The sequence below is a fragment of the Melospiza georgiana genome, chromosome Z (genome assembly GCF_028018845.1).
Source record: "Melospiza georgiana isolate bMelGeo1 chromosome Z, bMelGeo1.pri, whole genome shotgun sequence".
Taxonomy (NCBI): domain Eukaryota; kingdom Metazoa; phylum Chordata; class Aves; order Passeriformes; family Passerellidae; genus Melospiza; species Melospiza georgiana.
In genome coordinates, this window is record NC_080465.1 from 27,718,859 (window position 1) to 28,295,574 (window position 576,716).

Here is a 576,716-nt window from a genome sequence, read left to right on the forward strand (position 1 = left end):
TTACTGCCTAACAGCATGACAACCTAGACTGTAAATAGCTCTTGGCAGAGAAAATGATATTCTTAAATGCACATAGTACCTTCCTTCAGAAAAGACTCCAAACTATTTACAAGGTGAGGGTTCTGAAAAACAAGGTAAGCAGAAATTATTATATTCCTGGGAAAATAGTCTTTCATAATGGACAGGTCTAAGCAGATGCATATTGCCAGTATGTCTCTCAGAAATTATACACCCTTGGGGCTGTGTCATTGTTCACTGCTGCTGTTTCTGGCTGTAGGCTAGAGAGGCATCAGCATTATCCTCTTCTACTGTTGATTATTGGGCAACGCAGTCTGAGTTTTGAGGACATTTATAAGTCTTCTGGGGAAATACATAGAACGTCTACAAATGTCTGTCACCAGAGAACCAGAATGGCAAGGAAGAAAAAAATTAAGTTGTTTGTGATCAAGTCTTTTTGCATAGGTACAACGTCTAATACATCTAAGGCAATAGAGCCATCTGCAGTGAATGCTTGCTGCAGGTGAGGAAAATGTGATTACTGAAAGGGATGAGCCAAACAAAATAATTTTTGATTGCTGCCATGTCTTCAAAAACATCTGCAATGACATTAGTAAGTATGACATTAGAAGTATGAAGAGTCAGACCCAGTGACTGATAAACCAGAGGAAGCACCTCTCTGGAAGCCAGATTTTCTAGCTTACACTGTAACACTAGCATGGTCAAAATGGCACATTCAGGCCATTTCCCATTCAAGCACAAGCATTAGTGAGGTGCCAAGGAATTTAGTCCTGATGCTGAGAAGCTGTAAGCTCATGTTTAACAGCATGCACATCGGTTGTACTTGCCAAGTACTCTGCCTAGCCTTAAGCACAGGACCTAAGACTTTGTCAGACCATTAGAAAAGGCTGTGCAGAAGGCTTTGCTAGGTATGCAGCTACACTACACAGAAACACAGAGCTTCTAGAGCCTGAAATTTATTCATAAACCACTGTTAAACCTGTCTGTTTCACATTGGTGCAGGAGAGGAGACTAATACTACAGATTTGTAAGAGTGCTAAATATAATATGATAAATACCTTTTGTCATGTTGGTTAAGGAATTTTATAATGTGGATATGAATAAAAACCGGTGATGAGGATAAAACTACTAGAGAAATCAACCTCAAAAACCACAGAAAAAAAAAAAACAGGTCTTCTGATAAAGAATATTTTGCAGCATTGATTTTTTAAATTTTATCATCATTTGTAACTGGCCTTCTATTAATTTTGTAGGTCTAACATTAGGTTACAAGTTCTCTGAACAAGCACTAATACGTTTTAATATAATTTTATATACAGTGCTGCTGAAGCTAGCAAAATGACAGTTAGAGATCTGTTTTTCATTTGTTGCAGACTTTCTGAAAAGACCTCTTGTGCTTTCTCCCTATTGCTTCTTAATTAGGCTCTCTCTATCCCATGACAAACAGGTATCACACTATTATCCAGACACAGATCATACGTATTTTCAGTTCCCATTCATGCACTGGCACAACTCAGAGCAGCACTAAATCATTTCTGATTCCTCTTAGTGGTACAGAGCAACCATAACGGAACAGAGTGCCTGGCAAAGTATGAATCATCAGGATGTCAGCAGCACAAGAGCAGCTCTGACAAAAGATGCACAAGGTCTTGTTGATGGAGCTTTTGCTCCACCCACCTTACACCTTGAGAAAAAATCTAGATAGGGTCAAGCTCCCTATCTTCTCATGCTTCAGGCCATTACCTGGGGTTCTGTCACTGGAGACACCATAGAGAAGTGATCAGTCTGTCCCTTCACTTCCCCTCTTGAGGAAGTTGTAAGTGCAGTAAGGCCTGTTTTCAGTCTCCTCTTCATGCTGAACAGACCAACTGGTCTCAGCCACCCATACCAATTCCCCCAAAGGCCCTTCACCATCCTTATGGCCTTCCTCTGGATGCTCTCTAACAGCTTATTGTCTTTTCTATATTGTGGCATCCAAAACCAGTAAATACACCAAGAAATCACATAGAAGGCTTTTTGCATTCTAGATATTTGCCCAGTGTCACTTAAATTTTCCTTCTCTGTTACTAAAGTTACTGATGTTTTAATTTTTTTTTCTTTACATTATGGCCTTATAGTATTTATTTAGTCCTTGGAAAAGGCAAGGATTAATGTCGTCCTCGAAAACACAAACCCAAATATCAAAGATTCAGAGCAACCAGTCCTATCATTTGAGTGCATTTCTTTGATTTATAATAATTATTATACTTGCTTTTTAATAATATTCCTTAGTCCCCATTTCTACAACATTTTACAATGCCAGTATGACATTGCTCATTTACTAGATGGAGAAAAACAGCCACTTGGAGAAAGGGAATTCACCTACATATCATGTTTGATATCATATTATTTTATGACAAAATCTATTTTGTGAGATCAAATATGACAGAACCTCTAATAGTATTGTAACTGCTGTCAGATATTTTTTTATGTCCTATGAAAGGAAAGAAATATGCAACCGTAAGGAAATACATAGTTAAATCTCAGGTTTGAGCTAAAGCTCTTAAGCAAACTTCAGGGCACATCTCTTTTATGGAGAAACAAACTCTATGCCTTAAAGTTAGGATTAAATGAACAGCCTTATGAGCCTTTGGGCTACTACTTTGTGACTTTTAATACATTAAAATTTATTTTATAGGTGACAATAACTTGGCATTGAGATGTTCAGATTTCAATTAATTCAAATTTAAAATGTATTTATTTTTAGTTTACAGATACATACTCTCAGTCTTTTCATCAACACAATACAATATTTATTTTGCTATTTCATTTTGCATGTTGCATTTGCATATATACCTTTCATTTATAGAGGTATATGAAAAAATGTTTTCCAACCAGGCTTTATGTGGTCTGTACAAAGCTGTAAAAAGCTCTTTTGAACACTATGAATTATATTAATGCAAGTGATTATCAGTTGTGAATAAGATTCGGTGTATTAGATTATAGATCATTTAAAGGTGACCCAATGTATATATTCAGTTAATGATGCAAGAAATTAAGGGAACAAAGGAACACTGTATTAATGAGAGAATGTGATGGAAAACAAATTGGTATTTCATCGGAGATGTCACAAGGAAGGGATTAAATCTGAAGATAAACAAGGTGAAAGAAAGGTTAATACCAATAAAGGAAGAATGATTGCTAAAATAACTGAAAGTAGATTTATGAAAGAGTGCATTCCACCGACTTGCAAATATGAGTACTGCAGGCAAAGGAGTGTGGATGACAAACTGTTTAAAGAAGGAGTGAAGGCAATGGAATACTAGAGTTATACTTCCTTTGGGAGGTCAGAGAAGCATGATATTGCAGTGTCTAACAGGCTAAATGAAGGAATGAGAAATAGAAGGTTTTCAGTAATGTACAGAGACTGTGGGGGGAAAGTTGGCAATCCACAAACTGCTGTTCTTATTTTCTGTCATAGAGCTGTTTTAGCCACTTTTTTATTAACACTGGAATGATTTTACAGACTTCTTTATACTATTTTGGTAGCTACTTTTAGGCAAGCTACTCAATAGTGGGGATCTTTTCCATTTTGATGGGATCCCAACTGAGGGGTTTCTCTTTTTTTCTGTAAGGCTGTGGTCTGCAATACTGTAAATAAGTAATTTGTAAAGGTTTAAAGGTTACAATCATAGACTGGTCTATGTTGCTGTGAACAAATTATCATATACCACATTCAGCAAATATAGAAAAATGCAGACCATAAAGATGAGTTTTCATTCAGCCCTTTTTTCCTCTGTTCTATGGCTTTTTTTTTTAATAGCAAAGTCATCACTAGGAGCACTGTGATGGAAATCCATCTATTGAGTGAATATTGGTAATTTCCTCACTTTCATCTGATGTATAACATCTTTGTGTTCATGTGGGATTTGTTTGGTTTTGATGGAGACATAGGTTTGGCAAAGTTTATAGATGAAGAAGCAATCTCTCATTTCAAGGAAAATTATATTAGTGTGGCAACTGTGCTTCCATTTTTAACAAAAGCATTTAATCCATATGATAAAAGGCAGTATTAGAAAAATTTATTCACTTAAAGGCTTTTCTTTCCTCCTTTTAATCTTACACTTGTCTTATATTCCATGGACAATGACTGTTTGATGGATTTTTAATATATTTCTAGTACATTTAGTAAATTTCTGTATTTAATGGAATTAGAAAATAAAAGCTGTTTTACTTGCAGTGTTTTGCAGTGTTTTACAATGTTGTGGGCTTGGTTGAAATTTCAGTTTCAAGTACTGGCCAGCTCTCTCATGCTTTTAAACTGTGAAGAAAAAGGAATTTATTGAGATTTACTTGCTTAATTTGAAAATATCATCTGTAAAAATCAGGTTTGCAAAGGAAAAAGCTGAAGACTTTCACTGTGTGATATCTTTGAGTTCAGTGGTTTGCTTTATGATAGTAACTTAATTTTAAAGATTTAATGCTTCATAACTTATAATGAGTTTGAATAATAATGGAATTCATGAAAGACAAATTCTTAACAGGCAGTTTCCCATATCTTCAACCCTCTGAAAATTGATTAAAGCACAATCTTTATTACATTTTGCTGACTATTTATTATGGCTCCTGCTTTCTGCCAGCAAAAACAACATTTCCCCTTTTATCATCTCAAATTTTGGTTAAACCTCACAGGTTCTAGAATGTGTAAATACCTCTTTTAGTTAAGAGAGTATTTTATATAAAGCAGGAAGGAATATAGTCACACTTGTGAAACTGAAATGCTCACTGGAGTATTTCATACTGTTAACAGCTGTCAGTAAGAGAACAGGTCAAGGCAAAGTCACTAACTTTGCATCTGTAGCAAGTATTTCATGCTTCTTCTGTATATGTTACAGCAACTTTTTAGAATATCAATAGGGAATACCACAGAAATTACTAAGCTCTCTGCTTCAATGTACTGTACTGCTTGATTCTGTGGAACAAACTTTGGAAATGCTCTCCAGCATTCAAGGGTTCAGCAGGACACAACAGGAGCAGGAAATAAGGAAAGATTTTTTTTTTTTTATTTTTATTGTCTCAGTTCTTGGGAATAATTGATGTAACTCATGATTTCTTTGTATAGCACCTGCTGTGAGTGCAGACAGGTACAGGAAAAGGATTTATTTTCAGGATTATTTTCCACAAAAAAATTTATAAACTATAGATAGAAATGTAATCACCTACCTAAACACTTCAGCTTCTCTAATAACACTTTCATAGTAGAAAGTAGTATAGTAGAAAGATATATAGTAAGTCGAATTATGAAAATCTTGACTCTGCCAAGATTAGCTAAGTGACTGATACATGGTACAATTTCCAAATTTTATCCTTGTGACCATGTTTTATACCAGTCTGAGAAATAAGAGGCCTGCCTTAACAGAAGGTAGGAGAACTCCTAGGAGAACTCCTCACGTCTGGTTTAAAGAACATTTAACAGCACTGGCCAATTCAGGGCCAATTTTTTTGGATCCTTCAGAGGGTCCCCAGCTAAAGATTTAATGGTGTTTGCATTAAGAAGAAACCAAACATATTCATCTATTACTTGGGATACAGAACACAGAAAATGTTCTTGTTCTGCTCAGGAGTAAGTAAACATCCCCAGGATGTCAAATCAACAGGAACTGCATACCAAATCTACAAAAAAAGAAGGAGAGATAAAATTATTTCAATGTGAACATAAAGACTATATGGTATGCACTGCCCACAAAGTTCACCAAAAGGATTTGCAGACTCTGATGCCTCCAAGAAGCAACTCCCTCCTCCTTACTGAAGACAGTTTCTTTAATGGAAAAGCATAAGCAACCATGAAATTATACTGCAAATCGAACGGGAGATATGGGAGAAAATGAACACCTGGAACTCATGGAAGTCAGCATGCCTATTTGGCCAACAGCTGCCCAAAATACAGTATTTTAGTGAGTAAATTTTCAAATACATAATCAGCATCTAGAAATGCCATATCTGCCTATTCAGAAATCCTCTACTGTGGCTAGCAAACAGCAATACACTTAAATCTATTGGTGACTTGTAACACACTGTGGTCTTCTCTGGAAATCTCTTGAATATAATTTATGCTTTGCTTGCCACTGTGTTGGTCATGTAGTTCCCATCCCATCTCTAAAGGACAACAGTATGGCTGCAGCATTTACCTGAGCTCCTTGTTATCTTGGTTATCTCTGTACCAACCATTTTGAGCTAGGCACAGATCTACATGAAGGCACATACTCAGCTAAGGGGTCTGGGGGCATTTTGCTTGGTACTTGTCTGTTGCTTAGGGCAGTTTGTCCTCTGTAGCTAATTGTTATGATGTACATAAAATATATTATGTATGTGGTGGTCATGTGCATTAATAATTATATTTACCATGTACCTTTGTGCACCTCACCTGCAGTTCATTCCATCAGTCTACCTCCCCCAGCATTTAGTCTAACATTCCAAACTTCCTTCAAACAGCTGGGACTTTTCCTTTTTTTTTTTTCCTCTCTTCCTTTTTCCCCCTCAAACTTGTCAAATATGTATTTTTTTCTCTTTCCCTAACACAGGACTTTTTTTTCCTACCAAATTAATACTGGCCAAAAATCAAATGTAGATATTTTACTCTGAACCGAAGTATAGTATCTGCTGTGTCTCATCAAAGTGCAAGGCTTAATGAGGCGCTTTGGCAACATACCCTGGGGAAGAGGAGATTGCTAGGGTTCTCAGAGAGCAGCCAGGAACTCTCTGGTATGTGGAATATCCTTTCTGAAATATTCAGGGTTTGAAGTAATGGAATTTTATATTTGTAGCAGTGCTATTTCTGGTGACTTAATAATTTCAAATATTATTTCTGTCAGAGATTTACTATTAGTAATTCTCTAAGGCAGCCGTATTAGCTCTATATGTAGTAGTATCTGTTATTAAAGATCAAGCCTAAAGAAATAGCAATCCCCATGACATGTTTTAACCTCAAGTGTTTTGCATTTATGAAAAGTGGGAGTGGAAAACTCCATACACAATGTCTGAAGTAATCTAACGTTTGTATAGGCATTCACTTGATTTGTATTACTATTTCATTATTTGCATCATTTCCACTTATTTTTGACTATTTAAAATGAGCGTCCTTTGAAGGTAATATTACCAAGTATTCTTTCCACATACTAGGGCTTATTAATAATAGTAATTTACTTTCACATTTGTTTTTTGCTTCTATTTTTTATATATTTTTCTATTATACCCTTTCCCATTACTTCCTTAAATGCTCTGGTTGTTGTTTTGTTTTTTTTTTTTTTTTTTTAATTCCTGGATTTATTTTTTACAGCTCCTAGTATATTAAAGTGATCTTTCGCCATATGTTCTGGTGTGCATGAGGACTTTTTGTGCGGTTGGCTTGTTGAGCAGCAACAAAATTGTGTTAGTTGAGGGTGTATTCATCAAGCTGATTAACAAAGGCTGGTTTTTGCAACTCTGACTATGGAACAGAAATATGCTTTGGACAACTCTGGAATATGTTCAGTCAGGAACATGGAAAATTATGTTATCAAACTCCTTCCATTCAAGCTTCTTCCAGTGTACCAGAACCATAAAAAGTGTCATGAATGAAACAACTAATAATGCTGACATTTAAGCAAGTGTTAACACAATTCATGGTAGAAAACAAAGACAAATTCTTCTATGTTTTCATGTGACAAAAAAGAGGAGTAGAATGATTAGAAGAGTTGCATGAGTTATGAACTGGACTCACTGTGTAAATATGGGCATTACATACAAAGCTCCAAGTTATGGTCGGCAAATGTGTTGGATGTATGGGAAACATTCCTGACAGTTTGTCTTGATGGGTTGCCTCATGACCAGCTGCTGTTTCCCAAGTAAGAACTTTTAAATTTTCACAAACAAGCTTTTAATTCATCAGGTGTTTCTGATTTGACAGGCTGAAATGTAAAAAGTAATTTAAGTAATGCATAGGGACTTCACAGTATGGGTAGGTTGAACTTGTTTTTGTACTGATAGGGATGTCTCATTTTATAGAAAATTGAAAGCAGAGGTGATCAAAAAAGAGGCAACCTCTAAAAAAAAGCAAGAATGCAAGCATGAATGCAAGAATATGAAAGCTGAATGGGAGTAAGGAGTCTGAACGTCAGGTACTCTTTTAAAATTGAGAAACGAAAACCAGGAATTTTAACTTCAGCAGCTGTGGTTGTCATATGGTCAAGCAGACTAAATCTTGATTCCAAGTCTAATACAAACTAGCCTATAATTGTCACTGCAATTTAACTTAAAATCCATATGAAAAGTAACAATTCAACCTAGGTTAAAGACAGAGAGTGTTTTGCCTTAGTAACTTTGTTCTTTGCTTTTTTCTGTTTTGTTTTCCATAGGTAGGAATGCAATGAGTGCTTTACTATCCAGTTTCTTCAAGGAGGAAATAAAGACAAGGTGGTGTAAGAATACATATTTGGAGGAAGATGCTAGGAAACAAAGAATTCTGTGTGCTGATGGCTTCTCAAAAAGGTGGAAATATAGTAGCAAATTCCCACCAGCTCTATTTTTCAAATAATAAACGTGGAGGTAAAACCAGGCAGGAATGGAAGAACTACCAGGGTAAACAGGAGAAGGAGCTGAGGAGATGAGCTGAAGAGGAAGAATGAGAGAAAGAGAATTAAGTATGACTGTGTATGTAGGCTAGGGAATGATGAGCAAAAATGCACCAAGTAGTTAGCTTGTGTAGCATTTTCAGGACTGCTTTGAGGACCAGCGTCAGAGTACAGGTCTTGGTAGTTTTATTAACTAATGCTTTATAACAAACTGAGGGACAATAGGGTTCACCCTGTCTATATTTCTCACTTTGGCACCAACACAAATTTCAGTAAATTGAATATTTATTTCCAAGCCTAAGTTTATTCAAAACAAAATTTCTTACTTACTCTATGTCTGTACTCATACTGGTAGCACTTTGTTCTCAGGGATACAAGGACCTTCTATGTTCATAAAACGGAAAAGAAGCAAAAGTTTAACACATTTTTCACTTAAAAAGTGGTACAGCTGAAGGGTTTTATTCATTCATGGTCAAAGGACAAAACTGTGGGCAGGCACCTTGGCCTGGCCACGGCCAGCGTTCAGCGCATGGCGGCCGAGAAGAAACGACCCACACTGGGGCCACCATGTCCCTGTCACTTTGGCTTCCCTGTGGAGCCACTCCCGAGCTGCGCGTGCCGGGTCAGACTGGCTCTGCCCATGTCACTGGTTTTCAGTGTGTTTGTCAGTGTGCTCAGTGAGTTTTCAGCGTGCAGGCCACCTCACTGGCGTGAGGTACCCGCTGGGAATGCCCTGGCCCCCAAGACCGGCAAGGCTTCTGCCACAGCTCTGCCTCTTGGTGTCCCATGTTTGAGTCGGGAGGCGAAGCGTGTGGCCGGGGCGGGCTGAATCACAGATTCAGAATCAAAGAACCACAGAGTACCCTGAAATGGAAGAGACCCACAAGGACCATGGAAGTCCAACTCCCGGCCCTGCGCAGGACATCCGTAAGAGTCACAGCATGTGCCTGAGAGCCTTGTCCAGGCTCTTCTTTAACTCAGGCTTAGTACTGGGAGGCCTGTCAGTGCCGGCCACCCTCAGTGCGCAGAGCCGCCTCCCCGAGCCCAGCCTAAGCGCGCTCCCGAGCGCTGTCCCGGGTCACCAGAGGACAGGCGGCCCCGCCCCGCCCCGCCCCCCCGCGCAGGCGCGGCGCGGGGCAGCGGGCAGCGCGCGAAACCCCAATGGCGCGGCGCGGCGCGGCGGGCGCGGTAAGCGGCGGCCAGGCAGGGGCGGGACGGAGCGGGCGCGGGGAGCTCCGGCGGGACCTGCCCAGCCGCTCCAGGGAGCCGCGGCTTCTCGCCCGTCCTGCCCCCGCTGGCCGCGCCGCGGTGGTCGCGGGCCGGGGGCTGTCGTGGCGGGAAGGGTATGCGCTAGTGCGGATGAGCCGCCGGGCTCCGCGCCCTCCCCTTTCGCCCTCCGCGAGAGCTGGCGGCGACGAGTCTGCCGGGGAAGAGGTGACATGGGCACCTCGGGGCAGCGAGGCGGCGGGCCGGCCCCCCCCGAGGCTTTGAGGTGGGCAGAGGAAGGTGGCCGTGGCCTGCGCTCCGTCCTTGGCGCTGCTGCCCGAGCTGCTGGTGCGTGCCTGGCTCCTGAGGGGTCCGTGCCAGCGTGCCCCGGCCGGCCTGGCCCCGAGCACTCCAGCGGTGAGGCAGCCCCAGTTTCTCTGGGCAGCCTGTGCCAGTGCCTCACCACTGTCTGGGTAAAAAGTTTCTTCCTAACATTTAGGCTAAACTTACTCTGTCTAAGGCCATTCCCTTTGTCCTATCACTACATGGCCCGGTAAAAAGTCCGTGTCCATCCTTCTTGTATTCCCCGTATAGGTATTCTCTGGTACTGAAAACATCTGCAAAGAGAGGCATCAACATCTGTGCTGTTCCCCCTCCTTCTAGGGAGGAAACAGAGTGACAAAAGGTCATTTTGTGATGTATGTGCAAGATAGATGCAACAATAATACACGGATACAAGCTTCCTAAATGGTTGATAGAGGGAGGGAGATTTGTTTCTGATTCAGCAGACTTTGCCAGCTTTTGTACTGTGCAATCTGACACAGACATCTGCTGTGGTGGAGGAGCTCCAGCGGAGTAGGCTTTTAAGGAATACTGTCAGAGAATGTAGCTGGCCTTTTATTTAAACTAAAGATTAGGGAAGACAGATGTCCCATAAGTGCTGGGAGAATTTGACATTTTAAGTTTTGGGTTTTGTTCACAAATGTAGGTAATTAAATTTCCACTCCTCTCAAAAATTTTCCAAATGGCCATTTTTCATGTGGGAGGATAACTAAAATAACTAAAATGGCATAATGCTCTCTCTCTGAGAGCGAAGAATCCTTTAGGTAAAACTACTATAATAAAACAATCCAGTGATGGGTTTCTGAAAACTAGGAGAACCTTCAGAATTTGAGAATTTTTTCTGATATGTAATTAAAGGCTCTTAAACTGTCCCCCATCTCTTTTGTGAAATGAAGGCTTTATTGTCTGCGCCCAATAAATTTAATTCAGTTTGTGTTCTGAGTTACATGGATTACTTGCTCCATTATTTGGGTTTATGCTCACCCTCCCTTCTTAGCTCAAGATTGGAAAGCTGTGTCATAAGAGCTGATCACCATACAGTGTTTGAAGCAGGGGTGGGCACGTTGCGGAAGGGGCGCTGCTGTATTACTTTATAATATATCTGTTAATTGCAAATCCATGGAGCCCTGCCCGTCGGGCCTGGCCCTGCCGGGGGCGCCTCGGGCGCGGCGGGGCGGGTGCTCACTGCTGCCGCCTCGTGGGCGGCCGTGGCGCTGCAGGGCTGGGCCCCGCCGCGGGGCCTGGGCTCCAGAGAGCCTGGCGCTGGGAAAGCCTGGTTCGAAAAGGATCCCGGAGGTTATCTTCTTGCTTACAAGCATGGATCCAGTTTTGCTGATAACTTCTGTGCTTTTTATCTTTGTATTCTCAGGAAGTGAGGTGTGTGTGATTCTGCCTCTCCATGTCTTTGGCTACTAAGGATTGAACATGGTAGTTTTAACCAAGTTTCATAGCAGAATAAAGGTTTTATGGTGATTCTATTCCTATATATATTCTAAAATTCGAAGGCAAGGTCAAAGAGAGAGACTGATGTTCTCGGGCAGGAGTCCTCTGGAACTAGATAATCTCCCTTACAAAGACAGGCAAAGAAATTTGGGACTGTTCAGCTCGAATAAGAAAAAGTTGTGTAGAGAATCCACAGCCACCTCCCATTATCTGAAGGGAGGCTACAGGGAAGCTGGAGAGGGACTCCTCATTAGGAACTGTAGTGATGAGACAAGGGACAAAGGGTTCAAACTGAAAGAGGGGAGCTTTGTGTTGTATACTAGGAAGGAGTTCTTTCCAGTGAGGGTGGTGAGACACTGGGACAGGCTGCCCAGGGAGGTTCTGGGTGCCCCCATCTCTGGCAGTGTTCTAGGCCAGGCTGCACAAGTCCTTGAGCAACCTGGTCTAGAGGGCACTGTCCCTGCTTGTGGCAGGGAGGGTTGGGACAAGATGATCTGTAAGGTCCATTCTACCTCCTTAACATTGTATGATTCTGTGATTCCTTCTGGTCAGCACATGCATACGGACCAGCAGGGTGAGTGCACATGAAATCAACTGCAGAGTACCGCGGCTCATGAGGGACACTGGTGGAGTTGGGGTGGTGTTGTGAGGAGTTAAAGCAACAAAGAAGAGACAGTTGTTCCGTCAGTGGAACATCCTTGGGTGCTCAGTGTACTTTTAAATTATAATTTCTTTTTCCCTAAGATGTATGTTTCAGTATACTGCCCTACAGTTGTGAACGTGCTGTTTATGGCAAAGATGTCTTTCAAAACACATTTGGGTGGAGGATCTTAAGAAGGGTGACAGAGGTAGGTGAAACAAGTCTTTCTTGAAACAGGAACTCAGAAAGTTCCCGTTTCCTTAGAATCCCCTGATGTACATGGAGTAATTTTTGGCATTTACAGGAAGATGTGTATATTGCAAGAGATCATTCCAAAATAAAAATCTTTAGTCTTTATGAGATGATTAAAAAAAAAATATTTTAAGTGAATACAGCATATTTTGTGCCAACCTGACCTAAACAATGAGCAAAAGTATGCCAGATTGTAAAGATCTTGCAGCATGCATAAGTGGTAGAACAGCTCTCAAAAATCCAATCTTAAACAATTAAACCTTCACCAAGAAAGGTATTCCCAGAAAACATTTTTCAGTTAATGCTATAATAAATTGCTGTCATTGTTAATGTTATTAAAATGAAGACAATGGTAATACTCATTAAAAATCTGTAACTCCTTTCATGCAGTTTTGGGAATTAGAAAATTCTTTGTGTTTGAGACTTGGTGGCACATACCAAGACACACCAAGTCCCAAGAACACTTTAGGATCATGCAGTTAGTCTACTTTTTAGTCTACTTTCTAAGTTGCAGGAATGTACGGTATGTTAAATATTATGGAGGTGCAAAATACTCTTTATTATTATTATATTAATCATAAACTCAGTAAACATAAATAATAAATTTACAAAGATAAATCTAGATTATTTATATTAGCAATCACTATTTACTCTTCTGAATTTTGGAAGTTTTGATTACAGCGTCTTCAAAATTTGTTCAGAGTAAAATGCTTTTACTCTGTGTAACAATAAAGGGCAGACTCATGTCGGGTGCTGTTTGTGAGAGGTTTATGTTAGTTTTTTAACTGTCAGCCTTGCACATGGTTGCAGGGTTGTGACATAGTACTTCTCCATGCATTTTTAACGTCCAGTAGAAAGTGTATTTCTAAGCAATAATGTGAGCTGTAGTTTCATGATTTTACTAGTGATGTACAGGTATTACTGGACACACTGTAAGGACACATTACTACTTGCTCAAGTGTAATCTGCACAGCATCATTTATGGCAATCTTGCAAAATAAAGCCCACAAGGCTACTGCAGCAAAAGGAACTTTGTAAATCTTTGAGAGTAATAAATATAAAAAAAACTGTAAATAGAGTAAATCTGATGTTACCAGGTATTTAGTTTTAGTTTGGGGTTTTTTTGTGTTTTTTTTTTAAAGTAAACAAATATATAAGTAAATGTACTATTCTTTCAAATTAGAGCAGAACTAATCAAGCTGCTGCAGAGGTGAAGCAGAATGAGCCTTGCTTGGCTAACTTCAATTTCTTTAGTGTCATGTGTCAGACATGAGAATTGGATTCTTAGACTTCTGACTCCTGAAGCCAAATTGTAGTGCCGTCCTTCCTCCCTATTAATAGATTCATTGGACATTTTTTTTTATAAATCTTGATTAACTGTTTGACAGTAATGAAGTATTCCAGATAAGATTTTAATAAGGTATGAACTAAATTGACGTAAATGAGTGTCCAAGTAGAAGAGGCCGAGAGACATACCACTAGCTAGAATTTTTTTTCTATGCTGTACATTAGAAGTTCTTATTTATCATCAACTGACTTCTTTCATAAGAAGCTCTCTTACCATAAGATAAGAGAAAAATACGTCTTTAATTTCACGCTGGGGCAAAACTGGGAGGTTTTTGTGAACGGATGTGACAAGCATTATTGACAAGTCAGGGTATCCTCTGTAGCACATTAAAAAGTAAGTGCTCATAAAATATGCAGTGATATTTGTCTGAAAGTTCCACAAATCATTGTCTCATCGATTTGAATGTCAGTTCCCTGTCTTAAGTCTAAATGCCCACATAGCTAATTGTTGCTGTGGTATGAGTTTGACAGTGAATGAGCAAAAGTCTTTGCTCTAGATGTTTCTGAGGAAACTTATCTCTTCTTGTTTGCAAAGAATGAATGGCCTGATTTAATGCCTGTGAATAGCATGAAACCTTGTCAATGGACTCCAGGGACAAGTATCTGTGGGAGTGTGTTAAGATAATGTACAACAAAAATGTGTAAATGTTGATGTGGATGTCATGAAGTTATTTTTATTCTTTTGAAGAATACATTTTTCTTTTTCTGTCAGATGTACTTAGTGCCATAAATACATCTTTATTCTGAAGATTTTATTTTGTGGCTATTTCTGAGTGTGAGTAGTCTGAGAAAGAGGAGGGGGGAAAAGTATGAGACTCTTTTCTTTTATGCCAGAGAAGTGCATTCTTTCATTTACAGGTTTGCTTTTACTGTCAATACTTTTCACAGATTTTTTTACTTACACTTATTAAGCTGTCATTAGAGTTCATATAAAGGTAAATATGTGTAATATAAACTGAAAAGAAAATACTTTTTTGGGATTCATTTTGGTAGAATATTGACCATCATTGCATAAATTGTCATGTCATGCATGAGGAGCTTAAGGTGAATAATAGATTATCTTTGAGGAAAGCCTTGAAAAACAGTGTTTCCTAATAGAGTAAAGTATATAAGATTTGTGTGTTTCATCTCTTTTTGTCATGTTTCCTCAGTGACTTTGAAGAAATTATTTTCTGTTTGTTCCTCTGTTTCCTTATGCTAATGCAGAAATGCTCTAACTCTATAGAACTGTGGGATTTCAATGAAAGGTATGTTTTTCATTACTAAATAAGTATTAGAGATTCTTATAAAAATTCTTAGTGTAAGAATTAGAACCCAACTGTACGAGTAGCTCTGGATATCAATAACAAGGTCAGTATTTTACCTTATGTTCAAATACTTGAGATAAAGAATTTGGAACATATGTCTTCTTTTTGTACACCTGTGTAAGCCAGGGGGAAAGCTTGAATTTAGCAGTTGCATGACTATCATAGAAGCATTGTTGGACTTATAAAGCCCCTTAGGTTCATTCAATTATTTAATTGAAGGAAGAAAGGTGAGTAGTCATTCTTCTCTGCATGTAAACAGGTTGTGTCCCTGTTGCTTTCCCTCCCAACTCCCACAGCTTAGCTGGAGGAAGATTATGCTCTGGCAGGAACATTTTTAGGTTTTCCCGTTGCCTCCTTGTAATTTTAGTACATATGGGTGGAAGTAAATGCTATTCCTTGATACACTAATACAAAGGAATACATGTTTTTTTCTATATTACAGGTCATAAGTGACTCCTCTGATGAGAGGATTAATGTTCTAGCTTGCTATGTACAGTTTAATGTATGTGCTTCTGTTCATGCTTGGACATGGGGGAATTATTTTATAATATATCTGTTAATTGCAGAACTTAAATTTCTAAAAAAGCAAGTGCCAAGGATTGGTGTATATGCAACATCCTCATCACTGATAGCTCATAGGATGTAACTGGCACAAAATGCTGCTAATTCCATGGTGAAACTTTGAATTAATCTTTACCTGTTTTTTTCCCCAGAGGACATGAATTTTAAGGAAATAGGTTTCTCTGTATTCCACTCAAACAGTATACAAGTTGATAGAAAAGGAGGTTCTGTGATGAGGGAAATTTGGGTGATTGGTTTGGTAAGGTTCATGTTCAGACCAGAATAGAATGGACTGTTTTTTGGGACAAAAATTATGTAGTCAAATTGCCTGACCAATTCACAACAGAACAAATGTTAACTTTGGTATTAAATGCATTGTCCAAATGCCTCTTTTTAAGGCACTTAACAGACATGGAGCAAACGCCACATCTGTAGGAGACCTCTTCCAGTGTTTGACCACTCTCCTGGTAAAGAAAGATTTCCCAGTGTCCAGTCTGAACATCCCATGATAAAGCTTGAACCATTTGCACATATCCTGTTACTGGATTCCAGGAAATCCTGGGAACAGACCAGCACTCCCTCTCCAGGTCCCCTCTGGACCATTCCAGGACCTCCTTCCCACCCTTCTCAGAGCGTGGGGCCCAGCCCTGCACACAGGACTCAGGGTGAGGGCAGCAGGGCTGAATCCAGCAGGATGATCCCAATCCCAGCTGGTGATGCTGTGTCTGCTGCTCCCCGGGATGGGGTTTGCCCTCCTGGCTGCCCGGGCACACACTGCTGGCTCACCCTGAGCTGCTGCCCACCAGCACCCCCAGGTCAGTTTTTTTTCTGAAGCGTTACTCTGTAGGGAAGAAGTTGAAGAAAATCTTTCAGATGTTTGAAATGACGGTATAAATATCTAATATTGGTTTTAAGCTATGGGAGACAGTGGTAGCCACATGTAAAAGTTTTAAGTGAAAAAGTAGAATTTCTGATTGGTAAAAAAATTGCTCATTTGCTAGAATTGGGTAATGAAAACTCTATAGCCAGATAACTGTTAGGTAACCCACAAGATAGGGAGTGATGCATTAGCTGGCAGATTTGGTATAGGAGAATGGGTACAAGCAACAGATTTAATCTAACAAGAATTTACCATTATCGCTAAAAGGCTTAATTTTTCTAATGTATTTACTTGGTAGGCTCTTACGTGGATGGGTTTCTCACTGTCATTAAAGCTTAATGTGAAATTTAGGCTTAATTGAGACCAACAAAATTTTTGCCATTGATGTAAACACAACCAGCATTTCATTCCTTTTCTTGTAAGCTGCAAAATAAGATCTAACTTATGTGGCGTTTAGACTGCTGTTATCAGAGACCCGTACACAATTGGTGTGTGATGTTACTGTAACTGTTAGTGAAGCTAAAGTGGTATTAGCAATAATTGGACTTTCTGCAAAGTGCTGTAAAAATATTTTTATGTTGCCAGATACCTGAGACAGTTCTGCCTTCTGTAGTTTGAAGGCTCGATCAGACCTAGTGTCTCTTCCCAGAGTTGCCTTTATTCTTTGCATAGTTGTTTTAGCTGCAATTTCCCATGTGTCATCTTTATTTCCATTGTTGTCATAGAAGTTAGCTGAAATTTACCTGGACCGAATGAAAAGGCCCTGTCCAACAAGCTAAATCCAAGGATCTTTGGACGTTAATTTTCTTTAGAGATACCCCACCAGAAATTTAATTCCTCAAGCATTAGGAGAGACTGCTACATTCCAGTGACCTGAGTGTTACCAAATAGTCTTGTAAGGTGTACTATTTAGATTGCAAGACAAAATACATAAACCTTACTGAGGAAATACATTGAAAGGAGATGTGCTTCACACCCCCTTCCCTCTCTCCATTTCTAGAAACGTGTGAAGGTGTGTGCTTGTTTGTGCTTCTGTTCACATGCCACACACTTTCAGGATGTAAATTTTTAGCTTCTTTTGTATTTTGAGGTGTGTTGTTGTTACCTCTGTGGTAGATCACCGATAAGAGCAAAGCAATCCACATACAGAAGAGCAAGTAAGGAATTAAGGAGTGAGCTAGCAGCTCCTTGTTTTTTTCAAATTTGGGTTTTGTTCTAGGAGGTGATTTTGATCTGCTTAACATCAGTGTGCACTGATCAAATCTGGGATTTGCCTAATAGCCTTGAAACAAGTTTAGATTTTGCACATCCATCTGATTCCCTCTGTTCTGGTACAGATAGCTTTATGTTGATCTTGCTGGATATTGTTCTGGCTCCTGCTGACATTGAAATTCTTCTGAACTAGGACATTGTATGTTTTGGTACTTTGCCGAATTGCCGAGTCTTCTGCCAGAGATGTAAAGGTACCTTACTTTATTGCCTGTTTTCTCCCCTTAAATTTAACTTTTAAAAAAATTACTAGTGGTGTTGGAGTATTAGTAACTTCTTTGGTGTGTTCCTTGCCAGGAGTGTCTTACAGTGGATTGTGATCAGATTTTTTTTTCGGTTTGTTCCTAAAAATACATTGTGTGGGTTAGTACTTACGTATTTTGTGTTTGAAAGTATAGTTGATTGCCTTCTTGCCCTGTTAAGATTCATTAGGGAAAGGTAGGAAATAACATATGTAGAATTCAGTGATATCACTCCTGCTTTCACTTTTCCTGTGGGCAGAAGATAAGAGTTGGATGGATGTGCTGAGATACTATTTCTGCTTTTCCCATTAAAGAGGGTTTTATTTTTTGTTTTTAAGCCTCTTGAAATGGGGTAAATTAGAGGGAAGATCTGCTCCTACAAGATGATCTATTGGAACCAGAAAGTTTTAAAATTAATTTTTGTGTGAGGCAAATAAATTGTATTTTTGGGGGTCACGAAACCTGATTAAATCACAGAACATGTTGATTTGGAAGGGACCCATAAGGATCATCGAGTCCAACTCCTGGCCCTGCACAGGACACCCCAAGAGTCACAACAGGTGCTGAGAGCATTGTCCAAATGCTCTTGAACTGTGTCAGGCTGGTGCTGTGACCACTTCCCTGGGGATCCTGTTCAGTGCCCAGCCCCTCTCTGGTGGAGGAAAGCTTTGTCATGATCACACAGTCCTTTTGTGGGAAGAGGGACATGTTGTGTTTTCAGAGTATCTGAGAAAGCGAGATCTTGCATGAATCCCAGCAAAGTTTGCTTCCTCAGGGCATCAGGTCTTCTCTAGACCTGCAGAGCAACAGAATGCAACTGGAAATATAATTCTGCAGTTTGCAATGATACTCAGATGATACCTGTGCAAGAGGTTTAATATATATGCTGGCCTCAAAATTAGCCGTGCTAGAGGCCACAATTGCTTAAACATGAAAACTGAGCTCTTTTTCGTGTGAGACCTGATAATGTAATTCAGAAGGCAACTCTGTTAAGTTACTAATTATCAGAGTGAATAGAAGAAACAAAGATAGAGCAGCAAAAGAGAAGAGTTAAATACTTTCTCCAGGAGAATTTTTAGTCTAAACATTGAATAATAATGTTAGCCACCTGGTTGACAGCTGTTAAGTTTGCCAGATTTCATGGATTGCTTAGCCAATATTGATTCCTTTGTTTTGGCAAAACTGTGTCCTTTAATTTTATTTCCTGGGGAAGATATAGTAGCATGCAATTTGTTTTATTTTGGAAAGTGCACATGTAGACAGGCAGTTTTCTATAATAGTTGTTTTTTCTTGCTCTAAAATATCTGTAGATGTAGGCACAAAGACAAATAGGCAAACTTGTTTTTATGTGAAAAGTTACTAAATAAAAAATGAAGACTAATCAACACTGCTTGTAAGCATACCAGTCTAAAATGAAGATGGAAGTTATTCTCTTGATTATTCTTGACTTCTGGACTGCCAGTGTGTGTAGATTAGACTTAATACCAACCTATAAACCAGTCTGTGAAGCTAATTTCTCAACAAGGTGTACTGGAAAATAAGATGACAGGAATAAATAGTTTTTATAGTAATAGGTTTTAATTTTCGTAATTAAAACTAATAATATTTTAAAATTTTCACCAAGTCTTTACTACTCCTGGGCCTTTCTGAAGTTTCTAAAAAATATGATTTTTTTCCTAATAAACTATTTTTAAAATTTATTTTGGGGAGGCTGATAACAGACTGTCTTTACAGTAGGAAATAAGTTATGTTTGCTCTTACCTCCTATCTAAGTATATATTGAATTTTCTTCTGTCAAGGTGAAGATGAAAAATATACTTGAGAACAAGGTAAAGAAATACATATTTTAAAGAAAATACATATTTAAAGAAATACATATTTTATGTAGAGAATTAATAAATGAGAAAGCAGTAATAATGTTTAGGATAATTGCTACTTTTTTTTTCCTCTTGGCATAACCTCAGAATATCCATTAGGTAGTAAATTTGTGACATGATTATAATAATCTTTGACAAACTGAGAAAGTGAATACTCTTTTGTTATATTACTGTATCAACCGTGCTGTATCACAATCAAGTTAAGGGTGATTAAGGAGTCACATGATGGTATCTTTTGATTATATAATATACTGAAGTGCTTCTAATTGGTAATATTAGTCTCCTAATATCTGTTAGAGTAATAAATACACACAAAAGGACTATCATACTGCTTCTGTAAGTATTAAAACCCCTTAAAAATAGTTTGGAATTTGAAGTGTATATTTATATGTTTTGTTGTCTTAATGGTGACTTTTTGTTCTGTGGGCCCTTGGGCCCTGACATCATAAGAGTATTTTTAATTTGGAGCATGGAGCTACTTATCATTGATTCAAGGCAAAGTGAGAGCTTCTATCTTGAGTACTAGTTTTAGTCATGTTTATTTGGAACACTGTGACATAAGGAAATATTGTACCTTAGCAGTACCTCAAAGATCCTTCTACTTAAAAGGCTTAATTTAAATTTACTAGCTGAATTTACAAGATTAAATAGAAATAAATTCATGAAAGTTCAATTGTTATTTTTGTGAACCTAGTAAAGCAAGATCTGGGGGCTTTGCCTCAAGATCTGATAGCGAAAGTTAGTGACTAAAGTGGTATATTTCAGACACTATCCAGAGAGCTCACTTGACAGAATAAAATTCCTTGTTAGAAATGCTGCCATTAACTTCTGAAAGGTATAATGAGTACCCTCATACCAGAGCTCCCCAAGGTTCCGTGTTCTTGAAAGCATGAGGCCAAGAAGGTTTGCCTGGGTGTTCTCAGAGAAGAGGACTAAAGACTTCTTTCTAAAAGTAAAAGATACTATAAGATGATTCACAATAAATCTGGCTTCTGAATTTGCCATGTTGTGGAGCACCCAGTCAAAATGAGAATCAGTTTTTGATTTTTGGCAGCTAAAATGAGTCCTTACTAACTGAAGAGAATGGAAATTAATCTGAAAGAGACTATAGGAATATACTTGTCAGTATTGTAAGTCAAATTATTAATCAAGTATTTATTGTCTGTGATTCCTGTAGCTCTTTCAATATGTTCTATATGATACTGGAACCTGAACATTTAAATTACCTTTGATTACCTAACAGTTTTCTATTTCTCTAATTAACCATATTCTATATCCTGTGATGGTTTTTGAGATGAAGTTCTGTGTCTCTGATATGTTTGCTTTTTAATCAGGTTGTTTATACATTCACAGTATTTATATATACACACTAGCTTTTCTGTGTGTTTTCCGGTAATGTTGGGGTGAAGACAAGAGTAAGCTATATTAATCAAATTGCTCTTTTCAGGACTAGATGCTATAGTTGAAGTAAATAATCAATAAAATAACTAATTGGAAACTTCCAGTGAAAACAAACAAGTACAGCTTAGAAGTCATGCTATTGAAAACAGAGCACTATTGGAAGTAGTGTGGAATATGTGGTGTTGAGATGCTGAAAATCTTAATGTATATTAAATTAATCACATTCTTGATCCAGGATAAATTGAAGCACATAGTAAATGCTAAACAAGGGGCAGTGGCCCATAGGAATAGTGCAGCAATTCCTAGAAATGCCACTTTATTGTGTTCTTCTGTTGATCTCAGCATAATTTTATAAAAGAGGTGAATTGGTAGTATTCCAAAACAGAGACCAGAAATGCCTTTAGCATTTTTGGTGATTATAATTCTTGAAAATCTGCATTCAACCCTGAGATGAATTCAGTGGATTGGAATATGGTACTAACAATTCCGAGGTTGTGGGTTCCATTCTCACATAGACCATTCCCTTAAAAGTTGGATGTGGTGATCCTGATGTGTCCCTTCCAACTCAGAGGATTCTGTGGCTGTATAATAGTTCCTGTAAGGGATTCTGCTACCATCGAATCTACAAGAGTAGTTTGTGTCCAAAGCTTTACGGAAGTGCACAGCCCTTCCTCCTCCCACTTGCCCCAAAAAGTGCAAAGATCTTTACATGTCACTCTAAATGGTTATTCAAAGATAAAGAAGTGCACTGAAGATTACATCTTCTCTTTATCATAGGGATCATTTGTTCCTTATTGCTGATATATTAGGATTTTTAGCAGTTGCAGAAAATTAATTGCACAGAAAACCACATATATTTGTCCTTTAATCCACTTTGGAAATGCATATAGAACTGTCTCCTCTATTTTTTTCCAATAAATATATCCATGAATTGAGCATTAAACTGCAGCTAAAATTTCTGAACTCTGCTTTGGAAACAGTGCGGTGTTTCTCAGTTATTTTCATGAGAAAATAATGCAAAAGGATCAAGGCCAGGATTGATCCTTGTGAGGAGGGGTTCTGAACCCTAGATTGTATAGCTGGAGGTTTTTTGGTCCAGGTCCTTAGTTTGTGCTTCCATGCAACAAGGTGAGGGTTTTGAATAGCGCCGAACATAGAGCTGCTTTGTCTTGTGTGTGATTATTGCAAGTCTGTTGATGGGAGAATACTTTTCTCATCTCAAAATATTCAGATATTTTAAAGGAGTTAGCTATCAGAAACAGTAAAAAATTCACACTTGCAGTTATCAGCATAAAGAGGAGATACACTTCTAAGATTTTCTTTCACTTATGATTTGTACTGTTGTTTTGGGTTTTTTTTTAATAGTTGCAGTACTTAAAAAAAAAAGAATGTGCAATCCAGTTTATTTAGTTGTATTAACCAGGGAGACAAAACACCTTTCTTATTGGAGAGCTAGGATCTCAGACTTCTACAGAGAAGATCAGTAACATCTTGGTACTGCACAGATCCCTTAAGAGCTCTGCTGACAGAGACAGTGGCAGATAAAAATGGGAGCATAGTAAAGAATACAAGAGCAGTGGCTTTGCTTACTTGTCTTTGAACAAGTTTGGGGCAAATACATATCGTACACTAGCAATCCAACAGCTTAACCTCAATTTTATTTTTCACTTTTTCTTTTTTCTTTATTTTTTCTGGACAGGATCCAAACTCAAATGATAGTTGTGATTCACTAGGGCTTATGTATTTCTTTCTTTCTTTCTTTCTTTCTTTCTTTCTTTCTTTCTTTCTTTCTTTCTTTCTTTCTTTCTTTCTTTCTTTCTTTCTTTCTTTCTTTCTTTCTTTCTTTCTTTCTTTCTTTCTCATAGTAATTAAACAAGCTTATTAATTATCTTCAAATTTTTATCTGGCTGAGATTATCATGCTATGCAAATCCTGTGTTTGTAAGGGTTAGCTGTATAAAGCAAGCTTGGTTTGCAGGACTGCTGTGGAGGTTCTGGTTTATTTTTTGGTTTATAGCTTGCAAAGATGCATATTCATTCATTTCTGTAGCATCTATGAGTGTCTGAATTTGTCTCCAAGTGTGCAACAATTCATTTCTGAAAATTGCCAGCACATTCTGTTAATTGACAGTTGTCTTTACAGTTTTGGCAGAAAGAGCAATGATTTAAAGGCTGCAAGAGCTCATTTGGTCTTCCAACCTATGAGACATTTATTTCAGAGAGATTTAAAGGTTGTTATACTACCTGCTGTGCTATTCTCTGTCCTTCTGTCAAAGAAAAATATAATAGTAAATTAAAAAAAAATTGTATGCTGTTTTTTGATATCTTTTACTGATGCAGTTTGGTTAGATTTTAATGTCCTGTCTTCATGATAGTGCTTATCCCACAAGGACCAGTTTTTTAGAGTGAAGTGTGCCATAGGATATAGATAATTTATAGTACAGGTTCCATTCAGAACTGAGTTATATGTACAGCTGCAAACGGGTTATATTTTTCCCCCTTACTTTATAGTATACAAGGAGAAACAGACCTAAAATACTAAATTTATTCATTTCTATTGGAGAGAATACTCTTTTTTTCACATAAAGCTAATGAACAATTACAAATACACAAATTACAATGATCAAAGGCCTTCTAGTACCTTTTGTTTTGATTAAGCCTAATTATAATACTTTCATTTATCTTTGAACAAGTATTTTTAATTTTTCATCATGCTTAGCATTTGAAACAAATGCATGCTCAAATTATTCTAAAATTCTGAGTGAAATATTGATCATGACAAAATTGGATAAGAAAAGCCTGAAACACATCTGCATGTTAAATTTATTCTAAAATAATTTACTGATTACTGTGCCCCTTTTGCTACTTCGTCATGATGGGATTATTAGTTTAACTACTGAATATTGCAGATAAAGTTACCAGCCTTATGAGATGTAAACAGACACTCCCTATACCCCATTCTTGTGTGCACACAAAAAAGGTGGTAGAAGTCTTCTCTTTGTATATTCGCTCTTGTTTGGAAGCCAGTGTTCAGTGCTGCCTGATGTGGAGTTAAAATCTTTTTTTCAGGATTGTGAAATGGCTCAGGACACTACAATGCCCAAACTGAACTTTGAGTATTGGTTGGATAAAGCTGTTGAGTGGGGTCAAGCCACTACTTTGGAATCACAGAAGGATGTGTGCCTTCACTTGCCCCAGCTCCAGGAATTTCTACATCAGCTTTATGAAACAATAAAACATTTGGTAAGTGGCTTTAGAAGGAAGAGTGACCTGTTTTGAAGAGGTCCTCCAAAACAATCTGCACCGTGTTTTGACAAAACCAGAAGGTAACAGTAGCAAAAAGGTTTATCTTGTTGACCTAAGGTAATACTGGATCAGGGGGGCAAACTGGGGAAATAGTCACAGGTAATGCAAACAGGAGTGTGCTTCTTGTTTCCCTGATTTATTGTGAAAGGGGCTTTTTCTGCTTGATCAGTTGATGTCACGTGAAGTTTCCCAGCTAATGCTCTAGCCTCTTAAAAAAACTCTTTAAGTAAAGAAGAATGTGATTTTGGTTGTCAGGTCATAAATTGGATGATTTAAAGGCCTTAACATGCAAAACTGTGACTGATCCTTTAAATCTTACGGGGTCTGCTGACATGTTAACCCCTGTGTTTGTTATGGCACACAGAGTGAATTCTAGCAGTATGGTCAGATCACTGGCATAAGCTGCTGCCTGTTCTGTTTATTGATTTAATTATTGTCTGCACTCTTGAGTAAAAGTAGTTGTTCATGTTTAGTTGCTAGTATGTTTTTCTGAGCATCACTTTTTCAGTGTATATATTCAGTATAATTAGCCCTAGAAGTACTGCATTATGGCATAAGGCTTGCTTCTTCTGGAAGTTATTTTTTTTTAATATTCTTATCTATAGACTGCAGAGTGAGGTTTGTTTCTGAACTGACTTTAAATATTAAATTTTAAGTAAAAGGTTTTGTGGGAGTGGAGTTTCTTACCATATTTGCATTTCTTTTTCCTTAAGGGGGAAAAAGAATGTTGCTACTTCACGTAATCTGAGACATGGCCTGAAATGGACTTTGTGAATATGGCCCTAGAAAGTCTTGGTATAGCCCCAAACATGAGACAATGTAAGGAATTTATTGTAATAGCAGGAGATGCTCATCATCCTTGCTACTTGTATGTTATCTCAGTGCAGCACTATTTTTCAATGCCTTCATTTATTAGATAGTAAAGCTACAAAAATGGAAAAATAAGACTGACTACACAGAAATTGTATATAAACTACTTTGTCTATTACTTTTACAGTGAAACGTCTTTCTATTTGGTTAGAAGTTAAATGTCAGTTTGTTACTGGCTAATTATTAAAGAAGTTAACTTAAAGAAAGCAAACAAAAGTAACGAAGTAAGTTTATGCCACAGTAGATATTAATCTCTTCAGAAACTGTGAGACAGTATATTATAACAATGACGACCAACAAAAATGTGTGTTAATTAGGCTTTTAATACAATGACATTGTATACTTGCTGGTTACTAATACTGATCTGCTGGGTATGAGGCAAATGAACAATTTTCTAACATAGTTAAATATTAGGTAAGAAAATTACCTAAGTTTTAACTTACTTGAATAATGATATTATGGAAAATCTACATACCTGCATGTGTTTTGCTTTCAGAGCATTTCACAGTATAATAATTTGGATTGTAATTTGCAGCAGTGAGTATCATTAACAGTTCTCTTAACCTACTTTTGATGTGCAGTATATTTACTATCTTTTTGTTTGTGTTTTAGCAGGTTCCCACTGTAGCAATCCAGCAGTTCCCTTTAATTGGACAGCTTCTAGGAAGGCTCTGTTGGAATCCTTTTGTTATAGGATATGGTAAGAATGTGTTGAGATATTTCTACAGCAATTCCATAACTTTATTTTGTAGAAATTAGGAAAATATGAGTTCTTATATACTATGATTTTTTTTCCAAAAAAAACACAGCATTCTTTTTCACTGAAGTGAACTTTTGAGATGAAAAGGCTATCCATGGTGCTTTAAATATATGGGCTTCAGAAATGTTAAATTCACTTTTGGATCTAATTAATTTCATGGAATCTTGGCTTGGGACCAGTAAGTTTTAAACCCAGTGAGTGTTTATGTGCATCACGATTTCCATTCTCATTTTTTGTTGTATCGATTACATTTTGTTGGAGTCTCAAAATGTACAAAATCTAGTGCTTCAAATTCTTTCAATGGATGTTTCCTTCTATGTGTATCAGAATATACATGTATGCTAAGACAGAAGAAATAACTTATCTGATATGTGTGTTTTGTAATTAGTCTGTGTTATGATTGTCTTTGTTTTCATTGAATCCTCAGGATGTATTTTCCCTGTCTCTCTGTCCTTAACTAGTGACAATGCACATTTAATTAAAACAGTAAAGTAGTAACATAGGAAAAAGGCATATGGAAAAACAAAATGCTCTTACTGGTGGTGAATATGTGTGTGGTTGAGAATATAGAAGAGAAAATAAATTTGGCATAGGAAAACTGTTTGGAGGGAGGAGGCACTCCTTGTGCTATGTCATCAACAGTTCTGATGCATTTTTCAGGAACTGAGATGTTAAATTTTTGATCAATTACTTGGGATCTCATTTAAGCAGAAAAGTGATTCTGAGCTTCCCTGTGAGCCCCTTAAAATAACTTTTTGTCAGTCTTTTGTTCTTACTACAACTACAGATTAAAAAAAGGGAAAGAAAAGAAAAATTAAATAACATTATGTGTCTTCTGCTTTATGCTTCTTTTTGGGGAAATAGAGAAAAGGGCAAATTTTTTCAGCTAGAAGGGTTTTTTAAGTCAAGCACAGCATACATCTTCTGTTTTGGCTTTGTTTTCTAGACAGCTCCAAGCACAGGCAAAATTAACTTGTCTGTAAAACACATCGTAGATGTGTGTAATGTCAGCTTTGCACCTCTGAAAGCAAAATTTGGGAAGGAAACATAGGTTTAGACATAGACCACTTCTGCAGAGCAACAAATGTGTGCTTTTTGTAAAGCCTTTTCATACTTACAGATTTATTTTTACTATGGAGAGGTTTCACTTCTAATCATAGGTTTTGAATGTGTTGGTAACCATTAATGTTGACATGCTTTGCTTCTAAGTTTTTGTTTGGAATATGCAAGTCTTCAGACAGTAAGCTTTTCTGAGCTGACAGTATATTGTGTTACAGAAAGTAGCTTGACATATATTTCTCATCAGAGTTGAAAGCCATCTCTGTCTGCTTTTGGCTCCTTTTCACAAAAATCCCAGCAGTACATTCTTGGTATCCTCTACTTCTTTCCTCTTTTTTGTGTTCCTTCAGCATTTTCTGAAGCTGCAATTTGCACTTCTTCTGCAATTTCGTCATTACCTCTGAAGTTTGCTTGACAATGAAGTCTTGCTACAGTTTGGCTTTTTTGTCTCCAAGTGGCAAGCAAAACAGAGAGCTTTACTTGCTGAAAATGGAATCCTGCCCTTTAATGCTTAAAAATTTTCTGACATCAATAGACCTGAAGATGTCTGCTTATACATTACCACCACTTCCTCTTCTTAGGGCCACCTGAGCACTCTTTGGATTGGTGGCATTTTAGATTCAGCAGTTTTTCATTTTGTTTGGCACTGGTTCTGAAGATACTCTTTAAGATAGTGCCGGCTATAGCAGATGCTGACTCTCAAGTGGGTTTCATATAATTTCTCATTCGGATAAATAGTTCATTCAGGCATGTGTTGAGATCAGGCCACCCTCACAGAAGAAGGAACTAATTTGGTTCAATTCAGTCTTTCATACTAAAAAATGGAGCAGGAAAAACATTATACTTTTGCATCATGTCCAAACCACAATACCTATCGCCTTAGATGAATGTCTGTTGGTGCTGGAGGCTGACATGGCTGGCCACTCAGTGCAGGAAGCATAGTCTCTGAGGGAAAATAATCTCCTCATAAACACTCCTGAGGAGGAGGTGACCAAGTTAGCCTTATTTAGAATGCTAATGTGAGGGGAGCACGACTGAAGAAAATCTCATGACTGTACTTGCGGTCCTGAACCACAAGGGATACAGGAGGAATTCAGTTTTGGTTAGGAATTCCAGTGGTGGTGTTTTTTCTGTTTGGGGTTTTTTTGTATGTTTTTTTTTTTTTTTTTAAATTTTGTTTGGGTTTTTTTTTTGCCAAGGGGGGGAGGTGTGTTTGTTTTTTTTGTTTGTTTGCTTGGTTTTGGTTGGTTTTTTTGTGGGCTGTGTGATTATCTTCTCAGTAGAACCCTTCTGGATTGAGATTTAAGCTGAAATGCCTCGAATCCCAAACTAATACTATAAAAGCTGGGAGATTTCTTGGTGGCTCTCTATGTCAGTAAATGTGTGTGAGCAGGCAAGCTTGGGAATGGACTAATTTCAACAGACAGTTCAGTTTTAGCGGATCCACATTTTGTGATATGTTTCAATAAAATTTTACAACAAACTCTAAAAATAATATTTCTGGCTGTAAGATTAGGGTTTTCTTTTTTCTGTCTGGCCGCAGGGTATTTATAAACTGAATGTGCTTGGGATGATTGAGACTACCTTGTGTTATGAGAAAAACATACCTTTTGGTTCTTTGTCTGGTTTTTTAATAGTTTTTTTTCATTGTGAGATTGGTGAGAAAGAAATACAAAATTATCATAAAGGTTTGGACTTTTGACTGGTTGTTTGGTTGGAGGTGTTTCAGATCTTTTGTTTGTTTGTTTGTTTATTTCTTTGGGCTTCTTTTCCCTTTTTTGGTTGGTGTTTTGCTTTTCTTTTTTTCTTTTTTTTCCCCAAAGCTGCTTGCAAGCAGTCTAAAATTTCCTACAGAAATTTTTTATTCTCTTTGTTGGAATACAACATTAACCTCCTTAAAGGAGTTCTGTAGATAGGTGGTAGATAACCTTTTTTGAGCTGGAGTATCCAGCTTTGAGTTTTTAATTTTATTTCTGTGGATGTATTAATTGGTTGTTTGGGTATTAGTCAACCTTTCATGCCATAGTAAGATCAAATGCCTTTGTTTGTATCCTGATAATGCTTTTCAGTGTTCATCATGATGATGGGTTTTCCATTGAGATCACAGTTGCTAGAAAACTGGGAGGAAAAAATCCACCACTAGGTTTTCGATGGCTCTGTGTTTGGTCTTTTGATAGGATTATATTTTGCAGCTGCTGTAATTATTTTAAGATCTGGGCTAATCTTCCCATCTTCCATCCCCTGTTCCAGGGCAGCTGCGAAAACAGTGAACCAAGAGTTTCCCTCAGAGTGTGTCATGGGGTATATCAGCAAGACTATGGGCTTTTTTTTTCACAGAATCTATGGGAGGCTACCTCAGTTTTGGTCAAAAAGTAATTTTTTGAACTAGGAAAATCTGAAATTGTACCAGTTCCTTATTTTTTTTGGAAACTTTTGACTTATCTATGAGACCAGCATAGGTTGGTTTCAGTGGGGATGAAGTTTGAATCTATCTGTGTTAATCTGTGTAAATTTATTATGCTAGAAAAGTGTACTAGCTCAGTTTATCTAGGCTTTGTTTTCATCATTTTAGCTTTCATCATACTGATTGGCATTTTGCATATTGGAGCAATACATGCAAAGTATTTTATAGTATGCAGCAAGTCATCACATGTAACAAAAAATCTTATCCAGAAATCTATTCAAGCAGTTACATGTATTTTCTTCACATCTTTTCTTAATTTTTTAAGTTAAAAGAAACCCAAAATTTAAATAAAATTACTTAGTGACATATTGTAGACATATACTATAAACTCTATGAGTCAAAAGAAGAAATACTTGAACTATGTATATGTTGTTTGAGATAAGAGGTTTGGAGTTGATGTCTTCTTCCCTTTTTCTGTGTAATTTATATAATTGAAGGGTATGTCAAAAGCCAGATTTCACAATCAGGCAATATTTAGTATTAGTAATTAATAAGGTTTAAAATCTTTATTTTCCAAGAAGGAATTCGCTGTGATTTAGTCATTTAAGTAAATGAACCACTCATTATTTTTTCCTCACAGATAATGTCATAGTAGAGTTTAGATGAAGGTGCTTTTGAAGAAGATAGTTGTGTGTTGGTGCTGATGTCTGAATGCCAGTTGGGTATAATTGGGATTTAAGAACTTCTGCTGAGCAGTATGCAAGATGCATCCTTTAACTGCAGAATTACAAAACACAGGAAATTATTAGCCTTGTAAAAATCCATATTGAAACAAGTCCCCAAACACACAAAGGCAGAGTACTCCGAACTGTGGTGGGTTAAAAGTGTATGCTTGGGAAACCCTTTCTATTGCAGAGATGTTAGTCAGTGGGAGGTAATGTCAGTAATGGCCTCCAGGTTTGTTGGACATTTATTGAGGAATACTGGTTTAAATCAGTGTTAACGTCTTTGGTCACCTGGTGAAAATACAGGCATTACTTAATGGACCTTTTATTTTTTCCTCAGGCTTTCTCAACAAAACACTTCTAAATAATACTGTTTATTGCATCCTGGATAACAAATACACAAAACAAAAGAATTTACTTGTTCAGCTTGATAATCAAATTGTCTCATAACATAATGTCTAAAACTGATAGTATCACTTATTGGTATTATTTTTAACAAGAAGCTTATTGCTTACTAAGTGAACATTATATCTGAACTACATCTGGTTTTCAGAATTTTCATTTCAATCACACACAATTTTGTTCTGGCATTAAATCCACTGTAGAACATCTTAGTATGTGCCAAAGAACATTAGGGAAAAAGCCACCAAAGCCTATTGAAAACAAAGTTGTGGGAAATAATCATGAGCTGAATGTCTCTTCTGCTGCTTACTTCAGATAATCAGCTCCTCTATAATATCTGTTCATCTGAGCAGTGAGAGTTGTGCTTGTTTTGTAGTAGATTCTTAAAGAAAAGAGCTAATTTCAAACAGTGGCTTAGAATTAAGTAAAACCCAATCTGGTCCTTAACAGAAAATTGGAATAGGATTTTTTTGCATTATCATTTAGCTCTTCTGCTATCGGCAGAAATGTCATATTCCTGAGGCATGGAGACTTTTTCTCTATTTTTACAGAGAACTTGGTAATTTATATTCTAGTTATGAATGATTTCATACTTCACAAACTTTAGTTTTTTGTAACTGAGCATGCTTGAGTTGTGCAAGCTTTAGACACAATGTAATAAACATTTTTACTACTCTAGACTATTGTCTCTTATTAATGATATTATTTACTGTGTTGAAAGTTCCTTGAAGGTAGCTTCAGGTATTATTTACGTCAGTGAATTACTAGGTCCTGCAAATTTCTTAAGATCATCTAACTGTTGTATAGATTCTGAACACTTTGGTACCATTTAAACTGCTGTTGAAGGAAATGATTACACAAGAAGTATATAGTGATTAAAGTTAAGTGTGTGGTATGAATCTGGTAGAATAGAAGCAGCATGAGTTGAGGCTGATATTTAGGGCCTCAATTCTGTGGATGAATAGGGATTGTTGTGTGTAATTCTGTCTGTGTTTTGTTTGGGTTTTTCTTTTCCCTCTAAGTGTATCTTTATTTGCTTTTTTCCCTGCAGATGAAAGCCAGAAGACTCTGATGTGGTGCTTATGCTGTCTGTACAGCAGTGAACCACAGAATGCTGTGGAACTGAAGGCCAACAGCTGGATACGGGTAAGTGAATGGATCCTTCCCTGGGCTGCTTTGAATTAAACTGATGATTTAAAGGTTCTACATCTATAGCATAGATACACTGTCATTCTGTCATTCAAGAAACTGCTCCAAACACAATTTGCATACATATTGTGTTGAAGAATATATGATTCTAATTATAACGGAGTCAGTGTTAGTCTCATTTTAAATCTTAAAAGGATGAGGTATTTTACGTTTGATAGTTTTGATGTTCTTCCTAGATTCACCAGGTCTAGTATCCTTGAATAAGGAGCAGAAAGGGAAGCAAGTGTTGCTATTAAAAATAAAGAAGCTTTCAATTAGGATAAAATACATAACCTGGAAAAATGTCATGGTTTGTTTAGAAAGCAACTTATATTTGTTCCGTAATTTTTATTCTTTTTGGTTTTTGTTTAATCTCCTGCCTATGAAGAATTTAATTGTATCTGAACTTTTTTCAAAGACAGTCAGAGAGGGAGGAGGCAGTGCTTGTGTGTGGATTTGTATTTAGTGACTTAATGAATAATGAATATCTAACTTTAGTCCCAAAATTAGAGTTTTGCATGGCATATCTGTTCAAATTTTTCATATTTCCACACTGAATTAACAAAGCACATCAGCATGTAAATACCTTGCAGCATATTGATGCTTAATATTTTACATGGCTGACTAATTTGAGGGTGCAGTTCTGTTATGTCCTTTGTTTTTCCATGGCTCCATGTAAAAATGTGGTAGAAAATATAAAGGGAATTTTTAAAAATCTTTTAGTCCTCACAACTTGTGAGAATGTAGCAGCCTAGTCAATATTTATGTACAGCTCTGCTAAAGCTGAAGATAGATTACTAGATATCTGTAGGTAGATAATTTCTTACTTACTAGTTTATTTTGTGTGTCATATTATCTAGGTATGCATGTAATACTAGGTTGTACAAATTATTATAAAATAATTGATGGTGATGACAATGCACATTTGTGTTGTTAGTAAGCACCTGTTGTTAATATAAAAGCAGTAGTCTTAGAAATATGTTCTCACAGTCTTTTAGGTGGCCTTGGGTATATACCTGTTTAGTGGGCTGTACCTCTTACCATGAAAATTTGAACAATTTAGTGCTGAGTAAAATCACCCTTATTTTTTTCCTGTCTTTAATGTTTTGCAGGAGGCTTTTACTGAGGTTAGTATACTTTTAATTCAAAGCGTGGCAATGCTTGAGTACCAAAGTAAAATGACACAAAAATCTCCTCTGCGTTTCCAAATGTAGTCTTGCTGATTTGTTGTACTCTTTGTAATGAAATAGGAGGGGGGCACAGTGGTACGCAGTTAGTTGCTAAACAGAGCAAAATTTGTCCATTTTGCTTTTTAGTAGCATAGCATATACATATGCATTAATGATGCATGTTGATAACATGCATTAGTGATCTCAGTGGTGAGGGAGAGTTGTACCCAGTCTACTACAGACAGAACAAAAAACCTTCAATTGTTTTAATCTACAATGTCTGACTCATCTGATTCATGTAACTGAATTGATGCTGATATAGGAAAAAGTATCAGGTAAGCAGGAACAAACAGTTGGAGATGGATGGAGATGGGGCTGCTGGTTTTGTCTTGTATTGAAACTAACATATCAAGTATTTGATTCAAACTGCCCTGTAATATGCAGAAATTTTTCCACCTACTCTGTGTGTTTCAATCACCTGTAATAGCCACTGTGACTTGATGGGTCAAGAGTTAACCTAAAGGTTAGGGAAAGAGGGCATGGAGGAATTCAAAACACAAACATATCTTACTCACTGTTTTTATCATTCAGCACTTACCTGGTTGTATAAGGTGAATGTAGCACCTCCTGAGAATACAGCAGTTGGGATTAAAAGAAAGGGTATTATTAAATTGTTTTCTAGAGTTAGTAGAATTTCTTCTCATTTTTTTACTACCCAGTGGGTGTCATCACAAAACTTTTTGAAGAAAGTGGTTTTATTTCCCTTTCCTGATCATCATTGTCATTCTAGTCACCAGCAATTGTGGTATGATAAGGACTATCATGCTTGTTTTTACAGAAGAACCTGAACTAAATGTTTTGCTACTCTTGAGGGTTTTCTTTTGCCATCTGTGATAATGATTTATATTTTAAAAAACAAACAAAATCCAAAGCTGTATTTTATTAGAAAATGACATTATTTGGTCAAGTTATTGTTGAATCTTTTCTTTCCGTTGCTTTAATAGCTATGTACATTAACTGTGGCATTATACCTTGCTTTTTTTTGTTGGTGGCAGGCGTGAGTTCCTGAGGGATACTGGGGCCATTCAGTGCATCTTTAGCTAAGATCATTGAAAGCAGGGCTGATCTCAAGACTTTTGTTTTTAGCTATTAAATTGCATTTTCAAAGTTGCAAAAAATGTATTTAATGTTGAGTGTATTTAATGCTGGCTTACTTGTTAACTTTCCTGCCATTGTCATATAGAAGCTGTGTTGTTATTAATGGCAAGAAGGGTAGTTACCCACTTGAAATATATTATTACTACATTTCTGAAACTAAGAGTGTTCAGGTCGGTAAGTTCTTAAAAGAATAAAATATGAAAAGGAATTTAGTGATGTTTAAATAAAGTGTGTGATGTAGACCATTTTTAGAATTAGATGCTACTTAAAATGGTAGATATTTTTTGTTTTGTTTATGACTCTGAGCCTTAGTGTTGGAATCCACATTACACAGGTCTTTTGTAAAGCCAGGCACAGCACAGGAAGCCAAGATACATGCTGCCACAGATGTCTCACTAATAAAAACAATCATGACCCGGTGAAACCAGTCTCTAGGAAAGTTACTTAGTTTCTCCAGCTGGCCTTCTCTGAGCAGAGATTTTTGGAGCTGTGAAGTACGTATGGTTTTAGGATAGACTTCTCTGTGATGTGGCTAGAACAGCTTCCTGTCACTGCACATTCCTCTTGAAATCACATTGCTGCAAGCGAAAGCTTTTTTGAAGCAGGTTTCCTTTTTATTAACTTGGCCACACCTTCTTCTGTGCTCTCAGTTTATGAGCTATGGTTATGAGTTGTTTATGTCTCTGGAATTTATTTCCAATGTTGCTTTTCTTTTGCAAATCTGTATCTTATGCATGGCCATATCTATCCCCATCTTTCTTATAAGTCCCCTTTAAATACTGGTAGGCTGCAGTAAAATCTTAAGACTTTAACACAAGATTGTATTTGCTTCTTTGTCTGTTTTATGGGTAGAAGCTTATGTTGTAGCATATATATGTAATACATGGCTTACATGTATTTGCTAAAATATAGTATGCTGAATATGTCAGGCAAAGTTCGAAACTGGACACTGTTGTTTGTAGAACATAGTAATGACAACATTGTTGCCTATGATGATAGCTGTTTGCTAACTTAGAAACAGTGATGTATATTTTTATATACCAGTAGATGGCATTCTTCTATTTACATACAGGTACGCATATACTAATTTTCTATTAATATGTATGCAGTTTTCTGTTTCACAGCATTCTAATAAATACACTTTCAAGGAAAACTGAATATTTATTTTAATAGTAGTCTCAAATTTAGAAGCCAACTCGCCTGCTGCCCTTATTGTGTGGCATTGTTTCGAATCTTCATTTCTAATGTTGGTTGCAGTAATGAGAATCGTGTATTAAGATTCCTGACATTTTTGGCAACAGTTCAGGATCCTCACTAATAAGAAAATTAATTTCATTATCTTTGCTGTCTTCACAGTGCGTTCAGTTGAGCTGAGTTTTTAATTTTTCTGCCCATAATTTTTCCACAGATGTAGAAGAATTCTACCTGTGTTTTCACTTTTTTTGATAGTGACTGCTTATTGAAATTGGGGTTTTAGCACTTAGGGCTTTCTATCCAAGGATGTGTTATATTAAAGAGTATATGTGAACAGTTTATGTGTGAACACTTCAAGCCTTGGTTCTGAAGTACTTACAATGAAAAACTCGCATTGCAAATAGCTTGAGTAAAAAGAAACAGCTATTCCTTTTCTCTCACTTCCTCCTTCTCTCACTGTTGTAAATTTACAAGTAGTATTCTGAACAGCACAGGTTTTTCTGTATTTCCACTCCTTTGTTTTTCCTATTACACGGTTTCCTAGTAGCTCATTTGTATTATTTAAGGACAAACTAACCAATCTATTCTGAATATCTGTAGCATGTCTCTCATCATATTTCTTGGTTTGCTGCTCCCATGTTTTAATTAATTCTGTAACCTCTTTTTGAATTGCTGCTGTTTCACGAGTTTATTTCCCGTGGGTGTGAGACTTTCCCCGTGATGTGGGGAACAACAAACTGCTCATTCTTGTGTGTGTGGCCTCTGGTTAGGAGCCAGCATTCCGTGGTGCAGCAGCACGGGCGCGCTCGGAGCCGGGAGATGGCGATTGCTGCCCTGAGTGCCCGCGCATCCCTGCCCGCACAGGGCTCTGACTTGGGGCGGTGCTGCACCTAATGCAGTGTTACACCTAATGCAACGCTCTTGTGGCTTTCCCTGCAGGGGTTCCTGCATGTGTTTTGATAAAAGGGCAGTATCATACGGTGGGTTGCTGATAATTTGTTAAACTTGCCGTAGAATGGCCTGGGTTGGAAAGGTCCCACTAGACCACGTTGCTCAGATCTCCATCCAGCTTGAAAACTTCCAGTGTTGGGACATTCACCGCTTGTCTGGTAAACCTGTACCTGTGCTTTACTACTCTCACAGTAAAAAATTTCTTCTAAATATCAAATCTAAGCCTACTCTCTTTTAGTTTAGATCCATTTCCTCTTGTTCTGTCACCAAATGCTCTCATAAAAAGTCCCTCCATCTTTCTTGTAGGATCCCTTCAGGTGCTTATGTCACCCCAAAACCTTTTTTTCTCCAGGCTCACCCCAATTCTCTCAGCCTTTCCTCACAGGAGAGGTGCTCCATCCCTCTGATCATCTTGGTGTTCCTCCTCTGGAATCTCTCCAACAGATCCATGTCCTTCCTGTGTTGGGGCCTGCAGGCTGGATGGAGTGTTCCAGGTGGGGTCTCACCAGAGCAGAGGGTGAAAATAAAAACTGGGAGTTAGCTCTTGTGCATATACATTATCTTCAGCTATTCTGTGTATTGAAAGCTTTCCTTTCTTAGTTAAAACTAGGAGCAGTCATTAAATAAGCATGTCTTATCAAAAAGGAAACAAGAATATTTTCTATATTTCCTGCTGCTAATGGTTGCCTGTTCTGGAGGCTCTTCTGAACACACAAGAGATTCCAAATAATTACAGGCTACTAGTGATCCCTTTTGTCATATTGCATTATTTATGTTTGGAGTTTTTTTAGGTTATTCCTATAATTTATGATTGGTTAAAGCTTTGAAGCACTGGAACAATGTATTTTTAGAAATATTATTGTTGTGCTATGCTATTATTAATGTTCTTAACATTCATGAAAATTTTAATCTAATTTTTCATGCCACATAGGCATCCTATGGAGAGAGTGGGAAATGCAGATTTTAATGTCATTTCTAAGTTAATAAGCCATCAGAATTGGGTCCAACAAACGCCAGTCTTAAAAACTTAAAGGCTGACTCACAGCCAATAGGTCATAGTGTAAATTAGAATTTAGAACAAGTGGTGAGCTATGTGTTAGCAGATATAGACCAAAGTTGTAATTGGTTGTATTCATCAAGCACCAATTGGACAATTAGAGCCAAAAGAAAATGAAAAAGGTTATGTCAGTCAAAGCTAAAACATGGAAAAATTGAAAACTAATTTTGTCAGGGCCACTTATCAAAGCAAATCTGACAGAGAGGGAGGAAGAAGGGTGCGCTGAAAGGGCATAAAAAATATTCCAGTTCAGTAGAGTAGCACTCAAAGTGCAGAACAAACCTGAAGAGGCCCAGATATTCTGTGACTCCATCCTGAAGGCCACCTATTCTATAGAATAACTGGTGAATTTTTTTGGCAATATACAAAGCCAATCCAACACCAATGAATGATTATTCATTTAAATATATAAGAAGAGAATATGTGATAATAACACAAAAATGGAAGTTTCTGGCTGGTGCCAGATATTAAGTTTTCTATAGCATCAGGCTTGCTTTTAGAAAAACAGTCCTAGTTCAGCCTCACCATAGGGAAAGCTGCATATAAATAAGTGCATGTAGTCAGAAGCTCCAAGTAATTTCTGAAAGAAGCAGAATTCCTGAACTAAGTGAAACAAGCACAAAGGTTTTGCACAGGCATAACACACCTGTGGAGAAGAGTAGAGCAAGACAGATTGTACTAAGAATATCATGCATATGGATGCACTGTATAAAAAGTCTTCTGAATATCCTTCATCAAGTGGCCTGAAAAATCCTTATATGTACTCTTGTGCAAAACTCTTCGAGAGGCAATATTTGCAGATCTTGAAAGATTTTCAGAACATAATGGAATAAATAATTTATGAAGGTGAATCCTCAGTTTTGGTGACCATCTCTGCAAATAAAAAACCCCAGAGATGGTATGACTGCAGTCATGTCAGTTAAAAAGGGAAAATTCAGGTGTTTGTGTTGTGGACCTAACATAAACAAAAATAAGAAATCCTAGTCGTCCACTGACCTCAGTTCATGCAATAAGATGCTTGTGTGTTGTTTTTTTTTTTTTTTTTTTTTTTTTTTTTTTTGTTTTTTTTTTTTTTTTTTTTGTTTTTTTGTGAAAATAGAGCTTCATCTTAAATAATAATAATCCAGTTGTGGCCAAAAGGTCAGTAAATAAATTCAGAAATGGAACACTTTTACACTTTTCAGCTCTTAATTATTGCATTTATGAAGGTAAATTCAGACCCTCAACAGAATTGCCTTTGAAAAAAATTCAGTGAGGCAAAATGTAGGTGTAGGTCAACTCTTAATCCTTGTAAGATCTGAGGGTATTCAATAGAGAGTCTAATTGAAAAGACTTTTTAGTGGCACCTATTGGGATTGCATATAGAGCAAGTCCAGTGACAGTCCCCAGGGCAGCAGTGAGTGCGAGGTTTGGCTGTGAGCCATGGCCAGGCTCCAGGGCTCCAGGGCTCCAGGGCTCCAGGGCTCCAGGGTGTATGGCCAGCGCAGGCACGGCTGCAGCGGAGCTCCGGCAATGCACACATGCCTTGAAAGTCTCCCTGCCCGTGGTGGATTTAGATCATCTTCAATTCCCCTTCCAACCCAAACCATTCTGTGATGCTATGTAGGATGTACACGTAATTGGAATTACAATATTCTCGTCTTAGGTAAAGAATGTTGATTTGATTTTGGGGCCAATATACTTGCCATCTTTCAAACTCATTACCTACTATTTTTTTTTTTTGTATGCACGCTTTGTCAGATTGTCAGGAGAACATTAGAAATTGTTAGGAAAGGACAAATGTTAAAAGTAATCCAGACATAATGTGAAGAGCTTTTCTCTTCTTTTCCTAAAAGGTATTGTTTAAATAATTAACTCTTTATAGAAGAAAGTCTTCAAGTTCACATTTTTCTAGAAGAAAGGAATTTCAGGTAGCATAAAGAAAATATCTAGTGCTCAAATTAGAGTGAACCTCAATATCTGTTCTTTAGTTTGCTTTTTTATGTTAGAGCCTAAATCACTTGTGAATTGTCATTCCACGGGGGATATGGGCCCCATGATCATCTGATGGAAGATGTATAAAAATAGTGTTGGATTTATAATAAAGGATGTCTCTATGAGATAAGAATACTACTTTAATGACATATGGGGGTAATGTGTCTATTAAAAGGCTTATGAGTTGCTAGAGAACATACTGAGAAACATATATTTTCCTTCTTATCTAGACAACTTTGAAAGAAGGAGATTAAGAGCTGAACAGAGATATCTGAGTTAAAATATGAACATATTTCACCTGCTATTTATTACTGAGAAAGTTAAAGGAGAGAGAATCTGTGTCACAGAGTATAGGTTTTAGCAGGGTTCTATTATAATAGAAAATTTTCAAACTTTTTTTGTTGTCATTTCTCCTCTCTAAAGGGAAAACAATTTGAGTAGTATTTGGACTAAGATTAATTGTTGTTTTGGGATATTTCTTACCTTTTTGATAATATCACTGCAATATTTTACCATGATGAAACACAAAATAATCAGAAGAGAATGTCAGTGTAAGAGGGATGGGAAGGCGTGGAGCAGGGGATCTGGTTTTCCCTGGCAGTTGTGGGGAGAGGGACGTCTGTGTTCCAGGAGGCATGCATCCAAGAGACAAATGGAAAATGTTAAGTCTCCTGGAGGCCAAAGTAGTTCAAAGTTACTTAATCACTTTCTGAGACTCAGTTTTGTGGTTTTACGGATCTTATGGCTTTTTTGGTATGTTTGGAAAAGCGTTGTCATTCCTCCTCTAATCTGTGCAAATAATCATCAGGAGCTTTGATCACTGCAGAGATCATAGTGTGTTCCTTCAGATGAAAGACGTCTGATGGTGATTTAAGTATGTATCTTGTTTATACTTTTTCTATTAATTTTTTTCTGTGTTTTTCACTGGTCCTTCAGGAATCTTTGTAGCAGTTTTCCTCAATCACTCTATATGGAATTTACCCTTGCCTTCCATCAACGGCTTGTATCTAAGAGGGTCTAAAGATATTTCCTCAAAGTGGTCTGGAGTGCTTGGAGACAAATGGGCTTTTACTCAGTCCTTGATTGTTTTCATTCAGCCTTGCTTGTGATATATCCTTTTCCCCTCTTTTGCTGGGTAGTGGCACACTGTTCAGTGCAATACCTCATAGTTACAGCCAGTAGACAGTCTGTGCTTTTCTCAGGAGCATTTGCAGCCAACTCCTGGTAAAATTGTTGAAATGAAACAGATACTGCCTGTACCATTTGTTAGAGAAGAGCGCAATAACAGCTATGTGTTGTGAACAGTAGTGTTGTACTGCTTGATTTTGTGTGATAAAACACACAAAAAAATCAAGAGAATGTATGTAGTATGAGTTTTGAACTCCTTTACCACTTAATGCAGAGATCAGAATTCAAAATAAAATTTCTGCTTAGAGAACTGCTACTTATTTTGGTGTTTAGGGCTTATTTTGTTATTTTCAAAGTTGCTGTTGCTATTAAATATTCACTATTAAATATTCTTATAAAGGAAGGGAGCATTTATAATTACAGGGTCATCAGAAATATTCAGTGGATGTAATAACAAAGTGACAGATATATTCTGATATATTAGTATTTTCTAGATACATATCTTATCTAGAATTCACAGTTTTTGTGCTTCTAAGATCTAATGCAACATCTTAGCTCATTATGAAGATGTGGGGTGAATGGGTGGTGTGACACACTGTATCTTGAAGTAGTTAGGTTAAAGTAAGTATTTCAGTGGTAGATCTGCTTTCTCTGTGTCACTGGCTATCCTGTAAGGCAAAATGTTTTCATAAACTTTAAAGAGAGGTATTTAAAGTATCCAGTTTTCAGACCATTTGTGCGCATTAAAAATAACTTGCTATTCAGGTTCAATGGTTTTCTTGTTGGACAGTGCTTACACTGGGGTCTTGCCACAACAGATGCAATAGATTATAAGAAGACGGCTAGTATAATAATTACAGCATGGAACAGACTGCTGGCAGATACAACAACGTAGCATTCTCTTTAATCATAGTACTTCCCATAGTGTGGGTGGCCACAGGCTGCAGACGTTTCAGTCAATCCCTTCTCCATGCAGCAGTGGTTGTAAAAAAGAGCTGAAGTAAACAGCATTCCACAGACCATTAAGGGGTTTTAATTTTGAAAAAATATAGCTTCCCTTCACCCCTCCTTTTCGCTGCTTGCTTCTGTCAGCTGTTACCTACCAAATCAGTTTTGCTTGAACTAAATAGTATATAATGTACTATCTATGGGCTCTTTAAAAATTTGTTGTGCTCACTTGCGGCTTTTGTTATTAAAATATATATTACTTTAAAACCTGAATGTTTTGTTGGTTTTTGCAGGAAGAAAAAACCTCTGGCCTTACATTAAATCTGTGTTATGTTAAATTTAAAAGCTTTTCATCTTTTTTTATCCTCCTGATTTTTTTTTTTTCCTTCAATGCCCAGTGTGGTTTTGCTGTTTCTGTAAGATGCTTTATTTTCTCCCTAGCCATTAGCACAATACCTTTTCTCCAACCATAATGAAGGGGAACTTTCTTGTGTTTTTTAACCTTGTGGCCAGTTCACTCCTTTGGAGGTTGATTTCCTCTCCTTGATGTTTGACATATAGTCATTTGGAATCTGAGTTGAATGGAATAGATTTAAGCAGCTAAACTTGGTGAAAATTGTTACATAGCATTTACAGGCCTTTTTTGGAATGTGTAAATCAGCTGCAGTTGAGGACAAATAATTTAATTTTATTTTTAAGTGCATGTGCATGAAGGGATATGTTTTGATAGATGACCTTTTACATTGTAATTAGCCATATGTGGAATCAAGTGTGTGAATGAGCTTGAAAGAAATGTCTTAAGTGTCAGTGAGTAACAGATAGTTCAAAGTGAATGTTCATTTGAATCAAAACAGAGGACAGAGGACTTATGTGAAACACAGACTTGTGTTTAAGATCTGACATAAATAATTAAAGCCTAATGACTTAATGAACTCTTAATGTGCTAAGAGACTTTTCAAATTTTAAATTACTAGCTAAAATTGAATCTTAAGAATCAAGTTGGCTTGCTTTGCAATGTGTCCCAAGGGAGTAAAGAGCGATTCAGGCATTTTTCTCTCTCCTTTGTGCGATTAATTTGTGTCCCTGATACCAAGGACTTTATCCTGTTGAAGTGAGTGTACTTCCTAAGGTGTACACACCTTAGGAAACCTGCAACTCATAGCAGTATTTGCTTGAAATTTGACACATCTGCCTCTTAAACTTGCTAATGTACAGTTCTGTTAAAGGTTAAAGACCCCAAGGGTCTTAGGTATGGTTAAGTATGGGTGAGGGGAAATACTGCATTGGAAATGGGAATTGGCTGATGAATCAAAGATGAGTAATTGATACAGTGATAGTATATATTAAGAGATTTCTAATAGAATAGGTTCTAAAACAATTTATTTCATAAAGGATGGGAGAGTGATAAAAGATGTTAAACTTTTTCATGCAAGAAGAGACTGGGGCTGGATCTGTTTGCCATGGAAAACATTTTAGAATGAAGATTTCTTCATATACAGCACATAAACTATTTCTAATACTTATTATCTTGAAGTTTTACTGAGTTTACTGTCAGTATTTTCTTTTTTCTGTTGTTCTTTAACTTCTGTAAAGTTAGCCAGAGGGAGTTCTTGGTAATTTTGAATATTTTGAAGATTATACATCTAGACAGTTAATCTTCTCACTAGCTCTTTTGAGAATCAGTATTTTAAGCTGACTTGGACATTCTCTGGTCATCTATAGACAATTGCATTGGTAGGATGTAAGAGAATTTCCAATGTTTTCAAGTGTGCAAGCATTCCTGTAGTCTTCTGGTTGAAAATAGAATGGTATTATGAATGGGAAAAAACAGACCTCTCTTCTTCAAATATAATTCTTTAACAATGCCAAGCTAACATGATTATAAAGGATTTCTCAGCTTCTGGGTTGAAATAAACAAAGGCTAAGTATGTCAAAGAACAAAACGAGAAACCAAGGATTCTGCTTTCCTGCAAGGCTGCTTGAGCTTTAACAGCAAGTGTCACAAATTGCTAGCCAGCTGACATTTCTCAGAGCACTTTAGGTTTGCCAGGTGGGTCTAGTAAAGAGTAATGATTTGTTACTGCGACACAAAAAGAGGTCTCTATTTGAAGAAATTCTACTGGCATTAAATATTTTTGCTCAATTTAATATAACTTTGACCAGCAGTTTTTGTATCACCATTATAGGTGTATTTTGTGCTTTTTTTGCTAAGAAGTTCAGTGGACAATTTTCTCCCCTTAAACGTTTAACAGCATTAGACTTAGGAAGTCCAAGCCCAAAGGGATTAAAGTAATTTTTCCTGAATATCATTGTAAATTAGATGCACTATGTACCTATTGGAAGTATAAAAATGGGTACGGTACATACATTCATTGAAAAAAGCATAAATTTTAGATTGTAATTTTTCTAGAAATTATGTAACTCACAGATTTAAAGTAAAAGTGAAGCAATCTTAAAATCTATCCACTCTTTCGAAATTTATTCATCCCTCTTTTCCACACCTTTTTTTTGTGTGGATAAAAGGAATTCTTCAGTGGGAAGCTTGTAAGCTTGTATTTTGGCTTTTGAAAATTGTGGCGGGAAGAAGGAAATTAATTCTAAATCACTGGCTGGTTAAACCAGAGAGCTTTAAAAAAAAAAGAAAAAAAGATTTATGGTTTACTCTGGTAGAGCTATTGAATTTCCTTTTGTAACTTAGTGTAAATGTGTGTTTTATTTCAGCATCAAAAGTCTCCTCTTTTTTAATACAAAGAGTAATAGCACTTTCTAGGTGGGTGTTTCTTAAAGAGAAAGGAGAGAGTAAAGGAAAGGAGATTTGAAACTGCTTTTCCTGTCTGAAGCCAAGACTAGACTCAAAACTTGCCAGCCCAGCAGTTCTTCAGCTTCTTTCTTATGATTTCTGAGGGTTTTGTTAGTGACTTGCAGATGGAGCTTAGGCTTTGGACCTCATCCATTAAAAAGTTTCATGGTCTTAGGTGCAGTAGTAGTGCAATGTGTTTTTACTGTACCAGTGTCACAGAAGGTAACTGAGGTTGAATTGGTGAGGGAAAAAAATTGCAGCCTTCCCTTCCCCTCCCCATAATTTTCTTTTCCACATTTCATTTGGAAATTAGGATCATGTAACATTTTTCATCCATTTTAGGAAACAGAAGTAGAATATGAGACTAGTCTTTTTACTAAGCCTCATGTATCAGCAAGAGTAATACAATTCATAGCATACTTTAATTTCTAAAGAAAAAGCATATTTGTCTCTATAGGTTTTTGAAATTTTTTTCATTTAAGTTTTTCTAGTAGGTTTTCATGGTCCTTTAGTGTATTTTTGCCATACTTGTAAAATGTTTTTAAGGAGAAAAATGTAGTTATGACTGTTGAAAGAAAACTGAGGAAATTGGCCTAGTATAAGAGCACCTAAAGCAGTTTTACTGAAGACACTGACTGAAGGTGAGCCTGCTTAATTCTTCAGGGACAGAACAGGGTTAAGGGTAATCATCAGGTAGAGTGTGGAGAACTTCAGAGAATCTATGTTTTCATGTCTGGGTATATGTGAAACGTAATGAAGTCTGAGTATTAACTTTCTGGAAGAATAGTGCTATTCCTGTAGGGGTTTTCTTTTGTTTTATTTTTAGCTCAAAAGTAGTTCAGTCTAGTAATTTATCTGTAGATTTTCTATAATTTGATCACATGCTTGAAGAACAAGAGCCTTGTTTTTCTATGATTGTTTAGCAGAATAATTTGTTTATGATCAACTAGTCTGTCATGGTTGTCAACAGAGATTTAGATGTAGGCAGATATCAGACTTATGTTTCAAGTGAAGAAGGACTAAAATGAGAAGATCCAGTAAATCCTAAACATGGCCATCAGTTTTATTTAGTGCGCTGGCACAGAATTTAGCTAATGAAAACCATCCTGTAGATGCATGTATCCATAAGCTGTACTGAAACAAAAAAACTCTCTGACAGTAAATGTCAGAAAGAAATGCAGGAAGCAAACCTCTCCTATCCTTGTACTTAGGCACTTTGACCCTAATTAACTAAATTACTGAAGAATATTCCAAGCTTCCCCAATGTTAATTGAAACTGAAGTGGTTTCTTTTTTGCAAAACCTCTGAGTGATTACTGGAATAGACTGAATTTGATGAAGTGAGAGGTTGTGTTCAGTAGCTAATAATTGAAATGTATGTGTATATGTGATTTAACATTTTGTCTTTTGAAATGTGTTTTAATTTTAAAGGAGAGACTGAACTTTTTGGTTAGCTTATCAATGGTCTAGTTAAACTTTTTTTTTTTTATGATTTTTACCATTTTTTTAGTGTAATATGCTTGTACATACTAATTGTTTTTCACAAATATATGCCATGTAATTTCCCCTAATTGATGCACTGAGAATTTTATAAAATGTTGAGAAAACAGAATAATTTTGAGTAAGATAGTACTTTAAAAGCTAGATGATGTTTAAATCTGTATTGGTGTTTGATACCTCATGGTGGGAAATGCAAGCACAGAAAGATCCAAGCCTTCTCCAAGGTCTTAGGTCAAACACTGTATGCATTTCTATCTCTGAGCTTGTATGCTGGAGGCCTTGGGAGCTCTCTGCGAAGATAAGAAAGAGCTTGAAAGTTTTTAAACAAACTATAGCGGTGCAAGAGTCGGAAAATGATTGTACTTCGATGCTTTGTTTAAAAGTTTCAAGCTCCTTCTTATCTTTCCCTTTCTCTGTAGTATCAGAAGCAGCTGAAGGTAACACAGCCTGCAGGCACAGTCTGGGCGGCAGGAGCAGGAGGGTTTTTCCTGAGCAGGCAGAGCCACAGCAGGCACAGCTGCAGTGAGCAGCAGAGCTGAGGGAGTTACCAAGGGTGCAGCTGGCCTGAACTGTTTGTTAAATACCTTGATAAGCACACGGCATACTGGGAGCAACCTAGCAATAGCTTAACTCCCATAGTCGTATAGCTTAACTCCAACAGCATCCCAAAAACACATAGTAAAAGCAAATTCAAAATCTGCATTTTCAAAACTTTTCTCTACCCAGCTTGAAAGATCTTTAAGTTCTTGGTTGGGTACAGCACAAGAGTTAGATCTTACCAAAGTACAAATATCTCTCTGTTCTGTGGACATCTCTTGTCCTGTTCCCCAGAGCTCACCTGATGTCTACAGGTGATCCAAGTCAGGCTCAGGCCAGGCTGGGTCCAGCAAGCACAGTAATCTGCTTCCTCTCAGCAGCTGGTGGGAGCTGGTAATCTGCTTCCTCCCAGCAGCCAATTGGAACTCGACTCTGACCCTCTTTTCAACTGGAACTTGCCTCTCACCCTCTTTTCAGGGCTTCTTTTAATCTTCCTCCAGGGCGGTCCCAAAGTGAGATGAAAGTCTTGTTCCTCACACGGTGGCTACCAGTTGTTGGGGATGCAGAAAGACAGGGTCAACTGATGAGGTGTTTGAAAGATGATTTATTGCAAAATCAGTCTCATGGAAGGGTGAGATGAAGCTTGTTACATCCATAGTTAACACATTAGAAGACTTCTATCCGAAGCCATTAATTCTTATTCTAGTTACCGTGTCTCTTATAAATTTCTTATCCAATCAGCTACTTCCACAAATCTTGCTAGCACCTTCATAACCAATGGCTAATTGCTAAGTTTTGCACAAGTTGCCACAATGTGTCTTTTTCTATCCAATCATTGAACTCTATTGAAACTTAGTGCTGTATCTTCCACTTTTTATCAACTCTACAACAGGTTCTATTGTGAAACTCTAAAATCTTCTACTATTTTACTTAATATATTTGTTCACTTATATGAGGCCTATATCTACTTGCTTAAAACATATTTGTGCTTAAACTACACATTTTTATTCTTATTTCATGTCTGTTTCACTATTCTATTCTAAAGCTCCAAGCCTTCTCCAAGGTCTTAGGTCAAACACTGTACCTATCTCTATCTCTGAGCTTGTATGCGCGAGGCCTTGGGAGCTCCTCTCTGTGCTTGCATTTCCCACACCTTATATTCTTTTACATTTTGATTTTGGTTTGCAGAAAACTGTTTCTATGTGTTCTCCTAGAGCAGGGGAGCAAGGGAGCAAGAGGTCTTCGAAGCAAAATTAAAAGTCGCAAACTTTGTTATGAGTGGGTAAGTGTGTGGAAATAATATGAACTGTATTATGTAAGCATCCCAGTCCCAGAATTTTTTTTGTTAACAGTTGGTGAAATGGTCTTTAAATGAATATACTACTTTGTTATTTACAGACTTAACCACTATGATTCTTCAGAACTGGCTACTTATTTCATAATACAAAGGTTTAAAAAGTACCAAATCTGTTTGTGTTTTATTGTCAATTATTCAATCTAGAGAACATGGGACATGATAAAACTCACAGGCCTTTAGGCAGGATTTTTAGGAAAATGCTGCTAAAAATACTTACAGGAATTTGAGCTGCTGAAAGCTAGCAAACAAAAAATTAATTCGTATTTACAAAACAAATCAGAGCAATGTGTATATCTTGCTTACTGAGGACTCTGTTTAAATTGTTTAGGAAGTAATGTGGGCTGTTAGAGTCCTACCTTTAAAGAAAAACCCTATTATGTACTGTTTCTATATTTTTAAATTATGGCTGGAAATCATATTGTCTGATTTATCTGTTATGCAATCAATTATACAGTTTTGGATTACTTTTTAGGCCAGATTGGAAATAGATTTTGACTTCTTGTCTTCTAGAATTGCATTGAAAGCCATGGGCCATCTGGCTAGAGAGGAAATGCCTAAGAGCAACACTGATGTACAAACTCTCGAAGTCATTGACATACAAGGAATTCTCATTCTGAAGTCTTTTTAAATGCAAATAAGAAATAGCACTTGAATCTAAAACTTCCTCTGAATAAGATGTAGTTTTTCGTATTATACTTGCTTTCTTTTAGTAGAACCGAAAAAATCTGGTTCCTCTTGAAGCAGATAGAAAGGTCAGAAATAAACCTGTTACTTGACCACATTTCAGAAATTTCCCCTTGAGTATCCATGTTGTACTTACTCCAGCAGATTTACATAGATCATAATTTTTTGCAAAATGTCATTAAAGATCTCTTCTCAAAAAATGACTGCACTTTGTATTTTCATGCAGAATATACTTAAGAGAAATATTTATTTAGAATACATGATAGATTATTCAGTTTAATCCTGCTCTGCTATTGCTTTGATAGACTCATCCAAGATAGCAAAAAAGAGCTCAGTATCATTGCTGGGAAGTCTTAATTAGTGTTAGGTTTGAATGGTTTATCTCAGTGAAACCATCCATCTCCACTGTTCATAATATATTGTAGCTATTGATTTTCACATCTGCTTCTGAGGACATTCAGAACCATAAATATATTGGAAAGAGTGCGTTGAGAAGTTTCCAGAAATAAACTGCTTTATCTACTGGCCCTGGAATCTCTTTGAAATTGTGTCATAAATTCCAGGACAGTTGCTACACAAATACAGTTACTAGCATAAAACTTGCCATCTTGTAATAAAAATCTAGTTCTGTTTATGTGTTGATGTCTAATTTCAGAAGTAACTGTGCCTTTAATTCAAGCTTCTATATTTTTCTCCATTGATGTGTACAGGGAAGTATTGGCTGTTTCAGAAAGAAAAGGGGTAAAATAGTTCAGAGCTTTTGGATCCCTGCTTGGTAAATATGGCATCAGAACCTAAAGCACTTCCTGCCTTTATGCTGGATTTATGGACACTAGTTGAGTTCCTGTTTGCCTGGGACTGTTACTTAAATCAGTGGAGGGACAAATTCTGTTCCAGAAAAGTAATTTCCAGGCTTTCACAGAGTCATGTGTGTCATGAGATGGTTGTTACAAACAAAGTTACGGAGTAACTCAGCAGATCCCTTATAGCTCATGGAAATCAACCTTCATTACTTAAAGAGGAGTATCAAAAGAGTTAGCTTAGCTTTTGTGAGAAGTATTTTAGTCCACTTTAGAATCATGGAGTTTGGAATAGACCTATAAGATCATGAAGTCCAATGTTAACACTGCACTGCCATATTGCCACCTAACCACATCTCTATTGCCCCATCTATGCACCTTTTGAAGACTTCCAGGAGTGATGATGTCACCACCAATACAGCAGTAGTTGATTTCAATGCCTGACAACCCTGTCAATGAAGACATTTTTCCTAATATCCTGTCTAAACCTCCCTGTCAGGGTCCGTCCTAGTGGACAGATGACGTGATGGTTTGTAGGAATGATCTCAGAGTGCGAAAACCAACACGGTGCAAGGGGGTTTGCAGTGATAATCAAATTAAATGCAGTTTTATTAAAATAATCACAGCAAAAATGCGATAGAGGGATTAAGGGAGAGAAAAAGAGAAAGAGAGAAAGAGGGGGGTAGAGGGGATATAGCTACCAACGCAGAGACAAAGTCCTTTGGTCCAGTCCAGCTGAGGATCCGCCTGCTACGCTGGGGAGATCTGAAAGGCTCTGGCTAACTCAGAGGTTTTTATTACTGAAAATTGTGAGGGGGGGGAAACAGATACAATAGGGAATAGATGTAACAGGTAGTCCATGTTCTCAGCAGTAAATGAGAGCCATTGTTTTCTTGGTTCAGTGGTCACAATCTGCAGGCAAACATCTCGCTTTGATCAGCTTGCCTCCCCCACACACCTCCCCCGGGCTGGGGGTTTCAGTCCCAGTCCTTGGAAGAAGCAGAGGGGCCTTTCAGGAGTTTCATGTCTCAGTCCTTGGTGGAGAAGCTTCTTACATCTCAGTCTGTCTGTCACGGTGGTTGTAAAACAGGTGAGGATCTTCTGTGGGAGACCACCGGAAACTCAGGAGAAGTCAGCCAGGCCGAGAGGTGGGACAGCTTCCAGAGCTGCTATTGTTGCAAACGGGGCATGGTGCCCCTTCTTAGCATACAGCAAACACACTTGTGAAAACAATAGCTTAACACTGAGCTTTCAGGTCTCAGGGCCCGTGCTGTGTGACTTTTCTCCTTCAGAGCCAGATATAGACAGGGGGGTGGTTTTCTCTTCAGTGGTCTCCCAAGGACGATTGTGAGGCAGGGGAGGGAAAATTTGGACAGACTCTCACACTCCCCTGGCAACTTGAGACCATGTCTTCTTGTCCTGTCAGCTGTTACTGAGAGTGTCACAGAAGAGACCACCCCTTGCCTGGCTACATCCTCCTTTCAGGCACTTGTAGAGAATGATAGTTGTAGAGTTTCCCCTCCTTTTCTTCAGGCCAAACATCCCCTGCTCCCAGAGCTGCCCCTCATAGGGTCTGTGCTTCAGACCTTTCACCAGCTCTGTTGCCCTTCTCTGGACTTGCTCCAGCCCCTCAATGGCCTTCTTGCAGTGGGTGGCCCAGAACTGGGCTGGGGATTCAAGGTGTGACCTCACCAGTGCCTAGTGCAGGGGGCAGTCAGTGCCCTGTCCTCTGGCCACACTACTGATGATGGAGGCCAGGATGCCTTCCTGGCCACCTGGGCACAGCTGGCTCATGCTCAGCCATTGCTGACCAGCCCCCGCAGGTCCTTTTTGGCTGGGCAGCTTTCCAGCCTCTCTTGCCCCAGCCTATAGTGCTGTCTGGGGTTGTTGTGACTGGACCCAGTGTTGGGCTGGACCCAGCACTTCACCATACCAAACTTCATACCGCTGGCCTCAGCCCATTGATCCAGCTGGTCCAGATCCCTCAGTAAAGGCTTCCTACACTGCAGCAAATCAAATCTCCCACCCAACTCGGTTTCATTTGCAAATTGAGGGGCCACTGTAGAGGATCAGATCTAAGCATGTTTTGTCTCAACATTCTGAGTATTGCTACAGGAAAGGTGTGATTGCAGGAGAGAGTCCTGTAGAGCTGGGGCAGTGCTGTTCTGAGCCAAGAACCTGCTCTGCCTTGAGACTCATGCTTAGTCCCCCACCCCCACCTCACTTCCAGGAAAAGGGCTGGCTGTGCATGAGTGAACAAAATTGTGTGACAAGTCTAGTTTACATAAAAGGCATGCACCAGATGAACTATAAAAGGGAATAAATCAGGTCCTCTCTTTATTTTTTCTCTCATTCCGGCATTTCTCTGGCTTTCTTTCTCTTTTCTCACTTTATCCTCTCTTTTTCTTTTGTTTTCCTGGTCTTGATATCCCAGCTCTGGACCATCCACAGAACAAGAACTACTGTGAAGTCTAAGAACTGAGAAAATTTGTTTTCTCCCCTTGCTTTGCCTCAGCAAATCATATGCTATTCCATATGCTATTCCATATGCCATATTCCATATGCCACTGAATTTTGCTGTGGGAGTGGGGAGGAAGTGGAGGTATGTTATAGGATCTTGTAGATGTGAAGCAGTGTGCTTACACTGATAAAGAAAGTTTATGAGTTTATGTCTATGTGGAGATGCTCATAGGATTATCTGCCTGTTAAAGGTATTAGAAATCTCTCTGCAGCAGTGGATTTTGAATTATCTGCAGTATTACTCAGTATAAATTGCATCAGTACAATAAAGTCACTTGCAAGGTTGTTCAGAGAAGTTGGTCATTGTGAGGGCTTTATAAAAATTCATTAATTCAGCTTCAGGTTGAATGGGATTTTGAATAGCATGCCTTTAATCCCAGGCCAGGGGATGGATTTCTTCTCTTGCAATTACAGCCAAAGTGGTTTCCTTACTTAGTGGTGAGAGAAGTCAAGAAAAAAGTCTTTTAGGATATTAGAGTGTGCCTGACTGGTGTTTGTTTTCCAAAATCAGCCATCTTGATTCTGGAAATGCAAAAATAAAAGACCCCTTCCTATATATGTGAGAAAATCTGAAATCTTTTATATTTCTCTGTGGTACTTTCTGGAAGAGTTAGTTAATTTCAGATATTCCCAAGCCCTTCTCTGCTCTCAAGGCTGCTCTCAATCCATTCATCCCTGATAACTGATATTGGAGATTGCCCAGTCGAGGTGCTGGAGTTTTCACTTGGCCTTGTTGAAGTTCACACAGGCCCACCCCTCCTTCCTGTGGATGGTGTCCCTTCCCACAGGGAATCAACTGCACCACGTGTCTTGGTGTCATCTGCAAACTTGCTGTGGGTGCACTCGATCCTACTGGCCCGCTCAATCCCATCCCATTGATGAAGGCATTAAATGTTCCTTATCCTAACAACTCATTTGTCAAGTATGAGTGAAGCATCAGTACTAATTTTTCTTCCAGACAGCTCTCTGTTAATATAGAGTAGTAAAAGAGTTATCACTTACAACCAGAATTATATAAGAAATAAATAAGCTATTTTTTCTAGAGAGAAGGAGACCTTTCTGTATGTGTTCTAGAAGATTAAAAAAGCTCTTAAACTGAAAAAGACAAATGCTTTAACTTACTTTAACAAATACCTTTGTTGCATGTAGGGATGTCTTAGGCTTTCCACTGCAACACTGTCAGTAAAATGAAGTACATAAGACACAGAGCTGAATTGTGAATGTTTTCCATCTTTTACACCTATTTGTCTTATATAGATACTTAAAAGCTCCTTTCATTTTGACTACAATATCTCCTTGCCTGTGTTTCCCTTGCCCCCTTCTGGCTGCTCAGAGATTTTGTACATTTCAAGAAAAAAATCTGCAAATTCCTTGCATGGATCTAGTAAATTGAAAATGAAGCAACAAAAAAACCCCAAGCAGGTAAATAAGCAAGCAAAACCCCAAAACAGTACCAAACTGAAAACCATCACAGGAAAGTGTTGCAGGACATATGCAGTCTCTGATGGTGTATAGTCATTTTGCTTCTCTTTTCTTCTACTGCTTGGTTAGCACTGTCTGTTACACAAAGGCAGAGGGGGAAAATAATTTCAAAAGTACTCTTCACAAAGAGAGTATTCAATTTATTTTACCTTTTGGAAAATTCTGGTTACAGAAAGCGTCACTAGATAATAAATTTGGTAGTGGTACAGGTGAGTATGTGGGATTTTAAGCCACTCCCTCATTTAGCTGTCATTTGCTGCCATGTCGGCCTGCCAAATCCTTTTCAGAGATTTTTGTGTTTATTATCACTGGTCAAGCTTTTTGTAAGTCTTTCATTAATAAATCCAACAGATTCTGTATCTTTCAAGCCCCTTCCTTAACACTTGTGAAAGTGGCATCCCAGGATTGCTGTTGTAACACCTCCTTTATTTTGTTTTTGACTTGCAGTTTCATCCCTTATCTCATTCTGCTTGGCAAACTATCCTGTTTTGTAGGTACCCTTGATAGTGTTCTGAAAAGAAAATTTAACTTTAGTAATAGTTGCAAAAGACAATAAAAATATATAAAGGTTATTATTTTTTATTAATGAATTGATTAAGGCTTGTTGGGAGATTGTAGAGTTAATAGATTTTAACTTTTGCTTTTGAGATGTTTAGAGGCTTGTACATTTTTAGTATCTGCTGTTTTCTGTCTTTTTCTTAAGAATGCAAAAATTGATTGTAAGTTACTACTTTGAAACTGTTTTGACACAGCATTTTTCCTTATCTTTTATTTGTGGGAATTCTCTGGATGCCAATAGAACAGTAGCTGCTCCTGTTGAGGGCTATCTAGGAAAAAAGTTATGAAGGAAAAGGATATGTAGACATTTAACATAACTCTTCAAGGTAGTAAAAGAATTCTGAAGTACAATAAATAAGATATCCCAAATTCTTGTTACTTATTTTGAGAACAGTGAATTTTCTTAGACCTCTGGTGTTCTTCTGCTGATTCTTCTCTCTCACATCAATCAAACAGGGAACACATGGATTGAATATACCTAATTTCAGGACTTCTGAAGCAGTTGCTTAGGGATGTTCAACAAAAGCATGTATAAATACTTGAATTTCTGAAAGGAGAAAAGAAGTTAATGAGATTTCCTTTTTTTTTTTTTGTCTCAAAAATCTTTCATCAGGTTCCTCTTTTTATTAATAAAAATGCACAGAATGAAGCAGCCTAAACCCATGGAAGTCACAGAGTTTTTGTCTGAACTTTCCTTTAATCATATTTTTTAAATGAAAGCCTTTTTCAGTGTACACTAATCCTGACTCTCTGTTACAAGGAATTTTATATACTTAGTGACATATAAAGTTTATACTTTAAGTGTCAGTGATGCATAAAGCCCAGAAATGAACTCTGGAAAGGAAACATAACTGTTGTTATGTTGGCATGTAGCAGTCAAGAACAGGAATGAAACTGTAAAAAATGCAGTGTAGATAGTTTGATGATCAACTTAGAACTATCTCAGCTCAGTTGTGACACCAAGATTTAAAAAAAAAAAAGTGCTCAAGATTTTGCATTTTTGGTTTTCATAATGAGTTTGCTAGGAAAGGTGCTGGGGTGTAATATCTGTCCAAATGACAGCAGAGCTGTAGTATAGGGCTGAAGAACTAGGAAAGCATGAGTACTGTGCTCAGAGTCCCCTGTGCACGCCTGCAGAACCAGTGTACCAAATCTGTTAGTCTGACATGGAATCTATCATCAAAGGATTGCTTAGATTATCATATGATGAATTTAAAAGGCTTTAATGAAACATAAAGCATTTTGCAGTGAAATTGGTAGAGAAGTAAATGTCAAGATAAGATCTTTATCATCATCTTCTCAAAATAATGAGGAAATTAGGCAAACTACAGTGTGAGACCAGACTCTGAATCCTGGAGCATCTTGAAGAAGCGATATGGAAAAGTAGATGTTAATTACACTCATGCACAGGTGATTGAAATGGCTCTCAGAGAACTGAACCTAGCTACAGTCTGTGGTTTTGATGTGACTGGTCTCCATTGAGATTGGACAGCTGCTGAAATCTTGTGGTGTGTGTGACTCAACATTTGATTGTAGCAGCTGCAGCATTTTCCTTATGGTTGGTGGGGCTGATTGCTCTTCTGTATCAATGGTGTAAAATGGATGCAGCTGATCAAAAGGCCTTACCCCAGGCAGAGTTCAATAGCTGTCCTATCCCTCTACAAAGCTTGTGTTAGCCTGGAGCTTCATTGCCATTCTGTTGATTTTTCAGAGTTTGCTGTGCCATCTCCTTTCTTCTTCTAAGTGGGAAAGTAATGAAGCGGAAACCAGTACGTTCATATCAGCTCTGGGCTACACGTCAGCAGATTATTATTGTCACTTGGTTAAAAATGTAAGTATTTGGTGTAATTGAGATTTTGACAATAATAAATCACCAGTTTATAAGCACCTACATGGAGCTGTCATTGTGATAAGGAACATGAACTGAACTTTGTTTATCTTTTCTTACCTCAGTTACTTTTACAACCTTTTAAGGGAAAAAATGAAGTAGGAGATCTTTGGACAAATGAGAAATTTTTATTAGATTACACTATAATAAATATTCATAGAAACAAAATTCCAATTCCCGTTGCGCTATAACAAAAGAAAAACCTATCATTGTTTTTTACCCATGAAGTTAAAATTATATTTATAATTTTTTGTATTAGTATATAACTTCTGAATGTTTTCTTACTGTATCTGCTGCGTTTAAAATGGGAGATGAACCCTAAATGTTAGCTAAAGTCACTTTTCTATTTAAGATATGTAAAAATAATGGGAAGAATATTTCATATGTTGACTCGAATTAGACAAAGTATGTAAAAATTATTAGTAATGCCCTTCTGAACGTTATGCCTTTACTCTTGGGGAAGCAGAGCTGAAATGAATATCTTCTTTGTTTTAAAATGTATAAAGTATATAATGTGTAAAATCACATTTTGCAGTACAGTCTGTTCAGTGATTTGGAGAGCTTTAATTTGACATCAATAGTTAAAAAATTAAAAAATCAAAATAGATTTTTTTAACAAAGGAAGTTATTAACCTTTACAGTACATCCTTTACAGTCACACAGAGAACCACACAACTAATGTCTGCTTGTTGTCAGTAAATGTAATGTATTTTATTTACTTTTATTTTGTTTAACAGATGGTTGTTTCATTAGTAACAGAACTCAGAGAAAACCAGGGCAATGGACTTAACATGCAGGAGAGGTAGGTGTTATCTAAACATAGGTTTAATATGTTTTGGTCTGGGTCATTACAGTTCAGTGAGGATCATTTTACAGTCTTGGGCAAATTAGGCTTCAGTTGAAAAGTTTTGGATACATGTGTTAGATAATTTAAGGTGTGGACAAGCTTGGTAAGCTTGGCTTCATGTAAGTGTTTGTACTTAACCTGGCAGTAGTAGAGGAATTGGAAGGGACCTTCAAAGATCATTTGCTAATGGTGCTGCTGTCACTCTTTGTTACATGATCATGTCCTTTTGCTGTCTGATTTATGCCTTTCTTGGCTTAACTTGGCTGTTATCCTCCCCTTCCTCTTTGCATCTAGATATTTGGTAAGGAAGATTAAATGACTTGAATTTGTTTAGAACTGATTTTAGTATTAAAATTATGGATGCAGTTAATGAGGAGTATCATGAAGTTTCTTTTCATGTAGAAACTAAATGCCAACATTTTTAAACAGACTTAGCTGTAAAGGGTGAAACAGACTTAGCTGTAAAGCTGGTTGAGACTGTTGGGAAGAAAAATACCTGATTTCTGCTGGAAAAAAGAGAAAACTTTGAACTTAAGTTGATTTTTGAGTGTAGAAATTATGATAGGGATGTTCATTCAAGTTCCAGAGACAAAAGTAGTTTGCTTTTAGAGATGTACATTTTCTCCTTTTTCCATTTAGTGATATTTTAAAAATTCAGATGATAACATAGTTGCAAATTCATTGTACACAGTAGAGTGGATTGTGCATTATTTTCCAAGAACATATTTTGAAGATTATCTATAACAAAACTGTCTTCACAGGGTTTTTCTTCTGAAGTTAAGTAAGAGTAAATTCATCTGCTGAATTTTGCTAATCCTAGATAAGGAATTAGAAACATAATTTTGTAAAGGGTACAGATTTAGAGTTTCAGGTCTGTGTATCCTAGAAAATACTGCTGCACAATCAGATCATCCCAATAATTACCATTCTTACAAAAATACATGTAACAAAAGTGCATTTTGAAGTATTTCAGTATAAGAAACCTTAAACAAATATTTAATCAGGTAATTACTCGGAAATGTGCATCTTGGAAAATGTTTCATTTTATTTCTCTCTCTGGTTAAATAGTGATGATTAGTACCTCATGTCCATACTGCTGAGCAGCCTTCTTAGTTCCCTGTCCTCACCAATAGGTCCTGAAGTCCTATTGGTGACTCCTCAAAGAAAATACTTTCAGATTTTTTCAGAGAATGCACTTCTTTTAGTGAATCAGGAGAAATTTGCAGGAACTCAGGGAAGCCTTTTACAAGCAATATAGGACAATATTTTGATTTGCTGGAATTCAGTGTTTCGAAGTTCTTGGTCTTTATAAGTATCTTCCTGTCAATGCTACAATTTTAGGTGCTAGAAACAATATATATTCTCTGGGAAAGTTGTGACTTCTTTTTGCAAATCTAGTCTCTGGCGTTTTAATTTTCTTAAAGTTCCAAAGTTTTCATATTTTATCTTCCAGATTCCACTGTCTTTAACCATTTCCAACCATGTAGTTTTAGTGAGAAGATCCAGCAAGTGGTTTATGTATTAAGGTCCAAAGGGGCTACATATTTCTTCAGCTATAGATCTGTAAGACAAAAATTTTCCAGCGGAGCACTTGAAGACAGCAGGATTCATAAATTTTTTCTGTTAAGAGGAAAGAAAGGTTAAAAAAAGCAACAGGAGGCCTGAAAAGCTGTTAGGCTGTCTCTTCTGGGGCTCCAGGAAACTTGCCTGGGAGCTATGAATCTTTAGTCTTCCTTCACTGGGAAAGACAGTGAAGTGTCTACTAGTAAGGATGTGGTGATGGAGTCATCACAACTGGGTTCAATTCAGAGTTGTGTTGATATCCCTCACATGGTTTGCTTTGAGCACCTAAATATCAAAATTTTATCTGACTTCTTAAAATTCTGTGCAAAATAAGAAATGATATGTCAACAGTCATTCTAGTAAATAATTTTTGAGCAGTTAGGTATGCATGTCTTACATTTAGTATTCTGTAATTATTAATGTTCTTTTATTTCCTTAACAGTTTAGAATTTATGACTTTTCTGAAATATGAACTGTGTTTATTTTTTCCCTCAGCATTTCAGCCAGTCGTGTGAATGCTATTTCCATTTTCTGTGTGCCTCTCATTACTTTGCCTGATCTAACTCCATTGCTGGAAACTCTCCTTCTTTACCATGGAGGGTCATCAAAAGAAATTCTTAGTTTGGAGTTTCTAGAGGCTGTGAATGAGGCCTTTTTAAAGTAAGTAGCAGGGTTTGTATTGTTTTGCTTTTTCATAAAGACTATAAATTCAATTCAATGTCCTTTTTCTAGGTTTGTGTGCTGAATGCACTGTATACTTTTCTAGAAAGGTATTTCCCTTGCAGTCAAATAGCAGAGCTAAGGATGTGGGCCAAAGCATAATTTTACTGTGCTGTTATGCACAAAATGTGGCATAACAGCTTTAAATATTGACTGTGACTTTGTCTCACCTATTCCCTAAAAAGGAGGTTAAAACCTCCAATAGATTTTAAGAATTTTGTGGAAGTTGTGATAACTTGTCACAGAAATGTCATTTCTGTGTCATATAAGTGTATTGCCTTTGCTAACTTGACATTTTGTGAGTGATTTTAGTTTTTCTGTAAGACAGATCCTTATGTTTGATGTTTTCATAATTCTTTTGGGGTTTTGTTTTTGGGTTTTTTTTGTTGTTTGTTTTTGGTGGGGTTTTTTTGTTTGTTTTTTTGGGTTTTTTGTTTTTACTCTTTTTTTGTGAAATTGCTTCTCCAGATTTTTAATTCTCCTAGTTTTCAGCAGATTAGTTTTAATGAGTCTGAAAGAGGAGCAGTTTGTGAAATACAGCTCTGCTTGTTTTGCTACCACTAAACCCACTGTTCTGATAAAATTAGTCAATGGATGGAAACCAGCTGAGTGAACCTAAACAGCAAGGTTGGCTATGCCATGAAGGGAAAATGTCAGGGAAAGCACATCCTGCATTTACTTGAGAATTGCTTTATTCAAGTTGTACCTGAAATGCTGTATTATAAAAATTTTTTTTATACTAGAAAATGTCCCTTGTGAACATTTTGTGTCAATTATCCATTTCTCTCCTTTTCTAAGCAGTCTTACTTGCTTCCTCTCTACGCATCATGATTTCTGTGATGTTCTAATGAATATTTTTGTGGTGATCCATTGAGGGCTCCAGACAAAAATAGATAACTAATGGAAAAGTACAATAACTAATCCATGCATGTTTCTACAAGTCGAGGAAAAGGAATTAAAAAGGAGTGTGAATGTGGCAGTTGGTAGTGAAAGATGTGCTCAAAAGCACAGGGCTGTCTTTCACCCTTCCACTTGTCCATCTTTTGTGGCTTCTGACTGTTCATGTTCCATAAGTCTGAAAGACTTTGAGAGCAAGTTCACAGGTTCTGTACAGATGTTTTGTTCTCATATCAGTAAGCTGATGGGCAGTCCATCATGACCATTCTGACGCTTCATGTCGTAAGGCCATTCTTTGGATGGTAGTAAGAAGTTCTTCTGACTGAAAGAAATGTCTCTTTTATTAACTGTTGAGCTACTTGCTTATCACAGTGAACAAATATACCTGATTTCACATGGCTTTTGATTAAGTGACTCTTGCAGGGTCCTCAGCAAAAGTGCAGTTTGCAAAAGTTTCCCTGAGAGAGGTACAGGATCGCACATGCTTTGCACGATATATTCCTGGACTGTCACTGAACTCATGTGGTCTTAATGTGAATGTGCTTGTATTTTATTTTTTTCCCCTCTCTGACAATTGACTTCTATTTTCCCTTACTCTGTTGAGTTCTGAATGTGTCTTTTTTCTGAACATGGGTAGAACCTGCCCCAGAGAGCAGAGCACTTGCAGGGCTCCAAAGAACTCAAAATTGTCCTGGTGGGGACATCTGCAAGTTCAGCTGTGGGAGTATAATCACTACAGTTAACTTCCTGTATGGTTTTTTATATCTTACAGTTGCAGCACCTCAGTGTAAGCTTATTAGCTTTCTTTTCCTGACATAATATTTATAATATCTACCATGCTGTCACAAAAACAACAAGAAAGTTGATAGTGGCAAAATCAGCTAATCTCTTGTCATTCTTTATTTACTCTCATGTGTGTATGTGCTTTAATAGTAATATTTAATAAAACAGTATCCTGAAATTGAATGTTGCTTTACAGTTTTGAATTTCTGGGTACTTCAATATATTTCTTGTCTCCTCATGTATACTTTAAGGTCATTACATAATACTGAGTGGAAAAAATACAGGCTTTTAAGTGAAATTCAGAATTCTGAGAGCTGATAATGAAACAACTGTATGGCAAAATAAATACATTGAAAATAGATCCTAAAACGGCTTAGTAGTCTTTCTGCTGGTATTTTTCTTCTTTTATCAGGGGCTTTAGTTTGCATGTATTCTCCAGCCTAATTTTAGGTTTTTTAATCTTAACTTGATTTAAGACTAAGGCAAATATTTATTGTTATTTATATATTGTTTTGCTTTGCACCTTTTAATATGCAACTATCACAATAGCTACAAAAATATTCTAGGGTGTTTGTGCTGTGATATCTCTTCTTGGGAGGTTAGTTTAGTATATTTTGATTCATGCTGGTCCACACTGTGCCTTTTCTTTTGTGGTGATACAACACCAATAGCTGAAGTCTTTAGGTGAAGAGATAACTTGTCTTCTTAACTATTTGTCTGTTGTATAGCTCTGGTCAGTGCTGGTGGGCTGAAGACTTAGCTACCTCTAAGTAATATTTTTTTCTTTGTTTGTTATCTTTTTTTTTCCTTTTTGTTGTTGTTGGTTTTGGGTTTCTTCCTTATTTCTCTGCAAAGATAGGTAATGCTTTGCTTATACAGCAGAAACCTTCCTGTTCTTCTGTCAGTAGCTCTCTGCAGGAACTAATCTGGGTTTGAGAGAGCACAGGGACAGGACCTCTCTTGAGAGAGGGAGGGAATTCCAGACTTAAACATTCTGTTTCCCTTTGATGGGTTGCAATGTGACCAAATTTCTAGGTTTTAAACACATGTGGTAAAGTTGCATTTGTAGATGATGGTGATTTCCTGTCATTCTTTGCTATTATGATTTGCTATTGAACAGGCTACTGTAAACAAGATCTTCTCTCTCTTGCTTCAGGTTGGTCTTTGTGTCTACTTTTCCCCCAATATATTTAAAAAACAAACAAACAAAAAAAAAAGGAGTAAATTTTTTTTTGTCTTCCTTCTAGTTACTCAGGTAAAACAGTATCTTCCTCTCTAAACCAGGAAGAAGATCTCCCTTCCTGAATCAGCTGTCTTCAGCCTTTGGCTTCGTCACTTACCAAGCCTTGAAAAGGCTACCTTACATCTTTTAGACCAGTTGTTTTCCATTCGGTGGAATTCACTGGAAGAAGTGGCTCGTGTCATGAAAGACTCATTGCTGGTATGTGCAATATAAGGTTCATTTGATACTGCTCTTTCATGCTTCAGGAGTGACAGTTTTCAAATATGTCAGCATAGAGACATGCATCAGCATAAACGGCCATTATGGGACATAAAACTTGTTAATTCAAACCAAATCTTGAGTCTTACAAACATCACTGATTTTTTAGTTTTTACAATGAATTGGTAGAAGAGAAAAAAAGATATCATCCAGTGATGAAAAATGGGTAAAGAAACACAAATCCCAGTGGTGAGGGTGCTGAGTACCTTTCTCTGTCTTAAAAAATTATGAACTCTGGCCAGGAAGGATTTGATTCTGTTTTTACTTCGATCTCTGTGCTCTTTGTCCAGCAGTCTGAACAGCTGGAGTCCCTTGTTATGGACTGCTTAGTTACTTGGTTTTGTTTGCAAGCCTGAATACAATTCTTAATGCAAAACATTTGCTAACCTGTAATTAAAATTTATTTTCAGATGCTGTGTTATGCAGAGCACCAAAAATCTTCCCTATGAGAAAACCTGGCACTGTACTTTTTCCAAAATAATGAGCTAGTTGCAGTGCTAAATGTAAATATAATTGTTAATTGCAGTGTGAAATAGCATGTGTGCTATGCAGTCAAATTATATGTTTCATAAAATGACAGAACTAATGAATGGCATATGGTGTTTTATTTTCAGCCTATGAAACTGCTTACAGAGTACATATTCTAGTGAGGAAAAAAATGCTGCTGTTACATATTCTTCCTTTTTAATTGAACCTGGAAATCTCCTATTTTAGGGATCCATTACAATACTTGCAAATATCATAAATGCCTTGGTGTCAGCAGTTCTTCGTATGCCATCTGGGGATTTAGGTACTACAGCAAACAAGACTGCATAGAGGGCCTATGCATAATTTTTCTATATCAGATATATTGTAAACTTTATATAGTGTCTGGTACTATACCATATACTGGCTGAGGAAAAAAAGATATCTAAATCTAGGTTATAAATATAAAATATGTTTTTAAAATAGTCAAATACTTGTTTCAAATGTTGGCTTTTGTAATTTAATAAAAATCTTCATCTTTCAGTTTCCTTCACATCCTGATCTCTGAAAAGAATGGAACATTACTGTGCTAGCACAATTAGGTTGCCTTTACTTGCCTCTGCTCCAAAGACTTTGTGGTTTCAAAATAAGATATTCACAAGACCAGTGCAGCAGCTTTGAAAGCTGGTTTAGAGAGGACATCCTGTGGACAAAGAATGGAATGAATGGAGCTGTAAAGAAGAGAGCAGTAGGCAGCTGGATTGATAGGCATTGATAAGAGGCAGGGTGCATATATGCGAGATGGCATAACAGGTAAAAACAGCTGGATGAGAAGCTTCAGAGAGGCAGTATAGAAGGAAAATAATGTGATCCTGAAATAGTGGTCTAGATGGGTAATGGTGTTTTGTACAACATGTTCATTTTACTGTAAAGATACTTGTGTGACATTAAATTAGTCAGCACTTTGAAGCCAACAGTATATTAATTTAGCTTGCCTAAAGGATATTTAAATACTTTTTTAGGAATGTGGAGCTGAACTTTTTGGCAGTTGGATTTTGGTGTTTAGGATGTAAGCTCTGTTTACCTTATGGATATGGTAATAGTGGAATCATGAGACAAAACTAGATTTCTACTTTCCTACCTAGAAGAAAACCTTTAGAGGACAAATAGTCAGTGATGTTAGTGATTTGATTATAGTACATTTTAAGAAGGAAACTTCAATCAGCTATTTCATAATTTCATTATCAGAGTAACTTACCTAAATAAAGTGTCTTAATACAATAATCATACTGCACATAAACCTCACCGAGATCTAAGGCACACAGATAGTTGTAAACTACTGTACTTCCCTGATGAAATAAACTTGATATGTACTACTCACATATTTTAATTCCAAGAGTAATTGTTGTGTGATGGTCCACTAACTTGTGTTTGTATGGCATGCTATTATGTTTGTATGTTTGTGGCTAAACTGAAATTAGTATTGGAAATTCTATAGTTACTCAGAAGTAGTAAAAACAATTGAAGTGACCATCACAGATGGTCTCTTAGCTTCTTTGAAATTGAGTGGGTGAGTGGATGTCTTCCTTTCTGAAGTAACTTTAGGATTTGTATGTCTGTATTAACAACTAAACGTACAGTAAATACACATACTAGTATTTTATGTTTTACCAGGAATGGATAGATATATGTATACACAGATTTTTAAAACCCATGTATTTAAAAACAGATGTGATCAAATTGGTGTCATTTAGTTTCTGTTTGATTCTGAGATAGCTTTCCAAAGTAGTTTTATTTGTTTCAAAAGTGTGTTGCAAGAAAAGTGCAATAGGTTGAGAGGGCTTAAAATTTGTTGTCGTCTTCTTCTTTATGAGCCATCTGTTCTTGTTGCATTTTATTTTCTATCTTGTTAGCATAGAAGGGTAGAATTGTTAGGGTTGAAAAAGACCTCCAAGATCATTGAGTCCAATCTTTGAGAGAACCACCATGTCAACTAAATACGACTCTTAAGTGCTACATCCAGTTGTTTTTAGAACATTTCCAGAGATGGTGACTCCCAACACCTCCCTGGGCAGCCTGTTCTAATGTTTAACTGACAAAATTATTAGTGATCTACACAGAAGTTGATATTCTGTCCTCTTGTCCTGTCACTGGTTGCCTAGGAGAAGAGACTGATCCTCACCTGGCTGCACCCTCCTCTCAGGCAGTTGCAGAGAGTGATGAGGTCACCCCTGAGCCTCCTTTTCTCCAGGCTGAACAACCCCAGCTCCCTCAGCTGCTCTTCACAGGATGTTCCAGACCCTTCACCAGCTCCGTTGCTCTTCTCTGCACTTGCTGCAGCCCCTCAGTGCCCTTGCAATGAGGTGCTTTGCTAAAGTCTGGGTAGACAATATCCACAAACTTTCTGTCACCCAATAGGCAGGTCATCTGGTCATAAAAGGCAATTAGGTTGGTCAGGCAGCCTGTCCCAAATCCCTGTTGGCTGGACCTGATCTCTTGATTGTCCTATATGTGCAGTGTGATGGTGCACAAGGTCACCTGATCCATAACCTTTCCTGGCACCAAGGTCAGGCTGACAGGCCACCCTTCCACCATTCTTGTAGGTGGGTGTTACACTGGCCAACCTTCAGACATCTGAGACATCAGCCAGGACTAATGATAAATGATGGAGAGCAGCTTAATGAGCATTTCTGCGAGCTCCTTCAGTACCCTTGGATGGATCCTGTCTGAAGCCACAGACTTGTGATTGTGTGGCAGAGCAGGTCACTCATAACTACCTGCTGGGTTGCAGGGGCTCTGTTCTGCTCCCCATCCCTGTCTACCTGCTCAGGGGGGGCTGAGGATAATGGAGCTTTCTGTTAAAGACTGTGGTAAGGAAAGCATTAAGTACCCAGCCTTTTCCTCATCCCCAGCAGGGGATTCTCTTCCTTCCGTGTCCAGTAAAGGATGGAGATATTTCTTGGCCCTCCTTTTGTAATTAAAGTATTTGTAAAAACACTTTCTATAATTTTTCGCAGCAGTGGCCAGATTGAGTTCTAGTTGAGGTTTTGTCTTTCTAGTTTTCTTTCTGTATGACCTAATAAGAGTTGCCTGCCCCTTCTTCCAAAGGTCATAAGCTCTCCTTTTTTCTCTGAGTTCCCATGCCATCTCATCTGTTGGCACATGGAGATGGCCTGCTCCTGTGCCTTTAAAATTTTCTTCTTACAGGATGTCCAGCCTTCCTGGACCCCTTTGTTTTTAAGAACAGTTACCTGAGGGACTCTCTGAACCAGTGTCCTGAACAGGCCAAAGTCTGCCCTCTGGAAGTCCAAGGTAGAGGTTCTGTTGATCCCTTCCTTACTTCACCAAGAACAGAGAAACTCTGTCATTCCATGGTCAGTGTGCCCAAGGTGGTCTCTGACCACCACAGTCCCACAGCCCTTCCCTGTTTGTGAGCAGCAGGTCTGGCTGGGCATGCCCTGGTAGGCTCCCTTACAGGCTGTGTCTGGAATTTACCTTCCACACACTGCAGGAACCTCCTAGAATGTCTCCTCTCCACTGTGTTGAGCTTCCAGCAGACATTTGTCAAGTTAAAGTCTCCCACAAGAACAAGGGCCAGTGACCACGAAACATCCACTGATGGAATATTTCACTTCATCCTGGCTGGGGGGTCTGTGACAGACTCCCAGCAGGATCTCTGCCTTGTGGGCCTTCCCTCTGACTGTCACCCACAGGCACTCAGCCTTATCCCCACTGTCCCTGAGCTCTACAGTAAAAATACTCTCCAATGTACAGGGCCAATAAAAGAGGCATTAATGGGGAAGAAAAGAAGAAGGGTAGAGAAAATTACTCCTAATGTTGATAGATTCAGGGACTTTTAAAACTCCTGTAAAAATATATTTGTGCTTTAAAAATAAATTCTTCAAAATAAAAACACATTTGGCATTTCCTATAAGAAAAAAGTAACATTTCCTATTTTAAACTGGTAAATATAAAATAAAATTCAGAAATACAAATATACAATTGGAAAATGCAGACAACCTTTGAAATACAGCACTGTAGTAGTTTCCTGAAGTTAGATGTCCTTAACTTCTAGAAGTGTCATGTCCAATTAATTGCACGTGTGTCTGAAAATTGAGAGTTACCACCTCAAATCTGTATGACCTTGGCTATGTTTAGTTCCCCATGTTTATTCTTGTGGTTGTTACAGAGAATTCTGTGATATGAATAAAAAGCAGATTATTCTGTCTCCTTTTTCCCCCCATTTACTTGCTTACTGTAGATACAGATGTATTTTTCTTATTTTTTTATTCACTTCTGGCTTTGTGTTATAAATAAGTTGTTTCAGATTCTGCTTTCTAATAATACAGATACATAAGTGGTATAGTTCTTCAAGACTACGGTCTGGAAAACATTATGTTAAAAGTACATTTTTTCTATCATAATACCACACATGCAGCTCCAATTCTCTGTGTTTGAATCTTTTTGTTTAGTGTGTATTGTGCTGTCTGTATTGTGCATGTTTTAGAAGTGATTGAACAATACATAGGGTTTGGTTTCTGTGAAAAGCATTGAATAGTTGCAGACAAGATTATTGAAATGTAAAATGCCTTTTTATTTTGAAAATGTAAGGAGATAATGTCAACAAGAAGAAAATTTTATTAAAATCCCTCCTGAAAATGATAATCCCTCCCAAATTCCAGAACTGCTCTTAGCAGCAGCAGAATTGTGCTGCATGCTCTTGACCTGTTACACAAAGGGCATCTTTAAATTGTGGGGCAGAATTTTGCATTATCACAGCATGCTTGTTCTTGAATGCTTGCAAATTAATTTCATACAGTCCATTGATCAAAAGCTTGTGAAATTTGGTAACAGTGGAGTTTGGGCCTGGATTTTGTTTTTTTGTTTTTTCCCTTTTGACTACCAGTGATGAGATATCAATCATATTGATTTCAGTAGTTTAGATAAAACCCTAGGGGCTATTAACTATGATTTCTTAGTTAGTGGATAGTGGATACGGTTAGATTGCTGCTGTCTGCCAGGAAGACGTGCAGAGTTTTTCATTGTTGTATACAGCACATTCTGTCAGCTGATCCTCTGGTGGACCCTTTCTGGTTTGTATCCAGCCTGTCATAAGCAACAGTAAGTTCCTCACCAGAGAAGTGTGCGTGCAAAGGTGGGTAGAGTGTCTGAAAGACAGGGGAGGAATTACGGAATCAGCTGGACTGAAGGCACACTCTCACTTTCCACTGCTCTCCAGCACCTCAGGATGGTTGGATCCAGCAGGCAGCTGTGGAGATACAGTCCAATCTTCCCACAGACCAAGAAAGAAGCAAACCAAGCACGAAGGCAGAAGCAGACCCCCAGGCAAGGGGGGCCGTGCCTCCTGCAGGCCGCTGCCGGGGGTTCCGCGGCTGCTCCGGCGGGATTTGGGGCGCTGCCCCTCTCTGGAGCGGGAGGTGGCGCCCGTTCCATAGCGCAGGGACGGGGCAGAGCTGTGCCCTCTCTGCACGGCCGCAGCTGCGGGCAGGAGCAGCTCCGCCAAGCAGCTCTTAGTAAGGGTGGTTTGGTTTCTGGTGTCATCATGTACGGATCGTAGCAAGCAAAGTCCTTGTTCTCCCTGTGTACAATTAAAAAGATAGTATTTTAATAGTTATTAGTATTGTTATAATAATTATGATAGCTTATTTTTATAAACATAATTTATATAGATTATTACAGTGTTATGTTAATTTTCTCCTTGGTACTTTTTAGCTTGAAATGAGTGCATACAAGTTTTCAGTAGTGCATTATGCACTTTAAGCTGTATTGATAAATGAAATTTTATAAATACCATGCTTCCTAAAGTTTATATAATGCATTTTATTAAACATGCTTTACTCTAGGCTGTTCAAGAACTATATTCTTACTAAATCTTCAGGCACTGACATCAGAGACACTAAGTGAGGATTTGCTTTTCAACTTAGACTTTAACTTAGTGCTTTGGGAAATGTGTAAGTGGGGTTTTTTCTAGGTGTTCCATAAAAGCCTGAGAATATGGAATTAGAAAGCAGTTTGTTTACTGGTGCATGTTTAATATAACAACTTTCTCAAAACAGTCTTTTGTATGGTAGCATGGTAAAAGGCTTCACTAGTTAAATTTTTTTTTTTTATGCACTGTGACGATTAGCTTGTACTAGCAACACTGAAGTTCACAGAAGAAGATTATACTGTGAGAAAATATCTGGGATGAAAATGCATGCAAAACTATTAAAGACAAAGGTGATAAAATCAATTTAATTTGTGGAATTTAATTTTGAACATGTAGCAAGAGTCTCAAAGCGCATCCTGAGAGGATTTTCTGCAGAGAGGAAAGGAAGGCTTTTTGAAAATCTACTCCCTGTGTCTAGCCTCTAGCAATCGCATGCAACGACCTGTTCTTTCTGTCTGCCGCCTTCAGTATTTGTAGTGATTATTGTCATAAACAGTTTGGGATCCCAGGTGTTTGCATTTGTCAGCTGTTGAGCCTGCTTGGTCTTGCTATGGAGAATCCTAAGAATTCTAATCCTGAGAAAATCTGAGGGCTTAGTGAGAGTTGATCTTAGAGTTACAGTTTAATAATGGCTGTGTAATAGCATCAATGAGTTAAGCTGTAAATTATGCAATGACAGTTGTGTGAGTTGTTCCTTATTAATACCTAATTTTCTTTCATTTGATTATCAACAGCCACAAGCAGCAAGCCATCCTGCTATTTTCAGAATTGTAAATGAAATTTTCAAGTAAGTTTTGAAATTACTATGGGAGGGGCTTTAAATTTAAACACTGAGGTTTTCTTCAAGAGCAGAAACAGCACTATAATCTGCAACATATTATAATTTCAGGATATCTTTTTCTTCACTTGTATTCTCTAAAGTCCCTTTCTGTGTAGTACACTGAAAATAATGAAAAATGTTAAAAATCTTATCAACTTTAAGTAAAAGTTACATCATAATAATCATTGGTACAGTTGACTACAGTGTATTTTAGCCTTTAAAATTTGTCATTGATGTTGTACTTCAGTAGAGATTTGTGGTTGAAATACAGTTTTGAGGTGAAAATGTTAAATGCTGAAATGGTTTGGCCCATGCCAACATGAAGGTAGCATTTAGCAAAACCTTTTGCACTTACTGGTGTAGCCTCTTTTACATTTTGCTTATATATTTCAGGATTTATGTTAGATATGCTCTAAATGGCCTTCAACTATTAATCCACCTATTAATACTGAGTTCAGTTTTGAATGTATTAAAATTATTTTGAAGCAACCAATATACTGGTTACCATGCAGGGGCTTCAAATCCTTTATACTCAGTTTTCAGTGGCTTTTCTCTTCTTTTCACTTGACTGAATACTTAGTAATTTTAAGTAGGTCTACTGCCAGGGTTATCAGTATTAACAATTCCAATACAGCAATAATGTATTTAGTGACTGACATCCTTTGCTCATCGAGTGTTTCCTTTCTTATGAAGACAGGGCTCCCAGGTGCCCTGTTTGTGTGGGGGCATTAGTGTGTCTGTGTGCGCATTCAGGTTTGTGCAGGCACTAACAGAAGAGGCTTGGCTGTAGACACTGTATGGTGAGAGTGGAGCCACTTGGGAGTCACTGCCCTGGCAGTCCTTTGCTGCTGTGGTCTCTGTGTGTCTGCACACAGGGAGCACTTTCTGAAGAGTTGAGATTCATCACTTTCCCAAAGCAAGATGCATTTAAAAATTGATGTGACTCCAGCAGATGTGTGTTCGTGTCTTAGGCTGGAGACTGTATAGTGTGATAGTACAGGGAGACAAAATTTTTCCAGGCTTCCTGGCTTATTTAAGGTCATGCTATATGGAATATTTTTTTAAAAAACACATGACTTCACTACTCTTTTGCATCCTTCCCCTTTGGTAGACATAGAAATGGATAAAATTATGTTTCTCAGCTAATGCAGGGCTTTGTCCAACACAGCATTTCCTGGTAAAACTTTGCACTTCTATCAGTGTTTCAAATTGTCTTAAAAAACGATGTTTTCCTGTTTCTAAGCCTACGTTTCTGCTCCCTTTCTTTACTTTGAATTGTTTCTGCTTAGTGTGCTTGTCCCTCTACATTGTTGGTATTAAAACGTTGGTGTATTTTAAGAATACTGTCTCACCTTCTCTTGATACTTACATGAAGCTGTATATGTTAGCTGGTTTTTGCAGACCAATTGGTTTACGCAGCCTTCTGTTTATTTTTGTTCTATTTCTCTATGTCCTTACAACTATTATCAAGGGGTGTGCAGATGTTAAGTTACTATTCTAGTTGTAATCACCTATGAGATTTTAGAGAACTGCTGATAAAGAAAATGTACTTCCTTGCTTGGAAACTGTGTTAGGTTTCTATAGCTGGCACAAAATTTCTTTTATATTTGGGGTTAGTGTTCTGTTGGAAGTATGGATCTAAGCATTGTATCTCTTTCTGTAATAACTTCTCCTGCTATTTGCATACATATTGAGATTAATTGTTCTGTATGATTTTATCACAGTGATATTACTTACTGCTTTTATTTCCCAATGTTTCTTGCTATGTTTTCTTGCCTTGTGTGGCTGTACAGAAGACCATACACCTAGACTATCTTGAGTTTCCATGTACTATTTCTTGTTTTTTTACCAGTGATTATATTTGCCTGTAGTTTTGTGACATTTCTATGTTACAGTAATGTGTTAACTCTTCATATATTTTAGGAGGAATGAAACAATTCTCTAATACTTGTATCTCACTGTCAACTTACTTTGAAAATTTTTCTCCTTTCTACTATATGTCTTTCAAATAAGAGAATGAGAATTGCTGCTATGTGTTTTTCTCCACTTGCTCCATTTGCTCAAGGTTATTTTGCTCTATGGAAGGCAAGTTGAAGCACTTACCTTTGTAAACCTCTAGAGTGGCCTATGGGATGCCACAAAACACTATAAAGTATGCTGAACTCAATCATGGGAGTAGTTGCTCTGAATGCAATAAACTGATCAGACACCAAATTTGGTTAATAAAGTTATGCAAGTCTTTTTAATTGTATACTTATTTAGGTAGGGTAAATTATGTGTCTGCATGTATATTGTATATATTTACTAAGTCTAATTTATTTGTAGGAGTTGTGTATGAGGGTTTTTTGTTTGTTTGGTTGGTTTTTTTGAACTAAAAATAAAATCTAAAAAGCCCGCAAAGTTAGTATTTCTGTTAGTAGTTATTTCTGTTAGTGAGTAATGAGCTCAGACTCAGTTTGAATCTACAGCATACAAAGAATATACCTTTTTCTTTCATTCAGTTAACAGTGGTGTGATGGGCAGACTAATTATCTGATCTGTCATATCTAACTTTTCAATGCATAGGAATGCACTGATGGAAACTGATGGAACCCCTGAAGTTATGACAATTATACAGGTGTTTACACAGCTCTTCCTTCAGGCTTATCAGAATAAAAACGAACAGGTTAGTCAAGATCTCTTTGTCTTTCTTATTTTTCTCCAGTGACAAAATGCAAAATTTTTCAAGAAAAAACCCCAATTCTACTCTTAGGAGAGGTGACTGAATATAAATAATAGCATCCCTCTGTAGCTGTATAGATATGCCAAAGTTCAGTTCAAACATCTTCACCTGCGCTATAAAATTATAGCATGCAACCAGCACGTAAGAGCAGTTTACCTAACTTAACCCTCAAGTCCATCAGCCTAAAGTGCTTTTCCCTGGCTCTGTTTCCCTGATGCTGAAGTCTCTGCCTGTAGAGTGAACATGAACATTCGTCTTTGATAAAAAGGAGGAAAATGCTAAATGCATTTTTCTTTTGCAGAAGCAGGGTCTTTGACAATAAATGAAACAGAGATAACAATCCCATTTCTAGTCCCCTAAATAGTTATAAGAAGGATATTGAATAGTCATATTTGTCTGTTCAGAAGGTAAAAGACACAGAGAAATACATACTGGGACCCAGAATACATACTGGTTTCAGTTCCTGACCCTCAACAGTGGTCTCTTTGAAATTTTCCTTAGTCTAAATTTTCAAATTTTACAGCTTAGTCCTTCTTCTGCTGCACAGGTTTTTGTACTGGTCTTACTGAACTGAATTAAATAGAATTCGTTTTGTGCTAATTTAAACAAGAGCCAGATCAGTTTCTTACCTTAAAATTTCAAAATACAGATATGAAAAATCTTACTTTACTTACAGGTTGCAAACTTGACTTCAGATTCCCAAATCACATGGCCACATTCTAACCATCTTGTTAATCTTGTTTGTTTTTTGAAATCAAATTCGTATGATGCAAGTTTGGGAAGAACCTGTCATTTAAAACCTTCCACTTTAAACTTAAGAAAATGAATTTTTGCATCTTTTTGAGGGAAATGGTAATTAAGAGAATACTGGGATTTCTCGAAACTTGTGACATACTGGCTTTTAATTAACAGTGTGATTGAATTTGTCTTCTGGTTTCAGGCAGCTGTCTTGCTTAATACATTAGTGCTGTGCATGATGATCTTGTGCCACCCTGACTGCATGGCAGCAACACACTGTGTAGCCCCAGGTGGGGATCAGTGGGTGAGAAAGAACGCAGAGGTTCCACACCCATCAGACTCCCAAGAGCTAATCCTGCTGTGCAGCTGATACATTTTCTTGAAGGTGAAGGTGCTTTGCCTGCTGGCATTGCTAGCTAGCAGCTAACATGGACTGCAGCCCATTTTTCTAAAGTGGTTTTAAATATTGAGTTTACTTTATTTAGCTTGTATACTGTTTAAGTAATGAAGGTCTAATTAAGTTATCTTCAATGATAGAATTAAAAGTCCCTCGTCTCACAGTTTATGAATCAAATGTAATTTTAGTTAACTTGCAAAAAGGCGGGTACAGATTGCTTCCTAAACTTTAAGTCAGTCAGATCCCTTTTTTCCCCTTTGGTCATACCATCATTACATATATTCATAAGGTATCTGTCTTTGTGTTATCTGACTGCCCTTGACGGGACATAAGGTGCTCCAGTAGCATTAAGCAGAAGAATGGTAGAAACATTAATGACAGAAAATGAAGTGAGTTCACTGAGACCTTCAGAATTTAGAGACAGTTAACTGAAAAAACTCTAGGCAAACGTACATCCATAAAATTTGCCAAAGAAGTGGCTTGTGTCTGGCAGTTCACAGGTTTGTGTGATAGGAGAGTGAATCTCTGTTGCAGTGTGGCAGCTGTCAGAAAGATTAATGGGGTGGAGATTCAAAGATGTAAATGAGAGAATCATAGATTGCTTGAGAATTGGAAGTGACCTCTGGACATCATCTTGTCCAGCTCCCGAGCTCCAGATCATAGCTACGTAGAACGAATTGTCCAGGACTGTGTCCAGGTGGGACTCTACAATATTTTGGGCAAACTGTGGTGGTGCTTGGCCACCTCACAGTGAAAATGAAGTGAAAAGATAAATTACAGAAGTGTTTTCTGATACACAGACAGAACATCCTGTGCTTGAGTTTGTGCCATTACCTCTGATCCTGTCGCTGTGCACCACTGCCAAAACCCTTGTTCTGTTATTTTGCACCCTCCTTTTAGGTGTTTGTATACATTGGTAAGATCCCCCTTGAGCCTTCTCTTCTTCAGGCCTTCTCAGTCTTTCCTCATAGAAGTTCTCTGATCCTTTAATGATTCTTGTGTCCCTTTATTTAACTGAGCATTAACTGGGCATAGTACTTCAGGTTAGGCTGCTGGAATGTCTGCTTACAGTGCTGAGGGGAGGGGAAGGAGCACCTCCCTGGACCTGCTGGCAATCCTTTGCCTAAGGCAGCTCGAGATGCCACTCACTGCTCTGTCGAAGGGCACACTGCTGACTCACACTCACCTTGGTGTCCACTGGGTCCCCAGGTCCTTCTCTGCAAGCTGCTTTCCAGCTGGGTGTCCGCCAGCATATACCTGGAGTCATCCCTGTCCAAGTGCAGGACTTTATACTTTCTCTTTGTTGATATCTATTTGGCTGCTGTCAGCCCATTTCTCCAGCCTGTCAAGGTCCCTCTGGATGGTAGCACAACCCTTTAATGGATCAACCCCTCCTCCCAGTTTTGTGTCATCACCAAACTTGCCAAGGGAACTTGCTGCCCCTTCATCCAGTTCATTAATGAAAATGTTAAATAAGACTGTGCCCAGTGCTGACCCTGCTGTGCCCTGGACTCCAGCTAGATTTTGTGCCAGTGATCACCATGTGGGCCTGGCTGGCTTTCTGTCTGTCTCAGGGGGAGTTGGTGTTGCACTTGGCACTACATGCTCCATGTTAGACCTGCCTGTAGTTCATGTTTGCAGAACAGATTAGAGGTGTGCTAGTACTGCTAGTCTCAGTTACACAAGCCGTGTTCACAGCATACAAGTCACACATTCTCAGATAAACAGGGCAAGTCTGTTATCTGTGACTGCCCTACCTGCTGCTGGATCAGTTCCTAAGAAGTTTAGGTTTCCATTTTTGAAAAGATGGCAATAATCTACACAACACCCTCAGATTCTGTAGATGTTATTACTTCTTCGTTTAATATCATCTGTGAATCTGTTTACACTGGAAAATGAAATAAAACTAGTGTCTCTTTTAAGCTCTGCATATTAAGGATGAAAACTTACGTGATTACAGGGAAAAATGTAAGACTAGTAACATAATTTTCTTCATGCTCTGAATCTTTTTTGATGCATATATGTTTAAAATCTATAAATCATTAGTTTTTATAAGCAAGCATTTCCTAAATATCCCCCTTTTAATGCCAAATCCTAAAATTAACTAAAGAGTTAATTTTCTGTTTTCTTGCCTCTGTGTGTATTGTTAATTACTGCCTTAGATGAGATTATTCATTGTGGGTTTGTTTTGAAAACTGACCAGAAACCTCTTAAAATAACAATTTTGTGTCTTAGTATAAATTTCCACTGAAGGCCTACTTCCCACACCATCACCAGCCTCTTGTTAGAAGTTTAGTCAGACATCCTTTTGGTAAGTTTTTTCATAAAGTATTTGCAGCATTATGAGTCTGCAAGATCTGTATATGTCTTAAAATAACTTTAAAAGGGATAGAGATAACTTTTTAGCATTTCCTTTATAGGCTGTGTTTGATTTAGCAATTTTCATAATATTCCTTTAATGTATTTTTCTGCAGGAACATCTGGTTCTTATGTAACAATACTACTGATGTAACTTTAAAGAAAGCTAAATCAGAAGTGAATAACAAAGAAAGAATAATTATGTAGGAATGATTGCCATGTTAAAAGATTGTAAAAATACTGCAATCTTGTTATGTTATAATATCAGTAATTGTCATTATGGAAAAACTCACATGTATTTCACAGGAAACAGGCTTTCTGTTTCTTTCTGAGTCTTGAATTCTGATATTTTAGGTTGCAAACCCAACTTTTTTTCAGGTTTCCTATTCATACATACATTCAAGAAACCACTGTTCAATTTGGCACAATTTTTTTATGGACAATAATTAAAGATCTGTACAAGAGCCTCTAAAAATACTACTGCACTGATTATATATTAATATTAATATTGTGGTAGCAAAGGAACATAAGCCTCATTTCAATATTCCTAGCTGTACTTCCTTCCATGGCTTTATCAATGAATTGTTGTATGAAATACAGTAACAGATATTGCTTAAAATTGGGAAATTTTGAAATTAAATTTTCAATACTTCATTATAACTTAATCAATTTGGAGAAATCTTGTAACTACCTTAATGCTTCAGTGTTACATTCTAGTAGACAGGCTATGATTTTAAGTGTTTTGTTTTCATCCTTCATCCTCAGAACTCCCAACTACGTATTGGTCTCATCACGTGAAACACATTTCGGATATGCTCAAAGCAATAGTAGAAGATAAAAATGTTAGGTAAGCAGTATAAAATCTTCAAACTTTTTGTCCTTTTCATGTTAATTTGTGAAAGGTCATGTCATTTGAAGTCTTTAGCGGCTGTATTTCATAATTTTCTTATTATTCTTTAAGTCGGGCTTTATTTTTAAGAATAGGACTTGGATTACTTTCTGAACCTGAGCTTTATAGCATCTATCTACCTGGCCAATAAGCCTCCAGGAAACAAAATCTTGTCATTCCTTCCAAAGAGCATCTAGCTGCATAATGGAAATGCTTACTTGTCTCCCATTTCTCCCTCAAAACTTTTAACCCTGTTTTATGAAGGAGCTTGGCTTTCTGTAGACTTGTACAAGTGCCCAAACTGCAAACTTCCTTATTTTCATAAATATGACTGCCAGACTGCAGTGTCATTTTTGTTGTGTTAATCTTTGGGCTGTCACTCCATGTTTCTGACCTGCTGCCCTTGGGGGTTTGTTTGTTTGTCTACATGAATTATGCTTTGGTAGGGGATGTTCTGGGATCATATGAAAATAATGAAAAAGCATACATCTCTATCTGCTGCTGCCTTGTAATTCTTTCTTATAAGGAGTGTGATGAGACCTGACTTGTATAGCGCTTGGATACAAATTTGCTTGCTTAGGTCTGCTCTGAGAGTTAGCTGTCCAAAGAATGTTGAACAGCTTTTAAATTCAGAAAAAACAATTTAATTTTGATTTTAAACTTGAAATATATAAAAATAAGCATAGAACACCAAGGCCAGCCAGACTTGCAAAACAAGATCGTAGAATCACAGAATCATCTAGGCTGGAAAGAAACTTTTGAGATCATCAAGTCCAACCTATGACCTAATAACACATTGTCAACACCAAGTGCCACATCCAGTCTTTTTTAAACATCTCCAGGGACAGTGACTCCATCACCTCCCTGGACAGCCCATTCCAATGTCTGATTACTCTTTCTCTGAAGAACTTCTTCCTAATGTCCAATGTAAACCTTCCCTGGTGCAGCTTGAGACTGTCATCTTGTCCTGTCACTGGTGCTTGTGAGAAGAGACCGACCCCCACCTGACTGTACCCTCCTTTCTGGTCATTGTGGAGAGCAGTAAGGTCTCCCCTGTGCCTCCTCCAGACTAAACAGCCCCAGCTCCCTCAGCTGCTCCTCAGAGGGTTTGATTCACACTTCACCAGCTTGCTTTCCCTTCTCTGGACTTGCTCCAGCATGTTACTGTCCCTCCTAAATTCAGGGAAGAACTGGGCACAGCACCCAGGGTGTGGCCTCACCAGTGCCCAGTACAGGGGGACATTCACTGCCTTGGTCCTGTTGCTGATACAGGCCAGGATCCATGGGCTTTCTTGGCCACCTGGGCTCACTGCTGGCTAGTATTCAGCCTGCCTTTAATCAGTACCCCCAGGTCCCTTTCTGCCTGGCTGCTGTCTAGCCACTCTGTCCCAGATTTCCCCGTGGAAATCTGGAACAAAGATTTCCCCCTGGTACTGGAACAAAGATACTTGCAAGCGTGCTTGGTTTCAGTTAACTCACAGGGGCCTATTTTTTTGTTGCTGAGTGGCAGAAAAAAGCTTTTTGTTGCTCCCTCTGAGGGCAGGCTGTCTGGTGGTAGCTTCTCACTTTCTGTGTGAGCTGCAGTTCAGTGCTTGCCTGTTCCTCCCTGAAGTGTGTCAAACCTTTCTGTCCTTGGACTGCGACCCATAGCTGACCCTGATTTTTTTAAAGAAACACGTAACTTGAGCTTAGAACAAATAAATAAAACAAATACCATCAATCATAATGCATTACAGTAGTATAACCATGTGTGTTCTCCTTTTGTGTCCCAGCCCTTTCTTGCTTTATATATAGTCTTTTCCCCCCTTTATTTTGAACAGTACACTAGTTTGAACAGTATTGTACTTGCCAGAACACACTCCTACTTCCTTTAGAACTCCTACAACAATTATGTTTTCTACCAAACCCCTCCCAGTTAGAAAGAAAATGGTCTAACATGTTATAAATACTAATATCCATGAAGAAACCGTATTCAGTTTTCTTTTATTGCTTTATTCCTGATTCTGTATTTTTTTGACTTAATAAGATTTACAGAGGAGAAAAAAATTCTGTTACACAGTATATCCTGTTGATTCTCAGTGCTCTCTTCTTATATAGGTTGGTTTTCAGGGGGGTTATTTTATATCAAGTGTGAGTCTTATAGGAAAATGCTTTCTGTGTCCTTCTAATCAACAGATTGCTTCTGTGCTGAGATTTATTATTATATGTAGTACTCTCAGTGAGCAGTGAATGTTACATGACATTTTAAATTAGAAATCAGTTGATCAGTTGATGAACTTATGGACATTTTGTGGGGGAAAATCCCAAAAATAGTGAGGGGACACTTTTGTCAATGACAGTGGAGCATAGGTGCCCCTACAGAGCAGGCAGAAACAGCAGTAGGGATGGAAGTGCAGGGTACATGACTCCAAAACAGGCTCCATAATGGTAGAAAGTGTTCAAGATAAGGGTAACATCAATTCCTGGGATTTCTAAGGTCTTCTTGTAGTTTCCTTGCAAAGGTGGCACAGCAGCTTTTGGAGTCCCCAGGAATAAAACATAAGAAAACCATCTAATTATTTCAAGTTTTTCCAAATTTATTAGAAATAATTTTTCCTAGTTCTTAATCTAGCTGTCCTTCTGTGTGTCCTTCCATGCTTAGTTTAACTTTTTGCTTTGAGACACTTGCCATTAGTTTGCTTCTCTTTTCTTTAGTCTTCTCTGACTTAATATGAATGCACATGAGAAAATACGGATATCAATGGTGGTCCTTTCCTACAGCAATAATCCTTTTGTAAACACCTTCAAAATTTTCATTTAAGAAAAGATGAATTTTAAAAGTCGGGAGATATACTTGAAAATATACTTTAAAACTTTCTATTCAGTCCATCTAAATGTAAATCCTCGTTAATGACCAAAAAAGATGCACTTCATGAATTACCAAAAAGCGGAAAATAACCCTGGAAAGCAGCAGAGAGAAAGTGAAAGGCAGCAGTATGTTAAGAGTATAATATGATTTTAAAGTTTTTGAAATCCTGCAGCTGAAGTGTATCTTTTCATACATAATATTTTGTCACAGTTTATTAGAAGCTGCTGTTAAGGGTGGTCTGTTGTACTGTCAAAGTAATCTGTAGTAACACTGGGTGTGTCTCATTTGATTGTGATTTCAGATAATAGACTAAATAAGTAGTACATGGGTGTATGATTAGCAGGTAAGGTATTCTCTGTTGAAGAGTGGTTTAAATATTTTTTAATTAACTGTCAGCATCCTTTCTAGTTAATTTAAGGCAATTAAAAATGTTAAATAATGAGAGGTACCTAATTTTATCTGTGTTGTTTTCCAGTTCTCTTACTGACCTCTTTGAAATCTGGTTTTTGGTTGCTTGTTTTGGAGAATGGCTGGATATTGCAGCAGAACAATTACTGAAGGCTGCTGTAGAACCAGATCCTGTGCTGTGGCTGCTGGCATTTTACTACTGTCCTAAGAATGAAAATCAACAAAGGACTCAAACAATGGTGGGTAATGTAGTGATAGTAAGTGGGAATATGCAGTTAATAGTCTGATTATATCTTATTGCTGTAAAACAAATAGTGCGCATCAGAAAAATGAAAGATACTGACTTTACAAAGTCTCTGGGAACTGTGTCACAGTGGACAACTTGAAAGTTGGGTTTTTTCTTATTTTTCACATTTAGAAAAGCTTTTTCCTCCTTTTTAAGTATGTGGTATAGATTAGCACCCTCTTGGCTTTCTTTTGGATAACCAGGCTGTTTTTAGTCCTAAATAAAAGTACCCTAGTGATGGTATTTTTAAAATCAGTGTGACAGAATTCAGCATGCCTGTGTTATGGCATCTTCTGAGAAGGAAGCAAGAGAAATTACAGCAGTTGAAACCGTGAAGATACTTAATCAAACACAGTCTTGAATCCTAGCCTTCCCCAGCTACTCTGATTTCTCTGCAGTTTTTGGCATGTGATACAGTAACAAATACATGATAATACCATATGCTGGGCTGGTAACAGAAGGAGCAGTGCTCTAACCTTACACACTGTACTGCACGAAGAGTGCTGTGCATCTGTGTATGCAAGCAGATACTTGAAAGCTTTAATTTAAACTTATTATGCAAATCTGAACTAGCCCAAGAAATTGGATCTACAAAGGCCCAATTCAAAAGGCTGCAACTTGTCTAGTTTACCTTAATTTAAAATGGATTCTGGTGGATTTAAAAATGCAGCTCAGTACACCACAGTAGTAAAAATCATGCTTTAAATTTACATCTAATGCTCCACGTACAACAGTGAATTATCCAATATTTTATTTCCTTCCCCTCCTGCTTTTCAGATGGCACTACAAATGGAAGATCACATCCCAATCACCTACAATTGTTTTTTTCACTTACACTTCTCATAGTCTAGGAGCAAGGGATGGGATGGTTTGCCTGGGAAGGCAAGGGAAGGGTTGACTGAGTGGAGTTATGTAAGAGCTAGGGTGAAGTAAAGAAATCAGGGTTGTTTTTAGAACGTAGTTTTGGGAAAGTAGGCAATATATGAGCAATAAACATGAATGATTTAAGCTATTGCACTCTAGCTGCAGATCAATGCATTGTTCTAACTCCACAGAAGGGAATCACTTTGTTCCATATATGAAATCATCTCCCTGTGTGTCCCCCATTCCATTTTGTTATTCAGTCATAACATAAGACAAACTTTAGAAACAAAAAAGCTTTTCTGCTGACTGCCCACGCAGTGACTCATCTTTTCCCAGAGGTCTGACATTTCGGTTCATTATCATTCTTCTCTTAGGTATTTGAACTGAAACTTCTCTTTTTATTTTTTTTCTTTTTCTTTTTTTTTTTTTTTTCTTGGACAGGTCAGGCTTCTTCAGGAGGATTCCCAACTTTATGCAAAACTTCTGCCTTTAGTTAGGTGTTTGGGTTTTTTTTTTAAATTTGTCCTTTGGCAGATTAAGCTCTCAGCTTTTTCAAATGAAGTGGTTTCCACCTCAAACCCAGCACCTTTCACTAGTTAAGGATTAGCATGCCGTGGGAACTTCTGGTAGATGTCAATCTGGTGTACTTTTCATTCAGCATTATTTTTGTGTGGAAAGGTTTGCACTTATGACTTAGAATTTTGTCTTCCTGCTCTGTACTTTAGGTAACACCTTTATATTAGCCAGAGTGTAATACAAAGTGCTTAAATTATTTAAATAAGAAAAAGGCTGGTTTTGCTGTTCACTAAGGTTCACTCATATGTACAGGACTAGAAATTTTGTTTCTCAATATTTGTTCCTTTGTTGCACTCCTTTCATATCTTTAGGGCCTGAAACACTGAGGAAGCAAAACTTGGAGTTTGGCCCTAAGAATGAGATTTCTAGGGTACATGAGCTCTTGGAGCAGGACCAGCTACTCTCCATCTGCAGTCTCTGGCTCATATGATGCACAGAGGAATAAAGAGTCATGAGGAATTCCAGTTACCTTTCTGTAGATCCTGGTATCATTTGTGCCTCACATGTAGTTGTGGACTTAATGCAAGAGCTTTTAGCAGCTTTTTGAGGCTATATTATGTGAAATTGTTGAAAGGGTAGGTCAATGTTGGACAAATGTCTGAAAAAAATTGTCCCAGTGAATATCCTTGAGAAACAGGTGTTCTTTTCCTTTAGGTCTGCAGTGGTGTATTTTTCTATTGTTGCAGCTGATACTCATTTGCATTCTATCTACAAGTTTTTTTTCAGTTAATTTTTAATTCAGTGAACAGAATTATTGTTATTCTTTTTCAGTAGTTGCTCATAGTCCTTTTTCTAGAGGTGCCAAACTCTTCTGTTTCCTACCCCCAGTAAAAGTTAGGTTTTATTGTCTAGCTCACAACATAAAAACATAAATTGTGAACAACACAGGAAGAAGTTAAATTGCACATTCTTACCAGAACATTTTATCAGCTGAGGTCAGACTGCATGGGGATTTAATTGATTTACAGCAGCTATACTGAAATGAGCCCTTGAGGAGCCTTTGTTCTTTTTCCCACAATGTGAAAATCAGACCATGTTCTTCTGAGGGATTTTCTCCATTTCCTTATATTATTAAAAAAGGTAAAATCCTGGCTTGATGCCCTGTCTGCTTCATTTGTAAGACCAAAGAAAAAAAATGTCCATTTCTTCCACCTTTGTGTGTGTGAATCAGTATAAAAGAAATGTGTTGCAGCCCTTCCTTTCCTGCTTTCCTGCTGTTTAAATTCAAACTTTTTTTATGTTTGAATTGTTTCTCCGAAGATTCGGTTTTCTTTTAGTGAATAAATCCAAAGTAAAATACCATAGATTTCACCTTTTCTCTGATCCTGCACCGTTTGAAATTATTTCCTACAGATAGAAGCCCAAGCAGTCTACAACCATCTAATGACACTGTTCAGCTGCAGGGACCTTTCTCTCAAAGACCTGGAGGCTGCTGTGCACAGGGTAACAGGTGTAGAGCAGTGTTGTAACCAGCAACTCTCAACACATCTTCTGACCAACTTCTTGCTGTTTTCCTCTGGTGGACATAAGATTGCCCAGGAATGTATTCACCATGTAAGTGTTTCTTCCCTTTTTTTCAGGTTAACTTCAATACATACTTATTTTACTATTTTTTATTTAAGTTTCTACCTCTTAATAAAGAAAACACAGAGAATTAAAGGAGACTGTGGCTATAACAGCCATATCTAACTTGCTACATATCCATTTCAGCTAAAATTCAGTTAAATATTTTCCATTCACTTCTTGATCTCACTGACAGGGTTACTGATGTCACTGTACAGATGCAGAAACAGCTGAAGTAATGGTTTGCAGTTAAGAGATACCTACAGTTCATTTACAATGGTATAGATAGCATGTGCAAACATTTTGATTTTCCCCAAAAAAATCACTCCCTAAATTATCCAGCTACTGCAGACATGATGGAACTCTCTCTTGCTGTTTTCCATTGGGTGGGACAGCTGGTTACTAGGTCTTGGCATTGATGTGGCAGAAGCCTGGTTGGCAAAGCCAGTGAAGAAAACAGTGTGGTAATTGAGAGGGAAGGAGAAAATTAAGAGCTATGACAGTGTCTTTTAAGGTGTAAAAAGAGATGAAGAGGAGTAAAAGGCTGGAAGCTTGTCACAGTATCTTTCTGTTGGTGATGACAGCCTTCAGATATATTTGTGCAAACTACAAAATGTACTTGTGTTAATTAGATAAGCAGTGCAATCTCAGTGTAGGATTAGAAACCCATTCCTTACTATCAAACCATAATCTTGTAAGAAGTGCATGCCCCCTATGCAAGCAGGTCCAGGGCCAGTGTGTAGTTTTAATACTTCCAAAAGTTTTTCAATTCAGCAGCTGTGTGGTCTTATGGATAGACCTGTATAGGGTATATGGCATGCGTAAGGCCATTCTGATACAGCTGGCTGACTAAAGAGACATAACATTTTTCTCTTTAAGAAGGGCTAAGGTATTCCTCACATCCTAGGCTGCAAGTTCACAAATGATCAATTTTTTTCTCAGCATAAGAATATAATGATAAAGTTTGTGGGGTTGTATATATTTTTACAGACTGCTGTTTCTAGTTTCTCTTCATGAAGAAAGTGCAGCTGTTGAGCTGTGATGCTGTAATGTACTAGCCTGCTACTTTAAATCCCTCCAGGAGGACCAAGGACAGTCTTCTGCTTACTTATACATAGCAATATAACTAACTTTCAAAACTGAATATTTCCCAGTGCAGAGGGGTCATGAACTGTTGTAGGCCAGTTTGTTTATCAGTCTGATTAATTTTGACTGTATCTGTATAATCACTAATGTGTAGCTAGGCTCTCCATGTGATTTGAAAGGGACTAAAGACAATATATGAAAGGAAGAATGGTGTGGAACTGATTTGGGATGCATGGTTGTGGTTCTTTTCAGCACAGCAAACTTCAGGTTTAACACAGATAATGAGGAGTCAAGTCCCTTCTGATCTGCAAAAATTGCAACTTAGAGTCTTTTCCTGTTTTTTGTCATCTTTTGGGGGAAGTATTTATTTTTACTTTTGAGAGCTTTACAGAATTGAATTGCCTCCCCAAGTACATGCAGAACCTTCATGTGCTTTTAGTTCTTTTCCATGGCAATGACTTACAGATGGTGATACTGTCCATTTGTGTTTCCTTTAAAAACTTTCTGGCCCCTTGATTTGTTTCACTTAAATTTGAGACAACAACAGAAATCTCAAAGTTGCTTGGCTCCACTGGGATATATGGAAAGAGATACCTTGGGCAGAAACTGTTTCTCACATATTCAGTGGTGAGGAAAAAATCTGGTTTCTTGCAAGTATTTGGAAGGATTCTTAGTATTTAGCAACATAATTGCCAAATTTAACTTTTTGTGTTTTCTTTCAGATTACTGAGATAACTGATACAAGCAAAGAAGTTTATAACCTTCTTATCCGTACTGCTTACAGATTTAACCATAGTGGAGAAAAAAACCAAAGAACTTTGAAACTGATGAATGAACTTCTTCAAAAATTTACATGGAAAGTTTAGAATTTCAATATGATCTATTTATCAAACCAACAAGTCAGGTCTTTATCCCGGTGTCAAACTTCCATTAGCATCTAGTGCTGCAGATTACCAGTGGCAGAAAGATACCTATATAAGCTATAGCTGCTAATTTATATTCCCTTATCTATACTGAAAAATAATCTGTTGTTTGGAATTACTAATCTTTTGAAACATTGTAGTAAATATTAAAGATGCATGAAAATTTTGTTCTGAATACCTTCTGTAACAAGAGACCTACATCATTTAAAGTAGTTTGCTCATCTCCTTGTTGTTTATCTGGCTGAGGATCAGTTTTTCTCCCAAATTACTCATGTGGGTTTTTTAAAGTAAGTAATATCCTATTGCTTGATTGGTAAGTTGTTACTGAAGTGTTTTGTTCTGTGCTTCTGCTTTGCTGAAACTAACGATGATCTCAAGTGATTCATAGCATTCTCAGGAAATCAGTGAGTGATATTTCCTGAACTCTTTCCTTCTTTTTGAAAATGTTTCCAATATGAAACTCTTCTCAGATTTGCTAAATGTGGGTTTTTTTCAATACTGCAGCTTTCACAGCACAGTATTCTCCTCTAAGTACTAGACCAATAGCTGGTCTTTGTCAAAAGATACTGTAGGCATAAAATTGCTTGCAGTACAGCCCACTTAACAGTGTGCCATCACTGATGCTATTATTTATTCACTTAAGAAATATGGGGCTTTTATTCAGACAAAAGAGGGCAAGCAAAGCAGAGACACAGGGACATCTTCCAGTTCAAAAGGACAGATTTCCTATAAAGGTTGCAACTCATTGCCTTCATTTTTGTGTCCAGCAGTAATTTGCTTACTTCTTTGTTTAGGTTTTTTGAGTCCTGCAAGGAGCATAGGTAGGTAGCAATGGCTTACGTTTTTTATTCTTAGGAAGGTATTTATCCCTAGAAGTTTTGTGAACCTGTCTCTAGCTTAACTAGAAAAATTACCATGGAGAATAGTAGTGACAGAGCATCCTAGCTTTCCTCCATAATTTGTTCCCCTGTATTACTTTTCTGTAATGCCAATGCCTGTGCTATGCTACTCAAAGATGCTACTTTTTCTAGTAGCAGAAGAATTCTAGTCTTGCATATAAAATCCAAGCATGTATCTTGAATTAATAAAGCTTCTTGAATGTAGCATTTGTTTTGAGCAAGGGGAAAGAAAAACAGTGTACTTAATGTCCTTTGGCTGTAAGAAGTGGAAAGATATTTTCTGTTATGCTGTTAACTGATTTCTTACAATTTTGTTCCCAGTGAGTCATATTACGGAAGTTACATGCCCTCTCAGTCAGTTTGCTAGTGGAAAAATAGCAAATTCATAATGTAGGTCTGCAAAGAAAGGACTTTTTTTCTCTTTTTTGATTAAAAAATATTTTTAAATGAAAATTCAGAAAGAAATAAGTAGCAATTTTTCTGTTGTTAAATAGCCACATGTATCTAAAAAAGTAAAATCAAGTAACCCAGTTTTCTGTTCCCTGAATACCGTAACTAAAAAGCATGGGATTAAACCAAATTGCTTTTTGGTCACAAACTTGGAGGTATTCTTCTAGTGAAAACAGATGTGGAATGCTCTATTTAGAATGATAAATAATCTAAAATTTTAACTAAAAGGAAGAAAGATTTTTTTTTTGTTTGTGTGGTTTTTTGGGGGTTTTTTTGTTTTTTTTTTTGGTTTAATGTCTAATCTGGTTGTTGGATGTGAGGCTCTTTAGATGTGTTTTATCCATATTGTGCCTATATGTAATTTTAACTATGTAGAAGAAAGATAAGCAAAGAACTGCAATATCTAATTCTTGCAGATTAATTAGTTGAATGTCATGGGTATAATATTTAGATGCATATGGAAGTTTTTGGACAGGTATTTTTAAGTATCTTTTCTTTGTTTTTATTTATCCATTGACAAAATGCATGAAAATTCTTCTAACTTCAATTAACAAAATCATTATGCCGATAAATAAGGATAAATAGAATTAAGGAGGAAGGAAGTGTACAATGAAGGCAGTAAAAGCCCAGAATTAGTAGTGAATTGATACATTCTTGTTTTCTTGTGTTTGGCTTCCTAAGAAAAACTGAATGATTTAAATGCTAAGGAGGGTTTGCTAGTTTCAGGAGGCTCTAAGTAAGAAACCTAATTGGTACTCTGTGTAACTTAGAAAAGATACATCTGTACTGGCATTCTTTTAGCTCTTTTTAGCGTAGTGGTTGTAAGTTGTTGGTGTTTCTTTTTGCTTACTCTTTCACTATGTTTGAATTATGATCTAACTTTGATATAAGCTGTGATTTTGTGGGATGTTGAAGCTACTTTTGTTAGTTTGCCAGTGGAAGGCTACAGAGCAGTTTGGTAGATCTGAGTAATGGAAGATTTCTCATATGGTGGCTTCTGCATTATCCATCCAATGTGCATCTTTTCCTCTGTAATTGCTGCTTTCTGGAAGTGTTCTTTGGGGCCTTCAAGGCTGTACTTCTTTGCTGAACCAGCCAACAAGTCCTGAAATCAGCCTTCAAGAAGATTGTTCCCTTGCGTTCTGTCTGCAGCACACACCCTGGTTGTGTTCAGTGCATAGAGAACTTTTCAAAACTGTTCTGCTTCAAGGTGTTTTTTGAATAAGAATACAGACAGTAAATTTTACTTCTTTGTTGATTATGCTCCTTTCCAGTCAAAGACTGCTAAGTTAGAGCTTTTTGGATTCTGCAAGCTTTGCAGCATGGTGCTGGTTGGTTTCTGTGGATTTTCTTCAGGCAGAAAAAAAGGTCATTTCTGTGGCTTTTATTTAATCAAGATCTCAGTACAGTGCCTATACAAAGCAGAATGTATTTTATTTTGTCATGTGTTGTCAGATACTGCAATTTAGCTGACCAACAGTAACATTTATTGTGTTACTGCTAGCATCTGTGATTAAGTTTCTGTACTCAGCATTGTAAGTGTCAAGAGATGTTAATAGACACAGTGAGTTAATATTTGTTTCAGTGAGCTGAAAACTGTGATATATGTTTGGCTCAGCAGGGATACAATTAAAAAAAATTCTGAAGCATTAGCATTATAGAAGTATAGGATAAAATATCTAGCACAAATTACTTGCAGTTGCTAAACAAAATACTGTTAAATCAGATTTGCACCGTTTCATTGGTGTGTTATCTAATGTCGGAATAAAGTACCTAATGTTCTGTGTGAATGAGTAATGTCATACTCATTAAAACACAGTTTTCTACTAGACCCCAATTTGAAAAGTCAAAACCTGGAATGTTACGGGAGGAGTCCTCCATGAGCACACAGAGCATGCGTTTGAATTTTTTATGCTTTCCTGATAGTCTGCAATGGGTTTCTTAAGCATCCAGCGTGTTTTGTTGGGCAACACCAGTAGTGAAACCACTGTAGCTGAATGCTCTGGTGCTGGAAGCATCCCTCTGGCACTTCATTCATTGCAGTGCTCAGATGGGGGCTGCTTAAATCCACTTCTCTGGCAAGTTTTCCTTACTTGTGATAGAATTTTTTCTAAAATGCTTGCCTGGATTTAAAAAATATGTTCATGGTAGACATTCCATTTGCTGCCCTAGTAGAGAGAAGCCTATTCTGGGAATTTGCTGTTAGGTGGTCTGTTTGCTAGTGAATGCCATGGAGGCGTTTCCCTTGCTTGCACTGGCCATCTTCCTTTAACCAGCTGTCTGGCTGCTGGGAAGGAATAAACCTCACAAGATCCTTCTGATGGCTTGAGTGTGCTCCCTGTTGTCTGAGCTGCCAGCAGCCAGCTAGGGATAAGCATTGGACTGCTGGCAGCCACTGAAACAAAAATTTGAAATGTCAGCTGGCTCTAGCTGAGTTGTAGTGATCTAGTCCACAGGCAAGGGTGGTGCTTTAGTTTGCATTCTATATTCTTGCATGTGTGTGAAGGGAGGGAGTGACAAAAAAGATAAAGCCCAGCATGTTTGAAACTCAGCTGTAGAAATCTAGCTGTGATTTTTATATTCAATACTGACAGAATTAGGAAGCAACAGTTCCATACATGACATTCCATTAACCTGCATGTCAACAAATAGCAGAAAAAAATCCAGCAGTGGTGTCTTTAATAGGTCTGTATATTTAACTAACTGTTATTAACTTTAACTATATTCACTATATATTTAACTATATAACTCTTACTGCTTTAAAAGCCTCTTTCATAACTCTTCTCTACTATGTCAGATAATGGACTCAGATAATAAAAAAGTAGACTCTCAGAAACAATGACCCTCTCTTCTCTATCCTTTTCAATAAAAATATTTTTTAGTCCCATGAACTTTTGCAGACACATAAATGTCATCCTGAAGAGATTGTGCTTTTACATATTCTTGATTAACATTGTGAATTGCACTGTTGAGATGTCTCGTGTATGTGCCAGTTAGCCTGCATGTACAGTTCACTCCTTAAGATTTTATTTCTTAGCTTGTGAGTTTATTTTGAGGCTTCCAAAACAGGTGCATGCAATGTCATTTGCCTACTACTGTTAAAAGTTTACTCATTATTTCGCATATGAGAAAGCAGCTTCTGTTTGTTTTGACTAATGATGCCATAACTTCTACTATGTATAGGTTTTCTGAAAACAGAATTTCAGCTTTTTTATTTCCAACTAACTTGTAATGGTAGCTGATGATACAAATTTCCTATCTGAACCATTGTTCCCTGTAGAGACTACCAGTAACTGTTTAAGTGCTTTTAATCTCTTTTAAGGACTGTGCTGCCCTTCCATACCAGCTTCAGATGTCTGCAAAAAGAGAGAGAAAAGCCAGTATCAGATTCCATGGAAGAGGAGAGAAGTATTGAAATATGACACAGGATTAATTTATAAGATGGAAATCAGTGATACATTTTTATGAACTCTGGCACTTTTTAAGTTTCTAGTAGGGAGGACCAATAGCAGCATCTTTTCTGGAAACATAAGAAAAGTACCAGTGTTTTTTCCACAGACCTGTAAATTTCCCCAAGTTCACTGCAAACCCCACTGTTATGTTTCAGCTTTCTTTTTCTGTGTGTTTGCTTCTTTGCTGAGGTGCAGATGGCCAGTGCTGAGCAATTTGCTGCACAGCACGCTTTTCAGACCAGACCCAGTTGCTGTAGCTGCTTTCTGTGACTGCCTTGTCCTAGGCCGGTGGATACTGAGCAAATGTCAAGCCCAAACCTTGGAATTGAGCAATAACATCTGTTTAGGAAAGATAATTTCATTGGGATTTAAAGTCTTCAGATGACAGCTGTTGACTGTTTTTCATTGTGGCTCTTCTAATCTTGACTTCATGAGTTCTTCTGCTCGTTGTACTGGCAGAGCAAGCTCCCACACGTGCCTATTCTTTAGGCAGAAGCATTGCCTTTTTTTTCTTCTTTCTGGCCAGGATCCAAGATGAATATACAAATGGTAGATCCAGTCTCTTTATTTTTCTTTTCTTATTTATATTCTTAAAATGTAATACCCTAAACCCAAGTAAACATCATAGAACAAAGTTTAAGAACTTGTATATAAAATCAAGTATGGGCTGAATATCTGCTGAGATCCTTCACTCACAGAGTTGTGTCTAACCACCAGCAATCTGTAGGTCAGTTGTTCCCTGCCCTGATTTCTTCAGATTTGGTAAACTTGTTGTAGAGGAATGAAAGAGCAGAATTTGGTATCCATGCTGTCCCCCCCTGCTTCAGAAATCATGCATTTGAACAGCCCAGTTGGTGCCCCACTTAAATGGTTAACAGGGCCTTGGGACAGTTCCTCAAAATGCATTTTAGAGTCTGGCAATCCACATGCACTTAAAGAAAGGATAAGAAGAACTGCCTTGTGTCATCCTGCTGTGGTGCCATTTTCATAGTTTTCCTATCAATTTGGTTTTCTTTTGTGAATCTGAAAGACAGTTTAGCTCATAATTTTTCACACATTCAGGGAGTAAGCAGGAAGAAGAACCATTCAGAAGGTTCTTCATTGGGTCCTTACCACCTCTAAAGCTTGAACAAAAAGCACAGTCTTTAATAGCTGTATTTCAAAACCAAGTGGGGAACAATTTTTGGTTTTTGCATGTTATAAACCTGTGGTTTTGATGCTGAATGCCCTTGATGCAAAAAAACAGTGCCACACCAGCTTTTAGCATTGACCTTCATTCTGTGAATGTAGAACTTTTCTCAGCATCACATCTGTCCTTCAGCTGATGCTGGCATTACTTCATACTGGTAACAGTGAATCAACTAGCTTAAGAAATAAATAAGACTGGTCTTTCTGTTTACTTAGTCTGGAAGCTTTCTAGTTTCCATTCCTTCCTTCCAGCTATCAAGTGAATTTACATTCCTGTGATTTAATTGAAAAAAGGAGAGGCAAGTGCTGCTGGGGAGAAGATGGGTGCAGAAACTGTAAAATGTCAAGAGGTGTGCTTACCTCTTCTTGTATAAAACTGACAGTCTTTCATTTATCTGACTCTTCATCTGTGTAAAGAAGTGTGCTGGTTTAGGCTTTGGTAGAGTTAATTTCCTTTTCAAAGGCTCAGATGTGGGTCTGAGTTTTAGATTTTTGTTAAACACAGAATTGATAATAAAAGAGCTGTTTTTGCCATTGCTGAGCAGGGCTTTCACAGAACCAAGGCCTTTTCTGATTTTCACAGAGCCATGCTGGGGAGGAAGTTTAAATTAAAATAGGTGAGTTTCAGGCACACCAAGGAACAGATGCAGCCTGAAGTAGGATGGTTGCTGAGATAATGTAATTTTTAGTTCTGTTGTACTTGCAAGAGTTGACTGTAAGGAGGTACAACTGGAGAGCAAATAACTTTTACTACCAAATATAAAAATAAGTGTGGGACAAAGTTACTTTGAAGAAACAACTTGAGGTTAAAAAATTTTTTTAAAACATATGCTTTTTCTGTGTGGTAGATGATGAGCACTGTCATCCTTTCAGGATAGAGATGAAGTGAATCACATTATGGTGCTAAGCACCAGCTTCTCAAACCAGCCTGTTTAGATCCAGTCATGATGACTGGGGATGATGCCAGTGGCAAAGCAGCCAACACTGGCCCATGAATAAAATGCCTCAGATGGAGCTTCAGCAGAGGGCTCCAGTGCTGAGACAGCAGTCCCAATGAGCCCAGAGAAAAGCCTGGATGTGCTCAGAAATAGGCAGTTTGCAGAGATGACCGAAGTGAGCTACGTTAGCTAAAGGGTGCAGCAACGTCCAGCTGCTGCCCAGGGGCATGTGAGCAAAACCAGGGTTTCACAGGTTGTACTGTGGGCACTACCACTGTGCTAATAATTTCCGTCAAAGCAAATTTTTACAGAACTGCAATTTCTGCATGCTTTCAGGTAACAGAACAAATGCCTGTTGTTCTTCTGGAAAACAGGTATATTTTAGTATTATAAAATATTGATTTTGTGCAGAGAATATGCACTTAGCTTAAATCACAGCAAACGGACAAATGCAGTTAGTCTCCCAAGGACTGTGCAAATGTCTCAATTTCTTTAAGCACTGCCATATTTCACTGACGTAAAATGTCAGCTTGGCAGCAGGTAAGATTTTAAAATAAATTTTCCAGTATACTGTGTCCACAGAAACAAAGGAACATAGCCATCAGTGTATATGTTCACTTCATATTTTGTTTATGTGCCTAAACTCATACACTTGTGAAATTCTAGGTGAGTCAGCTCCTCTGTTTGGTTGCTTCCTTGTCCTTTCTTGCAATTTTTTTCCTTCTGACTAGTCTGGGCATCAGCAATTGAGGTCAGAAAGAGAAATGGACTTAGGTGTCTGTTGAAATCTTTGACTGTTACAGAAGACATCAGACATGAGTCATGAATACTGGGAACTGTAGCACAAAGGTAGATATTTTGTAGCTTTAAAAACTCACAAGATACATTATTAAAAAAACCACAAGATGTATTAACATTTTTTTTTAGATATTAAGAATTGGTGTTGTGGAATAGGGTTTTCAGTGAATTAGAGGATGGTTTTGGCTCGGTGTGTGGGTGTATTTCAAATGTTGCTCTTATCTGAGTACATTATTATGTGAATGTTTTTTCAAAGTAAAATACCATTAAGTTACTGGTAAAAATTTGAATGGCCTTAGATATTTCATGTACTGCTAGTCACTCTTAAATCACGTGTAGTGAAAGTGAGACCTGCTGCAGCACTCATGTGTGTGAGCTGGCACTTGCCTGCAGTACGGGGACCTGGAAGGTGTGGATTTTCCAGACATTTACAGTCCAGTTTCTGCATGGAAAGAATCAACCCCAAACTAATAGAGCCTTTGGAACATAATGGCTCGTGGTAACTCAGCTGCTTGCTGATTCTTACAGAAGCACCATGGTTTCCTCCCATGTACCTCTGTATGCAAAGGAGCCTACAAACACCTGACATTTTCTGTAGTACAAATACCAGTTCTCAAGACTTTCAACAGCTGTGGAGATGAACTGACTGGCTGCAGTGCTCTGCATGATACATTTTAATGCTCCATATAACTTTTTTATTTGTTTTGGTAGCATCCTTTTTCATTGTGCTTTTTACATGTCAGAAATCCTTGGGCTCTTTATGCCAACTTGTTTCATCAAGCTGCCCACTTGCTGCATTTCCAGTCAGACCTTTGTTTCCAGACCATTTTCCTTTGCTATTTTGTGTGAGGCATGGGCAATAGGGTACAGCTAATTCCCTTCTAAAGGAGACGTCACAGAGACAGCAGCAGCAGCTGCAAACACCTCCCAGCAAAGCTGCAGACAGAAAACAGCTGTCAGCAAAATGGTTTTGCTCTGTACTTGCAACAGAAAGTGTATGGCAAGGAATGAATGCATTCCCACTCTGAGAAGCTGAGGGACTCGCAGGGCCACCCCCTTGTTATGGTCTGCCTTTACTCTGAAAAAGCAACACAGTAAGCAGCGTGATGGTGATCCTTGCCTAACTATATGGACACAGTTTCAATTTTTCATCTGAGATTCATTTTCAGAGCTGAAAGGTACATCCAGAAAAGAAACACTGAGATCCTAACTAGATGCTGGACTGATGAAGTAAGTGGGAGATAGCCAGCACTGGGCTTTCAATGCTCTTCAGAATAATATTACCACTGTGTTTGGAAAGGACTGAATTGGGGATGGGAGGAGGGAAAAAACTCCTACAAAATGCTGTATTTTATGCAGAGTAGGCAGCCTGTGAAACAAGTAAATGAAACCTAAGGGCAAAGGCATACTTATATAGGTGCCTGTGTTGTCATAGCCACATACAATCATACAATACACTAAAATGGAAGTGACCCACAAGGACCACTGAGTCCATCTCCTAGATTAAAGTATTGTTTGAAAAGACATTGCTTCCTGTAATGATTTAGTTAGAGGAAGCTTAGAAATAAATTTCTTTGTTGTTTGCTTCTATTTGCTACAATTAGATTCTGCAACTTCCTTCTGTTGGGAACTCTATAAGAACACCCACCTGAAAGAAAACCATAACGTTGGTGGTTTGCTGGGGTTTTTTTCCCTTAGAATTTCATCTTAGGCTTTTGATAGTAGGGTCTATCTAATCTATCATTAAAAACTTACATGTGCAGGACCTACTGCTCCAGCTGGATCCCTACAAACCTATGGGGCCTGATAGGATTAATCCAAGTATCCTTCCAGAGCTGGCTGATGTAATCATAAAATGTCTCTTTTGAGTGATCTTAGGAATCCAGAAGTCCTAGATGACTATAAGCTGGCAAACCATTGTCCCGATTTTCAGGAAGGGCAAGGAGGACCCAGGAAACAACGGGCCTGTCAGTCTCACTCCAGTGCCTGGTAAAGTTATGGAGAAGCTTATTCTGGGGCTACTGAAAAACACCTGAAAGACAACGCAGTTATCAGTCACAGCCAGCACAGCTCATGAGAGGGAAGTCCTGCTTATCAACCTGGTTTCCTTTCATGACTGGGTAACCCACCCAGCTGACCAAGGGAAGCCAGTGAAGTTTTTGATGCTGTCTCTCACAGGATCCTTCTGGACCTACTGTGCAGCCTCAGCTGGATAAACACATCAGGGCGTGGGTGAACAGCTGGGTCACGGGTCAGGCACAAGGGTGACAGTGAATGGGGTGACATCAGACTGGGGACCTGTCACTACTGGGGTTCCACAGGGCCCCATCCTCAACCCTCTGCTCTTCAACATCTTCATAAATGACCTGGACACGGAACTGGAAGGGATACTGAGCACGTTTGCAGACGATACAGAAATGGGAGGAGCTGTTGACTCCTCCAGGGCAGGGAGAGGCCCTGCAGAGACATCTCCACAAACTGGGGGTCTGGGCAATCACCAGCCATATCAAGCTCAGCAGAGGAAAGTGCTGGATTCTGCATCTGGGATGGGGCAGCCCTGGATGTATGGACAGACTGGGAATGAGGTGCTGTAAGCAGGGCCATGGAAAGGGAGCTGGGGGTCCTGGCAAGTTGAACATGGGTCAGCAGTGCCCTGGCAGCCAGGAGGGCCAGCCCTGTCCTGGGGTGCATCAGGCACAGCATCACAGCTGGGCAAGGGAGGGGATTGTCCTGCCCTGCTCTGAGCTGGGGCAGCCTCACCTCCAATGCTGGGGGCTGGTTTGCTGTACAAGGAGCAGCTGAGGGCACTTGGTCTGCTCAGCCCAGAGGAGACTGAGGACAGACCTCACTGCAGGTACAAGTTCCTCATGAGGGGAAGGGGAGGGGCAGGCACTGATCTGTCCTCTGTGGTGACCAGTGACAGGACCTGAGGGAACGGCCTGAAGGTGTCTCAGGGGAGGTTTCAGTTGGATATTAGAAAAAGGTTCTTCCCCCAGAGGGTGTTTGGGCACTGGAACAGGATCCTCAGGGAGGAGGTCACAGCCTGACAGAGTTCATGAAGCGTTTGGACAATGCTCTCAGGCACACAGTGTGTCTCTTGGGGCTGGGGCTGTGCAGGGCAAGGAGCTGAATTCAATAATTTTTGTGGGTCCCTTCCAACTCATCGTATTCTGTGATTCTGTAAATAATTATATGGTTCCATTCCAATGCTTATTGCATGATTCAGAAGGATTTTAAACTAAGGGCAATGCTTATATCATGTTAGTGACCCTACTAAACAATACATACGTGAGTCTCCTATGCTCTCTGATGAGTTATGGTGACCATAACTGTTCAATGCCACCTTCAGCTTTCTTCTTAATCTGGAGCCTCACTCTATATCACAATGCTTCGAGTAGCAACAAAGCACTGATGAAGGGCCAGGACTGGCACCTCTTTGTCATCTTTTAGGTATTTTGGTGTTTGCGTTTTATCTTCTGTTGCTTTTCTCAGTTTCTACCACACATGATGGGTCACGAAGTTGTAGTGCGGGGAAATGTTCAAGTTAAAGCTGCTGAAGCCGACTGTAGGAGCTGTAGCAAACAAAACTACTGCTGTGCTCAATATTAAAATAAAAAAGGCAAGTAGATTGTTTTGAAAGAAGAAATATTCGCTGCTATTTTAAAAATGTGTAATATCTTATTTGCCCTGTAGCTTTAACAGTACTGGCTACGAAGAGGCCTACAATGTACTTAATTTCTGCATATTTTGTGCAAGAGTCTTATCCAGCTCTGCATTTTTTCCTTACACAATGAAAAAGGCAAAAAGCAAGCTGGTTTCTTTTGCTGGCCTTCGCAGAAAAACCTGTGAAATGAAGTGTAACTCTGTTATGAATAGGATACTGTAATAACTACGTCTGTGAGAGTCACTACATTAGAAGTCATTGTGGTGTCTCAGTGCCTTCCTGGACAATTTCCTAACTCTTGCTGCATTTGAAAGAACTTGCTGAGTGTCCCTTAATTCAGGTTTTGACACTATGCCTGCCAAGGGGGGGGTCAGAAAATGTGGTGACGTGAAAAGGAACTGTACTCTTTGTACTGAAGACAATGTTGAGGCAGGCTTTCACTTTACATTCTAAGAACTTTTAAAAAGTACCTCATTTATTTTTTCTCATTAACATCCCTTAAGTAATGAATTCCAGGTTCTTTTCTCCTGTTGCAAAAGAAGGAATGAAGTCATTCTTCTTCCCATGTTTTTAAAATAATGTTGAACCACAGTGCAATGGAAGGACTATATATACTTGAAAAAAAATTGATAATTTTATTATTATCAAAGAGGATTTGATATAAAACAATAGAGTACAAGGGAAATAAGTTCACAGATTTTTGTGGTTTAAATTCTTACTCTCTGAAAGGAACAATGAAGATGTCTTCTAAAAATGTAGAGATTCACTGATCAGGAAAGGATACACTTGAGATATCATTGCAAAATAAGTATCACAAAGGCATGAAAGACATTTTCAGAAAATGGGAGGTCTGACACTTCTAGTAAAATTTCACCTAAACATGACAGAGAGAGCATGATGATCTTTGTTTTTTCTTCAGTCCCATCCCATCACTAGGATGATGGCAGGTAACTTTCCACAGTTTATTTCTGCCTCTATCTAATCTTACAAGCCCCACCCCAGCCCCTGCCGATTTCAAACTGAGGCTTTATAAATATGACATAGAAGTTACAAACAAAGTTTTAAGTACACAATACAACTCCATCCATTTTCAGAATGCCCAAATTAATAAAGATGTTCAAATCAAGAATCTTTGGCATCTGCAAACCAGAATGATTGTATTACCAAAGCACAAGGATAAATCCAGAAATTCCTGTATCAAAGAATTACCTAGAGTCAGAGAAGCTCGTGTGTGTGTAGTTTGTCTTGCGTTCTCAGTTACAGTGGACCTCTAGAAATACAGAAAGGTAAATATTTCTGTCAGCTGATTGTTTTAGCAGTCACATAATCCTTCCTTTGATGTCCTGGGTCAATGAAATCCTAGTACCATCGGAGTTTAGCAGAAGATCTATTAAAAGAGTTGTCTGTGATCTTTCCTGCAATGGAAACAGCGTTTAAAGTTATTACTCTGTCATAATGAAGGAATATCTCTGCATTCTTGATTGCCCCAGCTTTCCAAATTGAGTTATATTTTAGGTCACCAGTAGAGTCTAACTGTAGCTAGAGAGTTAACAATGATCTCTTTAGCTTCCTAAAGCTATCACAACAAGAGAAGACAGGGAGGGATCCATGGTGGAAGCACTAATCTTTTGGTTATTACCAGGTTTCTCTGAAAATAATGTTGGAGGCAAGTTACCAGAGCAATACTGTGTGATGTGCTACATATTCACATACCTTCTCATCTTTAGCCAACAGTCCTCTTAAACAGTACTGAGGTAGCTTTTCCACCTTAGGCCATTTAGTGTCTAACATCAGGACATAAGGTGTACTGATTCATTTTTGAGAGAAAACAGCAACAACATTTCTCAAAGGCTCTTAGGAAAGGTACATCTTGTTTTTTGCTCTAGGGCTCGACTCCTGTTCCTGCTGAACTGAGCCAGTGTGTAAAATCAGAACTGATATCAGCTCAGTAGGCACCGGAGGACGGGTCCATCAACAGCCTGGAACAACAGCAGCAGCTGTAAGTTGTTTCCGACTGGAGCTGCCACCATTTCCTGCAAACGACACACAGTGCTAAGCTACAGCTTAGCTCAGAGAGGATCATTACAGTATCCATTAAAGAGAAAACAAAATCTTTATTGACAATTTCAGGTTAAAAGTTACAAATGTTATTTACTCTGACCTTTAGGAAAGCATGGTAACCAAATTACTGTAGGCAATGCCTTACATCTGCAATCAGACTGAGAACTTAAGGAGCACTGTTTATTCTCAACTAAAACTAAAAGTCTTTGGTCCTTCCCAGGTTGCCTCTGCCTCTTATTCTCCATACACTGATCCTCGGACACATGCCTTCATCACAAATCTGCCCGTTCAGCAGCAAGGGATCTCAACCAGCAAATGCTCTCTGCCCTGCAGAGAGTCTCCTCTCCCTTCTCTTCAGGTGCAGAACTTAGCCACTGTGAACAAAGAGGAAAACAATCACTGTTCACCAATCAGCTAAGCTCTGCACCTCACCAGAGAGATCTTGGTCTCAGCAGAGATAGTTTTCGGAGGAGGTTCTTCCATGATGCTCTGCTGCTTTCCTCTGTTTTTGGTGGGTTTGGGGGTTTGCTTCTCTCTCCCTCTCTCTATTTTTTTTTTTTTTTTGTGTGTGTGTATGTGTGTCTTTTGTTTATTTTTTTGATAGATGGAGAGGATTCCACGCTGTGCACCCATCAGACTGTTAATGGTGAGTTTCATGCTAGCAGCTGTGGTCATGGCTGCGTGGTAATCCCTGGCAATGTGATTTTAATCTTAAATCACAAATCATCATGCCAGGAACCCAAACAGCCATAACATTAAAAGAAAGCTGTGTAGTTACACAGAGTATTGTACTCAGTATCTTTAGGTTTTATGTTATAGCTAACCATGCACTTCCACTCTGTAAAGTCAAAGGGGTAATTCTAGACTATTGCTAACACCTGCACACCATGTAATTTTCCTGTGCTAGATACTTACCATCAGAAACTTGTAGAAATTTTGATTTTATTGTTTCTGGCCTTCAGACACTTGAAGACACCTACCAGATTAAGATTAAGAACTGTTGAACGTAACTCAAATTCCTATGAGTCCTTGATAATTGGGAGTACACTAAAGAGTCTCTTTAGCTCTGTTTTAAAAGGTGTCTCTCCTACCCCACCACTGATATCCTGCCACTCTACAGTCTGATCCACCTTTCCCATAAAGTTTTCTTGGCAGGCACAATTCTTGTCTATACAGAAGAACAACATGGCTTTTCATAATCACATTTGCTTTCATAGTATCTGTCATTGGCTGTATTTCATATAAACATAGCAAAAACCCACTACAAAACCAAGCGGAACTCACAGTTCTATTACTGCTAGAACAGAAGAAAATTAAGATTTTTGCTTGGTATCAATTAGGTGACAATGTTTTTTTGCTAAATTAGAAGACTGAATTTTGATACCACAAATCAGCTGTAAAGTTTGTGAACAACCACAGCAATCAGTCTGTAGGATGAGTCATATGATTAACCAAAAATGCTGTACTCTAAGAAACTTTCATACAAATCCTAATGGGTTATACATTAAACATGCATGTGCAGACACTGTAAGGCTACCTCTATCTATCTAAGGCTATCCAACTGCTCAGACAGAGAACTGGAAAGTATCTTTGCAGATTTATAGCCTACGGCAATCATCATTCCATAAATATTTTTGCAATTCTGCTTTTTCTGGTGATTCCTCTCCTTTAATTTCATAAACAAGCTAGCTTCTTCCTGTTAAGGCTGCTTTTCTTACCTCATAATCAATCTTTAAAACCTCCATACCCTTAACACAAAAAACCTGAATTATCAGCTAGTTCTCACATGATATTTGCTTCCAAGTCCACAGTTTCATATTTCCACTGTGGGATCAGGCTTTTTTCAAAGACTATGCTGCCTGTCAAGTCAAAATGCAGCTCTATTAAACAGAAATGGTCCTTGCACAATTGAAATTTTTGTAAGCAGAGTTAGGAATACAGGATGGGAAACAACTGTAGGCAGAGCCTGGCCTTCTTTGGCCATTTGGACTTACAGTTGCCTCTTGTATAGTCCATTACAACAAAGCCATTCTCCACGTTCTCCAGCTATGCCTACATGTGTGTAACTCACTGCTCCCGCTGCTGGGCTTAAGAAAAAGAAAAAAAAACAAGCCAACAAGACATGTAACAAGAGTTATTTCTCAGCCTAAGCAGCCACAAGTTGTATGGGATGCCATAGTTTACCACGTTCACTGAGCTCTGCATATTTTTTCTATATGAAGCAAAATCAGGATGTTAGGATTAAAATGAAAAATCACCTTTTCAGAATAACATCTCTGCCACCACTTTGGCTGAGGATGCATCCATATGTTCTTGTGCTGCAGCAAAGCATTTCCGTGCAAGTTCTTGTTGTTTTGCATCTTCATTCACCATTAATTCACCATAGAGATACACACCCATAGCCTGAAAGAGGAACATAACACACAAGCATCCTACCACCAGTAATAACTAGTTAGCTAGGTTTTTGTTACTGACCCTCAAGTATTCATTTAAACTAAAAATGAAACAAAACAGACAATCCAAAACACAGAAAATACCATTTACTCTCTAATGTCTATTCTCTCCCCCAGAAGAACTAATTTTCTCTGTGTCTCTTTAGTCTAAGGACACTGGTCTATATGCTGTGTTGACTCTGCAAAAACAGATTATTAATTATTAATGTAAGGATTTTGTGTTATGGCATGACAAGAAAATCATTCCTCACTCCACTTCCCTTGCCACTGTTCGAGTTGAATACTGTTTCCTTTTACCAACTATCTGATTTTTTTCCAAATGCCCCTTAAGAAAAAAGCTTCTCCTTCCTTCAACAGGATACACATTTTCTTTCCAATTGTCATGTTTACTCACATATCCATGAGCAAAAACTGAAGTACTCCACTTTAAAATTCCCATTTGGCAATTCTGTAACTGGACATCAACTGAATATGGTCACATCTGTGTTTGACTCCCTTTATATCAGAGATACAGTTTAACATGCATAAATTCTGGTTGGGTATGAAGGCACGGTTTTCCTAACCATTTATTCTGGACATAGCAACTATAAAAAAAGGTAATGGGGCTCTTGTGAGGAGATCTGGGCCCCTTTGACCACTGCCAACAAAGCTCTGGCTAACTTAACAGGAAACTTATAGGAGATTGTCTTTTTTTTTCTGATGATACATTTTTTTCAGCTAATTACAGGAATTCAGTAAATGTTAAACTGCACTTACCAAAATAGGTTTACATATGTTACAAAATATTAGCAGCTTAGCACGCTGACTTTTACAGTTACTGTTTGGACTGGCAGGAGCAGAAAAATTTGGACAGCATTGAGAAAAAATAATTTTTAATGCTATTCCTCGCAATTTCTAGCATTGGCTGGTAAGCCTTAAAAACCTCTTCAGCCAGAAGTGGCATTTAAAATTTAAAAATGAGAGAAGTAAAAGGAGAAAGTCCCAGAGTGGCAGGAACCTGCCAGACTCCTTGCCAATTCCCTAAGCACACTGTGACACCAAGAGAACCAAAACCTCAGGTTTCCAAGGTTTGCAGCTGCACCAAGGTCTGGCAGCCACACAAATGGAGCTGGGCTCTCATTGAGAATTTTTTAAATGGTGACATTTTCTTACTATAGGAAGTACTTTCTCTACTCAGCATTAATAACTCTCCCCTAGGTCTAAATATTTATATGCAGTAAACACACTAGTGTTTTGTAGAACTTCAAAGGATTTAAACAGTCCATTTGCATTTCCCCCCCGACGTTTAAAAATGCCATGTTACATGATCAGTACAGACATGCAACTGTTCTAAGTACTAATCACACCAGAAGCTTGTTGTGCCATTAACTATATGCACTGCTGGAGTAAATGAAATGGAGATTACATTAAAAAGTTGCAAAAAATTATTTCCCTACACTGCAGAAAATGTCTTTACTTGACATAATTCTGTATGGTTTTATCAGCTCAAGGGTTTCCTGAACCCCAGACACCCAGGTTCTGCTGGTGATCATTTCCATCCTTTCATAGAATATAAATAGCACAATCCATGTAACTCCTTATGAAATAATGTTATTTTATGTCTTTTTTGTTTGTTTGTTTTAATACAGAGCTTGCTGAGAGCTCTGGGGCCTGTTCATTGGCTCAGATATAAAGAGGAGGTATACTTCCGAGCTAGAAGAACTCATGACAAACTGCAGTAATTCAGTTGTGCTGTGTTGCCTGAAAATCCTCATTGGCTGTAAACAGCTCTGTTCGTTGTCAGCATAAAAGGTAAAGACATTAATATCTTGCCTAGATTTTGATGTATCTTCACCATCTTCTATTTTGTAACATATATTTAAATATTTAAAATTCACTCTAGACAGTGAATGTCTCGATTTTATAGGGCTCATTGTGAATAAAGATACATAAAAGGGAAAATAGAAAAAGAACAAGGCAGCAGTGCAATCAGAATTCTAAGTTCACAGTGGCCTAAATGTAAGGCCATAGTAAGGGAATTATGTATGTCCAGCCTCTTAATGCCTTCATAATCCTCTCTTACAATGTTCCTACCCATGGAGGGGCTAGCATTCCCTGGATGTGCTATACTACTTCTGGCTGTCATCTTCAAAACTAAGGTTACCACACCACTGACTGCTTTGCACCTATCCCATACTTGCATTGACATTCACAGCCACACTTACCTTCCTCATCCTGCAAAAGGAACCTGCTGAGAAGTATCTTCCTAGCATCACTCATACCTCTGGCTTGCATAAAATGCAAGGAGAGGAGGAATTCTATCCTATTTCCCCACTTGACAGAGGATAAGCAGTCTTTAGGTTTAGGTGGCGTTGAGTACCCCTACCCTAAGTGGCTTCCTTAAACTAAATGTTTAGACGCCCACAGAAGAAAAAGATGAATACACAGCCAAGTTTTTGAGAAACTGCAGCAAGAAAATATACTTTTTGTTTTTTTTTTATTTCAGCATAAGGGTGTTAAAAAGTTGATTGTTTTCAAAATGCTAGTTCAATGTAACTTACCTGATCCTCTCTAAGGAATCTCTCAATGTCTCCATACCCAGGCTCATATTTGTGTTTAATGACAAGTTCACACCACCGATGACGAACCTTTCAGAAGAAAAATAAAACTAGGTAAAAACAAACAAACAAACAAACAAACAAACCCTTGTATTTTGTCTGAGTGCTGATAAGGTATCTGTACCAGTTTGGCTTTTTCAACTTTGTTGGGTTTGTGTCTTTTGGCGGGTTGCAGCCTGACAAGTCAGGCAGCTGGACACAGGAGCCAGAACTCTGTGCCCCTCGGGCTTCAGAAACCCAGGATGCTCAAAGACAAACTCCGGATTCGGTGCTAGAAACTAACCCAGATCCAGGCACACATCTGCAGCATCTTCCCTGCCACTGTTTCCAGTCTTGACTTTCTTCCTTTTAAGTTAGGCTAGAGGTTATTTCTTTCACAGTGTCAAAAGGAGGGTGGCAGGAAACAGATTACCACTGCAAAGGTCTGGAGAAGCCACAAAATATAACTGATAATATCCCCTACTTAAGTGCATCATACACATGATAGAAAGGCTTAAATGTATTTCTGTATCAATATTAAATCCATGCCAAAAGGATAAAAGTTAGATATCAACCCATGAAGCAGAGAGCTTTCACTTAAATGAATCAGTTTTGCTACTAACAGATTTTAAGCACATTCTTAAGCATTTAAAATTCATCTGCATTTAAAAAGCTGTCATGCTGTTCTACCAATACACATTGATAAAAACAGTTATTGACACACTGTAACAAAGTTTTCAAGCAAATTACAACTGAAAAAATGTTTTTACTTAAGTAGTATGAACATGAATTACATGTGTGTTGTCTTTACATTTTAGACTTTGTTCTTAGCCACTCTTGTGGCCTAAGTGTCATCTTACTCTCCAGTAAGGCTTTCCTGATTGCAGGCAGTGGTAAGCCTAACGTTTTATATTCCATTAGCAATTCAGCACTGATGGTAAACAAAAGCAGTTAAGTGGAATAACTCCCAATGCTTCTGTTTCAGCCTTTTCTCTTACCATCTTTAAAAAGACAGGGCACCTAATGAAAATCACCTTTCATAGCAAGAGTGAAATGTCAGCAGTTTCAGTAATTTTTGAAACTGAGTCCAAATTGTGCTCATATCAAGTATCTGAATAGGAACCTTTCTCTGAATGACAGATGTAGTGATGAAATTGAGAACTGAAGACAGAAAGGGAGCATGGGGGAAAAGGTACTGTTGCTTTTGGAAATAAGGTTTTGAAAATAATTTCCTTTTCATCCTAGTCCCTGCCAACTTTTTAACTCTGGAAAAAATTTCAAAGAATTACATTAAATTAGATGTCAATCCTATTAGCACAATAACAAGTCATAAATGCCCACATGTTCTGTGTACTTGATACCTTTTTTCAGCTGATTCCTTATACAAAATAGTTTGAAGACACCTTAGGAAAACAAAAAACTGTGAGGTTTTGGGGCTGGGTGGATTTTGTGCTCACCGCTTTGAAAGATACTAAATCTACAGCTACAGTGCTGTGCATGATAGGGAATAACTGCTGTCTCTTACAGCTTTTTGCTGAATATAGCAAAAAACCCCCAGCAGCTGCTAGGATTCCTGCTAGTGGAACCACAGCTAAATCTACAAAAGAAATGGCTTTCCAAGATTCAATTCACTTTGCTGTAGATGCCCATATTCATAAGGCAGACCTTCAAAACCCTACCCAGCTGCTGCTTCTCTCAGGAGACACTAAATGTTTCTCCAGGAAACCTTCCCAGCTTTGTTACAGGGTGTTTTTCAGCACCAAGCACCTCCTTGCCCAAATGAAACTACCCAGAATCAAAACTTAACTATACACCTCGCCTATCTGTAAAACAATATAAACACATTTAAAAGACTGCAGGTACACTTTACTCCCCAGATTCTTCCATATATAACAAACAATCCAAACAGAATTCCTAATGTATTCTGACAGCAAGGAGGAGAAACATGAGGAGGAGAAAGGTTCTGTTGTCCCCCCCTGTGATCACTGCTCTTCTACATCTCATGATCCAGCAGTTACAGCACTTACCCAGGAGGTAGGCAATCAAGTGCAGCTTCTGTGGCTGCTCATGACCTCAAACTGTGCCTTCAGTGAGGATATTTTAACAGCAGGGATGGGGCTGTCTTCAAACCTCCTGGTGGAGCTGTTATTTCCCCTGCAGTTGTTAAAGTATTTATTGATGTAGAGGTGGAGTCACAAAACTTAAGGACCTACATTTCTGAGTTCTCTTTGTAACAAGCAGGGACCTGGCTGAAAGAGCACAGAAGCCAGTTTGTCCCCAAAACACCTTTCTTGGTGCAACCATTGTAGCTGCATTGAGAGCAGAAGGGAAGCTCTCTCTCTGAAGGCATTCTTACTTCCTGACATATTAACATCACGTATGACTGACACTGCATCAGGGCCTGAGCATCTGAGTTCCGATGGCTTTGGAAAACACAGAACTAAGCTATGCCTTTTCCCTTAACTGTTCCTTCCTCCATATGGTTTCTGTCCTTGGCAACCAACATCTATTCAAATAGTTAAAAGGAAAAATATTTATTTGTTGAGTGAGATCTGAGACAGCACACACTTTTCTTTCTCTCTTTTGCTTTTTTCCCTTTCTTTCCCAGGGTGAGTACAAATCCCAGCACATTCCCAGACCTGAAACGCTGGCACTTTGCCAGCTGGGGCAGGAATAGCATGCCTCTTCTCCTCAGATTACACATTTGCCTCCCGTCTGCCCCAAATATTCCCGTGGCAGAGCAAACTGCAGGAGAGCCAATGTCTGCTGAAGGGCCTGTGAAACCATCAGCTCAGTCAGCCCTGCTCTCTGCCTTGTGCAAGACCCCAGAAAGCAGAGCACAGAAACCAAGGCTGGCTCTGAGTGCAGGAGGGGCGGGAGGCCCTTGCACAATGTGGACTGAAATACATTGGTTACATTCCTGCCCCCTGCGCCATATGGTGTGTAGACAGCCGTGCTGCCCAAACTGCAGCTAAAACAGTTTCTCAGACACATGAACTATAAAGAAGGATTTTTTCTGATACTCCATACCCCTGAGGCTGATTCCACAAACATAAGAATTTTAGTCACATAAGGGTAGGGTGCAAAAAAAACCCCCAGTTCCCAGCGTCTCATCCAATACTTAGAGTGACAAGAGTAAAATGGGCCTCACAGCTTCACAGCCTAATGAATGAGTCATGCGAACAGGCACTTTCAACAAAACAGTTTCAAAAGGAAATTTAGAAAACCAAGTTGCTTGTGGTCGGACTGGGCTAACCATACCACATCCTGTGCATGCTCTTCTTGGCTTTTCTTTTCCTCCCAGGAGCAAACGCTCAGTGGCAAAAATAAGAATTCATTAGCTCTCTTGCAGTTTTCTCTCTATGTTTCCCTGTGCTCTTCTACAGTTCAGAGATTCACAGCATATGTCCTTTTGGCTGGTTACACCATAAACAATATAAACTAAACCTGAAAAGTAATTTACAGCAATCCATCCTGTTATTGCTGGCAGAAAGCACAGAGGACTTTGCTGGATCTGAAGCAACACCTTGAACTGCTCACCCACCCACCCACTCACGCTCTTATTGGTTTGGCAGCTGCAAGGACCCACATGCTGATACTGGCATTGAAATTTATTTTTGCAGCCTGCAATACCAGGGTGAGAGCTGTCCTCCCGAGTCCAGGACTGATGGCTGGCACTCCCAAGGACGGGGAAAAGTAGGTCAGAGGAGTGATGGAGCCTGCTGATACCTCAGGCTCCTTGTGGATGGACCCTCATTGGAAATTGCTTTGTCTTCCCACCCTGCTTTTGGAGATGGGGGAGGCCTCTCCACTGCCATGTTTTTAAGCTAAATGAATTTTGTAACTGCGTGTTTTGAAATGCAATACTCATATTAGTAGTGTATTTCTGAGGCACGGTCCAGTAACATGAAGACAGAAAGACTCAATGTCTCAGGTACAAAATTTAATTTTCATGAGTACCAACAACATTGAGATCTAAAGTATTGGCACATACCTACAGGAAACATAATGAAGGGATGCTACTGCCAGACAGCAGTCCCAAATATGGGAGCAGCAGCTTATACAAAGAATTCCAGGAGCCTCATAATATCTTTTAATTTAATTGTAAGAAAAATACACAGTATTGCACGATATTATTTGTAACTCAAAAATACCTGCATTTAGAAGATATCAATGGAAGATACAAAGAGCAAAATTTTGCTTGCTCTGTTTTCAGACAATGCAGGCTGCTGCATGAGATTATTTGAGGGGGGGAAATTTACATAAAATATTCTAATAATCCAGCTCTAAGGCAGTCCCTTTAACAACCTGGGCCAAGACCTTTTGGGAGACAGTGCTTGAAGCTGACAGACTAAAGCTGCGTAAGGTACCAAATAGATGGCTTGACTTTCAAAAGAAAAGCTCCCAGTGACATACATAACTGAGAAAAAATAGTTTAAAATATATTTTGAACATGTCTTAAATTAAAGAGATACTTATTGGTTTTGACCCAGGTGATAAATTGTTTTGCCTAATCCATGTTATTCTCCCCTGGCCCACACAATCACAGAATCATAGAATGGAATGTGTTTAAAAGGACTTTAAGAATGATGTCATTTCAACCCTCCTGCCATGGCAGGGATACCTTCCACTAGATCAGGTAGCTCAAAGCCCCATGCAGCCTTGGTCTTGGATGGGGCAATTTCCACACAAGGGGAAATTTCTATGGGAAACCTGTTTCAGCATCTGTCCACTTTAGGAGTAAAGAAGTTTTTCAAATATCTAATCTAAGGCTACTCTCAGTTTCAAGCCATTCCCCCTTGTCCTGTCACTATACACTCTTGCAAACAGTCCCTCTTCATCGTTCTCACAGGCTCCCTTCAGGTACAAGGTGGCTGCAATTAGGTCACTCCTTCTCTTCACCAGGCTGAGCAAACTCAAGTCTTTGGCCTTTCCTCACATGAATCACAGAACCTCACAGAATCACAGCTAAGTTGGAAGGAACCCTTAAGGATAACTAAGTCCAATTCTCAGAGTTGCATACAAGCCAAAAAAAAAAAAAAAAAAATTACTTCTGAGGTCTACCCATAAGATTTACAAAACAAGTAATTTAAACCATGCCTTTATTAAAGGGAGAAAAAAAGTTAGACTTTACTAAGCTTTTGGTTTGCAGAATGGGAGTCTAGCTTCAGGGAAAATTAGTACACTTTGCTAATAGCTGGATCCAATTTAAAAGGCGCCATAAGACAACAAATCTAAATGACAAAACAAAACCAATGTACTTAAAAGATCTTAAAGAATGTGATCATTTGAAATAGAGTAAGAACTATTGTCCAGAAAAGTGGAACCTTTATTAAAGGTATGGGGCATCTGTGATCTTTACCAAATACAGGTTGAGACTCTATTGAAAAAATTATTTTAACAACTCGAGTCTTAAATGTTAATTAAAGAGTCTCAGAGGTCAGACTCCACTCTAATTCACAGAGGAAAAATAGAGAATTTTTTTGAAATAACCAAGCTATGCTACAACAGATTAATTTTAATTAACAATAAAGAAGCATTCCAGAGCACCTGGATGCTGCTCTGTTCCATCTGAAAGCATTTATCGCCAGTCTCTTCCTATCTACAAATAAATTGGATTCAAATATTAGATAATTTGCCTACCTAATTAAGGAACAAATGTTGCCAGAAAATATTTGAACTAAAAAACAGATTTTACAGTTGTTTAGCATGGAAGAATTGCAACCTAAGAATTGCCAATTTTACAGGGCATTTAATGACAATTTCTCCCCTCTATCTTAGCTGAAGTAGTTATTCTTTGATATACCAGTGGCTTTTCATTTTATATAGTCTGAATTTCAAGTGGGCACTTCTATCTTTTATGTCACAGTACACACAGACTTTTGAAGTTGAATTTGATTTCATTGAAACTTGTGCAAGTGAGGGATGCTGAGGCAGCTCACCAGGAGGAATGAACCAGCTTTTTGTGTTATAATTGTGTTGAGAGACAATCAGTTTGGCAATCTGAAAGAGTGTACTCAAAGAGCCAAAAACCTACTGGATGCAAGAAGAATGGATTCATCATTTTTACAAGGATTCTGTAATTGTGATTATTGTGTTTGCCAAGAGTTTGTGAGGAGACTGAGTAAAGAAGCCATCTATCAGCTTAAATTAGTTTTGTTTTAGACTGAAAACTGGACTCTTCACAGCCTAAGTTTTCTCTCAGGTCTTGTTGCGCTTGCTCTGACAGTACTGCAGAGCCCAAAGAATCTAAAGGCCAGATACAGCACCACAGCAGCAGCAATCTTTAAGGCAATTTTTCTCCCTGAGATCCTCATGGCTTCAGGGTTCAGTTAATGCTGTTTCTCACAGTGCAACACTCTGTTTCAGTATAAACCCCTTAATTTTCCAGAGCTACGGCCAAAATGATGATAACATTTCTAATTTTAAAAATGGCTATTTTATTTGAGTACTAGAATGAACCACAGTTCAGTAGCTGGACCTCCGGCAGATTGAGCTCATGGAGCTCCACCATGCTCTGCATTTGACATCACTGATTGTATAAGCAGCTCCAGGTTGTACAAGGGATTGTACATGCCATTCCTGCCCCCTTGGACAACCTCCCTTCCTGCTGTGCAGCACTGCATGAGTATCTCAGCCCACTGACACCCCAGCAAAACAGAAAAAAAAAAAGGCATGGTCGTTCAGGAAACCCTAAGGCAGTAATGAGCTGGCAGATCAAAACTTTGTCAGGAGCTAATTGTAATTTTGAGGAGGACTATGTAGAGGTCTAAAATAATTTAAAACCTGTAGTATGAGCTGATCACTAAAAGGTCACTTAAAAGCTAATTTTAGCAGAATATCAGATATTAGATTTTGGTAATATTGGCAGCAATATTCTACTTCTGTAATGAATTATTCTTCTTCTGATTTGTACTTCTGCAGAGATCTAGCAATTGCACATATGAAGGGTGCTGGAAACAATGGAGAAAGACATGTAAGTCCCATCTCCTTCTTTAACAGCACTGATGAAGAGCTGTGGGTAGAGCTCATGCAGCAACTGCCTATATTTAGTATTAGAAGAGAAAAAATGTGGCATAATCAAGGTCTGAAAGGCAAATTTTGTTGCCTGGTCAATGGCAGAGTGTGGGGCAGCTGGCAGCATTTGAACCTGTACCTGTGTTAGTGTGCCCATGGGCCAGGCAGCATGCTTCCACTGCTGTGCAAGCCTCAAGCAGCAGCAGGGGCCCACTTGAGCCTTCTCACATTTATAAATGTGACTTAGGGGCATGCATTTCCTTCCTGACCTTTCTCCTCTGCTCCAACCACAAGCTCCTGTTCTAGCAGTCACACAGTTCTAGCTAACATGATGTTAAGAAGTTTATATAGTACCATAGCCTTGCTCAAGAGCAACCTCATCAGCTTCCACAGGCTGTGAACATGACTCCACTTCCACCTGCAAATAAAACCTGAATCTTTCCCACAGCCAGCACAGAGGCTCTTTTCTACATGACCAAACAGAAGCCAGAAATCACAAAACATGCTGCTTCAGAAAGCCCAGGCAGAGCAGCAGGCAACCTTGCTGTGACCAAAAAGGCACAGCAACCAAAGGATAGCACTTCAGGAGAGGATTCACTCTTGGCAATGCAGCAAATGCTGAGGACTTGTTCGGAGAAGACAAATGCTATTTTTCCCCCCACTTCAGGCTTACAGTAGAGAGCTCCCAATTACAAACCAGACACTCTTCTCCCTATGTGGGCCCCATCTGTGATCAAGGACAGCTGTGTTGGTAGAAAAAAAAAAGCTTCCAAAAGAAGTCAGAAAAGGCAAGAGACTAAGAAACCATGTCTAATCCTTTTTCAAAGGTGGCACTGGCTGTCTCTCTTCTGATGTCAAAGCTGTCACTGTGAATAAGAGGCTTGGTTGGGATGCCTAATTGTGTAATCTCAATGCTCTTCAGCCTGCTCCTCCTTACCCTGTCTAACAGGAGATGGATACAAAAGAGGATGGTCTCTAGCAAACCAACAAAGTGATTATAGGAAAAGGACCCGGAGAACAGTTAGATGAGGAAAAGGCCACCAGCAGCAAAGCAGTGTGACAGCTTCAACAGCACTGTCTGAGAGACCACATTGACATGGTGCCTGAAGGCTTTTCTCACAAGATGCACATTTGTGCTGCCACTGTCCCTACGCTGGGGAGAGCAGCTCCTATATCATAGTGCATGTAAGGTAAGGAATTGTTTAACACAGCATGTTAACTCACTTAATTTCAAAAACAAAGGTTTTAAAAAATAAGACTCAATTTAAAACATAGATACACTATTTATACTGGAACCAAAGGCCTTTGCCTGCATTTTCACTATTGCCTGCTCAGCATGCTGGAGCACCAGTGCCATTCACAGCTTGCAGCATGATGAAGATGGCAGAAAAGATGTCACCATCTGCCTTTTCAACAATTTCACTGGAGATGTGTGCTGAGCTTCACTTTGCTGTGGTGCTGCCAGCTCTCAGGAGCAAGGCTGCCTTCTGGCTGGTGACAGAAACAATGCTTGTGCCACCTTGCCTGCTCTCAGTTCTTGCTCCTTCCCTCCCCGGCAGGGTGCTCTGGTGAGGATGGCTGCATGTGTGAAGACACAGTCTGAGGGTGAGTATGGAGAGGGTGCTGGGGGTCAGGAGATCCTGCACCTCAGAGGGAGGGGAGGGAAAACCAGGTCCCAGCCTAAGGTGCAGCCAACATCAGAGGGGTACTGCAGGGACAAGACTCATGCCTTCAGGAAGGTAAGCTTGGCTGCGTCCAAATGGACACTTTTGCCAAAATGCAGCAACACAACTGTCTGCCATCTCAGATACAGCCCCATCCACATTCCCTCTAACAGCCTACTGAAACACCTATCTACAATAATGGCTAGATTATGACAGAACATAGAATGGGTTGGGCTGGAAGAGACCTTAAAGATACCTCATTCCAACACCCCCACCAGTGGCAGGGAGACCTTTCACTAAACCAGGTTGCTCAGAGCTTTATTCTACCTGACCTTGAACACAGCCAGGGATGGGGCATCCACAGCTTCTCTGGGAAACCTGTTCCAGTGCCTCACCACCCTCACAGTAAAGAATTTTTTCCTAACAGCTAGTCTACACCCACCCTCTTTCAGTCTGAAGCTGTCACTATCCCAACAGTATCTCTGGAATCAGCAGAAATTTTTATCACCATAGCAAGCAATTAAAACACTTTTCATTACCACTGTCTCTTCTGGCTGTCTCCAGATAGAGTCTGCTTATAATTTTTATCTATATAGTGTCTGCATATGTGTTTCAACACAGATTATTTACATATGCACATAAAAGCATGCTGAACTTATAAATCCAAACTTATAATGGGAAAAAAAGCACATAAACATATACATCTGACGTAGAAGTTAAACTCTGAAGAGTTTCAGACAAGCACACCAGCAGTCTGTTATAAATTATTATTAAATTATATCCCCTGTTCAGCAAAAGGAAAGGCTGCTGTAAGGCAACAGTAAGCTATCCCCTTTGCCTAATGCCCCTCTCTCTTATCCCTCTGCTTTTACCTCACCCGTCTTGTAGCTAGAGTCAAGAAACCTTTTATCTTTGGTCTCCCACAGTGACTGTGGTAAAAACATTTGTTATTTCCAGGCAAGATTACTGTCATAGACAGAATCTGGAACTCCATACAAAAATAAGACTCAAATTCCAAGCAATGAACAATGTAGCTGCCTGTTTTTTCCATAACTTAGGTCACAGCCAGTCTACTCAGTCCATGCTCACATCCTTCTAATCTCCCATTGCTTAAAACCTGGATTTCCAGTTTCAGAATAATTACATACAAGATTTTTACTCCAAAGACAAAGACCTTTTGCATCACTCTTATTCTTCCTTTTTCAATGCCCAGCAAAAATTCTCAAGTGAAAAATGCATTGATTTTATAAAATCCGAAGAAATATGCTCATTCATGCAATGAGAGCATTTCGATTTTTCTCTGTGTTTGACATTTTTTAGTCATCTTCTCCACTTCTTTTATTCCCTGCTGCTGGAATACAGTGATGGTTGTTGCTTAGGACAATGCTTACAACACAACAAAATTTCTCTTCTTTCTCAGAACACTGCAACTCCAGCTGGCACAAGGGTTGAAAGTAGGACAGCAGACTTTACCCACGTTATTAAGTCAGTGACTCAGTGGTGGAATCATATCTGCGTGGTTAAGAAATTATATCAGAATCTGCACCTTTGAATTGTCCTGCTTCTTGAAGTATTTAGACCTCACAGGGCACAGAAGATTGTTTCCAAATTGTGGTCCTATTCAGGCATACCCTGCATCTGCAGCCAGCCTTCAAACAGGAATGAGAACTATTAGACAAGCTATTTGGATGAAGTCTCAAATAAAGTTTATTTTAAATAAAAATATTTTCAGATTTTTTTCAGAATTAAAAACCAAAACAAGCCAACCAAAAAACCTGCCAAAGAAAGCAAACCTCAGAGGAACATCCCTACAGCTGACAGCTAGGGGATTTTGTTTGCATTTTAGAAGTACCCCCCTCCTTGTCAAAGGCACTATGCCAGTGCTATCATATATATGTAAATAAAATAACTTTTAAAATTTCATAACAAAGGCTGGTGGTTTGTATTACAGCATCGGGTTTATACTGCCCAACAAAGAAATATTGAGTAAAACTTTATGTAGAGCAATTGCATCCAATTCAGAAAACCTTTAGGTCTGAGTTCAGAAGCCCAGAGGACTCTACTTCATTCTCCTTGCGGGACAATAGGACACAGAATTATCTCCAACCCCTTCCTCCACAGATTCTTTGGAAAAGCAGTAATAAAATGCCAAACTAACCCAGTTGCATATTTGGTTCCCTCCTACCATCAGCTCCTCTGCTTTCCAACTTGTGCTAAGTTTCTGGACTGCAACACAGAGAAAATTAAGTTCAAAACTGGTTAGAAGAATCAGGTGATAAGTGAACAGCACCAGTAATGGCAGCAGTCAGGGCACAAAAACTCCTGCTCATGCCACCAGCAGTCACTGAGATCATTTGGAAAAAACATGTTGCTGTTGGCTCCTGGAGGGGTGTGGGACTAGGAGTGCTGACTGGTAGAGAGCTATTTCCAGTGCTCCACAAATCTCGTGTTATGATCATACCCTTCAGCAAATGCTGATGGAGGGATTTTCTGTTCTTCTCAAGTGGCTGGAAAAGCCCCCCTACTTTGCATGTGGAAACAAAACAAACCCAAATTATAGCTACTTGAGATTATCCTTCAGCCAGTCTTACAAATTCATCTCAACACATCCACTCAGTCACAATAGGCACATGAGCCAGAGTGAGTCTCATGGGAGGACTCCCATGGCTGTCACTGGAAACGTTTTTCCCTCATCTTGTTCCAATTTTCTTAGCTTTGAATTTTGGACCTCATCTTTGGGAAGCAAGTGCCACCTTCCTAAAAGCTACCCTTTTCTAAGCTCCTTTCACTGGGAAAAGATCCAACTCCTGCAAATGCACACTTTTGAAAAACTATCTTAACCAATATCAATATCAATACCAATACTGTCTGTGCCAAAGAGCCTGCAAATTGTATTTAGATGTAACATGAACAAGAACATGAAACATAGTGAAGACTGAAATTTTTTCAAGATCACAGAGGACATGTTGCAAGTGGCTGTGGCTTCAGTCAACACATTTATCAGCAAAGAGGACAGTCTACAATATACCCTGAAATTAGCCCTTTTTCTAGTGAAAATGGGAAGGGCTTTCTATGACAGAGATATATTTGCAAGGATTTGCATAAGGAAGTGGAAGTAGAGCAGGGAAAAAATAGTATTTCTGTGAGGAAGTGTGTGAAAAGCCTCAGACTGATAATAGTAAAGAGATTTCCCTTTGTGAAAACATATATTTCTTCTTTCTTTTCCATTTAATGAAAAGTAATAGCTGAGTCTACAAACCTCAAATATGATTTATGCCAGAAACAAACCTACCCTGCAGACTGACTCATCTACAGAGCCTTTTCTAGGTTCCTTATTATACTTTTCTAGACTACTTATATCAGGTTCCTGATGTGCTAACTGCAATTCAATTGCAAATAAAAAATTATTCAATGTAGCCATACTTATGTCTAGCAGCACAATAATGCTTTAACTAAAATATTCAGAAAGCAAAAGACAGGTGAAATTTATTTTGCACTCCTGGTAAATTTTCACAGTAGATTTTTAAGTCCTGCAAAACATACTGTCTTATCCAAAATAACACATCTCCTCCTGACTTGAGCTGAAACTGTGTAATAACCTGTATATTTAAATACAAAATAAGTACAGAAACTATTTTTACTCTTGCAGAAAAAAAATCACTGGAAAGCAATGCCCTGTAATAGAGTCATCAGCTCAAGATGTCACCTTTTTTATCTTCTGATTTGGTGCTTCATACCAACAATGACATCAGTTAAGGAAAAGAACCCTGGTGGTTCTCTCCCTGTGGTTGCAATGCCACTATCTGAAACGTGCCTACCTGTTGCTACACAGCTGAGTCAGGAAGGACTGGCAAGCCTGTGGAGGTATTTGCAATACATTACTAACTGAACTCAAAAGCTGAACACTGCTTCCGAGTCCCTGCCCCAAGGGAGGACTGGCTCAGTGTTTGTGCTGAAAGTAAAGCTCACCAAGTGCCTTCTTCAAGCATGCACTGACCTTTCCCAAGCAGTTCCCTTTTCCCACCCCGTTTTACGGTGCTGTCCACCGAGCTCTGTTCCATAAGCGTGCCTTCAAACAATGCCCATTCACAATCTGCAGGACAGCTGAATTATGCAACATGAGAATGTGCTCAGCTCAACAGTCACCATCAGATGGGAAATGACAAAAATTCATTTGTACTTCCACATCTGCCAGCTTTTCACAGGCTAGGAAAGATCAATGAACCACAGTTATTTTGCCATAACAGAATTCTCACCACTTGTAGGATGACAAGCACCTTAGATGGTTTGTGTGCATTTCTGTCAGTGAAATAAGATGCCATCACTTCACAGCCTTGGTCACACAGGCAGACCTCATGCACAATGAAGTACTCGTGTGAGAACAGCTTTATGCCACCCACATGACTGACGATATTATGATCTTAACTCATTTTACTCACATTCACAGCAGAAAGACTTCTAGTTTCTCTTTTCTCTCCAAAATATACCACATTATGATCCCAAATACAGGGAAAGCATTATATAAGTGAAGAGCATTTCAATCTGCTTGCTGAGACAAGGAAACACAACAAAGCAACTTTCCATATGCTGTGCAGGCAAGAAAAAAGTGATATCTGCAGTAGGAAAGAAAGGAAAGCTAACTCTACAGTGAAAAATCTGGGGAAGTACACCATAAATATTTCTGCTCCATCCACATTCTGTACTTTTTATCACCACTTAGATAATTCAGCAACAAGTAAAACACACTTGCAGAAATATCACCAAGTCTTAAATAGGACTGAAAGTGTCACACCCACTGTTCTTCTCCTATGGTTGTGATCTTCTTCCTGTCACATTTTTCATTATTTTGCAGGTTACTCAGCCATTCTGTGTCCTTGTGTGCCACAAGTTACAGGCCTTTGGCCAAATGAAGAACAGAAATAAGGGGAGTAATGAGAGGGCTCACCTAGCTAAGAGATTCATTGACTGTTAACCCAGATCTCATGGTGCTGTCTTTTGTAAATTATTTATTCCACTTTATTTATATGGAAGTTCTCAATAGCTTATTCAAATGAGATAAGATTGCAGTGTCATATCAGAAGAGATGTCATCAAGGTCAGACTGATTTTAAAAAATACTAGACACCCAAAACTTTCCATGTAGACCAACTCTCCACATTCTGCCAGATGCTAGATATTGAATAAATGAAACAGCTGTCTAGAACAGCCACTTTGGAAAGAAACAAGACAAAAACAACAGCAGACCCACTTTAAATTTTATTATCCCACTGTGCGGTCTGATGGCAACTGTAGCTGCTGCTTTATAACATATGCCATTTCTCCTCAGCCAGCTGAACTTACAGCTGGACTTTGTCATGTTCAAAATACAGCCAGCTTCTATAACGCTTCTCTTCAATGCAGGATGTGGTATGTCATGGAGATGTAGCCTGTGCATGAGTTATTTTGTTATGTAGTGGGAAGCAGCACAACAAGACAGGGGGAACAGGAAGAGAAAATTGAGGACACAATCCAATTGCTTCCCACTTGTCTGACACTACTTGGCTAAGCCACAATGGGCTGAAGGCACAGAGAGAAGAAAGGAAAATGGCGATAAACTTTAAAACAAAGATCTCTTGGATATGCTTAATTCAAACAGCTCAGATCAATGAATTTAATCTTTTGAAAAGAAACTTGTAGTTTCGTGTCTTCTCAGATGTTCCAAGGTTTGAGGAATAAATGGAAAGCGAAATAATTATTTGTTACAGAAGTGGACTGCAAAAAGTGGAAAGGAGTCACAAATTATGAAATTTGGCAGACGCCCTACAAGCCTCTCTTGGCATCCAAGACTAGGGGCAGACCTATCTGGAATGTGATTAAGCCATTCACAGTTCTGGCTCTTGTGGCTCCAAAGTTAGACATTATGAATCGCAAATATGTTACTTAACCTGTGATTTATTTTTTGTTTGTTAAAAGAAGCATTCAAATGTCTGTTCAAGTAGGAAGATAGACATTGAGCCTATGTATCTGCATTGAAGCCTAATTTGAGAGGAAAGGAACTGCACTGAGTAGGTGCAGAGATCTCTTCAAGAGAGATCAACCTTTACATTCCAGGCAAGGACTTTCCATGCTGTACTTGTGCAGGACAGATGGACCCCCTTCAAAATTATTATGTACAAATTTTAAGACCAAAATTTGTGAAAATACATAAAAAATCCCCAAACTCCTTTGTGTATGTAGCCTCTCACACTATTGGCCATATCATTGCTTATCCCTACTCGAAGATGATTGTGAATTTAAATGCTACTTTTCAAAAATAAGGAAACAAGTTTATTTCTTAACTTTTTGCTGCTAGATGGGACACAGCTGACAACCTCACTTCCAAAAATCTTGGAATAAACCCTCTGACACTGAGAGGTTTTTTTTAATTGACCTGCATGCAAGTTTTTTATGTTTTTATTTTTAATAATCCATTTCTGATGTTTAGCTACTGAGAACACTTGATCTCCAGTAATACAGCAGAATCACTAGAAGTGATTTGTGTATCCACAAATTTAATCTAGACAAGAACAGGCTCAGACTGCAGTTCTTTGCCCTGGGGTCACAACAACAAAAATCCCCCGTGCACATACAAGAAATGAGGCCCAAATAGTCTGTTCCTCAGACTAGATGAGGCCATGGGAGCTGGTTCCCTTTAAAGGACTGTAGGTGCCTGGGGTCTGATGACTGGTAAAATACTAATGCTAATGTTATCTTAGGTGTACTTCTAAGTGAGTTGTCTGCTAAACCCTTAGTTTCACCTTGTAAAATAAAATTGAGATTATGTTAATTTCATAGAGGTCCTAATCTTGATGATTTGTGGAGGTTTCTCACAAAAACATTCTGATAGATTGTTTGCGTACTTTACATTAACACTGCAAGGAAAAAAGAAAGTATGAAAGTGAAGAGGAAGGAAAAAACTGAAAAACTGAAGGTTGTGGCCTGGTGCTTACAATTCATAGGCATGAAACAGCAACAACAACACAGCTATTGCTTTGATCTATGTCCCTGTTAATTCCTCTTCCCATAATAGAACTTCTGACATTTCACTGGTATTCAGATGTGATTAAAATGTATTCTAATACCTATAAAAAGAAATGTTGGTTCAAGTACTAATTAAAAATAAATCTGGCATTTGGAAAACTGTATCAACAAAAAGTAAAAAGGTGCAATAAACAGCAGCAATTGAAATGTTGGGCTTTTTTAATTTATTTTTTTTCTGTGAAGGTAGATATCTGTTTTATCAATCTTTATGTAAAGGTTTGGATTTCCGAGTCTTTCCAAGCATCCACACAGCAACTTCAGCCGTAAGAGTAATAAGACATATTTTGATCTCTCCTTCAATTCTAATAATCGCCACAAAGTTCCAAGAATAACAGGGTAAGTCAAGCAGGCTTTCTGCAACCTACTGCAAGGTTGTTTTTAAATAAACAGGAGCCAAATGTTAAGTTCACCATATTCCTTCATTGCACAGTAGCTTGGTCGTATGCTACATCATAATTAACCCTTATTTTATACATACATACATATACATATATATATATATATATATATATATATATATATATATATATATGTACACACATAAACACACATACATCTCTAGACTCCTTTATGTTCATCTCTAACTTTCTTACCTCCTCCTAAATACTACATACTTGAAGCAAAGGCTGTTTACAAGGGTGCTCAAGAAAACCATAGGACTTAAAAGAGTCCTCTCTGCACATGGTAATAAAGATTTACCGGTTTGCCTCCCAAAGACATAAAGCGCTTTGGAGCAGGGATGCTACCCTTTATGATATCATATAAAGCAGTGTTTTCCTTGGGGGCTGTTAATGTCACCAGTACTTAGCAGAAGCAAGTGCGAAAAACATTAAATTAAGGCCCCAAACCAGAAAACAATGTAGTCTCTCTGGAAAGCTAACTTTCCTAAATCCTGACTGAGACTTTGGAGCATGCAAAGAGGAACAATATGAGCTGACAATGGGGAAAAATAATTTTAGACTAAAACAGACATGATTACATTTGGAGACATATCACAACAAAAACAAACTAGGCTCCACTACACAGAAAAACTTAGTGAAAAAACTTAACACTTGAACAAAAGTGCTGCCTAAGGTACATGTAAAATAGTTTGGACATCTGGGTTGTGCTGTATTTTACTACCACAGTATGCAAAACACACCTGAACCTACCTACACAAAACACAGAGAAACACTGAGTTATTATGGCACATGAAGATGCAACAATACTGGAGTTAGGATCATTCAATTTCAGATTCAGACATGAAAAAAAAAAACCCTGTAGTGAGCCTGGTTCCTAGTGGAACACTGTTTTTCCTAGTCAACAACACAGTGGCATACATTAGAGAGATTTATTTTTACATGACTTACCTCAGCATCTTGCTCCCGGAGCTGGTATGTTCTCTCTAAGCACTGCAGTATTCTAGGACACAATGTCTTCTCCTCCAAGAGGAACTCCAGAAGTAAGACCAGCTGGTCAGGGAGAAGCTAAAAGAAAAATAAATGCCATGTGTGAATGAAGATCTCTACTGGCTGAGCAATGTTAATGGAAACAAACTAAAGAGGACAAGTGTGTGGTAACCTGTGTACTTCCAGCATGTGCTTTAAATACAACTTGGATCTCTAGCTGGTTTCTGAAAAACCTCAGGGTTTATGTGTCCGTGTTCTGGAAGACTGTGTTGGGGCACAATTAGGACTCATTTTTCATGGTTTCCATTGCTATGGTTAGGTCGGATCTAAAACATGTTTGTCTTATTGAAATAGAATCATAGCTTGATAAGTAAGATCTTTATGGAATGCATAAAGTAGGTAATTTTATTTTGTTTGGGTTTGAAGAGAGAATAATTTACATATATGTGTATAATTTGAGAAATCAATGAGGCGTATGGACGTATAATTTTTAGAGTGGTGTTTTTATCTGATATACAAGCATTTGAGTGATTTGTTTGCACTGAACAAAGAAACACCACAAAAATAAGTGACCCACCAAACAACTGTTGTAAAAACACATTCTGAGGCATATTTTAGTGCAATGAGTCACAAACCATCCATCCTTTCATGGGAAATATGCATGAATGTTGTATTTGTGGCACACACAGTACAGCATCTACACACAGATATATATTCAGTAGTTTCAGTTAGTTTCTTGACTCATGGACCTATCATTTTGAACTGGAACCTAATGTAATCTAAAAAAAAAAGCACAAGATTCTGTTGTAGCCAGTGCTTAAGTGCTCTGTTTAATAGGCTTATTGGATGAACAAATAAATAATTCAAACAGAGCTCACAGAGAAATTGCACCAGCTGCCAGGAAACATCTCTTGGAAATTCAGGCTCCAAGGTGATCAGTCAGAAGTTTGTTATATGTCCCAAAACTTTCCCCACTATTCATCATTGCAGGGCACCAGGGGAGGAAGGGGAAAGGCAAAAGAATGTCAGTAAAGCTTTTGCATACAAAAAGAAACCAATCCTGCTCACTTCTAATGTTCTTGAGACAGACTAATAAAAAAGACATCCTGCTACTTTGACAGTACTCCCAGCTTTCACCACATTTGGTGATTTTCTCTTACCACCTTGCTGTCTTGCCCATGTCTGCTTTGCTGAGACAATGCACTAAGCAAGCATGAAAAGAAGTCAGCTATAGGCAACGCCTCTTCCAACAACACATCCCACAGCCAGGGCTGTTTATGTGCACTGAGCAAGACCAGACTTCTGAGCTCAGATCTCTGAGTCCATGAAGATACCCAGGATCTTCTGATAAGTCTTAATCTGTAAAATATCTACATTAATAACTAATTTAGCAACATGTCATTTTCTTCCCTTTTAGACTAGTATCTAAATCAGAGTAAAGAGGAAAGGGCATCTCTATAATGGTAATGCTTTGGTTTCTTTGCATTTTGATTTCTTTCCATTTTTTATTGGTAAAGTTGTATTCCTGAAGATTGAAAATATCCCACATCTTACTAGCACTTAGTGAAATATTTTGTAAGTAATATACCAAAGCCTGCCAATCACATGGTATTTTTTAAAGTGGTCAATATTTAAAATTCAATATTTAAAAATATTGAATATTTCATTTCAGGACAACTAGTAAAATATCAGCTTAAATACTTATTATGAAGTCTAACAGCAGCTGTCAGGGGTTGGTGAGACAAGTTAAAAAATAAAACAGGGAAAGTTTCTGAGAAGTGGCACTACTTGAAAAAGCAATTAATTCTGAACATTAATAAAATACAAAATGTTGCAGAACACCACACAAAGAAAGCTAACTTCTGATCTAGACAGTTTTCCCTGTTAACTAAAAAGACAGAGGAACAATACTTAATTTGCAGAAGCTATGGAACAGTTGCTTGAATACGTAGGTACATAGAACAGCTGAGTATTTTATAATGTATCTGCAGTATAATTGCTACACAGATTCACCCACGAAAAGCTATTGTTTAAGGCAGCATTACAGAAGCAAACAAAAGAGCAACAGCAGAGTAGCAGCCATGCCCTGAATTTACATCTGTCTAGTGCTGCATCATGGCTAAGTTTTTTCAGAATTACTGGCTAAACTCTGAGAGTCAGCAAAACAAACAAACAAACCCCAATAAAACAAACAAACTAAACCAAGAGTGCATGAAGTGTTTGGACAATGCTGTCAGGCATATGGCGTGATTACTGAAGCGTCCTGTACAAGGCCAGGTATTGGACTCGATGATCCTTGTGGGCCCCTTCAAACTGAGCATCTGCTGTGATTCTATGAATAAGACCATGGCTTCTGCTGTTTTCCCACGTTCCAGGTGCCCAAGATGGCACCTTCCATCCCAGTTTCTATCTCACGGATTAGTCAGAGTCCAAGGCAGGAGCCAGTGAACACGGGCAGAGAGGGCGGGCGCTGGCAGGGGAGCGCTGGCGGGCAGGCCTCTCCCTGCAGAGGCACTACTGCGCACCGCTATTACAGTCTGTTCTCCGACTCGTTTCTGACAGAAAAGGAAGAATGTTCCCATCTACACTTTTAACCTTTCCTTTCAATAAAAGAGACTCTGCTTTAAAACCCTAACTTAGGCCAAGAGACAGAAAATTGCAACCAGAGTTTCATGACACCAGCTGCTACAAAATTCATTCAGGGGCGCAGACATTTTCTTTTCCCCACACACAACAATATGAGTATCATTCTCACCAAAGCAGTCTTTTAATGGTTATAAATAAGCTTCAAAAATTGCACTTGAATTTTCTCTCAGAAACTCCCCTCTCACTGTTTTTTGTTTTCCTACCACCATCCTTATTTGTCCTGCCCACCTGTTGCTTTCCATCTTTCTTACCAGGAGAATTGTTTGGGGTGCATGTTGTCAATTTTCAATTTGTTTGCCTCATGCTTAATACAAAGACGTCCTTGCCTTAAGTGCTATCTAAACATAAATACTGCAGAGACCTAAATGCAAATTTCTTTTCAAGAACTGTATAACCATTTTCCTTTACAACAACTCATATTCTGTGAATGCATATTGATTATCTAACACCCACAGAAAAGTACACAACACAGACACAGCAAGTTACAGCAGGACAATCATCACACTCTCAAGTTGTGTCTTCAGGCTGAAAACATTCTGAAAACAGCCATAACACCGTAAATGCAAAATTTCAGTGCTCCTCATAAAATAAAATAAAAATAACCCCCTCGTACTCTGAACTAGAATATACACAATCAAAATGTTCAAACATATGCAATTATGAAAGCAGATTTTTTCAATCACGAAATGTGGCAAGGATCAAGAAATAGTTTTCATTATGTCAAACTGCTGCAACAGCATCTATTTATACTGTAAAGTAGATAGTTCCTGCTCAACCTATGCCTGCTGCATAGAAATCATATTACTTTTCTCAGGGCTGGCCCTCCCCCAGCTGTGACTATGGACACTACAAAGAGGATATAAATGAATATGTTGTAATCAAGCACACTAGAGGTTTTCCTGTCACGTCCCATGTAATTAAACATCATCCCCTCTATAAAGCTGTATCCCAGCACTGTATATATTATCTTGCCCTTAAGAATGTAAGACTTCTCCTCCAACTCTTCAGCCTTCTGAAAGAGTTCACTTTGTCCTGCCACTAAACAACCATTTGTTCTCTGCTTCCCCTAAGTTACCTGATGTGGCAACTCCAGTAAAGAGGCTATTACCCTTAAAACAAAACTGTGAGTGATAGGGAATATTAAAACTGGCTCCGTATTTAAAAATGCAACATGAAAGAAATAAAGAAAACATAAATTAATTGAAAATATAACTGATATTCACTGTATACTAAATCTCTTGGAAGTAAGAAAAGCATACTCTGTATTTTATTCATATCAGTACACAAAACACTTAAGCCATTATACTGTGTTACAAGAGTATCTTATTAGATTAGTAGGCTTGAAAGGTCCTCTACAAATAATCTTTGAACAAAACTATGAATTTTCAAAGTACAACCCCTAATCTGTAAAAAGCACAAAGAAAACAAATCTTTCCCCTTCAGAGATCTGGTATAGCAGCTATAGAGGTCATCGATCTCACATCCCCGAAGACCACCCACACGTAAGAGAGTATTTGTCAATTCCTAAATTAACAAACACAATAAATGCACGATTCACCCTTTATACTAGGAAAAAAATTGCCACTGAAACATTTGACTACTGACCTTTCAGCCATGAAATGTGACACATATATATCTACTTGAGTTGATCCACAGCACCAGCACTTGCACTGCACCCCTCCACCAGGACACAAATCACTGAAGTTGTACAGCTGGTATGTTGAATATCCCATTTGCTCCTGCCTGCACTTGAATGAAGTCATTGAAAGCCTCCTTGGAGGGAAAATCTGCCTCAGACTAATGCAGCAACCGATTGACAGTGGCGTGATTTCTATTATTACTCCATTATCACACTGGGATCTGCGCCTAAATGAGCATACTTCCTCCCTGATGCCATTTCCTTTTATCCTGGCTCTAGTCTAAAAGTGGATCAATGGGAGTAATATATATGATGTCACTTCAATTTACAGCTACTGCCTCCCTCTCTCGCATGCACAAATAGATCAATTCTTCCCAAAAATGGTTAAAAAATGCACAGGGAGAATCTTCTCTGAGAAAAGGGTTCTCTGCTATATTTGTCTGTGTAACCACAGCAAGGAACTGTTTACACTGAGCAAAAAACAGGGGGGAAAAGGAAAAAAAAATCACTACTGTGCACTGAAAAACGCTGGCTGAAATACAAGAGAAACAAGGCCTTATAGAGAATTAAAGCAATTTGGTCTTTGAAAATTACACAGAAATGTTTAAAGTTTTTAAGGCACACATAAGTAAATTTCTCCTGTACTTGGTGGAAGATAATCTTGTGTCTATCCCCAAAAACACAAAAGGTATTTTCATTTATATATTTACAATGTTTTCCCAAGTCAAACCAAATTCCTTCCCACTCCCCTCTTAGGAAAGAAAGGGAAAACCCCCACTCCATAGCTGAGTTGTGAATAGTTCCCTTCAGAAAAAAATTGATCACAGAAACATTTAGGTTGGAAAAGACCTCTAATATACCGAGTACAACCACTAACCCAGCACTGCAATGTTGACCATTAAACTGTGTCCCTAAGCACCAAGTCTAAATGTTTTTTTTAAATACCTCCAGAGAGAGTGACTCAACCTTGTGCAGCCTGTTCCATCTCCTCATAAACTTCAGTCAAGAAAGCAATGCTACTAGTCCAGGAGACAGGATTTATGGGTCCAGATCATCTCTGCAGTTTTACTTCACATGGTCAAACAAATCCCCAAATGAATCTCATTTTATAAACTCTCCCCCACTGCCTTGAATGCTTTTTTCTGCAGGCTGCAACTAAATAAAAGTGTTGTAGAGCAAATCCCCTTATTCCTCAAACTGTTAAGCAAATTGGTAGCTTGAAAATTCAAAAAAACACTGTTTACTCAACCATGTTTTTAGCCAGATGTTTTCATTGTCTATCTCAATATTCTTCAGATGCTGATCAGCACAGTGACTTCTTTTAAATGAACACAAGGTATGTCCCCCCCCCCCCCGCCAAGGGCTAAAATGTATTCATATCAACTAGCATATAAATAAATATCAATTAAAAAATGTCCACATTTACAATTGTTAAGTACAGTAGTGCAATATACTAGTGAAAAGAGTTTAACTCTGAAAGAACTAGTCTGCTGTTTGATTAATATGCAGGGGGGGAACGTATTCTGCAGCTGAAATACGCTTTGAACTGGCTTGCAAAATAAAGCCCATCTTTGCCACAGGCTGACAAAATTTCGCAAGCACGTAGTGAAAAAGACAGCTCTGCTCAACTTCATTTAGGCCAGTTTTTTGACTTCTCCCTTGATGAAAAGTCAGCTCCCCTTTCAATGCTTATGAAAGATAACTAGTCCTCACTATATTTAAAGCAAAATATCTCAATCTGTAACATATTCTCATCTACTTATGAACTGCACTTGTATGATATCTCTTCCCACTGTGTGTGGTTTATCTGTATCTGTTCAGTTGGCTCTTTCTATGCTCAGCAATTCATTTTTGAACACAACTATTTTAAAAACACAAACCAGGAACTGTACCTGGTAATTATAATGAAAAATACATTCCTATGAACTTTGCTTCAAAAGGCCTTATTTCAAAAATTAATAATTCCAACAAGTTGATCAACATTTCACTTGTGTTATACTTCAAAATGCTTTTTCTGGGACATTCATATCTGGCATCACCTACTTCTTACTAGTAGAACATAAAAATGACACAGACCAATTTATTTAATAAACAATTGCACTGGCATTTTGTTCCCAGTTACTTTCCTCTTTATAATATCAAAATTAAGGCTGTTTTCTGAAAGCAGATAAGCTCTGTCAGGAATAATTTTAAGGCCAATACATACTAAAACACAAAGGTTTGGTTTGTTCTGGCCACAAATATGAAAGCACTGCTGAATGAAGGACACAAATTGCTGTTTTACGTTCTGTGTCTGATATTCTGGTTGCACATTACTGGTAATATTATTAAAAGGCCAGCCACTGCTACCAGCCCATGAACTGGAACTTTTTCTTAGGCTTTGTTATGAAGTATTTTCCCATAATTTACTTTGTGGAGAGAAGATCCACTTACAAAGAAATTCAACATCTGCAATCTAAGATAAATGCACTGAAATGTCCAAAATGATTAAACCTTCATGATCTAAAATTCTGCTGAGCCAGCAAAATGAAAAACAGGTGTCTTCCCCTACAGGTTCAGTCAGGTTATGCAGTGCTTTTCTCAACCTTAGCTTTCTCAAAGAAACATTTCACTGTAACTTTGCCCTCAAGCATAATAATTCCCTTTCAAGCATAATAGGCTACACATTCTCTATTCTATGCAGATTACCAGCCCTGCCAGCTACTATGATGCTTCCAGGATGTGCTGCTCCTGCTTTCAGATGAAATGGCCACACCAAGAGAAAACTGACACAGAAAGCCAAATTCCACATCTCAAAACACACTTCAAAGACAGCATTACTGTGACACAAACCAAAGCTTCTGTTGTTGCTGACACTGGCAACAGCAAGATCTTCAGTCATCCCTTCACTCGATCTCAGGATTCCCCAGTAGTGCAGAGGAATGATCAGAATATCAGCCCTGTGGTTAGTGCTCACCACCTGTGAGCAGCTGGCATTTAGACCACCTTTTCTCATCTAACAGCACACCCAGCAGAGGCACTGCTGGTTCAGTGAACTATTCATCTAACTGCATAGAACAAAGCCAAGGAGAATATTTGTTTTATTTTCCAGATTATTTGACTATTACCTATTAGAGGATTCATAGAAAAGACCACCAAATCTTAGCAATTGGTGGAAAGATTTCATACACACATTGTAACAGATGCTGAAGTGCAAGTATCTGCCTCCTAATTTGCCCACCCAAAACAGGGTAGATCTCAATGCTCCAAATCATGTGCTTAAGCTGATCAGTGGCAGTATACACCATCTCACCTTGTATGACCAACACCTAGATCCTCTGAAACCACCTGGCTACCAAGTGGCCTCTGAGACATTAAAGAAAGTGACAGACTACAGCAGATATTGAAAAATGAAGAGCTGAAGAAGATAACGATGGAATATGAGCCACAACTGTCAGCGAGAACACCCTCAGCACCCAAACAGATTTCCTTTATTCTTCTCATTCTAAGTACTAGAAGAAAAAGACAAAAACCTGAGAATCTAAGAAATTAACTAATTTTTCTAGCAAATTACTGGGCAAGTAACCACCCAGCACTGAAAATGAAAAATCCCATCTCTGGAAACTAATCCAGGACATTAAGATACTTCTTCAGAATGAAATATTCTTACAAGAGAACTGAGCAAGGGCCAGCTTGAAGAAGTATAATCCTTTTCCTTGAAAGTTTGGTACACATTTGGCAATTCCTGGCACAGAAATTTGTTCTGTCTATACCTACCAAAGCAAGACTCAGTCAATGCCCAGAGTTCATCTAGGATTATCTTCAAGGAATTCACTACACGTTTTCCAACTCTCTTATGGTGTGGTCAGCTCTTGGGAAAATCTCAGCTTCTTTACCAGAACACATTCCTTTCTGGTAAATCAAGTATAAAGGTACTACATCTAGTACCTACTAGATGCCCCAAACAGCTGGAATTCAGAGAAAGGACCTAAAGAAAGGGAGAGAAAATAACTTATCTTTGTCTTCAAAGCTTTCACTATGGCTGTGCTGAAGGAAGTTTTATCAATTCCACTCAGCTCATGGTGGGGCTGCAGGATACACCACCACTTCAGGGAGGGCTGTCTGAGATTCATCATAAAGCACTAACAATGTCTCAAGCCTTCCTGGAGGAAAGCATTAAAGCACAGATGGGATCCTGCACTTCCATTTCTTAACCCTTTACTACTGGAATCCGCAATAATTGATTTTCTTTTCTACTCTTTCTGATTTCAGAACAACAGATAATGAAGGCTTTCATATTTAATTATGCCCTGTATCTTTTAACATTTGTAGAGAAACTGCATTTCCAGATCCATATTTTCTCTCTTTTCTGAAATCTGGCTCTGGTGGACTGTGTGTCCAACACAGCCTGTGCATACTCACAACAATTTTTCAACACACCACATACATTTGGTCCCTTTTTCTTTTAGAGTCCTTTTGTTGTTTGCTCGTTGGTTGTTGTTTTGGGTGTTGGTCATGGGGTTTTTTTCATTTGTTGAGAATGCAATTGATGAGACTGAATGAACTCCAGTTTCAGAAATACACACATACCACCAAGAAAGTCTTAATCATGGACAACCTTAAAACACATGTACTTCTAACAGTCTAAACCTAAGAACAGGTGCTGCTGGGAACCTAGAAAAGCAGTATATAGAATTTGCAGTCATGAAACTGTCCCCATTGATCAAAGATGCAGAGATGCCAAGTCACTACCATCAGCTTCTAGAATTCTTTTAACTAAGATCTCACAATGGCCATGACTAAAACTATCAGTTGTCTGAAAGAACTCTTTTTGCTGTGGCGGAAAGTCACCTAATTCCACAGCTGGTGTCACTTCTCAGCCCAAGTGCCTCATCATCCCAAAAGAAAGCCTTTGGCACTTTGGAAGATAACTGGCACTGAACACCGCACCATGACTAGCAACACAGATTGTGTATGGTTACCTGGTTTTCAAGTTTTTTTGTGTTTCCCACCAATACCCATATAATCAACCACTGCAGAACTACACTGATGACTCTGAGGCAGCTACTGCAGATCGCTGCCCAAAGATCACAGCCAGGCACTTCCTCCACTTCACAATTCTCCACTCAAAGCACACCAACTTCTTGAAAAGGCACCTGATCTTTTCAATGAGTTGTCCCAAAACTGGCACTGTCGCCTAAAACTGGTCACAAGCATCACCACCTCTCACTCCAGATGTAGGCCAAGTTTCTCAGTTTTGCCTGCTCTACTACAAATACATAGCAAAGTGTACTTAAAGGAAAAAAAAAAGCCACCACTTCTACCTCCCAAAAAACCCTTTCTGAAACAAAATGCTTCACAGCATACAGCCCTCTCCAGGAGCAGAGGATAAGACAATGAAATACATGACAAAAGTTAACTGCTTAATACTTTTGTGAAGGCTACTCAAATCCTATTGTGATGAGTGTGATATGGAACGGAACAGAAGTGTATCCCACTACCTTTTATTCCTGATTTTAAAAATATGGATAAGGTTTTAATTTAAATTGTTGCAAAAGACAACTAACACTGGAAAAAAACCCAAAATCAACCCCTTAAAAGATATGAGAACAAGTGTTGCACAACATGGTTATTATGCCCAGTGCTATGTAAAAAGACATTATAATTACTAGCAAGGATGTCACTGCCTAATTTTCTCTTTCAAAACCTGTATTTTAAAGTCTATATTTCTCCTATACAGGAGCATTAAAACTAAGAATAAAAATAATCCAAGCTCAAACTTGCTGGACATGAACTTTTCCAAACTGCAGTTTGACTTACGGATTTTTTAGCTTGAAGGAATGCAAGTGGCTTGAGGCAGCACTTGCACACCATTAGTGCATGGAGGAACAGAACTTTAAAAAAAAAAAAGCAAACCAAACCCAAGAAATTAGTTGAAATACTAATGTTTTCAGAAGTAATTATCAGATAAAATGAGTTTAAAACGTGGTAAGTGCTACACTCTGCTCATGTTTTTCAGATGAGACCTTCTGTAATGTCTAGGATGATAGGTGAATCATTAAAAGCAATCAGGAGCTATTTCATCTCGTGTACTACTCAATAGTTTCACATATTGACACAACATTATTAATGACTCTTGGATCTTTACAAGAGATTTGGTTTTTGATTCATAAATATAGCTTTGTGGGGGAACTCTATTCAATTTAACAGAATTGTATCAAAACACTAGCCTCTGAACAGTTCTCTTTCAAAAAAATCCCCAAAATTAGTACATTTTGTCATTATAGAAATGTGTGTTGATTTTATGAAAACATGACCGGAACAGAAAAAATATTTTAGACATACTAAGTAACTACTAAGATGATAAAGGAGTAATAATAAAAATATGACATTTAAGGCATAAACCCCCTTATAAACTCAGTCTCACAGTAGAGGTAAAACTAGAGGCTTTAAACATATTAATTGCCTGCAACTTTTTATGCTGATTTATAATACTGGTATATGCATGTAAGTATACAAAGATACACTCACATAATAATTTAACAATTTTTTAAACTGTCTTCAAACAGTGGTGGTGGTGTTTAAAGTTTTTTTTTTTTCCTTGGTTTGGTTGTTTGGTTGGTTTTTATGTATCTGTAAGGAAGATTCAGTGAAGTGTTTAAAATAACTTGATTTCATGCCCTCCATCCATTAGGTTTATGCATCACATTGCAGAGTATTAGGAATCATTCAGCATAAAATAGAGTACTAGGAATCATTTAACATAAAAAACTGCAACTTGATTTCCAGAAGCAGGGACAAAGGCAAGTTTTCATGCTGAAATCAAAGAGGGTCCTATGTTCTGCATTTTCAAATAGAGATTTTCTACCATATTTTCCATCAATAATTTTCCATGAACATTTCCAATGCTTTACAAATGACTGAGAAAGCAATGGTAAAAGCAGTTGTTGCATAAAAATTAAAATAAATCCTTATGCAAAACACCCAGACAAAGTTGGTAATTTTTATTCTATAAATGTGCAGAGAAACTATTCAGTTTACTGCCATTCCTTTCAATATCACCTTTCTCCTTAGAAAAAGGACATAAAACATGTTAAGCAGAGAGCAATCCATATCCTGCCCCGTACATTTTTGGATTCCACTCCAGATATTTTGTGCCCTACTTCAGCCCTTGTATATGGACCTGGAGAAATCAGGATGGGCTACAGCAGGACCTCCTGGCAAACAGGTCTCAAAGGCAGATTCGAGACAGTCACTGCTATTGACAGTGGGGGAGCCTATCCTCCACCAAACAGCATTCACTTCCTTAATTCCAAGGCTGCATGCTATTTCATTTCTACCTCTTCCACCTCAGGAAAGGAGGGGGAAGAAAGAATATTGATTGCCAAGAAGGATACCTATAAAATTTGCTGACCTATGGGCTCATGACATACTTCTTATGGAAGGAGAGCTCCCATTAGCTTCAAGGGATTATTTTTTCCAGGAAGGAGAACAAGACCAGCACTTCATCACTGAATTTACAGAGAAATGTGAAAATAATCAAGCAGATAATGCCAGGGAGCAGTGGGCCAACTGTACAGCAGCAGAGTGTTATTTATAGTACAAATGGCTGGATAACCACTAAGTGCAGTACTTCAACAGTAATTCATAATCTTATCTACAGTTGGCTGAAAGCTGGCTTCAGCAAGAACCTGCACTGCTATGTAAGTTACTCATATAAAAGTTTTAAACAGTGCAATCCCACTCTAATTTAAGAAATGGCTGGATAACAATCATTTAAACATAATTTAACGCAAGTAATGAATGCTTTTGAATACTGAAAGGCAACCTATTCCACTGTACAAGCAAAATATCTGTTTAGTATGGGTCTTGTTCTTAAGAAGCAAAGGCAAGCAGCTACTCTACCAGCTCTTTTCTTCTAACTATGTCAGTTTTTTTCATTTTAGAAACATGTGTGCTGCTGCAGCAAAAACAGACCTTAAGTTTCCATTATAAACTGCAGTTCTCAGGTGTTTATAACTTCACTATAAAAATTTATCTTCGGAGAGAAACTTCGTATTAAAGTTCTCAGTTTATAAAAGATTGTAAAAATACTATTTTTATTTTTTTTCCAAATAAAATTTCCAAGGTGTCTTATTGATTTAAGACAAATCTCTTGTCACTGAACTCCTATTTTTAAAAATGAAAACTTGACAATTGATTACTTTGAGTCTAATGACATTTGCAAGTCCTCAAAATTAGGAAAGCTATGGTAACATAGAGCAAACAGCTATGATTAAGGAATACTTTCCACTGGCAAAAATAACACTTCACAGTTCTGTCTTAAAAAAAACCCCAAACCTAAAGCATTTCTCCCTTTTCTTTCAAATTAAGCAGTAGAGATTTAAGTTGTTGTGCAGTTTTTCCCCCCGTGCTTTAACATAATCCCCTGAAAATGCCTCAAAATCTCAGCTACATAATCACCTACACCAACAATACCCCATGACAACCACAGTTTACATGCATAATGCTGCAAACACTCAGGTGTAATTGCACAAGTAGCTCCACAGAAAGAAGCAGCCTATTCTTGCTCTCTAGTTTATGCATTTGGCCCTCTTAAATGTGCCTTTCACAATGACATTAGAGGGCTTAATAAAAGAATGGCAAAAAAAACTGTAGAATTTTGCAATGATAGTATAGTTATTGCTTTTTCAAACTAGCTCAAAACACGTTATAAGGACTTTAGAAGAATTTCTGTTAAAGCAGCTTATTCTCAGCAGAATCTACAGAAGTCATTAATTTGTATAAAACTTTGGCCAGCCCAGCCTGAAAATCCACTAAAATAAACAACTTATTATTGGAAATTTAATGCATGTTACTAGCCTGGCATTTTCAAACACAGACATCTCAGCTCCAACAATATGCTGCAGTTTCTGTGCACCACCAACCCCAGCCTGGGAAGCCTCTGCAGCACCGACTTTCAGATGGATATATACCTGTAAGTCCCAGAAAGCTGGGAACCAGGCACACTCAGCACCTCTGCAAATTAAACACCTCCCAGCCGGAGTGCGTACATTGTAGAGGCCTAAGAAAAGCAGGCACTGTACACCAAAATATGTTTCTCTTCATAGTTATTTCACCATTGGTTGTTACAAGGGCAAACTGCTGCCCACAATCAGCTTAGCTACGAATCAGCATGTCTGTCTTCATTTTGTCAATTATCTCTGCATAAATTCCAGAAAGGCCCACTCTAAAGAACAAAAAGCATGTTAAACTGTCACAGATTTCACTATTAAAACAAAATTTGCCTTGAAAAAAAATCTGAATAGGCATAGCAAGCTGATGACATGAGTATTAGAAATATTTTTCCCCCTGTAAAGTTTTCCTAAGTCGGTATTTCATATACCCCTAAAGTCACCGAACAGATACCAGCTGTCCTGCAAATGCTCAGTGGCACTGACAGGTAAAACACTCTCATCTGAGTTTTAATATTGCAATTGAACTCTGCAACAGACACTGATGTTCTTTCATAAACACACCTGAAACAAGAGATTAATGATAAATCCAACTTCTTATCAACTTCTAATTGCAAATGGACAATAGAGGCAAGAAGGCGACATGAAAGGAATTTTTCACTGATACTCAAAATGAGTCCTGTAACTCATAACAGCTGAATCACTCCAAGAACTGGTAAGCATGTGACAAAAACAAATGCACTGTTACTCTAAAAAGGCCAAAAGACGAGAGCATACTTACTGCAAATGCAATTTCAGTTCCACTCTGTTAGCAAGAGCACAAAGTCCTTTAACCTGATTACAGCTGTGCTGTGGTGCCTCTAATATTTGTCTTCTCTCAGACTAAATACACAAGCTCTTCTTCTTAATCTAAATCCAATCACAAACCAGTCTTGCATATGCTCCACCCTTGCAATTACGTCTTGCTGTTGGTGATCATATTCCACTTCTTTCCTTCCCTATTCCCTTTGCATAGTGTAGCCGTTTTTATTCAATGCTCTTCTGGGAATATTATGTCTCCTCTAATAATCACATTAATTAGAAATTTTAATTTTGGCATTAAACAACACAAAACTAGTTTTGACAAATCTTACACTTCCAGGGGCAATAACAACGTAAAAGTAAACCACGTTTTCGTCTGCCTCCTAATATATTTGCATTTTTAAAAGTCAAGACCAAAAGAAGAATCATTACCCTCTGCCTTCTATAGCAAGATAAGCGCTTCCATTTGCAGAAGGACTCTTAATTTCAGGTACTAGTACACTGACTTCCAGAAAGCACCGCCAATAAACACATCCTTTTACTTTAATAGCTGAAAAACCAAGTGCACCAAGGTTTGCCAAGGACAGCACATATTTCACAATCTTCAAAAGAACTGCATTTTGTTTTATTGTAAATAAAATTTTAATGCAAATAAAATCAATGAAAGGAATTAGTCTATTGCAACTGTAATTTCTGCTAATTATGAATGTTATATAATTTGCCAGCTTACAGTAATTGACAAGTGCTGGTCTCTGATTTCACAACACCAAGCCCAGCTCATAGGCAGTCTGGCTAGAAAAAACAAATACAGCAATGGTATTTTACCAGGTCTGTATCAGTAATAAAGCCAGTATAAATAAGCAGCCTTTCCAGTACATACCGCCTTTCTGTATTACCCTTTGTAGTCAAAAAATAGTTTGGCCCAATAGAAGTATAGTGTTTACAATATTGATTAGTTTTGAATGTATCTGTATGGAGCAAAATAGGGATCTGAACCTTTCTGAGATGTGTCTCAAGGGGAAGAACAGGAAGGTGACAACAAAGACATGTTGTGATATTAACAGAAAGCAATTTTTTTCACAAAGCTGCCTAAGTTCCATACAGTGCTTAGGACTGTTTTTCTCTGGAAAACTTGTTTTCCCTTTTTGCAGTCCCCTAGGGATCTTTGACCATACAGCTCGAACTGACTTGAAAAGTAAAGCAGGGGAAGAGGAGGGAGGGGCAGGGGAAAGGGGTGGTGGTGCAGCAGGAGACAGACAAAACCCAAACTGTCGTGCCTGGCATTTTCAGCATTTACATGGTTAAACTTGTATTGCCAAGCCAATTAGAGCTTATTGGTCTGAACACTGAAAACTACTGATTTATGCTTAGCAACCTTGCAAACGACAACCCTTGCTGCTCACAGTAAGGAAACCAATTTAAGGGCCTCTCAATGTATACAATACTGCCATTTATATATTTATTTTTTAAGGCTCAGGTTTCCAGTTCCACCAGTAAGTGCTTGCTTTGTAGATACACGATAATGTGGTGATACACACATGTACTGTATATCACAGCACAGCTCTAAATGCAGCAGTAGACAGCAAGACAGATTAGTTTAATCTAGATTTTGGGTATGCAAAATTGCAAAGGATAGAATGGAAGCTGTTGAGCCAGGCTTCTGAGACCTCAAAATAATGGGAAAACAGACTTTTAGGTGGCTTTTAGCCAGTTGTTTGTTGAATGCCTCTCCCCCTTTCCACTTATACTATCTACTGTTTAAATCAAATATTGTACATCTTTTAAAGAATGCATTGTAGGTTATTCATAAGAAAAAAATGTGAGTTCCATTATACTAACATACTTTTCCTTTTATTAATTTTTTTTTTTAGTATTTATTCTTTATACAGACATGGGTTGCTTGGTTGGGATGTTTTCCTTTGGTTTTGGTGATTGGATTTTCCTCTGTTTTTGGAAAGTTTACTTAATGTTTGACATCTCACTGTTTCCTCCAGACAGTCAGTTCCTCCAGTCAGTTTTTGTTTTCTTTTGTTTCTAAATTACTCACCCAGCAATAGGGAAGAGGAAAAAAAAAAGCCCAAACCAGTAATATTTTTTTTTTAAACCCTCTCCAGGAAATTGGGTTGTAAAACCACAAAATCTGGCAGGGTGTCAAAGCAGAGGAGTACCTTACATAGTTTTATATAAAGCTGAGGTTTAAAAAAAAAAAGGAAAATGAACGTACTTCACACAGTTGAAACCCAGGATTTGTAGAGGGAGTGAGAAGTAGGAACAAAGACTTGTGCTACAAAACTGAGAAAGCAAACTGCAGCCGTGGAGAGGCTGTGTGTGTGCACACGAGGCCACCTGCCCAGCAGCACTCACGCGTGCAGAAAACACTTCTCCTTGGTTCTCCAGAAAACACTTCTCCTTGGTTCTCCAAAGCAGCCCTAAACTCTGCCTGCGCCACTCTCCTGAGCTCTGCATAAAGGCTTTCGGGGGTGTTGTTCATTTAAAAGAGACAGACAAACATCCCTGGAAACTGGGAATCAGTACAATTAAATTTTTGTTGTTTGTGGTTGAAACAATTGAATTCAGTTGTGATTCAAAGCTGTAATACAGAAAAATGCACAATTCAAGGCAGAACATGATGCCGTCTAACACCTACAGAATGATTTTCTCAAACTATATTTTGCTGTTATTCATTTTCTATTATATTTTAATTTATAAATAAAAAGAAAATAAAAATAGTAGGTGTCTATAAACAAAAGCAAAATTTTGGTAGTTACTATGAAGCAACCCCATGTTTCTATTTCTTAAACAAAAACATTCAGTAGTTCACAATTAGGTTTTATTTGAACAACGCTCAAAGGTGTGTTTACCATATTGCAAAAGGCAGATAGAAGTACTATTCACTGAAATGCATTTACTACTCAATAAAAAGTAAGAAGAAAAACAATATTAGAGAGAAAATCAAGCATGGATACTACGTGCTCAAATCAAATCTCTGCATTTTTCCTCATTAACTCTGATGCTAATTTTCCAGCTGTATTAGCTTACCCATACAATTTCATAATTAAATTATATAATGTGACACTTCAAAAAACACATTAGGTAAACATCGCGGACACTTTAATTCAGCATAAGAGCTTGGGCATGTATTTAAAATTAGTTGCTATTCCTAATACACTACTACTCCGGAAAAAATGCTACAGTGAATCTAACTATAAATCAAATTTCCCCACTTATACAAATCAACAAATATATAGAAAAACTCCTATACATTTTTAAATACAGATTTTATTACTCCTTGAATGGAGTAACAAGAGAAATTAATGTTCAGAAGTCTAAAAAGTACTTTTCTTTTTGCACATTTGCAGCTTCATCACAACTTGCAAACAAACTGTGTTTTGCAGAGCAAACTAGCTGATGTAAAATGCTAAAAGACTTTTGCACTGCTTTTCTGACAGGTGTGCATACAATGCTATGCTGTAAGTGAGAAAACTGTAAATCCATACAAACACTTCAAGAATAAGCAATATAGAATTATAAACAAAATATATTGACTGATACTTCCAAGAGCTGATGAATTCTGACAGAACAGATCTGACTAAACTGACTTCAGGCTAAAACTCTGGAAAAAGACATCAGAGAACCCCCTTGTAACAACAAAATTAAAGAAAAGAAAAAGAAAATAGGTGACAAGTTATTTCTGGTAATATTAACATCAAAAATGTTTTGTTACACTGTGTGGACTACCTAAACAAGACTTGTCCACAGTTTTTAGAAACTAGGGAATCTGAGTGGCAACTGCCTTGCTTTGCACTAGATTTATATGTTAAGTATTTCAGACATAACAAACTCGATTTTAGCAGCAGAACTTGTTGAGACAAAATTCCCACGGATTTCAGTGAAACTCATCTGCAAGGATTGCAGGGTGGAGCACACAACACCTTCTGAGTAATCATTTTAAAATACACACACTGTGATCATTTAAATTTATTTTGACATTTTATATTCTTTGGTTAACTTTTAACTTTCAGTGCAGTGCTGAAACACGAATACATTAAAGAGCATAACATAAAGCACAGTGCTGCAGGGAACAGACTTGCTCAAATTTGCTAGAAGTTGAAGTCAACACATTACACACTCCCAAACACCTTGTTCACGGATTTTATTATTGATGACATCTGCACACTGTGTCAATTCTTATTTGGCAATACCAAGTAAACTGGTATGGGTCAAACTAATTTTCTATATAGGAATATATATATAAAGGTTTCAAAATAATATATATGTGCAGAGCAGCACAAAATTATGTAACCTACATGCCAATAAAGTGATGAAATTCAGTAGTTATATTTTCCAACTGCAACACAAAAGGTTTTTAGAAATCAGCAGGAAGGTGCTGTGTAATCCAAACCAAGAAAGCAAGTTACCAGTGCATAAGAAGCATGTATTATCAAGCATGCGTTATTTTCTGACATATGTTTTGATCACTGGAGATGTGCCAAAAAAACCCTGTTCTAGTAAATTGACTTTAGATGTCTTTAAATGCTTTAGAGAAATTATTTGTGGCCATGAAGGTAAACAGACAAATGCTAAGCGTTGACTTCAGTAACTGGAAACAGCAAGATTTGCATGAGGAAGCTGTGAAAATAGGAACATTGAAAGGCTTAAAAATTACATCTCAGCTCTACCCAAAATATAACAACATACTGTTACAATAAGTTGTTGCATGAGGAAAATTAGAGGTTTTTATTTATACACACACTTTGAGGCCAGTCCTGACACTTTTACATAGCTGTATCTCCAATATTTTTGCTTGTACAGCAGTGGCAAAATGGTATCTTCTCCACTTCTTGTAGTATTCCTTAGTGGAATTAGGAACAAATGCAGACAGACAGACAAGCAAAATGGTATCTTCTCCACTTCTTGTAGTATTCCTTAGTGGAATTAGGAACAAATGCGGACAGACAGACAAGCCCCCTGTAAGCTATGTCAATCTTGGCTTCTGAGTTAAAGGAAATATGTTCACAGTATCTATTCTATGTACTTCCAGCTTTGGAAAAAGATACATGTACTTTTGGCATATGATCTTGTATGCAAAAAACTATTTACCGAACGGGACAGAGAGACTTAACTATTTATAGCCTCTTTCTGAAGAAACACAACATAAAAACAAAGGCAATCAGCAAAACTATAGCTAGGTGAAATTATCTTATTTGCCTTGGTTCAGCTCCTACTGGAAAAGCCATTCATAAGGCAAAAGCTGTGCTCACAACTATCAACGTTGAAAGACAAGGGAATGAACGAGTGTGGAAATTGAATTCCATCCTCCCTCCCTGTAGGTGGTCCTTATGGATGAGTGTACTGTAGAAGTCGGCACCACTCCTGTCCATGATGCATATGTTCCCTGGACACAATCCTTCAGACTGCAGCTTTCTCAGTACGATGTTATTCAAGGAGATAAATACCATTTTAAAAAAAATCTCTCTTTGAAGCAGCAATTTCAGATAAACATCTATTTGTAACAGACATTTGCAGTAGGAACTCTCATTGCAGGCTCTTACTAATCAGATTTGTGCATGATTTTGCTTCCACTCAGGAAGCTTAAATTAATTTAGCTGTTCCTGAACAGTGTTCCTATGGAAAGATGAAGTATCCAGTAGCTCACAACCACAATTCCTAGCTCCACAGCCACATTTGCTACACAGTTAGGGTATGCTGAAAATTTGTTTGCCTTAGCTTAGGAATTACACAAGGAATTTTTACTATTACACTGTTATCCAATGACATTCAGTTTTTAGACTTGTGTAGACTGCCTAGAGACTGAAAAGTGTAAGAATTCAGATCCTCATGAGTGCCAGATTACCATCTGTGAGAAAATATCTGGTGTACTCCCCACATTGATGAGACTGCCATTAATGCAGCTCAACACTGAGAAGTCTGATGTTTTTTCTCTGCTATTGTCTGCTTTCAAGTTCGGCATTTAATAGCAGTGACAATAAATATACTAATAATAATACATGATTATTGCTATCATGATTCTATGAACTTGCAGTCCAGGACTACTTTTCATTTTAAAAGTGGTAGTTGGTAATTCCTTTTGTGCATAGACTTCATTTTGTGGGTAACAACAGGCAGGACAGAAACTATGATGAAAAATGTCAAAACAGGCAATCTGTGAGGCAAAAACTGTTGTCTCACAATGTTTTTCAGAGGCTTTCAAAACAGTTTTTGAATAAAGGCCCTTCTTCCCTTCAGTTGTTCCATAATTAAATGGAGGACTCCTTTAAGACAACTAGAAAATCAAGAAACATGACTCTGTTAAATTTCCTAATTCTAGGACTTCCACTATTCCTTTCAAAATGGAAAGTAAATACTGACATCCAAATTTAAAAAATGAACTAAGATAGTCAAAATCACTGATCGAGGGACTTCTAAATAGATTAATAACTCAGTTCAGAGGGTCAAGTCTGCTCCTTTTTGCATGCCACTTCTGCTATACACTAGAGCACATGTATCCCGAGATAACCCACAAACAAACAATCTACTAGCAGGATAGAAAGAGATGCTTTGTTCTTATGCAAAAATTAATGGCATGGCTAGTGCATTGTTATCACTCTCTTTTCAAGAAAAAACAACGGAATATTTCCATCACTTTGAGAAAAACAGCCATGGGGAATGCCAAAGTACTCTCATCATAATCAACACTGCGAGTTGAATTGCTCCCTGTTTCTAGACATCAGAGTTCTGGGTGGTGTTTCATTTGAACTCACAAACTGCTATCTATGGATGCTAAGCAATGCCACCACATACACACACACAGACACGCGCCCACTCCTGACCCCCACTCCCTGCTCTCATGTTCTTCACAGCTTTCTCTTTAAAACAAAAATTTAGCACACAGCTCAGGAAATACGGTAAGATGAAGCTGGCTGACCTCCTAGAAATAAAAAATTAAAGTTTCAGTAGAAACTGGCATCTCCCTGTAAATTACAGTTTAACCCCCCAAAATAAACAGGAAAAGATACTATTACCTAATGTCTGAAAATTCAGAGAATATATTCATTCATTGAAAATACTTCTTGCAAGTGGCAAGAACTAAAATTACTTCCTCTGTTTATTACACAATAATCAAGATATCCAGGTATCTTTTTAACCTGCCTTCCTGGCAGTAGTGCATTTTTCCTTTTAGCAAGGAAAGAGAACATTGTCTTGGCATAGGTAACATTACTAACAAAAGCATATTCAACAAGATAGAACTGAACACTGTTTTTACAGAGGCATGCTATAGCAGTTTCCAGTGTGATCCCAAAGATTTCCTGATTTCCAATTAACACAGCTAGGCAAATTTGTGCAACTAGGTAAAAATGTATTCTGTGTGCTTTTAACTGTATTTTCAGAGAAATAACTTTATTTGCAAGCAAGAGATCCAGGATTTATTCACAGCAAATCTCAGTGAGTCATTTAATCCCATGACAATCACATCATCTTTCAGATCATTCATGTGGCCATGACTGTAAATGCAGTGTTTGTGGCCAGACCAAAACACAGACACGATCAAAGGAACTATATAAGAATGGCCCTACCAAGACAACTTTACATGCCATGCCTATAGCCTACCGCTTCCCTGCCTATGGCTTTCTCTCCATGTCAAGTTGTATCAGTCTTCATAACACCTGAAGTTAACAGAAGTATCCTTCTCAGAAAAATAAACCACAATAGTCCCAACATCTGCTCAAAGGAAATTATTGTGTTGCTTTATGTCATAGTAAAACTATTTTATTTCTAAGACAACAAGGAGCCACAGAAACCTTCTGCGCAATGGAAACATACAGTCAGATCCTTTTTTTGCACTGCATCACTCTGATGAAGTGAAGGAAGGGTTTCTGCTCTTGGGAGGGAGCCTGTTTACAGGAGAACTGGCACGGCTGCGCACAACCTGCCCCCAAGGGATCTTCCTTCCAGAAGCATAATCTGGTGAACAGTATTGACAGTTTGGGCAAAGCTTCAGTCCTAATTTAAAGTTTAAAACTAAATCTGGACCCTACTGGAAATTAAAACCTCTCTGCTCTGGCTTGGCTTGACGTTTCTGTGGCTTAACAAATCAGTAATAGGTATTCATTAAGCCCATGAAGACACGTTTGCAGCAAATAGGTAAGTGACAGTGTAGGAAGCACTGACACTTTTTATCTAGCGGAACATGTCCCTTCCACAGCAGAAGGGTGTACTAGAAGACATTTAAAGGTCTCCTCCAACCCAAACCATTTGGTGATTCCATGATTTTTCAAAGTACCATGAATCTTAATTAGCACTGTGTTTTAACTCCAGCTTTGGCACTCTAACCCACTGACTACTGCATTCTAGCTCCCTTTTGTTGCAGCAGCATATTCAGCAGAAATAGAAAGCACAATTATAGTTAGGCCACATTAACTTGCTGAAATTAGGCTCAAAAGCAGCTCTTTTTGGATGACTTCAATTCTTGTATGAGTCAGCAGCCAGATAAGTAGGTATTAATTTAGCAACCAAATCACTCCAGAATATGTGAAACAAAGTCCCTGTTTTCTGTTAGCTCAGGTTCAGCTAGCCTTCCTGTTACTTCTGAGCTGTATATGTGAGCTAGGATTGCACAGAACACAAAATCAGAGCAGGTTCCTTAGATGTGGCCATTCCTCTCTACAGTCCTTTCAAGCCACCATTGAACATGGATATGTTGAATATGGATATGTTCGCATGAATATGACTCTGTATTTTCTCTGTGTAAGGATAACCAAACAAAAGCCACATTTATAAGCTAATTCAAATAATAAATTCATATAAGTTAAAATATTGGAATGGACTTTAAAGAACATCTAGTCCTCAACACCTTGTGCCATGGGCAGAGACACCTCTCACTCGATCAGGGTTGCTCAGAGCTCCAACCTACACTGCTAGGGCTGGGGTACCCACATCCTTCCTGGGCTACCTGTTCCAGTGTCTCATCACCCTCACAGCAAAGAATTTCTTCCTACTATCTAACCTGATTTTCCCCTCTTTCAATTTGTATTCATTACTCCTTGTGATAATTTGTAACCTTATAATTTTACGTCTCTCAAACACAAATCATTCATGCTACATTACACAACTATGCCCTCAGAACACCCCACATTTAGTAAACATGATTATTTAAGGGATTATAAATTCATTGATACATCCAAATATGAGCAACAGTAGTCAAAAGCACAGAAATGTTACTTTCTACATGGGTTTTAGGCTGAGGGAAAAACCACAAACCTGAAACACCTAACAGTTTTAACCTGGAATCTGAGAAGTATAACCATAGTGTTCTCTTATTTTGCAACACAATGAGAATATTCTGTGTGGTATGACCTACTTCTAATGAAATATATATGATATTGAAACCAGTAATACTTGTTTCTGTCTCTGAAATAGAAGTCTGCTCCTCAGCTCAACAGTCTCATAATGATTGAGAAAAACTCTTTCAGGCATGTCCACACCTCAGAGTCTGAAGAGACTGCAACCTTAATATTTTATGTGATGATAATACTGCAAGACTTTAAAAAAAATATGTTTAAAAATACAAGCAAATCAGGAGCTAAAGAAGATATTTTTAAATATTCAGTAATGCTCTTCCATGACTTGATTTATTTTCAGATTGACTTCTGACCTTGTCATGGTGCTCAAAGACTTAGGGAGAAGCTTGAAAGAAAAGACAGAAACAAAGAGATTTCGTGCAAGTCCTTTGAAGGCAAATTTGCCTCTCCTTTTCCTTAAATAAACCCTGGCTGCAAACTAAAAACATAATTTTTAATACCTCTTGAAAGTAGCCAGAAAGAAATTTAGCTTCATGTTTACGTGGTGAGAAGAGAGGAAACGAAATACTGTGAGCTACTAAGACTGCCAATAAAACTTTGAAGCTATGGAAACTTTATAATTCTGACTAAATTCAGTTCGGCCATTCAGTAGCTAATAGCAACTATTATTTATTTGAATCAGCAGTAAAAAAGCAGGGGTCTGGCCCATTGCAACTGTCACTTGCACAAAAAATAATGACGAGGTTACTTATATTTTCATACTGACCAGTCTACAAGAACAATAAAACTCACTAGATGCTGCACATGGAGCATCTCACGATGGGGCAACATGAGGCCAACACAAATGCAGTTACACCTCTCTGTTATGTTGCCATCTCTTAGTACCAACCACACAACCAGTATGGATCATCAAGCTCTTGGCATTCTGGGTGGGCACAAGGACAAACTCCATTATAGCATCTGCTATAAATGCTGTCTCCGTGCCTTCATGAAATAGCCATGGGACATGGTGGAGCTTCTGTCCCCTGTCACAGGTGGGTCCATGTGAAAATGAGATTCTTCTAATAAGAGTGAAATGCAGCAGCATTTTTGTTTTGATTTGTATGTAAAAGATTAGGAGTTTAGTCAATTTGGAATTATTTGAAAGAATTCACATTTTCTCAAAGTAGTAAAGCAGTAAGTCGATAAACACAGCCCTCTCCTCTTCATTTCTAGAATAAAGTGACTGAATCCAAAGTTATCATACTCAACTATCTACGAAAGTTGAAGGCTCCTCCTGACAACTTTAGAGCAAAAGACTGTTTAGACATGATGACTTAAGTAAGACAGCAAGTTCTAAGTTTATACTAATTTCAGATTTTGAAAATAGAAAGAGATTCTATACATAAAGCAAATCATATTCTCCTCTCCTCCCACTCCGAAGGGACACAGCAACAAAACCAATGAGAAACAAGTTTGTTTTAGCCAGTTATGGTGCATAATCCGAGCACTATATTTCATTTAAAAACCATCAAGTTTTGATACATAATGCAGTCAAGCATCCATAAAACTCACAGAACAAAGCACATTCAATAACACAAGGAGATGGTAATTTCTAGTGTCAACCTGGAATCCACTAACAACTGCAGATGCAAAAGGCTCAACTGTCAACTCTCTTGGGCCACCACTCTTTTCATGGGGTAAAATTTCAGGTGCAACACTCTGCACATCATCAAAATCAACCCCCTTTTCTCAAGCAGAAAATAATTTCACAGAAGTTCTATTTATCTGCCACTACCTTACCACTGGGGCAGCCACAGTTAAATATTTCACAGTGTCAATTAAAGACAGCAGAGAACAAGTTAGGCTTCTGTCCTCAGATTCTAGCATGACCATATTCAGAAGAGAAAAAACAAACAAACAATCCCTCCATTATAAAGAAAGAGTCCAAGAGACTGGGAAAACCCTGGTGTTTTCGGTAAGCTGAAGCAACACTGAAAAAAACCCAAACCCACCTTTCTTTTTTTTTCTTTTTCTTTTTTTTTTTCTTTTCTTTTTTTTTTTTTTTTTGTGTTGTTGTTGGTTGGAGTTTTTTGGTTTTCGACAGAGCACAAGAAGGCCAAAACCAAACTGATAGGAATCCTACATTTGTAGCAGGAAGAGCTCTAAAGTATGGAATAAAATGGAAGTTACTTCTCAAAGTCATTGCTGATATCATGGGCATAAAATTGTTTTGTGTCAGTAACATAGAAAGAAATAAAGAAATAATTCAGTAATGGATCTTCATACTTTGACATCAAAACAGCTGGAACTATGAAACACTGCTTAACAGTTAAGCTCTGGACGGGACCCTTTTCCAGTACTGAAATTTAACAGATTGGTATTCAAAAGACATTTTCCACACTCTCTTTAACAGACATTCTTTATGCAAAAAAAAGTTTGAAATAATACACACTAGTTAAATCATAACGAGTTTTCTTTCCCCACAAGGGGAAAGAAAAAGCCATAGAATAAGGTGGGTAATATTGTGCTGTTCGGCCTGTGGGGCAAATAACGCAAGTCAATAAAACACGGTACCTATCTAACATGAACAACTAAACCATAAAAACCTTAGGCATTTTTAAAAATTCTAGGACCACCTTTGTGAAGTGATCAGTAACAAAACTACAAAAATTTTTTCCTTTTACCTTCACAGAACACTATCACATGAAAAAAGATTGTGGATTATTCATCCACAACTAAGATATATTTCCAGATGGCATCACTACTCACTGACTCCCTATGTCATCGAGGATCTGTTATGTTTCGTCATGGGAGAAAGTATACACTTAAAAAGAGTAAATTAAAATACCCAGCTGAACATCCTTTGATCAGACTGAACTCACTGCTTCAGCATGGATCTTATGACCAATGTGCTCTGACATTAATGCAAAAAGTGCATTACTACAGCTAGTTAAACAGTTGCATGGTTTGCAAAAAAAGAAAAAGAGATCTCAAAGCAATAAAATATTGCTATCTTGGTACATTTTCTGTTAAGAGGAAAAAGCCCTTCTCCCAGAATTTAACTTAGATGTAGTGTTTCCTTCTGGTTTCGCCTTAAGGAAACCAGCTAAGAACATAAATAGAGACAATGGTGATGTATTCAATGCTGCTGCCATTAACCCTCACCCAAGCACAGAGGAAAGGGAGTCTACTGAATATTCTGCCTGGGAGATGCTGAGGTTGCCTTGTACACCTCTCAGAAGAACACACCCTGATGGTGCAGGCAGGTGAAGACCTCTGGACACTGCTCCTGTGAACACCACTGCTTCATTTCAGTTGAGGCATTCACTGACACCACAACAAAGCAGTCACCTCATCCTGTCCTAGGCCAACAGAATTGCAGTATAATTTTTTTCTGAGTTTTTCCACTCATTTTAATTTCCCTACCCACTCACCCCAGTAAGCTCTGTCTAAAATCAAAGCCCCAAACCAAAGTATTCAGTAGAAGTTTTGACATTTTCCCCAGAGCTTTCTGCTCTGAGCCTTACTACTCAAAATATATGCTAACTATTCTTGAGCACAGCAGCACCCTACCTTGAGGAGTAATCTAAATGCCTCACACAGTACAAATTACATACAGTTCTATTTGTGTCCAAACTTGCAGGATGGACATGAGCTGACACAGATTTCACATGTGTCATAGCAATGCCATTTTGCTATGCACCAGCTAAATTTTACCACAGAGATCACTGTTTGTTGATTGCAGTTGAAGAGATTCTGAAGTTTTTCTGCTGAAGATCAAAGTCCCTGACATCTTGCAACTGATGATGAAGTTTTAGTAGACAACTGAAACACTGCTTTAGGGCAAAACAAAGTTATTTTTGTCTAAATACATTAGTTACTGTCCAGACCACAGCACAAATAGATTTTTTAGGCATACTCTGGATATTTATACAAAACAAATAAAGGTTAGCTTAGATGCCAAAAAAGCTGCCAGGAAAGCCAAAGAATCATGAAAGGAACTACAGTTAACAATCACTGTTCTTTGCAGGAGGGATAAAGGGATAATGACAAGGCCATGCAACTTCTAAGCAATACACTTCATTTCAAGAGAGTACACGCCTGAGCTTAAGAGATGATGTGAACATTGAGTATATTAAAATACCTATTTGTCTTTTTAGAAGTATTCATGTATTAAAATACTCAGGACTGTACTTTATTTCCACCTATCCACCAAATCCTTTCCAGGGCTAAAAGCAATGTTACTTGGAAAATGGACACAGCAGATACTTTTTAAAACAAGGTTTATAAATAAATCAATGGCTATCTGAATTTTCTGTCTTTTTTTTCTTCTTTCCCAAGGAAATATTTTATAATTGAGTACAGAGTATTGATCTACTCTATAGGCTCAGCTGGACATTGCCTTCAGCTCCCACCAACTGAATGATTAAGAACAGATTCTCAGTATGTGAAAAACTTTGGATTACCTGAACACACAAGGAAACACAGACACCACTGCTTCTGCTGTTAGGCTAAGCAATGTTTCCCAGTGTACACTTGCAATCCTGGCTACAAATTCAGCATCAATCCAAAACCAACATGCTTAGGATGTAGTGAAATAGGTGCAACACACAGGGGTAAGTTGTGAAATATCTTAATGGGGACTGTAAAATTTCTTTATTTCCTGCTGAAACTTTAAGATTAATTAGAAAGTTAACTTTAAGATTAATCTTAAAGTTTAATCTTAAATTTATCTTAACTTTAAGATCAATAAAGAAAGTACTATATTAACATCTCCTATCCTAAAGCTTATATTTTGAAATAGTTTAATTGTGATATTAAAGAGCAGTTCACATGAGACAGTCTTTCATATTAGATGTGTAACTTTGAAGAAAAAAAATTCTTCACATCTGATCAACACAAATTCTAAGATATGCATTGCAAAGCAGAGTGAGCAAAGGCATGTACTTCCCAATAGCAAATACATTGGCACTGTCTCAATTCTAAAAATCACAAACTAATATCCCATCACAGTATATTATAACAAAAAATAAAAAGTTACTTGTTACTTTTCCTAATGGCTGTCTCCACTAGATAGTTCAGGCTTCTCTCACAGCCCCCACAAGAGATCCAACTAATCCTCAGACAATCACTTGAACACATTCAACAGGATTTGAGTAAATATTTTAAAATTTAGGTTCAAGATTTATTTTCTTCTATGTATTTTACTTTTAGAGGCTACTGCAGATCCCTTATTTTGAAAATACTGCCAAACTACACAGTTAAAGCTGAAAATCTTCCAGTGCAGGGCGCATCACATCACCATGTACAATAGCTCTTACAACAGATGCAGCTACTCCATAAAACAGCACCATGCATTACCAAGATTCCTCCTGCACTCCTGAAGAAGCACTCTCCCCTCATTTGTAAGAAGGGAAATAATCCATGGCCTCTATTTTTCCCCACCAATGTTAGAAATCAGAGCCTGACCTTTGAAGGACACACCTTCATCAGCTGATGTTGTACACAGGGTGTAAAATAAAACAACAAAGACAACCATGATTGCACAATTTCTTGGCCTACAAAGCAATAAAGCATTCTGCACTCAGAATCTGCCAGCTGACATCACTACAGGGTGCTTCTGTGATGAATGCAAGGATTGATTAAAAGCAGCCATTCTTCACATCCTATGTGCATATTACAAGGGAGGAAAATATGAGGACAGAGAGGCAAAGAGACAAAAAAAAGTAAGAAAGAGAACAAAAGAAAAGGGCCAGCAGAAACAAATAGAGGGATAGATCATGACTGCAAACCCCCAATCTTTGTTATGTTTCCTTCCTCCTTTGTTATGTTTCCTATGTGACTATCAGATCCCCGGAGAATGAAAGGACTGGAGAAGAGACATAACACCTCCTTTCTGATGCTCCTTTTTCCCTTGTTCTAAAGACTTTATTGGTTCATATCATGGAAAACCACAGTGAGGCTGGGGGAGCTAATCAAACAACTTATTTCTCCAAGTTCTGTAAGGAAACTTGGAAGGACGGTTCATACTCATGAAAGAATGGCCTGTAAACTCTGAAAATTCTGAAAGTTTGCTAAGATGGAAAATACCATGAAAAATTATCCACAGGGCAGGTAACAAAATGAGCTGAGCTTACTTAAACAGCCACTGATCCACTTTTGCTGACAGCTGCAGCATCCATGATAGCCAGAGACGGGCCTCTTGAAGGTGAAAACCTTCGAAGTTATGATGCATGTAGACACATACCACCCCTATGCAGATATGTACCTTGCAGCAAAACACTTAAAGAAAAACAGGGTTTTCTTCCTTATCTATAAGATGCCAGAGCAAGGTGTGAATCAGCACCAGAAAAATCTTGGAATGGAGTTAATGCAATTACCAACCATGAGAATGAAAATTTTTCTGTCCTTTAAGACAATGCCAAGCAAAAGCTGCTTCACAGGCCACTGTACTTTCAGGTGGAACAAGAGAGACCATCACAACTTGCTCTGCCCACAAAGGCAATACAAGACTTCTACATTGCTGCTACAATGGGATGTCAGTTGTGTTACCCAAAGTCCCTAAGAATATTGTCTTGGCTCTGTCCCTTCTTTTTCATCACATGCTAAAGTTCATGGCAGGGAAAGAGAGACTAGTAAAATGTAATAAGATTAACTGACAGAAATTAATTAACACAAATATTCCTGTCTCATCAGGCTTCTCCCAAAGAGGAAATTAAGTAAAATATACAATTTACTTAAAATATTAAGTAAAAAACACAGAGTGTTTTTTTAGCTATAAATCAGCAAACCAGGTGAATCAAGAATAACTTGAAATTAAAATTATTTCTGTTTACTCTTAGGCAAGTTAAAATAAATTGGTTCTTCATTACCAAAGTAGAATTCATCTTATCTAATGATGCAGACACAGCATATTTGATTACTGCCAACTACTAGACTAAGAGAAACAAGCTGGAATGAGTTTCCACCTATATTTTAAATTGGTCTTTAAGGCAGTCTGAAAAGAATATTTCTGTCTAGTTAATAGTATTATGCACATGCACTCTGTGGGAGAGGCCAAGCAGCCTCTTTTGAACTTTGCTTAGTCCAATTTCGGAAAGAGCAAGCATGACTACTAAAACAACTGGACAACCTGTGTGGAGTTCATCAGTAACTTTGTCTAAATCAATATAACACAGTGTAAGTTAACTTTGAGTAAAACAAAAGATAAAACCAGTCTTTTTCAGAATGTTGAAAGAACAGCCTGCACACCTCTGATATTACTTTCCTTAAGACTTTTATTCACAAATAAAAACTAGGAAATATATACTGGCAGATTTTGCATTCTTTTTGATCCCCTCACAAGATATTTCAACAGTTAGCCCTAGAGCTTAATTAACGTAAAAACCTCATCAGAATGTATTTACTACCTTTGCATTTGTCCTATCATACAGAGCTTTGCCTGATCACATTACGTTATCCTATCTGAAAGTCTGAAAAAGCAAGATACATCAGGAAGTCTTGTTCATGCCACACTGCAGTGAAACAAGAGCACCAAGTGGCTAACATCACAACAAATACAATTTTATGCCCCCCTTATACAGCTGGGCATGCAGTAACTGCAGTGCAATAGAAACTATGGTTATCACACCAAGAATTCTGAATGATCTCTAAAATTCCTCTTTGAAACAAGTTCTGTATTTTTATGCTCATGTAAGTCATTCCTGGAGAGAATGGATAGATCTTCAAGGCTGGAAGATAAAACCAGTTAATGTGTGTCGAACCAGCCCAATCAAGGGCAGAGGTCTACAGATCATACATTGGAAATGGAGTGTGGAGCACGTTGTTTATGTTGAGTCATTTGTAGGAAACCTAAGGGGAATTAGTTTGCCTAAAGGCATTCAGTTCATTGGCATCAAAAGGAGAAACTGACTTACACATCCTGTTTCCTGCTTATGAGTTGCACCCAGCATCCTACTTGTCCCTTTGACACTACTGTCTGAGAATGATACAAGGTCACACAAGCAAGAGCTTTATTCCATCACAGCGAAGCATCATGCAGCCAGACTGTGTTGTTCCCAGAAACATAAGAATCTATGAAGTCCATGTTTCCCCTCAGTGTGGTTGATTGTCACCTCTTATTCAGAAACTTCTAGGATCTTTTTACAGAGAGAGATCCCCTGTGTCTAACAATTCACAACCTGTATTTCTATCTCATGATTTACTGACTCTCCTTCCTCTATCTGGCTAGTGTTTACTGGTTGTCTTTGACATCTGCCTTTCTCCCACACCTTATTAAAACAAGTGAAGTTACAAGAGAAAACATATGTGGGTAAACACATATGCATTGAAATCAGATTTATGTGAGCATGTGTTACAGGAAACAAGACTAAAATAATCTTTATTCTTTCAGGAGGTGAAAGACAGCATCCATAAAATCTCTGAGGAGCAACTATTAATACCACAATATCACAAGCCCTGCCCCTGCAGTTACCAAAGGAATTTCCTGGAAGCTGATCAGCTTTCTTCCTCTTCTCTGAAATCAGATGGGAATGTCCTTGAAGCAAATATAGCATTGTAGGAAATTATAACTAAGGGTAAATGGTAAAAAAGAATGACATATAATTTAGATAAAAGCCTTAGCCTAAGTGACCCTACACTGCCATTCAAAGCAACATAGTGGTAGAAGACTCAATTTTCATATCTAACCTCTTCTGTGGTAGCTGAGCTAGAGCAGTGTGATCACAGCCCCGGGCCTGGACTTTAACAGAAAGGAGAGAAAGGAGAGAAAAACCTGTGTGGCACTAGGATAACTTCTCAAGTCAACTGAAGTACAAACTACCAGCTATTAACTTTTCTATGCCTAGAGGATCCGTAGGCTAAAGAATTTAGCCTCGCCTGAAGATAGACAGCAACTCCAAGGGCTGTGAGATCATGCCTTGACATCCTGTATTTGCATGCAATGCCATCCTGCCTGTAAAAGAGAAGAATACACAATGTGGAAAATTATCTGGCAGTCAGTGTTTAGCAGCTCAAAAAAAAGAGAATTGGAATAAGTCACCCTGAATAACAAGATTACTACACAATGAATGCAAATCTTTCTAACAATAAGTAAAAAAAAAACCCAGAAAATCTCTGTGAACAAAAACTCTAAGACCTATCCATTGGTAACATACAAATGAGATTGTACTAGGTCAAATTAAAAAAAAATTAAAATATTAATATGCCAGCATGTATTAAAAGTTTTAGAGGAACTCAGTCCTTTTAGATTTCATTCTCTATAAACTGGGTAAAATATCTTGGCTAACAGTAAGTGGGGAAACATCAGTCTACAGAGCTATTTGTAGAGCAGATCTGTGAGGGCAGTCACTCAACTCTTACATTCAGGAGTGGGAAGCCTCACAAGACTCTTACATAGAGCTGCCTACTTCACTGAGGGCCATCATTCAGTTAAAGATGCAGAAACCCATAGTTTCCCCTCCCAAGCCTACACAGAGCTGCACTGTTTCATCTGGAAAAGGTGAAGTCCAGAGGAACCTCCAGGACACCCAGGAAAGTTCCTTCATTCTAAGGAACAACAGCCATGACGAAATAAACATGATGGCAGAAGAACTCTGAGTCATTGGCTCAACAGTCAGCAGAAGAAAACTTGTTTAAAAATATCTTTACACCAAATTTTATTATTGTGAAAGCAAAGTACGGACCATATCTGTAAACACCTATGAAAAGTAAAGTGAATCAATAAGCATTCCTATTCCTCCAGCCACGCTATGGTAACGTGGCTGGACAAACACACCCCTCTGTTACTCTTCACTAATCTCTCTAAACGCATCTTTCTGAGATCACTAAATGAAGTTGTATTGCTGCACTGTGGAAAAGATCCAGATACTGCTGGGTGCAGCATTCTGTCTATACATACTGTGCAGTGTCCCAGGACAATTTACATTCCTTACACCCAACTCACTGTAATTTGAAAGGCACAAACATTGAACCTGCAGTGAACTACTGAAGAGGCTCAGTGACTTTTCTATTTATGTAGCTGAATTCTCTAAAAAGTAAAACAATAGCTAATGTATATGGACATTAAATTACTCTTTCAGTACCTTTTAAAACAGACAATTATTTGTCCTGCCACTGTAGTGCGGATATTTATGTAGGTGAACTAGAATAATTACAAAACTATTGAGCTTTTTCAAAAGCTGTTGTAGAGTTCTGTGTTGCTTATGCCAGTACAGTACCATTGCTTTCTTCAGGTTACACAAAGTTTATACCAGTGCAGATTTCCATTAGAGAAAATATATGCAAAAGGGCTTCATCAAAACTTACAGTACTCCTCCATCACAGCTGACAGACATATGTGTTTTACTCAGGTTCTCAAGTTTAAGTTCCAAACTCAAAAGTAAACTTAAACAACAAAAAATAATTTAAAAGAACAGATCTGCTAACACTAATTCAGCGGCATCATTCTCAGAACAATAATTGTGTGCATCCCACCTTTGTAAAAATTTCTACTAATTTCAGCTAAGTCTGAACTCTTCAACCCTTTGGTCTTTCACCCCACCTGACCAACTGCAGACTGTTGTGGACATAGACATCACATTCCTGTGAGCTTGCTTAAGGACTGAACTCTCTGAATAGCACATTGCTACAAAACTATGCTGCTTAGATTTGAAATTGGTCCAGTATTAAAATGTCTACCTGACCAATAAAAGGCAAAATATGGTTTGGACTAGAAAAATCTGATTTTACTTTTTTGGGAACTCTGTTTCACAGAAACATGCAGAGTCTCTGCTTTATGCACCTATGTGTAGAAACCTGGTATGCACAAAAATGAGAAGTGAAGATAGAGCTTCTGACTCCAAAAACCAGAATTTTTGAAATCTTGAATAGATTATGGTTTACGGTTTTAGTCACCCTCTTCTTCTTTTCATAAAGGTCCTTATTTGGAAACAAAATAAGTATCTACTAATGCTTAAGCAGAAGGAGTGATCCAAGCTGCCCATTAAAATACAACCAAGATATTATCAATCCATGACAGATGAGTGCCTTCTAATTTCCTATGAAAACTTACTATCAATAATGTGTATTGATGATTGACAATGTAGCATTTGTAGCTTTTCACTGTTCTGTTGACACATGCACAGAAGATAAGAAAACTTCCATTTTGTGATAGTTTGTGGACAGAACATATGAAAGAGCAATACTCTTCAATTTTTCTTAGAGTCTCGCCCTGGAGTCATGCAATTTATCAACCTGATCACTTCAGAGCACATAAATTGGTAACAGAGGGATTCAAAAACATATTTGATGCCAATTTTACATGCCAGCTCCAGTCTTTTAGCATTAGTTGCAGTGAAGAGGTTCAGCATACTCCACGCTGGCATGATACTGGCAGAGCATTCTCTAAAGAATTACTATGGCTTGTTCAAAGCAAAAGGGATGAGGCAAGGAGATTATGGCAGGCTGGCTCTTGTATAGCTTCAGAGTCAGCAAGGAGAAATGCAGACAATGCCCACACCCTCAACATAGCCTCATGCACCTAAGGGCCTGGCCTTCTAGCCGATGATTAATGTTCAAATCATCTGAGCTGTGGGATGCCTCCTCACGCTCTTGAGAAAAGGCTGCTGCACTCCTAGCATACCTTTGCAGAAAAAACAAGCAGGCTGTGAAAAGTGAAGCTCTGGCCACACCCGGGCATGTGAACCTCAACAGGCAGGGAGTCAGGACAGCTGGTGAGGACATCACCAGGTGGGGAGGAAGGAAGCCTTTGTGGGCGTCAAGTACATTCGCTGTAGACCAACCCATCTTTTCAAAATCTAATCCACATCCTCTCCTGTCACAGACCCAAACATGTTTGGTCTTCTGCAAGCCTAACTTTGCTGAGATATTGAAGGCACAGAAAGATGATTCTTGAAGAGGACCAAGCAAGGACTTGACAGGAATTAATAACACCCTACCAACAAGGTCAAAAAAGCAGCATTGCCAAGCTTCTTTTTAAAACCACCTCTTTCAAACTAAAAAAAGAACTGCAATGAAACCAATTAAAAGTGTAGAGTTACATTTCTTAAAACACAGCACTTCTTTTTGGTTTTGAGAGAAGGGGAGAAAGCCAAACCATATGTACACACACACTACATCATGTGCCTTATTCCCACAGTCTGAGAAGCCATCAAAACTTCGTAAGAGCTTTCTGTCAATCCCACTTCATTACAATAGATACATTTCTTGTATCATACACTCTTCCAACATTTTGCATTCACATACACATTTTATTTTCACAAACAATAGCTTCAGACTTGTATTTTTCCACTATAAACTGACATCAACCCAAAGCCCTCCCCATAACTATGCAAGGGCATGTAGGCACAAAAAAAAAAATATTGTCTTCCTCAGCAGACTGGGTGTGGTATTTGAGTGTTGTACATTCCTTCAGTTAATTGAACATTATATCTCTCTTTTCAAAGGTTCATTAAACAATTGGCTTGGCAAAAAGGTATTGAGATATTTGAAATAGGTATTCCTGGCTTATAACTTTTATTTCAAATATGCCATTAATACATATGATGATACACAATAGAATTTCTGATGCTGTAAGCAAACATTTTTCTTTAAAAGTAAGAGGAAGAAAAACCAGAAAGTAGAGTACAACCAAAAGCCTAAGAACTCAGCAGTGAGCCAAAATGATAATCTGTATGTACATATTTAGTACACAAGACCAATATTCTTAGATACTTTTTACTTCTTATTTGGATACACACAAAGATTTTCTCCTCAAACTTAGGGCAGTCTGCTTTTCAGTTGAAAGAGATGCAAATTTCAAGAGCAACAGAAAAGAACACAATAGAGAAGGTTAATTTCAACTAAGTGCAGTTGGCATGGCTGACCACATTTCATAACAATATGAATGCAAATAATATATTTGCATACGGCAATAATGAGAGCCCCATGTGCTGCAGCTCTCCAGAGCCAGCCCGATTCTCTCATAAGCCGTCACATGATAGTAAAGGATTGTGAGCACAAAATATTCTCTATGTTAAAGTGCCAGCCAGTCTGGTCCAGGCTTCAAACAGCAGGGATGCTCACCTGCCTACTGTGCTGAAGAAGATGTTTCCTTAATAGTTCTACTGTAAATGGTCAACTCCATGATGCACAGAATGCTCACTGTGTCCTTCTGCCTGGGCAGCACAGCCCATCTCCCATAACTATTGGTTTGTTAATCCATCTGGTACAAGTAGTTTAGGAACTTGGAATAAAGTCTCGATACTACTCACCTACATACCACATACCCTATTCCAAATTTAATCTTAGAGAAAAAAAATAACACAACTGTTAAAAAGAAATTGAAAAGTTCCACTGGCTACAACTGGAGGCAAAATTAAAGCTTTACAGAAGGGATGTGTCAGCTACAGAGCAGGAGTGGTGTATGTGCTGCTCCCTGGAGGTATAAGTTTATTTCCTCACATTACTCCTTAATGGCTAGCTCATTCCTTCCACGAGCTAACATGTTGGTGTGAGCACATTGAACAGGACTCTTATTCATAGTCACGAGGCTCCTCACTGCTCTCTGATGTCAGCACAGAAGGTCAGCTGCATAAATACCAGGCAGCCAAAGCTACTCTGTTATGACCAGACATCCTGTTTGCTGCAGATTCTATTTTTAATATTTTTGTGATGTTAATAGTGGGAACTCCCAGTTTAACCAGTTAGCTTTCTGTTAAAATTTATCCTGCACTTAATCAAAATCCAATTTATCAGAGATTCAAGTATATACAGTTTCCATTTTTTGCTGTCAGTTTTAAGGTGTCTTTTCCCCCCAAACTTCTTGCTCCTGCTTTTCAGGAGATTTTAAGATTTTTCAGGAGCAAAGATAGAAGTTTTTGGAAAGACTTCAAAAAAAACCCTGTTACCTAATCTTAAAGCAGTGTAGTCAAAGAACATTTTAATATTTTGCTTCTGTGTGGGAGCCAAGACATTAGAAAAAACCACAAAACATAAAACATTTTATGTAGAAATGTTCTTGAACTAGCTAAGAGGCTATGAAGGCTGGGAATTACAGTGCACCTTCAACACTAGTAGGGTGTTCCATCTGTGACAAAGTGAAGACAGCTACATGAGATTTCATTCATATTTGAGCTAAAATTAATCCATCACATTCTTAATATAATTTCAATTTTAGCATTTTCTACACATCCAAAAATGCTTCATCACATTAAAACAGGCATAGATACAAAGAATCAGGTCTCTGCAATATATCTTATATGACAACATTATCTTCCACAAGAAGAGAATGGTAAAAAAAAAAAAAAAAAGAAGCGTAGCTGTAGTACCATGGAGTTGCTCCATCAAAAAGTGTATTTGCTTCCCATTGATACAATTAAAAATAACAAAACAAGCAGAGATTAATCTTTCATCATCTCCCTTTTTTTTCACAGGCAAACCAGAAACACCTCAGCATAACAGAGGTTTATATCAGGTAAAACACAGCTTCTCATTACAGTAATACATCTATAAACATTCCCTGGTTAGAGATGGATTTTTACTCATTATAGCCTTTTTCTGCAAAGCGAGGGACAATGTACGAGGTTGATGAAACTCAATCTTCCCTAAAAAATAAAGAGGAAAATTATAAGGAACCATTGTGGAAGTGCAGACAGACTGGATATAATGCATGACAGGAAAGGAAAATAAAAGGATTGCTTTTGCAAGGTGGAGACCTGACTTCATGATTATGTCACTATCTTTCATTTCCTTCTAAGACCCAGTGATGCTAATTCTGCCATAAGAAAGTGATTAATCCAGCAGGAACCACGAAGAAGACTAAGTAGATAGACAGTTGCCAGAACTTATAACTGTTTTCCCTAATCACACATCAATCTCAACTTGTCAAAGAGCTATTTTCAAAGCATAGCACAATTTCATATTGGGGAAAAAAATGACATTCGAGGGGTCATTTCAATGTTTAATAGAGACTTCTGCCTGGAATGGCATGGGACAATCATTATGCCATGATTCTCATTCACGATATGACTCAAAATATTAGCAAAAATATCAGCAGCAGCCTGCCACAAAGAATAGCAGCAATATACACCTAAATAAAGCCATGGAAATGAATAGCAAGTACTTTTGATCACCGCCACACACCAGAAGATGTTTGCCAAAGTATGTTAAAGTATTGCAAAAACACAACTGAACAGAAAAAACCCAAAACCAAACCCCAAAACATTGTCTGGTTGAAATACATGGAATAGTTGCCTGAAATTTCAGGTATTTAAAAAAAAAGGGAAGCCCTTTTTTGAGGTGAAATCCTCAAACAGGGATAACCTGCACAAAGAAGTTTGAGGAAGGGGTGTTTATTTTATTTTAAACATATTAAGGCTGTCTTTTTATCTATGTCCCTTCAAATCATATAAGAGCTCTTTGTATCCTAGATATATTTTTTGACCAATGATTTGCATCACTGCTGCCCATTTTGCTAGTCATGTGCTTCATAAAAACTTCACAAATAATTGCTTGTGTTGTAACCATTCCTGATTTAATATGGAAGTCAGAATTTCAGTTCAAACCCTCAGGGAAACTCAGCTGGATTTACTGTAAATCTTTGCCAGTGCTTTGGAAAGAGTCTGCATAGCAAAACACCCACCCAAATCCACTCTTAACTAAGCCAAGATGGCAATAAATTCAATAAACTGGAAAAAGAAAAGGCACTACACTATAAGCTAGCTTCCAGAACAGGAAGGACATCTTCAAATGGACATTCTCTTCATACATCTTTTAATTCTCATCCCCCAACTCCTAACATTGAAATCAAATGCAATATAAGTAGACAAATTCTCCTTACCTGTAACTTCAAACAACTTTACTTCTGTGTCCTGTTCTGAAGTGCTTTACAGGCACTAGTAGGGGTTGTTTGCAAAATTCCCACAGAAACAGAACCCAGAAGTGGAAAACACGGGTGCTTGCTAGGGAGGTTGAACACAAACCGAAAACCTTGAGCTTCGAGTTTCCTTCTATAGTTACAGAATCACAGATTACCCTGACCTAGAAGGACCAAGTCCACAAAGTCCACAAGGACCAAGTTCAGCTACTGGCCCTGCACAGCACCATTCCCAAAGGTGACACCATGTGCCTGGCAACATTATCCAAAGACGTTTTCTCGAACTCAACCAGGCTGGTGCTGTAACCACTTCCCTGAGGATCCTGTTCCAGTGCCCAACCACTCTCTGGGGGAAGAACCCTTTTCTAATATCCAACCTAAACCCGCCATGACACAGCTTCTAGCCATTCCCCAGGGTCCTGTCACTGGTCACCTCAGAGGACAGATCAGTGCCTGCTCCTCCCCTTCCCCTCATGAGGAACTTGTACCTGCAGTGAGGTCTGTCCTCAGTCTCCTCTTCTCCAGGCTGAATACACCAAGCAGCCTCAGCTGCTCCTCGTATAGCAAAACCCTCAACACTGGGTGTGAAGCCACCCCAGCTCAGAGCAGAGCAGAGCAGGACAATCCCCCTTCTTGCCCAGCTGGCAATGCTGGCTGTGCCTGATGCACCCCAGGGTAGCCTCCTGGCCAACTTATCCTTTCCTTTCTTCCTTTCCTATGCCTACCTAGATCTCCTCAGACAACATGTGAGTAGCAATGAGCATTGTGAAATCTCAAGGATATTATTTGTGTTGATAATAATGAGTCACTTCACATATTGTGACTCAGAAATTTATTAAAATTTTAAATATAATCAGAATCACAATAATGAAGGTGATGGTATATTGATCGAACTTCTCATTTTCCTGTTTTTCCTCTGTATAATCAGTACTCAGCTATTCTGTTGGGAGGTTTATTTTCTACCTGTAAATGAGTAATCTAGAGTTCATGTTTCAGCATCCATAATAAGATTTTTATAAATTTTAACAGATACTCACAATGTTCCTGGCCAAGTAAAACTCACTAGTCTTCAAAAGTAGCTTTTCCAATGCAGATTTTCTGAGTCACAGGGGATTTTTATTCTGTCATAAAAAGACATTTTTATAACACTTTATGCATTTGGCTTATTCTGTTTTGATGGTTGTAGAAACATTCAGATCAAGATGACTCAAGATAAGCTGAAAAGCCCTAACTTTTCACTGATGAAAGGAATGTAGTCAAACACTGATTACCACATGATTTACACACCATCACATTGTACTGAACATAGATTTAGGTATGATAGTGAAAAGTTTATGCGTAGCCTAAAGAACACAATTCCCTTAGTTGAAACCATCCGTCTTGCTCTAACACCAGCAATGACAAACGAAAACTCCATGAACTCTCTCATTCACCAAAATCAGTATGTTTTACAAATACTTTCTTACTGTCACAAGTAACAAAACACTTATATAAGAATATTTTTAGTTTACAAAGACACAGAACTTGAAACTTCTTACCCTTCTGCATAGCACAGCTCATTTGTGTGGTAGAAGAAAGGATAGTAATATTCTGTAATTCAGCAGCCTACGCATGGTTAAGAGAACATCTATGTACAAGTTTCACACATTTTAAGGCTGTAAATGGAATGAGGAGCAATGGTAGGTGCTAGAGAAACACAGTGATGCACTCAGTTTCTTTTTATTCTAGTAAAAGGGAGACATCAACTAAAACAGCAGCAGCTCCATCATGGAGGTGTAAAGATGCACTGGGAGCAATAGCTCACTTCTCAGATGGATGTGTAAGTAGAAAATAAGCATAATATAAACTAAAAACGAAACCAGAATCACTGACTCCTAACTGCTCAGCCATCTTTCGGTCACAGCAAATATGATGTAATAAAGACAACACAATTATAGAGCTAGGAAGTGATCTTTTACACACGTGCAAACTAGAAAGCAATAAATCAAAACACTTTGTGATTGAGGCACACTATGAGAAGAATCATGGATACACAGGGTAGCACTTTCTTCTATACCCAAGCAGTTAGTGTATGAAAACCCAGTAGAAATTCAAGTTTCTGAGTACTTTTATTGAAAACAACAACAAAAACAAAACAAACAACAACAACAAAAATACCCACACAAAAAACCCCAAAAGAGGCATCAAAATGTAACAAAAAATTTCAAACACATGGCACTATTGAAGAATAAACAATACTGCTTTCAGGCCTAGCCAAGGGATTACCGTTACACAGAGAAATCAAGGCTGACTTTTAAAAATCTAAAAATAATTCTAAGAATGCTTCCCATCCCTATTCTCTGGAAAAGAGAAAACAAATGAAGAGACTTAGCGTCTACATGCCATCTAGGTCATTGGTATTGCACAACCTTCCTGTCAAAAACACTTCAAACAAATTCCTATATGGGATATTCACAGGCTTTAACTGATTAAAAACAAGTGCAAGATATGAAATATCCTCTGGAAGTACAAAACAGGTCTTTTTAGAGAAAAAGGCCCTGTCTTCCTCATGAAGCAAAAGAGAATCTGACAGTCTGACCAGATACTTTCTATTAAATACAACTCATTAAATATTTACTTGCATGCCACTTTATATCAGAATGTTGGATAGCTACACAAGACATTCACACAAGACACTTAATTCTGCATTTCTCACATAAGTTGTGAAGCAACACACATCACTTGGATAAATACACCTCTGTAGCAAAGGGCCATGTATGTTATTTTCTTTATCATGGGCTCCAACTCTCTATTACCTCCCAATTAATAAAACAGGAACAGACTTGCCATCATAACTCTTTCTATGCTGTGAAGACACAACACATGGGAACATTTCTGACTTCTGGCTGTTATCTTACCCTCCAACACCTTATCACACTATGCCTGAAAGTTTTACTATCAAAAATTTTTGGACTGAAAAAGCCCATGAGTTAGCAATCTTTTATTAATTATTTTATTCTCCCTTTGCATTAAAGGCTACAGGCTGCACACACATATTCAAACAAAAACAAAAAGGTAAACAGTTGCCCATTAAATTATTATAATTTAAAACAGACTTAAAGCAAACACATATATTGATAGTTATAATCTAAAATCACTGTAGCTGAAATTCGTTACTAGAAAGTATGTTCTACTACAATATTGTTATTGATAATCCTCCCATTCTCAAGATCATCTTTTCAATTGCTTTGCTGTATGCACTGGTCCCTTCATAGTACTGAGTAAGTGAAGTCACAGTTCTAGCTATGACTGATCTGTTCTCATCTATGCTGCAGGCTAAAATATCACCAACCTGTATGCATTTTGGTGCAGAGAAGACTAACTGCTTCATGGAAGAATGGATGGCTCAATTCTTATCTGAAATACTGACAGCCTTCAACTTAAGGTTTCTGTTGGGTCATGTATCCTTGTCATGCCCAACTTTCTTAGGTATCTGCAGACAAGCTATCTACTATCTCCATGCTTTGGATTATGACCTGCAAAATTGAGATAAACATTCTTATTTCAATTTTGAAGGACAGAAAATTTTAAAATATATTATGTGTTTTTGAGGTATCTCACACAATGGTAATGAGGTCCTTATATAAAAAGTAGTTGCCACTTGTTTAGACATTGTTTAGACACTTGTTTAGACACAAGTTTAGACACTTGAAGACATTTTGTAAACACTGAGTTCCATAAAAAATATCTTCACACTACTAGGCAATATTTTTTGAGTTTCTTAAATGTCTCAGTTTCTTTTACGCAACTCTGAGCTGCTGTAAAATTAGGAGCAATGCATGTGGTACAGCAGACAAGCATTTTGTTCTCAGGTACACCTCCTCTCCTCTACTGATAAATAAGCATAGTAGTTTTTCAAATAAGACCAAAGTTTTAATTCCTTGGAAAATATTATGTAGGTTATAAAATAAGGGTGGGTATTAAAACAAAAGTATGGTATATTAATTATATTGACCATCAAGAGATTCAAAATGCACCTTCCTTTCACATATTCCCATCTATAAAAACAGGTAAGTTGAAATCCCTCTCCCTGGCTTCCCAAGCCCTTCAGGCAATCACTTGTCCTAAATATGAACACATGTGCTGCTTGTGTTCCACATCAGACAAAATTAACATTTTTTTACTTCCTTCTGGAAGCATTTGAAAACCTAAAAGGTTTACTCAGGGTAACATATGCTGTCAAAAAATAGGCCATATTTATCAAGCAACAATGAAGGTATATTTGGGTGATAGACCAAGAATTCCATCTTGCATGAACTGGCATATACTCAGAAGGGAACCTACTTTTGCTTTAACAAGCAGTCTCCCTTTAACAAGCAAAACAGGAGTGAAGAAATTGCAGGACATAAAAGGAAACTGAGCTTTCAACAAATTAATTCTACAGTTATTGTCTCTCAAACATTATCTGCCCTCTGCCAAAGGTGTCATCTATGCTGTGAAATTTAGATACACAGATAAATAGATATCTTTAAAAATATTGACAAATATCCCCCAGTTAAAAACTCTCTGGGCAATTAGGAGAAATCAAACCTCCTCTTCAGTGAGGAAGTGATCACTTCAAAAGTAAATCTTGAGGATGAATGACTAAGGCCTGGTTCAGCAAAACATTTTATATATTAATGGCTTCACCATGTTTGAGAGAAGTACAACCAAAGCGCAGAGAAACCAAGTAAACAAAAACAAGACAACTATAGTTACTGCATAACTGGCACTACATGTAATTTTTTTCTTTGAAATAAACAGGATCCTGAGCATGGAAACATTTTATACTCTCTAGCTGTACTTAATTTTCTTTTGAAATATGGATGACAGAACATGAGACCCTCATCAATGTTCCATGCTAAGTCCTAAGACCATTTTTCACTCCAGTATTTATGAGTGAAGAAGAAAACCAACTGTAAGAAAAATTCTTTACATGTTATCCAGCAAATTTTGAGCATGCAGCCTGAAGAGTATGCAAAATATAGTTCATAAAACCAAAACATTAAATTTTTTAAGAAGCAAAAGTACTGGAATTCAAATTTCAACACGGAACTTGTGTCTCATGACCAAACCATCTCATAGAATCGAAGTGGCAACAAAAAATGGTTCCTGTGGTTGGGACAGACATATCATCTTCCTCTTTACACATCTGTTAGGATTACCAAAAATGATGGAGCTCACACATCTGCATTGCTTTTCTGTGGGCTTTCCCCACAACATCTCTTAAAGGAACATGGTTGATGTAGAGCTCTAAAAACTTTAATTGAAAATGCCCAGTGAATGCCTATATTTAAGGCAGAAATGGGAAAAAGATATCCAGAGCAAGGTAATTGCCTAACCTTTATTTTCAGTAAGCAATTTTTCCAGATAAAAATAAAAACTTTTCTCAAAAAATCACTATGAGCTCCTGCACATAATGAGGACAAAAAAAAATCTTGTAGTTAATTAAGCAAATTGTCACTGGCAATAATTTTTAAATCAAAAGTATGTAAATTTAAGTGTATATACATATATATGTATATACACTTAATATATATATATATATGTGTGTGTGTATACATATATATATATGTATATACGCTTATATATGTATATACACTCTATATACACACACACACATATATATATGTCTACACAAACAAACACACGGTAATGTTAAGAAGTAGTCTGGTTTCAAATGTTGGTACAGGTTTCACAAAACCTGCATGTGAAGCATGTGATGAGTTAGACAGTCGCGATCAGTCACTTGGTTTGTGTCCACATGAAAAGTAACACAAGAAAATATATGCAGCACAGACCAAATGAGTACAGTAAAATTTACACACCTTTAAGAATTTGATCCTGTTCATTTAGTTAAAGCAACAAAGAATGCATTTGCTTTCAACTGCGAGCTACCTTTCTCCTCCAAAAGAGCTTCTTACGGGACTCTAGGGGAAGGAGAGAATGACAGTATTTTAAGTTGTACCCATGACTACTTTTAGTACTGTGGCCATGAAAAAACAGATTGAGAACTACCAAAACCTTTTTAACAGGTTATGCAAAAGGCCAAGCCTTTACCTTTTGTACATTACTTTAAAAAACAACGTCTGCACTTGCTGACTACTACACATGTGCTTTTACTATATAGCATGTGAACATAAACCAAACTGAAAATAGACATACAATGAGGACAATAGCTAAGATCAGTCATCAAAAAATAGTTAAGCCTATTTATGTCAATGTGTAATAAATATAAGATTGAAATAAAACACATGTAAAACTGAAATAAAGCACACATTTGAGCCAGCAGACCAATAAGCCTCCTTAGTAGTCATTATAGTCAATCACATCAAGAAGAACCTGGGGACATTTAAATCAAGGAGATTATTCAGCTGGCATGCACAAGTGTATATTCTCAGCTAATAAAAAATCCATAGGAAAAATCTGTAGGAGAAAACTTATGGAGTGTTTGAATGCAGTGCACCATTTTTTTCCAAATGTGGTATGCTGCTCCAGTTGCAAATGCCCTGAAAGGGACAGCCTTCTTTCTGCTCCCAGAGCCCACTACATCACCACTCAGAATTCACTGTGTAAACATTGGTGGAGGCATACACTTGCAAAATATTAAAAACTATCAAGTGCTTTTAGGCTTTTTTTTCTATTTGAGAAAGAATAAAACTGTTCTCACATGTTCCATTTCCTGTCTTATTAAACACAAAACTTCTTTTTATTAAGCTAAGGTATGAATGATCATGTTTCAACCACCAAAAAAATAGGGCTTTATAATGAGAAACAACAGCAGACTGAAAAAGTTAGTGGCAGCAGTCAATCCCAGTAGTGTTGCTCTAGATAGCATCATATGGGAACATACACAAACACAACCTTAAAAGTGCTCCATCACAAATGTGTAACTAATTCTTCCTACAAATCAAAAGCAATAAACCCCTCCACTGAAACTGCCTTTTTCTGCCTTTCTGGACAAACCTTGTATTTTACAACACAGTGGCCTTAATCTACCATTGCACAGGATAGTTGCTTACTTGGACAACAATAATTAACAGTGATGTAAATATCTGCAAACTTTAAACTATTTCAAGACACAGCCATGCCGGCCTGAGGTCTCCTAATTTAGATATGGTCATCTCAGAGTCAGAAAGGGAGCAGAAGCATTCAGATATGCATGGGGATAAGTTGCTTCATTGATCTAAAAATGTAGCCTCATGAGAGCATTCACTTTTTGACAACACGTATCTGGGAAGCTCCATATGAAAAGCAATTCCTTACTAAGAGGGATGGGTGCTACTGTAAAGAAAACTATGATTCTGGCATACCACTACTGGAAATAAGATACAGCTGATACTGTGGTTAGGACTGGACTATTAAAAAAATACTTAACCAAAAATTTCACACTCGTTGTTTTGGTTTGGTTTGGTTTTTTTTTTACATACAGACACAGTATTTTCTTTTTCTATTAGATGTTTCTTAGGTGAATTCTGAAGCAGCACTATCCTAAAAAACAATAGTTCTTTAGAAAAGGAAAACTAAAAAGTTTCTAAATAATTCACAAATACAAATATTTTTTAGAAATGGAGAACTAAATACTAAAATTGTTTAGTTCCAATGGCCTGAAATTATATTTTTATGTACTTATTAAAAAAAGCTTTTAAATGGCAGTGTGTATTTCCCAGGCATGTTAACAACATTTAATGCAAATCAGATCTTGTACATGAGCTGGGAAAATTTACCATTCAAATTTCTGAGTGAGAAAGGAATTAAATGTTTTCTGTAATCAGTGAAGCCCAGTGTACAGGGTTCCTAGAAAGTTCTGTGAAATTAACAGAATTTGGTACTACAAATAACACCACTGAAGCATCTCTAAACAACAATTTAGGATTTTTCACCATGTTTCTCTTAGCTGTTAAGCAGTGCACAAGATCACCAGATTATTTCAGTTTTGATCCTTGCTTTGAACCTTAGTTTGGTAGATTCAAATAAAAAAATTCATTTTGACAAACAAAAAATAAATGCCAATTAAAGATTTAATGTAATTTTTATGCACTGTATGACAATAGTTGTTACCTGAATTAGCAGAAGCACACCATCCTGAATAAATGTTCTAGCTCTTAGTTAACCAAGAGCTCCTTTATACAACACAGTATTTTTTATCAGTATTTCTTATGAGACTTCAAAATATTTTCTACTTGAAGTGTAACAAGACAACTCATTTTAGAGAATTACAAGATTTGTTTCTTGTGTTTCACTTATGGTGGTGAATTCATTATTAAAGGGCAAAGATAGCATTTATCATTAGTCATATATATGACAACTAGATTTGGGTTTTTATTTTTTATTAAAACTTGAAAGCAATATCAACAAAGTCATTTATGCTCAGGTTATTAAAAGAGCTTAAATATTGACAACTATAAGTCTCTGGAGTGACACAAAGGATCAATAGCAACAACCAAGAGGAAAAAAAGTCACAGTCACATTGCTAGTAAAACTAGCAGACAAACTTTAAACACAAGAAAACAGTATTTCTGAGAAAGCAGCAGAAATTATTCTAGAAAAGTTGACTCAGTCTCTGAAGTTTCAGTATATAATCAAAACTAAAACTGAAACAGTCAAATGCAATTTTGATCATATGCAGGAAACACGTTCCTTATCTAGTGTGAATATATATGCATGCTTATTTCAGTGTTTTTCCTAAATCCTGTGTATCCTTGTTATCTCATCTAATGGCACTTTTTATACTACTGAAATATGATCAAATCAGCTTTTATGTTTTGACACTGAACATCATGTAAAAGTGAATTAGTCTTCTAGCGAAAAGATGTTTCTCCCCAGAGGACAGAGATGGCACACCACAATTCCACTAGTCTGACTAGAAGATCATTCTGCCTAACATGGACAGGACAACAGAATCTTTTTTTTCAAGCAGACACAGTCAGCTATTAAAACAAACATCACCATCATAACAACACTACTTAACAGTTCTATCATACTCTTCATTACAAAACACTGCTCATTTTAACCAAGTAATTCTTATCAACTCTGTTACACCTTCTCTAAATTTCATACACAAACAGCACTCTGTATTGATTCACATACTGGCTGCTAAATGTGCTGACCAGATAAATGACAGCCTGAAGAGACAGCATAATATTAAATGAGGAGTAAAAAATGTACAATAATAGAAAGCAGGACAAAAGTAGAAATGCAAAGGGTGAGTGTGTTTAAGTTTGTGTATGTGTACACTTATTGTAAGAAGAGCAGCTACAGAGATCTATAAGCAGAAAACACAGTGAGCAAAAGGTAACTTTTTTTCAATTTTTCAGCTTGTTTTTCCATTTTTTTCAAACAGATAGAGAGACTGAAAGTAAATAAAAAGGGGTGAACAATACCAAAGGTGACCAAATGAGTCAAAAGAAGACAGGGAAAGACATGAGGTGTGAAAAAGAAGTAGGAAAGAAAAAGTTGTTGTAAAAGGTGTTAAGAAAATAACACCTTTTTCCATTTCAGAGATAGAACAGCAGTTTCAGAGACAGGACAGCAAAAAGGATAGAAATTTAAAAAAGCTTAAAAACAAACAAACAAAAACCTAAATAAAGAAGAAGAGGAAAAGTACGAGAACTCTCAGCTATTCGGCAAGAAGTCTTGCACACTCATCGATTCTGTTCCGCTGCCGTAACCCGCCGTGCGGATCCACACTGGAGAGCAGCACCGCACCTTCCTACACAAGCTTCCCCACTGGTTCCTCCTGAGCACACTTAACACTGCAGCCACATAGTTTTATCTAGCACATGGTATTCTCAAACGTTTTTTAAATACGTATAAACGTTTGTAAAGTCAATTCCTACAAACTTAACTGTTTAGAAGGCAACTTCTTTCAAGGAGCAATTCCTCAGCAGTTGTCAGCAACCTTTCCTTCACCATTCTGTTTCACTTATTCCATACAGTTATCTTTCTGTCCTAGATTTTGTACTTGGACACAGGTGCTTTGATTTGGTGGTGACTCAGTATAGCAGTGTCATCCACCTTATATTAGAAATAGGAGTTCCAATCACAAAGAAGAAAAATAACAATGGAAAATTGGACAGCATAGGCACATGAAACCTTAGAGGAAAATCCAACAGCACAGGCAGATGGAAGTTTAGAAGCTACATATAAAAATTTAGTGCTTGTTTTGAAAGTTTAGAAGCCACATTTAATAAGCTGGTGCTTGTTTTGAAAGGATAAGCAAGATCAAACCAAAGTTCAGTTTTCAAGGTGTAGCAAAATATATCAGTATCCTTATTTTAATCACAGTTGTAATATGAGCTGCTATCAGCTCTACGGCTTCTCTGTTTATTATCACTTGCCTTCTCATCTCCCTCTTTCCACTCAACATCTTTATTTCTATTTCTCTGCTATCTTCAAGGTTGCCTTACTTTTCCATTACATGCTTTTCTCTTTCTTGTTCTCTTGTTCATCTCTGAAAATACTTTAACTTCTATATAATGCCATTTCTTCTATAAGTGGACACAACTAAAAATCAAGAATTCTCATAGAAGAGAGGTTAGCACCACCTACACTGAGTAGGAATTGCACTGGCAAGTCAGGGTTGGAAACCTAGTGCAACCAACTCTGAAACCAAATAATAAAGCTCAGCTAGCACCTCACTCTTTTTTCTCCTCTATTCTCTTACCTGTAACTGTATTGAAAAAGTCACCATTGCAATGGCCAAACTTTTAGGCAACATAAAGAATTCCAAACTCAGTGAACAGTCAGTGGTTGACTATCAAATAAAAGATTATTGTTACGCCTCTTCCTTCCCATGTGGTTAAGTACCTTGCAAATGCAGTATTGCCAGTCTGCATTGGATCTCCATAAATTATTGATACTTATAGATATCAGAAGACAATGGTTGTGCTTGCCTTCAATTTTAATTCGTATGTCTACTAACAGACCTTGTTCTAGAATTACTGTTTGAAAAAACAATGAGTATATCTTATGTTTACACATCAGGTTTTGCATTTCTATCACTGCAAGGTATATGCTGAAGTTCTCTCTCACAAACTGTGGAAGACTTGGAGAACAACATCCTTAGCAGAAAAGGAGTTTTGTCAGTAGAAAGGAATTTTGCACTAATGAAGCTTTCTCCTATAGAAAGAGACTAGCATTGGTATAACAGCGCAAGGCACTTTTAAACCTACTGTTCAGCGTACCAGAGGATCTTCCATCCTCTTTTAAATGCACCATTTAAAAACTGCTTCAAAATGTATGCAGTCTGGTTTGTACTAGTGTTATTTGTACCATCAATGCAGTTTGCTCACAAATTCCCAAGGCAATACAAATTTTATCTTTAAAAAATCTTCTTCATCTTAGCATAAAATGATTGTAAATAAAAATGTTACATATACACACAAACACACTGACATACAGAAAATAAACAGAAATGGAATTACCAGGTAAAACAGTTTATGCTATCTCTCTCTATTTAGATGACACTGTTCTAAAGTACATCATCACAGAACATCTTTCCTAAATTATGTACTCCACTTACAAAATAAAAGTTGTGAATTAAAGGACACTACTTGGAAGTTTTTAACTAATCATGAAGGTGGTAAATCATCCACCAACAACAATGCACTTTGTGGACATTTGTCATAAACTTGCAATGCCCATACTAAGGCAACACATCAGAGGAGCTGGCAGTCATTCTACCAGGAAGAATTTAGCTACAGAAACAGCAATGATTCATTATGCATTTTAGAAGCACTGTCGAAACAGCAAATCAACACACTACTATTTTAATCCTTTAAAGGTTACAAGAACTTTCAAATACAATAATAATTTTTTTTTCAAAATCAAAACAAGCAAAAAAAAAATCACAGTTGTAATAACACATTTGGAAGTGCATCTTTATTCACCATTTTGTCCCTCAAGGGGCAGAACACAGCTATTTAGTATCAACTAACTACTTACCTCTCTACATTGTAATTTAAATTTTCAACTCAAACTTATTGTACAGGTCTTGCACAACAGATTAATTAAAATTTACTAATTTAAAACCAGTTTAAATTCAGTTATATTCAGGTTTTTAAATCCTCTGTAGTAATTTTTAAAATAATCATCACATTTTAATAAATTGAAATCTATACTACAAATCGATGATTTTCAAACTCACCCTCTGAATGAAGAGTCAACAACACAGTCCAAATATTTTGTTTCAACATCACATCTATTGTTGTCCAAAAATCTACCATGAAAACTGTCTCTCATCTACCAGTATCTGAAAATAGTGCTTCCGGTCCTGTCAAAAGCTCTTAAGGGCTGTATTTCTCTGCACCCTTGAAAACACCCTTCTCTTTCCTCCTTAGAATGTTCCAGTTAAATACATATAGATGAAAATTCTGTCTCCTGAACACAGACATCTAAAAAGGCTATTAATTTATTGCCATTGTATCTACGTAATAACTCTGAAACTTTATTTTGTAACATCCATTTACAATCATCTTATTGAAGACACTAAGTAACATCTCTACCAAGCTTAAGAAGGCATAATCAGGAAGCTATCTGGATCTTCCGCCCTTTGTCCCATTACACAAAATGACATCATGATTGCTTACCTGCTGGAAAACAACTTCATCCTGCTTCATTTTCTTTTTGCTGCTTTTTCTGATCCTCCGGTTTGTCTGAATCCATTTTGTGACCTGGAGTTCAAAATCATGGTGCTTTTTTAGGTAGAAGAAGCAACCTGATTGTAGTTACTCAGCATTAGATATCTATAAAGACACTCAAGTTTTTTCATTGCTTCACTGGAAAGGAAAAAGCACTTTTCTTCTCTTAAGTGATGTGGTCTGAGGTAAGCTGGTTATACCTGTGCATGATCAAAATGTGAGGTGATGTTCTTCATCTTAGAGCTTTTGGTTTAAGGGGCTTTGCACAAAGAACATTTTGATGTGAGACCGGGTTGCCAAATGGGAAGTTATCGTTGCAATGTGAAAAACTGCTGGGGAAAACCTCTGAGCTTTATCCCTTGCACCTTCTATTTCAAGTAAGCGATTTATTTCCAGCCACCACTCGAACATTGTTCCAGACTGCCAACGCCAAATTTGGATGGCATGGTTATTATTTAATAAGTAGTAACACTTGGTGGGGCTTTTTTCCCCCATACCAATATTTTTATTCTTAATACGAAAGCAACTATTTTTTAAAGCAAAAGCGTGGCAGGGTGAGGATGGTGTGTAAGGCAGAAAACTCCAGGAGCAGATCTGCAAGGGGAAGAAGCGGGTGCAACATAACAGCTGGGAAAGGTTTCCTCCTCACCTCGCCGCTCACTTGCTGGACGAGCTGACACTCCTTCCAGGTCTCTCCCTCCTCCAGCAGGGGCTACACGGGGGAGAAAGCGCACGGTGAGGCGGGACGGTCCGCGGAGGATCCGCGATGCGCTCCGCTCCCCGGGCCCCGAGGCGGCAGGCGCGGGGGAAGTGGGGTCCGCCGGCCGCCGATCCCCGGAGCTGCGCCCGCTCCTTTCGGCCTCGTCCCGGGCTCGGCAGCAGCACACCGCAGCCCTCGCTAGGAAATGAAACACCTCCGCAGGGTCCCCCGCCCCCGCGCCCCGGCCCCCGGAGCCCGCGGGGAGGAGGAGCCTGCCTTACCGACGTCAGGGCCCGCCGGCTCCGGGGCGGCCCGGCCGGGGCACCGCGCCTCAGACAGCCCCGGCCGGGCGGCCGCGGGCCCGGCTCGGCTCGGCCCGGCCCGGGCACTGGCGGTACTGCTGCCAACCCGCGCTCCCTCCGACAGCGTCTCCGACGGGCCGGCCATTCATAACCTCCACATCCATGCTCGTCACGGTTTGCAGACTAATTACTAACGATACGCTCTCTCTTCGAGACTCTTACTATGGAAGCCGCTTCCCTATGACCCCTCCTATAAATATGCTCTGTCACAGGTCTTTATGGACAGACGAATGGCCTAGTGCGGATAGCTCAAGAAAGCATCAGCACCACTAACTGCTTCAACACTGGCCTTGGTACTTGCTCTCGCCTCCAGAATCCAACCGCTAAACTGCCTTGGAGGGTCTGAAATGCACATTAAAAGCTGTGTAGGTATAGTGCACCACAGCAAGCCCTTTATCGAGGTCTCGGCTAAAGGCTTTATTTATTCGACAAGATGCTGTGAGCAGGTAATTAAATTTAGGCATAGGACTTCAGGTATTCTTGCACCCTCGGAAAAGGATATTCGAACTCCAGCATGTTGGGAGATACTTATGTCAACCATGCAAAATCCAAATACTATTAAATCCTAAATCAGGATTTTATCAAGTGCTTTTGTGTTTATATTTAAAAAACAAGAGGCAGTAAAGGATAGAGTGTATAAAACTTGTTATAGTTAAAATGATATTACAAAAGTCAGTATTTTAAGAATTATTGATACTCTTTTGAAAATTATTTGTGCTCTTATACCATATATTGCTATAATCTCTGAAAGCTTTGAAAAGAAATCTGTGCTCTAGCAAAATAATAGGGCACATTAAAGTATGTGTGTAAGCAAACCCTCAATACATAAAATTAGATGTACTTTGTAAACAGATAAGTAAATAAAGGTAGATCCAGCAAGTGTGGAGTAAATCTTGAGAGTATCCTTTTATCATTTGAAAAAAAAATCTCTCCTAGCCTTTTTGTTTTACTGCCACAACATCCTTTTTTTAAGATCAAAAGCTTTAGATCAAAGCTGAGATCAAACTCAATGCTTTAAATAGAAGCAACTTCACTATGAAGCATTAAACAAAGAACTTTTTAACAGAGATATCACAATAGAAAATCTTACTGTAGTTTTTTATTTCACACTTACAACAGGTCTACTTGAAACAAGTAAAAACAACATGTTTTTATTTTGTAAAGCCACAACAGATTTTTCTACTAAATGGTAATTCTGAAAGTGCCTATAAATTGACTCTTGAACTGAGTGTATTTAAATGAAGAAAGAAGAAGAGAACATAGTTCAAAGGCAGTGAATAAAAAAATATGTTAATGGCAAACACAAATCAATGCAACTGCTTAAGCAATATTTCCTTGGATCAGTTAACAGATTAGACTCTGCATTCCCATAGAAGTAGTTATAGGAAACACTGGACCATAGAAACAATGAAACATATTTATACTTTAAGTCCTTTAAAGAATTGCACTTCATTTCCTGTCAAACGTTTTGAGAAAACTAGGGGGGAAAAGGTTACAAGAGACATTGATTTTCAGACCTGCAGATCCTGAGGCTGATTTGGGATGAAAATCCACAAACACACAAATATACTGTGTGTTCAAACTCAGAGAAGGCTCCTGTTTTCTTGTTAGTAGTTGCATAGCAGTGAAGGAAATTCAAGAGGAATTGTTACTGACTTTTTATGGTAAAGTACTTTGTGTAGCCAACATCTGGGGACCCTTGGTGCAGATTGCTGTGCACATCTTAACTTGAACATTTGCCTACAAGATGATAGCACTGCAGTGTAAGGTAAGAGCCAACTTGCCCATACAGATAGCCTGCAGAAAACAAAAAGCAGTGGCAGAAATAGGGTGGGCTTAACAAGCGGTGGTCACAGCACACTGGCAGTGTCTCTTATCAGTCAACTCTTATCTCTGCTTATTGGTGTGTCAATAAGATTGAGTTCATAACCAGAGCAAGAACTTTTGCTGGGAGGGGGAGAGAGCAGGTAAGAGGGAGAGGAGTTAGAGGAAAAGAAAAGGGGAGCTGTGAAAGAAGAGGGAACAAGGCAAAGAAAAGGAGAGGAGGAAGGATGTTTTAAGAACATTTTGGCTCCTACTGTATCCCTCCATACTCGAAAAGCTTACTTACACCAGATAAAAGGGTGAAGTCACACCCAATTTAAAATGGGAATGAAAATTACTACATTACCCTCCATCAACAGTCCTATTTGCTGTCCATGACATTGGCTGTCATACTTGAATCACTTCACAATAGAAATTTAGAAATTACTCCATCCTGCATGTCCTTCTTGGGAAGACTGTCTTTCAGAGACTGCTAATGGATCTGTCCTATAAACAGATCTGATGGGGAACAAGCATACATGTCAAATCATGTTAGGATCCCTCATTCTTGCAGCAGCAGGATTAAATAGAACTGAATTTTGAAAATATGGGGGAGGAGGTAGCACTTTCTACAAACTGGGTAAATACAGACCAAATATGCTGGACATGGGCAATGATTTACACCAGCTCTTACTTAGGTCAGACCAGATCCCAAGTGTACAATGAACATGCAGAATCTTACATAGCCTAGAAAACCAGAGAGTATTTTTGCAGCAAACACCTCTTGCATTTTACATTGAAACAAACTGTTTTTAAATTGTTCTGGCTGTGATGGCTACTAATGGTATTTCATAACTCAGTGAAAAACTATAATCATGAACTTTACATAGGTTGCCTGTAACTTCAACTCCTCTGTGCTACTCTTATGCAAAAACAACCAGTACTGATAAACTAAGAAGGTAGTTTTACCTAAGGTGAACACTGAATGTATACCATTTTGTTGGCTTTCCAACAGTCCTCAGATAATGGAAGGCAAAAAGAAAAAATGGAAAATGCGGGAATAAAAATCTTTACTGTAAATGAACTTCGGAAGAGCTCCTGCAAAGTAGAGGAAATTGACAACCAATGCAGTCAAGTCATTTTCCAAACTCTCATTTCTAGAATCTAAATTACTGAATTTTACATCACACATACAACCTCAACATTTGTATGTTTAGATCTACATAGACACCAGCAAATCTGGAGAGAAGTAATTTTCTCCTACAAAATATACCTAACTTCACCAGTACACAAATTGTCAGTTTTGTACCTTTCTACACATTTCCATTGAACAGAAAACAAAATACAGATTCCCCCCATCAGTTTCATTCTACCATACTAGAATGGCACAGACTACTTTCTCAGACATCAGAAAAAGATAATTTAAAGGGGAATAAAGAGGATCATTTATAAGGGGAAAAAAGGACAATAGTTTAAATTAGGAAATTAGTTTACTTGTAAACAAAGAATACATTTTCTGAGAATAATCTGTGTGACCTGAAAATTGTTTCAGCAGGAAAAATGTGACTTCTAATCTTCTGTTAAAAAAGAAAATACAGAAAAGTATTTTATTTGGTAGCTCACTGGATGTATAAGTATTGCTTGAAATGTTTGACTGGGAAAAAATTGCAAGGATTTTAAAACACTACTGCTACCAGGACTTTGCAGACAGACTAAGGAGGCAGTGGGTTACATCTGAAAATGACAAGATAGCTGGTACATTCACATTGCAAGAGTACCACAGCACCACATAAAAATTACTGAAAAAGAAATCCAGCCCATAACGTGCTCCTGTTAGAATGGCAGGTTCTCCAACTGATTCTGTGCAGTCTTCATGCATACAGCTTTATCCACTGAATTGAAAAATCAAGTTTTTCTGACATTATCAATTTTTTAGGAAAGATGCTAATTTATATTGATATCATAAATCTAAGAGTTGTAAATCTAAGTGTGCTGGTATAAACACAGATCAGCATGCTGTGTCTGGTATTTTTCAATGTAACATCCCTCCAGAGAAATTCCATCAAGTCAAACTTGCTCCTCCTGAAGCTATCTCTACCTCTAAGAGACAAAAACCTGTTGAAACAATAACTTTGAGGATGTACTTTCAGTACACTGCAACATGATTTAATATATTGTGGCAGGAATATTTTTTAAAGTGGTTATGCAAATATTTCCTTCATATACACATTGGCAACTCTGCTTTGTGAAGAGAGTTCCTTGGTACAGATGAGTCACTGTAACCACTTATTTCGTTGCATGATCAGATCCATAATCTGATAAAGAAAATATCTCTGACCACATGACTACGAGATCTCTAAATAATAGGCTTATTACTTGTTACTAAATAATCTCATATAACATGTAAAAGAAATAATTCATGTATCAGATTATATCATCTAGAATATGATAATATTTTCAGGGTGTGTTAAAATGCTCTTTTTTAAAAAATTTTGCTCCTGACTTCACCAGGCGTTCTCACTACTACGCAGATGTCTCAAGCAAGTTAGAGAGGCAATGTCCCATGCCTCACTAGTATGGGAACAGAGTCTCTGCTACTGGCAGCAAGCACCTCTCAGCTCAAGAGAGAATACACACCATGAGGTAAGCTGTGGTTTTACCTGAATTACCTCAGAGAGGACATAGGGAAGTGGGATGGAAAGCCCACCTCTGCACTAGTAGCACAGATATGTGAGCTGAAAGGAAGTAGCACAGGAAGTTCTTCAGGGATAAATGCCACTCCAGTTTCCAATGGGCAAATCCTCCCTCAGACAGAATAGGAGGGCTGGTGTTACTTGTGGACCTCTTGCAGGGACATCAGTTTATATTTACAATGAGAGCCATGGCCAGGACTAGAGGGGCCCTGACTCCAGCCAGCCAGTGGAAAGGGACAGTCAGATCTGTTGGACTGTGAGGATCCAATTCCCTGGCACATCAGACACGCAAGAGTATAAAGCTTTAGTTGACACCAGAGCACATCTCATGCCATTGAGATGTGTAGGGGTAGCATCCATCTCTTGTTTCTGGGGTGACAAGGGAATCCCAATACCTGACTGCACTGGAAGCTGGAGTGAGCCTGGCTGGGAATGAATGGCAAAACACCCCACTGTGACTAGCCCAGAACCTGCATGGATCCTTGGCATAGATTACCTCAGGAGACGGTTTTTCAAGGACCCAAAAGGTCATGGTTAGGCTTTTGGAATAGCTGCTATGGAGACAGAGGGAATTAGACAGCTGAATACCTTGCCTAGTCTCTCAGAGGACCCTTCTGCTGTGGGGCTGCTGAGGGTCAAAGAACAACAGGTACTGATCGCTACCACATCACTGCACTGCCAGCAAAACTGCACAGCTGGGACTCTGTGTCCCCAGCCATGAGGTGATTTGTGAGATGGAGACCCAGGGAGTGGCCAGCCAGCCTTGCTCACCCTTTAACAGCCCTGTATGGCCAGTGTGTAGGTCCAGTGGAGAATGGAAACTGACAGTGGACTGTCAGGGCCTGAATGAAGCCACGCCACCTCTGAGCGCTGCTGTACTGGATGTGCTGGAACTTCAGTGTGGACTCGAGTCCAAAGCAGCAAAGTGGTGACACCATTGACACATCTAATCTGCATTTCTCCATTCCTTTAGCAGCAGAGGTTTAGTCAGGCCACAGTTTCCTTTCAGCTGGAGGGCTGCACACTTGGAATCAACTGCCCCAGGGGCGGAAACGCAGCCCCACCATTTGCCATGGATCGATCCAGACTGCACTGGAAAAGGATGAGGCTCCAGAACACTTGGAGTACATTGATGGCATCGCAGTATGGGGCAGCACAGCAGAGGAAGTTTTTGAGAAAGGGGCAAAGATAATCCAAATCCTCTTGAAGGTTAGTTTTGCTATAAAGCAAAGTCAGGTCAAGGGATCTGCACAGAAAATTCAGTAATTAGGAGTGAAATGGCAAGATGTACATCATTAGAGTCCAACAGACATGGTTAGCAAAGCAGCAGCTATGTCTCTGTCCTGGGTAACCCAAAATGCTACTGTATTCCATACCTGTCTGTGCCAAAAAACTATTACTATCTCTATAGAATCCTGTGGCTGGCAAACAGAATGACAAGGCAGAAGCTAGGGTTGTCCCAGGACGTTTAAAAGTCACGGCACTCAGGCAGAATCTCACTCTTGCCTGTCTCTGGCTGCTTAGCTTGCCTCTTGGCTTTTTCTTGCCTCTACTTGCAACAGTAGCAAGTCAAGCAGCTTCATTTCACAATCAAAACCTGTTTCCGAGGGAATTTTGCAACACCTGCCTTCAGGCCCAGAGGAGCAGAGCAGCCCCGTTCTGTGCAGCCACCCCAGCCCACCAGCAGTGTCTGGCTGAGGCAAAAAGTGGTGAGTGAGAGGCGCCCCAACCAGCTGTACTGCCATCTGTGCCAACAGCAAGGCCAAGGCCCCCCATGAGTTCTACCCCCTAGCCGAGTCCCAGCTGCCAGAGTTTGCCGGCTGCACTTGCCTGCTCTCCAAGGTGGGGAGCGTGGCCACCATATGCCCTCTGTTTCCCTACAGCGGTTGCCCATGCCTGGTGCTGTTTCGGGGAATTTTGAGATTCTCTTTGTTGCCGGGGAGTCCATGAGATTTCACCAACTTTGTAACTATCCAACTTGTGACTATTACTGTTATTTTTTATCCGTTATTTAATTTTTTTAGTAAACTATTATTTTTTTCACTTGTAACAACTATTCGTATTTGTTTCTCCTTATTGGTGGAAAGGGGTTGAATAAAACTACCTCATTTTAGAGTGTCCCCCTTAAACTGTCTTAAACCAAGACAGTCGTCACTGACTAGCAAAAAGGAAACACACAGTCATTCCTAGGTGCTGAAGGTTTTTGGAAGATGCATATTCCTGATTACAGACAGATTGTAAATCCTCTCTATCATGTGATGCAGAAGAAAAAATAATTTTAAGTGGAGTCCTGAACAACAATGAGCTTTTGAACCCATCGCCCAAGGATCTTGGAACTAATCACTAACTGCCCTGAAGACAAACATTTCAGACCCTCATCATTGGAGGAGGAAAAGGTGAAGTGCTGAGGAGCTCCCACAATATAGGCAGTTACCTGAAAATGAAAAGCCATACACTTTCTTCACTGACAGCTCCTGCATATTGTAGGGATACATTGAAAACGGAAAGCAGCTATGGAGCCCTGTGCACAGTCGCAGAAGCAATTGAGTGACAAAGTGGATCAAGTCACGTTGCAGAGCTGAAAACTGCCTAGCTGGCTTTAGATATTGCTGAATGAGAGATGACTACACTGACTTGTGGATGGTGTCAGATGCTCTGTGGAGGTGGCTGCAAGGATGAAAAAAGACCATTTGGGATCACAGAGACAAACCCACCTGAGCTGCTGAACTGTGGCAAGATGTCACTGCCTGGATAGAGAAATTGGCTGTAGAAGTTCATAATGAGATGTACATGAGATGCACAACTCATGTGCCCAAGAGTTGGGCTGCTGAAGAACATCATGGACAGGTGGATTGAGCTGCCAAGATTAAAATGTCTCAGGAGGAGCTGGACTGGCACCATAAGGGTGAATTATTTCTGACTTGGTGGGCCCATGATGCCCCATCAGGGAAGAGAGGCAACACCCAGATGGGCTTGTGATGAAGGGATGGGCTCTTTATCCCAGGTTGTCCATAACTGTGAAATGTGCTGGGATCAAGCAGGCCAAGAAAAACCTCTGTGGTACGGTAGACAGTGGTCAAAGCAGAAATAAGGGGAGGCCTGGCAGATGAGTTACCTCACACTCCTGCAGGCCTGCCAAGGCAAGTGCTATGTGCTCTTGGAAACAACCACTGGATGGCTGGAGAAGTATCCTGTGCCTTGCACTGCCAGGAACACCACCCTGGGCCTTGGAAAGCAAGTCCTGTGGTGACCTGGCACCCCCGAGAGAACTGAGTCAGACAAGGGCACTCATTTCCAAAACAACCTCCTGGACAACCAGGCCAAGGAACGCAGTATCAAGCAGCTGTTATCATGTTCCCTATCACTCACCAGCCTCTGGGAAGATTGAACAGTGCAGTTAAAAACCACATTGAAATCAAGGGGGCCTTCAGCCACTGGGCCCTACGTTTAGCTAAGGCCACCTTGTTTAGTTAACACACCAGGCTCTACCAGTGGGGCTGTCCCTGCCCTATCAAAACCTCCATGTACTGGAGAAGGGGATGAAGTCCCCAGAATTCATGCAAGAAAAGTGTTAGGGAATGCAGTTTGGATTAGTCCTGCCTCAAGCAAAGGCAAACCCATCCTTGGGATTATTTTTGCTCAAGGACCTGAGTGCACTTGGTGAGTAATACAGAGGGAGCAGGAAACATGATGTGTACCTCAAGGGCATTTGATTTTGGGGTGAGGAGAATGTGTAATATTGAATTGTATAATATTGGTTGCTGAATGACACTGCCAGTGTACGCCAGAACTAGCACGGACAATGAGTATGGACTGCTCCAGCAGCCATGAGCTCCTGATGCAGACTGCAACCCCAGCAGTACACCAGCTCTCCTGCCCTGGAAGACATCTAGGATGGATAGAACCCACAATTATGGACTAAATGAACTCAATAGACAACTTGGAGAGATGGGTCTTGACTACAGAAATTATACCTGTGCTTGTGTATGTGTATATAGTTCGAAGGTATAGGATCTGGGTGTGATATAAATGGTAAAGAATAATGGGTGGATAATGTCCTAGTTTCAGCCAAGAGTTAATTTTTTGCAGTAGCTGGGAAAGTGTGTAGCTAAGTCCCGGATATTACTTCATAGAACCTCACTTGTTTATTGAATTTCTTGTTGAAGAAATAAAATACACCTTCCAGAGGTATTGAAATTTGAGTTTTACTGATCCATTGAAGTAGTCAAAAATACTTCTGACAGCTTTACTAATGAAACATATTCAAAACGAAAGTTCTCTAGTGCTCTGGCCATGATATGCTGCTTACCCAAATGTTAAGGACAATTAACCATAAACTGAACCATAACATATACTAGCTCTGTCAGCCAATAGACTTCTCAAACCTATCTTTCTCTGGACATTCTCATTTCAGCATTTAAATTCCTCTTTGGCCTTAGAAGGGAGTAGACAGAATATATAAAGCATTCCTTCTTTATGGAGATGGAATAAGTTTTAGAAAAATCACGTATTTTTCATGATTAAAGAGGGTGATCAATATTTCTGTCTTCAGTCTGATTCTAAAGCATAGTTAAGTCAAAAGGAGATAAGGAAGGTACTGTAAACTGAGAAATATCTCAACATTGCTCCTACTGACTTTGTGGAATACAATGAACTGATGGAGATGGAATGAAGACTGTTACACAAACTTATTTACCATCTGCTCTCAGGAAGTATTCAGTAGCCAGCATTTCTGAAGAGTGTCTGAAAAAAAGCATAGGGCTCAAAAGCAAGAACTTCCATCCTCAAGTCTAGCCAGCTAGAAACACAGAAATGCAGCAGCATTTGAACTCTCAGGATCACTTTGAGTTTCTGACTGAATCATTGGACCTGAATGCACAGGTGACAGGTTTTAGGTCAGCACACAGAGGGCTGCATGGATTTCACATACAGAATATGTATTGCAATACATCTTCCCCACATATTCACTCCTTCCAGTCACATACAAAATTTTGTAAAAGCCTGGGGGAAATTTCCAGGAAGTAAAATGTGTGTTCTTCTAAAAATCACAGACCACTCTGGAGGGTATATAGCAACTTGTCCCTTTCAATAAGATTTCTACCTCAATTTCAGGCCCAATTCTTTATCTTTCTGAACTAAAAAGATGTCCGATGTTGTTTCCTAGAGTAGCATTTTACTTCTTGTTATTTAATAGCCTGGTTCCAATTCACTCAAATTACTTATAACCAACTTGAAGCTGGAGAGGTTTCAGATAGCTCAAAAGCTATTCTTTCCTAATTATACACTAATACAGAAAAAATTTCTGGCAAGGTAGCATGAAAAATATTTTAAACCTTTATGGTTTGTTTCCACTGAGTAAAAAAAACAATGAACAAGCTAAATATTAATTGGTGCTAACTTCTGTGCTTTTCTTAAGATGTTTTTACAAGCAGTAATTAAAACTTATGTTTATTGCTATGCAGTTGTGTCCTTATTAGGCAAGTCTAAGTTCAGTATTTCTGTGTAAAAGAGGGCCTGTCCTCCCTCTGTTTGCTATGTTTCCACCTCCTGTGTACGTAGGTGGGAGAGTGGGAACTTGGGAATGTGAACTTGGTCCAGCATTGATCAGTCAGGCAGCAAACTGTTATTGTTCTTTAGATACCAAACATAACTCCTTTCTAGAATGGATAAGCTCAGTCATTCTGCACATAACACAGCTTTTGTGTTCAGCAGTGCAGTTAATAGGAAAAGGGAATGAAAATGACTGCTTGAGATTTATTAAACTTAAGAGAGATTCTAATGAACAAACACATGGAATCCAGTCCACTATTATTTCAGAAATAGAACATTTGTTTCAAATGCACTTCAACTTCTTGAAATTGTGCAGATTTACTACCCTACTACAAGTACTTTACCTCTGAGCTGCATGACACTGAAAGGTAGTCAAAGTAAAATAGGACACTTGTGAAAATCTGGCTTGTAAATGGAGAGGCAAGCCAGTGTTTCAGTAGGTCATTAAACTAAAACCAGTAAAGCATCTTTCTCATCCTTAATGTAGACTCAGGGTTCCAGCTGATAATCTCAAAAGCATTTTTTTCTTAATTATTCAATTAATGGAGACTCCTAAAATTCTGTTTAAAACTTCACTTTTAGAAATTAGAACAACAGAGGCACTAAAATTTTATGGCCAATGTTTTCAAATCTAAATTTTAAAAATAACTATATACACTCAGCCTAGACACCAAGTTACTCAGTACTATGTGAGAATCCCACCCGAGGCAGCATGTTACCCAGTTTTAAAATGTGATCACACAATACTGTGTAGCAATGCTACTTGGATCTTGAATGTCTTCGGTTTTCTCTAAATCAGCAATCATATGCAATACAAAAGAAACCTACATCAAAACTTCTAAAATTATAGCAAGACTAAACCACGCCTGAACTTGAAGAGCTCTGTAATAAATCTGGGTCCTTACTGACCTTTAATGATGCATTTTTTAATATAAGGGATTTTCTTGAACTTCTTGAACTATTCTAGAAACTAAAATAAACCACTGTTGTGTCTCATTTAGCACATCTTAGGAGGAATTTATAGGAATGGCTAAGTAAATTACAATGCCATTTTATGCTGATGACCTTCTTTAGATCAACTCAGAATCTATTTAAATAATAACTGACCTTAGAACTTTTTTGATAGCTTGTTACAAACAAAATACCAAATTCTCTGTATACTATGATCTACCTAGAAGAATTTTCAGGTGGACAGTCTTTACCTAAAGCATTTTTGAAAGAGTCAAGACCATAAAGACGAAGTCTCTCTTGATTTATCGTCATACAACTTTTATGCATCCTGTAGTACCATACACATGGTTTGATTACATTTTAATATTTTTCTAAATCCCTTCTTCTAAGAAAATGAAATGCAGTCTTGTCAGTATAACTAATAATTTCAGAAAAGCCTCAGCACTGGTGATTCATATTCAAAAACTTTCTTACTGTACTTGTTATCATTACAGAAGACATTAAATAATTTATATTGTTGACCTATACCCAATTACATTTTTAAGAACTTTAGAAAGATCATTTCATCTTCCAATCTGCAACCTTGCTAACATAAAAAAAAGAAAAACAAACAAACCAATTTTCTTGAGGGGAAGTGCCTATTATTCAAAGTGTGGTTTCCATGTACAAGAATAAGCACATATCTTAAGGTAGCTTCTATGCTTTCTTCAAATTATTTCTCAAATATAGTTCAACCATCAGTTACATTTTCTTACATTTTCTGCATTCTTACAAAATATACACAAAAATATCTATCTTCAGGTAAAAAATTAACTAAGGAGTAAGCCTCAAACTTCATTATTTAAACAGCAATATTTTGTTCTTGGGACTAATATTTAACACCAGTTTTGAAAGTAATCTAACAGATTCACTACTGAACTCTATACCCCTTTCCTGTTTTTTCTCCAAATCATTTGAGTGAGATTTTTGTCCTTAACAGATCATTCTCACTGCCAATGCCTACTAATTTACTGTATGTCAACAAAAAATGCTCATTTCACTTGTGTACTTGGTTCCAATGTTGCCATCTACCAATATGTATTTGTCATGTACCTCAAGAAAAAAATTTGCAAGAAAAAGTATAACAAACAACAAGAAGAAATAGCAAGTGTTAACAATCCATATCTTTAACTTACATTCTGATCCAATAACAATGATTTTAATGCAAGAAAAATGTTCGGGTACCCTCTGTAAAACCTGGGTGAAGATGTGCTAAAGATAATTCAAGAGTTTAGTAAGACCATTCTTTTAAAAAATATTTCAGTGTGGTTGGTTTGTTAGTTATTGACCATAACTCTTAACCTGTGAAGCATTTTCCTTCACCTGTACTTTTGTCTTAGTAAAAGGAAACAGGAAATCTATAAAGCTTGTTACTGGGGCAAAAGCCAGGGCCCTTCTTAACAACATGTTGCTTTATCACAAATCGTATTAAGTACTTGAACTGCTGCTGTAACATCCTCCAAAAATTTATCAAACCACAGAAGTACTCTACTTGCATTGATTTAGAAACCTTCAAAAATTACATTTCAGTTCAAATTTTTAAACAGTTTTGCTCTGAGTTTCCTTTGCAATCCATTTCTTCTTCAAATAGGACAATCATGGAATCACAGAATGGTGTGGATTGAAAAGGACCTTAAAGACTATATAGTCCTAACTCACCTGCCATAGTGGCACATTCCACTAGATCAGGTTGCTCAAATCCAAGAGTTAACCATTTACAAACAAAACCAGAAATACTATTAATAAACTAATATTCACCACCAGAAGATTTCTTTTGACTGTGTATTTTCAGACATGTTGGTGATTTACAAATAAGTCCATTATTACGTATATGGACATTAAACTACTGCTTTATCACAGCCACGAAAAGCAGTGCAGATAGGAGAAAAGAACTGGCAAAAAATAAGTGGCAAAATTTTTATTGCTATAACTACTGGAAGCTGTACTCCAGTGCCCGTTAGAAAACATGGCATAGTAGTCTCGCAAGATACACTAAGAGTTGTACATACTCTGAAATACCTGTTGGCAATTCCAACCTTAATCAGGAAATACTGGTGGAACAGTGGATGAGAATTAAACTTTACTGGGAGGATAAAATAACAAAAGAGACTAAGAGAAGGATACAGGATTGCTATAGCTTCTTTCAATTTTTTGTAATTGTGAGGTGATGTTTGGGGTGTTTATCTAAAACTGGAAGCTATTTGATCACATGACATAAGGAAAATCATGCGTAAACAACCTTAATGCTTTCAGGACAACTGCCTGGATGGATGAGGGAAGAGTGGTGTTGTCTACCTGGATTTCAGCAAGGCTTTAGACACCATCAGCCATAACAACCTCACCAGCAAGCTCAGGAAGTACAGACTACATCAGTGGGCAGTGAGGTGGACTGAGAACTGGCTGAATGGCAGATCCCAGAGGGTTGTGTTTGTTGTCACAGTCTAGTTGGGAGCCTGTCACGAGGGGTGTCCCCCGAGGGTCAACACTGGGCCCAGTGCTGTTCAACTGGTTCATCAGTGACTCGGACAAGGGACAGAGGCCTCCTCAGCAGGTCACTGAGTGCACAAAGCTGGGAGCAGGGGCCAGTACCCCAGAGTGCTGTGCAACCCTTCAGAAGGGCCTGGACAAGGTAAAGAGATGGGCAGAGATGAACCATCTGATAGTAAAGGCAAATTCAGGGTCTGCAAATTCAAGTGTTATTGCACCTGGGAAGGAATAACCCCAGATGATTAACCAGCTGGAAAGCATCTCTGAGGAGAAGGACCTGGGGGTCCTGGACAAGCTGTGAGCCAGCAGTGTGTCCTGTTGGCCATGAAGGCTAGTGGTGGTATGGGCTGGATCAGTAAGAACATTGCCAGAAAGTCAGGGGAGGTGATCCTGCCCCTCTACTCAGCCCTGGTGAGGCACATCTGGAGTGCTGTGTCCAGTTCTGGGTTCCTCAGGGCAAGAGAGACATGGAGGTCCTGGAGTGGGTCCAGAGAAAGGTTAAGAAGGTGGGTAGGGAACTGGAACATCTCACTTATGAGGAAAGGCTGAGGGAGCCTCCAGAAAAGATGACTGAGAGAGGACCTCATCAATGTCTATGTGTATCTGAAGCGAGGGTGCCAGGAGGATGGATCCAGCTCTCCTTGGTGGTGCTGAGCAATATCAGAAGAGGCAATAGGCAGAAACTGATGCACAGGAAGTTCCATCTGAACACGAGGAAGAAATTTACTGTGTGGGTGACCAAACACTGGAACAGGCTGCCCAGAAAGGTTGTGGAGTCTCCTTCACTGGAGACATTCAAGAACTGCCTGGATGCAATCTTGTGGAGTGTGCTCTAGGTTGACCCTGCTTGAGCTGGGAGGTTGGACCAGATGACCCCCTGTGGTCCCTTTCAACCTGACTCATTAGGTGATATTGAGACTTGTACACTACAATGTAGGATATATTGGAAACTAAAAATCATGAAGGAGGAGGCCACCCACTCTACTTTTTTTTTCCCCTTTGTTTTTTTGAACTGGAGAGTGAATGTGGAGAAGATGATTTTTATTACACAAGATACCAGCTGAAATACACAGGCAAGAAAGAAACAATATTGGAAATTTACCAGTAAATAATAGCATACCACTTCAAAAGCAAAAGCAAAAGTGATTTAAACTGGAATGAGTTAAATACATTTAGAAGTTCATGCAATGCAGAGACTACCTGATGTTTATTGATCTACTTGTCAAACAGTGTACAATAGAGTTCAAAAAGGGGGAAAGACTTAAAGCTTATTTTTAAAAGGTTAATTACGTAGGGTAGAATAAAAAAACCAGGTAATAGTAACTGGGCAATATAAGACAAAGACAGGTTTGTGCAGAGCTGAGAAAATCTTCCTAAAGACGCATATAGCCTTTTAGCCTTAAATTCTAATTAAACACTGCACATGCTGAAAGAAACAATAGAAAAGTACTTAGGAAAGCAAATCATCATAAGCAGGCATGAAGTAGACTTCAATGATTTCATAGGTGTTTTCCAGTTGTAAAGCTATTTGGTTCTTCTGATTCTACTCCTTGCCAGCTTAACTCATTGTCTAAAGTTAGTGGTATTAACTCACTACTATCTGCATGGGATGAAAAGTTGCCATAATCCCCCAGTGAGTCAGTGCTGAGACAGAAGCACATACTGAAGGTTGCATAATTTGGTAAAAGGTATTTTCAATCACGCAATATGATTCACCTTATTTAACACTACCACGATGCATCCCCAGGAAAAAGCCCTCATGAAAGCTTGTATTTGAGAACTGCTTTCTTTTAATGTTTTATATTCTTTATTGTTTTGTGTGTGACAAAACCCTGCTCAGCAAGCCTGAAACCAACCATTGTGCAGGGGCACTCTTCTGCGTAAGAAAGAATTGGCCAGCTTATAACCACACTTTCTTTTTCATAACATTAATCTTTAATGCTTTAGAAAATAACAAATTGAAAATGTTAGGTAGTATGCAGGATTACTTTTTCATGGCAGCAAGCCAAATTCTGATTTTATTTATTCATATGACCCCCTTACATCAATTTATTCTTGATTAGTGCTGGTATATACCTGAGCCTGGAAACTGGTATATACCTGAGCCTGGAAACTAGCCCAGATAACTTTTCCAAGAGTGAAACAGTAATAGAAACTTAAACATATTAAAGTTTCAATAGTTTTAAGCTGCAAGTATAAAGGAGCATATGTGTATATCTATATCTATATCTATATAATCTATATCTATAAATCTTCAGTTCCCTGGACAGAGTTGGAGAGAGAGTTTGGAATGACAAATGTAACAAGGCACAAGTAAGGGAGTAGAGGATCTTCAGTTACACAGATGGCATGACTTATGACTGTAAAGAATACAAAATGTAAAGAATATAAGATTCCTGTACTGCAAGGAAGATGGTGAAATTGCTTCAGCAGTCTGGGGAGTGTAAAGTATTTACCCTTGTGCATACCTTTTGCATACCTTTTTGTACCCTTACAGTGTCCCTAAGCTAGACACTGTTGTGAAGATAGTGAACTAAGGGGTGGGCTAAGAACTCTGGTTATAAGTGACCATTTGGTTACTGAATTTTAAAGAGTACCAGTTGCATACAGGGGATAGATTTAAATATAAACACAGAAGAGAATTATTGACACCACCTTGATAGCTACTGCTATAAATGAACCATTTGAAGTGAATTTTCTTTATACTCAGTGAATAACATGAATTTCCCGTCCAAAATCCACCAAAGCATGGAAATAAAACCACAGAAACACCACAGCAAGTATAAAATACAAAAATTTTTGTATGAGAGAGATATAAAGCAACCATGTTGGGACTTAAGAATAGCATGATGCACATTTCCCAATTTCATCACAAAGTATAGTCTTTCCAGTAAGGAGGTTTCCTCTGCAAATGCAGTGAAGTCTAAGTATTTGTAATTTTAAAAGTCATGTAATTTCTCAGAGTAGGGGCTGCAGTATTAAGAGTGTTGTGCTCTAGGACTCCAGAATCAGTATAACAAGGATTATAAGCAGAAAGGTGTTGAGTCTTGTGTGTAGGTTGTAGGATGCTGCTTCTCTGCCTTTGGGACATCTTTGAAGCAGATATCCAACAGCTGTTTTTCATTTCCTTCAGTACTGAAAGAAGGTGGTCAGTTTTAGTGGGTACCCCTGTCGCATGACTGTGCCCAAAGGAGCTGACAAAAACCTTCCTGTGAACACACCCTAGTCCACTCACCTAAACCATGTAAGAGAGACTAAATTCTGTGCCATTCCTGGACTGCTATTTAGAATGCCGTTCATCTGTAGTTCATGTGCATGTAATTTATAATGTAATTCATCTGCATGTAAGTTGTGTTCTTATGTGCCTTCATATAGATTCATCAAATAAGCCAGGCTATTAGTTTGCTGGAATAATCTAAATACTTTTAAAGGTCCTGTAAACCACACAGGTAGATCTACAATATTTACAGTTCTGTAATGAGTAATTATAGTCATACTTACACTGTAGCTACTAACATATTGAGAGCTACTAAGCAACCTCTACAGTCTGGATTTCAGGAATAAAGGCTCCTCTAATGATTTAATAAAGCAAAAAGGAAATAAGGTTTCCTATTCACTGAATGACAACTCCAGTTCTTCCAATAAAATGGAAGTTGGTTCCCATAAGAACCTGGCAAATGATGAAGACAACAAGTATAAATCATCTTATAAAGGGCAAAAAAGAGGATCCTAGGAACTACTGACTTGTCAGCTTCATCTCTGCGACTGGGAAGATCATGGGGGACAGGGAGATGATTTGAGACACCCAGCAGGACCTCACCAAGGGCAAGTCCTGCCTGACCAACTCAGTGGCCTTCTCTAGTTCCACCAGTGGACAAGGTGAAGGTTACAGATGTAATTTATCTGTACTTCTGTAAAGCCTTTGACACAACATCCTTCTGTCTAAATTGGAGAGGGAGCAAATCAATGGGTGGACTATTAGATGGATAAGAAAGTGATTGGCCAGTTGCATCCAGAGGGTAGTGGTCAATGGCTCAGAGTCTGAATGGAGATCAGTGACAAGTGGGGTCCCTCAGGGGTCAATATTAGGACCTGTGTTATTTAATATCTTCATTAATGACACAGACACAAGGATCGAGTGCACACCAGCAAATTTGTGGATGACGCCAAACGGAGTGGTGCTGTTGACACACCTGAAGGACAGGATGCCATCCAGAGGGACCTGGATAAGCTCAAGAACTGGGCCCATGTGAATCTCCTGAGGTTTTGCAAGACCAAGTTCCAGGTGCTGCACATGGGTCGGGGCAATCCCCAGCACCAGCACAGGCTGGGGATGAGCAGATGCAGAGCAGCCCTGTGAGAAGGGCTTGGGGGTGCTGGTGGGTGAGAGGCTGGACATGACCCAGCCATGGGCACTCCCAGCCCAGAGAGCCAAACGTGTCCTGGGCTGCATCCAGAGCAGCGTGGGCAGCAGGGGAGGGAGGGGATTCTGCCCCTCTGCTCTGCTCTGCTCTGGGGAGAGCCCACCTGGAACCTGCATCCAGCTCTGGGCTCCCAGCACAGGAAAGACATGGACCTGTGGAGTGAGTCCAGCGGAGGATCACCAAGATTATTAGAGGGACGGTGCGCCTCTCCTGTGAAGAAAGGCTGAGAGAGCTGGGTTTGTCCAGCCTGGAAAAGAGAAAGGGTGACCTAATTTCAGCCTTCCGGTATGTGAAAGGAGCCTACAAGAAAAATGGAAAAATGCATTTTACAGAGTATGTAGTGACGGACAAGGGGGAATGGATTCAAACTGAGACTGTAGTTTTAGATCAGATATGAGGAGGAAGTTTTTTACTATGAGAGTGGTGAGGTGGTGAGGCACTGGAAAAGGTTTCCCAGAAAAGCTGTGTATGCTCCATCCCTGGAAGTATTCAAGGCCAGGTTGGATGGGGCTCTGAGCAACCTGGTCTAGTGGATGTCCTTGCCCATGGCATGGGAATTGGAACTAGATGATCTTTAATGTACCTTTCAACCCAAAACATTTACAATTTTATTATCAACAATATTATTGGGGGGGGCGGGCGGGGAGAGAGAGAGAGAGAGAGAAGAGGTCAGCATCAGCGGGCTGCTGCTCAGAAGTAGAATACAAAATTAGCAAAATTTGTGTTGACACCTTTTATACAGAACAACCAAATTACAAAGGATATCTCTGAAGTCATTAAAGAAAATTTAAAACAACTTACAAATCTGCTGGGTTTGGAAATATTTTTGATACATGCCTTGTTTACACAAGCAACAGATACTTGCAGGGTATAATGAAACTACTTACTATTCATTCTGAGCAACTTGTGCTACTCAGGAAAACAGTTTGCTTTGCACATTAGTCAAAACCATTTCCAGTTCTTTAATCTGCTCCTATCTTCCTAGTTTGTGATTTTAAGTTGATTGCCAGACATTAATAAAGCACATCCTCAAAAAGATCCATGTAGATAAAATGCAAGAAAACTCTTACATTTCAGGAGCCAGTTCAGCCTCTTACAGGTACAGCTATGCAACATCAATCTCTTCCATATGCTTGAATCAGCTGTTTGACAATGTGTGCCATTTTTTCACCAAAAATAAAACCTTGGTTGAACACAGAATTAAAATCAAGGTCCTCTTGTAGGAAATGACTGAGCATCAAGATGCATGATGATACTATCCTTTCCTTTCCTCTCTTCTAATTAAAGTTATCTTTATTTTCAATAACTTTACAACAAAAAACAAACTCTGCCTTGATTTTACAGCATATTCAAATAGTCTCAAAGCATGTTGATCTCAGAGTACATCCTTCCCAAAAGCCTTCTACAGCATACAGGGATCAGTGGACACGCACATCTCTCAAGCTGTCAAGGGAAGAGCTCAACTACAGTGTCTGGGTCCAGATCAGGTTCTCTGAGCACTGTCAGAGCTCTCCAGTTTTGTCCATTCTACCTGCAAACATGCTCACTCAGTCATGCTGCCTAAGTATCTGCACTTTTGCACGTGGAAACCAGAACACAAGCATCCTAGGGGTGCCTGCTTAGGGGAAATCAGTTAGAAACCGAGTCCTGAGAGTATGCTAAAAATTACTTTGTAAAAAATTGGGGTTTATGAAGATTAATGTACAGATACCACTTTTTATCTTACCCCAGTTTTAGTCCAAAATGAATAATCAGACACTTTCACATAGCACAGATGCAACTAAGCATTTTCAGTTCACAGAACTTAAAACATTAAAAAACCTCTTAGCATTAAAAGCAGAAAACAAAGCTTAGTCTCAATGCTGGAACACCAATAATAGATGTTATCTATGCAGCAGATTTATAAGCAAGTTACAAAATACACAAGTTATCAAAGTACAAATAATTTAACATTTAACTGCTGTCAGTAATGCTTTCAAGTAATTCATATTCCAACAACCGTGAACAATGGACCTTGCATTTAGTAGGCTCCATCATTATACTATAAAGTATACTTATCATATGACTACAATATTAATTTACAGGATAAATTTTGTAAGATTTGCCCTTTGGCAGGTTTGTTGAAACCACTATAGAAGAAAAAACCTGCAACTGGTAAAAGCTAAAGCCATACAAAGATGTGGAAAATAGTAATCATCAAAACTGTTTATTTAATATCATACCTGTTGTAAGATCAGGTAGTGATTTAAAAAATAAATGATGTAATGAGAAAATCATTATATATAAGACTTTAGAAAGAACTGTGACCTGGTATTTTATATTTACCTTTGGTATTCCAGAAGTATCCAGCCAGTTCTGGAAGATACTTTCTACAGTTAACTCAGACCTTTAAAAAAAATAAAATTAGAAGATATGCAAAAAATAGCAATTTTTTTCAAGAGAAAAACAACCCTTTAGAGGATAGGCAAACCTTCTAAATTCATGTATTGGTTGAACTGTACAAAATTCTTGGATTATTTTTTAATGAATAAAACCATCAGAGGTCCTATGAGTAAATTAAAGGTAGATCAGGTTTTGTGTACATAAAAGTCAAATCATAAATTTAGTGCTGATAAGGATTGACAGAGAAAGTGTTATGTGGGAAACTACATCTTGAAACATGTAAAGTATGAAGGGGTGCTCTACTTCTTGTTACATGGATAAACTTGGGGTTATAAAAAGCACTGATGGATATTAATTCTCAAAGTTACTAAACGTTTAATATACTTTAGTTTAGTCCTTTCTCCACTTCCTTTATATCCTGATTCACAGTGAAGTCATAGAATAGTCTGGAACTTTGTTTCCCTACAAAAGGAAATAGTTTGTCATTATGAAGCTGTGTGATACTGAAATAACCACACACATAAGTATTTGTAAATTCAGAAACTATGTTTGCACTTTTACTTTTGTAGGCAGCTATTGTGGTATTTACTTCAGCTCTGGTAGAAAACTTCCCAACTTGCAGCGAAGCCAAATAAAAAAAAAAAAAATTAAAATATTGAAAAAATATTCACACATGCAAGTACTGAAAAAATGAAGTTGAGTAAGCCCTCAATGAATATAAATATGAGAAACAGAGCATTTGGGTATGGTCCTGTGCATGGTAATGCCCTAGCAAGATTCATTCTAATGCTTGCAGTTGCTTTCACATATGTAATGTAGAGTCAACCAACGAAGCATTCATGAAAAGAACAGCCATTTCCAAGCTCTGAATCAGGAAGGCAAACAACCCAGTAAACAATTGTAACTGATCAGATGATTTAAATAATCAGCATTCAAGAAGAAGCATTTCTACATAGCCAGGATTCTGAATTTTCAGGAAAACACCATTGTGTGCGTTAGATCACTTTATAAGTCAATTTTCTACAGGAAACTGAACATATGTAATGCATGCGTAATGTATTAAAATAAAAGACTAAACATCTAGACTTGTTCAGTGTTATTTGTGCAAGCTTATTAAATTTAGAACATTTAATTGTTAATCCCTCAGACTATAATTATCTTCATCTTACCACTGTGCTCTAAAAATTGGTGTCTAGTCTTACGTCAGATTAGCTGAGTCTCTTGACTGGGAACAGTGATAAAGAGAAATATTTCCAGTCAGTCAGTTTACTTCCCCAGAAGATAGTCTTGATTTCTTATTTCTGTCTGGCTGCTAAAAAGGGTGCATACAGAACTAGCTTAAAAATGGATACCAAAGTGTTATACAGGCAAAGGTAGATCACTTGGACTGTACCATTTATTCTCTCTCAAGAAACATAAGCAGAATAAAGTTTTTTGTTATTTGTTGTTGTATGAATTAAACCCAATACAGCTTAGTGTTCTAATACTGAAGCAGAGCTAGTAGCTGGGAAAAAATCCCTTAGTTGCACATTTAATTTGTTGTACCAAGGCATAAGAAACACAGCTTCACCATGTCAGCTAATCCCTTTTTCCCCCATCCCCAGAAACTGAACCTATAGTGTGAGAAAAAAAATCTCCACAAAATAACCAATGTTATATTTGCTATCTACAGCTGTTTAATATACCCTCTATTTCATTTCAAAAACTGACTTTGAAATGAGCTTATGACACTCAGGGGAACCACACTGTTCTGACACCACACTAATCCAGGCATTAACTACTAGAAAGTTTCTCAGTCTCTCCTAAAACTTTGGCATTTTTCTCAAGAGCAAAACCAATAACACTGCTTTTTCTCTGCCTGCAGCACCCAAAGTTTCAGAAAAACACCTGTCATATGACAATATGCAATCTTCTTTGTTTGTCCTTGCACACATGTACTTTTTTAAATTCCAAATTAGGATATTCTTTTTGGCACCTATCAAAAAAACCAACTTGTTTAAGAGGCATTCACTTTTAAAAAAATACAATAGTAATGAGCAGACTATTGCAAAGATCTACTCTGAATCTCTTAATTGTCAGTGCTGAAGAACTATGATGTTGGAAATGCTTCTGGTAAATTGTTTGACTTAGAAACAACCCCCCAAAAATTATCACAAACAGACTGCCATCTCAAAACAAGTGTCCTAGAGAAAGAACAGAGACCCTGATATTTGTAGAGGCTGCAGTTCAGTAAGGGCATTTACCACCTGCTTACATTGCAGTTAAGCATCTGTAAGGACTTAAATCTGGTGTTTGTGTGAATTCCTGAATGGCCTTCTGGATAAGGTATTGGACAGTGGGATCTGCGTGGAGTTGACTAGCACTAACTCTTACAAGACCAAGTTTCTTCAATGCTTTGTACAAGAGCTCCTTACTGTAAAATGAGAACATGGTTACATCCATTATCTCATCCCTTGTCTTTTTGTTTAGATGATAAGCCAAATCAGCCCAGGAATGATCTCCTAACATCACACACAGAGTTCAGATTCAACATTTTAAAAGAAACTCTGTAAAATACTAACATTAATGATAATTTGAAATTTGACATTATAAAAGATGGCTATACATGAAGTTTTCACTGCAGAAGGCTCTAAGGTACTCTACAAATTTTAACATAAACCCACTTAATGCCTAAATCAAGGAGAAAAAACATCAAACTGTGCAACTTCTTTTTTAGGTAAAGGAAGATATAAAAGTCTACCATATCCAACTGAAAATACGCAAACAAGTACATTTGCTTCATCATACATTTATACACGTCAGTAATTTTCAAAGTGAGAAATTCCAGCTAAATATGGAGGCATTATTAGAGCAAATTCAAACACAGTAGTTAGGGATTCTGTCAACTAGACATACCTTCATACAAATAACTTTTCTTTGGATTTTATCCAGCATATATATTTTGGCTTATTAAAGAAGAAGAAAAAAAAAAAAAGAGGAATCAAAACCACTGAGAATAATTTTTCACAATTATTTTCTTCAGTAGTTAGGTGCCTACGAGCCATTTGTCTCAGTCAAAATCACCACATTCACAACAATGTACATGTGAATCAAAGAAAGCAAATGTGAAATAAAGAGATACAACTATATAGCTGAGTAATTTGAAATTGCAGCACTATTTTAGTACTTAATTGACTATTTGTGAAGACATCCAAGCAATGTGGTTAGGAAACCGGGGTTATTAACAGTGGAAATAGCAGAGCTATAACACAAGCCTTCCTTTGTCTATCATGTGTTATTAAAACCACAGCTTATTAGTAGATTTGCTTGCTTTATTGAATGAAATGAAATAAAAAATGCCAGCTGAAAACCCCTATGATCAGAACCCATCTGCTCAAAAATATTTTGCAGTTATAAAGTAGCTGCATAAGCAGCAACTCTGATTTATCTAAGACTGGTGAAACCCTCAGTTACGAGGGTAAACACTGATTCTTTGCACAGCTCACATGTTGGGCAGATGTGGAAGGGATCAACTTGCAGCAAAGACTGTGGGTGCAAGCCTTAGGGAGAATAGAGCCACTAGAGTTTTATCAAATCTAGTGCATTCTGATATACAGACACATAAGAGGGAGTTTCTTGGTGTTTCATTTGTTTGTTTCAATGTAGTGGTTTCAAATTATATGAGTACATAAAATGCCTTGGTGGCATAAAATAAAAAGTAAATAACACTTCTTGGTAGGAAGGACTGTAGATTTTCCACAGAAAGGCAGGGATAACGTGAGAGTCTAGCTGGTGGATGCAGTATTTTAAAAGGTTTTGTAAATAGCCTTTAGAGAAAGATAATGATCAATATTTGTTTGTTGTTCTTTCCATTAGTCCTTCACTAAGATAAATAATCAGTCCTAAAGGCAAGTGAAGAAATTATAAAGGACCAGAAGGTACTGCTCGGCTTATCTGACGTCAGTATTCTGCTGCAGTCCAGAAACAGAAGAACCCTGCCTCACAGTATGGATTCCTGCAGCTAACATGCCATTATAATTGAGTCAGAGCAGGAAGTGAAGTAGCCCTATAAAGTAGGCATAGAACTCTCCTCCTCCAAGTACAGAAGGCAGGAAAAATCAATAAAAAGTCACATCTGGATCCTGGAGCTACCCATCACTGTGAATGTAGTAAAAAAAAAAAATCTCCTTTGAATAAAAATTAAAGGAATTAAGTACTTGGAGGTGAGAATCTTTTAGATCGAGTGTCTGTATCTAATAGTAGAAAGCTAAAGTTACACTACTACAGTGTAATAACTACAGAAAATTTCCACACTGTTTCATGATAGTTTTCTGCCAGTGTTCATCCTGTTCTCATTACAAAAGTCTCCCATAAGCCAAGTTCTACACAGAACTGTTGCCACAGCTGAGGGCAAGATTTGGTTTCTTTACCTACTGCAAATGTCTCTTTACTTCTGTTTTGTTTTATGATTGAGACTAGCCTCCATCACAAATTACAGTGTATTAGAGTGCAAATATTTCTCAAGTTTGAAGTATGTAGTTTAAACAGTTTAAATTTTACTTTAAAATTTAAAACTAAAATTTACTTTTTACTTTTAAAAAGTAAATTCAGTTGTATGCACAAGCCTGAGAGGTTTTATGTGCTACACAATATTTTTGCTGTAATATTGAAATGCACTTCATTCCTACATCAAACTTGGTGCAAAAAAGCAGTCATCAGCAGATGGTCTCTAAAAATACTTTATTTTTATCTTTCCTCCCTTTTTTTTTACCTCAGGTGAGTATTTCTGTACTAGCTACAGAATGTATTCAAGAATGAAAAAAAAAATCCTCCCAGCAGATAAGAAGTAAAAGCCTTCTGTATATCAAGATTCTTTGCATTGCTGCTGATATCTGTCAAGTAATTTTGTCGATAAATAGTTCAGATATGCTATATATATGACTGTAAAATGAATTACCATATATTTGAAATTTCTTTCGTGCATTCTGGAATGTGATACATCACAAATGGAGCCACAGTTCTTTTCCATTAGTCTCATTAAAAGTTTGAGTACGGTTTTTAAGCAGAAAAATGGATGCTTATGCAACAACATTTTTTACTGGGTTTAGAGTTCAGTGAAACACAAGTAAAAAATAAAAGGAAGGAAAACATAAGTTTTTTTAACATGCCAATGTATAATCATACCATCTATAAAAATCATTTTCACATTTATTCCATATAATATACCTCATTATATTTGGGCTAGCAACGATATTGAATCATATAGAGAGAGTATTATCTACTACATCACTGGAGAATCTAAAAGCACCCAAACTAAACCTGAGATGCCACAAAACATATTTTCTCAATGGTAACTAGCTTCTCTGTTCCTCAACCATCAGGAAGAGAAGTATTTCACTAAAAAACTCAATACATTTGACCTATGTGAATATAATCTTTTTTTTCACTCCAAAGCACTCACACAGAGTTATGAACACTTTTCCAATCCTGGCCTTCAACACTGTATTTTTCAAGTGAATATTTTTAAAAACTGTAACATGTAAAAGTCCTCTACAAAAGACTCTCTATTTGTAGCACAGTCTAGAATAGCACAGAACAACCCAAAATATAAGCCTCAAAGTGCTGCTAACTACTATCATCTTCAATCAGTCACAGTCACCCATAGGAGTGTTTTGAAGGACATGTCAGGCAATTAATGCTCAATTTACATTCACATTTTCCATCTTTCCTCATGCAGCACAATCTATGACTGAGAGGAGATGGTACCAGACTAGGTGAAAAAATCCATCTTCTCTGACATCCCAGACTCTCAGCAAAGTTCTGGCATCCTTGCTCTAGGGCACCACGTGCCAAAAGCAGCTGGCAGGAGAATCACAGGTTAGTTTGAGCAGGCAGCTATGCCTGGCACTTCAGATTGCATAGTGAACCCACGACATCACCTCTGACATGATATGCAAGTCTGGGGAGAGCATGGTATAGGATAACCACAACAAGTCTCATAATTTTTTGTGTATATATGTAATAGGAATCTTCAGGCTAGCACTATTTCTGGCTAGCACATATTAAAATCTTATTTCTACATATTTCTTCGGCTTTTCTAGCCCAGGTCTTACTTACTGTTTTTGTTTAGGAATGTCTTCCAACAGCATGCTAAGAAAATCCTAAAAAAATAACAGAGGAGTCCAGTTAGTATGTTTATGAAGCCATAACCCTGTGTCTTCACTGCTAGTGAAAGATTTAAGACCACAGATAACAGAATGATAAGAAAAAGTTTATATATCCACTATGGTGATATAATGACAACATAATGCATATTGTTAGTTATATAATATATATTATATTGTCAGTTTTCCAACCCTCTCAAGCAAGGAGTGTCAACACTGAAAGAAAATGGGCTTGAAAAGCCTGCTGACTATTTTAACACAATTCTATGTTCCTACTTTTTAACACACATACAAACTATACTTAAAACTGTTAAAGGCTGCAGCTTTACATACAAAACTTAAGAAACGCCAAATTTAAGGGTGTTTACACTCTCTTCACTGTGCTTATGTTATCACATTGTCTTTAATTACATAACTACAAAAAGCTTTTTCTTCCTTAGTGCACATGCCTGATTAGACCACATCTACTCCTCATTCCTGACAAAATTTGCAATATTGCTGACAACCACATTAACTAAGGAGTAAATTCTTCAAATAAAAGATAGCAAGAGTTTCTTTCATGGTTTTACAAAGACAATGCAATGCCAATGGAAGAACAGTACTATCATCCTCACTTATGCCAGTATGATAAGCTCTCTTAAGAAGTTACACCTGACATCATAAAAGGTTCTCTGGCACCCTATGTATCTACATAACTTGATTTTAATGAGAATCACTTTGACAGAATGCTCTCCTTTGAACAATCACATAATAATAGGATTTATTAATAGGAATTATTAATTTATGTGCTGTTTCATAAAACCAATGCATCTGCTTTATTAATACTAATCTTTGTGGAGACAAGTTTCATAGGCTAATAATGTTCCTCACTTCAGTATACAAGTACAGACTGACTGTACTGTACAAAAACTGCAAATTGTTGCTCCCTAGGGTCTTGAACAATGTTTCCTAAAAGGCAGAAATCTTTTCTTTATGGACCATGCCATAAGAGTCAACAAGCGATACTGTTTCTCTGTCTGAGTATGGCATTGTTAGGGAAACAAAGACTGCAAATTGAAACTACCGGTAACACAGTTAAGCCTTCCTTCTTTAGATTATAAATGAGACTCAGGCTGCATTGCAGTGACTGCAAAACTGGCTTATAACAAAAGTAAACTACATAGTGCTGGGCTCCGTGCTGCTGTGGCCAGAATGCCATCATTAACTGTGACAGTGTATGGCAGACATGATGCTGATGCTGTGTGAAATCCTTTTATTTCATACAACTACTTGTAGTTTTGCTGTATGTAAACCATACATTATTCTGTATATAAACTGAGAAATACTGTCTCCTTCCACTTGTGGAAGTTTTGCTGGAGACACAAAGTAAGCTTACATGTAAATAAAGGATATGGTATAAGAAAGATCATAGTTAGAGCTATTTCAAAAGTGTGTGAATCGTAAAAGTGAAGTGATTATCCTTCACACTATTTGCATTGTGTATACATGAATGCAGCTAGATTCCGTGGTTACATTCCATCAACTTTTCATCATCAATCACATAGGAGATAGTTTTATAATCTGTATACTATACTATGAAATTAAGCATCTCCTTTGTTTTCCAAACATCAAGAAAAAGGCATTGGCATTCTACAGGCCTTATTAAAATTAGGATTAATCAATCATATCTTATTTTAACTGTTCAAATTTCAACGCTCCAAAATGGAGTAGGATAGCAAATTACCACTTACCTCATATTAGCATGGGTTTTAACATTTGCCTATTATCAAGTCTGCATGATGCATCTCATTATAGGTCTGACTTTTCAGCTGTTTATAATTTTGTCATTTTAACCATCTGGAGTGAGTTTTACTCTCAGGCTACGTTTTCTTCCTCGACAGATGAAATGGTTCAGAAGTGTCCAGGAGAAAAGTCAGAGGCTAATGTGGGGGTTTTTAAGATTTGATGCCACTTCTTTAAGATGCTTTAGTTATTTTACATTTTGAAGGAAACACTTGTGGATGACTACAGCAATCATAAATAAATTTTGGATCAGACTACAAAGCAAATCATAGTTTGGAGTATTTTTGTTTTTGTTGCAAGTAAATCAGTGAAGGTATAAAGAATATAGGAGTTATAAACTACATGCTACCACTGTGCTGCAGTGTTAACAACCTGATTAAATATTATCACTTTCTTATATATTCCTGTTCTTACCTGGCTAGAGACCCTGAGGCAAGAAAACAATTTAAACAATTTTTCTCTATATAAAGAAACTGTTATTCTGCAGTTTGTGGAATTCTATTGACATTTGGCCAAGCTGAAAAAAACGTTTAAAAAATTAATTCAACACATTTACTAAGGATCTGCTAGCCCCTCAGTTTAACTCTGGGCTTCTTCTGTGCAGATCAGATCTGGGTACAGACATGAATTTGACATCAAGGAGAAATTTTCTTTGCTCTGTTAATGGATGAACTGTGTCTGAGTTAAAAGAAAGAAGAGCCAGGACCCAAAAACTGAAAAGTAGGTTGAAAGAAGTAACTGGAAATGAAGACTAGTTAAAGCATTGACTAGATATATGTGGTGTTAGAAGACCTTTTGTTTCATACCAAAAGATGTTTTATTACTACTCCAACTTTTGTCTTGAGCAATGGCCAGCAAGTTTCTACCCTTGAACTGGTTTGGAGCACCAGGCAAGTACCTCTCCCTGATTACACATATTGATATCAAAAAAAGAACACTCAATATTAAAAGACAATTATGTCTTCATATTAAAACCTCAAATCCAAACATTTCAAGTACTCTACAACCAACAGATACTTTTGTTTAAATTCTCTGACTAGAATATAATGGGGTGAATAAAAACAGTGGAGATGTCATGACTGAAAGTGATAGTCCAAATGGACATTCACTTGGCAACAAAAAAGCTTTGACTACATGTACATCCTTGAAGGAATAGTTCCTTGAAGGAATTATCCACTCAAACTATTCCTAAAAAATATGCAGTTTGTAAATTACATAACTAAGTGGCAAATTTTAATTTGTCCCTTCTGGGTGGGAAAAATAAACAGTGAGCACCCTTCTAGATTCCTGTTTATTTGGAATTCCTTCCCTAGACATTCTTCTGGCATTTGTTGACAATCCCATACTGTACCTCCAAAGAGACAACTTCCTGTCTAGAGCAAGCAAGACTCTCCCCACTATATGTTTTATTATCAGGCCACAATCATCAGCCAGACAGCTTAACAGTGTAAGCCTCAGGTAATGCAACCTCTGTCTAGGTTTAGTAAAAAGTCAGTTTATTGCCCATTATAACAGACAGAACCACACGAAAATCAAACTCCACAAGCAATTTAGTTTCCAAGGTGTTTTTATTTCAAGATGAAATAGAACAACAGCTTTAACTTTGTTAGGCGTACCAGCAACTTGCACTTCTTTCTTTCTATTTATAGTCAAAACACTCCAGTCATTATTTTAAAAGTTTACTCAAAGCAATTAGTAAGTGAATTCTCTAATAAAAATAAAAATGGAATATTTTTTAATCCTTCTCAAAGATTCCAGATTTGCATTACTCATCTGTTGCTAACTCAACTAAAATAAAGCTACTATTAAAAATCTACTAAGTATGCAAGCAAAATGAAGGAAAAGGCAAACTGATTAATGTTCAACATCTGAAGTAATTTCCTTGCACCTGCAGCTACCATCTGGGAAAATTACTACAAACACTGCTTAAAACAAGACTAGTATTCATAAACGTGGGCAATTTTTCACTGTTTTACTTTCCCTCATTCCCAGAATTCCTAAACCTGGGTACTTTTACAGTTATTCTGGACAAGGTGAAAGTATAGCATTATAATATTTAAACTTGCCATCTGCACCTCTATTTATTTTTAATGTTTTATTCATTTAATCACTGACAGCATGTTTGTTCAAGAAGGATCTTGAATAAGAAACTTTGTACTAACTTGACTTCATTGCTTCTGCATTTATAACTCCTCCTGTGATTCCTTATCTACCTACACCAGACCCCAACAAAAACCACAATGCTAAACATTTCTTACAAAGACAGAAAATGCATTTTAACTGGATATAGGCCTATCACATTTGCATTTTTCAGTGACCAAAAACCAGTATTACATTAAGGTGCTTTTCCCAATAATTTCACTAGGAGCCGGATTTAGGCTGATAGACAAGGTAAAAGCACAAAAGCGAATAGAAGTTCTAATGTACCACACTCTTTCTCCACCATATTGTATTTCTAAATGAAGAAAAGTACCCTTCTTTTTCTTTACATATTAAGCACATAGTTATGGACATATTGCAAGTATCCAAATAAAAAAGTAGCTGAAGAAGCAAAAGTTTAACTTTTGCTCCAATAATTCAGTAACAAAACACGGAGCATTTTTTTTATCCAATAGCCAAAGTGGATGTTTCTGGGTGTAGTGTTTAATCTTAGGAGACCAGAGTAGGTAAGCTACGAATTGACACTTCATAGCTAGACAAAGGGAAAAGTCTCTAGTGTATGTGGTAGCTGAACATTTTGCAGAATTCAGTCTACTGACTTAATTCACCCCACATCAACCAGGAGCAACAAGCTAACACTTTCTCACCAAAATCTGAGCACCTTTCTTACCACCAGCTTAAAACACTGGGCTTCTTCTTGTTGTTAGCAGTCTTATGACTTCTGTAATTTTCAAAATTCTTCCAGCTGTGTAATAGTGAGGGATAATTTTTATGATTTTGGACACCCTAATATACACAAGGCTTATATAGTCATTGGCATTTTTCACACTATGCCAAATTTAGCTGCTTACAGTCTCAATAACATGGCACAGGAAACAGCTGCAGCAGTGTTAACTCCCTTAAAACCCCAAAGATGCCTCCACAGGGCAGAAATGCTGAGTTAAGAGCTACTGCTCCTAAGTTCTGGGTGACTTCACATACAAAAGAAATCACAAGTCCATAAGCTATTTGTAAAATACCTGGGCATACATCTCACTGCATAAGAGTAAGATTCAAAACAGAATGCATGCAAGCAAAAAACACTGTGGCTGGAAGAAACAGCAAGTGTTAGACTTCAGTTACACAAAATCAGAGGCCCTTACTCAATGTTTCAAGGAAACATTTATCACTGTCCTGAATATCCTCAAAAATTTCAAGCATAAGACCTTTCAACCTTCAGCAAAGAAGGTGGTTTCAGAAAATCTCTCATAGCCCTTCTCTCTTCTCTTCCCTTGCCTCTCACTGCAATCACACTGCTCTTCTAGCAATGCTAAATATTTGTTGTGTTGTGGGTTTTCTTCCAGGCGTGTTTTTTGCCACAATGAGTTCAGTGACCTGCTTCACAGACACCCCCATGAATGGTTGTTTTCACAGCATTAATGAAGCTGCACTGCTGTTTGTGTAAGCCGGATTCATCATTAGTGACAGGATTCCTAGAACTTTGGGCTCAGAGAGCTACGTAATTTTCTAAATCAAAACAAATCTACAGCCAGTAGTTACATGACTTTTACAGAAAGATCTAGCAGGTCTACTTATAACCCTACTCGGCTTTGTCCTTATGAGAAATATAATGAAATTAGAAGCATTGAATGAAACAGCATGCACAGAGAAAGAAAATAAATTAAATAAATATATTCAGAAGTATAATTTCTTCTCTTTCAGAAACAGAGAGGAATCAGGGAAAAGACTTGACTGAGCACAACCAAAAACCACAAGCTAAAAGATCACAGGCAGTAATTCCAGTATGGTAAATGATCTTTTCTTTGAGAACATCAGTACCTATTAACATTAGCCTTTTGAAATATAATGTTAAAAAAATAACCCTCATAGTTTATATTATTGGATACTAGCAGGGTGTGATTCAAGTGTCACTGTTAAAAAAATGTTCTGCCTTCTACCAGGCGGGAATTTTACCTATATTGCCAATTACAATTGCCTCTCCCCTTACATCAGAACCAGATTTAGGCAGCCAATCCAAATATTTGGGTTGTTTGTTTTTCCAAAAGGTGAGGAAGAAGCACAATACCTGAGAAAGGACAAGCTGCCCATGGAACTTAATGACAAATTTCCGTAAAGATGCAAGGTATGAGACCTCTCCTATTTTCCTTGCCAGAGATCGTAAAAGAAAATAACCCTGCAAAAAATTAAGGCAGATGCTATGAATTTTCTGATATCTAGATTACTGAAGTCTTTATTATATTCATAAAGCAATCTCAGTAAAAATCAGCTGACAAAACTCACCTTCAAATAGTGAACCTGCATGAAGATTTTTTCTGCTTTAAGACCATATTTGACAACAGAGGCTCCAGACTCACTCACTTCTCCTGTGGTCTCCTTTTTGGGCCTAAAATGGAAACATACTAATTAAGTTTGGATAAGTAAGTAAAGAAATAAGTCATGCATTACAGGTTCTGATAGTTGAAAGCATTGTGTGGCATAATAACTTTAAACACCTGTGACTAGTTTAGTCTTTTTCTTCACCATAAGTATATAAATTAACTTAGACAGTCTAACAAGTCAATTTTCTTCTAAATAAAATTCATCAGTAGGTTGGTGTAGTCTTTTTACAGCCAGCATCACACCAGGTTGCATGTCATTTTCCAGTGCAGACACCTTATGAACAAAGAGAAAAGAAATAAACAAAACCAACATTTTAAGGAAAGGGGAAGTGCAGGGGAAGACAGTGAAGTCACTACATTCAACTAGAGCTTTCTCTTTTTTTTCACCTGAACTTTGGCATAACAGCTTACATGACTATTCTTGCAAGAATAACCTCTTTCATTTGCATGCAATATACTGCTGCAGCAACTGTTTTGATTTTCATTTTTCCATTTGGGTTGGAAGAAATGTAGTTCAAATATTAAAAGAGGAAGTATTTTGCACACAGGTTTGAGGTTTACAGACAACATTGTCTGGAAAAAAAATACTACTTACTGCCTGATTTAAAATGCAATACAGTATCTGGTATGCCACATATCTACAACAGTGTGGAGGACTTTTAGGCTCTAAAGAGCACAGACTGAAACTAAAGAGAAACTGTACAAGCATTTTTTCTTCATTTGTAAGAAGTGCCTTCACAGGCATAGTACTGAAGAACATCTAGATGTTTTTCTTCCATTCAGAAAACATCCCAACTAACAGTAGTCTGAGAACAGTTGCCTGTCTTGGGAGCCTAATGCTGTCACTAAAACAACCTCTCCAATTCTAAATGTAGATTTTGAATGGCCAGTCTTCAAAACCAAATGTCTTTCCTTTCATTCCTGCAGAATAGGGGAAATATGGGCCACAGCAAGGCAAGATCCTTCCAACCACACCACTCATGCAGGATGATTTCAAGAACTTCATGATCAATTTTTTTTCCATATCTGTGTCTCATTTGAGGGAGGGGTTCTTCCTTTTTTATATCTGCGTCAGAGTTTCTTATTAAAGTTTTGTCCAGAGTACTAAATCAGGGTATTTTTTAGACATTATTGTGACAGACATTATTTCATGCCTGTGCACATGAAATCCACTCTACACAAAATTTTCATACAATGTAACCGTTTGAAATAAAAGTGAGAAAAAAACAGATTGAATTTTACATTGTGTTTCTGACACAGTCCTCTTCCATGTTATCATTCCTAAATATCTTTCCAGTAAGATCTTCCCTCAACATTGAAAGAACAGTACCAATAATTGTTTTCTTATTCTATGGCAATTCCAGTTCTTTTAGGCTGTGTAAATGCTGCAGACCCACTGTAGGAAAGCAAAATCCAGCTATTTCTCTTCTGGATCAGTCTCCTGGAAAGAAGACCTGCTGACATTCCATATATGACTTTTCATCATTCTCTGCATACATAAAACATAAAAACTGCTTCATTTCTCTTAATAAATAGCCCTGACTATTGACTTTCAAAAATGGGGTTTGAGCACAGGCTACAGAATCCACACTAAATTGAAATCTTTCTCATAATCACAGTTATTCTAAATTAGGCAACCATACTTCCTTCCTCTTCTGATTTTGTGCCTGTGTAAATCCTAGGACTGACCAGAAAGAAGTACTGCATCTGGATGATGACAGTGAAGAATTCCATACAGAAAACATATACACATTCCTCTGCAAAGGCTGTATATATATTCTTGAAAATGTCTGTAAAGGAGTGTAACTATTTAGAATGTAACCCTGTTCTCTGCTATCAGGACTTTAGAACAATATTTTAAAGCAACGCTTATTGTATTTACCAGACATTGAAAGTACAAAGATTGAAAATTTGTTACACTGACCTACAAAAGCTGCATCTAACCTGGTAGCTAAAGTCTACCATAATGCTAAAGGCAAGCTGTCTCAAAATATTCAAGATGCTATCTGGCACATTTTAGATACTGGAAAATTTCTGAAGGAGGTAGAAGATGCTGCTTTCTGTTTGGTGGGAAGATGAGTACATTGCCCTAGTAAAAGTAAAATGCACTGGGATGTCCTTGGTAATTAAATGCTCTGATGTGCCAGGTGGTTATGAAAACTTACACAGAGACTGTGAAAGATCATCGGAAACCACATTTCCTATCAGACAGAATAAAACTCTTCAAACACCTACAGAGCAGTCAGAGGTATTGCTTCAGGACAGAATGGACCTGACACAAGTGGAGAGAAGTCAGAGACTAATTTAGAGCTAGATATCGGCATTGGCTTGACTTAATAAATAACCACAAGATGCAGTTCAGCCATAAGGCCCAGGAGATGAAACAAATGTCAACACCAGCTTTATTCTGCAGAACAGAATGCTCTTCTTTGCTTTCCTAACAGAATGGATGAGAGTGCTGGTGTTCGTGATCACCAGCAAAACGTGTGCCAACATCTTTTTCATAGATGCTTTTATCCCTGCAGGTTTCTTTCTAATTCTGTGAGAAAAGAGGCACAGATCTGTTGAAAGTCTCAACCTGTATGAGCATGGCTGTGCCACAAATTCCTTCTTCAATGTTAAGGTTTGCTCATGCTGCCTTTCAGAGCTGCTGCCTGTTGAAAAGACACTTATCCAATTTCTTTCTTACTTGACCTCTTTGTTTACAGGTAGCTTATGACATGCTACTTACTATAACATATTACCAAGTACCCATAATAAGAAGAAACATCAGGCTGATCATCAGTTTGCTGAGTGTTTCACTCAGTCTAAAAAGATATTCATTTGATGGATCAAAAATTGATAGGATCAGCAGGTAAGTTTGGGCCAGATTTTTCCAGTTGTCAGGAGAAAGCACAAATGATCATATGATCATGAGGGAACCAAAAAGTAATGGAAGAATGAGCTTATGCTTGGGAAGAGTGAGTTGGTTGATTTTTTTCCTTCCTGAAATGATTGGCAAGAAGAAACAAATAGTTATAATTTATGTTTAATATTCTGTATAAAAACACAAGTTAGAACCAGCCCAAGCCTCAGTACAGACTCACAACCCAGACCAAGGGCCAGGACTGAGATTTTCTCTCTTACATGCCAGTTTTGGAAAGCATGAGAACATATTTTCAGAAGGATGAAGAAAAGGGAAAAAAACCCAGTAAATATGCAAAAAGATAATTTATTCACGTCCATGCCACAAAAATAGTAGAAAATATTTATATCTGACTGAAATCAGTAAGAAGTCCTTAAATGCAATCACAAGGAGCCAGAGATATCAGAGAAGAAGAAATGGCCAGAATCATGAAGTGGTATCACGTGCCTGGCCTGAAGTGTTTATTGGAGACACATTTTTCAAATGAGAAATTAACTTTTCACTCTTTTGTATTAGCATTAGGAATAATACTATCCAAAAGGTAAGAAAAATGCTTATTATTATGTCGAATAAATGTGCAAGTCAATAGAAAGCATAAATTTCATTTTCAAAAGAAATTAATCCTTCTTGAGTTTCAAACTACAAAGGGTTATGGCCCTTAGAAAAATTATTTTGAAAGTTTACACCACATAACATTTTATTAAAAGTAACAGCTATATAAATACAAAAGACAACAAATGTGATTTTGAAAATGGAAAACACTTATCCAGATAAGCATCATATCCCAAGACCAATATTTAAATAAATTTTTTAATATTTAATATTTAAAGCAAACAAAAACCTCAGCATGTAAATTGGTAGCTGTGTTGGCAGCAGATGTATAACAACTAGTGATTAAGCTTGCTTTTGCATTTACAACTATGGTCAAATTACGCACCTGAATATTTACACAACTGTGTAACTTCATTGACTCTGCTTACACAATTCATCAGTAAATATAAAGTCAAACAGATCAGTGGAAGACTATAGTTACACAGATGGTGATATGCTTTTGGATTACATGAGGTCTTGGGTGAGCACTGGAGTGTCCAAGTATAACAGAGCCTTTTAGGTTCTACTGGACAAATACAAGCAGAAGGGAAGAACTTAAACGAATGAAATGGCAACAGTCTTCCAAAAATATTTAAAAGTTGATAATCTAGAAGATGGGTATCAATTTATTCTTCACTTCCACTTGGTGAAAGAAAGAAATGAAATGTACATTGTTTGAAATAAACAGGATTTCAGTTGTGCATTAGGAAGCAATTTTTAACTCTTAACACTATTGATTGAGACAGTGTGTCTCTCTTATGAAAATTTTTTTATTGGAGCCTTCTAAGAACATGTTAACAAAAACCCGCTTAGGATGGTCTGTGTATACTGCCTTTATTTCAGAGCAGGAGAATAGACTACATAATTGTTTGAAATCTGTCCCTGCACTTCCATGATTTGGTCAGAAATCATGGCTAATTTGAACTAGGATTAGTAAACTCATTATTTTTGGTTGAAGATGGTGAGAAGACAAGCTGTAGAAGCTCCGTGGATGTTGAATTAGACAGACACTCAAGATCAAAGACTGAAAATTCCTAACACACCAATCAGAATAGAATATTAATCACTGGCAAAGAAGACTGTCTTTAACTATCTACAAAGGAGCCTTGAGTTTAGCATCTGATACCTAAAGACTAAAAATCTATTTTAAATATAACTATTAGAAATTTCTAATTAGAAAGTAGGTTTATAAAGTTTATATGTTATACTTTTTCCTTGTTTTTTAAAGCTTCATTCAGCTTGGCAGTTAAATACTATACTAATGTATGTACTTGTCTTCAGCTACAGAAAATGACTCTGTTATGACTTCCAACAGTGAACTTTTCAGGAAATGGTCTTTCATTTCTTCCCTGAATAGAAGCTCTTGTAAACTGCTCAGAGACATTTCATATCAAGAAAATCCCATAGTTTTCTAAAAGCTTTCTATAACAAAAGGAAAAGCAATTGTATCATAGTCAAGATGTACAACCCAGTCAGTTTAATACGCATTTTATTTTTTTATTAGAAGGAAATAAGGAAATGCAGTGGATATAATCAGATGATTTGGAAGTATATCTTTTGAAGGGAGAAAAGGTGGAGAGGGTGAAAATACAACAGCAATGATGATGGTATCATATTGTTACCTTAAAACTTGCAGCTCTTCTTCAGAGTTTTGCACCTCATCTCTGAGTCTGCGCCAGCGAAGTAAAGCTTTCAATTCCTGTTGCTCTTTTATTTCATCATGTGGCAGCTGCTTAGTAAACAAAAAACACATATCACTGATTACTGTTTCCCAACAGACAATAATAATTTGCAGAACAAGAAACTTGGTTTGTTTCTCTTTAATGTGCAGAAGAGGCAGAAAAGGGTATCAATATCCATGATAAAAAAATAACAGTTGCTGCTATGAGAGATAATAGCAGCACTAAGAAAAACAAAAGCCTCATTGTGCACATCAAATTAATAGTCAGTTAAATAGTTCTGACTGAGGAGAGACATGGGCATATTTTTTTCCTTTCAGTAAATGGCAAGAAACAAACTGAATTTACAGTAGAGATACCTGGCATAGAGCTTTTGGTTGCATCCTTACCCTTCCCAAATTGAGAGCAAAGAGCTACACTGTGTCCTGGCTTCACTCCTCTTTCCTACTTCTGCCATGCTCCTGAAAGCTCCCTGTTGTGTTTCTCCTGATTTACATAACATTAACAGAGATTCCTACTTATGAAATAAATGCCAGGTTGCCAGCTGACAAACAATTGCTTTGAACATAATTATAGTTTATGTTTCTCTATTATAAGACTAGATGGGAAAATGGGGAAAGCAAAAGCAGCTAATACTACCCTGCATTATGTTCAATCACAACTGAAATTATTCTCAGGCACTGTGGAATACACTCACAATCCTTAAATTCTATGATTGCATTGCATCAAAACTACTCAATAATGTTCAAAAGGTATGCTTTACATGATAACAAGGGAACTAATTACACTATTTTGTTTTCTCCTTTACACTCAGCTCCAAGGAGGATGTCTACTACAATCAAAATGCTTTCAAGTGACTAACAAAAGCAAAGAACTAATGTGAACAGCTCACAGCAGTGTAGTTATTCTCAATGTGAGGGCACAAATTAGTTTTAGAACCAAAAGGGAAAACCCAAGTGTTTAGACACCCTTTCTCTCTTTTTTTCCTCCCAGAAATATGGTACATAACAAGGTATTCTGTTTAGTTTGGTGCTATAAATATGCCAGATACTTAATAAAATGGAGGTTCAGAGGAGTGTATTACATCAGTTCCCAGTTCTACCATGCTTTTGCTCCGGTGGAAATCTGCAGACTAAAGGGGTGGAACGTGATGAAGGGACAGGTAGAAAGGACTGACACATTAAATGCTTGAAGTAGCAGAGGTACTACAAAAGTAAGAGTTGCATCAGAAAAGCACTTTACTAGCTGGCATGCAACTTATGAAATTTTCATCTTAAGGGAGGCAGTGATTTCTAAGTCTCTGACAGGACAGTAACTTGTTGGGCAGTAGAACAGGAAAAAAACATGTAAGTGCCAGTGTGCCCCATTTAAAATCATCTTGTATTTTGCTTTGAGGTACACTTCTTGGTCATCTATTGGACGAAACCAAACAATTTTAATTAGGTACCTAGAATATTACAATATGCAGTAAGACTGTTGATTCTTCCAGTTTCAGGTATACAACAGAAGTGGAAAGAATTCATAGCAATTGTTTGATAATTGAATTTTAATGATTGAGTATAAAATTTTTGGGAAGGTAATCATTGACAAACAGATGTTTGTATTCACATTTGTACTGAGCCCTACCTCTGTAAAGTTTTGAATTCATTGTGGATCACTTTTTTTTTTTAATCAAGTAAGCATGTGAATTCCAATACCATTTTAAAAGATGTTACTTCATAGCACAGTTTGTGTTTTGAGGTTTAATTTACATCTATTTCACATATGATTTTGATTTCCACATTAATTTTGAAGCAATGTGTCATCACCTTACCTGTTGTGCTCTAGCCCAAAATATATCTTCTAAAAAAGTGGCAAACCCTTCACTTATCCATTCTTCTGTCCAATCACGAGCACCAATGGCTAGTCCAAACCAAGCATGAGCAATTTCGTGGCACAGACGAGTTCCACAGAGATGGCTTCCTCCTGGCAGTACGCTTTGTGACAGAAAGATGATGTGTGGGCTGCACAAGAGAAATGAGTGACAGAATCTGTTACTGACCTGTTACAACGTGTATTGCACGGACATAATAATAACAGAACTGAAGAATGGCCTGAATTGGATGGGACCTTGAAGATCCCCTGGTTTCAGCTTTCCTGCTGTGGACAGGGACACCTTTCATTGGTCTCAGTTGCTCAGAGACACATCCAAACTGGCCTTGAAGACTTCCAGGGAAGGGGCATCCATAGCTTTCCCAGGAAAGCTGTGCTAGTGCCTCACCATCGTCAGAAGGAGGAACTTTCTCCTAATATGTAACCTAAACCTACTCTCTTTCAGTTTGAAGCCATTCCACCTTGTCCTGTCACTACATGCTCCGTAAATAGTCTCTCTCCATCCTTCTTTCAGGTTGGCTTTATTGGCCTTTTAGCTTCTTATTAGTGTATGCATGCTAGGTCATGACTAATAGTTTATATCTCAGGAAATTGTAGGAATTAAGTTGTACTTTATTGTTGGTTGGCAGAAAATCAAACTAAAATTCCACCCTACAGCTGTAAGGTATTCAACCATCAAACAGCTATTAATTGTAAGAAGTAACTTCAACCAAAGTTTAATATTTTTCATGTTACAAGACTGATTTATTTCAGTAGAAACATTTATATATAAGCCAGGATAATATGAGCAGTGTTAATGTTCAAAACAAATATTTGTCAGCTAAATGATCAAAGATGGAAATAAAGGAGAAACATTTAATAAAGAAAACAAATCAGTATCCAAACGTAAAAGGTGTCATACATGGTAAAGCACATGTGTTTGTCAAAATATCAAACAAGCTAAGAAGATACCAACTTGTGATAAAAGTTGATCATTTTTGCAAATGCAGGGATAGGAGAACACATTTTACTACAACCACAGAAGTAAGAAGCACTAGATATCTGCTTTTCACAACAGCAGGGGAACAACCCAGTCTGTATCTACTCTGCTTTGTACTTAAACAAGAAGAAGAAATTGCAGGGGAAAACTGTTATGAATTGTTACTGTGCTATTGAAAATACCCTGAGCTGCAAGTTGCTGCAGTTCCCAACTCATATGCTACTGTAAGGCAATTTTTGCTATGCTAACACACATTACAGAACTTAACATCTCAAAATTGATACAACTTCTGAAACTAAGGACATCTAGGACATAAAAGTAGCAGAATTAAGCCCTCTGACTAATATCCAAGGGGTTAATGGGGCACCATGTCACAGATGGGAGTAGCAAGGACACAAACCGTGACCACCATCCACAGAATGTTCCTACATTAGCCTGTGACATCCATGATCTGTATTTCAACTCTTCTCTCACTTTTCTCTCAGTTATAAAGGAAATGTTAAAACACAAGCATACTTGGTCTTTAAGTCTAGCCTTCCAAGCATGGGAGGGGAGTCTATGGCCTTAAGACATTTCCAAGAGTCAGATATTATTTGTCAGCATTCCAAAAAGCTTCCCCACCCATCCTATCCTTCCGTTGGAAATGTTAAAACACCCACAGTTTTCTTGCAACCAGTTGGATGTCTAGGGACCACAAAATATGATACATATGGAGATAGTTGTTGAGTATGTTTTTCTATCTCCTTATAAAAAAAAAGTAGTTACCCAGAGAAGAAAGTTAATACATTTCAATCAGACAGCATTGTAAGACACAATGTAAGAAGTTAAAGTACTAAATCAAGGAATCAAGTAACACAAAAAATGCAAGTAAAAACAGCAGCTCTCCAAATCTGCCAAAAGCAATTCTGATTAAGAGAATGAAGGGAGAGTGAGATGGGGGAAAGTGTGAGCACAGAAGGTGCAGAACTTGATAAATCTTTTATTATAAAGCCCCTGATGAAAATAATAATGGCAATTTTGAGGGTATTACTTTGGTCAGTTTTAAGTAAATGACCCCTAGTTGTGGCATGTGTACAGTGGTACAAAGAAAAACTGCAGAAATAGACCAAGTAAATAACATTCCAGACATACTGGTGGCAACATTTCAGCCACTTGGTTAAGCAAAACAAAAGTAACTTCATGCCTCATAAATAGGCTCACAGAACTGTTTGCATTTTAGGTCTATTGCAGAAAGATATACAATAAAGATTGTAATTCCTGCTTTCTTCAATCACTTAAAAAACAGAAATGCCACATTTAGACAATATTCTCTTTTACAGATGGGTTACAAATCACTTCAGTAAGAAAAATGTATATGAGTTAAATTTTGGCCAAAGAATATGAGCACAGCTTCCTATGAGGCTAAAATAAGATTATGTGCTGCAGCAGAATTTAATTTTAGATTCTCAGTAGAGCCAGCAACTTCCTTTCCTGAGAACAGCTACATTATTTCTTTTATTTTGTTTGCCCTTAACAAGCAGTACTATCTCCAACTCAAACCATTGAAAATTTCCCATTTTTCTTAAGAAAATTTTATCAAAGACTGAACATGTCTCTGGAAGATGTCCAGACATATTAGTTTGTAAGAAGTGTACATCTATGCCTTTGTTTAGAACACAGATTCTCTATTTTCAATAAATATTTGAATTCCAGAAACTCTGCTCCACTTATGCAAACCAAATCTACCTTTTTAATATCATCTACGATGTGCAATGTTCATAGAATCATAGAATGGCTTGTGTCAGAAAGGACCTTAAAGATCATGTAGTTCCAGCCCTGCTGCTGTGGGCAGGAACACTTTTCACTAGACCAGGTCGCCCCATCCAGACTGGTCTTGAGTGCATCCAGGGCTGGAGAGTCCACAGCTTCTCTGGGAAACCTGTTCCAGAGCCTCACCGCTCTCCCAGAAAAGATTCCTAATATCTAATCTAAACCTTCTGTCTTTGAGTTTGAAGCCATTCCTTCTCATCCTGTCACTACCTGCTTTTGCAAAAAGTCTTTCTCTGTCATTCTTATAGGCTTGCTTCAAGTGCTGGAAGGCTGCAGTTAAGTCACCCCAAAGCCTTCTCTTTTCCAGGTTGAACAAACCCAGTTCTCTCAGCCTTTCCTCACAGGAGAGGTGCTCCATCCCTCTAATCATCCTGGTGACCCTTCTTGATCACTTGAACAGCTTGATGTCCTCTCTGTGTTGGGAAAATGTTATGAATGTTATTAATTGCACATTGTTACTTAGCAGCACTGCTCCTAAAGCACTCCATAATTTAAGAAAGTGTCTAAGTGAAAAATAAGATAATTTGATGGGTAACTAAATTGCAAGACCCAAAAGCTTTTTTTTACCTTTTTTTTTTTTTTTAACAAAAGAGAAAAGTGGCCCTCCTACCAGATGTTTGATTTACTAGAAACAAATTATAAGGCTTGATATCCATTTCTTTGATTCTAATTGAATAGGAAAGAAATCCATCCATACATTAGCAACGGGCAAAGATGATTCACCTTAGAAATCACATCAAGACCTGACAAGGACTGTGCAGCTTATAAATGCCTTTAGCAAGTGGGGTCCAAGTTTCTAAAGCAGGCCAGAACAGGCAAGCTGAATATGGTAAAAAAGATGGGAAACCTCTCCCAGTTAACAAAAAAATCAACAATCCTTCCAGTCGTTCCCAGGAAGCTGGACAAGTTCCCAGTGGCTCCAAGAGAAAAAGAAGTTAATGACTTGTTTTTGACAAGTATACACTTGGTTACCCTTCTAAAGCAAAAGAGCATTATTCTGACCAGAATCCCATGCTCATAACTTAGACATTTGACTGGAAGAAGGAACAAGTTCCCCCTCCCAGTTAAATTGCAGTTAAAGGAAATCTCGACACTGTAACTGTGGCATGAATGCATATAAAGGAAAAAACTGTGTCCCAAAAGGAAAGAAATTGTTGTTGTGAATGACCAAAGAGTCCTGATGTTCCAATCATTCCAATCCACCCGTGTACACATCCTTAATAGATAGTCTCTTTAACAAATAAAAGGTTTCTAATTGATTTAGGCATCCTTAAGCTCTGAATAGCAATCTGCCCATTTGAGAAGCCAAATCTGCAACAGGAATTTTTCAAAACTTTCTCTAGACTCATGACTTAGATGCAAGCACTGCTTTGCATACAGTCTGCAAGAGTGTGGTATCTTTGGCTGCTCACACATAATCAGATGAGACACACAGCACAAAACCTAGCCAAATGTATGCACAAGAACCTAAATAGACATTTAATATGGGAGCCTGAAGTTAATTTCTAACAAACTTTTTCCATTCATTTAGAAGTAGAAATCTTTCCCTCTTAACACACAGAGACCTGAACATACATTTTCTTACATATTTGTGAAAATAACAGAGCCAAGACTATTGCCACCTAAGAAATAATGCTTCTGAAGTCAAAAGTAGCACAAAAAAAATCACTATTACAGATGCTACTTATATATATATATATGTATATACAGTAACAATTTGAATTTTCTATTTAGAAAAAATGCAATTAGTGCCTCCCTGCACAGTCTGTGGGAAGGAGGGAGGGGGGGAAGGTGGGACAAAATGGTGTTGTAAGGTCTTAATTTACTTCTCACTATCCTCCTGACTCTGTTAGTAATAAATTCACTTCATACCCTTAAGCTGAGCCTTTTTTGTCCTTGAAGTGTTTTCTCCCAGTCCTTAACTCATGAACCCTTTATTAATTTCTTTCTCTCCTCTGCCTAGCTGTGGCAGGGGAGGGTGAGTGACCAACTTTCATGGGTGCCTGGCTTTTGGCCAGTGTCAAACCATGTCAAAACTACATTCTTCCAGTGATACAAAGAACGGTATCAATATGATGTCTGCAGTATCTATATCAGACTTTGAATGTTACCTTAATTTATCTTTGTGGGTACTTGTGCCATTGGAATACAGACACAGGACCACTCAACATCCAATTTCTTACCTCTACAATCTCCATTGGTCAAGTGTATGTTACAGTGCAGAACTGAGAAAACTACAATATTTTTAACCTCATAGGTTTACAGTATACCAGAAACTCAAATATATATTCAGATGCAGTTGTAGAGACAAGGATCTGGTAGAATACTCTGAGCACTATTCCAGAAGTAATGGAAGCTAATTTTTAAAGTTTTGCCTTCCTACCATCATAAGGAGAAACCAAAAACTGACAGAAGTTACAGCTGAAAGTCATTCTAGTGCAAATGACTAACTTTTTACTCCATAAGTCATGCAGCAACACAATAGGGAAGGCAACATGGAAAGAAAAATAACCCCCATCCTTTGGAAGGAGGATAGAAACAGTCAACTCAGTTCTGCAATTCAAAATCAAAACTGTAAATTTCAATCAAGCGCCTAAATAATGATCTGAACATCCAAGAAGCAGCTGCTCTCTGAACTTATCTCTTCTGTTTTGCATATTTTGCAGCCCCAAACCAGACTAGTAAGGATATGTATAAACAAGGGTGAAACCCTCTCAGGAGAAACTCTACTACTGTTCAACAGTACTTGCCATAACTCTGAAGAATTTATAAAGTGAAAGGAAAAAGATAATATGAGTCTAGGCTCAAAACCACCATACAAACAGCATGGTTTGCAACGATTCTTGATTCTTCTCAATATTTTTGATCCCGTATTAACACCAAATTAACAGCTTTGAAGGTGACTCTGGCACTTCCCCAGGTAGCCTGTTCTATGCTTGGCCAGCCTTTCTGAGATTTCTTTCTAATCTATACCTCCCCTGGGGCAAGTTGAGGTCATTTCCTGTTGTCCTGTTTGTTGCCTGGGAGAGGAGACTGAGCCCACCTGGCTGCATGCTCCTCCCTCTCTGCAGTTGCAGAGAACAAAAAGGTCTCCCCTGACCCTCCTTTCCTCCAGGCTAAATAACCCAGCTCCCTCAGCCACTCCTCACAGGACTTGTGCTCCAGACCCTGCCTCAGTTCTGTTGCCGTTCTCTGGACACACTCCAGGCCCTCAATGTCCTTCTTACAGTGGTGGGCCCAGAACTGAACATTCCAGGTGTGGCCTCGCTGGTGCCCAGCACAGGGGGACAATCACTGCCCTGGTCCTGCTGGCCACACTATTGGTGGTACTCCTCAGGATGCCATTGCCCTCCTTGGCTACCTGGGCACAGCTGGCTCATCTTCAGACACTGTTAGCCAGTAACGCCAGGCCCTTTCCCAATGAGCGCTTCCCAGCCACTCTGCCCCAAGGCTATAGTGAAAGGCATGGCTGTGGTTGTGACACAACAGGACCAGCACTTGACCTTGTTAAATCTCACACCACTGACCTCAGCCCATCCAGCCTGTCCAGGTCCCTCTGCAGAGCCTACCTGCCCTCCAGCAGATCAACGCACCCATCCAACTTCTTATTGTTTGCAAATGAACAGTCTGGTAATAATACAACTAATTTCTCAAATTATGTCTAATTCTCTTTCAAACACAGAGCACACACTCTTTGACAGTGCTAAGTCAAAAACCTTTAACTGTGTTTTTACAAAAAAATCACAGAACAACTTAACCATGGCCGATACCCTGCTGCACTTGTATCATGGTAATATATCCTATCTCCTTAAAATATCCTGACTTGGGAAGTAAAGCAAGAAGGAAACAAAGAATGGTTTATGTTACATATGAACTTCAGTCTGATATCCAAGACTCAAGTATTGGCAGTAAGTTAACTCAATTTTGTAACAAGATCATTAGCAACTAGATATGACAAAAACAACCAAGAGTCAAGTCAAGTAAGAACTGTAGAGCTGAAGAGTTATTCATCAGTTGACCTGTGATGCACCCAGGATGCCTAACAACACCTTTAGCTCACTTCTTTTCATCTTCCACATTCTGTATCACAATGAGGAAATCGCAGAGCATGAACATATTTTTAGATTCTCCATATTTTGTTTACTAATGTCATATGTAAGCTCAGCAACATCTGTTCATTTAGAAAGTTCCATAATCCCAAAATTTGTGACAGGCAGCAAATTGCCTGCTATGGTAAAGAGAAGCAAACATAGAAAATTATGGGGTGGAGGGAGAGAAAGAATTACAATTTCCAAACCTCAAGTTCCCATCCAGATTTTTTTACAGATTTGTTTGAAACCTCTTGTCCAAAACCCCATGAAGTAATAAACTTTTATAAAAATTAATTACACAACACCTCCTAGTAACAAATGGCTACAACACTGTCAAAAATCTTACAGCCAGCTTTCTAAGAGAAATACCTACAGCTTTTCATGTTGCATGTCACACCATGACTTTTTCATATTTAATTGATTTAGTTAAGTGATTTATGGCTAAGTATAAATTAAGTGACTTCAATAAATATAAGCACCTGTTTCACTACTAAAAAAAAAAAAGGCAACAAAGCCAACTCTGTATTTTATGCAGCTCAGTTTCTAACCTTCACACTTCACTTCCAATTGCTCCTCAAAAAAATATTGACACTGCTAACAGTGAAAATAATTTGTAACACCATTTTCCAGATCCCTTACTAAATATTCATAGTATAAAACTACACTGTATCATGGCAGACATTTCCAAACAAATCTTAAAAGCTACACAAGTGAATTTGGCTGTGTTTTTCTTAAAAACCAGATAGATTGGAAGTCAATCTACAGTAATTCAATTATAGAGTAAGAAATGAAGATGAAGAAAATAAATTTATTTCTAATTCAGATTGCTCTGCAATGTATCTTTGGATATGGATTTTTCATCTTATATTTTTTGTTTGATATAAGAGAGATGATAGACCACAATGATAAAACATCTTTACTCTTGCTGATTATAGGTAGGTTCACAAAAGGTCAGACGTTGAGAAAAAAATTCTGTTCATGTCTAAGGAGACTGAGGAAATATCGCAGTTCCACTAAATTCAGCAAGAATTTTATATACAAATAAAAACCACAATATTCAGTTTACATTAAGAATTTGATATGTTCCAGATTTTATGTGAAACTTTTACCACATTTCTGAGTACTTCCAAATATTTGAAATTGGTCAACTGAAGAAAATATTAAAAACACCTAACAGTTACACTATTAACCATGTGAAAATACTTCATAAAAATAATAGTGTAGAAAGTCTCTATTTGAATCATGCGTTTGTATTAACTTCTTTTCATTTAACAGTGATTTATATTAGGACCCCAAAATTAATCTTACATACTTGATGAAATGAAGAAAAGTGAACAGAAAGTAGCAATGGATAGGCTTTGATCATTGTACTGAAATCTTTTAATTCATCACATTGTTTCTGCAAGAAATGAGCAATGGAAAGAAATTGTACAGGTACTCACACCTTCTACTTTATAAATAAAAAATAGTTCTTTGTATTCTTTTTTGTTTTCGTGTATGCCAAAGGGAAGCTTTAAAAAAAAGAAGATTCTCTTGTTTTATATTAGAAATGAATATAGCATTTGTTTCGTTGACTTTTCAAACTATTTGAATTCTTGCTAAAAATGGTTAATGTGATGAACAGTCACTAACATTCCTCAGCTCCAGTCTAAGTGGTGACTGATTTTGTCACTGATAGATGATATGGCTTGATCATCAATGGATTTTGTTATTTATCACTGTTATTACTGGAAGATTTGGACCTCCTGACACTATATAATGAAGTTTCTGGCAGATATTAACACAGCAGAGACAGACAGTACAAATACCCAGCTATGATAAATAATTAGACAGAAAGCAATATATCTATATGCTTCACCATATTCAGTGAAAATTAATCAAGGTAAGGGCCTATGCATTAGTGCTCTTAAAAGGTGACATGGACAAGACCAAATAAAGTAAAGAATGAGTAACTTTTTATTCAGTTATTCTATACAAGAAAGATTTTATCCACAACAAAAAGGCCAAATCAATGAAAAAACTAAAACAGATTGCTTGGTCTTTGAGTTCCCAGTATTCTTTTTTTAATTCAAGGCCTTGTGGTATCACTCTTTTAAAGGAAATTAAATCTGCTGGAAGGCAGAAGTGGTTCTTATTAAATCTCTATGAGCTACAGTAATGGTAGCATCACAAACAAAATCAAACCTTAGCAACACACTTGTTTTTTAAGGATTTTTGTGACAAATACTTAATCTGCAGAATGAGAAAAATCTAGATATGTACCTGAATAATTCAGGAAACCCCAGACATTACTAGAGAAGAAAGAGCTATAAATCCTTGATGTTTCTAAGAAAAAAACAAATAAAAAGGTAAAGCTCATATTTTTTAAAAAAATATCAGAACTTCTCAGATCATACAAGAGGCACAGATACAATTCTTTTAAATTTTCAGTTAGTATCTATTACACTCTTGAACCTTGCACCAAATATAAATATGGAACCAAACAAAAATATTTAGATAGTTATCCAAATCCCATTACTATGGGATTTGGATAATTACCTTAAAATAGAAAATTCCTGTTTCTAAGAATTTGTAGTTGTTATTCTATTTGCTGAAGTCTTTCATTTTACTGTAAAAATTGATGTGGAATGGTGCAAATCCAACACTATAATGTCTTTTCTGATTTTCAGCATTACTGCTAAAATGCATTACTTCTAATATGCCTTTATGATCTGTTTATACATATATACATTCCTCTTAGAAATGTTGAAATTTATCTAAAAAAATCAGCTGTACTACTATCCATAACCTGTTTTCATTATTTTTGTCATCGATAAACAGTATATAAACTGATAAAAATTACATGGTTTCATTTTACTGAATGACTATCCAACGCTTTTGGCTACTTTGACTAAGGAGATACAAGCTGTGAGCAAAAAAAAAAAAAAAAAGAGAAGAACATAGAAGAATACGTAATGGCTTCATTTTCTTAGTTTATTCTGCACAGCAGCTATACAAGCCTTCTTTTTTGTATGGGTTGGTCAATAAGATATCTGTTGTGCTTTTACACAAAGAACAAAGATGCCTTTATCAATTCTCGAAAGTCTGCAGGACAAACCATTCATGCTGTCAAACCCCCTAAAACCCTTTCACCAAATAATGAAATCCATCAGTGACAAATGTCAACATACCAATTTGTTAAATACTGAACAAAAGGAACATTCAGAAGAGGTGCTTCATTTCATGTTATATCAGCCCTTCAATTTGTAACAACTTTATGGCAGCCCACAGATCATGCAATATTAAAACAGAACAGCACTATGATTATTAAAACTAGAACAATCTGCCATCCTTACAATAAATGCTAAGTTCAACAAAACTATAAACATAAAACTATAAATCTGTTGGGAACATGGGACTCTGCCATGCATTCATTCCTCTCCTTTTTGGAAGATTATTTCCAAGTAAAATCTTACAAACAAACACAGATTCTTTTTCACACACAGTCCCATTTATTGTGCTGATGGAGAAATAAGATAAAATTACATCATATCCAGTGATAGAAGAGCTTCAGTGTGCCTGAGAATTACTTTATCCATTATACAGGACATCCAGCTATTAATGTAGAATCATATACCAAAGGGATAGTTAAACTTGAAGTAGCTAGTGTGCATGTGAATTACAACATTCATCATACAAAGACATTCAGCTATTATTATTGAAGCACACAGCAAGGGATAGTCTAATTGGAAATAGCTAGCATAACTAAGGACTGCATTAATTAATTATATTACTAACTATCACATATAAATGAACTTCTATTCCATTGCATCTTCTACCAGTTTAACTTTTTTTACATCTCCAGATTTGTTTCAGGCAATCCAAAGGACTAAATAAATATTTTTCCTGTTGTCCAGGACACTGCCACAGGCTATATTTACGATTCTTTTCAAAGATGCCAAAAAGAAGGCAACATCTTTATATTCTAGAAACATATATTGCATCCAACATTTCCCTGTGGCTTGATAATTTCTGCTTTGTGAATTTACCCAGTCAACCTTGAAGATAGAATTTTGGTTTTGAAGTTGTTGATAATGCCAAATTATTTGGCCAAATGCTAACACAGATTCTATTAATAAGTAAGTATTTTTCCAATTCCAAAAGACCACAATGAGGTGGTTTCTCATCTTGCAGGATCATAGTGACTACACTACCATGTGTCAAAAGATAATAATTTTGAGGTGGTTTTGTTTAGTCGTTTCAGATTTTTTTTTAAATCACCATAAATTTTACATTTTAATATAAGCAGAAAAATTTTGACTGCTTTCCATGTATTCTCCTGACAGTTCTCCTAGTACACTGAAACCTCTCTTTTCATGAGACCACACATCATATTTGCATGCAGATATTGACCACTCACAGGATGTGAATATATTCCAAAATTTCTACCAAGACGAAAGGTAATTATGTTTACAGTTAAATGCAGTTAATACCAGTTGCATAACCAGTAGTTCCTGGATGTTTCCCTGAAGACTTAAGCCTACATCTTGCCTAACAGTTAAAATTTGTTGCTGCTTACTCTGTCTTGTCAGCATTGATCAATTTTTTTAAACCTTAAATGGTATTTGGCATTCACATCACTTTAGATTTATGAACCTGAGGACCAAAAAGTTATGTAAAGTGTAATTTTTCAGGGAGAACCATGTGAGCTGCCAAACAGCTAGCAATTTGACAGCCAAATCCAGTCACTCTGCTGTAAATCTCGTCAATCTCCATAGATAGTTTTAAATTGCTTTACATTTTTAAAGTGGAAAAATACTCCTTGAGACTGGCTTTGAGTATGACTGTGTGGCAAACTGCACACACTTGCTTGACTGAAACTTCAACCGTAATATAGCTTGTTGGTTTTAGAGTAGAAAACAACTAAAAATATAAATTCTGTACTGAGGTTATATACTGGATTCAAACCTCTAGGTCTACCATGCTGTCCTCACCACTCCTTAGACACAGGTAGAAATAAGAACCTGTTACTTTCTCCATGGCCTGGCTCTCCACGGGACAATATCTCTCAGTGCATTTCTCAGGGCTCAGTTCCAAGTTCTGGAGATATAAGCTTTTCAGCGACCTTGCTCCTGCTGACAGCCATCACTCTATAGCTATAACTCCAGCAGGTTTAAATTTAATTAACTGAGAATCCACCACAAATATTAGTTATACAGACATATACAAACAGGGTGCAGCTGTTTTTCCTCACAAAGAGAAGTACCTCTGTGACTGCAGTACATTTTATTTTCTGGGAGCTAAAAAAATTTGCATGTATATATGTGCACTGTATTAGCCCAGAACAACTGGCCATGGAAAAAGTTAAGTTTTAAGAAAAAAAAAAAACCTATCTAATCTGGCACTACCTGACAAGAGACTAACAACAGGAACTGATGAAAATCAGGTATTTTCAGATATTTTAAGAAAAAAGGTAAACAGCTGTTATGCAGAGACTGTTTGTATGTATACCAGCTGTATGAGGACGTGTCCACTCTGGCTTTTAAGAAAAAGGAAGTCGTTTAATGCATAAATATAATTTTCTGAATTCTAGTTTCTCTGCCAGTAGATTTTTTTTCAGAAAATTATGTGAAGCTAAGAGTTCAGAGAGACTGTAGATCAATAGCACAACTTCATTTTATCCTCAACTCTTTCCTTGCAACAAAGGCAGATTTTTTTTAAAATCAGGCATCTTTGTGCCACTGAATTATTATAGTATTCCAATTGTTCTAGAGTAGTGAGTGAATAAAACCAGTTTTCTTAGCACTGTTTCAGCACATATTTAGTCTATCAAATTTGTGCAAAGAAAACATGATAACTCAAACTTAATAGTAGGATTCAGAAAGAGGAATTTCTCTGTTATCTGTTTGTTCCAAGACATAACTTGCACATACTGCCTTTACATACATACTATGTACTATCAATATGTAATGTTTAGCATTGAGAAATAAATCACACAAGATCAAAAAAAGCAGCACCGGCCCTGAAGATTATTTTACCTTTTTATGCTACTGAAGCCAGTAGGAAAGAGAAAGAATTTCCCCAAACAGTTGAAAGTCATGTTCTGCAGCCACTTAGGAATAATTTTGCATTCTTCCTAAACTAACAATTTTGTTTCTGATATGCTGCATTTTCTTCTTTAAGTAAAATAGAATGGTGCTTCAGCTAGCCCTCAAAAGTGCAAAAACTTTTATGTGCAAAGACAGAAGTCTACTAAATATTGGAAGATATATAGGTAAGATGTAGAAGATAATAGCAAAGCCACTTCTATCACTGACAACAAATCTCTTTCTACATTTCAACATGCTAAAGTCTAATTTAGGCTGCTAAAAAATTGTTCAGTTACCGAATGATATGCACCTCTCTTTTGGTGATCTATAAAGTTATTGTCAAGAAGACTAACAAGGCTATTCAGAATTATCCATTGCTTTAACTCACTATCTGTAATTACCAACCTGGTGATCATACAAAAAACCCCCATATCCCTAAGAGCAAATTCCTTTACGTTTATTAGACAAAATAGCTCTGTATACCATAAATTTTATTCACTGTACTGGCTTCTTATAATTCAAAACATCACCTTAACTTTTACTTTCAAACAATTTAAGCAGAGGAGAACAATTTTCCAAGTAATCTCAGAGATACTTGAAAATCTAAAATTATTCTATAATTAAAGGGAAATGAAACTTTAATAAATACCAGTGCAGCTTCATATCACAAATGTCACATTATCAAATTAATATCACTTCACCATTCAAAATATTTCAACATTTAAAACTAGACTTAGAAGTCAAAATAATTATAGACAAAGCACATACACCTACTTCATTAAGCAGAGGTAGAATTTACACAATATTGTGGAAAGAGCAGACTGTCATCACAAACCAGATGCCTGCCACCCAGCAAAAAGTCAGACTGGTCTTTAAATTGAAAGAAGCTAAACCAACTCTTTCCTTCATGCTATCACAGACAAAGGAAACACAAAAACTATCTGAGAAAAAAAAGCTGGTATTTTATTCATAAACCACAATCTCCAAGCAGATTTTTCATATACTCAAACCCATTCATCCCAACTCATTTATGCTAAATCCTCCACAGACCCAACTGCCTCACAGTAAAAGGAAACACACAGCACCCTTTTCTTGTCTTTGGCAGCACACTCAGAGGTATATTTTTCCTTCTGATCTCCCTAAGGAGAACCTGTTCTTGCACACATGCCTCCACCTATTTTAACAGCTTAACTCTCAGCCTATATCACAAGATTCGCATTGGTCCAAAAGTGAATCTACAACAGCCACAAACTGGTGGGAAGCATGAGTGTGTGCATAGAAAATACATATCACAACACTCTGACTGTAAAGCATCACATAGCAGCTCTTGTAAAAATGAAAACAAAATTAAAAATTCAAATTTCCAGTCAAATATAATGATCCGCAAGCAAGAAGTGCTAACTTTTATGGAACAAACTATTGTATTTTGACAAAACACTGAAAAATTCTGTACTTCCAGCTATTCATCCTTTCTCAAAGAAAACACCCAACAACTCAACTTTTCCTTAGTCAGCACAATCAGAAGAAATCTATATCAGAAATTCAATCACTGAAATGTAAAATAAGGCAGGCAAATCTATTTTTAACTGTATTAAATGTTTAGCATTTAATGGTAGTATAGATCCACTTTGGAAAGCATGGATGCTTGTCATTAGCATTTTTTTCTAAAAATTAAACAATGTTGCAATTATTTGGCTAGAACAGTTGGAAGGAGACTTAAGATGAAATTGTTTGCAAAGTGCAACTGATGTAGTTTAGTGTATTTTAGGAGTTCTAACTAAACTGTTCCTTTACTCATATAGGCATAGGCATCTTCTTGCACCTTTCAAATAATATTCTTCCCTATGAGAGGGATGGAGAATAATTTGAACATCACCTAGATACATCAGAGAAATCTGCTCTGCATACAGTACAAAAACCTTAGAACTTTGGCAGTGGCAGGGAAAGTGCAAAAGCTAGCAATAAATTTTTTTTAGATGTTTAGTATAAGTAAACTATAATAACCATCCCTCATTTTATTGTCCTTATCAGTGCATTTGGTGCTACAGTCTCAGTACAAGGATAAACTAAAACATTAATATTACTACAGCCCAGATTGCCCACAATGTGTCCTATAATGTTTCCTCTCCTTTCAACACATTTTTCATTGTGATTTAATCAATGTTCTTATGTATTCCATTAAACATTGTCAAAACAAGCATGTGGATATTCATGTCATGACAAAATACTGTATCAAATCAGTCCTATTCAGTCTTCTCTGCTTGTACTTGCACGTCAAGGAAGAAATTAGAAAAGCTTCCTACACCTCAGGAAAGAGAAATAATCTACTGCCAAAGAGAGCTAACTCACACCAGTTGAGCTTACAATAAGCTTACAATAAGGTTATAATGATTAGCTGAAAGTAAAGTCTGTTGGAACACCTGCTTTGATATTTGAGCATTAGTAATAAAAACAATAGTAACCAGCCTTACATTTTTAAATCAAGCAACCTTTTAAAAAAGGAGAAAGGGAACAAAACATCAAGAAATCCATGCCATTGCTTGAGGGGTTTTGTAAAGATTAAAATCACCCACCATTAAGAATTCCATGTATTCATTGCATTCAAATGTCAGAAGTCTGAAAATTATGTGATCAAGAGGGTGGTTTCTAAGCAGATAATAAATAAAGAATAAGATTAAAATAGAAAGTTTAAAAAACTCCCACAGAATCACATATAAAACAGCAGACCATTGCTACAATTTCCTCTGTGATCACAGGTATAGGACTATGCTCAAAGCAGTCACAATAATAGTGAGAAAACATTTTTCCTGGGGTTTATGATGAAACAGCTAAAGATAGCAACGAACAAATTCACAGAAATTAACCAGCTTGCAGACATTTTCAAGAATTTTGGTGTCAGTATGGGTGTCTTAAATCTATCAAGTAAATACTAAACAACTTATGTGAGCCTCACAGTGAGGGGAATGCTGGGCTGTTTTGGTGCACTACCAACACTTCTCTGCCTTTTATTAAAGCTGTAAAAACTGCTATATATGACAACAACAAGAGTTGCCAGTGTATAACAACTGTGGCAAACGGCAGCACAGGACCCTCCAACCATATTTTACATTTATACTCAAACTGAATCTGTTACAAAGCTTAGCATCTGCCAACAGGGTTAAAGCCTTTATCTTTTTAAATCCCAGCTTTACAACAAAAGGCCTAAAACATCTACATATGTGAGTTTATTTAAAAATTACGTGGTCCTCTTCACTCTTCCAAAAAAGACAAGTCTCAAAGCATCCTTCAGATGCCCTGTATTTCCATGTTCAGCTTTGTTACAAGAACCAGATGTAAGGCAGAAGTAACACACATGACCACGAAACAGCTCTTTTTCCCTCAGTAAGATCCTCAACTACCAGCTGTTTCCTTCAAGCTCTTATTAATAATGTCCTTGCAGTTTAATTCTGCTGCATTAACAAGCAGAAACTTATCCAAGAACATTGGCAAACTCCGAAGGTGTCTGTGTTGTGTACACAACTGCGAGCACAAAGCTCTTAGGAGAGCTCTCCTGTGCGGCCATCTTAGATTTTCTTATGAAGCCTTAACCCACATTCCACAAAGAGGACAAGGACTCCGATCAAGTCTCATTTGCCAGTTCTGTCAGGAGGATCAGGGAGTATTCCAGACCAAAATGAAATATACAATTAATATATACACACAGGAGCAGACACAGAGTTGAGAAACGAAGTGGCAGCTGATGGGAAAAATGCTCCCCCACATACATGCCCCCATCTTAAGTCCTGCATGCATGAGAAATCTGTGTTTAGGCATAAAATAGCCCAGTAAAGGAAATCCCTAATCTAAAATGCTGATTTATTCTGAATATGCAGAGCAGATTTTTCTTCAAGGAATACTGTACTGTTTCTAAGCTGAAAGTTTGTGAAGAAATACATGTTTTTTCTTAGGTTAAGATGAAGCAGTGATACGCAGAAAGGCTGAGCTATGCTATCACCCAATTAATGTAGTCTTCTTCTGAATGTCAAGAATCATTTGGCTTACTAACTCTCAAACTTTATCAGCTTTGTTTATTTGTTCAGAAGGATTTTCTTTCAATTAAAATAAAATAAACCAAATAAATATGTAAATAAATAGTTCTCCAGTTATTGTAGACAACTGCTGGCAACTCTTGAACACAGATATGAGCCTAAGAATTGAAAAACTGGAAGAATTTTGGTCATAAACCTGTTACTGTCCAGCCTCTTGTTTTCCTCGTCACTGCAGTGTTGCTGCTTTATTTGATAATTTGGATGAAATATGGAATGGTCTTAGTATCAAAGCAGAAACAGCAGTACAAGTATGCTATAAATGCAGAAAGCATAAGCAAAGCCATTAACAAACTGGTTTTCCCTAGAGGCCTAAGGGCTGGCTGCATGAGAGGTTTGATGCTTATGTTACTGTCCATGGGCAAGATTCTAATCACACTCAAAACAGTTCATCAGCTTAGGATCTCTTGCCTGTCAAAAGCATATCCTGCATACAAATAATTTTTAAAAGGCAATAGCAAAGCTGGAAAAGAAAAAAAAGTAAATCAAAAAATGCAATGTAGAAGGTGGACACTTGAAATAATCACAGTACTTATCCGTGAAGAAGTTGTTCTTGCCTGTTTTGAGCTCTTTTAGGGATCCTCATACAGAGAAATAAAAGCAAATTATGTTCATGTTTTTTAACTATTTGAGAAAGTGCTTAAAGGCTAGGTCAGTCCTTCACATGTGTGCATATAACTCTTGATATTTCAGTGGGAGAGAGACATCCATGTATCTCAGACTACAATTTTATTATGATATTCACATCTATACAGCATTTAAACACATAAAGCTTTGGACAAGTTTACCATTTAAATACATTAAAATATTCAACAATTGGCTGGTAATGACAGACAACAGGCCCTCAATACCCATACCCCAAACTAAAACAGAAGGCTCTAAATTGAGAAGATTCACTCATTGACCAGTAATTCTCAGACAAATTAATAAACATGTGCCTCTTACAAAAAGCTGTCTCCAACTATGATGTCATAGCATTAGCAGAATCTATGAAATCAGTAGAAGATGAGACTTCCTAAAGAAGCAAGCATTCTTTCTCACCAGTGGAATCAGATAACACATCACTAAATTTTTCATAGCTTCCTGTGAGAATTGCCTCCAGCTGAACCTCAGCAACTCCTTCTTACATTAGTCTATGAATCAAACAGTGGGAAAGCAGAGCCTGTACCACTTGAGTAAAACAATTGGGAGGTGGGTATCTGCAGCATCCTGAGGACATGGAAGCACAGACCATCTCAAACACTCCCTCACTGCGCCCAAACATTACACAAAAAAAATTGGCAGTGCAAAGCACATTACAATATACACCCCACAAATAAAAAAACCACATAATTCAAATAAATGAACATGTGATAGAAACTACTGCAGTTTCTTCAACAGCTCCTGGAGCAGCACACTGCTCTCTGCAATTAGTAACATGCAAAAAAAACCCCACAGAACCCATCCTTATATGCAAGTTCCTTGTTGGTGAATGATCCAGGTCACATTCAATTTAAACATTCTGTAGCAAGAAACCATCACATGTTGGCCTTTGCCAGACCTTCACTGTGCTCTTCTGACTTAATAAAAAAAAAATTAAGATAGCAGATATTTTTAACAAGGTTGAGAACACCGACAATTTAACCAGAAAAACCCCAGCCTATTTGTAAAAGCCAGTACGTGGCACTCCTCAATCCACTGAAAAGTTTTAATGAGCCTGCCAGTGTCACATCCATATCTCTTAGTTAATTTCTCTTAGTTGTAAGCAGCAACAAGTTATTCATGACCTAGAAAAGTAAATTATCTTGAGATTCCTTGTCTCTCTCTAGTGGAACTACAGAACTGTAACATCAGACTATATCAGCACAATTCTTTCCATCTGAACACTGTTTTTTCTTCCTTTGAATTATGCACTTGGGAAAAGGCAGTTTGGTTTTAAAATGCTGCATATAATTCAACTTTGTCTAGTTCCTGTGGAAAGAGTGAAACAGAATCATGAACAAAAGTATTGCCGGAGCACAATCACTTAGATTTAATGGAAGACAAATGCATGTGTATACTATACATATTCACAGGTTTTGCAAACTCAGATTTTAAAATACCACGCAAGGTCTAGATATTTGCAATTTGAGATTGTTTACAAGCTTGTTTGCTTGGGCTTTTAAAAAATTACTTTCATAAACTTAAAAGAGGTAAGCCTACAGACTAGAAGCTACAGGAAACTTTACTTAGCAAAAGCCAGAATTGAGATATGCTAAAGAATGGAAGATGTGCGTTGCTCTCCCTGCATTCAGTGCAGAGCACAAAAAAACCCTAGATGGGTGGAAGATAGATTCTTTTGCCTAGAAAATGCTGTATCAGCTCAGTTGCACAGGTGCAATTACACTCCAAAGTGGGACATGTGCACTGACAGTCACTCAGAGGAGACACCATGTAATCTATTTCAAACCTGTATGGCTTTTGACTAGAACCCAAGAAGGCAGGCATGACCATAAACAAAATCCTGGATGCTACCTCTTTCTTTCTCCTTCAGGAGTCCACAGACAGCTAACTGTTCTTCTGGCACAAGTATTGAGACCACAGTGTCTAGGAGATCCTGGGATTATTTCCAGATGACAGCACCACAGATTAGTTGCACAGAGCAAATACCTAAAGTAACTCCAATATTGCCAGATTAGTCAAGTGAACTCAGCCAAGTCAGATGAAAAGCTGGGGTGTGAGGAAGCAGTTGAAATGACAAAATTTGCTAGTTTAGTCTCTTAATTCTTAAAGGAACTTCTACGCAAGATGAAAAATCTTGGTCCCTTGATACCAAATACAAAGAATACAACTAAATTCATCCACACTTTTCGCAATGCTTTTGGAAATGAGAATATTAATAGGTAAACAAATCAGATTTGAATGTAGCCATATGATTTACTCAGGTTACCCATAATACAATACAATACCTAGGTTAACCATAATACAATCTCATACCTATTAACACAAGCAGATAATTTGGACCATACTGCCCATATGTAGAAAAACATTCTATAAAATTATATAAAAAAAAACAACATCGAAAAATCTCTTTCTTTTGGAGTCTTAATTTCAAAAAGCCCAACTACTAGAAGTACCCATACCTTTGGAGGAAGAAAGTGACCAAACATTTTAACTGTTTAAAACACACACTGGACACATATATTGCAATCTTTTTCACTATATATGCATATAGTTAGTGGTAACTATATGGATGGCACATGTAAAAGATACAGAGAAGTAGAAATACTGTATATCGCAAATCATGGATTCATTTCCAATCCACATGAAGAGACATAAAACTGATTATTCAAAATATCACAGGGCAAAGTGCCATACACATGTGGAAAACAGAATGCTAAAATACTGTGAGAAAGTGGCTAGTTATGATTTATAATACATCTCACACTTTCAGTCAAATCAAGAAGAGAAACATAAAAGATCAGTGTGATAACAGTTTATAAACATGAAGGATTTATTCTTGTATCTATATGAAATACTAAAAGCAAAATCTAATCAAAAGGAACAAGCTGGCAGACTAAGAAAACTTTAATATAATAACAGCCCTTTTAAAATCTGATCTTGGATAATTAACTTCACAACAAGATTACAGCACAACAATATTACATTCACATCTGGATGATTTGTGCTTAGCTACGTCTGGCTACGCAAAAAATATGAGGTAGAGGGTAAGCTTTCTAGAACATCTACCCATTGACTGATAGTTCAATTCAAGGTTTGATTTCAGGGGTTTTTTTACCCAAAGAAAAGTTATATTTATAAACTGATCAGGAATGCTCACATTTCTGTTATTTTTCCAAGTGCCAAGATCAACATCTTAAGTATGCCTTGCATTTTCAGACATATTATGTTAGATTAAGATATCTAAATTTACGTTCATACTTATAACCATTTTGCCCATGTCTCTCTATTTAGGTATTTCTCTGGCTCAAATAATCTTGGGTTCTGAGCACTGATCCATATGTTATATAGTATGGATATGTAATTAAAAACAAAAAAATACACTCTGCAGTTATGAAAGCTTTCCTCCTACTGACATCAATATGAACCCTGTGAAGAAAAATTTGCGCCTGAATGCAAGACAGAAATCATTACAAACGACATCACAAGGACGATATAAAGCTCAGATACATGGCTGCCCTTCTCCCTCTTTGTAAGCATGCAATGTCCATTACCATTAACAAGATTTATGCAGGTATTTCAAAAGAGCAGGATATATTATATAGAATCAAAGTTTTTTCGGCCAGTTACATTTATGAAATTTCTTCTGGCTAGGAAGCATGTGCAGTGACCTGAGGAGGGCTGAGCACTTTCAGAAAAGCAGAGAACATATTCACTTCCAAGTGGCACACAGCAGAACACTGGTCACGCCTCAGCCAGGCATTTAGGTTGCAATACTTTCAGAAACTACCAAATATGTATTACTCAAAATGTGAAGAATGCAAACTGTGGAGAATGTTGACATTTTCATGAGACTGGGAAGTTATGGCAATTCTGAGAAAACCTGTGGGAGTAATGATGACTAAATGTGAATAGACCGAGAAGAGGCAGTACATCTAAAGATGGCAAGAGTTCTCTTAGTGGAAATATAGCTACAAGATTATGTCATCTTCAGTGTGTGTCATCCATTTAACTTAAAATTAATCTATATTAAAATTCATTCTTAGTAACAGTAAACCACAGAGAAAAAAAAAGAGAAGTGAAGCCCTCCTAATCTTTTGGCTTGCACAATTTTTAATGGTCTGCCATCACAATAATGTGATTTATGCGTGACATTATTTGTAGGTAGAGGGAAAATATAATGATGAATGTTTGCATCAAGTAAAAAAACTGACAGCTGTGTTGTTTTCTACTTATACTGGTTATTACTGGAAAGGTATTTTTGTTTTGACACATTCAGCATTCCTATTAAGCAATTTGGAATATAATTTTACATAGGAGTTTAAATATTACAACACCCACAAATATACATTCATTAAAAAATCATGCTGGCACAAAATAATAACAAACTCCATTCCTTCCTTTCACAATAGATCATATTTAAGATAATATAAGACTAAAGAGAAAGACACAAGTAAAAAACTGATTTGCTTTGAAATGGAGAAAAATAGAAATAATTCCTGTTCTACACTCCTGAAATACTATATTAATAATCAATTTAGACTGCAAATGTAACAAATTCAGCACATTTTGGACTTGTTATGCAGATGTCAATTAAAAGTTCTTTTGCTGGTAAATGCCAGACACTGCTAAGGATAAAGTATTTATCTGTTGAATTCTATTTTAAAATAGCACCATGCTCTGCCCCTAATGTCAGACAACTGAAAAAACCCTCAGAAAAGGGGACTCTGTCTTTTGCATTAAGTAAACTGGTAACACTGCTATTAATCACCAGAAAAGTTCTTTGCACATTTCTACAAAAAGTTGCCACCTATCTTCTCAGGTTTTAATTGAAGACACAACTACTCTTCTTTAAAAGAATAAATTCAGAGTGTCTCGAGTGTACTATCCAATCTTGCACAGTACAGTTTCACACCAAATATGCAATGTATTCAATAGCTTATACCTGTTAATAATTTACAGGTAGCATGTTATGCAAACAAAAGCACAATGCAGAGTTACCTTAACACACCTTTTTGATTTAGTTTTATTAACTTCTGTAGTCCAACTAAACAGTAAACCCAACCATTTACCATTAAAGTCACTTTCTAAAGGGGTTTTTGTTACACTACTGTGTTCCCTATGAAGTCTCTGGGGGCAGGTTTACACTCTCTTACACAAGGTATAAGGTTTGTACCAATGTGCATGTCCTAATAGATTTGGTTAGTCTTTGAAGCACTTCCCACTTGAATATTAGTTAACTAAAACAGCAATGCTATCATAATGAAAACATGTAATTCATAAGAAAGACTGTTAAAATACACATAATTTTCAACTGACTATTGCTGCAGTACCAATTGAGATAGAGTGCAAACACTTTTACCGGTAAAACATGATTTTTTCATACTTTGACAACTGAAAAATACCAGTTTCCTGCAACTGTAGAAAATAAAATCTTACTTTCATTAAACTTTACAGCAACATTAATAAATTAGCATAAATCATAAAATGAAAATGGACTGCTACAGAACTCATTATTTTAATCCTTTAACAGTCTTTATATGTTTCAAAAAATCAGTCGTGAAATACACAGTCTATAAACAAAAGCTCATGACTGAATAGCACTGGTTTAAGTAACACATACACAAAGTTTGGAAAGTCATCTTCAAGCCTTACCATTCAAAGTCAATTAAATGTGTGAGGAGGAGTAATTAAGTTGTCTTATATTTCTGTAATTTTGGACTATTTTGAACAGATTTCAGTTGTGATAATCTACTAACAACCATCAAACTGGAAGCAAATTTGTATTCCGCATGTATTTTGTATTCTGTATGTATTTTATACATCATACTGCATTAAGCCATGTGACTAACATCTGTTGCACATTGTTTCTCCTTTGATCCTTCCTCTAGGGAAAAAGCAGAAGCAAAGATGTTTCCTGTTTTGATAGAGTTTGAGGGTTTTATATGTATTTATATCAATACCTATCTCTCTCTCTCTCTCTCTCTATATATATATATATATACACACATTTCTATTAATATATGCAGCACTAAATATTTATGATAAGCAAGCATGGGCAACAACATTCCTTTTGCTCTTGAGAGTAAGGTGGTACAGTACATCCTGTCTCCTATTTCCTAGAGGAATTCATGTGGCAAAATTTGAATAATCTGACTGATATTTAATTCCCTGGATAAACATCAGTGTTCCTCAGTTTTTCCCTGTGCTGCATGTCACCACAGGGTCATTCAGGATTTTGTGTATGACAGAGATACTGAAAGCCTTGAAACCTAATCCAAATTCTGTGCAAAAAACCAAACCTTCCAGTTTTACACAGTGCATACTGAATACAGGTGGTTTGCACTGTCCAGCCAGAAGGTCACACTGGTGTGAGCAGCTGAAAGTCAGCCTTCACCTATCAGCACAGGATCTTGTCTCCAGGCCAGCCAAGAAAACATTTCAGCCTTGATGGAAAATGCCTTCCAACAAACATAGCATTAACAAAAAAGCTAAAGAACAAAGTGTCATCCAGAACATATACAAGAAGTAATTTCTGTCTTACTTCAAACTTTCTGAAATCTCTGCCTCACATGTTTTAAAGCTGCTTCCATCAGCTCTCAAAGCATCAGTCAGTCTCACCCAGAAACCACTTCATGAAGGTTTTGATACGGTACCCATGACAATTTGGTAGATTCTACTGCTCACTACAATGATACAGGAAAAGAGGGAGCTGTGAAGAAACTGAAAACTGCGCATGCTGGACTTGAGCAAGGAAAGCTTAGGAGGTCTGGTTTACCAGCTTTTTGGAGCTCTTTTCTCCATCAATTATATCCTCTAGCTGATACTTAAGGAAAAATCTAAATTATCAGTTTCTCAGATCGAAGTTACTTGGTTCAAACACTGGCCCATATCTATATGATGTGTCTAGCTACTGCTAATGTCAACTCACAAAAAGTTTAATCATATCAAGCTGCTCTCAGGAAACAGACACCGCTTCAGAATTTTACTAATCTAATTCTGCTAGGTCCTGCTCTCATGGCAAAATCCTTTCTTGGCATAGTCATTCCACGGTTCTTAGATATGGGTATGATATCAATGTGCTGGTTTTCATTATGTTTTGAGTTCACCACCTTTTCTCTGCAGTATTACTTCTACTCACTGCCTTCTGCAGGAGTTCCAGTTAGTTGAACATAAAATTAGCTAAGTCTCAGTAGTCTCCAAGTTGATTTGATTGTTGCCAAGCAAGAGGCTTTGCAAGTATTATTGGCTCATCATCAGGTTGCCGTGCTAGTTTCAATGTAGTCACATGTTCTGTTATGGTTTCTTCTGTATTGTCTGAGTCTTCTTGGGTCACACAGGCTCCTGAGTAGGCTTGTTTAACTTAGTGGTATATATTATTCAGAGAAAAAGTAAGTGTACTCTGTTGATCAGCATCTTTATCTTGCTGACACAAGACAAAGGATTCAGAATCGCTCTGTACCTCCTCTCTGTATCTCCAGATGCCTTAAATACCTGTAGCTTATAAGGTTGACACATGTCCTGCCAAAAACTGCCCTGTGCTCTCCTAGCCCAAATTCAATACACAGCCACAAGTTGTCACAAGATTAACTTTTTAACAAAACTTTTCGGAAAAAACGTCATAGAGAGAATAAAAACTAAGTCACAGAATATAACATCTCATTAGCGTTTGATCTTTGGCAGGAGAACTGCTGAAAACTACAATGATATGCGTGAATGGAGAATGAGTGGGAATGCCTGGGTGTGATAGCACGAGGAGGAACACTCAGGCAGACAATGCTCTCAAAATGTTCTGTGTTAACGGCACATAATTTAGCAGGTTATCAAGCTCCCAGGTCACTCAGGCTTCAAAAAGATATCCAGATCCAGAGACAAAGAGCAGTGATCAAAGCCTGACCACTCACAAAGGGAAAAATAGCGAAAACACTGTTATCTCCAAAAAGGCAACCTACAAGCTAAGAACTCAGGAGATGTCAAGACTTGAAGCATGCCCTTTGTCTCATGGCAATCAATCCACAGCCTAATGTCCGGACAGAAATATCATTGTGCTAGACTGTTGGACAGACTTCTTGGACATCATACCTATTCTGGTGCTCATGTGACAATGAACAAATGAAACCTACCTTATTTCAGGCTTTGTTTTAGATAAAATCACCTTCCCACTTATAAAATATCCCCATTGGTGTTAACTACATGGTTACTACATTTAAAAAGTAGAGTAAAACAGCATTCCACTTGGTATGTTAACTACTTCATTTGGTAAAAGAGTTTATTTCTGAGAATGATAATGCTTATGTCTCCATTAGTTTTTTCAGTTGGATCAACAGTGTGTTTCTAAAGCAAGTCCTTCAGTCATTCACATGTTCCAATCTGTTTCAGGTCTCAGGGAGATTTAGGTGCAGGCAAACTGGATTATCTCTTGTGGAAACTATGGAGGAATTTCTGTTCCAGTTGTGCACCATTTTAATCCAAAACTAATATAAGTGTGTGAAAAAATAAGCACTCTTACGAACAGCTTCAATGCTGAGGAAGGAATATTTAGCTCAGGGAGTTGGACTAAATCAAGTAAAAAGTATATCTCTCCCACTGTACAGACTCTAGATGTAGGAGTCTCCATAGTGACTACTTCAGACTATTTCTTCATCCAATACATTGGTGCTGTATTACTTGTTAACACGGTCATCTCCATTAAAAGTGTGGGATTTTTAAGACTACTTTTTGTTCAGGCAGAAATAAAAAGACATTTAGAACAATTTGTAAAGTTACTGGCCTGGGTCTAAGCAAGCTGATCTATAAACTAGAAATTAGTTCAACACTGTCATTGTGAACATTTAGCATTTGAGACTGATTTCAATGCAAAACAGGCACATAATACAATCACTGCCTAAAAGCTGGACTGACTTAAACCTATCATGAAAATCACTTAGCTCAACTAAATCTCTCGGGTTGATAGGTCTCCAGGAAAAAACATCTGTGACTCAAGTCAGTATCCATGGAGTTTATTTCAAGCAAAAGATGCAAGGCAGTACTAACTATGTCCCTTCCTGTCTTATTACAGGGAAAAAATCAAAAGAGAAAGTAAGCCAATCCTCTCAACACACACACTCCAAAAATAACAGAGAAGGATCATAAGATCTCTCTACAGCTGCTGGATCAAGTTTTTCCTAGAGTATCTACCAAAAAAAAGTGTACTTTGCTAAAAATGTTACATTGCTCAAGCTATTCTTAGCAGTCCTGTCATCCACCAGGCCTTGTAAGCAAACAGAATTTCTTATCTAAAAATAAAAAGCTTTCTTGTGGAAGTGTGATAAACCACTTAAACACTCATGTCCAAATGTTCTTGCACAAACCAAATAAGCAGAAGGCTGTTTAATTTCAAAGGAAAAAAACCACACAGTACTACAGTGGTGTGTAAAGCAGCTGGAAGTGACACACAGTGGAAAGAAGCCAGATCAAAAGAAGAAATTATATTCCTTGGCAAAATAGGTCCAAAGCTGCCAGCATGAGATGGTGGTAGTGTTCAAAAATAAGTACTGCACTCTTAGCCAAACAGGAGCAACAGCTTATTGAATGCCACGACCACCGCTAAGCCATGGCTTCAGAAGCAAATTTAGGTAATCACCATTAAAATGTCAAAACAGTAACACTAGCCAAACACTCTGGATTAACTTTTCTAAAAGCACAGAACACGTGACAGATGAAAATTATGCCTTTTGACACATGCTGGTGTCTCCTGAAGATGATAGGCCAAACTCAGACCTGAAAAGGCCCGTAGAAGAGCTTGAAGCCCACTGCTGCCAAAATTAGAGGAAAACCTCAGACCTTACATGGCAAGTGAATACCAGAATTTTGCTTAGACAACTAGCAATTGATCATGAGGCACTGAAATGTTTTGGCTCTTACCTCTCACCAAAAGTAACTGAAATGTGACCTAGGCCCCTAAGAAGCCCCATTCTAGCAGATGTTGGTGAGCATAGCAAGAAAGAGATTAGCAAAATGTTCAAGTGAAAAGGATAGTCTAACTTCAAATAGCTGCTTAACATTACAAATTAAATAAAACTGTCCTTCAGGAATGAAGTCTCCCAAATGACAGATTGGTATGACAGCAAAGAAACAGGAAGAATAGCAAATACAGGAAGTATAGGATCCGAGTCATTAAGCAGAGGGAGACTTAACTGAATGGTCATGATCAAAGCTAGTACTAAATTACAATATATGAGGAAAAGAGACTTAACTGTACAATAGCATAGAGGGGGTGAATGTTAAGGAACTGAGAATAAAGACTTGCAACAGCTGAAAAAAAGAAACCCATCTGATGCTGCAGAACACACATCTGGCTTCTCTGTTAAAACAGCAGTTTTAATGCTAATGAGTTAATAGACCAACAAGGCACATTAATAAGGAAATACATGACACCTCATGTACTCCGAATCCTGTTTTGATACCAAAATGACTACTGGATGGAGGACAGTGATTGAAGTGGTACCAAAGCATACTTCAGACTTTAGCTAAGGCTCAGCAAATATCTTCAAGAAAGGGTTAAATCCAGAAGATCTGGTGAAAGGAGAGAATAGTTTCCCTCTAAGTAACCTTGCAGGTGGGAATGCTACAACTGTTACTATTGTAAAATTCCATTTATTATGCCTAAGTGTTCATTATCTTCCTGTTTGGAGAAGTAGAATTCCAGTGCAGAGATAACGCTCCACATACTTGAGCCTCTTGCTGGGGGAGAGCAAGATCACAAAAACACTGCCTAGTAATGAGCGGTGTGTGCATGAGATATACTGGGGCAGGCAGCAGGCACCCCACTGTGCCCTCGGGCGAACCAAGCCTTGCAGAGGCTGTGCTGCTGTGTGCCTCTTTGCACTGGGATGAACTAAATCTAACAGAGCCTGTGTTCCTCTGGGTCTCTGCCCAATGTTGTTCGTAGGTCAATGAAATAAATCTACTCTTTGCATTTCAGCTGCAAAGTGGTGGTTGCCCGGGTTACCTCTTTGTGTCAATTCATGCAACTTCTAAATGCCACTAGGTCCACATGTCTGTGTTGTACAGCCACATACTCTGATTTACTACTATCATAGCTAAGACTCAATTTTTCTTCCACCATATTTTTACTTTTTGCTTGATATTTTTGTACATGATTATGTCTGTGTGGATAACCAACAAGTGATATGCAAAAAATAAACTAAATGTTAAAGGATTACTCTTGTGAATATTTTGTCAAATTAAAACAACTGGAAATGTGCAAAAAAGTGTGTTTACATTTTTATTGGCTCAGAAAAGGCCTCTATAGTAGTATTGCATAGTAAAATGCAGTTCTGCAAGACTGAACAATATTAAAGGTTTTACATTAAACTTTGACATTTGAATGTTTTCCAGTAGTCCTGGCTGATTTTCTGTGGGCTTATCAGTTGTCATCATAACTCTGCAGACATACAGAACAGAAAAATGATGGCTACAGATGCACTGATGAAAGAGGCTGCTTCAGCCTTCTCTTTTCAATTTAAGTAGTTAACAACCTTGCTGACAAAGACTGGAAAGACTCGAGAGTTCTGATGATACAACACTTTTTGAAGAAACAGATATTCTTTCTTCAAAGAAGAAAGGTTTATGTACTAAAGACAATTTTTAACATGACAGGAGAAGAGTAAGATCTTTATGAACAGGAATTTAAAGCTGGGTTGCTAAATCCATATTTAATCAGCTGACCTGATTTATAAATATTCCAAGCATCCTCATCATCAAACACCATTTGGGTTTCAAGGGTGTCCAGCAGAGTTGAAAATAAGGCCACTAATTTTAGAGCCTAAATAGAATTCAAATTATCTAACACTAGGACCCTGTTTTGAAAATGTCAGAATCTTGCTCAGAAGTTCTTTGGTTCCACTAGCTTTGCTGGGCAAAATCGTCTGTAAGTACAGATGAACTAGATTAGACCAGATGTCCATCTATCCCACAGTCACTATTAGTACTAAGAGTTTCAGGAAAAACTAGGAGTGTGGTATATACCAAAGGACACTTTCCTCATCATACTCTTCTAGATCCCAGCAACATGTGGTGCACTTAGAAAGATTATTTGTACATGGTACTAGGATAAGCACTTGGTACAAAACTAGTACATTAATACATTAATTCAAACAGAAAAAGCAGTAATCTTACGTCATTCAAACAATGTGTGCTGGAAACAAAAGTTTAAAAACCATTGTTTCAAAAAGAGAATTTCAACTGAATGCAAAGGCTTACAGTTCTCAGGAGGGTAAAATAAACATCAGCACATTTGCTCTGAAGAAGTAGAAAGCTGCTAAGCAGTTTCTAACACCACAGAAACCCAAGGAATTGGTGTGACTGTGAAAAAGCTAAAATAGTTAAACACTACAAGAAAAGTCAAAGTCTCAAGTGCAGGCTCAGGTGGCATTAAAAGTTAGTTTCTGTACTTGAAATAATGTTTTTCCTCAGGGAATGAAAAAGAACAAGGAATTCAGAGTCTCTTCAGATTCTGAAAAAAAGAATTGTGAGAAGAGATATCTGAACACTAGGATTTCAAATGGGATCAACAAAACTGGATTGGGAGTGAACTGATTTGAAGAGCCCAAACAACCAGCGAGTACACAGAATACCCTACTTTTCATCTGAAATCTTTCCTTCAGCTCTGTTAATGTGCAACTGCTGGCTATTATGAGAGCATCTGCAAATGTGAAATGCTTCCGATATTTAAACACCAGTGGGGCCAACAACTCCTCAGGGAAGTACCATATCATCAACAGCATCAAAACATACTTCTACTTTTAATCTGATTTTAACCTCTTAGTTCTCTGAGTGCATAAATGATATGCATCTTTCAATGCAGTGTATGGTCAAGGATCTCTTCCATGAACAACCTAATTAGAATCTCTAGGGCCTTGTAGTCTGACACACTTCCCTACTCCTTTTACTCCAATTCACTCTCTTCTGCTAGTGAAAGAACTTACAATTAGATAACTAACTGCTGTTACATGTTCATGAGATTCTCAACATTCTAGAGAAGGCATTGAATCTCAGGCTTTTAAGCTACTTAAATTTGGCCCACAATGCTTTTAATTTCTGCACAGTTCAATGTAATATCACCAACAAAGAAGTGTAGGCCACATCATGCTTTTACTAGCATCAATTTAGGACAAACTATACAGAATCACTTAAATTAAAACAGTGTAAAATTAAAGTGTGCAAAACTAAACCCTCCATCTTCAAAGATCTATAGGAAGAAAGAGGAAATTATTTTTATATTTCCTCTATAAATATATTTCCATACAGAAGTCCATAGAAAATTTAAAAACACAGGAAAATATGAACAGAAAACACAAGTACAATGAATATGCTTTCAACTATGGTTTTGCTCATATTGCATCTGTCAGACTTCAAGAGAAATGCAGCTGACCCACAGTAGCTGCCACTGAAATAGGCAGTTCAAAACACCTAATTAGATAATTCTGTGCAACAACTATCATAATTTCATACCACAATCTAATGTGTTGGGGAAACATCTCTCCTAAATAAGAAGAAGCATTCTGAGATGCAAAAAACACAGTAAGTATAATTAATGGAGGAACAAAGAAAAGTACCAAATGCCGCAAAACCCTAATACTTCAGGTAATTACTAAAATTCGTGTCTGTTTTCTATCCTGGTAGACAGGAGTCCAATTAGAGTTCTCATAACAACAGCTTCTATGTGCTAGCATGCTGCATTATGTTTGTACTGCTACAGATAGACTAGAAGATAAAAAAATTAACACTATAGCAACCTTTTTAACCCAAGGTAATAGCTAACTTTTTTTTCTTTGCATGGGTTTTGACATGGATTTGCACACAGCTTATTGTTAGCTTAAGCAGTTTAGGCAATTATCATTGCATGCATAGGAATTAACCATTTAAGTTGCTATATACACAGAAGCTTCTATTGGAGAAATCACATACAACAAGAACAAATGAGCTATTATGAGTCACTTAATCTTCTGCCCAAATACAGCTTGACATTTAAACATCTTAAATTAGTTCTTACATTAGTTAAATTTTTAAAAATTTGTATGTGTTTGGCTTGATGCACTGTTAAATGACAGGCATCAGGAAGTATGCACACCCCTTCTTTCATCCTTATTTTCAATAATATCAATTGCTTGGAACTGACAGTGGTTAGATGAAGCATAGGGGAATAAAAGCACAGCTTTTTCTCATGTCCTTCACAAACAAAACACAATCATAGTGTTCTGAACATGTAGTCTGGACTCAGATAATGACAGATGGTTTTGCAACACAATTCCCTGCAGGTACCTTTTTCCTATAAATTCTGGGAAAGGTACATGCAGAGAAGGCATTGAAAATTTCCCATAGAGAAATAGCATATCAACAACTAAATCATAAAGATTTCTCCTACTGTACTGTGCTGTAATTTTGGCCCAAACATCACTGTCTGCTTTCTCTTTCATTTTGAACTATTTGTGTGTCTTGCCTTTCAGGATTCCACAGATCCCTGCTCTTATCTCACAGCGAAGTCAAATGGCTGGATTCTTTCCCAATTATAGCAAGGCCCTGTGCCAACCCTTTAGTACCATGCCTTTGAAGTCACAGAAGACTGCTGAGGAGCAGCAAATTTCATATGGCTTAAAGAATATGGCACACAGTACCACACTGCACTTCAAATCAAACCACCAGGCAAAGAATGAAGAACCTGTGGTAGGAGCACAAACCAACTTGATGCCTTCATTGAGTGAAGAACTATCATTGAAAACTCAGTAACCAGCAAAAGGGATCTAGAAAGCAGCGAGCCTTATATGACAGAGAAGGGTGGCTGAATGCTAAAATTTTACATTTTATAGATCTAGATGAAATATAAAAAGCAAGTAAACTTCTACTAAAACCTATACAATATTGTAAATGTGCCAACATAATTTTTGACTTTTAACCCAAAAGAGGATTGCAAGAGGAAAGATATAGGAAAAAAAAAGTCTATAGCTTGAAAGGGCCAGTCCAATCAGCTAAAGACTGGGTATAAGCTATAGGACTGGGTAAAGTCACCAGGAATTTGGTGACTTTAACCAGACAGGTTAAAGTCACCAGGATTTGGTTTCACCATGGGACCCGCTTTGTGAAACCTGGCCTGCTGACAGGGTCCATTGGTCAGAGAAGGGTAAAAGCATCTTCAGTCCTAGGTTTGCCAGGCTGGAGAAGGTAGCTTTAAACTAAAGTTGCTGGGGAAGGGGAACTTCAATCCACCCCACTGATATGATGCACAGAGCCTGGAGAGAGGTCACAGGTCAGCACAAGGGCACCTGAAGAGCACCATGAAAGAAATGCATCCAATAAGTCAGTTTCCTCAAGGGCCCAACTTAAAAGCCTCCATGCTAATGCATGCAGCATGGGGAACAAACATGGCCTGCAAGGCCATGATCTTATTGGCATCAGTGAAGTTCCCAGTGACTGGACAAGGAAATACAACCCCCATTTTTAGAAAGGTACAGAAGGATGACCTGGGGAACTACAGGCCAGCCAGTCTCTACTCAAGGTCCAGAAAAGCATGGAGTAGATCCTTCTGGAAACTATGCCAAGGCACATCAAGATAAAGAGGTGATTGGTGACAGCCAATATGGCTGTACTACTGACAAATCATGCCTGAGAAGTTTGGTGGCTTTCTAAGATGGGGTTACAACAGCGGTGGACAAGGGAAAAGAAACTGATGTCATCTACTTGAATGAAAAGCATTGGACAGTGTCCTGCACAATATCTTTGTCCCTAAAATGGAGACATTTTATGGAAGGACCACTCAGTGGATAAGGAATTGGTTGGATGGTCACACTCAAAAGGGTTGCAGTGAATGACTCATTGTCCAAGAGGAGAACAGTGAGGAGTGGTATCCTCAGGGCTCAGTAATGGGACTGGCCCTGTTCAGTATATTTTTAACAGATGCAGACAATGGGCTCAAATGCACACAGCCAGTTTGCTGATGACACCAATCTGAGTGGTACAGTCAAATCTCTGGAGGGAACAGATGCCATTCAGAGGTACCTGGATGGGCTTGGTACCTGGACGGGCTTGAAAACCTTCATGGGCTTTAAAACCTTCACAATTCCATGAAAACTTGATAATATAATCCTTACTATTTGCCCTCTGCTTCTGAACATAAGTGTTTGACTAGAAACCCACACTTTGGAAATGCTTGTGAAGAAACCCTAGATTTGGATTTCAACATACTACTATTCTGTCAAAATATAAGGCTAAAATCAATGCCAAAAGAAAACAAGACAATGACATCAAGTATTTAGATCAACAGAACAAACTAAAGAACTTCAGTTTGACAAATGTAAAAGTTTACACCCACATTTCTAATAAGCTTAAATTTCCCTTCCCTATGCCCTGTAAAAACTAAAATTAAAGGTCACAAAGGAGGCAAACAAACCTACTCACATGAAGTTAGAACAAGAGTTTTAAGTTTGGTTTAAGAGAAATAGCTCAGCAACTTTATATTGAGAGCAACTTGACACTCTTAACTAGCTGGTAAGAAAGAGTCTAACAAAATACAGCAGATTGAATACTAATAAGTTTCTTTACCTAGCCATTCCCAGGCTGGAAAAGTTGGAAGGAACTATCAGAACATCAAGCCTGGAAAAGGGGTGGGTACCCAGTGTGGCATAAGCAGCTGAGAGGCACTGAGGAACTAGCTGAAGCAAATATTCTTCACAGCTTTCCATAAGGCACCAGGGAGCAAAGACTCTATGAGGAATGACTGCTTGCAACCTGGCAGCAGGATTTTGGAAACGGCAGGGATATTCCACATGACCACAGATTTCTTCATGCCACCTGAAAATAGAAAACAAAACAAAACAATACTTAATTGCGTTATCAGAAATGTGCACAACTAACTATGCTAAGACAAGGATATTCTCTGGACATCAGAATGACAGAATTAATTTCCATAGAATCAGCTCACTTGCATCCTCACCCAGTTCACACGTGCAGGTCATTGAAACACTCATTACTACATCTAAGTAGAACTCATAACTAATGAGAGAGACTAGTCACGCCCTGTTTTTATAACAGATATGTATCAAAAGAACAAGTGCTCAAAATATATGTAAAAAGAACCAATAAGAATACAAAAATATTTACTCTGAAAATTCCTATTCAAACTTGGCTATGAAAATAAAATTCTATGCATATTAACATAACATTAATACAATTATTTTAGGTTCAATGGCAATATAATTCCAAGAGGGTTTTTTTCTGTTGTTGTTTTTACTAAAATTCTACAAAAGTTTCAAGTAATTTTTTTATTATTATGGAGTGAAAAAACCCAGTATAGGCCTATCATGCTAGACATTCAATAGTACCACATAAGGCCAACCTCACTTTATAGAACTTTTACAGGATATTTAGAGCTCTAGCTAGAAGAAAGGAGGGGTAAATCAAATCCTTTCTAAACACTGAGTCATATACCTTCACAAAAAGTTATCTGCCCAAATAGATTCTTATCTAAACAGAAATCAGCTTCATGTTTTCACCTGTTAGCCTATGTTCTCTCCAGTGCACAGCCTCTCCTTGGTTTGAAACTTCAGTTTAAATAATCTAGTTCTACAATGCCTCAACAGGCAAAGCACCTAGCATTGCTCAAAGCACTTTTGCTTGGAAGATTGTGCTGACACAGAAAACAAAATGATGACGTGTAGAAAAGGATGAGATTTGGCTGAAGTATTAACACTCTAGCACCTTACATAAGTCTTTCTGTCAAAGAAGTGGACTCTATGTCCTTTCATTGACTGCATATGCAAAGAATCCACATCCATTACACACAATTTTTAGAAGGGTGGTTTAATCTAGTATATTTCTACTCTAAAACAATGTTAGTTTGCATTTTATTATCAGAGTTGAGATTAGGCAGGAACATAAAAGCTAGCACCATATCTCTTATAAAGATTGCCAATTCCTTAATGACCACAAGGATATAAAAAGTTATAAACATCATATCTCCATTTAACATTTAGTTTGATACAGCCTCCTTAGGTCAAACTCACTGGCACCTGGACACAAATTACATTACACATTTCAACAGCTTCTTTCAGAATTCCTTTCTTTTACTGCTACCCTAGACTACCTCCACTATCTTATCTGAGACACATGCCTAACATTCTATTAAAAATGAGCCAGAATAATCTTTTGCACCAAAATCAATAAATAAATTAATAATTAATAATCAATAAATAAATAAATTCCTATTACCAAATGTGCTGTATTTTGGAGAGGAGTACATCTTCAGCTTATTCTTGCAGAGGCAGTCGTATTATAAACATATAAGTAGCAAAGAAATAAGCACAAAGCAATTTCTAGAAGCTCATCAAACCTATAAATTATTTCAAAATTAGAACGGATATTTCTTAATGATCCTATGTAAAGTAAAAAATTGTTTTTTCTCAAGATTAATTAGCATTTTTTAACCAAAATCAGTCAAGCTGCAAACTGTTAGAATAATTTAATTTTAAATTCCAACAAAAACATCCATTTTAAGTCCTCAAGTTCCAATGTCTCAGTGGTTCCACTGTCTTAATGCTAACAAAGTATTTTTCAAAACAGCTGTCTAAAAGACAAGTATTTTTCCAGCAAAGTTTCAAACTGAGTAACAGGAAAATGTAAAACACTTAAATAATAAAGTTTAAAAAATTAATAAATAATGAAGTTAACTATATAAGAACTTATAACCCAAATCAGCTTCTACAATAAAATAACAATTCCTGTTGATGTGGGAAGAGGAGTGGACCTTGTTTGCCCGGACTTTTGCAAACCATTGGCCACAGACAAATAGGCAACATACAAACTGGATAGCTGGTCTGCAAGATGGGCGCAAAAACTGATGCGCAGGGCACACTCAGGGAGTGGTGATCAGTGGTTTTCACTAAGGCTGGCAGCTTGTCACATGTGGAGTTCCCCAAGAAACTGTGTTGGGCCCACACTGTTCAACGTCTTCACAAACATTCTGGGTGATGGATTTGAAAGCACTCTCACCAGGTTTGCTGCTGAGGTGGACACATCAGAAGGGAGAGGCATCTCAGACACCTGTACAGGCTGAAAGGGTGGGGCTGGCTAGAGCAGTGAGAGGTGCAGCAGGGACAAGGGCGCAGCCCTGCACCTGGGGTAGCACCTGTGACCTGCCCGTCTGGGGAGCAGCCTTGCTGAAAGGGACACGGAGGTTCAGGGGACAATCTCCTGACCACGAGTCACCAGTGGCACTGCAGCTACGAGGGCAACCAGGCCCTGGGCTGCAGCTGCAGGGGCTCTGCTGGCAGACAGGGACAGAGTGGATCAGCACTGCTGGCAGAGAGGGACAGAGGGATCAGGGACAGGGCGGATCAGCACCCCTGGCACACGGGAACAGGGTGGATCAGCACCCCTGGCACACAGGGACAGGGTGGATCAGCACCCCTGGCACACGGGGACAGAGGGATCAGCACCCCTGGCACACGGGGACACAGGGATCAGCAGCCCTGGCACACAGGGACAGAGGGATCAGCAGCCCTGGCACACAGGGACAGGGTGGATCAGCAGCCCTGGCACACGGGGACAGGGCGGATCAGCAGCCCTGGCACACAGGGACAGGGTGGATCAGCAGCCCTGGCACACAGGGACAGGGTGGATCAGCAGCCCCGGCACACGGGGACAGGGTGGATCAGCAGCCCTGGCACACAGGGACAGGGCGGATCAGCACCCCTGGCACACGGGGACAGGGTGGATCAGCACCCCTGGCACACGGGGACAGGGTGGATCAGCACCCCTGGCACACGGGGACAGGGTGGATCAGCAGCCCTGGCACACAGGGACAGGGTGGATCAGCACCCCTGGCACACGGGGACAGAGGGATCAGCACCCCTGGCACACGGGGACAGAGGGATCAGCAGCCCTGGCACACGGGGACAGGGTGGATCAGCACCCCTGGCACACGGGGACAGAGGGATCAGCACCCCTGGCACACGGGGACAGGGTGGATCAGCAGCCCTGGCACACAGGGACAGGGTGGATCACCAGCCCCAAGCACGGCTCCTCGGGCAGTGCCCGTGGGAAGCAGAGCCTCTCCTGCTGGGCCTCACAATTCAAGGAAGACACAAAAATGAACAAAGGGCTGCAGAACCTGCCCTGTGAGGAAAGACAGAGGGAGCTCCAGGGAAGAGGAAAGAGAACCTCATCACAGTGTTTCAGTACTTGAAGGGCATAGAGTCACTCCCTTCACAAGGAGCCACATGGCCAGACAAGGGCCAATGGGTGTTAGATATCTTTATCTAAGCTCCTCCCCACGAAAGAATGGACCAGATGAACTTTCAAGGTCCATTACAACCTGGGTTATTCTGTGGTGCTACGATACGAATTTGAAAAGCTGAGAGTAATATATGAGGAAATCAAGTCCCATGTCTGAGACTTCTGCTAACTAAGGTGAATACATGTGAAAGCAAATGGTATTTTTCCTGAAGCTTGTTTTCTGTCTTCAAATCTTATTTTCAGGCATATATTGTTCTGCTCATCTACCACTCTGTCATAATTCAAACTTAATGAGTTTTAACTAGACTGGGAGAAGGAATAGATGTGTCCAAAATAATTACATTTCTACTAGTTTGGTCAAAATCAGCTAAGAATCATTGGTCCAACTCTATTTTATGGGACCACTGTACTAGATCTTTCATGTACCTGGTCATTTCACATCACCCCAGGCAAACCATTGCACAGGCCAGCTCTAACTGGGCAATGAGACTGGAGCAGAACAAAAAAGAAGGCAATATTATAGTAGGAGTCATTAGGTATCCAGAATGGACTGAATCAAGTATTTTAAGAAACAAGACAGCACCTGGCATTGCTGCAGCAGAGTGTTAAGTATACAGGATACAAATCTAGCAGACAGTGGAATTTACAAACCCTGTTGCTCACTAAGTAGCAAAACATAAAAAGAACCACTCCCATGAAATAATGCCTTTGGAATTATTTTCCTGTCAAGATTTTTCTGTTCAGATTAAACAAGTTCTGCTTTGATTCCTGTGCCAATATGACTCATTTTCACATTCCACAGAGTAAATGGAAATGCTACTCATACATTTAATTTTTCAATAATATTATAAACACCAACCTTAAATCAGTTTGTGATGATGGCAAGGAAAATTCAGTGTTTGCTCCAATAGCAGCTTTTTGTTTGAAGGACTGCTGTTTAACTTCCTGCCAGCACCCCACAGCAATAGTGAAGGTGGATGCTGGCATTGGCATAGACACATAGTAGTACCAGCTCAAGATACCTGTAAACAAAAGAACAATTGTACAGACTCATGAGTCTTACAGCACATGTTAGGTACTTGACATTTTCATGTACTTGAGATTTTGGGCCAAACCTCCCACCTTACATCCTGGTATTTTTGTGGAGGAAATAAAAATAGTTGCATTGAGAAATAGAAGAACAGTTGTATGCAACCACCACGGATTCTGTGTTCTATCTACTTACACCTGCAACTTTGCTCTTTCTGCTGATGTCTTTACCTGTAAATAAATCATCCATAAGTGGGATGTTTTTAATGCTACTTAACATGATTGTACTGTCACTACCCAAGAATTACATCAGACATGAAATCTAGTAACACCTTTAAATACACAATATTAAAATTTAACTCTTTCAGCCTTGTATCTACTGTCTTATGATTTTGTCTTGTCTTTGTTATTATTTCAGACAACCCAAAACCTTTCCTTTGTGTTCTGAGCAGTACCAAACTGATAGGCAAGTTCTAACAAATAACACTAATGTTTGTGAATTGGACCCAGCTATTTGAGGTATGTAATATATCAACCAGGCAGTAAGAAATCAAAGCTGAGACACGGATGAGATATTACCTAAGTCAGCAACTTGGCCATGTTACCCCATGAAGGTGCTAAAACAAGACAAGAATATATTAGAAAGTAAAAATATGCTAAGTTCTATCATTACGAGAACAGAATGTGGGGAGACAAGGAGTGTGGCATAGGATTATTGTATGTACAAACACATTTTTATAAGGTGGATGTTTTAGAACAGCATACTTTTCATTAATACAAATGTTGCTTAGATTTTCTGTTTGTCCCTTTAAAAAGGATATAGCTTAAGAATCACATCCATGTATTAATTTATGGTCATAACACAGTTACTACACCATACTAGCAGATTCATTATCTTGAAGTGAGCCTAGCATGAGTTACAATCCGATGAATCATGTGCAAATAACTGTAGCTAGGGCAACGTGAAAACATACAAACTTCAGTTATTTTGAGAGAACCTTAGTACTTGTTCTTTTGCAAAAGTACTCTGAGTAGGACTAAGATACACTACCAAAAGGGAAAAAAAAAAGAAAAAAAAAAACCACAACTAAGTGGAAACCCCAAGGCACAGAGGAAAGGAAATAGACATCTGCTACAAAGCATCACTTGATTTCCTACCTTAATGACCTAAGAAGGTCAGGCTGTCCAAAGGAAGAACAAAAAAAAAATCTTTAGTTTAGCCTTGACAAGTTTTCCACCTTCTATTTAGTATGACAAAGCAATACCATTAGTGAAGTCTTCTGGGAGGTAGATAAAGTCTTTGCCTCTTATATGCACTAGAAACCATACATACTCCTTCACCCCATTCCACTTTAGGCAACATCCATCAAAAACTTGTCAGTATTGTCAGGTGAACATATATTACTCTTGTAATTTTCCTAAGCTCCTGACAGTATGTAAGCAGAATGGACTTATTTGCTCCAAACACATTAAGAATAAGGAGGATAAACTTTGCCAAATTTCACTCCGCCTTTTGTTTTTTGATTATTATTAACTTAACAAAACTACAAATAAGCCAAGACAAGCAAATTCCACCTTGAGAGAAAAAGGTCATCCATGGCAGCAACAACATATTATTTCAGAATACCAAATTCCTGATGTACAGAGTGTCATTGATAGACACTGTGCTAAAGGCCCAAGCCTACACAGTTGTTACTGTAGTTAATAACAACTTTGCCATTAACTTACATACATACAGGACAAGGTTCAGAGGTTCTGCACTTAGTGTAACATCTAAATGCTATAAAGTATTACTAAAAGCTCCATGCAGTTATGTTAATTGTAAAAACTTTAGAATTAAATAGCATCAGAGAAAGCTGTAATTGAAAAGCTGTCATGTGTTTTCAACTATGTTCTGAAAAAGGCATGGAAGTCAAAAAGCTGTTATAGAAAACTGTTCCAAATGGCATGAGGTATAAAGGAGAAGGCTCTCACAACCATGAGATTGTCTAAAAGGAACGGGTGTTGGCCTGTGCTAGGTAGAGATCAGAGAGTGTTACAGTGAGAAACAAGTTTAGTAAGACAGGCTAGAGCAAGCAAGATGGTTTTTTTCCCTAAAAAACACTCCACAAACAGCTTGAACAGAATGTCTAAAAGGCAAGGCAATCAGATTAACAGTCCAGAGAGAAGAACAGCGTGTACTGCATTCAGAAATCTATACAAATTAGCAAGGAGCAGAATATTTAGAGCTGACCTGATGCAAAAAGAGTGAAGGTACCAAAGCTCCTTTTACTTTGCAAGGATTTTAGAAATCATGTGAACTATGGATCCTCCTAGAGCAAGATCCAAGTTTTATAATGTCTCTGCATATCTACCCAGGGCTCAGTCCACTTCCTGCTATGCTTTTTGATGTCAAGAACTATGTAGAATACCAACATATTTATCCTACAGCTGTTGACTGAAATCACATGCATGGGCATGACAAGTGAGTTCTCCCTATAGAACCATAGAATCCTTCAGGTTGAGAAACAGTGCATTTGCTGATCAGTGACTGAAAAGGTCTTTTTACAGGCAGAAGTTCCCTCTGGAGAGAACCATGAAGCATTGTCTGAAAGACAGCTCAACTAACTCAAGTAACCTTGTGTCTTCTCTCACTACTGGTAATATTATCTCCCAGCTTGAACTCTCCCATAACTTCACTTCCTTCCTTACACTGTTTTCACATCAGGGGACTTTGTTTTGTTTTTCCTTCATCTGTATCCTATGATCTATACCAGCACATAGATTGGGATTGTAAACTTCACTCAACTCCTTTTCGCTGCTCTCCCCATCCTCTGGCTGCATTGTGCTTTTCAGTGTCAGCCTTGGAGACAGCTCCATCTCTAGGATAACAGAAAACAGTGCAGCTGAAACGTGGTTTTCTTTACCAAACACGGCATTTCGTACCATAAAAACATCTTCCAACTAAGTAAAAACACATTGGGCAAAACAAAAGGTTGGGCTGGGATTAGTCCGTGGGAAAAACAGAAGTACATCACCCCAGTCCTTGTACTTGTAATGTAATTTTAAAACAACTTGATTCTTACACGTACTTCTTTTAGGCAATTATAATATTTTGTTATTTTCCCGACCTGTAATTCTGATTTGTTTTTTTGAAAAGCAAATCTATTGTGTCATAACTGCACTAATCATGCAGCAACAATCACCTATTCTATGAGTTAAAAGTGAAAAACTTTCCATGCAAATATTTAACAAGAGCAGGAATTTATGTAATTACTTCCTAGAATTTTTAATGCATTCAGCTATCTTTGAGATCACTAAAATTGTTTGAGTTTTATAGAGTTCATTATAACTGAAAAAATGCCAAAGATATATATGTTAATCCCAGATGCAAGCACATTATGAACATTTTTACTTACCAGTATATTTTTTGTCAAATAGCTTGCACTAACACAAACACCACAAAATACAGCTGATGTTTACTGTTTACTAAAACCCACTAAGTTTGACTACCTCTACAGAAAAGGAGAGATAGCCCAACAGCAACAGATATACTAGTTTATATATGAGCTAGTGCTAATATATAAACATGCAGCTAAATAAGTAGTTATGTAAAAAACTACTCTCTGGCTGGAGCATTAGGCCTAAGAACCCTCCAGCTTTCAGAAACTCTTTGTGACTTGTAGGGATTTCTTGATCTCATCTGAAAACCAGAACTCCTCACAGAGCTCCCTCACATTCATGCCAGAGCATTATTTCAGCACTGGGTGAGAGGGATGAGTAGCACATGACAAGCTCTCAACTACCATGCTGCAGACCCTGACACATCCTGGAGATAACCAACACAAGTACTGCACTCTTTTGTTTCGCCTTGTGGACAGTGAGGAGCAGAAGCAAAGGAAACAGTAGTGTAGTTAGCAGCAAAGGTTGCTGCTGCTAACTACATCTAGCACTCTGGTTTTTTTACCAGTGTACTCCTCACTCACGATGCAGGTGTCAAAACAAGATCAAGGATTGCACAGTAGTAGAGTAACCACACAAAAAGCGAGCCAGTCCGTTTCACACTTAATGGCTGAGAATCTACTTCTTGAATATGAATTGAACAAATAGAAAGGTGCTTGTGACTAAACATATTTGCAGCTTCTATGTATTATAGTAACGTGCTGAAGGAAAGTAAAACTGACAAATGTAGAAAAGTAAATCTGATGTTTAAATGGTTCACTTTATACACACATGTAATGCTCCTCATCAAGCTTTCTCCCAAAGGTATTAATAATTGCATTTTTCTGATCAACTTCTCTAAGTACTCCATAAATAATGCAAGGTATTTTAAGCACTTTTGGTCATACTCAAATAGTTACCATTTCTATTTGTGCAAATATTCTATCACTGTTTTCAAACAAACCTGGGCTCCCTCTATTTCAAATGACAGGATCAACCACAGTTTTGTAGGAGGCAGAATGCAAAAGTGGCACATATGGGAGGGAACAGACTCTTGCCAAAACCTGCAAGTACAAGTGGTAAATGAGGAATCTGCATATAAGAGTACACCTAGCCCAGCTATGCACTGGATCACTGGATCCGTAAATGTAGAGATGTGTCTGTGAAGCAGGATGCAGATCTCTAAAAGCTCATAGGAATCAAACTCAGATTGGTGTTCTCTTACTGTCTACCTGTCCACTGGTTTGAAATGCAACTTTAAAAGGAAAAAAAAAAAATTCAGTTAACTTGTAATTCTATTCAAAATAAATTTATCCACAACTGCTTACCAAAATGCTAACTCATTCCAATAAATTGCATCTTTTTAAAAATAGATTTTATTAATTGTCCAGTTAGGTATGATATTATAAATATGCAGCACTAGTAATAGCATATTGCATATAAACAACTTGGCAAGCCTATTTAAATTGAAGCTACCTTGGAAGGCTTTCTGGTGTGTAAAGACAAAACTTTAAGATGAATACATTTCATATACCTTCCAGAATTGCCAAACAACAAGATCTATGTGGACAGGTTATTTAAAACAACAGAATATTTTTAAACTTTTTAACTCTTAGAGGTTCTATAAATTAGAACCCATTAATTAAACTCATGAATTTTTATTCCTAAATTCATTAAGAATTTATCCAAGGCCTCAGATTAGCACTAAAATCTTGGGTTTACTTGGACTTTAAAACATTCCTCAGAATATTGCCCCTTTCCCTTTTTGTCTCTGTATTAGTTTTGTAAATTTTTATCCTAGTCTGAAGTCAAGAGGGTCCTTGCTTTCTTGATGCTGAGACAGGAAAGTATTATTCTCCAAAAGAACTGAGCAGCTTATCATAGCAGTTTTCCATATTTCAGCAGCAGAGACAAACCTTGAAAGAGGCCCCATATATGGCCAAATATAACCAGACAATTCCATGAAAATGGATTAACTGATGATTCTCAAATCAAGAGACTTTCTCTATTTTTTCTGCTCAAGAATAAACCTGTCTATTTAAAGGGGAAGAGAAGACATTTTTCCCCAGAAAAGTTTAATTCTAACCTTTTCTTGCATGCTATGCCTCATCAGAACTACTCACACTAGAAAATACCGACCCAGTTTGACAGATTATATCAAAACTCACAAGAACAAGACCCACTTCATTTTATATAGAACTTACACAAGCCTTAAAAACTTCCTTCTCTGTGCAGAAAGACATTTAGATAATAAAGTATAGCCAACACAGAAGAAATCCTTGTTTGCTTACTGTTGAAAAAGATATGTTTTATCAATGCCAAAAACACCCACGGAGATCAGATTTTCAGGGCACTGACCAGATATTCTTCAGATATTCCACGTATTCCAGGCAACACATATGGCACAATGGCTGCTTCTAACCACATGCTACACTCAGACTGGAGAACTAAAACTGAAAGATAGTTATCTACCAAGGCCTGAAGTTGTTGAGAGCCTGATAAGGTTTGCATCTACAAAACTTGAATACACTGTGATTAAAATAAAGCCATTTTATGAAAAATTAAATCTAGGTTTGGAAATACAGAGGGAGAAAAAAGCAACACAGTGAAATGCAGAAATGCAGATACTTCAAATATTTATGAAGTTATCCTGAGGCCTTGAGCAGATAACTTTTCCACAGAATGACATGAAGATTACAAAGAAACATGGAAATGTTTTTAAGGCTAGGAACTTCATTCTTTCACAAATCACTTATTTACCAAGCTAATTACAAAAATATGGACAATAATTTGCCTTCAAAAATGTATTTCACCTTCTCGAAGCTGTACTGGTTCTGCTGAGTTTTCACCACTCATTAACACAACAAAGCCTGCAGCTGTTCGAACTGAGGCTTGCCATGTTGACAAGGCAGTTGGTGGTTCTTGGCATGGAAAGAGGGCTCTGTTGTTTATTGGTGATCCCATTGTGTAAACACATGGCCTAGATGGAAGGAAAAGAGATTGACATTGGAATTACAATATGAAAGACTGAATTAAGTTCTACATAAAAAAATCAAAGGTGCTGTCGTACTGAGGTGGTTTCTTCCTTTAACTTCAGTTCTGCAGGTCCAAAGCTGTATGACATGAACTAATCAAAATACAATCTAAGTAATTAAAGACAAGAAAAGCAAGATTACTACCATACCTTCAGATTAGAAAATAGTAACTCCACTCTTTTCCCTCTCCTGTTTTTGCATGAGTCTCCCAGCCTCATACAATAGCTTCCAGTTGACCCCATAAGGTCAAAGAAGGCTTCTGAGTATCTTCTGACAATGCCATTGCAGGGCTTCCCCAACACCTGTGACACCTCCCTGCTATCATTTCAGTAGTGCTTTCACTATCATGAATCCAGTCTCCTGCATTAGCAACCTGGAGGCTCAAGCAAAATCAGCAGATCTAGTTTTGAGTCTTCCTTACTCCAAGCCTCAATAAATCCTGGCATTTTTACATTTAATCTTAAAGGTAATGCATCCTAGCTCACTTGTCTTTGGGAATTTCAGCCACAGGGCTTATAAAAAGAATTAATTTCTACCCTGTTAGCTTCAGCCTTCTTCTTGCTGCTTACATAGAATTCTTCCTTGTAGTACTGCTCTTTTTGTAGTTACTCTAAATCTCCTCCCAGGCAAACCTCTCAGTCATCTACCCCTTTCCAATTTCAGCTGCAATATTTCATGACAGTAAATTTCTTATTAACCATTTAGCTGCAGTTGGGAAGGTAACAAGGCCTTTCATTAGCTCCTTCTAACTTGCTATGGTGGATGGACTTAATGATTCCTGGTTTACTTATTTTGTTTCATTTTGCAGTATTATCTAAATTCCTATTATTGCATAACAATGCCGCTTATCTTAAGAAAAAAGGCTATTTTTAAAATTATAAAGTATATAAAAAATCCACAATCAATAGGTTTCTCCAGTAAAAGAAAGAAAGTCCTGAAATCATCATGTCACTACACTGAACTTTTTAAAACCTACGATATTTAAAGCTAAATATTATGGGAACAAAATACATTATTTCATTATTTTGTGAACTCTTGAAGCTAAAAATATTCTGATTAGTATCTTTCATTACTTGAGTTGAAAAATTATCAAAGCACTTCAGAAAGTAGGAGACAAATTGTTAGAGCAAAACTGATTTTGCAATGGCTAAAATCGTAAGATTTTATTTACTCCCCTCCAAACTGCTTTTCCTTTCAAATTATTCCTTCTCCAAAGCCAACTTCAAACTATACAGAGAGAAAGAACATGGAAATACTGAGTCACAGATTAAATATACTCCAAAGATATTTTTGCCCTCTCGTCATTGCTATCTCTGCTATTGGATCCAGAGCTGTCTTGGCACATTAAATTACTGTGGCTTAACTAATGCAGGCCAGTTGATCTTCCAGCAAATGAGAGACGAAAGCTGCAGTTTAATTAGGCCTTATTGTTAATGCACACAAGTAGGAAAAGAAAATGGTCTAACTTCCCCCGTCATGTACCAGAGTGAAGAGAGTAGGACCTAGACATTAAGTGAAGTTCAGGTAACTGCAGTGGAGAGGAAGCCAGGTGGTTATTTCTTAAACAGTAAAACATAATGTACAGCTAAATGTAATAGACCACTAATCTGCACAGATTTTTAATTTACTTAGTTAGAATTAAACTCCTAAAACTGTATCTGTAACCCATCTGATATACATAGAATAATTGGCTTTTCTCCCGTAAAAACAAAGAGTGCATGACAGTGAGTTCACAGGAAAAAAGAAGAACCTGTTTTTTCACCTTCTAGGAAGACCTGCTTACCCCCAGTAATGTTAGTCAAGAGCTACTGGGATTATTATTTACCCTTAAAACACATTCATGCTGAGAAGACATGGAAAGGAAAAAGGAAAGGTGGGATTAATGACTACTGCTACACACATTTTCCCAATGATTAGCCATGCACAGTGAAGGCTGTTTTGCCAAGTGCCATTGGTACAATCCCCTCTTAGGAGCAGTATAGGGGATCTTCATATTCTGTACAGGGAAATGCCACAATGACAGAGAAAACTGGCTGGCAGAACAGTGCTAAACTGAATGTTATAATGCTGTGTCAAATACAATATAAACATTACAGATAATAGATGCTACCACAAACATTTATGTCACCTGCTCTCAGAGAGCACCTTTACCTGCAGACCATAAGGTATTTTACAGATGCCAATACCATTTTGCAGATGGAAAAAATGAAACTCAGTGAACAGGTATGCTTGAGAGCACTCAAGCTCCTCCTACAGGCTTAGTTCTAAGCCTCTTTGTCCAGTAGCTTTTCTTTTCCCTAAGACATCTTAATTCTAAAATATACACACACAGGATGGTCACAAGTCTCTACCATAAAAGCCCAAGTAGAAAGTGAGTTAGGTAAGTGGAGAAAAACTGGTCACATACATAATCTGTTCTTCAGAAGTAGGACTTCTTTCCACTCCTCACCCATATTAATACAATTTTTGACTAGGTATATTTGTTAACTTCATTATTTTCCTAAATATACCCAATTATGTCAGTCTGCTAAAAAATAGTAATGAAATAGACAGGTTGTAAATATTAAAGGAAACTATCAGAAAAACAATTATGTAAGCCTTTAGTTAGATATTTGCTATACTTGTTTTACAGAGGTAATTTCTTTTTATAGAATTGGTAATTGTGCAATGTTACTTTAGGATATCCACTGCAGCTGACAACTGTCTTTGTTTGGGGTCAGGCAGCACAATTTCAGCACATAAGAGGACCAGAAATATAATTGTTATCCTGGTATCAATCAGTTTCTTCATTTGATCCTGAAAAATAACAGCTAATCTAAGCACATGATAGAACAGCAAAAACAAATAATTAAGTTTAGACTGCTCTTGTCAATTGATACCTGTATTTGCCCTTTTTTAATCATTTATCTCTACTGCTCCTAGCAAGAAACTTTACAGTTCCTTTCCTCTTTCTACTACCTACCCCTTCCACCCCAGTCTTTAACTTTTAATGGTCTTGTAATACTCAAATCATCTACTTATGTAATATTTATGCCAACCATAATCTTTGCCGAGGTAGGTTTCAAGAGTTAAGGAAATTTCATGCAGCAAAAGACAGATAAGCAGAGAACTCAGAATTTTTATCTAGTTATTTGTCACACTGGAAGAACAAACATCCACAAAAGATTCATAAAACACAGGAGTGACATCTCTAGTCACTCCTTTGGAGAATTTTATGACATTAAACAAAAAAATAAAAATAAACAACAAAAAAATAGGCAAACCCTGAGTACGAAATAAATGGATTTGATATTCCTGGAAATGTAGAAGGCAAGAAACAAATATATGTAAAAAATTTAAATTATCTCCTCTGAATCAGTTGTCCGAACTAAAAGGAAGACTATGAGAAAAATGGGTAAATTTTGCCAAGTAAACAGCCATCCAGACTACTGGAGAAATAAAGTACTAGTTGTGGTAATGTTTGTGTTTGCCCCAAGAGGAGACTGGAGACTGTCTGTTGTTCAGTAATCTCTCTGATGAAAATTTGATTCATGCAATTGTAACTCATCAGTAGTCCTGATATCTTTACAACTCAACAAAATCAGTTCAAACCAGCTCTTGGCAGATCTCCCTCTTCCATGTAAGCCTACCCACTATACTATAATAATGTATTAACATGATCTTCAAACTAATAATAAATGTTCAGTGGCTAATCTGTTCTTTGAGCAGAAATCTGCAGACCTTGAGATGCCTGACATCAAACACTTGAAATATATTCTAAGGCTCACCCAAGTCAAACTGCTTTGCCTAATGTCTGAGGCTTTATGAAAGGAAAAGCCCACCTCAGAAACTCTATCCCCTTCCTCTATTTGAAAAATTACATTCCCTATTTTTGCAAAGGCTGTCTCCATTTAAGGATGTGAGGGGGCACCCTCCAACTACAAGGCAAATCCCTGTGAAAGCACTGCTGTTGGCAGCTGTTCCTTACTCTAAATTCCAGTGTCAAAGCAGCAGGACTTTCTGGCATCTAAATCACAAGAAACGTTTTACTCTGCCTTATCAATTTACATATCTGCGAGGTTCCAGTGACTGTCATCAGATTCCACCAGAGCAGGTATTCTTGTTTACATTTTACTGTTGAAAAAAACACCAGTCAATAATATTAAAGTTCCTCATTGTCTTCCTTTTAGTTAGGACAACTAATTCAGAGGACAGAATTTATATTTTTTGCAAATATTGGTTTGTTGCCTTCCACATTTCAGGAATATCAAGTCCATTTATTTTTTACTCAGGGTTTGCCTGCTTTTTTTGTTTTGATTTGATTTTTTGGGTTTTTGTTTGTTTGTGCTTATGGGGTTATTTTGTGGTTTATTTTGTTTGTTTGTTTCAATTTCCATTCTATTAATATAATTTGTTAGTCTTTAGAATTCATTGCATACCATATGAATAATCCAACAAACATCAAAATACTTCATTAATTTATCAAATATTTATATTCCCGTATTAATGCTACTGGGAACAAAATTAAACAAAGTAACAGTAGAAATTCTCCACAGTTGAGGAGAGCCTCTTAGGGTTTGGTCTGTGACCTACCAGGGTTATGGACTATCTTATTCTATCCAACCTTGACTATGAAGAAAACCAAATACTTTTCTTCCTGCATTTCCAGCTTCCAAGAACACAGAACAATGCTAACTCACACCAATGAAAAACCAAACATCTATTTTCATGACACATTTTATAATTTGTAGAAAATATCTTTACCTTCCAAACTAACCTCAGTAGTATTTTTCAAACACATTCCCTTCTATTCTCTTCCCTGCTGTACTTACTTTCAATTAGATTACCTCCCTAATATGCCTTATGACCCAGCTGTACGCACACCTGTGTCATCACACCAGCTTTCATAAAGTGTATTTTGGTAGGTGTCCTGGTCATACATACGTCCTTTGTACTGTCCTTTATACTTTACCTCCTTTCCTCTTTCCATTTGCACAAGTCAGCTCTGACATTGCTTTTTTTGTTTGGCCACAAAAGCTTGCACAGGGAAATACTGAAATTCTGCATGTTCAGTTCCTCTACTAAAAACAGAAATGTGTCCTGCTGTGATAACATGTGTGCATACACATATCTGATCTTGCCTAAGCTCATCCCACAAAGCTTTGTTTCAGCTGGTGTTGTTTGTGTATTATAATACATCATTCTTTAAAACAAATAAAATGGAGCTCTCGATAAAATTGTGCATAGGCTAATTTTCAAAACATTGTACTAGTATTAAATTACAGGAAACGTTGGAAGTGGTTACACAATGTGTGTACTTTGTTATTTACTTTTCTTCAGGGTTGGAACCACCGTATAGTCTCCTTTGGCAAAAGATTTGACATCTAAAATAAAAAGCACCAGATACATAATTTGGAACAATTTGAAGAATCCTCATATGGCAATATGAGATTTACCACTATCTTTATGGGCTCATCACATATAGAATTTGATTTTAAAAAGATACCAAGAAATATTGTAATGATTATGCTATGAAAACTTATTTTCTGACAGGCATTAGTTTTTGGACTAATGTAGGCCTGATAATAAATCAGTTTGTACTATTTTATACCATCAAACTTCTGGATTCATGTCAAGCCTGCTTTTTCTGCTCCATTACTGATCCATAAAATTCTATTCATTAGTGTACAACTGCCATGAAATGTCACTAAAGTAAAAATAATGCTTTGCAGTAAAATACTCATAAAGAGTCAAAACTGTTAATGATTTAGATGCTTAAAAGAAACATTCAAATGCTCAAACCACAGAGAGGAGGAGTCCTATACCAGCTGAGTCTTGCCAACATTAGTTAGTTGGGCATAGACATGTGATCATGGGCAATTGCTCTACCTTCGCATACAGTCAAAATTCAGAATTCTCAGATATAAGGGTACTATATCAAGTTAAATTTCCTAAACTTATACTAAAAATAACTCCTCAGGGAGTGAGGAAAGGAAGGGAAATAAATAATGAACGTGACTGAGTCATTTCTGGACTTGATGGTGGTTACAGATTAGTAGCAGAATTCCCTAACCACAACAATCAAAAGGCCTCATTTTCCTCATCAGCACAGACGCTAGTGAAAAGACTTAATTTATATGAATATAACTGAGATAAAAGATGACCATTTATCTTTTGACTGGGAAAGGAAAGCAAGTATTAAATTAGATCACATTTGTTCCTTTTCTTCCAACTTTGTTCCTGCTTTTTAGACATCAGAAAGAAATAACAGCCATTAAAATCCACCTTTCCACATTCCAATAAAACAATTACAGTTTTAGAAGTCAAGAGTGGATTGTAGTTTCTCTTCTATAAAAGGGAAATATTCAGTACAATACCATGTCCTTTTCACTAACACTAGATATAATTGCCAATTCTTCAGTTTGCAGTTCATTTGCTACCATCAATGTTCTTAACATTATAGATGAACAAGATTTTGAAAGCTGATTATGACAGACTAAACAGGAAAAGACTGTATTTCTAAGCTGATTACATTATTGACAAAGGACTAATTGTGAAGTAATTCTATTAAATGTTACGTATATTGAACCTTATGCTGTGTAAGCCAGGAAGGAAAAAGAGCACAAAGTAACATGTCACTCATACCTTTTCTTTCCCCAAATGATAATTCTCCATTCCCTGCACACACTTATTGAAGTACACACAAGTTATTTACTCCCACCCAAAAAGACCAAACACAATCACTAAGACAGGCCTGTGATCCTCAAGTCCATTAGGGTTTCACGAGCAGAGAATTGTCTATTCTTCTACAGGACAGCAAAAGGATTCAAATCAAGGATGAAATGAAAACTGTGGAACAGTGTATTCATCATCTTCACAGTTGCTCAGCAACTATATGATTCTCCATTCTTGCACCTATTTAAATTTATTGCATACAAATCTTTCAGCAAACAGTTACATACCTGCCACTCTGGTCTGTAGTCCATGTAACAGATTTTCCCTCTGGTTTGGTTTTGTACCATATTCTTATTGCATGAGGAAAGTCCGCTGGAGACTGAATTCCTGATTTCCTTATCTCCAAGCTCCAGGTGCCAGTACTAAACAGAAGCTCCCCACAGCCAGGTGCCTGGCTACAGTGAGTAAAATAGTATAGCTGTTCCTTCCAGCGATCTGCAGGTAAAGTCACAAGTTCATGTACAATCTGATTCCTGATATTTTCCAGCTCCTTTGAAACACCAGTTAGCTTGGCAGACCTTGTAAATTTTTCAATGCCTGACACAGCAGCAACATCTAACTCTTCAACCTTTAGCACAGATAAATCACAGCAGTCCAATACCAGCAGAAAATCCTTGTTTCCATGATCCTCTATGTCATAGCAGTCCTTTGAACTAGAAATCCCAGAAGCCTGTTCATTGTTGCTATGGTTACCATTTTCATCAGAAGTAGCTTCCTCTTCTTTACCACTGACAGCAAAATCATTACATTCCGTTTTAGATGAACAAGTACTAACATTTGTCATAGGAATGTGGCAGGGTTCAGATGCCCTCATTTTACAGGTTTCATCAAACTGTGACTGGCAGCATTCTTTGCCAGCACTGATGGTTTTCCTGTACTGGCTCCCAGTCTCAAAGAACAAAACTATGCTGCCTTCAATAACTTTACTTTCAAAATCCACATCCAAGTCCAATACATAATGCTTTAAAAGCATGTAACTAGTGTTTGCCATTAAAGGCAAATCATCCTTCATGGGGTCTAGCTGTGTCTCCATTTTCACCTATTGGGCAACAGTTTTACAAAGCCTTGAACAATTCTGACATATGATGACTCCAGAAGGAGAATATTCAGTCTCCCGGTGCTAAAAATAGTTTTGAATAAGATTACAGTATTGAAATTGTAGTTTATCCACCTCTTGCACTCTAAAAAGAAAAAAAAAAAAAGAAAATCATCTCACAACCATTTCTGAAATGCACTGATTCTATTTAAAGTCCAGCTCCCTTTATGACAATAGTACAGCTAAAGGGTGATTGTATCTCCACACAACGGCATCAGACCAGAATAGCATCTGCTTGCTTCAGGATTTGCTGTCAAGGACCAGTGGCTGTATTTTTCAGATAAGAATTCAAATTCAGATAAGAACTCAAATACTTTCATTTCAGTTGTTCTTTCAGAGAAGAACTTAAATGAAAGTATTTCTAGACAGCTTTTATAAACTGATAGAAACAACCAAATATATCAAAAGATAGTAATATATTTTAAATAACAAGAGTAAGTCTAAATCATCTCATAGGTCTTAAATGTTTAGAGTAATAAATTCCTATATGCAATGCTTGCCCACAGATTAATATACTTTCCACATTACAACCCCTCCCAGATCAGCTCTTACAAGAAAATGAGCAAACTTACAAGGAGTGCATTCCAAGTATTCCTTTGAGATTGCTCATCAAGATTTTCAAAATCTTAAATACCTGACATATATAATTACATTTTTGTAGCTGGAAACTCACAACAACAACTCAGAATAGTGCCTTACAGAAAACAATAAGTCTTTTTACTGGAAAATAAGTAAATACCTATAAAGGCACAAAAATACTAAAATGCACCAACATTTGTTGCAACAATAGGCAGAAATTCATCACAAAATTGAACTGACATGCATTCTCTGTTTTGCCTAAGTCGTGCACTTTTAGCCCACTGAAGTCCTTTCTGTTTGCTTTCTAGATAAGGAATAGGTATCAGAGGATGAAATACAGAGTTCTCTCGCTGGCATTTCAGTGACACTCACCATGATAGGCAGCCAGGCCTGCTTCTAAGTGCCATAAGAGAACAGATACTCCACTGTGACATGCACAATCCATTTCACAGTTTTACACCTCATCACAGACTTCAACTATCCAAAGCAAATTTTTATATAGTTCTCCAAGTCAGCACAGAGGGAAAATCACTCCCCAAAGACTTGTTGTATCTTTTCTGTAGGAGTCCAGGGCATACTACCAAGCTACTATAATTACGTGAAAGACTCAGGGCAAGAAACCCAGGGCAAGATGTCCATATAGTTCCCTAAACTAGTATCACACAAGGCACAAAAACATAGCATGTATCTCCCTACCTCAGTGGCTTTCTAGAAACAGCTCTTTCAGGGCTGTCTTTGATGGCAAGCTACAAAAAACCTTCCTTTGAACATATAACAATCTTTCAGTACTTCTGCAAACATACTTGGGCAACAAGCTCACATCAGAAGGTTCTTTCACTGAAATAGCTCAGTAAATTCAGGCATCATGAACAATGCATCTATGATGTCTGTGTAATGCTGTGGACTGAACCTGATGTTACCTGGATTTTTTCCTGACTACCAAAACCTCATGATGGCCAGCAGGTCAGGTAATTATTGGTGATAGAGTAAAGAAATAATGTGACTTGGTGGGGAAAACCTCAACACTTAGCTAACATTCCAATTCACATTTTTAATTTGTAAATATTTGTAATACAACACTGACACCTTTTATAAAATGTGAGTACTATCCCATGCACACAGCTGTAGGGAGATGAGGCCAGCCTTGGGAAAACGCAATTAGGGAAGGTTACCTGCTGTAGCCCCGGTCCTGACTGGGTGTCTACAGCAGATGTAGGCAGCCTCCCCCTAGACGGGCTGGGGAAAAGACAAGCAAAAAAATCTAAGCTGTCTTGCAAATACAACTATCCTCCATGCACTGCAAGGCATTACACTGAGCTAATTTTTTTAAACTGCAGAAATTGATTGGTTTTTGTATTCTGTATAGCTGCTTTTTTTTTTTTTTTTTTTTTTGTTATTGGAATGAAACACTAAATGAAAAGGGAATGAGAAAATAAAGAATAAGAACAGAAATATACAATTTTAAGTCTAAGAATACCAAAATATACTCCCAGGAAACAGCATTCTCTGTCATTGTCATGAACAGCACTGCTAATTTTATGACATTCAAATACGTGGATAAATGCTTGTGTCCCAGACAAGATGGATATCTACTTCTCCTTCAGGCTCTGGTTGGCTTATCAAATACTGGACCTCAACCACCTTGGAAAATTACCAGTTTTATTCAAGAAAATACAGGAATGAACTGTTTATTTGGACACTGCAGTAGACAGTGGACACTTAAATAGAAGAGCTTTTTATTACCAAGGAAAAAGCAAAAGATCAGGGCACCGAATGACCATGCACACAACCCCTGTAGCAATGAAACAAATAAAACAGGAATCACATCAAAGCAAACCTGAAATAAAAAGTGAAAAAAAAGTGCAAGTGAAAAAAAAATGCAAGCGAAAAAAAAAAAAAGGCAAAGAAAGGATGCACTTCAGCAAAAGAGGAGGATAAAAATTACAACAGAATGTAATATCAAAGTTTAAAAGTAATGAACTTTTTCACAAATTTTTTCAAAGGACCATTCTTAGAACATGTAACTGAACAGGACAAAATTATTTATATGTATATATTTTGCTACATTGGTTTCAAGTCTAGGTATCTGTACATTTGCTTTCAATCAGTAATGCTAGTTCAACGATGTTGTAAAACGACATACTGATCCTTTGTTTGAAATTTAGCATACACACATAAACTGTCCCTCATTGGTGCAGCAGGACGAAACCACTGAGATGACATACAGAGAAATTACATGCGCACTCACGGAAGAAAGAAGTTGTAATGACAGATACTAGGGACTGGTGAGGAGGAAAAAGGTAGCTGTGCAACTATCAAATATGTAAACCCCATTCTCTTCTTTGTATAGACTGTGATGTCTTTTCATAAATACATGATAATTTGGGTGGTTTAACTGAACAAGTTGTAAATAATGATTTTATTTACCATTTGATTCCAACGGCATTTGACTAAATATAACTTCATGGTGTCTTTTCTTCAATCAAGTCTTCCCAAAAATTGTAAATAAGTCACAGTATTATTATCCCTCCAACACAGTTACTACTGCTGGTATAAAATACGGCCTATTGAAGTACTAGGCAGGACCAACAGCGGCTGCAATGCTACACAAATTTGCAACTCAAGCCCAGGTAAAAAAATAAAGCATTCTTTCTGAGAAAGGAAGAATAATTTCCTACATTTTATGTGACAAATTAAGTATAGACTGAGATGAAGTGTAAAAAAATTAACTCCCAAACTGTGTACAATCACATAACTAATTCAGTCTAGCATTTGCCATTCATTCTGAATTTCTTTTCACTTTTCCTTAATAGGTAAAGAGAACAAATTCTAATCACGGTGTTGATATAATACAGGAAACATGTTACCTCACCATCTGAAGCAAACCCCTTGCTGTACACCTTGAAAGTTCTCTGCACATACTTCAGCTTTGTGTATGTAAACAATAAATGTTTTACTACTGCTTCATAAATATGCTGTTCTGGGAAATATTCTTTGAATTTGGTATGATAAGTTGTTCACTATCTTACATATATATCAAGGTACTGGCATCACAGAAAAGATACATTTTTTGACTTTTTTTTTAAAATATATCTCTTATTCAACATTGCCTCATTGTCTTCTGTAATATTTTTTGCTATATTATGCCCATAATATGAGTATCTGGTTTTAATTTCTGTGCAATTAACGCATTTGACCTTTAGAAAAGGAGGTTCACTAGGTGAACTCCAGGCAAAAAAAAAAAAAAATAGAAATTGTAATGCTGCTACAAAGTCCTGTTGATCATTTCATAAACAGTGTTTAATGTCATACTTCTTTCACACTAAGAAATATAAAAAATTACTAGTATATTTTAAAGATAGACCTTAAATTCAATGGCTCTTTCTTATTAAATTTACTTTGTAAATACATTTTGTAAGTAATACAAGTAATACAATTACATGGAAAGCTGATTATTTGGTTTTATGTTTTAATATTTTAGTAGACAGATGTTCACAAAACAATAAACAGTAACAGCAGACGGTGGCCAACTTTAATAGAGTCAATCTTGATCAGCAGCACATAATAACATTGCATAAAAGACATGAAGAATGGGAAACAGGAGAGATATGATCCTTTGGGGAATTATATGTGTATAACATTGTTTTCCACTCAATACAAAAAGCATCAGCCTGAATTAGAAACACAGGTCTCTGAAAGCAAATATGAGGAAAAAAAGTTTCCAGGCAACATAAAACACAGTTGAAAAGTAGACAAGTTTAAGCTTCCTAAAAATATGTATGGGGAGGGGAGGGGGGAAGTTTCTTTTTGATAGGCAATACACTGTAACTCAAAGTCTCAAATTTTAAAGTTAAAAGTAACAAGGAAATAAAGAGATAGGGAAGAACTTCAAAATAGAATTCTGTCCAGTGAAAGCTGAGGAAAAAAAAAAAAACCCAGGGACAGCTGAACTCCACAGAATACCCATTTCAAATAGTGAACCAGAAAGGGGAAGAGGAGCACTGTTATATGAAGGAGTCTAGTTAAACTTGTAAACAGCACATTAAAAACTAGAGTGATCAATTATGATAACTGACATTGATATTTCAGTAATCCAAGAAGCTGTTATTTTAAATGCTAATAGCTAACTACTCCAGTCTAACTCCACTCTTACAGTAATAATCCAGATAAGAAAATTAGCAAAGCCTCTGAACTCGTTGAAATGTCCATCAGGGGCACTACTAGGTGGAAGCAAGTGAAAGGCTTACAAACTTAAAAAAAAAACAAACAAACCCACCTTAAAAAACAGAAGATGCGTGGTCATTAGAGATGACTTCATAATATAATGTCAGGAGCTAGAAACACACTATCAAGGATGTATTGAATTATCTACTCCCTTTCCAAGCACAGACTAATTTCCCTGCACTCCTGCTACACCAGCCAGTGAAGGATTGTCTCACATGGGACACTGTCATGGCTTACACAGCTGTGAAAGGCAAACACAGCTGCCTAAGATAGTTCTGCATCTTCTCATGAAGGCATACACCCAACATGAAGCATATACAAAATACGTCTTGTTTCAGACCACAACTGCAGTTGTTGTTTTTCATGCATTTCCAAAATCTTAGAAAGCAAAAATGAATGAAAAGAGAGATGTACAATAGAAAATCAAGTCTCCAGGCAATCCAAGCAGTTATAGCTCTTTAGCTGATATCCAGCAGGCCCTGGAAAACTCCCAGCATGGAGCTGTTGCAAATATTTGCATACATAAACCAGTTAATGCCTTGCAAACCATACCACTGTTTTTTATTGCGCAAAATCAAAGTCACACAAAGTAACACCCAAATGCTGACACAAGTAGAAGGCATCAACCCCTAAGATGGTGCCCATTTCTATCTCAGCTTTTCTGTTTTTCACACCCCACACAAACTCATTCCCTGAAATAACAGTCCAATTTAAGTAACTCCACAGAAATTTACACAAATTTAGTTTTCTAGCAAACTAAGGATGGTCAGAAGAACCCTACCAATGCTAAGCCTGCTTGAAGATCCTGCCAGGATAATCTGCTTTGATCAGCAGAAATAGCTATTTCCATGCACAGCCACTTGAACACACAGCCTGGCAGGTGCAACTGAGCTGGTAATGTAAGCTAATATCCTGATCCACAAACAAGGATCTCCGAAGCACAGAGTACTTGATTGTGTTATGTACTCACGCTATTCTTCAAAAGGTGTAGAAGAATTTCAGTGACACAGACTTTTCCTGTATTTTCCTGTGGCCCCTGGTCAATGGCCAATATTCAGACACATTTAAATGCCACCTTTTTATACAAGTAAATTAAGCCATGTTTGGACTCTCTTCACCTTCAGCCTAGCATAATTTTCTTCATCTGTACAAAAAAGCTAATTCAATTGCTTTCAACAAGCAGGTGTTAGAATTAAGGCTATAATGCTCTGTACTTAACATTTAAAGAAACTTTCAAATTAAAAAAAAGCACCCTTTGGATAAACATTCTCTTTGATAATTAGAAGATGTTTATAACTAATGCCATTTAAACTGCTTTCAAGACAGCTCCGTCCAAATCCAGGTTTATACATTTTCTACTCAATATAAGACACTAAGATCTTACTAAGAACTCAGTTTTGACCACCAGTATCAACAATAATTTTACTCTTTAGATACCAAGAAATATGTACACATTATTTTTGGTAATTACAAACTTTTTTTCCCTACACACACATCAGACAAATACCTAAGAGACCTTAAGCCTTTTTAAGACAAGAATGGGTTCTATAGATGAAAGTAAGGCTTAAACAAACTAACAGAAACATTTGACCATGTTAAACTGCTATAAAGCAATCCACAGAAGAGAGCTTACAGACCTCACTCTACGTCACAAGAGAAACAGGACATTTTGTAATGAGGCTTTAATGTGAAAATTAATTCAATCACTGAAATTCCTTGATAAAACAATTGGTACCATTCCAGAAGTCTCCTTTTAATTCTGAAAACCATACGAATAATGAGTATAACGGAAGACCTTCTTTACCAATTACAGCAGCAAGTTAGCAGAGAGGGAAATTTATTTCAATGAGCTGAAAAGACAAGCCAAGAGAGAAAACTCCATCCTCCAGCTTAAATAATAAGATAAATACAAAAAAAAAAAAAAAAAGAAGTCCCCTTCTGCTCCCAAAATACTAATTCCCAAAGAAAAACACCCAAGACCGAAAAAGAAGCATAACTTACAACTGGTAGAGGATCCTGATATTACCCTTAACCCATCCTTACTCCATTGACAATTATTTGTATAAAATACTTAAAGAGAGATCAAATATGTGTTTTACAATTTTCAGCCCCCAAATCTACCATTACTTTATTTATCAAAAAATCCACCAAAATTAAAAAACAAAACAACCCCATGACCAACATTTGTGTAAGGACAGAATTTCCCAGTTTTTATTTTACAAAACTATTTCAAGGTGGACATGGGCCTGGGTAATTTGCTATACTTAACCCTGCTTGAACAGGGACTAGATAATTTTCAGTGGTCCCTCCAAAGCGAGTGATTCTATAGAGATGCTGAACAGCATTAAAGAGGAACTACTTTGGATTTTATTTCCATTCAAAATACACAAGGAAAGGTTCTGTGCGACTGACTTTCAGGACATGGAGCATGCATGTCTGACGATATTCATATATAGGAATCGCCCAAATAAAATGAGTGCTGAAACAGAATGACTGTTTTCAGTTTAATGCAACTGTAGTTAATGAATAATACCTACAATGTCAAAGAACTAAATCCTTAAGGCTGGAATCAGAAAAAGTCTTTTCAATGTTGACACTGGCAAGCCATCTCAGCCATTTAACTAGATCTCTGAAATCTAACCATTATCCTCAGTAAAGGATACAACTAAACTGAGATCCTCAGATTAATTACACACCACCAGTTATTAAGACAGGAGTTTCACCTACGTGTTTCCACTGTAAAGAGGACAATGAGTGGAACAGATTTGAGAGGGTCGAACACATCCACGTTTAAAGTTCTTTCAGGACACCAGCAGCCCACAAGAATGCCATCGATCCAAGCTGCGTGAAAAAGGACAGCAGCGATCGCCGGCCGCAGGCTCCTTACTGCCTTGCATTCCGCCTCCTGCACTGCTCCCTATGCTCTGGGCGCAGCCATTTAGCTGGTGAGGAAAGGCAGGGATGGAAAATGTTGTCACTTCCAGCAGCGCCTCCCTCGCACGAGGCGAGGCGGAGCGCTGCGGGACAGGGATGCCGGCCCGTCCAGCCGAGCGCGGCGGGACCCGGCGGGAAGCACGGGGACGGGGGCGACGGACAGGGAAGGAACACTTACAGCGGCGGCCACTGCCCCGCCTGCGTGCCGGCTCCGGGGCGTGTGCGGGGACACACGTGGACACGCCGTCCCCTGCCCGGCCCCGCCGCGCGCCCGAGCTGCTGCTGCCGTCGCTGCCGCCACCCACCCGCGCCAGGCGCCGCGCCGGCTTCACCTCCCCGCCCCTACGGCGCGGCCCCGGCGCCCGCGGATGAGCTCATCCGCCCGGGCCCGCCCCGCCGCCACCGCCACCGCCACCGCCACCGCCACCGGCTCCGCCCGGGCCTGCCCCGCCACCGGCGCCCCCGCGGCCTTCGGCGGCCCGGGTGCGGGCTAGCGAGTGTAAGGCGTCTGCTGTCAGCAGAGCTGGCCTCGCCACCCCAGCTAGAGGCTGATTTGGTGGATGACAAGTTGCCCATCAGCCGGCAGCGCCCTTGTGGTCAGGGAGGCCAAGGGTGTCCTGGGGCATCGGGAAGAGTGTAGAAGGTTGAGGGAGGTGGTGCTGTCCGTCTGCTCGGCCCTCGTGAGGCCGCATCTGGAGTGCTGGGTCCAGTTCTGGGCTCCCCAGTAAAAGAGAGACAAGGAGCAACAGGAACAGGAAGAGGTCTTAAAACAGTGGCAACAGTGGCTATAAACATAAGACATTTCACTTCAACATAGGGAAGAATGTATTTTAAATTGAAGGTGGCAGAACGCTGGAACAGGCTGTGCAGAAGATGAAGGGCTTCCCTCTCTGGAGATATTCAAAACCCACAGGGATGTGTTCCTACGTAATCTGCTGTAAGTGACCCTACCTGGGTGGAGGGGTAGGACTGGATCATTTCCAAAGGTCCCTTCCAACCCTATTTTGTGATTCGGTGAATTTCCTTCTCCCTCGGTGTGGGGTAAGAGGGCCAGGGCAGGAATTGTACTGGTGCAGTCGCTGGTGGTGATGTTCAGTGTTGGGATTGCCCAGCCATTTGCACCAGCCCTGGTGGGCACATTGAAATATCCACCTGGAGACACACACTTTTTGTTTTCACACTGAGGTGGGGACATGTGACTGATATGCAGGCAGCCAAAATCCCAGTAGCCTCTGCTTAGAGCATAAATAAAAGCATTTCTTTTTATATCATATGTATGATTAGACACTTGATTCAGTCATTTAGATTGGCAATGAATAATTAAGCTCTTGGAGCAGTTAATCACTGATTACCTGATAGGGCCAGTTGGTACAAGCTCCAGGGATGCACTCAATGGGAAGTTGTTCTGTTACTCCTGCAAGTAAAATGAAGAGATATGAAACATTTCCAGTGATTTTGAGCACTGAAACAACCCCATTAACATTTAATTACTTACACAACATGGAAAACCACTGACAGCAAAAATTGGGAGTCTCTCCCAGAATTTCCAGTCGCATTTTCCAGGGCATTTTGAAGGGCAGTAGGAAATTTGGATTCAGATCCTTGCAAACCAGCAGAAATAGCAAACAAATTTCTCTCCCATCAAGCAATTGCTGTTATCCTTGGATTACAGAGATTTCCTGTCCCCTCTGGACAAATTATGCTAGGCAGGGAATTTGTGAATGCAGTTTGAAAATCATCCTGAGGAGAAGGATTTGGCTTAGTTTGTGAGTGTGTTGTCAGATGAAAAATTGTTTGCACCCGGTGGGCTAATACAATGCTTAGTCTTCAAAAACCACTGGCCTGTGGAACCACATTGAAATAAACAGGGCCAGGAGACTTCTTCTCCTTTTTAATGCCTTTATTCAAAGTGATCAGCTCAGGATTGGGCGGCTCGGCGTGGCTGCAGTCTCCCGTCGCCTCTCCCAGGGCGACTCAGAGGAGGAGAATAAGCACAACTCTGTCCGCAAGGAGCAGAGCTGGGGATCAGATCCTCGTGGGAGCCTTTAGGGCGTGGTGTTCCCGTCTGACGTTGATTTTGCTGGCTGTCTTAGCAGGCCCTCATCTCCGGGGACAACTCCTGAGTCAGGGCGAGAGGGGCTCCGAAGGTGTTCAGCATCTCTGCAGGCTCAGCACTCGGCTCCTCACGTCCAGACATCACTCCAGTCTCTCAACTCTTATTTGGCTCGTTGTTTTTGGGGTTTTCTCAGTACATTCGGAGCGGGGGACCCACACAGCATGCTGGTCCTGGAGTCACTTTGCATAACCCCCCCCCTCCAGGTCTCTTCTCCTCACTGTTCGGGAAGGTCTCCACCCATTACTGTCTCGGAAAAGGGCCATTACCTCGCCCTAGCCAGGGCTTTTACTAATACAAAAACATCCATTAACAACAACGACCCGTAATTACCATAACACAGGCAGCAGCCCAGCAGTAGTGGTAACTTTTTTCTCACAGAAAAAACATCAACTGAATTTTTGTTCATAACACACATAATGCTTTTTCTGTAGGAACAACAACTGGAAAGTAGCCAGCTCTGCTGTGCCAAATTTCACCAGTTCACCAGGTAGTCACGTATGACTTTGGAGCTGCTGACCACCAGGGACCCCAAAAGAGACCCCCAGGACAGAAGGACGCATGCACAGAGGGGAAAGAACATGTGTCAGTGATTTCAGAGAAATCATTATCAATGTATGTTTATTCCAGGAAAATCAATGAATATGTATGCAAAGAATAGTATACAAACAGGAACTTTTTTCTTACTCAGCAAGCACGATTTCTGGAGGAGATGTGCCTTTGTGCACCTGGCTAAATAAAGAATACCTGCTTCTTAATGCTACATTGGTGTTAAGGACCTCTTTTTTATAATTTTTGGTATCAAATGCCTGTTAGCAGAAAATGTAGGGGCACAAATACTGGACTCAGGAGCTTATGTGACATTTGGGTGCCTACTTGCCCTTGTGAATTGCAAACTTAATTAGAGCAGATCTGGTGAAAATGGTTTTTAAAGCATCAAAAACTGCCAGAAATCTCAATCTTTCCAAAGTAATTGGAACATACTAACACTGGTAGGAGCATAAAAGAAAATATCTCTGACACAGCCAGATCCAGTAGAGGGTCTTCTCTTTGAGGATTGCATCCACACTACCCGTACTCCAGAAGGACTTTCTGACTAGGTCTATCTGCCGTAGCCAAGGGAAGGCCAAGTCTAACATCAATATGCCACTTTGGTTAGGTTAAAGTATGTGTCCTGAATCCATAAAAAACCACTATTGTAGCAGTTCATTTTGAGAAGATATGCAGATACATATATGTAGATATGTAGATATATAGATATAAACAATGAAACTACACATTCCTTTGCAAATACTAGAAAAATAATATTTTTTTTTCTGATGAGGAAAACCATAGGCTTAAGCAAATGCAGCAGCCTTTGAGGGTTTTTTTGTTGTTTTCAGTGAACAATATGGTTCAAGTTTCCTACTGATGTAATAGTGATGTACAGAGCTCTTTAATTTAACTGCATTTTGTTAAAGATCTGTGGATTGTCATCACTGTTGACTATTCCCACTTTTACTTGCAAACATGACAGCTTTTCCAGGGACTGAGAGAATGCGCCATTATAGCCTAAAGAAAATAAACCAGAATATCATCATGAGCATTAACCAACCTGTTTCTTGCTCTATATTTACCCAAAATCTACTTATTTCTTGAAAGAAGAGCTGTTCCCTGACAAATACCATCTGTCCGAATCCATACACCATGGCCCATTGTCATCATCCTTCCTATTTACAATAAATCACTGTGGATTGCTCTCATCAAGAGAAAACAGTGGATAGCCTGATACTTATGAGTTTTGGAGGCTTGTTTTATTTGACATTAAACATAAGCCAAGTAGTTACCTGCTTGTGAGTCATTAATGAATTTTATCTGTTACTAAAAAGGACAGCTTAGTGTAAAAATACTACTGCGACTCTCACCAAAATAAAGATTACATAAAGGGACATTTTTATACAGCTTATTCAGGCAATATTTCAAGACTATTCATATTTAACACCTTTAACAATCATGCTTTGTCAGTAGACAAATCCTAAAAGTAAAAAATACTGCAAGTAATTGCTGAATACTTTAAAAAAGAATTCATCACTAGTATTTTTGTGCCAAACCTGACATCAGTGGCAATTGTTTGGAGCAGTTGCTGTATGTAAGGAGTACTTGAAACACCGAGAAGAGAACAAAACTCATTCTAACAAGTGGTGTCTGGACTGCTTACAATTAATAAACTCTATTTACAAACCACCTTTTAATTGGTCACAAGATGCCAATGACAAAAAAATAAAAGACATGAAGATTGTGTTCTGGAGTGACTAATATTGCCATGAACTAGCATAGTTGATAATACTAATTACTATGCCCATTATCTTGTAATTAGTGTGATCTTGTAACTAGTATTTGCTCCATCCAGTGAAGTCAAAGCAGATTAGAGCTTGTGTATAAATTCTTTTTCAATTACACTATATGGTTGTATTGTTCAGGAATAGTATGAACCCATGTTAAAAACTGACTTCTTCTTTAGAGCCACAAAAAGAAATTGTACATGTGAGTGTGGCACTTTGTTGACATAGCAAACTGTGCTGTTAAAGATCTGTTGAAGACTGTATTTGACAATTGACATTGAAGATGCATTTGATGAAGTGCGTGCAAAATTTTGGTATTAGTTTGAAACTTGATGTTGGCTGCTTTCAACCTTCTTTGAACATATGACTTGTCTTGCACTGTTAATTATTTTTTGTGATAATAGGGCGTAAAATGCAGTTAAGCGAAAAGCTCTACCAATACAGAGGAAGAGGCATCATGTATTTTAGAGAGTTACCATGTAAAGAAACAACAGATACACTTAGTATCAAGGGAAAGGGTTTAACAGAGAGGCAGCAGGAATGGTGTGATGGCAGCAAGGATCTCCCACACATCTTCATAGTAGTAACAGTGGTATGTAAGTAAGAACTGTTATAAACTTACATAAATTTAATGTAGGAAATAAAAGGGTGAGTAAGAAAGCACAATGAACAAGGTGGTATAAAAGCAGGTATGCATGAAACATCTTTAAAACCTTATAAACTTGCACACCTCAGTCTGTTTTATTTTATTTTGATGATTTTCACAGGGGTCCTTACTACTAAATTCTTGACTTGTTTTGTCATGGGTTTTTTCCCCCAGTGCCATATATTTAAGAAAAAAGAGTAAATACTCCTAAAATTATCATGGGTTATCACAAAATGAATCGGGTTGAAAAAGACTGCAGTTGGTCATGTGGTTCAGCCTCCCTGCTCAAGAAGGAAAGGTCATCCTAGAGCACATGGAACAGGATTGCATCCAAGTGAATATTCGTGATTATCTCTGGTGAAGGAAGCTCCTCTCTGGGCAATCTGTTCCAGTGCCTGGTCACCTGCACAGTAAAGAAGTTCTTCCTCATGTTCTGATGGAACTTCCTGTGCATCAGTTTGTGCTCACTGCCTTTGTACCACTGAGCAGAGCCTGGCTCCATCCTCTTGCCACTTTCCCTTCAGATACTCACAGACAGGGGTGACATTCCATCTCAGTCATATCTTCCCCAGGCTGAACAGACCCATCTCCCTAAGCCTTGTCTTGCAACATTATCCAGACATGGGAGCAACTCTGCAGATCTTTTCTGGTCTTTCTCCAGGAGCTCCATGTCTCTCTTGTCCTGAGGAGCCCAGAACTGGACACAGTTCCAGATGTGCCTCACCAGGGCTGAGTAGAAGGACAGGATCACCCCCCTCACTCTGCTGGCTGTGCTTTTCCTAATGCATCCCAGGACACCATTGCCCTTCCTGGCCACCAGGACACACTGCTGGCTCATGGACAGCTTGCTGTCTACTTGGACCTTCAGGTCCTTCTCCTCAGAGCTGCTTTCCAGCAGATCCACCCCCAGCCTATGCTGGTGCCTGGGGTTATTCCTCTGCAGGTGCAGGACCCTCCATTTGCCTTTGATAAAATTCAGATGGTTTATCTCTGCTCATCTCTCCAACCTAAGTTGTCAGGTATGCTGCTTGACATGAAAACAAGTGCATTTGCCTGCACAGGTCAGAGTGGTCAGACGGCCCTGCTGCAGCTAAGCTTTATCCTCTTCCAAGGAAGCCCTTTCTGCTTTAGTTGTTCCTGAAGCTGAAGTTGGGAGCCACTGTCCCACTTTGTCAGTATATAAAAGGAGACTACTCTTCAAATGGTTTCTGAAGTATTCAAAATCAATATGTTATGTATACCCTCTGTGAAAGGCTGTAAAGCAATTAGCTGTGGAGGCACCCTTGAAGCTCCAGGAGAGGCAGGGATAAAACAAATTATATCTTGCCAGACTGCACATTTGAAACAGTAAGAAGCAACATTAAAAAAATATATATAAGAAGATAAAAATTAATTCAGATGCTGTGTTTTATCTTAGCTGGACACATACAGCATTTGAATGCTTTGGTTTCCAGAAATATCTCTCATATTACCTTTTTGGAAGCAAATATAAAGATAAAAATGGACTCCTGATCTTAGGATCAAATTTTATGTGAATTCAGTGACTACTGCTCATCACTTTTGAGTATTAGATAGTGCTAAAGCTGCTAAATGTAATATTTTTCTGTGGCTTGATTATTCAATTGAATTGATTATTGAATTTAACTTGTGTTTTCGTAAAATCATTATTTCTTTTTTCCAGTCTGTTATTTCAGCTGCAGTGATTCTTACCCTGCTGTGCAGATAAATGCCACACATAATGGTTGTCTTAATTTGGCCTCGTGCTTTGATACAAATTTGGCCTGATCACATCTTAATATAGTTTTAAATGTGGAGGTCCAGTGGCCTGGCCTGGCCGGCAAGCCAGCTGTAGCCGGGATCAACCCAAGGCCACGGAAAGCAACACCCTAAGCCAGGGAACACTGTTTCAAGTTTGTGAGAGTTAAAGTTTGTTCCAAGGGGTATCATGGGACTTACTATTTTAATATGAGTTACATTGCCGTTGTGATTGGTTAGTATGTTGCTAGAATGTTCCATGATAGAGTGTATAAATTGGGATTGCCCCTTGTTGGAGGTCTTAGTGTTTGGCTGTATTCGGGAGCACTTCTGTTTCTGCGGGAAAATAAAGGACCCTCGGATTTTTCTGTCATCCACCTTTTCTTCTGAGTTGACCCTTTGCAATTGCTGCCAGTCCTTGTGGGCATGGACAGAGTGATGTAACATTTAAATATTGGAGAAAGAGACTGAAAAGTCTTGCTTTCAGAAAACCATTCTCAGCAAGCACAAGAAAATTATTTGCTGCCCATGAGACTGTAGGTTTCATTATGCTTAATGGAGAGATCAGCTCATTGTGAATCCTCCCAGCTGGTATACAAAGGAGAAGTTGAATGGACTGAATCATCATTAAAAACTCCTGTTCACTCTCTGATCTCCAAATGTAATGTAAACAAAGAATTTAAGTAAACTTATGCATAATTTAATAGTGACTTGCCACTAGCAAAATGAAAGAAAAGGGCAGGAACACAAAAATTGCTACAGGGTAGAACTAAATATAAGCAAATGAGTGTCTAGAGAATATTTTATAATATGACAGATAGGCTGTAAAGCTTCTGACACATAACTAGAGGAAAATGGCTGCAGGAAATGCAGGGAATTAATGGAACGGCCTGTGGTACTGTAACCCATCAATTCCCCATATGTCAGAAAGAAATATGATTGCATCCCTTGAGAATACAAGTTGCTTGGTGCAAAAATAAGTTTCACTTGTTGCCTGGAGATGTCTTAGCTTTGTAGAGTGTATCCTCCCTTTTCTGAGCAAGAAGATGTAGAAAGGTGTCAAGGTCTAGTTTCCTAAGCCAGCTGTCTGCTGTCAGGGTTTGGGGCCCCTGAGGTGCAAAGGGTGTCCAAGATGCAGCTGCTGACCCCTCAGCTCTGCTGGCATCCTCCACCTTCCTGCCAGCTGTGCCCCTGCATATCAGCAGCTCTGTCTGCCACATGCATAAGAAGCTACAGGAATGCACTCAAATCTTTGGCTGCAAACTGTGTAGTTTTTTTCAGACAACACCAAAAGTAAATATAATAGAGGGCTCGGATCTGCAGTTCAGCTGCAGTTCAGATCTGCAGATTCAGCTTCCCACGTAATTTGATTCAAAATCTACAAGAAAGCTTATGCAGACATGGATGATGAGGACATAAGCTGGAGAGCCTGACAAAGATGTATGTAAAACTCTCTGTCTCTTTCAGGCCAGTAAGCACTGTCTCAATATTTAAGTAGCATAAACACCGGCCTGAGAAGGCACTGATTGAAACTGACTATAAAATGACTTAGCATATAAGTGTGACAAAGTTGTCTCCTCATTTCTTAACTGCCCTCTGGTTACTGAATCTGTGAACCAAGATCTCAGAACTGGACTGAGAATACAACAAATTAAAGTGATTCCATTAAGAATTAATTTCTTAAAAAACAGCACAATTCTTTTTTTCTGCTTTCTTCAACATCTTCACCATATTTCCTACCCTAGGAACTAAGCTGTTTCTCTAGTTGAGGTTCTTACTCCATGTTTTAGCAAGGAAGAGAGTACATGTAGTGAAGACAGAATTCCCGCTTCAAAACATTTTAAAAATTTTGAGATATCAGGGTGATGGGTGATATATAAATATGCTGTGCCAGTTTTAGTGAGGGAAATATATATATGTTTTTTATCAAATAAAGCTGTTGTCATTTAGAACTCAAAGTGGCATTTCGGATCAACTGTTTGTGGAAACCCTTTTGTTAGCTCTTGTAAGTCTGTGGTTGGGGAGGTTGATGGAGTGTGCTTTGGATCTTTTGCACACCTTGTCCCTGTTCTGGGCAATCAGTCCATCATCTCAGCACCAGAGTCTTAAGGAAAAATCTCAGAAGCATCAAATTTGAAGAGCAAAATTCAGCATTTCTTTCACAGGACTCAAGGTTTTGTCTTAATGTGATATGTGCCTAGTAAATTGTAGACTTGCATATGAGGAAGATTTAACATTTTATGTGGGTATTCAGCATGACTCAGGCCAAAGAAATGCACACCAAAACATTATATTGCATGAAAGAGGATGATCTGGAAAACAGTTTTTTGAAAAAGTGTTCAGATTATGTACTAATCTCAGTTTTCACAAGAGCAGTAGTATGATACTTTTTCCAAATAGTGTACATTGCAGCTTCCAGATGACATACTGCTCAACATGTCATTCTATAATAGATGCATTATAGGCTTAACCGTAAATGACTTAATTGTTTCTAACTCTTACTACTAGCAGCTATAAATTTGAAAGGTAACTTTTCTCAAGTTAGAAATGTACTAGAGGTTTTATTCTCATGAGTTAGACTTGTGTGATAATGTACTCATTATCTACCAAGAAACAATACACACAAAACATGCACACTTGTTTCTAATTTTATAACATGCACATGATAACTAACAAACAAACAAACTAACTAACTAACTAAATAAATAAATAAATCAACCATACATATATATATATATATATACACATTCATATATAGCATGTCATTTGTAAATGTTGCAAGTTTGGAAATTTTTCTGAAGCTACTCTAAAATTATAAGAACATCAATTAAGAGGAACTGTTGAAATCGTGAACCATGATTCACCATCTGCAGTGATAATGTGAAATGTTTTAATATTTGAAAGAAAGGAAACGACAACGTCTATAACATACATACTTTAGTAATAGTATTAAGGCTAATTCAAGTAATTCAGCTTTTGCTAATAAAATGTAAACAATTGTCTAGGAATGGGCTGGTTTGGGCTGGTTAAACCATGGCAGTGATTTATCAAATTCTTTATGAATCATCATTTTATCTTTGAAAACAATAAGTGTAATTGGAATTACCACTGTCTTTCTCATGCTTTGCCTAATTTACAAGCCTTGTGCTTCTTTGATACTAAATTTTTGTGGTTAAGTTTGATAAAGTACACAAGAGATCTGAATCTGTGTCCCAAAACTACTGTGCAAGTACAGTCTCTCTAGTGTTCCCAGCTGAGAAGAGACTCTCAATAACAGGTAAATATAGGATAGTAATAACTTGAGAACTGAAAATTTTTGCAGGGAAAACATGACCATAATGGCCATCTCTGAAACCTGTAGGTTAACAATAAATTAATTGTGTGTGTTGTCTTGTATACTCTCCAGGCAAAGCATATGTTTGCCTCCAATTCCATACTGTAATGGTTGCTGAGATATCTGAAAATATCACCAAAGAAGCCTATTTAATTTATGAGGATCAGAAATAAAAAGTTCAAGTACTGTTATGAGACTATTTTGTTGTATGCATGGGTTAAAACCATGACTTGGTCATCTTGGGCAATCAGTCCATCATGCTGAGATTGCCCAGCATGATTATGGTGATGTTGTAAGGGTTCAAGCTTTCAACAATCTTACCGAGAGGAAGAAGACTGGAAAGTGGGTGTCATTTGGTAAGTCTCCTTGACATACAGGCTTTTTTTAGCCTGTGATATTCTTTTAACAGTATCCAACAACTTGCCTTTCTTTATAAGAGAGGACCTGGCTTACTCTCTTCTCAAGGACAGTTGATATTTCCCATTTTACTTCACTGCTTTTGTAGGATGAGGTCTGGCTTTGTAGGTGGCAGATACAACTCAGTGCCCTGTTTTGAACTGGTGAGCAGTCCCAGTGATATGATTTTTTCCTGGGGGAAGTTTTCTCTTAAGAAAACTGTCCTTCAATCTCCATTTTAAGGATTGGATCAACCAAGAAGGCCACTCAAGCACATTTTATGGGGAATCTGGGATTCTTTAAGAAATGTCTATTTCGTTTTCTTGTCTTAAGCAAATTGATGTAACCATGTTTTTTGTAATGCAGTAAATGCAGCTGCACATAAGGCATTTTTAAGCTTTTTATGATCTAAATACATGTGAAAATAACCCTTGAGAATTTTGTGTTTTCCAAGGACTTCTACTTAATAGACATATCTTTTCCTTGAGTCAGAGCTCGTAAGAGAACTTGATGGTTGTGGAAATTATGTGAGTGAGGAGGTGTTAGGTAGGCAGATTCATCTCTGACTAGTGGTTTGTTACTGCCATTTTTGTGCTTGAGGGAAGAGGTGACTTCCCTTGCTATGTTGACTTTAAAATCTAGCACTAGGAAATGACATCACAGGTAATAAATATTTCTAGATTATAGCGAAATATGGCATTGAATATGTTCAGGTTTGCAGTTATGATCAATAGCAACTTGCGAAAAACCTTTAGTTGGGAAGGATACTGTTTTTGCATGTACATTGTCTGTGGGGATGTTAAATCTTTGATAAAATGAATCTAGATAAATCCTTGAGTGCTTGCTGTTTAGAAATGCAAGCAAAATTTAATATTTAGGCAAGTCTAGGTTGATGTAAATGTAAGTACCATCATTCTGACTTAAATTTGGCAGAATAATCAAATAGTTTTATTGAACTAAGTTGCCTCCAGGTCTAGAAAAGAAAGATCTAATAAAAAATAAACAGGCACGTAAATTAAAATTTCATTTGAGATAAATAAAACACAATGGAGCAAAGCAATGATGGTAATAATTTGATTTATTGAGGGCCATGGCGTAAGTCACTCATGGTTTAATTTTCACATACTAATCAAAAATTCACTTACATTGCCTCTGTGTCTGTCATTATTATATCATAAGGTCCACTAAATTAATACCCCATCCTTCTCTATTTAAAATCTCATCCCCTACCAATAGAAACCATGTTTATATTATACACAATTAATGGCACTTTAAAATCTGTATGTAAGTGTTTACATTTATAGTTAATATAATCAAGTACAATTTCAGACGTAGAAAATCCTAAAAAAACTCAAGCTGTTTTACAGCATTGTCTTAAACTATTATAACTGCATACTTAATACTAATTATTCATGATCTAACTAATGTAGGGTAAAAGACTAATATTGAGAGAACAAATTACTTTCATCTGTCACGCTTTAGTTGAGTGCTAACTTGAATAACAATCTGCATAAAGACCCAGGCAGTATTGTGTGCTGGGTACACAGGCTATTAATAGCTACAGGTCCCATGCTCCCTGCTGGAAATAGGCAATAGCTGTCATGGGAGATCTGGAACTTCTAATTTATTATTAAGTATTTATATTGCAGTGTCAGACTCAAACTATGGAAAAATGCTTCCTTTCCAGGTGTCTCTAGATGTTTCCCTTCCAGGGGAACTGAAGGCTCACACATGCTGTGTGAATATAATGCTAAGATTAGACTGTAAGAGTGAAGATATAAACAAATACATTAAAATAAATCTTATTTTGCACTAACTCAGTGTTATTTTACTACAAGTATTGTAAGAAAATAAGAGCAAATCTGCAAAACACCAGGTTTAGCTTATGCAAATTCTCTATATATATTTTTCCAGGGGGAATTATAATCACTTGGTTGTGTCCAAATCAAGCCTAATATAGTAAAGCACAGCTCTGGAAATCTCAGATTTATAGCTCAGAATATCTGCTTATATCTGTGGTGAATTTTTTCTGTTGAGTTTATATTAGCAAATGACAACTGTCACATACTGGGAACTTACCATTTTATTATTAGTTCATAATGGGATCACCCACATATGCTATGACAGAAATAACCACAAAATAAGTTGTTCTTATAATAACTCAAAACTGCTGTGTTTGCTCATTCTTTATTGCCATATTATATATTTGTTTTTTCATCTGTTCTCTTTAGATAATCAAAGATACTGGTAATCTCTTCATTTCCTCCTTTCCTTATGTTTTCTGTTCATTGGATTTTTTAATAAAATAAGCACCTCAGAGAAGTCTGTGGGACAATTCTTCCATTAATGGAGGTAAGTTGAACAAATAACTTTACAAAAAAAAAGAATATTGTAAAATCCTGTGTCTAAAGACAAAATTCAAAACTGAGTTTTATGAAATCTCCCATAATGTTTAACAGATTTCCTTCTGTATTTGAGCTCATATCTCTCTGGTGAGCACCCCCATGTTTCTCTAGCACAAGAAAGATGTGTCTCCACTAGAACTAGGCAACACTTTGGACTTCTGGATTCCTGGTCTTTTCTGCCTATACAAAGAAGAAAAAACTCCCTGGAAGAGGTATGAAGACCTTTTCCTGATGTGTTTGCTCTCATAACTTTCTGTTGGTTTTAACAGGATAGAAACTTGAGCAAAGGTAAAGAATGGAGCTGATGTTTTCCAGGCAGCATATGAACAGAGTGGTAAGATTCTCTTGTCGTGCAACCCACTGAGTGTATATTGTTTTCAGGAGCAAATAATTGCAAACACTCTGGTTAATAGTTTCATACACAACTTTGGCACCTGATGACACTTCTTGCCCCTCTGTTTCCCATTGCTTAGTGTACCTTATGGGATACATTCTTCAGTATATGAGGGAATTAGTGAAACTGACTTCTCTATTATATTTATGATCCTGAATTTTCCATGTTAGTTCATGTGACGTTATGTTGGGATTTTTTCTCTTTCTGTCATACACTCCTTTCACTGCTGTCCATGTCTCCCTGGGAATCAGATGGGCTTCCTTGTCCCTTTCCACAGTACAGGTGTGGGTCTGCATTGTGACACCAGGAGAGCTTTTTTTGCCTACCCAGACCTCTGCTCTTAGCACATCATCTGTGCCAATTGCCAACATCATCTTTCTGTTGCAAGTCAGAAATGAGCATGTGGTAGATTGCAGGTGTCAAAGCAGGTTATCTGTAGATGGTTGTCCATTTGATAACTGTTATCTGTGGTGTGCAGCTGTGAGGAAATTGAACTTGATTAGTCAGGCAGAGGTCTTTCCAGTATTGAATTCTAGCTGGGGGAACTACTTTACCTTGGCTTTTCCTTTTCATTCAGTGCCCACAATCTGATACACCTGATACATAATCTAATGGTTGTCTTTTTAGGTCAGTGCACAGCCATGCTGACAGAATTTGAATTACACTTCTGTATAAAAATCAATTCCTGTGGATCTGACTGCTGGACAAGTGGCACAGACTGTAAATGCTAAGATAAAGGGAGTCACATGTCTCAGTTCTGACATGTACCTGTATAAATCTGTACTATGGATGCTGGGGAGGGAACTAAAACTCTCAGATAACTTGGGAATTCAATGAAAGTCCAAGAAGAAACCTTCTTGTTATCTATTTATGTATTTTTAAAGAAAGAGTAAAAATTGACAGCAATTTTGTGCAATTTCATTCACAAACAGTTATTCTTGAAAGTTTAACCAAAAAGAGTTAATGCTTAAAAGGACCCTTTTCAGTGGAAAAACATTACTCAATCCTCTGCTGTTCTTGTAAATGTAATTGTTAGTCTGTATGTGAGATCTCTGTTGACTGTAATTCTGGGACAATATTACTTCTCCTAGCTTTTGTTTTCCTGTTTCATGCTGTGTATGAACTAGTACTTATTGCTTAGCACATAAGAATTAGTTTTGGTCAGCTGAAGAGTAGGTTGCAGTTGAGTTTTAGACCTCTGAACTGGCACAGTAGGCAGCTGTGTTTTCGGAGGTAAGTTGGGAAGGCAAAAGGCCTTGGAAGAGAAGGATTGAAATAAAATGTACTCTTAGGGCCTGAAAAGGCTCATGACTGGAGATGAATGACATGTTTCTGTTTGACTGAACTACTTTACGGTAAAAACGAAGGCATTATTTGCAGAGAGATTTACCTTAGCTCTTTAAAATTTTATGACTGCCCATGCAGTCCTTCTTAAGCATTTCCAGGATAAACAAATCAGCCAAGGAGTGCTCTTGGCATTTTGTAGCCTGACCTTTTGACTGTTATAATTGTGTAAGATACAGAAAAATTTTAATAACATATCAGATCAGCGTGTTTCACCTAAGTATTGTTTCCATTTGTCTTCATTTTTAATTCCACTGAAAGTTTAAATGCGACACTGATGGCTCAAGGGAAATTTCTGGCAATCCATCATAGAGAGACCTTTGGCTTTTTGGTTACTTTAGAGTGTGGAGTTTTCCACTGATAATTTGATGGTTTGACCTTCAATAAATACAGAGAAACATACTAACATTTATGGATGCCTACCCATGAATTCATTCAAATATCCTGCTTCTTACATAACTAAAAAGTAACGCCATACATTCTCTAAGCCATTTTAGGTAGTAATGCTTTTATAAAAAACAGTCAAACAAAAGGAGTTCAGTGGGAAGCAAGAACTCACTTGCTAAATGTTTGTCTAATTAATGCAAAATCAGGACACACAAATTTGCTGATGAGATGAGGATATAATCTCTACCAACAGGGTATACCTGCAGCAAAATTCATTTATATTAAGCAAAAATATCCATAACTCATGCCCACTCAGAAATTTTGTACTTATTCAGACAGGCCTTTGTGTATGGAACCTGCATTCTCTGGCACTAATGTTAAAGTATATTAAAGTATTAAAGTGAATTAAATACATGTTATTAGTTGGAAATGATGAGATTATTGGTGGGGAAAAAAAAAAGAAAAGAAAGCAGAACATCACAGGCCTTTTCCAGGTCCAAAACTGCTTGGTTTAGATTGTAGATAAGAAAAGCTAATATAGTGAAAGAAAAAAATGGAGTAAATGTGAGAACAGGGTTTATTTTACTTCAAATGTGTCTTTAAACCTTCATAGATCTGAAAGTTGCCAAAAAAACAATCTGTGACTTTCTTCATTGCCACAGCTGCCTATGGCTCATTTGCAGCTTTTGTCTTTAAGAAGAATGCAGGAGGTCAAGAAGTCTATCTGCTGCTTAACTCTGTTTTCATTTTTAGCTCTAAGAGTGGTTCATCCAATTTATCCTCCAGTATGAAAGGATCAAATGACACTGTCTAAATGTCAGAACTGGTTAAAAGCCAAACAACCATGGTATGATGTAGGATACGCAGAGGCTATTGGCTATTATTTGTTTTAAGATTTGGTGCACACAGCAGCCTTCAAGTTACTTGCAGAAATGTGACCCTATAAACTTCAGAAAAACACTGATAAATCGGAGTTATTCATCAAAAGCTTGAGTAGCCCTAGGTTTGTAGTTGAAAAGCTTTCAGACTGTTAAATCTGACATGGGGGTACTGCTGTGTCTCACAGCAGTTCTAATTGTTCAGCTAGGTTTATGTGGCCAGACCATGCGACTCTGTGAGAGGTGGGAGCAGGTATCTCACAGCTGTCTTAAGATGGGGGACTCCCAGGAGTCAGTGCATTAACGGATCTGCCTGAGTGGAAACAGGAATGGGAACTCAAGGTCTTTTGCCTTTGAATGTTGAAACTCCTGGCTGAAACATCTCCATAAGGATTTTGGTACATCAATTATAATTTGATCCCAGGGATACATTTCATATGGAAGGCCATTTCTATGTGGAAAAAATTTGGGAAGAGTGGCAGGAACTTCTTAAATTACCATAAACAATCATTTCTAGTTTGAAAAAGTCAACCAGTAAGAATGTCTCAGTGGTTTCTCAGAAGGCATATTTTAAAATTCTAGTCATGCAATAATATTGCATTTGTTATACTTTAATATCATCCTGGTATTACTAGGGCAATAATATAGCATACCATGATAAATTATGATTAAATATTAATATTTTCAAGTTTAGGAACTGAAGATTGTATTACATAAAGCTGCTACATAAAAATCAGGGAAAACGAAGTTCCTGTGCAGGATTGCAATAAAGTGTTTTAAAAGACAGTGTTAGCATTCGGCTACAGTTGGGCTACTCTGCCATGACATTTTCACAGTTATTGTGAATATCTTTAATAGGCTGCAGTGGTTTCTGTTCTAAAATAGTGCAATAATATTTTTCTTCTGTTTTTGTTTCCCTTGTTTGCCTGTCCTCCCCTTCTTATTTTTTCCCTCCTCAATATCTAATTTTTTATATGATTAATTCTCATACTAAATTTTTTAATTATTTAATTCTTTTGTTTTTGAAAGCACTTCTCCATTACATTTCAAATGGAAGTATTTCCCAAAATGCCATTAAAAAACACTTGCATGAAACTGGTTTAATGCTCAAATACTTCATAAACAAGCAGCCTCATACATCTTTTTATCTCTCAAAACCTGTTCTGTCTGCTCTGTAAGATCCCAAGATCTTATTAATCTGTAGGTGTCAATCTTGACACAGCTCTTTAAGTCCTTTTCACCTATGAACACCTTTGCTTGCAGACATCCACATACATAAAAGTTAAATGGATATGGAAGGACATGCCATATCCTGTGTAAATCAGAACAGAGTATCCTTTTGGCTGGATATGAGACAATGGATATTAGACTTCACAGCTTTTGTCTATAGAGCAGTGATCTCCCATTCCTGGACCCCACAGGATACACAAGACAAGACACTGTGGTGCAGGAAGAAAGCATATTTCTATCAATAAATAATTAATAAATTAAATTAAATTAAGTAGACTTAATTTGAAAGACTTTGAAATGTTGTTTATGTAATAATTTTTTCATTTTTATTTTGTGTATATTTTATTACTATGTCTAAAATTAGTATTGTATTGTAGATGCATATAATTTATAAGTAAGCATACATATATTGGAGTGCACTCAAGAACTTTTCACTTACATGGGTGCACAATGACAAAAATGTTTAGAGACCTTTGCTCTAGGCCATCTAGATCACCTTAACCACTGTGCAGCTATTACATCTGTAATGAATTAAATACATGTATAATGCCCTACCAAGGCCTGTATCTGTGTCATGAAGGAGAAATCCTATTAGTCATGATAAAAACAGGTATCTTCTTTCCCCTATGAAAATTAACTCTATCAATTTCCAGCTGTGCCTAGAGTTTGACAGTGCTTGCTCATCCTTTGCAATTAAGACACAGTGGAAGCTGAGGACAGGATGTTTTGACTCCTCTGTCTCATAAGGATTTTATGTCACAAAACTCACATGGGGCTTCCTTAATTGGTTTTGGTATTCAGTCTGCAAATGACCAAACCTGAAACCTGGGTTTGCAAACAGAAGGAAGCACTGAATGTACAGGGACAGTTTTCTGGTTTCTGTTTATTTAAGCTGGAAGTTAGGAATGTGTTACATGGCATTCTCACAAAATTTGAGCATTGAAATTTATTTTTTTGACTCAATGTATATAATTCTTGTCAGTTATTTTTCATTTCCCCCCAAAACTAATTTTTTTCCTCTCCCTAAGGTGATATATTCAGCACATATTAGCAAAATACCATTCACAGATCAACATTAGACTGCACCATGCAAAGATGAAAAGGTGAAAAACTGAAAGTAAATTTTTGAATGGCAGTGGAAGCATTGCAGCAGCTCATCTGTAAAGCGAGGGACATCTTTAAATTACTCTTTTTTTCTGTTTTCTTTTCTTCTCAGACTGTGGACTATGTAGGAGAGACACTGTTTTTTTCTTCTCTTTCTGTACACTGCCAATAATTGCTTCCATGAAATCACACCCTTCATCCTAAAGAACTACTGTACTAAAAATAAAAATCACAGCCATCACCACCAGCAGTGTGTAAGGATGTCAAAGGCAGAAAGTCTAGTCATGTACTGGTGAACCACTGGAAACTGTCTGCAAGCAACCAGACTGGGAGGACTGATGCAGAGATGGGTGTGTGAAGTATTCAGGGAGCACAAGAGAGACCTCGAGATAATGAATGCACATTTACAGTAGGATTTAAATTATGATTTTGTATTAACAGTAGGGTTGAAATACAGTGGCAGTCTCTTGTCTTCTGGTATAGACGGAGAGAGCCGACCTTCCGGTTCCCCTCCGTTTACTTGGTCACTATCAGTGCTAAGAGCTTCACTTCCTCTGTCCAGAAGAGAGACCTGTGAAGCTGCTCGCAGCTGCTCACGCTCCTCTTCTGCCCCCGGAGAGCTGCCGGGCCGGGTTCCGCAGCGGCTCGGCCTAAATAGGCATTGCCATCTGATGGCAGAGCCTTGGAACTGCACAGTCTCTGCCTAGGGCAAGCCGGAAATAAACCGGGTGACCCGCTCCGAAATGAAGTGTCTATGACAGAGCACCTGATTTCTTCTTTTTTTCTGACACCATTTTATGATGAGTACCCTGAGAGGTTGTGGAGTCCTTCAGTGGGGATGTTCAGGACATCTAGACAGAATCCAGTTCCATGTGCTCTGTGATAACCCTGCTTGAGCAGGAAGGTTGCATCATATGACCCACTGCGATTCCTTCCAACCCGACCCGTTCTGTGATTCTGATTTCCTCTGAGTCACACTAAAAAAGTGCTTCTTCAGCCATATCCTTGGCATCCTGGTTGCCTTTTCTCTGTGGTCATGCTGTTTTCATCAGATTCACAGAAAGAGATACCTCTGCTTAATAATGTAACAGGCTCCTAGGATGGCTTCCTATTAGATTATTGGTCACAAATATAGCTGGGCTACAGCAACGGGGTGCACCTCCTAGAAGTGCTAGTCATATGTAAGGAAGGAGTAGGAAGGGAAAGTGTGCAGGCCAGGCTCATACCCTCTTCTATGCAGCACCTCTAGCTGCTATGTGCAGGACGTGAGCCCTAAGTGGATCTGCCCCTCAGCTCTCATATCTACATTCTAAAATCAAATGGGAGCTAGTATGATGAACTGGCATTGGGACCATGCAAGGCAAGGGCAGGAGTTGCAACCTTCCATGTGTGTGTGAGTCATGAAATTGAATCTTGAGTGGTCTTAAAAAATATGCTTTTCATTTAAACCTGTACATGTACTCATGAATGGGTGAGTTTGATTTTACAATAGATCATTTGGTAAGAACAAAAGCATATACTCAAACCCACTACAAATGTCAGGACAAAGTTTCTCAACGTGCATCTCAAGAGTGATGACTGCCTTTTCTGTATTGCACTGTCACCTGCAAGATTCAGTTGTGGACTAGATCACTCACATGCTAAAGGCTGTACACAGGATGCACAAAATGGCCATGTGTGTCTGATACTCTCATTGTCAAAGGAAATGTTTTTGCTACTACTGCCATCAGTAAGGAAAGACTATTTGCAGCAATGATGGTAAGTTTTAAGATAACATCTGACTTTAGAACTGGATATTATAGTTATCCTAATAACCAGTTAATGTAAGAGGATTTTGAGCTACTATTTCTTAATCCTATCACAATAAAATGGACTCTTAGGCAACCTAAAGTATTCTTGCTACCCACCTATCATCCCTGTTTTTAAAGTCATACTAACTTGCAGTAATGTCTTAGCTGTATGTGTTCAACTTTCTTTTCAGTTCTCTGGATCTGGCCTGGTATGTGCTTGGTATGTCCCTTCTCCACTTTCTTCTATACTGTTCACAGTTGTATCTCCAAAGAAATATCAAGTTTATAGAGCAAAAGAAAATACACGCAAATGCAATTCTTGTATATTTGAGTTAAATACATCATAATCCCTTTTCCCTTCATTCTTTCTCAAACAGAGTGAATTCCCAAAGTAACTAGTCAGCTTTCATGAAATCACAATTTTTCTCTGTAGCACAGGATAAAGTTATTCCTTTGATTTTCCTTACCAGCCTACCTACATCACAACATGATTATAAGGATTAGCTAATTCTTATTCAGAATTCAGAAGCTGTGGCAAACTATGCAAACAATGGATAAAATGATTTTTTAAAATGCAATAGTTATCAGTAATTTTAAATAGGTTTATTGACTGTACTTCAGGCATGGAACAGAATACTTATGATAGAGATGAACAGGGAATGACCTTCTAAACCATCACTCATTCATTTTTTGCCCATGTGTTTCATCACTTACACAAAAGGAGGGGTTTTTTTGTGGATATTATGTTGCATTTCTGCATCATTCTTCATAGTACATATATCACTACTAGAAGCATTCAGATCTGATCCTCCTCACACTGTCAATAAACCTGGAAAAGCCATCCAGTCTTCTGGACCTTTATGTAGGAAAACAGTTTTAGTTATGCTGATTAACACAGATTATCTAGAAATTCTGAATTGAATCATGTACAGTTAAAATTACCATAGCTAAAAAATGATGAGTTGGACCTCTGAACCTCTGTAACACTGTCCATGTAATGCTTCCAGAAGAACAGGATCTGAAAAATCTAGACAGATTATACTTGGAAATACTACAATATAAATATTTATTTAACACAGCAAATAAATCTGCAAGGACATGAATGGAAAATGTCTCCCAGCAATCTAACCTATGAGTGGGGTTTGAGAATAGAGTTTGACCATTTATATGTTTTTCCTCCATCCACCTTGAATGGAAGTATTTTTGCAGGTTTACAGCTTAAATTTTAAACAAATATTTTTTGTTTTTCTAGTTGATTGTTACATTGACAAACTGTGTCATGTAATCATGACATATCACTCAGTATTGACAGAAGTTATTTATTTCCACAAAGGGAACTGTTATAATTATATAATTGTAACTCCACTTTAATTACTTTCTTAGCTTAGTTTTGAAGTCTCATCTCTCAGCACTGAAATCTCTATCTGGTTTTAACTGTGGTTTTGGGTTTCTTTCTGGTTTTTGGGGTTTTTTTGGTTGATTTTTTTTTGTTGTTGTTGTTTTTGTTTGTTTGTGTTTTGTTTTGTTGTTGGTGGTTTTTTTGGGGGAGTTAAATTTATTTTTTCTTTACATAGAGTTGGTGTGATTACTTAAAATACTTTTAGTTCATACATTTTATAAGATGAGAAGTCATAGCAAATGCAATAACTTATATTTGATATCTTGTTTTAATTTTACTTGCCTGGTAGAATCTTGTTGTGAATAAGTAAAAAATAGAGAGATTTAAAACTTATGGTTCAATATCTGTATTTCAGAGGCATATAGACTTTATTTCCAGGACCTACTGCCTGCACATTAAGTGCTTTGTCCCCCTCCAGAATACTGCAAAGGTACTCTCACATGAGCTGGTCTCACACTGAAATGCTGACAGTGTTCCCACAAGAGGGCACCAGGCACAGGAAAATCCCTTCACATTCATTAACATCAACCTTATAGTTAATCTCTACTTCTTAATCACTTATAGTACTATAATGCATAATATCAAATGAAGCCCCTTTTACATCTACTACACAGAGAAATTACCTTTTAGCCAATTTGTACTCCTAATTACCTATGTTTAAACATCATTAAAATTGTTATATTTCACCTGTGTCCAGAGAGGTACTTTGCTATCACAGTTGTAAATCAATGTTCCAGTCTATTGACTATGTGTGGACCCTTTCTCACACAGGAAATTCACATAGGCAAAATTAAGCACTTTCTGAAACAAACAAGGCAAAAAATTGATTGTACATCTAGAAATCTTCATATGTGCCCTTTTCACCTTCACCTTTCACCATGTCTTGCAGCAGGCAGGATCTGCCTCATTTATGCCCTTGAAGCTGCTCCAACCCTAATCATCATGGCATCACACGGCAGAGAGCCCCTGCACTGGTGGAGTGGCATTGCCTTGCAAATCACTTCCATGTAACTTGCCTGGTCTTACCTTCTGTCCACCCAACCAGCACAAAACTTCTGCAGCTGTGACACTCCTGCACAAAGAAAGTTCTTCTTCAGCAAAGGTGGAATCTAAAGCTGGTTTTCCCACATGGACACTCTTACTTCAGGGGAAAAAATTGTCCTTTGTGAAGGGGTTTCACTCCTGTTGTCTTTTTGTCTGGCATTTGAACGTACAAGAGGCAACCTTTATAATGGAGGATTTCTCATCTGTGTTTGTCCTATTTTCAAGATAATTATGCAATTGGGATTCTGTGTGCTGGGAGAAAAGTTTGTTTCAAAGTAGTTACATGGATTTGCAATCTAGAGTTCTAAAACTGCTGTGAACCACGTCTACTTGACGTCATCTGTGCGCAAACAAGTCCCTGTTTTCTTCTGTATAGAAGTGAGCTGTTTCAGCAATGTTTAATCAACCAGTACTAACTGACCTTCTCAAATCCACAGATTCATTTTCAATAAATGTTTAACTACTGTTTTCTGAAGCCAAAGGTTCTCAACATGTAATGCCTAATCTTAATCTTAATCTTAATCTTAATCTTTTAATCTTAATTTTATAGTTACCAAACAGCATGATTTCTGTAGGGCTACATGGCTTCTCTACCCTCAACCATTTGATATTAAATAATTAATGTCATGTCAGCTTTCTATACTAAGAGTCAAATTATACTATCCCAGAAATGACCAATGTATGCATATATTCTAAGGCCAGGAGTGTGGAGGAGGATTAGTCTCAATCTTCTGTTGAGTTGCCCCAAATACAGAAGATTTACAGAAGAATACATGCTAAATACACTGAAAAAATTCTCCTTCTCCGCAATAGAAAATGCACATTTGGATGGACTTGTATGAAACCATTAACCTTTCAAATGATTGCAATTTCAGTTCACAATACTTCTTTCTACCTGTCTTCCATAGTGGGAATGGAGGACTAAAACTCATCTCCCACTCATCTCACAAATCCCAAAAGTTCAGAGATAAAATCTCATCATCAACTCATGGACAGTATATCTTCCCTGTAAGATAAAATATAGTTATCCTCAGGCATAGATACCAAAACCTTAGGTATATTTTGAACTGATCTTGACTATTTTATACTGAAGTACAGCTCTTCTGCAGATTACTGTTGTGCTTGTTAGAGCCTCCACATTTAAGGCAAATTGTCCCTAATCAGAGACTTGGTGGTTTGTTACTGTAAGTCATATATCCCCAGGTTGTTCTGCCTCCTTGCGGCTACCCAGTTTCAGTGCACTCATCCAAAATTTTATTGGGTCTTTGCTATTTGCTGTTCTCTACTACTGAGACTGCAATAGCTGCTCTAGATTATTGCCTACCCTTAAAGAATGAGGTAATTTCTATGTTTTGTAAATTTTCCCAAACTCACCTGCCTCTAAAAGAAAATCTTTATGATACTGGGCTGTTGACCACTTGCCAAAGACTAAAATGTCTTGTTCAGAAAAGCACTATTACTCATATCTAATATCTTCAGGAGTGTCTGTAATACTGGGCATGGGCAAATTAGGCCAAAGTTGTTTACACTTTTAGGAGAAGACATTTATGCATGCCTTCCACGTATTTAACGCGTAGATATGCAATGTACTTTGCATGAAGATAGAATGTACATATATGCAAAGATGTGCATCTTGTAGACTTTTGCCCTGTGTTTGACACTATTTAGAATTATTTCAATTTTTTGTTTCAACTTAGGATTTGAGACTGTGCTTGTTCAACTCATGAATGTATTCTATTGAAAAATATTTTTTAATATTCATCTTCTTAGATAATATGAATATAAAATAATATCTAGTACAAAAAATCTGAGTAGTACACTTGTATTCAGGTTTGTGTTTTTCAAATTATCATGTAAAAGGGTGTATTTAGGGTCAGGTGTTAGACAAACCTGGTTTCCTTTACTACTGCTTGGATTTTTCTGATTAAACATAAGCAGCAAAACATATTGCTTGATTTTGCTGCAAAATCAGAAAGGCTAGAACCAAAAGAAACGAGATTCAGGAGGATCTCGATTCTCTTGCAGCAGTATTTGTGTGAGGTGCTTTAACTTCTAGCTTTTGAAGTGGGACTCAGCCTATGTCTTTCTATTGAACAGGTTTGGATAGTTTTTTATACAAGTCTCATTGGGTCCAGCTGCCAGGGACTTTTTCCTTGCAGCTTTTTTATGGTGTTGGATAAGGCTGGGACAGGTGGGGTTAACATGACCTCTGTAAACTGAGTAAGTTAATACTTGATGGAATCGGTTACTGAATATGTGGTTTTCCTGTACTGAAGAGTCAGGATGAGAGCATTCCTGTGCAGCAGAAGATACTGACCTTGCTCTGTAGGCCGTGTGCAGTTCGCTACAATCTACAATCACACACACAGAGTGTTGCAATCAAGTGGTGAAACCAAGCTGACTTATGAATTTTGGGGCACAATTTCAGGACCGTTAGCGTTGAAGTGCGACCACTAGAACAGAACTCCCAGCACCCGTCACGTCTCGACCGACTCCTTGCCGTGACTTCACATAACGAGTGCCCCGAGCATCCCCCTCGCTTCTCCCCGCACAATGTATGAGACAAGATCTGGTTAAAAAAAAAAAAAAAAAAAAAGGGTGCGGCGGCGGGGATTTCCCAGGGCGGATATTTCAGGATGTCGGTGGGAGGGAGGGGTGGGATCGCTTTGCTCACGGTCAGCCCCGGCGGTGGCGGGGCCGGCCTGTCCCGCCCCGCCCCGCCCCGGCCCGGCCCGGCCCGGCCCGCCCCGCGGAGGCAAGCGGCACAAGTGGCAGAGCCGGCGGCCGCGGCCGCACTCGCACCGCCGCCACCATGACGGACCGCTCCACCTTCGACACCAATGTCATCACCATGACCCGCTTCGTGATGGAGGAGGGCAGGCGGGCGAAGGGCACCGGGGAGTTCACGCAGCTCCTCAACTCGCTCTGCACGGCCATCAAAGCCATCTCCACCGCTGTCCGCAAAGCGGGCATTGCCAACCTGTGAGTCCCGGGATGCGCCCCCAGCCTTTCCGCATCCCCGCGGGTCCAGGGCATCCTGGTGCCTCCGGGGTGGTGGATATTGGGATGAGGATGGGAATGGGTATTTCTTTCACCAGAAAAGCCTGTCAATAGGGTTGCGTCAACCCATCCTCTCGCACAGAGGTGGAGGTAACTCCTTTAGTATCTTGGTTTCTTGATTTTTTTCAAGTGACACAGGTCCTTTGACTTTTCAACAGTGTAAGATGCCCAGTCTTTGTGAAATGCCTGCTGATATTAGAACTTAGTTAATACTTTCAGTAGGTGCAGGTGCCTGAAGGCATAAGACCAAATATACTGAAAGACAAAGCCTAGCAAAATAAGGCTGAATTATTGCTCATTGAATATTGCTTAATAACAAAGCATCATTTTATCCTTTGAGGTGTCAAATCAAATTCAGAGTGGTTTTTTTTTTCCGTAGTGCATCATAGCAACTAGACTTTCTTTATGAAATTTTGGATATCTAAGGCTTTTAGAAAGTGCACTGGTTAGGAACAGTAGTGTCTGTAATCAGCCAGTGAGAAGGATGTTGTTCTGGAGATGCATCAGAAGGAATTTGGAACTCTTGAAATGCAAAATCCCTGAAACTACTTGTAGGTAGCTACTCCTCATAAGTATTTTACTTACTAAGTAAATTACTAAGTGTCTTCATATGCCCCGTTGTGTGCTGGTCAAGGCTTTAGACATCAACTACTTCATTACTTAATGGAAAATGTTGTAAAGAGAAAATGAACAAGCTATTCAGAGGAAAATATATTAAGAAAAAAGGCAAAAATACTCCTTATGTATGTTTGAGCTATTTTTCTGTTTTGACTTCAGACTGCATGTAACTGCAGTAATTTTTAATTGTGATGTGCTAGTCCTTTTATATGCCTCTTGTATCTATCAATAGAGACCAGGGTGTCCCAGCTCTAATCTGATTTGTAAGCTTAGGACCCTATTCCTTTAGTGTCGTACATGTGTGTCTGTTGGCAGCTGCCCACAGGTTTGGTATCTGTGCCCATAGACTTGCCTTGTGATCCCCTGCATGGTGTGTTCCACTCTCCATCAATGCTGGAGTAACAGGCTTTGGACTCATAAGCCTCCTTGAACAGTACATCTCCTGCTGTAGAACTGCATTTTATAAGCAGTGGTGAGATTTTGCTTTGCTGTCAGGGAATGTGAGCAAGTAGGGATCACTGCAATCCATTTCTTTTGAGCATCCTCAGACTCAACTATGTGCTTAGTGCTGCTCAGCATGGGAGGTGCAGAACAGCTGTGGAAGACATACAGACCCTTCCCAGCTGCAGGTTCTACACCTGATTCATCTCCTCCTCCCAGGATTCCCCAAAAGATGAGGTACAGAAGCTGTTCTGCTGCTGTGCCTCCACTCATAAGCACAATGTTCCAAGTAACTTCTTTTCTAAAAGCACTTTCACAGTGGCAGAAAAATATTCTCTACCTGTAGCAGAGGTACAGAAAGACATAGAGTTATGCCAGATCTTTGTCTCATGCATAAAACTGAAGAAATGCATTGCTAAAGTAATGTGTTCAGTGTTATTACCTAAAACCTGAAATACCAGTGTTCAGTCTAATCAATGAACTGTAGCTGAAAGACCTAAGAGTCATCTGAATGTGTGCTGAGCTGGCTATTGTTTTCCCCTTCAAAGAGCTAAATTTCCCCGTTCTCTGTAATCACTTATCATAAGGTCTCCTGATATTTCCGTATGCAAGATAGTTTGATTCTGATTAGCTTGCAACATTTTATTTGCATTTCTTATTTGTGTTTCTCAGTTCTTTTCCCAAGGAGACATTTACTTCAAATCAAAACTGAAAACATTAAATCATTAATAGATTGATTTATCTTGAACAGACTTTTTCTGCTGCAATTTCCATGTCATATTGCTCATCAGGAGTATATTGCATACAGAGGATATAGCATAACTAGTGTGGTCAGATTCACATATATATATTCATATTTTTAAAGTATATATATACATATGCTTTTAAAACATAAAATATTCAAATGAATTCCTAGCTTTTAGGGTATGCAGAGCCTAGAATTCAGAAATAATACATAGGTCTTAAGTGCTCATTAAAAAGCACAGTTGTAACTCAGCCTACAGGTCTGGCTGTGTTTAACTATAGTTAACAAACTGTTGAAATGCAATTCCTTGTTTTGTATTTCTTAGCAACTTCTAGGTATGCAAACACAGCTAATGATAACATATCTCAGCAAGAATTCACTGGCCAGTAAATGTAAAAGAGGTTTAGAGAGCTGCTGTGTCATTTGAAAATGCAGGATGTTTACAGGAGGTTTTACTGGTGTAACAAACAGAACCCTTTAGAAGATGCAGTGCTCCGTTCTCATGAAATGCTCTCTCTTGCAATTGCTCTAGCTATGGAATTGCTGGGTCTACCAACGTGACTGGAGATCAAGTAAAAAAGCTGGATATTCTTTCCAATGACCTGGTGATTAACATGCTCAAGTCATCCTTCAGTACATGTGTTATTGTGTCCGAAGAAAACAAAGATGCTGTGATAGTGGAAACTGAAAAACAGGTTAGTAACTTTAAAAGTTCTCCCTGCTTGATTTCAGATCAGCCTGTACAGGTGTACTGCTCCACATCTAAAGACGTAAAACTGAACTAAAAGTTTCAGAAAACAGGTACTTTCCTAAACTGGGAAATGAAGGTGGAGGTGATGCGTGGAGAGAGTGTTAGTCAACATTGGTTCTTTCTATCATTTCTGCTCTCCAGACTGATGTTTATTGGTTTTATTTATTTTCTAGGTGTTGTTCCTCCCCACCTTCTTTTTCTTCCACCTTTTTCTTATTGTGGGGAAAGCATTTCATTCATCCCCATCTGATCTCTGGAACTATGCTCTGAGTCAGTCAAGCCCTTTTGAAGTGGGACACTGATGAGCTGTTCTCTGCAGGTCAAATCTCGAGGTCTTTAATTGATGAAAATTCTCCTTGAAGGCTGTGAAAGACTCAGCAACAATGAAAAAACGAGCATTTTTTACATTTATTATTCTTTATATTCACAAGTCTGCCTTTGCTTGTTGTGGGATAGTTTCTATTTCCCAGCTAAAATTCTGATCATGTAAAAACCTGAGTAAAAATTTAGTCAAAACAATCAGCAAAAACATAGTTTACAAAATATAATGAGGCTTGCTTTGTTTAAGCAGTTCTTTCTCTCCCTGTTAAGAAATCTTCAAAATTTATTTTCTAGGCATTGGATTTCCTTAGATCTGAACAAATATTCTCAAAGGTCACTGAGGGAGTCTAAGAATTAATGCTTTTCTAAACTAAATGTGAGCCAATACACTGCTTTCATCAATGCATACCAGGAATTCCTACTTGCAGAGTAGAGCATTGCTGAACTTAAATTTAAATTTCTGACATGCAGGATAAAATCCAAGAAAAACAAATGAACACTGTTGTTACATACTATTATTAAGACAAGTATGAATAAAATTATGGGAGAACAAAATATTTAAAAGGTACAGTTAGTTCAGCTTTTCCCTGTACTGTCAATTTCCTATATTAAGGAATCCTACTGGATTCCTTAATCCAGCAATAAGGTAGAGATTTCTTTTTGATCCCCCAAAACCCAGGGTAAGATCAGTCTGTCTAAAGTAGTACCTGGCCATTTCAGAGCACAGATTAAGGAAAATTTATAGTTTAGGCATGGCAGCCATTAAAGAGCTTTTTAGTACCTCTATAGGTAGAGGTAAAATATGGTTTTTAGCTCTACATGAAAAAGACTGATCTTCGTTTTGTTTTTTAATCCTTACTATTCAGAAAGACATGTTGTAACCAAAGAGAAAGTGCAGCCTAGCCTAGACGGTGGATATGAGAGGATTGACTTCAATTACAGAGATGAAACTAAACCAATAAAAGTTTTCCTTTTTTTTTTGTCACATTAAAAAGTGTATGAGAAAACTTCACTTTTCCTGTGTTATCATCTGTGATGTACTTTAAAGATTTCTTACCTTCTCCTCTGGTTTGGCACAAATCACGGTTGTAATTAAGGGCTGAAATCTGGGCCAAAGAATTGCTGACATTTGAATTTGGTTCCTTCATAATCGATAAAGGTGTTTTAGCTTATATTGCTGTGTAAGTCTCTGAGAAAATTTACCTACTGAAATGTTTTTATTTGGAGGAAGTGGATAAATGCTGTCACTAATCTAGTTCTCTTTTTTTGTGTTTTTTAGGGTAAATACATAGTCTGCATAGACCCTCTAGATGGTTCGTCGAACATTGACTGTCTTGTTTCCATTGGGACCATCTTTGCAATTTATAAAAAGGTAAAATTCTTTCATGTAGGATAGGAAAAACTATTATTGTGCAGCTTTTGGTGAAATAAAATTACATGGGAAGACAATAAAATCTAACTAAACTTGTTTGCGAAAGAGACTCAGGGCCAGCATTAAGTTAGATCTGGTATTTCACAGACACATGAATTTGAATTTGAATTAGTCTCTTAGAAGAAGAAGAACCTATGTGTACATGGAAGCCTAGCTAATATTTAATTAGCCAGCTAATGAAATTACCCCTTGGAAAAGATCATGTCTTAAGTTTCATGAATATTTGTGTTGAGGCAAAATACCAGGTGGTTGTCATCTACTTGGGGAATGTGCTTTCAGGTTTTCTTGTTCTCTGTGCTAATAGTTCTGTTGGCCTGAGGACAGGCTTCAAAAACAAACCAGAGCTGAAACATGTCATATGCATTTGAAGTGTCTAATTCACTCTGAAAGGCAGAAACGCAGTCTGAAGGAGGTTGAAATACCAGACTTACAGGTCACAACATGGGGGAAAAAGCAAATCAGATAAAACACACCCAACTGTCCATTTTAGTCATCTTTTGTATGTTGTCATATATCCCAAAGTAGCTATTTTCAAATTCATTTTTGTGTGAAGCAAAAGAAAATAAAAAAATCCCAAGTACTTTTGATCAACTTTGAACTCCATGAGTCACGTTTCATTTCTTTTCAACTGTGCCTCTGAGTTTTCCTCTGAGCTGTGTTCATCATCACTTACAAGGAGGTGCATAGCTCTTTATTATCTCCTTAATCCTTTCCTGCTTCCTGCATTCCTGCTAGGCTTAGTTAGAAGTGCACTTCTAGATCGATGTGTTTGTATCCTATGTATAATTTGTATTAGTGCATCCAGTAGGAATCTTAGTTGAGGATCATGGAAACATTTGTGCCACCACATGGCATGGATATAGAGCAGAAGACTGTCCCTATCCCAGAGTCCTGTCATGTACCAGCAGTAGAAATGAAGTAAAATTGACCATACTCTTTCTTGTTCTAGGTGTCTCCTGATGAACCTTCTGCGAAAGATGCTTTGCAGCCTGGACGCAATCTCGTGGCAGCTGGCTATGCACTCTATGGGAGTGCCACCATGCTGGTGCTGGCAACTTCTGCTGGAGGTGTCAACTGTTTCATGCTGGATCCGGTGAGTATATCTTCTCTTTCTTTGTTTCTGTGTTAGGGATTGACAGGTACTGTCTATAAGAACTGTCTGACCCCAGGAAAATCAACAAAAGGAGCAGTTTTCAAGGTAGCGTGAATAAATGGAGTACAGATGTACTTGTACTTATAACCCACCAGCAATAAAGTCACGAGACTTGCATTCCACCTGCCTGATGCAGAGGTGCCATGTGTGACTGAACAACAGGAAGACAGCCGAGTCAGCAGAGCAAATACACAGCATGTGCAACCATGTGATATTTAAAATAAGCAGTTTTCTGCCGTACAAAATACTCTTTAAGTCTTATTTGTCTTTTCCTTAATGCTAGGACCTTAGTAAACCAGAGGAGCATAAATATTTAACCATCTTTCTGTATTTTGAGATCCCACCATGATATGTAAAAGAGTAAGTGATGTGTATGGGTGATGTGGCCTTCTAGCATGCATTTGCCGTGAGTTTTAAAACAAAAGTCATGTTGATCACAGCAGAAAGTAGTTTGCTTTAGAGGCCTGTTTCTTTGTGATCAGTCAGGGTGCCACCTGCTCGTCTTAAATTTTTATGACCTGCACTGATCAAGCTGCAGGAAATATAACTTTGTACTCTCTGTTTAGTAGCAGCTTAAATAGATGCATGTGTTTTTGACTTTATTCAAGTAACAGATCTGACTTTGAGTATGCATGAATGTTATTTCATTTGCTCTTAGCACTAACTTGGAAAATTACTTTAGAGAAAACTAAACAGACCAGCCCTTGGTCACACACTTCCTGTTGGCCCAAGCAAAAAAGAACTACTGGAGTATCTGCAGCAATTTGAAGATGTTTATGCATGGTTCAGCCAGCACTCTCAATTTCCAAACTCCCAGGAGTTCTGAAACTACTTATATTGTTCGAAGTCTAACTGAATAATGGAGAGATAAAGGAATTTACAAGTAGCATTTTTTGGGTGTAGAAAATAGAGAATGCTTGGAATGGTAGTATGAGGAAGCTTGTATGATGACAGGATTCATGCTCTCTCTGTTTGTGTATAAACAAAATACCTTGCATGTAGACTGCAAAGACTACTTTTTTTGGTAGGTACTGAATTATTTAAAAAATTGACAGTGGTAGTAAGTTTTTATTAAATTGTGCATGTTATTGGATTTTGCCTTGGTTTGCAAATAAGTGAGCAATTAATGTTAACAAATATTTTTCTTTCTTATTGATAGGCAATTGGAGAATTTATTTTGGTGGAAAGAGATGTGAAAATCAAAAAGAAGGGAAATATCTACAGTCTCAATGAAGGCTATGCTAAATATTTTGATCCTGCCATCACAGAGTATCTCAAAAAGAAGAAATTCCCTGAGGTAAAAGATCCTGTTTCAGAGAAACTCTCTGATGACAAACACCATTAATGATTTCCACCTCATCAATCACTCATTCTCTCATGAACTGTTCAGAGCTTGTTTTCCTTTCCTATCTATTTAAAATATAACTTGATGTACGATTGCTAATGCGAGCAACAGTTGATATAACCAGATATTTCAGCATTCTCCAATACTGCACTGCGCCTCTTTTGCATTTTTTTATTTTCTTCCTTTTTTTCTTTGTTTGAATCTTTTTTCAAATCTTTTTTCCTGAATGAGGATCTGAGTAATGGTGCTGGAGGCAAAACTGGGCATTTGGTAATCAAGTAGAGAGAAAATCTTGTCTGGTGATGAAGAAATTTGATCAATACGTGTTGCATTGCTGCTTCCTCACTGCGACATCTGAGTGGCTGGAGAGCAGCATGGAGATGGCAGTGGGTCATTGTGCACTGGTAACATGAGCTGTGTCCTCAGAGAGCCTCTCTCTTGAAAATCTAGTGAAGTTTCAAGGCCTGCTTTGTGTTTGTGCTACTTCCTGGTGTCAGGAGGCCCAAAGCTCCAAGGAGTGCCCATGAAGGCACTCTTACTTACACATTTCATCACTGAAGTTATTACACTGGCAATGACACGTGAACACCTACTCTTGTCAGGTGTTGGTGTCCCATCTTGACTTCCTGATCTTGCTTTGAAAGAGGATTGATGTTTTCATCATTTATCTTTCCAGGCTTAAGCTGTTGTTTATGTAGATGTTAAAATGTAGTCCAGGGAGCAGAATAAGGAAGTAACATCAGAAGTCAACTATTAACTTATTCTTAACAAAAAATTGCAGAAGCTGGCAAAAATGGTTGGAAGAAGTATTAAAGATCACTTCTTTTGCTCCTTGATTATTTTTCTGCTAGAAAAGACAAGGCCCAGTATAAATTCCTAGCACTTGAGTTTTTGCTACTGGAAAAGTAGTGTTTTCCAAGTGTTAGAGCCAGTGGAGAGTTGGGATACATTTTCTGGTTTTGGTACTACTGCTTATCTATGCTGAAGTCTTCTGTCACTCCTTTTCCTTGGATTTTCCTAGTTAGGAAATGAAGAGGATACTGACACACTCTGCAAAACTACTTTGAGTATTATCAATGAAGCATGACATGGAGATGAAAGATGCTAGGACTGCTAAAGGGGCATGTGGGGGAGGTTGACCTGGTGTGCTGTCCAGTTACTTTTATTGGAATGTTTTTCTGTAGGATGGCAGTTCACCATATGGTGGGAGGTACGTAGGATCTATGGTGGCAGATGTGCATCGCACACTAGTGTATGGAGGAATCTTTCTGTATCCTGCTAACTCCAAAAGTCCCAAAGGAAAGGTAAGCCTGAATAAGCCCAGTTATAGAAAATATTTCATTACCTAGGCATTTCACTATCAAGATCAATATTTTGATTACAGAGCCTGTGGTCTGTAACTTGGTAGCTTGTATTTCTTGTGTATGGGGATATGGCCATCCCTTGCACGCTGTCACAAGGGACAGCAGCCTGTTGTCAGACACCTATTCTATTCTGCTACTCACCCGTTTCAACTGCAGTCACTTCTCTTTCTTTGCCTGCAAACATATCCACTGGAACATACCAGGGGTGGGCTGCTCAAACAGGCTCCCCTGCACCATATCAGCTAAAACTGGTGGTTCTGGTCCCAGCTGAGTAGAACATTACAAAGCAAAGAATCCACATTACCCAGAGATTTCTAGCACAAGGTAGTTTGTAAGAAGCCTAAATGTAGTTGACCCACTGGGAGAAGAGAAAACCATCTGCATCTTGTGTGTGGACGTCATCTGGAGGAACTGTGCCTGGCTGCATCTGCCAGGACAATGGTCAGTCAGGGAAGATCACGCACTTACAGGCTGACAAGGGGACTGTTTATTCAGCAAAGACCTTTGATCTGTTTTGTAATTCTCCGTAAAATATTGCCTCAGGTTGCAGATAAGATACAGTTATTCATTAGAGAAACCTAGCGGCAAGCTCAGAGCTCATGTTTTTATTTTCACACAGTTCTATGTGGGTCTGCCTCATTAACAGTTGTGTCTTAACATACAAGCTTTATCTCTCTGTAGATAGCACAATGCCAACATGGGCTATGGAGAAAGCGCTCAGATTGGGGAAAATCCAGCATTCACTGTGTTTTTGAAAGGAAAATCCACACAATTTCATTGTTGCATCAATGTTTATATGCAATAAAGAGTACTTAGAATATTGATTGGTTTAAGATTGTATGCCAAATATATTTGCATGTCATGTTTTTTGGCATTGCCTGGCCTGACTTCTGCAATTTTGACTTTTTGTCTTCTAGCTGAGACTGCTCTACGAATGCAATCCTATGGCTTTTGTTATTGAGAAGGCTGGGGGCATAGCTACAACTGGTCATCAAGCTGTACTAGATATAGTGCCTGAGGATATCCACCAAAGAGTGCCTGTTGTCTTGGGGTCTCCTGATGATGTGAAGGAGTACCTTGAGATAGTCAAGAAACATTCAGCTAAGTAAACAAAGCTTGCTGAATTCACTGTGCACAGGGGATAAAATGTCTTACAGCTGAACCAAAGAATATGCTGCAGTACTGTGAGATTGAGCTGTCTGACTTCTGTAGCAAAAGAGCAAATGAGCCGTATTTTCATAAGATTTTTTTAAAGTGAAATCTTGTGCAACTGCATTGTGCAATGAAAGGCATTAAAAGATTGCATAAAAGGAAGCATTAAAATTAAAGCAATGGAAAAATATGTTTTCTTTTTCATTTATCATTTGTGATTACAGAAGAGCCACATGTGCTGCAAGGAAATACTGTGGTGCATTCAATATCTAGGGGAAAGAATCTCTCCTTTCTCAGACAAATTACAGACTATCAGAATACAGCTAACTCTGTCCTCTTTTAAAAGTCCTGGGAAGAAGACTCAGCAGCCTCTTACAGTGAGTGACCTTTCCTGACCAGTGTCTACACTGCAGCAGTTGTTCACTGAACTTAAGTCTGGGGTTACTCTGATGGAGAATTAATGTCTGTGAAACATGGGCAGTAGCATATGTTAATTCTGACACATGATGTTAGACTCTATCAGATCCAGTTACACAAGGATGGAAAATGACATGTTAGTGTGGAGGGGTTGTAATGGGATAAAGAGTATGTGTAGACAGCTCGTACATACACAGATTCTTCTGTGATGACTATCTGACTATCTTTGCCAAAAGTAACCTCCTTACTTGATGAAAACATGAACTTTTGTATTGCTAGCAACCTCCACCAGATGTTCTTTGTGTTATTTTGGGAGGTGCAAAGATCCCCCCAAAGCATACTGACATTTAATGTGCTCACTCAGGGCATGCTGCTGGTGAGAGCATGCTAGTGCTTGGGAGCTGGATGGGCTGTCCAGCACTGTGTGGATGCAGTTTTTGAGTCTATTAAAATCAGCAAATCTTTGATATTTCTCACTGCCCACTTGCCTTCCCCAAACTCAAAGTAAGGATCGTGTGGGTGTTTCTGTGGGTGAACTGCCACCGTACGTTGACTCAGTTCATGGTCTGGGAGGTCCTGTCTAGGGGTGCCATGAGCTACAAACCTGCCTGTATCAGTGCAGATGGCCTGACTGAGCATGGTTCTTCTTGTGAAACAAGAGAGAGGTATGGGGAAGCTGAAATCCAGGGTGCAAGGGCATACTCTGTGAGGGCTCAGACAGACAAAAACCTGAGGACCCTCGTTCTGACACGTCATGCTGGGGCATTTGGTGTAATACGGGCAAACCTTAGACAGTTGTACATATGCATCTGTTCTCCAAACTGATGGGACAGGATGTTTCTGTCAAGGACTGAATGGCCTAGTTTCTACTGAAAATGTCAATTCTAATGAGGCTTTGCTAGTGGAGACAACTTTCAGGGACCTGAGCCCTTAAAAGGCTGTGAGAGTGCCGGCAGTAGTCAGTTTGGACTACAGTGCCTCGGTGGTCTGTTGTCATGACTCAGCAGACAGAATCCACAGCAGTGATTTTTGCCTGCTTACCAGAATTCCTTGTCTGTATTCTGCCCTCAATCTTTACAGGAATCCTGGACTGCATATATCTATTTTTAATACACCCTTCTGACAGCATGTAAAGGTTATAGGAGGAAAGTCAATACTGTCCGTGCCTGCTGGGTCAGTACTCAGTGGTTTGGTTTTGCCTGTGGGCTGACATTTCATACTTAGCAATTTATCTATTGTGAGATGGGTTTATCTTCTAATCAGTAATATGTAAGGCCATATTTGAAAAACATCTCTGTCTAGCCACCAGTGGGAAAACTACTTAGCAATCTCCTTCCATATCCCCCTTTCCAGAGTTCTCCCTCCTGCCAGTGCAGAGCTGGAAGGTGGATTTGTCACAGGGTCTGCTGTCAGCCCCCACAGCACTTTTACCCACTGCCCTCCTCAGTGGCTGCATTGTGCCCTTTGGTGAAAGGTCACTGGCTCCAGTTTCAGCTGGCGCCATCCAAGCAACTAACATTTCATATCAATTAGAAAAGGTGTCACCTTTAAGGCTCAAGACTGGCCCATGCACCAGTGCAAGTGGGAATAATCCCCAAGAGCTCTTTATATTAAAGGGCAAATCTCCAAGATCTGTCAAATCGAGCTGTTTATTTTTTTGGCCTTCCTATATTATTCCAATCCTTGTACTGAGAAGTTCTCAGGCTTATAGAAAATCATCACACTTTTTTTCCACAATCTGATTTCTCCCCACCTCCATAAAATGGTAATTATTTATATAGCCTAATAATTCCGTATAATCATTTGGGTTGCTATGTTTCAGTGGGATCACAGTATTATCAAAACAATAAAAGGTGAAGCTTTCATACAATCCAATCTTGTGCCTTTATCCAGTATTTTTTCTCTTTTTGCTGTGCTGTTGAGTGCAATGTTTATGGAAAGTTTGGTTGAAGACTTTGTGTTTACATAATAGTGTAAGTTAATTTCTTATTTAAGGACCATTATTTTACCAAAAAAGGGGGGAGGGGGGGCAAATAGTGGACTTATCTGCTCTGAAAACACTCTTTGAACCACTAACTCCAAAACAAACTTTCTGTTAGAAGATGATCTGAACTTTGTCTTTTTGACCAGTGTAAAAGATTACTTGGAATCAACAGAATGTCTGCATGTGATGTTTTGACAGAAGTTAGAAGTCATAGGCCAACCCCTACCCCATTTCTTATTTACTATTTTGATTTGGTATGCTCCTGGTATTCCAGAAACACAGCAGAGAGATATGGCACTAAAAGCATTTTAGTATGGGTCAGGCTGACAGGTGCCATGATGATGAAATAATGTGCAGAATGTAATGGTTGCACTTTAGGCCAGCAGGTATTTTTGCATGTATAACGTGAAACCTTCTTTTGTTGATCCTACCATGTGCTATCCCAAAGCTCCACATATTTTATTTTTGGTTTTCTACACAGTCTGTTCAAAAGAAGAAAGCTTCCTAACCCGGCAGAACATGCTGTGTAACTTTTGTCTCATGATGTGAACAGTACATTTAACTATATGTTGTAGTAGAAAAGAGAATTCTTCAAGATTTCTTTCTTCTTCAACCATTGCTATAGAGGATGCAGTATAAAACCTGCCTGTTGCTCCATTGGAACAACTTCACTCACCAGTTCTTTCTCCACCATGGAACAGGACTGGAAAAATATCTCCAAAGCTAAGCACATGGGTTGGAAGCAGCACTGAACTCTGTCTTTCTGCTTGTGGCTAGTGTTCAGTGTTGTCGGTCTCTTAAACCCTTTCTTGCAGATGATTTCAAAGTAGAAAACCTTAGCATTCAAATCCCTTTAAAAACCCTACAAATAATGTATTTTTATCATTAGATGAAGAGACACTTCTAGGAAAATCTGAATAAATGCTTCAGCTGAAGTTCCTATTAACAAAAACACATTAGGTATATGTTTTGATACAGAATTTTGTTTCTGTCTTCCTGGCAAGATTTTAGTGCAGCAATTTGTTAAAGGAATAACAGTGAAACTTAATAAAATTTTTCTGCTGTTACTCCAGCTTTTCTTGTTTTGCTGGTGGGCTTTCCATATCTTCTACTTTAAAATAAGAGTGCTGCTAATAAGTAAAATGAAGGCTACAGCATGTAACAGCATATAGTTTCTCTTACTGCCTAGTCAGAGTGGGAAGACAGTGCTGTAATTGAAATCCATAACTCCAGCATTCCGACAGCATGTATGTAATGCAAAATCTAATACATTACTTGGAGAGTTTCTGCCTACCTTCACTTGGCATCATGTGCTCCTAGTATATTGCTTGTAAGGAGTTACTGGCAGCATAATTGCAAATTTGGACATACCTACATTTGCATGGTGCACTACAATATGAAAGCCAACATAAAATTTCATTTTGTGAGTTATGCCATTGATATGCTTCAATCAGAAAGCCTTATTTGTAAATTATTTAAGATATAATTACTTTGTAACTAGTCAAGCCACAGCTAACCAATACTTCTCATTCGTTCAAGCGCTATAACATTACAAACAACCCAGACCAGGAATTAAATCATGAAAATAGAACTGCAGCAGACCAACTAGCAACATAAAACTTTAAAAAATGCATGTCTCAATGCACACCTTCAAAACCCTCCTTCAGGGTGGAGGCCAAAAGAGAGTGAAAAAGCAGGACTTATGGGAAGGGAACTTCACTGTCTGGAGTCACAGTGCTGTGGGACACTGTGGCACATATGGTTACTGGTGTCTGGTGCTTTCATTTCTGGTGCCTTGTAAACACAGCCCTGGCTATGCTGAACCCATTGCTGAACAGGATCTACAGGAAAGCCATTTCCAAGAACGCAGACAGTGAGAGTTTTGCATTATAATCAGTCTGATGTACAGTGAGAATATGTAGCTAGATCTGCACAGAGCTAATTTCAGCACAGGGGAAGCCCAGACGAGCAGTAGTTGCTCAGCTATAGTCCTGTCTCAGGCTCCTTTCCTGCACCCCAGTGGAGACGTGGAGCCAGCCTGGGTTGCAGTTATTCTGAGCACTCAATCACATGGTCTCAGAAACATCTTAATAAATTCTGACCAGCCACAGAGCCAAACACAGCTTTGCCTCAAAATAAAACAGCTGCCCAGGATCTCAATACAGCAAGAGAGCATTTTGTCCAGCTGAGAAGGAGCTCTGGTACCCCGCAAAAATGACAGACAAAAGCCCCTTCGAGACGGATATGCTGACCCTGACGCGGTTTGTCATGGAGAAGGGACGCCGCGTGAAGGGAGCGACGGGGGAGCTGACGCAGCTGCTCAACTCCATGCTGACTGCCATAAAGGCCATCTCTGCTGCTGTCAGAAAGGCAGGCCTTGCCCACATGTGAGTCCTGCCTTGCACTACTGGGAGGAAGAGGAGGCAGAGAGATAGCAACTGGCATAGCAAGGCTGGGGAGTGGGCAGAGATTCATAAATACCTTGGAAGTGTCTTTTTTAAGCTCAGTAAGGTCAGAGTTTGGATTATCAAGAGTGGGAAGCAGGAGAGCTTTCTTTCTGGAGTATTCTAATATTGGGTGCAAGATAGACATTTAAGCTAACTGCTGTTTTGTAATATTTTACTCTAAAAATGTAAGTCAGAACAGAACTTCAATGCACTGCTCACCTTGTTATCTCTTGCACTTGTTGAAACTGATCTATTTTTATATCTACTGTGAATTTGCTAAAAATCACACCATTATATTTTTAATGCAGAATATCTCACTGTGATATGTTCTGCTAGCATCCAAGCCCTCTGCTGAACTGTACAAGTCAGGGCTTGGCTTATCTTGGGAAGCTGATTTTCTGCCTGTCTGCTGAATAAGCAATGCTCTAAAGCAACAGCCCTGAGAGAAGCCCCATGCGCTGCTGTGCCTGGCTGCATTTCTCTTTTCTTCCTCAAGCAGTATCCCACGTGAAGGGTTGCAGGCAGGAGGTCTCAAAAGGCCCTCTAGGAAAACCAAACATAACAATTTGGCATCTAGTGCTTTTGCAGATAGAATAAAAAATGGCCTTACTAAAACCTGGAATGTACTGAGCTGTTCCACATGGACAAGTGCAATAGACATCAGTCTAAATCTTTTAATGCTGATATATCTGAAAGAGTTCAGAGATATGGAATGCCCTAATAAAACTGTGTGTTTCAAATAGAAAGTTCTTGATATGTATCAAAAGATATTTTTCTGAACATGCTTTAGTATGTACTTACACCTGCATGCATGAAAGAGACCAGGAATATATTTGTGAAAGGAAGACAACATTTATTATTTGTTTAGGGATTTTGGATTTTCTTTCCTTCCACAGAAACACCAAAATGTGTGATCCTAGGAGTTGGGGGGGGATTTTGTGCTTCTGTTGATTATTTGGTCAAAGTCCTATATCATCTTGGCAAATCATGAATTCAATGTCTCAGAACTATTGCACTCACTTTATAGTGCCTAGAGAGGACATGAGACATACTCAAAGTGAACCACAGTTTCAGTCTCCTATGCTCTTACTCTTAAATTATGCTTTGTCTCCTAGTTTCCTTACTAGGTGAAACTGAGCAATTTTGCCTCCTTGACTTAAAGGAAGAGTTTACCTTATATAATTTTTATTTTTATGTAGACAATCTTTGAAATAGTTTGTAACAGCAGAGAAACTGATAGGCTATTGGTGGAATAGCCTCTAATAATAACAATAGTAATCCTTCTTCCCCTTCAGAAAAAACCCAAAGCATACATTACATTAAGGAGAAAATGTTTCTTTTTATGAACAAAAAGCTTCAGATGTTGTCTCAGAAATATCTAAAGTACCCAAACATACAAATTAGTAATTTCCACCATTCAAATTACTGAAACTAACCATGGAATTTCAGGGATTCCCATGGCAAACTTTCAACCACTGTGAAAGTGGCTTGCATTCATCTGCATGTGTGCAGTTAAAGAGCCCTGATTTTTCTACTTCCTCCAAATAGGAGACTGTAAGTGTTTTCTTTAATGTTAAAGCACTAAGCATGAATTTTTGACAGATTTTAAATTCAAAAGTGAAGAACTTTTTCCAAGTCATAGACTTGAGCTCTTGAGCTGTGATTGTGCCTGAAAACACACTAACTGGAGAGTAGGCACTTACCATTCCCTGAAAATCATGGTCCTTTTCAAAACCTTAAATTTGGCACCCAAAAATAAAATAACCCAAACACTCAATACTGCTGAAAGGCACAGGCAGCTTTGAGAAAAAGACCTACTCCACTCCCAGCTCAGGCCTGCCACTGACCAATATCATTCTATAGACTAATTACTTTCTTCTTTCTCCTCCCCTCTTTCCCACATCCATCCCCACTCCACCACTACCCCTCCCCTTCCCCCACACTCCCCAAAATACCCCATTTAATTTCCCTTAATGAATTAAAAAAGCTGTAGTTTTTCCCTGTATGGTTTTTGTATTTTTTAAGAAGCCCAGAACATGCACATTGGGCCTCAACAGTGCTTCTTCAACTGGAAGTCTCAGAAACATATATACTACTATACCATGTTATTAGCATATTGCTAAAATCAGGATAGGGAGAAGTGTCATCCTAACTCAGCTGAGGATCACCAAATAAAACAGACCTTGATCCAGAGATACGGTTCTATCTGGCAAATTCCCCAGGGATGCCTTTAAAGTCCTGATTTGGAGCTGGCAGGGTGAATGTGGGTTAAAGGACCACCATGGAGCTCTGAGCAGCAAGTGACAGAAAATATTGCAGATGCTCACTGCACTTTCTGCTTCCTCAAAACTGCAGCCAGCTGCTTCATGGGGCTGCTGGGGAAGGCTGGTACTCACCACCTGGGCTGTGGGCTCTGCTTCTGGCCTGGGGAACATCTACACAGAAACAAGAGGACCCAGGTAAGGCCTCAAAGCACCTGCTTTTATTTTCTACAGCAGCAACAGTCTTATAATGCACCTCAGCTGTGTCATCCAAAGATTGTCTAAAGGTGTAGGAAGATAAGATGAAGGAATAACCTTGACTTGTTGAGGCGTTTTTTGTAAAAACCTGTAATGTTTGCCTCCTTCAGGTTTCTTGTCATTGTTACTCTTCTGTAGGTTTGGTATAGCTGGCACTGTGAATGTGACAGGTGATGAGGTGAAGAAGCTGGATGTGTTATCCAACTCCCTGGTGATTAACATGCTCCAGTCCTCCTACAGCACCTGTGTCCTGGTCACGGAGGAGAACAAGGAGGCCATCATCACCCCGAAAGACAAGCGGGTCTGTGCAGCTCCGGCATTCAGGGGGGTTGTCGGCTCAGGCAGCAGCAGGTGGCACTCTTGCTTCAAGTATGAAACCTGGCCCTGGCCCCCAAACCCAACCCTTCCCGCGGGAATTCAGAAAATTTGCGCCGTTTCTGCGTTGTTTTGATTAATAACTGTAGTGGGTGGGATGACTTCAACAGCTAAAAGAGATGTGGAGAGTAAAATTATTATTAAAGTTTTGTAATGGGGGGGAGAATAATTATTTTTAAGCTTGTTAACACATCCCAAATCTCAGGTGGAAGTGTACTATTACATTCCCTGACCGCTGGTGCGATGGTTTTGGATTACACTAGTATTTAGAAAGATAAAATGAGATGAGAAGCTGGCAGAACGGAGTGTTATGTTACATATTCAAAGGAAACACCTGACTGCTTCATCAGGCTTCCCCCTGGAGGGGATCCTATTACAGCGAGTTACTGTTCATGCTGATGTAACCTGCCCTTTCCCGAAGATTTTTCTCTTTCTGCCTTCTTGCCCTCAAACCTCACAACACAGAGAAATCCTCTCATTCACAGTAAAAGTAGCAAAAGAAAACATATTCATTAGAGGAAGATGCTTGCTTCCAAAATGCGTCAATCCTTTTGCTCTAAAACAACTTCTTACCCTGCTTGGCAGCAGAGGACTGCTCCTCTGTAACATCCATTTGTGCTGTCTGAGCAGAAACATGTCCTCTCCAATTTCTCTGGCAGGCCCTTGGGGAGTCGGTGTTGTGCTGCAGGGCCAGCTGGGTTAGCAGTGCAGCCTTCTCTGACGAGATGTATCAGGCACAATTGGAGGGCTAAATGCAGACATAAAAACATGGGAGTTTTCAAGTAAAAGGAAGTAATAATACCAAGCAACTTACCATTAAATGGTTCCCTTGCCGCTTCTGTTTTAGGGTAAATATGTGGTGTGCTTTGACCCCCTTGACGGTTCATCCAATATAGACTGCTTGGCACCAATAGGAACAATTTTTGCTATCTACAAAAAGGTAAGAGGAGCAAATCACACATGGCATGATTTGCTTGGTGAAAGCAAAATGTCTTGAGTTCATCACGTTGCCTAGTTTCTTTCCATGGTCCCTTAGGTGTCTCTGGGCAAAAGGGAGCCTTAGAAAGGATAGACAAACACTTCCATATTCACGTGTGCTAAAATGCTGCCTGAATTCACTGGAAGGGGACACCCAGCCCCATGAAATTGTTAGGTGACAGCACTTCCTTCCTCGGCACACAAAGGCACTTGACTAACGTGATCTCACCCCCAGGGCAGCTGGTTAGCTCCTTCAGTGATGCTTGACTCAGCCTTAGGTGCCGAGGAATGGCAGTGTTTGTCCTCCTGGACACGCACTGCGGGCGGCTGGCAGCCCTGGACGGGGCCATGCGGCCTGCCAGAGCCCGCTGCTGTGCGTGCCATGGACGGGGCCGTGCGGCCTGCCAGAGCCAGCTGCCGTGCCTGCCATGGACGGGGCCGTGCGGCCTGCCAGAGCCCGCTGCCGTGCGTGCCATGGACGGGGCCGTGAGGCCTGCCAGAGCCCGCTGCTGTGCGTGCCATGGATGGGGCCGTGCGGCCTGCCAGAGCCCGCTGCCGTGCCTGCCATGGACGGGAGTCCGTGAGCATGGAAATGCTGGTGGCTGGAGGAAGCATTCACCTACAGTCATCGGGCCCGGTAGCATGTCTGCTCCCCTATGGCTGCACAGTACAGCAGCAAACACTGAGAGCTCCAGTCATGCCAAGTCTTGTGATTTGTTTGCTAATCTCCCAGCAATTGGTGTTTTCTCTAAAGCTTGAGCTCACAGTCATATGACTGTGGGAGACCCTCAGTCATTGCTATTGTGAAACAACAGTTTACAGTACTTCTGACTTCAAAGAAGTCTTTGCAGACTCAGATGTTACACTTCAAGCGAATGAAGATATGTTTTCCAAGTCTGTCTCCTTTTAGCTCATTATTTTCAGCTGGTTAGTCCTTGGTTTTTATATTTCTTGTAGGTAATACAATAGTCATTACTGTTGAGAATATGCATCTACTAGTGAATCAAATAGTTATGACACAAGCCAAGAGGGTTGTGGCACAAGTCCTGGAATTTGGCTGTCCACACTGTTAATGGTTAGTGCAAACCCACAACACGGATTCCATGCAGGCCAGACAGCACTGAGATGGTGCCTGGGTATGATTTTTGAAAGAGCATTCCTGGGACTACCTCCAGTACCATGCAGTTTCATGCTTTTTACAGGGAAAAGATCTTATCTGTGTTCATGAAATCCATTAAATGTGCTCTAATGTTAAGGGACCTCCACCCTTTTCAGTTATCTCTCCAAAGATACCCTAAAGGACAACAGCATCTCCCAATATTTGCAGTAGACAACAGCTGCATTTTTCTTTGAAATTATTAAATAAGAAGTGCTTTGTTGATAGTTACTAAAGGGCAGTGTATAAGAATAAAAGTGAGATGTTCATTCCAGTTGATAAATATCACTTAAGAAAGAGAACATAATTTTAGGCCATTTAAGATTAATGAATAACATTTTTGAAAAGGTAAAATCATTGTGATTCCAAAGGATGAACCTTAGCCTCGAAGATTGAGATGAGCTGATTTTCTCACCATGTCTCACCTTAATTTCATTTCCAAAGGCACACTTTCCAGGGCAGAAATGTTAGGCTTATTTTAGAAAAAAAAAACAAAACAGATAATAAGCACTCTTATAGAAAGGCCAGACTTGGACAATACATTTCAATCCTGAAAACAGTTGTCTGATTGCTTACAATCCAGAGCCTCCACCACAGTGGGAGGGACCATTTCATGATGTCACAAAAGCATTCTATCAGTTTTTTAGAAAAATCCATGAGGAAATAAATAGTATCTCAGCTTTATTTAATTTTCCACCTGGCTTTTGCTTTCTGAAACCAGAGAGGTGCAGTTGAAAATCAGAAACACCTGAAAAGTGGGGCTGAGGGAGAAGCCTTGCTGAATCAGAAGGGGATTGGGCAGCTGCTGCCACTGAGCAGGGGGCTCTCAGCTGCCAAAGTGTCAAGATATAGTGACAATAAATGCTTTTCGCTTGGGTTCTTCCCAGGTTTTCATGCCACTGAGATAAATCTACAATCATTAATTCATACTGCACAAATATGCTATGAAACTCTCTCACTTTGTTTCATTTTGGTTTTAATTTGTAACTTGCCCAATGCTTCTGATGTATTTTATTTGATACCTTTCCTTATTGTGAGGACAGTGTCCTCCCCTTCATGTGGTCCCTCACAGAGAAGGTGTAAGAATTCAGTAAAAACACAAAGCCTACTCATGAAATACATGATACAAAATGCAGACCTGGAAATCAAGTCATTTTAGTGCTGCTGTCAGTGCTGATGAGAATTCCCTTGTGTGATGTCAGGTAAATCACAAACACAAAAAAAATTTAGACCCAGATATCACCTGAGGGTACCCCTATAGCCAAACACTGCAGCCTTTGTTTCATCTGCCTCACACCAGTTATGAGTTATAGTGACAGAGTCACTATAACTCATTATTTGCAGTCCATCTGTCTATTTTATTGTTTTGCATAAAGGCCTCTAAAGGTATTTCACTACCACCATCATAGTCAAAATATAATGGACAGGAAATCCATCTGTGCACCAGAAAGAAGAGAAAATAGCAATTATCAGAGTGCACTGCCCATTTTAATTCCCTGGTTTGTTTATCAGTACATGGTACTTGGCAGGACAAAATTCCTGCAGTCCTAACATTGAAGTATCAGCTGATGTGTAGCTTTTTCACATTTTGACTCGCTCTGCAAAATGCTTTCTTTTTTCTTCTTCTTTTTGGAAGCTAGCTCTTGGAAACACAGTTGTGAATAAGGATGAAAAAACAAGTGAACTCAGCCCAACTATACCTTGAGGGAGGAGTTCCCCTGCTTTTTTCAGAATTGTCAAATATATAGTTTCTCAGTCATATTAACATAAAAAATGCATTTAAGAAATAGGACTGAAAAGCTCATCTCAGAAAAAAATATATTTTAAAACAATATCATATATAACCCAAAGTTGCATGTATTGTATATATGCTGTATTCTAGAAAACAAACCACTTTGCTCCATACAAAATTATTTGTTCTTTAATGAGAGGAGCATACAAAAAGCTATGACAACCAAAATATGTTTGAAATTAACTGTCTAAATGAATGTTTAATTCTGTATTTGATCTTGCAAATGATTTGTCTCCTATAGACAACCATTGCTTTTAATGGTGAGATGTATGTACCATAGGGGTGTATTTTTAAAATAGATGAAGTTACCTAGGCCATAATAGTTGGTACTGTAAGGATTGTTTCACAAAGTATTAGCTAATATTAGTCAATTTTTGAAGCTCTGAAATATGCACACAAAAGTTTAAACTAGTCTTCATTATAACCTCCCAGAATAGGCAGCTTGGCATAGTTTCGAGGGACTGACTCCCCCAGTATGTACGAATATATATACAAATATATATACTTACATTTGTACATGCTATATTTCAGCTCTTCTCATGAAAAGCTGGTTGTCAACTGGATTTTTTATTTCCACAGAAGGACTTGGCAAAATAGTAATAAAAGGATTTGAGCAAAATACAGTTAAAGACTGTGAGTGAAGTGACTTCGGTAACAAATTCACCTGAAAAAGAAAACTTTTTGATGTGAAATTACTATCTTTGTGTACCAAGAAGGTGTTGTTTTAGTGTCCCACATCTCAGCTTTTCTTGAGGTGTGGGCATACAACGATGAATGGGAACACCTTACTAGGACCCTAATGGGCAAACATCTTATTTTCTACACAAGACAGTCTTCATGGATTTTAATTTTTTTCAACCAAATATTCAGGGCTAGACTTGCTGTTTCTATTTAGTTGCTACTCAATCTAAATAAGCCTATGCAATCACTGAGAAACTGTCTGAGTTGGGAACAATAAAATACTAAGCCATGGTCTGAAGAAAGGGGAGTGTTTCATTTCAATTCCCCATGGATCACCACCAAATGATCCATACGAGAACCACCGCAACAGATGAACTTTTAAAGAAACATTAATATCAAGCAATCCTGGCCCATTCTGTAGCAGCAGGACATGAAGGCTCTAACCAGCCTTCCCAAGTACTGTTGGCTGTTCTTCTTACCCACCCCACCAGACAAACTCTTGTAAGCCATGGCTGAGGCACAGCCCTAGAGCTGGCTGGAAATATTTCCACCTTGTGTGCTTGGGCTACTGTTGCTCCATGATAACCAAAGTGCCAAATCAAAACATGAGTGTCAGAAATTGGTTAAAAACTCGAAGTAAAATGCCACCTGAATGTTCTGTGTAGACTTATAGGTGAGTACCTGCGCACATGCACACTTTACATAACCAAATGCATTTGTTATTTTGTATAAAATATGATGAGCATTTGTACACAATAGATGAACATTTATATTCCTTCAGTTAAGCATCCTTTCGCTAGAAGAGACCAATGCAAAAACTTGGTTACATCATGTTGCACCATATACCCTTTTATTCTGTACTATGGGAGCATTTTTTTTTTGTAATGTTAATTACAGCCTTTATCTCTCAGTTATTCCCTCTGAGGGATGTCAGCATCACAGCTTATGTTACATTTACAGAAGATTAGTATCACTGCTCTGTCTCAGTTTCTGATGATCCTCAATTAATAGCTGGGGATATAATGCTAAGGGATCAGCTTTGTGGCATGTATCATATTGATTGCATGACATGTATAGAATAACAAACTTTCACATCCTGTCCCAGCATGTACATGTACCAATATCAAGCTTGCCCTGAACGAGGGATGGGGGGAGTAACAATCTCTGGTTTTGCTGCTTCAAAGGCCTGTATAGACAGAAAAAGGAAATCTGTCGCACATTATTATTGAAAAGTTGTTTCTATTGTTCATTATCAGAATTTAACCTTTGGTTCAAATGGCAATTTTTCCTCAGGAAACAGATGATGAGCCCTCTGAAAAAGATGCTTTACAGCCTGGACGCAATATTGTTGCTGCAGGCTATGCCCTCTATGGTAGTGCTACGCTGGTTGCCCTCTCCACAGGGCAAGGAGTGGACTGCTTCATGCTTGATCCGGTACAGTCATGGTGTTAATCACATTGCCACTGTCTTTTAGAGCTCTCTGTGCTCGGTTTTAACTCTTTTTGTTAATCCTTGTCTCTGTAATCTATCCACTTTATGCAATTCTTTTCTCCATATCCTGGATCATCCCACCTTTTCTTTATAAATATTTAATAATATATGAGCATGTTGGTTGCAATACCTGCTTGGCTTTTTCCTACTCAATAGAACTAAAATAACTTAAATTCTCTTAAATTAAGTGTCCGAAACCCTCTTCATTCAAACGAACACTTAAAAAAATTTAATTTGTACCATGTTTTTGTCTTCACTTAAAGGAACCTGTGTTTATTTTCTTCTTGATTTTTCTGTCTGAATAAGAGCATCAACATGTTCACTGTTTAGCCTGAGGCAAGGACCATTTTTTTGATAGCTTGAGCCAAGTGATGTTTCATTTCCTGAGTGCAGTAGAGTTTTATGGCTGTCACCTAAGGTGCGTGCCCAAAAATTTGCAAAAGCACAACACCACCTGTATAATTGAACGTGTGCCACTCTTGAATGCCCAGAACACAATGAGTCTTACTGTGGGAATGCTAGGAAGATCATTCATTTGTAAAACCAGAATTAGATGTGGGGAATAACATACTGTGGTCTTTTATGGTTTTGTGGGGTTGTTTTTAATAAAAGGATGAATTATTAGCAGAAGTTATTGTAATGTTTGTAAATAGTCTCATTCCAAGTGGAAAGAACTGGGAGATGAACTGCTCTGCTTGAGACAGAGTAAGAGAAGGTGGAAGTTGCAATTAAACTGCAGAGAGCAACAAATGGGTGTAGCTGACCACATTCACATTAGGTTATTTGGACAAGGCAGGCAAAAAGAGTCCAGAAGTCAGAAGGCAGTGTCATTTCTTGATTTGCAGTCTTCTCACTTGAGGACAGAGATTCATGATCCATCTGCTTTCAGGGCTGATTTGTGTTCTTTTGCTGGTTTTTCCAATTAGATTTTGTTTATAGTACTGATGTGACAAGTTTTCATTAAGTTAGTGTAAATTCTCTGCTTTCTGCTCTTCATGAAATATTGTAAGTTTATACACTACACTGGTACTGAAAGGATCAAACTGTGCTAGTATTTCTGCCATGTCTAGTGTGACAACTGTTACAGAAAGCCAACAAAATTGTATGCTAATACCTAATTTATCCTGTCCTGCAGGGTCTTGGTGAATTTATTTTGGTGGACAGAGATGTTAAAATCAAGAAGAAGGGGAAGGTATACAGTCTCAATGAAGGTTATGCAAAGTATTTTGATCCTGCAATGACAGAATATTTACAAAAGAAGAAATTCCCTGAGGTAAGAAAATATTAGCACTGTACCCAGTGTACCGTGCACTGGCAAGCACTGCATTCCATGCAGTCCTGCCTGATGGAAAAGGATTTGAAGGTCTTCCTGAGTTCAGACCCATGTAACCCTTTCGTAGCAGCTGGTCTATTTTGGATATGTGTGTAATGGAACTTTTTTTTGGCATCCTGACATCTTTTATAACTTAGACTTTCGTAAATAAAATAATAACTTGTTTGTGTGAAGGGAAATGTGCTGGAGAACTAGATCTTTCAACAAAACTCCAGAAATATGCATGCCAAATGTGGGGATATTCTCATTTTCTAGCTTTATCTGAATATGCAGTTCAGTAATGTGTGCAGTTGGGTGTTCAGGGCTCGATTCCATGTGCTGTGCATGTGCTGTGTTTGCAGGAATCTGGGCGGCATCACCTTCTCCTTCCTGCACCCTCTTGCATCTGAAAAGTGTAGTATCATTCTTGCACAGTCTACTTGCATCATATAGAGCATGAAAAACCTATAGGCTGGGGAGAAAATCTAAACTAATGTTGTGAGGCACAAATTAACTATATTTGGTGGTTAAAAGAGAGACATCCCATGTCTGATGAACTTTCTTGGAGAAAGACATCCCATGTCTGATGAACTTCCTTAGACAAATACAGTTTGGAATTAACTTATCAATGCCAGGAGGACAACACAAGCTGTCAATGTGGAAAACTGGAAGCTCTCTAAAAAGTGTGGCTGTGAAAAGTAATTTATAATGAAATATGGTCATGTGGATCAAGTCAGGACTTAATTTGGTTAGGAAGCTGTTTTTAAAACTCTTCCTATTAAAAAAAATTATTTTAAAGCTATTAGTTGTCAAGGATACTTGTAATATGGTCTGTGTTAAATAAATGGATTCAGTAAAAACCTCAGGGTGCAGTAAAAGGGAAATATAATGAGAAAGCATTTAAACTGTGATCCCATGATAAGCTCCTCCTGAGCTAAAAAAATCTGGGTTTAGCATATCAGCTATAGCTGTAAGACTACTGACTAAATATCAAACTCTCCTTTGCATACTACTCAGATTGTAGCTACAGAGAGTCTTAACATCACAGCCTTCTAAATATATTAACTTTGAATATTTGAGATTATTTTGAGTCTTCAAAGTCTGCATTCAGTTCAGCTGTGAGAGAAGCAGAAGCCCATGACACAACTTTCATACTTCCCTAAATCCAGCTGGGAAAGTGAAGAACATCTGTGCTTCTCACTCTGCTAATGTTATACCAGGCTGTGTATTCAGTATCATGCACTAAGACTGGAGTTATTAATTTGTGTTTTTGCAAACCACCAAAGTGTTGTTTAAAGTAAAATTCTTGAACAAATGCATCAACCCCAGGCAATGAGGAGAAGACTGAAGAGATTTCAAACTCAGCGGAAAGACCAGACAGAGGTATTTCCCCACAGGATCAATGAGGACTGCTCTATCATGTGACTTCCTAAAGCCTAAAGTTAGGACATACTGGAAAAAACTCATTTGCAAACACTGTTTTATCTCAAATCTGTGCATCATTCGATGCAATTCAATTCTATTGAAATTGTTTGTCTAATGGAAGAGAAGCTGGCAGATATTTTTGTTACTTTAAAGCAAGCACCACAGAAGTGCATGGGTTATTTGGGGCACAGGAAATCTTCTCAGTTGTGCTGAACAATCACATTTTTTGCTGCTCTGGGATGTACAGCTGTCAGCATGAGAAGGGCTGAGGCATGAATGCTATAGCCACAAAGCACAAGGAAGTGCCCTGCCCATCAGACGCTTGTTATGAAGCTGAGTTTTGGAACCAGCATAACTCAGTTCCTTGATTTGGAAAGGACATAATAGTTGCATTGTGGGGAGGACTAGAGAGGTTTTGTCATTTCTCCTTAGCATGAAATGTGCTTCCTGGCCTCATCTGTAAGGCTACCCAGCTGCAGCCACGTTGGTAATGTCCCTACAGGAGCCAGGTGGAGATTTTCACACTTTCAGTCTCTGTCCCCCTCTCTGCAGCATGCAGAAGGGTAGTGAGGGTGTCTGCTGAATATCCCCTGCCTGTGGCATGAGGAGGAACTGACGTGGGCATGGAGGAACACCTTCTTATTCAGGCAGATCATTCACCCTATACTCTTCGGGCATCAGTTTTAGCTATCTGTCACATTTTTGCATTTTTCTTCCTTAGATCTTACCTCTATTAACTCCTTTCTGTAGTTCTTGGTCAACATGCTGTTCAGATGACTCTCTGACATTGCCATGAAAAACTGAAAAGTTAAAAATATAACAGGGAATCAAAAGTACAATGCAATCCATGAGATATCCTATGTTATATATCATTGTCATTAGCAACAAAACACTAAAGATCAACCATTTATGAGTAGAGGAGAGATTGCTCCTTACTATCTAACATCAGACAGTTTGGACTACAAAACTGCATTGACTTTCAAATTTTCTTGTGGATCACCATTTACCTAAGGCATCAATTCTGAATAAAAAGCACTAGAAAAATGCTGATGTTCTGCAGGCCAGACTAAGCCTCCTACTACTATCATGTAGTGGGAAACACATGTCTAACCACATCTCTTCTGGTATGAGAGTGAAGCTGATTTTTTATTTAGCATGACAAAATCACACTGCTGCTTAACCAGTTTGAAGAGCAAGTGTCTGTTTGCAAAGTTGCCTGTAATACTCCAGTCTGCAATGCTTAGTGGGCACTGCTGAGCCAGAAACCATCTCTGCACAAATTTTACTACAACTCCTCCCTAAAACGGGTTCTTCCTCCCCCTAGCTTTTTTCTGGCACTGGTAGAATTTGAAATACCCTGTGGACATTGTCACACTTTGCTATGACACCTATTTTTATCTTTGCTTCCTACAGTCAGGCACAAGAGAAATTGAATCTCATCACAGCTTGCTGATGATGAGAGCTATGCAATTGAGACTCCCTCGTTAAGAATTTGTCTCAGCAGTGCCATTAAAAATGGCCTCAACAACACATTTCAGTATGAAGCCCAGCTGTGTCCGAGTGACACAAAAAACCTAGTAAAACTACTATTATTTTGTCACCACGTCTATATGTGGAGTAGGGGATGCAGGGTATTGCTGTTGTAGTCTGTAGAAAAAAATTTCTTGCCCCCCCCCCCCCACAAATCATCATATTTATACAAGAAAAACCTGGTCTTGTTCTGCTGTGGAAGAGCAGGGCTGTCAAAAACAGTAGAAGAAAGAAATTAAAAATTGACTTCTATCAGAATGTGAAGGAAAAAAAATCACAGGACCTATCTGTTATGTATCATTTTTGTTCCTTTGAGTCAAGCAAAAAAAGAAAAAGCAGCAGAAGGGGTAAAACAAAGAGTAGCCACAAGTTTACTCAACATGGATGCTGACCAAGGGAACATGAAGGATCTCCAGCTCTTTCATTGGCATCAACTAAGCAATCAAAAGTGCTTATTGAGCAAACACAGAGCTTGGCATTACTGAGGACTTGGGATTAACCTGTCTAGCATTTATGCTCTATTATTTTGTTTGAGAAGAACGCCTGGGCAATATGCCAATGCACATACAACACCTATTAACTTTCTTATCTGTAAAAAAATGCATGAGCAACAAAACTGGAGAAACAATAAATAACATTTCACTAACTAAAATGAGTATTTAATCTTCTATGCAGACAGCTGTATGCTAAGGGAAGTAAAAATTTTATTTCAATATGTGGTTCAAGCGATAACCTTATCAGAAGGGAGGAATTTATCTGTATTTTTCTCAGCACAGTCTCAGCACTGTGTCTCTAGCTGGTGAATATCTATCTGGGTAAGAAGCAACTAAAATTGTCAGTGGCATCTCATGCTTAGAGCTTAGAATATCCTGAGTTGGAAGGGAACCCACAAAGCATCCTTTGCATAACACAGTCCATGTAGACATGAATTATGTAAATAATCTGCATGTGAATAGGAAATCTAGCACATTCCAAACCAGTCAGATGATGTGTACACAGGTGGCTCAGCTGTGCAGCTCATGGTCACTAAATTTCATACCTGTGGTTTACAGAGGCCTTATTTGATAATATAATAGAAGCAACCCTTAGCAGTCTGCTTCAGGGGCTGCTTGTTAATATGTTATGGCTTTTTTTGGTGTTTAACAAACTGTTCTTTAGACTCAGTTCATTACCTTTTAAAACCACGAAACAAAGTTCTTCTTTTGATTGTATTTTTAAAGGTAATTTGAGATTATAATCATATCTTTCAGATTTTAACTGAAAACTCACATTTGTCTCTCTTTAATACCTTTTAAGGTGCTTGGTTTTTCCTGATGTCAGGTTTTTACAATTGTGAAGTCACAAGTACAAACAGCTGTGAGATGGAGAAGCTATCATATGAAGGCTAAATATGCAATTATTTGGGTATTAGCCATGAAAAACAAGGGAGCAAATACTTTAAAGCTTTGTTGATTTATACCTACAATTAATAGGACCAGATTTAAACAAAACTAAATGTAAAAGCTCTAGGCTGTGCCTTATCCATCAGTCTTTCATAGTTCGCATTATTTTCTTCTGAATTTTTCATAATTCTTCTTATGTGTGCAACACGAATCATAAAAACCAACATATGTACAGTTAAACAAGGCCTGGAATACATCTGTTTTCTAGTTTTATTAACAGCTATATCAAAAATCCAAATTTTATGTTTAGCAGCATAGAGCTTAACTTCCTAGTGTTCTGTTGCTTTATAATATGTAATTTCATGAGATTTTTTTTCCATTTTAATAGAGGGTAATTATCAATACTTCACAGTCACATTGAAAAATTTGAGAAGCTTATCCAATATAGAATGATGTTTTTCTCTATTTTCCTTCCAGTTGTGCATTTTTTCCCCCAGTTTACCTTATGATTTTACAGGGAAAGATTACTAACTTGTGGTGTCTGAAGGTCTTGGAGTTGGCATTGCTGATCAAGTTTTCTATGTATTTTTCTAGATGGAATATCAGTACAGCATGAGCTTTGTAGAAAGTGCTGAGATCTTTTATTAGAAAACTGACCCAGACAGGAAAAAAAACACACTGAGATCTTTTCAGACTTTTAGCATTGTAATAAAGAACATATATGTTCTTTATTAACATTCATGAAGTTCGGTCTCTAGTAATGTTCTGGGAAGATAAAAATTCCCCCTCAGCTTTATTGGAGACAGACTGAGAGACATGAAAAGACCAGCAAAATTATTTTCTTTAAAAGCTTTCCTTTAGTTTACATCTGTATTTTGTATCTCCCCTTCATAAAGGTATAGTGACATGTTAAATTTCTTCAGTGGAGCTTATTTGGTTGACTGTATGTACTTCTATCTGTTCAAGACACCTTGCTTGTCTTCTATATCTTCTACCTACCTATTTTTATGACCAGCAGACCTGAGACTGACATGAATACTTCCTTGACTGACCTTGTTAAAAAGGCCTGTCCTTCAATGACATCAATTTCTAAGCTGAAAGCAAGGAAAATTACATTCATTAATAAATTGCGATCTCCCAAACTAAGCTGCAGAATGAATGCTATGACCAATTTCTCTACCTGACAAATAAGCTGGAAGGTAAAATTTGGGGTCCTCTTGGAACCATCTGGACATGTAGAGGAGTGAAACCACTCCTCATGCTCTGGCTTAGGAGCTGTGAAAGACCAAAAATCAAATTATTTTGACCTTGTTTTGATAAGGTGAAGAAGTTTTCAGTCCCTTGTTTTTTCACAGGCTGGGGTTTGATTCCAAATTGTGCACCCAAATTACAGGCACTCTGGTTTGCATACTGTGAATGCAGCTCTTTAAAACTCTTATCTTTGAACACTGTAGACAATCACATCTTACAAAAGGCTGAGCTCAGGACTGATTTCAGTATTTTGCAGTACCGAATTATGTTGCAGTATCCATAAGCAGCCATTGATTTAAGCAGCTTTGATTCTTGCTTCATACCAAAATTAGATTTTACCATGTTACTAGTTGTCTAGCCAGATAAACATAGTGCTTTGCTGTATGTTTTTCAGGATGGCAGCTCCCCATACGGTGCCAGGTATGTGGGCTCCATGGTAGCTGATGTTCACCGTACATTGATGTACGGTGGGATCTTCATGTATCCTGCTAATCAGAAGAGTCCTAAAGGAAAGGTATGTAATTTGAATTCCTTTCTGGGGAGCTTAGCCAACCTAATATCTCTGGTATTACCAGAGCAATAGTTTAGATAAATAAACAAATAATAATGTTCCACTGCGGAAAAAATTATTAATGAAAATTACACTCAGCAATCGAGTTTAGGAAAGAAATTTAGGCAATTGCAAATTTAGGCCAGAAATCTTCCTCTGTGTTTTCATATTATTAAATACTCAAGTGGTTTTCACAGCAACCAATGACTTAATGATTTTTCTAAAGGTAGTATTTCAGCGCCATAGAAACCCATTGAGACACCTGTGCATGGCTGGCAGATACAACACGGGTCTAAGGAAAACCTCTGCACTTTAAACTGGCAGCTAGAGTTATCTCACCTGCCGGTGGGACATGCCCAGCCCCGGAAAGGGTTTTGTCTAATGCTAGAAAAAAAGGTTTTCTTACCTTGTGTTTCCAAAGGACACTTACATCACCAGCTCTGCAAACTCAGGGTTCTACTACCTGGTCAGAAAAGGTGATTATAGTGGAAGGTTGGTTTCATTCAGTATTTTAGGAAAATATGACTTCCTATTTGGACACCAGTACAAAATGCACTGTGACAATGCAGGGCAATGCAATGCAGTCAGTCTTTAAAGAGATGGGCCACAGACCATTGTCAACCTCAACTTCTCTTCTGCAGTATCAAATACCCTCATTATCAACTTTCTAAACACTTATTTTTTAAGAGACCTAGTCATACAGATGATGTGTAGACCAGCAGTAACCTCCAGGTCATCATTAGGAAATCAATGTCCTAGTACATAATAGGTTGGACCTGGTGTTCTGACACCAAGAATTCTTTCCTGATCTACACCATACTTAAAATCTTCTATTCAAATGCTTTTGCATCCATGGCTGGTACATGAAGGAATCCGCCTCATGTCCCACACTGGTCTCAGAAAATCCCAATATCTACTGTCTTTAGGGAGAGAGGACTACTGGTTTCATCATGGTGAGCTTGTATTTACCAAAATACCAGCAGATCCAAATGGTCTTCAAAGTAAAACCAGGAAAATAGTTATCTTCAACATATACAACCAAAAATGTCTGCATGTTAGTCCAGGCAAAAATTATTTAAATTTTTGAATCACCATCCCACAGGAAAAAACCCCAAAACACCACTACAAAAAGCCCTCACTAAATGATGTGGATCTGTTTGTACATAGGAGAAAGAGACAAAAAGGGAATTTGCTGTATGTGAAAAAAGTGAGTTTGCTGACTGGCCTCTTCAAATGAAACTTTTTGTTTTGAAATCTGTACTAAACCATTGTTGAAAAGAGAGAATGAAAAACAGGACAAAAGTACAAAGGAACAAAGCACTTACATAACTTTATAGAAATAAATGTTTCCACAGAGTTAACCCACATTTATTATTTGATTGCTCTGGCTTGAACTGCCACAGTAAAGAGAGTAATGGAAGAAGCAAAACATGCTGTCATTAAAAATAAGTTTTCTTTCTGTCTCAGAGTGCAGGTGTATATAGTTCTTTTCATATGTATCTTTTCTTATTGGAGAAATAATACTCTTGTGGCAAGTGCCCTGATCATCTCTCTCCTGAAAGACAGTCTATGCACTTGGTTAAAGAGCTGAAAATAATAAATGTCACTGGAATTATCAAAAGGACTTGATCAAAAGTCTTTAGAGTAAATGCAAATTACATGGGTGTAGGCCCTAAAATTTACAGATCCTTTTTTAAGTTAAAGAAAGAAAACTAAATGCTATTTTGTTATAAACAATACACAATAAACACTACAGGACAAGACAACAAATAAATCTCCTTTTCAAATGGTATATTTTGAATAATATTTTTTATAAACTTAAGGCTTATAGTTCTCTAATAGGTGAAAATGTTAAACCTATCTGAAGACAGAGCCCATCTGAAGATCCCTAAGTGCAGTTGCACTGCTACCAGATGGAAAACTGATTTCCTCAAGTTGCATAGTCACAGTAGCAACAAGACACTTGAAACATGGTTCCATGGTGATACCACTGCTCTTTGCTGGCTCATGACCTTCCAGAATTGGGCCAAGCAGTAGGAAGAAGAGTGAAAGATACTGGTCCTATGTTGCCTCAGAGATGGAGTCCTTGTACCAGAAGTAGCACTTCAGTGGGCTTTAAAGATAAGAAAGAAGGTAATACAGTGCTATTTAAGTTGTGGTATATCATGGTTTTATTGCAGTGTGCTAAAGGTGTGATGGGTAGCGAAGTCATGTGCTCAACCCATTTCTCTGTCTCTCTATACAGTAGCATTCTGTCACACTTCCTTTTTCCCAGAAAACTTTTCTTCTTTTGAACACGTCAAGAGTCCTTTAAACAAAACATGTGCTAATATTGTTGAACATGAGCACTTCATAGATAAACCTACAGAAATAATATTTGTTCAGAACTGACCAGCTCTCGCTGCTGTTCATTTAAACACAGAAACCTTTGGCATATGTCCTAAATAAATTTACATTCCACCAGAACACACTCACTCCAAGAGGTAACATTTCAAAAAAGCGTAAACAGATATCAGGGTCCAAACCAAAAGGGAAATTTTGCCTTTAATAAATAACTGCAACTCCTTCTGAAGCCACAATCTGAATAAGTGCAGGCCACTAATATCTATCTACATTTCTGAAGAGAAGCAATAGAATCCTGAAATTTGAAACTGGGACTATCAAGTTTCAAACTCCAAAATATCCTGACTAAACATAACATGATTATCTCAAGCTCTGAGTTAACATGTAAAGACTCCATATGAGAAGATATTTTGGCTTTTCTTTCCCAGTACTGTTAGCTTAGCCAGCTTAATTGTTTTTCTGATGCCTGTGGGACACCCACTTTTGACGTTTTTGACAAAATACAGCTTCACTGGTGCTGCACGTCCGTATGACAGCTTGGAAATTATATGGTGATGCCTGGATGTAAGGTCGGCACACTGTTCCTCCAAGCAGAAGACTTCAGGAAAGGTGAGGAGAGGGAAGGAAGGGCTCTCTGAAAGACATTGCTACTTAGGTCAATTGCAGCTTGGTACAAAATTTTCTAAAATCACAAAAAGAATGCTAAATTTTGGCAAGTCCTTTGATACAATTTCCCCCATAGGCAATCAGGTGTTTTGTCTTTCTTTCTAGCTCCGACTTCTCTACGAATGCAACCCTATGGCTTTCATCATTGAGCAGGCTGGTGGCATAGCAACTACAGGGACCGAAGCAGTGTTGGATGTGAAACCTGAGAATATTCACCAGAGAGTTCCTTTTATCCTTGGCTCTCCAGACGATGTGCAAGAATACCTTGCTTGTGTACAGAGACACCAGAAGAGCAGCTAAAGACTTTCCACATCAGATCTTGCTTGCCCATTTTCAGTCTTCAGGAAAAGCTTTACCTCTCAAAATAGTGGATTCTAGCATTTTCCACCAATCTCTCAGTGAAAGTCCCAGTTTACAAGAGCAGGAAAAATAGTGAGATTTTGTTTCTCTTTGCAGGCAAGTGTAAAAATCCTTTAATTCTGATTTATTCAGGGCAAGTGCAGAGACAGAGGCATGACAAACAGAAACTTCTTACTTTATATAATATTAACAAAAGGAAGTGAGTTGTGTCAGTATCCCCATTTGATCTGAAATTTTACATCTAACATTACATGGATGATATTGTTTGCAACGGGATTTCTGCATCAGTATTTGCAATGTCATTATCTGGATTTTCTGTCAGAGACTTTCTTGCAGATGCTTTTTATCTTGACAGCCCAAAGAAGAGCAAAAGTCTTATGCTGTCTCAAACAATATTTTATAGCTGCGAATTATATAAATTTTGGGTAATTAATAGAGGTCAAAAGGCTGCAGCATTGCCAAGATATTTAATTTCTCACAAGAACAGGAAATATAATGTGTTATTTACACATACCTTTCAAAGCACAAATTATAATAAACCATGAATGTGACACCCAAATCATGCCTATTCTGTTGATCCATTGTCCTTTGGAAGAGGATACAAAGACACTGTTATACCTCAATTTTCTCTTACTTTGAAAGGTTCTTATTTCAGATTGAAGCTTGCCCCTTTACACATTATATCTCCATCACTAGTCACAGTGTTGTCTTGTCCTTAAGTGGAAGGGAACACCCAAGTTTTGTAGACGCTTGTGGTCAAATAGAGCAACAAAAGTCAGATGGTCTGCAGAAGCTTACAAAAGCTTATTAGTAAATTCCATACTTGGCGTGAGAATTGATACAAGTTAGTCCCTGATCTCCTAGAACACACACACACAGCAGCGGGGTTTGGATAAAGAGGTAGGGCAAAAGGGGAAAGAGCAGGAGGCAAGGGGAGAGAGAGGGAGGAAAACAGACAGAGAGAGAGAGGTGATTTAAAGAGGAGTGGGGAAACCCAGAGAGAGAGTCCTATTTCCAGCGTGGCTCCAGCTGATGGGAAGTCCAGGGACAGGTGGTGCACATGTGCCTGGCCTTTGTGAGGATACCTTTTTTACCCCTGCCATGAATACAACTTTCTCATTTTCTATACAAATTAGTCATCATGCACAATCAGTTCTTTCAGACCTTTCTGTAAATGGATCAGAGGGCTTCAGGTGTCTTGGGTGGTCTTGATCCCTCCCTATAGTCCATGCATGCCCCCTTCTCAGTCCCATTCTGGTGCTTGCACTCTGTTGTCCTTATGTCCAAGAGTTACAGCAAGGATGTTTGTCCTGGAAAGGTGCTGCCCTACTTCTGTATGGCCACCTTCTCCAGCCACACCCTGTTCTTTCTCACAGCGTGTTACCAACAATCACTTGTTGTTATTACCAACAATCCTTGGTTGGCTCCACAACTATCTGGGTATTGCTGTTTGAGACATACACATTGGCCCATTTTCCTAGGGAGGGAATCGGGATCCTGCATGACCTTCCTGAGAGTCACCTTGGACCTCTTCAAAGACCTACTTAGAAGAATCATATGGGATAAGGCTCTAGAAGATAAGGAGGCCCAAGAGAGCAGGTCAATATTCAAGTACCACTTCCTCTAAGCTCAAGATCAGTGTAGCCCTATGAGCAGGAAATAAGGCAAAGGGGAGAGTAGATCCGGATGGATGAGCACAGAGTTTCTAGAAAGAAATTTCTGGGATGTGAAAAAAGAGCCAGACCCTGTGGGAGGACTATAGGAACATCATCAGAGCATACAGGGATGAGATGAGGAAGACCAAGACCCCCTTGGCATTGAATCTGGTAAGGACAACTAAAAGGGCTTCTACAAGTTCGTCAGCAGCAAAAGGAAGACTGGGAAAATGTGGGGCCACTGCTGAATCAGATGGGTGTCCTGGTGATGGAAGACACAGAGAAGGCAGAATTACTGCATGCCTTCTTTGTCCCAGTCTTTACTGGCAAGGCCAGCCCTGAGGAGTCCCAGACCTCAGAGGAAAGAGAGGAAGGCTGGAGAAAGGAAGACTTCACTCTGATCACAGAGGGTTGGGTTAGAGATCAGCTACAGAGACTTAACATCCATAAATCCATGGGCTCTGATGGGGTGTACCCATGGGAGCCCAGGGAGCTGGCAGATGTTGATAAGCCAACCTCCATTATCTGTGCAAAAGCATGGAGAGCAGCAGAGGTGCCCAATGACTGGAGAAAAGTCAACATTACTGCCATCTCCAAAAGGACAAGAAGGGGAAGGTATGTCCTGTCAGCCTCACCTCCATACCTGAAAAGGGAATGGAACAGCCCATTCTGGAGGTCATGCCCAGGCATGTAGAGGACAATAAGGTCATTGGGAGAAGTCACCATGGATCCACCAAGGGGAACTCATGCTTTACCGATCTGATAAACTTCTGTGGTGGCATGGCAGGATGGGCCAGTGAGGGGAGAGCAGTGGATGTTGTCTGCCTTGACTTCAGCAAGGCTTTTGACACTGTTTCCCATAACATCCTGGCAGGTAAGCTTAGGAAATGTGGGTTAGAGGAAGGGATGGTGAGGTGGATGGAGAACTGGCTGAAGGGCAGAGGTCAGTGGGTCATGACCAGCAGAACAGAAGCCACCTGGAGACCAACAGCCAGTGACATTCTCAGGGATCAATACTGGAACCAGTCTTGTTCAGCTTGTTTATCAATGACCCAGATGAAGGGATGGAATGTATCCTCAGCAAGTTTGCTGATGGCGCTAAACTGAGGGAGTGGTGATCCACCTGAAGGCTCTGCTGCCATTCTGTGCGACCTTGCTAGGCTGGAGAGCTGGGCAGAGAGAAGCTTAATGAGCTCCACAAGGGCAGGTGTAGGGTCCTGCACCTGGGCAGGAACAGCCCCAAGTGCCAGCACAGCCAGGGGCTGTTGCTACAGAGCAGCTCTGTGGAGAAGGACCTGGGATCCTGGTGCTGACAGTGCCCCTGTGGCCAGGAGGGCCAAGGGTTCCTGGGGTGCATCAGAAAGAGCATGGCCAGAAGGTCATGGAGGGAGTTGTGTCCCTACTCAGCCCTGGTGAGGCCACACCTGGAGTGCTGTGTCCAGTTCTGGGCTCCTCAGTAAAAGAGACACAAGGAGCTACTGGAGAGGGTCCAGTGGAGGGTCACAAAGATAATTTGGGATCTAGAGCATCTCTCTTATGAGGAGAGACTGCAGGAACTGAGCCTGTTTAGTGTGGGGAAGAAAACACTGAGAAGGGATCTAATTAACACATGTAAGTATCACAAAGGTGGGTGCCAAGAGGATTGTGCCAGAGTTTTTTCAGTGTTGCCCAGTGACTGGACAAGGACCAATGGCCATAAACTAAAACAGGACATTCCACCTCAGCATGAGGAAGAATTTCTTTACACTGAGGGTGGCAGAGCACTGGACCAGGTTGTCCAGGAGTCCTCCTCTGTGAAGACATTCAAAATCCATTTGAACAGGTCAATGTGTAACTTGCTGTAGCTGACTGTGCCTTGGATGGGGGGTTTGACTGAATGATCTCCAGGGGCCCCTTCCTACCCTAACGATTCTGTGATTCTGACACTTCTGGGCTTCTATAGCCATCCATCCTCTAGGTTTTCTGGGGCTAGATCTCAGACTTGACACTGCCTAAGGAGATCAGAAATTCACTGTGAATCTAGCAGTCATTGGCCAATGAGAGCAAAAATTAGCAATTAAAAGAAATGTGTTATTACATTAAATGATAAGGATATGAAAACTGAGCTTTAGGTCACTTTAAGTATTAGACCCTTCTATCTAACCCCCTTTATATCTCTCCTGTCTCATGAACTTTTTTTACTCCTTGATGTAAACAACTCCTGCACCCTCTTCTCATTTTCACCCTTGATCCACACCCTCCCACTGTGCTGGTACAAAAGTTTATTAAGAACATTCTGTGAATTACATTAGGACATAGAGAGGAGTTAAGAAGACTCCTGCCAAGAAAATCCAAGTTATTTTTTAACTTACAAATGAATTTTAATATTTCTAAAGAAGAGGCAGGCTGAAGAAAAGCAGACAGAAAATTATTCAGGATGAGTATTTACCCTTAGTTACTGCTATCACAGGGGGTGAGGATGTGATTTCAGTGCTGCCTCAGGTATCAAAGCACTCTTCATTCAGGTGTTATTATCTGACACTTTTTAAAGCTGTGACAACTGCCCAGGATCAGCAAGTACAGCGTGTACTTGTTTATTCTGTTCCTCATCACGTGCTTCCCAAAGCTCTGCTATCAGCAGCAGAACACAAACAACACTTAAATCCTGGAGACTGAAGAGGAAGCATAAAAAAAAAAAGATGGTTTAGGTAATAATAAAATCTTTTTACTGCATGATGGAATTGTGCACCCTGATTATGGAAACTAATAAATCAGTTTCCCTGTGAAAAAAAATGTGCACAGAGTACATATACATAATATTTTTTTTAGACACACACATACATATATAGTAATTCTCTCTCTCAGAGCTCTATGTAGATACACAAAGAGAGGTTGATGTCACTAATTTATCGAGGAATTCCACTGCATTTTTTAAGTTGGAAACCTAAAGCCAAGTTTAATGTGAGGCCAGTCTAAGTAAGCTAACAATACTAGTTTTACATCAGAAGGATCACTGGTAACTTGGTCCTGTCCCCTGGGGCCAGGAGAGATGATAAGGCGAGAACTGAGATGTGGCATTCCTCAGCGTAACCACAGGACCTCTAAAACCACCACTGAGGCACATGCTGAAAGTTTGTTTGCAGTGGGTGTACCCAGTCTAGTGGCTAAGAGCTGTGTTCCTGCTGGCAGGATGTATACACTGCACACTGCAATGCATCAGTCATTCAGTGCCCTACTTACTGTCACCCCACTTGCCTCCATTGAAGTATAGTTTCACAGAAAAGCTTGGATCTAATCCCAGCTGCTATTTTCCCCGCATTTTGGGTTTTTTTCCTCAGTTTGCACCAAAAGCACATGATAGTGAAGGGGCTAGTGCTCTGACTAATAACTGCTGCTTGGGGGCCGCTGACACATAAATGAAAATTCTCCTAGTTTGTGGGCTGCTGGATGGCTGGTGCTTACAAAGAGATCCATACCTGCTCTGTATAAACAACCCATACAAACCTCAAATGCAGATTAAGAAAGCAGCTACTTTATTCAGTGTGAACAGTGGATATTCTTTGCTGGTGTCCTGCTTCGATCTACCTAACCTACCTAAGTACTTGTATGTATTCTGCTACATAAAACCCTGCAAGCACACCCCTCACAAAGTCCTTCTCAAAGGCTCGGGGTGAGTTTTAAAGCTTCCCTCTGCAGTGTGAGACTAGTTCAGACCATTTCTGCAGAGCTCTCTTACACTAACTGTGGGGTGAGGGGACACCACCTACAAAGCCTTTGCAACACCAGGCCACAACTTCCTTCCGTGGCCTCCCACCACGGTTTTGCAAGGTATCTGAGAGCTGCTGAGAAAGTAGGGCAGATTGTTTTTTTTAAAGAATCAGAGACTATTTAGTGGTTGGACTGGTGTGAAAGGCTACACACCACAAGCTGCCATCAAGGCTGCTGAGAGAATCAGGCAGCGTTCATGATGAAGATGTTGTGACTGCCTCCAGATGCAGAAGGCAGCAATACCTGATATTATTCTTCAGATACTCATCAACATGATACAAAATTAAAAATACATGGAAGCGCCAAGTAAGACATATGTGAGCTAAATACTAGTTCACATATGTGCCTTTGTATCAGTACTTAATAGCTTCTTGGCATAAAATTATAAAATTATAAAAACATGAATAATCAGTGCCCATTTGGCTTCCTATTAGTTTTGGAGAAAGATGCAGAAATGATACTATTTGTACTGTACCATATACACACACACGTATATATATTTACACACACATATATATATATATATATTCATACATATATATATACATGTGACTGTTGTTAAAGCACTGGTTGTCAAACTTGCTGCCACAATTATTTCTTCATTACAATTTTTGGGAACTTTGCACCTATTTCAGAAGTAAAATAAAGGCAAACTACCTGAACCTAGTGGCATCCAATAACACAAGAAAACCAGTCCACCACCAGTCTCTAATAAATGAGCAGTTGTTCACAAATCACTTTGACTGGAAACTGAGTTAGTGTGAGCAGCCAGCTGCAGAGAGGTGGTCTTGTGACTGCAATCACAAGATGGGGGATCAGAGAACAGGTTGGGGCTGGCAGGCTTCCCACCAGTCCCGTGGCACCCTGGCTGCCTGCGCTGCTCCCTGCCAGCCCAGCACGCCGAGGAGCTGATCCTGGACACTCTGCAGCAGGACCTCTCCACCCTGAGAAGGCAAGGCAGCTGAAATGCAAGATGGTCTTTGAAATGTAGGGTCAAATGTGTGTCTGAACATTTGTTGATACTTTATTCTGTTTTCAAGAAAACACACACACATGGGTAGTTTTGCTGGTTTTTCAATAAAGCCAACTCATATTTCTGGAAAAGTCAGGCAAAAGTTTTATTCATTTATAAAATGCCAGCTATTTAGAGACAGAGAACAAGCAAGAGCTTTTAGCTTACATGCATTATACACAGACTCATTGTGAAAAAAGGGGGTGTGGTGCCCATGGAAGAGAAGAGGTTTAATAAAAGGAAAGATTATAAAGTCAGTAACTTCTGTGGGACTACAAAGGTAAAAGTATCTATTTTCCAGAGACATCCAGGGCCCAAAAATGGGAATAGCAGAGAGTAAATGAACATTGAGATAGAGGATCTGCACACAGTTACCCAAAAGGACAGAACACCTGAAGTTTTGATGAGACATTCCCTGCCACTCAGGCTTCATGTCATCACGGACAGCTTTCACAAACCCTATGTATCAGTACCAAAAACACCTTTGGTTTTTGTTCCTAGCTTTCTGCAAATACAGCTGTGGTTTCAGAAAACACAAAACCAAAAACCTCAAACTAAGCATGTGATCTGATTCAAGTGATTTTAATTAATCTATGAAGTATTAAAATTAGTTAATTAACTAATTTTAATACTTCATAGAGAGAGGATTTTCCACTGCGATCTGCCCTGAGGAGGTTGCTTTCATATGATGCAATGATTTGCATTGTGGTTTTGCAAGACTTTGTTCATCAGGAGCCCAGCAACCTGTTTTCTGCTAGCAGCTTTTGTAGTTCTGACCACTGCACTCAGTAAAGGCAGTTTGGTGAGCCAGCTTGCAGAGGGTGTTGGCCAAGAGAGCTCTGTACTCCCACGATAATAAACAAGAATTTGGCCTAAGAATTGTTGTCAGCTGCTGAGCAGATCACCCAGTGAATATTTTATCACTTTTGAAGGGACAGCTCTGAAGGAGATAATGTGCCTGCTCAGTTGCTGGGTCAGCTGTGCTGGTGCTGAACTGTGTGGCCAGCCTAGCCCCGGCCCGGGCATGACCATTCCCGGTGTCTCATGGATTCAGCAGATGCTCCAGTGCACCGTCGGCACATGCCCGGGGAAAAAAGAGGTCAGCTTCTCTCCACGCCCAGCTGCTGCCACACTGGCCTTGTCATCGTGTGCTCTGAGGAGCACAGCCCTGAGACACCATACCGGGTGACACACCATCTGTCCTTTGCCCTTTCGATCGCCAGGTTTCCTGTTTTGTCTCTGCGTGGACAATTTTCTCCCTCTTTTAACAACACAGCATGATTTATTATTCTGGCACAGAAAGAGACAAAGGAGACTGCTCAAACAAAAGCAGGGAGGATAAGTGGGAAGGGCCATGCAGAGAAACGTAGACCTGAAATTTAAACTCAGCAGAAGAACGCTGAGAATGGGGATGTTTACTTTTAGCTCTTTTTAAGATATGCTGGGAGAAAACAAAGCCAAAGGGGGAGGCTAGCCTTCTTGCAAATCCACACCCACAGCTGCTAATCAGTTGCCTGCCCTCTGGCAGACGCCCTCACTGCTTTTGGCCTTCTTCCTCTCCCACTTTCCAGCTCTGTGTCAGTTTTGATTAAAAATTCAGTGTGGGGGGAGTTTCTTTTGCTCTTGGTTTGCAGAATTACTAACAAAAAGGGGTTATAAAGTTCGTTGAAATGTCTGGTAGTGCTACAGAAATACCATTTCAAAAGTATTCCTGATGGGCACCCTGTGTACACAAGGTTTGTTTCTGAAATGCTCTATTACTTTGTGAGAGAAATGTGACAGAAATGCTCATAACAGCACTGAAGCAGAAAACACGGGTCCTCTCCAATTCTTCCCATGACTAGCAAGCAACAAATAGCAAAAAGACAGCAGGATTTATTCTTAACCTTTGCACAAGGCATTGGAATTTCTATATAAACAGAGATACGAGAGAAATCTCCAACAGCCTATGCAATTTTACAACACAGTTGATGTTTCCAGTATATATTTCCTGTTCCAGAAAAACCCAGCTGTCAGTCTGTGCTTCATGCTTGACTGAGGAAAGCAATACTGCTAAACATGCTGAGCAGAAGGAATGTTAAGATGGCTATTGAGAAGAACTTGCATTTACAATTCTAGCATTGTTGTGCTAATATGGTAACAGATTGTGCTATGTGGTTTTATTTTTGGTGGGTTTGACTGGGGGCTTTATTGGGGTTTTTTGTTTTGGTGGTTTTTGTTCTTTTTTGTTGGTTTTTTTTTCTGTTTTTGTTTCTGGTTTGTTTTGGTTTTGTTTTTTGTTTTGCTATATCTAGCAAAAATGGGCACCTGCACACACAGCAATGAACTGGTTTAAGAGTTCTGTGGGCAGTCCTATCTAGGGGTGGTTTTGCACCTTGTTACCAGCAGCATAAACTGATATATTACAGAGATATGCTTAGAAGTACCCTTTGTGGGAAAAAACACCTGACTTGGCAGCTCTGAAGCCATGGCATTTGACCTTCCGTTTTCAGCAAAATCAAGCATGTTCCAAGACATCCTACAACATCAAGGAGTTCTCAACATCCCATTTCAGCATCAACTTCTCAGACACTCTAAGCCAGTTTGACCGTCTAGTAGCCCAGCATTTATTTTAAACAGTTCTATGTCATGGCATGCATGCTGTGCAGGAGGGTTTCATCAATATTTTTTAATAAAAGCTCTTACTCTATAGAATAATAGAATATTTCCATGGCATTTAGTAGCATGTAGTTTCTGAGACTATAGTTTTTCCTAGAAGAGGCAGCAACTAGTGGTAATAGCTTCAGAGGGCCCTCAGTGGCACGCCAGGGGAGCACACCTAAACCATTCTCACCTCGAGAGAACACACAATAGTACAGACAAGGCACTCTGAAAGACAATGCTAATTCCAGGTGAATGTCCAAAGTATCACTAAGCATACGAACAACACAAGGCCTGAAAATCATCTCTTCCTTGCTGAGCTCTCAGACCATAGGACTAGAGAACCTAGAGGACCTCACAAAGCCACCCTTAACTAGAACAGCCTTCTTAAGGTGGGAGGGAGGAGAATAGCTCCCTCTCCGACTCTGCTCCATCTCTGACCACTTCTTCCCAAACCTGGACTGCAGAAGGTACCAGGTATCAGCACTGCAGCACTACACCTGAACATACAGTGTTACTTCTACAGTGTGCTTCCCAGCATTCATTTTATTTGGGAAGTCTAACAGGTCTCACTCAGAAGTAGGTTTTGGATCTTCTAGAGGTGGTGAGAACCATCAGTGAACAAAACAAGGAAGAAGGATTGTAAAAAAGAATCCAGTATTTTGCAAATGGCCATCGCCATGGTTTCTTTGCTCTTTTGCGCACAGAGGTTGGCAGCAGCTCTTCAGCAGAAAACAGGCAGGATGGAAACAAAGTGTTGCAGAAATCATATCTTAAGGCCACTGGACAATAAATCTTTGCACAACCAAGCTTTAAAAAGAACCCAAAACAGTCACTTGTGTTTATGAACACAAATGAAGGTGGCATCTTCTGAGACTCTTCTGAAACTCCCAATCTATCTAAACTAATCAATCCATGGATCAAGTCTCCACCCTGTGGCCAACCCTCCTTCACCCCCAAACTAAATTCCTGGTTGGGCTCCCTGTCTGTTTTCAGAAGAGCCTTATTATCATTTAAGTTCAGTTCTATGAATTGTGAATGAAATTTTGCTTTTGATTTTAGTCTTTCTTCCAAATGCTTTAGGTGTCCCTGCACTTACCCAAAATTTCACTCATGATTCGACAAAACTGTGATTAGCACACAAGATAATAAAATCCCCATTACTGATTTAAACAATTATTTCTTCAAAACAGTGTATTAGTTGAGCCAGCATTTCCTGCTATGGCTCCCCAGCAAAAAGACTGAAGAGCATTGGATGGACCGCAAGTATAAACAGGTGCTCACTCTGTCGTGCATCTCGGTAAAGTTCAAAGAGAGCTAGAAAGCAGAAACATCGGGTTACATTACGACACCCTTCAGGCTGTGCTCAATTCTTTGGTTAATAGCCAGAAACTGCTGTCAATCTCTAATATGCCAAAACTGATTAGCTGGCATTAAGCTTAAAACATACATGACATATTTGTTATTTTATCAAAGAGATTAAGGAGCAAATGCTGCATAACTGATATTCAGAAGCTCATTTTGGGGTTTTTTTTAAGTGGATATTCCCATTTTCCTGTGTGTCTGGTTGTCTCAGAACTGTTTTTGTAGTGCTGTTATGCAGGTCAACAGTGCATCTTTCATTACAGAAAACCTTCAATGATACAATTAATCATGTTTGCCTTTCCTGCAAATTTTTCACTGCATGAAATTATAAGTATTTTTTTTACCATAGTTCTTCAAAGCATTTTGAAAATTACTTTAGTGCACAGCTTGTGAAGCAGAATAATAAAATTATTTGTTTCACTGTCAATGTTTGGAAATTGATTTAACTTTAGCAAAGCCAAAAACAAATCAAATTAAAAAAATACCCCTAAAATTCTGTTCTACTCAGCAGTCACAGATATTATGAAAAATGAGTGCTCTTAAGGGAAAATAGTTTCCTACATGACAGTTAACATTCATTTCTCACCAGACTCTAAATAATAAGAACTTCATGTGTAAGTGAAATAATTTAATTTCATAATTTTCTTTGCCTCAAGAATACATGCCTTCAAAAGCTCAGGTTGAGTGAGGGATAAAATACAACAAGCAGAGAAGAGAAACTGCTAAGAGACCTTTAGAACAAGAACAGTGAAAGAAGCATCAGCATATGAAAACCAAATGCAAAACTTTTTCCTTCCCTTTAAAAAGTGTATTTTCACAATTAAGCTGCTAGCAAACAAGGACTGCAAAGGTTTATCACTATACAGAACTGCAATAGTGCCCAGCTCACATAGTTCAATAGGTGTAAGATCCCACTAACAACAGTAGCTGTAATTTAGACAGGACCCGAACCAGGTATAGATAGGATTTTTTACTGATAATAAATGTGAACTAGTGTATCTTTTACTGATAATGCATGTGCAGTAGAATACTTTAAACTCACTCATTTTTTAATAAATGCAGCTTCAGCTATCAGGAACATATAACCAGTGGAAGCTTTTGAGAGAAAACACTCGATTAGTAATCAAGAGCTTTAACTACCACAGCTTTCTGTGGAGCAACTCTGGAGCTTTCCATGACCACACATAATGTGCATTTGCTGTATCTTTCCCAAAGGAAGAATGCTGAACAGAGACAACACTTCCCCCACTGGAATATATACCGCTATGGAATCATTTGCTACTTTACTATAGTATTTCTGAAGTAAATTAAACAGCTTTGCCAAAGATAAGGCCACTGCAATGGAATCACAAAACCAGATTCAATATTGTTCTTGAAATGTGTTCTTTATATTCCTAAGGGAAAAAAAAATTTACACAAACTGACTGCAACTTACACAAAAATTTTAGTCTTTATGGCATCATGTAAGGCAATTCTGGGTGAAGCTGTTACTTCAGGTTGTATAAATACTGAGTTATCTACATGACCTGACTTACCCTGTCCCCTTCTTTATTATTCACTCTCAGGAGGATCTTCAGCCAGAAGAGTCAGCAAGTTTTAATCCACAAATAACTGTATTATCACATTTTTTCTAAAAAAGTTAAAGGCTGATGGCTGTTTTGCAAACTACATGCCCATTCACGTGCAGATACTTTGGAAAGTTATTTCCTTTTCATTTCCCATCTGGTCATAAAAAATACCTTGTTTTCCCAGCAACTTTTTGAACCCTGGATTTTGCAACCAAACACCTTTCCCTGTTGCCCATTTTTTTAGCAGCTCAAGTCCCAGCAGGCTTTTTACTGGTCTCACTTCTGTTCTAGCCAATAAAGAAAACACAAAGCATGAAGCACTCACTACCAGGCTCACAGTAACATCAGCTTCCAAGATTAGAAAGTGTTAGGAGAGACAAGTATCAGTCCATTCCCAGTTCTGGCAGCAAGAATGAAAATCATTTTCTGCATAAGGAGCTTATACAGTCACTTCTCCAGCTGCATTTTGCTCCTGGCTCTCATTCTGAATATACAGACCAGTGCCATTTCCTTCTGAGTATCAAGCCCTTAGAGGACCACCTGGTGAGCTCCATAATACTTACTCCATAGTTTCCACAAGCAGTTTGGATGCTTTCCATAACTAGCTTAGCAAGTCAACTTAATAGCTAAGTTCTAACCAGTATTTCTGCTCTGTGGCTTGTTATATAGCCACTGGGATGAGTGAGGCTCTTCCTTTAAAAAAAATAAAGCAAACTTGTCAGGAAATTCAGGTTGAAAGAATTCATCTGCAAGCAGCACATGAACAACTCACAATTATTATTATGGATAACTCACCTTGTTTTTTCTCTTTAGAAGAATTTATTAAATGCAACTTAAAGACTTGCATTTTCAACAATAAGGAAATTACCCATCCATAAGTTTTGGTCTAAGTATTCCTATCAATGGCTATCAGCTTCTGAAACTTGTGCACAAAAAAGTATGGGTCCATGAACTCGGTGCTTGTGCTAGTTATGCTACAGAACTACACCTCCTTCGCCCAAGAGCAAGAGTTGATGTCAATACCCAAAAGCCAAGCCAAGCCTTCTCCCCTTGCTGTTTTTGGTTATTTACCATCCTCTGCAGGAGGTACCCAAACCTGGCTACTGGCACCTGAACAGTAGGATGCAATAGCTAATGCTCATGTTTGCACTGATACCTGCAGAGAGAAAAAGACCTAAAGGGCACTGTGGGAATCACCTCACTTCAGTCAGCCAGCAAGTATACCGGTAACAAAGCAGCCCAATGTCACTTTCCACACTGAAATAATTTCTCCCTTATCCCCCCCTCTTCCTTCTCAATCTGAAGCTGGTACAGGGGGAAGACAATTATCTAGTGTCCTACATATCTCCAGAAACAAGCCCTCTGAACAGGCCAGGTGTGTTTTGGGTGCTCCTGCCATAATGCTCAAAAGGACATGACTGCACAAGCTACACACATATGCCGCTTTTGAGGAACCATTAAGAAAATTAACAGAATTAAAAGCTAAGTGAAGATCACCTGCTGCATACAGAAGATGACAAGACTGAAGATCTTTGCTATGAGACACTAGGAACCAGGGATATTTTTCCACTTCTCATTTTAAATAAATCTGTGTCATGAATTCTACATTCTTTTTTGTAACAGCTACTAGCCATTCCCAGACAGGGCTGCATTTTAGTGACCAATGGAGAGAGAAGTACACACATATAGACTCTACCTAAGAGTATGATTTAGGATGCCTATTTGACAAAAGTCCCAAGTAGAAAAGAAGATCAAAATGCCAAGTCATATGTATGTAGTGGAATTTAAGTATTTATTTAAAAAGTAAACCTTTGGACACATTGCAATTAAAAAAAAAAAAAAAAGGAAAAATACAAAGAATCTATTGGATTAAGCAGTCAAAAGCTAGCAATATTACAAGCTGTTTACATACCAACATTTACATTAATTTAAACAAGTGGCATGTCACCAACATGTAAAATAGAGTTTTAAAAATCAAGTTGAGTTTTGAAAGACACAAGGCTACCACATGCGAACATGGGTTTGGTCATTCAGTTAAAATCCCCTCTTGTACTGAAATGTTCAGTCTTCAAATTATACTAGTGGATAGCTAGCAGCTGTTGCTATTCCACAGTGGTTCTTCCTGTCCTTGGCCATGTAGATGTATCCTTTGTCACCCCACTTCTCACCCCAGCTGAAAACAAAAGCAAAGGGCTTGTTTATACATTCAGAAGTTACTTATTTACTGCCTTTCTCTCTAAGTGTTTAAAACTGAAAACTGCTACCTTCCACATTGTGGAGAAAGTCCAAGATAGCTGCAGCCAAAAACTTAAGTGTTTTGCAACAATTGAAATCATCCCAGGAGGCATCCTGAGTCCACAGACCTGAAGAATGTAGTCATTCTCTCACAAGGTAGTCACATTGATGTGCAAACCTTGACTACAGGTGCCTGAAGCTCAGACACTGCTCCCAGGCAATTTAAGGGACGTCAAAGGTTGCAAACAGCATTTGAGGGTGGTGCCCCAGTAATGCTGAGAACATGAGACAAGCTCATGTGATGTGCCCTTCAGCATTAATTTATTTTCCCTCCAACCTAGGAGGTAATGTCATTTTTAAAGTTCAAGCATCATCCTATTTCACAGAAGTGAGTAGCACTCTGCTTCCATAAAAAAATCCATTACACCCCCCCAAGCAGGCTTCTTCCTGCTCCCCCCTCTGCTCCACTGCTTTATTATCTACTAGGTTCCCAGGCTGTTTCAGCACTGAGCTCCCTTAAATTAACTGAACAAGCAGAATAAGATGGCTGCTTTGGGCTTACTTTATTAGGCTGCCAGCAGCATGAGATTGTTTTTAGATTGTATGGTATGACAAATGGTAAAATCAATCTCCAGATTTCCCACATACAGATTTTAATTACTGTTGTGTCTCCACCTCTTCCAAGTGACAAACTTCCTTTTATTCTCCCTCAGACACATGACACAGATCTTACCTGTTCTTAACAATCCAGTATTTCTTCCCATCTACATCTTCCCCCTCAAAGCCATAACCTACAACCAGAACACCATGGTCCAAGTCTTCACTGCTGCAGTCTGGTTCATAGTAGATACCTGCAAAGTATTCACTCATGAGCAAAATTATCTGTACAAAACCCTTATCCCTCACATGAAGCTTTGTGTGTTTTGACTCCAACATTGCACAGCTCCTTGAAACTGAGGGACAAGTAGACACATATACAAGAGAAATACATGTGGGAAAAAACGTGACCTAGAATTAAAATGACTTCTGAATTATCATACCTGGCTTTTCTTTTGTCTATTTAACTGCAGGGTAATGAATACTGAGTAATTAAAAAAAAAAACCCAGTTATGTGGATAAATGTAATTAATTGCAAATCCCCACCTGATTGATAGAACTGAAATGAAGAATGGCCTGCATCAATAGCAACAGACACTGGACCCACAGCTGCAACTGCTTTCATGAGAGCTCTTTCGTGTCCTTGAGGAATGTCAACAAAGCCAGTGTCATTAGCAGCATTGTATTCTGCCTTGTAGCGACAGTCTTCATCATCCTAAGTAGAGAAAGCTGCAGTTATTACACAGGTTTCCATTTAACACAGAGGCGAGCACAGAACTACCATACATTGTGTGACTTTGCTGCTTTGAGAGCATGGGACTGAAGAGGATCCAATTACCTAAGCAGGACTTTGCAAGGATTACAGGGAATACAGAAGAACTGCTTCTGAGCTTCTCAAAAGTACAGAAAAGTAGATGACATGGGGGCCCAAAAAGTCCCCACCAACTTGATGAGAGTTGCAGAGGGCCATCACATTCTGGAACACTGCCCTCCTTGATTGGCAGGACAAGTATCTTTACAGGAAGGAAAGAAGCCCAGAATGCATTAATGGGCAATGGAAGAAAGCCAAGTATTCATTAATTACAAAGCAATCCAGAAACTGCTCATTGAGCAAGCACTTCAAATCCACAATTTTAACATGTCATAGTTTAAAAAGCTGTACAGAATGTTTTGAAAGCTAGGAATTTGTGTTACATGACGTTACATACAACAGTTGGGGGTGGTATTTGAGGTATTTCTAGTAGAGTGCTGGTTTTGGTTTTATTAGGTGGGGGTTTTTTTTGTTTTTGTTTGTTTTTTTCTTTGATTTTTAAAGTGAAACCTGAACTGCTGATGTCACGTACATTTACAGCAGGAGAAAGGTGAGGCCTAGTTTGGAAGTCAGGTCATGTGAAACTGAAACAGATTCAAGCAAGCATATCCTTGCCTTACCTGCACTGTAGGTTAGTACCAAAATTGTTTCCCCAACTAAAGGAACACAGACTATAGCTCAGTTGCTTACTTTCCATACTCAGCAAGTTAGGCACTTCCTATAATCAACTGATCTCTACAACAGCCAAGATTAGAAAGAGTTGAGATTACAGGGACACAGGTGAACAGGAACTCAGATCCCATGTTGTTCACAACAAATAGTGTTTCTATTGCCCAGACAACACAAAACAAGCTGAAAGAAAAGATCCTCTATAGTGAGCAGAATTCTTAAAAGGTGAAAATCACAAACTACTGGCTCTCAAGTGATACCACAACTGACTACTGCTCTTTCATCCTCTTGTATCTCTTTAACATTACAGGGACTTTAAAAGCCTGTCCATTATCTCCACTTATGCACACTTAGTCCAGAAACAGAACTCAAGGCATTAACAACTGTTGTTAAAAATCCAACTGACACTAGCCACAAGAATTAGGTGGTCTATAGGTAGCAACTCTGTTCTAGGAAGATGAATTGCTGTCCTAACCCTAAGCAGCACTGTTGGCAAGGGCTGGGTTCTTGGTTTGGTGTGGCAACCAAGATAAGGGATGATAGAAGAGGAGCAAGGAAGGGGAGGAACAAGTATTCTTGCTCCAGTTTTTCTAACTGGTCTGTCAAGATTTTGACCTCAAAGACCAGTGCAATATGTGATTCCTACCGGGGCTAGCAGTCATGCTAGTTGTCTTAGCAAAGACACAATAGGAATTACAGATGCACTGATCTCTACAGACATTTTCCTTTCTAGGTATTTGAGTTTCTCAACACAACTTTTTCCACACAAAAGACATGACACCTGCAACACAAGTTCAGCTATTCCACTTACCTTTGCAGTGTACGGATAGGACTCCTCTGAATCAATGCCCCCATTATCCTGTATGTATTGGAAAGCCTGGTCCATGAGACCACCATTACATCCTTGATTCCCCTCAGGGCGAGAGCAGTCCACCAGATTCTGTTCACTCAGCGAAACAAGTTTGCCAGTTTTTCTGAAGTGCTGCCCTTCAAGAGCTCCCGTTGTGCTGAAAGCCCAGCAAGAGCCACATTGACCCTGAAGTATAAAGTGAAATCAAAAGTTACAAACCCAGACAGTTACAAAATGGTGCTCAGTTTAGTAAACTTGTACCAGACACAGGTACAGTGTTTTCCTCCTATGAAAGTGCATGTAGCATTCAGGAAACTGGACCTACAACTGGTTAGAAATTCACCATCAGATAGTACCTGGTCTTTAACTGGAGTTACATATCCCTTCTCTCGCCAATCTACTGATCGTGGTGCTTCCAGGAAGTTGGGTTCAAGAAACTGGGATCCTCTGTATTTTCTTTCTGACTTCTTGTGTACATAACCATTCATGAGCTGTCTGAACTCCTCAGTTGTCTGAAAAAAATCAATATATGCAGTCACTATCTGCTGCTGTATCTGTTACACACCATTACTAAGACCTGTACATTACATGTCTATACATACCATGTCGCCAAACTGATTCATTCCCAACTTGTAGCTGTGTTTTCCTAATGCATGATCCAGATTATGGATTTCGATCATTTTCAGATTCTTCTCCCACACCACTCTCCTCCAGCCTTCCTCTCTCTAAGGGGACAAAAAAACAGCGTACTTCAAGAAGACATTTCAAAACAAGTTTGCTTGCACAACAAGCTTTCTAAGGCTCATAATACCGGGCAAATGTACACTACTCGAATGGGAAGTGCGAATGGTGTTAAGCGGTGATCTTTTTGCCGACCTCATAAGAAAAACAACAAGCAAAGTGCAGCTGAGTCAATACACAAACACAGGAAAGGAACCTGGGAAGAGAAGGATTATGCTTCCCAAGCCCTGCCCACAGCCGGCGTTGTAACAAAGCAGCCATGACTCAGCTGGTGGGGCCCAGCTCCGTGCGCTCGCCCAGCTCGCCGGGGGCTCACCTCATGATAGTCCTTCTTGTGCCACGACTTCCACAGCTGCCAGTGGTCGTCCAGCTCAGGGTCCAGCCTCGGCGCGCCGAGAACCACGCCCAAGCAGAGGCACAGCGTGGTCAGGAACGGGTTCATGCTGGCCGATCTGCCAAGGACGGAGGAAAGCGGTCAGGCAGGGCGCTCTGAGCGCGGGGGATGCCAGACCCGAGGCGGCCCGCGCGTCCTCCGCCAGCGGTGGGCCGAAGCCGAGCACGCCGCGCTGCCCGCCCCGCCTGTAAACAAGCCCGGGCGGCGGGGCCGGGACGCGGAGTGCGCAGTCGGCAGCCTCCCCAGGAAGCGGCTGGAATGGCGGCTCCTTCCCGGCAGAAACCGCCCGGCTGCAAGACAAGGACGCCATCGAGACCGGCCCTCTCCACGCAGCCCCATCCCGCATCCAATGCTCACCACGATCGAGTGTCTCCGCTGCTCTCCCAGCTCCTCTGCCCGGCAACAATCTGCCTCCGCGGCCCCTCTTATCCCGGCCGCGGCCGTGCCCGCCCCACCGCGCCCATTGGCGGCCGGGCCGGGCCAGGCCGCGCCTCCCGCCGGGCCGGGGCGGGGCGGGTCTGCCGAGGCTGTCCCGCATCACCCCCGGGACGGGGCCGGGAGCGCCCGGGGCGGTGCGGGGCCTCCCTGGGGGCCCTCCCTAGCGCCGGAGCCGCTAGGTTGGGCAATGTTTGTCCAGGTATTTACTCCGAGTGCTGTCGGGTCGGAGATAGTGGCAGCAGGCTGGTGGAATTTAAGCCGGAGGGCCTTACCGTGGGCAGCTGGCAGAACGAAGGGAAAATTAAGACTGGAGGCAAAGAGACATGCATGGCGGGTGTGGGCAGCCCCGGCGCCGTCCGTGCGCTCCGGTGCGGGCTCCTGCCCGGTGAGGCTGCTGCGGCGCTGCCGTGCTGCCCCGGCGGGCTCCGGCCGTGGCTGTCCCCGCAGCCCCAGCCCGCTCCTCCCGGCGGGGACAGCTGCTGCCTCTGCACATCTGCCACAGGTTCTGTATAACACAGCCGGCAGGGACATGGCCATGAGGCTGGCACCAGGCAAAGTACCCCCCCGCACTGGGTGCAGCAGCATGGCGGTGACACTGCTGCCAGAAACATTTCCAGGAAAGTCCTTTTATTCCCCCATGTTTTAGTATCTGAAAATTGCTTTGGTGGGTATTTTGGTTTTGGTTTTGTTTGGTTTTTGTTGTTTGTTTTGCTTTTTTATTTGTTCTGCTTCTGGACTGAAGTTCGGTAAAAGGTGTTTTAACAGCAGTGGTGGCTAGTGTTTATGTGCATAACATCCAATAATACCTACTGGAAAACACTGTGACATCAAGAGTTGATGCACAGATGACATACTAGTGGGATAGACTTGGTGTTCATGTAAGCAGTAGTAGACAAACTTTGATTTTTAACAGGGAACTTGTCTGCAGCAGTAGAATAAGTGCAGATTGTGTGAGGTTCACCCTTAAACCCTTGTAGAGGCAGCTTTGCTGATGCCTTTAGCTTATAAACTTCAGAACATATAGTTAGTGTAAAAATCAGGGTTTGCAGACTGTTACGCAACAGTGAAAAGGAAGAAATCATTATACATACTTCTCACTTTCTGGATGTCTTAAGACACACAGTGTATTGCTAAAACAAGCAATGCATGTTTCTTTACCCAGATAATCTCAGGAGCATTCTTTGGCCTAAGTAAACTGGACAGACCAAAATACATACAGATATACTGAAGGAGTTGTCTTGTCTTTTGGAAGTACTTGTGGAAGTCCTCTATGCATTTGTATCTTTCCACCATAAAACTTTTCACTTCATAATCAATTCACATTTAAATACCTCGGGAGAGTTAGATATATCATCTAGTTCAGTTAATTTATAATAAGGGATTTTTTTTTCTTGGGTTTTGGGGTTTTTTTGAGATGTGTGGCATTTGAAAATATTTTACTTAACAGCTTTTTGCTGATATTTTTTTGGGCAATTGGATTTCTCAGTCCTGTTTAAGTTACTTTTGTTTATGCAATTGTATCTAGTATTGCCTGAGCATTGAAAGACTGCAAGTACATTATCAATGAACTATGGACAAGAAGATTTTTTTCTTAAAGGATGAGATGTTTAGCTGGCATGTCAGGAGGTAATGTCTAAATTACAGAAGGTCTTGCACCATAAGTCACATGTCTGCTGTTTCATAATGTGCCCTGAGATGCACAAAGACAAACTGATGCTTTTCTAGACGATATGAGGTCTTGTCTCTTTGGGGAAGTTACCGTGCAGTCAGCTAACATATGATACCACTGTGCTATTCTCTCCTCCTGAACACTCTTGGTGCACGTACATGTGTACACGCACACACACAGGAGTCAAATACTATTTTAATATGAAGATAAATTCACTCTACCAGTTTATTTACTGTACATAGGGAAATCTTAGCTGAGAATTTGTTGAAGTCCTTGAAGGAGACAGGAATACTTTCACCTTCAGCATGTTGACTTAGGCTTGTACCGAGTCATAAGTGTTGTGCGGATATATCAGTTCCCTAGATATTTTGCTAAGGACATTTGAGAGCCCAGGTGGAAGAATGTGAGCATATGCAAGGGAAATCAGCCCAGCAACCACCATGGTCAGAATTTGGTCATCACAAGAGTGGCCATTTAGAAACCTGTGATAGGAAGTTGAACTAGGACCACCTCCAACTCCTGGATGTACATTTCCTCTCTGAGAATTTTGTTATAATGCATCAACATGAACGCTGACAGTCATGTTGCAGCAGCTGTTCATTATTTCAGGCAAGGTAAAAACATTGTGTTACACAGCTACTAGGCATCCCTCTGTTACTGTCACTGCTGCTCCTGCCTGTGTACCACGATGTGTTCACAAGCCAAACTGTTAGCCCAGTGTGGTGATGGTCTGCTGAAGTGAACAGAAGGCCAGTGGCAGCAGTTACAAGTAATAACTGGGCAGATACTGGTAGAAGTAATTTTCCATCTAACTGGCAGCCATTTGACAGTATGCTGCAGTCACACCAGCTGTAGCAGCCTTTGCTATATTGTAAACCTCTGTGCGGGGACTGAGCAATGCACTCCTTCTATGTTAGCAGAGAGAAGGGGTGAAATCGAGAGCTCCTTCAGTTCCTCTGCTTAAAAGCTCAGCTGAAGCCCTCCAGTCCAGAGGAGATGTAGCTACCACAGTAGCTATGTACAGGAGATGTAGCTATCACAGTAGTCAGCGATGTGTCTGCAGTAATCCAAAGATGAAAACTTGGAAGGAAGACATTTGTCCATTACTTTAAATCTCTCAATTTCAGAGGATAACTTTCCAAGTTGTTTTTTTAAAAACCCCAGCTTTTGAGGAACTCTACATACGCACAAATCCAGGTATTTTGCCAAAGGCATACCACTCTTCTAAGAGGCAGGAACAACACCTTTTAATAACTAGTCATGTCACCATTGCAACAGCCAAAAAGTTTGCCAACTCCACTGCAGCTATCAAGCCCTACAAGTTACCAGATAACAGAGTCTATACGTTTCTAAATAGTGCCAAGAACTTGCATAGCCGTGTGTTGCCCCTGAAGCTGAAGGAGTCAATTCAGCATTGAATCTCCAGGGACAGATCTAATGAACATGAGATGTGCTTCTGCTGTTTCAAAGTGTGTAGCACAATTCTCTCTCCCCCTTTGGAATCAATCTACTTATTTGAATCCAGGACTTTAGAAACTTTTTTGTACTTTAAAATCCTTGCCTTCATTCTCCTGGTACAAATACACAGAGGAAGGGACCAATCTGCATCTGCCAGAAGACAACCCAGCAATCAGAAAAGCTAAGCTCCTTTGTAATGGCAATTGACTTGCCAAGCTACTGGAGACTGGCATTATGTGAAAACCATCTGAGCAATGTAAGCAGAATAAGCTATGTCACACTCAACTGTGACAAGACTGTGTGAACAAGCAGCTCCCCTAGACCAGCAATCTCAAGAGAACTCATGATCTTTACTGAAGTAAAAACAAGTGGCTTGTTTGCATTCTATTTTATCTGAATAGCAAAGGTTGGATATTTATTTTATTTAGTCAAAATGCTGGAGATCTCAATTACTATTGAGACTAAATTCAGGATTTTTGTTCCTGAAATAAAAATATTGAACTGGCTTACTTAAAAAGCTATGCATGTGTACATGTTTGTTTATACAAATATTAAAGTCCTCTAGCTTACAATTTAGTTTCTGTCATTTCACCATACTACACTATGACTTAAGAATAGATTTCTACAGGAGTATGGTCTCAGTCAAGATGTATTTCAGTTTTATAGTCTAAAATGCAAATTACATTATTTCATAGCAGGCTTTTACTGACCAGCGTGCATTAGATGCTACCAAGACAAAACAAAACAAAACAACAAACAAACAAAAAAGAAAATAAAAACAATTTTTAAAATTCATATGTACTTCTGTTTAGCCAAAAATTGATCCAGTTTAGAAAATCAGAGTTGCATTGCAGAGAACACTGTGCTGATTTTACATCCCAGAGTTTGATTTGTGTGTAAGAAATGCCAGTCATATTTGTCTTTACGAAAATGAAACTTTAAAAAATACAGGGCAACTTTCTTTTCCAAAAAATAATCATGATTTTCTTCTGCCTTATAGTAACTGTTCTTCTTGCAGGAAAAAAAGCATTGTAAGCTTCCAAAATCAGAGTGATTGCTTCAGAAAGGTGGGAGGATGTGAGAAAACAGTTTCAGAAGGGATATCCCTATGTCCTTGCTTTAATAGTTACTATTAGTGGTACATTCAGAAAAGTTTTAGGAACTGCAGATATTTTTTACCTTGAGCATGCCTGGGAAAAAGGCTACCAAATAAACATGGATGTTTCTCCTCTTCTGTGCAATTCCATGAAAATAACCAACTTTCTCCTCCAGCCTAGACATTCCTCACCACAGATCTGAGGTGGCTCCTGAGTTTGTAATGTCCCTCTGGGATTAACAACATTCGTTCATAAGTAGCCTCTTAAGAATCTTTGTTTTGGATTCTCCCTAGTAAAATATAAGATTCAAACTGCTTCAGCTGGAGCATAATGAGGTTAGTTGCATCATTATTAGGTTAGAAAAGAAGCGGCATTTGCTTCAAGGGAACCCAGATAGAGTTCTGTGAGTATTCTGAAGACTTGGGATATGGCTGAGGAACAGTGACACAATCCTTCTGAACTTCTTTGTTTCCAGTGGTCTTGTGATCTATCAGAATCACCATTTCCTCACTCAAGTGCTAGATAAGAACCCACATTCCAGCTTCTCTGCTGGCCCACAAGACCGAGACGACTTCGTTTGCATCTCAATGTCTCACCCAGTCACGGGAGTTGGGAAATGATGCAAGGGATTGCTTGCCTGGCAAGAAAGACCGGGTGGGGGTCCTCCATTACTTCAGGGTTAGGGTTTCTCATAAGTAATATTTTGTTTCTGTGAGGTTTTTTGATGAAGGTATTTTTTGTATGTGTGTGGGGGCGAAAGGAGCTCTTTTGTTCTCCTTTTTCTTTTACCTTTTTTTAAAATAGAGGTTAAATACTGAGTTTGAAGTCAGTTTTGAAGCTTTGACCATTGTGTAACTCACATTCTAAACTTTGATTGATTCCTGATTCATTACTCAGCGTCTCTTCCTGATTTCTGGCAGGTGGTAATTTCTGTGTTTTGGGAGATTTGAAAGCTAACTGGGGGGAAATAGTGGGAGTATGCAAGGAAGTATGGTCATGAATTGTTGATACAGAAGTTTACAAATATAGAATAATTTTCACATTGTATTGATGTTTGTCTAAAATTTAAAAGTAAATGGTGTTTTTTCCTCCTTATACTAAGAAGGATATTTTTAAACATTTCTCGAAAGTATTTACCACTTCCTGACTCTCCTAATTTAAAATTTTATTCTAACAAGTTGGAAGTTGTAAATTCAGTCAGTATTGTAAGATTCCTTTGAATCAAGATCAATTTTTTTACTGCCCATCAGTACTCTACAGATCACAGTGAAAGCATTTTAACAGATTTCAAAGAAGGTGTGGGTAGGATTTCACATACTATTTAATATTTGAAATCACATTTTGTTTTGGTTTAATGATCCAACATTTCTATTTTGAGATGGAAACAGTAATAAAGTTCAGAGAAGTACAAATCTTTCAGTGTTTGATTGTGATGTTTGTGCTTCTGCAAACCATTGTAAACAGTTGCACAGCATGAAAGACAAATCTGTCTCTTAGACCTGTAGTGTCTAAAGTACAAGCTGACATGCTGGAAAGTATTTCCCATGATAAGGTTAGAGACTGTGAGTGAGGTGAGGAATTGTTTTTAACCTTAAAAGTTACAGGCTGCGCTTCATTAACAGATCATGTGAGAGAAGGTTAAACAAAAGCTGCTTGCAGAAGAGGAGAGAGGCTATTGAAACAATCGAATACAGGTCTAAAGCTTGTTTTCCTGAAAATCAGGTAAGAGCAAAATGACTGCATGTGCTTTTGTGGTAAGAGCAGTGGTGACTCACACCTGCCTTTATTTCTGCTTTACAAACAGAAAGACTGAGGAAAGGAGAAGTAGTAATGTGCAGCTGTGGCCACTGAAATCAAATTAATGACTATGAACAAATCACTATAGGCTCTTCAATACCACAATTAGCAATGGTAAATTGTAATGCATCACATCTCTTCTCCTATTTCTGCCAGTCATGATGAGTGCCAGGGTTGTTTGGGGAATACATGTGATATAAATGAGTGAAATATGTATTGGCTTGTCAGTCTCTGAAATTCAGTTGAAGCATTGTAAGCCCATTGATCCTCAGGATGCTGGCAATTGCTGCCAAAATTACATTATAATTTCAAATATTTTAATAACTTCTTAATCACTGTGGCAGAGACACTACACCAGGTCTTTTGTAGAACTTTTATGGCCACCAAGAACTTTCTTGATTTGAGTCTTTGCACTATCAGTAGAGCAGAATTTCTTTTGATCTCTCCTTTGGTCAGCCTTAGCCCATGACGCATCCTAAATATATTCCACAAGCTTCAGGACAGCACAGCAGAAGGCAAATGACTTCTGCACTGGTTGTTCATTTGCCACTGAAAGTGAGTGTGTGCAAGAGGACATTCATCTGGATACGAGGTGAAGCTGATTTAGTTAGTGGCCAGCGTGAAACAAGATACTTTTGGAAACTCTCACATCACAGCAGTGTCTGGATGGCTCCATGACAAGGCCATATATAGCGCAGCAGCTGCAGAGCTGAAGGTTGAACGCTGCTTCTCAAACTTGTCTCATGAGCAGCTATATATAAGCTTATGCAATTTCCTCTTGCTCCATAGGGAAACATCCATAGGGATTTTGCTAGACCTTGCCCTTGGGCTTGCAGAAGAGCACAGTGAGTGACTGACAGAGTATTCATAGAATCACTTCTCATCCTTGTCACCAGAGTCTTCCTCTGCTCTTATAGCAGGCTATTGCGTGGTGGGTGCGCATTACCAGAAAAGTGGGCTGACCTGGAGTGGTCGTGATGGTGCCTACAGTAGCTTACAGCTGTGCTGGACTGTCTAATATTGGGGTCTGCTCAAGCCAAGCCTCACTATTCACATTACAGTGTACTCTACCTTCAGATTACTCCCTCCCTAAGCTCTATTGCTCAAAGTCAGACTTGGATATTAGCTAAGTAAGCTGTTTTACACACTGACCCGCAAACAACTCATTACTGACCATATCCATGATCTAATGTGAAAAATTTGGCCTTTGCTCATGGCTGGAAAGGTGATGATGAAACCCCTTTGTTCAGAGGCTGTCCCAGTGCTGTTTACCTGGGTTGCCTTCTGCTCTCCGGCCCCCTGATAGTTGTCCCAAGCTCTCCCATTAGCATGAAGGGCAGACACTTGAGCACACACTGCAATCCGCCTGTTTCCTCTCTCCCAGCTGACTTTTTTTAAGGACTTTGTTTTTGGCTAAACAAGTAACTGCTCAAAACAGAGGCTGTGTTTAGGGGTTTTTCCTGTCTGCTCCAGCTACCATGTCTGTTAACAAAAGCTTTCCTTGGTGCAGGTTTCAGTGCAAATTTTCAGAGGCCCTCAATCCTGACACTTGGATCTGGAACTAGGTACATTCACAAGCTGTCTGCAAAAGGTTAATCCCAAAATACTATGATAAAGAGAGACATAGAGGAAGGAAGGGTGAAAGACAGTGAAGAAATACACAAAAGAATCAACACACTAGCCGTCTAGAGTTTACCTAAAACACCCTTAATTTTGTGACAATTTTAATTATATGTACAATGGCATATAAAAAAAAATTTAATTCCCCCCCCCCCCCCCCCCCAGCAAATAAGCTTGAATTGTGTACTTTTTTTTTCACACAGTATTGCTACATTAGCACAGCTGGACATCCCCTCTAAATAGTCTTACATTATAACAAGGCAAGGACACCCACTCCATACTGGCACAGCTATCTTCTTCCTGGGTTTCATGAAAAAATGTATCCAGAACTCATATTTGAGATCACATATTATGTCATCTGTTGTTCAACAGACTGAGTTTGTACTATCCTAAACCATTCACAGATTGTAAATTAAATTTCCTAGAAAGAAGGGTTCGTTATTAATGGAAAAATACACTTCAGTGATGTTCTGTATTTAGTGTACTATAATAGTTTCAATTAAAATTCTCCATCATAAATGGAGCATAAAAATGTCTCCCCTTGAAGAAGTATTTACAACTAAAACAACACCATTCTGTAATCATATGCTGGATGAGACTCAGTTGAGTTCTCTAGTAAGATTTCTAATACCATACAGAAAGCTATTTTCTCTTCTTCTTTACTTCTCACTGAAAAAAAAAAGCCAAGCAGAAGTGGCAAAGTCCAGCTGGAACAAGCCTATACTTCCTGTGTTTGGCCACATTTAAGAACTACATTGTCTATTGCCCAGTATGCAAGTCTTCAGTTGCCTTGTTTGAAGGGGACCGGAGACATTAAATCAAAGAGTCATCAAAAAAAGTCTTTCAGAGAAGTATAAATCTTTCAGTGTTTGATTATGATGTTTGTGCTTCTGCAAACCATTGTAAATAGTTTAGAAAATTTTGACTCAGACAACTGTCTGGCTTTTCTTGTTAGCTTTCAAACTGGAATCGACATGAACATATTTTTAAATGATACCAGAATGTCTAGCATGGATATGTCTGCATGTTTTAGCTCTGGCTGTAACATGCCCTTTTCACCTGGACTCAAGGAGAATTTTGTGCCTGTGTGATGATCCTGTATGAACCCAGTGCCACTGAGGTTGTTTGCTCCTCCTGCAGTAACCTCAGTGAGGCAGAAGTCCATCTCCTCAGCCCTGAGCCCCTCTGCCGCCAGTGGTCTTTCTCCTAATATTACTGAAGTTGTATGCTGACAGCTCCTGATGCAGAGTGAAAATTAAGACAAAGGACAGAGTTGCTAGAAGTGACTGATAGTTGGCTTAAGCAGAATATGTGTGATTTTCTAATATTTCCCCTGACTTTTCCACCCATCAAGTCAGCTCATAGTCCTTTTTAGAGCTCTTTTATGCCTCAAATTCTTCAAAATAAAAATAGCAAAAATAAGCTCTTCCTCCCCCCGTCCCCAAGCTTTATCACCAAGACCATTCACTCTGTCAAATTTGATTTCATTAAGTGTTAGCCTTACCTTATCACTATCCTTTGAGAAAAGCAGAGATCAGCAGCCACCCTAGATATTGTGTTAATGCACATTGTGTGTTTTTGGCTAGATCTTGACTGAAGATAATCAAAACAAAATAAAAAAGAGATGAAAAAACACCTCACTGTAGTGGTATCACTACTAAAGGCAATATTTTGCATTGATTAAATTTCTCTTCCATGAACATTAACTAAAAGTACTTTGTTAACCAAGACCTGTGAGGGAGTAGGGGATCAAGCCTGAAAATAATTCAGGACTAGTGTCTCTATAAGACCTCCACACAGCTGTCAGAACTTGTTTCTACATATTTTGCTAGATAGAGCCTGCTTGCAGAAACAAATTTTCTGGGCTGACAAATCAGCATATGTGTTGCTGCAGTACTGCCCAAACTTTAGTGGAAGAAGATGAAAGCCAAAATTTGATTTTAATTTTTTTAAAGATGAATTGCTAGTATGTTTAACAAGGGCTTGAAGCATTTTTTTATGCAAAACACTGGAAAGAAAATAAAAAATTCATCTACTGCATTTGTAATTCGGTTCAGCTCAGATGTAGTTCCACATCCTAAATTCACTACAGATATGGCCCAGTGAGGTCTTGGCTGCCCTTTTGCTGTTCTCTTCCTCAGGCAGAGTAATCCAAGAGTATACTGTTCTCACATATTGGAGCACAGGTACAGTGACAGCTAGCGAATGTACCAAAGGTGCATTCTCAGCTGTAGCATGCAGTGAGTTTTTTTAATAATACTGCAGATACTAGGGCTGTGGGCGCTCTTTATGAATGCTAAGCAAGGGAGATATAAAGGAACAGTTTTATCCTCAGGTCCCTGGACAACCTTATCCTTACATTCAGTTATGTACTTGCAATTGTTTTTATGCATAATTCACTTGCTTGTTGCCTGTTTTCTCTGTATTTCCATTTTGTTCTTCTCTCCTGTTGGTTTTGGGAACCACAGGGCTACCTCACATTTCTCAAACAACCTTCCTAGTCAAGAAAATCTGCAAGTTTCACATGAATCATAGTGAAGCACACAGTGCCTTACCCTGCATCCTAACATAGGCTGAGCTGAAAGTGTGTGAGTAAGAGTTTGAGTAAGAGTTTTGTTAGGTAGGCAATGCAGAATAAATGGTGAGATTCACACTTATCTTGCTTCCATTCCCTTAGTCAGACCATCAGTACCTTGTGCTTGTTTTTCCCATAGAGAATGTAAGACCAAGGGCACCTATCATCCACGTGTCCATTTCCCTGCTGTATCTTTGGATGATATCTTGTATCTTGTGATTAGCCACCACGAGTCAGGTGTGAAAGGGAGAAATCTCCAACTTGCCTGGAAGGCAGCTTTTTGATAGGAGAGAAGAAACCAAACCAGAGCCTCTGCTGGGGGAAAGCCAGGGAGACCACGGCTGCCACAAACCAGTGCTTGGCAGCTGCACTGCAGTGTTCCTGATCTGAGCATCTATAGCTCCAATCTGGCACAGCTTGCTCAGTGAGGATGGGAAGAGATACAGAGAGAAAAGAATGAATAGGAGACAAAAGTGAGTCCCAACATAAAGAAAATGCATTGGTTCTGCCCTTACACTACTTTTTCTGCCATCCATGTTGATCTCTATCTCCACAGCTGCTCTCTCATTTACTTGCAAAAGATCCCACAGATACCTCTGTGTTATTACTGAAGTCTGATGGATTCTTGGAATTGATGAACTGTAGCTAAGAAGAACAATATGTAAAGAAACTGAAATAAGTTGAAGTAAATGGGCAGTGCAATATCCTTGCTCCTGCAGAGCTCAAGACTTCGCAGTGCAAGCAGGCATCCTACAGACAAAGAAGGAGGCAAAGGAAGGATGAGATTTGCTTTTCTCTTTGGCTGCTTCTGATTAAGTAAAATCTGGGGTAAGTGAAATTACTAAAGATTGAGCATCCTGGAACTGCCAGGTGTGATGTGACAATGTGCTTCTCATCAGTAGTAGAAACTGACGATGACAATAAACATAAATAGATTTCCTAAGAAAGCATCTTAGAAAAGCAGTTAAGATTAAAGAATCATCACTAAAGGTAAATATATTGCCTGAGTATGCAATTAGTATTATTATTGTGTATTAAAGTGTATTATTCAGTACACTTTTAAGAGATAGAAACTTTCCCATTTCTATGGATGGCATTTCTACAACACTTGGCAGGAACCCCCAGTCATTTTCTGAAGACACTGAAAAACCATGCCTTGTATTATTATCCACAGAAGTGATCTCATATAATTCTGTCAATTCACATTTTATTCACATGAATAAATACACACACACATGCACACACAGACACACACACTTTTGAATGTTTGCAGGACTAAGCCCTAAATACCTAAGCGCTCTGCTTCAGTGGGATGGAAGAATTATTTTCCTGCTCGGGGAATAGCTGATAACACTAAGTCTTTTATGCTCTTGTAATGTGCTGTATCATTTTTTTTCCCCAGCACTGTACTAAATTTCAGGAAGACTAAACTAAAAAACTAATTATAGGGCACATATATGCAGTCTACTAAATAAAGTGTCTTTTGAAGAGTGTATAATTTAAGACAGTATTTCTCAGAAGACTAAAAGGAGAGTAACCTGACATTTTTTGACACCTGACTTGAGAAATTAAGAAATTTCAAAGAGTTTTGTAAGCAAATTGTATACTACAGAGGCCAAGTGGAACTGTTAAGAAATTTTCTTCCTGTGCCAAAGCTACTGTGAAGACCACACAGCAACACAGCAGCTTTTGCCAGGGTTACTTTCTGCAATGAAGTGTACAAGGATCTCTAGTGTTTTGTTTCAACCTGTACAAGTGTTACAGCAATATTTCATACATATATATATATGTATGTATGTGTGTATCTCCAGTGTCCAAAAGATCCAAACTGAGGGCTTAAATTAGCATCACAAGCTGAACATTTTCTTCAGGCAAGAGCTGATGAAGCTATGCTGCTCACAGATGAGATTAGCAGTCACATTACTTGTACATGGAAATTGGCAGGGTTAGGGCAGAAGATCAAAGCTGCTGCTTTACACAGACCTTCTTATGGCTTTTTTTTTTCACTTGTCTTTGAGCCTTGCTTTAGGCTTTCTTGTCTTACTGTCTCCGTTGAGTTTTCTTTTGTCGCTGGAATAATTTGATTTCTTTGGAGGTTCCTTAGACCGGAATAGATGTGTTTGGTTTGTTGCCTGTCCCCCTTCTCTTTGACTCAAAAGCCATCCCCTGTGCTGTAAACATCCCTGCAAACCTTACCTTTCCTTCTTCTCATGTTGTTGCCCAGCTCTCTGTCTGCATGGAGGAGGTAACTGAAAGCACTCTGCAGAAGATGGAGTGGAGAGCAGTGTCCTCTATAGTGTGTTCTTTGGCACGGAGCCTGGTCACAGGGGTACATCCACACACCACTATCAGGGGCAGATAGGGTTCCCAGAATGCTTGGTCAAGAAAGGCATTATGCTTCCCTTTGAGAAACAACTCTCAGACTCTTCTTGCTGCTGCAGAAGCAGCATGTGCCTAGATGCATTCTTATCCAACCAAGCCTTCACAGAGATGTTTAAAACTGTGCAGCAGGAGCCCTGCTAGCACAGTAACTTTAAATGCATGTGCTCACACATGACTTACTTGGCTAGCAGCTATGGCAAATGAAACTAGTTTTGCCAGTAGCTTGGGTCGACATAGTCTTTTTCCCATTAAATAGGTCACAATGTTGTTTTTTGATTTGTGCTCTTGTTTACTGGATTCTTACTGTGGCTGACAGCCTGAAGGCACGGTGTTGCAAAGGGAGAGTGGGATGGCTGGAGGTCTGATGAGAGATGTGTCCCTCTTGATGCAATGCCCTCTGTATCTCCCCAGAAGCCCCTGTACAGACTGACAGGAGGTGAGAGACGGGAGGAGATGGGGTCAGGGCAAGCTTTGCTATGCAGTTTGATGATTGTGCAATGCTGTGTCCCCAAGCAGAGACTTAAGCCAGTGCAGCAGTGCACTCCAAGGTCTCCCTGCACCAGATACCTCCCCTTATTTTACCAGAATGCATTGCACACGGGCTGTGCAGGAAATCGGATGAAATAGATTTGCGGTTATATTACGAAAAAAAAAAAAAAGACTGTGTGAAATCAGCATGTTTGTTTATCTTATGGAATGGTCATATGAGAGAGCCCTCACCTTCTTTCACCGGTAAATTGTACAGATTGTGCCTCCAAGGGTGATGAGGGACAAAACACAGACCATCTCTCTCATGTCTCAGCTGCAAGTGTGCTGTCAGGAATCGAGGAAGAATTGTAAAACAGCCAAACAAAGGAGGAATTTGGCAATGATCATTTTGAAATAAACCTGTTTGTGACAAGCAGTGACTGTGGCAATATTTACGCTATGATTCATACCAAAGTGCAGCACCTGAAGTTCTAGTCTGGATGACTTTTAGGATAGAACCAGCAGCAAATACTATTCTAACGTTTAATAATGAGCAAGCAAGCATCAAAGCTGCTCTTGGCTCTGGAACAGTATTGATTTAGAGTAGTGTAAGAGCTGGCTGGAAGCATCTGCACTGCCAGGTGCATGTTACTTGTAACTGCCTATCTCTCTGTATTCACTTGCAGTTTCTCTTCTCTTTATGTGACAGCTGCTGTTACAAGAAACTCTTAGCTGACATATATCACATTAGAGCCCTTTGAGGATGCTCTCAGAAAGTCCCTTACACTGCCTCCCACTCCTCATTGATGACAAGACTGAACCTGCATCTATGCTAAAGGGCCAGCAATAGTGCCTGTGTCTGTCAGCTGCAGGCAGCTCCTGGAAGCCTCCTTACAGAGAGATACAGGCATGTTATTCTCTCAGTGCTACTGGATAAACAAACTGCTACAGCCAGGAAGACATCAGAGATGCTTTGTATGCATGGTTATTGATGCTGTCAAAAGGCAGTTTCTAGAAACTCAGCAAATTCCAGAGGACACCAGTGGGAGCTGCATGTTTTTACACTACAAAAACAGCTCTTCTGAGGGAATCAAAAAGTCAGGTTCCTATTTCTTTAGAGAAACTCAGCTTCAGAATATGAGACTGTTCTTCCTCTCCTGCCCTAATAATATTGATAAATACCTGGTTAGAGAAAAAGCCTGTCTTACTGGCTGTCTTACTAAGGCAAAATGAGATCAGAAAAGGGGGTGCCTACAGATTACTTCCTCCAAGAAGATCTTTGCTTCCAACAAAATCTTCAACATTGGACTTCTCAGTCTAGTCCTCAAAGGTACTTAGTGGGTTTTTTCTACCTAAAGTACTTGTGCAGGGAAGGATCTTCACACAGGCTGGTTGGGTGACTCCTCTGCTTAGCATTACTTGTTCTCTTAGTTTTTCCCTTTATTTAACTATTGAAGCTAGTTTTGAACTGTTTAAAGAAAACATCCATAAACATTTAGGCAGGAAAAAAATTAAGAAAAGCCACAGTTTTTAAAACAGAAAAATGACTAATCTAGAGCCTGGAAGAACTGCTTACGTGACAAACCTGCTTGCTTACATTTTGACTTCTCACCTGTCTCTAGTTTTCTACTTGAAGGAATTCTTTGTGGGAAATGCAGGCACAGAAAGCTTCCAAGGCCTTGAGCAAACAAGCTCAGAGATAGAGATGGATACAGTGTTTGACCTTAGACCTTGGAGAAGGCTTGAAGGTTTAGAATAGACTAAAATTAGAACAGAGAGATTAAATAAGAATAAAGATTTGTCGTTTAAGCAGAAATATGTTTTAAGCAAGTAGATATAGGCCTCATATAAGAGAATGATTATGCTAAGCAAAATAGTAGAATACAATTAAAGTTTAGCAATAGAACTTGTTAGAGAGTTGATCAAAAGTAGAAGATAACAGCAATAAGTTTTTGTAGAGTTATATGATTGGATAGAAAAAGTAAAATGCAGCAATTAGCAATTGATTATGAAGGTGCTAGTGAGCTTTGTGGAAGATTAGAATAAGAAATTTATGAAAGACATTTTACCTAGAATTATAATGGCCTCTGATACAAGGTTTCTAATGTATGGCTTCTAATGTGATTATTCCATGAGACTGATTTTGAAATAAACCATCTTTTAAATGCCTTTTCAGTTGACCCCGTCTTTCTTTATCCTGAACAATTCTTGTTTCTTGTCATTTCCATTTCAGGTTTATGTCTTTTAAGTCATTGCAAATGTATTTCATATCCTTGCTAGTGTATTTTTTTAATTGCTGGAGAGGTAAAAGTTGTACCTCTGCACTTTGGAAGCGGGCTGAAAGGCTGCTGTTATCTACATCTGAAGCAATAACAGATCCTTTGCCTGTCGTGAACTGGGCACCTTTTCCCCACAGCACAGCCCAGTCCTTTCTGCTTATTTATTTTGATGGGTCTGTACATTTGCTTTATACATGAGCAGGAAATAATTCACAAATTCAGATTTCCAGAGCCGTGATAAATTAATGTAAATAAAAGTAAATAAAAGACAAAACATGCATGTTAATACAATTACAAATAGCTTTCTGTACTCCTTTTTATTACACATATGATTTAGAGACACAAAGACTCTGGAAGCTGTAAAAATGAATACCATCCTCCACTCACATGAAGTGTCACTTTCCCAATCTGCGTATTTTCCCCACCATGCAGAAAACATCTGAGGACAGGGAAAAATGTGAGGAGGATGCATCATTAGTAAGTCTGCAGCTGATATTGTTACACAAAAAATGCCTTCTTCCCAGCAAGCAGGGTCAAATTGTGAGAAGAGAGGTGCTGTAAGTTCTTTAGTAAGAAAACCTGGACCACTCAGGGAATAAGTTCACCCTGATCTACAGAAACAGTTTAGCTGTGACACTGTCCACAGTCTGGCATCCAGCTGCAATACCTGGGAAACCCACCATCCAAAAGCAAGCCTTAATCCTTGGTCATACCTGATCTGGTATCAGGGTCCAAGCTGGCTGACCTCTGCTCTGCCTCTCAGGGTGTGGTGCCTTTCTTGGACGGCTGGTCCTGGAGCGTGGTCCCTGCAGACACCTGGGGCCATGTGCCAGCCTCAGCATGGCAAACCTCACTGCTTTGAGGGCAAAGAGTGAACAGATTAAATGAAGACTGTTCTTCAGAAGCAGGATTACAGAATATCCCTTAAATTCATGAGGGATTTGTTCAAATACAGGAAGATGCTTTCTGAGTCACTGACAGAACTAGCATGATTTGTTGGCTTCTTTTTTTAATGGATAATTGAACCCAGACCGAGTGATGTAGGCTCAGGTCTTGAAACCACCAGTGGTATTAGTTGTGCAATAAATGGAAAACTGAATCTTGCTCAACTTATAACAGTACTTTGAATTTAAAACTAAACTTGCTCATTATATTGGTTTAGGAAGCAACATTTTGAGCAGCTGCTGCCTATCTATAAAAGCATGTGTTTTTTCCCTTTTCTTTTCAGACTGAAAGGAAAATAACAAATCCAAAAGCCAATAGACTAAAAATATCTGATGGATATAATGAAAAAGATGAAGGGAGACAGATGACACACAGATGAGTTTTGCTTGAGAATGTTTAATAGTGAGTAGTACCGCATTTCTTCTTCATGTTCTGTGCCTTTTCATCCACACCTCCATCTAGCTTCTCTCCTGCCAGTGCTTGTTTTGTCGCAGCCTGTAAAGTCCAGGGCCTGTTGAGGCAGAGTGGCAATGGCTCACACCTGCTCAGGTCCTGCACCCATGACAGCGCTGCAGGACGTGCACAGCCTATATAACTCTCAGAAGCTTAGCAAAAGTAATGGTCATTTAAAAGCCCAAGAGCTTCTGCAGCACTGAGACTTGAACTACTTTCAGAAGCATTCCCTCAGCTGAGCTGCAGCCCAGGACTGTCAGCACCCCACAAGAGAGCTGGGTTGAGGAAGGACTCTGCAACATCAGCACAGGAATCCTGCAGGCACAGAAGGGCACAGAAATCCAAGAGCACAGAAAACTTCCTTTTCCTTTCTTCAGTACTAACCCTGCCTTCATCACCAAATGGACCAGAATTAGCTGTACCCAGGAGCTTGAGGAGAGAAGGAAAGGGCTGTGGATGTCACTCTCCATTTTCTAACAGGAGTAACCTGGTACTGAAGAGAGCACCGTGAGTCAGGAGAGGTCAGTCCCACAGTGCTGCACTTGTGGTGCTGTCCTCTCCAGAGCAGGTGCAGCTGATACTCAGGACTTGCCTTCCTGTTTGGACATTTTCCAGGGTACAGGCTTTCCCAGCTCACATCTGCTAGTGTTCCTGGATTTGGGATAGCTGCTGTTTCCCTGGAAGTGGGTAGAGGACTGTTTTATATTCTGCCAAGAGCCACTGGCATCTACACAGTTTAACCAGAGCTTATGGAAGTACTTTTAGCTAAAACAAATACTGAAGTTAAACCTTTATATAGTTTGAAAGTATTTATGGGTGTTGTTTATCAAGCAGTTCTGTCTGATTTGAACCAGGATTAGTGCTGAAAAAATTACATTCTGGCCCTTCCCTCTTCTGTCAATTCTCATTTCTCTTCTAAGCTGTAGCAGCAAGCTCATTGGGCTGCAAACAATGCCCTCAAAGCCAAGTGACAGCTTCTTCCTGCTGGATGAGTGAGCTGAACTGGCTGAGCATGCCAGGTATTAGTCAGCACCCAAAAGACTGCAAAGCAAGGGTGGATAGAGCAGGTCTTCCCCTTCTAGTGCAACACAGCATTAGATTAATTTAAGAAACCCAGGAAAAGTGGATGATCAAAGTTTACAGTGTTGGGACTACAGTGCTGACTAATGGCAGAACCTGGTTAAAATCTCTTCTGTTGCAGGCTAGGCAGAGATTCACACCAACCGGAATCTAATATACCTAGCCTTACATATACACATCCTATATAAACTCTCTATTACTCCCTCTCCATTTTTGCCAAAACATACTGGACTAAAGTAAAACTAAAAAGTAGAAAAAACAAAACATGAGAAGCACAGAAGTTGCTGCAACAGAGTACCTAACTGCTGCCATCTGTCCTGACTCCAGCTGTAAACACACATGCACTCTCACACCAACACCAAACAGGAGACTCAGCCTTGGTGACATTTGTTGATCAGTTGCCAGCAGTCTCCTGATCAAAACACATGGACTAAGGCTTTGAACTGTGGCTATCATCCAGAAGAGCACCTGCTCCTCTCTGCCCCAAATATGTAGTTATGTTAGCTGCAGCATGCTTAGTTTTATTTACTGTTTCCCACTAACTACACTTTTACAGGACACTTAGGTAAGCTGAACACAGCACTTACTAAGCTGGCAGAATTAGACTCCGTCTTGCAATCAGTCCAAAGGGACTCTGTCAGAACTGGACGTACAGGGCTCTCCAGGAAACCATACCAGAACGTGGGCTGGCTTTAGAAAGAGTGGCTTATCTTATTTTCCAAGTGCCTTGTTTACCCGGACTGCGGATGAACAAGGGCCTTTCGTTTCCCAAGACTCTTTCTGCATCATGGGGAGTAATGAAGAGGACTTGTATTTGCCTCCAGCTGCCATTTAAAACTGTCTCTGCTCCCTGCAGAAAGCAGTGTAGATGTTTTCCAAAGGTGAGTGCCATTTTCTAGTCTGATTATTTCAACACTTAATTATTCCATTCCCACTCCCCTGAGCGTTTTATTTACTTGGCTTGTTGAAGCTGGCAATCACAGGTAGGCTTCAGGGAGCGGAGGTTAGGAGAATCACATCTGGCTTCCAAGATTTGAAACTGTCACTGTAATTCAATGCCCTGATGGATTAAAAGCTGGAAGGAAGGACTATAGCTATTTATGATATAGCAAAGCTACACAGCTTGTGAAATTTGTTCCTCATGCAAGAACATCAACCTTTTTTTGACCCTAAACTCTGACTTCAGTCCTTAGCATCTGAACACTGCACCTTTGATCAACAGCTACTAGTACATAATATTCCCTAGCATCAACAAGGTTGAGAAGCCACATAATTCACAGATTTCCTTATTTTTCACATTCCCATTCTACCTTCAACACCAGTTTCCTTCCATATAATTAATAGAAATAGCAGGAGATGACAGAGAATATTGAATAAAGTCCTTCTTAAGGGTTACACTGCAGCCCTCCTCTCCCCACAGGGGCATCCAAGCCAGTCCCTTTGTCATGTCACCTACTGCATCTCTGCCCATCAGGAATAAGACAGTGATATTTCTGGCTGATGCTGGGAAATGTGAGGATACAACGTGTCATCTGAACTTCCCTCTACCCTAATACTGTGGAACACTATGGTTGTGGCTTTAAATATGTTTTACTATATAACATGATTTGGACAACACTTCTCATCAACAGTGGGACTGATTCAAACACTAATAAGAGGAAGGACATCCTCGCAATTAAGCATGTGTCAGATAAAAACTAAGTGGCAGAGGCAGTTTAATAACCTTCCACCACACCCCGCCTGATGGCAACAGAGCACTCAAAGATCCCTGTTGTTGGCAGTGCTAATAAAGGCCTTGTCATAAATACAAACATGACACAGTATGTCTCCAGCTGGGATTTTTAAGTGCTGGGAAGCACCCCCTGGTCCACAGTAGAGAGTCTTCTGCTGGGCACACAGAGGAAACACTTCCACCAAGCAGAGGAGGCAGAAATCAGACTCTCTTGGATTGAAAGACTGTGCCCTTGGACAATATTTACAATGAGCAATTCCAGCCCAGCTTCTTAGTTGTCTTGTTTCACAATATAGCCAAAATCACTTACACTACAAGATTCCCATACTTCATTATGTTTCCTAGATTTGAAAAAGACAAATTAATTAATGTGGGAGATAAGTTTTAAAAGTGGAAACTGCAGAAAGAGAATACAAACAGCTTCTTGCTACAACTAAAATTACTGTATATGCAACTAATCTGCTTCCCAAAGTTGTCATTAGCACTGTTTGCACACTTAACTTTTTGAGGTCAACCTCAGCACTGGCATAGAAATGTAAGCCCTTGAGTTGGCTGAGATTAGGTCAGCAGATCAGTTTCTCCAAGCTACAAATGGAAATTGGCTTTAGCTCATGCAAAATGTGGCTGTGGGCCGGGTGGATGCTAATAATAAGGTTGCAGTGGCATAACAGTCTTCATACGTGCTGTGTACCTGTGGATGCAAGGCTCTGAATTCCTCTTAGGGAAGGTGGTGTTCCTTCACTCTGTGCCGGGGGCAGGGAGAGGTGGGGCCGAGTGCTGCAGCGGGCCTGCCCAGGCTGTGCTTCCTCCCGTCCCACAGCAGGCCTGGGAGCGCGGCTTTGGCAGGAAAACCCCGGCAGCTGCCCCAGCAGAAGGGTCTCGCTTTGCCTGCCCCTCTCCAGTGGGAAGGTGTTGGGAAGCACTGTCTGTGGGAGTCCCCCGCCCTTCTCCTGGGCCTTGTTCTGGAGTGGTGCAGGGCATAGGAAGGTTGCCATAGTGCCTTGGTCTGGGAAGTCATGTGGGTGTGACCTCTGGGGAGCACCTGCCCTCTTGTTTGTGTTCCTGAGGGCGAGTACATATCTGTCGGTAAAACACATTCTTTTCTTGGTATACTTTTGGTATTAATTTTGTTGTTACTGTGTGTTTCCACTCCATTGTTTTCTGCATTCAGGAAATTGTAATCTCAGCCCATTGCCTCTGCCTTTGTCCCTCCCTTATTGGAAGCTTCGGAGGTAAGGGGAGTGGTTTATTTGGGTTTAATTTCCTGCTGGTGTTAAACCACCACGACTTCTGTCTGCTATGCAAAGGCACACTGAAGCCCTGACTCCACTGTGGTAGATGTGTATCAAGGGGTTGTGGCTTCAGACTGATAGTGGATTACAGGAATCTTTTAATACCAGATTTTGAAACTAATTTTTCTAACAACAGAAACAATTTGCATATTGTTAGAATTGTTACTTCAATTACCAGTCAAGGTAACAGTTGGCAGAAAAGTCTCTTTTAGGAGATTATGGACAATTTCTGTTTTTCCATTGGAGAAAACTTTTCTTTTAGAGATTTCAGTGAAACACATTAAAAACAATGTGCATCAGAGATGATGATAAATATTTGCCGAAAACAAGTATTTTTCAGCAATTTTTATATATATTGGCTTCACTACTAGAAATAAAAGGGTGTAGCCCAATGAACTGTGAAAGAGGCAGGAATGTTTCCCTTAGTGTTTAATGTAGTACTACAACTACAGACAAACATCAAACTTAAGTTTAGTGAGACCCCTTTGTGATTATGAAGTGTGCCCCTGATCTCACTGGTGGAATGTGAAAGATGCTTTAAGTCTAGTGCACCATAAAGAAAAACATAAAACAGTTGGACCTCTCTTCTCCTCACCAGATGCCATGTTTTGGTATTTACAGGTATATCCATGGGAAATTCAGAGATCACATCCACACTGTGCAGATGAATTTTGCTGGAGTTGGGCACATGGTTGAGCTGGTGGTAGAAAGAGGCCCTTGGGACTATCATGTTTATCTAGCAGGCACCCAATGCACTCACTTTGACCTGTGCTCTCCTGTGCAATGCCTGGTTCACCTGGTGCCACAGATAGTGTTTCTCATGAGTGATGTAGTACTCCTTCCTGCAGTGAGCAATTTAAAGCAGAAAGGTGAGTCTGATAAGGGAATTGTGAAAATACTATGCTAGCATGGAAGACTGAACAATTAAATAACTGAACATCCTTATAGAAGATGAATGTATAAAACAAGGCAGAATTTCTCTCTGGCATGCTTTTCTTTGGTGACTGTGGGAGTTCTGTAGAGCTTTCCTAGCCATGAGAGTGAGAAATAGGGAAACTGCACGATGCTAAGTCACAGCTGGGGAGGTTGTTCTTCCTGTAAGTCTCCTTTACCTTCTGCTGAAGAATATTCTCCCTGTTTTGCTAAGTACAAACCAACAGTATGTCTTGGACAATGAATGGCAAATGGGAAGTACATGGTAGCTTTGTATTCATCTATTAGATGTAGAACCAAATTGGCAGCTGATTAGGTTCCTTCTGTATTTTCCTGGAATGGCAGCAAAAAGTGATTTGCAAAACATTTCTCAGGCAAGTGTTATTACCTGGGATAAAAAGGCCTCTTTCCATTAGCACTTGCAAGCTTTGTGCCTTGATTCGGTTCTTGAAGCCTGCATGGAAACTGTGTTAATCCATCAGTTGAAACATTCATGCAGCCCCTTTCTGAGCTTCTATAAGCAGATTGATACTGCAGATGATGCCTCTGAAACCTATACTGGTACCTGACTACCAGATCTAGCAGCTGCAAGTGATATTTCCTTCTGACTGTAAGCAACTGAGGAAATTTAGCCCATCCTATCTGATTCTAATTTGGTTATGGTGACTCACCTCCATGCATGTTTTCCAGGGTAATTGTTACAACATTCTCTAGCTGGCAACACAATCCCCAGGGGTCTGTAGAAAATATTTATTTTACGTGTTCTAATTGTAGAAGATGGTGGTTAATTTCTTAAGTACAACCAAATCTGAGTCTAATCCTAGCTATCAGGTGTTATTGGGAAACACTTCTAAAGAAATATCTTTCCTGCTTCTTCTGCAGATACATACCTTAGGAATGATGAAATAATCCATACTGTAGGCTTGGGAGAGTAAGAGATGTTTCTGTCCTACAACTCATCCGGACCTACACTGATTTTCATATGCACTGACACATTGCCTTTGGCACAAAATTCGAGACTTGTACTGGTTGTTTTTCCAGTAATAAAAATTTTGGCTTAGCACTAATCGATTGCACTCAGCGCTCTGCAGAATACCTTTTTCTCGCATTTGCAGCTAATAGAAAGATGTAAATATCATAGCAAGTTATAGAGCTTTGTAGGTAAATTTAGTGATAACGGGATTCTCTGGTAACCTTCTCTCTGTGCTTCTTTTGCTTAGCTGATTGCTACATCCGTTTTGACTTGTAAGCAGTCCTGTGTAGGGGGTCTGAAAGTGAAGCTGATTCATCTTTCATGGGAAATGGACTAGTCACACTATAATTCTTTGTGGCCAGGGTAAAAAAAGTTGATTTTGCAATGCAATGAGCAGCTCAAAAAGTGAAGCACAGGATGACTCAAAGAGTCATACACAGGCTGTCTTTTAACATCAGCAGTCAGGCCCCTCTAATGCAAGAACCTTCCCCTCTCTCCCGTGTTTCTCTGACAGCAGTTTTGAAAAGCACAACTTCATCCTCCCCTCCCTGTGCACCACATGCTGGTGTCTCACTCAGTCCTTACTCATGCAGATTCCAACCCTCTCCCCCAGCCCTCCAGCCTTCAGTTGCTGAGGTGCAGCAGAAGCATCCTGACTATACTTCCAACACATACAGCCTGGAAATAAACACATATTTCCAGTTACCTTCCAGATAACACATATGCTTCCGGTCCACATATAGTGTCCAGGTGTGTTACAGTCACCTGTGACTGTGCATTCTGAATCCTGTGCAGATACAACAGAGATCATATTCATGAGCCTGAATACACAGAGCCACCAGACATGCCTAGACCATTGCAGCAGGCGCTACATTTCTGCAGGAGGAGCATGTGGGGGCTCAGGCTGTCAGCATCTCTTTGCTAAGTCCATGTAAGTCACAGCATGTCCAAGCATTCATTCCTGTTTGAGACCCCCTTGTCACCCTGCCCTAAATTCTTCTTAGTCTTCCTTTCTGCCTTGCATATACGAGTGCATATTGGTAGTGTAGGTGTCCTAGGCTTGGTGACAGCAGGAGCCAGAGTTTGGGCAGGGTGGTCCACGTCTGCCTTGTCTCAGGGCAGGCCAGTGAATTTTAAGCTACATCAAACTGACTCAGCAACATAATTGGTTTCTGAAAAAGGATCTGTAAATATGCATGTGTTGGATTTGGAACCCACCCAAAGTAGTCTGGCTGATGCAGAAACGCTAGGTCAGTTTGGTTAATGCAAAACTGAACCAGGTCCACCGAGGTCCTCAGCTGGCTTTGAGGCAGTGTAGCTGCTGGTCCCACTGCTCCTGTGAAGCTTGCTATGATAAATGGTGTAGCCATACAGAGGAAAACCATCCATTCCCTTCCATATACCGCTCCTCTGACTTTTGATGTACTTCTGCCTAGTACTTCTACCTACAAAGTCTGAGTGGCTTGGCTGTAACCCTTTTGGAAACCTTAGGCATTGTTTAAAACCAGTTTTCTTTCTCCTTTTCCACCCACTGCCTTGTCTTCTGAGTCAGACAATGCCTTGAAAGAAATGTGAGTGAATTTCTTTTTCTTTTCTTTTTTTTTTTTTTTTTTTTTTTTTTGACACAGTGGACTGAGTTTAACAAATAAAAAATCAAATAGAAATAAATTTCAATATTGAACACAGTGCTTTTAGGCTAGCTTCAAAGATACTGCAATGCTCCATCTCCTCTGACTTTGCCAACAGCAGGCTTCATTTACTTTTCTTGGAGTTACAATTTGGGCATTACTCCTCCATTTCATTGTCAAAGCTGAAATAGTTCTGCAATTCAAATTGAGGTACTGTTTTACATGATGCTGTAACACAGCATCTCTGCAATAAAAAGGTTGCCATGAATTAGGGAGGTAATTTCTCCTTTGAGGGAAGAACACAGCCAACAAAGTTTTAGGACCTGAAACTGGCTCCAGCACAGCCGCTCTAAAAACTTCACTGTTGCTCTCTATAAAGACCTGACCATTTAGGAAACTGGCTCCTTTCTAAACCTCCAGGCTCTGTCAATCATGTGACATCTGGGAGTTTCAAAACTCTTGTAGTTTCCTAACTTTTTCAATCACTTGAATCTCAAAGGTCCTAAAACCTGTGACTCTCTTCATCTTACCCTTGTCTCCTCATCCTTTTACGGTGAGAAAAAGAATATATATCCACCTCCACCTGATGCTGTCTCTGGATGCCCTTGGCCTACCTTAAAATAATTTCCATGTAACCACTGATCTCTTTTGGCTTTCTAAACTCAGCAGTTAGGTCAGTACAAAACTTCTGAAAATAGTACAACCAATAACACCCAGTAAAAACAGCCATATGAAGCACTTCTTTTATTTGATGCATGTTGCTGCATGCTGGGGAGAAATCACTGGAAAAATAGCCTGCATCAAAGTGTTTAAAGTGTTTGCTTCTTCCCTATCTTCTTCAGAAAATTTCTTCAAGATTTGAATCTGAGTGCCAGTAGAATACTTTTCTAAATTGCAAGATAACCTGTAATGCCTCTGGGCCTTGAGCAGCAAACTTCAGAGTTTGTATATATTATGGATTTTGAAGACAAAATGAAAATTGTCATTCATTGATTTATCCTCAAAATTATGTTTCAGCAGCTCTTCTCTGAAAGCTACAAAGATGGTTACTGTCCAGCTTCAGTTATTTCACTGTCAGGAGCTAAGCTCATCATGTTCCTTGCATGTACTATACATTCTGTACATTTACCACTAAACTCTTTCGACTTTGCAAAGGCCTGCATTTTCTCCATTTCTGGAGTGAGTCAGGACAGGATCTTTTAACTCAGTTCTAAAAACTGCATCTTTTAACTCAGTTCTAAAAACCACAGAATTAAGCTCTGCTCCTAGCTGCATTCATAAAATGAAACAATTAATAAAATCGAAGCAACAGAAGGGATGTTCATTTGTAACATCTGGCTAGCCTTTTTTTATCCCCAAATTGTCATCTAGGAAACAAATTTTTTAGTTTTTTGATCAGTAGCACAGGATTTATAAGAAAGGAATCCAAAGCTATCCTGTGACTCTGATTCACTTTCCTGAGTCTATTACCATGAAAACTGTAAATGATGCAATAGGCTGTGACTGCTAGTCAAAGGTTCATCATAGAGTCCACAAAGTAATTTATTCTCCCAGGTCTACACTTCACAGTAAATGGAAGCAGGGAACTATGAGAAACATGCTGTTGGGAGGGGAAAAACAAAAATATAGTAAAAGAAGTAGTTTAATCAGTGTTGGTAAGTTGACCACACATCTCAAGTGTGCATAAAGCATCTGGGTGGGTGGGCAGGTGAGCAAACCTTTTCTGGTAGAAACCTGGGAAGTTTTATGACATGAAAAACACCCCTCCACTTACCAGAATCTGACAGAAGTAGTGAACATGTCCGCAGCTGGAAGGTGAAATATGGTAGTGGCCATTAATTGACAGAGGTAAATACAGGCTGTGTAGGGCTGGGCTCTGCAGTGGGCCACTTAGAGCAGCAGTGGGAGATGCTGAATGCAGTTTGTCAGAAGCAGAACATCAAAACACAGACAGCTCAGGGTAAGACTGCTCATAAACCATACTTCCTATTGAGGACTAGACTTATAAGGAATGGTTAACTGTGGAGTCCAGCAATAGCTGGGACCTCGGGAAAGATTTAATTAAGCAAGGGTAAAATAGGCAAAGAAAGGCAGGGGGAAACAAGCATTAGCATTTTAAGAAGATCTCTCTTAAATCCTTTGCAGCATACATAGGGCAGAGGTATTGTGCAAAGCTGCCTGCAGAGTGTGCCACACCAAGACTCTGCAGCTATCCGGGAATAATGCTGAGATTTAAATAAGCAGCACCAGCAGAGTCCCTTGTGTGATGAGGGGAAATTTAATGTACTCATCAATTATTGCAGCCCAAATTCTAATGCAGTGCCCTCTCTCTCTGCATCACAGAATTATCCGGAGAATTCCTGATGACAGACTCACATTTGCTGTTTTGGTTTCCATTATGAAAAACCACAAAGGAAAAGCTATGTAGCAAACTGCTTTGGCTTGCCATTTGTTAAAACGAATGCAGATTCTTCTGCTGTACAGGGACCACCTCTGCGATTAAAAAACCCCCATAAATATTCCTGCAGCATACTAAGAAATTCCCCTGAAGTCAAACAGGAGGTTCCAAGAACTTCAGAAGGCAGACATTGCCTCTCCTCAATTCTGACTGTAAAGAAAAGAAGTTTTGATACCCTTCAGCAACAGAATATGATCAACAAGGATGCAACAAGCAACAGTTTATTTGTAGAAAAATCCTTTAAAATTTACTACAATGTAAGATTAAGGAAAAAATAGTCTTAATATATATACATACAATATATATAAACAAACACATATCGCACCATGAAAATTACATGCTTTTTAGAACAGAGAATGGGTCATATTCCCTCATATCAATTTAAAAGTTATCACTGCAAGAAACCTTGCTTCCTTTTTTTTTTTATCCCCATCAAAGTTTTCAAGTACAGGAAGTAAGTAATGCAGGATCTAATAGTAGAAAACCTTTGTTATACACAAATTACAACTGACAGCTAGACAATATTATTCTGCAGTATCCAACACTTGTATTTTTTGAACTCTATTATAATGATATGAACTTTTACCTGAGGTGCATGGAAATAACAAAGCATGATAATTGGCAAGTTTAAGAGATTTTCACATTATGATTTGACTGTAATTGAAGTTGATTAGGTATCACACCTATACCTATAGTACTGGCACAAGAATGCTCTGCGTGAGTCATCACCAATGACTTAGAAGTGCAGGAAAAATTAATAGGCAAGCACCACTTGCAATGATAAGCATGCAGACAATTTAAGTGAAACAGAGGTAGCATGTTCTCGTAACTCCAGCAGGGTCATTCAAATCAACTGCACCCTCCCTCCTGCAAAAGGCACTCACTTTTTCAGCTAAAAACGATGCACTTAAGTTTGGTCAGATTGACCACAAATGGTGGATTTCTCTCCTTACAAATATAAAAAGAAGTTAAGCAGAGGACACAGTGAAAAGGAAAAAAAAAAGTGTGTAAGAAACAGACACATAAGGTACTATGTGCTATTCCTCTCCCCCTACCTTTTATGGGGAGAATTATATAAAACAGTTGCAGTACGTAATCTAAAAGTTAAGACTTTCCAGTTGAAATGGCAGTATTAAGCAGCACATTCTCAATCAGAAATAGTTCTAAACCACCAGAAGTACACCAGTCTTTTTAATAAAGAGCAACAACTCACAGTTAGGAGTAGAAAGTTTATGCACAAAAAAAGGTGGTGCCAGAGAAGGATCCTCTGATGCAAAAGCTCATAAATTAGTATGCACTGTAACTTTTATATTTATGTATTTTTTATCCTTTCTGCACTTTGAAAGGATATCCATGCAAAACACCTCCTCTTACCGTGACACTACAGAACTAATTGAGTTGTAAGATGTGCCACTGTTGCAACTGGAGGCATAAGCCTCTTGACCATTAGCATCTAAATTAATTTTGAATACAGAAGATGCCTTCAGTAAGAAATCTGCTGCATCTCTGCGACCTAATTCCCTCAGCTTAGACATTAGTATCCCTACAGTGCTGTCAGGTGCATTACTCCATTCCTGCAGAAGGGCATGAACTGGGCTTGAAAGAAAGTAATTTTGTGTTCCATTATTTGTATTGTACTTTGCAACAAGATCAGGGAGGCCCAGGTTCATGGCAAGAAGGCACCAATCTTTCCCCATTGGATCAGGTGGATCCAAAAGTCGACTTAGTTTTCTCCTGGTAAGTAGATTCAGATCAGAAACATGAATATCCATTCCTAGGCTTCCCTGGGAGTAAACATCAAGACACCCAAAACACAGTATACTGCTAAAGCTCTCTTTATATCCCCCCATAGTGTTAGTTAGTGATGTCTCCTTTTGACTCTGTGCACGGAAAAAGTCTCTGGGCTGGTAGACCATTACTGGTTCATGATGTTCCCTCAGCTGCTGAGGACTAAGGTAATATTTCCCAGTCAGAAGACCTGGTAAGGTTGTTGCTATTAAGTTATCAATGGTGCTGCACACAGAATCCAGAAGTAAACAGCACTTGATCTTCTCTGTTTCCAGTCCTCTAACTTGAACCTCTATACCCTGCCCGTGGTTGACCAGCAGCACTAAAAGCTCAGCTCCACGATTCATAATCTTTGATCCATTTACCCACAGACGTATATCAGCATCTCCCTCTGTGCTCTGCTGATGAATCCACCTGCAGAGATTCACCTGAACTTTATGAAAAATTCCACAAGGAAATGGAGTAAGATGTTCCACAGGAACGATTCTAACACCACCATAAATCAGCACTTCATCCTCCTCATCTGTCCAAGACCTGTGAAGATTGTCAGTCTTTATGAGAGCAGGAATATCCACCATTGCTCCACTGCTAAGGTCCCTTGCACAAATATCCATGGCATCCAGAATCTGTATCAGCTCTTCCACGTCACTATCTGCCACCAGACGCTGGATGTCCTCCATGGTGTACCGACCTCTGTAGTGATGGAGGGCTTTTGGGTTCTCCACTGACAAGATTTTTCCAAGGACATTAGAACAGAGCCAGCGAGGATCCAGAAGCACAACATCTTGGACAGTTTCGCTCTGCATAATGTTAATCTGTTTATAAATATGAAAGTTACTGTTTACACCTTGTGAAGTACAAGATGATAGCCCACGTTCTCACCTTCCTAACAGACTGACCAGACAATTTGATTAAAACTGCTCACAGGAAAAAAAACAACAGTGCATTTAAATATATGGCAAGTACTCAGAACAAAAAACAGATCTTGTTATTTTCCACTACTAACGAGATGGTTAGAGCCTAACAGCTGGAAAGCCTAGTCATGCCCTGCAAGCTGTTTATGCAAAGGAGTTATCCTACCACTCAGTTTCTAGTGGACACAAATAGCAGTGAACACTGCATTGAAGGTGATAACATAGTGATCCTTTCTGAGTATTTTATATTACAACTATAGCAATAAACTGTAATTCTTCCTGTCTCAAAGAGATTATGGTAACAAAATAGAAGCTACAAGACATAATGATAACAGAAAGCGTTCTCTACTTCTTATGATGTCTTAAGAGGAAGTGAAAAAAACAAACAACTTTAAACATTTGCTTAAACTCGTAAAGAAATATTCTACCACAACAGTAAATAAACAAATGGAATTTAGATAAAAATACTTACTTCTCCTATGCTATGCAACTGCTGTGCAATATGCCGTAGGTCGTTTTCGCTGGCTAAGGGATTGAGATGTTCCTGTGCATCATACACAAACTGCTGCAAGGACATCAGCTGGTTGGGCCCATTTATTTTTCTCCAGGAAGGCAGTGTGGAGATTATTTTTTCACATAGGTGAGTCATAGGTGGGCAAGTCTTAGAAAAGCACAGAAAATATCCACTTGAGAATAGGGGTACTATTTTTTTTATATGGAGGTTTAATGCATTTTTAATGAATATTCAGACTTAAAGAGCTCCCTTTGTGCTGGACCCTTACTCTTTCACCTGGCATTCACTTGCCATAAGATCTATCTACCTTTTCTTAAAAAAGTGAATTGCAGAAACTAGTTTTTCACTGAAATAAGCAAATTTTCCAAATACCACCATGAGTTGACATCATGTATCTGTAAGTTAATGCTTATTTCTGAAATGATGAGAATTTGTTTAGAATTTGTACTCATCAATATCTTTACAGGACCAATTTACTTCAAAAGGTGAGACAGCAGGGTGCTGACTAAAAAGCAAAAATGGTTCTTTGATGTATTGATTGCCTTAGTCTTCACTGATGCCTTCTTGCTACCCTCAAGCCACAGCCTCCACTTCTTATGCAGTAAACCCCTTCAGATTTCAAGCTAGTGACTATAGCTATAATAAAGCTTTCTTAGAGAAGAAAAGCTTATAAAATCAAGAGACAATATCAGAAATGTAAAATAGGCTGAATTTTGTACGAATCTAAATAATTTCCTCAACCCACAGAATTAACTCTGTATTACATCTACTTTTAATCAATTACAAAAAATACATTTCAAAAGTAGCTACAGAAAATCTTGTTGGTGTGTAACATGATATTAATCCATTTAGCACAGGCTACAAAAAATTTGACTTGGTCACCCTTATTATGAAAGTCTCCATGGATTCAGGGTGATAACATCAAACCATGGCTACACTTTACCTTTAGTCTCATATGCACATACCTACACATACAGATACAACTGCAAGCAATATTTTTCAATTAAAAATGCAGTCAAAAGTTAATGCATATTCAGTTTACATATCCATATTTGGAATTATCTTTCTAACAATTGAGAAAACTGTTCTACTCTGGTGACTTTTTAAGTGAAAAAACCTGTTTTCCTGAAATATATTTATAATATATTTCCATTTTTTATAATACTTTGCTGAGTAAAAAAAAAACCAACAAAAAGGGGGGACCAATGCTGGAATCCAGTCACTGCCAATCAAAAAACAAAATTATGACTTTGAACTGATATCTCAAATTGTTTCCTTTCAACAGAGAGTATTTTGGTCATCTGCTTGGAGCAACTGCTATTTTCAAAATGCTAACTGAATCTTTGATGTCAAGGCTTTGTTTATCACAAGACCTGTCAAGCTGTTAGAACAACAACAATGGTTTCTGAATGCTTCATTATTCTAAGTTTGAAATTTACAGTAGATCATTACACAAGACATTCACATTTTGGCTCATCCAACCCAGACTATTAGACACTACTTACAGAAATTATCTGGCTTCTTATTTCTTGCAAGTGATTTCGGAGAAGCTTCATATCTTTAGACCCAGATGCTCCAGCATCCAGGACAAACAACTTTTCTGAAATTTGCAAATCATTTCCAAATCTAAAAAAAATAATTACTATTAACTTAGCCCGAAATCCAGTTTATTTCTTAATACAATTGTACTTCATTAAATTAAATTGTACTACTTAAATTACACTGGAGTTGGAATGATGAAGTTTAAGTAATGATTATACTGAGATATTTTATAAGCACAGACACTACAGTTGCTGTGTAATTTTCTTGAAAATAGGCAGAGGTATTAAGAGAAAACTGTTTTCTCTCAGGATGAAGAGTGAAAATGTGTAAGCAAATTGTGACTGCATCACATGACCTGTAATTACAAGCCAAAACATTTTACTAGAGAAAAGACTACAGGAATTTATTTCTTTTAAGGTCTTAATGTCTGTTGCTTGCTTTCTTCTCACTTTAAATAGCTCAGTAGTCATTGCTGTTGACTGCTCTCTTTCCACCTCCTTTTGAGTTTCCAACCACACAAGCTTGTTTGCCTAGCTCTGGGGAGATTTGCATTTAAAAGGACTCCAGCACCAAAGATGACACAAGGTTATTTTCTGTTGGTTTATTTCAATTTATTAATATACTGGCCCCCCCCAACTATTGTGCTGGAATTCCTATATCTGTTTCTTGTACAGCCCAGACAAGCGTCCGTACTCGCAGGTATGGATGATTTCTCATACCCAGTGTTCCTGCTTACATGCTCACTCTGAATAGAAGGTGTTGTTGCTTTAAACAATAGTATGTTTATGGAAAGTTTCCCATTTCCATCTACCATTAGCATGTGCTCCAGATATTTGCTGAAGAATTCTAGAAGTTTCACTAACTTCTGTGTACCTCTTGGATGACCTTGTCACTTGTGTGATTCCACAATGTCCAGCTTTTTGCAAAGTGTGGGGAGTAAGGCCTCATTTAAGTTTTTTTCATAGGTGTCCTAAATCAGTAAACAGCTAAGGGTAGTTCTCAGGTAAATTTTCCTCTTTTGCATCCAAGGTTTTTAGCTGCAAATGGCCTACTTTTCTGGGATTGGTGCAAAACCTGAGAACCAAGATGTTAGACAGAAATTTGGAATGGGTCTTTGGATGTAGCCCAGTGTTTACAGGGTGACACTGCCAACACCACAATTAATTTTGACACCACTTGGCTCATTTTAGCTCACTCAGGGCTGCTTACTCACTGTAATATTGGTAAATGTTTCAATTTTAGCACAACATATGCTTCCTAAACATATGCAAAATATCATATAAGCCATGTAAAAACCTTTTACCTATTCCAATGCATTTTAGTATTTTTCTTTCCAATTATCATGTTTAAACACTTATATATATAAGTATACTTTCCACTTACCTGTTCCTGATTTCTTTCAACAAAGAGATGTCTTTGTCATACCAGAACTCTCCCCCGACTGGCCGGGGCAGATTCACTATGTCAGCATGCGTGGCAACCAGAACAACACGCAGGGGACTTTTCAGCTTTCCACCAAATGCTAGAAGAGAAACAAGAGGACTCCCTCACTACAAGGCATGCCTATGGAGATGGCTGATACTGACCCAGAAAAGCAGAAATACATTTTACATTCTTCATACCAACCACTTTTGTAGTTATTTACCAACTCTAAGCACAGCCATTAACGGTGTAACTGTTGATGCTCTGGCAATTATCTGCTTATATGACTGTGTGCTATATATTATGTGCTTATAGGACTGTAAAGGCCCAATTTTAATAGCTATCTGAATAACATCAGATACATTTATATTGTGTTACTTTATTGGCTTAACAAAAACAGTAATCAGAAGCACTAAGATATAGCTACTAACTACAAACTATGACAGCATGAGGGGAAAAAAATTAGAAATAGCAGCTTCATAAAAGGATTTTTGCATAATGTTTGCATAGTCCTTAATATTACTGGTGCAGAATAGAAGATTGTAAGAACACAAAATGTTTACAACATTCATATGTTGATATGAATGCTATTTTGCAGTACTTACACAAACAATGACCTCTCACTTAGGTGAGAGTTAAGTAGGAAAGCCTGGCAGAAGCCATGAAAAAGAATGAGAAAGAAAGAAAGATACAAATGGCATGAATGAGGCGACAGTACAGAACACAGAGTTTTCACTCTTTTCTCATGTTCATATTCCAGAAAATAGAAGACATCATTAAACTATTTTTAAAAGAGACAGTACACCCTATCATGCTCTTTTAGCCTTAAAAAAGGTCACATGCTTACATCACTGCTCAGTTCTCATCAACTAAGAGCTACATAATCTTCATTAAATCATAAAAAGCCCCATTTCCCCAAATCTCTGCATAACACTTCCAGGCAAGTATTTTGCAATTGTCTTCTTTTTGTTTTTCTTTTTAATTGGCAGCTAAGGACTTAGACAAAATAACTGGAAAGTAATTCCAAGAGTTTTAACTTTTCTGCACACATCAGTTACTATATATTACTTGAGAGATTTGTAACAGTACAGAGATGGATGGGTACCCAGACTGAGCTGGTTGGTATAAACACAGATTTAAGTGAAGTACCTAAATAATGCTGATAATCAGATAAGCAAGAAGAAAAAATCAGCTGAGACTGAGGAGCACTGAAAAGCTTTCAGCAGTTGCAAATTAGCTGTATTTGCAGCTTTGTCACCTTTTTTGCAAATTTCTGAGCTTTAACTTTCACAGGTCATTTATTGTTGGTTAGATCCAAATGATGATATTATTAGCACTGTGATTTTATCTAAAACAGAAAATAAAAAAATGCAGATGCCTGAACTGAAAACCAAGGGTTGGCCTTGGCTCGTTGTCTGGCTGAGATAATGCATACAGAAAGGGAGAGAAAATAACTCTTGCACAATGTTAAGTACTTAACACATTTGTCTGGTGATCCCTAGCGTTGCTAAAAATGTCCTTTAGTGCTGAGTTAGATCCACTGGCTGGAATAATCTTTCAGATCACAGAACCAAGACACATGACAGAGCTTGCTTAGTCCAAGAGACTGTAACAGTCTGCAGATCAGTAATCAACTATAAACACAAACATGTTTAAATAAGTTACTGTATATACACCTGGACTACCAGACCTTTTGAGAAAAATGTTATTTAAGTTAATTTAAGTTTGCCCACCAAGTAACTTTCAGTAAGCCTGAATATAAAAACAAATAAAATTACTTAAAACCTGTGCAAAATTGGAGCATATGTGAAATTTACAAGAAATACTGATTTCTGTGCATCAGCACCAAAAAGTTACCATATTTGAAGTCCAAACAGAACTTTAGTTAAACACATGAAAGTTGCACGTACTGAGGGGTAACACTGTTCCATAATACTGTTCTGTCCTGTTGTCACTGACAAGACTAATTTATGCTGAAAATATTGTTTATTGGGGCTAGATATAAGAGGAATTCAAGAAAAGTGTCTAAGCTTGGTTCTGAATGGTTCCAGCCCTCTGAAACACTATTGATGGCTTATCTGACATAAAACTTCATCTGCCATGTACAGATGTAAATCCCAGTGCCACAAGATACTGCACTGTACTTCGTGACATTTTAAATTGAGCTAAGTGGTGTGTGAAATGCTTCTGGCTTCTTCCACAACTAAAATTCCCTTTTGCCAAGAAACCTAATGTCAAGTTTGTTTGCCTACATGGGGATGACGACACCAAACACGGATGATGTACAGAGTTGCAGAGAAATACAAGAAGCTTTATATCTCTAATACTTCATTTACAAGAACATACCTATTGGCTCCTCAACTGGGACCAATGATTTCAGGAAATTGAGCCAAAAGGTCACTTGGTTTAATTGGATTTCATAAGGCTCCTCAAGGCTAAAAAGCACTATGTGAATTGCAGTGTGATCATTAGCAGCAAAATAATCATAACAGCAGAAGTACACAGGATTCCCAGAGAATTCCCAAATGCTGAAATCCCCAACTCCTGAAAAACAGACAAACATATGAAGAGATCATCAGCAAGCATGAAATATCTTCTGGCCATGGAAATACAAGCAAAACATTTAATCTAATTTAAACTGTCACAAACATAAACTGTACGCATGTGAGAAAGCAAGGCTGAAAATGCAATCATGGACAAAGGGAACAAGTTTCAGTCAGTTTTAGAGGCTTAGCAGCTGGGCCCTCAAAGTCTGTTCCTCTCTCACGCTCCTTCTCTAGGACATTTAGCCTGATTTCATATGTAAGCACCTGTGTTAAATGCATACAGTCTTATGCAATTAAATTGAGTTTTGCCTTAAACAACAGCAGCAGATCTTGTAATTGTCTTGAAAACCAAGAATAATGGCTCCCATTCTTTTCCCTGTTCATCTCAAAAAAGCTTAATATTTTTATTAATTATTCTTCTTAACAAGCCACCACTGATTTCAAAAACCACTGAATCACATTCTAAAAAGAAGCCACTTTGCTTTACAGAACTGGACTATTCACATTGTGCTGGTAAATTAGGGATGAAGAATCACCATGTTAAGGGTTCCAAGAGCTCCCTGCTTCTTTTTGCCATCTCTAGCTTTGAGTAAGAAAAGTGTGAGTATGTTGCACTTCCCAGATGCACCATCTGATTAGGGTGATATCTGCCTCACCTGTTCTGCTTCTAATTAAACACATGGTGATTAAGATGCACCTCAGACTTCTAGAAGGAGAGAAGTCAGAACACTGCAGCCTGTTGTTATGAGTAAAGCTACTCAGAGTTCACCTGTGTGTACACTTTGGTCTGTATAGTACAGAACACAGAAAGAAAAAAAAGTCCTTCTGACGGTCCATGGCACAACTCTGTTTCCTTCCCAGAATTTGACTGGACTTCAAATTATACTGAAGGAAGAAATTACCCTACAGAAAGAACAAGTTTTAGCTGCTTGGCAAAGTCTTCAGCATCTAGGATAAAAGCTTTGTCACTGCATTCATTATTATGCACTGATAAGCAGGTTTCTGTTTCCAAAGTAAACTCTTAATTAATACTAATTCAGCTTCAAAATTGCAGCTGCTAAGGCATGCAATTTCCTTATGAAGAAGAGATCTGACCACCGATATAAATCACAATTAATAGGGCTGGTGGAGACAATTTGTGTGGTCTCAGAGCCAAAAGCCATGTGTACTTACGACACCTTCTGTGATTGACCCCTCTTACTGCTAACTGGCTTCAAGTGCAGAGCAGTTAGTTTCCTTGCAAAAAAAGAAATTAAATCAGAAGCTCCACTCACAATGACTGATGAGCTCCAGGACTTAGTGAAAATGCTCCAGTCCTGACACAAAGTGAGAACAGTATGTCCTTTGCATAGCTGGGTATATACTTAACTAGTGAGGACTAAATGGGACCAGGTTAAATCTGATAAAATCCCCAGATGACCTCTAGTATAGGTGAAGAAGCCTCCATACTAGTAGCCAAATTGCTGACTTGCTCCTGTCAGACCAAATTCCTCTTTCCTACTCTCCCACTTACTCACCTCAGAAATGAATTTCAGTATTTCTACGTAATACTGTAAAGATCTGACATGAGTGATTGAACTGTATATTACAACAGCGACAGCACTTCAGGCAGATTTACTTTCTCAAACAAATTAAATCCCACCAGTGCTGGATTGTCAACACAGTCACTACCATGCCAAGTCAGACTTTCCCCCCATTTTTCTTTTAAGAAACAAGTTAAATGGCATTAACTGCTTTACAGCATTGAGGCATCCCAGCCCAGGGCTCTTCTTACCATGTAAGCAGGCATTCTGGATGTCAATGGCCTTGGTGGACTGGTCATCAGAAGAGAAGGGAGAGTGATGGGCAGGTGATACGAAAGTTTCTAATACCCCTTTGGTCAGGCCTGGCTCAAACATCATACTGCGGCTTCTCACACTGACATTTTCACAGCCAGGATAAAGATTCGTAATACTTACTGAAACTGGGTCAGGGAAAGGAAAATGAGATTACAAACCATGTGAGAATCACAACAAGATCACTTCAAAACAAGTATGCAAGCCATAAAAGCAGATTAAAAAGCCCAAAGTGCTCTTCAAAGAAAGGAGATGTCTCTGAAGCTGTGGGTGTACACAACTACATTCTTATTCTGAATTATTAAAAGGAGAATATTAGAATGATCCTATAAAGCACTTATGTCCTATGTTCTATTTTGCAAACTATGTCCTAAGTTCTATGTTGCAAAATATGCTGCCTTTTAAATTTTTAAATTTTATTTTATTTTAGCCAAAGTCTACAGTTTCATTGCATGACTTTTTATTGGCATGGAAGTGTCACATATTCATATTATTGCTTCCTGTAAGTAATGACAAAAATATATATCACTGTGTAACAAGTGTCACTGGGGTGGTGGAGGAGAAAAGCAGGCCCTTAACCAAAATGATTTTACTAATAAGCAAATTTAAAATTCCTTGTTTATTCAGCTTCCCAGAGTGCAAATGAGGAACAAAAGGGCTTTTTAACTGACGTGCACCATCTAGTGGATAAAGATTTCTTTCCTCCACTAGTTGGCAATTTCTAATATCTGGGTTTTACAATTGAAAGAGGTTACCAGTTAGCTGTTAAACTACACTATCATGTTTGATCTCCTAGGATAATACTTTAGATCTTTTGGCTGTTGTAAATAAATACTTAGTGAATTCACAAACTTTTTTTTACAGAATTTAAACACATAAACAAACAAATCTTATATCACAAAGTATAGATCAAGTTGTGCTGATTTAAATATTTATCTGATTATGTCACACAGCCTAGAATATAATTTACATGCTATATAATGATTTACGTCCCAAAAGAATGTATACCGAAAGAAGGAAAACCCAAACTTCCAGATGCTAAAACAACCCCATAGTAGCTTTGTATGTATACAACAGCATGTCTTTCTGGCATTTGTATAGGTAAGCTCTTTTGAAGGGCTTCAAATTCACCTTTATTTTTACATTGATTTGCCAGTGTGACTGGCAGTCTTTCTGATTTTATGATGGTGTGAGCAACATAAAACCTCTTCTTTGGTTCTGTTACCAACCAATACAAAAAAATCTAACTTCAATGAAAACCTTCCTGTACTGCCTCCAGGAACTGATATTCCTTGAGTAATTTATCACCCTTTGTATGACACAGTAAATTAAGATAAATAAATCAAGAAATTTTGATTGATTAATTTAATCAAGTTCTTTTTTCTGTTGTCACAGGTGTGAGGCCCTTGTGTTAAGTAATCATCAAATGCAGTAACAATCTCTGTGGTATGGGTCTTGCCTTGTTAAGCCACTTTGTGAATGCCCTATAGCTTCCTCAGGTGAACAGAGAGAAAGCAGAGATGAAAACTACTACTAGCACTGTTCTGATATTACTTAAAAATCATGAACAAAATCCAAACCTGCAAGTATTATCCAAAGGGTTTTTTTTTTTAAAGGCAACCCTGGCCTCATCTAAAACTTACACAGTAAGACCACTTCTAAATATCAATTTAAACTTGAGCTCCTCAACATGCTTACCTTGCTAGTGTAAGCTCCCAGTGTTAGAAAAGGGACCTGGGCATGGCCTATCCACCGTCCCCCTCTGGGTTCTTCAAAAACTGGGCACAGGCTTAAGTGTAAACCTAACCAGTTCCTCTACACCTTCTAGCTCTTCCCACTTTGCACAGGCCAGCTGGTGCTACATGAGCAATCTATTCCCTAATATTGGTAAACATTTACTTCAGTTTGGAAAACTTCCATTTCCAGCTTGTTTGAAGACGATTTTAGACACCACTAACTGGTCTAATTCAAACCTGTATCTTAGGGAAAAGCACTCCAAGGCATCAGAGGCAGTTCTGAAACCTGTTACTACTTAAAAATCACATAGAGATGTTCTAATTTTGTTTATTCAAGTTTCTCCAGCAGAAAGGAAGCTATTAGTGATGCTTGCAGTCTAGGACTTTTTGTGACAAATAAATAGCAGTGTTTGCAAGCCCTGTCCTCTGCTGTACAAGTTCACTTATGCAGCATGTAAGAAAAAAAACCAAACCTTTAACTAGTCATGCATCCTTCACACTTGCTGGTCCTCTTCCTCTTACTTTAGGTACAAACCTGTGCACAGAGAAGTCAGTCCCTTCTCTTCTCCCTTTTCCTTTTGTTTCTTACATGATTAGGCTGTCCTGTCTTCTGCAGTGCAGCCAACAGCTTCTTCTTAGGAGTTTAGAGAATAAGAGGAAACTGTTTTCTCATACAGGCATTATAGCTCAAAATCATACCTGAAGGTTTGGAAGACAAAGGTGATGGGGGGAATCTGCTTGAGTTTGTGGAGGAGAGCCTAGGCCTACGTCTTCGGAAAAAGCTTCGTATCAGGCCGCATTTGAGGGACTCCACCAGAGTGGTTTTCCCAGTGCCAGAGTATCCAAACAACTTCAATTTGATCCGGGGTTGTGGGTTCTGTGTGTGCCTCAGCTGCTGGATAAAAATCCCCCGGTGGGCATCCTAAAATTCAACACAAAGAAGAAATCAGAATGTGTGGCAGGGAACTTCTGCCTCCCAACAAACTCAGCATGGGGTTTAGATACACTTTCTTGCCAGACTGCTGTTCACCTGGTTCATCATGCAAGCTGTGAGCTACTGGACAGGCAGACAGGAGAGCTTCATGCCCACTCTCAAGAGCCACCTTGACATTTCATGAAAATCCCCCGTCTTCAGGCTCAAATCAGTGAATAGAATTATTTTGATCTCCAATGGAGAGGGCAAAGGTATCAAAACTAGTCTCTTTCAGTGCCCATTCTCCTAACCCACCAGTCTCAGAAGGTTAACCAATATGCATATTCTTATGGAATACACAAGCAGCACTCAAGAACTTTGCTGTGACAGCTATCACCTGAACCATCCAACAACCCAATGTGCATTTCTTCTCTTCTTTTCTTTACATCAACTTTTTCAGTGCTCCTCATGTTTGGGTGAATTTCAAGGAAACAGGGAGGAAGCAGGAAAGTGTGAGGGCAAAGGAACTAGCTTTGAAGAACTTTGAAAAAGAACTTTCCTTTCTTCATTCCCCCATTTGGAGCTGAGAGAGGGGCTCTGTTGTTCTGCATTTGCACCTAATTTACATGTAGGATGAGGCCCCCTTAATTATAAGCATGCAGCAACTGAGCTGAGAAATTTGACAGAAACAGTAGTCATGCAAGTTTGTTCCTTCCTCACCAGCACGCATTTCTTTAGTAAGTTAGTAATTTTCCCCATATATAGAGACAGGCCTTCAGTGATGTTATGTTCCACAATCAAGAAGAGAGTTACAGCTGACTAATATTTCTTTCAAAAGAGATCTATCTGACCTTCTTCCTTTGTTCTAGATCAATTTGTATTATTTGCGTATTTACATTATGAATAAATCATTAATTTATCTGCCTGCATGCAGACACAAATAAGAGTTTGGTGTGGGGATGTAACAATGCAAAGTGAAGCCTATTATGACAACTTTACCAATGCTGTCGTTGCAAAGGAAGTCTGAACTTTGCACTTTCTCACATCTTCACACACATACAGTTTACATTCCTAGGAAGTATAGATTTGCTGGCAGGCCTAAAGGACATGATTCTACTTCTACTTTGGCAATACATTATGTGTACCATCTTCTATTAGCAATAGAAATGGTCATTTATTTCAGTTTCTCCAATCACAGACTCATCTTTGTAATTAGAACAGGATTATTTTAATTGGCCTGGCTCTTGCCTGCAATCTCCAGGCAAGTAGGCTCTGGAACCTTCCCAGCATGAGTGATGCTACCTATCTGACTAATCAATGTGTATCAGATGTGTCAGACACGCTGCCTTACAACAAGCCCAGATCATCTTTTTGTTCTAGTTAGCAAGACATTTGGATATTCAGAAACTGCAGAATTAAAAGATGACATTGAGAACTTATGCAACTATTTCACATGGTATTGGTATTTTCGTAAGGGACACAAACCTCCCATTCTTCATAACCTTTATCTAAGTGAAATGGTGATGGTGAGGAGATAAGTCATCCAGGGGATGTGATAATCTTAATAGCTTATTTTCTACTAAATACCTTAGATGCTTTGCCAGGCACTGTCAGACACTGACAGATATAAATCAGTGGTGCATACTTGCTTCTTGAATATGTGCATATTTGCTTTAATTGAGGGCATAATTTCAAATTAAAAATATAAAAAGGAAAAAGGAAAAAAAATACAGCATTGCAGCAAGGAATTTTGCAACAGTTTTTAGAGTGGCTTTGATGAAAACCTCACTTAAAATTCATGTATTCCCAACCTTTTTAAGTCTTGCAAGCAGACTGGCTACATGTTCATGCTGCTCTGCTCTGGCGAGATCTTCTGCTGTTTTCCCATCCTGTTAAAACACAAATTATTAGCAGTAGTTCCTTCATTTTCTTTTACAAATGGGCATCTGGATGCCACTGTAACAAGATACTTTGAGTTCAGAATCTGAGAGCAAAGTCAACACTCCTCCCCCTGAATTCCATCTCTCTTCTTAGCAATTAGAGACTGATAATGATTTCTAGGTATTGCCCATTGAATAGATTTAAAAGGTCACAAAGAAGGGACACATCAGCATATTGACTCACATGAATAGCAGGTGAATGTTTGTTTACTAATGGATAAAGACTGACAGTGGCATATCAGCCACTGGAGGATTCCAGAAAGCAAGAAACTTGTAAGGGATGCAGTTTAAATTGCATCAGCAAGTCTAAAAGGAGAAGCAAAGCTGCCTTCAGTATTCTGGTCTTGCCATTTAGTTACCTATGTTTCACAGATCAGCAGTTTAATATTAAAAAGACTAAAAGAAAAATTGCCCACTACTTTGATTCCTTCAGCTATTTTATGCTATTCTATTGTTCTAAAGTTTGGTAAGAGGTAATTTAGGAGTACTTTGCTTATTTCACTATCTCAGATAAGAGAATTAAAAAATACATCCACAAGCAAAATAGCAAGTTATTTTCCTATTCAAGCTTTCCTGAAAAGTACAGAGTTTCTACACAATGGTGTAGCAATAGGTAAGAAAAACTGACTACAGGATCCATGAAAGTGTATTTTGCACCTACTGGTAAATTTCATTACAGTTGCTGACTGGCTTCCCATATTGCAAATCATACAGCCTGAAAGAGCTGATCCTGAGTTCAAATCACATTTGCAAGCATCTGTATGTACCAAAACTTTTAATCACTGACAATTTCAAAGTTGGTTTAGAAACTTCCATGAGGAGAATCCAACAACACGGTGCTAGTTAACATGTGATCACAACAGATGTTTTGGGGCACTTTTCAAACATTTGAAATTGTTGTATACTCCAGGAGGGGGAGATTTTCTAAGATCACTTAACACCATCCAAGAAATCAAATTAAAAATAGACTAGTTCCAAAATGGGCTTCAACGCAGGAAGAAGGCAAGGAATTCATAATACAGCCCAGTTACTTAATGGTGTTGGAAAAGTTAGCTCTTTTTCCTACAGGAATGGCATACTGAGAGGAAAAAAAGGCCATTAATTCTACTGCACTGGCTCAGAAAGAGCTGTTAATAAACTTTTCAGAACAGTTTAATAGCCTTCTAGCAAACCAATGGAAAACTGAAATATTAATATTACAACATGCAAGCTCCTTTAGTCGTCTCTTCCTTTTTCCTTTTCTCTGCCACCACGCTGCTGGAATAATGGATGGTTACGTATATTCAGTGTACTGCTCCTGAAACATTTAGTATCAGCACTATTTATTTTGTTATGTCCTTCAAACTAACCTAAACTGAAGAGACAAAATGTACTTTTACCATGGAAGGACAGTGTCCATGCAGGCAATTATACCAACACAGCTCTCGTGACATAAATGAAGTGTGACAGTTAAAGAATTCCCTCATCACCCTTTTATTTTTATCTCATCTCTACACTACATAGTAGTGTAAATACATATACACAATGGGATGTAACACACAAACAAACAAAAAAGACAAAAACAGATGACAAAGGAAATCTGTAGACCATCCTACCAAGTCCACTGCATGCACATTTCACTATTATTAATAGGGGACATGGCAATATACAATCCAATAGTTATCAGAAAGTAATTATTTTGTCATAAACTTGGTTAAGCCCCAATTCCAGGTTTATTGGCATTCTCCTCCTACATAAGATCTGTGCTTAAAAGAAAAAACTGCAGTGCTAATCTAGAGGAAAAAACCACAAAAATTAGTATTTTCTACCAAATGGTATAGCAAATGAAATAGAAATTTTCTTTTTTTCCCCTCTCCATTTCAGCCATCTCAGAAAAAATTGTTAGGAAAAGAACTCTGAAAAATGTGGACTCAACTAAAATCTAATGACATGTCTTTCTCATATGTACTGGTAGTTATTTCTAAGCAGACTACACTGGTTACAGTGAGTAGCAATGTAAAATGATCCGCTGCATCTTAGTACAAAACATGATTAGTTTGTTCAAAACACAGGTAGTGGTGTGCGTGATGTCTATAGTTTATCATGCATGTGACAAAGGGCATTTCACTCCTGCTGTGGATATGTCATTAGGAGGATGTTTCTCACCCTACTGAGAATGAAAAATGCCCTCTGTGTTACTAACGGGAAGCAGTGGTGCTGGCTAATCTGACATGAATTATTTCCTTTACAAGGATACTCTCACGCCAGTTCCTTCGTCCATGCAACCACACATCTCCCACCATAAAACTAGAACTTTGCAACCCCCTTAAGGCAAGAAAAATATTTAAGATACATACAATGCATTTGTACATTTCTCAAATGTGAAATGGCGTCCATCTTAAGTGTACTCAGAACTTACAGAAAGTGACTCAAAACTTATAGAAAATGCAATGATACAAGTAATTCTTAGATGAAGAAATTATTAGGGCTAGACAAAGTGGTAGCTGTACTGTACCATAATCCAGTTCAACTAATACAGTTTGGAACTGTACTGTTCCAAATTCAGTTGCAAGAAGTGAACAAGTAGACAAGAGATAGAACAATTCCCAAAGATAGAAGAAAACTCATGTTGTATAAAATATTAACAGGCCTTTTAAAAAAAATTTCAATGTCCTTTTCCTACACCTGTCTCTTTCATGAGTTCTCTTTCAACTGTCATGCACAAAAGAAGAACAGCATCTGTCAGTACTTACAGAGGTTAATGCTTCTACATTGGCACCGGTCAGGCAAAGGAACCGGACAACATCAAGGATGCCATTGTTTGCTGCCAGGTGTAAAGGTGTTCTTCCATACTAACATGAGGAAAGAAGTGTCACTAGATTAGTCAAAGAACTTCACTTCAAATTTTATGTGTAATAATCAGGCACATTATACAATTATACATACTGATACACAGGACAGGTTTTGCAAAAACTGCAAGAAAAAGTACTTGTGATTGCAGCCTAAGCACTACTGCCAAAAGTGCAATTAAAAACAAAGGCTGGATGACTATTTAAAAAATGGGGAAACAATTTTCTAGCTAAATCCCTCCCAGTTGTGAAGTAATCCTTTAGAGGTTTTTTTGGCTATATTCGATAATGTCTTTTAATTCCAGAAAATTTAATTGCCTTTTCACTTAATTAAATATGAACCACTTAAACAACACTAATTTCATAACCTTTAGAACTCTGGGTTCTACTTCAACCCAAGAGCTACTGAAGATTAAATATCTCCCCCTTTCACCCAAAGAAGTAAAAAGAATGAATGAAAGAAGTCAGCATGAAATAATATATTTTTTTCAGTGAAGAGGGAAAGTGCTATAAAGTATTGCTTATCCAATTTTTTCATTTTTCCATCAATCTCTTCACTGAAACAGGTCCTCATGACACCCACTTCTGGTTTTCCATGTTCGGAGCTACTGTTACAAAAACTACCATATATTCTCTGCTGGTAGTCTACTATTACTTCGCATTTTTATGCTTTCAATACTGTTCTTCCTGTCTACAATCAGCAACAAACCCATAACATTTACTGAAAGAAGTATTGGAGAGCAAAGCCAGCTTTCTGACAACTGGAATCTGAAAAGATGCTCAGGTTCCTCCAGACCCTACCCCTCAACTCAAGTAGCATCCTTTTACAAACAGTGTGTCCTGTGAGACCAGGGCAGTGATTGTGCCCCTGTGCTCGGCACTGGGCAGGCCACACCCCAAATCCTGTACTCAGTTTTTGGCTCCTCATAACAAGAAGGACATTGAGGCGCTGGGCCATGGCTGGAAAAGGGGAATGAAGCTGATGAAAGGTCTGGAACACAAGTCCTGTGAGGAGCTGCTGATGTAGATGGCATTGTTCAGCCTTGAGAAAAGGATGTGTAAGGGAGGCCTTGTCACTCTCTACAACAGCCTAAAAGCAGGGTGTAATGAGCTGGGTGTTGGTTTTCTTGTGCCATGAAACAAGTGACAGGAGTACAGGAAATAGCCTCAAGTTGTGCCAGAGGATATTTAGATTGGCTGTCAGGAAAAATTTCTTCACTATAAGGGTCATCAAGCACCAGAATGGGCTGGTCAGGGAAGTGGTGGAGTCACCATTCCTGGAGGTATTTAAGTAATATCGATGTGGGGACTTGGGACAGTTTAGTGGCTGGGTTGGCAGTGCTGGGTTAATGGTTAGACTCTGATATTACAGTTATTTTTCAGCCTAAATGCTTCTGTGATTCTATGATTCTAAAGGCATGCGATGGTCTGCTGTCCTGAATCTCTGAAAGAAAAAACAATGCCTTCAATCAGTATTACATACATGTAGGACAAAGCCAAATATTTGGACCAAGGACAGGAGTTCATTTTGTTAATGCCCTGTTAATACAGGGTTTTCTCCTGAAGAGGGGAAGTAGAAATTAATATTCTATATTTAATAACACTCAAACTCCCCATTTCAAATAAAGGGCACTTTAAAAATCTGTCCAGAATACATTACTCTTAAAAGAATAACAGCAGAATAACTATAACCACAGCTTCTGTAGCCAGGATCTCACTGAACATTTTAGGGCTAATTATTTTTTCCCCAGCATGTCAGGGGTGATCCTAGCTCAGCACTCGCCATTAGCAAACAGGACAAGAGCCTCATGGTCCATTAACACAACTTCTCTAAAATGTGCTCTTATCTGTGAATCTGGATTTAATTGCCTAGTCAATCAGATTTGAGCTGAGAAGGGGAACTGGGGAGTTCATTATTTTAACTTTTTTCATTAGACAGCTAATAAGTTTAATTGTTGAAACCAGAAGTGATTGCATGGACAATCCTCAAAAAATCCGCTAATTTTCTTTGGCTTTTATCTGGTCAATGCAATGTAAATGCTTTGGTAATCAATGGAAGTGTTAACTAGGAAAAAACACAAAGAAGCTAAACTACCTGAATCAAAGAAATTGCAGATAGCAACATAAAGATTCCTGTAGGTAACTTTTAAACTTTGTAGCACATATAAAATTTAAATAGGGCAGAGAAAGACATTCAGAGCTACATATCAAGCCATAAGCATCACAGCCTATCAGCAGAGTTCAGTGGCTGACCTTGACCTATTCAAACATACAAACTACGTAAAGAAAGTATCCTGAAACAGCCCACTTTTCCCTTAAAGACCAGGATAAAAGACATAATATAAACCTGCAAAGCATTATGTTTAGTCATCCCATACACTGCAGCATGAGCACAACAGAAGCAACATAAAAGGCACTAGGGACTTGAAATTAAGGGGCATGTAATGAAATATTCTTTTTGGAACCAACTACAGATTGTTTGCATTTTTAGCTGGCATTAATCTACCAATAATGTAGATTGCAATCACCATTTTTAGAGTTACAATATTGTAGCAGAAAACATACCAGTCTTCAATTCTGTGTATAACTCAATGTTACATACGAAATCAAAGCCAGCTGCAATGCATTTTGTCTGTTCTTTTGCACTAGATGTAGTCTGCATAACACAAAGCTAAATGGCTAGGGAAGAAGGCTGGCAAAATAATAATAATTCACCTGGGTTTTTTCTTTATTGATGTTTAATGATCTCTTCCACTGAAATGGATTTTGGTAAATTAGTGAGGTGAGTCATTTAATATTTTGCATTTGGCCACTTTCAGAGACAGAAAAATCTAGGAAAAGACTTTTTCATATCAGAGAACTTGAAAAGGTCATCTAATGCAACAGGTGAGCTAATAAACAATGTAATTCAGCATCCATATTCCATTTACCTTGTTAGTGACATCCAAACTACAATTTGCTTCACAGAGTGCCATCACAATAGGCACATTCCCATCTTTGCAGGCCACATGTAAGGGAGTGTTGCCATGTCTGTCTTGGAAATCTACCAAACATCCTTGACTAATGAGAGTTTTAACTACTTCTATTTGGCATCTTCTTACAGCAAGATGCAGGGCTATATGACCATCCTGAAATAAAGAGACAGCTAGTAAGTGAGATCTAATAATACTAAAAATCAAAACATTGAGTAAAGTTCACAACCATCTCAAGTAACAGGGTGCATTTCCTTGCCTCAAGAATCACAGTGGTTTTTAATCTGAAGGTGGAGGCAGGGAGCTGCACCATATCTGTCTGAATAAATAAGCCATGAGATGAAAGCAAATTTCTGTTAGGCCACTGGTTTTTGCAGTGGAATGGATGAAATACAAATGCATATTTTCTTCTAACAACTTTCCTTGGAGGGAGGAGAGTGATCAATAGTAACAACCAGCTGACTATTATAAACTCTAGTGTTTACTAGAGAGAAATTAGTGCAAAAGTCATGCAATCTGCCTTCTGATCAGTCGCTTTAAAGACAGAGCTTTCTCTATGTGGAACAACTTAAAGAGACCAGAAGAAACAATTTAATTATTTTAGAAGCTTTAGAAACTTTCTGCTGAACTTGCTTTAATAACTATTTAATTAACATTACTAATAAGGGTACCTAAAAGGCCCGCCATACCAAAAATACAAGCAAATAAATTCCAAATTTATTCATTTGGATTACATCATGAAAGACAAAAATTTATTCTGAAACAAATACAGTCAAATTTTTAAATAGTTCTTATTGGAAATGGATTTGATTTATCCAACCCAGAGTAATCAAAGGCCAACAGCAAATCCATCTTTTTCTCCGAAGTTAACAGTTTGTTGCCAATTACAGAACCTAATGTTCCTGTTATTTTTCAAAGAGTGTTACTCATGAGGTGATAAATGATAAGGATATGACAGATCAGCAAAAACCCAACCATGGAATAATAATGATCAATGGACAACCCTAAAGACTGCTTCAGCCATCAATAGGCCCTGTGTGAACTGCTATGAAAATGCACATAGTGGAAACAATGCTGACTTGCAGCACTCAAACGAAGCAATTGAGAGACACAGCCCTGCGATCTGCAGACATAACTGACCTTGTCTGTTGCGTGAAGATCTGCCCTGTGCTCTGCCAAGCACTCCACAATATCATGGTAACCCCTAGCAGATGCTGTCAGGAGCGGGGTCTCCCCTTCTTTGTTTTTGATGTTCACATTGCACCCTGCCTCACAGAGTGCTTTGGCCACAGAGTAGTAGCCGTGCCAAGCAGCGCAGTGCAGGGGGGTTTCTTCTTCCTATCAACAGCGAAAATGAAAAAGACAGTACTGAACCAAACTTCAGGAAGAACAACTCCCCAGCTTAAAAATACAAAAAGACAGTATGAAAAAGAAAAGACAGTCTACTAAGTAAGTCCCATGAAAAGATACTGTAATTTCTAATGCTGACATTCTAAAACAAAGAATAACTTCAGCTGACATACATGTGATCATGGTGCCTTGTCAGCAATACTAGTTTAAATCTATCCTTGCTCCTGAGGCTAACTATCTTGGTTCTCTCACTTGTAAACAGACCCTTGTTCACAAACAACTTCTATATCCTGTGTGCTGTGACTAATCCAGTGTCTACAACAGAGTGATCAGAACGAAGATGCAAATCCCACTAGACCTGCAGTCTGAGGCAGGTCACTCTGCTTACCATGTTGAGAAAGAACATCCCAATGTTCTAGGAGTGAAGACACTTAAAAACCCAAGTCCTTTAGAGAACACATCACAACATGCCTTTGAAACTGTCTGCATTTGGAGTTCACTTCTGACTGAAGTACTAATTTGCCTTTTGCTTGAACCCAGGAAACTTCAAAGCATTAAACTTCAATTCATTGTATGTCAGAGCAGTTACATGGAACACCATTAAAAACCTGAAATGTTTGACAAAAATATACTGAAAGCAGCCTACTGAAAAAGCAGGGAGAATTAAAATCCACTAAAAGCTCTATCAAATTCTAAGAAATGAGTTAGCCTTTCTGTACCTGGCAAATATCAAAAAAGAGACAATTGAGACTGATAATAGCAGAGGACTTGGACTGTATTCAAGGTTTCTGTAAAAATCTGAGTGTGAAGAAACAGAAAAAGACCATGTTCTGTCCTCCCTCAGCCTAGGGCTCCTTAAACAATGAAAAGGAAGTCCTAGAAAATGCAGCACTTGGAGAGGCTTGTGGAACTCACACACACTGAGTCAAATCTGGGTCAAATGGATTTTCTTTTTCTGTTATGTCTTTTCTTCCTTGTTTTCTTGCAAGAGTTCAGACCTCTAAAGAAACTCTCCTCTCACTTTCAAAAATGAGTCCTTGACACTGTAGAAAAATCCTATAACTGCTAAAACCAAGCAGAATTCAAGGCAAAAATGAATAAAAATCTTTATCTGAACTCAAAGAGTACACACCACCCACACCTTCACAGAGTTGTTTCTCTGTGAAGCTTTTAGTTTTGAGAGAACTTGTGTTTTATAGCACTTGTTGGTTCTCTCATTTTTCACATAATCTTTATCTATTTATTAAGAGCTACCAAAACCTCCATAATTCTGGTTTGCAAACATGCCAGAGGCTAAACGCGAGACTTGAAGTTTTGACCACTTTACATAAAGCCTTATTTGTTGAAAAAAAATGCAGACAGTGTTCATGACTCACCTTGTCTTGAAAGTTTGGATTGGATCCAATGCTACAGAGAAACTGAACCACATCCACATGCCCATACCGAGCTGCCACGTGGAGCGCGGTCTCCCCGGACTGCAATTACAGGAGAACATGTAATTCCGGTGTAATTCCGGTGTAATTCCTTGTGTCACACCGTGATGCACACTGCCTGCACACCCTGTGCAGCCCGAATGCCCTGAATCCTGCAGGGGATACTCCTCCCTCTCCCTTGCCCAGCCACACAGCTCCATCAGCAGAGCTTACGGGCTGTTGTACGTGACAGAGACAGCACCACCTGGCAGGAAGGTTATTTCTTCAAGGCTTTCTTTTCCCAGAACTTATTTTTCCACTTTATTTGTTCCAGATCACAGACATGATGGGATTTCTGAGCAATATGAGGAGGAAGCTGTGTGTGCAATTGTGTTGAAACAGATATCCCATTTCTATTCATAATATTTCCATATGCTCCCCCCTCCCCTGTTTATTCAAGGTAAGGAGCTGGCCTAACACATTTGTATACCCTGGTGCATTTTGGTCACTATGTCTAACAATTTGCAACACTTGCTTTTTTGAAATTATATAATACAGAAACTGTATTTTCATTAACAGAGTAACCTCTTTCATAGTAGCCTTATTAGGAGTCATTCAACAATTTTCCTAATGTACCTTGCCTTACATTAGTTCCCTCAACAAACTAAACTGTGTTTCACGAGTATAATTTCTTCTGTATTGGAGCTCTTGCTAGTATAAAATCATTGCTATGGTATAAAAACTTAACAGCAACTAGTTTCTAGGGCATATGTTGCTCAAATAACACTGCTAAAGACAAGATAAGTGTTCATCAGCTATAAATTGTTAGGCTTCCTCATACTCAACTTAATAACAGTCAAATTTACTTGTCAGACAAAAGTGATTTTCAATCAAGAGGAATGAAAAACCAAATCACGATTTCACTCTGAGTTCCAATGAGAAATCAACTCTTCAAGTGAAAATTAATTTAGGTTTGTACTTCCCCACCTACCCACCATGTAGTCACCGCATTTAACATGCACACTTGGCTAACATTTGTCATAAAAATAATCAGTACATCCAGCTACTTTAAAGCTCGGTTATCACGGCCCTATAAGTCAACTTAAAAAACCACACTAAAAGAGAACAGTTTATATTACGCGCCATCATGCAAAATTTGCAGGACGGCCAGGGTATCAGACCCAGCCAGCATGGATTTAGGAGGGGTAGGTCATGTCTGACTAACCTGGTCACCTTTTATGACCAGGTAACCCGGCTAGTGGACGCAGGGAAGGCTGTAGATGTTGTTTTTCTGGATTTCAGCAAGGCCTTTGACACTGTCTCCCATAGCATACTCCTAGACAAACTTGCAGGCCGTGGTCTGGACAGGAATACCCTTTGCTGGGTTCAGAACTGGCTGGATGGCCGGGCCCAGAGAGTGCTGGTGAATGGTGCTGCATCCAGCTGGCGACCAGTCACCAGGGGGGTCCCTCAGGGGTCTGTGCTGGGGCCAGTTCTGTTTAATATTTTTACTGATGACATGGATGAGGGTTTAGAGTCTTTTATTAGCAAATTTGCTGATGACACTAAATTGGGAAAGAGTGTAGATCTGCTAGAGGGGTGTAGGGCTCTCCAGAGAGATTTGGAACGGTTAGACGCATGGGCAGAATCAAACGGGATGAAATTCAATAAGTCCAAGTGCCGAGTATTGCACTTCGGCCACAATAACCCCCTGCACCGATATAAGCTGGGGACGGAATGGCTGGACAGTGCTCAGGTGGAAAGGGACCTGGGGGTGCTGGTGACAGTGGCTGAACATGAGCCAGCAGTGTGCCCAGGCGGCCAAGAGGGCCAATGCCATCCTGGCCAGTATCAGAAATGGAGTGGCCAGCAGGAGCAGGGAGGTCATTCTTCCCCTGTACTCGGCACTGGTGAGGCCTCACTTGGAGTATTGTATCCAGTTCTGGGCCCCTCACTTCAGGAGGGACGTCGAGTTACTTGAGCGTGTCCAAAGGAGAGCAACGAGACTGGTAAGGGGCTTGGAGCACAAGCCATATGAAGAACGACTGAGGGAGCTGGGGTTGTTCAGCCTAGAGAAAAGGAGACTCAGGGGCGACCTCATCGCTCTCTACAACTTCCTGAAGGGTGGCTGTGGTGAGCTGGGGCTCGGCCTCTTTCTCCGGGCAACAACAGACAGAACAAGACGACACAGTCTCAAGCTGCGTCAAGGGAGATGTAAGTTAGAATTAAGAAGGAAATATTTCACAGAAAGAGTGGTCAGATACTGGAATCATTTACCCAGTGGGGTGGTGGAGTCATCATCCCTTGAAGAATTCAAAAAAAGACTGGATGTGGCACTTGCTGCCATGATCTAGTTGAACAGTTAGAACTTCGGCTGGACTTGATGAACTTATAGGTCTCTTCCAGCCTTGAACTTCTGTGATTCTGTGATTCTGTGATTCTTGGAATTATTGCAGAGCTGAAAACTATTTCAATTGAAAGACTTCTCTCTTTGCTAAGATAAAGTTATAGGAAAAGGCCCTCTGTGTAAAAAAAGGAGTTATTTTCTTACCTTATCCTTAATGTCCAGAGGACATTCATTATCATTGAGAAATTTCAGTGTTTCTACATGTCCATGTCGAGAAGCCCAATAGATTGCATTAGATCCAGCCTATCAAAAAAGGTTCATTTCAGATGTTATTGATCAAGTTAAAATCCTAATTCTAGGTTTTCAGCTGAGGTACATGTGCACTTAGATGTACACAGACACACTGAAAAGCTATTCAAGCTTATATGAACACATTCACTTTTAAAAAAATTTCAAATTGATTCAACAACACTACATACCAACAGTGACAACAAAAACCTCTCTGTGCAAGGATGATTAACAGGATTACTAACTGTTTGCAAGGATAATCCTCTTCTCCCTTGTTAGGGAGTACTTTCTAAAGAACAGTCATGAGATAAAAACCTTTCTTCTGCTTGCTTTACCATCTATCAAATGGAGAGGCAGACAGTTCTTCAAGCTTGCTTTAAATGAATTGTTACAGCACACTGGGGAAAAAAGCTTATTGTATCCTCTATCGAATATGAATTTTAATTGCTATATCCCCCATGGCTAAAATATTAAATTATCTATCTATATTAAATAAAGTTCACCGTTGTGTTTTAGGGAAATCACTAATTTGAACTAATTGAGGTGGTTTTGCAAGCATGAACTACATTGTAAGATTAGTATAATTCAAATTATTTCAGCTAATAAAGTGACGAAAATCAGAGGATATGTATTAGTAACAAATGACATTGTTAAAAACTTGGTCTTATGTTTTTTGCTGTGGAAGGCAGAAAACAGGATCTACAGCTCAGAGTTTCTAATTTCCAATACCACTTGTTCTGAACTGCTTGTCTCCTGCTAACTGTACTAAAAAACTTATAAAGAACAGTTGAAAAGCAGAACCCCAACCTTATCTTGAACATCAATACGAGATCCACGCTTTAATAGCAGCTGGAGCATCTGAATATTTCCACAGCCAGCAGCAATCAGTAGTGGAGGTGTTCCATGCTAACAATGAAATACAAGTAAGAATTATATAGTTAATTGTTTAAGGATTAAGGAAACAGTGGAATAGGAGGCATACATTGAATAGCATTTCAGATTTCCACCTTCAAATTAAATCTGCAGGAAATAGTGCATGGAAAGAATTTATTCCTTTTTTCAAAAAAATTATCGCACAACAATTCTCCATATTTTTGAGATGAATTAATGATATATCACACAGTACATTTATGCTTTTAAAATTAGGAATATCAATGTTAAGCTCTTACTATTAGCCTTGTTTGGCAAGAACATTCCCCCTTGCAATTTCTTTGCAGCCACCACACCACCTCAGACACAAGCCATAGGAAACATCTAGGAAAGTGAAATGAGACCACACATAAAACAAAAAAAACCAGTGATTTCTTAAATGGTTCAATATCTATCACAGTAAAAGAACATTTTACTTCTATACTGTTCTTCACATTTCTGAAAGTACTTTGTAATGAACGTCACTATAACCATGCAAAAAAGCATGACCTTGTCTTGAGCCATTTAAGAAATCACTCTATTTTTTGTTTTAATGGACAGTCCCATTTCACTTTCCAAGATGTTGCTGATGCATTGAAATACTGTAGTGGACAAGCAATTTCATTACTGAAAGTGAACACCACCATCTATCATGTTCACATATCCCACTTCTGCAGTTTGCAACTTCTGTTTCTAACAATGCTTTGCAAAGTCAGTTTTAGCAGTCTGGTTATTCTTAAGTATTCTGCCATCTTCATTGACCACAAGAAACAGCAACTGCCACCAAGAGTGAAGGCAGATATTTGATACACCACAAATCTATGGTCAGTTCCTGACCATAGATTTGAGTTACACTTTTGAAATGCCTAGGCAAAAAAATCTGGGCTCATTTGGGCTCCATTTTAATGAACCTCGAGAAGACTGAACATAAAACATGTGAAAATTTCTCCTAGAAAAAAGGCAGAACTTTTTCCCATTCCCTTGCCTTTTAATTTCAGGTGTTACATTTCTATTTTACAACCACACTGCTCTATTCAACAGGGTGTTAGCTAGTCCCCCACACACCTCACACCTCAAAGCAGACCCACACTACCTTGTTGGGTTGATTGACATCGTAATTTGTCAGAGATCCCAGAAGGTGCTGTAATCCAGGAACATTGTCATCATTGATGGCATGAATAATAGCTTTCATCACAAAAGAATCTTCCTCATCCTTGCAATTAAATGTGAAAGAAGAAAAATTGTTAGCTTTAGGAAAAAAAATCTGTATCTAACAGATGCCAAGACATTAAAAAAAAAACAACCTAAATTTTTTGAAATTTCTTTGTAAAAGAATGGTTCAGCTACAAGTTGTAATCTTTCATGAAGCATATGGCTAGCATGTATGCACGTTATCTGAAAACCCACACCATGTTTTCTGGTAAAGTATACTTCCCTCTTCATCATACGCAAGCCTGTTAATCACTGAGACTCCACACAGGTTTCTTTAATTAGATGCATTTTTTTTTCTCATAGGAAAAGTAGATGATAGACTTCAATAGAAGCAATACTCGCACAAAATGAAATTATTCCATGCATACATGTGACGATTAAAAAACCCAAGTGGTGCATGAATACCAGCTGAAGTATCAGGTTTTGTGCCATCAGCAAGAGAGGTGCTTTGGTCGAAGCTGTCATCTATTCAAATGGATCAGTTAAAAATCTAGAACATAAGTAATAAGCCTAGACACCTCTGCAGGTGTAACTTTGTTTTTCTCCTCTGCACTAGAATTTCAAAGAGCTGAAATTCACAGAGCCCATTATTTGGATTGCTCTTACCTCCCTCTCTCCCGAGGTTTCAGATTTTTTAGGACACTGACATTGGGCTATAATCCTTTCTGCTGGAACACAGGTGTGAAAAGCTGATCCAGTGTTAAAAGGCGTACAGATTGCTGAATGGGGGGGTGTTGGGTAGGGAAAGGAGAGCAAGAGGAGAACAAAGAGCACAGAAGCCAAAAGATAAGAGGAGAAAAAGTGGAAACATGAGCATGCAGTCGCACAGGAGGGACACGGGGAAGACCGTATGCAAAAAAGGGCTTTGCAGAATTTTTGAAGTTTGATCCTATTAATGCACAGAAAAGATTATATTCCCCAGGTCTAAACATATTAACACATATTCCTTGCTGATCACAGGGAATTTGTGAACTGTGTATTAAGACTTGTAAGCTAAGAAGAATGCTTTTGGATATAAAAGTATTTGTAATTACAAAACATATAGCAATTGCTCCTAACTGCAACTGTAGTCATATCTAATACCACAAAGTGAATACTGGCCAACTCTAAAGTTTCCTCCTTAAATAACTGCTCGTTGTGACACTGCTGTCTAGCATTCATTGGATTTAAAACAGCCTCAATGGTTTTGAATATTTGGTAAAAAAAAAAAAAAAAATTTTAGTCCACAAAATGATGATGTAAATAATGAGTAAAATTCAGATTACACTTTTTCACCATATAATTGTTATGGATGACACTTTTTCACCATATAATTGTTATGGTGAAAAAAAATACTCACGAATCAAGTTTCAAGACCAAGAAATGAATTTTTGACACCAGGTAAGTTAAATGTCAAGGTTTCAACACCGTAAGTTAAATGTCAAGGTTTCAAGATGCAGAAGATCAAACTGTGGAAAGTTGACCTTTGTAACCTAAAATCTGTTTCTTCTTACTTATGATATTAGTTAATTATGCAAATTTTCAAGAGACTAATATTTCTGTGAGTTAGAAACTGGCAAAGTTCACATGTGATAAAGCTTTCTAAATATATAAGAACACACTTACCAGAGTATCATCACTTCTAGCGACACTCATGCTACTTCTGGACAAGAAAGATCTTGATAATCTTTGGCACAAGGATATTAAGCGCACTGATTGCTTTATAAAAATAACAAGAAAAAAGCTACGTGTAAAAAAATTAGGAAATTTTGATAGGATGCTATCGCAGAGATTTTAAAGGACTTAGCAAAACAAACTGAAGTTTGACTTGAATACCCCATCTGCTTTTTATATTGAATTTGAAACCTTTTGTTATTTTAATCCAGCAGAAGCACAAAGCAAACAATTCAGACTCAAGCATTGGACCTCACTGACAAAAAGGTCTTCTCCCATACTAGCATACTCAAGCACTTAGTTTATTCCCAGTGTCAGAAGAATATGTTTCTTCTTCCTTCCTTTCCACTCTTAAATGTGCTGACCTTTCCCTGGAACAGTCAATTCTACGGCATTTGTATGTCACCAGCATTTGATGTGTTATTGAAAGACTTACTTTCCATTTTCGTCGTGCTGCAAACTTCTTGAATTTCTCCATATTCACTGCAGAAGCTTTTCTACTGAGTGCTTGCTGAGTGTCTTTTGGCTGTGAGCAAAGGGAAAATAAAAGATGTTCCAAAAAATTCCATAATTTCTGCATGTAAGTCTCTGTCCCTCAGTGATGACTTCCATTTACATTATAATAGTACTCCAATCATACTGTAATAATGAAGTAATTGTAAGCACATATTTTTAATATTCAGAGTCTAGTCTGGCACACAGATGGAATTTCTTAAGAAAATTCTGTAAGGGAAATCCAGACCTAAGAATGCAATACTAAAATGTGCTTTTTCATTTTAAACAAAAACCCCTTCAAAGATCAAAACATTCAGCCTTGTCCTTCACCTCCCTCTCTGATAGAGGCATTTGATTTCCAAGATAAATCCTGTCTTCTGGGAAGATCTCCTGACTGATTTTAAATGTAGTCAATCTTTGTTATAGTCTCAGTGTAATCACCTGGACACTGCTGAAAAATTGCTCCCTCCTCAAACAAAATCACACCCCATCTACCAGTGCAGCAAGCTCAAAGCCCTCATCCTTTCAAATTTTCATGGGCTGACACTAAGCACCAATGACTAGTGGAGTACACAAAATTTTGCATTTTATGATCCCATCCTTGAAGTCATTTTTATGGAGATATATATATCATATCAAATCAGAATGTGATAGGAATTAAAACAATAAAGTGCCAGGTAGCACTACACACATTAAGAGGAATGATGGGTGCCATTTCCTCCCTCTCACCCTAGCAGCTTCACAACAGCTCAATCCAAACCAAACACTGAAACACTGAAGAAGCAAGTGGACCACCACATCAACTGCTCTCTTCCATGTAAGGGGAAGGACAGAAGAGAAATTTCTGGTTTTTTACCAGTCTAAATAAGGGCATTAGAAGAAGAAAAATTAGTGTGAATTGGACTGGATTCAGAGACTGTATGTTTGTCAGTGCAATGCTCCGTGAAGATTAGCTTCTCTGTCTGACCATGACTTTAATTCCCACAAGGGGCTACTTCCCTACTGCTAATTCACATAGAGCATATATTAATGAAGCCCATATTCTGTATGTGTTAGCTTTCATGCAGGCAGCTTTCCAATAAAGTAAGTTACATTAAACAATTATGAAAATATTCCATGTTAAGGAACTCGAAAAGCATGAAATGAAGAATGATTAAAAACAGGACAACAGAGAATGAATGGCATGCTAACCTTGATCCAAGGATGCAGCAAACTGTCTTGAATAGTCATTCTCTTCCTTTAAGAGAATAAAAGATGCAACAGTTTCAGATATTAATAAAATACATACTGGTTTATGTTTATTAAACTATCATCTCCTAATATCATGTCATTTTAAATACTAGAGATGTAAGTGCCACACAGAAGAATAACAACTCACTTTGGATCTTTGACTAGAAGTCTTCGTATAAAGTCTTTAGCTAGGGCACTGGTATTACTGAAGAATTCTTCTTCAAATTCATAATTCACGGCAGACACATTTGCCAGTGTTTCCTGTTTGGTTTCTCCAAGAAATGGAGATGCACCACTTAGACTGCAGGAGAGACAGAACATTCCTCTCAGCACATATTGTAACACTGCTGCTTCAGCCCTCTGAGATCAAATAACAGTAGAAAGAGAACATTTTTCTTTTCCATTTTAAGGCTGCAGATCTACTTTCAGGAAGATGTGATGTAGCAGGGCAAAAAACTTTGCTGTAATTTCAAAGACTACTATTAAGATATAGCTGCAGGAAAGTCACCTACAGATTTGAAGACAGTTTCCCATCCTAGCTCAATGCTGATTGACAGCAATTCTTTCCATAATTATTCTACTGCTTTTAAGATCATACAACTTGAATCATGATGTGCAATCAGAATGGTTTGATTTGTACAGACATCACCAACACCCCAGAGGATAGAATAAGATTTAAAAAACAACAGCATTTGCAAGAAACACCCATAGATTTTGGTACTTACAGAATATAAGTTATTACACCAATGCTCCTGGGTTGAAGGAAAAACAAACAAAAAAAGGATGAGGGAGAGGAGAGAAAATAGATGGAAAGAGAGAGAGGAGAAAAAAAAAAGGTTAGAACATAAGCATAATCATGAGAGATTTATTTCAAGTAAGATCCAATAACTTACCACATATCTGCTTCAAGACCAAGAGGCTCATAATTTACTATTTCAGGAGCTAAAGGAAAAAGCAGCAAGGTAAGTACCTAGTCAAAGAACAGGTATAAGTCTCACTCTGAGTCCATGTATGTCAGAGATAATAAGCTAAGATGTTGATAGATTAAAACACCTTTATGCAAGTCTAATTTGAAATCAAATGCTACAAATTGCTTATTTAAATTTCAAAATGTCACAAATTACACACAAATTTCATACTCTGTAAATCAGCCAAACCAAGATAAGCCATAAATACTGTTTCACAGACTGAAAAAGAATAGTTTGAAGAAACAACAGTTTTCTCACCAACAAACTCTGGCGTTCCGAAGATATTTTTGAATTCATTTCCAAAGTCAATTTTGTGTGCTAAACCAAAGTCAATAATCTTGATTCGAGGCTTTGGTACATTCCTGTCCAACAGCATTATGTTTTCAGGCTTTGAGAAGGAGGAAGGGGGGAGAGAAAGAGAGATTACATATAGGTACAAACTGTGGACAAGTGTTCTTCACCACTGAACATTCTTTTTTACCTCCGTTAGACACTTGAATTGTATTTTAGGCAGAAAAATCCTGACTTTTCCTATTATGATGAAACATATGCTTAACGTATCTACAGTAAATTAGGACTCCATGTTGATGTTGAAGCGCTATGATTTCCACAAGGCCAAGATTTTACTTCTTGTAGATACCACAGTTGCAGTTTTCATGTGGACTGACCTTAAGTGAAACACACTGTCCCCCAGTAAAAATCACAGACCCTGTGCTACAGCCATTCCAGCACAGCTGGGAGCTTGCAGGAAACAAAACCCTATAAACTAGTTACTGCGTCTGGTTTACATTAGTCCCTGAGAGAGGTTTCCTTCACACCACATAAGCAATCAGGGACGTGTATCTTGTTGCCTTTGGATCTTCCAGGGAAACTTCTGGAGTGGTCCAGCTCCCAGATTTTAAGGTTCAACATACTTAAAAGGAAGGCAAAAGAGCAGGTTCTCCTGTCTTTTCTAGCTAATTTTGAAATATGGACTTCACATTACTTTACACCAAAGATCTGCAAATCCAGAACAAAGAAGATGAAATGCCAGGATTATCAGCAAAGGGGGCTGTCTCTACACTGCAGCACTCTAATGAGCATACAGAACCAGCTACTCAGTCACCATGTCCTGTTATGCCCATAAGCTGGTGTGCTCTGAAGAGGTTCTGTAGCTACATCCATCCTGTTCAGAGTGTTAGGAGCTTCTGGAGTCATAAAGTACAGCTCTTCATCATCACCCTTCTTTTACCTTCTTTTCCCAATCACGGGACCTGATACGTGCAAAAGTAATTTCTGCATTTCTGTTCCATACTTTTTTTGGTCTACATATTGCTGCCTACTTTAATGCACAAATTTTTGATATCCAAGGATGACTTGTTCAATTACAAACAGATTGGCAAAAATTCACATTTCATACTCTAAGAAATACCATTCTTTCTAGCTTTACAAATTTTTTCTCTTGCTGACTGTCATACAAAGACCAAATATATTACTGAGGTGATGAGGATGAAACTGGAAAAGGTATGCTTACACTGAAATCCATTCCCTTCCCTACCTCATCCCCCTTTCAGAACTACATTTCAACTGTAATGAAATAATCATGCCTCCTTTTTCTCTTACAGACATAGCTGCACACTTCAGGAGACTTCTGGAATGTTTAGCTGTCTACCTTTGAAAAATAACATCTTCTGGGGGAAAATGTGCTGAAATTGAAACATTTAAAAGCAGTTACTGAATTTAGATACAAAAAGCTCTGCTTTTATTATCAAAAGGATGCAATTAATAACTTTTCTGAAAATGAACAAAAAAGCCCCCAAAAAGGAAAAAGACGTCAGTGGAAATCTGCTGCCTGCTCCACAAAAATCCTTGTACTTAACTCAGTGCAGTTTCAATTAAGCACTTAAAAAAACCCCACAGTTGAAAAAGGCATCTAGGTCAGAATATTTCACCCAGATCCCATTCACATTGAAAAAAGAAAAATAAAAATCATAGTCCTCATTTTTATTTCAGGTTTGTTTTCTCAGAATGGTTTAATTTCGTCAGAAGGTGCCGTTTCCCCTGAAGAAACATTTCCCAGACGGGAACTATTTACAGTTCAGTAACTTCTTTCCAATGGCTGAGCTTCCCCCTGTCTACATAAGCTAGCAAAACAAAACTGTGGCCAAGATCTTCATGATGACTGATTTGTGGCTAGAATTACAAAGGACTTCAATGGATGTTGATTACAGTTTAAGTTTTTATCTGTTCCACACACCTTAAGATCAAAGTGGGCAATTTGCAGAGAGTGGAGATACTGAACACCATTAAGTATCTGTTTGAGAAATTCTGTGGCTTCCTCCTCCGTGAGAGATTCTTTCTCAGCTAAGAAGTCGAAGAGCTCCCCACCTGCAACACTTTGAGAGTAGAAGCAGAGTTAGTGACAAGCTTGCTTTAACCAGTGGGTTCCTTTTAGTATAGCTGTCCTCAAACCCTGAAGAGCCTTAAAAATGATCCAGATGCTTTACATGTTTCAAATATCAGAAGAAATTATGAAAAGTACTTAATTCAATACCCAAAAGAGTTAATAGCTCCCTCCCTTCCCCTGAAAAGAATACAGTAAAAAGAGTGTTACTTTCAGAAAAAAAACTTTCTAAAAAATGTTTAGAAAACCCGAACAAATATAGTTAACAGTATTTAAATTTAAATGAAGTAAAAGCCTCCTACTCTCTGTATGCGCATTTAAAAGAATACCATTAAATATAAAGTAACAAGACTCAAAACATACCAACACAATGGGACATGACATTATATAGAAAATAAAACATGAATTGGCTCATATCAGTAGAACACCAGATTTCTACACCCTCATTGAAAAATAAACATTTTAAATTTTATTTTGAAATATTTTTGGCAACTGTCCTACTTTTAGTTTCTAAACTCCCTAGAGCATCCAACTTTTGAAAATAGATTCTGGTTTTGAAATACTGTATTACATGCAGCACCTATATTGTATTTGTACTCTAACACGGTGAAACCTTTTCTACAATGAAATGTCCTTAAGACTGTTTCCAGCAAGTGTTCTAGCCCCCCCCCAGCAGAAAGAAAAGAGGTAAGACAGAGTACATAAGCACATCTGGATTTTTGCATTTGAGAGAGAGAGAGGAATAAAGAGAAGATGATCCTCTTCTCAGCTCAGTCAAGCAGCTCTTAACCCAGTCAACAGCATGAAGAGATACTGAAGTGATAGAACTACAACTGTTCCCAAATAACAGACACACTTCAGCTGAAGGACACAGTAGTTTGCCCACTGTGGCAAACTACATTTCCCATCTGTGAAAGCAAGAATACTACTTAGAAAAGTCTTATAGATTGCAAAAATGGTCATAATATCTCCTGTGTTTTTCATTGTAATGATACTAACACAAATTCAGAAAGTGCACTCTAATTCTTATTGCTTTTCTGCAGGAAAAGAAAATAATCTGTTCACGATTTAAAGCTCTGATTATGAAACATTAGGTGGTGATTAACATATAACAATGGGTAAACAGTTTGGGCAAATTTCTTGAAATACATTTGACTTCTTTATCATGTCTACTTTTTCAGGGACTTAATCTGCATTATTGTAATGCAAATTGCATGAAAAGTGTATTTTAATGAGTTCTTGAAGCTTTCATTGAGCTGCCTAGACAATAATGAGAGTATTGTTTAGGGTATTATTTGTGTTGTAATATTTTCTGCATGAAAGCAATTATTGAAACAAAGTGCCATTAAAATATAAGAATTATAGACTGTAAGGATGAGAGGTCATTTTAATGATTTTTTTGTTGTTGTAGAGACATTAAAATGAAATTCCTAATGATTAAATCCAACTTGTTATTTTACAGAGACTGGTCAGAATTGTCTTCCAAATGGACACACATGCATATTCTCTCATTGTTTGCTTCTGACTATAAAAAAAAAAAAAAAAGAAAAAAAAAAGAAAATATTTTCAGGATAACGTCTGTATCTGCAGCACTGCACTGAACGGTGTCATTCATTTCCAATTACTGGGCTAAAGGCCTTAGCATCACGTGAAGCTTGCTCCCCCACGTTTACATGAGGGTGCTGGCTGCAGTTGTTGAGTGGCTGCGAACTGCAGCATGGCCTTGCCACATGGAGCAGGCAGAGTCACTGTGGCTACTGCCCCATCAAAACCCATCAAACGTGGGCACTCAGCGGGGTTTGGCACTGGGCTAGCTATCAGTTTGGGGAACCAGAGAGGATGGATCCTCAGCTGAGTAAGAGCTTGTAAGACTGCACCAAAAGACTGCATCTGGTCGCACTTTCAGCTGGAAACCCTGAAAAACAGCAAAATCTCCTGCTGGTGCTTAAACCTTTCATCAGCCGTCACACATACCAGAGAAGTGCTCAGGCAGGCATTTGCAGCCATGGCCTCTCCAAGCACTGTGCTGTCCACCCTGCAGTCTAAAGCAGACTGTGACAGTGACACAGAGGTGGGTGTTATGCTTCATGGCTGGCAAAACCTGCTCTTAACTCCGCTTGGCATTTTAAAGACATGCAGTCTGTAAAACTTAATAGTCATCTATGATTGTCACTTATTATACATGTTCCTTATAGACACCCCCCCAAAAAAGATTTAATTCCTAAAGTTTGCAACTTTTCAAGATACCTGCATTTGTGTAAAACGGAAAGAGCCTCCTCAGTTTCTTCTTATCTGCAATTATTCTGATTCTATACTGCTGAGTACTATTATTCTGTCTTTACCACAGATTAATTGTAGTGACCTTTCTTTAATGACACACCATAAACCTTATAATTGTGTGCAATAAAACATTATCTGTGTTTCACAGGTGATATACCTAGTGCTTGCAAATCTCAAAACTGAGGGCCAGGGAAGGTAAAAGGCTTGAAATGTTTTTTTTTTTTCTTTTTTAAAACTGAAAGTTCATTAGCAAAAGTGGTAGATTTTTGCAATCTGTTGTGTGCTTCTTTGATGCTTAAGCACTGTTACCCTAAGTGACTTGGCAGCCCTTGCTGAACGAGTAGGCGAGTGAGGAGGGACGAGCTGTAATGCACTCAAAGTGTTGTTCCAGGAGCAGCTGTACTCCTGCTCTGTGGGACTCTGGTGTGCCCCCTCATGTTACACATCTCACTCTTGATGTCTAGGAGGAGATCCTGCGTGGGTTCGCCTCAGAGAGGGGGCCGTGGTGAATTCTCCTGCTGGTAGCTCCTCAGCTGTGGGGGCGAGCTCTGGAAGCCGTGTTCTCCCCTGGGGGGCTGCCATAGCTGGAAAGCACAGTGCCCATCTAGCTGCTCCTGCTGCTACTTATGGTAGAGACATAAAGCATGAGGGAAAAGGGTTTTTATAGCAATGATGAGTAAAGGGTTATACCAGCATGCATAAGGAACTTCACCTGGAAGCTCAGAAATGCCTGGCTCCTCTGCACCAGACAACATCCAAGGGAGGCCCTTCTCACAGTGTAAGGCAGTGACCCCATGGGAGGTTGCATTTTTGAGCTTCCTCTTCATGCTTGTCAGGAGACTGCTTATTCCTTACCCTCTGGCTGACTCAGGAATATCTGATGTTAAGCTGCGCTACCATGGGCATACAAAAACCCATGCTATGGCTGCAGGGCAAGCTTCAAGTGAGTCGTGGAGGGTTACTACACGTCTACACTCAACATACTTTACAAGTTTGATTTCCACAGTTAATTGGCTGAAATACAATGTCCTCAGATTTATCAGCAGACCCGAGTTTCACAGATTTTGTAATTGGATTATATGTGTAGAATAACTAGACGATCTTTACTAGACTTCCAGATATCACAGATGAAGAAATTGGTTAGAAGAAGCCAGTAAAGACACTGGCTGTGTAAGCTATTGCAGCCTTCACAAGCCTCCTAAAATGCTGTTGGGGCATCAAGTCCAGTCCTGTGCCTCAGACAGCGTAACAGAGTCCCACAATACATAAACACTGCATGTGTTTGTAAATCAGAGGCATCTTCAAAGTGGAGCCAGAAGCAAGGAGAGAGCCCTGTTCCACTAATGTGGATATCCCATCTCACACACAGGACCAGTGTTAATCTAAAGAAGGCGGCACAGGTAATTCCACACGTCAGCCCCTTTGACTGGTCTTTATGAACATCATGTTCTACCAAGAACAACACTGCTTCCACCTCAATCACAATGGGCCTTTGTTTCTAAATTGGCTTTGGGGATGCTGATGCACAAACACTCTGCTGAAATCTGACTGAAACCAGACCACTGTGTGAGTTTCCCAAGCCACACAAACTGGCTCCCAGCCTGCCTTTGGGCCTCTACAGAGGGGCCCACACAACCAACACCTAAAAGACTGCTGCCCCCAACCACCAACTGGATAAAGGTGCTTCCTGAAGGGAGCAGAGGCAAGAGGTTCACCAAGCACTACTCCATCTTCCTATAGAGGACTTTGGAGTATCTCTACCTGGTATCCCTAAGAAGCATAGAGCTTTTCTCTGTTCAATTTCTGAGTTTGCTGGTAGGAATTACCAGACAGCTTCCTGATCAGTTCTTCTGTACCCTAAGACAACTCTAAATGCCAAAATGCCAGTATGTAAAGGATGGACAGCAACCTATTAAGAGAGAAACTTAATTACAAGTCAAGTCACAGCTAAATTCCTTTACGGCTGCAAAGCCTCCATGTTCTCTTTCACATGGTGTTTTCCTCTAAAGCTTTAATTCTTCAATGTTCCTGCATAAAACCTTTCTGTTTACATTTAAATTTAGTAATAATTCTGCAGTCATAATACGCTGTTCAAATATCATGCTCAATAAAATAAGAGTTTGTGCTTTGTGGCAGTCACATCTTAATACCACCTAATTCTAACGTATTATTGACCATGTTATAACACAGAAAGTCATAAGGGCTGAGAAAATCTATTTCATCATTATAACACAACTCTTTATATTGTTTTAAAGTAGCAGAGCACATGTTTTTAGAAGTATTTTGTATAAACATTTTCACTAAGAGCAAAGCTGGTATGTGTTATTTCACTGATACTTCTAGGCAGAAGTGCTATCTTTCCTGAAATGAGAGAAGTAAATTAAAGCTTTCAGCTGACTGTGTTCTTTCTTACAAAAAGCAATAGTGGTAAAAGCATTTCCCAGCCTCCCCAAAGGAAGGTTGACAGATGTGATTGCAACCCACACACCTCCCTCTGGGAAATAAAATACATCACGCCCATGGAAAAAGGATTTCTGTATAGTGCTTTTGCAAGTTGCCAGGCTTTCTTAACTATGAAACAGAACTATCGCCAGATCTCAGAGGAAGTCATTATGGGAACCTACTCAGGGAACTTAGAATCAATTAACCTTCAAAGTCAGCATGGTCACCTCGTAATGACTCAGTCATATGCTATGATCACACTGCTTATTATGCAACAGCACCTAAATGATATTTAATGATTATCAAAGGATTTCTAATGAATTTTAAAATCTACAAATGAACCCTAAAATCTAGACCCAAACCCCTCGAAGGAACATTTATCTTGCTTAGATTTCAAAACAACATAAACAAAGTTAAAGAAGCATGCCATCAATTTATTCCACTTTTAAAACAGATGCAATTCGATAAATTACCTGAATTCTTCTCTAGTACAAACATTTATTCTGTCAACTTGTAAAATAAATGCTTTCCCTAGGGATTCTGTGGTCAAATCTGCCTTATATGACATCCAGTCATACAGTTGTCAGCCCAAGACTAGACTTATATATTATTACTTCTGTTTTACGTAAGAATAAGGGGGTTTGCATCCACTTCATTTCGCTGCCTTTATGAATTGTGCAGTTACCAACCCACTCCTCAGAAGTACAAAGTGTACCAAACATTTTGAAACAGCAGAACAGGGCTGCTAGCTCATTAAATTACCTACTGGCTGAACAACATTGCACTTACATTTTTCTTTATCTAGCTATCAGAAAAATGATGACATGTTCCAGCATCATCATGCCTTTTTGTTTTCATTTGTCCAGCTTCCATTAGAGACATCAACTGTCATGAAATCCTCTCTTTAGTGTGCCTAAATTCTTCAATTATACTGAACAAGAAGCATTGGCCTCAAAGGTCAGCCAGAACACATGCACCAAAACATGGACTATATTTTAAGCAGTTAAGTCTCACTAAGGGGGGTTGGGTGAGTGGGAGAGGGCATGAGAACTCCTGTGAATCTTTTCTGCACTCAAACACCGCTGGTATTTAGGTCTTCATCACTGAAATTCCTGAAGTGCCCAAAGTCTGCATACAGCAGGTGGTTACCTTGGCCCAGCAGAGTGCCTCAGTATTTTGATCTCATCTACAACATTCAGATTAATAAATGAGGAGCATTTGAGTTTACCAAACAGAAGGGGCGATGATTTTGCTCGGGGAATGCAGCACATAGAAACCAATTCTCCCTCTGAGACCTGCTCACTGTGTGGCAGTCATACCAGCTCTCGAGCCTGTCCTGTCAGCTCTGTCAAGCCTTTGTTCCAACCTGCCTACATATTCTCTGTGCATCTATCTGTGGGCCTGGAATTTAGGATTTGGAAATCCAAAGGTGGCACAAGATCTACAAATTGGTGTAACAGGGTTTGCTAACTGCCTGCTACATGCCAGAAGCACCAAATATTTAATCTTCCTCTCAAATTGCAGCGCAAAGCCACTTGATAATAACTTTCTTATTTACTTATGGGTAAAATTTACAAAAATCTCAGAGGTATTTCTACCAAAAGACAACTAAAAATTAAGGAAGCCCTGTGAAGACTTCAAGCTTCTCTGGAAGACAGGCTTTAAGTCTCTTCCCAAGCATAATTGTAAAAAGTTAAATTAAAGCCCCAATAAGACAGAAAAGGAATTTCAAGAGTTCACAGTTACTTGCTCTTATTTGCTCTTCAATGATCAGTTAGTGAAATAGTCATAAATTTTTACACAAGGATGTATCATCCTCTTGAATTGTTCTGTTTCGATTAACAATATGAAGCTACCACCAAAGCAGAAAGTCAGAGACAGTGTGAGATACAGGACTAAGTCTAAAATAAAGTTTATGCTTTCAAATGAAGTATAAATCCTAATATTTAATGCACAAATGCTTCTAATACTTTCAAAACTTTTTCTATTTAAAAAAAATTTATAAAACAGATAATTGTCACTCAGAACCATGCTGGAAGAGATAACCGTCTTAAATCAAGATTTCAAATTCAGAAATGAAGTTATGCTTTTTGCAGAGAAAAGTATGAATACCTAACTCCACACTACCAAGTAAAAAGAGTCAGGTATTGCTATCAAGCATTTTTAAAAAACAGACCACCTGCATTCCTTTTGTTAATTTTAAGGAACTACTGTACAATATAGGATGAAAATATTTATTTTTTGTGTTGCAGCAAGAAACCATAACCAAGGCTCCACAAAGAATCACAAACTGAGTATATTTTACGTCTGCACTCTAAATAAAGACCTAATAAAGTGGAAGAGAAAATAAAATGGAAGAGAGAAATTATGCATCTAGGGCCAGGAAAAGAGGAACCAAGTAGGTGCAAAACATGTTGAGGAAAGAAAACAATTATCACTGCAGAGACATCTGTGTTTTCTAGTCTGTGAAGTCTGAAAAAATGATGGCTTCAGCAGAGCTCGCTAGAAATAGCTTAGTACAACTAACATATAACAGACTCTAATAGCTGCAGCTGGATAGAAAAATTTAAACTAGTCCTAAAAATTCAGACTAATTCAATTATTTGTGTGATAAAAGCAAAAAGAAAGAAAACTATTCAGGTTTTAAGTTAGATGAGGAAAAGACATTGGCTTCCAGTTTGTATGTAATATGCATAACATTCCTTTCAAGATGATGTAAAAGTTCACAGAGTGCAAATTTAAAAGGTTATTTCCAAGTCAAGAAAGGAGACATTTTTCACTAAGACCTAGAGTTATGAAAATATGTCTGAATGCTCTAAATATACCAAAATACTGCAATAAAGTAAGATTCTTAAAGGATATTTCACGCTTGTCCCTGGCCGCTGAATCTTCTAAGGAAAGATTTGGTTTTAAAAGTTTCATAAATTAAATGTTTCGTAGAACTTGGGTTTTTTTGTACATCAGTTTCCTGATATAAAGCAGTTCAAAGAAAAACTTCCAAACACCTACGCGGATAAAGTAGCTCTGTTTTGTATTCGGTGCTGTGAGGACCTACTTGGCCACTGCAATAATTAACCAACTGCCCCCATATTCCTGCATATAAATCATGACCTTGAACAGAATCAGAGAATGGTTTGTGCTGGAAGGGACCTTAAAGATCATCAAGCTCCAACTCCCCTGCCATGAGCAGGGTCACCTCTCACTAGACCAGTTGCTCAGAGCCCCATCCAACCTGGCCATGAGCACTTCCAGGAGTGGAGATCCAGAAGTTCTCCAGGCAACCTGTTCCAGTGCCTCACCACTCTCACAGTTAAGAATTTCTTTCTAATAACCAGTCTGAGTGTGCCATTTTTCAATGTGATGCCATTCCCCCTTGTTCAGTCAATTGCTCACCTCTGAGAAACTGCCAATTAGTAAGGCAGAAAAATGTTTAGGAGGCTGTATGCAATACAGCAAACCTCTTGCTGAAGTGGAAAATAAAAATCAATAGTGAACAGGCCATAGACCCTGTCACCCTGGGACTGTGCATGTTGACATATGGCAACAAAAGGGCAGCTGTGGTTGCTCAATTATACAAAATTGTGTCTCTGTGTGGTATACTGCCTCATAATTGTAGTCAGAACAGAACACAAGAGCCAGGAAATACACTATGTTCTAATCAAAATGGAAAATGGACACTTAGGGTAGATTCTGAAGATAAACAGGTTATTTAATGAGATTTCAGCTTTATTTCTGTTCATACGAAATTGCTCTGTAAGAACAAAGACTGTCAAGAGGGTAGGTCCCTAGGCAAAATGTGAATACTAGAACATTAGAGAAAAAGGATTACATATTTAATGTCTAAGCATGTGATTAAAATGACAATCCTGTCTATTCAATAGCTTTATGTAACATCACAGTGATTTTGAGAACTACAAAACTTTGTAGCAGTTAGCATATTCAAGTTTACAAAGGGATTGCTAACATCATCTTTTCCTCTTTGACTGTCTAAATAAATAAATGCATTACCTTTATGATATCCAAAACAGCACTTCTTCAATTGAAAGACTCACAAAGCAATTTGGAAAAAAAAAAAAATCTCAGATTGAAACTATATAGGGATTGCTCACCTTGCAAAACAATTACCTAAATTGCAATACAAATAATTTGCTGAGCTTCATGACATTGAGCTTATGAAACACGCAGATAGTCTGCTCAATGGACAGGGGTGGTTGCACACTGACACACACACAGCAGCCCTGCTGCCAAAAGAGCTCCCATTCCATGCCTCGGGTGGGGGTGGCTGGGGCAGCCCCACTCCTCCTACCACCGCCGTGACTGCCAAGTCTCCCTCACAGCTTACAGACACTGGCCTGATCTCATCTGCACAGATTCCAGAGCAGAAGGAGCTGCAGAAGCAGCAATACTCCGACAGCAAAGTTGTAGAGCAAGAGAACATGAGAGTTAGTATCAAGTAGGGAGAGGAAGAAGCATCACACTAATTTTGCTGTGTATTCACATCACGCTTCAAAGAATTCTGAACAAAACCCAAGTAAGAAACAGTAAGAATATAAGGAACTTTTACTTTATACCAGATGGTAATTTAGTTTGGAAAAAAATACTTGTTTAAATTACCTACATTTGACAAACTAATTCAAGTGTATACAACTGGAACTAAACAAAAACAAGCCAGACTACAACTATTACAATAAAATATCACATGCTGGACTAGAAGTGTAAAAATATGTTTGCATAACCACACATAACATAACAAAGTAGTATCATGCATATATAGACCATAGAAAAAAATGGAACTCTAAAAGCTACATCCCAGTTTCCTTTTTAAATCTATACTGTAAATGTACATGTTACTGAAACCATGCAACACTGAAGTATCTTTATAAAGTGGAAATACAATTTATCAAAGCTAGTAAACAGGAAGACAAAACCTGCACAAGAAAAACCACATGAACAGCCCACAAAAAGACACAAGTGCTGCCCAAGATTCTGGTACCAAGTCTTCTGCATGCATGAATTTCTTACTGTACAGTATGGTTAACTGATACTGAGCAGGTATGGCAATAAAAAAGTGCCAGGCATGCCAAGTGTGCAAAGATATGCACATTCCAGCAGCACCACTGACAAACTCTTAACAGGTGACTAAGGCTTAACTCCTGCAATTGCAGTCTTTGAGAAACTGGAAGCCAGACTAAAAAATGGAGAAGTAGCTTCTGCTGACGCTCAATCTATTAGCAATGACATTGGATGAAAAATTGGTAACTAAACCAGTATGAAACAATGTGGAAGTTCAGTTCTCATTTTAACAAGAGACAACTGTGGGGAAAATTCATGTGGATTACAAAATGAGAAAAAGCATTCAATGAGGCCACTTTACACCAACACAAAACAATGAAATTTCCTAAACTAATCTCCACTAAGAATCTCTATTTTCCTGTGCTCTGATATTCAAATCAGTATATTTAGTTCCAGGCTATTCTTTTGGATCCATAACATCAACAGTGATTAAAGTAAAAAACAGAAAAAAAGAAATGCTAAATATGCTGATTTAAAAAAAACAACTTTATAGTGCATTCAGAGTGAAAAATACATGTGGAAATCAGGAAACTATAACACTGACTAAAAACCAAAGATTTCTAAGGCTATTACCTATTTTCTTTTGGGGTGATAAGGAACTTCCATTGAATCACTGCAATTCTCAAATTTTGGTTTGTTTTTAAAAACCAAAGAAACAAATATTCTCCTACTAGTCCGTGGGTATCCAGAGTTACTTACAGCTCCAGAATGAGAATGACATCTGTTTTATTCTCATAGACGTCATGAAGCGTTATCACATTGGGATGCCGAATCTCTTTCAGTATTCCAACTTCTCGCTCGATATCCTCCCGGCTCACTCCACGGCGGCTGGACTTCGTTCTCCTTTTCTTGATGAATTTTGCTGCAAACTGCAGGCCGGTGCTTTTCTCGCGGCATTTTTTCACTACGGCAAACTGCCCACTGAAAAACAAAGAGATGACGAGGGTTCAGTTCAGGACAATTCAGAGTTAAGAGCAGCCTGTTTGCTGTGGTGGGGGAAATCAGCTTTTAAATCTGACTAAGTATATAACTGCTTCTTATGCCATCTAGAATAACACTTGAAGAAAACCTAGAAGAGGCAGGAAACATAATTTAAGATTAATTAAATCTTAAATTGTCATACAAATGCACACATTTCAGCGCATCAGTAAGTAAAGGGTAGCACCTTACCAGCGAGGACCACTGGATTTTTGACAAATCTGTGCAATGGGGATTACTGGGCAAAAGTATGTTTGTTGAGTATTTTTTCTTTGTTCTTCATTTGGGACAATTAGTAGTTTTTACAATCTACATTATTTCTCAATATTCACTTTATTCTATATATATTCTGTCCTTAAGTTTGTTTTTAAAAAAAAATTTAAAACAAAACTTGGTTTCATGACACTGCTTTGGATTTTGAAAGCACTGTCTAAATACAGTAGTATCAAGAATTACTCATCTTGTTAAGGACAATTTTGAAGATGAGAAAAGTACCGAGACATTGAGAAACAAAACCTGTGTTTGTATTACAAAACAGAAGAAACTCCAGGAAGCTGCTGGCTCCAGCACACCATCATTAATGTACAAGTCTGCTGTTGCTAAATGTACACACGGATGTAGGTCAGAAATCTCCAGGAGCCTAATGTTGATTTAAAGAAAGAACAAGATTTCTAGAAGTGTTTTTCTTTTAAGTTTCCCTAATCTCTTGTTGAGGATTCTCAGGAAATTCTGTTCTGGTTTTTTTACCATATGAAGGAATAATAGAATTACAGGATGATACTAAGGAGAACATTTTTTGAAGTTACCCTACCCTGGTAACTGAAGAAGATCTGTTCTCTAAAGCAGATTTAGAACAGCAATTAAATCAGAGCTAGCCTTAATAGGTTTGACTACTTGAACAGCCATAAAGCACTCACAGCTACACATTTCATGCCACCATTACTATGCTGATCCCACACAGTGCCCTGAGTGACGACACATTGTCTTGAACTGGGACATGCAGCTGGGCAAGGCTAAATGACTGTCACTCGTGGAAGGGCAGGGCAAAGACAGGATCTCTCATGTGAACTCTTAGAAAGACGCTCTAGAGTAGCCACCACCATCTGGGACATCTTTGAATGCAGCCATGGGTAGTGAGTGAAGTAAACTTTGAGAGAAATCTTAAACCTCAACAGTCTAAAGGTGAGGTTTTCATTTGTTTCAGTATTATGATCACTATTCATGTTTAATTCTTCACTGTTTAATGAAATCAATTCATAAACTTGTGAGACGATGCTATATTGCATGAAACTGACTTTGCCTTAAATTCTGCCTGCCCTCAATTCCACACAAAGTTTTTAAGGATCAGATTTCCATATGGGGACCCCCACATTACTATTACAAACTGCAGGGGACAGAGCAGTGCTTCAGACCACACCATATCCTCTTCTCCATCACACACAGGCTGGAAGACCTGCATCACTTGCCCAGACTCGGCCTGCTAGTGTTATCAGAGACACTCTCTGACATGTAACACTTTCATATGTGACTGAAAGAGAAAGCACAGACCTCTGGAATACCCATGTCATCCTAAACTGACAGCAGAGAGCTAGACATGGTATCCTAAGGTCATCAGCCTTCTCTGCCTGGTTCAGTCCAATTTCACAAAAACTGAGTTTGATCTCCACGGTCTGAGCAATTTTGCACTGCCAGAGTGGAGGTATTGCACTGCTGAATTGAAAACACAGCCTTTCTGGCTCTTGCTTCCAGTGAGAAAAGGAAGTGATTGTCTCACACTCTCCCCCACAGCATGCACATCTCCACAGAGATACAAAGCTTTATTTAAAAAGCAGTCAGTTTTGCAGAAAATTCAGTTTCAAAGGAAAAACAAAGTGGAGTAGTAGACAGATGCAGACATCATCACAACTCCAAGCAGCTACTTAAGCTCATAGATCACAAGGAAGTCAAAAGCTGCTGTTTGTCTTTTGACCACCTGGCTGGCTTTCAGGCTAGAAATCTAAAACATCTGATAGAGGAAGAAAAATATTTCTGCTTATGATTCATCCACAGGCTTGAATGCTGCATGGCTAACCACTCTCATCTAAGTTTAGCAAAAGCTACTGCTTCACGGTGGAAAATCAGCAAAACAAACAAAAAAAAAGAAACAACCCTCCCCTCTACCCACCCTCACCCCCCTGTAATCCCTACACAATCCCTACAATGCAAATCAAACAAACACAGAAACAGCAACCCCCAAAATAAAATATTAGAACCAAAATTACATCTAACATCAGTTCTGGAATGAAAAAGGAAAAACAAATCAGAACTACACAGACATACAATATATTCTGATATCCAAGATTTAATTATAAAAGTTGGCGGGAATTAAGAGTTGTCTGTGTTTTACTGGCATGATTATTATGCATATTCGAATTACACCATTCCCCAAAGCCACTTCATGCTTCCAATGCCTTTAAGGCTAAGACTGTTTAATCTTATTTTGGCAATGGGTCAACTATGACGTTACAGCATGAGGTTGGCATCCTGGAACAAAGGGGGCTACATACAACAAGTAGATCTCCTCTCTCCTGGGATATGCCATTTATTTTTTCAGTCGTTCACTATTTTCTCTGTCCACAACCACCTGTTGGAAGGATGCCCTGACCTATCACTATTCAATATAAAAGTGTTATCAGAAGTCCAATACATTGTTTAAAACATATTAAAGATTGGTCTCATCCACGGTTTGACAGGAGGTGAAGCTCCAAAAATCTTTGACACGGCTCAAGACTGTAAGAAGTTCATCAACTAACAGGTATCGTGAGTAAGTGCCAGTTATACACCAAATAACCTTCTTGTTGTTGCTGTTGTGGTACTTATTCAGCACACAACCGCACAATTAGCTGCTTGTTATTAAACGCTGTACACGCAGATCACACTTAAGCTGCAATCAAAGGGGCTGTTTCATGCCTGTGATCCCTAAGCCACACCATTTTACAACTCTTTCTAAACTCCTGTTTTAAAAGCAGAGGAGACGTGTAAATCAAAATGTATTTACTGGGCTTTCCCTTGCAGAACTGCAGTGACAAGCTGGTATAAATCAGCTTTGCACACATAACACTCATAGTATATCCAGTAATATCTTCCCAAAGATCCTACATTTTCAGATTCAGCATTCATTCATACAGCATCTTCAAAGTCAGAAAAGTCCTTTGGTTTTTTAAGTTTCCTTGCTTTTGTAGGTTTGATTTAAAGCACATGGAGTCAAAAAATGACAGCCATTTTAGAAGAAAATCACGCTAACCACCCTGCACCCTCTCCCGAAGTAAATCACAAATTCACACTTTATTAAGTGTCTGACATCATTCTTTTTCCACATAGCAGAATCAGGTAAAACAGCAAGGAAGGATGACAGCTTGATGTAAGAACAAATACTTCTGCTAATAATAGTAATTTGTTTTGTGATCTTGTAATCCTTAACTCAACCAGCCCTTAATTACTACCTTAAACCTACTCTTTGTTGGACACTTGGCATACATCCACATCCAGTGATTTTTCAGATTCACTTCAGAACAAGCAGTTACCCATTACCTAATCATGACATTTCTGTATCCTTTTTACATCATGAGACATACTGCCCTTAACAATAAATATATGTAAAAGCAAAAGTCATGCAGATAGGGGATGGAAGCACCAATAAAGCCCCCTATATGTCAACCTTTATTGGTCCTTGCTTAGTGGGATCACAAAAAAACTGCTCATCAGCATGAATTAAGGAGTTTTAAATACAGAAATATAAAAGTTCCCTTAGAATCAAAGGGAAAACACAAAAGAGTACTTCCATTTTTTCCACAAGGATGATGACAGTAATTAGGGGTGGCAGATACCCTGTATTCTTTCCCACTCCCAGCTGTCTGCACCAGCTCTATCCAGGTAGTTTGTTCTTTGAAGAGTAAAACTCTTGCTCCAAGAACCTGGTGAAAGAGTTCTAAGCTGGACACAGAGTTGGTCCAGAAGACTGCCTTACAAAGTTTAATGGGAGAAGGAAATAGGAGTAAGGAAAAGGCATAAAGTTGCCATCAGAGTAATAAGGTGCCTCAGTATGTTTCTGAGATGCAGGCATTTTCTTCCTATTTAAAAATTTGATATTCAGTACACAACTCTGAAAACATAATGTACTGAGATTCAACTACTTTTACTATTTGTTTGACTACTTCCCTTTTTAAAATTACACTAATCCAACAGAAAGAGATTTACATAATACTATTAGATTAGCCTGTGGAAGAAACTGCAACTTTACGATGGGGCTACTTGTTTCCTCCGACAGAACACCTATCAGCACACTGCACACACGTCTGTCTTTCCTCAGAGATCCCTGCAGGGAAGGGCAAAGGAGCCGTGGAAGTGCAGCCCCAGGAGCACGCCAGCATCAGCCTCATCAGCAGCCACTGCTATCCATTACTGTCTGTCACCAAAGGCAGCTGACCTGCTTCTGCTAATAAGGCTAGCTCCCACAAAACTCACAGAGTCCAAGTGTTTTCCAAAGGACAAGAACACTTGTCCACAAACTTGGCAACATGAAGGAACAGCATCTATATACCTGATAGGAGAAGGAGCTGGAAGCACCTGAAGCCTATTAATCACCACAAACTTGTTTCAGGCTGCACGTAAACAGTTGTTATAGGGCAGGGCAAAGTGGCCATAGAAAAACAGAAGTAATAATTTTGGGAGTCGCATGAAAAAAAGCAGTACTAAAGAAAAGAAGAAAAAAGAAGTTAAACATGATACAGTATTTAAGCTATAGAGAAAATACTCCTCAAATGATATATGAGTGACTAAGCAGAAGAATAATCAGCTGGAAACTGATGGTGGGCCACAGAGATCACTGTTAAGAGTTGGCTATTTCAAGTACTACTAATACAGAAAAGCAAACATAAGGGTTTATCTAGATCTGACTGTAGAACAATAAAGAGTGGAGCGCTGCAAGTACACAGGCAGGAAAGGAATGTGTGTTAGGCAATTGTGCAGTACATTTCCAACAGGTGCAGAGTTAAAATGAAATTGCAATTTACACCCATCAATATAATGCATGCCAATACACTTTCCTTAGAAATATTTTGGGAAAAGCAGCAAAGACAAAAAGAACAACAGCAAGGAAGGAGAAGCAAAGGGGAAAACCAGACACTTATAAAAAACCCAAGTGTACTAACACCTGGTATTTCTGAGTTCTGATAACTGCCAACTTCAAAATTCCTTGTTATGTACAGATGAATTTGTACACTTATAATACTCACATATTTTAAATTATTTTTCTTTATTTCTGTCTCAGAATAATTTTTGGTGCCTAATTACCAAGTTCCAAAAGTTCCAAGATTCCACCATAGAGACTCAATGCATGTATGTGATGCTGTTTGATTATCCTTCACTATTAATATATCAAATATTTAATTGAAAGCTATTTTCCCAAAATATGCTAAGTATAAAAAATAATTATTCCTTTATGTAATACTTAAAATGAATAAAACCCCAACTTTCAAAAGGAACTCTATTATTACTATATAATTTATTTAGATATCTTTTTGTCTGTATACATCAACTGATACTTCTGTTGTACTATCTATACAAATACAGTTGGAACAGTGTAACTGGTAACTTAAAAATTAAATTAATAGAAGCATTTTTAGAGTATCTAAGACATGACAATATGAAGCACTCAGAATCTGAGGTTTCAAGCCATGTAAGAGGCAGGTAGGCTAAGTCAAATTTTAAAACATATTTATAGACTAAAGTGCCTACCATAACTTTGTGCAATTGAATGGCAGTCAGGTACGTCTCCCCAACCCCTTCATGCTGTGATGCGGAGGAGAATCAGGAAAAAAATTAAAAACTTAAGGGTTAAAATGAGAACAGTCTATAACAGATAGTAGCTGCAATAATAATAAAAATTCTAATAAAACCAATTACAGCAACAGTAACAATGGAAAGAAGAGGGTGTGTGAGAGAGAGAGTAATAAAACCCAAGAGAGAGAAGAATAAAAGAATAAAAACCCAAGAGAGAAAAGTAATGCACAATACAATTGCTCAGCACAAACCGATGTCCAAATCCATCCCCCAGCAATGACTGCCCCTCTCTTATGATAAACTCCCCCTGGATTATATTTTGGGTATGATTTTCATGGTATGGTATATAACATGGCCCAAAATTTGCCAGTTGGGGTCAGCTGTCCTGGCTGAGCAGACTCTGGCTGGCAGAGCATGGGAAGATGAAAAGTCCTTGCCTTAAGGTAAGCGCTACTGAGAAACCTCAGTGTGTTACCAGCTTTATTCTCATGCTAAATCCTAACCACAGCACTGTAAAAGCTATTAAGAAGAAAACTAACCCTATTACAACTGAAACCAGACACAAAGAAGTAGAGAATTTGTCCAATCTATTAATTTCCACAACGTTTTAAAGCTTGTGCCTCATATTTTTGTGGTTTGGTTATTTTAAAAACAAATCATGCCTTTTAGCTACGTATTTATATCCTGCAGAAATTGTCTTGTGCTGTCAACCTCAGCACATAATACTGATGAAATTGGAAATTTTTGTTGCTCTGCTGATTTCTGTAATTTCATTAGGTTGCTAACAGACTTCTCTAGATGTTTGCTAAGCTTACAGAAAAGTGATTTTCTTCACTGTTTTCTCAGATACCCAGAAGAGCCACTAGTCCTATGGGATGACATAAGAGCATGACAAAAAAAAATTTATGACAGATCTAAATAAGGTATCTCAGAAAAATATACATTGTTTACTGGTTTTTATTATTATTTCTTAAATGCTTCATATTATCCAAGAAGTGTAGGAAAAATTTTAGTGAAATAGTTATACTGGAGATGGGGAAGAAGAGAAAAGGTGATGAAAGGACAAGAGACTTTTACTTTGTCCGTGTACAGATATGCATGTGTATGCAGTACTGAGTGCAACAAGGTATTTTAATTCCTTACGGTGAGGGTGGTTTATCATAGAATTAAACTGCTTTCTGTGCCACACATTAAAAAAGGCAAGTGCCTGCCATTGCCAAGGCTTCCTATGGTGCCCGTTTATCCATTTCTGGATTTGGTCAAGATCACATCTCAATGAACACAGCTCCTCAGTACAGTGATTAGTTAAGCTTGAGCAGAATAATCAGATGGCTCTGGCTGGCCCAGAGAGAAGGGGATGCAGAAAGACAGCTCCATACTGTGCCTCCATGTCAAAAGAAAGACCAAGCATGCCTGTACAATTGTGCATGTCCTTTCCCCAGCACTCTCACCTGAAGATCAGCATCTGCTCAGGATTTTCTTATTCCACTGAGAGAAACATGATCAAGTTTTTCCAACATACTTAATGTCAAAAAAGTTACACAGTTGGAGCAAGAATACATGCACGCACCTGTGCACACATTTGCTGAGCTGAAGAGCACTTATTAACTAGCACAGGCCACCAGGCAGAGATGAGGCTCCTGCATCAGCAATTTGGCAGTAAACATCAATTGCAGATGATTGAAAAACTCTTCGCATTTACAAATAAGAAGCTTAGAAATAATGCAATCTCACCATGAGGCTGAACTTCATAAAGAAGAATAAAGCACAAGTTTCAGCCACTCTCATGTGCATATAAATACGCACAGTGTCTCTATATACATTAATATGAGGATTTTAAACAGGATAAAAAATATGAATGGATGATATTTTGGGATTATATTTTGTTTACTGTTTATTTTATACACATTATAGTGTGAAGCAAATAGATATCAGATGCATTTTATCATAAGAAGTAACTGAGTTTCTGTCCTTGAAAAGGGTTTTAATTAGATGTATAGCACCTTGAAAAAGAAATTTAAAGTCAAAATGCCTGCAATATTTTCATCCTGCTGCTATAGTTTGTCTGAAAGCTAATGCATAGCCCTTGCCAGGTATGGCTGCTATGTTACCAGAGGAGAATGCAGTCCTCTCTTTTATCCAAGGAGAGTGCCTTCACCATTTTTTCCTTTTAAAAATGTCTTCACTTCAATCCACAGCTCAAAACTGAACAGGATTTCAGTGAAATCCTGTGTTCTGACGGGGCTATACCAATTGTCCCATGGAGCTACAAGTAGATGTGCTCAGTGTGATTCCCAAGTGTTGGCAGGTGACCTTGAAGGGGGGAGAAGAGTGGAAGAAATTATGAAGAGTAGAGTCAGAGATGCTTTATTATGTGATTCGATGTGAAAACAGCTATGAAAACACTTGAACAAAGTGATGTAAGTTCCGTTTGTGTTCAGAAGAAATGGTTAAAGGGGGAAGAATGGCAAGGAAGATGGTGGATTCGCTCCAGCTGGGAATACCAAGGCCTGGAGAATATCAGTGTGGGAAACCATATATTAAATCTACTGCTGTTTATCCCTATCTGTTTGGAGAAATAGAATTTCTGTGTAGAGATAACATAGATGTTTACAGAGACTTGCAGGCCCTATCCCAGGCATGCTTCAGCTCCCTGTTGGGAGAAAGATCAAAGCAGAGACCATAAAAAGCACAGGGAGGCCACTGCACGGTGCTAAACTCCGCGTGCTCAGGCCCTGGAGAAATGGGCACAGCAGCAGCCCTGCCGCTGCCAGGATTGGACTGAGCCTGATGGTGCCTGTGCCCTCACTCGTGTCACTGCTGCCCAGCCTTGTTTCAGGACCCTCCAGTTAGAGAGGTCATGGAATAAACTTATTCTCTGCATTTCAGCTGCGGTTGTTTTTGGTTGCTCTCCGTCACGGGCATGCATTGATTAACAGTTCAAAACAGAAATTATTTGTATTTTAGTTCAACCCCTTTATTTTAATTAGATGTGGCTGAACTGTGGTTTGCTTCACCTCTTTAAAGGAATGTTTAGGTGAGTTGTGTCACACATTAACAGAACCATAGAATAGTTTGGGTTGGAAAGGACCTTAAACATCAGGTTCCAACTCCCTTGCAATAGGCAGGGACACCTCCCACTAAACCAGATTACTCAAAGCTCCATCCAACTTGGCACTGAACATCTCCAGGGATGGGGCATCCACAACTTCTCTGGGCAACCAGTTCCTTCAGTCCCTCACCACTCTTACAGTTAGGAATTTCTTCCTAATATCTACTCTATTTAAATTACCATTGCTGAAAAGAATGAGGAAGAGGAATATGGGGGTTACAGCAAAGAATGGAAAGCTCTGTTTTCCAATATGTACAGTATTTCAACAAATATTTATTATTCAAACTGCCATATAAAGCATGTAATTGTGAGACAGTCAAGGCTTATGAAGTCATTTCATAATTGTTTAAAATTATTAAACAATGAAGTTTGCCTAGGACTTTAAATAAGAATAAACACCCATAAACTCAAATTGACAGGTAACAACTCAATAATGTAATAGAAATTTCACTAAGCCCTTCAGAAACCACCTGCTCAGAAGAAAATGCTGTGTGAGAAAGAGGCATCTTTAAGCTCTGATCAGTCCTTAAGCTTAAGCTTTGATTGTGCCTAAATTTTGTATTTCTATGTGCCTCATTATTCTTAAATTCAGGTTAACATTTTTATTGACTTTTTATTTTTTAAGGGCAAGAAGAACTTCCAATGACTCAATTTCTCTCAGTTTAAATAATTGTAAAATTAATTTGATTTCTGTTTTTCCAAGTTGTCTTCAAACTTCTTATGGCATTAAAAATAACATTTAAATTGTCTTTTTCATATTCAATGAAAGAGTGATCTGTAAAATTCATGTGCAAAGTAAATGAAAAAAACCCACACATGAAATCATTACCTTATGATCAAGACATGACAGAACTTCATACAAAATGCTACCTAAAAGTGTAAAACTTAAAGCCGGTGAATACTATAATAAGATTTAAAAAATCACACAGAATTCTTCAAACTATTTCTCTGGGTAGATTTCTCTTTTCAACACTGATACAATGGAATCATTCTGGGAAGCACTTGAAGAGTCACAGAAATAGCTCCCATCTGTTAAATGCAATGCTGTGTCTGCTTTCAAATGAAGACCTTTGAATAAAGTGTTTTGTTACTTTCAACACGCAGCAGCAACCGTTCCATGAGTTTATTCCACCTCCTGATTAGAAATAATGGTAGGGGCAACAAACCTGACAAGCCCAAGATTTAAGGGAGTTTGGAGCATAGCACCTCCTAGTATCCACTCTCCCATTTTTTCTGCCCTAACCGGGATCCCTGGTTACAGTACACGGGATACACCAGCCTTGTTCTTGGGCACCCCAGCCTTGTTCTTGGGCACCCCAGCCTTGTTCTTGGGTACCCCAGCCTTGTCCTTGGGCACCCCAGCCTTGTTCTTGGGCACCCCAGCCTTGTCCTTGGGCACCCCAGCCTTGTCCTTGGGCACCCCAGCCTTGTCCTTGGGTACACCAGCCTTGTTCTTGGGCACACCAGCCTTGTTCTTGGGTACCCCAGCCTTGTTCTTGGGTACACCAGCCTTGTTCTTGGGCACCCCAGCCTTGTTCTTGGGCACCCCAGCCTTGTTCTTGGGTACACCAGCCTTGTTCTTGGGCACCCCAGCCTTGTTCTTGGGCACCCCAGCCTTGTCCTTGGGCACCCCAGCCTTGTTCTTGGGCACCCCAGCCTTGTTCTCCCTTGCCACAGTGGCAATGGGTGCCACGCTGTGCAATGTGCTCCATTTCTTCTGCTCTATGGTTTGTGGTCTTTCTTGGTCAAAATTCTGCAGTACAAATGAATTACTACTTGCTTGCCTTTCCCTTCTTATTAAAACTTGTTCCCTCTTATTGAACAAGCTGTATGCTTTCATGGACTGTTTACCTCTGGTGTTTACCAGCTTCAGTCCTCTTCATCCCATTCACTGTGCTCTTTTAATGCAAGAGGAAGGTTTCCTTCTAATTTTCACCACTGTCAGTCCCCTGTATTTATCTTCCTCACTCAGCTGTCTAAATTCCAGATTTTTAAGACCTCCTCCTTCATCTGCAGCTTCAGCACTTGCAAGTCCACCTTCTCCAGTATCTCAATAAATCTCAGTCCTCAAGTCATTGTTGTCCAAAACTAGGGAAAATTACAAATTTCTCCTCATTCCTTTCAGCTCTGCTCTCACTGTTACGGCTCTTTCCTGTCCTTACATATTCACCTGACTCCAGCACAGTGGCCAGGTATTCAGACCTCTTCCAGAAGCTCAATTAAAGAAATGAATCAGTAGTCCCCACAAAGTCTCTCCTAATGAGAGATGAATGAGAGAGATTTGGAGAGACGCCCTTCTCCAAATCACCCTCTGGCTGCCTATACTGCCATCTCTGCTCGACACTTGCTTTCCTCCCAACTTACCTAGCTCACCTTCACAATAAAATGGCAAAGCACACCAAAAACTTAACTGAAAAGAAAAACCAACCAAACCCAAACCATCCTGATAATTATGCTTCTGTTCTGGATTAAACAGTGGGCTGAATCCCAAACATGGTGTTCACACTCACCCAGTACTTTTAACACTCAGTAGGGTTTATTCAGTATGTAGATAGACACAGTTCTTCAGCACCTATTTCTCAACTATGGATGTATGAAATGGACGTTCATTGCATGTTCCAGTTAACACACACAGTTTTAAACAAATACTTTACCAAAAAAAGGGATCAAACAGTAATCCAAGTCATTAATGTGAAGCTTCCCTACACCTCATTAAAAACGCAATTCTGCTGCTTTCAAGGTTATTTACTCCCTTTTATCTAGATAGCTTAAGTACTTGTTAGAGATCTTTTAATGAATAAATAAAAAGTAAGAGCATATATGCACAAAGACTAAGTTTAACTTAACAGTTAAACAGATGTTAAACACTTAAGCAGATGGCACATCACACAGTTACCCATCAATCTGCAACATGGGTAAAAGGACTGCTCTACAAATCTTTCTGGATAACCAGCATCAATATAGAAACTACCCATCTCCCCCTCCCCAACATCCTCCCCTTCTCACATGTATTAAAAAAATTCTGTTCCTTAAGCAATAGTATTTCAATGAGAAATTCTTGGACATTTACCTACCCACTTGCTTTTGGGTCCAACTCAGTTCATTTTAAGTACTGCCCCATTCAAAGGACAAACCTTCTGAAGTTCCTGCATTTGCCAAGATATTTCACTCACAGAAATTCTGTTATGTAGGAAGTTTCACATTTCTTTTCTAATTTCAATCCACTATTCTTTCAAAGATGTAAATATAACTCCTTCCAGTTAGCTTTAGGTTTTTTTACTTCCTCCCTTTATAAACAGTCTCACCATAACTGAACTAAATGGCACAATTACCCAAAAACACACTAAAATAATTTTTCTTTGGCTTAGTGCATGCATATAGCTCTAACTCTGAAGACAGAGAAAACTGCAGCACCTGAATGCTGTCCAATCTGAGAGCACAGCACAGATTCAATCGCTGGAGCCGGGAGAAAAGACAGTGACAAGGATTTTATTTTTCTTTTTATATAGCTAGCCAAATCCCTCTAAGTGTCTCCAACCCCCTTTCTTCAAGGAAAAATAAAGCCTATGACCTAGCAATTCAATCTACACAGCTTTTATGTTAAAATATGCTGAACTGAAGATGGCTGCTTGTTATTACTTTGGTAATAACATGGTTTTGTTTAACATGGAAATACATTCTATTAGAACTTTGTGTTACAGCAACAATCACAGCATTCTTTTGAAAGTAATGGATGAAAATCACCGGTGCCAAAACAGCTAACTTCATTAAAAACACAGTGTTCTCTTCCTTTGGTAGGATTTGGAAGTGCTGTTGTACAGCACTAGAGAGACAGCAAATTTGGAGCATGACTGCTGAATAATTACATGGGCCCAGGTTAAGCACGCATTTTATTTGCATAAGTGCTCCTTGTGGAACAAGAATGAGGTTTCCAGCCAGACTCCTAGAGGGAATTTGAGAATACAGAAAAACATCCAGTTTTTGGAGGTCTGATTATTTAACTTTTTTAGAACTTAAATGAAATATAAGAACAGATCACTGAAAATTAAAAAGCTTGTATGAAATTCATATGAGAAATAGATGCATCATCACTTTATTAATCTATTGGGCCTCTTTCATTGCATGAAAAAAATAGCAACACATACACTTTCTCTCAAAAAACATAAAATATTCCTTGCATGTTTTTTAATAGGATTTCTCCCTGTAAGAACTTTGACTTATCATAAAAAAGCTAGCAGTATGCATTTAGTCAAGAAAAGAGGACTGAATGTTTCATTTTTCAGTGTTATGCAGAGAGTACCATTAACCTTCCTTTATATTTACAGGTAGCTGAGTTGATCTTCTTTTAAAGCAGAGAAATGGATTAAGTGATTTCTAGAGATGGTTTTTTAAAGTATGAAGCTAGAGCATGAAAGCATTCCACTTCTGCAACTGGATGTTGTGCACAGAAGCTCTCCCCTGAAGGTTAGGTTTGACGTAACACCACCTCCATTTCTGACCTCAGCAGTCAGGGCTTTGAAACAGTCAGAAGTCCACATGCCTATTTCAGTGATCTTTACAAACACTAGAAAAACTATTACACTGAAGGAAAGGCTGGAGACTGTTGTAAACAATGCTGACACTTTTATTAATGCAAGGAGTATGCTCAACAAATATTAGCAGTTATAATTAATACAACTGAAAAAAAAAGAAAAAAGAAAATGTTGCAAGTCCATATCAGCATTACTAAAAATAAGTGGTTTTCTAAATTCAGCTTCTTTCTCAAAATATAATTTTTTTCTACATTTAGTTTTGACTAAGGAAATTTGTCATCCAAACAGCTGCATATTTAGAATTGCTAACATTACTTATAAGTTTCACTTTCTACAGTAATACAGTCAGTCTCTAAGAGATTCTAACGCACCAATTCCAGCTCTCAGTGCTTCAGCTCTTCCTACTCAGATGAAGAGGTAGGCATCAGAATAAAAACACTTTCACATGGATTTCAGCTTAGCAGTCTGAAAGGTTTTCTTCCTGTTGCAAGGGCTGAGAGAAAAGGACGCTACAAACTACAAGGAAGCACTTTAGAAATTATAGTCTTAATCTAGATGCATTTCTGTAGAATTTTGCAGTGTGGAATTGTAAGTGACCTACACAACCTGGCTTTGCCACCCTCCATCCTTGTGCTTCATCAGCTACAGATAAGCAATACTGCACCAGAAATAAAGCAAGCACAGTGACTTGGACATATTTGGAGGAGAGATAAAGTGTGTTTAAATACAGCTCCAAAACAAAGCAATGATTTTTTAATTAATAAATTACATTGTAAATGGAGCTTCAATGAGTGTGTTTTTCCAGAAAACTGGTCTTTTCTTTACAGCTTTCAAACAAAAGCGTAACACGCTTGTAGAAAGCAGTATCCGAATTCATCCTGCCTAAGAGTTAGGTATAAGCAAGGAGTTGTGAGCTTTTCTTGTTGCTATCAGCAGCAGTGAGTCCCTAGATTCAGTTCCTCATCTTGCTTCTACTCAGGAGCCCCCCACATATAAACTGAAAATAACCAAGGCCCTGGAAAAAAAAGCAGAACCAGTGACCCAGAGGCATTTCAGTGCTCCCAATGAACTTTCTCTGCACATCAGTTCCCTCTCCATCTTTCCTGAGGTATTTTACTGTATTCTCTTTTGCTGTTATAACTTCCTCAAAAATTAACTACAAATTCACTTCCTGAAAGTGTTAACTCTTTACTTTAAAGAGGTTTAGGGAACAGTACTGTACACATGCTGGAAGGATATAAAGGGCTTTTAGTTGATTTTAACCCTACAACAAAGCTGTGAAGTTCAGAAAGTTTGGAAAGTTTTGGGTTCCTTCAGTATACGGTATTGTAAATAAATAAAAAAAAAATTGTCCACAATTGACTGTTTGCTTTGTGGAAGATATATTTGTTGTAGTTACTACACAGTTTTGCACACAGAAATAGAAGGCAAACAATCCTGAAATATTTCACTTTCCAAACCACAGGCTACTTCGATCTTTGATTTTATAGACAGAGTTTTAGAGTTAAGATTTCAAATATTAAACAGCACAAATTCCTGAAATTTTCTTGTATCTGGTGCCTCCTTGACAAAGGAAACAGAAATGATACAAGCTCAATTAGTACAAAGGCGTAACTAATGTTTATTAATTTTTTGTTACTTCACAAGGGCATTTTATTTTGGCTTCAAGAATACAAATTCCATTTATGTATTTCCTTCCTTTTTCTGTCATCAAGCAGCATTTATCTATGTAAATTTCATCTACTCGAAACATTACCTGGAGGAAGGTTTCCCTTAGCAGGGACTGCTATTGCTTCCTCCACAGAAGCCCAAATCTAATAAAAACACTATGTCAGAGGACAATGTGCCTCATGACTGCTTCCTGCACAGACCTCCTGTGCCAGCACTGTAGGCAGCCTGCCTTTCCTTCTGCCAGCCACCAGCTTTCCAGTCCAATACAAATTGTCTCAGGGAGGCCAGCACAATGTGCTGTCCCCTGGTGAGAAGCTTAGTTTTGTTATTTTTCACATTAAAATGTCAACGAGGAGCTTTCAGAAAGAGACCAGTGTGGTAGTATATTTGCCACAAATGGCCTTGCAAAACAGTGTGATGAAGGACAACAAATTTTAATAGTCCTTTTTTATTCTAGGGAAACATCTTTTAAGAAGGATTTATTATACTGGGTATGAAAACCTGTGCTGCCAGAGACAGTGTGCCAGGGAGCATTTTCAAGTTTCTCCTCCCGTAAGATCTCATGCCCAGCTAGAGGAGGCAGCAGTAGCTACTTGTCAGGAAGTCAGCACTCAAACGCAGCTCCATGAAGCCAGGAGACAGCCCAGGGTTTTGCAGGATGGCTCCCTCCTATTAATGATGTCTCAGTAACCTGCCTCAAGGCCACTTTGTACTTCTTCTCAGTTGCTCAGCATGCAAAACTCAAACCAGAATCCTGCTACCCCTCTACACTACCATGTTTCTGAAACTATTCTGGCTGCTCAATTTCACCAAGTTCCAAGATGCTGGATGCTAAAAATGGTTGTTTCTTCCTTGCACTGATCAGGGGCTGCTGAAGCAGCTGGCAGAGCTGGAGGTCCTGAGGCAGGCCCAGCTACTGGTGAAGGGGAGATGAGCTGCAGATGGGGCCAGTATCACCTCTGGATCACTCCCTTCTGCTGGGACTGCTGTGCCCAGCGTTCTCCATGGAACTCAATGAAGAGTTTGGCTGGCAGGAGCCAAGGGTGCACTAGCCAGCCCTCCACAGGTACTGCTGCCTCACTGAGACACCGCCCTGATGTGCAGATGACACGCACCTACCACAACAGGGGATCATCTTCATTGTTCTGCAGTTTGGGAGTTTGGAGCCCAAAGAAAGTAACCCCCATTTGCCCAAAGAAAGTAGAACTGGGCTCCCAGGATATTTTGGTTTAACTGCCCTTGACTGTCTTGCGCTTGGAAGTGCCTCCTAACATGTCAGGAAAGCAAGTGTGCTGGCATGCAATTCAGGATTCAGGATGGATTGTCTCTCACTGCAGAAAATGCTGTTTTGTTATGGCAACCTGTGCAGTACCTTTACTCTGACCAGCTGTGACAACCATGTGGCTACTCCCTGGCAGCCACAAAAAAACTAATGGAAGACACTCTTGGTAGCACATCCGGAAAACATAGGGGCACCCAAGTTTGCATCTGCAGAGCAACAATTCTTCAAGTCTTCCTTCCCCTCACAGGTCAGGTCTGGCAGCAAGAGCTGCTTTGGCCTCACAGCTTCCTCATGGCTGAATGCCAACAATGGAAGGAAAATCAGTTTTCAGAGGCAAAACTGAAAAAGATTGCCAGAAAATACAGACTGCTCTCTTCCTGTTTCCTAGAGCGACATCAGTGAAATTTTTCTAGCAATTAATGAGTTTGCACAGGTGTTACTCCAAGTGTAACCATAAGACTGTCTAGCTGGCAGAAGTGATAGTGTGTTGGTGGCGACAGGCAGGGTGCTGAGCTCAGCTGCTGCAAGTACACTACTGCAGGGTTGGCAGTCAAAAATCAGCTTGTAGGCTTGACATGAGAATTTGTCAAATGGAATAGGGAATCCTCCAACACCTTCCTTTCTGAAACTGCACAATCACATAAAAAGTCAGAAAAGCTTCTGAATTAATTTTTATTGTCTTGGCAACACCACCATAGAGTCTCAGCTGTTTTATAAACAGCTTTTAGGCTTAAATTCACTGTCATTTTCAATGTATTCACTACGTACAACTGAAGACACTTATTACTCTTTTTGAGAGCTTTCTCAAAGCATGGAAACAAAAAAACTCAAACCCCCAAAAACCAAAAAGACAAACCAAACAAAGCTTCAGCATCAGAGAACACTTATCTCAAACTGTGAATCAAAGACCATTTGAGTAAACAAACTGAAATCCTAATACATGTGTGAGTCTAGCCTTCCCCTTGAGAGTGAAAAGGGTAAGCACAGGCATTGCTGCAAGCAGCCAGACACAACCTTTGTGAGGGATACAATTGTATAAATTGACTCCACAGTGAGTATCAACACCTCCCAACAAAGATTCCTCAGAAATCCAGGTCCCTTTGGAAGATGCAATCCAGCAGCAGCTGCATGGTGCAAGTTTCCATGCAGCTGTAAGACATCCCTGTACACAGCCATTCCAGCATGTGCTAAAAGAATACAATTTATCAGAGATGGGAACATAGTAAGATTAAACAAGATGACAGAAGGGCTTGAAGTGACACCCACATGAAAGGTGGTGGCACACAGTGAGCATACTGCAGACATGAACCACTGGCATTGCCTGTGCACACACAGAGTGTTCTCACAAGTACAGGGTCACCAGAATCACAGCCAGCACAAGCAACATCTTCTGCAGATGCAACAAGAAACTGACAATCACGTGGAAACTAGATAGCCACCACAAAACAGCCACTTTTCTGGCCTCACATGATTTTACGCGCTATAATGCTGGGACTCTTTTCCCCATCTGCCACGTGACTAGCAGAAGGAATAAACATCGGGCAATATCACCAGGGTAGTACAAAAAAGATACTACCAGAACTCCAAGAAATGAAAGAAGGGATGATCATAACTCTATTGAATTTTACGCTCTGCTTCAAAGTTAAAGCCTTTGTAGGCCACACATTAAACAAATATCTACAATAAATCAGGAGAGTCCATCAAATTAGGGTAAAAAATAGTACTATCAAGACCTATGAGACTTCTCTATGCAATTTATCATCAATTTATAGTTTTTTCCACTCACAGTCTTCCCAAAATAGTATTTTTTCACAATTCAGTTTAACTAATTTTCCTACTAGCATCATACAGTGTATAAACATTTGTTCAGCTGGATTGCTAGCACAGTGACAATCCTGCAGCAAGCGCATGGCTTTTTGGAAAGGGTCTCTCACATGTTTCTTGTCTGCCTAGAAGTGAAGCCCTACAAAAATATCTGTGCACACCCTACTTAGCCTCTGCATGCCCAGCTACTTCTTCCTGTTATCGTATCTCTTCTTAAACTGATCTCACAAAACCAAGATTTACTTCTAACCATTAATGCTCAATGATCCAGCTTAAAAGATAATTAAAAAACCCCAAACCCTGTTCATACAGGGCATGGCAAAAAGTGCTACCACATGTCCTGGGATGTCCCCCGCTGCCACCCAGGGCATTCATAACTCCCTCTAGACCAGCTTGCTCAGAGCCTCATCCAACCTGGCCTCAAAGACTTCCAGGGAAGGGGCGCCCACAACATCTCTGGGCAACCTGTGCCAGTGCCTCAACACCCTCACAGCAAAGAGTTTTTGTCTAGTGTCTAATCTAAACCGACCCTTTTTCAGTCTGAAGTCATTCTCCCTTCTCCTGCAACTATCTGCTCTTGTAAAATCTTTATCTTTATTGTAGGATTCTCCTCATCCTTTGTACCATTTGCCAGTGTTATTTATCAGAGAGGGTACAACTTGGCCTTTCTCACCCCATCACTGCTCAACTGAACTTCATCTCTATGCCTTTCCCAGCTCATCTGTCCTTGTCTCCACTGCCTCTGCATTTGATTCATTCAAATCTCAGTTTGACCAGCAGTACCTTACTTAGACGTTCTGGTCTCTTGCCTTCCTTGCCCAGTTTTTTGTTCCTGGGGATTGCCAGCTCTTCTGCTCTATGGAAGACTTCCTCAGAGATCTCTGTGCCACTCCCTTGATCCTCTGGACAGTTTCCCTGGAGGGCCCAGTGACTATCTCTCTGAAGAGCACAAAGTCTGCTTTCCTAAAGTCCAGGAGCCTAACTGAACCCACATCCCTCAGGACTGCAAACTCCACCAGTGCACGGTCACTGCAACTAGGCAGCTCAGTTTCTTCCAACCACAGAAAATTAATTATTCTCAGGTTAAGAAACAAAACTGAAATTAATTATAGCTAGTTCACTACATTTGAGATAATATTATGGAAACATCAAATTTGATTTTTTTATACAGGACAGAGATGGATCACCTAAAATCAAATATAAGCTTGTGGTTTTAAATTAAGACTGAAAGAATATGCAAAATAGGTCAGAAAATTTTCCCTGTAGATGATTTGCTCCCTGAGCTATGAAGCTGAGAGGACAGAATTGAAAACATTACACTTTGTTACATTAACTTTACAGCAGTAGCACCAAACCATCTATGTCAAAAAGTACAAAGTCAACTCCAAATATTTTCGTCAGCTTTCCCTGTTGACAAGTTATACCCAAATTCCACAGAAAAGCTAAGGGGCCATCACGCAATGGTTGTGAAGGCCTTATCAAGTGAGCAGAATAGTCAAACTGCATAATTGCCCCTGTAATTTGAAATTCAACAGAAATGCATAATACAATAAAGATACTCCTTCATTACATCACCTTCTAATCCCAGAAGAGTATTGATGTGCAGCTTAAATGCTTGGGAACTTCAGCAGAAAGGCTTGTACAGACAACAGTGATGTTGTATGCAGGACCAACTTTGGTGTCTCCAAAGGAAAAAAGTGATTAATTCAACAGTTGCTTCATTATGATCAGATCAACAGGCCACTTTATAGTTCTGTCTCTGAAATAGTTCTTCAGACAGAAGCAGAGTGACCTCCTCCAACCAGAACCACAATGGAATGCTCATTCCAAACACCTAAAACTGCACTGCTTAAAAGCAATGCAGCAACTGCAAAGGGCAAAGAAGAGACTGTATATTGACCTTTAGAGACCTCTCAAAGTATGCAAAAAACATGAAATGCAGATGAATCTGAAAAATGCTAAAATATTGGCACTATTTCTTTTCTCAGCAGCTTCCTACCCTGTACAAAAACAGTTACTGTCCAATTTTCACAACAAAGATTCTAATTGTTTAAAGAGAAAATAAATTTTCCATCACTTAATTATGAATAACCAAGGGAAACAATGATTAGCAATTTAAAAATTAATATACATAAGATTTCCCTGTAATATTTCTTCTGATGACAATGATCCTAGCTCCACTATTGTCTTGTGATTGATTTTTAAGCTGAGGTGCTGGGGAAGATGGATTTTTTTAATATTCCAATAACTTTTGGTTAAAACAGCTATATCAACTTTAAGAAAACAAAACTTTAGGCAACCACAACACTCAGTTGACAGGAATTCACTGTGTACCAAGGTGTGCTTGTCACTAAATGAGTCAGCTTTCTGAGGAAGAAAATAATAGGCTAAAAGCACAACACAGGCAGAAGAGATTATTTCAGACTAAATCTGAAGATGTTTTCAACCTTTTAACATCCTGGAAAATCTCAGCTCCTGTCTGTTTATTGAGTGATTAAGGACAGCATGGTGCATTTTGACACTTGGAGATAAAGGCAAGGAAAATATCCAACAGGCATCAGGAAGTGAATATCATGTTGACATTGAATAGCTGCCAAAGTGCAGAGGGCAAAAAGCAAATGTAAGCAAAGATAACATCCAAGGCAGACCAGAAGGCAGTGATGTGTTGCTTCTGATGGTGTATAGAAAAAACTGAACCTTAATACAAGGAGGAAGAAAGAGAAGGCAGAACAATGGGTAGAGAACACAATTGATTTTTAAAAAGCTACACACAAACAAGCTGTCAAATGTGCTTAACAACCTAGTCTGAGCTTTACAAAGATTAACCCATTTCTTCCCTGTGCAATCTTGAAATACAGGAATCTACTGAAAAGATAAGGTGAATACCAGCACTCCAGGCAGCAGACATGAAACTTGCAGCTCTTTGCTTTTGTTAAAGCAAGCCCCCTGCTCCACACTACACAAGGAAAAGCCATTCCAAATACCTATATTAAAGCCAGAGCAAACCGGCTCTCATGCCAGCATAAGGCTATGTTGTGTATCTGAGAAATGTGCAGTAACTACCTCCATGCAGCTACAAGCAACTCAAACACTCTCATGCACATTTGGTAACTACAACAAGGTGGTAGCAACCATATCCATAAAGCTCACCCCTTTCCCTTGAGGGTGGATTTAGTTATCAGTTCAATAGATATCACATTATGTTATCTTGCTTTTTCCAGACTTGCAGGTCCAAATGAACTAGGAAACTGTTTCAAAAGATCCTTCTTTTACTTTATGCCAGCTACTTGTCTTTCTTGAGAATGAAAAACCACTAGCCATAAACAGTATTAAAGATAACACTACTTAGCAGATAGAAGAAAGTTGTGTTTAAATGTTAAAAGCAGTTTAAAAATTCATAGTCCTTCCAAACAAGCAAGAGAACTGGGTGAAGGAACAGAACTTCATTATCAAGTAATTTTGTGCAGCTGACTAAACACTAGACCTCCCAAAATATACCAATAACAGTACATGTATGGTAAAAATTGATGAAAATCCAAGCACAGAAACACAACTACCATACATTCTGCATGTCTCTACAAAAAGGCATACAGTCCTCATCCCCTCCTCCTCTATTTTTAAGAAAAAAAGGGAGTCATCTGCCTTACAAATATATTCCCACTTGCTTTTACCCTCTCATTGCTTCTAAAAGACCAGCTACAAGAGTATTTAATGTTGTATGCTCAAGGGCCATGGGCTGTAAACCTTACGGCATAAATTACAGACCAACAGCATTGTATAAAATGAATAATATTAATTTGAAAAGACATCCTTGGCAACACACAGCATGCAGTACACACATGACATTTAAAGTGCATCACCCTATTGTCCCTAACTTTTTAAAAAAGAAGTTACAAAAAAGACAGAAAAACTGTCTAATAACGGAACACATAAACAAAAAAAAAATTATAGTTTGCTTACTACTTTTCAAATGAAAGAGACAGTCAGAAGAGCTCTCCTGCCTCAGCTTTCTTTTTCCCTGCACAAAGCAGTCATGGTGACAGCATAAAGGACACTACTAAGTGCTACAAGTCAAGTACAACTCAATACAATTCAAAGCTCCTACTTTGAACTCTGCACAATTCAAGCAATAAAATCTCCTACAGAGGCACAATTGTTTCTGCAAGAAAAGATAAAAATTAGTATCTCAAAATTATTCAATTTAACAAATGAATCCAACAGCAGCTCAGAAACAATGATGTTCTTCCTTGCACCCTACATCACAGATCATCAACTTTAATAATCCTAAAACACTTCCTACTTGATAGTAAAAGTCTTATTTTAGCAAGTGAATTTTCCTGTCACTAGGCTACTCCATAAGCTTGCAAAACTCCTGTGCCTCCACTTAATCTGTGGCTTGTTTTAGTACAGATAGACTTACACAAGGAAATTGAAAGCAATTTCCATCTGCCTTGCAAAGAAGAGAGAGAAAACATTCCTCCACTTGGCTCTCTCATTTACGTTACCATTACACAAAGCTTAAACCAGAAGTACATTAAGGGACTCTTCACAGGGTAGCCCTGCTACAGTGCAGCCCCACATTCAACAATACAGTGAGCAAGGGTAGGTAACACAGGCTTCAGTAGATGAAAGCTTCACTCTGCAGCACAATACACCTTCAAGTTTTTTATAGAGATGGCCATGATGAGCTAGACATAAAGTACCACCAGTACTGAAAAGGCACCAGAAGGTTTGCAGCAAGGTGCAGCTAAGGAAGGCACTGCTGACATGAGGCAATCATGCTCCCTCTCTTCCTCCTACATTTGCTTGCTGTTGTGCTTAAAACCTGTTCAGAACATGGGGGTTAATAGCTGTCATTGCATCTCTAGTTCTACTTTGACTTATGACCTCTTATTAGTTACCTGCTTCCAAATCATGACAGCATTGCAAATTTGCATTACGCCTGCACATAAGCCTTATAAAAAACAATGTGCAGAAACACAGGCACAGATTCAAGAGTTTGTCTTTCTGAAGTGGTGTGCAGCATGAAGGACAGGGATTTTCCAGAAGAAAAGGTGGCATGGCAATAGTATTTTAGACTAAAAATAAAGAAAAGGAAAGATCTTGCAGCTACTAAATCCTCCACAGACAGCACCAGCACACAGCCCTCCCTGCAATCAATGTGGTCTTCTTCTTTCAAAGGAGCACATGACTTTAAAGAAGTTATGACCACAGGGTTATCAGACAATATATGGGTTTCTCTATGATCATACTCTGCTAAGCAATTAGGTCAAACCGTGCTCTTGAAAATTAGTTTAGTGCAACTGAAGGTCAAGGAACGAAGGCATGCGCGGGAGATGAAGCAGAAAAGAAGTAGAAGGATTTAACTCTAAAGCACATACAAAGCCCTTGCCAGAAAGAGGAGTTGCACAGTTGCTAGAACTTTGTAGTGTATGAAAGGAACATTCTTGGCACTGAAAACCTGGCATCTGTGTACAAATAGAAAAAGTGTTCCAAGTCAGAAGCTGTACACAGAAACAAAAAGGAACTTTTTCACATCAATGCGCTCACCAGTACTGTCCTGTTCATTCTAAATTACACTTTTGTCAATGGCTTAGTTGTCAGGCAAATAAGTAGATTTTTGTTACTCTTAACCAGAACAAAGAGATATTACATGCTTTTACAGAGTTCTGTAATTCTTAGGAAAAAAACCCAACCAGATTATTTTACATAAGCAGTAATTCTGATGTCAGATTCTTTTTCTTATATTCACATTTGGGTTTTGGAATGCAAATTTGAATGAGTAAAGTGCTCTGGGTCTATGTTGGCAGCAGATGTTCAGAAGAAAAGGCACACACTTTTTTCAAAAGCTGGAAGCATTACTGAAGGTTTGATGATTCTGTTCTCCTGGAAACCCATGGATTACTGCAAATACAAAACAGAGACACACTAACAGCTTTACCCATGGCTGCAAGAAATTGACAGAATTATTCTTCTGAAAGTAGCCAAAAATTAAATTCTCTTTTCTGCTTCTTCTAGCGCTTTGAACAAACAACATGTTGAATAGGTGGGTGAGAGGCAAACACTAGACAGGCAGAGACAAAACCTTCCCTCTTTCCTGTATGTATATAAACAATTCAGCTCTGTCTCCAGTTTCATATTGTCTATCCAGCACTCACTTGTACAGTCTGGGTAACACCAAACATGCATACTTGTCACTGTGCCAGTATACAAGACAAGAAATGCAAGTTATCAACATTGCCGAAATCCCCTACAAAAGACTGAGTAGTGGTCAGACACTATTTTTATGCTGTCCAGTCCAGTTACTGCCTAGTAGGAACAGCAATTACATTATTAAGGGAAAGGAGGGTTAAAAAAAAAGAAAAAAAAACCAGCTGTTGGCTATTACTTTGCAAGCAAAAGCATAATATCTAACGGCTGTAACTTCCACACTTCAGGTGCAGTAAAACCTTTCACTGCTCAGGAGATAAACATTTTTTCTTAGTTCCTTCCTGAGAATTCATTTTACCATAGAATTACATTTCACTTTAGAGTTTCATGTAATATAGCTCAATGTGATATAAATGCAGAGGCGTGATACAGACAGAGAAGTTGAGTTAGTATATACAGTCTTCTCTGTGATATGTTCAATTTTTTTTAAAATTTTTCTTTTAATATGAGACTAAGCAATACTGCAAAGCTCAAGAGCTCTTTGCTTTCTCATATATGGACAAAAGCAGGGCTGCACTGCACTTTTACAGCAGCGTTGTCCTTCCCACTTCCACAAAAAGAAATGTCATGTTAGATTGAGTGAATCTTGGTATTCTGTGGTTCTCTCCCAAGCGACACTTCTGAGTCACTAACCTTTGCCACCTGCATTGCTAAAAGAACTGACCTGTTCTAGAGGAATTTGGAACTGCTTATTTGCAGTTACAGTGGGAACAATAATAATTCACTGAATGTGGTGACATGACAAATGTAAAATGAACACAACCAATATGGAAGTGAACTCAGTCTAAACACAGGTACGATCCTGGGTAAAACTTGAGGATAGTAAGAAGAACACAAAAGTGAAAATGTGAGATGCCTCTATGCCTCAAATGCCTTAACAAAATATTTAAGTAATTATCAAACTAGAGAATGTGAAGAGCTAGAAAGTACTAGAGAAAATAGTTTTAACAGAAGTCTACTCATAGACAAAGGAGTTTAAAACACAGCTGTAAAGTCCATGTCAAAATGTAATGGTATTTAGTGCACAGCCTGGAAGAATGTGTATATCACCCATTTCCTATTAATGATGCCTGGGCTGGAGTTTGTAGAAACCTGTTTAGTCTGAATACATGCACATCTGCTAAAGTATTTTCAGAAATCATCTTGCACTACAAAAAGTGGAGTACTCACACTTGTAAGCAGTTGAAGTAATAGCTACAGCTATAACATACAGGAAAATCAAAAAAAAAGAAAAAAAAAGGAAAAAGAAAAAAAAAAAAAAAGAAATAATGCAAAGAAAGCCAGAGATTTTCAAGCAACCACCATTCATAGTATTAAAAAGTACATGTACACATACAGCTACTTTAAGAATCAATGCCTAAGTATTGCCATATAAATACAGAACTTTAAATACCTTGTGAGTACTTTAGTCTAAATGCTTTTACTGTTATTTAATACTTCATTTTCCCCTTCTTTAGGGCTTTTCATGAAATTTGTAAACTAACTCAGCAATTAACATTAAATCGTAAGTTAATCTAGCTAAATGTTTAAAGACACGTGACATAAGTCTGACTCTGAACTGATCATGAAAGCTCAGTTATCACTAGCTCAGAAAATCTTAAACCAGGAGACTGGTGTGAATATTAGAACATATGAGCAGAACAAACATTTGATTTTGGTGGTGCTAAAGGCTGTTCTTGCTGCTATTTCATAACTAGTGTTTTGAGTTACGTGCTTCTCTTTTCAGCAATGGGTTTTGAAGCATGCCTGAATCGGTGTTTGTCCTTCAGCTTGGGAAAGAAAAGTCTAGCGATAATTCTTATCAGACCTCACTTGTATGATCCACTCTTTCATCACAATGAACAGCCTTTCTTCCTTTCACATTTTCAGAAATTCCCTATTTAGTGGTGTATGACCTACCATCCTTATGAGCAGTAACACTGTGCCTATAAGCATCATTCCTATGGAGATTTTTACTCCAGGAGGTTTTTATGTTCAATGGCCACAAACAAAAACACAGAAATTCATCACCTTTACAGCACAGCTGTACCTGCTAAATACATTAAACAATGCTAATGTAAGAAAATGTTTTTTTCAGTATAATTGAAAAAACCCATTTAATGCAGTCATAGAGTATGGATCATTCAAATGCTTTCTAGACAAATGATGAAACCTAATCACTAGGAGCAGAAGTGAGGATGGACTGCAAGCAGGTTATGAAATTATACAGGTCTAGAAATTATACAAATTGAAGGTGGGAAATTATGTAAAGTTTGGTTACTTTCTACTTCTACCAGGTATGAAGAATCACTAAAATACACAGGTGCATTACTAACCTTTTAGTATTACAGCATATGGAGAAACAACCTACTTATGTTCCACAGAAGATGGTGGAATAATTTTTTGTGTAGAAAAATTCTGGATTTTCTCCTCCAGTTATTAACCTGATGTTAGTTAAACATGTAAGAAACTCACTGAGCTATAAACACATCACTTAAGCCAGTGATGCTTTTCTGTGACTTAAAGGCGGCTTTTTAAGATGACATGGCATTACAAACAAAGCAGTTTGTGTCACAAACACAATGCTCTCATGCTAAGTGCCTTAGTAACTCCCATATACATTAGGGTTTTATGAGCCACTAATTAAAACCAAGTAATTGTCCGCTTCCCCAGATCTTCAGCTTTTATTCACAGATTCACAGCTATTCAAGTCTGTAGATGAGCTTGGGCACTTCAGAATTTAGCATATTAAAAAAAAACCCCAAAAACTTAAAAAAAAAATAATTCCAAGTTGTCTTCTCTGACCTCTGTGCAAAGGAGGGCTTGTCTGGCTAGCCTATGGCTGCTGCCACAGGAAAACATACTCAGACTGTGCTGTCACCAGTCTCATTGTCCAGGGTTAATCACAGTCAGGTTTTGCTCCCCAGTTCAGAGGAGCTCTTCCACAGGGCCTTGGCTGGCCGGACCTGCAGAGCTCTGAGGCACAGCAGATCGGTGCAGGCCTTTCAGCGTGCTGTAGTGGGCTGAGCCAGTACCTGTCACAAACAGAGGCTTCCTCATCCTGCAGGCCCTGCATTCCCATGCTGTGCTGCTGGCTGGCACTGATCCTCGTCTGACATGCCCGTGCTGACCCAGTTCAGAGAGCTCAATCTGTAATCTCCTCCCGCTTCCAGGCTGTGCTCAGGATGGTGCCAGCGCTAGGGCGGGAGAATGCTGCTCAGTGAGGAACAGGAGGGTGAGGAACAGCACCATCCCATCCTCTGACCCCGGTGCTAGGCCTGGCTTAGCCACGCCGGGGGGGCTCGCAGGCAGGCACAGCAGCACCGACCAGGAGCTAACACACCCTTACGAGGAACAGTAATGTGAAGGTTTCTTTCTAGAGGAACAAAAGAGGCAGCAGAAGTAGACCAGCTTTGCAAGATAGAATCTGGAATGGTTTGTTCTTCAGCTAATGTTAGAACTGGCAGCAAAGCCAGGAAAAGCGATATCCTCCTTTCAGACAAGAATGTGAAGTAAATAGTATCAGAAGGCCCTTTCAAATAAAAAACCATGAGAAAAGATGAGATATAAGGAACTGAGCCATTCCCTGACGTGCTTTCCTTCACCAGGGAATAAACGGCAATTCTACGCAGATGGTCCCGCTCATGGAGATAAGAAAATATTGCCAGACAGATAATTTACCAACAAAATCAACACTCCCGTACCAAAATGTTTGAAGTCTGCGTTTGCAAGGAATAAAAACCACAACAAAACAAAAACACTACTCAAACCCAAAGCAAACAAAACTAAATCCCTAAAAGAAAGAGAAAGCTGAAGGAGAGAATTTGAAGTATCTATCTTTAGGATTACATCTGCATCACCTTACTTAAAGGTAACAGGAGCCAAGTGTCCTAACAAAAGAGTCCAAGTCAGCAAGAAGAGAGGTATTGAAAGATGAAATCTGTTACCATTCAAGACTTTCATATATTTTTTTTGCCTTATACAATAATAAACGCCCAGTCTTGTTGACAGAGTTATTCAATGTCGAGTTCTTGGCATCAAAGTTCTAGGACCCAAGTAAGATCCACAGTGGTATTATTTTCCTTGGTGGACAAAAGCCATGTTATGGTTTGACACTGGCCAAACACCAGGCACCCACAAAAGTCACCCTCTCCAGCCACAGATGGGCAGAGGAGAGAAAAAAATTAACCAAGGCTTCATGAGTTGACAAGAACTATGAGAAAACCCTCCAAGGGAAAAACAGGCTCAACTTAGAGGTACAAAGTGAATTTATTACCAAAAAAATCAGAGGAGGATAATGAGAAGTAAAATAAGCCCTTAAAACACTTCTTCCCCCAGCCAACCCCTCCTTCCCACCAATAGAGCAGGGAGACCGGGTGTGGGGGCTTTGGTCAGTTCACCACCCACGGTGCTCTGGGAGAAGGGTCCTTCCCCTGTGAGACGTGGGCTTCCTCCCACAGGAGACAGCTCTCCATAAACTACCCCAGCATGGGTCCACTGTCATGAGCAGCAGTCCTCCCAAAACTGCAGGAACTGAGTCCCTCCCATGGGCATGTAGTCCTACCAAAACTGCTGTGACACGGGCCTCTCTTTCCATGGGGTGCAGCCCTCCAAGGACAGGCTGCTCCAGCCTGGAAGCAGGGCCCTCTCTCTCCACCAGGTCTCCCACTGGATCACAGCCTCCTCCAGGCATCCACCCACTTCAGCCTGAACACCTCCCCCACGGGCTGTGGGTGGATCTCTGCATCCCCCATGGATCCCAAAGGGCTGTGGGTGGATCTCTGCATCCCCCATGGATCCCCGTGGGCTGTGGGTGGATCTCTGCATCCCCCATGGATCCCCGTGGGCTGTGGGTGGATCTCTGCATCCCCCATGGATCCCCGTGGGCTGTGGGTGGATCTCTGCATCCCCCATGCATCCCAAAGGGCTGTGGGTGGATCTCTGCATCCCCCATGCATCCCCGTGGGCTGTGGGTGGATCTCTGCATCCCCATGGATCCCCACGGACTGTGGGTGGATCTCTGCATCCCCCACGGGCTGTGGGTGGATCTCTGCATCCACCACGGGCTGTGGGTGGATCTCTGCATCCCCATGGATCCCAAAGGGCTGTGGGTGGATCTCTGCATCCCCATGGATCCCAAAGGGCTGTGGGTGGATCTCTGCATCCCCATGGATCCCAAAGGGCTGTGGGTGGATCTCTGCATCCCCATGGATCCCAAAGGGCTGTGGGTGGATCTCTGCATCCCCATGGATCCCAAAGGGCTGTGGGTGGATCTCTGCATCCCCCATGCATCCCAAAGGGCTGTGGGTGGATCTCTGCCTCCCCCACGGGCTGTGGGTGGATCTCTGCATCCCACATGGATCCCCATGGGCTGTGGGTGGATCTTTGCATCCCCCACGGGCTGCGGGGGCACAGCTGCTTCACCGTGGTCCACACCAGGGGCTGCAGAGGAATCTCAGCTCCAGTGCATGGAGCACCTCCTGCCATCCTTTTCCACTGACCTTGGTGCCTCCATGTTGTTTCTCTCATGTGCTCTCACCTCCTCCTCTGGCTAGAGGAAAAAAACCCCAAACCTGTGCCCCACTTTGATCTCATTTTCTTCTTAAATATGTCATCACAGATCTTTAATTTGCTCAGTTTTAGCCAGCAGCATGTTCATCTTCAGAGCCATTAGGGATGGGCTCTGCTGAACATGGTGGGAAACTTCTAGCAGCTTCTCACAGCAGCCACACACCTTGTCACCCACTAAAACTGACAGAATGATTTAACATGGCAGAATAACTTAATTGTAAACGATGTCAGAATAAAACATTATCAGTTAGCACAGAATTTAGCTGCACTTAATTATACCTTTTTGCCTAGTTATTACATAGCTAGGCAAAGTAAGCACAGTGCCAAATAACAGCCACCACAAAGGATAGACATGATTTGAAAATTTATGCATTAGTTTTCTTAGTCTCCTTTAGAAATACAGGATTACAAAATACCATATCAGCAGTGAAGTTCAATTCTCTTCTCTAAAAACTTCAGCAAACGGAAAGAATAGGAGGGAAGAGATGAGTGTCCACATCACTTCTCTATAAGCACAAGACAGTTAAAAGCACCCGTTTCCAAAAAATGAACAGCCTTTCTCTGTCCCATAAGTGTTTACAACTTCAGAGCACTAGTCCAACAGACTGTGGTCAGGGGAAAATGTCCCTCTGCTATCAGTCCCCATGGCACAGGAGCAGGCACTCTAAGTGCATACTTCTACAGGCACACCTAGCCAGTATCTCAAAGCTAAAACAACCACTGACACTTGAGAGAAGACTGAGGAAAGGTACAAGAGTCCAGAAGCCAATTTATATACCAGGCAGAAAGCAGGACTCCAAGTAACTCGTGTAAACTTAGAAGCATACCATTGATAGCTCACAAATAAATACATAGTGGAAATAAAATGTTTCCAGTACATTGGTTCAGTTACAGGCTCTTAGCCTCCTGTTTAGGCAAGAAATGCACAGACAAATGCTATTGCCCCAAGTAATTTTCATCCTTTCCAAAACCTCACTACTTGGTATAATTCAGAAAAAAAAAAAATCTCAAACTGTAATTTCAATCAGTATGTAAACAGTTATAATTCACACAATGAAATCTCCAGCTTTGGATAAAGCTTACAGATCCCCATAAGCTCATGACGACGCAGTTGTTCTTTCTGTTAAACACATAGAAGACCACCTGAGCTTCATAACAAACAGAGACTTGCACCTGTAGGCAGATGATGGCACTGGGGGAGGTTTGGTCTAGAAGAGTGGCACACCACTCCAGTAGAGTGGCACACCAGGGTCCCTGTATGGTCAGCCCCGCAGCCATGCTTCCTCCTCAGCACCCCTGCCTCTGGAAGCAGAAATGGATTGGCACATCAGCTTGCACAAACGGGAAGGAAGAAGAGGAAGGAAATTAAACTTCTGATACCAAGAGAGTAAGGCTGCAGGCCACCATGTGTATTACTCACTGTAGTGTCTTACAGCCCTGCTGTAAACCATGTAAGTTGTTCTGGGACTGAAGGAAAAGTACTCATTACAAGATATTCCCTCCAACATCAACCTGTGCCACAAAAAAAAAAAAAAAAAACCACAAAACCCCAGCATGCTAACAACGCCACACTTTTAATAAAACAGGACAACATCCTCAAGGACTATAATATGCCTGGAAACTTTGAAAGACGGTGTTTAAACAGATCCAAAATATCATCAATGACTGTATCCTTATCAGCCTTCTCCTTTTCCAGTATCATGTAATACTTTCTTTTAATTTCACAAGCTCTATCTTTATACAATTTAGATTTCTTGTTCATACTGCTTCATTTCAACAGGTCCCATAAGGTCATTTTCCTTGAGGCAGAAAGCCTTTCAACTCCAGCCTGCAGAGCCATCTGTGAAAATTGCAAATGTAAATATAGTTTCAAAAGTTTGTTTCACCAACCATTTTAATTTTTGCAGCGTATTAATAATATCATACCACTCCAAGCATAGTGGTACAAGGTTAAATGTACTGAAGTCATAAATATTCTGTCTCAAGCAGCTTCATCTCACAGCTTCATCACCTTAGCTTAGCATCTCTTATTGACTTTAGAAAAGGACAGCAGTCATCTCTTTCAAATGGAGGGACAAGACCTGCAAGTAACATGTGAAGAAGGACATACCAAGGTTCACAAGGATATGGAGAGATTCCTGCCCCAACAATTCATCTCTGTCATTAATCTGTTCCATAACTGTACCAAAACCAACAGAAACGTCACCCAACAACTAACCAAAATGTGCAGGCTCCACTTCTCCTGTGTCACCTCCTAGACAAGATCTCAGAGTTTAGTAACATCACCTGTATTAGACTCCTTGGCACTGGCCTTTGCACACAGTTCTGCAAAATTTCACATTATGCCAAAATTGACTGCTTAAGGTAGACATGCAACTAAACAGTAAAGGCTTGAAGATCTTTAGGCTTTGTCGGCACTTTTCTCAGCTTCACCCATCTCAGCCACTCACTCATCATAGTTAAGTATGACCTATTATACTGCATGGCAAGTCAATGAATGCTGTTCAGGTTTAGTGCATGTCCCGCCTTTGTGTCACCTATCTTCATGCAAGGGGACAAAACAGAGTTTGAGAAACACTTTTGTTTGAGGCAGAGTTCCTTCAAAGCCACTATCATCCAGGACACAAGGTGCTGAGCCACTGCTTTAACTGGCATGATTTCTTCAGAATATAAAATTGTATCAACAAGTTGCACAGGTACTCTAACCAAGCCAGTTAAAAACAGAAAGACAGTTGGACCTTAAGCCAGGGTCTCACGAGAAACACACAATCTCCTCCAAAAACTGGTCCAGTTTTGAATACCTCTGACTAACTGCAACAACCATTTGTGAAGATTACTTCAACTGCTATTGCATCTCCCATAATTCTCCTAATTTCCAGTTTATACTTCCTTGTTGTCAGTTTATGCTCTTCTGTCTTTGTGGCAAAGTGACTCTTTATCTTGGTCCCTCCTGCATATTTAACTCAAAGTAGATTTATGGAGGCAATCACAACTCCATGCAGGCTGAGATTTCACAGTGCTTTCAGCTGATCTGAGAGTGTACACCTGCCATAAATTATAAATAAGGTAGGTATTTTTCCCCTTTGACAGCAGCACTAAAAAAAAACAAAAAAAAAAAAAAAAACAAAACCAACCCTGAAACAAAACAGCCTACAGAGAAACACAGCAGAGGAAAGAGATACTGAGCCTTTCAACCACCAACATTGCATGCAGCCTCAGCTTTGAGCAAAGCTCTCATGAAACAGTGGTGTCAGCCTCCCCTTCCTAGGCTAAAGGGGCCAACTTCTGTTCAGTACACATAATTCCAGCAGAGCAAATTACATACTCAACATCTGTAAAGAGAGAAAATAGGGAGCAAAAAAACAAACACCTAAAAATCCCCACAACACAGAAGGACTAACCTGGAAAGCTAGAAGGACAGATTGGAGTTTCAGCACACCCCTAACACACCTGCTCTGGTACTGGTCATGCCTCACTGAGCCTGGCTAGAAGAAAAATCAGACAAGCATTTTTATCTTCTTCCTGATGAGTTTAGATTTACAAAGATTTGTGCATTTAAATTGAGAGCACCGAATAATCAGCAAGCTCTAGTTTTTATTACACTGCATTTTAAAGGAAATACAAAGCAGCCATTATTCTTCCCAAGAGAAAGAAATAAAGTAAGCAGGACCAAGTTATACCCAAAAAAGCATCAGCACTTCTTGTGCTTTTCATGAAGCAAACCTCTCAGCACATTTTATACGGCAGCAATTGTCACCAGTGGCATTGTACGGTGACAGCTCTTGCAGCCTGCGCAATCAGCAGCTTGCAGGTTATTGTGCATTTCCAAAAAGGAAACATTTTAAGGCATGTCTGGGAGGCAAACTCAGTTGAGATGTATAATTTTTGCAACTATGCTTTCCAGTTAAGAAACTTTCCTTTTCAGTATCCATGCAACCATCAAAGCCACGACTTAAAGACAAGCATGGAACAACCAACTTCTCCTCCAAGAGTCGACTGATAAAACATGGCCATAGCTTACAAACAGCACAAAAAGAGTTATTTGACGTAATTTGAATTACATCATTGAAATTACATTTTCAATTCTTCGAAAAAAGTCAAAAGGGCACACAAAGACACCAATCAACCAAGTTTCCTGGTCAGGGACTTTGCCATCAACATTTTGAGTTCCTTCTTAGGTCCTTTTCCCTGAAAAGCTCCGATAGTCCGCTCAATTTAATTAATTATCATGTACTACTAAAATGTGAATAAAGTAGTTGTAAAACCAGTGAATTATACACTTGCAGTATTTATCACCATGCCTGTACAAAAAACAGGAAATGGGACCACAGGGGTTTGCACCTTCTGCTTTTGCAGTTTAACCATTTTACTGCTGCATGAAAAGGAAGGTTAACACATGCCTTGTAATGAAGCAATGTTATTTTCTTTCTTATATCAAGAAAACACAAGTAAACAGAAACTGGAAATTTCAATGTACCACAGTTAAAACGTTTGTAGCTCACATGCACTAGTTTTAGCCTTATGAAACCATCCTTCACACTTCTCCTTCCCCTCCCCCATATGACTTTCTGATACATAGGAAAAAATGTTACACTATAAGATTATTAAAGATGGCTGTCATTGGTTTTAAATGTGACAGTTTTGAAAGGAAGTATCCCCCTTTGTGATATTCATGATGTCTTTCACATCCTATAAATCTCACAACAGAGCCTGGCAATTTTAATACATGGGCTAGTTAGCAAGATTAACTTAGATTGTCAAGCCTGAAAAGTGCCATGAAGGTTAAAATCTAGTTGCCATTCAGGTTCGTTTGTTTGGGGGTTTTTTCAGTGCTTTTACTTTCCTCCCAATACAGAAGAGCAGTGTAGTTGCAGTGTTTGGATAGATGACAGGCAGCCTCTGCAGCTGTAAAAAGCAGTGCTACCAAAATCCAGTATCTGAATAATCAAAACCACATACATTCATGCCTATATATATATATATATATATATATATTCAGCCTACATACTCCCTGTTTACAATGGAAATAATTTTCCTGGAAAAATAAAAAAACAATCCTTTTTCACTCAACTCTGAAAGGTAGAGGAACATCTAACAGAATGTAAATACATATTTGCACAGCTCTCTGTTCTCTCTTATCAACATCTTCAGCATGTTAGCCCAGGCATTTTTCTCTCACAACTGATAAAGCCATTAGGTACATTAGGTAGCAGGGTTAGGTTGCTACTCTTTACTCTTAGCATCTCTGACTAGCGAGTTACCAAGCAGAGTCAGAGCAGTCTCCAAAACTGGCAGGATTCAGTGTAGCCTTCCTCTGACAAGTTACAAGTGTTTCCCTAGTGACTCCAACAGGTCCATACAAGCCTGACATTCAAAACTGTTAGATATCTCTTCCTGCTTTCTGAATCAACAAGAGTCTAAAAATTGTGAACCACAGTGCAATGCAAATACCATTCTTCAGTTCCAAAACTTTACCCTAACACTCTGCATCTCTTTTAGAAAGCACATGAAAGCTTGAAGGAAAATAAAACAACCAAAAATACCAAACGTGGGTGTTGGGGGTGAAGGAAGAAGAAGCTGTCTATATGATCAAGAACTCACACAGACAAACACAGTATGTATTTATAACACAGCTTTGGATAGCTCTCCCTAAAATTATTTAAACAACACCACATTTCTCACAATACTGTATGAATTCCCAAGCAAGGCCAGTCATGGTAAAAAACATACCTTGAAAGGTTCGGTGTACTTTGAAGGTCTTTACTTGCTTGCTCACCATAGTGAGGTTTTTAATACTGCTGAACTTGAATTCCTGACTTTTGGGAGGACTGAATTAAAAGCACTGCAGCAAGGTATTTAAAATGCACAGTCACACCACCTGCAACTGCAGGCAGAATTAAAATGACAAAACTGTGTTTAGCGAATTCATTCCTCTTGCATGATAATGTTTACCACCCCTTGAAACTTCATGGTTAGATGATTACTTAACACGTCTGCAGGTAGCCTGCATGTGAACAAGTAACACATGTAATTTCATATTTGCAAGAAAGATGGAAAACAAAAAAAAAAGTGTATGCAACACACCATAGGCTAATCAAGAGCAATCTTCTTATATGTTCCAAAGATAGCATTAGATCCATAAGTCTCCCAAGACTGCATTGGTACAAAAGCCTAAGATAAACCAACCTTAACAGCCATGAACTTGTCAGGAGAAATCGGGTGTGGGCAAGAAAAGTAAATAAGGTTGATTCTACCTGTATTCATAATTGCAAATTTCTTTTTTCTTATTCTCTCCAGCATAAGTGAAAACTAACTAAAGACTAGAAGAAAACTCAGATTTTTTTGGTAATAGGACTATGACTGTTTATTGCCTTTTCTGCAAAAGCACAGGAGAATACCAGAAAACTAGAGGACAAAATTTTTTTTAGCCAAGGCACACCATCATCCCTTCTTATTTCCAATAATGCTAGGTCTTATGCTACGCAACACTTAAACCTCTTTTATTACTTTCTATCAAAAATTTAATTTACACAGCCCATTTGCTTTCTTCAAGACACCTTTCATATTTAAATGATTTTTTATTCTAGTTACTGTCAGAAGTATTATAATATAACATAGACTAAAATAATTTGCAAGGGAAAACAATGTAGATTATTAAAATTAAAATTCACGGAGCTCTCTGAAAAGGCAGGTTGGCCTAGGAACTTCGGGATCTTTTCATTGAAACACAAGTCTGTCAATAAAACCTCACCTGTTACTTTATTCATCTTTTTTGCTTCATGCCTGCAGCTAAGTAAGAGGAAATAAAAGCATTCTTCCAGGAGAAGGGGGAAAATCAGTTGATTTTGGACCTTTCTTCATTGCTTAGCTGAAGTATTAATTCACAATTTGGGTTCCCAAATGAATACAATAAATTTTAAAGTCAAAGATGTTTTTAATATTCACTGTTTTTTGAGTTTTGAGCCTCAGGACAACTACATTTATACGCAAACCTAACAGTCAGAAACCAGCTAAGGGGTAAATGAGGAATGGAAAGTGACAGATTTACAAAAAAGTAGTTTGTGCAACCCTAAACATTTAAGTTCAAAAAGAAGTTTAAAACACCACTGAAATAAACCATTCAACCATATCCTGAGATTTGTTTACTCTCATGGTTTTATGACAATTCACACTGGAATAATCCCAATTTCTTAAAATGATACTGAAGTGAAAGCTTTGGCCCTTTTAAATAGCTATATTCCATTTTTAAAGTAAAACCCTGCCAAACATATCACAATGTTTTACCATCCACTGGTATTTTCTCACATATGTAGATAAAATTGATGAGATTCTTAGATTTCTTTACTCTTTTTCAAGTGAAAACTAGAGTAGATTTTAACGTTCTTTAAAATTCATAAAATATTATAGGTTTAGAATGCATGCCAAGCTTCTATAGCATTAGGATGGATAAAACCCCCAGTGTCGTAATAACCTGTTGGTAAATGATAAAATGAATATACCATTTTTAAACTGAATGCCATTACCTAACACTCTGCCAGTTTGAAACCCTCCATTTGTTCTGGTTTTTTTGGTTGTTCTTTTACTATTTAACGTTTTCAGTGTTTGCACTTCTCATACTGTAAAAACGAAATGCCTGCTCTCCACTGCTGTGCTCAGGAGCTTGTGACTTGTGACTTCCAAAGAACATTTATTTGAAAAAAAACCTGCATGTATTTAAACACTTCTTATGTAACTGGCCTAAGGGCAATTGTTCTATTTCATAAATATGCATCAGAGACCAAACACTGCACTGATACTTCCTCTTTAAAAAAAATACAGGAGAAATTACATAAACCTTAGCACCTTCTAATATTGACAATATTAGGCATTGTCTTCTCCCTGAAGAATCTTAAAAACCCCACAATATATGCGCATCTTTATTGTCTTCCATGAAGCCAATAATTTATCAGTATCTGTAAGCACAACAATTGTTTTATTTTTAAAAATCCAGAAACCCAAACCTGAATTTTGGAATACTGTGTATCCGTGTCAAAAAAAAAAACAAAACAAAAACAACCTGGAGATCAAATAGAGCAATCTTAGGAGCCAAAATAATTGTTTAGATCACAAAATCCAAACTTATCCCTTCGCATGAAAATACATCTTCCTATGAGGTTATCCAGCAAGTTAATATTACTTCACAGTCTAACACAGTCCTAGAATGTTACTCTAGATGTATGAAAATGTCAACCCAAAATACTATGTGGAAATAAAAGAACGTGTTTATTGTCAAAGTCACATCAAAAAACTTGTATAAAAATGGGATGAAGTTTACTAGAAATACAGTGCAATTAAGTTCCTTATAATGTGGGGGGCTTCTTGGTTGGTTAGTTGTTGTTTGGGTGGGGTTTCAGGGGTTTTTTTTGGTTCATTGGTTGGCTTTGTTGTTGTTGTTTGGGGTTTTTGTTTTAGTTTATTAGTATTTTTATTTATTTTTAAGAAATCATGAAATATTTCTAAGTTCCTGCCTATTCAAGTCACTTGTTCGCAACATTTGCTATGACTGGACGCTTCACTGGGAAGGTACACAGAGGCAGCTATGGGGGCATCTGCTCCATGTGTACTGAATGCCCTGTGCTAACTGAACACTAACCCTCTGCTTTGAAATCACCAGCATGAGCACTAGAAAGGGATTCTGCCATACTGGTTTGCGAGAATGCCACTGGATTCCTCCTTAAAGAAGGGGGACAGAACATGAAAAAGGCTCTCATGTAACACAATGCAGAGGTTTAAACTGTCTTACAACATGGAAAGCACTGAAAAAACAAGGCATAACTAATATTGTGGGCTCGGAGGGGCTCATTATTACACAGCATTCAAGAATCAAGGTTCAAGTAGGCAGCTCAGCATCTGCAGCGCTCTGCTCATCCCTTAATCTGACTTCCAGCTCCAGCAGCGATGCCCAGACAGTCATCTTCACCACAGATACAGAGGGAATACAGAGCTTCTCTCACTGCTTAAATCGCGTTCTCAAAGCAAAATCCAACACGGCATACAGGCGTAGTCCTTCACACCATGAACAATGCAAACTTCCCTCCTTCAAGCCCAGCCCGTTTCCAGTTCCCCGCCCGGCGAACAGCAGCCAGGCTCGCACAGCCACAGCTGCGCCGCCGACAGCGGGCTCGCCCCTGCAAGCCCACCACAGCACCGGGAGGGCGTCGGGCTGGGCAGGTCCCACCTCGGAGCTGTCCCTGTCCAAAAATCTCATCAGACCCGTGCTAAAAAGGCAAAGGCGCGGTAACTTCAAATGCAAATCCCTTTCTCTCTTTGGGCACCTCAGACACGGTGGAAAGGCAACGCGGGTGTGAGCCTGCCCTCGCCCCGCCGCGCTCAGAGGCCACGGTTCCGTCCGCCCGCACCCACCTGCCAAGGTCCTCGCCCGTCTCGTAGTGCTCCTCCAGGTTCTCCTGCCGGAACACCGTCATGGTCGCCGCCCGCCGCCGGCTTCAGCCCCTGCTCGGCGCCCTCATCACCAGTGCCCCGGAGCCGCCCCGCGCAGGCTGCGCGCCCTGCGGAGGAGCGCGGAGGTGAACGCCCCTGCCCGCGGTCCCTCCCGGCGCCGGGGGCTCTCCCCACCCGCGAGGGAAGCGGCACCCGCGGGCCGAAGAGCGCCTCCCCTGTCCCTGCCGAGCGCCGGGAGAAGAAAGCGGAGCTCCGCGCCCCCGCCCCTTCCCCGGCAGCGGCAGCCGCCCAGCTGCCGCGGCGGCCACCGGAGCCCGACCGCCCGCCCGCCGCATTCCTCAGTGGCCCCGTTGCCCTGTCAACCGGGACGTGCCGCCAGGCCTGCGGCAGGAGCCCCCCCCCGCCCCGGACACCTCCGCAACCTGACCCCGGGCGAGCCGCGGGGCCGGGGCGAACGGCACCGTTCTCCCGCGGCGCGCCCCGCTTACCCGCTCGCCCTCCCGCCGCTCCGCGCCCCGGGAAGCAGCGACAGCGCCGCGGCCGCTCCCGGCGGGCGCGCAGGCACTCGCGGTGTGGCCGCGCGGCCAATGGGGAGCGGCCCGCCCGCCGCGCCGCCCTCCGCCCCTCGCCGCGGCCTCCCGCCCCTGCTCCGCCGCCGCCTCGGCCAGGTGCGCCCGCCCCGCCCCGCCCCGCCCCTCTCGGCACGGCACGGCCCGGCACGGCACGGCCAGCCCGCGGCGGCGGGACCCGCCCAGCGCGGTCTGCGGGCGGCTCCCGGCACGGCCATTGTGTGCGCGCCGCCGGCCGCGCCCTCCCGCAGCCCGCGCCCCGGGCAGGCTGAGCCCGGAGAGAGCGGCGGCCGCTGCCCTCCGCCCGGCCGCTGCTGGCTCCCTGCTCTACCGAAAAAAAGGTGCCCAGGCCAGCGCCCGCCCCGTCCGGAGCCCCCGGGCCGCGCCAGGATCGGCGAGCTCAGGAGGATGGCTGTAGTCTGTCTGGCACACGTGCCCACGCCGAATGGTCCCGGCCCGCACGGAGAAGGGAGCCTCAGCCACTGGCAGCGCTCTCGGGCACCTCACAAATCAAATGCTTACGTGTTGTTTGCAGGTATTCTCTCACCAGGACAAAATAATCACCGTTTTCCAAAATACAAGATACAGTCTATTCCCTCTATCGGGTGTTGAACCTTATATTTGGCGTTTTCGTGTCATCTTATGTGCTTCTGTCACTTCTCTGGCTCAGATTTCCCAGCACTTCACATTTTATGTAGTATATTGATCCCATGCCAAGTTGAGTACTGATTACATTCTGGACACAAGTGTTTTTCCTAGTAGCTCTATTTTCCTCCCATCCATTTTGTTCAGCCTTTGAAAAGTACATGACGTCACATAACTGAGCAACTTTAAAGTTCCATCTGAACTTCGGAGGTGTTCAGAGAGAGAATTGCTCATCAAAGGTAACAGGAAGTTCAATGCACTCATATGATTTCACTCCTACTTGATTTAGCTTTTCAAAAGAGCCTAACCTTCAGATACAGGTCAACAAGTACAGAATCCCAGATATTTTCTGAGTGAGTTACAGCATGACCTTGTGGAAGTGTCAGAAATGTTTTTCACCTGCACTGAAGTTATCTGTAAATTGAAGGGAGGGTATTTGGTTGGATTGCTGGATGTGGAGTTACACAACACCACATGCAAAGAGTTTAGATCAAGAAATATGCACCCCTCTTTCATTTGCAGCCAAAGATGCAGGAGTATGGATGCTCTGCCTTTTCTTCAGCCCATCTTCTACATGTTTAACAGGTTTTCAAAGTCATGACTCGCACAGTTTACACTGTCAGATTTTCAACACAGCTCCAGGGTTTTAACAAACACAGGGTACCGGTTCAAAAGTTCACTTTGGTTTTGGAGATTGTTCCTTTGCTGAAAATAAGGACAACCAGTGTAGCCAGCCCATGGAATTTCCAACACTCTTCAGGGCTTTTTAACTTCATTACCTCAGGATGTTTTATGAGAGCCCTGAGCTCACAGAAGAATAGCATTTCTTGTACCTTGCATGTATTTTGTATTGCAAGCAGTGCTCAAACATGCAATTGAGTAGTACTCATTATGTACCAACTCTGCTTCAACTGAAGGAAATGGAATTTTGCCATTGATGCAAGTAAAGCATGTGCACATTGGAATCAATACACAATAACTGAGATAATTACCAAGATGCAAAGGAACAGTAGAAAAATTAACTGCTTAAATATTTCTCTTTCCCCTTTCATTAAATAACGCTATCAGAAGGTGGAAATCTTGCAACTGACACCTGTCCATCTAGTTCTGGGATGCCTGAATTCTGTTGTCCAGCCCCTCAGTGTCCGCAGGGTTGTGTTTGAATCTCTTGTGGCAGCAGCAACAGCACAGGTGACCACGTTGTATGCATGAGGAAGAGTCATGCTCCACGTGACTGAAGTCAGCCACAACGCCATGGTGTACACAGGTACAAAAGAAGAGGTTTGCCAACAGAAGCACCGTTCCTGTTTTTTCACAGAGGTATTCACCTGGTTTTGTTTGATGCCGTCAACTTTTAAAGGGCTTGCCAGTTCCTGGTGGGACTCATCTGGCAGTCTGGGAATAGTTAGTCCAGATGAGAACCCAGTCCCATTGCTGTGCCTTCAAAATGCTCATCAACGTTTATGAGAATTATTGGATTGTACATGTAGTAAATGGAATAAATAATTCTAAATTGCTGTCAAATGTAATTCAGCAACTGTGATTTTGGTTTATGCTTACAGGTTTAATAGCACATTGGATGAAGTCCAGCCCTAATAAACTTGGTGGCAGAATCTCTATGATTTCATAGTTCCATGATTTCAAGTCAGTGTGATTTTTTCACTTACTGTAATATAACAAAAATAATAAAGTGAGATTAACTCCTTACTAACACCATTGTAAATCAGGAGTGATAGTGATTATTTCAGTGTTAAAGAGGCTCAGGGACAAGATTAGTAACAACAAATGTGTTTTCAAAGGAATGATTTGTGCCTGCCAGATTACTACGTGAAGTGTCTCGTACGTTTTGTTGTGTTGAAAAGCAAGTGTTCTGTTTCTCAGTAAATATTACAAAGAATCAAAATTGCAAATATGTGTATCTCCCAGCAGTGTTAAGTGACAAGAAAGCTACATTGTTTCTGCAAGTCAAGTGATGTGTGGCACTCTTCAGCCACTTGGCTCCTGAACCTACCCAGCCTTTTTTACACAAAGTCAACAGACGAGGAGGCATATTAAGGGTATTGTTTCAGGATAAGTCTTTTCAATATCACTGTCAAATTATTTTCTGGCATCCAGGTAACATATCTCTCCTAACAATGTAAGATCCCAATTATGGCAAAGAACATAAATTACTTAGGCTGGATATTACTTCTTCTGCATATAGTTTTCCTTTTGAGATCCGCATTTGTTTTCAGCATGACTACAGAAGCAATTTCCTGGGTTATGTGTGATAAACTCTTCTGATTTATAGGTTTTCCATTCCTATTTTAATTTCTCACAAAGCAGTCTAATTACTGGTCTCAAAAATTGAGCTTCTCTATCCATCATAAACATCAGGGATGATAGCACAATTGAAGGGTGACAATCAGTGTCATAGAGCCACTTAGTTTTAGTAAACACAAAGCACTTCACCTAGAAAAGTTGCTCCGGGTGTGCCAGTGCATTTTGTGATTAGGTCTTGCATCACTCAGAAAGTAGACAGAAAACACTGGTTCACAAAGGCCTGAAGCTGCTGACAAGTTAGGACCTCTAGCCTCACAAGGCAGTACTTTTAGGGCAGTAACTAGACTCAACTAAGTGGTGCAGAGTAAGTTTTTCTAGGTGGGAAAATAATTCCTTAGCCTTTCAATCAGTAAAAAAAAAACCCACTATGTTGTTTAAAATTGCAAAAATTCATTTAATTGCTGTATTTTGAAAGACACATAGAAATAAAGTTCATAAAAAATTATCAGCATCACTGTTCTGGAAGCATCTCAGAATGATTAGTGCCTTTTTTATTCTCTAAGTAGGTTTAGTGATTAGTGCCTTTTTTATTCTCTAGGTCAGTTCCTCAGGAAAAAAAAAAAAAAGAAAAAAAAGTTTTTTCATCTCCCAAGAGACTTACAGCTAACCAAGCACCTGTCAACTCGTGTTTATTCATGAGGACCCGTACCATGTACATACCCCAACACATGCTCTTCTCTACTGAAAAATACAAGCTGTTGATGAAAATAGGAAGAATTACATCTGTGGTGGAGAGATCATTTTCCCTGAAGCTGAACTGTGATCATGAAAGCCTTTGACAAATGACCCAAGAATAATCACTAATCAAAATCAGGGCTACATAGCAATTACATTCCTTTGAATTATAATAATTCTCACTTGTAGGTTTGGTCTCTGTGTTATTGTATGTTTCTTTAATACAAAATAATCTGCAAAATAATCTGCAAATGCTTGATTTTAATTTTTTTGTCAGAACTGTTTCTTTCTGAAAAGAATGTTTACTCCAAATCAAAACATTTTGACAAAGATTGTGTTAATCTATCATTTCAGTAAGGTAGATGTATATTTTCTTATGTTTAGTCAAAATATCACTTTTAATAGTATATCTTTTTGTTGCATATTGGATAACATATTCTGTGGGGCAAAAATATATATGTTGTAAAGCAGCACAACTAAATCCTTTGGTTTTTTGACTTTTTAATTCTCAGCTCAAACAGTTGGTTTCCTACAAAAACAAAATAAATCAAATATGTAACTATATTTTTCATAAATTTTCTTCAGTCAGGCCAAAGGATATTCTAAATCTACACTTGAAAGAAGAAGTCAACCAAACACGGGTAATTCCCATGCTACCTCAAGAAATTTACAGGGACCATGAGGGACTTGTTTGTACTGTATATTGCACTATAAACCTTGAACTTGACTGGCATCTCAGTATTGTGATATGCATGTTTAATAATAAATTTTATAACATTTGCTGTGATAAAACCATGAGCTTTGCATCAGCTTTTATGCAATATGCATTAGATTTCCTGCCACTCAGTTTTGAAATAGAAAAGTTCATCAGGCCTATCAGTAATGTATGATACAACAGAAACTTATTTGCACTGATCAGTAAGTTTCATGAAGTAATGGATGACAGGATGAGGGAGCATTTGCTGTTCTGTATTCATGTCTATTTATTCTCTTTTCTTTTTTAAGGGAATCTCTACAGTTCCAATCAGTATAGAAACAAAGAAATCAAGGTATATATATGTACAAAAGAAAAAAAACATTTAACAAGAGAACTTAAATTTATACAATTACTTTCATTCAGTGCTTCTCAAATACTTTGCATGCATTGGTTCCTTTAATTATCCTCTCCTACACCTCTGTAACAGGTCGGTGTAAAGTAATTTTACTTGTAAATTCTGAACAGGTACTCCATGTATTCATCATACACGAGAACCAGCTTTAGAGAAACCCATGTGAATGGTAGAAGAGATTGGTGGGATAGTGCCTGTGGTGGTTTATTTTGCTGCTCTAACTCACCAAACTTCCCACACCACTTTCCTGCTGATATCAGGTGTTAGAAGGTAAATGTGCTTGCTGACACATGGCCTTGGCTCGTTGCCTGCCAAAGCCACCTGTGGGTTCAAATTCCTTTGGCACGGTAAAGTAATGTGGCGGTCATAACCTTATCCTTAGAAATAAATGCTGAGTAGTGTCTAATGTATAATTTTACAGATAAGGCATGGGAAATGCAGGCTGGATATAGAGTTTAATCCCCAAACCATGGATGCATATTTAGCTGCTGAAAATATTTTTTCTTTTTTAGCTAAACATGACTAAAAAATACATGAAGAATGTCTGTAGGATCTGCATGATGTGCACAGTATAAGACTTGAAATAAGTGATGATTGAAAAAAGATGCTATCCTAACACTTAACTCCTTATTCCAATTAGACTCTAAGACTCTCTGTCAGATACCATGAGACAAGACACCTACACAGTAGTGTTTCCTTCAAGGATGCACTGTGAAAATCTGGATTTAAAGCCATTAATGCTTTTAAATGCTGCCCTGGATTTTTTCTGTCTCAGCAGATCTGGCTTGACAGACAGACTACTGTGGAGTCCATAAAAAATACCTTGTTACTACAGCAAGTGTTACTATCTCTTTAGTTTTGAAAGCACATTTACCGCAGGAATCTCAAATCTGTACACTCATCAAAACCTCAGTCTTCACACTGGTGCTTGAATTTGCCTGTCACAATTTTTGTTGGAAAAAAGCTGATAATGCAAGACTAGTGCTAAACCAGAACAGATTTAGCAGGTGATATTTAAAGGTAGAAATGTGGGAGACTTCTTTTGTGGGATTAGTACATGATCCAGGTTGCTCAAAATATGGGGAATCAAGGGCAGCAGTTTGAAAATCATGAACTGGATGAACGCATCAGCTGCCCAGCACCCTGACAAGCTATAGGTGTTGTTAGAGTAGCACTCTCCAGCTATTTGTGAAATGCCTATGTGTGAAATCATTGACATATGAAAAAAAAAAAAAAAAAGCTGTCTTGCAGCCTTTGCTCTGTGTATTTGGGCATTTCTGAAAACAAATCAACCCTAAGCATGAATTTCCAACAAACAGGACTGGTATAGAATTGTCATCTAGATGTTAGGGAGCTAAAGTAATCATCTTGGGCATGTTTCATGCCCATACATTCCATCTGCCTATCTTGCTTACATGTACACCAGACAATGAAACAATTGTGCTTAATTTCTGAAGAGAGAAATTGGAATTTTGTGTTCAGTTTCCTTTGTGTGAGGTTCCTTTGCCAGATATTGCCCACAACACAATCTGATTGTGCTGAGTGCTTCTCTGTGTGTGTGCATGTCATACAGAGAGCTAGACAGAAGCACAACTAAACTTCTGCAAACTGGGGATTCATCAAGCAAGAGGAAAAAACCCACAAAAGGCTTCTGTTATGTAAATTACACATAATCTTGGAGAGCTGATTAAGAGATTCTGTATATTGTTCAAATACTCTAATCAAGTCACTTGTAAGTTTCCTGTGGTATAGAAAAAAGTCTGTCCTGATGAAATTCTAGTTTCAGAGCTTGATCTTTAAGTTTGCCTGGTATAAGTGGTACTGGTTGTGATGCTCAGCTATTGCCTGCTGAAGTTTGTTTCCCCAGACCCTCCCCCTCCACTTTATTTTACCGAGTTGCATTGTTAGTTCAAGGTAACACAACCTTGATATGTCCAAGCTTGCTTGGATGGTTACAAAAGCCTGATGAGGATCAGAGAGTCAGACAGATTACCTCATAGCACCTCTTTTCTGGTGTAGCCGGGTGTAAAAATGGTTGAGGAAGGATTCTGGGATAAAATAATAATTTCAAAATTAACACAGGGTGTATGTGTAATGTTGAGGACCAGTATTGAGCACTTTCCATGATGTGTGGTTCAGAGTGTGTTAAAAGGAGTGTTAAAACCATTTTTCTCAGCTGAATGAATCCTTTCCAGCATGCCTTCAAATAATTTTGTACTTCATCCCTTAAACTGATTTATTATTGTATCACAAATAAAGCTGAACAAATGACTTAATGAGTTCAGGTACTACAATGGATGGGTTACTATTGTATATTTTAGTGATTATCTTTATGTATAATTTTCAAAGGAAAAGCAGCAGCCATATACATACATTCTCAACTGTCCCAGTAGGATTTTACATCCTGAGTCCCTGAAGGATTTTCCTTCTCCATATACCCTAGAGGCTTCTCAGCTACAAACAGAACAGGTGTGAAAAGTGAGGGTACTGCTGTATTGCAAAAACCAATATATATTTTATTATTTATTAATAATTGTCACAACTCCCTATTAGTATGGTATGGAAACTTCTAACAGTAATCTGAACCTGAGATTCAGCAAAGCAGGTATGGAGGTCTAGATGTTAGACATAACAGTATAAGCTGTTAATCTGGTGGAGTAAACCACAGCTTACATTAGTACAGGCTGGAGAGTTTGTAAGCACTCTGCTGGGCGGGCATCTCAGTGTGCACTATCCTGTAGAATGAAGGGTGAAAGTCAAACTTATGTGCTTAAATAAAGGGATTGCTTTTCAAATCCAGAATCTCACCCTGACTTCAAGACATAGGGAGCAGCATGGGTCCACCATTTAAATACAGAATGTCATTATAGCATTCTCATAAGAACAGTAGCATCATGATTCATTCTTATTCACACTACAAAAATCATACATTATTTATATGCGTATTGCTCAAATAGATACCATTCTATCCATAAAGAATTACTAAATGGGAAGTAAGCATTCAGAACATCTTATTCTTGAATTAACAAAGACATGCATTAACAATGATGGGTCTTGTACCTGAAGCCATATTTAGCAACTAATTTAACTGACAGGCAAAGAGAAAGAGTTCTGTCATACAGACATGACCTTCAGCTATCAGGCTGTTGCAAAAACCTAATGCATAATATTATGTGAAGCATTTTCAAAGCTCCATTTTCTTTTTCTTTCTCTCTCTCTCTCTATTTTATTTTTTTTTTAACATTATATACCAGTATTTAAACAAGCAAAGATATTTTACAATCTGGCCAATGAGAAAAAAAAATCTAGTTATGATACATGAAAGAATAACAAAGACATATTAGTAAATTCATATTAAATACTAGAAATTACTATTTAAAACCTGGTGAGTACTGCTCAAAGGGAGAGACTGCCTTGAACACAAGCGAGCGAGATAGGTGGGTTGGTGACTCAGCTGCACAAACAGGACCTCTGGCTCTGGAGCAAAAGCAGTGGTAATGGAAAAGGACTGGGACCAGAGGAGGAAGAATGAGGAAGATCATGTCTCTGCCATGGCCTTGGAAAATCTGCAGGTGCATTGTCTTTCATGAGTAGTGAGAACATGAAGAAACACCAGAGAACACTAATGCCTATTCCAAATGAAGTGAAAACTGTTCTGTAATATTAAACATCAGAAAGTTGTCCAGGGCTAGTTCTTCAGCTGCTGTTAATCAGTATGATAAACTGGTTCAGTTCAGTAAAGTAATGGAACCAGGATAATTTAAACAAGGTCAGTATTTAACAGGAATTAACTGTTTAACTTAACTACTTGACTTAGGAGGATTTAGTGCTAAAGAAAAGGCGTGTATGAATCCAGCCTTGGAGAAATATCCAGACCGTTCAAATGCCTGGCTAGATACTGAGCGTGAGAGTGGAAATGGTACATTGTTTCAGAATAATTACATGGAAGCCAGGATTTTTCCTTTCCTGGTACAAGCCTGTTAAAATTAGATTACATTGTGTTCCAGTGTTCAGACTTTGGAGTGTGTTCTGCAAGCTCTTCTTGGCCTGTTTGTCTGCTATGTAGGTGTTAATTTTGAAGTTGCTGTGGTGCAAAGGAAAGGTGACACACTGAATTAATGCAACAGCACTTTACCTAAGAAAATCAGGCTTGTACTTCAAATCTGATGTTGTTTTGGCAATGCGAGGCTAGTGCAGGTGCTTGTTTCCATCTCTCCCAGGAGACAGAGAGCAGTGCTGTAGAGCTGACACCAGCAGTTAGTGCATGTGCAGAAGAGATATGAGACTGCGGATGGACGGCTGCTCACAGGCATTGTCAAAGGGGACCGGACTGGAAACATTTCAGGCAGCACATCCTGTGCTTCCTCAGCACACTGAGAATTCACTTGTCTTCTCTACACCTGTCAAAACAACAACTATTGCATCCTCCACCCCAAAACATGCAGATGAATAAAGGCTGGGGGTGGGGAGGTTTTGCTGATTATTGACTCTAATGAAGGAGAGTGGGTGGTGATAGCACATAGCAGAAACCTAGAAGAAAGGCAGTATGATATAATTTCACCCTGGGAATCTATTGCCATGGCAACAAAGAACAGATTTTTTTTTTCTTTTTTTTTTTTATAGGGTTCAATACAAAAGTATCACAAAAGGAGAAATCACATTTTTGACAAAACCTTCCTCTTCCTTGCTTGTATTTTCTTCATTTGTATTTGTATTAATTTGTGCAGAATATTTGTAAATATGAAAAATAAATATTTGTGGCCACTAATATTTCTCTTAAAAGAAATAAAGTATGGTTGTGTTAGCTTTATTGACTTGGTGTGAAGTGACAGCAAATTTCCTGTTTATGTTCTCAGTGTCCAGGCTATAGACCACTTACAGTTTACATTTTTTTAACAGCTATTGAAGTGTTTCTTGAGATTTAACAAGATGTGACTGAGGTCAGAATTTGGCCTGCACCATTTTCTATTCTATACAGATAAAAAAATTAATGAAAATGATTACTTCTGGTTAAAGCTACTGAAGTAGGTTTTGATGGCCATTACAAGACACCCTGGCAGCAACAATTCTCTTTAGGAACTGCAGCAGCTTGGGATATGAATAGGTGCTTAGGGAGCCGATTTTCTACATTTTCTCTGTGAGAAAGGTTAAAGCTTTGCAACAACATTAAATGAAGGAGCAGTTCTAATCGTGCCTCTTCAGGAAGAATTAAAGCCTTTTATCAGAATGCCAGATTAATATTGCATGGCTCTGTGCCAGCAATGCCTGCCAAAGCCCTGGGATCACCACTCTGTCTGTTGGAGACAAGCTGCTGACACAAGGAAGAGTGACCAGTTCTGGGTTTACTTCCCTCTTCTGGGTTTAAATGAGGATTGTGATCTACTAGCTAGATGAGCGAAGGATTAGCCTTACTGGAGATCTGCTCCCCTGTTTCCCCTTTGAGGCATCTTCATTTCACGACTTTAGGCTTTATCTCACCCTGTTCTCCTAATGCCTGCACTATGGAAAAAAATTTGCTATCTTTGCTCAGAAACAATGTTAATTTCAATTGTGTATTCATATTTATAGTATTTTAGCCCTACACTAGGTGTAATTCTATTTTTTTATTATATTGTGTATTTTGAAATATCTGCAAGTTTTTGTATGATATTAAAATTATATTTTTCCACACTTTTTTTCTGACACAGATCTCCCAAAAGAGGTATCTGCTGCTGTGAGATACCCTAAGCTCCATGAACAAAAAAACCCTGGGAGCACCAATAATATTGATAGGTAAAATACAAATTTAGTGAAGAAAGTCAGCACACCTATGGCAAGAGACATTGACTCAAACAGAGCAATTTCTTTGTATGACTAATTTGTATAAAACACAAACAAACCAGACCCAAACTGAAACAAGAACAGAGAAGAACAAATAAGAGCCAGGGACTCAATCTGACAGAAGACAAAGCTAATATATATTAGCTTTGATATAGGACCCTAAGGGGTTTTTCCCTCCAATATGATGATGAAACAAGGATGCTGTTCTGTTAAAAAACTAGGTTTAGAAGTACCTACCAAGCTGGGAGGTGCAGAAATTTAATTTACCACATTTTCATTATATTTAGCATGCATTTATAGCAGATTAGGTTGGCAGGCATTACTCACCTTTTGACCATTTCAAAAAGCTGTTGGGACCTGAGTAGCACAGAGGGACCGGACCTTTGGTTGTTGAGTATAGGAACCTGTGGTTGACATTGACCTTACTCATACAGCTCTGGAGCACACACTTCCTCATCTTTGTTGGCAAACAAAGCTGCAAACAAACCTTAGCATGTGTTAGGTGTCCTGAAATGAAAATCTCTGTCAAAGAGGGAAGTCCTCTTAGGGCATATTATGCAGTGTCAGCCTTTGTCCAGAAAAAAACATCTGCAAGGACCAGAAAATATCTGCTGAGATATTTTCTAAGCTCAATTTTCACTCTCTCTTCAAGTGTCTTGCCTATAAATTATGCATTTTCAATCAAAGTAGTCTGTCTGGCAGACAAAGATTCTGCCACAGAATTACTGCTCACAGAAACTGCAATACTTGTATCTGGATGGAAAGGCACTGAATTACACGTCTATGACACTGAAGAAGTAAAACTTGGTCTCAGAGTTCTTGCTGCATAAAGAACAGGGACAACCTTATGTGCTTTTTGGCCTGGTATCTGCTTTTAATGTTTATGTGCTCTTGTTCTCACAACATCACTACCAGTTTTCCTGCTGGCAGGCCCTCTGGCAGGAAGCCCAGGCCCTCAGATGTGAGTGAGCCTTGGCACTGCTGCTAGTGTCAAGTGGAGTATCAGCTTCTTCTGTCCCTTTGTGCTGCTAATGGAGCTTTAAATGAGCATGGCTTTCCTATGTGTTTATACAGAACTTCACATTGTTTTTTTCAGAGCTGTACTTGACTTTTTTTTTAAGCACTAACCACGAGCACCTAAATTCACCTGTGCTATTACTACACCCTAGCAATAATATATGGCAGGCACAAATCCACTCTTTTTCCTCTTCTAAGGCTGATAATAAAGAGACCTCAGTGAATACTGTGGAGTACTTTGAGGTTGCTGTTAGTTAAGCCTAAGTTATAATATTTTTTTGAAACAAAGTGTGTTTAGTATGAACTGATTTTTGTTGAATATCAAATGCTTAGAATTTATGCAGCAGAAACCTCCCACCTTGTATGTAACAGAACAGTAGCAATTTTACCTTCTATTAAACAATACAGATATATTCTGCCTTGTATCTGTGTAGGCTGCAGTAAGTGTGCATGTTTTTTCTATGTAAAATTCTTATTGAATTTAATAAGAAAGAAATCAGTAATATTCCATAGAAATTTAGTGCAGCTAATAGCTATGAATGGAGAATTACATCCCTGTTACAGCATTCTCTGGGTAGTTTTGACCATTCAATAGAAAGCTTGTCATTCCTTATTAAACTCCATAGAAAATTCCCCTAAATGCTGTTTTTTGAGCTATTGGGACTGGAAGTAGATGCTAAGCATTGCGAGCACCATAATTTTACTGGACAATTAAAAGTTATTTTTTAGTCTGCCTTACATAGGTATCATTCTTCTGGGACCAAAAGACAATCCAAAATCTAAATTCCTTTATAGTGGGGCACCATAGCAGTGCCAGTGTAACAGGGGGAGAAAAGGTGGAATGTGTGGGATGTCATCACAGCTTTAGCATGGTACAAAGAAGATAAATAGGATGCTCATTCTTTAACTCCAAAACAACAATACAACCCACACTATACTGTACAGCTACACTACTTCAGCATTGATTATTGTTTAGGGTTCAGCAAATGAACCTTAGGTAGGTTTTAATAAATATTGTGGTGTGAGAGCTGGGAGTGTGTCTGCCTGTGGGCTGCAGGAAACCCTAGTGTACATTCAGGGATTGCACTTCTCTGAATGACACTGAGCCTATGTGACTCTAGTATCATAGCAATATCCATGAGTGACAATCTTTTTTTCTGAGATTTGTTTATACAAAAAACACTGTCAGCATGAGTCCTGCCCTTCTACTCTTCACCACAGTAAAAAGAAGGACTGCAAAGCCGTCCTACCAGCTTCAGTGTGAGTCACGGGGGAGTTCTCTGTGGTGGGAACCACTTTGTGCTCGGTGCCTGTACAGATATTAGCGCACACTGAGCTTTAATCACAGAAAGGCTTGGCTGTGCAATGGCATAGAAAATAAAGAAATAACACTTATAACAATACTTTTCAAATGTACTTTCCTAAGAATAAGAAGGAATGTAGGGAGTTATTGTGCCTGAACAAGGTAAAGCCCTATGGCTAGCCTTTTTCTTTGTGCTCACCAGGTCACGCTGTGCGCACTGCTCAGGAGAACTCCAGAGAAGGAGTAGTGCTACTCCTGCAGCAGCTGAGAGAAAGCAATTTGCTTTGCCTATGCTCTTCTCAGGTTAGAGAACGGAACCTCAGGTCAACACACTCCTCACTTCTTCCCTCACAAATGCAATAGAATTAGTGAACAGCGACTTTGCTTTCAATCAGGCCTACCAAGAAAGCAAAGGGGTGAAATTGGTGTAGTGAGGCTTTTGTTATCCTCTGCTTTGGCAGGTAAACACATAGAAGATGGTGCTGGAATTTGCTCGTACATAGCAACACAGAAAGACAATGCTGACAGTGTAGAAGAATAACTTTAGCATGAGTCCTTGGTCTTACAACTTTTGGTTGATCTACTGCTTCCATTTGGCCCTGAAACTTCTGTGCAAGAGGAAATGCTTTCATTAACAATTTCTCTATGAAATTATTATCTACCACAGTGTCAACTATTGCACAGAGAGGAGACAAAGCAGGAAAATATGAGGTAACCATAAATATCTATTTATTTCATTTTGTCTGCTGTCGTTGGTATTAGTTCATGCATTTGCTCAAAGTGTAAAATAACCAGTTGCCATGACTTAGGAATAGCACTCCTCAATTCAGTGTCCCCCACCAAGACTCTCCCAAATGAGACACCACATATTTGCTCACCCTACTTCCCCTTCCCCTTTTCTCTGTGGGGATGGAATTGAGAATTGGAGGCACAAAAGTATGAAAAATGGAAGGTTGAGATAGAAACAATTTATGGGAAACAGCAATGAGATAAGAAAATGAACAGCTACAGCAACAATATTAAAAACAAAAGTGTACAAAGAAAGGCTGATATACATGGAAATTGCTCACCAAAGCCAGGAACATGGACAACAATGGTGAAAGGACTCTTGCCACACCCATGGCCATGCTTGCTGTCCTGACTGGAAAGGGCCACTACTTTCAGAAGAGTGAGAGTGCCTTTCCCTCTGCCCTGGCAATGATGTAAGATGGTATTTAATAACATGGTCTTGGTCATGCCTGCTGTCATTGATCTGAACAGGAACCAGGATACCACTTCTTAAAGCCACTGCACTTAGATGAAATTGGCTGAAAAGGAAAAATGCACATTAAAATCTTCATGCTATGTAGAGGGCAACAAAAACATACTGACTTTGTGCAATAAAACAGAGGGAATATTACATCAAATACATTATAAATTTTCATAAAATGGAAGAGACTTTTAAATTTAAATTACTGATTCTGGCATATGGCAACATAGATACTACTGCAAAGAGAAAGCTAGTGCTAACTTAAGAGCTCAACTTTGCCAGACAAAGAGTGCTGTAGATACAAAAAAAGCCTCAGGGTTCTTCATCCTCCAAATGAAAATTGGTTTGCTGGGAACATGAACATTTTTGATCCTAATTCAAAATGTGGCCTTTGGCAATAAACTAATTTTGATACTGCAGACAGTTGAGCTAAACTACAAGGGTTCAGAAATTACAGTAAAGATGAAGATGAGGCATATAATATCACTGTAGGTGAAAAAAATAGTACTTCAGATCATAACTAAAGAACATGGAAAGAAATGTAAGTTCTTGTCAGTGTTACAAGAAAGAATCTCTATGCACTCTTGTGCAGAGATAGGTGGTGGTTCCACATGTGCATGCAGTAACCTCCAGAATTTCAGGAAGTTTGGGCTATGGGTAGTTAAAAATTAGTCCTGGCATTCTATAGTAGTCAAGTCACATCCATACTTCACACTTTCATTTGTGTTGTTAACAGAGAGGTAAAAGAGGTGAGTGATGCCGTGCTTGTGCCTGAACCAAGTGTTTTGCTTTCAGGGAAATACTAACATACTTTACTACTGAGCAGTCCAGGTCAAAGCTCTAAATTTTTAGCAGTTCTTTCTCCCTTACCCCAATGTGAAAGTGGTAAGAGAAACAATTTTTTTTTTCCACATGATTTATCTACATGGTATTATGTAGTATATATGCTGCATCAGTTATCTTTATTAAATATTGTAGACAGCTCTGGCAAGTAAGCCACAGTTCCTTACAGTCTGAACTATCTATATTATTTCTCAACAAGGTAGGGCATCCTGAGGAAATGGTAGAGATTATGGAAGTCTTCCAGGGAGGAATGTGTGCCCTTGCTGATTCCCCTGGGATTTCTTCTTCCTGGAATTACAGGTGGACTATCTAGAAGAGCCTAACATTGCGTAACCCTCATTTATTTTGAAATTTATTCATTTATTTCTATAGTAAGCTTGTTTTTATATCTATTTCACCCAGTTTACTCTCCTTTTATCTCTTCATCTCTTCATCTTATCGCTTGCCTTCCTCTCCTGAACTTTGGTTGCTGTTTTTGGTTGCTAGAGGCTCTTTCTGCCTTGAACACTTCCCAGCACCTGGGCTCTGTCTCAGTGCACTGTCTGATCCCACAGACCAGGGCCAGAGCTGCACCCTTGTACAGCCCTGTGCTTCCTTCCTATGGCCTTTGACCATCAGTTATGAACTGCTCTTGTTCTATCAGTCTGGGACCAGGGAACTTTGAGCCTTGGCCTGGGATCCTCTTCCTCTTTTCAGTGATTCTAGAAATTAGAAAGAACACTGTCAGCATCTGTCTGAATTTTCTGTGAAAATCCTAGTAAAAAGGATGTTGACACCTTTCCTATTTTAATTCTACTTTGCAGTCATTATTTCTCAAAGACAATGATGAATTCCTGGCCTCTGTTTTCCTCTGTTAACAGGGCTCATTAGTGGGACCTTGCAGTGCTTGGCAGCACCAGACACCAGACCTTGTTTCTTCCTGACATTAAACAATCACTGAGTGGTAATTTGTTTACATCTCATGAAAACCTATTTGCCTTATATGATGCTGCTGTCCTTGATCACAAAATGAGGGACCACTGTAGCACCTGGCTCTTTATGACTCTAAAGGGAAACACAGGAGCAATGCCACTGACAGATAAATGGAAAAGAGACAAACAGGTGCTTGAAATGATGATGAGATGATGGAAAAAAGTGTTGCCTCTCGAATAAAGTAGATAGTATCCAGGAAGTTGGTAACAAAAGCAAATCCATCAAATGAAGCAGATTTCCACAGCAGTTATATATGTTTTGAGAGCAAAAGATCTTTTGGGGAATCTCTTGCCTCAGATATAGTTGTAAAGGACACAAAGAGCAACCTCAGTTAAACATTTGCAGATTAGTCAAAACATTGGACCATTGGGGTTTTCATGCAATTGTTCATATAACAATGAAGTTGGCACCTCCAACAGAAGAGAAAAGATCAATGGCTAACACCAGGAGCTTGACCTAAGAGATTACTTCGGCTGTTTCTACAAAATGTTCCCAGTTTGCAGACCATAAGAGAGAGAAGGCCTTCCCCCACAGTTTCTGGATAAAACAACAAGATAACAGAAGTCATACCCATGGTTGCCAGGATTTACCTCTTGACTACTTTAGCCATTGAGATTCCCAGCAAAGACCCCTATACTAGTCTTAAAAGGCCCCAGTGGACCTTCCTTATGGAAAGGAGGACAGTAACGTCTGTTTCCAATTTTCCCTATTCTCAACTGTTGTGAGTGGCTGCTAGTGGATAGAGTAGCTATTGCCTGCAAAAACAGAAATACTCTTATTTCAACACTTATGAAAAGAGCTGAAAAGTTATGCCTCATCAAAACAGGTGTCTGACTTTCATTCATTAGGTAGGGAGAAGGAGTAGAAAGGATGAGAGGGAAAGGTCTTCCTTGTCCAGAATGAGACTATGTTTGTGAACTGCTCCAGATCTAAGAGCTCATGAGGTCTGTCTGTTTGAGAAAGTTTGCTGATAATAGACCCCTGACACCTGTTCGCAGCTGTGTGAATCAACAGAATCATCACACAGATGACTTAGGGTAACCACAAAAAACCTGCAGCTGAAATGCAGAGAATAAGTTTATTCCATGACCTCTCTAACTGGAGGGTCCTGAAACAAGGCTGGGCAGCAGTGACACGAGTGAGGGCACAGGCACCATCAGGCTCAGTCCAATCCTGGCAGCGGCAGGGCTGCTGCTGTGCCCATTTCTCCAGGGCCTGAGCACGCAGAGTTTAGCACCGTGCAGTGGCCTCCCTGTGCTTTTTATGGTCTCTGCTTTGATCTTTCTCCCAACAGGGAGCTGAAGCATGCCTGGGATAGGGCCTGCAAGTCTCTGTAAACATCTATGTTATCTCTACACAGAAATTCTACTTCTCCAAACAGATAGGGATAAACAGCAGTAGGTTTAACATGTGGTTTAACACTGATATTCTCCAGGCCTTGGCATTCTCAGCTGTAATGTCACTCAAGTGAATCCACCATCTTCCTTTCCATTCTTCTCCTTTTAACCCTTTACTTCCAAGAGCAGGGCTTTAGGAAGACAGCGCCTCTCCTTGTAGTAAGGCTTGAATCTTTTCATAATTTGATTCTGGGTACTTAGAAGTTACAGGGAGTGACCACTACGGGTAGCTCAGTTATACAGTTTAGATCCTTCAGCCCAACACACAACTTTATCTCCCTTCAGTCTGCTTCATTCTCCCTTCAGCGAGACTACATTTTCTACATCGCATTTTCATCTACTTTCTGTGCAGTTCAGATTGTGAGATGGAGTCCACTTCCAAATGAGGTAGGTTATGTCAGGTTCTATAATTCTCTCCCAACAGGAGAAAAGATTGCTCACTGAGGAAGCTGCTAAAGTTGCCTTTGATTAGTACCTTTGCCTTTTAGTGGTGAGTCACCCCGCTCTTTCCTCCTGTGAAAGCTAATCTTAGTTGTTGTTTTGGGACAAATACTTTACAACTGCAAAGTTATTCACCAGCAGTGAACTCAATGCCTTTCTATTTACAGCAAATTTCTACACTCTGCTGTCTTGTGATAGATCTGAACTTAACAGAATCTCAGAGGATGGTACGCCCTTCTGCACTGAAAAAGCTCAAGAAAAAAACTGTGTGATACAGGAAGCAGAAAAGTGGTAAAGGACAATGGAATACTCTTCCATGGAGATGCTTTGAAACATACGGTTGTTTCTGAGGAGCTGAAAAGGAAGCTGAAGTAATAAAAAACAATGGGCCATTCATTAGCCCCTCACTATCCAAACTCAAGAAATCCTATGTTCCAGATTAGTAGAACATCTCTTAATACACAGCAAAACATCATCATGATGGAGAAGGTGAATCCATCTAAGAAAGGTAAGGCTTTGAAAGAAATGCTGTCATGGTCAATAATTAAGTTGTATGACTGTGTAAACACAGATAACTCTATATGCCAAAAATGTTTTGCTTCCTGCTGGGGAAATTATCAGTGATCAGAAAGTGCCTCAACCTCTGTTACAGGGAAGTGTAAGATCTGTTTAAATGTGTGTAATGGAAAAGACTGAACTAAAAAACAATTGGCTGTCCAGGCTGTAGTGACAGTGGAATCTATCAACTTAATATAGAGGTTTATCAACCTTCTGTGTGTCCCAGAATGGGCAAGGTTGGGGGGGACCATAATGGGCCATCTGGTCCAACCTCCCTGCTCAAGCAGGTTCATTCCAGAGCACATGGCACAGAATTGTGTCCGGCCAGTTCTTGAATATCTCCCGTGAGGTAGATTTCACAACTTCACTGGACAATCTGTTCCAGTGCTTGTTCACCTGCACAGTAAAGAATTTCTTCCTCATGTCCAGCTGGAACTTCCTGTTCATCAGTTTGTGCTCACTGCCTCTTGTGATATTGGTCGGCACAACCAAGCAGAGTCTGGATCCATGCCCTTGAACCACCCACTTCAGATACTCACAGACATTGATGAGGTCCCCTCTCAGTCATCACTTCTTGAGCTGGAACAGCTCCCTCAGCCTTTCCTTAGAATAGAGATGCTCCAGTCCCATAATTATCTTTGTGTTCTTCTGCTGGACTCTCTCCAGCACCTTCATGTCTCTTCATATAGTAGAATCATGAATGGATTTGGTTGAAAGGGACCTTAAAGATCATATATTTTCAACTCCTGACACTGGCAGGGACATCTCCCACTAGACCACGTTGCTCAAAGCTGCATCCAATCTGGCCTTCAGCATTTCCAGGGATTCATTGCTAGATGCTACTGTGTTTCAAGCATGAGTTATTTATATGTTTTTCCAGGTTAAGTGCACTAAAGTGGGAATGCAGTCTGAAGATCTAACAGCAGGCAAAGGAGACATCTGCAACTAATGTATTTGTGCACGGAACTGGCATCCAGGCTAACAAAGGTTTGTCAGTGCTGGCTTGGGGCACTTCACCCCCATCCTGCCATGGGACTATCATGAGTTGGTTTGACTTCCAAGAAACTATACCCCTGATATGGCTTGATGAGATTGTGTAATATCTTTATATTGATGGTTGCTTCTCCAGAAAGCCTCATCCTGCTCTCATTCGTTGCTTTTGAGGCAATCCTAGCATTACAGTATCAGAGTTGTTTACATGGTCCAGGACAACAGCTTGTAAAAGAAAATATTTATCACGTTCTGTCTTCACCATTACCTATTGACACAAGATGGAATCCTGCAGTTGTTTTGCCTTAAAAAAAAAAAAAGAGAGACCATTGTAGCAATGGGAAAGGCAAAACCTGGCTTTGAAACTTGCTCACGCTGCCTTATTAAGACATTTTGCTTTCTGAATCTGAGGATCTCTTACTCTTCTTCATCACTGTACACTATCCTTGTGGAGATTACTTTCAAGGAAACAATTTTATAAAAGAATAAAACCCATGTCTAGCACCACTTCTAGGTGGACCCATGTAGTCCTCTTAAGTGGGTGAGAAATAAGGAGAGGAGCCATGTCAATGAGCTCATTCAGTTCTCCACTGACAAATGTGAGCTTTTGAAAGTTTTGGTGGTAGGCAAATGTCTAAAAAATGCTTATTCTTACTTCCCTCTAAACTTCCCATCAAATATAATTTATCCCTTAGCAAATAATGTTTACTTCTCTTTAGAACTATTCTGCACTTTTGGGTTCCAGATTTCTGTTCCAATGCATTTCAGGTGCCTAACTCTAACAATTGGAAATGGGAGTCTGAAGAGATCTGAGTATTGGGCCACAAAGTTAAGTGTATATTCCTAAGTTTAGATTTTCCAAAACATGAAACCAAAAACCAGACAAACTGTAGAATGCAGGATCTAGCAGCTCTTTCCCTTTTTTCTTTTTCTTTTCTTTAGTTTTTTTTTTTTTTTTTTTAGTATGCTACAGTCAATTCTGGAAGCAGTGCACATGTGCTTTCACGCATATGTAGCTTTTGGATGGACAAGTCCTGATTCTGCAGTTTTCCCAGGATATAAGGAATTAAGGAATCAAGGTAAAACATTGGTGCTCTCAGGCCAATTGTTCACAAGTTTGTTTTAGTGTCTAGATGCAGAAAAATGACAACTTCATGTCTGCAAGAGTTAAATACTATCAGGCAGAAATTCAAAGGAAATTCTCTATAATTCAAGGCAGTTTGCAGTATTTGCTGCCAGCACAGAATGTTCAGGTTTGGATGTTAACTAAAGGATTAAAAAATACAAGCTCTGTAAAACTGGTCATTAACTGGTGAAGACAACTAAATGTTTACAGTGGAAGGCAAAAAACATGCACTTACTTTCTACATCACTCCCTCTGTACCTTCACTCTCCTTGACCACTTATTTCCTATCCCCAGGGCATTTCACTACAACTGTACCCTGGCCTTTACAAACTGCCCTTCTTAACTAGCATTTGGTGCCTTTAATAGATGTTCCAAGTCATCCTGGTTTGCAACAGCTCTGTAATATATGCAAAAGAGGAAAAACAGGATCAGAGCCACATGTTTGTGTTTGCTTGTAGCCTAGGGAGAAATTCGAACTTACATTTGCAGGAGGAACAGGCATTATCTTCTTTATTTTTACAATTCACAGTATGTTTCAAAAATTGTTATGGCTTAAGGCCTGTTGTTGAATCTGTGCTTCTTTTGATAAGAAAAAACCCACCCCACTGTGCTTATGCGGGTTTGAAAGAACATGAAACATAGTGCCAAATGCAGTTCTTTTATGCAGGCAGGCAAAAATGCACTGCTCACTTACTGTTTTCTAAGATCTTTTGACAAATTGAGGCATGCCTTTTATGAAAAACTGTTCCCTGTTTCTGAAAGAACTCTGCATGAGTTCTTGCTTAGTAGCTCAGGACACAAAGTAGGGTGGAACAAGACTTGCATTTTGCAAATTATTATGCATTTGATCATCTACAGTTAATGTTGGTCTTAAGAGCAGCAGTGCTAGGCCAGTGAATTCTCCAGTGAAAAGTCTGGCCTGTGTATATCCTCACAAAAAAGCACTCCTGAGTGTCTCAGGAAGGAAGGGATGGGAGATTCTACCTCAACAGCAAGGCTGCTGCTGTGCCCTCCAGTCAGCTGTGTGGTAAGGAGGCATTTGCTATTCCAAAAATGCCCAAGAAGAAAAGCACAGCAGTGTAGCTAATGCTCCTCTTCCTCATAGGTCCTGCCAGTGTCAAGAGAGAAAATCTTTCCCAAGTCCAAATCTGACAGTGGTTTACAGGCTATCTGAGCGGGAGTCAGAAAGCTACAAGTCTTTCAGCAAGTGATCTCTGCTGTGCAAGGTAATTATGGATTCCACTGTAAATGTAACATGCAGATCAAAGTATACCTGGATAGCACAGTGCACAGACAAACTGTGTGGGACAAGTCCCAGACATTCCTGAATGAGGATTTATCTTGGAGATTGAGAGTTGTTATTTTCTTCTTTGACTTGCTGTGCAGAATTATGAGAAGATAATGGTAACACTGTTCAGCTGCTCTTTAAAAAATACTTGAATGTAAGTCCAAAACACTTCCTACAGTACTATTGATGCAAAGGTCAGAAAACAGTCATTTGGCTATTATGAGTAGACAACTATTGTGTGACTATTTAATCTATAATTTCATTCTAAATATTTATTTCCAAAAATCTAAGGCAAGGGTCTACAAATGTGACAGAATTAATTAAAAATGAAACAGGATTCGATTCAGGTGATTTTAGTCATACTTTTATACACTGAAAATAAATTGATACAATATTCTGCATACTGTCAGGATAAAATGTAGAATGATGTAACCATCTAGACAGTTATTACCAGTTGCTATTATGTGCTTACTTGGACTCTTCCTAAGTGTCATTTACAAGGAGGTAAATTTTCAAATACTGTATTTCTATGAATTTCATTATATAAATATTTAATTAGAAGAAAATGCATATGTAATATAAGCCTTAACACTTTTCCTAACTGGAAGCCAGAGCAAGCAAATTGAAAGGAAACACAAGGACAAAGACAGATTGATCCCTACTAAGTAGTGGATTATTGCCTTATAACTGCTACATTTAGTAAATATAGCATTTCATTAATACGTCTAATGTAAAGCTGGAAGACTCATGTATGCTGATTTATTTTATATTCTTTGAATTCAGAAAGTTCTTTCATTAGTAAGATTCTAAGATTTGATTCAGAGCTCACTGGACACTGAGGTTCTGCTTTTATAAAAACAGTGCTCTGACCTGTATGCATTAAAAAATGAGGATTCAAAAAACTGTGGGGTGTGCAATACTCCTAATCCCGTTCTTTTAAGTACTCTGTCAATTCAGGAAGAGTTATTTCTATCCAGACCTACTGTATGTTTGACTTACTCTGCCTCCTTCTCTCCGCTCACATTATACAGTTCTTGCTGCTTGAATGGAAGGAGCCCTTTGATCCCTATTTGTCATGTCAGCATTGTCTGTTTGTTGAATGAAAGAAAACTATGTGAAGCATCAACCCTCAGCTCATTCTCTTTTGGGGTCCAAAGAGGTCTGTGCAACCATCAGCCTTAAGGCATCTCTTTGAGAAAGACTCCAGGCAGCTTTATACTCTTCTTCATTTTCAGGCCTCTCTGCTGCAGATGGAAGTTAGCCATCTCCCCACCAATCAGTTTGGATCTGATAAATCCTAAGGTACCAACTGTGCAACTCTGTCTCTGTATGTAACTCTGCTCTTAAAAACAGCAGGATTATCAATTCATGTCAGAGAAAATGCTTTGAATCCTATTATTGTTCATTGACATGCATTACTCCAACTCTCTTCAAATGTGCTTGCTCTGGAACATGAATATTCACTCATTGTGCCAAGCTTGTTTCTAAAACTAAAAGACACTGAGGCTGTGTAAATTTACAATTAAACAATTTATATTTTGACTTATTGTTTAATCCTTTTTTCTATATAAATATTTCAGAAGGAATAAGTTACTCAGACAAATGCTGTTTCTATGTTGTGCATTCCATGTTGATAGTCAACACTCCTATGAAATAAAGTAAATGCTTTAATTCTGGTCCTTTAATTGTCACACTTGAAACAGAATAGTACTGTGTGAGAGCTAGTACTTAGCATGCTTATTTATTTCTGTTTTTTGGAAAAGATGAGTAGCACATAAATACAGAAATACAGAAAAACACAAGCTACAGTTTTTAAAATTTGTTAGTAGGGGCATTTTACATAGGTTCAAGTATTGTTTGCTGAGACTTTTCAGCACAATTTGATAACAAAAAGTAAATATTTGAGAGGAAATATATGTTTTTTTCTGTTTGGGTAAGCTCTCTTTTCATCAAGAGTGAAGACAGTAGCATTTTTAACTATAGAATATGGGTATTTGTTGATCTCTAAGTCCATACAGTGCAGCTGCTCTGACGAAAGACTGTCTCCTTCAATCAAAATGATGGTGAATTTTCTATACTATTGTTTTTTTCAGTAAAGTGATAGTACATTTGGATTAATTTAGAGTTGTTTCTATTTCCTTATTGTCACGGACCTTCAGCTTTAAAGTAGACAAGATATGGTATTTTCTGCCTCCCAGAAACAACAGTACCATCATCAAAAGGATGATCAGCTTCTTTTAAGATACACAATTAATGCACACAGAGACATTTTTCTTACTCGGGCAGTAGGTCAAGAGGCAAGTTTTCTCTCTATGCAAGCTCAAGATGAGAAGTACATCAGCAACTATGCAGACAGCATTGGTTCAGCATGAATGCTGACAAATGTAACGTTATTGCACAGGACAGAACCAGCACTCCTGCCTTTGCAATCCTTCTCTTCCAAGAATGCTTGCTGTATTGGTCACTGTCCCATGTCTTGCTTCCTCAGTCATTACCCTGCAGCCTGCCGAGTAATCAGGCAGAGGATATTGAGTAATGTAGTCTTTTACTAGCCTTCCTTGCCTTTAAGAGAGAAGACGGTGACCATAGTAACCACCATAATGGGAACAAGTGTTTGTGGCAATAAGAATGTAGAGAAACACTTCCTTTCCATATCTCATCTTATAATGGAGTATCTGTTTTGTCACGCAAGATGCTGGAAAATTTTATTTTCACCCAGAATACTGAGTTAAAAAAAAAAAAAAAAAGACTGGAAAATTGTAAGTAAATGTGATGTGATTACAAAAACAAAGTTGCCTTGCAATGATGCCTACTCAATCTCACATGCTAATATCAAAAGAGAAGAATATCCCTTGCTTCCTCACATGCTTTATAATTAGTCATGAAAGAGATACTGAAGTTCTATCTATTCCTAGAGATACATCAGGATTAGTAACTGTTCCACTATTTCAAGCACTGGCTACAAAGAAAATGGAGACTTCTGTTTTACAAGGAGTCACACAGAACAGGCAAGGCATAATATGTACAAGTTACTCCTGGGGAGGTTTTAACATATGACACGCATTTAACACATGAGAAGAGTCAGCCATTGGCATAATCGCCCCAGGGAAGTGTTGGATTTCCCAACACTGAACAGTTTTCCGTGGGGCAAGTTGCTGTGCTATCTTGTCTAGACTGTGCATTGGCCAAAATTTGGACCTTGATGTCCCCTCCAAATCTGATATCCTATGATTTCATGATCTAAATAGGAAAATTCCATCATCCTATGCATCTGAATTCTCCTATAAAATTCTTGACTTTTCACTTGCATCCAAAGAAGCACTTAGTTATGGCTTGCTGATGAACATTTTCATTGAAGTATATCATTAAATAAAAGGTACTGTGCTACAAATTAATTCTGTTATGCAGTGCCCAGCCTCTAGAGTAGCCAGGAAGCAGTCCCACATGAATCAAAGTCCGGAACACTGGCTCTAAAAACTGGCCTGATTGCTTTGCATCTGCAAGGTTGTATTCTGAAGCCAGACCTTGGTAACACATGGGAGGAGAAGTTTACTAACACTTTACTAATATTGACAGAGACTGTTGACTCCAGAAAGAAACCCCCAACAAAATAACTAGCAGGTAACAATACTCTTTTAAAAACATAAAAGGATTAAACAAGTTTGCAACATCTTAGACCCTCCAGCCTTTTTTTCTTGAAGGCCAGAAAGCCAAAATTACGAAGACACAACGCTAGAATACAAGCCAGGAAAAAAAAAAGTTTGTGCACGTATTAGGGAGTGGAGGAGTATTACAGAGAAGCCACAACCTGCTTCCACCTTCCATGGGAAGCCATGGGAAAGGCAATGCAGAAATCCGAGCAGACTGTATATGGATGTCCAGCTTCCAATGAGACATGCTGGAAACACTGTCAGACAAAACAGCTTTTGCAATATACTTCTCAAGCTGGTTAAAAGTTCTTGGCTAGGTGGGTGCCCCTGCATGGATCGCTGATAGCACACTAGGTTCTGTTCCCATCCACCCAGCTCACAAAGCAGGGGTTAAGTAAAGAAATTTAAGTAAAATTAACCTTGATAATTAAAGCCTGATCTGTGTTTTTTTTATCCTTGAAGACTAGATGAGGATAGTTCTTGTTTTTTAATCCTGTCTTGTTTTTTAATTTAGAAACTGTTGTACACTGGCATGGGTAACTGCAAACTGCTGTCGGAGACATTTAGTTTTGCAAAGCACAGAAGATGCACAAAAAACAACGACAGAAGGTGAATCACATTGTCAACCATCATGCGGAACTTCTGAGGATGGTAGAATTTTTACCCTAATGATATCACGAGCAGCAGGCCTTATGGAAATGTGCCATTTCAAAAGGTGTGTGATACAGACCAAAGTGACCATACAGACCAAAGAGGCTTTTGGTTGGCACCATCCCAAGAGCTGTAGGAGTTCTCTGACCACCTAACACAGCATGCCCTGAGGTGAGAAAACCTTGTAAACCTTTGCCATAAGACTTAAGTAGAAACCATGACAACAGTTACTGTGGCTGTGCCTTATCAACATGTAACTTTGTATTCCGGCAGAGTTTTAACTTTTCCAAGTCTAGAGTGACCAGCTGGCATAGGCACACATTTCCTCATCTCTTGGCTAGGTATGTTGGCTGAATTGCTTAAAAAATTACTTATGGAGTTACAAGTTCCTCTTTTACCTGGATTTTTCTCCCTAATACTCTACAAGGATTTTTTTTTCTACATATCATGCAACCACAACCTACCATTCATATTGTAATTCATTATTTATTAGACCTATGCAAGGACTAAGATGGTCACTGGGTGAGTGATTTCTTCCTTAAAGATCTACCAATCTCATACATACCCTAGCATTTTATTAATTGCTAAAAACCACAGGCAAATGGGGGAAAAAAAGCCCCAGCACTGTGTGTGCTTTGCCTTCAAGAGATATTATCATAAAAACCAAATTCTTTGTGCATATCAATAAAAAAATGTTATCAGGGCAGATCTGCTATGGAAAAAACCCTGCTAGACAGAAAGCAATTCAGAAGACTAAGGTTATGTAAGTTCAAAAAAGGTCTAATGCTAAAGAGAGATGAAAGCCATACAAATAATTTGCTTTCATTACAAGTGCATCTGCTGTACATGGTACGAATTACCCTCACTGCTGAAAATGTAGCTTGAGCATGAAGGCATATCCATAGAGATTAAAGGCTACAGCACTGCTTTTTGCTTGTACTGTCCCTGTTCTATTTTTGCACTTCATAAACAACTTTCTCATAAAATAGCTGTGATTTTACAAGGCTTCATTCTGCAGGGCTCACCATCTCTCCTCCAGATTTGCACTACAACAATAGGAACCAGGTTAGACAAAACCTCGTGGAAAAAAATCCTTTCAAGAGCTACCTCCTTGCTGACAAGCAAACCTTGATACCAAGCCATGAAATTTGCACAGATACTTGTGTAAAATAGCAAACACTGCCTATCAGACCTAGCTACATATGCAGTATCTTCCCAAACTAAGGCTTTACTCTCAGACCCTAGAGCCTTAACCCACAGTCTTTTGCCTTGCTTTAAACAAGTGCTCCAATATAGTGTATGCTCCTCTTTCTCCATTTCTGTATTTCCAGTTCAATGTCCTGTACTTCTGAAGGTAGAGCCGTCACACATTCTGACCTCCCTTCAGAGCTTTGCCTTTTTTGATTGATAAGGCTCCTTTACCTCACACAAATACAATCTAATTTCTTGAAAGCTGCAGATAGATAAAAATATTAGTGGCCTTGACCACAATCACCCTGGTACTTGCAGGGTCACATCGTCTTTCCTGTACTATGGATAATGCAAATGCAGTAGATCAATAGGGCAGCTTGGCTACTTGGGGCAACACAGAACTGCAACACACTGTCATGCAGCCATGTATGAAAAGTCTACCAGGAGCTGTGGCACATGGCTCCACTAGAAACTGCTGGGCCAGAGCTCCTTATGCAGCTGTTCCTCTCCAGTCATGTGTTGTATCTAGTAAGACAGGATCCATGTATGAGAAGAGCCCAAGTTAAAAAGAGGAAGCTGTAGAGAACCTAGTAAAAGAGCAATATTGCAAACATTCACCATTGCAAACATTCGACTATGCATGCAGTTAAAACAAGGCATTCCTTAACATTATTCTGTTGCTATGTTTTCCACCTTTGCCAGGGCTTTGGTTAGACAAGCCCTAGCAAAGGTGGAAAACACAGCAACAGAATAATGTTAAGGAATGCCTTGTTTTAACTGCATGCATAGTTTCTTTAAGCATCAACACGATTCTAAATCTTGGATTCTCTTTCTCAGAGTTTCTCAGAGTTTTATTGGGCCTATTTAGCATAATCCTTGCAATGGGACTCTGGAATAGATCCCAAAACCATTGAAAAATGCTTTGAATTTATTTTCTGAAACAAATCTTCATATGACTGCTTCATGTGGAGAATGATGCCTGTTTTAAATATAATGGAATATACCAGATGCTATGGTATGTTATTGAAATTTACATTGTCAGAACTTTCTAGTGTGTTGGTCAGAGTAACATACATAAGCTTCTATTTATACTTTAAAGCCATTCTTTCATCAGTATCTTAATCACCTCCTACTTTTACTCAGGGAATGTATTTTGAGGAGTATGTAGGAGAAGAGCAATATTATTTGAAGGGGAAAATATGAAAGAAACCTACAGGTTTCTGACAGCTTGGTCAGAAATGAAAGGGAAGCACGGAGAACAATGCCAACGAAGGAAGGCCACTGCTAAAAAAAGCCATTTCTATTATGCCATGGATGAAGACTTATTTCCCACAGAAATGTGTTGTTTCCTGGCATTTATCACAGTCTCTTAGTTAATATTTGAGATGAAATCAACTCCTGTTCATTCTTGAATGATACAGGTACAGACAATCTCCCCTCTCAGCACCAACACTGACAAAAAAAAATCTTGCTCTGATGTGGTGGTCTATCCTGGAGAGGACAGACTGTTTAACAGCCACATCACAGGTAACAGTATTGGACCATGGACACTGGGATGCCAGGATAGATAATATCCACTCAGGTTATGGTGAGAGGTGGGTGAGAAGAAAAGAATGATGGGAACAGTTTTCTAAATTAAGTTATTTCTTATGATGTTATGTTCTGAACCCTGCCCTCTGATTGGTTCCATATGTAATGTTTCTATTTCTCTTTGTACATTGGTTCCCTGCCCTGACTTAATGGCTATATAAGGTTATGTTTGCTTTATTTTGTTGTCTTCTGGAGTAGCTCTACATAGTGTACAGCTTATGTTTTGTTCGCACCCTTTTATTTTCCTTTATTAAACTTTGATTTTCAGGCACTTCAGTCATTCCCATCCCTATTTATTTATTGCCACTCTCCTGGCTGATCTGGTCCCAAGGTTTCATGCCATGAACTCTCTGAGTGTTGTCACTCTGTTGCTCCGAAAGCATCTGTTTGGTCAGTAATACAAATGAAAATTAAGAAAGAACAGTCAGATAGTAATAGCTCCTGGAGAGAAAACCACATGAAAGCTAGGCACCTGGGTAAAAATACTGCCAGATACTGTTCTTGCAGCACAGCACCAGAAATAAATGCTAACAAAACATGATAAGTAATAAATTCATGTGGGTTTCTTTGTTTTGCCAATTCAGAAAGCTTTGAAAGGTCAGTACAATGTGTTGGAATCTATAAAATTAGAGGGTTTTGAGAAAGCTTCTAGATGACTGGGTGTCATCATAATTTGTGAGTGTGGTTTTTCTAGATCTTTGTAGAGCCTTAGATACTGTCACTTACAGCATGTTCTGGACAAGTTATCTAGCTGTGAAATGATCAGGTTCACTGGGTGCTGGATAAAAAACCAGCTGAATGTCAGAACCTCAGGGGTTTTAGTTTGTGGGGCTACATCTGCCCGGTGAGCAATCACCAGTGGTATTCCTCAGGAATTCACTGTAAGACCAGTTCTGGTCAACAACTTTATCCATGATCTGGATGCAGGACTTGAATGCATCCAGACTTGAATGCATTAGCAAGTGTGCCAATCATACCAAACTGAGAGGTGCTGCTGACTCTCTCAAGGCACAAGAGCTTTGCAGAGGGATCTGAAATAGATTGGAGCACTGGGTAATTATCAGTGGCATGAAATTAAACAAGAACAAATCCAGATTCTGCCCCTGGCATGCAGTAAGGCTGGGCACGAGCATAAGCTGGGAGAGGAGTGTGTGTGGAGCAGCCTGCCAAAGGGCTCTGGGGGTGCTGGTGGGCAGCAGCTCAGGGTGAGCCAGCAGTGTGTGCCCGGGCAGCCAGGAGGGCAAACCCCATCCCGGGGGGCAGCAGACACAGCATCACCAGCTGGGATTGGGATCATCCTGCTGGATTCAGCCCTGCTGCCCTCACCCTGAGTCCTGTGTGCAGGGCTGGGCCCCACGCTCTGAGAAGGGTGGGAAGGAGGTCCTGGAATGGTCTGGAGGAGGACAACAGAGCTGGTGGAAGGCTGGAAGGCACATCCTGTGAGGAGGGGCTGCGGGCTCTGGGTCTGTCTGGGCTGGAGAGAAGGAGGCTCAGGGGTGACCTCATTGCTCTGTATAGCTCCCTGGGCAGGGGACCTGGAGAGGGAATGCTGCTGAGTTCCTGGCATCCAGCAACATGGAACAGGAATGGCTCAAAGCTGCATCAGGGGAGGTTCAGACTGGATATCAGGAAACATTTCTTTAGTACAAGGGTGGTCAAACACTTGAACACACTTCCTTAGGAGGTAACTGATATGCCAAAGCTGGCAGAGTTTATGAGGCATTTGCACAAGGCTCTTCAGAACTTGCTTTTATACAGCCCTGAATTGGTCAGTAGTGGGTCTAGATGATTGTATTATGTCCATTCCAACTGAAATGTTCTATTCTATTCTATTCTATTCTATTCTATTCTATTCTATTCTATTCTATTCTATTCTATTCTATTCTATTCTATTCTATTCTATTCTATTCTATTCTATTCTATTCTATTCTATTCTCAGTATTTTAGTCTTGCAGATTTAGGGACTATTTCTAAGGATCTGAAAAGGTGAGGGAAATATGTCCACTGCCAAAGGGCTGGAATTTAGTACACAGGACCTCATATACCCATCTGAAATCTTCTACATGTTCACAAGATTATAATTTAATATATCAATATTGTACAAGATTGCCTTGAGTTTTTTTTTAATAGGAAAAATATCCATTCTTGCTCTTTAAAGCCAAGCAGCTCCTACCCTGAGGAAATGTTTTGAAAAGCTCTCATTGCCATTTTTGTGACATCCAGTCTGACTATAAAGTTAGAAATTGAAAGATTAGTAGGTGTTGCTCCTTTTTTTCACTTAGTCTTTTAGCTTACATTTCAAAAAAAGTATAAGAAAATAAAATGAACACTATATTATATCCAACATCTTACGCTGCAACCACTCTATATAGTATATCCACATATAGAGTGGGACCTGAATGAAAAAGCTGCCCCAACAAGGCTGGGGCAGAAGTGTCTGAGCATTGGCATGAGTTGTCTGCCACCAGCTAGTCCTTTCCAAAGCAATATTTTCACATGCCTTGGAATAGCCACAGGATATGAACTTCTCTAAAGGGGCCCCACAGATGAAAATAAACTACTCCAGAGTGCAAAAAAGCTCAGTAATAAGAATTTAAGGCAAATTGTTATCAATGCCAGACAATGGTCCCTGGCCAAGTAGGCTTGGTTTGACAAAGTAAACCCAGCTGTTAAAACAGCTACCAAAATGGTGGACTGCTCTTTCCAGAGTTTCCCATTTAATCTTGATGCCCAGATCCAAGCAACAGCTTTCCACAAGTCCTTCAACAGGATCTCAGCAACAGACTTTAGTTGCAGAATGCTAGCCGACAAAAGCTAACAGAACAGCTGAATCTGTTCTCTAGTGTCACATAGAAGTTTGCTTTTTATATTCCAGACTGGCTAGCCAACAGCCTTGGGGAAAGTCATTGCAAATTTCCTGAAATATAATATAAAGGCAGTTCTGTTTAGCCTCTGCATTTCACAGAGTACAGGAAAGGCTAAATGAAGAGCTCTATGAGCTGATTATTAAGGATTACAATCGAAGGTGAAGAGCATTTTAGATGTATAGCTGCTATTGTTCCACTTTTAAAAAGAGAGCTCTTTTTTTCAATTTGCAACATACAGGTTAAAATGCTTGTCAGCTCAGAATACACACAAGAATGACATAGGAATTGTGGGGTGGTCATATCTTAGCTTTTTAAGCTAGAATTAAAGCAAATCATGGGCAGTTTTCCACAGTCATATGGTGCATTAAGTACAAAACTTCTTAGGTTTCCAATATATAATCTGTAGAATTCTTGCATGAGCATCTCCAGTCTTGATAAACTTGATACATCAACAACTGGACATACTAGAAACTGGAGACCAAAGAACTCAGCCAGTAATTAAAATGTTCTGCTCAGATTCTACACATTCTGGAATAACAAATGATACAAGTAATTATTTGTCTCTGAAAATTGCAACATTTATGAAGTGTAGTGTGCTATTATGGTCCAGAGCTTGGTTTTGTTTATTTTTTATTGAAGGTTTTTTAAATAGACAAAAGGCAGTAAGATAATGAAAATTGAAATGTCATGACAACAAATCTTTGCCATTGGCAATAGCAGCCAGTGATACACAAATAATTTTCAAGTCACAGAATACTAGAGGGGCACATTTCTATTATGTCAATCTTTCAATGTGATTGCACTCCTAAATAAACATGTATTTTGAGATAGATTTTTCATTTTCTGGCTTCAGGTTGCACTCCTTATTTATGTGCTTCATTGTAAGATATGTTAATTGTGTTAAGAGTCTGAAAGCCGGTGGCATAAAATGCATTAGCTGAACTGCAGATCAGGCCATGCAGGTTTTTAACCAATAAATTGTGCCTCCCTTCTCACAGAAGTTTGAGGAACTTTATAAGAAGTGAAACATCAAAGGTAAAAGCCTTGCTTCATTAATCGTACTTCTTTAAAGTGAAAAGCATGGGAATTTTGGTTAAATAGGATCCAGGTAATTGGATTAGTTAGCTGTCTGCAGCTGTAGCTGCACAAACTGGGAATTTTTGATTTCAAAATGGAAAATTCACTGCTTATTCTACAACTGCATCCTTCCCCTTGATATGAATCAGCCATGCCTTAGTGCTCTTGATTTGTCAGTCAGTGATAAGGAGACTTCTGCCCAGGCAAAAATATCAATATATGTTCCTTAAACTGCTCCTTTTCTCATCATCAGTATGCATTGTTCAGTTCAGGATCTTCCACAGCAATTCTGCTCTCAAAGCTCTCATTGCATTCTAACTGTGGGCAACTGACAAGATCATATAATCCAGTCTTCCTTAAGAAAATGAATGTAATAAATATTATACAATATGGTATGTGATGTTCTATATGCAGATTTTTTATTATCCTTAGGGTTTTAATAATCTTTATTACTTTTGCTGGGTCCTATCTGATATAGGATTATTGTTTATCTCAAGCCAGAAAAATCTGTTTCCATATTTCATAATGATTCCTAAGAAGAACTTTAGCGAAATTAGAAATTCCTATTACAGTTCGACCTAAATAGCACAGACACTTGCATGGCACAGCTGTGTTCCAAGAACACTTGTGTATTTTACTCACAATGATCTCTATAAGTGGATTTCTCAGTGCATGGATTACTGGAAATGGACATGTTCTTATACTGGAAATTAAAAAAGCAGTATCTTCTTTGTTCAGAAACCTTGAGAAACAAATCTTGGGTAAAGATCATTTAGCATTACTGAAATTGTTTCACTAAGACATGTTTTCATTGATGATCTATGTTGACAAATGGAATTTTTGTAGCATTTCCCACTTGCACTTGGACAGTCTTGCCTTGAGTGCTGCACCCTGTGTACTGCAACTCTCTAGAGGTACAGGTTAAGGTAAAGATACTGTTCTTCACTTTTTGCAAAAAAGTGGAGGATGACATCAGTGCTTCACTACGCTCTGTTACTTTCTCAAGTACAGATTTTCCTCCAAACCAGAACAGACTTATCTGTTAAATGATCTTAATTGTGGAAGTAAAGGTGCTTTTCCTCACTCCCTCAAGAAGCATTTCAGACTGCTGAATGCATCCAGTTCAGTCTTTCTACCAAACTTCCTTTCTGCTACTAAACACACTGCCAGGTATCCTGTATTTCAGGGTAGGGAAGAGTAGTAAGAACCACCAAAAGTCTTTAAAGAAGAGAAAGAGAGAAAAAGACAAATGATGACTCAAGGCAATATTTTCCATGGAACTAGGCAGGTGAAGGAAGTCTGTTTTCTGTCACAAATATGCGAAAGAAGTGCTTATATTTTAATGTTTGCAGCTAGAGGGTTGTTTTATTTTTTTGTTAACCAGTGAAAAGTATAGATTTCCACTAAAAATCTTCCCTTGTGCAGATATATAGATGAGCAACAACTAGTATTTTCAGAGTTTAACACAAAAATTGAATTTATTTCATAGAAGTCAGTACTTAATTTAACATCTAATGCTCCAGTGACAATATTTGCGAAAACCTTTAATCCACTCTACTCAGCACAAAAAAGCCAAAGAGTATCTGCACAGCCTCCTGGAGAAAGGTCTTCACACTGTGCTGAATACAACAACTTGTCAGAAACCTTAAGAGTATCTCACAATATTTTTCTCCCTTAGATTGTCAGGAAACCTGCTATTATACCTGTCTCTTTGTCACATTAAGCAGGTAAATCACGGAAAGAAGAAACTTCTCTTAAAACCATGAGTTCTATTTAAAAAAATCTAATTTATGTAAACATTAGGCAGCCATCTTAGAATAATGAAGAAACAACCTGGATGCTCAGTGCAAAGTACCATTTTCTCTGAATCCCAGACACACAGATGCATTTAAGTATCATGTTTCATGTGAGAGTTTATGCCTCAGCCTGAGCTCCTTCATTCTTCACCAGTGCTACTTGATTGCTGCCCTTTGATGTACTGCTCTGCCACCCACTGGCCTCTCTATTCCTGACAGTGTAGTGCAAGAAAAAACCCGATTTTCCTACATACCTCAAACTGATTATTTGAAGCAGATCCACTGGAATCATCTTGACAGCAAATTAAATATTATTTCAATGTGGCACAAGTACTTTTCCAAAAATGAAGAAGTCTGTCTAAATGAAATGTTGCTAAGGAGTGGGACATAAGCCATCCAGCACTTCAGACTACCTGGGTCACACCTATCCTGGGTACCACTGGGATACTGAACTTTCCATGCACTTGAGTCTTACATAACAGTGATGAGTAATTTCCACTGGCATTAAAAGGGAAATATGAATGACCCATGCCTCGGAAGGCTAAGACCAGTAGGTATTTAATTGTGGACTGAACACTTAGCTATCTAAAGTGAGGCTACATATTCTAAAATCAAAACATAAGGGTTGGGAAGCCCTGAGTTCTACTTACCTGCATATAATAGTTAATACCAAATGTGGGAAGAGGAATTCCCACAGACTGGAAAGGTCTCTCTTGCCATTGCAGAAGTTGCAAGTGTCTTATGGCTGTGCTTTGCATGTTAAAGATCATGTTGCTTGTCCATGGGAGCACTAACATTAGATAATAAAGCTTATTGCACTTCTAACTCCTTACAAGTCATTTTTATGTTTTGAAAATTAAAATGATACTACTGAAACAGAATTATTAGGCACTTAAAATGTTTTGGAAAGCTTTTAGAGTTTTAAAGAAAAATGTAAAATATCTCCCCAGTGTTAGAAACAATTAGCAGATTGTTAATGGTTTCTATTTTGACCTGTGAAAGAACTTGATACTCACGGATTTTTTATTTAATATAAGGCATAACTATGATACCTATATTTCCATATTCATGTGAAAGCGCAGCTTTTTGTAAATGACATCCAATATTCTGCTATGATTAATGAAACCCCTTTCTGTAGCACACATCCAGATAACTCATGGACACCAGATGCTCATACTGCCCTACCACTTAAGCAAGAGTGCTCACTCCTGAATTCATGTCCTGATCATTAGAAGAACAGTACCCTTAAACAGCATCAAAAGTGCTGCTGCTCTTGTCTTGTTAGATAGTGTATCCTTTGAAGCTACTTTGCCAAAGTACATGCCCCCACATCTGGCTTACACTTCTGCTTTCATTAATGAAGCATGGTAAGCATTAAGATGCAGTTACCCAGCCAACTTGATAGCATGGTACATGCATTTTATTAGAGAGCAGAATAGTTACAGTTTCCATAGCCACCAAATTGACCCTTGTTTTAAGTGGTTTAAATTCTTCAGGGCTAAAAGACAGCTCTATGTTTTTCTCTTGTAATAATGAAAAACATGTTCCTTTTAATGATGGTCATATTAGACATTCTCTCAATCATTGTTACTTGGAAGCAATTACTTTAAATCAGTTTCCATGAAATAGAGGGAAAGAGAAGACAAAGATCAAGATGTAACTATGATACTATGAACAAACTACTGATGAACACAGAACAAAGGAGTTGAATTAAAATTCTCAATTTAAATGTATGAACAGTGATGAGACCCCAGAAGCAACATCAACTACCACTGAAGCAGCATCAACTACCACCAACTGAGGGATCTGGGGGAACGGAGAACCCTTGCCCATTCTAATGCAGAGGCCCATCCAAATGTCAGGACCTGAAGCTGTGAACTGCTGCATCAGGAGAGGGAAGAGACCTGTACACCATCCAATGTCATTGATCAGACCACACAGCAATTCAAAAACAGGATCACCTTAGTTTCTTAAGGTGATCTTAGTTACTTATTCTTAGTTACTTATTCAGCATGAAGGCCCTGTAGCTAAAGTCTACCAAAACATGACACATATAAGAGGGCACAATTGCTTTTCAACAGGCCAAAAGCAGATTTCTGCTAACACATCTGAGGCAAAGGTAAGACGTTGAAACCAACAACAGGGAGAAATAGACAACAACAAACCAAAACCAGGGAGAAATAGATCAGACATTAAGAGAAACAGATTGGCAAAATTTGTGAAATTATCTTCACTGACTCCTGATCCAAGCAGCATCCCTGTTAGCTCATTTCTATTCAGTGTTTATCTTATTGTTACCTAGCTAGACTTAAAAGTTATGTAATCACCATAGAAATAAAACAAAATTTCATTGTGTGTTAATTAAGTTTACTTCATGGGAATTTTGCCTTCAGGACAGAAGCAAGAGAATCAGACTCACAGGATTTGGTGGTGATTACCTGTGCTGAAGTGCTTGCTCCACAGACTCACACTAAGGTACCATATGTAGTATTCTGCTGACCCCTTTGAATCAGATATTCAGCAGAATAAAATATTGTGTTATGTTTCATTATTCTGTTTTAATATAATTTAATATACTTTTAATACAATTTTAGTATACTCTACTAGCTAATACTTTCATGTAAGACAATGTTCTAGTTGTCACAAAACTGGGAGAAGAAGTTCAGCCACAGCTGGGGATGCTGATCCCCATTTTGCCCTGCCTGGCAAAATGTCCCCTCGGACAGGCCAAGAAGTGGCGACTGGGCTTACTATCAGTTACCCACAAACAATTGCTCTTCAGGTCTCAATCATGTGGGTGAAGTGAACCACCTACTGATGTTTGTTCTGGGTTGGAGGGAAGCAGGACTTTTGTTTGATCTTGACAACGGATTTACAGTTGTTCTCCTATCTTTACCTATGACAGATCACACTTGTGTAGACACTGAGCTCCAGAGTATCTACAAAAGAGAAAAAACCCTAAATTTCAGTATTTTTGTTAACTCCAGACACAATTTCTCTTAGCTATCTTCAGGTCTGCAATCAATTTGTCTTTTTAGTTCAGATTATTCCCAACATGGGGAAAAAGCTGTCAGAGATATTTTTTTAACAAGCACTATGCTTGCCCATATCATCCTGCCAATAATTGTAAATCTGGATTGCTTTCTGTGGATTGTGTGTGTCAGGCAAAAGTGAAAAGAAATAAATTAGAGGTATTATAGTAGCCGAGATCACAGATTTTGAATGAAGCTGTTTGGTGCAGCATTTTAGATTCACATTTGTTAAAAATAGCTGTCAAGGTTTTATGTCAATCTGTTAGCACAATGTTCAATTTCTCTTTCTCAGCGAGGTTGCCTGGAAACAGGGAAATAGTCTGAGAAATCTTTTTCTGAAAGTGTTGTAACATGGGAGAAATCAATATGGCCACTTCGGTTTTATTCAGAGATTTAGAACCTCTGAGATTAAAAACAAAACCCAATACAAACAACCAACTTGTTGCGATCTTAAATACTCCTGGTGCAACTAGCAATTTGGAGGCAAGTCTTTGTTCATCACCCAGCGATCTGTCACTTTCACAATTGTAGTGTACACTGGTATCGCTCCTGGTACAAGTAATTATCACATGCAAGGCAGAGTTCATCTTGTAACATGCAAACTTTGGTCTGATTGGCATCACAGGATGAAATAAAAGCAAATTATTTGTAGCCACAAGCCATGAAATTGCAGCACGAGGTGCAGCGAGACCACAGAAGTATCTCTACTCAGAAGATTAACAGAAGTCTTATGTCCAGAGTAGCTCATCCAAGTGATGCTGCTGAAGAAACCCAGGTGTGTTGTCAGTTCATATACTGTTTCATATCATGCACGACTGATAAGGGCAAGTAGGCAATAACAGGCAGCAACAGAGTGATGGCTGGGGTCAGTCATATTAACTGATCAAGGGGAGACGTGATCATGCGAGGCTTTTTAGAAAGAGTTCCAAACTGTGAATCTCTCACTTGATTGTGCTGAAGTCTGTGCTGATGAATAATGGCCTTCAGGGACACTTACAAAACATAAGCATCAGTCACAGCAAAGAGCTTTTTGAGAAAAACAGCTAGGTTTCAGGACTTTTTCTAAAGCCAAAAGTTTACCAAAACTTTTATTTTTTTCTTTATTGGATTATAAAGAGATTAAATAATTGAATACAACCTTAATTATATGAAAAAACACATAATCACACAGGTTATTACCTGAAGTTCTTGGGACACATGTATGGGTTCAAATGAGCCTTGATCAGGCTCCACAAGTTTTTGACAGCTGCATCTTGATACAGGTAACCCTGTTCCACACCCCACCCGACTCCCTGCAGTTGTGCTCTTCTATTTCCATATTTCTCAGTATCTTGCATTTGTAGATACTAGACAAGCACAAAAAATGCTGAACTATGAATATACTGAATGTTAAACCATGAATGCAACAAGCATAGGTGGATGGAAAATGTTTCAGTGGGGTCAGTTGTACCATTGTCCAGTCAGGACTCAAGGCAGAAGCAGGTAGAGCAAAAAAGAACAGTAGGAGGAGAAGACAGTGTCTGCTGGAAGAGCAGGGTTAACAGTTTATATTGAATAATTATTATGCTGTGTCTCACCATTCTCACTCTTCACAGGTTATCTGTCAGCAGGCTCATTACTTTCCTTCTAATTTTCTGAGGTGAAAAAAGATCCAGCTTGATTTCTGTCACTGATGATTTTTGCCATCAGTGGGGACAAGAGGGAGCACTCAGGATGCAGACTCATCAGTTACACTATGGTCCTTTAGACCATACAAACATGCCTGTTTTCTGTCTTCTTGCATGGAGAGTGACATTCTCCAAAACCTGGTCCTGCTAGAACTAAATTTACTTCAGAACTACCATTGACTTGATATGAAACATCCTGCAGTCATATGCTCAAATCAAATCAGTGCAGCATGGGTACTTACACTGAAAATAAAAAAAAAGCCTCAAAGAAGAGTTTATACTCCACATATATGAATTTTCCTGTCCAAAAGGTTAATTGTACAGCGAGGATATGAAAATAACATGAGTAGGTCAATTCCTGTTCTTATTCATAACTGAGAAGGAGATGTGTATATTCAAAAGTTGTTGCACTTTATATATTTAAGGAGGAGAAGTGTAATTCATATTCAAAAGCTGTTGCAGTTTAGATATTTAACAGCAAAATTTGACACATGGCAGGGTGGCCAAGAGTCAATACCAAGCAACCCTTTTGAGTTTTGTGGCCTTCAGCTAGAGCTATAATGATTCAAATAATATAACATGCAATTTCAATAACCCTACAGGGATGCTGTTCATGAGTAAATGCAAATTATGGTGAACTTATGCATCCCTGGAGATTTACTCAAAGAGAATACAGAGATGATTGCCTTTGGGATGAATGAAAACTGCAGTACTCACTGTGCTATACCCACATTAGCTTCTGTGAGCAAGACATGAAGAATGATGGCAACATAAAGAAGAGAATTGTTCTCAGGAGGGTTCCAAAAGAGCTGCTCCACGGGTGAACGCTCGTTAGAGAAGCTTGGGTATCTCCAGGGCAACTTGTTTCTATGACACTCATGCCACAAGCATAAGGTATTGACCTGTACAACCCTACAGATGGAGGCCTTGGATTTCAGCAGTCTTTCAATATAGTCTCTGCATGGACTTTGCTGTAGCACTGTTTTCAAGTGCAGTTAATTCATGGAGCAAACTTGGTAGCTCTAATATGGACCTCAGCATATGCACTCAGATAGATGTAGCTTCTTCTCCACTGATGCAGATGTTCGCTTGCTAAGGTGCTCAAGGATACAGGGGAAATTTTAAGCATAGGCAGAACAAGAAACAGTCATCAGGAAACAATTATCAAGTAAAAAAACCCATGGATTAGAATGTGTGGGTTTTTCAGGGAAATTAAATGGTATTTAATTTATAATTTACCAATGTAAGGATCACTCTGAACCTTTTTCTTAATAATGGATAATATAAATGCTAGTACTTCAGGAGGCTGTGTGTGTGAATTGCAGTCTCATTCACCTGAGTTCCACCCCTGATCACCTACTACCTCTAATGACCACTTTCTGTAGTCTGCTTTGTTGCTCGAGGCTGGTGGGAGGGTGTGCTATAGTTTTACTCCCCAAAAGCTCCATTCACCTCACCGAAGTGTTATTACACTTGAAAACAGAGTAGTGCTAATTAATTTGAGACAGAGACAAGTGAAGTGGCTACAAAGTAAAACAGCGTCTTTTCTGCAGTGCCTTGTCTTTGTTGTGTTCCACAAGATGGTCACCCACAAAAGAGGCCTTTCAGAGGGGCACTCCTAGCTGTTCAAGCAGAAGGCTTTATTCAGGGGGATCTTTAATTAGAGGCTGTAGGAAATGGTGGTGTGGAAAGTGGCATAGAATACACTTGGGGTTGTAACACTGAAAGCAAAGGAGGAACTTGAACATTGTGGCAAGATAACAGAAGAGGGATATGGGTAACAAATTACAGATGAGTTTTCGAGATGACTTGGTAGAGCCACTCACTGAAACTGATCTTTATACAGCCTACTTGAGATTTCTCACCCAAGCATTGCGAGAAATGCTTGGGCAAGAAATCTCAAGTAGGTTGTATAAAGATCAGTAGCATGCTAACTGATCTTTATACAAGTTAGCATGTACGTTTAATTGCGAGTTACATGCTAACAGGAAATGATCTGGTTTGCCTTGCCACTTGCAGGTACTTATACACAACAGGTGCTTTGTGAATGGCTAAGAGCAGCTGAACTTTATTAGCAATGATAAGTTCAGTAAGTCTGTAACTCAGATGATGTCTAAGACCTTAACATAGATTTTCATACTTTGTTGGTCACACGGCTTCTGCATACACATGATGTACAGACTAAATAGTCTGAAATTCTCTGTGGAAAAAAAATCTTATACAAAGACAAGGTGGGTTTTACTGACATATTAGCCCTCCTTCCTTAGATACAACCAGCCATTGCATTTAGAGTAATTTCACTTTGCCTGGTCCATGAAATTTCTTGTCTACATGAGGAAGCCCAATTTGAAATCCATTTATTTCAGGAGCGCAGGGGAGGCCTTCTCCCTCATTGTGTTTCATATTCCTCTCCAAATCTCAATTGAACATATTGTTGTATTACAACAATTCAACAAAACCAAAATTGTTTCCTTTTTGGGTTGTCCATTTCATGGAAGGAGGAGGACGGAAATAACCTGTTACTACATTTGCAGAATTTCCTTGTGTCTTCATCCTGAACAGTATTATTCTAGTTCTGATATTGAACAGGAATAGTGCAGAGGAGATCTAAAAAAGAACCTGAAGACTGATTGACACGGAGAAATTCAGAAAGCTGCTGCGTCCCCGTGCTCTCCCCCCGCTTCCCGTTTTATTAAGGAACTGCGAAAACTGGAAGGAACGCCAAATATGACATCAGCACAATGGAAAACGTGCTGCCCTCCTCAGGCAACCTGCCGTGAGGAGCTCACTGCTGCCTTCAGGCCAGACACTAACGCCGGAGAGGCGCCACTACAAGAAATAACACTATTTAATTTTAATAACCAAGCCAGAACTCGGGAACAAAAAGCCAGCCACCGCAGCCCCCAGGCCGGAGACGCGTCCGCTGCCCCTGTGAGGGCAGGGCGAGGGCCGCAGCGGCTTCCTCAGCTCTCCTCTGGGGCCTTAAAATGGCGGCGGGCGAGCTGCGAAGAGGGAGGGAGCTGTGCAGGCATGGGCGCTCGCAGACCCTCCTGACAGGGGCTTAGACTGCGCTGCCGTGAGGAGGGAGTTGAGGGACTGCTGTGTAGCTGACAAGCACCTGCCCCAGGCAAAAGGCGCTCCGCGTGGCGGGGGGCGAAGGGGTAAGAGGGGGAGACGCAGCACTTGCAGCCCTCCCTCCTCTCCTTTCTTCGCTCTGCGCCGCCCGGAGCCGCGCACGCCAGAGCCAGCTGGGGAGAGCCGTTTGTGCCGGGGAAAAGCTCGGCCGAGAGAACAGTAATTAACAATTTAAACAAAGTACCGCTGGTGGCTTTTTCGAGTGGGGTTTGTTGCTTTTTGTTGTTGTTGTTGTTGTTTTGGTATTGATTTTTGGTTTTGAGGTTTTTTGCCTGTTTCCTTCAAACTTACAGACAGAAACTAATAGGCCATGTATGATCTAATGGTAGAGTGGCTTTTCCTTCCTGTAATTTTTGCCTATGATCTTGGGAGCCCAGGAGATAATCACTGCTTAAATAATACATGAGTATACGCTGCACTTGATAGACAACCAGAATTTAGGCATGTTCAGGAACAATTATTTTTACACTGGTTTCTCAAGGTGCTCAGGCCTGACTGATGACTAGTTACGTGACCTGAGGGAACGGCCTGAAGCTGTGTCAGGGGAGGGCTAGGTTGGATATTAGGAAAGGATTTTTCACCCAGAGGGTGTTTGGGCATTGGAATGGCTCCCCAGTGAAATGGTCACCGCACCAGCCTCACAGAGTTCAAGACGCATTTGGACAATGCTGCCAGTGCATGGTGTGACTCTTGGGGATGATGCTCTGTGTAGGGCCAGGGATAATTAGATGGTTCTTGTGGCTCCTTTCCAACTCAGCATATTCTATCATTCTATAAAGTCAGGCTGAGCATGGCACAGGTGGTAAGATTTGTTTGCAAAAGCACAACCTTGTAACAACTGTCGCCGCCCCTTTTTTTTGGTGTGAAATAAACCACAGGATGCGCAGAGACAGTGTCAAGACAGCACAGAGCCCTGCACTCATTTTGGATGGACTCCCTACTTAAAGCTGCTGTAGCTAGAGATGGGAAAGTAGGAAATACTTCTTATGTATCACTGAGCTCTCTCAGGTGGGATTACTGGCTGACATCTGTTCAACTCAAGATAGAGTCCAGACAGCTGGCTGTCAGGATGGAGTGTCCAATTTAGGGAGGCAGTCTGTCTCAAGAGAAAATTTTGTAGTTCTTTGTGTTCACAGAATAAACTGAAGGGACCCACAAGGATCATTGAATACAACTGGCCCTGCACAGGACCATCCAGGAGTCACGCCATTTGTCTGAGAACACTGAGTGCTGTGACCACTTCCCTGGGGATCCTGTGCCAGTGCTTGACTACCCTCTGGGTGAAGAACCTTTCTCTGATATCCAGCCTAAGCATCCCCTGATACAACTTCAGGCCATTCCCTCAAGTCCTGTCACTGATTGCCACAGAGAAGAGATCAGTGCCTGCCCCTCCTCTTCCTCTCGCAGGGAAGTTGTAACTGCAGTGAGGTCTGTCCTCAGTCTCCTCTGGGTTGAGCAGACCAAGTGATCATACCTGCTCCTTGTACAGCTTCCCCTTAAGGCCCTTTTACCTTAAATTAATAATTACCTTTAATGTCTTTCTCACATTGTAGTACTCAAAACTACCCCCAGCACTCAAGGTGATGCTACCTCAGTGCAGAACAGAGCAGTAATATCCCTTCCCTTGCCCAGCTGTGATGCTGTGCCTGGTGCCCCCCAGGACAGGGTTGGCCCTCCTGGCTGCCAGGGCACTGCTGGCTCATGACCAGGACCCCCAGGTCCCTTTCCATGACACTGCATTCCAGCATCTCATTCCCAGTCTGTCCATACATCCAGGGCTGCCTCATCCCAGATGCTGAATCCAGCACTTTCTCCCCTGTTGAGCTTTGTATGGTTGGTAATTTCCCAGGTTCTCTAATTTGTTGAGGTCTCTCTGCAGGGCCTCCCTGCCCTCAAGGGAGTCAACAGCTCCTCTCAGTTTTGTATCATCTGTGGACTTAGTACCCCTTCCAGTCCTTTGTCCAGGATGTTGAAGAGCATGGGCCCTAAGATGAAGCTCTATGGTCGACCACAGTTTCATCCCCCAGTCTCAGCCCTCATTTCTTCCCAGACCTGGAAAAAAAGCTCCTTTTAGCCGACTATTTTGCAGATCCAGGGAATTCAGTTGAAGATTGGCTTAAATATTTAAATTTGCTGATTTTCTACTGTACTTTGCCTTTCATGGATTCTGCTGCAGCTACCACTAATGAGAAGCTTCAGGTACAAATCTAGGATGAGATTCAGAGTAAAGTTCTCATTTTGGTACAGTGTAAGGCATCTGTTACAAATTCAGGACATGCAGCCTCTCTCACTGATACTGAAAGAAATTATGGGAAATGAGTAGAAGGTATGCCACATACATGACGTGGGCAAGGCATTTTATACTCTCAATTACACTGCTGTAAAAATAAGGTAGTTCATTAAATTCTAGTGAGGCCAGGTTTATACCACGGCAACAGTCATATATATGTATATATAAAAATGTATTTGCATTTTTCTTTAGCATGATTGATCTAAGGCTTGGAAAGGCAACTTGTGAGTTTACAGAACGTTCACCGTTCATCCACAGAGTGGTGCTGTTGGCATATTCTGGAGGTACTGCAGCAGAGTACAGATGTTTCCTTAGACTGTTTAATTTAGCTATACTTTTGTCCAGGTGGCATTGTAACTAAGGACAGAATTTAAACAAAATACATTTATTTTCCAGGCATTCAGGCTTTCTGAACAATAAGGGTTCTATTCTAATTGCAATTCCATGTATCCAGATTAGTTTTTTGTGTTTTCAGGCAGGTTCATATCATGTTATTTGTTGTTTGTAAGTGAAAGCTAGTGTTCTTTGGCCCAGTGCAGGACTGGAGAGGACTGTCTGTTGTTGTCACGTCTTTTGTCTTCAGTGTGTGAAGAAGTGTGGCCTGAGGGTTTTAGCTGTGGACTCTGCTGTCTGGAAAGGTTTCTGCAGAGCGAGACACTGCATACAGGGGAGCCAAGTGGAGGAGCCAGGGTAACGCCTCTTCCTCACCAACTGACCTGTGATAGTTACTGGTATTCTCTACTTCATGATGGTGAAGAAACACTGTCGTGGGTCAAATTTCTCTACATTATGCCACCACATGCTTTTGTCTAAATTCTGCTATGACAGTTTAACTTTCTGAGAAGAAAAGAATATTTTGGTTCTGATGCCCATAAACTCTTGGCCTTTCTGAGGCAATTACCAGTAAATCCTGTTTATACCATTCTGTACCACACTAATAAATTACTCTTGCTCCTTTAAAATTTACTGCTGCATTGGTTATTGTGGAGAATTAGGCTACCTTTACCTGAATGACTTAACAGCTGCAAGTTCACAAGAATCAAGTTCTTTATATCTTGTCAGTTAATCAGCTCTTGCAGGCCTTTCTGCCCTTTCCTGCATTCTCTTTTCCATCTACTTTGACTCCTTGACTGTTAATTTTGCAAGGAGGAAAGTAACTGCTGCTTCACAAAACAGTATATCCTGATTTTTATTGGATGTTACTGCATAGTTTGGCTTGGATCTCCCCTGATTGTACAGTCATAGTGTAAGTGCAGACTTTTTTGTCATAATTATAAAGTAGAATTTCAGACAGTTTGGGTTTGAGATCTCAATTGATGTGGCCAGTTCTATGAGAATCACTCTGACCTAGTTTTTAATCAGTGTTCTCCCAACTGGCTTAAAATATTCACAAGATATTTGTCTGAATGTATTCTGAGGGACACTTGATAAATTTTATCAAAAATTTAATTGCTATTCTAGAATGGATAAAAGATTTCTAAAAATCTATGCAAGTTGAAACAAGAAGACTTGATCTCCTGACGACAGAGTTAACCTTTTTATGAGAAATTTGGAGCAAATGCTGTGCAAAGTCTATATTTCTTTACAGGGAAGATGCTTGTTTTATGTCTGTAAGAAGAACTATGTGTATTAAGGCTGCACAGAGAATATTGCAAAACATTGATGAAAATGGAACACATTGTCAGTGGAACACTTGATTAATGTGGACCATGAATCTGGAGATTTCTTATCTCTGCATCAGCATATACAAGGTCTAATTTCATGAAAGCTGGCCGTCATTTTTTCTTTGCTTAAACTTACTTCGAGATATGCTTCAGTATCTAACTCTTCACTGTTTTGCTTATATACTGTAAATTGTGTATTACAAATTTCATTAAAATACACAAACTTTGCCACTGGCAAGTTATGAAAAACCTTTATTTGAAAGAGTTGTTTCTTTAGTTATGTCATACTTCCAATATGACTGCTACTGTTCTCTGAGATGCTGTTTTCAGTTGTCAGAAAGTTCACATCTTGAGGAGGAGAACTGTTTTGTGTTATGTGGCTGATTGGGGCTGATATGAATCTAAAGTTTAAGCTCAAGAAGGTCTGCCTTTTCTGGGAATATGTACAGGAGAATAAACATTCTTTGTTTTTGTTGAGAAGACCTGCATGCTTTCTAGAAAAATTCTTGATGTGGCAGGTAGATTGCTCTTTTGCCAGATAGTGCTTTCTCTAGACTTGATCTGGTCAGGTTGTACCTTTGAAGAAACTTGATTTGTGCTTGCTCAATAAAATCTTTTTTGGGGCTCTGAGCTAAATTTTGCCTAGAGATCTCAGCTTGCACTGGGGGTTCTGTATCCTCTGTCACATCTTTCCAGCTGCCCATAATGTATACCAGTATGAGGCCCACAGAACAGCAAGAGCATACTTACTTCCAAGATGAGCATTTTTCAGTACTTGCCCCACTGGGTATGTTAAGGGCCTCTTCCAGATCGGATGCTAGAACAGATAGGATAGCTCTCATCACTATCAGGACAAAGCAGCATAAGGATCTTGTTGAAGTACCATTCCCTCAGGTAGAAGATGCTTTCTGGCAGAATTTGAGAGTTGAATGTGGAATTTCCAATCTACACTCTCCTCCATGGTCAGACAATTACGTTGAAAAAGACTGGCAAAATATGTTTCATATTTTCCTTTATTGGCTTATCTAGTTAAGCATCCATAAGCAAGGGCTCTTTTAGCCCCAAACAAGAATCCATATGGTCTGAAATTTCTATTTTTGCAGCAAAAGAGCAAAGTTAATAACATTACAAGAAATGTAATGCTCCAAAGTTAAGAACTCCACTCACTCAGATTTGTGATCTGCAGTCATTCCTCTTCTTGCCTTATTTTCTATGACTCTTCCAGATCCTACAACAAATAATTCAGGGATTCTGGAGACAGCAGCCTTATTTACTGGATAGCTTTCCTGCATTCCCAAACCATCTGTTCTCTACCCTGAATTTTGCTGAGGCTATTTGGAAAAACAGACTATACTCACATGCTTAAAAACAGCAGAGTAGAATCTGCACAAAGGGGCCAAATTTTAACAGCCTTAGTATTCTTAGCTTCTACCTGAAGATTTTACACTGAAGACTGTTGGATTTTCCTGAGTTTAATTTAACTTCATAGATGAAAAAGGGGTTTTAAGAGTAACTGAAGAAAGCCAAAATACTAATGCAGGAATAATCTTACATTGTTTGAAGTGGAAATAAACCAGATATCAGAACTGCAGGAATGGTGTGATGTAAACAGATTTCTCCCTTTAAATACTTCTTAAATTTCCTTTAAGTTCCATTTTGTTTCCTTTCTCCACTGGTTATAATTAATGAAGAACTGGTGAGCTGCAATTTTATAGAAAGGCATGGGCTTAATTTCTTAAAGTACTTAGTTTAGAAAATTACCTGTGTAAGAAAGTATGCATCTGTTTAGTTCAAGTAACAAGAAGGCATTGGGCGCTGGCCAGTGCCTGGAAGTCTGGGGCTGTGATCTTGGCAGGCACAGCTCCAGTGACTCCCCCAAATAAGCCCAAACACTCTCCTACTGTTTTTACTTTCTTTTCTCTCAAAATGGAATTTGGCATGGCTGTATTTCTGATCCTGTGGTGCTCTGACACGTGCTGGTGCAAAGCCCAAGGACTGCAGGTGGGGAGTGTTGTACATAGCCATGCAGAGTTAAACAGTGACAGCAATTCTGTGCTAGCAGTTGTTACACATCCTGAATTTGTGGTCAACTCTTGAATTGTGTATCTATGACTGTGCTTCATGTACTATTCTAACAGAGAAGTAAAGAAAGGGAACTCTTTTCTGGCCTTTAAAATATTCTCCTTCCCTACTGTTAAACATTAGCAGAATCAATGAGAGTATCTTTAGGAACATTTAATCTATTCAGCAGTTAGGCTTCATTATTAGTGAATGGCTAAATTCACATGCCCACCTGGCTTCTTTGTAATACTAATAGCCTGAAATAGAGAGAGTCTGAAGTTTTGCAGTTTGAAATTCATGATTTAGCGTCTGCCTCCTAAAGAAAAGGACTCCATGGCCTACTCTTCCTTGTATGTATTTTCTGTCTCTCATGTTCTTCTGAGGCATCATTAACACTACATATTAGCCAGGTGACATTTGTCTGAAAACTTGTTGAAAACAAGAGTCCTTTTGGGAAAATGTGTGGTTTTGCATAGGATGAGACAGAGAGTAGGAAAATAGCTGGAGATTGGTCTGTTTTCCTTTATACTTTATCCCTAATTATTTTTTGTTTGTGTTTGTTTTTGTATTAAATGACTTTGTGTTAAGTATTAACATTTGCTTTGGAAATCTAGTAACTTTCTGTGAAGATAAAGGGCAATGCTCCATATATTCTGCTTTGATGTTTCAAAAGGATGTGGCTAGTTATGTGTCAGGATAGATCCACCTCACAGTACCCATTACATTTCCATGTGGTAATCTGGACCTTCTCTGTTCTGGAGTTGTGTGACACTATTGTAAAAGCAGGCAGTGTCACTGTCATGCACCCCTTCTCAGGTCTCTTCTGGGACAGGGCAAGCAGCCTTGGAGATACACTGGGGAAACAGTGATGTAGAGTGATATGGATCACACCTTGTAGAAGCCAGAGGCCTTTTATTTTAGTGAATGTGGAAATGTCTCTGAAAATGTCTAGTGAGGAACTGAGACAGTATTTCTTTTCTGAAGAATGTATGAAAGCATGGAGTTGTCTTTAGAGGCTGATAGGCTTTCTGAAAAAGATGAGTAATTCAGGACTGTGTTTGTCTTGGTTGACTGGGGTAAGGACACAGCTTGTTGCCAAAAAGGGAAAAGGAAGGAGTATTGAAAAGGAGATCAGCTGAAGGATGTGGTGTGGCAAGAGGGAAAAGAGCATGTAGGGGAGATGCAATCAAGAACAGATTTTTTGTGTGTGACAAATTAATAAACTCTTACACTCCCCGGAATCCCACCTTCTCCAGTTGCCAGGACTTGTGTGTGGGCTCTTTCAATGCCATACTTCATTAATGACCCTTAAGGGGCTAACATTAACACCTGTTTGTGGTTATTTCCTGTCACTGTTTACTCTCCCAGATGGTACAAATACAATATGCCCAGTGTGTTAGGCATTTGGCAGTAATACACCCTTTGCCAGCTAAATCCCATTCATGATAAATTTGGCAGCTATTTCATAGTCTGAATAATCTGTCCTCAGTCAAAACCAAAAACTTAAATTCTCAAAATAAATAGGAAATAAATAGCCCAATTGTTTATCTTTCATCTTATAGTTAGTTTTCTTGTACCAAAAGGGTCGAACTGAGAAGAATCTTTAAATCTAGCGGAGAGCTAAGACTGAGATGGATGCTCCAGTGCAGTGGGTAGGGTGTACTCATGTGATCCTGAAACTATGATTTCATGACCGGAGGATGTGTGACTTTGTTCTGGTGACTAAAAGCTACTGGTAATGGAAGAAAACTGCTGCAGAGAAGAATGTAGTTTCCAGGTCTTGAATTAAGCCTTGCTGTTGCCTGAGAAATGTTTGAAGTGACTGGAGGAGTGATAAACAGTGTTTTCTGGAGTGCTCTGAGAAGCCATCCAGTACTGGCCAAAATGTTTTGTGTGTGATACATGACCTCTCTCTGAGCAGGGGGCATGTCTTTCTAGGACTGTGATATTTCACGTCCATTTGGAGTTCTAAGGAAATGTTTTATATTGACAAAAATAAGAAAAACGTAATTACTTTGCTTTGTCAGAGATAAAAATGCTAAGGACATAGGCATTTGCTATTTCTAGCCCAGTGGGCAGAAGTCTAAAAGGTGTGTAAATGAATACCTATGCTAAGCCATTGATCGTCTGTTTGCTAAAATAATTGGTATATAAAATGCTACATTCTGCATAGGAAAGGTCGAATAGGGGGCTTATGCCAACAGTGGGCATATAGATGCATTTTTCCAGATGACATTATTTTGAGGCTGAATCCCTGACAGCTGTGCCTTGGTGACAGACATGATGGTAAAGCATTTATCTCTGGATTCTGCACAGGCAAATATCCAAACCTGATTATTTTACTAGATCAAGCAGAGAAAAGACCTTGTAGAGTTCTGAATGTAGTCATTTAGTGTTGAGGTCCTTACCATGGTGCATGTCTGTCTTGTGTGTGTGTACAAATGCTAAACTCAATTAAGAATGCAAGCCACTTTCAGGACAATTTATGATACAGATTTTGAATACTGGTTCTTCACTCATAAGATCTTATACATGTGAGTGAATATGAGATTATTCCTTCATCAGCTCTTCCCTCTATGATGAATAATTTGTCAATGATCTAGTCAAACCAAGAGACTTGGTTCTTTTAAGTAGAAAAGCTCTGAGAGAGAAGATAAAGAAAAGGCAAAAACTGCAGCTGGAGAAAAGCCACTGAATAGTCAGCAACCAGTTCTACATTCAGTGCAGATTAGTGAGAAGTCGTCTTCCATGAGACTGTCAGAGAAGAGAATGGTTTTTGATATAAGGAGTACATATACAAACAGGTGTTTTTATGTTTCATCATGGCCCCTGCATCATTTCCATCATGTGGGGGGGGGGGGGGGAGGGCAGCTTGTGGGTAGAGGGTACTAAGCTAAATAACCATTGCAGTTGTCCCCCTCATCATGTTTTATTCTCATCTCTTTGAAGTAGTCTTTAGGCATCTGTAGATCTAGAATATGGCTGCAGTATGCCAAATGTACTTATGGTAGAAGATTTTTCTGTAGGTTTTGCCAATCTTGATGGCCACAACATTTATTTATTTGCTAGAAAAGCAACTTTCTTTTTCATTATGTGTGGGCCAGACTCATGCATGTCACACTCTAGTGGTTATATGCAAACTGGTCTTTTAGGTAGATAGTTAAGTAACTGCTTAAGCAGATGAAAGGTGTTAGAAAGACAGACAGAAAGACTCGGGATGTCTGGCGTCAATAGTAATGGTTATGATGAACCTGAAGCTTCTTTTGCTCCCTTCTATTTGATGACCCTTCATTGAAGTGGGTATGATAAAAGAGATAATTTCTAAATTGAGATAAATTTTGCCCATTTTACAGTGTGGCTTCTACGATCACCACTGGATACCATTGCCCAACTGAATGGGCTCACAGGATATGCTTCAGATTCTGGAAATGTCAGGCACCTAACCCAGGAGTTGACTTTTTCCATCCAGACAGCCAACAACCACTGGCTTTTTTTGGAAGTGACCTCCTGCTTACCTCTAACTCCATACTGATTACTGAGGTTTGTGTATCTGCTTGTACAGTAAAAAGTGAGATAGTGAGGTGTGTATTTTGAGGCCCAGGCTTGGAATCAAAGGGGTTTGTGTGGCTCCCTCTGTGTGTGAAGAAGAAGCTAAGGTTTTAATTTTTTTTTTTAATGGAGGAGTCTGTGTAGTACAAAGCAAGCCTCTTTCACTACAAATGTTTGACAACAACTCTTAGAACATATTTAAAACTTTGAAAGCTTTTGGCATTGGACTAAAAAATTTGAATCTCAAGCAGTGGTTGGGTCACAGATTTTTTCAATAATGAAACTGTTTTTCTCAACTATTCTTGAGTTTTTGAGATTTTCTCAACAGCTCAAGAATAGTTTCCCCTGTACTGGCATCAAGCAGACTGCCAGAGAGCCCATTGTGTTTTTTCTGCCTGCCTTATCAATGTCACTCACAAAAAACTAAATAATTTGAAATTACATGACAATTTAAATGCTCATAAATATTGAGATAGAATGGGCTTTACCTGGCTCCTCTCACAACTGTGATGACATGACTGTGCTGACAGTATTAAGAATGTTTGTTCTTGTGTATGTATATTTACAGAACAACAGGGCCAAGATGTTATTTCCAAGTTCAGGCAGAAAAAGTGTATTTCTGAGAGTTATTTCTCTCTTTTTAACTTGCATTAGTGTTTAAAAGTGTCCACATGAATAATTTTTACAGGTCTGCTTGATCCATCTATTCTCTGTCTCAAAAAAAATCCCTTATCTGACTCTGAAAAAAGTAAATCACATGTCATAGATGTAAAGAACCTAAGCAGGAAAACGTGGTGCCATGTTTACTGTTCATTCTCCTGAAGAATATCCATAGAGAGCTATGGAAACTCTGTGGGATTCCTTTCCCTACAAGTTGTCTAACAAATAATAAATGAGACATCCTTGTATTTATCATCTGAGACCTCTCTCTGTCTCTCAGGCCTTATGTGCAGGGCAGCCTGCATAACAGTCTCAAGTATTACAAAGAGAGCTGAGAGCACCGTTTTTAGTTTTGGGCAGATGAAACATCCTAAAAGATGGTTTACTTTAGTCCAGACACTATTTAGCCTGGACTTTAGCATGTCATCTCAGTGCAGGGGACATTTTTCAATGTGAAACTAGGATTTTCCAGTCAGAGCCCATTTGCACATGTTTGAATCCTTTTTATTTTTCATCACTGCTACTCTCTGTTTTCTTGCTCCCATGTAACGTACAGTTTTTATCAGTAGAAAATGCTGATAAAGTTGGACAGGGGTTGCCATTCTGACTGATTCCAAATGAACTTTTATTACTGTTCCTGAGACACAGACTGCCTTTACATCATATATGTACTTTTGTGTCCACATACAACTTTTGTTACCTAGTTGCCCTGCCCAAAGAGGAGCCTACAATAACTCCTAGTTGTAGTTATGCCAGTGAAATTTAGCTTGGGCATCAGCTACTGGGGTGTTGTTTGTGGTCAGAGGGTTTTATAGCCTTTATTGACATGGATTTGGCCCACTCCAATGAGGGTTCTCCTCAAGCTGTTCCTGACATAATCTGGCAGAACAAAAGGCCCAGAGATAATTCTGAACAGACTGTTCAATGTGCCCCTCTGTCACAGAAGTGGGCTGTTTCATTCCCATACCATGCCTGGGAATGCCACTGTGTGTATGTGTAATTTAATCAAGAGTTATACATCCCCAGTCAGGCTCAATGCAACCAACTTCCCCAATATCCTTGCAGTGCTGCTGGCCATGGTGTTTGAAATTTGAGGATCTTTTCTCTGCTTCATGTCCCTCCTGTATATGAAGAGATAACATCCTTGTGGCTGCTGTTATTTGCAATCATCATAACTTTATATGCCATGATATGTCCCTTTTTTTCTTGTTAAAATGCACAAACTATAAGACTTCAAATGAAGCCAAAACTTGTTTTTGCCATTGTCCTGTTGCTTGGCTTTCACAGAGCACTTCCAAGCATAAATGGCATGTGCTGGTGCAGGCTCAAAACTGTACTTGTGTATTTGGACTTAACCCAAGCTATTTTGGCATTGTGATACAGAAACAAGAAAGAACAATTATTATTATTATTATTAAACAGAATACCAGCTATAGTCAGCATATAGGGTCAGTTGAATAGTCAACACTGATCAAGTTTCTGGAGGGCTGAACGGCCAATATGTCTACTTATATGTAAATTCCTACCAGAGGACTCTCAACCTGGTCAAAAAAACAGGCTATATATTCTGCTCCTCAGATATGGCCTTTATGCATCTGTTTCTGAACATCTGGCTTTAATGAACATGACTTGTTTAAAATCATATCCTCTGGTTCTCTGAAATGCTTCCTAGAGCTCTGTGGGTAACACTTCTTTTTCTGCTTTCTCCCTGGAAATTTTTTTCTGGGATTGCAGCCTAGAGAAGAAGGTCTATAAAAAGGCTGCTTGTGCCAGTGAATTGATTAATAAAAGACTGTCAGATTCCTTACAAAGACCCGTTCCCCATAGTTGCATGACTATATTCATGGGCATGATGTTATACTCAGAGTCTTTATGGTAGAGGCAACTGCCTTTTATTATCTTTCCTTTTCTTCCCTGAAGTCTTCAAGTCTTCAGGCTTCTCCACTTCACTTCTTGTTAGTAAGAGTGATGACTTTCAAGTTCTTGTCCTTCTTGCTGAAATCTTCACAGGCATTAGATATTGTCTGTATCTCCTTCTCATCCATGAGGATTTCAAGTAAAAGAGAAACAGTCTTTTTATCCACAGAAGTATGTGTTCCAAAAAAACAACTTAGACAATGAGAATCTTCCAAATCAATTCGTAGTCATTGAAATTATTTCTTGCCCAATGGAAAAGACCAATCAGCTAAATGTGATTTTTTCTTGTATGTAGAAATCAAGCTAATACAGTCTAATTTGTGGAGTTGTTATCGCCATATAACTATGATGTGTCCTTATACCCTGTGGGTGTTTTTTTGTGATTTTGTGAATAAATTTCTTTAGCTGGAATTTTGTTTTTCTCCTTCCTGCCTTGAAAATAATCTAAGAGATATGGAAACTGTGCTATGAATTATTCTTCAGTTTTACACAACAGAATTGAATAATTTTGCTATGGCTTTCGTCTTTGTTCTACCTTCTTTTTTATTAAAACTCAATGTTAAACAGCTGTTTGACTTGCATGAGTGGTGCTTCTACTTTAGCTCAAGACACTGAAGCTCTGTTTAGTTATTCCTAGGGAAGGAAGGCATTTTTTCATGAAATCTGTAGAAAGAGACCTATAGCATTTTTTGATGTAAGACTCCTGATACAAATTGTAAATTTGCTGTAGTGGGGAGGATTTTGTTATTATGTTTAGTTCCATGACTTGTTTCGGGCTTGGTTTGCATTCTGAGCTCATTACTTTTTATTATTATTATTTTTTTTATATTAGGGCTGATACATTTTTGAGGCACTTCTCCACATAGGACTGTGGATATTTTGTCTTTTCTGAAATTTATTATTCCAGAACAGTGTTCTTATTTCCTTCTTCGCTGATTAGCTGGCTCAGTTGGGACAAGTGTTTTTCCTCTCTCTTATTAGGTTTCTCTGCCTTTCTTCAAAGTTCCAGCATCCCATTTGGTACACTTAAATATTTCTCTGCTTTATTCTCTCTGTGTGCTGCTTTACATTTTTTATTGATATTATTTAGTTGTGGAAGCTAGAAATATTAGAGCTGTCAGCCATCTTTTGTGCATTTTGCACTTATTCTGTAGTGGCTCTGAAAGTTCTTGTGGAGTTAATAGATGCCCTGCAAAACCAGCCATTTCAAGCATGCTCATTTTCTCTTTCACTGGCTATTTATATTCATCTGTTACTTTATAATTGCATTATCAAACTCATATTTTTTTGTTTGAAGTTCAGTAGTTCATCCTGCAAGATATGCTAGAATTACTTAATATCACAAAATTATGTGTAATTACTTCATATTTTTAACTAAAAATTTAAGTTATTACTTTTTTGTGCGTTTTGCATAGGGAGTAAAGTAAATAACATAAATGACACATAATTTTTGGGACAAAGTCTGCTTTTGTATTCCTTCTGGACTGATCATCCATCATGGGTAATATTCAGTTATTTCTCTGCAGAGCTATAAGTGGCTCCACTGTTTGAAATGCAGACTTGGGAGTGCTGGGTTTCTAATGAAAGTGATTTTGGACCAAATTTGACCTGTTTGGACCATTTAATGCTGATGGGGAAATGTTAATTGCAAGAATACATACAGTATGTTCTGTGCATGCAGTATGTTCTTTTCTTTCCAGATAATCTGTAAATAAGAGGACTAGATATATTACACGGAAGTGAATCTTTGAGATTTGTGGGATTAGAAGATTGACTATTGACTTCAAAGAGAACTAAATGCTTTTAAACATCTTGCCTTTGACCTTTTTTTGGGAATGCTTGCATAGCTGGACAATGGTCAATACAAATTTTTGACAACAGAATGGCCCAAGTTTTCTGACTTTTTTTATGGAGGTTTGCAATTTTCAGTTTGCTTTATCAGCACAGCAGCTAGGTTCTGTTCTCTGAACTGAGGGAATTAAGATTTGGAACAACTTGTGAAATATATGTAATTTTGCAGAAAAACTACATCAGAAGCCATTAAGAAAAATGATTATTCAGAGATGTCTCTTGTAGCCTAACCCAGAACTATTTGACACAGCACAGCCCCAGTGAGTAGGTTTTATGCAAACTTTTGCACTCTTTAGTGGCTGATGCCTGCACGTGCCTTGTATTTCACTTCATTTTTAGCCTGTAGGCAACATTGGTAAGGGGAATGCTTATTCTACAGTCATAATTCTCTGACAGTAAAAAGTCAATCTGGGCATTTGGAAATGACACAGTAATTTCTTGACCCCTGCGGGAAGTCTCCCAGGGACTTTAAAGAGGCATGGTCATGCAGACATGTCAACTTCTATGCTGTAAGAACGCATATTGACATGGACTCGGTATCTACAGTACACAAGATGACTGTCACTGTGCTGTGATTGTCAGTGTCTGCTCTTTGCTCACTTCGCAAGCTTCAGAGAGAATACTTCCTCCTGCTTTGTCCCTTTTCACCCAGTAGAGATGGTACATCATTAGAGCTTCTCCCTGTTCTCATCCCTCAAAACTGTCCACATGGCAATGAAATACTACATTCTGGAAAACAAAGAGTATTCAGTTGAGGAGAAATTCTTCCTCTTCCTGCATGTGAGGCCTGAAAAGCACCCAGCACTGGGGGATCAGCCTTCAGTCAGTTTTGTTGCAGGCTGCTCAGTACTTTATTGCTGGACACCAAGGGACACCACTCCTATGGACATGACAACCCTATTTGTGAAGAGGCTCAGCAGCCTTGAGCTTTTCAGCAAGGCCACTAGAGAGTCCTTGACAAGGGAACTTTGCTGTTCATGCAGGCAACTTCTGGGGTGGCAGGAATGACAGGAAGCTCTACCCTAGAAGATGGAAAATTCCATCTGCTTATCTTTCTCTATTCCCTGAAGTATCATGCGTATTGCCTCTCTCATACCTTATTTGCAGGTTACACCAATGATTTCTGGAAGTCTAGAGTCAGCAGACTTGGTTTCATGTGATGTTTACATACTCTTCTTATCACCTCAGGTATTATTTTACTTCCTTATCTTGAATGTGCTTGGTACATGAAGTTTTCTGACCTCTGTTCTTCCTCTCCCCTCCTGCCTTCTTCTCTTGGCAGCTGTAATTTCTACATTTTATTTCCATAACAAACTTTTATAATTTAATTTCTTCTTTTTCAGTCCTATTGTAGTTTGTACAGGTTCCTACTTGCCTAGAAAGTCCTTCCTAAAATTTCAGTTGTCCCTGAAACAGGAAGCGTGAGTCTTGGCCTATATATCTATCCTTAATGTATAGTATGTATTACTGACATTTACACTTGACCTAATGATTTGTAGGATCATGTGACAGAGAAGTTGTGGGAGAGGGAGGGTGTCATACTCCCCTTTATTTTTTCTGATAACTTCTGGCTTTGTTGCTATGTATTTCTAGTTGTCTGGTTTTAAATATTTCTTTCGTGTGCTCAATGTGTAACCCAATTTAACAACTTTCACTGCTTCAAAAAGATTTGTTTCTTTTTTCCTTTTTTTTTTTAGATAAGAAACTCAACTTTTCCTTTCACACTCTTTTTCTTTACCTATTTTTGCATTATCTAAAACCACCTTTTTACTGTTGTATACTGAAATATTAGTGTCATAATGTGTGAAATAATATTATTTCAATGTTAGAAATTATTGAAAAGCTCTGCAGATTGGACCATGCATTTTCAGTGTCTGAAAATTAGGGACCTGGGTGTATATTCACTTTGTGTGAAATTCTCTAAGTTTATTTGGATTTTTATGTCTGTAAAGGAGGCTCAATTTGCTTTTAGTGTTGGATGTCACATATAGTACAGGGCTAGAAGAGACTATTCTGATACTTTTCAAAATCCCCACATTTTTTTTTCAGAGGAAATGCCTTTACATAAGCACTGATAGCAGCTGGAGGGTCTAATGAAAAAATACAGATTATTGATATTTAAAAATAAATATTTACAATGTGTAAATAGGAATTTTTCAGGACTGTAAAAATGTAATCCAGTTCATTTGCCACCTGCAAAGAAATTGTCTGGTTTTATTTTTAATGCCTATGGGTAGGGAGCAGGAAATTTGTACTACTTATGTAAATCCTAATACATGGAAATATTTTCATTGCTGTATTCATTTGGAAATTCTGTACTTGTGCTGGAAAAAATCAATAAAAGGCTGAAGTAACACTGGTTTGACTATTTATAACAAGCCTAAAAGTTTTTGCATCCCTGCCCCTCAGCTAGAGGAACTAAAGTTTACTTGACTTACTGCTTGCATTCTGTTTGATTTTCTTGGGTTTTTGTTTTTTTTTAGGAATGGGAGACTGGGAGGTGTATTGCATGTAAACCATCAATACCAGTAGCTCTTCAAACTTTTCCATTTGTTTGACAAAAATGTTCATGGTTTTGTAGTGGTATGACATTTAAAAGATTCAGTTCTGTTTAATGATTAACATTGAACAGTTGGTCGTTTTAACCTTTGTCTTTTGAAGTTCTTATAGATAGAAAAGTGACCATAAATCATCATCCACTGAATGCAGAGACACATTTTGGTCAGCTTTATACGCCTATTCCGTGACTTTCTGTGCAAAGAGGATCTTGGCTCTCAAGGACTCCTGCGAAATATTTCCTAAAGTGAGACAGCTATCAAGGTGCTAGAAAGGAAGCGACATTCAGTTGGATGCAAGTAATTCTAAAACTGCTGGATCTGATCCCTCCATAGCAAGCTGCAGGGTAACACACTGCTCAGTGCAGTCTTCCCTGACTGTAATGCACAAACAGAAGGACAGTGGTGAGGCAAGATAAACAAATTTCGAGTGTTTCCAAGTCTTGATGGCTGCATGTCATCAGTAGAAGGATCACAGATTTCACCAGCTCATGATGTGAACTCAAAAACCTGTTGAGGTTTGGTTTGGCCAATCACTGTTTGAAACAGACGTGGGTAAATATGTTTTCCAAAAGGGGCTTTTATTTGCCCAAGCAACAGAGAGATGTTTTGAGTTCTTACCAATTACAGGCCTAGAATATAAAAAACTCTGTGTCACTGGTTCTGATTTTCACATTTCCATTCATAAGAGAAAGACTGAGCTCTCTGAGAATGTACTAGCATATGGAAACCAATTTGCTCTCACTTGAGCTCTACAGACTATCAAAAAGTAAAATGACACAACATACTCTGGCTTCAAGGCAAAATAAAACAATATTGTATACACAATTTGAAGAATATGTTTCAGGACTTTTGTATTTGACATTAGTAAATAGACCTTATAGTAAGTTTGACCAAGAAAGGCTATAGTTTTTTCATTCACATGGGATGATTGTTATTGTTTTATGCCACTGTTTCACTAACACTACACCATATATGATTCTCCAAGCTAATCAGCCAACAAGGCATATTTTAGATGCCATGAAAGATAGGCTACATGGCAGTGTAAATACCAAAGCTTTTAAGTGAGCTGCGTGCTTTACATTGAATGGCTGTTTCTGGGTTCCAAGGTGGTCAGCTTACTCTGTGAGCAGAGGACTTTGCGTGCTGGAGGATGTGGGGGCAAAACTGCTGTCTCTTAGGATTACTGCTGTATTTGAGAGGAGGGGTGGGGCAAGTGGGTTGTGGAAAACTGAAAGGAGGTTTTCCTCCATTCTGGAAACTTCTCTGCCCCATCTCCATCAGAGCATGGAGAAACTTAGAGATCCAGGGTGAGGTCCCACAGAGATTTGTCAAGAACTAGGGAGGCCTGCATTTAGGATGCATCCATAGCCTACATCACCATCCATGACCTGTGACTTGGGATTGGAAGTAGGATGGATACCCAGAGATCTCAGTCACCAAGAAGCTGAGGAATATGTTCCTCTGTTATGACTTCACTCTACCAGGCACAAAACTGGGCTAGAATATCTAGACAAAGTACTCTCACCCCTGTAGCTCCCTTTGATGTGCAGAGAATTAACTGCCCATGGGTCAGCAACATTTTCAAGCAGCCTTACCATAAAGTGCAGCTCTAATGATAGACCAGGGTCATCTGCCTCTCCCAGGCTCCCTGTTCACTTGTGCAAGGTCAGGCAATGAGACAGTGCAGCTGCTGGCAGCTTGAGTGCCTGGGAAGGAAAGATATGAGGTTTCAACTTTGAATGCCCAGCAGTGTCATTTAGAAGGATCTTGTTGCCCCCCCTTGCTTGAAGCCAACCAACTTGCTTTATTTAGAGAAAATGTTATTGTATTTTTTAAGGAAAAAAGTCTTTGTTGACCAAACAATATTGTTTGGATTCTGCTAGCTCCAGTAACACTGTTGTGTGGAAAGTGATCAGCCCTGGAGTTTTAACAATACATGAACTGCAGCCTTGCTCTGCAAGTGGATGGAACTCTAATACTGTCTGCTAAAACTATTCCTGCCAAAACAAACACCAGGAGAGGTTCTTTTCCATATACCAAAGTCTCACTTTAGCACTTGCCAGGGAACACTTTCCTTCTCCTGTCTTCTGCCTGTGCTGGAGAAATAAAGAGGGCACAGCAGTACTGGAGGACTGCCCGAAAGGTTGTGGGTTACAGTCCTTAATGCAGTGCTCTCTGTATGTTCAGAAAGGGCTTTACTCTTTCATTTCAGAGCTTTTATAAGACCTTAGGGCTGGGGCCTGCATTCTTCTGTAGTAAGCTCACAAAATTGGATTCCCTTCGGACTTGCAAACCTTGGCCACATTCATATTTTATGTGAGCCACTCTGCACAACTGATTCTTCTGGTGTTTATTTTTCTTGATTTGAGATAATTCTTACTACCCTCTGAGGAAACCTTGCCTGTTAATGACTGCTAGCTGTAGCATGCCATCAACTATCCTCAGGTCTTCTCCCATGGCTCTGCCTCATGTCATCTATCACCTCCAGACATGAGGTCAGAGGTTACATGAAGTGGAGGAAAAAAATTAACGCTTGTGAAGAACTGAATTGTTTTGCTTTAAAATGTTGTCCTGAGGTTAGCTATAGAAGCCTTGGCTCAAGTGGTGTTCTCTCCTGTAGGAATGGAGACTCAAAATTTCCCAGTGGTTAAGTCATAGCTTTGGGCATACTGATAACAAAAACACATGCTACCATACTGACTGATGGTAATTAGGAGGCGCTCTTTGCAGTTGTGCCACTGTATTTATCCATGTGGTTTTTTGGGGGGAGTATGTGTATCTCTCTGTGTGTTTGTAGTTTTTACTGTGAAAGTGATATAAGAACCAGGATCTAGATCTGTTCCTCACAGCCCTTTTGCCCCTCCAGATAGCACCCAGAGCCTGGATCCAAGCCCAGGAGTAATTGGAGAGGAGTTGCTTCTTCCCTCACGCCAAGATGGGGAGCAGCCAGGAGTGGCAGTGAGATAATGGTAGGTCTCAGATGGAAGGGACAAATTATTTCCCACAGACTGGTGTAAGTTCAAAGTACCATTTTCCTTTGACTATGAAATTTGCACCTGTAGCTTATTTTTGAGCCCACCAACCTTATGTTTCAAGATATTTACTGTAACGAAAAATCTCCCAGTCCTTCTTGGACATGAAGCTCTGAAAGAGCATTTTGCAGCCGTGCAAAAAAAATCCCTATAGTATTCTGGATACCAACCAGAAACCTGTGCTTGAGTATGCATTGCTATTAAGGTGAGGAATAGTAACTTCTCTTTGATCAGACTTGCAGTGCTGACCTTGGTGACTATCCTATATTATTTGAGAATATACACATAAGCCTTCTAGAAATATATGGGACTCGTTGTCAAATCTGTGATAAGATTTACCATCCACTACCTTTTAGAAAAAGACATTTGTGATGGCTGATGGGATAAGAGAATTCTTGCTATGATCTGATATTTAATCTGTCTGCAGAGATGAGACTTGCATTCCAACATCTGATTTTTCCTTTCTTATTTTTTTCCCATAACAAGTAGTGATTGGTTTTTTAAAATTCATTTTTTTATCATGTGGGTAGACAAAATATTTATCTCTGCTAAGCTGCTGTTGTAGAATGTAGACACTTACCTAAATTTGATATTACATGTTTTCACCTAAATGTTGGAAAACAACCGGAATCAAACAAAACATTGACATCTAATATCAACTAACATCAATTGTCTACCTCCCATAGTATGGTCAGATGTAAAGATGCTTTCATTTGTCATACGTTGTACCAATATTTTGGTGCTCCATTTATGAAAATCCAGTTGTAGAGTGTTACAAGGGAATCATCCTATTAACATCTAGGTGCAAAGCAGCAAACACTTGGAAGATAAGCATGCACACTCAGTAATTGGTGGCCAGCTTTTGATTCCACTGAAATTTCTGATGTTCATTAAAGCTGGAGTTGAAACAAATAGCCTTGTAAGTTTTTAGAGGAATTGAAGGTTTTCTCAAGCTGAAATGCAGGTTAATAGAGAACAGAGACTGATAGTATTTATACAAGCTGCCAAGTAGAAGGAATTTTTTTTTTAAATTATCCAGACAGGTTTTATCTTCCTTTGAACTGACAGAGTGGCCTTGAGAAGGTGAAGAATAACTATCAGGTTACCCACAGATAAACAAATGCAGAAACATCTTTAAAAGAAAGAAATTACTTCCTTATATGAGATAAAATTTATAATACATTGTTTTATTGACCCAAATTACCCTTTTAATTATCTATTTTTAATGCTCCTTCTTAAGAGAGAAGTTTGAGGAAACTCTACTATCGTAAATCTCATGACTGTATGAGGACAGTTGCTGGAGTTTTGCCATGCTGCTTTGACACATTATCATCCTAGTAAATGATCCAAGTGTTGAAATTCAGTGTGGAGAGATGGCTTTTGTAAAACTTTGCCATGTGTTTCAGCCCTTCTGGAAAGTACAGCATTATCTGATAGTATGTCTCTTGGAGAGAAATGGAAGGAGGCAAGGGAAAAGAGAATATGGGCTTTGTACGAATAATGATATTTAAACTAAAACTATAAATGAATAGAAGCTTCCTTGTAAGCTTATACAATTAAGACCCATACGTTTCTAAATGCTTTGCTTGCTTTATAATTTTATGATAAAAAGCATTACCATTGCTTTTAGACTTATATAATAACTCTAGTAGCCACAAAGAGAACAAAATGTTGTTTGTTTATTTACTTGTGAAACAAATTATGCCCCTCTGCAAACTTCACTGTATAATTCGCACTGGATTGGTTGTTTAGGAGTATGCACATGCTAGTTTAAGTACTCCACTCTCTCTAGATTTCAAATTGCCATGTGGCTATGACTTTATTGAAACACGTGTGGCTCATTGTATCTCCCAAAGTCAGAAATAATTTTGTCATAGTGGAGTCCCCCATTCAAATTTGTAGTCAGTGCCTATAATAAAACATGGCTATCAAAATTTAAAGGGATTACATTACAGTAAGAAATTGAGTACCTTTGAATGTGATTCAATAACATTACAGATTTCTCCCCATTTATTGCTTGTGGTTCATTTTTTTACCAAATACAGTAGGCAGTTAATGGTTAAGCTGGTACACACCAAGGGTTCCCTACCAAGAGCACATTATTTTGAAATGTACCCTTGACATTTTCACTTTCTGTGTGTTTGCATGCTTCTTTTATATGTATTTTCCTTGCTGCAATATATAGATACTATTCAGCACAGCCACAGTTGCAACTAAACATGTCATAATTTCTGCTTACATTTGCATTGGTATCAGCCTCACCCAGTGAAAAATGTGTGCCTACAAATGATAGTGTTTAGAAATCTGACCAAGGCTCTCTACAGGCTCTCAAAGCTAATGCTAAAAACTTACAGAGTTATCTGTTCATATCAGGCAAAATCAACATAGTTTTGTTCTGGTTGATTATCATGTGTGCAGATGGTGACTTCTAAGAAGATCTAGGCAGCTGCTTTCTGTTGATTATACCATACCACCTCAATTGAACCTAAATGGGGAAATCTGATCTGCAGTGAAATAATGTCTGTTAAGGAAAACACAATCAAGATTTTACACCAAAAAAAATCTTTCTCATGGTGGGTAGTTTTCTGCCTCATTTCATAGGAGATTCCATTAGGATGATGGTATCCTCTTCCAGATCTTGGTACAGGGTTAGCTGTGGTGCTCTGGAGTTCCCAGCTAACCTGGGGAGTAAGCATGCATAGGTGAAAAGACCTTATCTACCCTTACACAACTGGACTGCTCACAAATTATTCTGGACAAGGGCAGTGGAATTGTGAATTTGATCCTGCACCAGAGTCCATGGGCTATAGGGACAAAACCTGGCCTGAGCCTTCAAAGCCTCAAATGCATCCCTTCAGCTTTGCTTTCTTCCTGCCTTATTCTTCACTGCTGGTATATAGATCCACGTCTTTGGGATCTCTACTTCTGTGTCTTTGCATGGTTTTCTGTGCCTCAGAAAAGCCTGTGCAGAGTATCAAAACTGCCACTATACTTTCTTCCCTGAGGACTTGGCTTGCTTGAATGGTTGTATGGGATGGATGCTATGGCTCTTCAGAAGGAGTATTAAACAGCTGAAAATTAATGGATGAGTGCTTCTGTATATTTGCGTGTGTATAGGAAAGTCATCAATGGTCTTTGCATCTCTTATTTGAGGAAGTGCTATGGACCCCACTGACACTCAGTAGTGCCTCACCATTGCCTTCAAACACTATTGCCACTTGAGGATCTAGCCCAGTTCTCAAACCTTTTGCATGTTTCCACCACCAATGCCTAAAATAACACTTTCAGAAATGTGATGGATATGTGGGCAAGTTCAGTTTTCAGAGTGTACTGAGTTCTCAGTATTCGCTACTAACAACTGCATCACATGTGGTAAAGGGGGTAGAAAGAAAGAGACAGAAGAGTTTCTCAGATACCAACAGGGTTTCTTGGACACCAAATGGGGCTTTCTGGTGTTTTGCCTTTTGCCCTTGTGTAGTTTAGGTTTGATGTCAATGAAAGTGCTGACATTACTCCAGGAGGGCTTGTTTCCAGTTGTGCCTGTGCTGATGGATGAGATTGAAACAGGTCAGCTCAGCTTTATCATGTCCTTCAACAGTGTCTGTAATGAGGCAGGGAGGAACATGCTGGGAATTCAAGGACCAGAGGTTTTTCTCTCTTCTCTTTGATGCTTGGTTGGAAATATCAGAGGAAAATAAAAAGCTGTATAAACAGAAAGCACTTTTAAGGCAATTATACCACACCTTATTGCTACTTCTATCTTCTTATGCTACAGATCTGCAGGAGGCACTTAAGGCATTAAAAATGAAACTCACGGGAGCAAGTGTGGAGGGAAGCATTTGCAACATGCTTCATTTTCTATGAAAGCAAATAGCAAGCAAGCAAAACTATCAGTGACAGGATTAAAGACATTCTTATAACAGTGCCTGAATTGAGCTGCCTGGGGAATAAGGCATATAGCATGAAACTTCAGTCATCCTAGGTCATCTTCTCTTTAGAACCACTTCTCCCTTCCAGTCTTTTGGTGCTTGGGACAGAGAGCCAGCCAGTCCTGTTGCAGTTTCTTGGACTGAACTGTCAGTCTGTCTTCTCTCTTTTTCTTCTAGGACCTGTGGTTCCATTTGTTCTCTTTTTCTCTCTGTTTGTTTTTTGTTCGGTTTTTTGTTTTTGTTTTTGTTTTTGTTTTTTTTTTAAACTTGTTTCTGAGGATTCTGCACAGCCCTATAGAGGAACAGACCAGCTCTGAAAAGTATGTGGCATTTGTTCTTCAGGACTAAAGACATAATTTTTTTTGTGTCATGGATGAGGCTGACATCACTATTTGCACATAGTTTTTGTCACTTTTTTGTATAAGTATCCATCCTACCTTTGTTAATTTACAAGGGGTAATTGGTTTTTTTTGGTAGTTTATGGCTTAAAAGAAAATAGTGTAAGTAGTATACATCAAACAATACTGGTTTGATATATACTAGAAACATTCTTTTAGGGATCCTGTGAATCTCCTATTTTACAGCTTTCTTATGTACAGGTACTGTTAGTACCTTTGAAATAAATTTCAAAGAAAACCAGCTATGCTGTAGCTAATTTCCTCATCACTATATTAGTGTGACCATGGATAAATAGACTTTTCACTTGTTCTAAAGAAGAATGATGCAGAATTCAAGGGGTGGCTGGTAAGAAAAATAATTCTGAAGGGTCATTTCACTGTAAATCTTCTGGGCATGTGTACAGAAAATACTGTGTAATGTAATCACTGTCCCTTAAAATACTCAGTAATCAGCTGTTGGAGCACAGGGTGTATCCCAAATGCTCTTCAAAAGCAAATGGAGGAATAGCTAAACCCAGTGCTCTCCCTTACAATTGCATTTAGGAAGATGCTTTGCCATGTCCAGCCAGCTACATTCTTAAAATAGAGGACACATGACTTTCTACCAGTTTCTGTCACATAATTGGAACTAACTCTGCCTGTCTGTTAGTAATGGATGAGAAAGGAAGCTAACACAGATGGAAAAAGGAGAATGCTGGGAAGACATTCCAGATACTATGGCTTTATTTCCTTTTTTCCCAATTTCTGTCTTTGGGGCACAGTCACCTCCAGAAATCTCCTGCTAAGTGAGTCAGGCCAGCAACAGCAGGAATATTCTCCAGGATTTCCTCCAGTTGTGCTTGCTAGTGCCCCGTTTTACCCAGAGATCACTGCTGCATATCAGGTCTGCATCTGTAGGTAGCAGTATGAATTATGCCTAGAAGTAAGTACGGCTCTATGGAGAAAGCCCTTGTGTGGAGCAGCCCTCCATTTGGGCAGCACCAGTTGCCAAGTAAGTGTCACTCTGATTTATTACTCATTACGTTGGCTCCCCGTGAAATATGAAGTTGTATTGAATGTCTCAGTGGTAATCTCCAAGATCCTGAAAGGACTTGGCAGAGTCAGACGAGGCAGTGTCTCTCTCATGGGAATGATGTCCTGGAACAGCTGCTTTCCCCAGAAAGATGTATGAAGATGTCACTTTTGAGCCTGGGGGTGAAAGTGAATTGAAGAGGGGGGGGGCCTTTGGAGCTTTTGAGATGTTCTTGATCTTTGGTGGGAGGGTTGGACATACTAGGACCTTCTGGTCTGCAGCACAGATCCCCTGTTCAAAGACTAAGGGAAGAGGAAGGAGCCTGGTGAATTCAGAATTGAAAGGGAGTGCGGCAGAGAGAATTAATGAAAATTGAGAGAATTTAAATGCTTATGAAGGATGGATATCTACACTTTGTTACTTCTCTGTATTTTTTTATCTACAAAGGCATCTGTTTTTCAGAAGTGCTAAAAGGTCTGGATCACTACAATGACCTCAAACATTAGAAGTTGAACATCAGGCGCACCCTTTGGAAAAGCTGAATCTAATTCTGTAGCTCAGCCAGTGTCAAATATGCTTTTATGCTTTTTGAAACTGTTTGTCTCCTTGTAGGCAGAAACTACTCTGATACTTTTTTGTTAGTAGGTAGATTCAGGAAAGAAATCCTCATGTTAGTGGACTCAGGATTCAGCTTTCATTCGTTTTGTATCCATCTTGTATTCATCTTTCTTCTATTGACAGAAAAATATTTGCTTGTTGCTATGAGAAGAACTATTACACAGAAATTTGACTTCTGGAAGGTTTGCTGGCCATCTGTGGTCAATCTAGACATTTGGTTGTGCTCCAAGAAGATCAAGTGGAAAACCAGGTCTTCTGTTCTGTAATTATTAGTAATTATTACCAAGAAGTTACAATGGGTGCATTGTGCTGCAACCTTTACAAGTGTCACTGATGATTAGACTGTTGCAATACTGTTTCAGTAAAGCAATATGACACTATATTTTAGATTTATCTATAAAATACCAGTGCAGAATTTGGCAGCTTGGTTCTGGTTTTGTTTCCAGGACACATTTCTCAAGGAATTTCTCAAGTTTTCCTCTAGACAACCTGTGACCTGTCTCTTGGCCAACCATTGCTCCTTTTTGTCCTGAAGTGCCATGGCAGAGGTAGGAAGAATTTGAAAACTCATTTGGAAATACAAAAGAGGTGCTGGAAGTACAAACCAAGAGTACTTTGCCATGAGGATAGCAGTCTTGGTCCTTGTACCTGAACTCTGGATTTGAAAGACTAATTTATTGAACCTGAATATATTGCAAGGCCTGTCAATTTCTTAGCCATTCAAGAACATAGGGAGATTTGCCAGCGGGGACTGTAGCATCCCATGAACTGTCTCCTCTCAGTCAATTCCCAAATCCTCTGCCCTGGCACTGGCAGTGACTAACTACCATAGGAGTAGTTCTCCTGGGGGGAAAAGACAGACTCTCCCATGGACTTCTGTCTCACTGACTGCTGGTGCCTCCCTTCCCTGTGTCCTCATTGGCTGGATATCCCTGGTGGCTGTGCCCTCTCCCCTGGAGACCAATCCCCTCTGCCCTGTCCTCAGCTGTGCCCTCCACCGCTTTCTCTTCTTAAGCTACCTGCACCATGTGGTGCATCTCTTTCTCACCGGCTCCCCTTCAGGCTGATATCGGCTGGAATAAAACCTTGCAGAAAGAGCCTTTCTTGCCTCTATCACTGAGCCAGATGTGGTGAGTGCTGTGTGGGGGTCTGATTGTGTTGCCTGAATGTTAACCAACTTGCTTTTCTTCAGGAGAGGTTTGTTGGGAACATATAATAGGCAGCAGCACCCACCATTCAATACCTGCATTTTCAGGGGACCCTCAATAAAACTGTTGGATGTTTAAATAATCTTCTGTCTAGGGAGAATCAACATGGCCTTTGTACATCCACACCAACCTGATAACAGGTTCAAAAGAGGCATAAAGACACATGAATAAAAGATGTTTCACTGGCCAGTTACTGTTAATTTTTCCAGAGACTTTTGAAAGACTTTTTTTTAACCAAAATCTTTTAAGGAACATGACATGAGACAGAAGATCATTAAATAGATAAATAATTGATAAACAGTAAGAAATTGAATATATGAATAGAGTACTAATTTTTGGAGCAGGATGATGCAGGTGGATTAAATGGTGATCTATGGTGGGACCTTTTATGTTCAGTGGGGAGCAGCATGAAAAAATTTGCTGATGAAACTGAATTACTGATACCAGAAAAGATGAGGAACATCTGTAAAGAGCTGTAGAAGAATCTATTGGATATCTTACAAGGCAGGTAAAAATAAGGTGATAAAAATAGGGAGAAAGTGGTCCTAAATCCACCTGTTAAATGGCAGTTTCTGAGCTAACCAGTACAGCTCAGGATTGAGACCATGGGTACCTAATACATCCAAGAAGATACCAGCTTAAGGTCGAGGAAGCATATAAAATAATATGGTATTATGGGAGAAATAATAGAGGGCATAATTTTGCCATTCACTTAGGTCACAAGTCTGTCAGTTGTTTTAGTTGAAAGTTAATTGTTTTAGAACTGAAAAGAGACCGAAGAGGTCAGTAAGGGTACAAAGCATCTTCCTAATGAGTTGTCAATAACGATGTCGGGGATACCCTATGAGGCCAGTAGAGTGTGTCTGCCCCCGTGTGCTGAGTCTTTCCCAGGCTCAGCTGAGGCTGTGGCTGGGGATAACTTCTGTCTATTTGTTTTAGAGTTGTCCCAGAGAGCTGCTGTGAAAGGCACTAATTTTTAGTGGATGTGAGGCTGTAAAAATAAACAAAAGTAATTTTGTTGAAAGTATCCACTCTACTACATAGTGACAGAATCAACCCTTCTGTAAACACAAGTTATTTTTCTTTTCAAAATCTTTTTTTTAAAAGCTAGTTTTCCACACCACTTCTCAACCACAGTCTCACTATTGTAAACAAGGAACATTTAAAACCTAGGAGTACTGACTTCCATACAAACCAGCAAGCTGCAGTTGCAAAAGTGAAGTTTTATCTCTTCTCATAGCAGAAAAGGGAAAAGCTCAGTACAGCCAGCCATGTCTGGTAGACAGAAGAGAGAGACTGAAGAGCTATTTTCAAGATAACATGCCATCAGTTATGCTGCCTAGATCGAAGGTCCCAGATGCAGAGGGAATGCATTCCCCACTCCTTTTCTTTTTTTTTAACTCACAGCCTCCCACTTGTTTTTTAAATTAATTTTTGGCAGTAACATAACTCCTGGAATCCTGCCATTTACTGCTTTAAAAATTGTTCTTGAAAAGAGAAGGGGAGTCAGAAGGAAAGCAAGGGGTAGAGGGAGTATGAAAACCTAATGGAGCCGATTGCAAGCATACATAACTAACATTTTTTTCTACAAAGATGATATATGATTTGTTTTTCTGATGAGCCCATTTTTATGTTAGGCCCCATGGGAGAGAAGACGACTGTTTAGTAGAGATTACTGGGTATTTCAGAGTAGCAACAGGACAGCTAGGCAGAATTAAACATATTGGTATTTTATGGGGTTTCAGTAAAAGAATGCCTGTGTAACACAATCATTCCTTGAATCTTTAAAGCATGAAATGTTTATAGTTTAAGAGATGGAACCATGGAAACACAGCCATATAAAAGTAGGGTGAAGATTCTTCTTATTTTGGGTTTAATGGTTTCACATTGCTGAAGAAATGGCATAGCATCCTTATCCTGCCCCAGCAAGATGCATCATCTGGTCTGTGTTTGTTCCTGACAAACACGAGTGATTGTGATTTGGGCTGGGTCTCAATCTATTTTCATTATTGTCCTGTTTCAACATGGCTTTGGTCAGCTGGGATTGGAATATTGTCTCTGCCCACTTCCTTGGTGTCCCATGGACCTGCTGCTGCCCTCATCTGGTGCCAAGCAGTGCCCTGTGCAAGCTGGGTGACCACATTCTAGCAAGACTGGAACTTCTGCAGGCTCTTGTGGCTCTATTTCCTGGAGAACTCAGAGTAAAACATTACAGAAGACTCTCTTTGTGCTTGTGGATTACTGCAAGTTTGAAGAGAATACATATAGATCTGTTCAAGTGTGGAAGAGGTATTTTTGGTCTTTCTGCGCTCTTTCTTCTTCAGTGGGGTGACCTTGGAAGGGAGGATGCACCTTACTGATAAAAGCCAGAAGTATACATGCCAGCCACTGGGATATAGTGATGGTGGTGAGCTATGGTATTAAGAATTAGGAAAGGATAGGAGTGTCATCATCAGTCACTGCATTGTGCTTGCCTGGAGTCAGAGTCCCTGTTCTTCCTCATATTCTGTTTCCCATTGTAGGGCTTTGCCAGCTACTGACCGGGCCCTGCGCAGCTGTCTGCACTGTCAGGCTCCTCATCATTCAACTCATCAGCTTCCTCTTGTAAAAACAGCTGCCTTACAATTAACCCTGACCTGAGCTTCCTCTTTATTGTTTTCTGCTGTAATTAATTCACTTCTGCTGTAGTTAATTCATTTTTTCCTTAATTGGTTCGAACTGAAGCCTTGGTTGGGCTCACCAGCTTCCATGTGTTTGGAGAGGAAATGCAGAATTTACCTATGTGTAGCACTGAGTAACAGGGTAAGTACCTCATAGTCCATATATGTGATCGAAGAGCAAAAGGCAAAAAAAAAAAAAAAAGGAGGGGATAAAATTGTCATTGTTAAAAGATAGAAATGTTTTTCATCTAAATATATTTCACCACAGACATCCTGATATTCTCAAGTAGAATATCTTTAAATGGATACTGACAGTTGATTTGTTCTTGCATGCTGAGCTGTTTTTGAAGTGACATATGTGTAAAAGAAAATGTGAAAGATATTATGGCATAATTTAAAAGGAACTGTTGTTTTCATAAGTGACCACATGGTTTTAAAATTTAAACACCGCCCTGAAATTTTGAAAAACAGTAACATCATGCTGTTGCACAAGACCTACTGAAATTATGTTGGGGAGACACAGAAGTAAATCTTATTGTCAACATTGTCCTAGAGAAGGGGAAAAGGGACTGTTGGTTATCAGACTGTAGGTTAGCAGCCTCTGCTCCAAGCAGTCCTCACCACATTCATCTATTTCAATTGCACTGTTCATCTGAAAGAACTAAAGGGTGCATTTTAAGTGATGTCTGAAATGTGATTTTGAACAGCACAGCACTGCAGGCTGTGAAGCAGCACAAACATCCCTTGCAGGTCAGTCAATGGATAGGTACGGACCATGCATAACTAGCCAAAATAAGTCATAGATCGTTTTTTTGTGTCTCAGTTGCTAATGCTACTAAGACATGAAAATGTAGAAATTGGAGTTAATAATAGTGAATGAGGACTAGCCTTTTACCCATCAAAGTATGTAAATTCAAGTTACCTGCCTGGACTGTTGCAGGTTGGCAAGATTCCAGCAACTGCATGTAGTGCAACACACTGACTATGTGCTTGGGAGATTTTTCTTGGACAAGGTGTCAAGGAATTGCTGGACTGCATTAGTTGACTTCCTGGAATGCATTTGCTTGTCCAGCTTTTCTCCAAAAGGAACCGTTTGGTGACCTCTGGGACTGCTCTTGCCATGGTGAATCAATGGATGGGAAGCGGCAGTGCACTCCTGACCCTACCTAAAGCACTAATATGAAAGACACCAAAATGTTCAGCTTAATGGGGGTTGAGCATATGGTCCCAAGGGCAGAGGGGTCCCTGCCTCACAGGAATCCCAGCTCCACCCTGTCCCCCATCACATCCTAACATTCACATGTTGAAGAGACCATCCCCACAGCCCTGTGGATAACTCTTTTGCCCCGGTGAAAAATAGTGACATTTGTTTCACAACTGCCTGTTTCTATATGTGTGCAGCCTCCTCCTTATCTCTGAGGCATTTTTGAAATTCCCCACATTGTACCCTGCTCTCTTGCTCTCCCAGGAATCTCACATAACTCTGTGCTTCCCTGCCACGCAGTGCTGAGCACTAGTTACTGTATGTCTGAGGGAATGTCCAGAGCAACCTTAATATTCTGTCTGAAAAGCAGCTGCTGGTCTCAGCAATTGTCCTAAGGAATGCTTTATAGTTGATCTGCATCCTGATGTACCTAATATTACTGAGGACAGGATAAGTCAGATCTGTACGTCTCTGTATAGTACCGTATTGTGAGAGGCTTCCACCTTTTCTGCTGCTGCAGACAGGAAGAGCATATTGCTGGAAAAGGCAAACCTTTCAATTAAGTTCACCAAACGTGTGTTTCAGTTTTAGGATGATATCAGATGTGCTTCAAAAAATTTATGGGTTTGGGGTATTTTTTACAGAGCTCTATTAAGGGATTAAAAAATATTTGCATCATTAAAACAGTCAAGGAAACATTTTTTAGGCTGATAAAAATCAATGCAGCCCCAGATAAAGCCATTCTTGCTCTGCCCCAGACACTGTTTTCCTGTAACTCAGGGACTTGTCGATGGAAGAGTTACCATGACAGCTGGAGTGCAAGGGTGAAATGACGAGCTGGTGTTACACCTGTAAAAAAGAACACAGACAAGCACATGTTGGGAATTAGTCCTTTAGTGAGTCTTACAATCCAAGTAGGACAGGGACTAGGCACCTTGGAGTTTCCTACTAGCCCTTTGGATTTGTGATGGCTCTAGCGAGGTAAATATAGACCTCGTATATAGAGGTAAATGTAGACCTCAAGTCGCATCAGTTAAAATCCAAGCCTAAAGTTTAAAAATTGACCAAGAGCTTTAGAAAGTAGTTTTCTATTTTTCTATTATTTTTAACATTGTATTGGTCAAAAATACTTGATAATTATTGCTTGCTTTTCATGTTTGTTCTTCATAATGAGAATCTCTTTTAAAGAAGAAAAGGTTGTAAAGGGCAAAATAACTGATTAAGTGATAGCCTAGCACCTTTGTCTTCCATAACATTATGCTTGTAAAAATCTGCTTTATGTTGTATCTATGTTGGGACGAGCCCGTGCAAAAGTTTGTAAGGAAAAATGGTGGAGAAGAATACTCTATATAGTGAAACTGGAATGTAGAGACTGTTAGACTGGATTATATCCATCATTCATCTAGTCTAGCATCCCACATTTGAGAGCTGTCAGTGACAGATGCTTCAGACAAAAGTGCAAGAAACTTTCAGACATGGGATTTTCTTGATTACTGATAGTTAGTTTTGCTAAAGCTCTGAAGAGTATGTTTTAATACTTCTTCCAAAATGCTTGTCCTTGATGTTTTCAAGGTTTATACAAACATCTAGCCCATACTGGTGACCTTAGGGTCTGCTTATGGGAACAAATCCCAAGGTTCAATTCCATCTTGCATGAAATGTTTTTTTTTCTGTACCATTCTGATCATTCTGTTTCATATAAACCTTCTTGTGAGGGAAGATAAAGAACAGAAGCTCTTTACATAATTTCTTCCTATGAGCCAGTACTCCATGTGCATTTTATACTGCCCTGCTTTTTGTCACAGCTATGAGATGAAAACTCTGAACCTTAAAACTAGAAGAGAAAAAAAAAAATCAGGAGGGCAAAATTGGTCCTATTTTTCCTGGGTTGAACTAGTTGAAGCAGACAAATATTTAAGTATGCTTGTAGAATAAAATTTAAATCTGTAAAAGTGAATAACAAAAAGTGAGTCTTTTCTCAGTAGCAGTTTATAAATGATGAACAATTGTTTTTCCCATTTGAGAATCTGACAATGCAGTAAACACCTTGTTGATTGAAACCGATAGCAATATCTTTTCATTTCAGCTTTGCTTCATATGTAAAAAATGCAAGAAGTTTTGACTTTGGAGGGGAGAAGGGTTGCTGTAGACCAGAATGTTTGATGTTTTGTTAAAAGGAATGTTAATATTGTGTTTTTCAATTTTTTTCTGAATTAAAAAAGTTTAGGAGAGGGAAGCAAAACCACTGCTTGTACTTTTTATGTGCTTGGAAGTCGCTTAACCTGCCTTAGCCAAATGACTTAGAGAATGGAACAGAGTGAAGGGAGAATGAGATGTGTGTGGAGGTGTTCACATAGCAGAAGTGTTCTTCATATACTTGCAGATTATTTCTAGAGCATCCAGATGTTTAAAATACAGTTGTATGAGGAATTCTCACTGCCACATACAGTTAAATTATAGTGCTTACAACTCTTGTGGTTTGAAAATGTGTTTTTGTTGTTTCAGGAGGAGGAAGGGAGGATGGAGATTTTTGGTTTTGGCAGGAGTCCTTTACAGAGAATAGAAGAACAGAGCAACTAGGAAAAGTAACAAAATAAAAGCAGTCAACAAGATGGGAGAGAATAAATAAAAATGTAGATACTTTCCTTTTTTTTTAATCTGACTTTTTTTGTTGAAATTATATCAACAACAGTAAAGTTTTCTCTAGTTTTGCAAACAGCTCAGTAAAACTCAAGCTGTTTAGATGGATCTGCATTAGTTTGGGGAGTCAAACTGTCAACATTTTGTTGTTAACACTTTGTTGAATATGAAGGTTAATTTGAATAGTACATACTCCCAAGGGCACTAGCTGCATCCTGGACTGAATAGTGAAGCCATGTAGGCATATGACAACATTGCTTTTTGAAACAGGAAAGGGACATCTCTAAAGGTGCTGAGCATCTGATATGAGAAAGAGAGGACCTTTAAAATCTGGATATTGAATTGCACTCCTAGAAGCCTGTCATTATTTTTCTCCATGTTGTTTATACTTGTGTGAAGTAAAATTCCACACAGATTTATTGCCTTTATTTCAGCTTAGGCTTTACTTGATCACAGACAGCTTGGCTTTCATTCAGGTACAGATACTTAGAGGGAGACAAAAATATTTTTTGTCCAGATTCTACTGCGCATGCAATATTCAGCAATGCTATTGTGAGCATGTAACAAATGGAAATCAAGAAAGAGTCCTGATTTCAATGTTAAAAGCCCATGTCAGCCCCCCTAAGACAGTAGATAAAAAATGTGCTACTTCATACCCCTTCCCTCAAGTTATTATTGTATTAAACCACCTTTAGCTGCTGGGAGCATTCATATTAAAAAATGGAAATGTTAACAATATGGTAAGTAATTGTTTCGGGGGGAGGAAGAAAATTTCAAATGAAGTGAATAGTTAACTTCATTTTTGCACACTGTGGAAAGGATATATAAACTGTTTTGACATGTCCACATGCTTGTTTTAGAATCACAGTCTTTCCAGACATTACTCAATCCACCTGACATTGGAGAAGTAGGATTTGTGACTAGTTCCTGACATAATGTGTTTTCATGCTGAATTCAGAAACTCTTAACTCTATTAATGTTGAGTCATTCATGCTAAAAATATAATTTTTTTCCACAGTGCAATCTATTCCAATAGACATTACTCAAGGGAGAATATGCAACCTGATATGAATGGAAGAAGTTGGGAGTGGAGCCATTAAGAGATCCCTCCATCAGTAATTTTTAACCACTCTGCCTTGAGGAGAACCTTATTGTTTCAGACATTTACAGTTCTGTCATTGTTAAGAAGCAATTTTCCATGCTGGTTTATGGGACTTCATTAGAGGTTATTAGTGAGTAAAGATTGTTTTCCTGTTTTCCTTCAAAACTGCACATGTGCTCTTTTCACAAGTTGTATTTAAACTGATTTAGGTCAGATTCATTTAAGGTAATTTTTGATTTCCAGGAAGTCAGATCTTGTCTCACTATGGAAAAGCTTTCCTTAGTTTTGCTACAAAGTCACAGGGAAGCTGAGGCTGTCCCTGTGCCAGCCAAGGGGTGTTGGCAATACCTCGTTACCAGGTGGTTCACAGCCAACATCACCAGAATATTGCACACATTGTTTTATTGTCTAATTCTAATTTATGAAGTCTTTGCTGGTGACTGTGTGTCATCACCTCTATCCCCTGTTGTTCCCCGATTAAAGCTCTCTGCTCAAGGTTGGTCTGCCTCTGTCATATGACATCCCAATATTAGTGTTGCAATCATAGTTTTAACTACAGTTAAATCAGGTTGAGGTAAGCCCTGGATTTCATTTTATCTCCTAACATGAAACTCTACTCTGCTTTTTATTTACACTCATTTGGGCCTACTATGCCCATTTATTAATGAAGGGAGATGTAAAAATACACCATGTCCATTAAAAAATCCATTACTTCATCAACAAAAGATATTGACCTCTGAGGTGAGTCAGTGGAACTGTTGATTTGAGTGGCTCTTTTGCTGTAAGATCCTAATGCTTGGGTGGATTGTACATCACTTCTGATGGTTAGCAAGAGCACTCTGTGAATGTATTGATATTGAAATTGGTTGGATAGAAACTTTCAAACTGAGTTTTGCATATTAGAAAGCAGGCATTCTTTATTGCAGCATGCTGGTCACTTAGAGGATCCTTCCCCTAATCAATTGTGCCGAGTATGAGGTAAACAGAGTTTTATAATACACACTGATTACATACTCATTAACTATCCCCACTTCCTTCACCTTATTTGACATAGTTGCACCCCTTATTGGAAGTCCTTTTATGATTCTTTTGGATCTATCTTTATTGTCCACTGTCCTTTTTAGGTGTCATATATTGAGCATCTGAGTATGCTCAATATCATTGTTTTGTATAACTTTTGCTTTGTCAGCTTTGCAGAGCTCAGCTGGCACCCTGCTTGTGTTTTGCATGTCTTCTGTTTCCCTAAGTTACGTCCTTTATCTATTTCTCCAAGGCTGTGCTTTTCTGTTCCACTGTCCTTGATAAGAGTAAAGTGTTGTTCTGTTTTACTATCCTTATCAAGTGAATAAAATGCTGTTCTGTTCCAGTCTTCTTATCAGTATGGGCATGTAGGAAGAGGTATAGGATTTCCCTCAAACAACTAAATCACTGTAGAAATGATTTATAATTCATTCAGTGTGAGGGTTTTGGCTTATTATTAGGACTTTGAGAAGTCATTTTCTTTTTTTTATTTCATCTTTTTGTCCCCCAAACAAAGAGACTTTAAAGTCACAAGTGATGAAATAAATGTACCCAACTTTCTTATCCTCCACTCTCCCTGAAAAAAAGTGTTGCAAGGGCATTCTTCAGTATTTCACCTTTTCATGGCTTGACATCCCCTCCAGTTTAATCTCCTTGATCTTCATTTGATTTTACAGCCACTGCCTGCTAAGGCAAAGAAAAGATCCCTTCCCTTCCCTTCCCTTCCCTTCCCTTCCCTTCCCTTCCCTTCCCTTCCCTTCCCTTCCCTTCCCTTCCCTTCCCTTCCCTTCCCTTCCCTTCCCTTCCCTTCCCTTCCCTTCCCTTCCCTTCCCTTCCCTTCCCTTCCCTTCCCTTCCCTTCCCTTCCCTTCCCTTCCCTTCCCTTCCCTTCCCTTCCCTTCCCTTCCCTTCCCTTCCCTTCCCTTCCCTTCCCTTCCCTTCCCTTCCCTTCCCTTCCCTTCCCTTCCCTTCCCTTCCCTTCCCTTCCCTTCCCTTCCCTGTTTTGTTTTGTTGGTTTTCTCTTGTTTTCCGTATTTTATTTTTTAACCAGGAGATCAGAATTCCTGTGCTCCTGTAGACCTCGCTGCTTAGCCCAGCTTCCACTTGCTGTGTCTGCTATGCACCAAACCACCTTCTGTGCTGCCAGATCAACGAGGCCTGCATGCCCCACACCTGGGCAAAGATGGGCTTAGAACCAACAACAGCAGCAGCAGAAAACCAGGCAGCTTTGCCTGATGTGCTTCGGGAGACCACCATTCCTTTGGGCTGTGGGGGAATGTTTTGTGGCTGCTGTTACACAGTAGACTGGTGGCCCTTGCCTTCTCTACTTTGTGCAGGTCTGGCTGGGGCACCCTGTCCTGAGCTGAGGTGTCGCCCTCAGGCTTGGGAGCTCAGAGGGACCTCTGCAAAGCATGATGCAGAAAAAGGCTGATTGAAGCAGAGCTTCATGTGAATGGCAAAACAATTCCAAATGTGTGTGGGGTGTTTGCTGTTGTTTATTTTCTTTTTTTGTTACTGCAACTTCTTTACAGCTTTTCCACAGTCAGCTTTGCAGCTGCCAGCAGTTTTTCAAGTGAAATGCTTCTGATTATGGTCAGTGTCAGCAAATACAGTGTCTGCAGCCTGTCTGTAGTGTTTCCAAAAATGTATTAGCTTGGACAGAGGACTAATGGGTCCAAAAAAACTTCCTGAAGTTGTGATGATAGGGAGGGCTACAGACAGTCTATCATGAGATGCTGAAATGAACCATTCACTGAGTGGTGGGCGAAAGGAGGGTCTGGTAAAGGTGTTGCTGTAAAGGAGGGTTCATGTTAGATAGCCACCATGATTTTTTGCAGAGGTGAAACTCCCCTACATTTTGCTCCCATTGTGGTTTTTAACTAGGCAGGTGGACATGCCAGTGCCTGCTGAGACTTGGGAATGGGGAAGGCAGAAAAGGGACCACTGGTCCCTTCCCAGAGGGATTAGGATCTAAATCCTTGCTCTACCAAGGAATTTCTTTATCAGTGATGTCTCAGCAGATCCTGAAAGTGAATGAAAGTACCGGTGTGAACAAATATTGATTTGCACAGTTACATTAGCTGCTGTTTAGCCATGGTTCAGGACTCACACGCAAAAAAGCAGGCTGTAATCCACCCACGTGGGTGTGTAATGCCAGCATGACCAGACAAAATGTTGGGACAGAGTTGGCTAATGTAGGATAGAGACAGGGCATTCAGGAGGAGCAGAACATCAGTAAGCAAGTAGGAGAAGGGAAGGATCACAGGACTAGGGGCAGGTGACAGTGCAAAAGGGGACAGGAGGTATGGATCAGCCTCTGTGGGAGAAGAGGTGCAGGCTTGCACATGTGGAATGACAGCACACAGAGCATGTGGATTCCTCTGGGAGACCTGAACTGTTCTGAAGCCAGGTCCTGAGTTCCACATCCTTTACGATGCTACACCTTATTATGCCGTGTTGTTCTATCCCTATGTGGCATTTAACCTGTGGATCTCAAAGCCAGGCCTTGAACGAAGTACTGAGGTCCAATTCTCCAAAAAGGACGAAGGGAGACAAAACAGCACACCTCCAGAGCAGAGCTAAGGTTCAGCCTCCAGCCACCCACTGCCTGAGACACGCTTAGGCACAGCTCTGTGGCTGTGGTGATTAAGGGCCCCAGGAACAGCCCTCAGAGCTGTAACTATTTGATTCTTGTACTTGTTTCCTGTTCCTCCACTCCTCTGCTAGCATTTTTCCTTGACACTACTGGAAGCAGAGTGTTGGGCTAGTTCAGTGCATATGTAGGAACTCTGTCCTTGGGTATTGGTATTCTGATTTAACTACAGTCAGAGAGGAGACAAATGCACAGCTGCCATCAGCTTAAGGAGGTCTGCTGCTTGCCATATGTATCTCCCGAAGTCCTGCCCTGGTGCACTCCATGAGACTGAGGGGTGCCAGGCATAAGGAATCTCACTCATCATGTCCACCAGTGACACTGGGGCAGTGGAACCCCTGTTTTCAGTGCAATCTCCATCTCTAGGAAGATATTTGCCATGAAATAGCTGTTTTTCCTATCTGTTAAGGAAATTTAGCAGTCTGACCATCCAGAAGCCACTCTGGCAGTCGCAGTGCCACCACCACAGACTGTCACTGCTGAGATTGGAGCCCCTTCAGAGCCAGCAGCTCCAGTGAACCCACAGGAGCCCCACATGACTCCCTGCACACCCCACTCTCACAAAATCAGACCAGGTTTCCCATGGCACAGTCTCAGATGTCTCATTCCACAAAGCCATTCATCCACAGTGCAGTAATTCAGAGACAGTTCGAGTTAGTGCCTCTGAGGACAGCCCACAGGAAAGGAACCCCATAGCTTTTATACTGTCATAGTCCTTGCATGGAAAGTCTCAGATCTTCCTCCTGAGTTTCAGCTTCTGCTGTGTCTCTGAGTGTCTGGTCACCTGATAGGTATCACAGGTTCTTGTTCCCTTTGTTATACAAAGAGTTGTCATCAGTTCACAGCTTTTGCCTCAGGCTCAATCTGCACCTTTCTGCTGGAGCTGCACACTGAGATATCTGCACTAGATGTAATCCTCTACACCACCGAAGAAAACAGAAGTGTGAAGCAAAACGTGGGAGCTTCCATCCTGTTAACTATCATGGGCAGGGCAGTCAGACACACATGAAAAACCACCTCTAGTCCATCCACTACAGCTGCTTCAACACATCATGTGTGTACACTTCTCTTCTATCACCTGTCTAGGTGTATTTATTTCTGCCTGATGATATGCTGCTGTGTCTCCCCGCTGTGCTGGAAGCTGCAAACAATGTACAAAAGAAGGAGATTCAGTGAGGAATTGTCCTCCTACCCATGAGCACTCTATCTTTCTCCTCTAGCTCTCATATGGCTTCAAGAAAGCCCCTCCAGCGGTAACTTCCTCCATTCTCTTTTTCTTTTATTATTCCTTCCTGGACATTCGAAGGGACAAAGTGATGATTGTCAGCATTGGTCAGCATAGGGCAAGTAAGACTCAAAAAAAGGCTATATATATATATATATATATATATATATATATATATATATATATATATACGAATAATAAAAATCCCAATCCCAATCCTAATTATTTGGAAGGTGGCTTAGGATTATTATTATTATTGTTTCTAGAAGATGATTTTGTCCTGAAGGAGCTTGTACCACATATGTGTGAGAAGGTAGTGAGCAGTACCTTTGTTATCCTTCAGTTACAAATGAGAACCAAAGAAGCAGCAAGTCACCCAAGAAAGTGCTTTTATCTCATTGTCCTGAGGTCCCGTGTCAGCAGATCCAAGGAAGGACTGCCCTGTCTTCCCATGCCAGCTGTTCTTTCCTGTTCTTTCCCAGGCTAGGATTCCCTCCAGATCTGTGGGCCATGGATATGTGTTGGCCTTGCTGATTGTAATAAGGAGACATCAGTGACTGCACTGAATTACAGTTCCTCAAAGAGAGATAGGAGTCCCAGGGCCATGAACAATACCGCCCTGATAGCTTCATATCCTCATACACCTCCCTGCTCAAGAGATTCACGGTCTGGAATTCTAGATACATTACATCCCACTTTTTTCCTTTCTGTGCTGCCTGCTCCCACCCAACCAAAATTAATCTCCCCAGTAGCAGGAACCTGAATCACTGTGAGGGCAGTTAAGACACTGAGTTGCCCTTAGTAGAGTAAACCCCTCGGAAACATGTGTAAGTAGAAGACAGCTACATGGCAGATGTTTATATATATGCACACATACACATATACACACACTCTCCCTCTTTCTAATGTCTTGACACGTGGAGAGCAGCTACACATGCAGCACACTTTGTATTGTACATCAACTTCAAACATAGCCCAAATCAACCATGGAAATGGCAGCAATTATGGTAAGCTGAAACCAAACAAACTACAGCAACCTAATGGTTTCAATGGCCTTAAAAAAAAGTCCCTCATCACCCAGCTGCAGGGGCTGATATGAAGACAAGCCTCAAGGCAGCTTATGGTTTCCGGCTGTCATCAGCCATTGGCTTGGATACTTGATATATTGAATAATCAGTGTTTGAACTGATGGAAGTGACCTTAAAATGTACTGGGGAGGGGGGGATTTACCCAGTATGCGGTGGGCAGTGGAAATTGTGGTTGGAATGCATTTACATGTATTTAAATGTATGGCGTGGAATTGAAACACAGTGAAAACAAATGCCTTAGTCACTAAAATGGTCAAATATGGAGATATATGAAACCAGGGAAAGGGCTCTGTAGAAGACCACAGCAGTTTAAGGATGTATATCTGGCAAGCTGTCCTTCTGAGGCCTGTATTTATTTACAGATGGCAAAACAAGTGATTGAGAAGCATGAGGGAAGGTCTTCAATAAGCAACTGAAAAATGGCATTGAAGTTGTTTGCTCAGAAGGGCTTTAACAACAAGGCTCTTGAGGAAGAGCCTTGCTTCCTCCTACCTTGGAGGGGATGTCAGAGACCTGCCTGACATGGTGATGGCAGGAAGGATGGCAGGATGGCCAGCTCCAGCAGCCTCCACATTTATGCTGCTCAGTGCTTCAGCAAGGAAGATTAATATCTTTCACTGACCATTCTTGAGACCTCCCATGGGGTTAGGGTTGCGTGCAGAAAGTGGGAAGAGCCCCAGGGGTTGAAAGAAGGGAATTTGCTGGCTTTCCAGGCTCCCCCTGCATCTGTTACAGGCATCCAGCTTTGAGGAACCTGACAGGAATGTGCTTAACTTTTTGCCAAGGTTTGGGTAAAATTCCTGAGTTGCTTTGTCCTTTTTAGCTGCCCTTGTCACTAACAAAAGTCAGGCTTTAGGGAGGAAAAATTAAATCCAGTGTGCAGATGTTACAGACAGGACAGTTAGCATGCAAGAGAAGCTTTTCTAGAATGGCAGATGCATGAAGTGCCAAAAGCAGAGAGGTACCAGTTTTGGGTACCAGCTTTCATCATGCATCTCTACTCTCCTCTCCAGCGCTGTAGTCCTTTAATTGAAAAATGACCTATTTGGAAATTTGGAACACAGACAGAGTTTTTGCTAAGAGACCGCCATTCACTTATCCCTCTTTTGGCTCTTTAATTTAGGTTAAATTTAAAGGAAATAACTTGAGGTTTGGAAACATATATCTCCAGGGAGCAGGTCAGTAGTACGGTACGGAATGAAGCCAATAGCTGTAGAGATCATCTACTTTGAATTGAAGTAGGTAAAGACAGGGAAACCAAACCAAACTTTTTCTATGTGCATTGCTGGTGCTTTATTTTTGTACTACATTGTGTCTCACAGGGCACTGTGCAGCCACATAGAAGAGGCCTAAGGTTAGCTGATAAATACAGCCAAATTTTCAGGCTCATGGATATTCACTCAGCTGCCTAGTGAGTGCCCTGCTACCTGTTTTGCATCTCTGTGGTTCGGGGTATTTTACTTCTCAGGCAAAAATGGGGTCATACTTCTCATATTTACCATGGGGCAGTAAGGCTGGTAAGCCTTTAGCAAAGTACCTTGGAATGGCTTGTGCAGCACAAAGTTTGCACTTCTGCTTTCCCAAATGTAGCTTTTTCATGTGCCTGGCTGCTCTGACGCACCACTCTACAGAGACAAAAAGGTCTTCTTCATGAGGGCTGGTGGGGATGGTGAAGATAACCATGGTTTGTACCAGTACTGAGAGGTACTCTGTCTTGCAGAGGCACAAGGCTACAACCTTTCTTTTTCCTTTTCTGTTCTCTCTCCACCATCATAAAAATGTTTCCTATCCTTACCTAGTGGTAACTTTAGAGTCTGTGATGTGGGGCATGAAGGCTGAGAAATCAAAGTCCTCTTTAAATCCTCAAACCACAGCAGGAGCACCAGTGGAAAGCCACACTGCTCTTCTACTCCACTTCCCGCCTGACCAATCTTGGTTGGGGTTAAATATACAGCCCAGATTTTGCATTACTCAGACACAGCCCTCTTTTAAGCAGGAGTGTCTTCACATTTCCAGCAGCGCTAGTGATTGATTTGATGAGGACCACAGACCCTTGGCAAAGGGGCTGCACCTGCACTTGCCAAATCTTCTGTTGTATTAAGCTGAAGTGAGGTTTTTATGCTGTAGTCATGAAGGTGCTGATTTACAGAGAGGCTCTGGAATGACCAATCTGCAGAGCAGGTCTGCCTGGTAATTTTAAAGGACTAAAAAAAATTTGAAACAGGAAATTAGGAATATGCACAACTAAAATTCCTCTCTGCTCCCTTGAGTTCCCTTAATGGCTCTGTTTTACCTCTGTATGACCACTCACCTTTCTCTCCAAGTGGTGTTATTCTGTCAGAAAGAAGATAGCATGTTATCCCAGACAACCACAAATGAGCAAGAAAACAGAATTCTGTGTTTTTCACTTTCTTAAGCCCATCTGCTCAAATATGGCAATTCTCTGGTGTAGAGGAGTTCAGCCATTCTGTATCTGGCAGGTAAAAGTCATAAAACATAGAAGTCCCCAGCAATTCACAGCCACTGTTTCTGTAAAGAACAAACAAAGCAGAATGATACAAGCTGTTTGCAGTCGACACATGGAAAGAGAGCAGCACATCTCTTTTTGTCTCAGCCCCCTTACCCAGAGAAACAAGTCTTCAGATGTATTTGCAGGGAAATGTGCCAGAGGAGGCAGGGAGTGATGCTGGGGAAGCTGAGTACTCGTTATCTTAATGATGCACCAAGCCTGGAACATTTAAAAAATAGATGTAGTCTTTGGGAAAACCACAGAACAGACAAAAATATATGTGCTTATCTTCCAATCTGGTCAAAAGGGACAAGTCATTCCAAGCACTTCCTCAAAAGTGTTCTTTTTCTCTGTAAAATAGAATGCTGCAATTCTGGTGAAAAGTGCCCATGAAAACCAAGTGCTACCAGAATGCTATTTTTGTGAAAGAAAGCCTGTTGCTTACTTAACTGAAATCTCATGTTTTCACAGAGTTTGTGGGCTTGGCAAGTCTTTCATGAAGTAAATATTTACCTTTCTTACCACAAAGTGTCAACACTGCTTTGGGCCTAAATGTTACCTGGAATATAGTTCATTTTTATTATCTAGATCAATTTCAAAAAGTAAGAAATGACCACAATTTCAAATTAAATTTGGTAATAAAAATGAATTAATGGACATATATGACCAGGCAGCTCACACCAGTCTTCAACACTGAGTTACTTAGTACACTCATAAGTCTGTCATTAAGCCCCTAAGTGTATGTATCACATCTCAATGTTTCTTTCAATTCCAAAGCACAGGATAAGGCACTAATTTTTAGAGTTCAGATTTGTCAATGCAGACTTTATTGGACCATCAGTCTGGTGAAGCAACCAACAGTAAAAGAAAAGTGTCTGGCAAACATTCCTGTGGATAAGCACGTGGTAGCTGTGATTTGTGGTGACTGGGTTTATATTAGATGTAAAGAGATAGAAGCCACAAATATGCCTAGATCATCTACAGGTTTACTGAATATAAACAGCAATAACTATTATCCTCAAATTCCTATCAGTTGCAAATCACCTGGGCTTTGCCTCTTAATGCCTTTGATACTCATAATTCTCCTAGTAAAAACATTTAGGCAGCCAGTAAGAAGGCAGAAAGGATAACATGTGATTTAGGTGACTGGTTGCCCAAATGAATAACAAAAAGAGAGCAAATTAAATTAACATTTTCCAAATAGCTGGAAGCAGGAATGTAATTCTGCCGAGGTATTTGGTACACACTTGCAAATAATACATTTGAGGAAAGGCACATCTGGTTTCTAAGTAATTTGCTGAGGAAAAAAAGTATAAGCAACAAGTTCATAAAGTAATTTAGGGGCTTAATGATGCAGATAAGCATCTGGTGGGAGATTTATGCCTGTGTTCTTTTTAAGAATCCAAAAGATTGTCCAATTTACAAACTTAGGTTGCTAAATACTTTTAAGATTTGGTCTTAGTTTCAAAATAACTGCACATTTGCAACAAAAGCCTTGACCCGGGTGAGTGTGTAGCTGCACACTCTTTGCCATGCAGGAGTGGGCTTCAATGTGACACACATTCTGTGGCAGATAGGTTCATATCCCTGCAGTTATAACAGGACCACACTGAATGATTAATAATGGCTTGGCAGAAAAATATAAATCAATTCCTCCACAACAGCACTGGGATTGTGAATTGAAGGGGGAACCTGTAACCCTTTAGGTTGTGCAATCTTACATAGAGAATACTTGACATACTATAGCAGGGGGAAAATACTTGACATTACTATACATTAGGGGGAAAACCAGGATTTGTTTTTGTATTCTGTTTATATTAAAAAGGGAAAAAAGAAAAAAGAAATTAGGGATTTCTGGGTTTGCAGAAGAAATATTAGTAGATAAATTATTCTGTAATATAGACACGCTAAAAACCTGAAGGGGTGAAAGGAGATTGTCACTAGAAGAATAAATTATTTTCTTCAGTAGGAGGAGTCTGATCATGTCTTGGAAAGAAAGGAATCTTTCATACAGCAAATTAATTCCAGTCCTTATTGTAGAGGTTCGTGTTAAAAATTTTTTACAAACAGAAATACCTCAAGAACACAATTTCTACATAAAATCCTACATAATTCTAAACAGGAGCTGACTGCACACAGAAACAGTTGTTTGGTGGTGCAGATCCTGATTACTTCAGCATTGCTTCAGCTAATCTCTGACATGCAGTTAAGGTAACCTGAACCGTGCCATTTAAAATCAAAATGATTGTCTATGCAGGCTTTTATATCTCGGCTGAAAAAGCCATCATAAAGAAACAAACCAACAAAAAAAAAAAAAACAACCAAACATTTGCTTTCTTTAACAGCTAGCCCTTTAATGGGAGTTTCTTTGAGAAAAGCCCTTCTGTAAGAGAGAATTCATGTAAGAGCACACATACTTTTCTAGCCTCGTGGGCCTGTTGCTGATGTTGTTTCCCCCCCTGGTTTTTATTTTATTTTTTGTTTGATTGTTTTTGCTGGAGGTTTTGTTTGTTTGTTTGGGTTTTTAGTTTGGATTTATTTTTCTGGGGTTTGTTTGTTTATTTGTTTCCTTTTGTTTTGTTTTGTTTAGGGTTTTGTTTTGGCTCTAATTTATGTGGTTATTTTTTAATTGAAGAAACCTTTCTCCTGCAACAAAAATAGACATTTTCCCTGGCCAACTTCTCTGGAAAACTTGTCGTTTCCCTGATCGAGTCTACCAACACCCTCTGGGCTGTTGACTGAGCCACTGCTTCCTCCCGCTCGGTGCCAGTGTTGTCCAGCGTGATCGATAAGGGTTGGGCTGTGGGCTGGAGGTGCATTTGCAGCACATGAACATCTGGAAGTCATTCCCGGCTGGAGTGGACCGTGAACACACCAGGCAGACAGGATCCTGTAACGTCTCTCCTGTCTCAGCCTTAGCTGCCTCTGATGGCCAGATAATGAGAGCAGTACTCTGAGTGAAAGTGTTTATGTGTTTATGTGACGGCAGGTATGAGCTTTTTTTGCTGCTGATTTCTCACACTCTCTGCAGACAGTCAGCAGGGATGTCGTGGGGACAGGGCAGACCCTGAGCAGTGTGACAGGGTGCGACCCCCACCATCTCCAGGACTTCCTTTTCTCCTGCCTCTTGTAGCAATGTGTTGCCTATCATCATTAGGGCTTTCTTCCAAGAAAACAACTTTGACCAAGAACGTATTTACAAAAAGTGTGTCAGCTAGCATCATTAGCCAAGTGGAGTGATTTTTTAAGGGTTTTTCTCTTCCAATTAGTTTTTGAATAAGATTAGTATCTCTTGAGTTAACTTACCAAACAGTTTGAAGTCCTTGCACAAATTTAAAAGCCACAGAAAACCTTGCCAAGGTTCACATATATATAAGCATTTGCCTGACTATGCAGTCCCATTGGACCAGAGCAGTGAACATGGGAAGTATATTCACCATACAGCTAGAATCCCACTGCGTATGTGGTGGAGCTGCCTGAGGAGACAGTGTAGTCCTCAAAAACAACCACCAAAACACTTCTCTTGCCAGTCCCCTAGGACAGGAAGGAGTTTGGATATGCCTTTTGGAAGGGATTACTGAACAGTGTCTTGAGAGCAGCACTGAAAAAATTATTACTGAGCAGGCTTTGAAGGCTGCAGTTTGGTGGGACACTGACAAGTTTTTTTAGTTTATTCGTGACCCTTGTGACCAAAGCCACTGAGCACATTACAGACTTCAGTACCTTTGTCCTTTGAAATATCTTTCAGGAACTGTCATTACTGCTGTTATTACTCCTTCTGTTCCATGCAATGACCACACATTTGGCTGGTGTGTAAATGCAGCCTGGAGCCAGGGGCAGGACCCATCACCTCACTGGCCCATTGTTGTAGATATTTTTCTACAGAAATCTTTTTTTTAGATTTCTGCGTCTTTGGGAGGCCAGAGGCCTCCGAAGAGAAGGTAAACAATTATTATCAGCTGCTGTGGAATGCAACAGAGACACCTTGATTAGTTCATTTCCTATGTTTATAATTAAAAGCCAATCACTAGTGCAAGCTAGGGGACTGAATCCCTAGACACAACTTTGTTAGAAATTCTTTTCTATCTATTCTTAGCTTAGCTAGCAACTCTGCAAACCTCTCTCTATATTCTGTTTAGTATAGTCATAATGTATTATATATAATATCTTAATAAATAAGCCTTCTAATCAAGATACAAAATTCACCGTCTCTCTATCACCAGCTGCGACCCACACAAGTCGCTGTAATAGCCCATTGCACCATCTCAGCAGGTATCTCCAGGATCATCCCAGCATGGCCCAGGAGGAGCAATGGCAAGAGAAACAAGAAACTCCTGCTATCTTAATTTGGACACTTGGCATGAACTGATTAGGTGCCTTGTGCCAGGAGCTAGGAGCAGACCTAGAGGCAGGAGTTCCAGCTGTGCCCTGCAGCTGGCACAACAACATTGGTCCGCTGCAAGATCAAGTAGCCCAGCTGCAATGTGGAGCACTGGAGAAATGTGGCCTCAAAGCCACAGAAAGGAATGAGAGTGACTAGCTGGAATCATTGCAAGGAGCTCAGCTTAGAAACTATCCCGGCTTATTTTCATAATTTTTTAAAAAAATTCAGTTATGAAAGAATCTGCATCCTAATTTTCCTGAAAATTAATGTAACCATATTCTGCTAGCTTTTTAAATGATTACAGTTTTTTTTTTCACACATTAATATACTGCTCACTTTTTGGTTAACTAGTTAACTGTCTACTGGTATTACCTAGACAGGTGACTGGTTTATAATAGGTTGAATGAAATTTATTGACAGTTTAAAATAAAGAAGTTGGAATACAGATATACCTGCTAGCAGCTGTAAGAGAATAGAATAAAATATTTTATATTTGTGAAGTAAATATCTACGTTTCAGCATTAGCTTTACCTTTTCTAATCAATAAAAAATGGAAATATATTAGACTGAAACTACTCCAGAATCTGTTTTGTCAGAAATTAAAGAGAACATTACTCCAGATTCATTATTTTCTAGTCCAATTGAAGTTAGATTATACATAAATAACAGAAAAATAACTTTCTCCCTTCAAAACTACTCTGGCATGAAACTCATAAACATCCAAGAGTGTGCATGAATTATAACAGACAACAGATACTAAAAAAAAAAAAAATTAAAATGTTTGGTAAATTTTGTTAAGCAATTTCATTGGCAATAGAAACAGGAAAATGCTTTTTTTTGTGTCCTACTCTAATTAGTTACACAAAAAATCAAAGGTATAAATCTAAATAATGTGTCTCATTATGATGTGTTGACATCTGCTGTTATTTAGGTATCTACTTCAGGCACTTTGCTTATTAAGACAAGTCTTTTACAACAGTTTTTGAACTAAATTCCCATAATCCTTAGTTTACTCACGTTAAGAGCCTAAATAAACCTTTCTAGTTATGGTTTAAAGGAGATATTTTGTTTCTTTACTGTCAAAGAAAATGTTTGCTACTTCCTCTTAAAGGAATATCAGATTGATACGACCCTTCATGTCTAATCTACAGATGTGTTTGTACTCCTGTTTCTAGATGACGATCAACAAGAGGTATTGGCTTACAAACATTTGTGTCTAAACCCACATGCTACATTTATTTTATTTGTATAATTTTACTAATTTAAAAAAGGTTTTTATAACATATGATTTAACGGTGTTGAAAATTATAGGATTCTCAGGTCTAAGTTGTTAAATCAGTTGTTGAAGTGGTTCTCCAAGCTCTCCAGATGACCACAGGCTAGAAGATTCATTTCAGTGTGAAAGGATTTCAGAGGATGGAAATATATTTATAACCTAAAGCATGTTTATTTAAAGCCCGCTGGAAATAAAGTCAGTAGAAATGTGTTAGAACAATGCACTTAATTTGAGTACTACATCATGGATACAGCACAGAAATTGTGCCTTAGTACTTTGAAGATGCTCATGTAATGACATTAGTTTTTAAAAGGAAATTTTTAAACTGCAACATATTCAGAAGAAAAGAATGATTATGGGAGTGTAAGTGAGAAATTTCAGGCCACCCAGGGAAGTGCTCAAGTCACCATGTCTAGAAATATTCAAAAGAAGTATAGCAGTGGCACTTAGGGACAGGGTTTAGTGGTGGACTTGGCAAGTTTAAGTTTGCTGTTGTACTCAATGATCTCAAAGGTCTTTTCCAACCTAAATTATTCTGTAATTCTATATTTCATAGGACATTTCTAGAAAAATCATGATAAAAAAATGTGAGACAGTGAGAAAGTGGCATCAGAAAGTCAAATGAAAAGTTCATTTGTTAGCAGTTTGGAAAAGTCTAGATACATGGGGCTTTTTTCATCGATTTTCTTGGATTGCCAGTGTTTTACACACCAGCAAAGTATTTGAAATAGGAATGAAAGAACATTATTTGTGCTCATTTGATCTGTATGGGAGAGAATCCTTCTTAAAAAGAGAATGGGTTTATAAGGTAACTGGAGAATTTATTACAATGTGATAGAGACATAAAGATGAAACAATGCCTCTCCCAAAGCTTCAATCCAGTGGCCTTGTTGCTCCAGTCATTCAGGGGGCATGCCCTATTGCCAAGTCCTTTCTTATTGTGCTGGTTTCAACATCTGTAACCAGCACCCTTACCTTCCAGGTGGACATTGTAAGATTTCATTCACTCATTCATCTCTGCTACTATTCCCTGCCCAAACAATCAAAACTGCAACTAATTCCCTTTTTGTTGTTGTTGTTCAACCAGTGAGGTAATTGCTTCTTTTCCCTCGATTTTTAACTGACTTGAGCACTTTAAACACTGACAGCAAATTTTAATCCTTGAAAGAGCTGAATTCTGGGATCCCAAGTGAATGGATGTGACTTCCATTAAGACCTTCTGCCAGACTTGGACCAGTTGAGACTTTCTAAGTGACTTTCTAAGTGACTTGCACCACTCTGAGAAAGTGGGGCTCCTGCACCCTGTCTCATTGGGTGTCACCATCAGAAAGGTCAGAGAGAGATACCATTGGAAAACCTTTATAAGTGCTCATTATTTCCTTTAGGCCCTGGGCCATGGTCTCTCTCCAGGGAAGCTACACACCAAGGAAGGTACAGGAAAGGACGCTGAATGCCTGAGGAGATGGAGCCATTACATGAAACCAGTGCACACAAAAAGGCAAAAAGAAGTTGAAACTGGGGAGGGAGAGATATGAAGTGCCTGTGACACAAAGTACGGTATAGTCATGAGCAAAGTGGTGAGCTTAGCTTGGGATGCAGTCCCAGTTCAGCCAACACGACTGAGCAAGGACAAAGATGCAGAGAGAGGCAGGGACTGTACTCTCACGGCATTTTGGTACAGCTGCTCTCTGAAAACAGCTTTGAGGCTTGCTTGTGTACCCATACAGTTCCTGCAAGGATCACACTGCATTTGAAACCATCTGGTTCTCTACTGCACCTGTTTGCCTGGTAAAGATTAACCCTTAAAATTGAGCAGCAGTTTCAAAATATTAGCACAAAGCAATTTTGCCGTTTGTTTGCTCTCATGTTTTGCCTAATGTGCACAACAGCAGCTGATGAAAGAACTGGTAAAGCAGAAACAAAAGCATAGTTTGATGCGTGACACCTAGCAACTATTAAAACTATTGTGGATGAGGGTGATGAGTTACCTGTGTTTAAAGAAGACTTAAAGGCATGTTAATTCTGAACCTCCAGACAAAAAGATCTTGTTTAACAGAGATACTTCCTCTAATACATTGAATAAGCAGAGATTTAGTTGTAAAATAGAATTGACTGAGGATTTGATTTACAGAATGTTTTTGTTTTTGTAATCCTTCTTTCAAGTTTAACAGCAACCACAAAATGGCATTGTGGAATTAAAATTAGTTTTTATTTTTTAGACCTAATAAAAAGCCAAATTTCTGTAGCTTTGAATGGGTATAGATTATATTTTACAGAAAATGCATTAGGCTGAAAGAAGTGTCGGAAATTCTTCATCCTCAGGCTGAAATTTTGTCTTCATATTTATGTTATCTGAATCCTTTTCCCAACTGATTTCACACTGAGGTGCAAGCCATCATCAGAAGAGAGGTTTTCAGATTTTCCAGCGAAGCAGTGTGTGTACAGATGAGAGATGGTGGACCTATCTACACAGTGACACAATGGGTATTACTGCACTGCACTGCGCTCTCTGTAACATACTGAGGTAGCAGTTGTAGGCTAAGCTAATGCCTAAGGATGGCCAAAGACTTAAGCTATCTGAGCAAGTGGCTAAACCTTCTGTATTTCTCTAAGTTTTATTATGCCAGCCTCAGCAGCTAATCCTTCACAGCATTTCCAACATGCTGGATAGGTTGAGTATGGTGTGTGGAGGGTGATAAAAAGTCTATTATATGAACAATACAGGCAAGAGGATAAAACCTCACCCTTAGAACAAAAGTGAGCTTGAAGATGAGTAGCAGGTTTTGTCTTTTTTTCTTTTTTTGAGAATCCAGGAGAAGAGTGCTTTTCTCCCTGTTCATGTTTGTGAATGTGTGGAGATATTATAGGTGCCATGTCAAGGACAGTGAGAAGCATCTGAGCTACAGAAGGATCACAAAACAAGGCTGTGCTATGTCACACAGTTCAGTGAACCTGGACATTGTTATCTGTGTCACTTCTTAAAGCAACTGAAACTTCTCACTGGGAATTTTATTAGCTATGGTAATGTAAATTCTATGCAAATATATATAAAAATCTATTTTAAAAAAGAAGCTGTGTCTTTGTATCTTTTAAGGCTTACTCTGATTCTCCCAAGTGTGTTGTTATTGCTACAGCAAAACGTACCTGACCTCATGAAGAAGGAGGAAATAGGTCTGCTTAGTGGATGAGTGATCCAAATGCTTCATATTCATCAAGCACATTGTGCTCCATGACAACCATTACAATTGTAATTCCGAACAGTTTTGCAGGTGGGATTTGCCCTGGCTTACAACACAGTTTGTGTGTTGAATACTGCTAGGATTCCTGCCCCACCCTGTTAGCTAGCTGTCCCTACTCCTTTCAATGCTTGTCTGCTTGCTTAAGCAGTTTTAATTTTGCCAGCATTTTGCTTGTGGAAGCCAATATTTGCTTGCAAAAGTTCAGACTTTTGCTAGTGGTGATGGAGCCTGTCCTATGTTGCACTGATTGGAAATTTCCAGGTTGTTGATAGACCTTTACAGGCCCCAAACAGCTGCGGCTCATAACAACTGTATTTGCTGCTGGTCTGGCTTGTTGCTGGCAAGGAGGACGATATTAAGATCCTATAAAGATACTATCAAATTAGGAAATACTGCACAGTGTGCTTTTGTTTCTTTTAAAGATGAAGAAACCAGATGAGAGAGGACTTAAGCTCCCTCTGTGCATATATATGTAGAGGGGAAAGAAATTAGATTTAACTGACCCCTTGATGACAGTACTTAATATTTGGCTATATTTAATCACATACAGCACTTTTCAACAGCTGCTGTTGCTCTGAGCTTCAAGGGACTAGCGAAAAGATTAGGTCTGGGACAGGATTTGTCCCTGCATCTCCCTCCTCCCCAAAATCTGCATTTTTCATGATTTTTGGAGTTCCAGGGGGAAAATAAAACAAACCAAAACACATTCTTTACTGTGTTCAAAACTTTACTGCTGTTTCAATTATGTCATGGCAGTATAGGCGGAAGCAGATGGCCAGGAAAGAAAGCAGGCCCTGCAGGTGTGAGAGCATACATCACCAGTTTTGGGATCCCACATCATTGGGGCTCATCTTTGCCCAGCTGTGGAAAAAAGGCCTCATTGGCTTCCCAGGTTAGACTGAAGAGCAGTGTTTTATTTAAAGTTTTATTCTTTTTCAAAGTTTCAGCCCAGTTTCGGGAAGACAACTGACCACAGGACTGGACACCTTGCAAGGCTTTTAGCAGTCTCAGTACACAGAGAGCAGGGTGGGATGATTAATGGACTGAACTCTCTCCAGCCCTAAAGGAAAATCATTCTGAACGTGTTCACATCCTGGTATCAGAGAACTCCGATCTGCCCAGATGTGTCAAAACCCAGGTCAGGGATGTGGTACATGTCCAACCTAGTCATGCTGAAGGATGATTTCTGATTTTGACTTAAGCTCCTTTATATTCCGGATAATTCTTAAAATGTGTCCACTTAAGAGTGTGAATGACTGATTAAGAAATATAAAAGGAAATTTATAACTTTACCAGGATGTGTTTGATACTGTCATCAGTATTTTAATTAATATGTTCATTAAATAATTACTTCTTTTGGTCCTGTTTCACCAACAAGCCTCAATATGCTTTACATAAAACCTTAGGCTACCATTTAAAAATTATTAAAATTTAAAACAAGTCTTCTGGAGGGGAAACAAGTAGAATATTCCAGCAACTAGTGCTATTTTACACAAGTGTAAAGACATCGGTTTTAAATGTCCAGATTGGAAGGTGTTGTGCGACTGTCTTGGTTTGAAGGGACAGGTGTCTGCCAAGGGAGGTGGGAACCTCCCTTTAAATGGAGATTAGGACCTCTTTTGTTCTAAAATATTACTAAAACTTTGAAATGAAGGGGCTTTCAGGCAAAGATATGGGAAAAGAAATACCGGTTCTTTGCTAGTGTGTGCGCACTAGTGTGTGTAGCAGTGTGTGTCTGTATAACCAGGCAAGCGAACAGCGGCGCTGCTGGCACAGCCAGCGAGAGCAGAAATCCCAGGCAAGTCTCTTCCCGCTCTTTGAGCGCTTTGGTGCGGTTCCGGTGGCGGCCGGCAGGGGGCGCTGCTGGCTCCCGGCGGGCCGGGCGGGCGCGGTGATTCCCCCGCGCCTGCAGGGGGCGCTGTGCGCGGCCCGGACAGGGCTCCCTCGCGCCGTCATGGCGGCCGGGCTGGGCGGAAGGGATGGAGAAGGAAGTTTCTCTACAAACCCACAGGGGCAGCCGATCCCGGTGCCCCCTCTGGACAGCAAAAGGACCTGTGGCAGGGATGGAACCTCTGAGCAGTAGCTGGCATGTCAGGACAGGCTCACCCACAGCAGAAGAAGCAGGATGAGGCTGGGGTGCAGCGGCAGCAGCAAAGTTCTACCCCAAGCAGAAGCTTGACCGTCCTCCTCAGGAGCTGAGAGAGCAAGACAGCTAGGAGCTGCCCCAGCCCCGTGTTCCCAGCCCAATTCTCATGGTATCTCTACTTCTCCAAGAGGAAACCCTAACATAAGAGAAATGCAGCCAGGTGCCCTCCTCCTCTGAGCTTGGCAAATTCTTTTCTCTCTCCTATGTAGCGATTGTTCTGGTTTCTTAGCAACAAAATGAAAGAAAAATTCTCTAAGAGAAAGAAAACAAAAGGAAACACCCTAACCTCCAACAATGACGTGGCCCAACATTGGTGAAAATAGCCTTTTTGAAAAGGTTATTGAAACTATTAGATATTTTAAAATCCAGCTTTATAAGGAAAAGCAATTTGCACAGGCCCTAAACTGCAAATGCAAGGAGTAAGGGAAGGTGTCTGGTTTCCTATGTTAAATGTGTGTGTCATCCATGTTAAAGTTAACAGCAATTGAGCATGGGGAGTATCTCTTTTAATTTTAAGCTTCAAAATGCACAAAAGGAAGGAAGCAGCTCAAATTACTTTCCCACCATAACACTGAGAAGGCCCAATGGGCGGTGAAATGGAGCAGCCAGTGTCTCAGCCTTAGGGCTTCTAGGTAAAGCTACAGAGCACTTCGTTCTCGCTGGAACTCACAACCTTGGTGTTTTGCAAGCATTGAATCATCCTTCCATTTGTTAAGCCAGTTAAATGCTCTTTTTAAAATGATCACTGGGAATATTTGTCTACACACGTGGGTTATTCAGAAACACATCACTTATTCTGATTACTACTGGGAGTTCTCATTGCATAAAGGCATAGACACAAGCAGCTTTGCTTCTTTTGAAAATGAACTTTCTGTTTTAAATTGTGCTTGTAACTTTACATGTTAAATAGATGCAGTTGCACACTTCACACCCATGTAGATACTGACATGCAACAAAATAACTTGACACGAAACATGTGGTCAAGAAACATCCCAGGGTTATTCCCATGCAAATATTTTCATGCATGTCTACGTGTACTCAAGTACATGCTGGCATTTTGTTCTGGACTATGTAATTACTTCTGTAATTAGGTTTTTACATAAACCTAAGATAAACAACTCAAACTTTATTCTTTCACAAATGCACTTTAATTTTTACTGTGATATGTATGAGGTCTTCATAATTAGATATAAAGTGCATTAGGAAAAAAAGAATATTTAATGACCTTAAAACAAAGTGGCAAAATAGTATTGCTTCAAGAAATATCTTTTGACAGCAATGCATGAATCAGTCCTGGTGCTGATTATCACAGGAAGTTCCTGAGGCCAATAGCATGCCAAGACCATTTAAAAAGACTGGATATTAATGCAAATAAAAACCACCCCAAATGGTCATTCTTGGTTATTGTCAAAATATTGGAAGAGTGTTTGATCTCTGTTACCTTGCTTAAAACAATCTCTCTTGTAAGGGCAGAAGGTGGGTCCTATGTTTGGAGATGCAGTCTAAAGATGAAATGTTTGGTTGCTTTCCACATTATCTACTGGGAAAACATATTTATTCATCTATGAACAGCTTCCCCAGGCCACCCCATAAGACTGATTTTCCTGCTGCTTTTCCTTCAATCACAGAAATTCCTCTCCTGAAGAAAAGAGAATCAATAACAGATATTCTTTCAGTTTAATCAGATGCTCCAACACAGTGCATTACAGAGTAAAGGTTTGTTTTGATAATGCATGGGAGGCTTGCTAAGCTCTATTTATGCAAGCCCTGCATAAATCAGTTGTGAAAGTCAAGTCATTGTAATGTTTAGAGCTGAGCAAAAAGGTTTATTTTTTGTTTTGTTTGTTTTGGTTTTGTGCAGGTATTTTAAAAAGTCTCCAGATTTTTAAATAAAATGTAATAGATATGAACATCCCATATTTAGATCTGAATATCTGTTGCAGTCTGAAATTTCATGAGGGAAGAGAAAATGTTTGTAAGGCTTCATTTCAGATCCTAAGCCTAGATACTGATATAGATACTGTTGTAACTTAGATTCTGTCTAGGGATGGTGGGGAGGAGTGGGTGCTGTGAGCAGTCAAATGTCCATGGCCTGGCTATAGACTCTGCGAGCTTTTGGGTGCAGAAGGCTGGTGGTGAATCCTCCCATGCTGCTTTCTGCCTTCACTGAGTGCCAGCATAAATAAAACATCCCCACATGTGGTTTACAGGAGAAAAGTAAGGCTGCCCTTGTCTCACAGTGACTGTCCTTGTGGCCTGTCCCTACAGAACCATACTGAAGTGTGAGGACTGTTGTTGCTTCTTGACCCTTAGGGCTGCTTGTTTTGCAGTTTAGTTAAATCATAATTCATCCAAGTTATGCATAAACCATATTAAATTATATAAATATCCTACTTAATTGTACCAGACAAACCATTTTGGTGGGAACTTAATGATAAATGGAAGTTCTATACAAAATAAAGACAGCTATTTGGTGAGTGATTTTTTTTTGGTGGCGAATGACTGTATTCCTTGTGTAAAGCTTTCACTGAAAAATGTGCATCAAGACTTACATTTTTAATGATTGATCATTGCTTCCATGCTAGTGCTCCTTTTCCATGTTTTTCCTGTTCATTTCCCATTTTTCTCCTGTCCTCTTCATCATAAAAATTTTTCTATGAGCAAAAATATGATGGATGTGCTTTGACTGGGAATACACAAAAGGCAAAAAGGTAACCCCAATTCAGCAGAATTTGGTATAAGAACAAGCTTACTGAAGTTTGAAAAATTCAGTTAAGGTGTAATTGCCATTCCTAAAATTTACTTTATTTTTGTCACCTGCTCTTTCATGTTTTTACTAGACATTTTAGATCCAGTCTCTGGTGAACAGAAATTCCTGGCATTAGTGGCTCTGTCTTTATTGGAATTCCTAAATTTATACATTCACAAATGAGATGTAGTCTTGGTTTCAGAAATGGACTAGTTTCACTAGTATTTACATGTCTGAACCAGAGCTCAGAGGAACAGAAAGTCAAGCATAGATTTTATGGTTTTCACCTTAATCTTTGTTCCTGGAAGCCATGAATTATGGTCTCCTCATGCTATTCATGGGATGAGCTAAAGGCAACCTAAGTAGCTATGAGCCCGTGGGAACATATTGCACACTGAGGGCTGCGTCATCTCAGCTTAGTGTGAGCACAGCATGGAGAAAAAGTGGAAGTGCCACTGTCTGAGATGGCCTCTCCCTGACATTTCTTGTTTACAAGAAGCAAGTTTCACTGATCTGCTGTTTCAAATGAGTGAAATGCTAGAGAGCTGACCTTTTCTGCAGCTGAGTGCCTTGGATGCTTACAGAAAGCTTCAAAAAGCTCCAGAAGTGATTCAACTTTTGTACTGAAGAATTCAGTCTCAGACCTAAAAACATTACATGGTGGAGGACATAGTGCTGCCTACATGCGCGTGAGCGGAACCATATGAATTGCTTTGGCTGACAAATGAGGCTTTTGAGGAATGTTATTGTTGTTGCTTCCCACCTCAGGTATCGGCATTGTGGCCTTGAAGACCTCCTTTCTCACTGCTTTGAGAAAGGTTGCAAAGCTGTGCTAGGATCACTAGAAAAAACACAGTGTCATTATAGAACAAGACATGACACTAAAATACGAGGCTGTGAAAGCCTGTCATTTGCAAGGCTGTAATATGCACTAATGTAGTGAAAGAGAGAGCAGCTTAGATGCTGTGGTGGCAATGTGCACTGACCATATTTCTCTGGTCTGGAAAGAGACCACAACACTTTATTTTGACAAGGGATAATATACATCTTTGAAGTGACTATAAAAGAAAATTTAGCTTAATATGTCAAGCAGTCCAAGGGGCAACAGAAAGCTGCTAACATCTGCTTAGGTGTCATGTTTTCTTGTGTGAAAATTATATCTCAGATTGTAGCAGCAATCTTTGCAAGAGTTACACTATTTCAGAAGAGAAACACCACCTAAGGTAGAACATTGTCTGTTTATTTGAAACAAAATTAGGAACCAACAATGTATTATTCACAGTCTTCAGTGTATCCTGAGAATCTTGTGTGTTTCTTTAACTGCTATAAATACAGATTCGGCTTGCCACACACAGAGAACTTCATCTGAATCTTGTCAAATGAGTACATTATTTACATTTCATCCCATCTTAAAATGTGGCTTTCTCTTTTGAGCTTGTAATTGTGGTAGCAATGCAACACCAGCACAACCATGTGTTACTATGTTGTGGACCATATCCTTTCCTGACTACAGTGGTGTCTAATGAGAAATCCTTTCCTCTTCAAGTGGTATTTAGATTTTCCTCAAAAAAAACCAAAACAGGATCAATCTTCTTATTTAAAAAAAAACCAAGATGTCAACATGCATCAATTAATCAAGTGTCCTCACTTCTCTTGTCTTGCTCTTTCCCCTTTTCTGCATGAGTAGCCTAAAATCATGCATGTAATTATCTGACAGTCATTTCAATAATACAAAAATAATTTTAGTAATCCCTCTCCCCTTTTATGACTGGAATCTTTTCTCAAGTTTGTGGCTCCATCTCAGTGTGTGGAGCATATATATAATTACCATTTTTAGCTAGAGTCAGTGGCTTTTATTTTTTTTTCACAGATACACAAAATGAAGAAGTCTTGTTTGTTTCCGTCTCTATTTTTTTTCCAAGTGTAAACTAAACAACTGTTTTTACATCTCTTGCTGGTTAGCAGCCAATGTAAATGCTTATGCTAGGAGAACAAGCCCATTTCCTGCCGTTAAGGCTTTTTTGTTTATCCTAGAGCTACTCACTGCCACTGCTTGCCCCTGACAGACTATTAACCCCTGTTTCTAGCAGGAATACCAGATGTGGGTTTCTTAAGCAAATTATTGGTTATTTCACCACATGTCGTTTTTACATTTAAGTGTTTCCAGCTTCTCAGAACATTCCACAGAAACAACATCACATTTTCCTTCAACCTGTTAATTAGCATAATTATTTATCAGCCTGAAACCACAGCTAGAGTTTGTTAAGCTGCAGACAGATATGCACTGGGTAGTGGCCCAAGAGACTAGAAAGAGTGATGAGAGGAGGGAGGCTGTGGGAAGGCATGCTGTTTGCATTTGTCTCCACCACCTCCTCTGAAGAGCTCTCCAGCTGATATGACACATCCCTCTTTCATGCTGCAGGCAGAGGAGGGTTACTTGTCTGCCAAGTTCTACCCAGCTGTAACAGGGAGATCTGGCTCCAGATGATCACCCCAAAAAGAGATGATATGAGAAATATGCACCCTCTGCTATCTCTGGCAAAGTCCAGTCCTCCCCTTGGATTGATATGTTCCTTGTGTATTTATCTAATCTCCCTCACTGAAAGGAATGATAAGATTGCAACATTTGTAAAACCTCTAGGATGTAGTTTCTTCAGTCAGCATTACCCAAGAGTGTCTTTGTCTAGCCTTGTGCAAGCAACATTCATCCTTACATCAAAAAAAACACCCTTTGCAGGGTAATATAGTAGAAGAAGCAGGTCCAAACTACTCATTAGATCTGAGAACAGATGAAATAAAATATTGGTTGATACATTTTAAATGTCCTGCCCCTCATGTAGAGGGTCTGAATCTGGGCAAACTAAGCCTCTTTTGCCCCGGGCCCCATATGAGTCTAGCGCTAGAGGTGCTTCTGTAGGTCCCTTTGTGGGGTGGATGGCACCCATCTTTTGAAAGGTTAGGCAATTTTCTACCTGAATGTAGAATGTCTAGGCTGCTTTTATAGCTCCATCAAGTCCTGTGCTTCTGCCAACAGCTGTACTGTGGTTTATGCATACCTGGTAATTGACAGGATTTAATGTAATAATTATTAATGGTGGTATGGAATAGTTATGGATAAGTTTCTAAGTGGTTGCATTTGGCTGTGAGCTGCAATGGAGTCTATTTTTTTTTTTCAGTCAGATTTCAGAAAAATATTACTTGGCAAATGAACTAGAATGTTCTGTGACCACAGTCCAAATATGCTGGTTTTCCTAAAAATGTTCAGGACATCGAATTATATTCCCAAGCATTCCAGTTCATTTGCAAGACTAGAGAAAGTAGAAAGTATCCAAGACTAGATTGCTCTGATCATATGCTTCCATGAAGTGATCTGTGAAGTGAAACTCAACTCACCTAGGCTGTCAGCAGAATTTCTCGCAGTGTTTGCCAGTCTTTTTTCCACAGTGACCCCTCTTGCTAGCTATTTCATTATAGCTTGTATTTTATCTTGTATCTTTGTTATGTGAGTGAAAAAGAGTTGAAGCATTTTTTTCCACAGGAAAAAACTACAGCTCTGATATCATTACTCATCATGGGTACAAAGTTGTCTAGGCTTATGCTTTAATATGCTTAAATGCAGTAATAAGCATTAATAATGTTTGTTATTTAAGATTAGTTTAGTGAATGCAAGTATTCACTGCAAAATTTCAGCTAAGAGGGACAAATTCACTTTAATTTTCTTTATCTTTGTTTTCCCCATATAAAAAAAAGACTTAAAACATTTTTAAAAATTAAACTCTTATTTCAAAAGTGTTTTCTCTAAAGCCTTTCAGAACCAGTAGAAAAAGTACTATGATTTTAAGTCCTCCCACCTGGATGTCTTTTTTTTTTTTTTTTTTTTTTTTTTTTTTTTGAGGGAGTGTAGGGTTTTTGTGGACTTTAGAAAGTGGAAAGCCAAAGCAATTTAGACTAGAAACTCAATAAAACAGCAGCTGGTCTCAAACCCTAAATACCCCTCAAATCTTATTGTTCCAGAGAGATGTTTGACTATTAAGAATGGTTGAAAAGTTTGAAGGAGGCACTGTGTTATTTGAAACAGTACAAATTACCATCCTAATTAATACTCCTATTTATTTGTGAAAGGTCCTAAAATGTAGTTTATAACATTTAATTCTTGTTTCTCTTTAAGAAACCAAACAGGTAGCCTGCACAGCAACCTCGAGCTTACTGGGGGAGCTGTCCAGTGACATTTTTAGGTGGCTGTTCCTTGACCCCCATTTTTGACAAAGTGCAATATTGTTGTTTTGCATAACTTCTGCCCTTTCAGCCTTGCAGAGCTCAGCTGGCACCCTGCTTGTGTTTTGCATGACTACTGTTTCCCTAAGTTACATCCTTCATCTATTTCTCCAAGGCTGTGCTGTTCTGTTCCGCTGTCCTTAAGATAAGGGTAAAAGATTGTTCTGTTCTACTATCCTTATCAAGTGAATAAAATGCTGTTGTTTTACTTTCTACTGTTCTTATCACATCAAAGCTATTCAAATTTTGGGATTTGTATGTGTGCTCTTAATTTATTATAGGCCCCAATCTCTGCTGGAATGTCAGAGAACAGCATTGTTGCAGCAACTGTAGTGAAGGACAGTGGTTGCACAGGCAGGTTTGGTGCTGGTGCAGGCACTCGAGCCCTGTGTCAGCCACTCTGGCAGTTCTGGCACCCTCTGCATCCCTCCCTTGCTGCATGTGTCGGGGGCTCTGCTGCATGGCCAGGTATGAAGCCTAGTGCTTTCCAGGTGGTTTTGCAGCTGAAGTAAAGGCTTTGCTCTTGAGAAACCACAACTGGTGCTTTGTTAAATAGACCTGCAGTTGTCAAACTGGTAATTTTGTGCTAAATCTCAAGTAAGTTCTTGCTTCTTATATTCTTTTACATGTCTTCCTGCAGCACTTTCCCAGTGAAGGAGAGCAAACAGGCAAGACTGGGTGTGCCACATGTCCTGGTTGTCTGTGCGCCAGAATCCTAATGGCACACAGGCAACTAATGGCAATCCCAATGGCCAGCCTTGTACTTGTGAGCTCACAAGAGACCTGATTTTAGCATTGCACAACACCTTTGAATTTATCCAGGAAAGCAGTGAATTAATCGTATGAATATTTAATTTATTTCTATTTTAAAATGCAGATCTGCAGAGGTTTAAAGAAGTAAAAAAGACAGTTCAGAACATGGGTGCCTATCTGACTGGCATGGCAGGACAAATTGATGAAGGGAGAATGGTGGATGCTGTCTGCCTAGACTTCAGCAAGGCTTTTGACACTGTTTGCCATAACATCCTGGCAGGTAAGCTTAGGAAATGTGGGTTAGAGGAAGGGATGGTGAGGTGGATGGAGAACTGGCTGAAGGGCAGAGGTCAGTGGGTCATGACCAGCAGAACAGAAGCCACCTGGAGACCAACAGCCAGTGACATTCTCAGGGATCAATACTGGAACCAGTCTTGTTCAGCTTGTTTATCAATGACCCAGATGAAGGGATGGAATGTATCCTCAGCAAGTTTGCTGATGGCGCTAAACTGAGGGAGTGGTGATCCACCTGAAGGCTCTGCTGCCATTCTGTGGGACCTTGCTAGGCTGGAGAGCTGGGCAGAGAGAAGCTTAATGAGCTCCACAAGGGCAGGTGTAGGGTCCTGCACCTGGGCAGGAACAGCCCCAAGTGCCAGCACAGCCAGGGGCTGTTCCTGCAGAGCAGCTCTGTGGAGAAGGACCTGGGATCCTGGTGCTGACAGTGCCCCTGTGGCCAGGAGGGCCAAGGGTTCCTGGGGTGCATCAGAAAGAGCATGGCCAGAAGGTCATGGAGGGAGTTGTGTCCCTACTCAGCCCTGGTGAGGCCACACCTGGAGTGCTGTGTCCAGTTCTGGGCTCCTCAGTAAAAGAGACACAAGGAGCTACTGGAGAGGGTCCAGCGGAGGGTCACAAAGATAATTTGGGGTCTGGAGCATCTCTCTTATGAGGAGAGACTGCAGGAACTGAGCCTTAGTCTCAGGAACTGAGTTTAGTCTGGAGAAGAGAGGATTGATATCTGAAAGGTGGGTGCCAAGAGGATGGTGCCAGACTTATTTCAGTGGTGCCCAGTAACAGGATGAGGACCAATGGCCATAAACTAAATCACAGGAAGCTCCACCATTACCTGAGGGGAATTTCATGAGGGGTGGCAGAGCACTGGAACAGGCTGCCCTGGGAAGTTGTGAAGTCTCCCTCTCTGGAGACATTCAAAACTCACTGGATTTGTTCCTGTTTAACCTGCTCTACGTCACCCTGCCTGGGCAGAGGGTTGGACTGGATAATCTCCAGAGGTCCCTTTCAATTCTAACAATTATGTGATTCTGTGTTTCTCTGATGTACTGCTTTTATCATCATTGGATGTTTGCAAATTCTGCACTACTTAGCAACCACCAGACTCTATGAGAGTGTGAAAAATTAAAAATTTCCTTAAGTGATACTCACCCTCATAGACGTGTATGAACATAACAATGTCAGTTTGGGTACAGGGACGTGGGATGTCAGGGTGCAAGCTCTGACTGGCAGCACTTTTCTCTTGAAAACCCTTAGGGGAAGATGTGCTTTATGCCAGCAAATTGATGCATCTGCCAGAACTATTCCTTTACTCAAAATATGTTCTTGGCACTTCTTTCCAAGCACAGTAATTGTCTCTGTGTTGGACATGATTTAGTATACTTCCACTCATGCAGGTAATGAATTCTCAAAGTAATTTTCCATGAAACTGCTTCTAATATTTTCTGTAGACCTGTGGAGTTATGGTAGTGAGTGCTCAAAGTGATACATTAGATTCAGGCCTTTTTACATATAATATTGTCTAACTTTATTTTATTATATTGTAATATATTATGCTATATTTTCTTGTCTGGACAGAGACAGTGAGTGTAGCTCAGACCCTGAGGATGAAAAACTACCCAGGCTGAGAAGCATGACTTTGCTATATTGTATCATGGCTCTGTGAAAAGAGATCCCTTGTAATCTACAGGCCTGTGGTGCGTGCTTAGAAGGGAAATATTATCTTTGCAGTATTTTAATTCAGATTAAATATTCAGATTAGTGTAAAGAAGTCTCCTTACAGCAAATGTCAGGATCACTCTGATTTTCTTATCAGAAGAGTCACAAAAATGTCTCCATTTTGCAGCCCATAACTGAATGACCTCAAAATGCCACAACATTTCACCTTGGTAAGGTGGCCTTAGTGATGTGACATGAAGCATTAAGACATTTTGGATTAATAGGAAACATTTAAAATCATATTTTTATGACCCATATAAAGAAAAATAAGGTTCCCAGAGTTAACAATGGGTTGTCTTAAAAGTTGGAAGTTTTCACACCTTTGCTCTAATTCATTTTTGTGTGTAGCGTTCATGAAAAGACTGTATACTTAAAGAGGAACTGATGGAAAATCTCATCTGGATTTTTTGTTAGACCTCTTAACCTTCTTCACAGCACTTCAGAAGCTTTTCTGCTAAGCAGATCCAGAGAGTACAGAACAAAAGGATATAACAAGTTCACTATAGTCAGCTTCTGTTGCATCACTGATTTAGGGATTGGGTCAGGGCTGGTTCTTATTTTTTTCTGAATAGCTCAAGAATTCACAGGAAATTTGACACTATTTAATACAGAGATATAAGAACAAAATCAGTTTCCCATGCAAAAAGAAATTTAGGAACATTTCTTTCCAGACTCCTAAAGAAAGTAGAAGCTTGTTGACCAAAGACAAGACATGAGAGATTTCTGCCAGAAAAAAAGTAGCAATAATTTTTTTTAATTCAAACACAACTCTAAACTCACCTGGGGCTTACAAACCCTTGAGAAAATTTTTGGTGTATCTGGACAAGCTAGAAAAAAGTAAAAAGAGATTCTAGGACATGATAAAAAGGCTGTGTGGATTTAAAGGAGTGGTACTTTTGTTATCTTTTTTATAGCATAGTAATATTTTCTAGGATAAGTGTGTCTGTCATGCTTAATTAAATTTTCTTACGAACATTAAACTGACCAAATTGTGCTCCACTGGAGGAGATTCAGAGAGAAACCTGTAAACTCAATAGAATAGCCTATAAAATCAGCTGAATCAATTCAGATTTGCCTACCACTAATTTGGAGCAGAGGTTGAGTACAGGTGGCTCCAACCTATGTAAAGTGACAGTGTGGAAATATAGAAAACCAAAGTCTCACCAAATCAATAGAGTGACTCAGAAAATATTGCCATTGAATCATGATTCTCTAAGCAGGCTATTCGCTGTAAAAGAAATTCTCTCTAGCCTTGCATCAATACACAAGCAGTGTTTTTACTTTAATTTCTCTTGCAATGACCTCAATGTTAAAACAGGTTTCTGAGGTAGAAACCCAGGATATTTCTTGAGGTCACTTTTTTTTTTTTTTTCTGTAGGACTTGTACAGCCTTTCCTTTGTGTATATACCCTTTTTTTTTTTTAAACTTCCATGTATTTTCAGGAAGTGATATCATATGAACATGCTGGTAAAATTAGCCTGAGGCTTTTACTACATTTATATACAACAAAAGAAATCTTTGTCAGTAATTACTTGCGAACTTATTATTGGTCCCCTGTAATTGTGTAGCCAATGATTATGGCAGAAAAACAATAATTTTATGTAGTTATGACTGAATACCAGCACAACCCTCATATTATCAATAATCAGTGTAATAAAGCTGGCTTATTGTTCTAGCATTAAAAGGTCCCAGTATATACTTGAAGTTTTTGTTAGCTGGAGCTGTGTTTCAGCTTAATATAATATCTGGCAATACCGAGATAATAAAAAATTACTGGCTTTCATATGATGCACATATGCTGGCATGGACAGTCTCTGGTTTTCAGGCTGTCTCATTAATAAAGCTGGCTTCTTCAAAAATGACTTGGATTTTAATAAATCTCGGTGCCGGTGTGTATTCTTTTCTCCAGAGAACTTTCAAAAGATATCTGGCACATAGACTGTATCACCATTTTTTCCCCCAATTGAATGCAATGGGATTTTATTTACTGGAATGTATAAAAGAGGCTACTTTGATACATACATATGCCATATATAAGACAAATAATGTTGCTTAAAAAAAAGTTTGATTGTTAGTGGAACTTCAGAATCTGAGCTTGAATTTTATGCTCATGTATTTATTTTTCTGCAATGCAAGGATATTTTCTGGTAGCGGGTAACACCCAATTTTGATGAATTTAGCCCTATATTGAAAGTTTTTCCAAATTCCCAGGGCAAATCTAGATTTATTTTTTTGTGGGGAATGCTAAGAGATGATTTAATTTATGTTTGCCGTGCTTTACAATGCTCAGAGAGGACTGATGGTGGGTACAGTAGCACAGGCTGGCTTTTACGGAGAGCCCAGTCCCTGAGCACAGCTGCCCTGCTGCTGAAGCCTTTCCCATGCCCAGGAGCTGCCAGCATGAGCGCTGCCATGTGGCAGCTCTCTGGGCTTCCAAGCACAAAAGCTGCTGGGATTTGGGCAGTCCTCACCAGCAGTGCCCGCAGAGAGTTTGCAACAGAGAGGACAAGCAGCTTCTGTAAATGGACACGAGCCCCTGCAGCCTGTGCAGCTTGTCTTTACCAAGTCTCTGTCAGATCCCAGAAGAAATTACAATGTCCAGTGATCTGGGCACAAGCCCACCACTCCATTCCTGCTTAATTTAAAACTTTTCTTCTACCACCGCATTTGGCCATAGTGCCAGCCTGTGTTTGTTCTTCCACAGGTGAAGTAGGCATAATAATGTACTTGTATCAGCCCGAGAAGGAGGCATATGCATGAGAGACTGTCATTTTGTAGTGACACTAAAGAAAGCATAAAAATGTGATAAAATATAATTCCACCTGTCTTCTGCAACTTCATTGGAGCCAGGAGTTCACTTTGCATATCTCTCAACATGACATACCACAGGGTAACTTGCAGAAGGAGACACAGGGTAGGAAATGACATCCGCAGAGTTTCTCAGTGAGACTGACTGCAGAGGAAGCTCTCAAAACCAGCAATTCCATCTCAGGAAGGCTTTTCCTTCCTGGCAGATCCTTGCCCAGGGGGAACAAGAGAGATACAAGCCTGAAGGCAGCCATATGCAGGTTGCAATATAAATTGGACTAGACTGTATTAATATATCACTGCTATAATTTAAGAAAAAAGTAGTATCTTTACAGATGCAGGATAGGTGCATAATGGGGCCAAAGTGAGAACATTCTACATAATTTGACAGTTACTTTTTCCTTTCTCCACCTACTGCTCAATTTAGCAGCATCAATCAAGATGCATGCAAACAGAATTTTGTCCGACAAAGTTTGTTCACAGTACAGTATTCCATGCAGGACTATCATGTCAATCAGAAGAATATTACTGTCTTGCTATTCTTAAATACAGTGAGGAGATTTCAGTACTTTCATTGAGGTCCCCTCCAAAACGTTCTCAACCCCTGAAAACCACTGCTGCCTTTTATATTCTATAATAGAATGAAAAGAAGCAATGAGGGAGGCGTGTAAGAATGTGCTTGCAGTTAATGACTCTACACACATGCTGAAAATTAAATGTACACTTCATGCTTTCCTGGATGTGGGCCAGAGAAGGCAGCTCACAGGATGAAGTCACTAATGAGTATAGTGTACAGCTCACAGCACACTGCAGGGATCTTCTTCTCCCCTGCTGTATGGCAGCTTTAAAGGAAAAGACTGGAGTCTTCCTTTTGTGCACTGGTGTTTTACACAAAAGGAAAGCATGATCTTTGAAGGGGTTTTATGTCATGACTCTTTAAAAGAGTCACAGGGACTCTGATAATAGCAGTAAATTGACTTGCCCTGATTTCATGGGCAAGCACAGGTAACACCCACATCCTGTATAGAAAAAGAGCAAATAGAGATCCAGCTATGGTTGTCAATACTGTACTGCTTTTCAGTGTTTCTGCATTTCTTGGTTTTATTGTGTCAGCAAAATTACACACAAATGGTCAGTCACAAAAAATTGTGCCCTTTGCTGTGCTCCTCTCTTCCTTCGTTGGGCAATAAAAACAGAGAAAATTGGCCTACCCTTTCCAGAAACACTGCAAACAATTAACAAGGAAATGTGGGCATTTCTTGCTCAAAATGGAAACCTAGTTGACTTTGAGGTTCCTTAGGGTTGATATGAAAAAGTAAAATATTTTTGTTCATTTAATTTGTTCTCTCCCCAGGCCAAAAAAAAAAAAAAAAAAAAAAAAAGAAACACACCACAACAAAAAACCAAAGCAACAACCAAAAAAACAACAACAAAACAACCAAAACCACACAGCATTTTTGCTTTTGATTTAATTTTTCTTTCCCGGGATTACTATTTCAGTGCATTATAGATTACATGAAGCATGAGAATTTGAGAACTTGTGTTTATGAGAGATCATTCAGAAGATTCATCTTGCCCAGCATTTCTTTGGTTTATTCCTTTGTGTGTAGTCATTCTCATTTACCACAGACTGTAGGCCCACAGGACATAATGCATGGTAAGGAACATGGAGATCATATGCACAATGCTATTGTGCAGAGGGAGAAAACAGCACATAAAGAAAATGTGTGAGGTTTATATTACCTTTTGGACACATCTGTTGACTTCAGGTGCATTAACCAGTTCAAGGAAATCCTAACAGGGATCAGGCAGTGGGAAGGACACACTGAGCAGCTGCAGAATTGAAGCTAGACTCAAGTTCAGGCAGCTGTGCAATGCACAGCAAATACAAGTAAGATTAGTGGGCGAACGGGAATGGAGAGGAAGCATGCCTAAGATTTGTAATTTAAGCAAACACAAGTGGACCATGTCCCCTACAACAAAAAATCACGTCGCTTCTATTTACAGTGCCTTTATGGAAATTGCCTCTGAAAAAGCCAGTCCTAGAAGCAGAGGAGCAGCCATGACACAGAACAAAACCCTTTAGACAAAAAACCCCCAAAGTGCTGCCCTGCAGTCCTGATGAGCACCAAGGGTTACCCTTCCCTGTCTTTGTTCAACAGCAATGCCCTATCACCTGTCTCAAGGAAACCTATCTTTGTAAAATCCAGCTTCCTTCTCCTGTAATCCTGTGATAATCACATATCCTCTGAGCAGAGAGAGACATAGCTCTCCCAGGATTTTCCTGGGAAGCTGTGAGAAGCTGCGAGGAAGCTCAGAGGAAGAGTTAAAACAATTATTTTCTCCTTCTCTGCACTTGGCAGGCAATCTCTGTTTGTCAAAGATGCTTACAAGAAGGAGGTGTCCCTTCTTGA

At 38.9% G+C, this 576,716-nt stretch overlaps 6 protein-coding genes across 11 annotated transcripts; 3 read left to right on the forward strand and 3 right to left on the reverse strand.

Annotated features, from left to right (window-relative positions):
* Window positions 1–24,450: 24,450 nt before the first annotated feature.
* On the forward strand, window positions 24,451–84,937 carry FANCC (FA complementation group C). Its single transcript, XM_058044212.1, has 14 exons — window positions 24,451–24,615; window positions 26,161–26,248; window positions 31,950–32,044; window positions 55,614–55,733; window positions 56,528–56,592; window positions 58,696–58,860; window positions 61,885–62,041; window positions 69,251–69,303; window positions 71,902–72,001; window positions 75,429–75,504; window positions 76,317–76,398; window positions 79,764–79,939; window positions 82,780–82,976; window positions 84,794–84,937. The coding sequence occupies exons 1-14, from the start codon at window positions 24,451–24,453 to the stop codon at window positions 84,935–84,937; spliced, it is 1,683 nt and encodes a 560-aa protein (XP_057900195.1).
* Window positions 84,938–96,995: 12,058 nt separating this feature from the next.
* Window positions 96,996–274,544, reverse strand: AOPEP (aminopeptidase O (putative)). 6 transcript variants are annotated; one of them, XM_058044019.1, is made up of 17 exons: window positions 274,462–274,544; window positions 265,678–266,631; window positions 258,515–258,681; window positions 252,112–252,274; window positions 247,563–247,811; window positions 213,255–213,444; window positions 211,385–211,491; window positions 206,169–206,271; window positions 205,954–206,061; window positions 199,900–199,943; window positions 193,747–193,807; window positions 173,062–173,124; window positions 172,362–172,445; window positions 120,562–120,678; window positions 103,438–103,524; window positions 100,703–100,847; window positions 96,996–97,798 (listed from the first exon to the last, which is right to left on the reverse strand). In XM_058044019.1, the coding sequence occupies exons 2-16, from the start codon at window positions 266,481–266,483 to the stop codon at window positions 100,707–100,709; spliced, it is 2,490 nt and encodes an 829-aa protein (XP_057900002.1). In that variant the 5' UTR covers window positions 266,484–266,631; window positions 274,462–274,544; the 3' UTR covers window positions 96,996–97,798; window positions 100,703–100,706. The 6 variants fall into 6 exon arrangements, with proteins under 6 accessions (XP_057900002.1, XP_057900000.1, XP_057900001.1 ...); XM_058044017.1 differs by having other exon boundaries at window positions 211,385–211,494; XM_058044018.1 differs by lacking the exon at window positions 274,462–274,544 and adding an exon at window positions 274,077–274,161 and having other exon boundaries at window positions 211,385–211,494.
* A 25,077-nt stretch (window positions 274,545–299,621) lies between these two features.
* Window positions 299,622–309,393, forward strand: LOC131095681 (fructose-1,6-bisphosphatase 1). Its single transcript, XM_058043717.1, has 7 exons — window positions 299,622–299,805; window positions 302,220–302,382; window positions 304,039–304,131; window positions 305,141–305,284; window positions 306,504–306,641; window positions 307,874–307,993; window positions 308,971–309,393. Exons 1-7 carry the CDS (start codon window positions 299,636–299,638, stop codon window positions 309,160–309,162), a joined length of 1,020 nt encoding a protein of 339 aa, XP_057899700.1. The 5' UTR covers window positions 299,622–299,635; the 3' UTR covers window positions 309,163–309,393.
* Window positions 309,394–313,723: 4,330 nt separating this feature from the next.
* Window positions 313,724–334,423, forward strand: LOC131095829 (fructose-1,6-bisphosphatase isozyme 2). Its single transcript, XM_058043949.1, has 7 exons — window positions 313,724–313,993; window positions 316,711–316,873; window positions 317,795–317,887; window positions 322,848–322,988; window positions 324,181–324,318; window positions 330,340–330,459; window positions 333,610–334,423. The coding sequence occupies exons 1-7, from the start codon at window positions 313,821–313,823 to the stop codon at window positions 333,802–333,804; spliced, it is 1,023 nt and encodes a 340-aa protein (XP_057899932.1). The 5' UTR covers window positions 313,724–313,820; the 3' UTR covers window positions 333,805–334,423.
* A 13,197-nt stretch (window positions 334,424–347,620) lies between these two features.
* Window positions 347,621–352,610, reverse strand: CTSL (cathepsin L). The gene is made up of 8 exons (XM_058044157.1): window positions 352,506–352,610; window positions 352,071–352,206; window positions 351,616–351,738; window positions 351,370–351,525; window positions 350,975–351,199; window positions 349,230–349,398; window positions 348,820–348,937; window positions 347,621–348,024 (listed from the first exon to the last, which is right to left on the reverse strand). Exons 2-8 carry the CDS (start codon window positions 352,194–352,196, stop codon window positions 347,925–347,927), a joined length of 1,017 nt encoding a protein of 338 aa, XP_057900140.1. The 5' UTR covers window positions 352,197–352,206; window positions 352,506–352,610; the 3' UTR covers window positions 347,621–347,924.
* A 27,032-nt stretch (window positions 352,611–379,642) lies between these two features.
* On the reverse strand, window positions 379,643–465,341 carry DAPK1 (death associated protein kinase 1). Its single transcript, XM_058043511.1, has 26 exons — window positions 465,326–465,341; window positions 464,799–464,944; window positions 425,117–425,338; window positions 414,476–414,614; window positions 412,498–412,627; window positions 412,165–412,213; window positions 411,997–412,023; window positions 411,420–411,572; window positions 411,233–411,278; window positions 409,983–410,072; window positions 409,499–409,591; window positions 407,775–407,894; window positions 406,580–406,678; window positions 405,689–405,787; window positions 403,102–403,200; window positions 401,516–401,713; window positions 400,334–400,531; window positions 397,308–397,406; window positions 394,447–394,524; window positions 392,422–392,644; window positions 389,926–390,114; window positions 387,952–388,149; window positions 385,567–385,705; window positions 384,147–384,267; window positions 382,600–382,788; window positions 379,643–382,028 (listed from the first exon to the last, which is right to left on the reverse strand). The coding sequence occupies exons 2-26, from the start codon at window positions 464,858–464,860 to the stop codon at window positions 380,796–380,798; spliced, it is 4,293 nt and encodes a 1,430-aa protein (XP_057899494.1). The 5' UTR covers window positions 464,861–464,944; window positions 465,326–465,341; the 3' UTR covers window positions 379,643–380,795.
* Window positions 465,342–576,716: the final 111,375 nt, after the last annotated feature.

What these genes read in the sequence shown, in the direction of transcription:
- FANCC (XM_058044212.1), top strand. Translation starts at nt 24,451, where the DNA reads ATGGCTCAGGACACTACAATGCCCAAACTGAACTTTGAGTATTGGTTG. An exon ending in GTGAATGAGGCCTTTTTAAA is followed by an intron (nt 58,861 to 61,884) that starts GTAAGTAGCAGG and finishes TCTCTAAACCAG; the next exon opens with GAAGAAGATCTCCCTTCCTG. An exon ending in CCCAGGAATGTATTCACCAT is followed by an intron (nt 82,977 to 84,793) that starts GTAAGTGTTTCT and finishes GTTTTCTTTCAG; the next exon opens with ATTACTGAGATAACTGATAC.
- AOPEP (XM_058044017.1), bottom strand. Translation starts at nt 266,483, where the DNA reads ATGGAGACACAGCTAGACCCCATGAAGGATGATTTGCCTTTAATGGCA. An exon ending in GAAGAGCTGCAAGTTTTAAG is followed by an intron (nt 206,272 to 211,384) that starts GTAACAATATGA and finishes TTTCCATTTTAG; the next exon opens with GCCCAAAAAGGAGACCACAG. An exon ending in TGCAGGTTCACTATTTGAAG is followed by an intron (nt 206,062 to 206,168) that starts GTGAGTTTTGTC and finishes AATTTTTTGCAG; the next exon opens with GGTTATTTTCTTTTACGATC.
- LOC131095681 (XM_058043717.1), top strand. Translation starts at nt 299,636, where the DNA reads ATGACGGACCGCTCCACCTTCGACACCAATGTCATCACCATGACCCGC. An exon ending in TAGTGGAAACTGAAAAACAG is followed by an intron (nt 302,383 to 304,038) that starts GTTAGTAACTTT and finishes TGTGTTTTTTAG; the next exon opens with GGTAAATACATAGTCTGCAT. An exon ending in CCAAAAGTCCCAAAGGAAAG is followed by an intron (nt 307,994 to 308,970) that starts GTAAGCCTGAAT and finishes TTTGTCTTCTAG; the next exon opens with CTGAGACTGCTCTACGAATG.
- LOC131095829 (XM_058043949.1), top strand. Translation starts at nt 313,821, where the DNA reads ATGACAGACAAAAGCCCCTTCGAGACGGATATGCTGACCCTGACGCGG. An exon ending in TTTTTGCTATCTACAAAAAG is followed by an intron (nt 317,888 to 322,847) that starts GTAAGAGGAGCA and finishes ATTTTTCCTCAG; the next exon opens with GAAACAGATGATGAGCCCTC. An exon ending in AGAAGAGTCCTAAAGGAAAG is followed by an intron (nt 330,460 to 333,609) that starts GTATGTAATTTG and finishes CTTTCTTTCTAG; the next exon opens with CTCCGACTTCTCTACGAATG.
- CTSL (XM_058044157.1), bottom strand. Translation starts at nt 352,196, where the DNA reads ATGAACCCGTTCCTGACCACGCTGTGCCTCTGCTTGGGCGTGGTTCTC. An exon ending in ACAAGAAGGACTATCATGAG is followed by an intron (nt 351,739 to 352,070) that starts GTGAGCCCCCGG and finishes TTGTCCCCTTAG; the next exon opens with AGAGAGGAAGGCTGGAGGAG. An exon ending in TACTGGATTGTTAAGAACAG is followed by an intron (nt 348,025 to 348,819) that starts GTAAGATCTGTG and finishes TTTTGTTTTCAG; the next exon opens with CTGGGGTGAGAAGTGGGGTG.
- DAPK1 (XM_058043511.1), bottom strand. Translation starts at nt 464,860, where the DNA reads ATGACGGTGTTCCGGCAGGAGAACCTGGAGGAGCACTACGAGACGGGC. An exon ending in GTCATTCTCATTCTGGAGCT is followed by an intron (nt 414,615 to 425,116) that starts GTAAGTAACTCT and finishes CTACTCTCAAAG; the next exon opens with TGTTGCAGGTGGGGAGCTCT. An exon ending in GGTGTAATAACTTATATTCT is followed by an intron (nt 411,573 to 411,996) that starts GTAAGTACCAAA and finishes TCTCTCCTGCAG; the next exon opens with TCTAAGTGGTGCATCTCCAT.